Source organism: Lissotriton helveticus, chromosome 2_1, assembly GCF_964261635.1.
Source record: "Lissotriton helveticus chromosome 2_1, aLisHel1.1, whole genome shotgun sequence".
In the NCBI taxonomy this organism is placed as follows: Eukaryota; Metazoa; Chordata; class Amphibia; order Caudata; family Salamandridae; genus Lissotriton; species Lissotriton helveticus.
Genome location: NC_136059.1, coordinates 478,769,953 through 479,328,519, shown reverse-complemented (window position 1 = coordinate 479,328,519; position 558,567 = coordinate 478,769,953). Strand labels below are relative to the sequence as shown.

The 558,567-nt window shown below is 46.3% G+C and overlaps 1 protein-coding gene and 1 long non-coding RNA gene across 3 annotated transcripts; one reads left to right on the top strand and one right to left on the bottom strand.

The window, feature by feature from the left end:
* Positions 1 to 172,417: 172,417 nt before the first annotated feature.
* LOC144819392 (uncharacterized) lies at positions 172,418 to 188,104 on the bottom strand. Its single transcript, XR_013607338.1, has 3 exons — positions 187,631 to 188,104; positions 174,432 to 174,671; positions 172,418 to 173,202 (listed from the first exon to the last, which is right to left on the bottom strand). It is a non-coding gene; the product is annotated as an uncharacterized LOC144819392 (long non-coding RNA).
* A 35,640-nt stretch (positions 188,105 to 223,744) lies between these two features.
* Positions 223,745 to 553,763, top strand: DEPDC1B (DEP domain containing 1B). Of its 2 annotated transcripts, XM_078675129.1 has the most exons (12): positions 223,878 to 223,945; positions 254,053 to 254,118; positions 284,739 to 285,004; positions 293,411 to 293,546; positions 346,443 to 346,570; positions 358,444 to 358,574; positions 371,478 to 371,525; positions 382,959 to 383,099; positions 431,153 to 431,319; positions 484,741 to 484,917; positions 492,263 to 492,457; positions 546,703 to 553,763. In XM_078675129.1, exons 3-12 carry the CDS (start codon positions 284,772 to 284,774, stop codon positions 546,862 to 546,864), a joined length of 1,518 nt encoding a protein of 505 aa, XP_078531255.1. In that variant the 5' UTR covers positions 223,878 to 223,945; positions 254,053 to 254,118; positions 284,739 to 284,771; the 3' UTR covers positions 546,865 to 553,763. The 2 variants fall into 2 exon arrangements, with proteins under 2 accessions (XP_078531254.1, XP_078531255.1); XM_078675128.1 differs by lacking the exon at positions 254,053 to 254,118 and having other exon boundaries at positions 223,745 to 223,945.
* The last annotated feature ends 4,804 nt before the right edge of the window (positions 553,764 to 558,567 follow it).

The window sequence follows — 558,567 nt, the reverse complement described above, 5'->3', positions numbered from 1 at the left end:
ATCTTCATTGGATCATTCATTCTGATGCCAATTTGGCATCTATAGTGTCATCCAATTGGCTGCTAACAGCTATTGATTCCCTTGCTCCCCTCAAGGAGCATTACGGAGGCAGAAAAAAGCCTACTGCCCCTTGGTTTTCAGAGAGGCTAAGGAAGCTTAGACAATCCTGCATTCATCAAGAAAGGATCTGGCATTGATAGCTAGACCCGACTGAAAGACCTTCAAAACTGCTTTAAAGAGGAAAAATCCTCTCTCTACTCTCGAATGAAAAGAATCTCTCAGATCCTCTAGTGAACTTTTCAGTGTAATTAACACTATCTCCTCTGGTTTATCCCTATCTGGATAGCTCTCAGGATCTTTGCGACAAAATGACTAAATATTTTCATTCGAAGATTTCACAAATGTATTTTTCCCTGGACAATCTCAATTCAGAGTTGTCCAATAGTTACTACTACTAGCCCCGCTCTCCTTAATTCTCCTACACTCTACGAGGGGCTAGCTAATTTATCTGCCTTCTCCTCTTTGTCTCAGGAGCACACGAGTTGCAATCTAGGTGGAATCCCCTCTGAAATCTTGCCCCCTGAAGATCATTAAATTAGGAAGGAGATTATTGTCCCTCACCTTACCTCCATGCTCAATGTAGCTATTTCATCGGGATGGTACCCTCTCACTTGGAAAACTGCAATGGTCAAACCATTATTAAAAAAGGCTACTTTAGATCATTCTGGAAAAAAAAAATGATCGTCCTATCTCTGTTGCCAGTCCCTGCAAAAATCTTAGAGAAGGATCTAACTTTCCATCTTGGCTCCTATTTGGACCAACATCATTTTTTCGATGGCTCTCAGCACGGCTATAGGAATGGCCATAGCCCGGAGACTGCTTTAACCTCTGCAATAAACATCTGCATTCAGGTTGATGCTGGGTACACCTCTCTACTAATTCTCCTGGACTTAACCAGGGCCTTTGATACCATCTAACGCTCTAGGTTGGTTGGCTGCCTCAAAGGAATTGAGGTAACAGGCTCTGCTCTGATGCTTCTGTCCTCTTCTGTCACAAAAAGTACAATTTGATCAATTCTATTCTGATTCCACTCACACCTTCAGCGGGGTCCGACAGGGTTCTTCATTGAGACCAACTTTGTTTAACATCTGTCGCCCCTTTGGCCAAAGTCATTAGATCTTTTGGGATGAGGCTCTGCCCTATGCGGATGACACACAAATTATTGTGTCAATCACCAATAGCAATCAGCAGCAAATTTTAAAAACTGCATGCGGGCTGTTGCCTCCTGGATAGTAGATAACTACCTTTGACTCAATGGTGACAAAACCGAAGTCTTGATTTTTGGTAATCCACGATCTTTATGGTCCCACTCTTGGTAGACTGAAATGCTCGGCTAATGCCCCTGTTCAGCTCCACAGCAAAGAATCTTGGTGTCATAGTTGACCACTCTTTCTTTTGACCCCTAGGTCAACAGACCGGTTTCCGGTTTTGGCATCATCAGGGTCTTGAAGAAGATTGTTCCTTGTCTTTCCTTTTCCTCTCGAAAGCAGGCAGTTGTCGCTCTGGTCCTATCCAGATTGGATTATTGTAATGCCCTCTATCTGAATATCAATAAGGGATCCATTCACAAACTGCTGCTTGTACAGAATGCAGTGGCCAGACTTGTAATGGATCTGCCTAAATTCCACCCTGCTTCGGCATCTATTCGCAAGTTGCACTGGCTTCCTCTAGGCCAGAACATTTTGTTCAAGGCCCTTTGCCTCATCCACAAAGCTCTACATAATTCAGGCTCCTAAGCTATCAAAATGCATTTTCAACGTTATGTTCCTACCAAACAATTACGATCTGCCAGTAAAAACTGGCTTGTAGTTCCCAGGTTCAGGAGAACCAGGTGGAGGGGAGGGGATGGGTGGGGGAGATCTTTTTCTGTTGCTGCCTCTAAGCTTTGGAATACTCTTCCGCTATCCATCTCTGGACAAGACTCACTTTCTGTTCTGTAAGGCCCTAAAAACTTGGCTATTCGCTACTTAATTTTTAGGTTCCCTTCTGTGCTTCCTGCGACCACTGGCTCCATCTGCATCGCGTTGATGCCTTTGGGCAAAGTTTGCGCTTTATAAGACTAATATTCTTTCATTAACCTAGAATCTGTTCCCAGAACGCCACATGTCGGCTGGGGTGGTGAGAGAAGGGGGTCTAAGTGTGCTGAGCAATAATGAGTAGAAAAATCAGAAGCATGCTTGAGCCCTCCACCTCGCTTTTGGCAAATTGCTCTATTGGAATAAGTTCCCTGGTGGCAGCAGCTCTCTGCTGGATGGAGCACCAAGTGCCTTAGTTGAGTACAGTGAAACTGTTGAAGGTGGAATTCTCTTTGACAGTGTTTGAAGGTACAGATATCTTCATATGGAAAAGACGTAAGACATCCCCTCTCCCCCAGTGCCCCGTGCCGGGGTAAAGCCATCGTCATCCTGCACCTTGGTTCACTGAACTTGAAATTGGAAAAATCAAAATGCAAAGTTTTGGAAAGACGCTGGAGGAGGGACTATGCGTCTGACATTAAACTTGCAGACAAAAAGGCTAAAAGACTACCATATTCTCTGCAAATCGGCTTGTGCCGAATATGTCACTTCCACTATTTCTAGTGCGCTGAATTGTTCTAAGACCCTTTTTAAAATGGTTGTAGAGCTTTCGTGCTCCGAAACCCAAGCCTAGCCTCCTGCACGAAATAATCAACAATGTGAAGACTTGGCCAAATTTTCTCCATAAAGCAGAAAAAATATATTCTGAAATGAAGGACAGGAAACCGGATAACCGCTTTCAACTAACATCCTCCTTTCCTCCTGTATCCAGGATCATCTCTTACCTAGACAAAGAGGCATCAGAAACTTCTGAACGCCTCCCTAGAGGAAGCAACAGTTCTTTCAGAGTGGAAGCAAGCAATGGTGCTTCCTCTCCTAAAGAAGGCCAACGCTGATCCGGACCAGCCGTCCAATTACCGACCTATTTCACTGCTTACGTCCTTTTAAAAAATTCTTGAAATCACATAAATTCTCAATTAGCACAATTTGCTGAATCACAATTTGTTTTTTTTACATCCATCTCAGTCAGGCTTTAGAGACTAAAACGACATTCCTTGGAGTCACGGAAAGGCTGCGATACCATCTAGACTCTGGAGCCCTCATACTGCTGGACTTAAGAGCAGCGTTTGACATGGTCTCTCATACTGTGTTAGTGGAGGCTTTACGATCCTTGGGTATAACTGGTATGGCACTTAATTGGCTTATTTCTTTTCTCATGGATCGTCCGTTCCAGGTCTTTTCTCCAGCCTCCTGTTCCAATAAGCATGTTTCCCCCTATGGGGTACCTCAGGGTTCTATTTTAAGCCTTTTATTGTTCAATGTGTATGTCAGACCTTTAGCCAACACTGCTGAATAGGCTGGGTTGTCATTGTTTTCCTATGCAGATGGGACCCCGATTATCTTCTCCTTTTCTGCTGTGAAAGCATCTGTGAAATCTGCTCTGCAGCTAGGTCTGAGTGATGTTGCATCTTTGATACAGGCTAATTTTCTTAAACTTAATGGGGAGAAGATGGAGGTTTTGATCCTGGGGGAAGAATAAAGATCTTTGGGGCCCCCAACATTGACCCATTGAAATTGGGGTTGTCCTTGAACCTTCTCACCACCTTCACAATCTAGGCGTCATCATAGACCACTTACTATATATAGAAAACCAAGCAGTAAAGGTGGCTACAACTTGTTTTACCATACTGAAATGGCTCCAAAAGATTATCTGGATGCTACCCAGCTCTACCCAGAGAACCGTGGTCCGAGCGCTTGTCACCTCAAGACTGGACTATGGCAACATCCTCTATTTGGGGGCAAATAAGGAGGTGACCCGCAAGGTACAGGTAGTCCAGAACTACCCCACCAGACTGATTTGTCGGTTCCCAGAATTGACTCAATCTCAGGCCTTCTGCGTGACCTTCATTGGCTCAGGGTGGAGAGCAGAATTAAGTTCAAAGCCCTGAGCTACATGTTTAAAATCAAATCTGGAGAGGCCCTTCAATACCTGCAGGCTCTAGTTCACCCCTACTTGCCCTCACTTGTGCTCCGCTCTGCCACTCAGTCAAATTCTAGGTACAGAGAACTTCACCTGTCGCGTGTGGGCGGTCGATCATTTGCCTACTTAGGCTCCACTTTATGGAACTCTGTCCCTGCGTCGCTTCGCAATGAAACTGTATATATGTGAATTTTCATAAAAACCTTAAAATCTTGGCTGTGTAATCAATAATCATTTCCTTCCTTTTGGTCCTTCCTAGCTGGCGCTGGGAAACCCTTTTTGGGTAGCTGTTGCATCTTACAAAGATGATCAGGGAGCAACAACATCTGTAGCCCTGTATGATCTAGCCCCCACCTAGATCCCATGTACCAGCAGTTGTCCTTCAGAGCTAGAACTTAGTTTGATTCCTGTTTTGCCAGTATTGTCCATTGTTTAATCTGCCATAAAGGTAATAGTGTTTGTGAGCATAGTTATCAAGCCAGGAGGAATAAAGTTATAGCTCACCAGGCTAGTTGCAAAAAAAAAAGCATTTGCAATGCAATAGGTCTCGCATTATGAAAGTTTGAGCTATTGGTCTTGTAAATGACTATTTTTATTTGTTTTGGTTTTGAAAGTAGCTAAATTAATAGCCTTGTCATTTACAAAGCCAATAGTTATAACTTTCGCAAATGTGACACCTATAGCATTTGTAATGCAACATGGTTTGTGTTTACGTGATTTAGATGTAATGATATTACAACTAACGAAGGTTTTTAATTTTTTTAAATAATTAATACTTAAATAAAAGTGATTGTAATTTATAATGGCAGTAGCTTAAATTTTTGTAAATAACTTTTTGTGATGATTATGTGTATTGTATTTTATTGTGATGAAAATCCAAGAACAGAAGTGAATTATTAACAATTTTTGTGACATTTGTAATAATGCTTGAAACATTGAGAGAACATATTTGACCCAGTTGTTGTTGAATTGTTGCACAGATTGATGGTGCGGAGTGATGTTGTGGTGGTGCCCTTGAGTGATGCTGTGGTGCCCTTGAGTGATGCTGTGGTGCCCTTGAGTGATGCTGTGGTGCCCGCGAGTGATGCTGTTGTGCCCGCGAGTGATGCTGTGGTGCCCGCGAGTGATGCTGTGGTGCCCGCGAGTGATGCTGTAGTGGCCGCGAGTGATGCTGTGGTGGCCGCGAGTGATGCTGTGGAGGCCGCGAGTGATGCTGTGGAGGCCGCGAGTGATGCTGGGGTGGCCGCGAGTGATGCTGGGGAGGCCGCGAGTGATGCTGGGGAGGCCGCGAGTGATGCTGGGGAGGCCGCGAGTGATGCTGGAGTGGCGCTGAGCGATGCAGGGGTGGCGCTGAGCAATGCTGGAGTGGCGCTGAGCGATGCTGGGGAAGGGAAGAAAGAGGAAGGAAGGAAGGAAGGAAGGAAGGATTCTAATTGCACGTGTCAACATGAACAGGCTTGTCTTGAAGATGTAGTCCCCAAATTTGAGATTTCATGACAGAGAGGGGCTGTGAAGGACGGAGAGGCGACAGGCAGAGGCACGCGCGGCAGACATCAAAGGAAGGGTGGGAGGGGGAAAAAACGCATTAGCGAGCGAGAAAAGCCATAAACACCAGGGGGGCGGGGGAGCAGATTGCCTTCAAGCTTGTGAGGAAAACAAGAGGGAGGTAGAGAGGAGGCAGAACATGAACAAAGAGCGACTCAAAGGGAAGGAGCGTGAAGCCACGGAAGAATACAGTGGGGGAGGGGTGAGCAGAAGAAAAGCAAAGAAGAAGAATATACAGGAGCAATCAGGGCTTGGGAGGGCCGGAGAGCAGGAGGGCAGAAGGGGGTAGAGGTGCAGCGTGGCTCGAGTTGAAAGGCCATGAGTGCTAGAGAAGGTTTGACCTACCCATACATTCACCTATCAACTAAATCTTTTTGTCTGCACACTTAACTGGCGCGGTGTGCACTTCGAGCATGTTGCCAAGTACCTATATTTTTGGAATTTCTAACACTGCATCTTCATATTTTGAAATTAACATTTGCAATTCACCCTGCTGAAAAAATAAATAGAAAGATACTACGATCAACTGAAATTGATTATTTTATAATAAAAGCAAAGAAAAGAGCGAAAAAGGACGAAACTGACAAACAAGCATTTACAATGCAACGGTTTTGCCTTTGTAAAAGTTAGAGCTATTGGCATTGTAAATGACTAATTTTTTATTTATGTGTTCGTTTTGAAAACAGATAAATAAATGGCATTGTCATTTACAATGGCAATAGCCTAATCTCTCACAAATGCCACACACCCACAGAGAGCCCCCCCACACAGAGCCCCTCCACACAGAGCCTCCCCACACACACACAGGGCCCCCCACACACCCACACAGAGCCCCGCCACACACACCCACACAGAGCCCCCCACACACCCACACAGAGCCCCCCCACACACTGCGAGCCCCCCCACACACAGAGCACCCCCTCACACTGCGAGCCCCCCCCACACACTGCAAGCCCCCATCCACACACTGCGAGCCCCCATCCACACACTGCGAGCCCCTAGAGAGTAAAATACATAGGATCGGCTCAAGGGTCGGCTTTAAAGGGTCAATGTGTGGGACGTGATGAAAAAAAACACTTTGCCTGTTTCATGCTGGCCCATCTGCCAGTGCCTTAGTGTCCGGTAGGCCAGTCATTCACCAAGTTGAACAATAATTCTCCAACATTACTGGAAAGCTAAAAGGCAACCAAGGGGAAGAGGGATCTGGCCGCAACAATTTTAAAAAAAACATGTTTAAGACTAAAGTACGAATTTATTGTATGTAGTGCAACTTCCTGCTAGTCCTAGCTAATTTCATGTACTTTGCAGACAAACAGCTCCTTTTTAGTCATGCCATGCAATGCAGTTTAGTTACAGAGAAACCAAAATAATCAACATAGGGCGATTGTGAACGTAGGCATGGTTTATCCCAGTTGCATTTCTCTCTTGAGGTTGTAACTGGTAAGAGTTCAGTCAGAATCTACTCTCCCAAGACTACAGAAGATAATGAAATCTGGCCATTTTATTTGGGAAGCCGGTCCTGGTAATGAACAACTAATTCACGGATGAAGAGAGCATCAAAACTGGACGTTCAAGTGCTGAGCGCACACCCATGGAATGACAATATCTCTCCAACACAAACTCATGATATAAAAACGTGCCGCAAAGCCTAGATCAAGTACCACTATGTTGAGGAGGGGCTGCAAGTACAGTGCTTTAAATGGGCAGGGAGCCTAGATCGAGTACCACTATGTTGAGGAGGGGCTGCAAGTACAGTGCTTTAAATGGGCAGGGACTGTCAGGTACGGAGTACCTGCACTTCTTTATTTTGAGAGGGAGAGCACCTATACTTCTAAACAAAGGCGTAATACTTTTAAGTGGAGAGTGCCAGCACTTCTCAGAAGTAAGAAAGTCCTCTGCTACAGGGTACCTGCTCTTCGATTTTTCCATTTCAAGCACTGAGCATGTGAGTGATGGACGTCAGAGCTACATAAAACAAAGAAAACAAGTGCAATGCAATACAAGTCCAAAAAAAACGAATAACTTGACTATTCGGTCGAGCATAGGAAGGTCTCACAGCCCAGGCTTCCAGTCTCAATGAAAATTATTATGGTCAAACCAGTGTAAAAAATATACGGGGGGGGGGTTCTCCTTAATGCATAATACAGACCTTTGCTTAACAAACAAACCCAACCAGCGAATCCAAAAACCATAAAGATTAGCACGAGCCTGGCGCTAGCTCCCCCCCCCCCCCCACCCCCCAATTCGAACCAATAAAAAGTGTATAAGCGCAACATGTCGGCACTACGCAGAATACCAATGAATAAATTAATACACACCTAACTAAAGAAATGTGTCTCTGCTTCGCAAGCGAGATCGCGGTACGTACCTAGCGTTTCATCAATCGTTGCAGGCTATCTAAGCGCACTGAAGTGCCTGGAAGGCAGCGTGTTGGTGCTACGCAAAACACCAGTAACTGCATTAATGTGTCTTTTACTGGGTAGGAATACAGCATGGCGAGCCTAGCTCCCTCTATCACTCTAGATTCACAAAATATTCTGATGACCACTTTGATGTTCTACAAAATACGAACCAGTAGTCTAGTAATATTTATGTGCATCCTGCTGGAAAACACGAGAGTGCACTCTGCTCTTCTGCTCTGGAACATCGTGCGCTTTGTTGGCGCTATACCAAACAGCAACACACAGTGGAATCATATAGATGTCGACATCTCCTTTGCGATGGTTCAGCACATTGACAGCACCGACCACACAGTCAGTGGGTTGCATAAGGGTCGGGATCAGAGAGATACGATGTTGCTTTCATTTTTAAACCGTTTACATATGTGTCTGTATTTTTGCCTATAAAGCGCTGCGTTTCGCCGAAGGCAGCTCCAGGAGAGCCAAACAGAATACACCAAACAACCGACCATTGAAGATATCACAGAAAGAAAGGAAAGATTAATAAAACAGTAACAGCAAGATCACACAATGCACCGTATGGATGTCAGTAATTTGTTATTATAGTTCTTTACTGTTTATATTGAGGTGTCCCTGGTTTGAATTTTTTAGAGTAGTAAACCAATGCGACGTGTGTTTATTGAGTGCACAGTAACTTACACCCACATCTGGAAACTTGTGTAATAGTAGCGCAATGGAGCCGTTCGTTTCTAGGCGCATCTAGGCTCAACGGGGCAATCGCTTTATCACAAACACGCGCTTCGTGTTGGTGTGCGCATCATTTGTAAATGCTTCTGAGCACGAGAACGGGGTCACCGGTGGATGGCTTTATTTGCCTGGGCTCACACACTTTTGTTCTGTAAAGTCGGGATTAAAACGAGCCCTTCTGGTTCCATAGCCGCCAGACCCTTTCAACCGCACCCACTGCAGAGTGGTCTCTGCCACAAGAGAGCAGCCCTGCTGTGAAGGGGGCCCGGAGGGTAGCGAGTGGGGGAGGGGTCGTCACACTAGCAGGCGTGTGTGTATGTGCACGCATGGCTGGTGGTGCACACCCCTGGGTCTGATGACGTGCCGGGGCTCCTCTCTGTGGAATGCGCTCATACACGGCCCGACCACTGTCCTCGGGCCCGGCAAGGACTGCGTGTGAAGCTTCTGGGCTCTATATATCCAAGAATGCGGCGTAATGGGAAAAACAAACAAATTAAAAAAAAAAACGAAACTCCGCCCACCGCCGCGATGACATCGCAGAGGCGGAGAGGGAAAAAATGTCAGGAACGCCCCCGAATCTGGTCCGGCCTTGACGGACAGATCCGGCTCCCAATGGCTAGCCTCCATTTATGGAGCTAGCCAATGGGAGCAGGGGGCGAGGAGGGGGCGAGTCCCTGTTCCCCACTGTAAGACATAAGATTTTGCTAGCGCATGCGTACTTCGTACGCATTGCCAGCAAAACCTAAAAAGGAGTAATGAAAGACAAACGCACAGAAAAATGAAAGATAAACAGATGGAGAAAACAAGAAAACAGAATTATCCCAATAAATGGAGAGAGAAAGAGGGAGTTAAAGGTGAAGAACAATGAGAGGCGAGTGAGATTTTGAGGGCCGTAATGAGACAAGAAGACAGAGATGAGGGAAACTGAAGAATGATAAGGAAGAATGAAATTACAGAATGTGCGGGAAATCAGAAGAGTAAAAAAATTTAAAAAGATACACTTGCGATGGGGCAGTAACTGGCGCAGCTTTAAAAATGCATTGCCTAAAGAGGAAAGTGATTATTTTCTGTACGCCAGAACTTTGTTTGTGTTAAAGTGAAATATTTATCGACATTGGAAGGCTGATACACAGAGTGGGCCCCCAAATGGACAAAAAGGAAGAGGTAGGGGTGTGCAACTGTATGTGTAACAGAAGGGGAGAATTAATGAGAGAAGTGAGAGAGTGGCACAAGCTGCCGTATTTTATAACTCCCCATAATTTTACCAACATTTGAAGGCTGAACAACCCAGTGGGCACGCTTGTATATGAGCCTGTGCCTTGCACCTCACATGTTTACATTACAACTTGTGCTTGCAAGTGTAATCAAATCAAGAGACACTTGCGTATGCACATAAAAAAAATTAAAGCTAGAAAAGAAGGGGCCGTAAAAAGCATAGCAGTGTCCAGTGAAATACTCATTAACCGGGAAACAAAGCTACGACAGATCTATATGTCGAGGGAAAGTAATCCGCGATATCCCAATAATTAAATCAAGATACACTGTATGTGTAGCATAAGGAAAGACGGAACGAAAGCGAAGTGAGAGTGGTACAAACTGCCGTATTTCATAAATCCCCATCATTTCAGTAACAGTTGAAGGATGACCAACCCAGTGTGCACGCACGTATGTGAGCCTGTCTCTTGTGCCTTACATCTTTACATTATAACTTGTTCTTGCAAGTGTGTTTATTGTTATACTAAGGTGTGTGGGGATGGGGCAATAACTGGTGCAGCTTTAAAAAAGTCAATGCCTATAGGGGAAAGTGATTGTTTTCCATGCGCTCGAACTTTCTGTATGCTGAAGTGAAGTATTTTCGCTGCACCACCAAAAGCTGCACACACACCGGAGAAGAAAGCTCTGAGATATCGCCGCAAAGATGCCAGTGTCCTTGTGCGCACCATACAGTGGCACCAAAGCAATCTAAAAAAATATATATATATATATATATATGCTCAAAAACATATGCTTGTGTGTGAAAAGCTACACACTAAACAGAGAACAAAGCTCCAAGAGATCTAACAGGAGCGAAAGTGCAGCACTGTACAGGGGCCTGATCGAATAAGTGAAGTATTATCATGGCAAAATGCACTAACAGGAGAACAAAGCTCCAAGATGTCAAGCTCCAAGATATCGACGCACAGATGCCAGTGTCCCTGTGTGTCTATAATCGGAAATCCCGGATAACAAAGTATCAACACTGTAGAGCAGCACGTTCAGATATCGCCGCACAGATGCCAGTTTCCCTGTATGTCCATAAAAAAGCTGGTAACAAGAGCAAAGAAAAAAAGTACAGCAAAAGTGGATGCATCAAACACAGCAATCCAGAGTATGCAAGCCATGAATAAAAAAAAGTGAAAGTACAGCCGTGGGAAGCAACAGCAGGGGTGAATAATTAGGGGGGAGGAGAAATGCCTGAGGCCGAGCGTACGCTGGGGGAAGCTTCAGATGCCTCTGGGAGGGAGGCTGATGGCTTTGATGTGGACGCGCGTTCCGCCCGAGTGCACCACACAAACTGTCTGAAATCCGCGATGGTTTCAGACCTTGGTTTGGCCTCTATACTCTCGCCTATTATCCCTTTCAGGATTAATAGGTGAGACTTAAAAAAAAAAAATATATATATATATTTTTTTACTTTAAATGTGTAAGCCTTTATTCTCAGATTCCACAAAAATTTATAAACACCAAAAAAGGGCACAGCACTGTTTAAGATGATGGCACTCCCCAAATTTCTAAATATATATTCCAAAATGCACCATATGTGGTCCCGGCGCTGTTCTTCAAAGCCATAGAGAGAAAACAAAGAACGCTCCTATGGGATGCCAGACCCCCTTGAGTCGCCACACAGAAAATGGTACAGGGGTGGTACGATGGGGGTATTGGTCTCCTTGATATGCGGAAATATTACTGGGTATCACACCTCATTATGATTAATCAATGTCTACGCAGATCCCATATCGAACCAGCATTTAAGATGGACAAGAATGTCCTGCTGGGTGGCAGATATGAGAGGGCACTCTACGCCACACCAAAACTACTCCAGTTAACATACCCTATCAAGCACACACTGCAAATCTGGTATGCAGCAAACAAAAGTCTGGGTTGAGATAACAAGATTACACTCGCCACCCCACTATAGGACACAGGGTGACTGGGAACTCTGAGGAACTCCAAGGGATTTGACAGATGGGACCTAATAGGTATCTCCCGGGTGGGTGACTTGTAGGACAGCGAAGGAATGATTCCTTTTGACACACTTCAAAGAGAATATTACCTAGCAGAGACTGCATTGTTTAAATACATGTGAATCAAACAAGCTCTCCAGATAGCTGTCCCTAAAGGGGGGGGAGGGTTTCTCCCTGAGTCCTCACCGCTTGAGGAACAAATCCTTACTGAGTATATGGCTCACAGGGCCATCTCCCTGACTTACAAAAAGTTAATTAACAACTCTTCAGAACCCTTTATTCAACTTGGAGAATGCTGGACACAAGATGTTGAGGATTTGGACTACGAAGAATGGAAGGAAGCAATGTCCTTGCCCAGAGCAGAGTGGTGGCCATTTCTGCAAGGCTTAGATTGATGCAACTTAATACTGCACAGAGTGTACTATTCATTTCACACACTTGCTAAGTTTAACCCTGGGGTTGATCCAGCATGTAGGAGGCGTTGTGGACAGGAAGGCACTTTCTACCACACCATCTGGGAGTGTCCACACATTAAGAAGTATCGGGGTTTGGCAACATGATGCATGGGAGAAACATTAGAGAACAGACCCAGCCAGAACCAAAGCTCTGATATATGTATATATGTATGTATATGTATGTATATGTATCGCTGAAAACTCCTTACAGCTGCTTCGTACCTTCGCAGGACGCAGAATAGAAAGAGCACGAACCACCAAGCTTAAGAATGCCTTCAGTTTATTTGCTTCAGTCACAGGTAAATGCTGGCAGCCATGACGCATTTCATCCCTGCTACGGGGACTTGATCACATGATGCCCTACTACCAATAGCACCTCTTTATATAGGTTGTCATTTTTTCACTATTTTTACATTTTTTTCATTTTTTTGAACCAACATCTATTCTCTTATTGGCTGAACATTTATCATGTGATGTATGTTTTTAAAAGTGCTAAACATAATGTGCAAAAAACGCGAGGTCAAGCAGACATATCAACAAAATTTCATTTTTCAATTAATGTTGCTAGACTGCAATTTAGTTATTCGGTATTTAGGTTAAAATCATAATCGATCATTGCTTCAATGCACTCAATTTGATAACCACAGGTGAAAGCAAACAGTTCATAAATAAATTTCAATAAACCTTTGTTTGCCCAAACTTGGTTCGTGATTCAGATTTTGTACATTTAATTATTTGTACTGCTAAACTATTATAGATGCCTAAATGCTTGTCTGAGGTAGATGTACACAATATAATCTCTAAAATTTCATAAAGCCAAAATAAATATAAATATAAATAATGGTACATTCCAAGATTAAATACATAAATATATATACACCTAAAACGCTGCTCTATATAAATAATTTCATATATGTACATCGAACTCCAATAATTTTATTTTATTCAAGCTGTTATCTTAACATGTTGTAGTACTCAAGTATTTAACCTAACATTTTGAATACCTCTGTCATACTTCAGTAGTATTCCTTACCCCTTCTTTAGTCTACTGAATCTTATAAGACCTCGTTATCTTTAAAGTGCTAATGCTAAGTTAGGAAAAAAGTGAACTGTGCCTATCAGTGCAAAGTGACTTAAAAAAGTAGTAAAATGGAAAGGAAAATTTTGGGTACGGGGAGAAGGAGCAGTTCAAATTTTATATATTTACAACAATTCATAGTGATCATTACATTAATATTAAACTGGGACAAAGGTACAGGACTTACTGGAATAAAATATTTGAATAAAATATTCATTTCATAAGATTCTCGGATAATGCTTAAGGGCTATTTTTGGGGATTTTGATTTTTCAGGCTAACCATATCATCTTCCTTGATTAGTCAACTCTGCTAATGATTTAATCATAGTAGACTAGCATGTAGTTCTTCCGAACTATTAAGACCATTTGGTTGCTTACTATCAAGGTTGAGGATGTAGTTCACTTCCAAAACTCTTAGGTTCCTCTCCCTGTCACCTCCGCGTTTATTTTTAGGGACAGAGTCAATAAGATAATATTTAAGGTCCCTAGGATTGCCATCATGATACTCATGAAAGTGTCTGGCCACTGGATATGACATGATTGTTATTCATGATATCCCGTATGTGTTGGAGTACCCTCTTGTGTCCAGGCAAGGTAGTACTGCCTATATATTTTAATCCGCACAGGCACTCCAACACATATACCACATGATCAGTTTTACAGTTTAGACTCTTGGTGATTTCTCTGTTAGGACCTCCAAATGGTGTAGAGAATTCAGTCCTATTAACTCCATGTTGGCAGGCTTTACAAACCTTACACTTGTAAAAACCTTTTCTCTGAGCAAGCCAAGAGCCCTTGGCTTGCGGCCCACATGTGTCATTAACCATAAGGGTGTCCTTCATTGATACACCTCTTTTGTAGGTGATCATTTGATTTTTGGGGACAGTCATACCTATTATCGGATCCTGTTTGATAAAATGCCAGTTTTTTCTGATGATCCTTCTAACAGCTAGATGTTCTTTATTGTAATCTAGGATAAACATAAAGGTATTTGGTGTCTCATTTTTAATTGTAACCTTCTTTCTAGTTGAGACCAAGGTTTCTCGATCAACCTGATTACATTTAGTGAGGGCTTTTTAAAGGCATATATTGCTATAACCCCTTTCCTTAAATCTGGTCAAGCAATCTCCCGGGGCTGCTTTTGCCATCTTATCATTACTGCAAATTCGTTTTATCCGCAATAATTCCCCATAGGGGATGCTCTGCACCAGATGTATTGGATGGGCACTGCTGGCGTGGAGAATCGCGTTACCTGCAGTGGGTTTACGATCTAATCTTGTCTCTAATCTTTCTTGGTCAATGTATATTTCCACATCCAGAAATGTTATTGATGTGGAACTGATCTTTGCAGTGAAGTTTAGATTTATTTCATTCTGGTTCAAAATTGTAATAAAAGCTTTTGCTTCCAGTTCACTCCCCTGCCAAACCAAGAAAAGATCGTCAATAAATCTCCACCAACATTTTACATGCTTCGCTAGTGTTGCAGCATGCTTAGCCATGAGAACCTGCTCCTCCCACTAGCCCATATGTAAGCAGGCATAGCTGGGGGAGAAGCTGGCCCCCATGGCCACACCCCAGAGCTGTTGGTATATTGCATCCTGAAACATGAAAATGTTATTGGTTAAACAGAATTCAATCATGTTAATGAGCATTTTGTTGTGTTCATTATACATATGTCCTTTTCTCGCCAAATAGTATTTGATTGCCCTCAATCCATCACTGTGTTTGATGTATACAGTGAGGTTACATCTAATGCAATTAGTAGGTATTCCTTGTCCCACACAAAATCTTTCATCTTGGTTAAAAAATCACCTCTGTCTCTAATGTAAGAATCCAGGTTTTGAACAAATACTTGAAGGAAAAAGGTCCACGTAAATGGACGTATTTTCAAAAATGCTATTCCTTGCCGAAATTATCGGCCTTCCAGGCGGTTTCACTCTGTCCTTATGTACCTTAGGGATAAAGTACAGGATTGGAATGGTGGGATAGGGTTTCCATAGGAATTTGTACTCATCACTGGTTAGTATGCCTTGTTCACGCCTTGCCATCAGCTTCATTCTATATGTTGATTGAATATTGTTCCAAATTGTTCTATTGCTTTTGCCATAGCAGGCTTCATCGCCTAGATGTTTTAAACCTTCCAACAAATAATCTTGCCTTTTCCATAGGACGACATTTCCGCCCTTGTCAGCATTACGCACCACTATTTCCTTATTGTCGCTGGTTTTCTTCATAAGTTGATGATATTGTAGTGCCTTCTTGGTATTGTTTGGATGGTAGATTTTTGGAGGTTTTTCAAATCGATGATAACCTGCTCTTGGAACATATCAATATTGTCTTTGAACATTAGTGGATAGAATTTTGATGGTGGTTTAAATGGTGTAACACTGTTGATTTTCAATTGTTGTGAATCAGAACATGGTTCTTCGCTGATCGAATTCGATCCGTGTCCCATTTCAAATAGAATGTCCACCATTTGCTGAGTGTTGGGAATTTGACTGACATTGACTGGTTCTGGTGATTCTTGTGTGTTAGGATGTTGATCGTTGTTGATTATTGCTGATACTGATATTGGTATATTCATATTTTTTCTGTTGGCGTCCCGCACAGAGTCTTTTTTATTTTTGTTTGTTTGCTCATGGAATTTACGTAACTTTAATTTTCAACATTCTTGTTAACATCCACCCTGGATTTTGTATAATTGAAACTGCTTTCTGGGCAGAATGATAAACCCAGGACCAACAATTGAGTTTCTGCTGTGTTAAGTTGTAGTGTAGTTCCTATTATCCCAATAGGCTCTGCGCATTGGAATAATACCTTCAATAGTATAGGCCTAGACCAGACGTTAACTAGGTCTTCTATTGTCGATATTAGACTTAAAGTTTTGGGTTTGCCAGCTAGCTCAGAGTTCACTAGAAACTTTCTCGAATAGGCAAGGAGGAGTTGAACCTCCCTGGATAGACAAGAAGGGATTTAGTTTCTGACAACCATAGAACATGACAACTTTGCTCTCCCCTAATCAAGAGTGTATCTCTAGAGTCGTGTGAAAACAAAAGACGACTTATTTTACTCAGTCAGTACGTGCATTCTTAGTCTCACCAGATTGTAGAGAAAAGGAAGAGACGGGCGTGTTCAATAAAAGATGTTATTTATTGATCAGTCTCTTTTCTCATACAAGAGAAATGGATCGATATTATTGCAATACTTATGGTTAAGTAAAGTGCATACATTAAAAGCAGAAGTATAAAATAATACTGTAAAAACATTGATATGGTTTCTAAGCCATATGATGGTTTAAAATTGATAAAATAGATACATACACATATACATTTGACTAATCGTACTCAACTGGTGTTTCTAACTACGCCTACCCCAGATGTACCTGACCTAAGCCTAGTACGTGGGCGGGAATAGAAAGTAGCAGTTTAAGTAAAGTTTGTTTTGCCAAGTGACTGACTCAAGAATTCTCTGCAAGGGGTTATTCAGTTCTGTACCTGGAATCTAGGATGAATGAGGGATGGTATCTCTCGTCTCTGGTCTCGATATTCCAGGCTGCCTGCGAGGGCTACCCGGAAGCGCCGGAGCTGGATTTCTCGGCAGGAGAAAGCAGCGTCTCGTTCTCAGCGCGTCAGGAAGGCGGGGCTGCGCCAGCGGGATCTGCTCTGCTCTGGGCTTCGGCAAGTCTGGCTGCTCCGATCTCGTCACCACCGCGTGTGTTTGCATAGGGCAATATCGGTAATATTTATACCTTTAAGGTGCCGAGATTGACGTAAGGATGGACATAGATACGTCAATAAGGATGTCATACGACCTGGTCGTTAGCACATTCTTTTGCTGAAGTTCTCGGTGAAATCAAAACAATGGCCGCAGGGTTTTTCCCAGGTTGTCATAGGTTTGATTTGTTTTGAGAACTCCGTATGCCTTATCAGGGGCTGGAGGAATATCGCTTGTCTAATTAGATGGCAAGCGTTATGACCTAATCAGATAACACGTTCCTGTGCCGTAGTGTGGCTTAATCAGATAACGGTTCCTGCATCATGGGGGTTTTCTGCCTCATGGGATGGCTGCTAGTTAACTTGTTAACCAGAATAGGGTCAGGAATAGGGGGATCGATACAGAACCTATAGGAATACATCACACCCACTCCACGCTAACTATGGACATATTTACGAATCTATGCAGAGTAAAACATACTGTAGAGTATCATGTATACCTTACCACCCCAAAATACATAAAATGCATTTTGAAATTATCAAACATACGGAAAAAATAGTCACATGTAATATATGCACTCAAGCTGTAGAATAATGCTAAAGTAATCACGCATATCTATACATTATCACTAATTTGTATATGAGAATTTACACATGAAATGGCTCTTAATACAGAAAAAAGGTTCGAGACCATTCCATCACAGAATAAAATAATTATGAACATACCAGCGGGCAGCTAATGTCTATAAAGTATCTAAAAATAGAAATTTTAGTTCTCTAAGAATAGTTCTTACTTTAAGCAGAAGATAAGTGTCCCGAAAAATATGTAGAAATATTTTGGGGCTGCTGAAAAAAATTGCTGTCCGTGAACTGGAGGGAAAATTGTTCATGGTATTTTGCTAATCTAGTTGAAGGCCAAATTCAGGGAACGCCGTGTGCGAGCTTGCTCAAAAGTCTCTATTTCTGCTCTGGTGAGAACATCATATCATTTAGACTGTCGAAAAAGCTGTCAACAGCTTCCTGGGAGAGTTCCACTAACTCGGAAAAAGGTGTAACCATGCATTCATGCGCATGATTGTCTCCATTGACGTTTTGATTATTGCTGACAGAAGGTCGTACCTGATCAATGCTGCTTTCATCTTGAACTTCACTACCCCTTAATCGTAGTGGTGAAGCTTCCACGAATGCCGTCATCAGGATTGGTAGCCGTTGAGGGCAGCACAATGTTAAACCTGGGACGGGTCGGGGACAATCTGTATTTGCCCGGCGGTATTGCCTCTGTGACCCTCTAGTTATTTAATCAATGAAGAGGCAGGCGCTGGAGACTGGAAGGCAGGAAACAAGGTTTTTTTATTCTCTCCGGAGGAGAACACAACAAAACGGGCAGAAGGTATCGTTCTGAGGTGCTCTAGCTACATTTCTGAGGCCTGGCCTCTTATACACTGTTTTATGACTTTATTGCAGATTACATATTCATGTTAAAGCTTTGATGTATGGAAAAGACATTCCCGGAACTCCCCTTTGGGCCCGTTCCCACACACATTTACAGTTGAAGTCCCCACCCTAGTCACAACAGGTGATGAGTATCGCGCAGCTGGATATTCCGCCGATTCACGGAATGTGGGGGGTTTGATCGGATCTCATGGAGTGGGGGCTTTGATCAACCCGGGGATCCTTTGGTGGGGGAAGCTTTCTATTGTACGGGGAGGGGCAAGGAATGGTATCGGCAGTGCTGGGTGTTGGCCTGGGAACGGGGAAGACAAACGGGCACACGGGGAAAAAAAGGGGGTTTGCATCTAAGGGCCGGGGATCGTGAAAGGGAAGAAGGGAGGTGTCGCGCTGGGAACAGGATGAGGGCCTGGGGCAGAGCAGCGCCGAAGAGGGGTTTATGATTCAAGGCAGGTGCAAGCAGGGGGTTGGTCAGCGTGCAGGCTTAGTGAGGGCGAAGGGCTATATCAGGGGCCAGCGGCATGCAAAAAGGGTTCGCTCTGGTCAAGGCATCTTAAAATGGCGGGTGCGCACGACAAAAGTGTGGCATCAGGGGAAGAGGCAAGATGGCGCAGATAATGTTCACCAAACCGTACTAATTTTCAACAGTCCTCCCTTTAACATATTCAAGACATCTTGCTGGTTCATTTTCTACTCGGTTCTATTGTGGTGGGCATGAGAAAGAAAACGGTAGGAACCCTAGATGAAAAGAGTTGTAAACAATACATTTTAACATTTCTAGTTTTTAGGAGGTGGACCTATTTGATAAACTTTGATCAATTTGTTTTAGCAGGAAAGTCATAAAAATGTAATACAAAAAACGGTTCTGTAGCGAGAGCAGCAAGTACATTTCATAACGTGAACTGGTAGGTTATTACATATATCAGATTCGGATTGGAGCATGATCAATACAATGGCGGCTGGGAGAGAAATGAGGCATAGCAGAAACGGTGATTGAGGATGTCAAATGTTCGAAGTTAACGAGTTCTCATTATTCTTTGTTGTCTTTCGTTGGCGCTGTGGAGCACCGGCGGTGGAGCTACAAGTCCAGCTCTATTCTAAGTTCTGCGTTGCAGGGCACGACCCTTTCCTCGCGTTTCTGGTCGGAAAGGTCCTTTTCGCCCTGTGTCCTTTGAGGTGATTGTCAGAAAGTTCAGATGGAAGAAGAGCGTACAAAACAGTCCATAGGGTAGGTCGGAGAAAAAGGGGGATGGAGCAAGGCCAAATTAGGAACAAACTAGGGGAACGAGAGACTTCAGATGGGCGGGCTCATGACCGAGTCTGGAGAGCGGGGACCTTTCGGCACACATTCGAACATAGAGCGGGGGCATCAGTTTAGCCCTTTCTTCTCACTTTGCTGGAGGTAGTGCCTCGTCCTGTAGCTCTGTTCTGTCGCGGTCTCGCCTTGGCCCATGTCGTAGGTGTTCCATAGTCTGCAGTCAGGCCTCGTGCTCCCACATCCGGTCCTTCTCTCTCCTGACAGCCGTACCCTTAAACGAGTTTGAAAAGACAGTCTTTAGAGAATTTGTAGAGGAAGGAAATCACAAAAGTCTATTTCTCTCCCAGCTTCAGATAGAAATGAAAACGTCCGTTATTTTAGGGTTCACAACTAACATATAAATGACCGATGACGGGCCTGTTGGAGGTGTTATGGCTTTCCTTCATAATTATTTATTACAGTTTCGACAGTTTATCTGATGGAGACCCACCTTCGTAAGACGGGCTTGACAAAGTTATGCCGTTCTCTAGGGCTTTATATTTACCAAGGGTACTGTGTGCTATCGACATGGTACTAAACAGATATTTTGCTGTGGGACGAACATAGGCTAAACAGTTCTTTTTATCAATGCGTCCTGTTTTTCAACTAAACAGGGTTCATTTCAACGACTTCTTCACTTTGGTCTAGTCTTTTAACCTTGTAAAACATCATTCTGGTTCCTACGTAGCTTCCTACGGCCTGAGTACTTAATCAGAAAAGACAGGGGTTTTATGGGAGACAACTAGGGACATAGAAACTTGTGGTAAGGGCGTAAATCGACCCATTCCTCCCAACCGGGAATGAGGGGTAGTTTCATAACTCCAGTTTGGAGCGGCTGATACAGGGGATGTAACAGGGGTGCTCATTTTTCCTGTTTGGGTATTGCGACAATTCGGGGCGGGGAGGGTCGCGTATTCTGAGGTCCTTGTTTTATACCATAGGAGCCGTTGACATGTAGTTCCCTTATTACGGGCCAGATTAGGGAACCTCTGTCGTCTTACCTGTCCTTTCCCTTACGGTCCAACCTCGGTTCATTGACTTCTAGCGGAAAAGGAGAGGTAATGACACGGTCTCAGGGTGATTGTATTAAAGACAAGTTTTTGTGCAAATACTGACGGTATTTGAAGCCAATTAGGTGGTGCGCTAGGGGTGGCAGTCTGCCAATTTCGGGGCTAATCGCTCGGAAGAGTGGGAGTGCAAAAAAAAAATAGAAGGAGAGAGAGAGAGAGAGAGAGAGAAAGAGAGAGAGAGAGAGAGAGAGAGAGAGAGTGCAACGGCAGGCTAAATAGTACACGTGCAACAGAGAGGGTGGCAGTGTAGTCAGAAAAGGCTATTTAGTGCATTACACAGTAAAGGACATTCACGGGTCTGCGTTAGGATCTTGTAATCATGCAGTTTGAGTATTAGACAGGGTAGAGGGGACGTGCCTTGAGAAAAAGGAAAGAAGAGAGGAGGTACCATTTTGTCGCATTTTCTCGCATTCTCGGTCCTTCGACCAGTTGGGTCAGCGCCTCGGTCACACACACACATTCTCTCAGTTTCGCATCATACGTGACATGGGTTCATTCGTCCGGTCTGGTTTAAGGGTGATCACTTTTTATCAGGTCGTGCTAATTTTTCGGGTTTGTTCGATACGTGAGTAGTTTGCAGGCGTGCTTAGGCACCACCTTGCGGCGCTAGTCTGCTTCGTGTATTAGACATGGCAAGGCTTCAGATCTTCGCCACACCTCGGCTGTAATTTCTGATGTAACCTGCAGAGGGAGGAAAAAAGGGGGGAGGGGAGGGAACACCATTCGCGCATATTTAAATACATGTATTCAAGAGTCCTTTACTCACCTCTTACTCGTCTTCCCTCCTCGGGGCAGAGTCCCCGGGGATATGGTTTCTGGAGTCGGGGGGGGGGGGGGGGGGCAGTGTGTCCATATAGGTCGTGTGCGGGGAACGTGAAAAGGAAACCAGAGGTGCCTAGTGCGAGGTATCTAGTCAAAGGACGTATCTCACTATCGGGATCCTTAAACCTCCTTCAACGCTGTGGCGTTCTAAGGTTCTTCGGTTCTTGGGTCAGCTCCGTTCCCTGATACCTTGGAACGTTGTACTTTATAACGTTTACATCATTTCATTTCACCCTCCTTTTACATTCCCTCATTTACACCGTTCGTTTTACCCATCCTTGGAAGTCAAGGTCTTCCTCCACGCGAGAGTTCATGAGTCAGTCGCGTACTTTGAAGGCAGAGTGTCGTGTTGTCGATCCGATCCGTCCTCCAGGGCTGGGCAACCATCTTCTTTCAACCTTAAAGAGAGAGCAGAGTAGGGTGCACAGAAAAGAACTTTCCCACCGATCCCACATTTTTTTTAAAATAAAGCATGCAATACCCGTCCATAGTTTCGAAAACCTTTATTTCTCGGAATCATTTCAATACGTGGATGATGAGGGTACAGTCGTATTTGGTCGGACATGGCAATGGTTAAAGCGCGTACAGTGGGAGTGTCGTCTTGCGGAAACAAATACATTGGAAAGTTTTATTCATTCATTTGCAGGAAACTAAAACGTCTATTAATTGGCTGGGGGTTCGGGGGCATTTATTTCGTAATTTAGAAGCATAATCATAATAGTTGCAATCAGATTTCCTATATGCATACTGTATGTGTGCGTCGTAGATGAGGTTATACATCAGCTATAAAAATATAATACATTGTACATTTGTAATCAACATTTTTAACGGGATCCTTTCATACTGTTCGTCGAGTGAGTTCTCCTTGTCTTTTCTAGCCAAGTGTACAAAGGATCATATAAAGTCTCAGAACATCAAGTTTATATTAGTGCGAAGGAACACCACGAGGTGTTCGCAAGTCCCTCTTGATACCGGCGCCATTTTGGGCGGGGCCGGCTCAGTCCGGAAGTAGCATCAGGGGGAAATGTTTCCCATTACTGGCAGTTTGGACCAGAGTCCTTTTCGGCAGTTCTAGAATTCATGCTAACAGAAGGAGTGGCAATGTCATGTTTATTTCGTTGGCGGTCAAGGCAGCCGTCCCTTACCGGAAACCTGCAGAGGCCGAAGGTTCCGCCGGGGACTTTTGTAGGATCTTCAAGGCTGCGGAGATGCTGTCGGAGATGGGGGCTCGTGCCCCAGTGGGCAAATGTCCGAGTTATATTGCTGGTCAAAGTTACTCTAGTGGCCGGGGCCCGCCTTCCAGCGGACCCAGACGCCATTTTGAGGCCCTACAGGGGCCACTCTCGTCGAGTTTGCAAGAGTGGAAGAGATCCTTCGGAGTGAAAGGAAGAGGTCCCTGTTGTGTGAAAGCGGGACGTTCAGCTGGGGTGCAGCTGTGATGCCCCCACCTGGGGGGGGCGAGGGAGACTCGTTCGCGCCGTCTCCTTTTCCCGGTGCACTCCATGCTGCTCTTTTTCATCGCCCCGCATGAAGGTCTCTCCACATCCGGTGTTCCCCAAGTCTTGTGCTCAGTGCTGTGGGAGTATGGCCACCTGTGGCGCGCATTCGGCGCGGCACGAGTATCGGTGCAGTCATTGCAGGTTCGGTGTTCCGAAAATATGGCCACCATTGCACGTTCGGTGCTGCGCAAATACTGGGGTGCCACCATGGTGTGTTCGGTGCTGTGCAAGTATGGGCACCATCGCCTGACTGGGGGTGTTCGGCGTTGGGCCGGGGGCTGGGAGACCTCCTATCGGTGGAGGTGGGAGAGGCTCGTCCGCGTCGCCTCTCCCTCCCGGCCCGACCTGGACGCATTCCTGCAGGGGTATGGACAGGGCATCCGCCGCCCAGGGCTGCTGCGGCTGTTGCGGAGGAGAAAAGGAAGAGGTGCCTCGCTCTTCTCTGGACATGTGGCGGGACTACTCAAGTCTATCCAGGCCCGTTGCGGCTGGGCCGAGGAGGCATGTGGCGGGACTACCGGAAACTACCTAGGGCCGTTGCGGCTGGACTCCGCTGGCCCCTGCCTCTCCTCCGGCTTCCCCATATGTTAAGATTTCCTGACCAAGAGTTGGCAGCGGGGCCCGCCTTATATGGGTTGCCGCTGGTTGGGCGTAGCCGTAACCCTGCCCTACTTTGGAAGGTTCCAGAATGGGGGGGGGGGCGAATGTTCTGTTTGACTTTCATTTTCTACAGTTTACCGTTATTATTTCTTGTTTGCTGTGTTAAATTAAAAGTTCAAGTTCATCAATGGTCTACGGATTTTGTTGTACCATTTCTTTCTTTCCAGGTTGCTTTTATGCTAAGTTTCTGCTTAACAGAGGTTGAGTAACACGGAAACACGTGTAGAGGGATGACGCAGATTCGTACATTATATACACACAAACTCAGACGGGGGGGGGGGGGGCAGTACAAGTACGACATACAAAGACCCAAGACGAATATAAAACAGTTATTGGTCATAATTATCTCTTTCCGTTTGTGAATCTTAAAGCGTGGCTGGGTTCCCGTCTTGACGTTGCCCGACCTAGGAGAACTTGAGCATGCCGCTGAAATTGTCCTGGCGAAATCTGTGCCATCGGGCATAATCAAACGTGGTGGTTCTATCTGGTCTGTCTATGTAAGTCGGGTTCTTCTTTGTCTCGCGCTTTTTCTCATACTGCCGATCTGTCGTTCCTGTCGGCCCTTTGCCTTTACTCACGCTCAGTAGAGTCGGGCATTGTGCTTTCCAGTGTCCGACATATCTACAAAAAGCGCATTGGTCTGGCCCTAAGTCTGGTCGTCTTTTGCGTAGTGTCGGGGAATAACTTGTGGGTAGCGGTGTCCTGGGGTTGTCCTGTCGGTATATTTCTCTACTTGGTTTGTCCTCGTCTTTTCTCTGTCGTTGCATAGCCTCTCTGCGCCACATACCGAGACTGTCGAGCATAATAGGCGTTGTCTTATTATTTCGAAGGGCTATTTCTAACGTTTCTATTTTATCAAGGTCAAAGGATCCTGCCAGTGGCCACTGTTTGTCTTGACTTTCTTTGGTATACCTGTGCCACAATTTATTATAGGCTATGGTAACTAATCCATAGTTTATGGACATGTCCTTATTAGGGGTGCCTTCTAGTGGAGCTATATGGTCCACCTCTAATACACGGTCCGGGCTGAACCAATTATCAATCAATGGGGAGAAGACAGACATGACGGCTCGTAACGAGGGACTAATAAGTCAGCAGTGCCTATCTTATCACTAGGTGCAAAGACTAGACAGAATATTCCTATTCTACGTTGTTTGCAGGCAGTGAATACCTCATGAACAAAAAATAAAAAAGAGTAACCAAGAGCGCGGAACAATCAAGCAATTAATAAATAAATAAATAGGATAGAAAAAGGACAATGGGGAGAGTAAGTAGGGCGCAAAAGTCTGCGTCCTCTACCCTTTCACTAACCGCAAAGAGGAAGCTGTTGTTTCCGGTTTGCAGACAGAGAATCTCCAGAAGACAATCTGTGAACAGTAGTTCGGGGTTAAAGAACCCAGTTTAATCAGTGAGGGAGAGGGGAGTCTCCCAAAAACCGTTAAGAAATAATAGAGTCAGTGGGGGAGAAAGATAGGCGCGACGGTTACGTTACCTATCCTTCACCGTTTGCAAAAGAGAAGGAGCCTACTGTTTCTCCGTGTGCAGACAGTGAATCTCCAAATAGGTCAAACAAAGAGTAATACTAGTATTTTATGAATAATCAAGCAATCAAACAATCAAGCAATCATTTCGCAACTTGTCGTGATTACACGACCTTACCCGGACCATGTGGACAGTTTCTTGTCTTCCGAATCCAGCGCCCGTTCGTCCTCTTTTTCTCGTATTTCTCACGGCACTCCTAATGGTTCCCAGTCAGGACCGTAGATCACTCGAGAGAGGTCTGTTCGGAACTAGTGAAGTTCGGATGATCGGCTGCCAGACGAGGGTCTATTGGGCAAGAGCTCTCCCGATCGTTGCAGTCGTTCACTCTGTCGTCGGGACCTCTCCCACTGCATCCACGAGTCGCTGATGGGCCCCACGCTTGGGACGCCAATTGTTAAACCTGGGACGGGTCGGGGACAATCGGTATTTGCCCGGCGGTATTGCCTCTGTGACCCTCTAGTTATTTAATCAATGAAGAGGCAGGCGCTGGAGACTGGAAGGCAGGAAACAAGGTTTTTTTATTCTCTCCGGAGGAGAACACAACAAAACGGGCAGAAGGTATCGTTCTGAGGTGCTCTAGCTACATTTCTGAGGCCTGGCCTCTTATACACTGTTTTATGACTTTATTGCAGATTACATATTCATGTTAAAGCTTTGATGTATGGAAAAGACATTCCCGGAACTCCCCTTTGGGCCCGTTCCCACACACATTTACAGTTGAAGTCCCCACCCTAGTCACAACAGGTGATGAGTATCGCGCAGCTGGATATTCCGCCGATTCACGGAATGTGGGGGGTTTGATCGGATCTCATGGAGTGGGGGCTTTGATCAACCCGGGGATCCTTTGGTGGGGGAAGCTTTCTATTGTACGGGGAGGGGCAAGGAATGGTATCGGCAGTGCTGGGTGTCGGCCTGGGAACGGGGAAGACAAACGGGCACACGGGGAAAAAAAGGGGGTTTGCATCTAAGGGCCGGGGATCGTGAAAGGGAAGAAGGGAGGTGTCGCGCTGGGAACAGGATGAGGGCCTGGGGCAGAGCAGCGCCGAAGAGGGGTTTATGATTCAAGGCAGGTGCAAGCAGGGGGTTGGTCAGCGTGCAGGCTTAGTGAGGGCGAAGGGCTATATCAGGGGCCAGCGGCATGCAAAAAGGGTTCGCTCTGGTCAAGGCATCTTAAAATGGCGGGTGCGCACGACAAAAGTGTGGCATCAGGTGAAGAGGCAAGATGGCGCAGATAATGTTCACCAAACCGTACTAATTTTCAACAACAAAGTATGAGCCTTTATTGGACTCAACAATGTTTCTGCATCCATTGGCACATCCGATTGTAGCGTCAGACAGGTGTCCAACACGCATTCTTCTCCGCATAGCAAGCACCTTAATACAGGTAAAACACATCGTTGCCACATTGGTCGAAATGAAAGAAACCAAGTCATGTTCAGGTCTCTAAGCCGGGATAGTCCTAGGATTTTTGATATCCGGTCCCGGTATCCAATGGCTAGGATTGTTTCTTCCCTTGTCGCAGGTGTTTTGTCTGTGACATGGTCTGCCATAACGAAATATAAGGACTAGGAATAGGATTCCTGCAATTAGTCCCAAAATGAGGGGAAGTCCGCCAAAAATCGAATGGACGAAATCTGGAAAAATACCCAGTATGGCTTTGAATGGTGTTAAAGCCATCGAAAATACTGTCTTAAATACTTTTGAGACTCCACTGGTATCAGAAATATTTAAGATTTCATTCAGGATTTCTGTGAAATGTATGGGGGAATTAGTTGATAACAATGAGTGAATCTCTGCAGTCGTCCTTGCGACTAGGAGATCATACGTTTCTTTTGATGACGTGAGCCTGGTCGGCGTCTGAAGAAGCACTGTTTTCATTCTGCTTAAAGTATCTATTCGAATAGAAGTAATTTTCAAGTTGGGCCATGCCCTTGCCTCCCTGTCTGGAAGGGAGCTGGGGAACAATAAGCGTCCACAGCACTTGACCTTCGCAGTCGTAGTTACGAGATAAGGAGTCCCGGGCATAAGACTAAAGCATCTGCGGTCCACAATTAGAACGTAACTCCCATTATAGAGTCTTTGAAAGAATGGTTCTATCTCTGTTGCAGGTGTGCCCAGCTGGTGACATGAAAGGTTATTTGAGTTCCCTTCACAGGCTCCATGCAAGCTAATTCCATTACACAGAAGTGTACCGCTCAGTGACATCGCACAATTATTGCCACTAAGAAACACTTTCTGTCCTTTATCACTGACACATGCATGTGAATAGGGCAAGTTCCATGTTTTAATGTACCCTTTTCCCAATTTTTCGTACATGCCAGCCTGTATATATTTTTGGCAGTATTGAAACCTGAAGGTAGATATTGGAATATTAATTATCCCATGTATTATCCATTCACTGACAGGTCGTTCTGACATTGTCACTGGTAATCTCTCGAGTTTCTCAATGCTCAGGATTGTATAATCAGCACCCTTTTGTGCCATACTGATTTGTTTATCAGTGAGGTTAAAGATATTGAATAGTGACGTTGTGTTGATTAAACGCCAAGGCACATAGCCTGAACGCAGATTTTGTAACGTCCAGCCAGGCTGTACAATAGAACGCAATTGGGACTGACCGTGTTGTAACAACAGTAAGTCTTGCGATAATATGTTGATTGCTGAAGACACAATGCTGTCCAGAGAAAAAATTCTGGAGGACAGAGTCATTAACCCATTGTCCACTACAGAAAGTGATTTTTCCAAATTAATACGGTCAATTTCCCGTATACTTTCTGCTGTCTCAATTTGAGTCACCTTCCAGGCCTCGTTGTATGCTGCATATACAGAGGCTGCTATGAAACGTTTCTGACGCTGTTTGCGCGGTCCCATAATGAAATCACGCAAGTCAGCACCATCAGTAAGTAAAGTTAGGTGTTGCTTAATTTCTGCCAGTGTGGAAGTTTGTAGCCACTGAAGGCATAATTTGCCCACACTGTAGGTGGTTATTATCCCTGGGTGTTGTCTTTGGGAATATCTAGGGTCTGGCCTGGTCATTTTGAACCCCTGTGTTTTGTTCAGGAATCTGTCTTGACAGTTATTAGTATCTGTGGGCCAGATCAACCACTTTTTCCAATCAGGATGTGTTCTGTTTTGGTTTAATACATAATTTACGTCTATCTCTTCATCTGTAGAGCTATTGCTGTTCATTGTTGGTTTTGGAATAGACGGTTTATTTAAGTCTTTGATTTTGGCTAGGCCGAGACAGGTAGTTTGTTGAACAGTGTCATTTAAAAATATAATTTGTTCTGGGATCATGCAGGCTCTAAACAAAGATTCTATACCCTGTACTTGCCATTCTTTTGTACCCCAAACACTCTTTACTTCAACATTTTTGTCCCAATAATCAAAACCAAAATTATTCATTTGTTCAAAGAATGAGTCTGAATATATCAATTTCGTGTTTGTTATCATGGTCTTTGTCCCTGTCTTATTTGACAATTTGAAATAAAATGTTTCAGCATTACTTGTGTTAAAACCTGAAAAGTATGAATATTTGTCATAAACTGTTCTTGAGCTTCCTTTTGGAGGGGTTGCACAATGTTCCCATTGATTATAATTTAAAACATTTCTAGGTTGTGCAGATCTATGTAGAAAATGGTTACCATTGTGGTTATAACAGTACATACTATCATAATTTGTCGAACCCTGCAAATAATCATGTTTTGTAAATTTAGCAGACATCACTAAGTCAGACATCATATTATTTATACTTTCAAAGTCCCAATCATCAGCAAATGAGATTGCTTTTACAAAGTCACTCAACGAGATCTTAATTTGGTGTGGATATTTCAGGATTTCAACCGGACCATAAATTTCGTAGTCAGTGTTGTCCCATGCTACCCCACCCGGTATAGGATTGGCTGTGAAGTTGACTGAAGAAAGTTCTCTTTTCTCGACGTGTGAAGATGTGTGTGGTTTGAGGATCAAGTTGATTTTCTGACTTGCTGTGTCCATTTTAGCATATTTTCCCTCAATGAAGCGTCCCAAAGTTAGTACCATGATGAGCCAAAGTATGAGGATAAATGCACCAAAACCCACCCAAAATTCAATCCATGGAGAAATCAGATACGTTTCTTTCAGTTGTTTCAAAAGTACTTTAACTTTATCTTTAAAGGTTTTTGTTGATGGCTGTGTTTTTGATTCACTTAGGTCTTCAGAGGAATCATCGAAGTTTATGAAGTAGCCGGATGCAGTTCTGTCAATTGTTCCAATTGCTTCAGGATTACTGTTTCTTGCATATTCGTTTTTACTTCATTGTAGGTCGGTGTGTCTCTACTAAATGTTTTTATTTGGGTTGTTAGAGGTCTGAGTTCCAATGCATTGTTGCATATTCCTTGTTGTTTTTCTGTAGGCGTTTCGAAAGTGATTAGCCTCTTAGTTTGGACCTCTGTATTTGTAGCAAACCTTGGTGTTCTGCTACTTATCGGGAGTCCACTTGGCCTACTATTTGTTATCGGCCACATGATTGTGGTTTTACCAGGTCGATGGATACAACTCGGTTCTCCTTTTTACCAGCAAGCGGCGGTAGTACAACTGATCTTGTCCCGTTGATAGACAAGACAGGAACTGCTTTTCTGTAAGAAGGCCCAAATTCCTTCTTTACCGCGTTCTTTTCTCTGACTAGATCCCCGACTTTTGGAATCCAGACAGGTCTTGCTGGGACAGGTGGTGGTTCTTCAGTGGTTGTTGGCTGCTGTTTCAACTTTATGTTGCTCAGGTCTTTTCTTGTTTTGTTTAAGTCCTGCAAAATAGCCAAACGATCTTTGATATCAAAGCTTTTTTCCTTCACCACTGAAGTCTGACTGTCGAGGTCTAAGACTAACATCCTAGTTCCAAACAATAATTCGTACGGACTGAATCCCTTCAGAGAATTTCTTGGCAGGTTATTTAGACTACGTTGGACACTTATTAGATGTTTGACCAACCCAGCTCCCGAACCTAATACCTTTGCCGTTATAGATTGCTTTATGTCACGGTTTTTTCTTTCAACAATTCCGTTCCCCTCAGGGTGAAATGGACAAGAGTACCGCAATGTAACGCCCATGCTGACCATGGCCTCCTTATAAGCTCTAGAGCTAAAAGCAGGACCATGGTCCGAATGCAGCATGCCAATTGCGTATGTGCCGATAAAGACTCGCAAATCTTTTATAACAGTTCTGGCGTCAGCCGTTCGCTGGGGCCACATCCATATGAATCTCGTGCATGAGTCCACTGCAACCAAGATATATTTATAGTTACCATCCCTTTGTAAGGGACCACAGTGGTCTAGGTAAACACAGGCTAATGGTTTATCCGAGATTAGAAGGGGCGTCTGCGCTGGACGTCTCACCGTTGATACTTTAATTCTTTGACATATTTCACATTCTAAAACATAGTTCCTTGTTTGTCTTCTCATTTGTGGCCACCAGTATCTCTGTTTTAATAATGATACTGTGGCTGAGACGCCAGCATGTATAGAAGCAAGCCCTTCGTGTGCCGCTATTATCAGTCCTAACCTATGTTCCATGTTTGGAATTGCCCTATCCCCCACTCCAGGGATTCGAGCAAAAGGAACATTGTTTGTATCAGTTATGTATGAGTATTTTACTGGAAAGCCTTTCGGGAGTGTTTCTATCTAATCCTTTTCTGTAGCGCTGACAGCCTGTAATATTTCGCTGTCTATTTTTGTTTTTGACCGTGTGATGGCAGCTACGGAAGCCGTTTGCACAGCTGCCTTCGCGGCCTCATCAGCCAATGAATTCCCTGCAACGTGAACGCCATCACGTTGATGACTCAGTGTATGTATCACGTGAGTCTTTGGTAGTTCTTTCTGTAAAAGAACTACTTGTTCCCAGAGCATTTTATGCTTGATTGTGCCTCCTTTTGCATCCTTAAAGCCATTCTGAAGCCAGATCTGCAAGTATTCATTGTAAGACTGAACGCAGTAATATGAATCGCACACTATGAGTGTGGGGAATTCTCGATCGGTATTTTCAAGCGCCATCTTGAACGCCAGTAGTTCAGCTCGCTGAGCTGTACAATCTCCTAGAGATTGTGTCTTAGTGATAGCTGGTTTGAATTTTCCATCGTGCCAGCGACCTTTAACAATCGCGCACGCAGCACTGTAAGCTTGTTTACCCCCTACTGCGGGTTGTGCTGATCCGTCTGTATATATTATACAGCCGTAATGTTCTAGAGGCAGAATTTCGGTCGGCGGAGGACATTCAAATTCATATTGGAGAAATTCTTGTGTTTTTAAGTTAGGATCAAATTCGTATGCCACGTCTGTTGCAGCAAGAGAATTAGCCCATTGTATCCATCTCGGATGGAGCGCTTTAGCATTTGGAATGCTTGCTTTTGTTACAGCCTCTAGGGCAGGTATCGGTGTCACGATTATTATTCGTTTACCTTGTGCCAGGGCTCGTTCTTTTGCTATAGCTGTCTGTGTTGCAGTAAGAATTTTTTCCGTTGGGCTAAATTTCATTTCAGCCTTAGTGTACAAGTGTGATTTGAATGCAATTGGTACCTTTTCTCCCTCATTAGAGGTCAGGTATGTGAATCCGCATCTTCCTGGGATGACTCGAATCACAAGATTGCGTGTGTTATCACGTGTTTCTAATTTTGTTTTAATTAACATGTCTGTTTGTAAGGATCTCAGAATTTCTGTGTGTATTTGAGTCCAATTGGTTCTTTTAAAATCTGCTTTTATTAGATCATAAAGGGGTTTGACCCTTTCTGCGTAATTTGCAATGTATGTTCTTCCAAAATTTAGGAAGCCTAGAATTGACTGTAGGTTTTTTAGTGTTCTAGGTGCTTGGAGTACGGCACATTTCTCTAGGAAATTGTCAGCCAGGCTTTTGCCTTCACTTGATAATTCATATCCTAAGAACAGGACTGTTAGATGGGCAATTCTCGATTTTTTAAAGTTGAATTTGTAACCCTCTGCTGCGAACCCAAGTATTATGGTGTTCACTCTCTTCAAGTGAGTATCCAAGTCATCATCTGTTAGGTATATGTCATCGACATAAGATAATGCTTCGTCATCATATGTTTGTAGTAACTCTGTTACTCTCGCTGAGAATACCCCTGGGCTATTCTTGTACCCCTGGGCTAACCGACAGAATTGTTTTTGAGTGCCATTTATTGAGAACGCAGACAAATATCTGCTCTCTGGTGCTATGTTTTGACAAAAGAATCCATTAGAGATGTCTAATGTTGTTTTGTATTTTTTGCGCACTATGTTATTCATTAGTGCAGCACTATGCGAATTTTGCACTGCAAAAGTTTTGCAACATGAGTTAAGGTGTCTGTAATCCAAAACTAGACGATATGAATTGTCTGGTTTGGAGACAGGAAACAAAGGGTTGTTCATTTGTGAGGTGCAAGTTTCAATCACCCCTTGGTATTCTAATTGATCTAGAATTTCTTTTACCTGTTTTTTAGCTTCTTGCTTGATTGGATACTGCCTTTGTGCAGTAGGTTGTGATTTTAACTGGATTTTGTGAGGAGGAGAGTCCTCATCCCATCCTACATGATTTTTATATAAAGCAGGAGCTTGAGCTACTGCCCACTTTCTGGCAAGTGTGTATTTTTTATGAATTGGGATATGATTTGAGAAGGCAGGCATAATTATTTCTTCGCCATGAGGGCACTCCCTGACAAACTCTGGTGGCCAGTCTTTTTCAGCTAGAAGGATGTCATAGCCCTTGGAGAGATTATCCCAAAATAGTCCCCTTATTTTTCTAGTCTTATCCCCTTCTATACGTAAAGTTATTTCATATATTTTGTGAGGTTTGCTAACTCTGGTGTCTGCAGTTTCCACTTGAAGATATTCATTCGTGTCCACTGTCTCCAGATGATTCATAAGGACTTTGCGAGCTATGCTCACTTCTGCTGCGCTGTCTAGCATTGTCTGAGCCCATTCTCCGTTTTTCAGTTGTGTCCTCAGTATTCTCGGCATTGTTTACTACCTTGATACTGGCTACCTTCTTTTTTGGAAATTGTAGTTTCTTTTTTAGATGAGCAGATTCCTTGTCTTTGGACTTGGCGTGCTCTTCTCTTTGTTCTGATCGTCCTCTTCTTTCCGATTTCTGCGAGGAAGTCTGAAAAGATTGAGAGGGACGTGTATCAATGTCTTGATATCTATCAGGCTTCTTTATATTATCCCTATTTCTAAGGTTATATCTTTTCCCAGAGGGGTCACTTTGGGGTGACCTGTGTCTTTGGTTCGGAGATTTTTCTCTCCGCCGAGGAGACCTTCCTCTGGACTGGAATTTCTTTTCTTTAGGATTGGATTGTTTGTTTCCATCCCAGCTCTTTTTTTGTGATGTTGAATTATTATTAAAAAATATTTTTCCAGGACTTTCAATCAGTTGTGGTTTTACTGGTATTCCACCTAAACTATCTCTACCTAGTTCCTCATAGGATTTTTCTATAATTCTGGCAATTTCAGCTGGTTGGTCTGCTATATCTGTCTCCTTTAACCTCTGGCGGATCGCCACGTTTGCTGCTTCTCCCTTTATGTTGGCTAATAATATAGCCGAGACCTGCTTGAAGTCTTTTAGTAATTTCATACCAAGAGTTAAAGCGGGTTCTGGACCGTATTCGTCTTGAATTTGTTTTAGCACATCTGGTATTACCGAAATGGATGGAACACCGTGCGTTTTTGTGTAGATGGAAGCAAAGACTGTACCCAAAGTGTCACAGTCCTCCACGTGTGGTGCGATTCCCATTGGAAGACAGATAGTCAGAATCCTGGTTTTTTCTAACGGGGTGGTGTCTGGAAACACCGCCTCTATTTGGGTGATTTTTTGTGCTAACCAGAATGGTATTTGTTCCCGTTTAGCTGGTACCTTACCTAGGCAGGATTGTATGTTCTGTGGTGTAATTTTATTTGTGTTCCCCTGACAAGGGGTCAGCTGTGGAATTTTAATTGCTGGTTGAATTGTTGAAGTCCGCATCACATATTGGACTAATTGTCTATGTAATTTTATTAATTGTTTTAGCTGTGTTAAAAGCTCTGCTGCAGACATCCCATCGATGTCTGGATGTGGTGTGTATCCGGCTAGAACCGGCCACGTTGCTCCTGGTCTACCTAATGGACCGAGCCTGGTGATGTGATTATTATGTTTTAGGGCGCCATTAAATAAGAGCAGATGCTCTTGAAATTTAAGTGGTACTTCCACCTCCTCGAAAGGAGTGTACTCATTAGGAGGTTCCTCTGTTTTGTAATAGTGGAAGACCTTTGTTACAGCATTAGCTGCTGGAAAGTTTATCCATGTGTAGAATACCTCTGTCTGCCGATATTCGTGTGCCTCAATTACGAATATGACTGTGCCACCTCTAGGTGTCAGTCCATTTTCTATAAGTTTTAAAGTTATAGATTTTCTTGTGTTGACCGGGATGATTATTATACCCGGGTCTGCTTCTTGCATAGCAGTATCAGCTGCTGCGAGTTCAGTTGCTATTCTAACTGCCTCTCTTTCTCCTTCACTGTCTGACATTGTACTGTCCAGAAGGTTATTTTGTTTGTTTGCAGATCAGGTTCTTATGGAAACAAAGATTAGATGCACAATATTTTGGAACAGTGTATCCTTCAACGTTGACTAAACCAAGGACCATACATAGGAGTTTCCTCCTGCGAGGTCTGGCGGATATTACCTTTCACTCACTCCAGACGTCTTTGGAGTATTATGGGAAAAAAGGGGTCTGAGTGAAAAAGCACGACTGAGTTACTCTAAATGTCTTATGTTGGTTTTATCGCCTATCCAAACGCGTTGGGCGCCATGTAGTGTAGTTCCTATTATCCCAATAGGCTCTGCGCATTGGAATAATACCTTCAATAGTATAGGCCTAGACCAGACGTTAACTAGGTCTTCTATTGTCGATATTAGACTTAAAGTTTTGGGTTTGCCAGCTATCTCAGAGTTCACTAGAAACGTTCTCGAATAGGCAAGGAGGAGTTGAACCTCCCTGGATAGACAAGAAGGGATTTAGTTTCTGACAACCATAGAACATGACAACTTTGCTCTCCCCTAATCAAGAGTGTATCTCTAGAGTCGTGTGAAAACAAAAGACGACTTATTTTACTCAGTCAGTACGTGCATTCTTAGTCTCACCAGATTGTAGAGAAAAGGAAGAGACGGGCGTGTTCAATAAAAGATGTTATTTATTGATCAGTCTCTTTTCTCATACAAGAGAAATGGATCGATATTATTGCAATACTTATGGTTAAGTAAAGTGCATACATTAAAAGCAGAAGTATAAAATAATACTGTAAAAACATTGATATGATTTCTAAGCCATATGATGGTTTAAAATTGATAAAATAGATACATACACATATACATTTGACTAATCGTACTCAACTGGTGTTTCTAACTACGCCTACCCCAGATGTACCTGACCTAAGCCTAGTACGTGGGCGGGAATAGAAAGTAACAGTTTAAGTTAAGTTTGTTTTGCCAAGTGACTGACTAAAGAATTCTCTGCAAGGGGTTATTCAGTTCTGTACCTGGAATCTAGGATGAATGAGGGATGGTATCTCTCGTCTCTGGTCTCGATATTCCAGGCTGCCTGCGAGGGCTACCCGGAAGCGCCGGAGCTGGATTTCTCGGCAGGAGAAAGCAGCGTCTTGTTCTCAGCGCGTCAGGAAGGCGGGGCTGTGCCAGCGGGGTCTGCTCTGCTCTGGGCTTCGGCAAGTCTGGCTGCTCCGATCTCGTCACCACCGCGTGTGTTTGCATAGGGCAATATCGGTAATATTTATACCTTTAAGGTGCCGAGATTGACGTAAGGATGGACATAGATACGTCAATAAGGATGTCATACGACCTGGTCGTTAGCACATTCTTTTGCTGAAGTTCTCGGTGAAATCAAAACAATGGCCGCAGGGTTTTTCCCAGGTTGTCATAGGTTTGATTTGTTTTGAGAACTCCGTATGCCTTATCAGGGGCTGGAGGAATATAGCTTGTCTAATTAGATGGCAAGCGTTATGACCTAATCAGATAACACGTTCCTGTGCCGTAGTGTGGCTTAATCAGATAACGGTTCCTGCATCATGGGGGTTTTCTGCCTCATGGGATGGCTGCTAGTTAACTTGTTAAACAGAATAGGGTCAGGAATAGGGGGATCGATACAGAACCTATAGGAATACATCACAAAGTACCATGTCAGTTAGATTGATAACGGTTCTGGCATTACTCTCTTGAACAATTGATGTTATTTATTCCAAAATGTCTTCTGGTGTTTCTTCTTTTTCTTTTGTTGCTGATTTGTGTTGGGCAATTATTCTTCTACAGGCCTTTCTTCTCTCACACCTGTTTTTGTTCCTCCTTTGCTGTCGCCTGTTTGCGGCTTTCTTGGTCTTAAGGTTTGGAGGCGCTCCCAACATAAAAAATCCACCTCCTCAGTTAGAGAGAGTTTGCGACCCCTGGTTTGTTTGTCCTTGCTACGTGTATCAGCTTCCGAACAACTTCCCGTTGCTGAACTATCTTCTGATGCAGACGTCAGTTCTGAAGGTTGATTTGCATTTACTGCTCCTTGATTGGATGCCTTTTTACTATCAGCTTTTAAAGCACCGAATTTCCGGGCAAAAGTAAAAGTTCAACCTTGTTCGTAATCACAACGATCACGATGAAACTTGTATGTTTTACGCTCTCTAATCACATCTTCTTTTTTGAGGTGTTTTTCATTTCATTTTTTAGCTTCGTAATTTCATCCTGCTCTTCCATAGCATCAAGTTCTTTGGTAAGAGTGTCAATTTCATCACCTAGTTTTACACAGTCTTTTTCTGCATATTTTACTGGTATGAATAATAATTTCCGGGAGGAATCCAAATTAGTTTCTGCCCATTCGCGCATCATGTCGCGATCTGGTGCCTCATAACTAGGGGCAATGAGGATTCTCAACCCGCGTGGAACTCTCCCCACTTCGATATACCTTTGTAGGTATTTTGCCTCCCACCATCTTTTTTGTTCATTTCTCCATAATTTTTCCAATTGCCTGCATTTTTCCTTAATCCCTGTATTTGTGTTAGAGGCTGCTGCCTTCTGGGAGCTGCAGTCCATCTCTGGTACCATGTCGTCATTGAACATGGTTGCTGCCGCCTGCTCCCTTTCCCTTTTGGCGTCGGCTGCCGAAATTTCTACCTGTGAGTACTGAGTATGCTTTAAAACAATTATTTTGAAAGGCTGCCGGCGTACTTCTGGGCTCGATGAAAAAGTCTCCGTTAAGTGGCCACAACGACCGCCCAATGCCTCAAAATTACACCGGTGCGCTAGCCTCGCACCCACCGATCATTTGGAATTCAGGTAAAGCCGCCTTACTTCTTAACGGTGCACCAGTATATGTATATGTATGTATATGTGTGTATGTATCTATGTATGTATGTATATATATATGTATGTATGTATGTGCATATATGATATGTGTGTGTGTATTATGTCTATGTGTATATGTGTATATATATATATATATATATATATATATATATATATATTACCTACTGGCGGTCGCCAGTAGGTATATATAGTTAGGATTTTTTTGAATAGGGATTTCCGAAAATTCTATGTTGAATAACTTTGGCGTTGATGGACGGAATTTGCTGAAATTTTCAGGAAAATGGCACATTTTGTTTGAGCGTCCCCTGAAATTTTGGGGGGGTTTTGTCAAGCGGGGTCCGAGAAAAAAGGGGGGTCCCAAAACGTGTTTTTAACATTGAGTTTTCCATAGGGCGGTTGGACTCACTTTTAGCTCGAACGGCTGAATGGATTTCCACAAAACTTGGCAAAATTGTAGGGACTGGTAGCCCGATGTGCCTTTGCTATGTCTCAAGATATATGCTCCAGTGGTTTTTATGAAAATTAACTTTGAAAAATATATATTGGGCTACATTGGGCTATATATATGTTAGAGCCCAAATGTAGCCCAATGTAGCCCAAAGATGGCTACCAGAGACAAAAAAAACAAATGTAGCCCAAATATCAGCCAGATGTAGCCCAACTATAGCCCAGTGACAGAATGTCCCAGAGTGTTCTAAAGAACAACTAGAGCGCTAACAGTCTTACTTATGACAAAAGTATGGCACACCTAAAGCCATCTTGATTGGAATAAAGTGTTAACACTTAAAACATTTAATTTGCAAAGGAACAAAATTAGGGGGTTCATTTTGCCATAGAAATTATGATTAGTGCTGATGAAAGAAAAATTAGGGCACATTTTGAGTGACTACTCAAATCCTCTTATATTTCATTAAAATAAATCTGATATGCAGTCTCCCAAGATGGCCACCAGAGACAAAAGAGCCCAAATGTAGCCCAAATATCAGCCAGATGTAGCACAACTATAGCCCAATGACAGAATGTCCCAGAGTGTTCTAAAGAACAACTAGAACGCTAACAGTCTTACTTATGACAAAAGTATGGCACACCTGAAGTCATCTTGATTGGAATAAAGTGGTAACACTTAATACATTTAATTTGAAAAGGAACAAAATGAGGGGTTTCATTTTGCCATAGAAATGTTATATATATATATATATATATTACCTACTGGCGGTCGCCAGTAGGTATATATAGTTAGGATTTTTTTGAATAAGGATTTCTGAAAATTCTATGTTGAATAACTTTGGCGTTGATGGACGAAATTGGCTGACATTTTCAGGAAAATGGCACATTTTGTTTCTGAGCGTCCCCTGAAAGTTTGGGGGGTTTTTGTCAAGCGGGGGCTGAGCAAAAAGGGGGGTCCCAAAACGTGTTTTTAACATTGAGTTTTCCATAGGGCGGTTGGATATATATATATATATAAAACATTTCTATGGAAACATGAAACCCCTCATATATATATATATATAAAACATTTCTATGGAAACATGAAACCCCTCATTTTGTTCCTTTTCAAATTAAATGTATTCAGTGTTACCACTTTATTCCAATCAAGATGACTTCAGGTGTGCCATACTTTTGTCATAAGTAAGACTGTTAGCGTTCTAGTTGTTCTTTAGAACACTCTGGGACATTCTGTCATTGGGCTATAGTTGGGCTACATCTGGCTGATATTTGGGCTACATTTGGGCTCTTTTGTCTCTGGTGGCCATCTTGGGAGACTGCATATCAGATTTTTTTTAATGAAATATAAGAGGATTTGAGAAGTCACTCAAAATGTGCCCTAATTTTTCTTTCTTCAGCACTAATCATAATTTCTATGGCAAAATGAACCCCCTCATTTTGTTCCTTTGCAAATTAAATGTATTCAGTGTTACCACTTTATTCCAATCAAGATGACTTCAGGTGTGCCATACTTTTGTCATAAGTAAGACTGTTAGCGCTCTGGTTGTTCTTTAGAACACTCTGGGACATTCTGTCACTGGGCTATAGTTGGGCTACATCTGGCTGATATTTGGGCTACATTTGGTTTTTTGTCTCTGGTGGCCATCTTTGGGCTACATTGGGCTACATTTGGGCTACATTTGGGCTCTAACATATATATAGCCCAATGTAGCCCAATATATATTTTTCAAAGTTAATTTTCGTAAAAACCACTGGAGCATATATCTTGAGACATAGCAAAGTCACATCGGGCTACCAGTCCCTACAATTTTGCCAAGTTTTGTGGAAATCCATTCAGCCGTTCGAGCTAAAAGTGAGTCCAACCGCCCTATGGAAAACTCAATGTTAAAAACACGTTTTGGGACCCCCCTTTTTTCTCGGCCCCCGCTTGACGAAACCCCCCCAAACTTTCAGGGGACGCTCAGAAAAAAATGTGCCATTTTCCTGAAAATTTCAGCCAATTCCGTCCAACGCCAAAGTTACTCAACATAGAATTTTCAGAAATCCCTATTCAAAAAAAATCCTAACTATATATACCTACTGGCGACCGCCAGGTAATATATATATATATATATATCATCGGAGACACACGAAATAAAGGAGAAGAGACTTGAAAAAATCAGACTGTGAAACAAAATGACTGGGACAAACGTACAACCACAAGTCCCAAAATACATTTCAAAACGGAAGTGATTCCACAAAAGAATGCCATTGGAGGCAAACGAAATGAATTTAAAACACTGGACTGTGGTTGGTTTTAGAGCGAGGCATACCTTTGAAGAAGTTCCAGGGAGGAACGAAACATGTTGGAATTGTGCCACAAGCTGCTGAATTTCCGTCAATAAAAAAAGGCAGAAGCAGAGTTTTCAGGTGTGACCAATGTTTTTTTCCTCCGGAAGTTAAACCTTGTTGAAATATATATATATATATATATATATATATATATATATATATATACACACACTCATATACACTACTGGCGGTCGCCAGTAGGTAGTTATAGTTGGGACATATTTTCCATAGGAAATTCGCAACATTCTATTCCCAATAACTTTGGTGCCGGTTGATGAATCTTCGTGAAATGTTCAAAGCTCATGGGGCGCTCTGGTCCGCTCCTATCCTGAAAGTTTCAGGGTGATTCGGCAAGCGGGGGCCGAGAAAAAATGGGTGTCCCAAAACGTGTTTTCCCCATGCAATTTTCCGTAGGAAACTTTAGACACTGCTACAGCCCGAACTGCTGAACGGAATTACACCAAATTTGGCAAAAAGGTAGTTCTTAGTTCAGAAAGAACCCTTTTTGTTAAATGGTGTAAATCCGTTCTGTAGTTGCTGAGAAAATCAAAAGTAAAAACACATATCTATGGCCGGGCAGGATCTGCGTACCCTCCCGATCGCGAGCTGTATGCTAATTGCCTGTCAATACTCCAAACCAGGAAGTGTTGGCAGCCATCTTGTGCCTCGGTAGAACCCCTAGGCCTGCTCAGGGGGTCCCACAAGGACCCAAAGGGTCCAATTATTTCTTTTAAAAATCACGGGTTGCGTGTAGGATCTGCGCATCCGGCTGTGAAAAAAAAAAACGAAGCGCGGGCTCCTGCGCTTCATTAGTATTAGGCCAAGTCCCGGGGGCAATATAGTTAATGTAATGGGGGGTCCAGAGGGGCCCCCAGGGATCGCCACCCCCCTGGACTTTTATAGAATATGTGCAGGGTGCTCACTGCCCCCCCAGCCCTGAGGACCGCCACCCGGGGCTTCAACAAAACATGGGTGAGGGAGCCCAAAGGCCCCCAAAGCCCAGGGGACCGCCACCCCGCGGGCTTTAAGAATATATTTGCGGGGGGCTCACAGCACTCCCATAGCCCCGGGGACCGCCACCCCCTGGGGCTTCTGTATCTTTTAAAAAAATAAAAACAAACCTGTAGTGGGGTTCAAGCCCCCCCACACCCCCTGGGGACCACCACCTCCCTGGGGCTTTGGAAATGTTGAGAGGGGGCAGCACGGCCCCCGTCCTAGATCCCTTGATGCCTCTGGGGACCACCACCCTCCAGGGCCGGCTCCTGCAGTGTCCCGGGGTGGCCACCCCCGGAACACTGTAGTTTGCTATGGCAGGGTAGGAGCCTCATTGCTCCTGCCCTGCCATAGCAAACTTGGTGTGGATTTTGAAAGAGAGAGCAGGGAAATCTGCTCTTTAAAAATTAAATTGCTTTTCCACACGGGGAGCTGCATCTTAACAGCTCCCCATGTGGAAAAGCAATGCCGGCTCCCGAGGGACGCAGGGAGCCGGCGGGACCCCCCACAGTGCCCAACGGAGAGGGCCAGCCGCGGGGGATGGGGTCCCTGGTTCATAAGTGGTCTGAGGTGGGGGGCAATGCGGACCCCCTCCAAAAGAATAAAAATGTTAAAAAGGCCATGCCCGGGGGATGTGGTCCCCGGGGCCGATTAAGGCATCGGGAAGGGCGCCACGCAGCCCCCTTCCAAATTTTTTTATTTAAAAAACAAAACAATTAGGGGGCAGGCCCTGAGGGGTGGGGTCCCCAGGGACAATAAATTAGAAAAAGAAAGGGGGCCACACCCTAAATAAAAGACCGGCATAGCGCCGGAGGCCACGCCCCTCCTTCAGCACTCTGCAAACTCACCCCCTGGTACGTTTGCAGATGGAACAAATTCCCCTTGAATACTGAGGGTACCTGGGGGCCAACTAGCCCACCAGGAACCTCCAGTATGCACAAGGGGGCTGCGTTGCAGAGATGTGTTCTGAGGCCATGCCCCTTTTTACACCTCTCTGCAACGCAGCTCTGTGGCGCTTAATGGCGGTAGCTGGTGGGATAGTTACACCCCAGGAACCTTCAGGATTCAAGGGGAGTTAACCCCCCAACTTAAAATGCGCCTCAGGGCGTGTTTGCACAGTGGTGAAGGGATGGGGCGGGGTCTGAGGTGACGTGTGCAAACACGCCCTGTGGCACGTTTTAAGTTGAGGAATTAATACCTCTTCAATCCTGAGGATCCCTGGGGGCTAATTAGCCCACCAGGTACCTCCCAGTAAGAGCAATGAGCTGCATTGCAGAGTGTTGTAAAAAGGGGCATGGCCTCTGAACACCTCTCTAAAACGCAGCACTCTGGCGCATACTTGGAGGTACCTGGTGGGCTAGTTGGCCCCCAGGGATCGTCAGGATTGAGGAGGAATTAATTCTCCAACTTAAAACGCGCCACAGGGCATGTTTGCAGACATGTCACCCCAGGCAACGCCCCCTTACTTCGCCATTGTGCAAACGCACCCCGTGGCGAGTTGTAAGTTAGGGAATTAATTCTCTTTCAATACTGAGGGTCCCTGAGGGCCAACTAGCCCAACAGGTATCTACAGTATGCGCCAGGGAGCTGAGTTGCAGACAGGTGTTCAGATGCCAGGCCCCTTTTTACACCTCTCTGCAACGCAAGTCTGTGGCGCTTACTGGAGGTACCAAGTGGGCTAGTTTGAGCCTAGGGACCCTTAGGATTCAAGAGGACTTAATCTCTCAATTCAGAATGGCCACAGGGCGCATTCACACAGTGGTGAAGAGAGGGGGGAGCCTGAGGTCACTTGTGCAAACACGCCCTGTGACGCGTTTTAAGTTGGGGAAATAATTCCCCTTCAATCCTGAGGGCCCCTGGGGGCTAACTAGCCCAAAGATGGATATAGCTCAGACCAGAATAGACCTGTATAAATATATAAGGAAAATAAAACTAGCCAAAGTATTCAAAGAAAATGATCGCATGCGACGGTATGCAGAAACAACACAAAAAAACAACGGAACAAAGTACCGGACCCACAATAGGGGAAACATCTATACACCTAACTTTGTTAAATCTAGACATACCGAATGAAGAGGATCATATTGAATTGGAAATAGTACAAGAACAGATAGGTTCAGGTCTGAGTGGCCTGAAAACAAAACCCCGATTTACGCCACACCTCCCACCGGGAAACAAAATTGACATCTTCAGTGAAAATGTGATTCATGATCTGTACAAAATTAAGCTAAAAAAATATAAGGACAATCTGAACGAAATGGAAAGACAGGCCTTGAAGAACCTAACGCAAGACGATAAAATAGTCTTGAAAATAGCAGACAAAGGAGTAAACGTGGTGGTATGGGAGGGATCTGAATACGAGAAGGAAGCTCATCGACAACTGAACAATATAGAATATTACAACAAACTAAAAGACAATCCCACAGAAAGCTATAAAAAAAGAGTTGGACATACACCTAGGCAAATGGAAAGACATGAATCTGCTAAATGACGATGAAGTGAAATACTTAAAAAGAGAACATCCAGTAATGGCAACCATATACTGTTTGCCTAAAGCTCATGAACACCAGACCAAGCCACCAGGGAGACCAATTGTCTCAGCAAAGGGTTCACTGTACGAGCCAATGGCAAATTATGTAGACCATTTTCTTATGCCTTTTGTTCTCAATCTGACTTCATACATAAAGGACACAAGTGACCTTTTAAGACATCTGGCAGACCTACCATGGCAGGATTCCTATTGCCTAATCACGATGGACGTTATAGCGTTGTACACGAACATCAAGAACAACATAGGGATCACAGCTTGTGAGTATTTCCTTCAAAAACGTAACATCAAATATACAACACACAATGAGATGGTTCTAAAAATGATTGAACTGTGTCTCGCCCACAATGTTTTCCTCTTTGGGGAGGAAATATACAACCAGACAAGCGGAACGGCTATGGGTTTTTCCTCAAGTCCGAGTTACGCGGGCCTGGCGATGGGCTGGTGGGAGCAGCACTTCGCCTGGCACCCGGACAACGACATACATACTGAAAAAACCATTGTTTGGCTACGATTTATAGACTATCTGCTAATCATATGGGACGGTGATGAACAGGACTTCAAGGACTACTTTTTCATCATGAACACAACAGAAGCAGATTTCAAATTTACCTACATGATGAGCAGAGAACGTGTAACCTTTTTAGACACAGAAATTTACATCAACAATGGTAAAATCCAAACCACCCTACACCGCAAAATAACGGCCACGAACTCTGTTTTACACGCAAACAGTTTTCACCAAAATTCACTAATCCGTAGCATCCCCAATGCGGAATTTCTGAGAATTCGGAGAATCTGTTCAGAAGAAAACGAATGGAAAAAACATAGCCAAAAAACTATGAAAAATTTTGAACGCAGAGGATACCACCGAACAGTAATTGCAAAAGGTTTGGAAAAATCCAAAGAAAAAACGAGGGATGAAATCCTAAAAGAAAAAATAGCAAAGCCCGAATCTGGAAAAATAAGATTCATAACAACTTATTCACAAGAGTCAGGAGAGATAATGAAAATTCTGAGAAAGAACTGGAGAATCTTAAAGATGGACCAGACTGTGGCAGAAATTGTAGGAAATCACCCCGAAGTGACATACAAACGAGCAGGCAATTTGAAGGATAAATTGGTACAAAGCCATTACTGGAAAAATCAAAGCAAGAAGAAACATTGGCTCAAAACATCGTGCTTTGTAAAGTGTTCAAGTTGTAAGGTATGCCAAATTGCAAAAAACACTAAAACGTTTACAGGTTTTAATCAAAGAAAATGGAATATTCAACAACTGATAAATTGCAAAACAAAATACGTGGTGTACATCATAGAATGTCCCTGCCCTTTGAAATATGTGGGCAGTACCATAAAGGAAACAAAACTACGAAGTCTGGAACATGTGAGAGCCATGGCAAATAAGGACAGGAGTAACGCGGTGGCGAAACACATGGAAGAAAAACACAACAGTGATTGGAAGGCCTTCAAATTTTACGGTATTGAAAGCGTGAACAAACATGCAAGAGGTGGGAACCGTGAAACAAGACTGCGGCAATGTGAATCTAGTTGGATTCTATCACTGAGAACATTTATCCCATATGGCTTGAACCAGGATGAGGAGATGTATGTACATTTTTTATAGCCAGCACAGGTAAATCGCTTCTAAAGACACTTGAATATTCATCCCCCTTTCCCCATCTTCTCGGTTGTTGGGGAATTAAATACTCACAATGGTAGACCTCCAGAAAAACCAAAGTGAACGACAAGGAAGTTGCCTCTAGAGACAAGGGGTATCCTTGGTAAAAAAAAATGTTTTATTCCTGACCAGAAATTGAATCACCCTCCCCCTCCTTACCCTTAACACCGCCATCCCCTCTTTGCCCTCCCCCTCCTAATTTAATCATTAACAAATGTTGTGAACAAAGCATGTACACAATAGAAAATAGGGGGTCTAGGACGATAGGTAAATCAACAAAATAATCTCATCTAATGTTAAAAAGGAGAATTTGCAAATGCCCACTGGAGGGCATGACCTGAAAAGCTAATTGATGGATAAGGTTGTGCGTTGTTTTTCAATACCTGAATTGAACAGAGCATGATTGAAAAAGAAGGGTGTGGTAATGAAAAACTATTTGTTAAATTGCAGTAAGTCGCTTTAAAAACCACATATACCAGAATTCCTCCTGTGAGGAAACAGGAAGTCATGTGACAAAAAAGTGTGAAAAGTGTATATATGTGAAAAAAAGAGTAATGACCTCCGACCGTGATCAAGGTGTCAGCAGACACTGAAACGCGTTGGTTGTGCAACGACAATTGGAAATAAAAAGAAAATAATTGGAAAGTGCCCGTGAGTGCGAATCCTTTTCTTCTTTGGGAGAGTGGAAGAATATATATATATATATATATATATATATATATATATATATATATATATATATATATATATATATATATATATATATATATATATATATATATATATAACCTACTGGCGGTCGTCAGTAGGTATATATAGTTAGGATTTTTTCTCTATGGGATTTTTGAAAATTCTATGTCTAATAACTTTGGCGTTTGTGGACGGAATTGGCTGAAATTTTCAGGAAAATGGAACATTTTGTTTCTGAGCAGCCCCTGAAAATTTGGGGGGGGTTCGTCAAGGGGGGGCCGAGAAAAAAGGGGGGTCCCAAAACGCGTTTTTCCCATGTTAATTTCCATAGGGCGGTTGGACTCACTTTTAGCTCGAACGGCTGAATGGATTTGCACGAAACTTGGCAAAATTGTAGGGACTGGTAGCCCGATGTGCCTTTGCTAGGTCTCAATATATGTGCTCCAGTGGATTTTGAGAAATTAACGTTCAAAAAAAGATATATATCTGTGACAGCGCTCCGGGCAGCGCTCCGCTTCGCGTACTTTTCGCGTTACGGAGCTTTGCGAAGCGAAGCTGATTGGTTCTCCGGCGTCTGTAAACATTCCAAACAGTCCGTAGCGGCCGCCATCTTGTCTCTCGGTAGGATCGAGAGACAAGAGGAGGCCAAAGCGAAGGGGCAAATGACCATAAGGGGGCATAGTAGATCCTCCCTGACCCCATAGGTTTGATGTGGAGGCTTTAAAAGGGCTCCGCGGGGCAAAAAAAACAAAAAAAAACGTTTTTTTTGGTGGGGTGCGCCCGGTTAGCGTAACGGGAAGCGGACTGGGGAGCGTACTACAAGGAAACAAGAATGATTGACTTTTAACTTATTGTATGTTTATAGACTTTTTTTTACTTTTTTTTCTGCTGAGTGACGTCTCGGCCTATCTCCACGGGATGCAGTCCGTACCATCTCGGCGTTTAAGCCCAGGGGGACCGGTAGTGTGGGAGAGATAACGTCTATTAACGTTCGATTCGAAGGAAATCGGGAAGTGTTGAAAAACATTGTCTGCGCCATCTTGCCTTTTTTCAAATGCCACACTTTTGTCGTGCACGGCAGCCATTTTAGATGCCTTGACCAGACCCACTCTCTGCACGCTGTCGATCCTTAGCATGGCTCCCCACCCTCGCAAGCATCTCCCCCAGGCACTGGTCACCCCCGCTCTCTGTCTTATGCATGGGCAATAAACCTCCCCCCATCTGCGCTGCTCTTCCCTGAGAATCACACTCTGTGCCCGCCCGACACCTCCCTTTCGCCCTATTCACTACCGCACCCTCTGACACTCCTCTTCCTCTGTGTCCGATTGTCCAGGCCGGTCCCAGGCTATCAGGTAGCCCTGCAGATGTACTTTATGGCCCCAGCTGTAAAGAATCACCCCTCTTCAAAGGAGTTACAGTAGATCAAGGCCCCCACCCGATGAGATCCGTCACACCACACGCGTTCCTACTATCTGAAAACCATCCTGTATTGTGATTGGGGAGGGGACCGAGCCTGAAGCGGAAGATTCCAGGGATGCCTCTTTGTACATCAAAGTTTTTACAATTATGTGTCACATTAAAAATATATAGCACTCCAACAAAGTAGTAGGATTATAAAACTTTAATAACTTATAAATATAAACAACGCAACAAAAACAGTAAAAACATTTAAAAATTTTTAGGAAAAAAGAAGGAACAATGGTCAGTAGCGGTCGGTTGTGCGAATAGTCCCAAGGCAGCACAACGTCCTGAGTTCTGGACGGCACCCAGGTGATGTTGCCTGGGTGCCGCACTGGTTTTGGGTATCCTACAATGCTGCTCCGAATAACGGCGTGGGGCGTCCCGGGGGGTGGCTCGTCAGTAGCGGTCTGTTGTGTCGAATAGTCCCAAGGCAGCAGAACGCGCTGAGATGTGGATGGCACCCAGGTGATGTCAAGTAAGTTGCCGCACTGGTTTTGGTATCCCACAATGCTGCTCCGAATAACGGCGTGGGGCGCCCCGGGGGGGGGGGTGAGGCGGCGTGAACGGGCCTCCCCAGGTGGAGGCTCGTCTGCTGTAGTGGGGCGCCCCTTTACCGTTTCAGTTGCCATTCCGCCCGCTTTTGGTACACTGTGTCAAAATCCGCCATTCAGCTGAGTTGCGCCCACTCTTGCGGTGCAGCGATAGGCGGCTGCCACAGGACTCTCAAAATGGCGGCAGGCTCTTTCCTTTTTGGGCCTGGTCCACTGAAATGGCCCTGGGACACCTTGGAAATCGGACGCTTGTCTGCTAGGTCTTGGACCCCATTCTCGAAAGCGTCCCCTCAGCCTTGAGGATTCTACAAAAGTCTTGGGGGCCCCCCGACTCCTGCAGGCTTCCGGTGGGGAGCGGCTGCCATGATTGCTCGCGGAATGACCACGACGGAGCCACGAGATGGTGGTGCTCTCATGCTGACGCCAGCTTCAGTCTGAAACATCCAGAAACAAGGTGGGGCTTTCATCGTTTGGGAAAAAAAAAAAGTTTTCATCCAATGAAAAGTGTTATTTTTAGGTCATATGATCAAGCCTTCCATCATTAGGAAACCAAAAGTAAAATGAACCAATGAAAAGTTTTATAAACAAGTCACATGACCTGTTATGCGGCATAGGGTATAAAAAGCGTAGAAAATCCGTTGGCACGTGAGGCGGCGTCAGTAGCGGACCGATGTGCGAATAGGCCAAAGGCAGCACAACGTGCCAAGATCCGGATGGCACCGAGGTGGTGTCTAGCAAGTTGCCGCACTGGTGTGGCCATCCTACAATGCTGAAAGTCGGCGTGGGGCGCCCCGTTGGCCTGTGAGTTCGCGTCAGTAGCGGACCGATGTGCGAATAGGCCGAAGGCAGCACAACGCGCCAAGATCCGGATGGCACCGAGGTGGTGTCTAGCAAGTTGCCGCACTGGTGTGGCCATCCTACAATGCTGAAAGTCGGCGTGGGGCGCCCCGTTGGCCTGTGAGTTCGCGTCAGTAGCGGACCGATGTGCGAATAGGCCAAAGGCAGCACAACGCGCCAAGATCCGGATGGCAACGAGGTGGTGTCTAGCAAGTTGCCGCACTGGTGTGGTCATCCTACAATGCTGCGCCGAAAGTCGGCGTGGGGCGCTCCGTTGGCCTGTGAGTTCGCGTCAGTCAGTGGGGGTTGTTTGAGGATCTGACTGCATTGGAAAGCAATGTGATGCTGTGCATCGCCCCCAAGATGAAGGTTCCTCGGCTGCAGTGGGGCGCCCCTTGGTGTTTCACTCGCTATGCAGCTGAGTTGCGTGCGCACTTGCGGCGAATAGGCCGAAGGCAGCACAACAATATTTTCTGAATAGAAGACACCACAAGGCGCTGAGATTCGGTTGGCACCGAGGTGGTGTCTAGCAAGTTGCCGCACTGGTGTGGCCATCCTACAAACCTGCTCCGAATAACGGCGTGGGGTGCCCGAAGGGGGGGGGGGGGAGGCGGCGTGAACGGGCCTTCCCAGGTGGAGGCTCGTCTGCTGTAGTGGGGCGCCCCTTTACCGTTTCAGTTGCCATTCAGCTGAGTTTCGGCCGCTCTTGATGCTACAGCGACAGGCGGCTGCAACAGGACTCTCAAAATGGCGGCCTGTTCTTTGGATTTGGGCCTGGTCCACTAAAATGGCCCTGGGACACCTTAGAACTCGGACGCTCGAATTTTTTTTCCTTTCCTCTACATGCAAAAAAGGTAAATGCCCGGTACGTTACCTGCCTCATCTGCCACGATGTACTCTCCAGAGGAACCGAAAAAAAATATAGTTATGGTAACTATACCATGCATCGTCATATGGAGAGGTGGCACCGATTAATTATAGTGCTGCACAAAAGAGAGATTTGGAGGAGAACCCCCGACCTGCCAGTACATTCACCAAAGAAGTGGCACTGACAGCATCAGAGGCAAGGGAAACGGTCCCAAATATTTAGAAGAACTTTGGAAAGATTAAAATGACATGTTTAGATTGTGGCAAATTAATTTCATGTGGACAGATGAGTGTTACTCTAATAAATACAGCATATGAACATCATCATAGTCGATGGTTGGTAGAGACATTTTGACTATATCCTGGACCTGCCCGTCCTCGCCCAAAATGGCGCCGGAATAAATGGGACTCGTAACTCCTTGTTGTCTACTGGTTGCTGAACCTTGAAATCACGAGATACGTATGCAGTTTTGAAGCACATGGCGGGCGGGGACGAGAATTGATTGAATATTTCGACATCCCTATTGATATTAAGTTCTGATGTGTTATTGATTACTGTACTATTGAAAGTTCGAATTAACGTCACCCATGGTACTTGCCCGCAAATGTATATCTAGATAATTTTATTGTAACTGGCTCTGTCGTATTTTAATTATAAAATGTACGTCCACCGATTCCGCAACTGTTAGACACCTTAGTTCTTGCAACCTAATGGCCCGCCCGTTACGTTCCTCTACAGTGTAAATGTCTACTCATCATATATGATTACAGTTTGCTCCGTGGCCGGCCCACGTGGTTATAGGCCCGTATTTGTATACTGACATTTTCACAATAAAGGTTTTTAAAAGAAAACATGGTAGTAGTATTTACATTGGTAAAGTTTTTAATAATAGTCACTGTTTTAGAATCAGTAAAAGGCAAGTGAAATAAAGCAGTCCAATTACATGAAGGGTAAAAGGTATAATACGCAGGAACGCAGTAAAGATAAATGGTCAAGGGCTGTTGTGTTTCTACTTCTGCAACATAAAGTGATCGATAAGAATCTGATATTCAGGCGTATCGGCGACTAAGACAGCAGGCCGAGCCTCTTTTGCTCAACGGCTCCATCATGGGACGAAGAAACGCCCTTTTTCTCGAAAAAGGAATATATTTTACTTGCAGGACAGTTGTAAATTTTCCGGGAAAGTACATTAGCCTTGAACATTATAACATATGTTTAAGAAAAAATAATGTTCGAAAGTAATAAAAAGCGTAATTTTTAGGTCATATGACCAAGCCTTTCATCATTAGAATAAGAAAAGTAAAATGAACCAATGAAAAGTTTTATTAACAAGTCACATGACCTGTTATGCTTACGTTACGCGCTGCGCGCCGCGCCCCAGATCGCTTCCGGGAAGCTGCGCTTCGCGCACCGGAGCACTTCCGGATGCGCTAACGCGGCGCGTCATATGACGCATTACGCGACAACGCAGGTCCAGAATATAGTCAAAATGTCTCCACCAACCAGCGGTCGGAACACAACCCCTTTCAGCAGGCTAAATAGTTCTGCTAAATGACAACAGAAGGGACGGGCAACAAGAACCATCAGTCAAAGAGGGGAGGGCAAGTTCTTCTCTACCGGGTCACGTTGGGGCGCTACCGGAACTGATCGAATTGGTAGTCTACAGTGTTTCTGGATGTTTCAGACTGAAGCTGGCGTTAGCATGAGAGCACCACCATTTCGTAGCTCCGTCGTGGCCATTCCACGAGCAATCATGCTAGCCGCTCCCCACCAGTAGCCTGCGGGAGTCGGGGGCCCCCAAGACTTTTGTAGAATCTTCAAGGCTGAGGGGACGCTTTCGAGAATGGAGCCCAAGCTCTAGCAGACAAGCGTCCGAGTTCCAAGGTGTTGCAGGCCCATTTTAGTGGACCACGCCCAAATCTGAAGAGCCGGCCGCCATTTTGAGAGTCCTGTGGCAGCCGCCTATCGCTGCACCGCAAGAGCGGGAGCAACTCAAGTACATGGTGAGCGAGACGCTGTAGTCAAAAGAGCAGGCGGTAAACAGCTGAATAGCGGAAGAGGCACAGTGTAGCAAAAGCGGGCGGAATGGCAACTGAAACGGTAAAGGGGCGCCCCACTACAGCGTGTCTTTAGGTGAAACGGATTGTGGGACAAGGTCAAGAATGGAAGAGTCACCAAAAGGCAAAAAGTTCCGCTTGACCCCGGGAGCCGGCCACCTATGTCGGGGGCGATCTCAGGCCACACCAGGGCAACACGACTTGTGGAGGGGGCCGGAGCCAAGCGCCCCCTCCGAGTCCGCGCCATGACACCGTCCCTCGGGGGCCTCCGTCAAGCGGTTCAGGGTGGCACCGCATCACATTGTTTTCAAATGCAGTCACGTCCTCAAACAGCCCCCACTTACATTGAGAATAGTGAAGCTGTAGCAAGTGCAAATAGGCTTCAGACAGTGTTACAAGCACTCCTCAAAACTTTGAATTATCAGAGTGCATGAGTTTCATGCTCGATCGATTGAGCTAGCCGGATCGGGCAACAAAAAGTATAACATAGTTATGTAAATAGTTATTTAATAAAATGTTTTACCCTGTTACTTTGCTGGTGTGTTGTATATATTTGTAATATTTGCATAGAGTTTATCGTTATTTTGGGCGGGGTGGGTGGCGGAGCTGAGCTGTCTTGCAGCCATCATGGTGTGGAGCTTAGTTCATCTCACTAGTTTCGTATTTCTCATGAGGGGTTGTTCCTAATGTTTCTATTTTAGCGAGGTCAAAAAGAGATCCCATTAGTGGCCTACTGATTTTGCTCGATTCCTTTTGTTTTTTAACACGATTTTTCACTATCTGCAAAGACTAAACAGAGTATTGCGACTCTGTGCTTGTTTGTAAATAGAGAATGAACCAAAGAGAAACAATTCTAAAACAGTAAATGCTTGGATAACAATCAATCAAATGGAGAGAGAAGCAGGCACGACGGATTACAACGGGGGCAAAGGCCTGCGTTAACTACCCTTCACTATCTGCAAAGAGAGAGTACTCCTAATAGAAATGAGGGGGAGGGGGGGGGCAGCATTCAAAGCAGATCAGTGTGCATAAACACGAAAATGTTTTTACTTACCACGTACTTGACATTCGACAGCTTATGATATTTGCTATTAAAAAACCATTGAAATTCACTGAAAAAACCATAGGTTATAGACCATATATAGTTAGGAATTAGCATTTACAAAACCTTGAAAATTCACTGAAAAAACCATAGGTTATAGACCATATATAGTTAGGGATTAGCATTTAAAAAACCTTATTTTACTCACACAAAACCATTGAAATTCCATATATAGTTAGTTGCACTAACTATATATCGCGCACCCGCAATCCACTGCTGCTGATGTCACATATTACATCATTCATGACATGGTCAGTGACATCACTGATGACATCACTGATGACATCTCAAATGACATCACTGATGACATCACTGATGACATCACTGATAACATCTCAAATGACATCACTGATGACATCACTGATGACATCTCATTTGACATCAATGACCACATCACTGATGATATCAATGACCACATCACTGATGATATCATTCATGTGACAATACAATGCATCTCCTCACACTTTAATATAACCTCTGTTACACCCAGTGTTAAATACAGAGTATAATTTTTGAAACCATTGACACACCAATACTAGTTACTACATACGCACTCAGTGATTCCTATGTTTACACACACATTCACTCATTTACCCATACAATCATTCATACATACAATCACTCATCTTTACAACACTATCATATGCACTCATACACCTATACAGACTCTCACACTCTGTCACTCATCCATGGAGTTACTCACACACCTAGTCAGTCCTGTAAAGAATCAATCACACTTCCATTTTCTAATCTATACAGTTAAACATAGAGCACCTTACATTTTGAAACATATACTAACACATACTTACTCTCTTATACAATCATTGATACAAGTACACATTGATCTTGTGGTAAATAAATAAATAATACCCTATTTTTGAATGAATAAATGAATAACAGATAGCTCAATAAATAAGAGTCAAGATTCGAGGTAGTAGGAGTTTTGCAGGTTTAATACAGCATAAGGACAGGAACAGGACGACCTGCACGGGAATAGGATGGCAGCTGCCGGGGACAGGATCGGGACAAGGGAACGGATAACTTTTTAATAACAGTACATGAGCATATATACATAGCGCAAACACATAGCATTACATTGCAATAGGCGTAGCGGTGGGTGGAGCAAGAGGCGTGACGCGTAGCAGTCGCGAAAGATAAGGGTGAAAGTAGGTGTAACAGGGCGTATACATAGACATGTGATGCAAACGTAACAGAATATGTCATGAATGGGGCGGAAACCATGGAGGGGGCTACCTGAGGAGCCGGGACCTCTAACCTGATGGTGCGCGCAAACTGGCAATGACGTATCACTAGGAGAAGCTGGGGGCTTCGAACTCTGTGCTAGGAGCAGAGACTGAAGTCTGGAGAGTCAGGGCGACATGTACCTAAACAGTATCTAGTATCTGATGTTTAGGGAACATGTTGATATAAACTAGAAGTCAGGAGGGGAAAGGCGGAACATGTTGATATAAACTAGAAGTCAGGAGGGGAAAGGCTAACAGACACTAAGACTGGACCATGCATTATTCTACATGTAGTGCGTGATGAAGAATATTAAATGACCATTAAATGCAGTATTTCTCTTACATGGAGACGTAAAAGCTAGACAATGACGGAAACTATTGATGCGATTCAGTAGCTTAGGAATGCAGAGAAGGAGGGCTGAACTGATAACTGGAATCATAACATAGTCTTGGCAGACTCAGAGGCAGAGCCAGGCTGGACCGGGCACTGCGAGGCAGGAAGTAAGTGAAGGGTCGAAGATACAGGTGGGGGCCGTGTCGCTCCTCAGCGAGGCTTCAGGAGACAGGAGACAGGAGCTGAATCTGGTGTCCGGGCCCTTTTGAGGCCTAGAAACGGGGACTTTACAATGGAATAACGTGCACACTGAGAAACGTGGCAACGTAGCTTTACATAGGCCTGATATTTGTAGTATTCACGAGGACTGGAAACTGCCATACTAGAGGTGGACACAACTGTAATTGCGTCTTTAATCAAACATGGGGAATAACATATGCATATTAATCATGCACATATAACATATGATGGAGGACGCGTAGGGACACAGAACATGGCAAAATTTACTTTTCCACATTCCCTCCTTGTCACTACGTTTCCTTCAGGAAACATCAATATTCATGATACCATCTATCATTTCATACAGTATCATTTGCTCGTCTCGAATTTTCTTGGAACGGGATTTAGAACGGGGCTTGGGACTAGGAATACAAGAGGTAGCACAAATGCCGCAAATCGCAGGGCCACATTGTATACAGAGGCAGCAGCTGAATATAATCGCTACTGCAATACCTAGAAAGGACAAGACTTTCCATCCCCAGACGGAAATTATATTCCAGAACCAACCGGACCATGTCCAGGTGCCTGGATCTTGGTGTAACAGATGGGCAATTTTATGGAGTCTGGTTATAGCTGAATAAACAGACGGCGCGTTATTTGGAATGAAAATGCAGCAACTAGATCCGATGACTCTACAGGCCCCGCCCCTATCGGCCAATATGACGTCAAGGACGAGACGATTCTGTAAAACGACAAATCTCATAGCAGATTGCTCTTCGGTTAAGTTACCTAGAGCAGAGGCAGTCTCATTTACTACAGCTTCAAGGGTTCTGGTTAACCTGCGGATTAGTTTACTATTCTGGATAGGTCCTATAAAGAAAAAGAAACCTCTATTGAAATCTGTATACTGTTCTAGAGCAGTTTCAGTATAATCGACAATTGGGGACTCCCTTCTATGTCTAATGTGTACTAGATGTGTGTTTCTATGATAATCAGATGGGGCTAGGAAAACTGGTGGCAGTAGGAAGGCAATGTAACAGGTTCCCTCCCAATCGAGGGGCAGACGAACATATGCAGTTTGACCACAAATAAAATAAGAATGACGTGAAGCTTTGAAGATAGATTTCCCACTGTCACTATACTTGACAATAGTAGTACAATCACTATGTCCTACGTGTACGGAACCATTATTTCGGACACATAATTCGCCTTTGACTGGTAGTACTGAAATTGCAGGTAAGTCTGGAGTAGTATCAGACTGAACATTCAGGACCATGAAATTCGAAGAATAATTACCTAAATTGTAAACTTCATTTTCTAGATCTAACCCGGTTCTGTGGGGGAGACCTTGCTTGTCTGGAAAACATGTACTGTTAAGAAAAGACATATCTGTTGAGGATGACGTTAACGTGGACCATGCTCCACACGAACCATTATGTGAAAAAGGATAAGGAAAGAGTGGCAGAACTCCCTTCGGTGTCTGGAAAGGGGGGAGTCGACCACACACCCAACAATTAGTGGCATTGCTGGTTTGGTGTGAGTAATGTAGCATGCGGATAAAAGAATTATTTCGCATAGCGAGGCGGTAAGAGAGTTCATGAGGAGGCAGATCACTAAACGTGTGTTCTACTGTAGCATTAGAAGACGTATTTACATGAGAAACTGGGAAACACAGGTAAAATGCATAACTGGTGCAGGAAATCATAATGTTGAGAAATAATATGAAACATAGAAAAACGATACATCGGATTGAGTTTTGACTAACTCTCTCACTATGGGGGTCTATTTTATACATGTCAGAAACAGTCTAACCGTTTCACCTAGGGGAGGACTTAGACAATCAAACTGGCTGACTTATTTTACTAGACCGGAGTTTCAACTTATACTCCTGCTGCGGAGTTTTCTCTAACAGGGGAGGGTTTGTAGCAATGTCTTTTGCGGGACAGTCCTTGAGAACAATATTTTGGCAATCCTTCAAATCCTGGGAAATGTTCTTTGAGACGGGTTTCAGTCCATAAAACTTCTTCACGTGCGAAAGGTGCACCCAGCCTTTGGACCTTCCAACTTCACGGCCGTACGGGTGGCGAGGAGGACCTGTCGGGGCTCCTTCCAGCGTGGCTCCAGCGGACTTGAGCGGTCAAAATTCCGGACAAGGACCATGGATCCTGGAACGATTTCATGCGGTGCCACCTCGGTATTGTCTGGAAATGCGGCGGCAACCTGTGAACGACAAGAGTTGAGGGCAGACATCAAGGAAGCTAGGTAATCTGTCAGCATATTACTTGAAACATCGGTAATACTTCGGGGTCTAGGAGTACCCCACATGTTAGGGGGGCGGCCGAAAACGACCTCATACGGGGACAGACCTGATCTGGAATGTGCGACCATGCGCATATAAAACAGGGCAACTGGCAGAGCTACTAGCCAGTCCACACCTTTCTCTTTGCATACTTTGGCGATGCGGATTTTCAGAGTCTGGTTATGTCTCTCTACGAGACCGGCTGCTTCAGGATGGCGTACACAATGGAACTTCCACTGGTACCCTAACAATAGGGAAACGTGTTTCATTAACTCTGATGAGAATGGCTGGCCGTTATCAGAATATACGACCCTAGGGAGTCCATAACGGGGGAAGAACTCACGAACCAACTGCTTGGCAGTGGTCGCAGCTGTGTAATCTGGGACTGGATATGCTTCTGTCCACCTGGACAAAGCGCATACAACTACAAGGACATACTTGAAACCTCGACATCGCTCCATCTGAATATAATCCATCTGGAGGACTTCAAAAGGGTGGTCAGGAGGTTGGAATCCACCTTGTTCCACCGGGACACTTTTACCTGGATTAAACTGACAACATATCATACAGGTACGGACTTTCTGCTTGGCTGCAGCTCGTAAATGCTTGTTGAACCAAATGTTCTGGATACTGTCTAACATAGCTTTTTCTCCTAAATGTGCTGGACTATGTGCAGTATTGATAATGACTTGAACCATAGAGTCGGGGAGAAACCATGTGGCTCTACCCTTCGTTAACCATCCTTGATCTGTCTGGACCCCTCCTTGTTCGGACCATTTCTTGATTTCATCGGGAGTAGCGTGTAACTGGATATCTATGACATCTTGTGTAGGGTCCTTAACTGTCATGCATGTAGTCGGATCTGGAGTGTGTGTCATGGTAACTGGAATGTCTGGAGTCTGTGCTGTAAGCTTGGCTGTGCGATCTGCTAGATCGTTACCCTGGGAAATAATGTCAGTAACTTTCGTATGTGCTTTGCATTTCATGATAGCAATGGATGTCGGTAAATGTATGGCATCTAACAGAGCTTGAATAAGGAGACCATGCTGAATCTTGGTTCCATGAGAAGTCATGAAACCTCTCTCCTGCCAGAGCACTCCAAAGTCGTGTACAACTCCGAATGCGTAGCGTGAATCTGTGTAAACATTAACTTTCCGGTTCTTAGCGTGTATGCAGGCTTGTGTCAGAGCAACTAGCTCTGCTGCTTGAGCGGACAGGGTGTCAATACGGTGTGTTTCAATAACCTCGGTGTCGGTAGTCACTGCATATGCGGCGACTAGTTCTCCTGTACTTGTTCTCATACATGAACCATCCACATAAAGTGTCAGGTCGGGATCTGGTAACGGAATATCTGTCAGATCTTGTCTTGGCTTTGTCGTAATGTTAACTACTTCCACACAGTCATGTGTGTCCGGACTTAAAGTAACTGATGGTAACAATGTAGCAGGGTTCAGGATGTTGCAGCGTCTGATTTCTATGTGTGGCTGGAACAGTGTCAATTCATAACCTGTTAAACGTGCAATTGTCAAGTGCTGAGTCTGTGTTCGGTTTAAAAGAACTTCCACGGAGTGTGGAACTTGTACTGTCAGGGAGTGACCTAAGACTATGGAATCACTTTGTCTGATAGCTAGTGCTGTGGCTGCAACTGACTTGAGGCACGCAGGCAGAGCCTGGGCTACAGGATCTAATGTGCTCGAAAAATAAGCACATGGCTTGTATTGTCCTGCTTGATCTTGTGTGAGAACAGATAATGCTGTACCTTCGCGTTCTGTGACGAAAAGTGTAAAAGGCTTACTGTAGTTCGGTGTAGCTAGAACTGGAGCTTGACATAAAGCTTTCTTTAACTCATTGAAACTGAGTGTATGTTCAGACGTCCAAGGGAGGACAGTCGGTGCGGCTGCCTCCTGTGTCGTTAACTGTATCAGTGGTTTGGCTAGGAATGCATACTGAGGAATCCATTGTCGGCAATAAGAAGTGAGGCCGATAAAAGCACGTACCTCCTTCTGGGTCTTGGGCTGAGGAAGACTCGCTATTAACTGGATACGGTCTGGTGTCAACTGCCTACCCCTCTTGGACAGTAAGTGTCCCAAGTAGACCACTTGCTGGACACAGAATTGAAGCTTAGAAGGGGACACCTTGTGCCCCATCTCGGCTAGGAAATACAAGACTGTAAGGGATGCTCGCTCGCAATCACGTTCAGAACGGGCTGTGATCAGTAGATCATCGACATACTGGAGCAGGGCAGTGTCAGTTGGCATGTGAATGTTGTCTAGTTGTCTCTTGAGTGCTTGACTGTAAATACTAGGACTTTCTGTGAAACCTTGAGGAGCTCGTGTGAACATATAGCTCCTTCCATTTAAACAGAATCCGAAAAGGAACTGGCTGTCTGGATGAATGGGGACACTGAAAAATGCATTCTTGAGGTCTATGACAGTGAAAAATGAAGCTTCGGAATCAATGGCTGTTAATAGGGAAGAGATATCTGGGACTACTGGGTACTGAGGAATAATACATTTATTAAGTTCCCGTAGGTCAATCACTAATCGATATACTGGGGGTGCATTTGGATCAGTACGTTTCATGACAGGAATGATCGGAGAATTGCATACATTGGAGTCAGTTTCTACAACTACTCCTTGAGCGATGAGCTCGTCAATAATTTTGGATAAGGCTGCTACAGCCTCAGGTGGTAATCTGTACTGTCTGATTCGTGGTAACACTACACCTGGCTTGAGAGTCACACGATGGGGTGTGATTTGCATGTACCCTACATCAGTTGGACCTTGCGCCCATAAATGCTGCGGAACATTAGACAATCTGGGATCAAAATCTCGTAATACATAGTGACCCTTAAAGTCACGTAGGAACAGACGTATTCCCTCTGGGGAACAGCATATAACTGCACCTAATTCTTTCAGTGTTTTAATGCCTAACAGATTTTCTGGACATGACTTAGTAAGTAACAGATCAGTAGTACGGGACAATGGACCTACTTCTAGAGTAACTGGCTTTGAAATTTCATTTACGATAGGTTTTCCTGAAAATCCAAGGGAAACATTTCTAGAGCCTGAGAGCGGAGCCCCTGGAACTTCGGCGTGGCTAATTGTGGTCCTACTTGCCCCTGTATCAATCAAAAACTTTCTATCTTTCCCTAGTACTTGACTGTGAACATAGGGACCTTCTTGATCTACAGGTATCTCGATGAGAGGCAAGCCTACCTCCCTCTCTAGGCTGTTTCATGAATACTGCTGGTACTCTGGATACTCAGACTGTGCATACTGGTACATTTGCTGTGTAACATGCTGTGTAGCAGCGATAGGCTGCGGTGCTGTAACTGTCTGTGGTGTATTCTGTGGCTGAGGAGTCTGTGAAACTTGTTCTTGTCTAGGCGGACGTGGTCTTTCTTTAGTCTTACCGGTAGCTATGTTATGTTTCAGAACTGCACACTCGTTTATAAAATGACCTGGCTGTTTACAATAATTGCAGTTCCCTTTAACAGGAGCTGCAGGATGACTGGCTTGATTTGGACCCCTCTTCTGACTGTCTTGAGGAACAGATTGTGCAACTAGTACTTTCATTTTCGTGTCTTTCATACGTTTTCTCTCGTGTTCTTGCTCTTCTCTGATTCTATTCTGGTGGTATTGGAGCATCTGCAACATCTGGGACGGGGTATTAGCTTGCCAGGTACTTTCGACTTTCAAAACTCGATTTTTAATTTGTGGACTTGAATTCTCGACTAATTTAGTAACAAAAAGGTGAGGGTATGACTCACTACTTGTCTTGAGACCACTGTTGATGCTAAAACATTTCTCAAATCTAGAATAAAAATCACTAATGTCTTCATCTTGTTTCTGTTTACAGGCTGAGATTGCATCCCAGTCTTCTTTTCTAGTTGTCAATAATCTGGGTAAAACTTGTATTAATAATTCTGGTAATTCTTTACATTTCGCTCCAAGACCGGTACCTGGTACTCGTGCCTTATCTTCAGCTTCTAGAACTGCCCAATCGATCTTTTTCTCTCCCACCTCCCATTCTTTTTCCTTGAGCTTTTCATACACCCCTGCGGGCAGCAGAACCTTTAACATTTTAATTATATCTGGATACGTGTATTCTCCCATACGGAGCATGTCTTTTAATTCTCGGTGGAACCCTGCTGGATCTTTATCATGACAGGGAATTAATTTCTTCATCTCTAGGAGTTCCATCTTTGTAATCGGAGTGTAAACAAACACTCGTTCTAGTTCGCCACCCGTTCCTCTAACTGGGTGGACTTCTCGTAACGGATTCTGTCTCTCCATGTAAAATGGTTTACTTTCTGGGGGTGAGACATGAACAAAATGCGGGTTCAGAAACGTTCTATATTTGTGACGTTGTTCTAGAACGACACTAATTAAATCGGTACCTAAACCTTTCCATCTATACTGGAGTAGCTCGTTCAGGATATCATGTAACGGACCTGGATCAGAGTGTTGACCCTCATACAATGTAATGAGGTGCTGGATCATATACATACCCACCAGTCGCTGCTCGGCTGGGGGCAGTTTCAGAAACATTTGTGCCACTATTTCGTCTGGAAAAGTGGTAGAATCAGTAACCCATCGGACTGCTGATCGGGCTAGTTCTTGTTCATGCATAGTACTTAACTCACTGTAACCGATTCGTGATTTCAGAATGTGATCGGTAGCTTGGAATACTTGTTCTAGAGAACCTTGTTCTGGTGCTGGATGATGGAAAGTAGACTTGTGTTCTAGGCGTAAATGACGATCTGGAAATCTGGATTTTCCTACATACGCTATTCTGGCGGGATTCTCGTCCTCTACCTCTTCAGTATCAGAGTTACTTTCTTTCTCGCTTACTTGTGCCGCTTTACGTTGATCGTGTAACCTTATTATTTCTTTACGAATTTTCTTGTACATACTGTCCATAGCACTGATAGTCTAGTGCTTACCCTCGGCTATACTATTACTCCACTTTGTCAGGGTTCTCATTTCGGCCTGATTTTTGGACGGGTAATCTTGTTCTCTTATTAGACAATTAATCAGAAACTTTAATATCATGAGCTGGGTCTCAGCTTTCCTTTGGGACATGGCCTCGCCAATGCTTTCTGGATCTTCCCCTGTACGGATGAAACAATATATTCTGTCTAGATCTTCCTTCATATTCGGTAGGGTGACTAGATACTCGGCCACATTCCTTACGTGTAATGAATATAAAACCATATCATCCTCGCCTGGGACTGGGTCATAGCAGCATTCGGCAAGGGATTTTCTTATTTCTGCAACAGACTGATGTCTGGGCGTACGTTGTGACGCTTGCATATGTAATTCGGCTGTTGTTAAACGCTTATGTGGCGGCGGGGTTTGAGGAGGACCTCCTCCTGCGGCCCCTAAGCTAGAGTCGTCTACTGATGCTCTTCGTCCTGGCAGAGTGGGAAATGGAAATGTAGGCTGAACTTGTATGGCGGGCTGGACCGGGGGTACCGTAACAGGTACTCCGGTGTCTGGAGGAGCGGGAAGTGCCTGATTTACAGGGACTGGCGGAGCGCGAACAGGATTTGCATATTCTGGGACTGTGTCGTCCAAATAGGACGAAATAAAAATATCAGCTGCGGTCGGTTTGTGACGTAGCTTGGTCGGAACTAATGGTGGCGGAAAGTTACTGGATGCCTCCGGGGTCGCTTTTGGCAAGCCCTCGGCAAGAAGAGGATACATACCCTTAATAAGAGCATTCCTCTGTCTCTCTGACTGTTCGGTTTTAACTCGTTCACCAATCTCGATTAATTCCCTTTCTTGGGCTCGTTCCAAGGATTCTCTACTTAATTCTGACTTTCTGATTTCTTTTTCGGTTCTTTTATGAGCTTCTTTGCGCCATAACTCGATGGCATCTTTCTGTGACTGTCTGGCTTTCTTTTTCCATAATGCTTCTTCTACTCTCATGATGCACTCGGCATCCCATGTGTCCGATACGGGCCATCTATACTTTTCTTCTAACTGTTTGGTATACTCTACCCATAAATCTAGATATAATATGGCACTTATGCCATGCTTCTGATACATAAAATGACCTGGACTGTCCCTAGGCGGAACTGGAACTGCTGCTTCCAGCAGACCCTTTCTAGTTTTTAACTGACGTAACTTGGAAAACAGGGGCATGACTGAACTGTAATCTAGACACAATACAATACACAATGAACATGATACTTATTCCCCATTCATACCACGACATTAAAATACATGAAGAACATTTAAAATAACAGTTCGAACAGAATACTACCTGGAATACTGAGAACAGAACACATGAATTTTCTCGAGAACAGAACTGACTAGAACAGAGACTAGATGCACTGCTGAAACAGTACGAAACTTACCGGTCTCATAAAGAGACACGTTCAGGACCCGCATCCACCGAAGTGGACACTTCGTTTGTGAGTCTGTGTACCACCAACCCACGGACCAGAGTCAATTAAATTGACCCTGTCTAGATACTACCCCAGTAATGGTACTTACCGGGCAGCAAGAACGGAAGGCCTCGGACTGGACTGGACTGCTGCTACGACGACGGACGACGAACTTCGGACTTCAGTTACGGGTGGACCTCCGGATACCTCGGACCTTGGACTCTCGGCTTGGGCTCTGGTCGGGACTCGCCGCGTTCCTCCACCGTCTCGTCTGGATGCTGGACCGCCTCCTCCGTCTCCTCCGTGGGCCTGAGGGATACTTGAAGCAGAAATATCTGCCGATGCGCAGAAGAGTTCCGTCACGACTGCAGAGGGTCAGGGGGTCGGCGTGGCTTCACCGACGCGTGGGGAAAGGGCAAGTCCCTAATCGGGCGCCATTATGTGGTAAATAAATAAATAATACCCTATTTTTGAATGAATAAATGAATAACAGATAGCTCAATAAATAAGAGTCAAGATTCGAGGTAGTAGGAGTTTTGCAGGTTTAATACAGCATAAGGACAGGAACAGGACGACCTGCACGGGAATAGGATGGCAGCTGCCGGGGACAGGATCGGGACAAGGGAACGGATAACTTTTTAATAACAGTACATGAGCATATATACATAGCGCAAACACATAGCATTACATTGCAATAGGCGTAGCGGTGGGTGGAGCAAGAGGCGTGACGCGTAGCAGTCGCGAAAGATAAGGGTGAAAGTAGGTGTAACAGGGCGTATACATAGACATGTGATGCAAACGTAACAGAATATGTCATGAATGGGGCGGAAACCATGGAGGGGGCTACCTGAGGAGCCGGGACCTCTAACCTGATGGTGCGCGCAAACTGGCAATGACGTATCACTAGGAGAAGCTGGAGGCTTCAAACTCTGTGCTAGGAGCAGAGACTGAAGTCTGGAGAGTCAGGGCGACATGTACCTAAACAGTATCTAGTATCTGATGTTTAGGGAACATGTTGATATAAACTAGAAGTCAGGAGGGGAAAGGCTAACAGACACTAAGACTGGACCATGCATTATTCTACATGTAGTGCGTGATGAAGAATATTAAATGACCATTAAATGCAGTATTTCTCTTACATGGAGACGTAAAAGCTAGACAATGACGGAAACTATTGATGCGATTCAGTAGCTTAGGAATGCAGAGAAGGAGGGCTGAACTGATAACTGGAATCATAACATAGTCTTGGCAGACTCAGAGGCAGAGCCAGGCTGGACCGGGCACTGCGAGGCAGGAAGTAAGTGAAGGGTCGAAGATACAGGTGGGGGCCGTGTCGCTCCTCAGCGAGGCTTCAGGAGACAGGAGACAGGAGCTGAATCTGGTGTCCGGGCCCTTTTGAGGCCTAGAAACGGGGACTTTACAATGGAATAACGTGCACACTGAGAAACGTGGCAATGTAGCTTTACATAGGCCTGATATTTGTAGTATTCACGAGGACTGGAAACTGCCATACTAGAGGTGGACACAACTGTAATTGCGTCTTTAATCAAACATGGGGAATAACATATGCATATTAATCATGCACATATAACATATGATGGAGGACGCGTAGGGACACAGAACATGGCAAAATTTACTTTTCCACAATCTGCACAGTCACACACCTCCCAGCCAGCCACACACACACACACTCAGTCTCCCATACAAATACTTGGGCAATCAATCAATAACCCATATAGTTACTCATATAGCTACTGATCAACACATGCAGCAGTTTACAGAACAACAGACATAATGATGCACAAATTAAGACAGTTTAGTCACTAACCCATGCACTCAGTGAGACACATTTAATCACTCACTCATACAGTCAGTCACGCACCTACTAAATCCTTCATCCAGACACTTCTACATCTACTCATTCTTCAATATGTAAAACATATTTAAACTTTACAGAAACACACAGTCACTGGATGATGTCATCAGTGATGTCATTTGAGATGTCATCAGTGATGTCATCAGTGATGTCACTGACCATGTCATGAATGATGTAATATGTGACATCATCAGCAGTGGATTGCGGGTGCGCGATATATAGTTAGTGCAACTAACTATATATGGAATTTCAATGGTTTTGTGTGAGTAAAATAAGGTTTTTTAAATGCTAATCCCTAACTATATATGGTCTATAACCTATGGTTTTTTCAGTGAATTTTCAAGGTTTTGTAAATGCTAATTCCTAACTATATATGGTCTATAACCTATGGTTTTTTCAGTGAATATATATATATATATATATATCCACAAATGCCGCTGCAATCCAAAGATTTCCGATGGGAAAGACAGCTACTATGGACTCTATAATGCTAGCAAAGCAGTATTTTATTTCAGCAAAAAATCGGCAACTCTACGCGTTTCGGGACCGCGTCCCTTGATCACGAGTGCCGCTAGTGTACTCTCATTCGTTTAAATCAAAAACACATGATTATTCTATCGAAAGTGAACACAAACTGCCATAAGAAATGCTATCTTTAATCATGAGCATAATGCAGCTAAAACGATTTACACAAGCTTAAGTACATTCAAGAACCTTTCCGGACCAATAAAGTTTTGGACATTCAAACTGTCCACTTGGGTAAACATGCATTCTGGAGCAAAAACTGAACTTGAGTTGTACTTGGACATTATTTCAGTGCTGTCCGTATCAACTTTTGTGGCATTATAATTAAGGAATGTTCTTTCGAGCATTAGTTGCCGGTATGAAAGATGTTTTGACAGTTTTTCTTCTGCACGATTGCTTTAATAATCATGGGGTTAGATGCAATATCTTGACAATGAAATAATTGTGCTGAAATGTACTTAAGCTTGTGTAAATCGTTTTGGCTGCATTATGCTCATGATTTAAGGTAGCATTTCAAATGGCAGTCTGTTTTCACTTTTGATAGAATAATCACGTGTTTTTGATTTAAACGAATGAGTACACTAGCGGCACTCGTGATCAAGGGACGCTGACCCAAAACGCATAGAGTTGTCGATTTTTTGCTGAAATAAAACACTGCTTTGCTAGCATTTTGGAGTTTGTAGTAGCTGTTTTACCTATCGGAAATCTTTGGATTGCAGCAGCGTTTGTGGATTGATTTGTAAGGTTCGCCTCCTTTTCTACGGACCGCCGTCGTAAGCGGCGAAGACATGGCATTCTTGGTGAAGAACCGAGAGTGGCAGTTAGGATAAAGTTGTTTGTCTTTGCCCGCGAAGTGACTATCGAGGCACAGATACTGGGGAAGGAAGCGGCAACGGAATTACTGCTCTTTCCAACGAGTGACAAAAGTGCCTGCAGATAATTTATGCAGACGGCTTGCGATCCAGCTTACCGTAAGTAGAGTTGGTTTTTGCAGCAGCAAGCAGGTACCCATGATTGCGTATTATTTTGTCATATAAGCAAGTTTGAGAAACAACAAGCGCGCTGCAGCAGCAGATAACATTTTGATTCAATGCTGTGCTCACAATAGCGCTGGAACTAGCTTGGGAGAAGGTGGAGTAAAAATGACACCTACAAAAAAGATACTATAGGATAAATTGTGGAAGGCCTTGAAAACGGAACAAAATAAGTGGTGGGAGGCCACCACACTACAGAAATGTATAGAAGTTGGGAGGATCCCGCGTGGATTGCGAATTTTTATTACCCCAACTTTTAACAACCCTGACCCGGAGCTGGTTACTGAATGGGCTTCAAACAATCATCAATGTTCAACTAATATGTTGCAAATGCTGGTTACATCTGCAACAAAAGATGTCAAAAGATTGGTGATAGAAATTGAAGAACACATAGAAGAATTAAAAGCATTATGTGGTGAGGAAGAGTTTCGTAAAGAAATGGAAAAAATGGAGATGAGTCTAACCAAAATTGAAGAGGAAATTAAAGTAAAAAAACAACGAAAATTTAAGAGACATCTGGTAGATTACCAGAAAGGACAAATTATCACTTTTGCCCAAAAATATGATAAGTTAAGAAGTGCAATATTAGTACCAGCAGGAGGAACATCACACGTTGCATCTCAAATGGGTGAAACAGAAGAACAGCAAAACACCGACAATCAAACTGATGGAAGCATTACCAGCGGCAGTGGGTTCTCCAGCAATTCTGACTTTTCTGGAGTAAAAAACTGCATTTTAACGGAGTTCTTTATGGTCGCCAAAGGCAGACAAACCAACAGACAAGGGGGATTTCAAAATCAAAGAAGAGGAAACTGAGGCGGAAAAAGAGAGAATACCTCATCACTAGGAGAACTGGGAAGCCCTGTGGGAAGTCGTACAAGGGGCCGGGTGAAGGCGAAATGATGGAGAGGAAGACAGTCCTCAACCTCTCACAAGGAGAACTCACCGACTTAAAGGTAGAACTTTTATCTTTGGGCCTCACTTTCTGCCCTTCTAGTAATTTTAATTATACCCAAAGTTGTTTAGATTTGTTTTTCTTCACTAGGAGGTTGTGCATAAAAAAGTGGTATGCAACTAAAGTTCCTGAAAAAGTAGATGTTGTAATAGAAAAAACAGAGCGACATCAGAATTGCAGATGTGGAATTGTTACACACTTTAAATGTCTTAGCTGAGGAAGAAAATGTGAATGCAATGAGTGATCCATATGCATGTTCCTTTAAATATGAGTGCAAGGAGCAATTTTAAACCGAAGTCCGTTTTTTGCCGCAGATCAAGAATGATGTGATCAATGTATTTGACAGAGGTGTATCCAAAGAATAACTTAAGATCTCTAATGAAAAGGGTCACAAGGGGTGGAGTAATGTGACCTTGAAACAGAGAAAAGCTATTGACTCTTTAAGGCAGACAACACAATAATGATCAAAAAATCCGACAAAGGCAGAAACGTGGTTGTATTATCGAGGAAAAAATATGTAGAGGAAGGTTTAAGACAGCTCTCTGACAGTACCAAATACAGTAGGAGCAATAGAATTGAATATGAACTTGCAGTACGAACCTTTAATGGTCAGTTGGCTACTCGGAAAGATAAAGGCTTGCTAGCGAAGGTTAGAATTTACATTTTTGGAGTGTAAATTTCCTAAACTCCAGGCATTATATTTGCTACCTAAGATCCACAAAGATAGAGGCAACCCCCCAGGGAGACCGATAGTCTCGTCTAATGGAAGTTGTCTCAAACACCTCACGTTATGTGGATCATTTCCTTCAAAGTTTAGTCCAGAAGCTTCCCTTGTACGTTAAGGATTCCGGGGATTTTCTTAGATGCCTAGACAAACTCCATTGGAAGGATAGCTATTCGCTCCTCTCCTTGGATGTCACAAGCCTCTATACGTGTATCCCTCATGATTTAGGCCAGAGAGCCTGTAGACCCTATCTAGCAGAAAGATACATTTCACATTTTTTTCACACTGAAATGTTAGTGGAAATGATGAATATCTGTCTAACACAAAACTACTTTCTTTTCGATAACAAAATCTACAGACAAACCCTTGGTACATCAATGGGGACCTGCTTTGCTCCATCTTTTGCAGGTCTCTTCATGGGTTACTGGGAAGAGAAAGTAGTACACGAGTCATCTATGTTTAAAGAAAAAGCGGCCATGTGAGTCCGATACATAGATGATATTTTTTGTGTTTGGGACGGCACAGAGGCAGAAGCCACAGAGTTTGTTCAATCATTGAATAGGAACGAGTACAATCTTCAGTTCACTAATCATTGCTCTAAGGAAGAATTGTAATTCCTTGATCTGAAACTGTGTGTAGAAGACAATAAATTAGAAAGCTCTGTATTTAGAAAATCTACTGCAGGGAATAGTCTTCCCCATGCACGTAGCTGCCATCCAAGTTAATTGATTAACAGCATCCTGGTAGAAGAACTATTAAGGGAAAAACGGAATTGCAGCACAGTTAAATGTTTTAGGATTGAGGAAGCCATTATGACAGATCGATTCCTCGCTAGAGGTTGTCCATTATCAGTGATTAACAAAGCTAAAATGGCGGTGGCATTAAGATCTAGAGAGTCACTGCTAGAAGAAACAGATGCTGCAAAACCTTCAGAAAATGGAAGAGAGAAAACTCGATTCATAACCAAATACAACAAACAAGCCTTTAAGATAAGGAAGAGTCTAGATAAATTCTGGCCGGTTTTGTTGACAGATCCAGATATAGCAAAATGTATAAATGCTTCTCCACAAGTCACCTTCAAAACAGCTACATCTTTGAAAGATTCCCTTTGTAGAGAAGTAGAACCATCAGCCTAAAAAATAATTGTCATTCAGGGCTTTTTCCCATGTCGGAAATGTACAGGGTGTAAAAACAGCAGAAACACTAAAGAAGTGAAATTGTCTCCGGAATGTGAATCATTCCGGCTAACAAAACACACGCCTTGAAATACTGATTTTGCAGTTTATGCACTTTTCTGTCCCTGTAAAAAAGCCTATATAGGCAGCACAATCCACAAAACAAAGATAAGAATCTTAGAGCATCTAAGTGCTATCAAAAATGGAGACAAACCGTACGGGATAGCACACCATTTTCAAAGTCATCATAAGCAAAATACTAATTTGCTGAGTTTTGTTGTTCTAGATACGATCAAAGTGAATGAAAGTGGTGGCAACAGGACACAATGTTTGCGCCGTTTGGAATCTTGATTGATTTTACAGTATAGGACATTGGTGCCAAAAGGGCACAACTGCGATAAAGAGTTGGCAGTACATCTTGATTAAATCAGTATAATGTTATGTAAATCTTTCTGCATTGGCTTTTCAACTGATGTTGTTTTTGTGGATTTTTTATGGTCTGATACTGTTTACCATCATGGCCTTTTCTAGGTTACATTGTGGCCCTCTACAAAGGGTATTTGTACATTTTTTATTAATAAGTTTTATTTTTCTTCACAGATTGTATAAAATGGAGCTATCAGAAGAGACGTTAAAGAGCGAAAGTATCATTAGCTTTGATTGGAAGCCTTACATTTGGTTTGTGTTTATTCCCTTGACATTTTTTCATAGAGCATTTGTTGTAGACTGTTACAAAAGTACTATCTATTATTCAGGCAACAGCCCACTTGGGCGATGATCTGTCGAATGATTAGAATTTCTTTCAAACTTACCACATGATGAGATATTTGGTCACAGGGTACGAGGCAACATGAACATTGAAGAACCTTTCCGGACCAATAAAGTTTTGGATATTCAAACTGCCCACTTGGGTAAAGATACATTCTGGAGCAAAAACGGAACTCGGGTTGTACTTGGACATTATTTCCGTGCTGTCCGTATCCACTTTCGTGGCATTATAATTAAGGAATGTTCTTTCGAGCATTAGTTGCCGGTATGAAAGAAATTTTGACAGTTTTTCTTCTGCATGATTGCTTTAATAATCATGGGGTTGGATGCAATATTTTGTATATGAAATAATTGTGCTGAAATGTACTTATGCTTGTGTAAATCGTTTTCGCTGCATTATGCTCATGATTAAAGATAGCATTTCTTATGGCAGTCTGTTTTCACTTTCGATAGCATAATCACATGTTTTTGATTTAAACGAATGAGAGTACACTGGCGGCACTTGTGATCAAGAGACGCTGTCCCGAAATGCGTAGTGTTGCAGATTTTTTGCTGAAATAAAATACTGCTTTGCTAGCATTTTGAAGTCTGTAGTAGCTGTTTTACCCATCGGAAATATTTGGATTGCAGCAGCGTTTGTGGATTGATTTGTAAGGCTCGCCTCCTTTTGTACGGACCGCCGTCGTAGGCGGCGAAGAAATGGCGTTCTCGGTGAAGAACAGAGTGTGGCAGTTTGGAGATCTATATCCACTGACCTGAATAACAAAGAAAGGACCTGGGTCACCTTGGGAATGATGATCGCTCAATTTAAAATTGTGAAATTATTTGGAGAGGGGGGGTGGCCTAGAGGCGCCAACACTCAAAGCTTGGGAACACGATACGGACTGGTATATGGTAACCAAAAAAACAATCTTTGAAAGTAGGGGCTGCTCGAAGAAGTGGATAGAGATTTGGGGTAAATGGAACTCCTCCAGGAGGAATATAGGCACGCCACCTCAAATATCGCCCAAGCTGGTATTGCCAACTGAATGGTTAAGAGATGACGATTAGAGGTTTTACTTTAAAACCAAACTACTGATTTTAGTTATGTCTATTTCTCGATTTCTACCTATGACGCTATTATAATTAGCTTATTTGCATGTAGAACATGGAGTGCATGACATCATGGATTGTGGTGAAGGCATTCCAGCTGAAAGAGAGCAGTTGGAGAGTTGGACTTGGTGGTGGTTGTACTGAATAAATCTACACTTAAAAAGATCATAAGGATTGCATCTTTTTATCACTGGCGACGAGGAGCTTGATTGGGGACAAGCACAAGCAACCACCAACTCCCCTGTGAACCCACGTTTTATGGAGATGCATGGACTGTGGATTTGAGCTGACAATCTCCATCGAGAAACAGTTTCTGGGAAGCTGCCGCACACATTGGTCTCTACAGAGGAAAACGGAGCCTACAACATTTATACTTTTGTAATTTTCAAGCGACTAGTTCAATTTTGGGAAGCCCTGGCAGTTGTGATCTCAAATACCCATCGCGTGCCCGCAGTCTCACGCGATCAGTTTATCTTCAAACTTCACTGTGTGCTCTGAGCATTCCTTTTTCTTTCGCAACTCACGCCACGCTGACACTGACGTTTGGATACGCGTCCGGTCACGCTGAGTACAACGTGAATGCAATGTGGCGGCCATCTTTGAAAGCACATGCAAAAGCACTTCCCGACTTTACAATGAGGAGATTCAACTCGTTTCTCCTAATCACCTTTTAAATGGAAGAATGAGAAGTGACTTATAAAATCAACATCATTTTTCAAACATTGTTCAACTCCAAACAAAATGGTGAGGAGTTCTTTTAGTTATTTTACTTTTTGAAACATCGAACAATTGCAAATTATGGCTACATCTACTAGCATGTCTCAACCTCTACCATTTCTTTCTGAAGAGGGAGAGCCAATTGTTCCTTGGAAGAGATGGAGGAATTTATTTTATTCTTATATAGTAGCTATTGGGGGAGAAAAAATTTCGGCTTTTAGGAAACAAGCTATTTTGCTATATAATTTGGGTGTAGAAGGCAGAATCACTTATGATAACATGGACCTTATACCAGTAGGCAATGGTGATGGCGAGCCTGCAGACATATATGAAATGTCTAGGACTATGTTAGAACGTTATTTTGGTCACAATATTAACGTTGTTCTAGAACGACATAGGTTTTTCACAAGAGTGCAGGGTCCTGCTGAGCGTGTGGGGACTTATGTTGCTTCTCTCAAGACCCTGGCACGTACTTGTGAGTTTGGAGAACTTTCTGATTCCCTTGTGAGGGATCAGCTCGTGAGGTGTACGAACAGTTCAAGGGTTCAAGAAAAGCTCTTGTCTAAAAATCCAACATTATCTGAAGTGGTTGCCATTGTGGAAGGTGTAGAGAATACTTCCTCTTGGGTTAAGGAAATAAGGAAAAATAGTAGTAGTACTCGGACTGCTAGTGAAAATGTCAAGAAAAGTCAAGATGGTGTACGTACATTATCTGATGGTGACTTTATTGAGGAGTTTTCTGATAACGTTGCTAAAGTTTCAGTGAATGTCAAAAATAAAAATGCATCAAAGAACTTTCAATCTCACCTTCCAACCAGCAGGGATGTTCCACCACCAAATGAACGTGATACTCCTCCACGACGGTCATCTGATTGTGACAAGAATAATGATGATCAAAAGATGCGATGTTATAGATGTGGTAGTTTCTCATTCCTCTAATTTTCAACTGTTATGCCAGAGAAAGTATATGCAACAATTGTGGGATCAAAGGGCATTATGTTCGTGTTTGTAAGTCGTCCAAGAAAAAGAATGTGAGTGAGGATGTTCCTGACACCATACGCACTGTAGTGCTGTCCAATATATCTAAGGGTAATGGTATGATTGACTCTGAGAAGATTAGTATGCCTTTTTGTAACATTGGTGTGGATAGTAATGAGTTTAGTCATGGCAGATTCTGGGTCCATGTTCACCCTAATAGGTAACAAGATTTGGGATGAGGTTGTGGGGCTAGAGAATGTGACACTTTTACCCCCCGATATTGCTCCTGGAAGTTATGGTGGATCTCGAATGGATATCCTGGGTATCTGGTGGCGAAGATTGTGTTTAAGGGAAGAGAAACGATTGGAAACGTATATGTGGTTGCGAGGGGAGATAATCTTCTTGGTTGGAGGCAACAACGTGTTTTTGGGATAATTCTAAATCCTGGTGCCAAGACCCTCAGGAGCAAGTTATGCTAATGGATGATTTGAAGGATAATCCTCATTCCGTGTCGGTGGATGCAGTGTGAGACATGAGCAAGTATTTTAAAGACTTTCCTGAAGTGTTTTCAGATGCTCTTGGTCGTCTTGTGGACCAAATTATTCTCAGGAAATCAGCTAAAGCCTGTGTCCACAAAGTGCGAAGAGTGCCAAATTTGATAATTGAACCATTGAAGCTTGAGCTTGAGAGGTTGTTGAAGTTGGGTGTGATTGAAGAGATTGAGGCTTCAGAGTGGCTAGCTCCGGTGGTTTTAGCTCCCAAGGATGGTGGTACGGCTGTGAGAATGTGTGTGGACTTGTGCGGATTGAATAAATGGATCTGGGTAGACAGTCGGCCTCTCCCCAATATATCTGAGTCCATTAGTTTGCTGAAGGGAGCCAAAATTTTCACAAATTGGATCTGTCATCAGCTTATCATCAGATCACTCTTCATAAAGACTCCAGGTATTTAACATTGTTTGTTACTCCTTTGGGAGTGTATCGTTTCCTGAGGATTCCCTTCGGGTTAGCCTCAGCAGCAGCCTGTTTTCAAAGAGTGATCAAGATGCTTCTTGGGAGCCTACCGAACGTTATGTATTTTTTTAGGATGACATCCTTGTATATGATAAGGATGAGGATGAGCATGAGGTTTTGTTGAGATCCGTGTTGAGTAAATTGAGGGAGAGTGGACTCACTGTTAAGAGAGAAAAAATTCCAATTGGTCTAGAATCTGTGACCTATCTTGGTCATGTAATTTCTGGAGCTGGTATACAGCCAAAACTGGAGCTTGCGGAGAGTATTGTCAAAGCTCCTGCACCTAAAGACAAGGAGCAAGTCAGATCTTTCTTAGGTATGGCAGAGTTCTACTCTAAGTTTGTCACTGGTTTTGCAAGTGTTGCTGAGCCTATTAGAGTTTTGTTAAAAAAAGAAGTGCGGTTTGAATGCTCAACTGAATGTGAGGGAGCGTTCAATGCAATAAAATTAGAAACAGGTAAAATGCCAACCTTGGGTCCCCTTGAATCGAAGTTGAAGACTATCTTGACAACTGACGCCAGCCTCAGAGGACTTGGAGCTGTCCTTTCTCAAGTTGTGAATGGAGAAGAGATAGTGGTGGTCTTTGCCACCAGAGCTCTTAGAGAAGCTGAAGTTAACTATTCTTGTATTGAGAGGGAGGCATTGAGCGTGTTTTGGGCAGTACATCATTTTAAGTTCTATCTTTGGGGGATTACGTTTGTTGTGAAGTCTGATCATCGTCCTCTTGTACAAATCTTTTCATGTCATCACAGTGGCCACATGACTCCTAGACTTAAGAGATGGAGTGAGGGCTTACAGGAGTTTAATTTTTCTGTGCAGTATATTCCAGATCAAAACAATAAGCCTGTGGACTGTTTGTCAGGTCTGCCCATTGAGACCGAACAAAAGCAAGAAAATATTAAGAGTGAGAGTTGGGTGATGGAGCCTTCTTTGTCGAAGGAAGAATGGTTATCGTGTGCCAACAATGACAAAGTGTTTTATCACTTAAAACAACCATCTCAAAGGGTTGGCCAGATTACAAGGATCTTGACTGGTATCTAAAACCTTTCTGGACAGTAAGGGATGATCTCAGCTTTTGTCGCCGTAATCTCATGAGAGGTGGCAGATTAGTTCCACCAAGTGAGTTAAGAGATAGGGTTGTCAACTTGGCTCATGAGGGGCATTTGGGAAGAAGCCTCACCAAAGCACGAGTCAGGGAAAAATACTAGTGTCCTCGTATGGATCGGATGGTAGAGTCGGTTGTTAGAGACTGCCATTTGTGTGTCGTCAATGATAAATCTCGCACCACTAGCCATTCTCCCCTTTCACCTGTGGAGGTTCCTGATGCTGTTTGGACTAAGCTTGGTTTGGATATAGTTGGCCCTTTTGAGATAATGCCTTCTCATGAGAGGTTCGTGGTCCTCTTGGTTGATTACACTTCGAAATGGGTGGTCTCGAAATGTATGGGTGTTGTCAATTCAAGGTCTGTGATTGAATTCTTAAAAGATGTATTTGTTTCGAAGGGAATTCCTAAATATTTAATCACTGAAAATGGAGTACAATTTACCTCTCATGAGATGGATATTTTTCTTAAAGATCTTGGGATTATTCAACAGAAGACTGCTCTGTATTCTCCACAAGCTAATGGCCTCATGGAGAGGATGAACAGAGTTGTGAAGAGTTGGCTCAGCGAGCATTCGATTTAAGGACTTCTTTCAGTAGTGTGTTGAGAGAAACTTGATGGGCGCATCGTACTATTCCCAATGCTAGTTTACAGAAATCTCCTTTTGAAGCCTTGAGAGGTAGAGTGGCAAACTCTAAACTTAATCCAGTTTGGCTTCCTGTTGGGCATAGTGATGGTGTGACCGAGTTAAAAAGGAAAAAAAGGCTCGCTGAATATCAGCAAAAGTATTAACAGCGGTATGATGTCAGGATGGCAGTCAGAGTGAAAAAATGGAATTTGGGAGATCATGTATTAGTGAAGAGAGCTAACCATTTTCACAACGGTTCCTTTAATTTTGTGGTACTTTTATCATTACTGCAGTTAAAAAAAAAATGTTGTGACTCTGGACAATGGTTGTACCTGGAATATGTCTAGACTGACTAAGTTCACAGGGTCAAGTGACAGCTCAGCTGTTACTCGTGGTTCTGTTCCTGTGAACAAGAACATAAGTACTGGTCATTTAGTCAGACACAGAAATATGCTAGAGAAGTTCAATGATTACGTTTTGTATTGAAGAATTTTCCTTTATTGTGTTTAGTTCAATTAACATCTTATATTTCAGTTTTTTATGTTTAATGTCCTGTTTAGTCATTTATTATTCTCTGTTTTGTTAATTCACCCTGTAAGGGGGATGTGTTATAATTAGCTTTTTTGCATGTAGAACATGGAGTGTATGACATCATGGATTGTGGTGAAGGCATTCCAGCTGAAAGAGAGCAGTTGGAGAGTTGGACTTGTTGGTGGTTGTACTGAATAAATCTACACTTTAAAAGATCATCAGGATTGCATCTTTTTATCACATGCCCTGCCTTAATGAATATATTGCAAAACTGCCTTTGTACCTTGCCTTTCTTAATAATAAAAATAATTATTAAAAAAAATGCTCTGGTCATATCCACCCTTACTGGTTCAAAAATAGAAAAAAATGTGTCTGTCTTAATGGCAATAACTTTATACAGTCTGCTGTGAAGGGCTATATAATCCATCCATTAAAGAGACTCTAGCATTATAGATCTGAGTCAAAGGTAAGAACCTATATATACACTGCAGGATGCAGTCTTTAATGGTTGGTTTTGCCTACTCTGGCAGGCAACAAGGCAATTGGAACATTACAAGGCCTTCTGTGCTTGTATTATGGAAAGGAGGGCAAATTCCTCTTCACCCTAGGCACATGCAGTGAGTCACTGCATTTGTCTGTAGCGGGTTGTCTGTGGGATCCATGGAATTCCACCCTTCTCCTACAGGAGGGACCTTCGCCTCATCGTCGCAGCTCAGTCTGTACTCCTCCTGACTGCCCATTTACCTGTGTTCATTATAGAGCAAGGATGCAAAGACTGTGTTTACCTTATTACGCCCATGCTAATGAAGAAATACTCCCTGAACAGAGCGCCAGCGCTATCTGTTTTACAGCAAAGGGCGCACAGGAATCTGGATGTAACAGTGGAAAGTAGAGGGATCTCTAGTCGGAGTATTTTGGAACTACCTCGCAGCCTTCACCAAACCATACTCACTTTATAGATTAGAGATTTTTCCACTTTATATCCTATGCTAGTCGAGTCTACTTGATTAGGATTTTTCATGCGGCTGTGTTACACAAAATGTTATGAAGCAGCGGTGAGTTACCTTAGTTTTTATGTGTATTTTCCTTTCTCACCTACTTCTGTCATCATGCAAACCACAAGAAGTTAAAACTCTGGAGCTGATTACACAAATAATTTCCAGTAGTTTTTCAAGCTACTTTCAGACTTCAATTCATATCTTTTCATGAGTTAGTAACATGCTACTCCACATACTCTTCCCAGACTTAAACCAAAGTTTCTGCTTGTTCATACGTAATAGTTGTACACCTTACTCACATTGAGTGGATGGGTAAGGTTGAAAGTAACTGTCCACTCAACTTTGTAAACGCGAATGTTTCCACTTCAGTAGCCCTAGTAGCAGCCCACTTTTCACATTCTTTCTGAGGTATGCTTCTAAAGAGTTGCATGTGGACTCTGCTTCAATTTCCTTCTCAAGATGTGTGAGAGAGAAGTAAAGATGTCTCTCAGCGCAGTGATTTGCATCTGGCTGACACTCCCCCCGAACCATGTTAAGTTTTTTACAATGCGCTCTTTTCAACGGTCAACCATGTGCGGATCTGCTTTGTTTGATTTATAACATTTCCAACACTTGTTTTGAAGCAGGGGTGAGCAAATTACATTGTAAGTTTGGATTCTCTTCTCTCACCTACAGGAATCCTCATGTGCATTACAAGAACTGTCAGCACTACAGCTGTGTACATATTAAATAATTTTAAATATTGTTCAGGCCTCAGTTCAGATTTAAGTTCTAATGTTTTCAAAGGTTATTAACTCTCTCCTCCATGTAGCTTTCTCACATTTATAGTGCACTTTCTGCATCTTCAAATATCTAAATTGAATAGCACAGTCCTGTTTAGTGCACAGCTATAGTGCAAAGGGAGGTTCCTGTGCAGTTTCAAGAGCAAATGTACCTCTTTGTAGGTCTAGATCAGGGATACTCAAAGTTAGCTTGGGGGCCACATGTGGCCCTCCTGACCTTTACATGTTGCCCTCTGGGAGTTAACCGCACTGGGCTGCTGTTTTCTCGACTCAGCAGTAACATTTAAAAAATATTAAACAAACCGCAAGCACTAATTTAAAGGTTTAATTGAAGTTAAAGAAAGGAAGTAACTAGACCCTTAACTTTAGGAGAGCCTTCATTTTTAAAGACCGCAAACGTGTGACAATATGATACACTTTTAGAATTTTCAAAAGACTATTTCATTAACCTATAGATTCATTTCAGCTTAGTAAATCAGATTATAGCAGTGCATTCAAAAGTGATGGCTTTCAAACATGAATTTAGAAGTGTTCATACTGCCCACAGCCCATTCCCCAATCCTGACAACAATGCCATTAGTGATTGCATCCAAACACAGGAGAAGGTTTTGTATAGCACGCATCCTGAAGTCATGCATTTTGAGGTCCTCTTATATGTGATCATAAAGAAAAAGGAGGGAAATTGAAATAAAAGTATTGCCCTTCATCACACAATTTGGTCAATTGGGGGAGCCGGGATTCAGCCCAGGTTTTCTGGTTTCACATTGTGCAATTGAGTTCAACCACTAGATGTAGATGCTTTGCTTCCCCTACATCCACTTTACGCCCCACTGCTCTGGCATTAGCGCGGCCCTCGGTCACACCAAAGACCAAACTGTTCGGCCCCCGGGAACATTTTTGTGAGTCCCAATGGTCTAGATAAAGCCTACTTTTTCCCAATTTCGGAAGTCTGTTTCCCAGGTGATCCACATTCCTTGAGCTCCAATTTCATTGTCCAGATGTAAAAGAGGAATGTAAACATTCCCCCAGATGGAATGTTTTAGCGCTCCCCCAACACCTCATTCAAAACCATGCTCACTTTAACAGACACACCCCTGTAAACCTGCCTTGGTGTTACTATCTATATTGAATCAGTACAGCACCATCAAAAACACTTTTTGTGTGCTGGTTAAAAAGCACAATATGGGAACAAATTCACCACATAATCATCCCAGCACCTTACTAGGTGACATATACTTGAACAACAGTTCAGGTATGTGCACACAAGGCTCTTTCCAATTCTCTGTTCTCTTTCTTTCTCTTCTGTTGTATTTCTTTTACTAAATGTATCCCTTTTTTTATGTTCCAACACCTCCATGTTATGGATGAAATGGCTCAACTACTGTCTAGTGCAACACATTTTGAATTGTGAGCACCCTGATGTCAAGATTGTACCCTGCTGAGGAACCAATTTGGGCACAATCAAAGGGGTAGCCCTCTTAATTCAAATGAAGGAAACCTAGGGAGAGTTTATAAATCTCTTCACGCACTGTCTTTGTTTATTCCAACATATGTCGAAGTCAAAATTGGCAGTGGTCAAACCAATTTGTCCATTTAAAATCCACTTTAACATGCCTGGTATCTTCAGAAGGAATGGAGTGCAATTCACAGGAGAAAACTTCAGTACTGAGACGGCCTTACTAGAAGTCTCGGAAACTATCAAAACTACCTTGGATAGTGAGGGCAATGCGGTACTGGTGCTATTAGACCTTTCCATGGCCTTTGATACCATGCCCCATGACTGATTCCTGAATAGTCTGTGGTATTGGCGGAATGGTACTCAAATGGCACACTTCCTTTTTAAGTGGCCATCCGCAAACAGTATTTCCCCCCCCCCCACCCCTCCCTTCTCGGCCCCCATCACCCCCCATGAAAGTTGGAGTCCCCCAGGGCTCTATTTTAAGCCCGGCCCTGTTTAATGTGTATATGCCCCCCCCCCTTGCGCTCCTAGCGCAGGAATATGGCACAAAAATGGTATCTTACGCTGAAGACCGTGGCGGCTGGCGACATTTGAAAGTGGTGTGGTGTAAACTTTGTCGGAGTGCACTGTGGCGAGCGAGCGCAGTGACCGAGTCCGCAGATCTTAAGGGGGTCCCGAGGGGGTTCTCCCCCGAGAAAAGTTTGAAAAAAAGAGTGGGTAAATGGTGCATTTTCAAGCAAATTTGAGCAGCAAGAAGGTTAATAAAGCAACTGGGAAATTGCAGTTATTACATTAATAAAGGGATGTCATATAACAACATGTAGATAGAAATGTTTCTGAAGCTAGGCCCTGCCAGCGCCACACACCTCTGAGCAATATACACGCTGTGTGCCAGCATGGCCTAGCGTCAAACATTTCTATTGTTAGGTTTTTGAAGCTAGGCCCAGTGCTGGCACTCAGTGGGTATGCTTCTCAGAGGTGTATCATGCATGACAGGGCCTGTAGCTTCAGAGTAAGAAACATTTTCTGCACCAATCTGCGTTCTCGCTCTATAAACACTAACACTCTTTGAAGTGCAGAGTCACTCTGCACTTCAAAGAGTGTTAGTGTTTAGAGTGGGAACGCGACCCGAAGGTAATTCAGAACTGCTTTTGATGAAGGCGCACATTTGCTTTGTGCGACTGTCCTTTAATTGTTCCAATTGCCTCTAACGGTCAAAGAGGACAATTGGAACAATTGAAGGACAGTCTCACAAAGCAAATGGGTGCCTTCATTAAAAGCAGTTAGTTCTGATAGTTATCGGACATGGCTGGAAAATTATACGAAGCAGAAATAAGCGTGTGGGTTTATACTTGCCATGCACAAGTTAAATAAACGGGCAAGCCTTTATGTAAAGATAAACTGAAGTTAAAGAAAGATGCAACTAGGTTATCCTGCACTAACTTTTAAAGACATCTTGCAGCAAAAACTTAAAAATATGATCAAATCTCTTCCGAATTTAAAAAGTGTATTTCAGTAACCTACAGAACCATTTCACCTTAGTACATCATCCCTCAGGGCCTTGAGATTATTTATTTTTTTGAGCGGTAGCTTCATACATGATTTTACTTTCATTCTTCCCTCACAACAAAATCAGTAGTGAACTTAAATGTAAGTTAGTTAAGTGCACTCTTTGGGCTGGGTTCCCATTATACACGAAGATACTAAACAGGAGAAAGCTTTTCACACTGCACAAGTAATGTATTTCAACACCCTTTTATATGTGATCATAAAGATGGCAAAGTGAAAATAAACAAATGCGTACGATCACACAAACTGGTATCAATGCAGCCCTCGGTCACATCAGAAAACATTTCGGCCCGAGGAAAATGTTCGAGTACCCATGATTTTTTTTCGGAAGCAGTGCTTCAAATTCAAATATGCAAGTGCTGCACTTATGCTCACAGTAAGTGCTATTCGGAAGCAGTGGGTACTCCTGCTAGAAGTACTGAAGATACTCCGAGTACTTCCAGATATTCTGGAAAACAAAGGCTCTACCTGCCCATTTAAAGCACGAAGAAGGTTACTATTGACATGGAAGTCTCAACTTCCCTAAAGAGACAAACCGCTCAAACCTGCACCAACAGACGAAGTGTCCAGGATCTGGGTGTATGGACAACTAGGAACAATTTTCAGTATACATAATAGGAAACAAATTGCTAGATTACAAACGAGCAAGCAGCCTGGTCCACACAAGGGAAGGAAGAGATCTATTAAACACATATGCGATCTACTGTTTCCGATATTACATTATACAAATGAAAGAGGGGTCCCTTAAACAAATGGATACTGCATGGGAAATGATTCACAGTCGACTTTGTAAAGTTTTAAACTAAAAGGGCAGAGCCTTCCCATGTCATGTGGTTTGCCGTTACTATGTTCTTACATACTGTAACTCAGACCGTAGCTGCACTAAGCAGCATTGCAAGCTACTGAATACAATTTGCAGTTGACCAAAAACCAGACTGGCAGGTGAACACCGGTTTAAAAAATATATATTTTTGGCTTTGCTTGAAGCTACTGTAAACTCAACAGTAGGAGGGCAGACATTTCTTTTCAAGTCCAAATGCTCCTATCCAAGTGCTCACTAGGTCAACCGGCTCCTTTAAAAGGGTCATTGGTGAAATCCTTACTGCCCAGCACTACAAAATCCCACCCCTGGGGTTGAGTCCAGGACATTGCGAACCACTTCCCACCCCATTAGCTTTCCTAAATAAACCTTTGGGGCCCATCGGGGAAGGGGGTGAAGGCAAAACACCGACCAGAGACTCAAAATTAGGTGTGATAAAGGCCGCTTTATTGGAAGCAGGTGCATCCTACACAATGAAAACCCTTGGCCTGCGCCGCACAAAACTAGGCCTCACTAAATATGCAATTTCCTGACACACCCCTCACCCCCTCCCCTAAACTGGTTCCCCCATGTTGGTCTCCCACGATTTTCACTCCACCTCATGGACATAAACGGTGCCTCACAATTCGCACCTCTGTACTACCCCCCGTATCACCACCTCCTGCATGATGTTCGCCCACCATTTCCACTCCGCCTCATGAACAGAAAAAACGGTGCCTCACAATCCGCACCTATTTACTACCCCCCGTAACCCACCTCTTACATTGCTATACACCTCCTGTACTAGAACGTACCTTATGCCAACGTTCCCCTGTACTACCCCCCGTACCAAGCCATTCTCATCCAGAAAAGCTCCAACAGCCTTGGTCAAAGTTTTCGCCATCACAATGCAATAAATAAGTCCATAAACAAAATTGCAATAAGGAAGTCCATAATACTCCACGTCCCCAAGCCCCGGCGGCCGTACCGACCCTTCAGTGGGGGTGGCAGGGGAAGCTCAAACAGCCTTGGTCAAAGTTTGCGCCAACACATTGCACTAAATAAGTCCATAATAAAATGCAATACATAAGTCCATAATACTCCACGTCCCCAAGCCCCGGCGGCCGTACCGACCTTTCGGGTGGGGGTGGCGGGGGCGCACTGCCCCCTTCTCGTCGCGCCTCCAAGACTGTCCCTCGTGGGAGCACTACCGCCCGCACCAGGCAGAGCCGGCCCATCCTCTCTGCCGCGTGGAGCCGCATGCTGCTCTCCCGAGCACCCACTTCTGCGTCCCCGTCCAGCACCAGAGATGGGGTTCAGCATGCCGGGAAACAAACCTCCCCCCCCCCAGACCGCCCCCCCCTCGCCGCAAACCCCACCCCCGCCCAGCCCCTGCTGGACACCGCCACCCCCCCACGCCCCCTCCCTCCCCAAACCGGACCCCCGCCCCCCCATCGCAGACTCGCCGCAAAACCTCTCCCCCCCGCCCCCCCCCCTTTACCCCCAGGCTCTCGACTCCTGCCCAACCCTGCGGGCCCCATTCCCCTCCCAATCCCCCAACCCGCCCCCCCCTTCCACTCCGCCTCCTCCAGACTTGGCAAGTCCCCCACCCCAGCCCTCCCCCCGACGAGCCCCCCCACACCATCCGCATCTTCCAACCCCCGCCCCCCCGTCCGTGAGCCCCCCCACCGCAGTGCCTCCCTTGCCCCCTCCCGCCCCGTAATGTCAAGGAATTTCAGCTGCCACCACGCGTTCGTCCCCCCACCCCCCTGCCCCGCATCCCGGCCGCGGCCCGACCGCACTGCCCTCCAACCAGGCCCAGCGCTGCCCCCACCACCTACCTATGTCACGCACTCGCGACGCTACCGCCAACCCGGCCGCCGCGGCGTGCCAACGGCACGCTGCAGCTGCCCTACCACCACGTCAGGCCGCACCACTCCGTGCGGCCCACCTCGTCCAAGCCCTGCTGTCCCACGATGCGCGCCGCTCCGCGCTCCACCGATCACTGCTTCTCCTGGCTCCGATACAGACAATCCCCCGCCCCACCAACAACCACCGCACCCGGGCCCAAAATAATTTTGTCCGCCACCCCCCGCCCGGCAGCTGTGACACCAAAACGAAATGGTGGCCTGCAATCACGAAATGGCCGGTTTTAATTGGCACCAGCCCAAAATTGCCCCGCCCCCAGCCCAAAGCTACCAACCCACCAAAACCAGCCCTCGGACGGCGCTGGCACTACCCCCCCCTTCCCCGGCCCCAAAAATCCCCGGGTGGGGCAGGCCTCACACTGGTAGGCCCCCCCCCCCAAAGCCCTATTGTAGGTGCGGCTTACGCTCTCCTGCAAGAACACAACCGGTTGTGCTACATCCAGCTCCCAAACTAGCCAAGCGTGCTGGTGGCTTTCAAGGCACTAGCACATCAGAGTCCTCTGTTATAGAACTCCTCAACATTGAAGCCCAAGAGCCACCGATTTGAGATCACCAACAAAATTTGCGACCCGAACCGGTTATATTTATAACGTAGTTTGCTCTCTGTTTATTTGGTCTTTTAGCACTTCATTGGTCTCAACATCTTTGAGGCGCTTGGGAAAAAATTATTTACATGCATCCCTTTAACTTCAAATACGAAATGTAACCATGTATGCTCTGCCCTTAAACGTGTGCGCTACTGTACAAGCCGCCCACCGGAGTACTAAAGAGACGTTCAGACATGGGTGTTTGAGCAAATGAAAACTTACCTTACTGGGTTTGCGCCGCCTCTGCTCCTGGGCCGGGTCCCGCGCCGCCTCTGCTGCTCCTGAACAGGAATGCTCCCTCCCGTCCAGTAAGCCAATCACAACGCTGCAATGGCAGTGTTGGGATTGGTGCAGAGTGGCGGGCAGCGCCTAGCCGGGCACCTGCAGGGAGGCCAATTTCTCCATGTGGGCTACATGCAGCCTGCATAGAGAAAATGTAGAGTGCGCATGACAGCTTTGGTCGGCCCCACGGCCGACCAAACAGTCAGGGCACCCAGAGTGGTGCAAGCCACTCCTCCCCAACCCGCCCACCCGCAGGCAACCAGGCATACCCCTGCCTTCTGCTTTCTCGCAGCACGAGAAGCAGAAAATAAAATGGTATTTAAAATATAATTGTATTTTCTGCTTCTCGCACTATGAGAAAGCAATGAGGCGGTGCTCCAACGCCCTAATGGAGCGGCTGCCACTGATTTTAATGTGGGTGATGTATGAGAGGCTGTTGCTGACAGTTTGCAGAAAAATTATGTGTTTATGTTTCATGAAACATCCATAAAACAAGTTTCTATGTGATCAAAAAAGGACCTCACATATGAGAAATGTGAGGAAGTCACTGAATTTGTTTCACAGTAATTATTTGCAGTGATATTAGAGAGCTGCTACATCCCTGAATATTAGACGTAAATACATTCAAAATTTGGAGGAATGCGAATGTGCGCTGTCTGTGACCTGGCCAGAGAGGGTACTAAAGAGCTGAAATTGTTTCATAAATTCTAACCAGATCCAAACAGGGGCCCCCAAAATACGTTTGGCCCAGGTCTCTCAAAATCCTTAAGATGTTGCTGCCTAATTAGTGTTAGTTTTGCCAGCCAAAAAAGTATCTTGTCTACCATGTACAAGAAATAATTCAAGATTGAAGCTGCTTAAAAGGTAGTTTATAAACTTTAAAACGACAATCAATAATTTGCAGGACATGAATATATTTACAATATCTTTGGAGGACATAAACCAACTGCTATGTTAGTTTCATTATATGGAAAGCTTATGCCCTCCGTGTTTAGACACGCGTTTTCTTTTTTAACCTGCATTCTTTTAACTTATTGTGCATACAGGCCCCTCTACCTCCGTATCTCGGAACAACTATACTTGCCGCCTGGAATATTTGCTGTCAGCTGTCCTTGGTTCCGATCACGTCTACTGCTTTGCCTTGTCATGGAGGAACGGATAAATTAATTTTCAGACAGGCTTGTTCTGTTGCCTCCATTTCACCTCCACACCGCTGCTCTATCTACTAGAAAGCTGGTTGCTTTTTGTCATGCAGTCTTCAGAGATCACTTCTACAGCAGCCATCCTCGTGTGCACGGAAAACCTTTTTTCAGCTCTTCCCAGAGTATGGTGGGGGTCATAGAGGTGTGTTCCCACCCTACCCAGTTGTAGCGTTTCAAGGGGGGGGGCAGGGGGGCCTCGCAGTGACACAATGACTTAGGCACTCTTGCAGTACGGTTCACCCCTGCATGCATAGATAATACACAGACACTCGGATAGCTGGTCTGGACCGGAAGTCCCAAGCGACCCCGGCCCCTTTATTTAAGCTCTCTGGCCACTCTGGCCAGAGAGTGATACATTGTGTGGTTCTAATTCCGGGTCTACACCCGGCCGGGTGAAACACTAGAACGCTACATCCCATTCCGAAATTGGTATATGAAACAAAATAATGTCAAAACAATTTAGCAAACAAAATCCGCCAATCTTCGGTTTGGCCGGAGATTTGGCCGGAGGCTATACTGATGCAGGTGGGCATATAGTTGGCTTTGTGGACTTGAAGGTCCCGCGCCGGTGGCTCGATGGTCAGGACTGTGAGATTCGGACAACGGTGACTTAGCAGGACTTGACGGAGGAATTTCATCCACAGTATGTTCGGTCTCGTTCAACTGTATTTCCGGGAGCTCTGACTGGTTTACCATGGGTTAGGTTCTAGCTGCGGCTGGAACTTTCTTGAACCATGAGACGTTTCTTGTTACGGTCTCGCCGTTTCTTTCTGCGGTAAGTGCCATTCCATTAGCTGACTTCACAAACCACACACCGGGTCCAGAGGGAGTTTGAAACTTCCCTGTGTTCCAGCGATTCCGTAGTAGCACAGAGCACCCGGGCCGTATGACGCGGGTTTTCGCTTTGCGCCGTCTGCTTGCTCTGTCATTGGTCTCCTGTCTCTTCGCTTGGGCCATTGTTGGGTCATATGGTTCCTGTCTCCAGCACTCAGCCATGGGAAGCATGTCTCGACGAAGTCCGGCCAGCATGAGCGACCATGGGGACCTTTGAGTCATGCAATGGGGTGTACTGCGGTATTCCCTCAGGAATTGTTGTAGCGCAAGTTCTGGATCTGTGTCTTCAGCTGTTGCAATCCGTAACAGCATGTTTATTGTCGCATAAATCGCTCTACTTCGCCATTTGCCTTTGGCCATTGAGGGGTTATCTGGTGGTGCTTAACCCAGAGGCGTGTCAGAAAGTATCTAAACTCTCTGCCCTGGAATGGGGGCCCATTGTCGGTCTTGATGACATGTGGTAGGCCAAATAGGGCAAATGCTTTCTCCAAAACCGGTTGGAGATTATTAAACGATGTGGATGGTAAGATTTTGACGATCAGGTACTTGGTGTAGCTATCAATGGTAATAGCGGTGACTCTCCCATCAGGGAAACTTCCGAAGTCAAGGCTTAGCCATGCCCATGGTGATGGAGCTGGATCCTCGGTAATGACGGGTGCTGGAGCTTCGGTATTGCTTGTGAGTTGACACCCTCTACAATTACGCACAACGGAATCGACGTTGTCTTCTAGGTCCGGGAACCACACCTTTTCTCTCATCCTGGACTTCATTCGCCCGATGCCTTGATGGCCGTCGTGCGCTAGGACTGTCGCTCGTTCCTGCAGGCTTAGCGGCACCACGATGCGTGATCCTCTTAGAATGATTCCGTTTTCTGTAGAGCTGAGTTCGTTCCTCACTTTTCAAAACTTCCCCAGGCGATTTCTGTCAGACTCAATCCACCCCTGGACGTTCTTCAGGAATCCTTCCCAGGATCCACCCTTCAGGTATCTAACTTTGAAAACTATTGTGCACCATTTAGATCGGCTAAGATATTGTCCACTGTTGAGGTCAGGTGTCTCTCTCGTTTAATACCTTGATTGGGCATCATCATGTCGATACATATTCGGATTTTTCCTGGTTGCTTCGGTTTTTCCGCAATCACCATAGGTGACACCCAGGTAGTCGGACCTGTCACTTTTTCAATGACTCCTTGTCGTTCCAGCTCTCGAAGCTCCTGTTCTACTAGCGGTCGAAGATGAAAAGGTGTCTTAGTGCCACCGGTTGGTCGGCTTTGTCTATGTGCAGTTTAACGGGTGGTCTTCTTATGCTCCCTAATCCCTTGAACAGTTGCGGGAACATATCCAGGATGTCGTCGGTTTATAGGATTTTTTACAGCGTTTACAAAAGCAATTAGATTGAGATCTTCGGCTAGTATGTCGGCCTCTCTATCCACGATATGGAAGACTGTCGTCACCTCTTGATTCTCTGACTTCACCTGGACAATCATCTTTCCTTTTAAAGGGAGTGGTGTCTGGCTTTTGCATTTGGCGGAGCTTGTCGTTAAGCCAAGGAGGCTAACGACACTCTCTGCCACTTCTGTTGTAAATATCCCCCTTAGTATTTTATATTCAAAGAATTTCCAAAAAACAAAACATTTTAATGGGAAAGTTGGTGTTGCATCTCCGTGACTAACTTTTAAATGGTTGGTTTTATTTCGTAGTACAAGGCTCCTGCTATGGCCAGACTGGAAACCCAAAGCAGCCCTGGCAAATGTTTTCAGACCAGTCGCCATACGGTGCACACCAAGTGCAGTGAGTGAGCCTGACCACTACAAAGGGGGCTTTGGGAGGCTCTCCCTCCAAGAAATTTAGGAAACATTGGAGCAGTCTAAAACACATATATCATTATATATTAAAATGTATTGGCTTTTAACGAATAGTAAATGAAGACCCTACTATACACCAGGATACGACAATCTTTTTTGGGGTTCTTCAATGATTCCCTTATCATCCTTCAGTAGTGCCTCTCATCTCTCCATAGCCTCTCTGTCACATGTATTTCATTTGTTTTATAGTATCTCTCATACCATTGTAGGATGTCAGAGCACTTTAAATCACATATATATAGAGACAATGAATCATACGTGTAAATCAGTGTATAGAAAATGTTACATAAGGCAAAGGGTACTACAATGTGTAGGATTTACATGTCATTCATACTAGTAGGCATGAGTGCTTGATCCGGTGAAGCGCAAACTTGGGATTCAGAAAATCAGCTAGTGGTTAGCATTGACTTTAAAAAATAAAAATGTATTTCCACCCATATAAACCTTTTTAGCAGCATCAGGATAATAAAAGACTTGGAAAAAACATAAGTTCCTAACTTGCACCATGCAGTTTGCAAGCAGTTCTTTGATAACAGTTTATAGGTCACTGTGCTAGATTACAATTGTCACTTATGAACTGCAGAGTAACAAAAAAATCTGTGACAAAAGCAGCAACCTACTGACCAATGCACATAAAACACTGTTTTTTTTCCAAATGCATGGTACACGTTCTTTGCACCCTCTGTTCTGTGCTCCGTTAGATATCTCAAAGCTGCACTGGACAAAACTCTCATGTCCCCAGCAGGTGCATTAATCACTGGCGTTATTTTGACACTTTTCTTGTTGCTCTAAAACTGCTAATTAGACAAGGAACTTTGCATTCCTTTTAAAACTGCCTCTTGCGGACCCCCTGGGAATGTGTCACAGACCCCTGGGGGTCCGCGGGCCAGAGTTTGGGAAACGCTAGTCTAAAGGATTTACACAAAAGAAGACCGAAATGTCGACCATACCGTCCAACTCCTCATGTACTTTTACACATTGAGTGACTGTGTTATCGATTGAAATACTGGTCATTTTTTATGATTTTATAAGAAGAGGACTTCTACATATGAAATAATGGTGTCATTAAGCTGTATCTTTTTTCATATGTAAGCTTTTGTTTTCAACGTGTTTGTTGAATGTACCCTACTGTTTTGAAAAGTAAAATTAAAAATACAAGTTTCTGAAAGATATTCCCGTGTCTGTAGTTACATTTTGATCTAAAGATTAAGGCGTATGTGCCTATAACAGTGATTTGTTTACATAGGTTCAAAGAATTTATTGAAATTAAGTCTTTGTAATCTGAGAAAGCAAATTGGTATATAGAAACAAAATCACTTGTAGGCACCTCTACCTTATATTGTTGTTCCTGCCCAAGCCTCCAAGGGTATATTGGGTATTCCTACGTCCTTACTAAATATCCTGTCTAAGACAGTCGCACCCTGGGAGTGACAATCAAAAGTTGGGATGAAGATTGCAGGGTGCGCTGGGGGAAATAAGGCTGAAGTCTGTCCCTAAGATAAGGGTCTCCAATCTTATGGAACGCTTTAAAAACCAGAACCAGGGCTTTAAACTGAATTATTTTCCATACCGGAAGCCAATGGAGTGAAGACAGGAGCTGGGTGGTTTGAGTTCTAGAGCCTGTCAAAAAGAGGCCGAGATACAAGGAATTAACATAGTCCAATCTAGACATTATTAAAGTCTGAACCACTGTCTTTCTGTAAGGGATAGAGAGCAAAGGGAGAACATTTCACAACATTCTCAACAGCCCAAAGCATACCCCGGCTACCGAATGCACTTGAGCCTTCATAGAAAGAGTTGAGTCCAGCTTAATTCCTTAAAACGTCCGACACAGGGGGGGACCTATCCTGGGGCCACCATTCAAGCCAAGTATCAGGTGGCCGAGGCCCAAAGAAGATAATCTCAGACTTCTCGGAGTTTAATTTAAGATGGTTATGACTTAACCAAGAGTTTAGAGAGACAGGTAATTAAGTTGCTATCAAACTCAACTCCTTTCTCACAGGTGAACAGCTGAGTTTCATTAGCATAAGACACTATTTTGGCACCAAATTTCTCAGCGAGAGGGGCCAGGAGGCCATGTACAAGTTAAATAATGTGGGGCTCAAAATAGAGCCTTGATGCACCCCCACATTCAGAAGAGGAATCGCCGCTGAGAAAGGAGGAGACCAGATGGTTTGAAATCGGTTGGCGAGAAAGGACGCAAACCAACTCAACACCGTGCCTCCAATACCGCTGTTGCTAAGTCTTTGCAGTAAACTCGAATGAGGCACGGTGCCGAAAGCTGCAGAGACATCCAGTAAAACCAGGACGGCATTACCTCCTCTATCCAATGTAGCTTTAATAGTTTCGGCAACTTCCAATAGGGCCTTTTCAGTACTAAAATTGGCTCTGAAGCCTGACTGGCTATAATGCAGCAAATCATTGGTCTCCACATAATTCGTTAGGACTTTGTTTACAAAAATGTCTCAAGTACACTGGTTTCCTTGTCTGGTCTTACATGAGCATGACAGCATTAGCTTCAGCTCATGGCCTAAATGTGAGATGTTTGACGATTGGCTTCTGGGTCACTCTCATTTGCTGCTTGTGGGGAGGTATTCACATCATCCCCGTCCATATATTTGACTTCCACCAGTATCGTATCCCAATGTTGTGCTATGGGGTTTTCCCACTGACCTGCTGTTTCTTCCCTATGTAATGATAGACTCTCTGCCTGAGCTCACACTGTAAGTGAATTTTTCCAGCTATTTAAGACAGGGGGTTCTGTACGTTTTCATCTTTTTGTGCTCAACCTTTTGCCTACTATAATACTCAAATCAATAAACCTTGCTGTGACTTTGTTTTTTTGGTCTAGGTTAAAAGCCTAGAATGAATTCCTCCCATGTCCGCAGAGGTGGTCTACCGGTGTACTTCGTCAGTGCTTCTGTAATTGCCTGCCAATACGTATTTAGGGTGGTACATGACCACAGCATGTGAAGAAGGTCTGCTTCCCTCTGCCGGCACCGGGGGCATGCCGAAGTAGTTCTATTAAAATATGTGTTCAATTTATCTGGTGAGAGGTATGCCCTATGTGTGATATATATTTGTATAAGGCAGAATTTAGAATTCCTTGGTATTAGTGTGGGATCAGCTAATATCGACTCCCATTTGCGATCTGTCCATGGACTTACCCTATCCTCTTCCCACTTCAAACGTAAGGCAGTCATAGGCTTTAGCATGTGTAGCAGTAGTGTCTCCACCAACCAGTCTACTATGTGCGACCCATTGCCCATCACTGCAAATATTGTATCAAGAGATGCATCTTTGGCTCTATAGTTATGTCCCCCAAGCCGCTGTGAGCAAATCTATGCATACCTAATATAGGTTACTTACAAATCTGTTATGTTACATCTAGCATACATGTGTTTAATATTAGTAAGTCTCTTCAGTGCCATGAACACCCCATTTGTCTGCGCTGCCAAAATAAACAAGCAGTCTTTAATCTTTAGCAATCCCATGAAAAGTGGTGCTATCGAAAGCAGTGGGAATGCGCAAATGTTGTAAAATAATGTTTTACTTTGTTAGCCTCGGATAACTTAATATTCCACTGCACTCAGTCCCCTAAGTAGCGCTCATTTATTGATTGGGGAGAACAGTTCAGAATATTAAAAAAATATATATATCCAACTGTACTAAAGTGGCAGTTCAAATTTTTTAAATACAAGAAGTAACTGGTTGTTATGTAGCAAGCGCATTGTTCAAAAAGTTATTGCTATTACCCATTATAGTGCATATGTACATAAAGGTTCAATTATTAGCTAGTAAGTACATCCATTACAAAAGACCTCATAACAGGAATGTATGGTATATTATTGTGTTGTTACACTGAAAACATTTGTATGTCATCCCTTATGTAAGAGGTGAAAAGGGAGCTCAGAATAGGTTCATTCATTCTCGGCCTCTCAACTGTAACTGCTAACTAATGCTGGCTGTGTCCTTAAATGGACCGAATCTCTTTTGAGAATAACTATTCAGGCGTTGTAGCCTCAGAATAAAGAGAACAGCTCACAAACAATGGTACAGTCCTTGCAAAGACCCAGGGTAGTAGCCACGAGGATAGGAGGGGGCAGGCCACCTCATATTAATCTGTGGGCTCCCCAGATGACCGAGGAAGCTGGTGATGTACACGTTTAATCCAAAAAAGGTACAGGGGGTGCTGCAGTATCCCAAAACTAACCATGCCACCTTCGGACTAATTGCTGCCTTTTCTTTTAAGGTGGATATTTTGTTTTGTTTTCTTCTTTTTTGTATAGCAAAGTGAGAAGATTTTGAACTATGTGACAATCTCACTGGGGCACACATAGGGTCAGTGCAAATATATGGCAAGGTTAACTAAATTATGTGGCAAGAAAACACAAATTATGGGACTTAATGCAGCACATTTTGTGATAGTATTACTTCAATATATTGTCATCTTTACAAAGTAGCACTGTCTGGGCAAAGGTGTCACTTCATCAATAATAGTTCGACATCCGAATACAGGTATAAGTAACTGAAAGGTGACCAGTCAACCTTTCAAAGCATGTGTTGCAAAGTTTTTAGTAATCTGTTTGAGCCAGTAACAAAATTAGTTTTTTGTTAAATATGCACATTTTGCAGCAGATCATGGGTTATATGGCTAATGTGGTAAATGCATAATGATGCAAAAAATGCCACAGCTGCAAGTTCGCATAATTCCTGAGGCCCTGCATACAGAGAGTGTGAAAAGAAATCCTGTAGGATGTCAATTTATTTCTATTACAAAACAATATTAAAAAGCTGTAAATTAGCTGTAAAACTATTTCAACATATACCAGCAGTTCTGAAAGCACAAATTAAGCACGTTTTGTTTCGTAATTCTGAAGTGTGTTGGAAGCAAAGATTTTAATTGAATCAAAACAAATCTTAGAGATGCACCAATGATAAATATTGTATTGTATCGCAGGATTTGCAACCCCTTCCTGTAGCACTGAAATTCTTACCTACATGCCATATAGGATGATGTGTGGTCGGCAGGGTGTTGTCTTTGTTTTGTGATACTATGTGGGATGCGTTTCCATGTCCTGCTTGGCGACTTCTGAGGTGTGGTTATGGTATGTGAAGCATCGCGTAGCAGTGTGGTGGATGATGAGGTGCGAGCGATAAACGCAGTTTATGGTTTTCAGTACGCGGGCAGCTGTGGACAGCGCTGCAGGTCCCTTTATGGTATTTCTTAAGATGATAGTCTTTTTACCTGGTTATAGCACTTGGCTGTTCAATAAGACATGTTGTGTATAGTTATGGGCCAGTGCTGGCATGGTTAGAGGGAGAGAGAAGTGAGAGATCTGATGGGATGTGCCTAGTTACTATCATCACATATCTGAGTGTTGTTGTGAGATGTAATCTAGCGTCCTTCATGTATACCAGCAGTCATGGAATAGATTGAAGTCATCCAATTGACCTGCAATGTGTTACAGATCTCTTCAGTACTTCCATGCCAGTTCTCTGAGTGATAGTTGCAGACCCGCAGCCAGAAATATGTTTAGGGGAGGCATGGCCCTCAGCTATGACCAAACATTTAACCTGTGCTCCATAGGATCATTCTTTCCCAATTACTGGTTGTACTACAACATTTCTACCCCTACAATTTTGTGGTACAAGAATATCGAGGACAGAAGATCGAAAGGTAAGTGCAAAGACAGAAGTAAAGATTTACTATTCCTAACTCCACATCTACATACCTTGAAGATATATATACTGTGAGGGTACAAATATGCAGAGTAAGGTATAGAAAACCTATACTTACCTGTTGATATATGGGATTGGATATTCAGTCCCTGATAGTCTGTGCCATTGAGATTCTGTGTATGGTAGGATATTTATAGATCCCGCAGATTCCGTTCGCACAGTCTGCTTTTACTTTTGTTTTTCTGTGTAATGTTAGTGCACACACCATGGAGCGCAATAAAGTAAATGAATAAATCAAACTCAGGACTTGTTGGAAACATTCCCCTTGTGTTCTGACTTTGAATTTGGAAAAGAAAATGTTTATGGCGTTTTTACTAGAAACATTTCCTTTTTCAGTACTGTGGACGACCCATTAAAGTTCACCACACTGTGAAGTTAGTGCAGTGGAAGTCAACGGGTCGTCGTCTGATCTAAAGCAGTCAAAACCCAACAAATTCATGCATCCTGATGTCCTGTTCAACAAGAATTGAAAACAAGCTGCAGGGATATGATGGCCGCATTGCATTAACTTCTTCCATGATCATAAGAGATTTCTCTTGTTTCAGGCAGCCCCCAGGAGTGAGGGCTTCTCCGTCTGGGGAACAGAAAAAAGCACACCAATCAAAGAAATGTGACAGAGCTGCTAGTGGCCATGCACAGACAAGAACAAGTTTCAGTTGCTATACATGGTCTAATGAGTAGAGGGCTAATGAGAGAATACAAGTATTGAGAAGGAGCAGGAGAGATAGGAGTGAAAAGATAGACAGATGCAGTGACAAACAGAAAGGGGTAGCGGGGAAAAGGGTGAGAGAGGCAGTGGGGGCAGAGATTAGGAGCTGGGGAGAGAATAGCTGAAGTAAGAGAAATCCTAAAGCAGTACAAAGAGAGCCAAGGACACATGGAGAAATGTTTATTGGAGACTTTAAGGGAAATTTCTAGCTTATGTTTTGGCCAATACACATGGCACAATGTGATTTCAAAGTAGTTACAAATATATTCCTTTCTGTGTTCCTCAGTGTTTATGTGGCCAATACCATTTAATGTACAGTGAACCAAAGGAAATCTACTTGTAAAATATAGCAACACGTAAATTAATACTTTTCATTTATTATTCTGTTCGTGGCAACAGTATAAGAATTAATGCAATTCTTCGTGCAATTCTTAATGCAATTATAAACATATATATTCACAAATCAATACAAAAGCTTTGATAAAATCCAGTGGAGAGATTTTTCCTATTTTGAAATATTTTTTACAATCATTCTTTTAATCATGGAAAGCATTAAATCTGATACGTTTCATACAGAAACTTATTACATTGCTTTATATAAAAACAGTACATTTAAAACAAATAACTGTGTCCTTGTGTCAACGCGTTTCGGTGTATCTGGTTGGTTTGAAAAACACCTTCCTCAGGACTCAATAAGTTAAAAACACCTAATCTTCACTGTGCCAACCAACATATCTAAAAATAAATACATACAATTAGACATATATTATATGCGTGCTGAATTAACATATCAGAATTATTTTCTTTGGTTCAGTGTATTAGGCTTCCCGGTCCTTTCTGGTTTACCTGGGTAACTCTCTCTTTTTGGAGTACAATGTGATTTCAATGCACAATTCTGCACTTTATTTCCTAACAGGGATCTTCGTGTAAGACCCATAAATCACCTTGCACAGTGGTCATTAAAATCCTAATAAGGTCTAACCATTGTTACTTGAGCCACAATGCTTTTAGCAAATTGTTTAACAATGGCATCCACTTGTTATTTGTCACTATATGCTCTTGGTGAGAAGTGCTGACATCTTCTCTTTTAATGTATATCAGCAATGTCTACATTTGCCTGCACAGCCGATGGAAAGTACCACCTAGTTTTTTTTAACCCTTTCTATTGATCTTTTACAAATATAACCGTAGTTGCAGTGCAGCATAAGATAATCCCCATTTATTATGATGCTATACATTGTACAGATAAGTATATATACAAGGCCAACACAGTATATTGTTTGCACAGCCTGCAGTGAACGGAAGCCACATTTATCAAAATTACAAAGGATGCAATGCCCCATCTATCTCTAGTGTATCCTTCCCGATCCTAGGAGCTACATCGTGAGGCTGTAATGTTGTGGACACATCCACCGTGTCTAATGTGTCCCGGAAATAGGAGTGAAATGGTTGCCATATGTCCCTAGCCCTCGCCGTGGGCGGTTGTGAGTGTGCATAGGTGTCACTGTTGATATTACGATATGTCATACTACATAGCATGACTTTATTGTTGGTGTGCGCTTGCTGCCCCAGTTAATGGCCACTTCCCGCTTGGCAACAAGCAACGCAATGGAAACAAACCGTTGTTTGGCTCTAGGGACGTCCTGTGTGTACCCAAGCAACAACATTATTGGCGTGGGTGTGATCTCCATGTCTATCATTTTGGAAATTTCCACAAATATTGCTGACCAATATTTGCCTATTTTTGCGCATTTCCGGGTAATGTGTGCGAAGTCCGCATCTGGGCGAGCGACATTTAGGACATAAATGTGACCGAGACTGGTTTATGCAATATAACGCACTTTTAACGGCCACATGCATCATTGTAGGATTTTGCAATTCCTAAATTGCGAAAATTAAGGAATCGCAATTTAGGAATTGCAAAATCCTATGCATCAAGAAATTTGAAGTGTTTTTACGATTTCTTAATTTTCTGTATTTGCGATTCCTTAATTGCGAATCGCAATTAAGGAATGGCATTACATTGATTCCTATGGGCCTAGAGGCCCATAGGAATCAATGGAAAGGCATTAGCTTTTTGCGAATTTGAATTTGCGAATGACAATTTGTTGATGCATTGCAAGGGTGCTGAGGGGGTCCAAAGGACCGCCCCCCTGCACCCTTGAAATGTTTTTTTAGTGCAAGTTTCACACACACATGTCGTGTTTAACATGACACTTTCAAAAATGCATTTTTGAGCTTTTTTGCAAAATTTCGCAAATTAACACGAGGGTCAACCTCGTGTTAATTTGCACTTCCTATTTCCTAATTCGCATTTTTTTTAAAATTCATGCATTGCATTTAAGGAATCGCACAAATGCGATTCCTTAAATGCAATCGCATTTTTAGGAATTGCAAAAAATAGAGAGTTTTCTAAAATTGTTTCATGCATCCCAAAAAGTGATTTTGGAATCGCAAACGGCCGATTTTTCCGATTCGCACCGTTTGCGACTCCAAAACCACTTGATGCATGTGGGTGCAGGTGACTTATATGCCCTCCAAAGCAATTTGAAGTGTAACAGTTTATGCCGGTGATTAGGGGAAACCCAGCTGATTTGTGTGCAGCATCTGCTTCACTGTGTGTCTATGTTGGGGTTACCAAGATCCTGCTCCCAGGCCGCCCATACCCCTGCGTCACGGGACGTGTGTCCTCATGTAACGTAACTGGTGATATGTAAAGCGCTCTGATACCTGATTCGGTTCGGGTCTAGTTTGCGCTATATAAAACTCTGCAACAAAAAAAAATTGCCAATGTAGCCTTATACATTCTAACCATGAGGTGTGTGCCATCCCTTTCCTTGATTATGACCGTCAGGAGTGGGAACTCGGGGGTAGAGGGGGGTGCTCAAGCGGATAGCCATACATGTTGGCTCTCAGGGCACCCTGTAGCCTCTGGAGCACTAACTTATGTTATGTTAATCAGAAGTTGTAGAGCGCACGTTCACCAACAGGTTTCTTGGAGCTGAGAGATGCTTTATTTCGTCCTTGGAGACAACGCACTAGAACGTCAGGCCTAACTGTAAGCTTGCGAGAAACAAAAAGCCAGGTATTCAGCTTTTTCCTGAAACACAGATGGTCAGTTTCTGATCTCAATGGCAAGGGCAGGGCGTTCCAGAACGTGGGTCCCTGAAAGGAAAAGAGCAATCCTCCCATGTGTTTACGTCTGAAATCCGGTAGCACCAGTAGATTCTTGTGCATGGATCTTAGTGTGCACGTAGGGTAGTATCTGTGAATTTTTGAGGAAATGAACTCGGGGCCAGTACCATGAATGGCTTTGAACAAGATACAACTTGTTTTAAACATGGAGCCTGCTCCGCAGGGAGCCAATGCAGTTCCTTCAGCAGCAGTTTAACATGACAGCATCTGCCTTGTTGATAGATGATTCTTGCTGCCTGATTTTTGTATCAGCTGTAGTGGTGTATCTGGTTACACTGGAGGCCTAGGTATACTACAGTTACATGATCAATTTTGGATAGCATGAAGGCGAAGATGATTTGAATGCTGGCTTCCCTGCTGAAAAACGTTCTGATTTTGCGCAGTTTCCTTAGTTAGAAGAAGCGAGCAGAGTTGACTGCCCGGATCTGCGAGTTCATGGTGAGTTCAGAGTCAATGTGAATACCTAGGCTCTTAATCGAGGTCTTAGGGGCGGGTGCTGGTCCCATTTCTTCGGGCCAATGAGTGGGGGTTCAATGCTGAAGTTTATTGTTAGAGATAATGATTTCAGTTTTATCAGAATTTAGGGGCATATTAGCAAGAATCTCATTAAAATTATGGCAGTTTTAGCGGCAGGAAACTGCCGCTAAAATGGCGATAATGGACTTGCTAGTATGCGTTATAGATTTCCAATAGAATCCCAGGTTAGATGTGCAGGACATCCAACCTGGACTTCTATTGGAATTCTATAACGCATATTAGCAAGCCCCTTATTGCCGTTTTAGAGGCAGTTTCCTGCCGCTAAAACAGCGATAATTTTAACGAGGTTCTTGCTAATATGCGCCTTAGTTTTAGCTGATTTTTGTTCATCCAGTTTCTAAAAAGAAGCATGGTATTGTCAAGGAACTCTTTGGATTGTATGGAGTCATCTATAGAGAAAATCAGCTGCATATCATCAGCATAGTTATAGATTTGTGTCCCCATCTGACAGAGCGTGGTTATGAGGGGTCGGATATATAATTGAAAAGGTCTGGAGACGGTGACGAACCCTGCGGAACTCCACAACTGAGGTTGCAAGTGTCGAATTAATAAGGCGAGAGCCGCATTAATTGTCTCCGATTTACTAAAACGATTTACTACAAAGTGATCCATGATGATGGCCTTGCGGAAGTGAGGATCTTCCGTGCACGGAAATCTATGTCCTTTAGTGAATAGGTCCCCGAATGTTTCCAGGTGGAATTTGGCGACTGTGCACTTCACAAGCGTTTCCTGCAGGATGGGGTTCCAGCCGTTACCCACTACTGGCATTTCAGGGGAGTACAATATACGTGAGCCCATGATCTTAAGTAATTTGTCCCATGCCCAGCTGGTCGTGGAAAGCGTTTGAATATCCAGCGGATCCCGTGGGTAACCAACTGGTAGCAGGGTCCCGAGAGATGCAGGAAGAGCCAAATCTGCTTCTGGCCTGTAATAAGGAATCCTAATGTCTGCATGGTACAGTGTCGCGCAAAGCTCGCCTGCGCCACCAGGTAATAGATGTGAAAATTTGGTACCCCAAACCCTCCCCTCTCATATGGCAACATGAGTGCATCCCAGCTAATGCAAGGCTGTTTACCACCCCACACCAAATGTATCAACATAGTACAAAGGTTAGAAAAGAAGCAGTTTAACAATAGCTATTCTACCCGCATTGACATAGGCAGTGATAGCCATCTCTCAATGTTTCACCCCAGTTTTTCAAGTACTGTACCATAGTTCAACTGTAGGATACAATATTTCTCTCTATGTATATGAATCCCAAGATATTTAAAGGAATCCTCACACCATGTCATTGGATAATCCATCGATTTGCCAAATGGTGGCTCTGTCAATTGGAACACCTCCGACTTTCCCCAGTTAATGCACAACCCAGATAGGTTGCCATATCTGGTAACCTCATTCAGCAGTGGCAGTTATCATCTGGGTGTCGCACACATAGTATAATGTCATCCGCATATAACGTGAGCAACTCAGGTCCCGTATTAAACTGTAGGCCCCTATGACTGTGTCGCTCCTACAAATGGTGCACCAATGGATCCAGGGCCAATACAAACAATAAGGAGGAAAGTGGACAACCTTGCTGGGTACCCCGTGTAAGTTGAAACTCGGATGAGTATTCCATTGAGTCTTATGCGCGTCTTAGGCTGTGTGTATAACAGCTGCACAACCGCCAAAACAGGTCTGGCACCCCAAGTCTACGCATTGTAGCATAAAGGAAGGGCAACTCGCGCGAATCGAAGACCTTCTCCGTGTCGAGCAGCAAAGCGGCTGCCGGAACCAACGGATCTATTCTGTGCAGCATTGCAAATAATGTGTGAAGATTAAGCGATGTCGATTTATGAGGAATAAATCTTGATTATGCAGGCAAGATCAGCCTTTCTACTATAAGTGCTAGTCTTGTTGCTAATAATTTTGCTAGGATCTTATTATTGACATTTAAGAGTGAGAGTGGTCTGTAGGATTCACATCTTAATGGGCCCTTTCCCGGCTTCGGAAGAAGGATTATAACCGCCTCTCTTAAGGTGGGTGGGAGCATTCCAGTATCGACGGCCTCTTGATATACATATATTAAATAAGGCGCAAGCATAGTCTTGTACTTTTTATAGAAACATCCGGTTAACCCATCTATTCCCGGAGCCTTAGAGCCATCCTGCCACTCTAAGGTGTTGATCACTTCATCCTTCGAAAAGGGCTCCGCCAGGAACTTCTGGTGTGCTTTTTCTATCCAGACCATCGAGACCTTGTCAAGGTAGTCGGTATAGGCCCCTGACTTCTCATTAGTTCTCGAGGAATACAATGTAGTGTAGTATGCAAGAACCTCTTTAAGGATACCCACGGTGACAGTTATATGCGAGTTATCGCTGCCCGTAAGCTCCGCTATGTACGTCGATTATCTGGATTGTTTCAGCAAGTTAGCAATGGTCCGGTCCGGCCATTCTCCCTCCTCGTGTTGCCTGGCTATTGCATATTTGTCAAGGTAGTGCACCTCACGCTCTGCTGCCACTCGAATATCTGCCAGAAGGGATGCGCTCTGCTGTAGCCTGGAGGGGTCAGCAGGGTGAGTATCCTGCCGATCTATTTCTGTCAGTTGCGCTTCTAATTTAGCAGTTGTGCACTGTAGGTTTGTAAGGATCCCTGGGCTCTTTGATATACACACTCCTCTAGCATATGACATAAACGCCTCCCATAGTGTGGTTTTAGATGTCACTGAGCCTTCGTTCAGTGTGAAATATTCGCTTATAGCTGCGCTCAAGTCTGCTACAAATTCTGTGTCTCTCAAGGCCATGTCTGAGAACCTCAATGGTGTTCCAACCCCCGCCCCTGCACGTGGAACGCGTAGTTCTGCTGCTATGGGAGAGGGATCTGATAGTGTTCCATTGAACCATAGCGCCAGGCCCGACAACAGGAATCAATAATCCAGCCGGGTCCATGTGTAGCGTGGTGTGGAGTAGAGCATGTACCCATCCTGACTGAGGTTACGATATCTCCATGCATCCACTTGCCCATAGTTCTCAATAATATCTAGCAGTGCCCTCCTAGCTCTGGGCTTTGTGTCTGCTGTAGTAGCTGTGCTATTTCAAGGAACAAAGGTCCTAAGCAAATAATAATGTACACAAAATAATTAGAATATAACCACGATGGGTTACTCTAGCCATCCAGTGTCCAGCCGGACAATGGAGTTTTATTTTTACAATGGAGAAAATAAAGTCAGAAATACTTAGAACAGCATAAATAGTGAGGCACAAGCCTGTACCTTTAAAGAACCGGGAAGTGTGGGAGAATGGGGTAACAATACAGACAATCGAGCCAAAACAAAAATACAGGCAAAGACTTTGAGCATTGGCAACCTGCATTAAGTTTTAAATAACAGCAAGTTTTGACCAAAAATAGATACCACAACAGTTAAGCACAATGGACATTTGTGGTTCTATTTAGAAATGTCGACATTTCGATCCCTTGCTCATGTTAAACTGGGATCATCATCAGGACTAGAAAATAACATTTGCCTGGTTCAGAACATGTTTGTGCCTGTCAGGAGAAAAACAAGGAGAAAAAAGGGAAGAAATATGGCGTATAAGAAACAATGACAAACATTTGACAAAAAAGTTACAGTAGAAGCTGTGCTGTCACACACTAAGTCGAACAATAAATTAAAATCCTCCTCAAGCAAAGCTGGTCTGCCCCCATGCGCTCAATGTGTGTGTGAATGGAATCAAAGAACCCAGGGTTGTCAACATTTTGCGCATTAACATTTACAAACAGTATTGAATGTTCCAGCATATACCCTTTAACCAATAGATAGTGCCCCCCAGAATTGCAAAGCACCTCTCCCACCCTGACCGGTACTCTTTTATGCATCGGTATCGCCACCCCCTTGCATATGAACCATGTCCAGCAAAGTACCGATGTGATCCCCAGTTGCCTTGATGACATCACAACCAATAAGTTCCTGTTCCTGATTGCCTGAGGCTGTGTCAGAGGCTGGGAGCAGGAGCACACCACTATGAACTGCAACACCATCCAAAACACAATGGACCCACACGAGAAGGAAAAGGAGGCAGCTGGGAGGAAGAGAAAACAGAAGTTTAGTGAGGAGGAACAGATGGTCCTCATTGAGGAGATGGTTAAAAGCCATGAAGGGCTTTTTGGCAAGAAATCCCTGCACACCCCAGAGTCTGAAAAGCGCAAAGTCTGGTTGAACATACAGGCTAAGGTGAATGCCATAGGTGTGACACAGCGCTCCATTGGTGACCTACACCAGCCCTGGTATGACATGCGCTCAAGGTCTAAAGAAAAGGTTGGCACCAGGCTTGCGGAGGGTAAGAAAACTGGTGGGGCTCTATCCACAGAGCCAGCATACACACCCACTGAGGAGATGGTGGAGTCCACGCTACAGCCTGAAACCATCAGAGGGGTCGCAGATATCGACCGCTCCGCCATTCCCAACACTAGACAAGGTAAGATGCATGCTAAATCAGCCCTGACACATTACCCACTTGAGAACACACTCAGGAAAGCCCAATTTCAAAGTTAGGATGCAACTCCATTCCACATTTTCCTGCCCCCCCCCCCCAGCAATGCATCATGGGAGATGTAGTCACACATATAACACTGTTGAGCAATGACACACATCAATGATTCTGCAGTTGACGTAAAATAGTAAAACCAAACATGTTACACAGCACTTAGGTACCCAAAATGCAACCAAGTTTATTCAGTGAACAATGGAAAGCAGGACACACAATAAGTAGTGCTTTTGTATTTACAGGTGAACCTGCAACACAGGGTGACAACACAGAACCTGAGGAGGCACAACAGCCACAGGACCAGGCATTCTGGGAGAGGCTACAGATCAGACAACACAGTCAACATCTGTGCCAAAAAGTCATCTCATTGTACCTCTACTCCCGGAGTTGGAGGGAGAACTCAAAGGCACACAGGATGAGGCACATCCACAGCAAGAAGAGCAGGTACGGCAGGAACATGATCAGCCCCCTATGTAGGGACGCAGGCCCAGGGCACAAACCAGCACAGTGGTAGGAGATGATCCTTCCGTATTCTCAGGCCTGGAAGGCACCACGGTCAAAGACCAGCGTCTGCAAGCCAAATGCATTCGATCAATAAAGATGCAGCTGGTGTCTGTCAACCATAATCTCACAGACATGAATGAGGGCATTGGAGAGCTCAATCAAACAGTTGTGGAGGGAAATAAGGGTGGTGCAGACAGTTCCACATCTGTACTGTCAAGACACACACTGGAGATGCAGATAGAAATGGCACACTGTAGCCAGGATGTTGTAAAAGGTTTGGTGCAGCTCACAAATGCAGTTGACCAGCTGCAGACAGTAAATAGGTGGTACGGGTCTCCTGGGGGCAGGGGACAGTGAGGAGGTCTCCAGCTGCAGCAGCATCACCCCACCAATGACAGAACCCAGACGGCATAATGTGAGGGAGGTAACTCCATCAGAGGCCTCATCAAGGGAGGTCAGTCAGCACACTGAGCGTGCAACTGCAGGACGTGGACGGTAGAAATAGTCCGAGTTGCCACAGCAAGATGCTAATGGGTGAAGTAACCCATGGCATATGTACATTTGTCTTTCCATTACTCATGTCCTATGTACATGACATGTGCAACAGCAATTGCCACACGTAACGTGTGTTTGTAGGCTGTGTGAATGCAATTTACCTAACGCTAAGGTACATTAAGACACAGTCAATCTCAAATCATTATTGGCTTTGTGTCATCATTACTCACCTAGAAATAGTCGTGTGTTACTTCTGCATGTCTGTGCCGGCCATCAGCTGCCCCTACACCACCTGCTGGTCTGCGATGTGGACATGGCACCTCATCCTTATCTGATTCTGTATCTGTGAGTTCCACTGGTATGCCTTTTCTTGTCGCAATGTTGTGCAGCATGGCACAAGTAGCCACAATCTTGCAGCTGATTAGCCGGATTGAGGTACAGTGTGAGGATGAATGCACGCACAGCATATGCACTGTCACCTACAGGTTGAAAGGCATATGGTTAATCATTGTCCTATCCCTGCAGCTCTATAGTATATATCTGAGTGGTTGACATGCATTACCTAGCAGGTATCCCTTGCCGAATTAGCCCTCAGTGAGATGTGTGTATATTCCACTGTGTCAAAAAATGAAGGAATCGTGTGTACTGCCAGGATATTTTGCAACTATATCAGTTATGATGTGTTTAGCAATGCAAATGACCTGTATGTTTCGTGAATGGAATGATTTCTGGTTCCTGAATACGTACTCATTGAGAGGGGTGAGAGGGCTACATGTGTCCCATCTATGCAACCAATGACATGGGGAAACTGGGCAATCTGGTAGAAGTCCAGTTTGGTCTGCTGCAATACCTGTTGTGTGTTGCGGAACATGATGTGATGGTGTATCCTCTGGGCCACTGCATCCAAGAATGCATGGAAGAAGCATGACAAGCAACTCTGGGACACCCCTCTTGCTGTAGCTATCACCCCCTGGAAGCTCCCTGATGCCAGTAAGTGCAGTGAACAGAGGACCTGCACATGTGGTGGAATTGTTTGGGTCCTGAAGGTTGAGTGTTCAAGCATAGGTTTTAGCTCAGAAATCAAGTCTAGTATGGTAGCTGAGTCCAGCCTATACTTCTCATGTATCTCTTCCTCTGTCTGCTGGAACAGAATGATGCGCTCTCTGAAGACCCGTTCCTGTCTCCTCCCTCTCTGTACTGCTACTTGAATCCACATCCTCCTGGCTATGACATACAGCGCTGCCATTGTGGAAGCCCCGGGGGCATTCTGGGCCTGTTTAAATAGGTTGAGTTGGTGGTAATTTCCAGGTGCAAAATTGCAAATTCTACCTATTCGCAATTTGCAAATTTTCAATACATTGGTTAGCGAACTCGCAATGTGCGACATTTTATTTTGCGAATTCGCAGATTGCGGCACGGTAATTGTGAATTCGCAATTGATTTTTTGCAAAACGGTGGCCTCGCTACTTTTGCAAATCTCTATTTTGCGATGCGAATCACAGACATACATTGGAGAAGGCAATTTTGCGATCGTAATCACTGTTTTTTCTGCAATTTGCAGCGTTTGCGACTTCAAAATTGCTTCATACATATGGCCGGTAGAGTCCAATCCCGGGGGAAATGGTTATTAATAATCAATCTGATAATACAACAATCTGATCCAGGCATTGCATCATGCATGTGGTACTGATCTGCAAGTCGCTGTATATGGGACAATAAGTTTATTCAGCTGGCCGTGAAAAGATCCGCACTATCACTGGAGTTCGGGACACCCTGCAATTGTAGTGGGAAAGGTGTTTACGTTACTGCCCCATTTTGGAGTACTTCTGGCCGAATTCCTGGACCTCGTGATGGGAATCGAACCTACGGGACCGTCCGTCCACATCCATCTTGAGCCGCACAGAGTATAGCATCCCGTACTGTAGCCCCAGCTTGCGAAGGTTCGTCTTTACCTCGACATATTTTTGCCTTGCTTCCTGCACCATAGCTGTGAAATCCGGGTATAAAGAGATTTACCCCTGCCTCTCCAGCTTGCCATTTTTTCGTGCCATTCTCAGGGCTGTGTCCCGATCTCTGAAATTGAGCTGGCGTGCAATAATCGGTCTCGGAGGGCACCCTTGATTGGGACGCAGCCCAAGTATGCGATGAGTACGCTCTACTACGAACGTGGCGGTGAAGGACTCTGCCCCGAATATGTTCAATGAACCGGTCTAGCCGCCCAATGTTTGTGGATTCAGGCACTGTCATGATTCGAGCGTTATTGTGGTGCCCGAGCTTCCAAATCCTCGTTGTTGATTGTGACAGATTTAAGGAGTTTCTCCATGAGCTCCAGTCTCCTGGTGGTCTGTGCGGTGCCGTCCTCTAAGTCTGAAATTCTGCCCTCTGCCGTATTTAATCGACCCTCCTGGTTGTCGAGCTGGGTCCCCATAGTCCCCATTCTCTTGTCTAAAGTGTCAAAACGGGTATCCAGGGCCCTGAAACCCGCCCTTGGGGCCCGATTACAATGGCGGAAGGATTGCCACCACCGGCTCAGCCATCTGCATGTCCTTTTCCTCCGCCAGATCAGAATGGCAGGGGGAATCATATCACAAGCATGGGGGGCACAAAGATCGCCCGCCACGTTTCTGCCACCAGCAATCGTAACGATTGTCTGACGGTGCGGATATGGCCGTGGTTATGGGGGCAGTGCATAGCAGGTACCGCCAGCCCGATCAAGATACTGGTGTCTTCCAGCCTTTCCATGGCGGTGGACCCGCCATGGAAAGGTTGGGGGAGGCTGGCTATGGGGGGCCCGTTACGGGCCCCCGCGGGTGAGGTGGGGCACTTGTACACTGGGGGCTACCAATGGTACCCCCTCTATTTCCATGCACAAGGTAGCAAGCACTACGCGGTGCCTGCAACATTGTGCATGAAAATGCACAACATGGCCATGCTTCGTGAAGCCAGCGGGGGCATCTTTGTTGTGGACTTCTCGCCCCAGGAGACAGCGAGCAGCCAGCGTGTGTTCCCAGCCCCTCCCTCATCACCGGCAGCGCTATTTAACAACTTGCGCCACCCGTTCTGCGGGTGACGCTTCGTGAAGTCAGCTTGGGCATCTTTGTTGTGGACTTCTCGCCCCAGGAGACAGCGGGGCAGCCAGCGTGTGTTCCCAGCCCCTCCCTCATCACCGGCAGCGCTATTTAACAACTTGCGCCACTCGCTCTGCGGGTGACGCTTCGTGAAGTCAGTGGGGACATCTTTGTTGTGGACTTCTTGCCCCAAGAGACAGCGGGGCAGCCAGCGGGTGTTCCCAGCCCCTCACCCATCATCGGCAGTGCTATTTAACAACGCGCGCCACCCGCTCCGCGGGTGACGCTTCGTGAAGCCAGCAGGGGCATCTTTGTTGTGGACTTCTCGCCCCAGGAGACAGCGGGGCAGCCAGCGTGTGTTCCCAGGCCCTCCCTCTTCACCGGCAGTGCTATTTAACAACTCGCGCCACCCGCTCCGTGGGTGACGCTTCGTGAAGCCAGCGGGGGCATCTTTGATGTGGACTTCTCGCCCCATGAGACAGCAGGGCAGCCAGCGTGTGTTCCCAGCCCCTCCCTCATCACCGGCAGCACTATTTCATAACACGCGCCACCCGCTTTGCGAGACACGTGCCGGGTGAAGGCCGGGCCAAGGGCAGGCCCCTTCCTAGCCCGTCATCGCCAGAAAGAGGCAGGGCAGGGCCCCCCTCTTTCATCTGTGTTACAGACATAAGGTACTTTTTTCATCCACCTGCTGGGCCCTGGTGGTTATGTACAGGGGTACCAAAGCCTAGAGTCCTTTTTTTAGTTTGCGGGAAGCCTTATTTTAGAGATTAAAACTGGTAGTTTCCTCACTGGTTAAAACTGTCCTCCTTATGGGCAAAAGGAAGTCAATGGAGGGTGGGGGGACAGTAGGGAGCAAGAAAGGGAAAAAGGCTAAGAAAGTGCCCCATGCAGCCAGCAATTGTGTTCTCAATAGAATTGAGACGATAGTCAGTGAATGTGAAGAGATCCTGGGAGTCAATAATAGTACATTATCGGATGATGTCACCAATCCCCTGGACGAGGTTCGAGCTAATAAACCTAGAAGAGTAATTCCATCGATTTTTAATAAACCACCCCAAAAGCCCCCCATTTGTACTGTTCACATTTCACTGCTGACGGCTCGAAGGAATCCCCTTCAGATGAATTCCTAAAAGTTTTAACAGATTCAACTAATCAAGGAGTTCCATATGTTTGTGAAGTTGATGAGCAGCTTCCCTGCTCAAATAGGTTTGCAGTTTTAGAGCATATTGCTGAGGGTATACCATCTGTTACTCCTAGCGAACATACTGTCACTGGTACTGCCAATGTAGCAACTAGATGTAATTGCGGTCTTATAAAAGAGGGATTGTCACAGGAAGACGAAACACTCCAAGGGGAGTTGGCATCCCTAAGGAAAATGGTAGAAGATTTAATGACCATCCCTTCCACCTCCTCCTCTTATTATTATTCCTGTGACGTCATCAAATAAGTCACTGCTAGGAGTTCCTCTTGGGGTGGGGGATAGGCCACCTTTCGTGCCAGGCAAACAAGGTAATGGTTCCTCCTCTATGGCCTCCCTGCCCAGCATCACTATGTCTTATGCTGATACTGCAAAAGCCCCAGGTGCTCCAGGTACAACCCCTGGCAGAGCTAGAACCTAGCGCCACTCCTATCCAAACGACAACCAGATCACCCAGGTTAGACCTACTACCCAAGGAAATACTACTCCTTCAGGGGGCATATTGCGAATAGTTTACATGGTCAAAGTCCCCGTTCCTAGGCAAGGCTACGAAAACAGCGAATCCCTACGCAACAAAGCAATCCATTGGTTGCGCCATGTGAGGGGATGCAGGTCAATAATACGGGAAGATATGGTCAGAGTAAGGAGGATTACATCGAGCAACTCCCAGACAGAGTGCATCGAGCTGCAGTTAACCAACGCAGAACTCGCTGAGAATTTATTGGCTCTGGAGTTCCGCACCTCCTCCCCAGAGCACTTAGCCATCCTAATTAGACTCTCCCCACTCTGGTCACCACCTAGGCTGCCGGAGCATGAAGCGCAAGGGAGGGTGGGAGAAGGGTCTGGACTTAACACAGTCGAATGACTAGTTGGGGGCCCATTACAGAACATCTCCATTGACTCATTAGGAGCTAAATGTAGGGAGACCGATTCTCATCTAAGTCCCCCCAATGCAAAAAGACCAAAGGGTAAGAGATCTAACGATGACCGGGTTGGGGCCCTCGCTTGTGCTGTAGATAGCGAAGTTTGGGCTGTTGGGTCCAATTTGAGGGTGCTCGACTTCCTCTTCTGGAACATAGCGGGTCTCCAGAAAAAACTGTCTCTCCCTGAGTGGAACGAGTTTATTGGAAAGTTCGATGTCTGCCTGTTCCAAAAGACTTGGAGCCAAGCTCCTCTGCATAAATCTGGTTTTACTATGCATTATATCCCAGCTACAAGCTCAGGAAATGGTCGCCCCTCCGGGGGTTTACATATTTGGATCAACATCTCTCTGAAATGGTCTATCGTTATGCACACTCCCCCATCACAAAACATCCTTCATCTGACCATTAAAGGGCCAGTTAATGGCACAAATGTGGAGGTTTTTAATATATATGATAGAGGGTCTCCCAGCGCCCAAACATCTGCAACCATAACAGCATCGGAGCGCGAGTTATCTTGTATCTCACCCCTCTAACTTCATTGTAGCCGGGGACCTCAATTGTACATTCGAACCTCTGAGTAGGGAGGACTTTTTTGGAATTAATGAGGAAGATAATAAATTGTCCATACCGATCTTTAATACAACTCCTATCAAGAAGTGGTCACAGAGGGCCATTCAAATCAATGCGCTAACATTAGAACATAATCTAAGAGCTGTAAACGGAAGGACACGCTCTGATCCGAGTGGGGCAAATACCTTCAAAAGTATTAGCTCCCCGTCTCGTATAGACTACATCTTGTTAGATATCCGACTTTGGGGCGACCTTTTGGATATGGATGTCAGGCACACCTTGGATAGTGACCAAAATCCTTTATGTATGCAAATTAATAACAGTGGGTCACCCACTACGAAAAAGGCACCAATTTCTCCCATAATGTTGACAAAAGAGGTTTTCCCCTCAAACTGCAATCAATGCTTTAAATGGCATAAGGTCTCACACCAAGAAGATAAATTGCAAAACATTAGGGAACTCATCGATCAAAAGATCAAGTTGCTTGAAATAACCCACGGCAAACCCGAGAACCTGTCCACTTTTTCTTTTTCTTCATTTTATCAAGAAACAATAGTCCACCAAGACTCACTAACCCCTGGTATTCATCCACATGTAGGGAAAAGAGACAGGCCCTATCTCTAGCTCTAAGGAAAAAAGATCCCCTGGCAATTAGAGCAGCAAGAAAGAACTACTCTAGGGCACAAGAGGTAGCAAAGTGCAATTGGGAAGAGTCACATTGGCAGGAGCTCAAACATGCCTCACAACAGAAAGACACCATCCTGTTCTGGGAGCTAATCAATAAAGGGACTAGAAAGGGATCTGACCCAATCCCAAACTACATCACAGGGAAGCAATGGCATGATCACTTTTCCAACCTATAATATGGCGATGTAGGCCCCTTGCCCTCCCAGACCGAGACCTCCCCAGCTATCCTCGGGGCTCCCATACCATCTGATTACTTTGTTATTCATGAGGTAGACTTGGCAATAGAGAGTATAGCTCCTGGAAAGGCTGTGGGACCCGATGGCCTTCCTGGAGTTCTGCTTTTGTATGATCCAAAGCCATGGGCTCATTTCATCTTGCTGTTGATGAATCATATTGTTAGGGGACATGATGTTCCTGATTCATGGAAGGGTGCGGATGTAGTAACAATCTATAAAAAGGGGAATAGGGAGGACTCTGCCAACTACAGGCCGATTAGCTTAATCAACGTGATACAGAAGGTGGTTGGCAGGGTGCTCCTTATGAGGATATGGTCCTGGATGGAGGACGGGAACATCCTCTCACACTATCAAGCAGGCTTTAAACAGAAGGTGGGTACGATGGATCAGGTGTTCAGATTTTTCATGATCCACTGGAAAACAGTGGTGATTGTGGAAGGCAGCTTATATCTGGCCTTCATAGATCTGAAGACCGCTTTCGACCTCGTCCCACGTGTTAAGCTCTGGCATATCCTGTACGAACTGGGCATCCCTCCTCCGATCCTCGATTTTATTAAATGCCTCCACTTGGATAACTACGCCAGAATCAGGTGGGGCACACAGGGGCAGTTGACGGAGAGGGTTGCGGTGAATAGGGGGGTACGCCAGGGTTGCGTGTTGGCCCGACCATGTTTTCTCTCTTTGTGAATGGGGTGGTAGACCATCTAAGAGAGGATCCACCCGATGCCCCTACCTTGGCTGGTGAGAAAACCCCAACCCTCCTATTCGCCGACGACACCCTCCTGATTTCCAAAAGTCCGGGTGGTCTGCAAAAACTCTTAAACAGGTTCAGCCTGTTTTGCGTATCTTGGGGGCTGTCAATTAACACCAGCAAAACAAAGCTAATGACTCTATGCCCGTCGAAATGCTTTAGAAATGGCATCACCCTCAATGATACCCCACTTGACACTGTTGAGTTTTTTGACTATCTGGGAATCCGGGTCACCAATTCCATGAAGTGGAGTACCCAAGTTGCCAAGATGCTCCTCAGTCACAAACAGGTGTCTGGGGCTATTCTAAGAGAACAACAACTCTCTGTAAGTAGGCCAGTTGCCCCGGGGCTCGCGGTCTATGATGGCAAAGCAATATCCTCGGCCCTTTACGGGTCCGAACTATGGGGCTTCGAGAATACCATCGATCTCGTGAGATCTGAAAACAAGTTCCTTAGAGGCTTGGTTTCTCTTCCAACCTCTACTCCATTGAAGCCCCTATAGCAGGACATGGAAAGGCGCTCTATCAAGGACATCGCACGTCTCCGCCCCTACTATTCTGGGCACGTATAAGAAGGACCCCTGAGCTGGCCAATTATGCTGCTGCCCTTAGTGAACTATTAGCAGCAGATACAGGCAGTAAGATCAAATGGATTTTTTAACCTTAGGCAGCTTCTAAGAGACATAGGGGCAGATTTATGAAGGCCTTGCGCCGCCGGTGCGTCACTTTATTTGACACAACGGCGGCGCAAATAATGCGCCCTATTTACAACGTGACGCATCTAGGAGATGCGTCATGTTGTAAAGCCCTGCGCCATAAGGAGGCGTTCCTGCGCAGGGGGGGTGTTCCTGCGCAGGAACGCCTCCTAAAAGTGGCTGAGTGAAATCTATGGACAATGCTGCGTCAAAACCCTGCGCCTGCTTGAAGCAGGCGTAGGTCTTGATGCAGCATTGTGGAGATGGGGCACCCCCGAGCCTTGCTGGAGCTGCGTCGCGCTTGCGATGCAGCTCCAGCAATGCGCCACTTTTACGCCACAGATGCGGCACGCATCTGTGCCGTTTTTGCCCCATGGTGCGCCGCATTGTAAATGCGGCGCACCATGGGTGGCGGAGCAGCGGCGCAGGATGACTGGCGCATCCCTGGGGATGCGCCAGTCATCATAAATCTGCCCCATAGGGTTTGGGGAGGCTTGGGCCAATCAGATTCCGCCATCCAAACAGGATTTAAAAAGTGCATATTGGAAATGGGTACAGGTAGAAGAGATATGTAATTCCAATTTGGGGAATCTCACTGAGCTGTTCATGGAACACAAACCTGTCCGGAAACTTGAACCCTTTCTAGATTTCATCCGAATTCCAAGGAACAGGGCGCTCTACATGAAGTTGAGAATTGGGACCCTTCCGCTAAACGAAATGACATCAGCCTGGAAGCGGCCCAATCCATCATCTGCTTCTTGTCCAGGCTGCGCAGCTCCCAATGAGTCTACCGCCCACTTCCTCTTTGCGTGTCCAGCTTACAGGACGGCTAGAACCAAATGGCTTAAACCCGTTTGCAAAAAGCTTGGTTCCAAGAATAACCGGGTGCCACTACGTATTTTAAAAACTGACACCTCCTCCCTCACCTTGGTCTGCGGTGTAGGTAAATATTTGGGCTGCGCATGGCTAATAGGATCCAAGCTTCTAGCGAAAAGTAGCAGCCAGGTAGTGCCCATGTTTGTTATTTGATGCATTGCTTTTATGGCTATTTAATTTTAATGATTCTGTAGTACATATTTTTAATATAAGGGATAATGTTCAGTCGGATTCATTTATCATGTTGTATTGTATAATGATTCTTTTAAAAATATGAATTTAGGATGTACATGCTTTTATGATAATTTTTATCGAATAAAGTACATACAACAACACAACATGGCCATTGGACATTTCAGGGGGTGCTGCAGAACCAGCTGCAATGTTAAATTGCCAGATGTGACCGTCGCGGTCGCATCATTATCAGGGGCGCGGGACCGCCGCATGGCAGGCGGGCGGTCCCGTTACCGCTAGGGTGGCGGGCAAACTGAAGTCCACCTACCATCCTAATGACCCCCTTAGTTCTGTTAAGACGGTGTTAGGCCCCGCCATCTCAGCCGTGGACGATCCACCCCCCTCTGCCATGCTTGCTTGCTTGGTCATTGCATTGCTTCCTGGTGGCTTAAAGGAGAGAGTGCTTTGTTTGGGGTCTTTATGACCCATATCACAGATGTTGGGCCCTGTCTGGCCTGCAGTGTAGTCCTGCCCCAGTCACACGCCTCCTTGTGGTGCAGCATGCAGTTAATGTCAAGAAGCAATGCCCGTTGCAACCAGCAGTGTGCTGTTGTTGTGCAGTTCTTGCTGCCAGGGTGGTGATTGTTCACCCACTCTTGGGCCACTGTGGGCATTGTTAAGGTGAGGAGTGGGGAGAATCACCTCTTATATCCTGGTCCCCTGTGCCTGGTCACAACTGCAATGGATCCAGCTCTACACGAATTCCCGGTGCTGTACCTGATACCAGCAACTCATGCACCGTCGTAGACGCCGCCGCAGGTAAGCATTAACACAACTCCGCACACAACAATAACACATTACCCATGCACAGATACATGGTACCTGTCCACATCAGACACCCTGGTGGGGATAGGAACACATCCACAAGTGTACCCTCACATGTCCTACCTGTCACCAAATCACCCCTCCGCATCCAGGTCACCCATCTACTGCGATCTTAAAGTAATGTCCGGGTCACGTCACTGCAGCGGTGAAGCAGCGTGAAAACATGCGAACAATGTAGTAGGCAGGGCCAGTGCCAGGCATGGGCAGTGCACAAAGTTCATAGTGCCACACCTCCACACTCCACACACTAGGCCCCCCCACATGAAGGGACATGCAATGTGCCCCTCCCGTGCTCCCCCTTCACATTAACCAGCCAGGTGAACCTACATCCTGCACCACACACCAAACAACTCGGGAGACAGCCTCAGCAGGGGTGGCTGCAGAGCAACATACAGCACAGCACAGCACAGAAGCACAAGGCCAGGGCAACCCACACACCACAACAACACCACACTCATGGCAAGAAAACTGAGTCCAAGCGCAAAATAAACACACAGACAGATAAAGAACAAACACTCAACTGGACACACAGCCTGCCAAGTCACACAGACATACCCCACACTGACACACAGCCACATACACAGACCTCATGCTAGCAGCAATGGAGGACAACAAATAGGAAACCTAAAGTGAGGTGCATCTAAATGGAAGGGCAAGGAGCTAACCACCAAGCATGTGTACATCACATGCAAGAGAAGGAACATATAACAACACCCTCAGCTCATCAAATCACACATGGCTGGCACAGTGAGTGAAGTCAAACCACAGTCACCTCAGTGCAATAACTCAGGGAGACAGCAAGGCAATCCATCTATAGGCACAGGGATGAAAGGAAGGGTATGACGTCAAACAGAGAACAGCCACACATCTGTATCCAACTATATAACCGGAGTATTTCAGCAGCACAACACACAGGGCCCATTGCAACACTCCATGACTGTCAAACACAAGTATGAACCTTCACACATATACCTACCCCCCATCGCATCTGCAGTACACAACACCAGTGTCAAACACACAGAAGGGTGCCAATAATGTCCAGTCAATACACTAACAAACAATCACACTCCCTGGGGGGTATCCACAAACATCACGAACACACAGGGATGCATGAACCAATGTTTGCACAAAAACAACGGCCAAACACATAACTCAAAAAAATACAGACAGAACTACAACAAGACCAGACATGACCTGTGCAGCAAAACTGTGGAAAGGCAATGGGAGCACAGGCATAACAGGAGTACACAACCTCATCAGTCAGGAACAATGCACAGACCACATACCACAACACAGACAAGAAGTGCATCATCACAAAACAATCATGGACATAAATTGGGAGAAATGGGCCTACAATGACACACAGACAGACATACCACACCACCCATCAAGTCAACATGGTGTCATAAGGTACCACATGCCTGCACATGCACAAGAATGGCAAGAGACAGCTCAAATATGAGAGGAGAAAACACCAAGGACACACCTAAAACAAGCACAGGAACTAGAATAGACCTATGTTCACGTGACAGACACACAAGTAAGGCACACCACACTGGCAACACACATCTGAATGAAACACACCAACAAAACACACACACTGACATGCAAATAGAACACCACACACAGAGCATCTGTCATCTGCAGGAGACACCACAGCGCAAACACTGCACACAGCCACCTCAAACACACAACAGATGCACATGCCAAGAAATCACATTGTAAACACCAGGCAAGGACAAGGCAACATACACCAAACAGACCAGTTTCACACAGATATGAGTGACACACCATGAACACCCACAACAACAATCAAAAAAGCACACAGACAACACCACACTGTGGGAGTGCAGGTCAGATATACAGACGTGGAGGCTGAATGTATTGTCGAACAGGTCATACTTTATTGTCAGTAGTCACAGTTTTCTGTTTGGTAACAGGGTTGTAAGTCTCTTCCTCTGGGTTGGTCTTCTCTCTCTCAGGGTGGATGGATATAGACGCCTGTTCCGGTCCTCCTTCTTCAGGTTGGATGGAGATGGGTTGTGGATCTGGCTCGTCCGTTGTGCTAGCTTCACCCGGAGGCTCGCCAAGAGGAGAGAAAGGGAGCCTGTCAGTTTACTGTGACACAGGTACTAACCCGTCATCTACACCCGGTAGTGCCTAAGGAGGTAATGGACTGTGACTGGGGTAAGATTTAGCCCAAAAGAATTGGGTTTGGAGAAAGCAAATAACTAGGGAAATTATCAGGTTGTCAGGGCTTAGGGTGAGGGCTGAGTGGGTCAAAATCAAGATAGTGGTGAATAGACCGATTAGCGCTTTACAACAGCAATGCCCTTGTACTCCCCCTACTTCAAATTAGCCTTTATTCCCCTCTCCACCCACCTCCCGCAGCAGTACCAACCCACTCTCAACAGAACCAGCGTCACTCAGCGGTTCCACCCCAACCCTCCTGAGTTGCGGCCGCTCTTCAGCCTCCTCCGGTAGACGCCACCACTCTTCCGTCCAGTGGTCGTCTGTCTCCTCCGCCTCTTTGCCGCTTTGGTCGTTGTCCTCACTCCCGGCATTCTGCTCCGTGTCTCGGTCCTCACTCTCGGCGTCCTGTTCCGGGTCTCGGTCCTCGCTCTTGGCGTCCTGCTCCATGCTTCGCTGCTCTTCTGCGTTTGACTCCTCCCCAGCACCTTTCTCCGGCATGTCAAAGACGTCTCCTCCTATGGTTGTCCCGTTTTTACCGGTGCAGCTGTAGCGTTTCCGGGGTCAGCTCCTCCCACCTCTGACTCTGGGCCTCGCTGTGGGTAGACAAGAAAGGTGGGGGTGTCTTTTCCTCGGTTCAGGTATTGCCTGTCTCTGCCCACATAGTTCCGTCCTCTACACGCGGGGAATTCTGGTCACGGTAGTCCCAAGTATTTCAGGCCCCTGTGGTTTACCCTCTCACACACACCCTGGAAGTTAAGCAGTTCTTCAGCAAACACACCTACAGCTAACCCAACACCCATATGATCAGAGGACTGTGCAGCACAAACAGTTGAACTGCATATGAGCAACCATAACTTCAAAACAGTACAAGCAAATCGAGGGGGGCCATGTAGATGATGAACAGCGTCGGGCTGAGGGATGAGCCCTGGGGTACGCCGCAGATGAGGTTGGTTGCTTTGGATCGGTATGGTGGGAGGCGGACTCTCTGGGTTCTGCCAGAGACGAAGGAAGTGGTCCAGTCCAGGGCTTTCTCCCGAATTCCGGCTTTTTGGAGGCGTGTTCTTAATGTGCTGTGGCAGACCATGTCGAAGGCGGCTGGTCCAAGATGATGCGGGCCGAGGTTTCGCCGTTATCTAGTTGGCGTCGGATGTCGTCTTTGGCGGCAATGAGGGCTGTCTCGGTGCTGTGGTTCTGTCTGAATCCGGATTGCGACGGGTCTAGGATGTTGTTGTCCTCGAGGTGGCAGGTCAGCTGTATGTTGGTGATTTTCTCGATTACCTTCGCCGGGAAAGGGAGCAGGGAGATGGGCAGAAGTTCTTGAGGTCCTTGGGGTCCGCCTTGAGCTTCTTGAGGAGGGCATTGATTTTGGCGTGCTTCCAGCTTTCCGGGAATGTCGCTGAGTCGAAGGAGATGTTGATGACCTTTTGTAGTTGGGGTGCGATGGTGGCATCTGCTTTGTTGAATACGTGGTGTGGGAAGGGTTCTGCTGGCGATCCCGAGTGGATGGAGTTCATGATCTTTCGTGTCTCGTCGTTGTTGACGTGGGCCCAGGAGGTCAGCTTGTTGGTGCCGGTGGCATTCGGGGTGGGGTCTTGAAGGTGACCCTTTTCTCGACGGGGAGCCATTGGAGTTCTCACAGGTGTTGGGTCATCTGTTTGTGGCGCGGAGTCCTGAGGATGAGTCTGGCGGCGGCGTTCTGGATCGTCTGGAGTCTGTGTAGTAGACCTCTATTGATCCCGGCGTATAAGGCGTTGCCGTAGTCTAATCTGTTGGTTATGAGAGCATGGGTGACAGTCTTTCCGCAGTCGGGGAGCTCCATTTGAGGGTCTTGTGGAGGATGTGCAGGCAGTTGAAGCTGGTGGAAGCAACAGCGTTGATCTGGCGGTTCATGGAGAGGGAGGCGTCGAGGATGATGCTGAGGTTTTGTGCGTAGTGTGTAGGGATGGGAGGGTTCTCAAGGGCCGAGGGCCACCAAGTGGTGTCCCAGGTAGACGTGCAGGGTCCAAGGATGAGGACCTCGGTCTTCTCAGAGTTGAGCTTCAGACAGCTGTTCTTCATCCAGGCTGCCAAGTTCTTCATTCCTTCCTGGAAGCGGAGTCTGGTGTCTTCAAGTTTCTTTGTGAGTGAGAGGATGAGCTGGTTGTCATCTGCATAGGATACAATGCTGAGCCCCTGCTGTCTTATGATGGCGGCGAGAGGGGCCATGTAGATGTTGAAGAGCATGGGACTGATCGAAGAACCCTGGGGTACTCTGCAGTCAATATAGGTGGGTTTGGAGATGAAGGGAGGGAGTCTGATCCTCTGGGTTCTGCCGGCGAGAAATTATTGGATCCAGTTGAGGGCAGCTCCTTGTATTCCCCCATCGTGAAGTCTGGCTGCGAGTGTGCAGTGGGAAATGGTGTTGAAAGCTGCAGAGAGTTCTAGGAGGATGAGGGCCACGGTGTCACCCTAGTTGAGTAGTATACGGAAGTCGTGGGTGGCGGCGAGAAGGGCGGTCTCGGTGCTGTGGTTGCTGTGGAATCCAGACTGCGAGCCATCAAGGATGGAGTGCTCTTCGATGAAGGTCGTCAGCTGAGCATTCACGAGTCTCACAGTGACCTTGGCTGCGAAAGGGAGGAAATAGATGGGCCGGTAGTTTTTCAGGTCAGTTGGGTCGGCTGTGGGTTTCTTGATGAGTGGTTTAACCTCTGCCCGTTTCCAGTTTTCTGGGAAAATGCTGGACATGAAGGATTCATTGATGGTCAGTCTGAATTCGGGTGCGATGGCGGCGGCAGCCCTGTGGGATATGTGCAGTGGGCAGGGGTCTGTTGGGGCACCTGAGTGGGTTTTCTTCATGGTCACGGTGATGTGTTTGATGGTGGCGGGATTCCAGGTCATGATTGTTGGTTTATCGGTGGCATAAGGTGGAGAGGTGGTGTCCTGCGTCTGTTCGCTGAAGTTGTCATAGAGGGCCTTGATCCTCAGATGGAAGTATGAGCTGAGTTTGTTGCAGAGTTCCTGGGATGATGTGATGTTGGTGGCTTCGCTGGGGGGTTTAGTGAACTGCTGAATGACGTTGAACAGTTCCTTGGTGTTGGTTGCATTGGTCTGGACTTTGTCTCTGATGAAGGTCCGTTTGGTGTCTCTTATGCACTGGTGGTCTCCCTTCAGGGCGCTCCTGTGGTTGGTCTGCACTTCTGTGGTTTTCAGGTTTTGCCAGGTTTTTGCTAGGCGTCGGCAGAAGTGTCAGGCTTCATGTAGTTCAGTGGTGAACCAGGCAGCCTTCAGAGGGCGTTGTTTGGCGGGGTGGCGGAGGGGTGCGAGTTTCGCAGCACACGGGAGATCCAGCGGTGAAGTTCTGTGGCTGTGGAGTTGATGTTGGTAGTGACGCCTGGGGGGTCTTGGAGGAGGGTGGTGATGAGGCGTTCTTCTGTGACCTTGCTCCAGTTCCTACATGGTGGTCGCAGAGTGGGCTTGGATGCGGAGGTGGTGTTGAAGGTGAAGTGGACGCAATGGTGGTCCATCCAGGAGGGCTGGGTGGTGTGGCTGACCCAGCTGTTTGTTCCTCCAGCGAAGATTGGGTCGAGGGTGTGTCCGGCTCTTTGTGTGGGCGCGTTGACCAGCTGCTACAGTCCGAGGTTGTCGAGTATGGTGATGGAGTCGGGGTCGTTGAGGTTGTCGAGGTGGAAGTTCAGGTACTGACTAGAATGTAGTCCGTGGAGGTGATGGCATGGGGTGTGGAAAGCTTGGCGATGGTCGTAGCGGGCTGTGTGCGTGGTCCTGGCAGTCTGTAGATGAGGGTGCTGTGTAGCATGGTCCTGGGGCTGGTCTTGATCTGGAAGTTGAGGTGTTCAGTGTTGGAGTGGGGGTCGTTTGTGCTGGATGTGGAGAGGCAGAGGGGGGGTCTTGTGTGCGATGGTGAGTCCCCCTCCAGGGCGGTGGGGGCGGTTCTTTCTCTGGATCTTGTATACGTCGGGGATGGCTGTGGCGATGTCGGGCCGGAGGTGGAGTTGGGTCAGGTTTCCGTGAAAAAGGCGACATCGGTCGAGAGGGTGTCGAGCAGGTCTCAGATCTCTACGGCACGTCGGTGCAGGGAACGTACGTTGAGGAGGATGCACGTCAGTGTTTTGTTGGTGCGTGCGTCGGGTAGGCCTATGGTGGTAGTGCGTTCGTTGTCGATGGTGAAGGATCTGCAGCAGGCTCTGCATGAGAACTGGCCATCGGTGGTATTCGGCGAGGCTCTTGTGCAGCCGGTGTGTCTTCCGGGGTTGAGTGCGTGGAGGAAGGTGGAGTCGTAGCGGTAGGACCTGGGAGAGCCAGGGTTCTTGGCGCTGGTCTTGGTCGGGTCACGGCCAGGCACAGACAGGCTTGCCTTAGGCGTGCCAGCGGCGTGGCTGCCATTAAGTAGCGGAGGGGGCAGGACTGGAGGTGGGGAGACGGGTGGCTATGTTGGTGGGTGGGCTTTGCAGCAGAACAACAGCGAGCAGGTACGGGGGAAAACACTTGAAAAGGAAGGAAACTGGAAACAGGACTCTAAAGAGTTAAAACAGAAGTACGCCTTAATAAACAGAAATTACACCTTGCAGGACAGAAATTAACTCGCAGTGGGGACACAGAGAAATATGAGGAAAAACCAGGAGAGATACAGTCAAAATACGGAGTTACAAGCCGGGAGAAATACAGTCAAAATACAGAGTTACCAGGCGGGAGCGAGGTCGCCTCAGGCAGCGACGTGCAGCTGGCGCGAACCCTGGTAAGACAGGAGGCTCTGAGCAGAGATGAGCCTGCACTGAGTGTGGAGCTGCTGGGAAGAGTGCTATCCTGGATCTGTGACTCTACATATTCCAACTGACCTTGGTTGCTGAGCCCACTGCAGAATCCCAGGACACCTGCTGAAGTCCGCTACAATGATGCCCATGGGAGGACACGTTGTGTGGTGGAGCGTACTTTTGGTCTCCTGAAGTCACAATTACGCTGCCTGGAGAAGACCAGAGGTGCACTGATGTACTCACCCAGGAAGGTGTGTCAGATTGTAGTTGCATGCTGCATGCTCTACAACTTGGCTATTCGCAAGGAGTTTCCCTGCTCCTGGATGCTAATCAGCAGCCAAGGCCCTTGCCTGCAAACCAACCCGTGTCCAGTGACGAGGATAGTGGAGAGGAGGAAGGGTTGACCTGGGTCAACAGCTCATCAACCGCTACTACACTTGAAGTTGAGTGACGAAGTACAATGGACCCATTGTCTGATGATGTCGCTGTTGTTGGCAAGGTGTATGTGAGCTTTGTGACTGCAGCTGGTTGTTGACTCATTGGTGACTGACAATGTTGCTGGAACAGGGTATTTTGGCACATCTACAGGATGTGTATGTTGAGAATGTTGCTCATTGTGATGTGTGCATGATGGAGTAGCTTGATGGTAAGTGTTGTGTGATGTCTCTGATGCCAACTCCTAACTAGTGAAGCTTATTCTTTTGTGTTTTCCTAGGTCCATTCAGCCTCTTCTTGCCTATATAGATTCCATACTCCTGGTACATTGTAATCATGGCGAAGACTGCACATACTGGAATTAACATGGAGCAGAAACGACGACATGTGTGGAAGGAGTATTTATTTACAATGGGGACATGTGAGGGGGTGAACATTTACATTGAGGTGATTAGTGAAGCAGTGAGTTGACAGTTATGGTAGATGAGAGGATCGAGTAGTCACCAAATTGACGAGGTGACCCAGTCCAACAGACAGATGCTATTCACAAGGCAGTGTGGGTAAGGAAAGTCCAAAAATTAAATGCAGCAGTGAAGAGAGTTGCCTTCATGGCTGGCCCCGTGACTTATGTTTGGCAGGTGCTTTGCCACGGGATACTTCCAGGGATGTCTTGGGACGGCCTCTTCGTCGCTTGGCAGGGGGGGCTTCTGCTGTAGGGCCAGTGGGGTCTGAGGACTCTCCCCTCTCTGTGGCCGCAGGGTAGGATGTTGAACTGTCATCCTGCGGCACACCAGAGGGAGGTGGAGGTGTTGGTTGTGGCGCAGGCCTATCCCTCAGTACCGCCACTAGCTGGCCCAAGAGGTCCACAATTTGGCCAATACGGGTGTCCATGGACCTCATCAGCAGGAGGAACCTGTTGTGAATCTTCTTCTGATCGGCCCGTTCGTCCCTGTGCCCATTCATAGGCCTCAAGGACTCGATTGATGTTGTCCAGGGCTTCGGTCCCAGGGTCTGGTTGTCTGTGACTGACCCTTGCCCTCCAACGTGCCCTGCTGCCACGGAGCTGTTGCCTCACCACTGTGGGCGCCCGCATCCTCTCCCTGCCCTCCTCAGTTGGTGGGGTGGGCTGGTCATCCTCTGGGACAGGGATAGTGTTGCAGGCAGCACTAGTGGTGGTGGTGGTGTAGGACCCACAGGCCATAACAGCAGGGGTCTGCAGATAGGTTGGTGTTGCTACAGATGTGATGGGGGGATGATGGGGTCCTGGGACCTGTTGCGCCCTGGCACACCAGAGGATCCTCTGAATCCCGGGAGTCAGCATCAGAGAGTCCATGTTCCGGGGGGGAGACTGGCTCTGCAGGTTGCTTGTGTTGTCCTCTGCAGTCAGTTCTTGGTCACCTGTGGGACAGAGGGGAAATGGTCATTGTAGTGCACTGCGCAAGTTTTGTGTTAGATGTCTATTATTCACTGTTGGTACAACACAGAGTTGACTAATCATCACATTGTTTGCATGCACACTACTGTGCCTCCTGACATGATGTTAAGGTACATGCATTACCTGTCCATGGTGTGACGTATTGAAACATAACATGCGCCAGGTGGATATTTTGTGATTACAGGGACATGTTGCCATGTATCGCCTAGCGCAACAAATAATTTATGTGAAGCCTCTATGTTGATTGCTGTGCCTGGTAGACATTAGATCTGAGCCTGAACTGGCTATTGTCATCTCATGCATACCTTTGTCATGTCATGCGCAGATCTAATTTTGTACCACTAGCCATGCTTTCTTTGCTTTCATATGGTACTTGATGCTCTGGCCACATGGCACTTACACATGGCAGTCAGTGCTGTGCATGATTGTGCACAGACCTTCTTCTACATGTGAATTGGTGTGTCACACTTTTGTTGCTGTGACAGTTACATTCGCTTAGCTGTCTGAACACTGTTAGTGACAATTGGATGTGTGTGTTTTTTGTGTGATGAGAGGGCTGGTGTTGTCATATGGCACCATGCTTTTTCAGAGGAATGGCTGGGTGAATGTACTGGCTACTTACCTGTTCTGTTTTCACATTTGTGTTGGATTTGTGACACATCTCTGTGTGTGGGGGCTTGAGTCTTCCATCCTGCCCAGGGGTGGGACAAGAGAGCATAAAATGTCTACCTACCTGTTAGTTTGAAGTGGACAGAGCAATGTCTGACATATGCATCCGATTTGGAGCAAGATTTGTGGTACAAGGGGGCATGGTGGTAGTAGTAGTGCAGGTCTAATACCCACAAACCCACCCCCAGGGAAGACTGCTACCTACCTGTGAGTTTAGTTGTTGTACTACAATGGCTGCCACATGCTTCAGGGTGGGTGAGGAGTGCTCCATCTTGCTCAGGTGGAGAACAAGGGAACATGATGGGAGTTGTATTGCAGGCCTCCCAACCCCCAAACAGCACAACCTGGGAAGATGGCTACCTACCTGTTAGATGAGGGTGAACAATGCAATGGCTGCCACATGCTTCTGGGTGGGAGGTGAGCTCCATCCTGCTCAGGGGTGGGGCAGGGGTGCCTGGTGGGAGTTGTAGTGCAGGACTCGCACCCCAAACAGCCCTCCTTGTGATGATGGCTACCTACCTGTTAGGTAAAGGTGAGCAATGTAATGGCTAAATCAACAAGTGATGGACTGAATGTGGATCAATGTCACACACTCTCCCAGTCAAAAGATCTGGGCCCAAATCCATCGTTTTTTTGCACTCCACACCACCCTGGGTTAGACAATGGCGATATGCAAATCAGCTCTGACCCTGTTGCCCCATGGGAACAGTCCAGTCCGAACTACAAACGCCATGTCCTTCCCAGAACGGAATCAAGCATCCGAGGACCGGACCGGTTTCGAGGTAACACCTCTTTTCAGCCCGGCTAGCTTGACTCCAAGTGGTGTGGAGTGCCTGGGACCCACGTCTGGGCATCCCCAGCGCACTTAGGGCGGCAATTGCAAAATCAACAAGTGATGGACTGAAGAGTAGTATTGCAGGCCTCCCATCCCCAAAACAGCACAACCTGGGAAGATGGCTACCTACCTGTTTGTTTCACGAGGGCAATGCAATGGCTGCCACATGCTTCTGGGTGGGTGAGGAGTTCTCCATCTTGCTCAGCTGGAGAACAAGGACGAATGGTGGGAGTTGTAGTCCTGGTCCACCAGCCCCAAACAGCCCTCCCAGGGAAGATGGCTACCTACCTGTGAGTTTGGTTGTTGTACTGCAATGGCTGCTACATGCTTCTGGGTGGGAGGGTGAGCTCCATACTGCTCAGGGGTGGGACAGGGGTACCTCGTGGGAGTTGTAGTGCAGGCCTCCCACCCCCAAACAATCCTCCTTGTAATGATGGCTACCTACCTGTTAGGTGAGGGTGAGCAATGTAATGGCTGCCACATGCTTTTGGGTGGGTGGGGAGTGCTCCATCTTGCTCAGCTGGGGAACAAGGGAGCATGGTGGGAGTAGTATTGGCGGACTCCCAAGCCCAAACAGCACAATCTGGGAAGATGGTTACCTACCTGTTAGTTTGATGAGGGCAATGCAATGGCTGCCACATGCTTCTGGGTGGGTGTGGAGTGCGCCATCTTTCTCAGCTGGGGAACAAGGGAGCATGGTGGGAGTTATAGTGCAGGCCTCCCAGCCCCAAAAATCCCTCCCAGGGAAGTTGGCTACCTTCCTGTGAGTTTAGTTGTATTAAAATGGCTGCCACATGCTTCTGGTTGGGGGGTGAGCTCCATCTTGCTCAGGGGTGGGACAGGGGTGCCTCGTGGGAGTTGTCGTGCAGGACTCCCACCTCCAAACAGCCCTCCTTGTGATGATGGCTACCTACCTGTTAGGTGAGGGTGAGCAATTCAATGGCTGGCACATTGTTAGAAATGGGGATCTCTGGTTGGCTAAGGCTTGCGCCAAAGCCAGGCAGAGACCACCACTTTAGTCAGGGAAAGGGAGTTACACGCCAAAGATAACCCCTGCTCACCCCCTTGGTAGCTTGGCACGAGCAGCTAGGCTTATCTCGGTGGCGATGTGTAAAGCATTTGCGCAACACACACAGTAACAACACACTAGGCACACCACAAAAGGAACTCCACACCAGGTCATATAAAAATAGCCTTTGTATCATGATAAAAACACATCAGATAGTAATCACACAATATACACTGTGCTAACTGGCACGGGCAATATTTACAAGGGATTATTTACACATGACAGGGCCACGTGGGCCACTGTCAGAATTAGCACTTGGTAAAGAAATAGTAAAAAGTAAGAATAAATATGAACTTAGAACACAGCCAGTAATCACTGGCAGACACTATACACAGCGTCAACCTGCAGCTTAAATCAGAACAGGCAAAGTATCACATAAGGCGAGAACTCCATCCTGCGCCAACCTCATAAGCAAAAATAGGATGAACCATAATCTCCTAAACATCAGGAGATACACTTAATCACATAACCTGCAGTAGGGAATAAATCAAACCTAGACCACAGTAGAGAAATAAAACAGTAGGTAAAACCTAAGAATCATAAAAGCACATCTATAGCATAAATCAAGGTGCATACATCATACTAAAAACATTACATTTTCTAGTACAAATAAAAATGACATTAGGGCCTTGTGCCCTACAAAACCTAAAAGTCCCCTGGGCCAACTGGCCAACTATAAGGGGCTCAAATGCCCTCTGTCCAAAAGTCAGGGATGCTGCCTAAGCAGTGACAGTCACTGGGGCGCACTGGGCACAAACCTAAACATGGCAGCTGCCCACTACTTGCTGAGAAGCTGGAAATCTCAATGAATGGCCTAAACGTTGCAGCTGGCACGAACTGCTGCGCAGCTGTGCAGGCAGAGATGGGGGCATAGGAGTGCGTCTCACTCCTGGAGTCAAAGTACATGTCGCCCTAAAAGAAAGAACTTAAACGGTGCAACTGCCCACTACTTGCTGGGCAGCTGTGAAATAAGCAAAAAATGCGGCATGGGCTCTCACTAGCCCTTCAAATATATTGCGCAAAACGTTGGAGCCATCTGGCTCTACAAATACACATGTGTCCCCTAGAGCACACTGGCTCCTGAAATAATGATGCGCCATATAGGGAGCAAGAACTGGCCCCCAAGGCGTGGAGAGCACTAGTGCTGACAAAATGAGAGGGCTAGCGCTGGAGCCATCTAGGCTCTTGAAATAACTCTGTGCCCGAAATCCTGAAGAAAGGATCTTGCCCCCGAAATGTGGAGCCACACGGGGCTCTTAAAAGAATGGTTCCCAAGCCCCTCATGGGGGCTCTTAAAATCAATGGGGGCCTTGTGGGAGCGGCCCGCTGCCAACCAGGGCCGCTCAGACTGGGTGCCTTGACCAGGCACCAACACTAGGCCATTACTCACCGGCTCTTGAGGCTGCCGGTCTCCAGCGGCGGCGGCAGCACGTCTCTGGCAATCTGTCTCGGGCCTGCCTCCCCTTCGGGCCGGTGGGGGCAGGCTGAGCAGCAGCGGGTGGAGCCCATGAGGCTCAGAAGCCTCTCGCTCCTCTGGGGCTCCGGTTGCTTCTCCGCTCGCTTCCCCATGGAGCCTGCAAGGCTCCGAACGGACCCCCGGTGGTGGGGCGGGACTTCCTCTCCCCGCTCTGCCCAACACCAGGCAGAGCTGTTGGACTGCCGGGTCGCGGTAGGCAGCGGCCCGGCAATGTTTGGCAAAGTAGCTCGGGCTGCGGCGGTGACTTCTCGGAGGCAGAAAAGAGGGGTGGGCACCCTCGAAATTAAAAATAAATGTAGTATGCGGGTGGGCACCCACTAGGACTCCAAGAAGCGGGGTGGGCACCAACATCAGAAATAATTAAGTACGCGGAAATCACACCGGGTGGGCACCCGTATTAGAAATAATTAAATAAGTGGGGTAGGCACCGGCGCTGCTATAGTCACAGGGGAACCCCTACGCTGGGGGATTCCTTCTCAGCCATGGTGTGCAGCCCAGCGCTACAAGGACAAGAAAGAGTGCTCCCTAGGGAAAAATAAAGCGCTCACCAGCCCAGCAGTGTTAAAGTAAAATACAGTGCTCCCATGCTGCAAAAGGTCCTGGGAGCTGGGAAGAAAGGTAAAGTCCACATGGTTCCAGGGCAAGGCAGAAGGGCCCCAGAAAGAAGTCCTCCAAGGCATCCAGGGGCTGGGCAGAGCCCAGGGAGGCAAGCCTTCCCCTGAGCTCCAGCAGCAGCACACCCCTGGCAGATTCCAGTCAAAGAACAAGAACATTTACTTGGGGTCACAGCCCCTCTTTTATACACAGAAATCCTTTGATGTAGCAGTGTAGGCAAGGGGAGAACCAGATGCAACTGTTTCTTGAGCACTTTGTTTTGCTCAGGAATTACCACAGGCATACATATCCCCCATGCATTCCTATGGGAGGGCAGGCCATCTCAGCAAACACACTCAGAGTGCGCACGCACTTTACACTGGGCCACAGTGCTAAAGTGCACAGAGGTCTAAAATCACTACTACCATGCCAGAGGCTAAAGGCAAAAAGTTTAGGGGTGAACCTGCCAAAAAGGCCCAAGTCCAACACAACCCCCTTCCAGCCGAAACGCTGGGTAGACCAAGCATTCCCTTGATGGGATTCCCAGCTTCTGGCGAGAAAACACGGACGCGAGCCCTCAACAGCAGGGACTCCATCCGGTTTCATGCCACTCTGAACCAATGTGATTTCCTCTGCAAAAAAAACTCAGGACCAACTAAGCTACGCACTGGTACTCCCTGTTTGTCCTCGGCCAGGACCTAAACCATCCAGATACCACTGGTCCTTGCCAATCCACAGAGTGGGGGGCAGTAACCCCTGGCACACAATAGCCAATTTCCACTCTTCTTCTCAGTGTAGTTGCAGCCTACCGCCTGAGGTCTAAAATCACCAGCTACACCTGGGTCAGATGCGAGGACTCCCTCCTTCTGCTCCCCCTTCCAGAGCACTATACGGAGTGGTACCCCTAGAAGGCAAGACCGATCAGGACACTGATTACAGTTGCCCTCTGTTTTAGACAAATACCCTGAAAACCAGGACTTCACGAGGGTGACACCCAACTAATGTGTCGTGTGACAGTCTGCCTGGCGCAGAGCTCACTACCTCCTGTCCACCTGACAGTGCGTGAAGATGCTCCAGGACAGAAGTGGCATCACCATGGCCAATCCTTGGTGATGCAGCCCTTCTGGCTGGTCCCTGACCCACTGGATCCTCCACTGGGGACTCTTTACCCCTCTCACGCCTCAATCTGGATTTCTGTACCCTCCACTTAGGAGTGGCACGGCCAGACACCAGAACTGATGGAGGCCTGATTACAGGCACTCCCAGCTCACCTAACAAGGGAGATCCTCCTCAAAAAACAGTCAAACAGGACAGACTAGGCTCCTACCTGGTGTTCCCTCCAAGAACCATCCAGTACTGGAGACTGCGGTGCAGGCACTTTGGGACACAGCCCAATCTCACTCCTTCTCCAGCGAGACAGGATGCGAGTCCCTACAACCTCTTCACTACAAGGTCACCTAGCTGGGCTACTCTGAATCACTTCTACCCCTCTGGGTTGGAAGACACCTGCACAATTCTTCTAGTATCACTCCCAATGCAAGCTCCCTAAAATCAAAAGAACTTACACACTTAACAGGGGTTGGCGTGACTCCAGAAAACAATTACGGGGCAGGATCTCGCTGCACGAACTGAAGCGCCATTTAACACCATTCACTGGCTAACCAATCACCCAAATGTCCAGTGAAAAACAGCAATCATCCACACTCTCCCCACAAGACTGGTGAGACAGCCACTTGACTGCCCCTGAATCACAACCTGTACCCCTCTTACTGAGCACCAGGTACCATACTCTGGGAACTGGGAATGGGACTACTGCACTGGACAATTATATTGCTGCCACCACTGGATCCTACCCTACTTGGGGAATCCAGAAAACTTACAATGCACTTAGGGGATAATCTACCCGCCCGAGCTAGCCATTTCTCCTCCACACTCCCTCTCTCCTATCTACCCATACCTCTGGGGACAGGAACAGGGATTGGACACAGAAAGAGCGCTCCCTAGGGAGGGAAAAATAAAGTGCTCACCAGCCTAGCAGTGTTAAAGTAAAATACAGCGCTCCCTTGCTGCAAAAGGTCCTGGGAGCTGGGGAGAAAGGTAAAGTCCACAGGGTTCCAGGGCAAGGCAGAAGGCCCCCAGAAAGAAGACTCCAAGGCATGCAGGGGCTGAGCAGAGCCCAGGAAGGCAAGCCTTCCCCTTAGCTCCAGCAGGAGCACGCCCCTGGCAGATTCCAGTCAAAGAACAATAACATTTACTTGGGGTCACAGCCCCTCTTTTATACACAGAAATCCTTTGATGTAGCAGTGTAGGCAAGGGGAGAACCAGATGCAACTGGTTCTTGAGCACTTTGTTTTGCTCAGCCCCTCTCCCTATTCACAAGACAGGTCAGGGACATCGGACACACCACAGGGGGTGGAGCCAGCATTGTGGAGGGAAGGCCCAGCCCTATTGAGGTCCCAGGTGAACTCCTCCCTGCCATCAACATGCAGATCTCTCCATTCACCACCCGGGCAGACCCATCCTGACTCCTGGAGCCAGGCACACCAGCCAGCTCCAGCCAATCACAAGCCAGACAGTCAATTCGCATTGACTGCACAGACATGCCAACTTCTAGAAGTGGCACTTCTACACTAGACACAATAAATTCGCGCACATCATCGCGCAGCATTTAATCTCACGAGTTCGCACAAACCAAACTCAACCCTGCACTCTCCACATATCAGGAATTACCACAGGTACACATATCCCCCATGCATTCCTATGGGAGGGCAGGCCATCTCAGCACACACACTCAGAGTGCGCACGCACTTTACACTGGGCCACAGAGCCAAAGTGCGCAGAGGCCTAAAATCACTACTACCATGCCAGAGGTTAAAGGCAAAAAGTTTATGGGTGAACCTGCCAAAAAGGCCCAAGTCCAACACAACCCCCTTCCAGCCGAAACGCTGGGTAGACCAAGCATTCTTTTGGGTGGGTGGGATTGCTCCATCTTGCTCAGCTGGGGAACAAGGGAGCATGGTGGGAGTAGTATTTCCGGCCTCCCAGCCCCAAACAGCACAACCAGGGAAGGTGGCTACCTACCTGTTAGTTTGATGAGGGCAATACAATGGCTGGCACATGCTTCTGGGTTGGTGGAGACTGCTCCATCTTGCTCAGCTGGGGAACAAGGGAGCATGTTGGGAGTTGAGGTGCAGGCCTCCCAGCCCCAAAAAGCCCTCCCAGGGAAGATGGCTACCTACATGTGAGTTTGGTTTTTGTACAAAATGGCTGCCACATGCTTCTGATTGGGGAGTGAGCTCCATCCTGCTCAGGGGTGGGACAGGGTGCCTGGTGGGAGTTGTAGTGCAGGCCTCCCACCCCTAAACAACCCTCCTTGCGCTAATGGCTACTTACCAGTTAGGTGAAGGTGAGCAAGGAAATAGCTGCCACATGCTTCTGGGTGGGTGGGGAGTGCTCCATCTTGCTCAGCTGTGGAACAAGGGAGCATGGTGGGAGTAGTATTGCAGGCCTCCCAGCCCCAAACAGCCCTCCCAGGGAAGATGGCTACCTACCTGTGAGTTTGATTGTTGTACTACAATGGCTGCCACATGCTTCTGGTTGGGGAGTGAGCTCCATCCTGCTCAGGGGTGGGACAGGGGTGCCTGGTGGGAGTTTTAGTGTAGGCCTCCCACCCCCAAACAGCCCTCCTTGCGGTAATGGCTACCTACCTGTTAGGTGAAGGTGAGCAAGGCAATGGCTGGCACATGCTTTTGGGTGGGTGGGGAGTGCTCCATCTTGCTCAGCTGGGGAGCAAGGGTGCCTGGTGGGAGTAGCATTGCCGACCTCCCAGCCCCAAACAGCACAACCTGGGAAGATGGCTACCTTCCTGTTAGTTTGATGAGGGCAATACAATGGCTGCCACATGCTTCTGGGTGGGTGGGGAGTGCTCCATCTTGCTCAGCTAGGGAACAAGGGAGCATGGTGGGAGTTGTAGTGCAGGCCACCCAGCCCCAAACAGCCCTCCCAGGGAAGATGGCTACCTACCTCTGAGTTTGATTGTTGTACTACAATGGCTGCCACATGCTTCTGGTTGGGGATTGAGCTCCATCCTGCTCAGAGGTGGGGCAGGGGTGCCTCGTGGGATTTATCGTGCAGGTATCCCGCCTCTAAACAGCCCTCCTTGTGATGATGACTACCTACCTGTTAGGTGAGAGTGAGCAATGCCATGGCTGGCACATGCTTTTGGGTGGGTGGGGAGTGCTCCATCTTGCTCAGCTAGGGAACAAATGAGCATGGTGGGAGTAGTATTGCCAGCCTCCCAGCCCCAAACAGCACAACCTGGGAAGATGGCTACCTACCTGTTGGTTTGATGACGGCAATGCAGTGGCTGCCACATGCTTCTGGATTGGTGGGGACTGCTCCATCTTGCTCAGCTGAGGAACAAGGGAGCATGGTGGGAGTTGAGGTGCAGGCCTCTATGCCCCAAAAAGCCCTCCCAGGGAAGATGGCTACCTACCTATGTGTTTGGTTGTTGTACAACAATGGCTGCCACATGCATCTGATTGGGGAGTGAGCACCATCCTGCTAAGGGGTGGGACAGGGGTGCCTGGTGGGAGTTGTAGTGCAGGCCTCCCACCCCAAACAGCCCTCCTTGCACTAATGGCTACCTACCTGTTAGGTGAAGGTGAGCAAGGCAATAGCTGCCACATGCTTCTGGGTGGGTGGGGAGTGCTCCATCTAGCTCAGCTGTGGAACAATGGAGCATGGTGAGAGTAGTATTGCAGGCCTCCCAGCCCCAAACAGCACAACCTGGGAAGATGGCTACCTACCTGTTAGTTTGATGAGGGCAATGTAATGGCTGCCACATGCTTCTGGGTGGGTGGGGAGTGCTCCATCGTGCTCAGCTAGGGAACAAGGGAGCATGGGGAGAGTTGTAGTGCAGGCCTCCAAGCCCCAAACAGCCCTCCTAGGGATGATGACTACCTACCTGTGAGTTTGATTGTTGTACTACAATGGCTGCCACATGCTTCTGGTTGGGGGGGTAAGCTCCATCCTGCTCAAGGGTGGGACAGGGGTGCCTAGTGGGAGTTGTAGTGCAGGCCTCCCACCCCCAAACAGCCCTCCTTGTGATAATGGCTACCTACCTGTTAGGTGAAGGTGAGCAATGCAATGGCTGCCATATGCTTCTGGGTGAGCGAGGAGTGCCACATCCTGCTCTGGGGTGGGACAGGGGTACCTGGTGGGAGTTGTAGTGCAGGCCTCCCTTACCCCCAAAAAGCCCTCCTTGTGATAATGGCTACCTACCTGTTAGGGGAAGGTGAGCAATGCAATGGCTGCCACATGCTTCTGGGTGGGTGGAGAGTGCTCCATCTTGCTCAGCTGGAGAACAAGGGAGCATGGTGGATGTAGTATTGCAGGCCTCACAGCCCCAAACAGCACAACCAGGGAAGATGGTTACCTACCTGTTAGTTTGATTAGGGCAATGCAATGGCTTCCACATGCTTCTTGGTGGGTGGGGAGTGCTCCATCTTGCTCAGCTGGGAAACAAGCGGGCATCGTGGGAGTTGTAGTGCAGGCTTCCCAGCCCCAAGCAGCCCTCCCAGGGAAGATGGCTACCTACCTGTGAGTTTGGTTGTTGTACTACAATGGCTGCCACATGCTTCTGATTGGGGGATGAGCTCCATCCTGCTCAAGGGTGCCTGTTGGGAGTTGTAGTGCAGGCCTCCCACCCCCAAACAGCCCTCCTTGCGATAATGGCTACCTACCTGTTAGGGGAAGGTGAGCAATGCAATGGCTGCAACATGCTTCTGGGTGGGTGGAGAGTGCTCCATCTTGCTCAGCTGGAGAACAAGGGAGCATGGTGGACGTAGTATTGCAGGCCTCCCAGCCCCAAACAGCACAACCAGGGAAGATGGTTACCTACCTGTTAGTTTGATGAGGGCAATGCAATGGCTGCCACATGCTTCTGGGTGGGTGGGGAGTGCTCCATCTTGCTCAGCTGGGAAACAAGCGGGCATCGTGGGAGTTGTAGTGCAGGCTTCCCAGCCCCAAGCAGCCCTCCCAGGGAAGATGGCTACCTACCTGTGAGTTTGGTTGTTGTACTACAATGGCTGCCACATGCTTCTGATTGGGGGATGAGCTCCATCCTGCTCAGGGGTGCCTGTTGGGAGTTGTAGTGCAGGCCTCCCACCCCAAACAGCCCTCCTTGCGATAATGGCTACCTACCTGTTAGGTGAAGGTGAGCAAGTCAATGGCTGCCACATGCTTCTGGGTGGGTCGGGAGTGCTCCATCTTGCTCAGCTAGGGAACATGGGAGCATGGTAGGAGAAGTATTGCAGGCCTCCTAGCCCCAAACAGCACAACCTGGGAAGATGGCTACCTACCTGTTAGTTTGATGAGGGCAATGCAATGGTCACCACATGCTTCTAGGTGGGTGGGGAGTGCTCCATCTTGCTCAGCTGGGGAACAAGGGAGCATGGTGGGAGTTGTAGTGCAGGCCTCCCAGCCCCCAAACAGCCCTCCCAGGGAAGATGGCTATCTACCTGTGAGTTTGGTTGTTGTACTTCAGTGGCTGCCACATGCTTCTGTTTGGGGGTGTGAGCTCCATCCTGCTCAGGGGTGGGACAGGGGTACCTAGCGTAAGTTGTAGTGCAGGCCTCCCACCCCCAAACAGCCTTCCTTGTGATAATGGCTACCTACCTGTTAGGTGAAGGTGAGCAATGCAATGGCTGCTATGTGCTTCTGGGTGGGTGGGGAGTGCCACATCCTGCTCAGGGGTGGGACAGTGGTGCCTGGTGGGAGTTGTAGGGCAGACCTCCCACCCCAAACAGCCCTCCTTGCACTAATGGCTACCTACCTGTTAGGTGAAGGTGAGCAAGGCAATGGCTGCCACATGCTTCTGGGTGGGTGGGGAGTGCTCCATCTTGCTCAGCTGTGGAACAAGGGAGCATGGTGGGAGTAGTATTGCAGGCCTCCAAGCCCCAAACAGCACAACCTGGGAAGATGGCTACCTACCTGTTAGTTTGATGAGGGCAATGCAATGGCTGCCACATGCTCTGTTTGGGTGGGGAGTGCTCTATCTTGCTCAGCTAGGGAACAAGGGAGCATGGGGGGAGTTGTAGTACAGGCCTCCAAGCCCCAAACAGCCCTCCCAGGGAAGATGTGAGTTTGATTGTTGTACTACAATGGCTGCCACATGCTTATGATTAGGGGGTAAGCTTCATCCTGTTCAGGGATGGGGCAGGGGTGCCTGGTGGGAATTGTAGTGCAGGCCTCCCCCACCCCCAAACAGCCCTCCTTGTGATAATGGCTACCTACCTGTTAGGTGAAGGTGAGCAATGCAATGGCTGCTATGTGCTTCTGGGTGGGTGGGGAGTGCCTCATCCTGCTCAGGGGTGGGACAGTGGTGCCTGGTGGGAGTTGTAGTGCAGACCTCCCACCCCAAACAGCCCTCCTTGCGCTAATGGCTACATACCTGTTAGGTGAAGGTGAGCAAGGCAATGGATGCCACATGCTTCTGGGTGGGTGGGGAGTGCTCCATCTAGCTCAGCTGTGGAACAAGGGAGCATGATGAGAGTAGTAATGCTGGCCTCCCAGCCGCAAACAGCACAACCTGGGAAGATGGGTACCTACCTGTTAGTTTGATGAGGGCAATGCAATGGCTGCCACATGCTTCTGGGTGGGTGGGGAGTGCTGCATCTTGCTCAGCTGCGGAACAAAGTAGCATGGTGGGAGTAGTATTGCAGGCCTCCCAGCCCCAAACAGCACAACCTGGGAAGATGGCTACCTACCTGTTAGTTTGATGAGGGCAATGCAATGGCTGCCACATGCTTCTGGGTGGGTGGGGAGTGCTCTATCTTGCTCAGCTAGGGAACAAGGGAGCATGGGGGAGTTGTAGCACAGGCTTCCAAGCCCCAAACAGCCCTCCCAGGGAAGATGGCTACCTACCTGTGAGTTTGATTGCTGTACTACAATGGCTGCCACATGCTTCTGGTTGGGGGGTAAGCTCCATCCTGCTCAGGGATGGGACAGGGGTGCCTGGTGGGAATTGTTGTGCAGGCCTCCCCCACCCCCAAACAGCGCTCCTTGTGATAATGGCTACCTATCTGTTAGGTGAAGGTGAGCAATGCAATGACTGTCATATACTTCTGGGTGGGCGAGGAGTGCCACATCCTGCTCTGGGGTGGGATAGGGGTGCCTGGTTGGAGTTGTAGTGCAGGCCTCCCTCACCACCAAAAAGCCCTCCTTGTGATAATGACTACCTACCTGTTAGGTGAAGCTGAGCAATGCAATGGCTGCCACATGCTTCTGGGTGGGTGGAGAGTGCTCCATCTTGCTCAGCTGGAGAACAAAGGAGCATGGTGGGCGTAGTATTGCAGGCCTCCCAGCCCCAAACAGCACAACCAGGGAAGATGGCTACCTACCTGTTAGTTTGATGAGGGCAATGCAATGGCTGCCACATGCTTCTTGGTGGGTGGGGAGCGCTCCATCTTGCTCAGCTGGGGAACAAGCGAGCATGGTGGGAGTTGTAGTGCAGGCTTCCCAGCCCCAAGCAGTCCTCCCAGGGAAGATGGCTACCTACCTGTGAGTTTGGTTGTTGTACTACAATGGCTGCCACATGCTTCTGTTTGGGGGGATGAGCTCCATCCTGCTCAGAGGTGCCTGGTGGGAGTTGTAGTGCAGGCCTCCCACCTCCAAACAGCCCTCCTTGCGATAATGGCTACTTACCTGTTAGGTGAAGGTAAGCAAGTCAATGGCTGCCACATGCTTCTGGGTGGGTGGGGAGTGCTCCATCTTGCTCAGCTAGGGAACAAGGGAGCATGGTAGAAGAAGTATTGCAGGCCTCCTAGCCCCAAACAGCACAACCTGGGAAGATGGCTACCTACCTGTTAGCTTGATGAGGGCAATGCAATGGCTACCACATGCTTCTAGGTGGGTGGGGAGTGCTCCATCATGCTCCGCTGGGGAACAAGGGAGCATGGTAGGAGTTGCAGTGCAGGCCTCCCAGCCCCCAAACAGCCCTCCCAGGGAAGATGGCTACCTACCTGTGAGTTTGGTTGTTGTACTTCAGTGGCTGCCACATGCTTCTGGTTGGGGGGTGAGCTCCATCCTGCTCAGGGGTGGGACAGGGGTGCCTAGTGGGAGTTGTAGTGCAGGCCTCCCACCCCAAACAGCCTTCCTTGTGATAATGGCTACCTACCTGTTAGGTGAAGGTGAGCAATGCAATGGCTGCTATGTGCTTCTGGGTGGGTGTGGAGTGCCACATCCTGCTCAGGGGTGGGACAGTGGTGCCTGGTGGGAATTGTAGTGCAGGCCTCCTCCACCCCCAAACAGCCCTCCTTGCGTTAATGGCTACCTACCTGTTAGGTGAAGGTGAGCAATGCAATGGCTGCCACATGCTTCTGGGTGGATGGGGAGTTCTCCATCTTGCTCAGCTGGGGAACAAGGGAGCATGGTGGGAGTTGTAGTGCAGGCCTCCCAGCCCCAAATAGCACTCCCAGGGAAGATGGCTACCTACCTGTGAGTTTGGTTGTTGTACTACAATGGCTGCCGCATGCTTCTGGATGGGTGGGTGAGCTTCATCCTACTCAGGGGTAAGACAGGGGTACCTGGTGGGAGTTGTAGTGCAGGCCTCTATCCCCTAAACAGCCCTCCTTGTGATAATGGCTACCTACCTGTTAGGTGAAGGTGAGCAATGCAATGGCTGCCACATGCTTCTGGGTGGGTGGGGAGTGCCACATCCTGCTCAGGGGTGGGACGGGGGTACCTGATGGGAGTGGTAGTACAGGCCTCCCACCCCCAAACAGCCCTCCTTGTGATAATGGCTACCTACCTGTTAGGTGAAGGTGAGCAATGCAATGGCTGGCACATGCTTCTGGGTGGGGGGAGTGCTACATCCTGCTCAGGGGTGAGACAGGGGGCCCTGTTGGGAGTTGTAGTGCTGGTTGCCTGGACACGTACAACCCTGTATATGTTGTCAACCTTAGGGGTGATTCAGATGGAGTGAATGTTACATCTGTGGGACATGTGTTGCATAGTGCGGTGCATTTGAATATACTTGTGCCTCTGAGATGTAGCTTTGTAGTTGTGCTGGACAGTACATAGCAGTGTAATGGTCTACATTTATTTGTACTTACCAGCCTGCACTCCCCCGGCGGCTATTCCTGTGAGACTCTCTGGATGCAGTATGACAAGCACCTTCTCCTCCCATGCAGTGAATGTTCATGGTGGAATGGGAGGGCCACTGGTAGTCCTCTGAGCCAGCTCACCGTTTTTGTTTCTCTTTTCTTTGGCAACCCTCTTCAAGTCATGCCACAGCTTCATGATTTCCTGCTTGGAGAGCGGGGTGGTCCCTACTGCATTGAACTTGTCGACTATCCTTGCCCACATTTGTGCTCTTGTGGCTAATAGAGTCTATTGGACCAGGCTACCAAACACTTGTGGTTCTACTCTGATTATCTCATCTACATGACTGTCAACTCACTCTCTGTGAATGTGGGCAATTAATGTGGTGCCATAGTGTGTGATGTGCAGAGGGGTTAGAGGTGCAGGGGTGTGTGTGGTGGGGGTGATGTGTATGGAGTGTGATGTGCAGAGGGGTTGGAGGTGCAGGTATGGATGTGGTGGTGGGGTAGTGTGTGGTGTGAGCAGTGATGGAGTGTTGATTTGCCTCTCCATTCAGCTGTGGTGTTTGTCCCTTCACTACTGGAGTATTGCAAAGAGTGTGGTCAGGGAAGGAGCTGGTTTCATACTCAGCTGTGTGGGTGTGTCAAAATGGGGCATTGCTGTCAGGTGTGTTGTTTGGGTTGTCCTGGGATTTGTATTATTGTAGTTGCCATGTGGGTATGTCATTGGGGTGTGTTAGGTGTTTTTGGGGGCAGGGCTAGTTTGCTGTGTGCACTTTGTGGCCTTGTTGTGAGTTTTTTCTGTCGACCGCCATATTTGTCACGGAGCATCCGCAGCGGTGGCTATGCTACAGCTCTTCCGCCTGCTCTTCCATTCTTCACTGTTTGCGACCTCGGCGGTCGGAGACAGCGGAGCGTACCGAGGTCATATCGGGAATATCTTAATTTTCCGTGCGGTCTACCCGCTGTCCTGGCGGCAATTTGGTGATTTTCTGCCGCAAATCTTACCACCGCGGTAGGATTTTGGCCTTCCCCGCCCGCTACGGGCGTTTTTTCGTTGCCTCGTTCCGCCACGGTTGGATTTTTGGGGCGGTTGATCCTAATTGCACCGCCGGTTTTTCCGCGGTACCGGCGTGCGGTTGATTTCCGCTACCATGGCGGTCGGGGTGGTTTTCCGACCACCATCGTAATAGACCCCTAAAGCTAGACTTCTCTATATGCACTTACCTTTTTATCTTCTGTCCTCGATATTCTTGTACCAACAAATTCTGGAGGTCAATATTAAAGTCGTACAACCAGTATTTGGGAACAAATACACCTACAGAGCACATCTTTAATGCTAGGTCATAGCCCCCCATGGCCCCCTTAAAAATATACTTCTTGCTCCTGCCAGCACAACCACTCAGATAACTCTACCATCTGCAGGTGGGGCCGCAGCTCCACCTGCTTCCAGGTGGTGTGCTCTATGTTGTTACCAAGCAGACACATCACAGGCATGGCTGAATTCACAGGGACCATTAAGAAACCAGAGATGCCCCTGCGCCACCTTCAAAGGAAGCCAGAGCTACAGGAGAGTGACTATTGCTGTTGTCTGCTAATACAACCTGGTGGAATACATTAGGAATTAAATGCTCTGAGGACATCAGATGACACTTGACAGTAGTTATATTGGCAACTGCAAAAAGAACAATTGATGGAAAGAATGTTGAAGAATATCAAACATTCACCCCAGTATAGATATCTGGGCCTAATGCCATAGTTTGTTTTGCTCCCCATGCTATTCCAGTTTAAATCCAGCCATATGCAAATCAGTTTTGACCCTGCTCCGCATGGGAACAGTGCAGCCTGAACTGCAAGGCCAGGTCCTCCCTGGACTGGAAACAATAATTCTTGCACTGGCTTTAGTGTTTTAGCCCTCATCAGCTGGGCTAGCTTGACTTCATTGGCATGGAGTGCACAGGACCTTCATCTGGGCATACCTGTCCCACTCGGGGTAACAAATGCAAAAAGAACAATTGATGGACAGAATGTTGAACAATGTCAAACATTCACTCAAGTACAGAGATCTGGGCCTAAATCCATCAGTTTTTTGCTCCTCATGCCATTTCAGTTTAAACCCTGCCATATGCAAATCCGTCTTTAAATTCCTGCTAATGGGGACAGTCCATTCCGAACTGCCAGGCCAGGTACTTCCTGGAACAGAAACAAGCATTCTGCGACTGGTTTCAGGGTTTCACCCCATATCAGCCGGACTAGATTGACACCAGTGGTATTTGGAGCACAAGACCCACGTTGGGGCATACACGCCCCCTCCGGGAGACAAGTGCAAAAAGAACAATTGATGGACACAATGTTAAGCAATGTCAAATATTCACTCCAGTACAGAGATATGGGCCTAAAACCATCATTTTTTGCTCCCCATGCCATTTAAGTTTAAACTCAGCCATATGCAAATCAGTCTTGACTCTGCTCCTGATAGGAACAGTCCAGCCCGAACTGCCAGGTCAGGTGCTTCCTGGACTGGAAACAAGCATCCTAGGACCGATTTTGGGGTTTCACCCCTCATTAGCCAGGGTAGCTTGACTCCAGTGGCATGGAGAGCAAGAGACTCATGTCTGGGCATACCCATCCCACTCAGGTGACAAATGCAAAAAGAACAATTGATTGACAGAATGTTGAGCAATGTCATTCACCCCAGTACAGAGATCTGTGCCCAAATCCATAGTTTGTTTTGCTCCCCATGCTATTTCAGTTTAAACCCAGCCATATGCAAATCAGTCTTGACCCTGCTCCCCATGAGAACAGTCCTGCCCGAACTGCCAGGCTTGGTCCTCCCTGGACTTGGACCCAAAACAAGCCAGGCTAGCTGGACTCCAGTGGCATGGAGAGCACAGGACCTACATCTGGGCATAACCGTCCCACTCAGGGTGACAAATGCAAAAAGAAAAACTGATGGGCAGAATGTTGAACAGTAGTTATACTGGCTCCAGTGTCTCTCAGAGCCTCCACCCACTGCCCACTGTGAGTGACCCATTGCCTATATAGGTAGTATTGATAGACATTTGAGCCTTGTCACTCAGGGGTACTAAGGTAACCTCTGGACTCCCCCTCCCCCCAATACTAACAGGGGCAACTTCCTCATCAAGCGCCACACTGGTCACGCCAGTATCTGCCCATCATTGGGGCGCTGCTGCCTCTTATTGCAGTTGGGGGTGGGGCCTTAAAATGTCTGTAACTGTAGTCCTGAGAATTTGTTTTTAAGGCAAACTACTCTTTTTCTGGTCAGGTTGGCACTACAAATCCTTCCCCAGAGAACTGTTTTGAGGGCCTTTTGAAAACTCCTTGCTTTTATTTTTGTCTTGTGGACCCGGGTGCAGACCCAGTTTTCCATCATCTTGCCAAGCTCCCTGGTGCCAGAGAGCTTGCTATCTATCAGGTTTTACCACAGCTCTGGAAAACAACTACTGTAAATATGCTCTCTTACAATCTAATTGTACAGCTCATTGTAATCACTCACATCACTGCCATTCACTCAACCCTCCAGTGCCTTGCAAAAGTAATCCATATAATCTATGCAAGACTGGTGGAGCAACTTCTGACTGTGTCTGAACCTCAACCTATACGTCTCAGGGGTGAGGGCATGATTCTTGACAAGGGCTTCCTTCAAGAGTGGGTACTTCATCCTGTCGCCCTTTCCAAGAGCTATTAGTGAATAACTCCCCTCTCTGGGTATATGCCTACAGAGACTGGCTTCCTAATCCTTCTCAGGGACCCTACACATCTCCAGAGCAACTTCATTTGCCTCAAACCGCTTGTCTATGTCATTGCCCACAACAAAGTTGGACACCAGATGTTTGGGGATGTGGAACCTACTGTCTCCATGTGACACTGGGTTGTCACTGCTACCATTACTGCTGGACTTGTGTGCGGTTGATACAAACATTTTGCTAGTGCTAGTGCGTGTGCTATTGCTGGTCCTACTGCTGGTATGGAAATTGCAATGCAAATGGATTATATTGCACCCCCTGTATGGACTGAAGTTGAGATGTCTATAGCCGTGGTCCCGGCAAAAGAATTAGAGACCCCTGTCGCACTGGCGTTAAACAATATAAGTTGCACCGCTGAGGATACAAACACAAGCGCCATCCCGGGAGGAGCCATAGCTCATCATTCTGTTAGTTCAAAACTACCCACTGCTTTATCAGTAAAACCGGGCAAACCAGACAAATGCTCTGAAGGCGCTGAGGGTTCAAGCATAGTTACTAAGAAAGGAGTAAATGCAGGACCAAATGAATTAACTGAATTAGTTGGCAACGCGGATTCCATTTACTCTGCATGCAATTTTTACTCCATGTCAGATCTCTCCAATGCTCTGGAGACCGAGAGCCTGGAGGTGGATTGGCCTGATGATAGAAGTTTGACGAGTCTGACGAGCTCAGTGCTACCAGAGGATGATAAGGAGGGAAGAATGGGGCGAAGAGGAGAATACTGTACGCAAAATTATCGAGCTAGAGATAGGCCTAATTCACCTCCCAGAAATGGATTAGAGAATGAAGGATCCCTTATACTTAGCCACTCTGGCGTACCCTTTGATGAATCTATCAGGGCCAGGTATTTGGCGGAAGGATTCAAAGAGCCCGAAGTCACTTTAATTACTATTTATCAAGCAATGCTACAGCATCAGGAGGAGACAAAGGCGGAGAACTTGCGAACGCAAGGGGTGGTTCGCCAGCTCCAAAATACGGTCTGTCGTGTTGTTAAGACTTGTAATGAAGTGGCTTCCAGGGTAGGGGAGGCCGAAGGAAGAATCTCTGCGATTGAAGATGAAATGGTGCAGCATAAAACTGACATCTCTTCCCTGGCTGCATTGCGTGAAGATATCAATTGGAAACTAATTGATTTAGAGAACAGATCTAGGAGAAATAACTTGCGTGTGCTGGGTATTCAGGAAGGGAGCGAGGGATGTAATATTTGTCAATTTATTATCGGACTGTTTACAGAAGCCTTCCCCGAGCTGACCCAGTGGCAATGGGAAATAGAACTGCAGAGGGCTCACCGATTCCCCTTTCGGCAGAAGAAGGTTAGAGGGACCACAGCTGTCAAGCCTAGAGCAATACTAATCTGTCTAAATAACTTTCTGTCACGAGCAACTTCGTATGACCTAGCTAGGCCTGAAAGCAAGAGAAAGCGGAAGGGGGTTGAATGTTTTGTTCGTCCTGATTATTGTCAGGCTACAGTGCAGCAGAGATGGCAACTTCGTCAACTTATACCTTTATTCCAGGCCAAAGGCGCACAGGCATATTTACTTAATCCCTCTAAACTCAAGATTATATACAAAGAGAAAACACATTTTCTGATGTCAGAGATTAGTGCCAAGGAGTTCTTGGCCTCTATGTAGGGTAATGATAATTTTATCATATAGTTATAGATCTTTTTCTGTTTTTTTTTGTTTTATGTGCTTTCACTTTGGGACCTCTTTGTTTTTTTTGCTGTCAAACGGCTAGGTGCGACCGGCGAGACGCATCCTGCCTCTTTTTCCATCACCCAAAGGGACTATTCAGTCCCTCTGCTTCTTTTGGGTGGGTGTCTGGGTGGGTGAGGGTAGGTTGAGGGGGGAGGTGGGGGGTAGGGGCAAGAAAGAGCAGAGTAGTTTTTCCAAGTGCAAGGAAAGGTTATAATTTGTCAATTAAATGATTTTTTATTGCATATTCTGATATAGCTGTCTCAATAATACTTGTGCCAACAGAAGGTTTCATGTATCACATATCTGTCTTAGGAAGCAATCTGGTTGATGATAATGGCTAAATTAAGAGTTTGCTCCTGAAACATCTGTGGGGAGGGATAGCGGCCTAAATTCTTCATTCTATGAAGGTGGATTTACTGTGTTTACAAGAAACACATTTATCCTGGAATAATAGGCATTGGCTTAAATATTTAGGCATGGAAATCGTGGGATGTACGCGACAAGGAACAACCACAAGAGGTGTCGTAATCTTGAAAAGACGGGGTAGGGGGACCTGTAAACAGTTAAAAGGTGACTCTTATGGCCGCTGGGTGATCTGTGAGATTTTTTTTGAAGGCTTTTCCTAGACTATTTGCGCTGTTTATGATCCTAATTTAGATGACCCAGAAATGCTGAACCATCTTAGCATTGAACTTGCCGGATGACCCTCTCCTCTAATGTTATGCAGAGACTTTCACCTTCACCTGGATGGGCAGATTGATATAACTAGTGACCTCACTTATCCAGGTAAAAAAAAGAAAGTTTATAAAGCTATTAGAGGGCTAATTAAAGAATTTGGTTTAGCGGATGTAGGTTATGCTAAAGGTATGGGTACTCCTGGGTGTACTTTTCTTTCTGCCCCGCATCAGAAATTTGTCCGGTTAGACTATTTTTGTATCACCTCTGGATATATTAAGAATTCTAGGTATGATATTCTCCCAAAAATAATTTCGGACCATAACCCTATTACTTTAGAATTAGATATAAGTTATAGTTCTCCTGGTCGGGTTTGGACATTTGGGCGGAAATTGCTAACCGACTCACTTTATATTGAACATATGGGGAAGTGGATCATTGAATTTTTTTACTTCAACCGGGGATCTGCCTCTGCCTATGTGGTTTGGGATGCTTTTAAGTCAGGGGTTCGGGGGGAGACGCTGTCTTATTCAATCAACAACCAACGGAAAGCCCGAGAGCTATTGGCAGCTGAGTTCAAGAAATTGCAAGAGGTTGAATCCAAACTTATGATAGCCGTTAATTCTGGTCAAAATATAGAGCAAATATTGATGGAGCTGTCCATTCAAAAGTCGAGGCTTTATGAGAACTTTGGTTGGAAGTTAGCGGCACAAATTGCAGTCCATCGTTCACAAGTCTATGAGGTGGGAGAACATTCTGGCCGTATATTAGCTAAAAAGATACGACAAAAAGAGGTTGCTAATCTTATAGATAGCATCCAGGATGAGACAGGGCAAATTCACGAAAAATCTGAAGAATTCTTGGAAGTTTTCCATCAATTCTATAGTAAATTATATAAGGATGAGATAATAGGTTATACCTCAGAATCCTTTTTGCATTTTAGTGCCAGTACTGGAATGACTATATTAACATCAGATCAGCTCGCAGAACTAGAGAAAGATATAACATGGGAAAAAACCGACGCTGCTATTCTCTCACTCGCGCGAGGTAAGGTGGTGGTGGGCCCAGATGGCATTCCCTTAGAGTTCTTCAGGATGTTTCGGCACCTTCTGAAGGAAGATCTGATGCTAGCTTTTTTGGAAGCACAGAAGGGTAATGCCCCGGCATCTTGGCGGAACTCGACGATTATAGCTTTTCTGAAAAAAGATAAACCACCCCTGATGCCTGCCTCTTATCGGCCCCTATCATTAATTAATGCCGATAGCAAGATCTACCCAAAGATCTTAGCCTCATGGATATCTGACCTAATTTCATCTATTGTGTCCCAATTCCAAAACAGATTTATTCCGAATCGCGATACCACTCACCATGTCCGTCGTCTAATTGCTCTCGTGGACTGGGCTCAGGCAACTGAGACCACAATGGGGGTTACCCTGTTGGATGCCAAAAAGGCATTCAACAGGGTCGCCTGACCATATTTGTGGGATCTTCTCTATCAGAAGGGTTTTGGTCCAAAGATGATTTCTGCCTTGAAGGTTCTTTATTTCTCTCCAACAGCCTCCATCCGGTTGGCTGGCCAGGAATATGCCCCTTTCACTATCTTTCGTGGGACACAGCAAGGTTGTCTGTGTTCTCCGCTTTTATTTGCTTTATATATTGATTTGTTTTTGAATAAGTTAAATCAGGCCGAAAATATTAAACCGGTTCAAGTTTCCCACATCGATTATAGAGCTCTCACTTACACGGATGATATTGTTGTGGTAACTACGGATATCAATAGAGCGGTACCAGGTTTTGATAGGTGTTACTTCAGATGTATGTTTTAATACATTTTCTGAGTTTAGGAAAAGCTTTGTATTCATTTGTATGGCGCTAGTGCGCGCATGTATTACGAACGACTGGATTAGTCCTGCTCCCCCTTCTTTTATCTCATGGCGTGCTCGCCTCTTAGCAATGTACAATCTGGAATTGGTTTTATATAGGACCAAGGGTCGGAAAAAGAGGTCCACTGGTATTAAGATTTGGGCTCAGTCACGGACTGGATATAATGGAAATTGTTTGTTTTCTTTGTATCTGCTTTTTTTTCTTCTTTTTTTTCCCTTGCAGTTCAACATGTTTTATGTAATATCTGTTGTTTTCTACTCTGCCTTCCTTGCATAAAATGGGATAAAAAATCTAATAAAAATATTTTTAAAAAAAAGGAAAATATTTAATAATATATTAGTTTTAATATGTAAAAAACACATTCACCTATCCACTGTGACGGGATGCACGGGAAACAGGGGTTTCGGGTGGGAGAGTATTTTAATACTCGGATATTAATTTTGATTGTAATACTAGAGTATTATTTATTATTACTTTTTTAAGCATATACATTAATAACATTTTAAAAATAATTATTAACAAAAGTTTACAAATGATGTGCTCATAATTAAAGGGTGATTTTGGAGAGGGGGCAAGCTGATGTTAATGGAAAAATTTAATATATATTACAATAAAATTAGGTAATTATTATGTTAAAAATAGAATATGACATAAATAAAATATATTTTTATTAAATGTAAATATTATTCAAGCATAATAGTACAACATAGGCATGTAAAAATACATATAATACATTTGCAAAATAATTGTTTCAAAATAAAAAATATTAAATATAATAAACATTCAATAGACAGATTAAAGATATTTTAAATATTTTTATTTTCATTATTAAAAATATAAAACAATATAAATAAATAGGAAAAACATGTTAAAAAAATATTTTATCAACAATATAATTTTATTAAAATAATTTTTAATGTATTATAACATATATTATATTGGAGAAGTGTGGCTCACTGGTTAGAAGCGGCAGACCCTGATGCAGAGGTCTGACCCGGGACCAGGGTTCAATTCCCGACGCGGCAGGGTCTTGGGCTCAATATCCACGAACTCGATAATTCTCGCTTCGGTGCCTACTCTAATCATGGGTCCAACTCTGCAACTCTGGGCAATAGCTTGTTTAATCTCCACAACGGCCTCGAAAGCGCTGGAATGCCTTGCTTCACCTTGGGGGTGCCCATTAGGGGACATCTCACAGGGAAAGCCAAGAAAGGTTCCACAGCGGTATACAGCGCCAGGATGCCTGAAAGATGATAGTGCGCTTTACAAGTATAGATACATTACATATTGTTTTATTTCTTTGTAGGTTTTCCCACGGTTTACCATTAAAGTCAATGGATAAAATTGTCCTTTTCCTTTTTATGGAAAGACATGTCGCCTATACGTAACTTTCGTCATTGTGAGGTCGTCGTGCACCGGATCAGATGCAAGGGAGAGCTCTGTCCAGGTAAGGCGAATTTTAATTATTAAAAATAGATTAATGGTGGTAAAATTTATTGTAAGGAGAGAGAAGGGAGGTAGATAGAAATAGGAAAGGTGTTTTTTTGGACATATTGTGTGTTTTAACATAAAAATGTATTCCAAAACAGGTATACACTGTAGTCCCATGTTGGGTTGATGGCTTTAGAAACACTGTTTGTTTAATAGAATATATTAAAAAATATAGATGTTATGAAAGAAATCGTTTATTTGTTTGAAGCAACGGGCTTTAGTGAAAATAAGTAATTGCATTGTCGTGGTTTTCGGGATAGGTCGTAGGAATATGGAAAAATACTTTGGGGCCTATTCGCCACCGTAGGGGTGCTGGGACCGCCCGACAGTGGTGCGGCGGTCACGCACCGGCAATTAGGATGACACATCCATGGTGGTGGTGGCATCCCCCAACCACAACATTGTGGCGGGTGGTGCATACAGCACCGCCCGCCACAATGCACAGGCTGCACTTTGTGCATTTGCATGCACAACATGGGAGGCACCGCGCGGTGCCTGCCACGTTGTTCATGCAAATGCAGGAGGATACCATAGGTACACTCCTTGTGCCTCCCCACCCCCCAACATCCTGGGGCCGGCAACGGGCCCCCTACTATGAAAACCGCATGCCTTTCCGTGGCGGCGTTAAGGTTGCTTCCCACATGCATTGTAATCTAGAAGGCGGTGTTTAGCAGACACCGCCATCATATTCAACACTTTTCTGCCCGGGCGGAAAAGTGGCAGATGGGAAAACTGTCCACTGCTTTTCTGCCCCGGTACCCCTCCCCCCGGCCATCTTAATCAGGCAGGGGTAAATTGCATGCGGGCGGTGAATAATGGCGGGAGTATCGCCACAGCCATAAATTTTTGGCTATTTTTAAACCATTGCTTTAGGGATTTTTGGACTTTGAATGGACTTTGGACGAGAGAGGATTGCAACAATGGATTTTTGGTTTGCAATTGTTTTCAAAACATTACTACTTTTTCATGGTTTTTTGGAAATGGATTTCGAACGAGATTGGATTGCATCAATGGAATTTTGTTGCGTTTTTTGCAAAACAATCTATGTAGGTGTGCACAGTATTTTTTACAGTTTTATGCAGAACTGGATATGGACTATTTGCAATGGTTTAAATGACTGCTCATGACTCTTGGTGAAAAACTGTATTGAACGTAAGTTCAATTGTTGAAAAAAGAAGAAATCTGGAGGTAAGAAACCCGACTTTTTATTATAATTTAAAAAAAAATTAGAAAACTGCCAATTGAATTACAGCAAAGTTTTGTCAAAACAGGCAAGTAAGGAGTTATAAGAGATAGGGTAGATTAGAAATGGAGGATGTGTGCAATATTATCTAGTTAGTCTGAAGCCACCATCAACAAATATTGTTGAATTGCACCCAATAGTCGCTCGGACTTTTTTTTGTTCTTTTACAAATTCGTAGGCTACCAGTTAATGATTGCAAAATTCTCATTTCTTGGCAACTTTGCTCCTTCCTCAAAATTTTCAAAAAATTATAGAAATTATGATGTGATTTCCTAATTGATTTTCTGAAGGAGTTGTGGCATCCCTCTATGGCATTATTTGTTTTTGCTCCTCCCTCCAAGCAGGTCGAGTAGCAGTTCTACCACTTCACATGGAAACGTGGTTTCCTCCTGCGACTTGACTTGCTCAGATGGCCAATCCATGTGTCTTCAAAGTCATTTAGAGGTGTGCCAGTTAGTCTTCATTTGTAGTAAAGTATTCAGATTCTGTAATAGACGTGTAGTTCATCTACACTGTCAGGAATTGCAGTTTGCACTCTGATATATACTCCTCAACTAAGGATGTTTTTTGAATTTTTTGCCATCATGCCTGTGAAAAGTGAAAACACTTTTCTTGGACTTTTGTTGATTGTTTTAGCTTTTATCACTGACAAAAATTTTGTATATGTTGAGGATTGTTTATCAGGGAGTAAACTGTACACTAAGGGAACAACTGTTTGATTAATTTAGGCATGAATAGTGTATAGTGTAAATTTGGGTGAATGAATGGGGTGTGGATTTAAACATTCGATCCATCATACAAATATCACTACTCTTCAACCTAACAAGATTATGGGGTGTGCTAAAGATTAGTATTCTTTTAAGAGGGTGTTTGTCGTCATGTAAAAGATGGGTTAATTAGTAACTGTTATAGAAAGTTCAGAAGGAATGTTGATGTCAGAAAAGGTTTGGGATGTTACTCGTAGGGGATTACTTGCCTGTTTTTTTCGCTGAGTAATTTGGCGCAGGTTGGGGATTGTGGGCATACAACTTGCTACATGAGATCGAATGTGTTGTGAAACCTCCCTCAAAATTAAGCCACAGGGTTCATTGGAGGTGGATGCAAGTGCTTTAATTTTATTGATGTCTTCTCGAACCTCTATCTCCATTAAAGAGGTAGAGGGTTTATGCTCTGTGGTTCTTTCAACCGCGTCACCAAGAATAACCGCTCTGCACGTGCAATGGGATGAGTAATATTTCCCACATCTCCAATGACACCTGGGCTGAGTTAATCCCTCCTTACAATAAACATACCCACTGTGACTTAACAGTCGGTTTTCTCGGCTGGAATTTATGTATTTGGCTTGTTTCTTGGATGCCATTATCTGGAAAGAATTGAAAAAGAGAAAAATATTGTTTCATTTATTTGAAGTGCTGTTGTTTTCCTATAAAATAATATTTTAGTGAAAAGTAAATGCATAATATTTAGCAGCTCAAATATTAGTCAGTATGAACCTTGATTTTATTGTTTTAGCTTGTTGATATTGCTTTGGAATAGTTTGCTTCTTATTTTTTACCTACAAAGCTTACTTTTTAGAGTGTTTTCTTTTGTTTATTCAGAAATTTCTGATGTCCTTTCTGGATTGTTTTGTGTTCCGAGGTTGTGCTTCAATTTAGCCCTTTTCAGTGTTTTGTTGGTTGATGATAATATTTATTTTTGGGAGATTTTAATATTTTCTATTACCTTGCAATTTAAATGATTAGTGGTTTAAATGTTTGTGCAGTTTAAAATTTGGGTTGCTTTTTTTGGCATTTTACTTTGGTTTGACAGTTTTACTTTTTTTGGAGCACTTAAAACTTTATTCATAAAAACATATGGCTAATTCTTTACTTTGTAAAGATGGTTTTCTTCTGAGGGGCTGTATTTAATTTGTTGTTTGAGGGTGATTTTATGTATTCTTTCTGGAATTTTCAGATTTCCCATATGACTGAAAAATAGATTTTCCTTTTTAAATATGATTAAAAGACATTTTTCTTTTGCAAATGTTTTTCATTGTTGAGATACAAAGTAACATAAACACTACTTAAAAATACTTGTGCACTTATAACCTGCAAATGTTTATTTTTAAAAATGAGAATATTATTGCCTTGTTTTCCTGTTTATTTTCTTGGACAATTAAGGCTTGTAGTTAGTTTTGGCTGGAGGGTGTGTCCTCCTCTGTTGGTGTTGTTTAATCTTTATTCCGTGGAGAAAATGTATGCGGTCATTAGGATGGCAGGCGGACTTAGTCCGCCTGCCATCCTTTCATGGAACGGGACCGCCCGCCATTGTTGCTGGGGTCCTGTTGGTGCATTTATGACATTGCGGCGGGCGGTGCTCTCAGCACCGCCCACAGCAATGCCAAGGAGGCATGTCGTTCACTTCCATGCACAACGTGGCAGGCACTGTGCGGTGCCTGCCATGTTGTGTATGGAACTACAGGGTGTACCATAGGTACCCCCCATGTGCACCCCCACCCCACAGAATCCCTGGGGGCCCGCTATGGGCACCCAATGGCAAAAACTGCTTGCCTTTCCGTGGCGGCACCCCGCCTGCATACTAATATGGATGGCAGTGTCTACCAGACACTGCCACCATATAAACTGCTTTTCCACCCGGTAGGCAATCGGGCAGATTGCCTACCGGCGAAAAACCGGCGGACGGTCTTCCCGACCGCCGGGTCCCATCAGCCAAGGTAATGTGGCGGGGGAATTCTTATGCGGGTGGTGTTTTTTTGCGAGCGGATCGCCACCGCCATACTGGCGGTGGTGATCCGCCTGATATCTTAATGAGCCCCTTAGTGTTTCATAAATGTCTTATTGTTTGTATTTCACATATTTCACATAAATATGCTAATGTAACTGTTTTGGTAATTTAGACATTTAATTGGTGTACTAAAACTTTGCACTCATCCCCATCCAACACTTTCCCTGAGGCAAGCCGATGTCAGATTAAGAATAGTAAATTAGACCCCCTCCACTATCCATTTCTTTTCCTGAGGTAAACATCTGTTGGAGTATGAATAGTAAATTTGCCCACACCACCAACCAGCTCTTTCCCTGAGGCAAAGACAGGTTGGAGTAGGAATAGTATATTTTACCCACCACCATCCCACACTGTCCCTAAAGGCAGCACAGGTCGGAGTAGGAATAGTATATTTGACCATCCCCACTAACCAGCACTTTCCCTGAGGCAAACAGAGGTCGAAGTTGGAAAAGTAAACTTGCCCCACCACCATCCCACACTTTACATGAGGCCAGCACAGGTCGAAGTAGGAATAGTAAATTTGCCCCACCACCATCCAGCACTTTCCCTTAGGTAAACACCTGCTGCAGTAGGAATTGAAAATTTGCCCCCGCCACCATCCAGGTCTTTCCCTGAGGCAAACACAGGTTGGAGTAGAAATATTAAATTTTCCCCCACCAGCATCCCACACTTTACCTGAGGCCAGCACAGTAGGAATAGTAGATTTTCCCCACCACCATCCCACACTTTATCTGAGGGCAGCACAGCTCAGAGTTGGAATAGTAAATTTGCCTCACCACCATCCCACACTTTACCTGAGGCCAGCACAGGTCGGAGTAGGAATAGAAAATGTGCCCCATCACTATCCAGTTCTTTCCCTGAGGTAAACATCTATTGGAATAGGAATAGTACATTTGCCCCCACCACCATCCAGCTCTTTCCTTGAGGCAAACACAGGTCGGAGTAGGAATAGTAAATTTGCCCCACCACCATCCCAAACTATCCCTGAGGCCAGCACAGGTTGGAGTAGGAATCGTACATTTGTCCACCCCCATCATCCAGCACTTTCCCCAAGGCAAACACAGGTCAGAGGTGGAATAGTACATTTGCACCCATCACCATCCCACACTTTCCCTGAGGCAAGCACAGGTCGGAGTACGAATAATAAATTTGCCCCCACCACCATCCACCTCTTTCCCTGAGTTAAACATAGGTCAGAGTAGGAATAGTAAATGTGCCCCCACCGCCATCAAGCTCTTTCTCTGAGGCAAAGAGAGGTCGGAGTAGGAATAGTAAATTTGCCTACACGACCATCCAGCTCTTTCCCCGAGGTAAACACAGATTGGAGTACGAATAGTACATTTTCCCCCACCACCATCCCACACTGTCCCTAAAGGCAGCACAGGTCGGAGTAGGGATAGTATGTTTGACCATCCCCACTATCCAGCTCTTTCCCTGAGGCAAACACAGGTCGGAGTTGGAAAAGTAAATTTGCCCTCACCACCATCCCACACTTCATCTGAAGCCAGCACAGGTCGGAGTAGGAATAGTAATTTTGCCCCACCACCATCCAGCTATTTCCCTTAGGTAAACACCTGCTGGAGTAGGAATAGTACATTTGCCCCCACCACCATCCAGCTCTTTCCCTGAGGCAAACACAGGTCAGAATAGAAATAGTAAATTTTCCCCCAACGCCATCCCACACTTTACATGAGGCCAGCACAGGTCGGAGTTGGAACAGTAAATTTGCCCCACCACCATCCAACTCTTTCCCTGAGGCAAACACAGGTCGGAGTAGGAATAGTCAATTTGCCCCACCACCATCCCAAACTATCCCTGAGGCTAGCACAGGTTGGAGCAGGAATCTTACATTTGTCCACCCCCATCATCCAGTACTTTCCCCAAGGCAAATACAGGTCAGAGGTGGAATAGTACATTTGCACCCATCACCATCCCACACTTTCCCTGAGGCAAGCACAGGTCGGAGTACGAATAATAAATTTGCCCCCACCACCATCCACCTCTTTCCCTGAGTTAAACATAGGTCAGAGTAGGAATAGTAAATGTTCCCCCACCACCATCAAGCTCTTTCTCTGAGGCAAAGAGAGGTCGGAGTAGGAATAGTAAATTTGCCTACACGACCATCCAGCTCTTTCCCCGAGGTAAACACAGATTGGAGTACGAATAGTACATTTTCCCCCACCACCATCCCACACTGTCCCTAAAGGCAGCACAGGTCGAAGTAGGGATAGTATGTTTGACCATCCCCACTATCCAGCTCTTTCCCTGAGGCAAACACAGGTCGGAGTTGGAAAAGTAAATTTGCCCTCACCACCATCCCACACTTCATCTGAAGCCAGCACAGGTCGGAGTAGGAATAGTAATTTTGCCCCACCACCATCCAGCTATTTCCCTTAGGTAAACACCTGCTGGAGTAGGAATAGTACATTTGCCCCCACCACCATCCAGCTCTTTCCCTGAGGCAAACACAGGTCAGAATAGAAATAGTAAATTTTCCCCCAACGCCATCCCACACTTTACATGAGGCCAGCACAGGTCGGAGTTGGAACAGTAAATTTGCCCCACCACCATCCAACTCTTTCCCTGAGGCAAACACAGGTCGGAGTAGGAATAGTCAATTTGCCCCACCACCATCCCAAACTATCCCTGAGGCTAGCACAGGTTGGAGTAGGAATCTTACATTTGTCCACCCCCATCATCCAGTACTTTCCCCAAGGCAAATACAGGTCAGAGGTGGAATAGTACATTTGCACCCATCACCATCCCACACTTTCCCTGAGGCAAGCACAGGTCGGAGTAGGAATAATAAATTTGCCCCCACCACCATACACCTCTTTCCCTAAGATAAACATAGGTCAGAGTAGGAATAGTAAATGTGCCCCACCACCATCAAGCTCTTTCTCTGAGGCAAAGAGAGGTCAGAGTAGGAATAGTAAATTTGCCCACACCACCATCCAGCTCTTTCCCCGAGGTAAACACAGGTTGGAGTAGGAATAGTACATTTTCCACCACCACCATCCCACACTGTCCCTAAAGGCAGCACAGGTCGGAGTAAGAATAGTTTGTTTGACCATCCCCACTATCCAGCTCTTTCCCTGAGGCAAACACAGGTCGGAGTTGGAAAAGTAAATTTGCCCCCACCACCATCCCACACTTTACCTGAGGCCAGCACAGGTCGGAGTAGGAATAGTAAATTTGCCCCACCACCATCCAGCTCTTTCCCTTAGGTAAACACCTGCTGGAATAGGAATAGTAAATTTGCCCCCACCACCATCCAGCTCTTTCCCTGAGGCAAACACATGTCGGAGTAGAAATAGTAAATTTTCCCCCAACACCATCCCACACTTTACATGAGGCCAGCACTGGTCGGAGTTGGAACAGTAAATTTGCCCCACCACCATCCCACACTTTATCTGAGGCCAGCACAGGTCGGAGTAGGAATAGAAAATGTGCCCCATCACTATCCAGTTCTTTCCCTGAGGTAAACACCTGTTGGAATAGGAAAGGTGCATTTGCCCCCACCACCATCCAGCTCTTTCCCTGAGTCAAACACAGATCGGAGTAGGAATAGTAAATTTGCCCCACCACCATCCCAAACTATCCCTGAGGCCAGCACAGGTCGGAGTAGGCATCGTACATTTGTCCACCCCCATCATCCAGCACTTTCCCCACGGCAAGCACAGGTCAGAGGTGGAATAGTAAATTTGCACCCACCACCATTCCACACTTTCCCTGGGGCGAGCACAGGTCAGAATAGGAATAATAAATTTGCCCCCACCACCATCCACCTCTTTCCCTGAGTTAAACACAGGTCAGAGTAGGAATAGTAAATGTGCCCCCACCACCATCAAACTCTTTCTCTGAGGCAAAGAGAGGTTGGGTAGGAATAGTAAATTTGCCCACACCACCATCCAGCTCTTTCCCCGAGGTAAACAGAGGTCGGAGTAGGAATAGTAATTTTGCCCCCACCACCATCCCAACTTTCCCTGAGGCCAGCATAAGTCGGAGTAGGAATAATAAATTTGCCCCTACCACCATCCAGCTCTTTCCCTGAGGCAAACACAGGTCGGAGTAGGAATAGTAAATTTGCCCCACACCATCCCACACTATCCCCGAGGCCAGCACAGGCCAGAGTAGGAATAGTACATTTGTCCACCCCCAGCATCCAACACTTTCCCCGAGGCAAACACAGGTCGGAGTTAGAATAGTAAATTTGCACCCACCACCATCCCGATCTTTCCCAGAGGCAAGCACAAGTTGGAGTAGGAATAACAAATTTGCCCCCACCACCATCCACCTCTTTCCCTGAGGTAAACACAGGTCAGAGTAGGAATAGTAAATGTGCCCCCACCACCATCAAGCTCTTTCTCTGAGGTAAACACAGGTCAGAGTAGGAATAGTAAATTTGCCCCACACCCATCCAGCTCTTTCCCTGAGGTAAACACAGGTCGGAGTAGGAATTGTAAATTTGCCCCACCACTATTCAGTTATTTCCCTGAGGTAAACACCTGTTGGAGTAGGAATAGTAAATGTACCCCCATCACCATCCAGCTCTTTCCCTGAGGCAAACACAGGTCAGAGTAGGAATAGTACATTTTCCCCACCACCATCCCACACTTTACCTGAGGCCAGCACAGGTCTGAGTAGGAATAGTAAATACGCCCCCACCACCATCCCACACTTTACCTGAGGCCAGCACAGGTCGGAGTAGGAATAGTAAATTTGCCCCCACCATCATCCAGCTCTTTTCACAAGGTAAACACAGGTCAGAGTAGGAATAGTAAATTTGCCCCACCACTATCCAGTTCGTTCCCTGAGGTAAACATCTATTGGAATAGGAATAGTACATTTGCCCCCACCACCATCCAGCTCTTTCCTTGAGGCAAACACAGGTCGGAGTAGGAATAGTAAATTTGCCCCACCACCATCCCAAACTATCCCTGAGGCCAGCACAGGTTGGAGTAGGAATCGTACATTTGTCCACCCCCATCATCCAGCACTTTCCCCAAGGCAAACACAGGTCAGAGGTGGAATAGTACATTTGCACCCATCACCATCCCACACTTTCCCTGAGGCAAGCACAGGTCGGAGTACGAATAATAAATTTGCCCCCACCACCATCCACCTCTTTCCCCGAGGTAAACACAGATTGGAGTACGAATAGTACATTTTCCCCCACCACCATCCCACACTGTCCCTAAAGGCAGCACAGGTCGGAGTAGGGATAGTATGTTTGACCATCCCCACTATCCAGCTCTTTCCCTGAGGCAAACACAGGTCGGAGTTGGAAAAGTAAATTTGCCCTCACCACCATCCCACACTTCATCTGAAGCCAGCACAGGTCGGAGTAGGAATAGTAATTTTGCCCCACCACCATCCAGCTATTTCCCTTAGGTAAACACCTGCTGGAGTAGGAATAGTACATTTGCCCCCACCACCATCCAGCTCTTTCCCTGAGGCAAACACAGGTCAGAATAGAAATAGTAAATTTTCCCCCAACGCCATCCCACACTTTACATGAGGCCAGCACAGGTCGGAGTTGGAACAGTAAATTTGCCCCACCACCATCCAACTCTTTCCCTGAGGCAAACACAGGTCGGAGTAGGAATAGTCAATTTGCCCCACCACCATCCCAAACTATCCCTGAGGCTAGCACAGGTTGGAGTAGGAATCTTACATTTGTCCACCCCCATCATCCAGTACTTTCCCCAAGGCAAATACAGGTCAGAGGTGGAATAGTACATTTGCACCCATCACCATCCCACACTTTCCCTGAGGCAAGCACAGGTCGGAGTACGAATAATAAATTTGCCCCCACCACCATCCACCTCTTTCCCTGAGTTAAACATAGGTCAGAGTAGGAATAGTAAATGTGCCCCCACCACCATCAAGCTCTTTCTCTGAGGCAAAGAGAGGTCGGAGTAGGAATAGTAAATTTGCCTACACGACCATCCAGCTCTTTCCCCGAGGTAAACACAGATTGGAGTACGAATAGTACATTTTCCCCCACCACCATCCCACACTGTCCCTAAAGGCAGCACAGGTCGGAGTAGGGATAGTATGTTTGACCATCCCCACTATCCAGCTCTTTCCCTGAGGCAAACACAGGTTGGAGTTGGAAAAGTAAATTTGCCCTCACCACCATCCCACACTTCATCTGAAGCCAGCACAGGTCGGAGTAGGAATAGTAATTTTGCCCCACCACCATCCAGCTATTTCCCTTAGGTAAACACCTGCTGGAGTAGGAATAGTACATTTGCCCCCACCACCATCCAGCTCTTTCCCTGAGGCAAACACAGGTCAGAATAGAAATAGTAAATTTTCCCCCAACGCCATCCCACACTTTACATGAGGCCAGCACAGGTCGGAGTTGGAACAGTAAATTTGCCCCACCACCATCCAACTCTTTCCCTGAGGCAAACACAGGTCGGAGTAGGAATAGTCAATTTGCCCCACCACCATCCCAAACTATCCCTGAGGCTAGCACAGGTTGGAGTAGGAATCTTACATTTGTCCACCCCCATCATCCAGTACTTTCCCCAAGGCAAATACAGGTCAGAGGTGGAATAGTACATTTGCACCCATCACCATCCCACACTTTCCCTGAGGCAAGCACAGGTCGGAGTACGAATAATAAATTTGCCCCCACCACCATCCACCTCTTTCCCTGAGTTAAACATAGGTCAGAGTAGGAATAGTAAATGTGCCCCCACCACCATCAAGCTCTTTCTCTGAGGCAAAGAGAGGTCGGAGTAGGAATAGTAAATTTGCCTACACGACCATCCAGCTCTTTCCCCGAGGTAAACACAGATTGGAGTACGAATAGTACATTTTCCCCCACCACCATCCCACACTGTCCCTAAAGGCAGCACAGGTCGGAGTAGGGATAGTATGTTTGACCATCCCCACTATCCAGCTCTTTCCCTGAGGCAAACACAGGTCGGAGTTGGAAAAGTAAATTTGCCCTCACCACCATCCCACACTTCATCTGATGCCAGCACAGGTCGGAGTAGGAATAGTAATTTTGCCCCACCACCATCCAGCTATTTCCCTTAGGTAAACACCTGCTGGAGTAGGAATAGTACATTTGCCCCCACCACCATCCAGCTCTTTCCCTGAGGCAAACACAGGTCAGAATAGAAATAGTAATTTTTCCCCCACCACCATCCCAACTTTCCCTGAGGCCAGCATAAGTCGGAGTAGGAATAATAAATTTGCCCCTACCACCATCCAGCTCTTTCCCTGAGGCAAACACAGGTCGGAGTAGGAATAGTAAATTTGCCCCACACCATCCCACACTATCCCCGAGGCCAGCACAGGCCAGAGTAGGAATAGTACATTTGTCCACCCCCAGCATCCAACACTTTCCCCGAGGCAAACACAGGTCGGAGTTAGAATAGTAAATTTGCACCCACCACCATCCCGATCTTTCCCAGAGGCAAGCACAAGTTGGAGTAGGAATAACAAATTTGCCCCCACCACCATCCACCTCTTTCCCTGAGGTAAACACAGGTCAGAGTAGGAATAGTAAATGTGCCCCCACCACCATCAAGCTCTTTCTCTGAGGTAAACACAGGTCAGAGTAGGAATAGTAAATTTGCCCCACACCCATCCAGCTCTTTCCCTGAGGTAAACACAGGTCGGAGTAGGAATTGTAAATTTGCCCCACCACTATTCAGTTATTTCCCTGAGGTAAACACCTGTTGGAGTAGGAATAGTAAATGTACCCCCATCACCATCCAGCTCTTTCCCTGAGGCAAACACAGGTCAGAGTAGGAATAGTACATTTTCCCCACCACCATCCCACACTTTACCTGAGGCCAGCACAGGTCTGAGTAGGAATAGTAAATACGCCCCCACCACCATCCCACACTTTACCTGAGGCCAGCACAGGTCGGAGTAGGAATAGTAAATTTGCCCCCACCATCATCCAGCTCTTTTCACAAGGTAAACACAGGTCAGAGTAGGAATAGTAAATTTGCCCCACCACTATCCAGTTCGTTCCCTGAGGTAAACATCTATTGGAATAGGAATAGTACATTTGCCCCCACCACCATCCAGCTCTTTCCTTGAGGCAAACACAGGTCGGAGTAGGAATAGTAAATTTGCCCCACCACCATCCCAAACTATCCCTGAGGCCAGCACAGGTTGGAGTAGGAATCGTACATTTGTCCACCCCCATCATCCAGCACTTTCCCCAAGGCAAACACAGGTCAGAGGTGGAATAGTACATTTGCACCCATCACCATCCCACACTTTCCCTGAGGCAAGCACAGGTCGGAGTACGAATAATAAATTTGCCCCCACCACCATCCACCTCTTTCCCTGAGTTAAACATAGGTCAGAGTAGGAATAGTAAATGTGCCCCCACCACCATCAAGCTCTTTCTCTGAGGCAAAGAGAGGTCGGAGTAGGAATAGTAAATTTGCCTACACGACCATCCAGCTCTTTCCCCGAGGTAAACACAGATTGGAGTACGAATAGTACATTTTCCCCCACCACCATCCCACACTGTCCCTAAAGGCAGCACAGGTCGGAGTAGGGATAGTATGTTTGACCATCCCCACTATCCAGCTCTTTCCCTGAGGCAAACACAGGTCGGAGTTGGAAAAGTAAATTTGCCCTCACCACCATCCCACACTTCATCTGAAGCCAGCACAGGTCGGAGTAGGAATAGTAATTTTGCCCCACCACCATCCAGCTATTTCCCTTAGGTAAACACCTGCTGGAGTAGGAATAGTACATTTGCCCCCACCACCATCCAGCTCTTTCCCTGAGGCAAACACAGGTCAGAATAGAAATAGTAAATTTTCCCCCAACGCCATCCCACACTTTACATGAGGCCAGCACAGGTCGGAGTTGGAACAGTAAATTTGCCCCACCACCATCCAACTCTTTCCCTGAGGCAAACACAGGTCGGAGTAGGAATAGTCAATTTGCCCCACCACCATCCCAAACTATCCCTGAGGCTAGCACAGGTTGGAGTAGGAATCTTACATTTGTCCACCCCCATCATCCAGTACTTTCCCCAAGGCAAATACAGGTCAGAGGTGGAATAGTACATTTGCACCCATCACCATCCCACACTTTCCCTGAGGCAAGCACAGGTCGGAGTACGAATAATAAATTTGCCCCCACCACCATCCACCTCTTTCCCTGAGTTAAACATAGGTCAGAGTAGGAATAGTAAATGTGCCCCCACCACCATCAAGCTCTTTCTCTGAGGCAAAGAGAGGTCGGAGTAGGAATAGTAAATTTGCCTACACGACCATCCAGCTCTTTCCCCGAGGTAAACACAGATTGGAGTACGAATAGTACATTTTCCCCCACCACCATCCCACACTGTCCCTAAAGGCAGCACAGGTCGGAGTAGGGATAGTATGTTTGACCATCCCCACTATCCAGCTCTTTCCCTGAGGCAAACACAGGTTGGAGTTGGAAAAGTAAATTTGCCCTCACCACCATCCCACACTTCATCTGAAGCCAGCACAGGTCGGAGTAGGAATAGTAATTTTGCCCCACCACCATCCAGCTATTTCCCTTAGGTAAACACCTGCTGGAGTAGGAATAGTACATTTGCCCCCACCACCATCCAGCTCTTTCCCTGAGGCAAACACAGGTCAGAATAGAAATAGTAAATTTTCCCCCAACGCCATCCCACACTTTACATGAGGCCAGCACAGGTCGGAGTTGGAACAGTAAATTTGCCCCACCACCATCCAACTCTTTCCCTGAGGCAAACACAGGTCGGAGTAGGAATAGTCAATTTGCCCCACCACCATCCCAAACTATCCCTGAGGCTAGCACAGGTTGGAGTAGGAATCTTACATTTGTCCACCCCCATCATCCAGTACTTTCCCCAAGGCAAATACAGGTCAGAGGTGGAATAGTACATTTGCACCCATCACCATCCCACACTTTCCCTGAGGCAAGCACAGGTCGGAGTACGAATAATAAATTTGCCCCCACCACCATCCACCTCTTTCCCTGAGTTAAACATAGGTCAGAGTAGGAATAGTAAATGTGCCCCCACCACCATCAAGCTCTTTCTCTGAGGCAAAGAGAGGTCGGAGTAGGAATAGTAAATTTGCCTACACGACCATCCAGCTCTTTCCCCGAGGTAAACACAGATTGGAGTACGAATAGTACATTTTCCCCCACCACCATCCCACACTGTCCCTAAAGGCAGCACAGGTCGGAGTAGGGATAGTATGTTTGACCATCCCCACTATCCAGCTCTTTCCCTGAGGCAAACACAGGTCGGAGTTGGAAAAGTAAATTTGCCCTCACCACCATCCCACACTTCATCTGATGCCAGCACAGGTCGGAGTAGGAATAGTAATTTTGCCCCACCACCATCCAGCTATTTCCCTTAGGTAAACACCTGCTGGAGTAGGAATAGTACATTTGCCCCCACCACCATCCAGCTCTTTCCCTGAGGCAAACACAGGTCAGAATAGAAATAGTAAATTTTCCCCCAACGCCATCCCACACTTTACATGAGGCCAGCACAGGTCGGAGTTGGAACAGTAAATTTGCCCCACCACCATCCAACTCTTTCCCTGAGGCAAACACAGGTCGGAGTAGGAATAGTCAATTTGCCCCACCACCATCCCAAACTATCCCTGAGGCTAGCACAGGTTGGAGTAGGAATCTTACATTTGTCCACCCCCATCATCCAGTACTTTCCCCAAGGCAAATACAGGTCAGAGGTGGAATAGTACATTTGCACCCATCACCATCCCACACTTTCCCTGAGGCAAGCACAGGTCGGAGTAGGAATAATAAATTTGCCCCCACCACCATACACCTCTTTCCCTAAGATAAACATAGGTCAGAGTAGGAATAGTAAATGTGCCCCACCACCATCAAGCTCTTTCTCTGAGGCAAAGAGAGGTCAGAGTAGGAATAGTAAATTTGCCCACACCACCATCCAGCTCTTTCCCCGAGGTAAACACAGGTTGGAGTAGGAATAGTACATTTTCCCCCACCACCATCCCACACTGTCCCTAAAGGCAGCACAGGTCGGAGTAAGAATAGTTTGTTTGACCATCCCCACTATCCAGCTCTTTCCCTGAGGCAAACACAGGTCGGAGTTGGAAAAGTAAATTTGCCCCCACCACCATCCCACACTTTACCTGAGGCCAGCACAGGTCGGAGTAGGAATAGTAAATTTGCCCCACCACCATCCAGCTCTTTCCCTTAGGTAAACACCTGCTGGAATAGGAATAGTAAATTTGCCCCCACCACCATCCAGCTCTTTCCCTGAGGCAAACACATGTCGGAGTAGAAATAGTAAATTTTCCCCCAACACCATCCCACACTTTACATGAGGCCAGCACTGGTCGGAGTTGGAACAGTAAATTTGCCCCACCACCATCCCACACTTTATCTGAGGCCAGCACAGGTCGGAGTAGGAATAGAAAATGTGCCCCATCACTATCCAGTTCTTTCCCTGAGGTAAACACCTGTTGGAATAGGAAAGGTACATTTGCCCCCACCACCATCCAGCTCTTTCCCTGAGTCAAACACAGATCGGAGTAGGAATAGTAAATTTGCCCCACCACCATCCCAAACTATCCCTGAGGCCAGCACAGGTCGGAGTAGGCATCGTACATTTGTCCACCCCCATCATCCAGCACTTTCCCCACGGCAAGCACAGGTCAGAGGTGGAATAGTAAATTTGCACCCACCACCATTCCACACTTTCCCTGGGGCGAGCACAGGTCAGAATAGGAATAATAAATTTGCCCCCACCACCATCCACCTCTTTCCCTGAGTTAAACACAGGTCAGAGTAGGAATAGTAAATGTGCCCCCACCACCATCAAACTCTTTCTCTGAGGCAAAGAGAGGTTGGGTAGGAATAGTAAATTTGCCCACACCACCATCCAGCTCTTTCCCCGAGGTAAACAGAGGTCGGAGTAGGAATAGTAATTTTGCCCCCACCACCATCCCAACTTTCCCTGAGGCCAGCATAAGTCGGAGTAGGAATAATAAATTTGCCCCTACCACCATCCAGCTCTTTCCCTGAGGCAAACACAGGTCGGAGTAGGAATAGTAAATTTGCCCCACACCATCCCACACTATCCCCGAGGCCAGCACAGGCCAGAGTAGGAATAGTACATTTGTCCACCCCCAGCATCCAACACTTTCCCCGAGGCAAACACAGGTCGGAGTTAGAATAGTAAATTTGCACCCACCACCATCCCGATCTTTCCCAGAGGCAAGCACAAGTTGGAGTAGGAATAACAAATTTGCCCCCACCACCATCCACCTCTTTCCCTGAGGTAAACACAGGTCAGAGTAGGAATAGTAAATGTGCCCCCACCACCATCAAGCTCTTTCTCTGAGGTAAACACAGGTCAGAGTAGGAATAGTAAATTTGCCCCACACCCATCCAGCTCTTTCCCTGAGGTAAACACAGGTCGGAGTAGGAATTGTAAATTTGCCCCACCACTATTCAGTTATTTCCCTGAGGTAAACACCTGTTGGAGTAGGAATAGTAAATGTACCCCCATCACCATCCAGCTCTTTCCCTGAGGCAAACACAGGTCAGAGTAGGAATAGTACATTTTCCCCACCACCATCCCACACTTTACCTGAGGCCAGCACAGGTCTGAGTAGGAATAGTAAATACGCCCCCACCACCATCCCACACTTTACCTGAGGCCAGCACAGGTCGGAGTAGGAATAGTAAATTTGCCCCCACCATCATCCAGCTCTTTTCACAAGGTAAACACAGGTCAGAGTAGGAATAGTAAATTTGCCCCACCACTATCCAGTTCGTTCCCTGAGGTAAACATCTATTGGAATAGGAATAGTACATTCGCCCCCACCACCATCCAGTTCTTTCCCTGAGGCAAACACAGGTCGGAGTAGGAATAGTAAATTTGCCCCACCACCATTCCACACTATCCCTGAGGCCAGCACAGGTCGGAGTAGGAATAGTACATTTGTCCACCCCTACCATCCAGCACTTTTCCTGAGTCAAACACAGGTCCGAGTTGGAATAGTAAATTTGCACCCACCACCATCCCTCACTTTCCCTGAGGTGAGCACAGGTCGGAGAAGGAATAGTAAATGTGCCCCCACCACCATCAAGCTCTTTCTCTGAGGCAAACACAGGTCGGAGTAGGAATAGTACATTTGCCCTCACCGCCATCCAGCTCTTACCCCGAGGTAAACACAGGTCAGAGTAGGAATAGTAAATGTGCCTCACCACCATCCCACACTTTCCCTGAGGCCAGCACAGGTCGGAGTAGGAATAGTAAATTTGCCCCCACAACCATCCAACACTTTCCATGTGGCCAGCACAGGTCGGAGTAGGAACAGTAAATGTACCACTGTGTTCAAAATGGTGGAGGGCTGCTTGTATACGTTTTTTAGATGGTAAACGATAATTTAAAAGAAAATATGTTTTGTAAACAGTTTTTCACTGTGATTCAGAAGCTGACAAAAAGTATAATTAATTTGTTAACTTTAAAAATGTTTGTTATAACATTTATTGGTGAAATGTCAGCCATTTTGACTTGTTGCGGGTTAAGGGGCATTCATAAAAATAGTCTTTTTTTCATTGTTCAAAATGGCGGCTTTAAAATGTCACTTTTGCTCCGTTGGTTGTATTTAAAAATATATTATTGTTTTTTTAACACTTTCTTTTACATTTTCATATTAATAAACGTATATTAATTCAGATCGGGACATACTAAAGTACACAAGTATTAGTTTTAATATTTAGTATTTTTTTAACACCCGCGTATTAATACACTCCCCCACCCAAAACTCCTATTTCCCTTGCATCCCATTCCAGGGGTTATTTATACTTTTTTTTAAATAAGGAAAATATTTAAATAAATAAAAAATATGTGTAGTAATAGTATGCGTAGTAAAAGTATGCATTTTAATGGTACTTTTAGTGTATTCCTATGATCATGCAATGTAATGGTATGTGTTGTAAAATCATGCGATGGACTGGTAGTTGTATTGCAAAAACCGCGTTGTAAAAGCATGCGTTGTAATGTGTGCATTGTATCATCATGTGTTCATCGCAGACATGTGTTACTGTCAAATAGGGTTGCCGTTACAATATCGTGAAGTGTAGCTCTCGGGTTACCGGTCATCGCTGGTGGTCGATGTAGCACAAAGAGCAGTTCTCTCATGGAGCTTCACACTGCCAGTTATCACAGGCAGCAGAGTCTCTGTGTAAACAGGCCGTTCCTGGTTGCCAGGAGCCCAAACTTCAGGATTTTCACCATTTTGTGCAAAGAAATAAACTCTAATGACAGCAAGGTGCACAAGTTCCGGGGAGGTACCACTTGGCTATCAGGGACTTATTCCAGCAGAGGCTAGCTGGATTCATGCAGATCCAGTGGCAGGATCAGGCAGGTCCAGTTGCAGCAGGTCAGATGAGCAGATGCAGGGAGGCCTTTGAAGCTTGTTGTGTTCCTGTAGCTGACACTGGTCATCAGCCAACTGGCTCTTAGAGTCACTCCAGCTTAGCCTGGAATGAAGGTAAGCAGGTCCAGTCTTCCTTCTCCAACAGCAAGACAGTCCTCAGTAGCCAGGAAGTCCTTCTTCTGCAACCTCCACAGGTTCAGGAGGGTTCTGAAGAGTGGCTCTGAAGGTCCAATATTTATACCTGGTGCCAACCTTTGTGTGGAGGGACCTCCTGCGTACCCACACCTTTTTTTTCTGGAAAGTTTGTCTCCTCTTCTGTCAAGGCTCCAAACTGTCTGGGATGACAAAAGACAGGTCAGGGGTAGTGTTTGATTTCTTTATGTGTCCAAGAGACAAACCTCTCTGAAGTGTAAGTAGAGTTGGGTAAAGCCCCCTCTTCCCTGTCATCCTGCCAGGATGCCCATCCTGTCTACAGCTACGCCCGCCTTTGTGTTACTGTATAGAAGCAATACACAAATTCCAATAGCAATGCCATTCACTTTCATGTGACCCAGTACACTGGCAGATGGAACAAATGGTTAGGGTAAGAAAAAAAAAACTTTCTAAAAGTGGCACTTTTAGAATTGTGACTTAAGATCCAACATTAGCAATTAAGAAAATGTACAATTACAATCCACTTAAGTATAAACAGTATTCTATGAGCACGTAACCTAAAGTGAGCACTTATGAAATGTAATAAGATAACCCAGTGTTAGTCAATGGAAGAGATGGGCCTTACAACAGTGAAAAACGACTTTAGGAGTTTTTCACTGCATGGACATGTAAAGCTTAAGCACAGATGTACTACTTTTTAAATACAATGCACTGTGCCCTATGAAAAGTTAGCAAAACACACAAGATGATGGATGGAATGTTGCACAATGGCAAAACATTGACCCCCAGTCACAGAACTGGGTTTAATCCATCGTTATTTTGCTCACCAAGCCACCCCAGTTCAGACATGGCCATATGCAAATCAGTCTTGACCCTGTGCCTCATGGGAACAGTCCTGACCGAACTGCCAAGCCATGTCTTCCCTGGACCGGAATCAAGCATCCTAGGACCGGTTTCTGGCTATCAGCCATCTTCAGCCAGGATAGCTTGACTCCAGAGGCGTAATGAGCATGGGACCCACATCTGGGCATACCCTTCCCACATAGGGTGAACAGCAAAACACACAAGATGATGGATGGAATGTTGCACAATGGCAAAACATTCACCCCCAGTCACAGATCTGGGTTTAATCCATCGTTATTTTGCTCGCCAACCCACCCCAGTTCTGACATGGCCATATGCAAATCAGTTTTGACCCTGTGCCTCATGGGATCAGTCCAGGCCAAACTGCCAAGCCATGTCTTCCCTGGACCGGAATCAAGCATCCTAGGACCGGTTTCTGGCTATCAGCCATCTTCAACAAAGATAGCTTGACTCCAGTGGCGTAGTGAGCACGGGACCCACGTCTGGGAATACCCTTCCCACATAGGGCGAACAGCAAAACACACAAGATGATGGATGGAATGTTGCACAATGGCAAAACATTCACCCCCAGTCACAGATCTGGGTTTAATCCATCGTTATTTTGCTCACCAAGCCAACCCAGTTCAGACATGGCCATATGCAAATCAGTCTTGACCCTGTGCCTCATGGGAACAGTCCAGACCGAACTGCCAAGCCATGTCTTCACTGGACTGGAATCAAGCATCAAGCATCCTAGGACCGGTTTCTTGCTATCAGCCGTCTTCAGTCACGATAGCTTGACTCCAGTGGCGTAGTGAGCACAGGATGCTTGATTCCGGTCCAGGGAAGACATGGCTTGGCAGTTTGGGCTGGACTGTTACCATGAGGCACACGGTCAAAGTTGATTTGCATATGGCCATGTCTGAACTGGGGTGGTGTGGTGAGCAAAAAAACGATGGATTTAGGCCCAGATCTCTGTACTGGGGGGAATGTCTGACATTGTTCTGCATTCTGTCCATCAACTGTTGTTTTTGCATTTGTCACCCCGAGTGGGACAGGTATGCTCAGACGTGAGTCCCGTGCTCTCCACGCCACTGGAGTCAAGCTATCCTGGCTGATGACGGCTGATAGCCAGAAACCGGTCCTAGGATGCTTGATTCCGGTCCTGTGAAGACATGGCTTGGCAGTTCGGGCTGGACTGTTCCCATGAGGCACAGGGTCAAGGCTGATTTGCATATGGCCATGTCTGAACTGGGGTGGCGTGGTGAGCAATAAAACAATGGATTTAGGCCCAGATCTCTGTACTGGGGTGAATGTCTGACATTGTTTTGCATTCTGTCCATCAACTGTTGTTTTTTGCATTTGTCACCCCTAGTGGGACGGGTATGCTCAGATGTGAGTCCCATGATCTCTGCGCCACTGGAGTCAAGCTATCCTGGCTGATGACGGCTGATAGCCAGAAACTGGTCCTAGGATACTTGATTCAGGTCCAGGGAAGACATGGCTTGGCAGTTCGGGCTGGACTGTTCCCATGAGGCAGAGGGTCAAGGCTGATTTGCATATGGCCATGTCTGAACTGGGGTGGTGTGGTGAGCAAAAAACGATGGATTTATGGCCAGATCTCTCTACTGGGGTGAATGTCTGACATTGTTCTGCATTCTGTGCATCAACTGTTGTTTTTACATTTGTCACCCGAAATGGGACGGGTATGCTCAGACGTGAGTCCCATGCTCTCCACGCCACTGGAGTCAAGCTATCCTGGCTGATGACGGCTGATAGCCAGAAACCGGTCCTAGGATGCTTGATTCCGGTCCAAGCAAGACATGGCTTGGCAGTTCGGGCTAGACTGTTCCCATGAGGCACAAGGTCAAGGCTGATTTGCATATGGCCATGTCTGAACTGGGGTGGTGTGGTGAGCAAATAAATTATGGATTTAGGCCCAGATCACTGTACTGGGGTGAATGTCTGACATTGTTCTGCATTCTGTCCATCAATTGTTGTTTTTGCATTTGTCACCCCGAGTGGCTCTGGTATGCTCAGACGTGAGTCCTGTGCTCTCCACGCCACTGGAGTCAAGCTATCCTGGCTGATGACGGCTGATAGACAGAAACCGGTCCTAGGGTGCTTGATTCCGGTCCAGGGAAGACATGGCTTGGCAGTTCGGGCTGGAATGTTCCCATGAGGCACAGGGTCAAGGCTGATTTGCATATGGCCATGTCTGAACTGGCGTGGTGTGGCGAGCAAAAAAATGATGAATTTAGGCCCAGATCTCTGTACTGGGGTGAATGTCTGACATTGTTCTGCATTTTGTCCATCAACTGTTGTTTGTGCATTTGTCACCCCGAGTGGGACGGGTATGCTCAGACGTGAGTCCCGTGCTCTCCACGCAACTGGAGTCAGGCTATCCTGGCTGATGACGGCTGATAGCCAGAAACCCGTCTTAGGATGCTTGATTCCGGTTCAGGGAAGACATGGCTTGGCAGTTCGGGCTGGACTGTTCAGATGAGGTACAGGGTCAAAGCTGATTTGCATATGGCCATGTCTGAACTGGGGTGGTGTGGTGAGAAAAAACACGATGGATTTAGGCCCAGATCTCTATACTAGGTTGAATGTCTGACATTGTTATGCATTCTGTCCATCAACTGTTGTTTTTGCACTATGATAATTTAGGGCCTAACTTAGAGGTTGGTGACTTAGAAGTGTTAAAAATGAAGATTTAGGCCTGGCTAAAGGTTTATTTTGCCAGGTTGAACTGGTAGTTTAAAACTGCACTAAAGGCTACGCTGGCAGGCATGAGATACATTTTAAATGGCAGCTTTAATGTAGTGGCCCACTAGTAGTATTTAATTTTCAGGCCATGGATACATGTAGTACCATTTACTAGGAACTTACATGTAAATTAAATGTGCCAATTAGGTGTAGGCCACTTTTACTATGTTTGAAGGTAAATGCACAAGCACTTAAGCACTGGTTAGCAGTGGTTAAGTGCACACAGTCCTAAAGCCAACAAAATTAAATCAGCAAAACAGGAGGAGCGATGGCAAAAAGTTTGGGGGTATACCGTGCCAAAGCTGTCAGATCTAACAATTATGTTCTTAATTAGCAGAATGTAATATAATTAAATCTGAAAAGAAAATGTAGCTACCCAAACAATATTTAACCATAATAAATCAGTCAAACTTCGAAGATGAGATTCATGTAGCGATTAATCATAAAGAATTATAAACATAATCACAGAGAGACTTAAAAAAACATTGATATACAAAAGAGAACGTTTTATGAGGTTTTGTTAAAGAAAGATTGCACGCCTGCCTACTGTTTTAGCGTAAACATGTTGGGCCTCAAATACAATTTTACTGTTAACAAATTGACCAACTTCCACGGGAACGAAGAAGAATCCCTCCACCTCCAGGCTACAGAAGCAAGAATGCGATATGAAACACACTCCTGTCTACTGTCCCCTAAAAGTATGAGGGAATAACCCAAGGAGTGTCCACCACTCTCCTCATACGAGGGGGTCAGCTTATAGTAGGAAGAGTCTCAGGTGGTGGTCCAGGCTAGGAAACAAAACCAGGTAGCACTAGGTAATATACACTCTTATCTAGATACCACTGTAACTTTTAAAACATTGACATGCAGGGTTGTACCAGGTATTCTTACCCCAAATGAAGGTCGTGATCGCCGTATAGATGAGTTCTGTGAAGAGGGAATTCAGTAGACCCAAAATTACCAGGCCAGGAAGGACAGAACTATCAAAGGACTCACACACCAGACAAACAAAAGAAAACAAGATAAGGAGTGAGGTGTCCCAGCCGGCTGTGTAGGGGAGTGAACAGCGGAGTGGTAACACACTCAGGAGGAGAGACACCCGGCCCTTAAGGACAACCAGGGCGGAGCGCTCTCTCTCAGAAGGAATCAAAATGTAAAAGGGAGAAATAAGGTTGCTTAGTGCCACAAAGCCGGCGGTTAAGGAAAGGAGTCGAGCAGGACGCCCGCACAATGCGTGAGGAAAGGTAGGGAAAGAACCAAAGCTTGCTCGAGCGCGATAATAGAGAAATGCCGAACACCGGCAAGAACTTTCTCACTGCGCACAAGGAAAGCGGGGCACTGCAGCAAGGGACGGCGGCAAGATGCAGGAAGGAATTTCTCCACAAACGCCCAGAGGGATCTACAACACGCCACGGAGGACGCGATCAGGAACCAGGAAGTGGAAAGGGGGCGTGGTACTGGAACAGTAAGTCAAGCAACGGCTACGTTCCGACGCGCCTCTTTACTTGCGCTAGGGAGCATCAATAAATGCTATGAATTTACAGTGGTTAGGGCTATGGTCTAAATACCGGAGTTTCTGCACCAATCCCACATGTCAAGGTTTCTAATTCCTAACATTTACTACAGAATAAATCATCCCAGAATAACCTCAGCTACCAATTTCTGTCTCCCCTTAGGTCCTTCAATTGATCTTGTTCTGTGCTGAAAGGGACTAGAATACTTAGGGATGAACTGTTATCATATGAGGACCTGGAATAAGATAATAGTTAACATTTATTCATTACCAAATTGCAGAAACTGTTCAGATCAAATGAATTTGGCAAACGGACAAAAATGACCCCCACAACTTAATGAAACAGAATGGTTATCTCAGTTGGTATCTTTATCATATCTAAAGAAATGTTCATATAAAATTGATGTACGATTTTATAGCATTTTAATAAGCATTAATAAAGCTATAAGAGTCAAGATGAAAAAGAACATTTTCCTTCGTTGAAGGAGATTGAATCATGAGAAATGAGCCTTTAAAGCATATAACCCTTATACAAACCCTATAGATGTAAGTTCAGTAATCATCAAAATGACCAGTTCCCATCCATGAACAGATTTGTCTGTCCCTGTCCGCACTGCAGCATCAAATGCCACAGCTGATTGTCGGAAACCTTCCAGCCGGGCAGGTTCCACTTACGCAAGCATAACAGCCGGCAGCAAATGCAGTAATATGTCTCAGTTCACATTAGTTTCTGGAAGTCCAAATCATCAGTCTCTGTACCACAAGTTGGGTTGAAAAGGTGTTCAAGATAGGGGCCACCCCTGTCCGCGCTTAAAGAAATTATATTCCATCGATTTGTGGTTGACACACATGACATCACCAATTTGATCAGACCATTCTGTCCCATTGGTCAATTTCAATAGGATGAGATGATGTAGTAGGTAAAGTTTTCAAATCCGGAAGATTAAGTTACTCATTACTTTGCATTTTCCATAAGATCATTGATTTTTATTCATCCAATTGGTTATAACATCTAGGAAGTAGGCAAGTCCATGCTCTCACACTTTGTCAGTTCGTTCACAAGCATGTACTCTAGGAAGTAAAAATTTGTTGCAGGTCCGGTCAAATAGGCCACAAGTATCAAAGGAACTATTGAGTGCTAGAGCACAAGTAGAAACTTTCTGAAAAGTTCTCGTAGGTTTCAGACTATTCAGTTCATACTAGGAAGGAAAATAAGTTTTGAGGCCAATATGAAATGCAGCTTGTGCGCGTTGAGTTGTGCTAAAATATAAATTACACGTTATTAAACACAATCTATCAATTCTTCATTTATGTCAATTATTAATTGCATCTACACTACGTAAGTGTGAACTACCTATAAAAAAATTATAACATTTTATAGTCAATTCACAGATTAGTTTTTCAATACTCTTTCCATGCTACAAGCTTGTTACAGCATTGAGTAATTGGAAGCGTCGCTAAGGGGTCGATTAGGATGGCGGATGACCCCCGAGGTGGAGGGACCGTCCGCAAGGGCAGCGGCGTTCTCTCCAAGCCAATTAGGGTGTGACCGCCACCCTGGCGGTCACATCCTGTATCTTTAACATTGCGGCAGGTGCTGCTTCAAGCAGCACCCGCCGCAATGTTAAAAATGCATGCATTGCATTTGCATGCACAAAGCGGCATGCACAAAGCGGTGTCTGCCGCTTTGTGCATGCAAATGCAGGGGGGTACCATAGGTACCCCCCATGTGCACCCCCACCCCCAACACCCCTGGGGGCCCACAACGGGCCCCCATACTCAAACTCCACATGCTTTTCTACGGCGGAAAATCCGCCGTGGAAAAGCATGTCTCCGCCGGCATCCTAATATGGCTGGCGGTGTCTGATAGACACCGCCACCATATTAGAGCTTTTCCGCCACGGTCGGAAGGCGACCGCGGCGGAAAAGCGGCGGACGGAAAAATGACCCCCCAGCCATCCTAATCTGGCGGGGGGTCTTTTCTGTGTCCGCCGCGGTGAATCCGCATCCTCCGGCCCGGCAATGGCTTCGGCCGGCCCGGAGGATGCGGATTCACCGCGATCCTAATCGGGCCCTTAATTTTAACCTTTACAAAGCACAAATTATTATAACATTTTTTTCACATCGATATCAGTGCTCATATTACACATTCTAATGTTAGCGTCCATTTCTTAATACCTAAAATAACTTTATCCATGCATAAGTAAGGAAATGTATGTTATTGTTTTATCTATTAATGTTCATTTATGCATATAGAAAAGATATACCAATAGCTTATTACATTTCTCATTAGTTTTATCTGTGGTAGATTTCATCACAAATCTATGTCTAACATTCTGCATGCTTTTACGATGCATTATCTAACAAATGATTCACATATACTGATTAATATTACAGAGTATCAGCAATAGGAATCATTTTATTAATACTACATAGCAGATGACATATTTTCGGACACTGTTAGAAACCTGGATACTACAAGCACTAACCTGTTGTATCCAGCTGGCGTGGACGATGGAGAGAAGAGTTCGACCACTTCCCACAGTGTACTGCCAGGTGAACGTACTTCACTGCTCGCCAGGAGGGGAACCCAAGGGAATGGGGGAGTGGATGAAACAAAGATTCAGCAGCATAAAGGTTCACTGCAATTGGGACAGGCCTTCCTTGCTTGGCCAACTGGATGCTTCTCTAAGAACAGCGTGTGAGAGGAGCCAACTCCACTGGGTGACCTGTAGTCAGTAGAAAGGGAGATAGAGCGAACATTATGAGAAGTGTGCTCATATTTTCATCCTATTCCAACTCCACTCATCCGCCGTCATTCACTATACACACTCACTTACACGCCCAATGAGAATGTTGAATGCATGGCTAAAACAAACAAGGAGTAAAGGAAGCTCACTCCTAGGAAATCAAAATAGACTCTAGATGGGCGAGTGATATCTCTCATGTCGTGTTGTCTTCGCCCGACCCTGATGTTGGGACAGGGCAGGCGGAAAGGGAAGGGGCGGGACAGGAAACGGAATGGGAAAGGCAGTAAGGTTGTGGCAGAGTAAGAATAAAGAAGTGCCATACCGGAGCTCTGATCCGAGTCTTTTTTGGGGGCGGGAAACGCTACACTGGCGACGAGGGTGGGATCGTGACACCCACCGCTCATGCCCCCCTTGCTGTAAGCATAAAGCCGAAGAACGGAGCACCTGCAGCGTCGGAATAGCCGAGGGTGCAAAGGCGCGAGTGAACGCGCGGAAAGTTTCGAGCGCTGCCTGAGCGCTACCCTCCTGAAGACAGGAGCCGCCACCACTGCCGATCCCCCTCCGTGAATGCGCTGAATACACAGCAGCGCGAGAAAAGCGCGAAAACGCGAGAGGGAGCCTGGATGCTGCCTGAGCGTCGCAAGCTGAGACAGAGCTGGCGAGGGATGAGTCTCAAACACTGATCCTGCATGAGAGGAGTAGCAAAGATTCTGGGCATAAATATATCGATGAAGAGAGGAAGCCCATGAACTACTATGAAAGAAGGTTTTGTCCCGAGTGGTGGCCATTTTGAAGTCAGGCGCCGGCCATAAACCTACATTGACCTTTTTGTGGCGGCCATTTTAAAGTCAGGCTAATCTCCAAAAGTCACCAAAAGTTCTGCAAATCAGGCAGCAGCTGGCCAGGAAACAGACATCTAGAACTAGAATGATGACAGACCCTGATACCTCGCGTCCAGCAGATATGGGAGCAGCGCTGCAACCCCAGCAACCACCCCAAATACTAATGGGAGTGTCGTATCTACGCCCGCCAGAACCGTTGGAGCTGACATCAGGGAATAGCATGGGACCCAAGTGGAAGAGCTGGGCAGAGGACTTCGAAGACTTCATGACAGGATCTCAGGTGCAGGATCCTAAACAGAAACTAATAGCACTGCGAAACCTGATCGGAAAGGACGTCGCACAAATCATCAAAGAACTGCTTGCCGCCAGCGCCACCTCATATGATGACGTAAAAGGGGCCCTAGATCGGAAATTCCTGCACAAGCACAATCTGGACTATGAGCGGTACACGTTCAACCTCGCATCACAAGAAAAAGATGAACCAATGTGTGACTTCATTGCCGGCATCAGACGATTAGCCCGACAATATGAGTTTGACGCATTTACCACAGAAGACGCGCTGCGACTACGTATAATCGAGGGATGCCAATCAGAATCGCTACGCCGCCGGCTATTAAAAAACACTACACCCTTGAAGAGATAGAAGAACTAACGCGCATAAACGATCAAGCGGAAGATCACGCCAAAAAGATGGAAGCCAACAAACCTGAGAAAAAGGAACAAGCATTCAGAATGCAATCACGCGCAGACCCGAAGCGCCAATTGGACCACCACAAATCAGGAAGGTTCACGCAGACCTCCCGGGGGACGTCATCGCGCAATGAACCGCGACACAGTCGGAACAGCAAACCCGCATCAAAGTGTTATAGGTGCGGACAAGAATACCCTCACTCAGGACAATGTCCCGCCATCGGCCAACAGTGTCACCGCTGCGGGAGAAAAAACTATTTTGAAGCAGCCTGTCAAACGCGACAATCAGAGCAAAAAACAACCACGTCAAGGTTAGGCACTCGTCATCATGCCCGAGCGGTGAAAGGAAGAGAAGGTCACTCCTCCAGCTCGTCGAGGTCAAGCTTTCACTCAGCTGGCACCTACAGGTCCCGAAGATCAACATCCAGCGAATCATCGTCTCCCATGCCCGTGTCGCAGGACAGCGATGAGTATATATGTATGGTGACAGATCCTGACAGGCTAAAGAAATATCCCAAACTGGACATTCAGATAGGGAATCACCCCGCCAAGTTCGTGCTAGATTCAGGAGCGTCCCTGAATTACATCTGCACTCTAGAATATCAAAGCATGAAATCCCGACCGAAATTGGAACCAGCGGCCGTTCAAGTCTACACTTGGATGTCCAGGAAGTCGCTGCCATGCCTGGGATGGTTCAGCACAACCCTAGCCTATAAAGACCGACAAATCCAAGCCTATGTCCACGTGGTTGAAGGCCCAGACGCGGCAGATTGCCTTCTCAGCCTGCCAACCGCAGAACGCCTCAAGCTCGTCAAACTTCTCTACATGATAGAGGGTGCCCCGGACATTATCAGCAAGTTCCTGAATCTTTTCAAAGGCCTAGGGAAACTTAATCAATTCAAGGTCAAACTGCATATTAACAAACTGGTAACGCCCATAGCGCAGCACCACAGAAAGGTACAGTTCCTCCTGCAACAGGCAGTGGATGATGAGCTACAAGACCTGTTGAGAACAGACATCATTGAATGATCCACAGGGCCCACCCCGTGGCTATCGCCGGTAGTACTAGTGCCCAAAAAAGTACAAGGTAACAAAGTACGCCTATGTGTGGACATGCGCACACCCACCACGGCCATCGAAAGGGAGCGACATCCAGGACCCCATATCAGCGATATGATCGCTTGCATCAATGGGGCGACAGTCTTCTCAAAGTTGGATCTCAACAAGGGAAACCATCAGTTAGAATTACATGAGAAATCGCGCTACATTACTACGTTCACAACTCACCAGGGCCTATTCTGCTACAAACGCCTCAACTTTGGGATATCCTTGGCTGCCGAGATATTCCAGGAAGCTATTCGTCAAGTGATTCAAGGCATCCCGAATGCTTTCAACTATAGTGACGATATCCTAGTATTCGGAGAAAACCAAACAGAACATAACACGGCCTTGGATAGGGATGCCAAGCGCTACTAAATGCCAACCTCACACTGAACCCAGACAAGTGTGAGTTCCACAAATCGACTTTAAAGTTCTATGGACACATCTTTTCCAAGGACGGCATGAAACCAGACCCAGAGAAAGTGTCAGCCTTGGCAGATACCCCACAACCACAAGACGTCAGCGACCTTCGATCATTCCTAGGAATGGCAAGCTACTGCGCTCGCTACATTAAAGATTACACGACCATCAGCTACCCACTCAGAGAACTTACTCGTCAAGGTCAACAATTTCTATGGACACCCGCCTGTGACCATGCCTTCAACAAAATCAAGAAGGCTGTGAGCTCTGCCATCAATCTGGCTTACTTTGACACCAAGAGGAAAACCGAAATAACAGTTGATGCCAGTCCGGTGGGGCTAGGTGCCATCCTTGCGCAATACAACGAGGACACTGACCAACGCCATGTAGTTGCCTATGCCAGTCGCAGTCTCACCGACACGGAGAAGGCCTACTTGCAACCTGAAAAGGAGAGCCTTGCCGTTGTATGGGCCTGCGAGCACTTTCATCTCTTCGTTTACGGGAAGCACTTTACCCTTATCACAGATCACCAAGCCCTCATCACAATATTCGGCAATCCCAGAGCAAAGATGCCTCCACGCATAGAGAGACGGGGACTTCGTCTCCAAGACTATATATACACCATTGTCCACAAGCCCGGGAAGTCGGAGAATCCAGCGGACTACATGTCCAGGCACCCACAGCCACATACCAAAGAACAATGCTCCCTGGCAGAGGAATACATCCACTTCGTCATTGACAATGCATGCCCTCCTGCCGTACCATTGGAGGCCATCCGTGAGGCGTCCACTCAGGATCTCACACTTCAAGACATCATGAACCGAATACGTACCAACTCATGGAGACATCTGAAGGACAACCCTCAAAACACAACTGGTGATGTCCAAGAACTTGTGGCATTCAGACATGTCCAGGAAGAACTATCACTCAGCGCGGACGGTTTACTGCTAAGAGGAGGGAGGATAGTAATTCCTCAACGATTACGGCAGGGAATTATCAACCTGGCCCACGAAGGTCACAGAGGGATAGTCGCCACCAAGAAAGCACTCCGGGAATGCGTCTGGTTCCCATTGCTTGACCAGATGGTGGAGACTACGCTTAAGGACTGCGTCTCATGCCAACTAGTGGGTCGCGACGAACCGCCAGCTCCCCTACAGATGTCGGAACTACCAGATGGGGTGTGGCAGCAAGTGGCCATTGACTTCTTCGGTCCGCTGAAATCGGGCAAATATATCATCGTCATCATGGACGAATATTCCCGGTTTCCCATCGCACATCAAGTATATTCCACCAAAGCGACAGCAGTGATCCCCGTCATTGACGAGACTTTTGCAGCATGGGGAATCCCCATAGGAGTAAAGACAGACAATGGCCCACCGTTCAATGGTCACAAATTCACCGAATTTGCGAAACATCTCAATTTTAAGCACAGGAAAATCACTCCCCTATGGCCTCAAGCCAACGGCATGGTTGAACGGTTTATGGGGACTCTCAAGAAGGCGGTCCAGCAAGCGAACTCGCTCACCGTGATATACAACAAGTCCTAAATGAAGTACTGCGAGCATACCGCACCACGCCTCACAGCACCACAAATCAATCACTCTGATGCTTGGACGAGTTCCCCGCACACGGTTACCCACCTCAAGTCTTACCTCACAATCCCGAACCGTGACCACCGATCATGACACGCTGGTAAAGCTGGACCATGACAAGAAATTGAAAATGAACACCTATGCCGACCAACGCAGACATGCGAAGCAGACAGACATTCAGGAAGGAGACTGGGTGATGGTCAAGCGCGACCGCAGAACGAAAGCAGACAGTCGGTACCTTGCTCACCCCTTGCGAGTCTCCAGTCAAAAGGGGACTATGATCACGGCAGAGGCCGACAACAAACGAATAACCCGGAACATATCATACTTCAAAAGATGTAAACCCACTGTTTGAGACAGAGCTCGAATCCAAGACTCCAGCACTGACTCGCTGAGCCAAAGTGAGAACAGTGACCGAGAACATTCCAGCCCGGTAAGACATGAAGAAGTCAGGGACCACCAGACACAGGAACCAGGGCGGCCCAGCCGTCCTCGATGGATCATAAGACGACCGGCTCATCTTATTGAAGAACTCTAAGAGACAGTAAGCATTATTATACAAAAGGGGGATGTTTCGTGTTGTCTTCGCCTGACCCTGATGTTGGGACAAGGCAAGCGGAAAGGGAAGGGGCGGGACAGGAAACGGAATGGGAAAGGCAGTAAGGTTGTGGCAGATTAAGAATAAAGACGTGCCATACAGGAGCTCTGATCCGAGTCTTCCTTGGGGGCGGGAAACGCTACATCTCACTTCACCTCGGACTACCTAATATTCTAGTCAGACACTTGTGCATGCAGTTCCAAGTCCTCTTAAGCAAATACCAAAAGTGTTCAGAGATACAGCTCTCTGTCGCAGATAAACATATCCTGGATGAACGAGGTACTAAAACCAGCTATGCGCACACATGCCAAAAAATAAACAAAAAATACGTTTTGAAGCAACTCCCGGCTGTTCCTCTGTGAAAGATAGTTCTACCCTGGAGTCTAAGGAATGAGTGCTGATCCCCAGCATGCAGCATTGAAGCTTGACAGCATTGTCGCTATTGAGTACTGACCCACAGGACAGCGGATGCCAAGAAGGAGCTAACTAGCCCCCTTCAGGTCCTTGAGGAATTTTCTGCCAGAACTCACTTTTGCTGTACTGACGGCAAGGCGTGCTCAACATGTGTAAGCGTATATGCAAGGAGCACACTGGCCCCTCACTACCAGAAGGAGAATAGCTCAGCAGCTGAAAAGTAAGCGCCAACCTGGATGCAGGACAGTCTTCCTTGTAGGTGGGTTGTGGATGAACAAGGCAGCAGAAAAGGGGTGTGTTCTTCATACTCTGTAACCAAAAATGGCTCTCATGCAAATGTCCCAAATCCAAGACAGAGACTCATGGGAAACAGTCCAAGTCCTGGTATGCAAAGTAGAACCATTGAGGTGCACATATCAGGGGCGGCTCCTCGATTAGGGCTGAGAAGCGTTGCCCCACTGCTTTCTCGCAGTGTGAGAAGCAGAAACATAAAATGGTAAAACTACCAATTTATATTTCTACTTCTTGCACTGCAAGAAAGCAGAAGTGTTTGTTTGGGGGCGGGCAGGTGGGAGAGTCTGCTGGAAAGCAGGGGAGGAGTGGTTAGCCCAATGCTGTGGGCCCTGACTGTTTGGTCCTCCCTCTGGGGTCGGCTAAACCAGTCATGCACACTCTCCCTTTTTAGGTCTCGCCTATTATATCCCGCAGGGATAAATAGGCGAGATTATAGTAAGGGGGAAAGAAAAGTCTACCTAGCCTGCGGATCGCGTACAGTTGATGTGAGCTATGCGCGGGCACAGAGCCTGCCACTTCACACAGCACCATTTGTCTGTGCCTCGGCATCAGACTTCAAAGGCTACCGCTCCCCCGCGTGCACATCACACACCACCATTTTTCTGCACCTTGGCATCAGATTTCAAAGGAATGCTCTCCCGCCTTCCCGTCCACCCACTACAGCAATGCCGAGAGCTTGGTTTTTTTTGCATCCATTTCGCGGGGAATCCATGTTTTGTTCGGCATTCTTTGCACCTTTCTCGTTTTTTTTTCTGGACGAAAGTGAAAGCCTACCGTGCTTGTTTACAGTAGCCTTGCTCCTCAAATGCAATTGCTGTGTTGCCATCTCTCTAGGGGCACTCTGCTTGAAAACACTCGACTTGCTAGCTGCAATGCTACATCCGCTATGCTTTGCCTCTAGACACGTTGATCCCTCGCAGACTTTGCTGACTCTGCCCCTCCTGATTCTGAAACTGACCAACACAGTCACCACACAGTCTCTTCCCTCTGTCTTATGATGTCTGCCCTGCCACCATTTACTTTGGACCCTCACACACCCTCACACCCTCACTCACCCTCACACCCTCACCCACCCTCACACACATTTACTCACCCTCACACCCTCACCCCTCACCCTCACAACCTTCTCACCCTCACCCCCTCACATCCCCACACACCCTTACCCTTCACACACCCTCACCCTCACACCCCCTCACCCTCACACTCCTCACCCTCACACCCCCTCACTCTCACACCCCATCACTCTCACACCCCTCATCCTCATCCTCACACACCCTCTCACCCTCACACACCCTCTCACCCTCACACCCCCTCAAACTCACATCCCCTCACCCTCACATCCCCTCACCCTCCCTCACACCCCCTCACCCTCACACCCCCTCACCCTCACACCCCCTCACCCTCACATCCACCCTCACCCACCCTCTCACCCTCACCCACCCTCTCACCCTCACACACCCTTTCACCCTCATACACCCTCTCACCCTCACCCTCACACACCCTCTTACCCACCCTCACACCCCCTCACCCTCACATACCCTCACCCTCACACATCCCCTCACCCTCACACCCTCACACCCTCACACTTACACCCCCTCACCCTCACCCTCTCACACACCCACACCCACCCTCTCACCCTCACCCACCCTCTCACACACCCTTTCAACCTCACAAACCCTCTCACCCTCATATACCCTCTCACCCACCCTCACACCCCCTCACCCTCACACACCCTCACCCTCCCCCTCACTCCCCCTCACATCCCTGCCCCTCACACCCCTTACCCTCACATACCCTCACACCCTCACCCTCACACCCCCTCACCCTCACACACCCTCACACACCCTCACACACCCTCACCCTCACACACCCTCACACCCCCTCACACCCCCTCACCCTCACACACACTCACCCTCACACACACTCACTCACCCTCACACTTTTGCCCAGGACAGCTCACTAATGGCAATTTCACCTCTACACCACTGGGAGATTTTATGAATCTCCCCTGACCCTAGGCACTGCCAAAAGCGTATTAGGGCCATACTGGCAGTTACTGCCCAAGAGGTGAGTTCCAGCTCTACTCTATCTGCTTGTACCATTGATGATTTTGGCAGCGAGAACAGGCTTTTCAGAATATTTCCCTCCTCTGTATTCCAACATTTTTTCCCACTTAGAGTAAGTACCTCTGCCCCATAAAGAAAATGCGCAGGGACCATTGCTAAGTAGGCCTTTATTAACGGCCCATCTGACATTTCGCCATACACGCTGTTGAATCTTTTTAGACCCTTCACAGTAGCCGTTGCCCTCATTTTTAAAGTTTCCAGATGGGTATACCATTTCAGATTGCTCGTGAACCATATTCCCAGGTATCTATACTCTGTTACCCTCTCTAATAGAACTGTACCTAGACACCAAAGGAACCTAGTCGTGCTTCTACCATAACATAATATTTTGGTCTTCCCCATGTTCACTACTAGTTTTTTATTTAAGCAGTATTCATGAAATATGTTTAATTTCCTCTGGAGACCTATCTCTGTTTGGTCCATGAACACCAGGTCATCCGCATATAGCAGGCAAGATATGTGGTTACCTCCTAATTCTGGGCTAGCCCCTCTGGCCTCTCCTAGTTTCAGTGGTAGATCAGCTATAAACAGAGAGAAAAGCAAGGGGGCTAGTACGCACCCCTGCCTCAAGCCATTTCCCATCTGGATCCTCCCAGACAATCCTCCCTCCTCATCCAGGATTACCTGGGCCCAATTTTCTGAATGTAAGGCCTGTACGAGGGCTAGCAGATCATCATATATTTTGTGACCTGCAAGGGTTGACCACAGCTGCTTCCTGCCCACGAGGTCAAATGCAGCACGGAAGTCCACAAAGCAGCAAAATAGGTTACCCCTCTGCTCTATCAACTTCTGTGCGACCGCCCAGATAGCAAAGCAGTGGTCAACCGTTGAGTGCCCTTCTTTAAATCCCCCCTGTTCAGGGGGAACTATCAAATTATCTTCTGCCCAATTTTTCAGTAGCCCTAGGATTACTTTGGAGAATACTTTTTCTCCAATATCCAGGAGATTTATTAGGCTATAATTTTTAGGGGAGTTTAAATCGCTCTTTTTATGTATCGGTCTTATAATAGCCCCTTTCCAACTATCTGGCATAATACCTGTATCTAAGATTCTCAGAAACAACTTTGAGAGGAATTTTGCCCACCACTCTGGGTTAGTTTTTATAATGACTGCCGGTAGGTTATCTGGGCCAGCCACACGTGTTAAATTAAATCCTACTATTATAGTCTTAATATGGTCTGGGGAGAACTGCCCTTTTACTTCTTCCCTGACTCCTGTCCAGCTGGATGATGGTATTTCCCCCCTCCTTGGCCATTTGCCATAAATTTCCTCCAGATAGGTTACCCACTTATCGTCTGGGACTGAGCACTGCATAGTCCCTGGCCCTTTCACCGTACATTCCTGTATCATTTTCCAGAAGCCTTTGACATTTTTTTCTTCTATTGCCTCGAGTAAGTTCATCCAGCATTTTTCTTTAAAGGATCTTTTTTTTTCTCTAATAGTTGCTTTATAATCTATCCTCAGTTTCTTACGTTCTGCTGATGCTACATTGTTGTAACTACATCTAAGGCATCTTTCGAGTTGCCTAATAGTGGCCTTTACTTTCCGGCACTCTTCGTCAGACCATGGTTTATAAGAATTTAATTTAGTTTTACTTACTGAACCCTGGCTTCCCCGTTTGATTTTTATCCTCAGGCATTCTACAAGTTGCTTTATTATATCCTCATACCAGGATAGATCCTCCCCTGATGGTAGATTTTCTATATCAACTATTATCTGGAATGCACTCAATTTCTTTATATATTCCTCGCTGATCCAGGTTGTAAGACGCTTTGGGTATTCAATATCTACTTGTAGCACTTTCTCTCTCGGCGGGACCCTGTTTACCTGCAGTTCCATCCGTAGCGGGAAATGATCGCTGCCCTCTACCATAAGTATTTCAAAGTGTTGTATTAAGTGGAAACACCATGCCTGCGCAAAAATATAGTCTATAGGGCAGTTACACTTTAAATCAAAAAGACGTATATCACTCACTATCCTTGTTGAGACCAACGTCATCTGTCCACCTGATGCCCTATACCTACTTGGTTCTTTCTTGCAGGTTTTACATGGTGAGTAAAACCGTCTGTGCCTGGGGTTTTGTCACACAATGAAGTCTCCTGTAAGCATAGAATATCGGTGTTCCCCAGGATATTTTTAAAGCCTTCCTGAGTCCGTATTCTTTTGTACCCATTGACATTCCAGGACAAGAAGGATAGGCTACACGACGACCCACGTTCCTAGTCAATGTTACTCAGGTTCCCCTCTTCCTCACAGTCTATATAAGCTAGTTCTCTATACCTATTCCCAACCAGGACATCTTCCTCCCCCACCTTAGCTTTTTAGGGATTATGGTGATTTCCAGAGGTTCCTTATTACCCCGTCCCGCAGTGATCATTTTTATTTGCAGTTCTCCCAGCCCCGCATGATTTCTGAGGAACTGTTTCCCTTGAATATCCATTATCACATCCTCTCTCTTTAGTAATCTAATTCCTTCCCTTAGCATTTCAGCTTCAGCTTTTTCCATTGCGACTTTTATTAGTGCTGAGTGGAGAAGGACATTTGTTATTTCTTCCCCTTTGGTATTACTCAAAAATACCACTTATTTTAAATCATCTGTACTAACATATTTTAAGCTGGGACATTTTGCAAATGACAAGAGGAGCTGTGAGCGATTTAGAGGCTTTAATATCTTCGCTCTTTTCCCCCCTCTCCGTGTCCGATAGGTTCTACAAATAGACAAGTGTCCACAGTTCTGTTTGTCTGTAGACTATTTAGACTATCATCCATCCTTTCATCCCTTCTGTCCATATTGACTTCTACTCTACCCCTATTCCTACTCCTGCAGTCTTTCCCCGGGATTGGGTTACTGGGCCCTGCCCCTATATATGTCTCTGTCCCCCATTCAGATGCATTCTCCTCCTTTCCCCCTGGGTACTTCCTCAAGGGGACTTTCACACTCTTTACCTTGTTATTCCCTGATTCCCTCCTACTTTAATGTTCAATTCTATGGGAACTTGCTCCTATGCCCGCAAAGGTTAACTTTCTTGTTTCTAGCAACCCTACCTTGTCTTTGGGCCTTGGCTCGGGGTTTACCTCCTTCCCCTTTTCCTGTTGTTTTGCTACCTGGCTTGTGCATGGGGCCCTTTTCCCCTTCCTCCACTTCGGAAAACACCTCCTTTCGCCATACCTTTTTATAATCATTGGGCAACGGGAAATATATACTGTTGGATCATCCTCTTTGGGTCGGTTCACCCTTATCTCTTCTTCCACCTCATCTGCATTATTCACTACCAGTCTTACTAAGGAATGCATTTGACCTTTAATCTGCATCAGCTTCCCAATTATGTTCTTAAACTTGTTAGACAAGTGTCCACAGTTCTGTTTGTCTGTAGACTATTTAGACTATCATCCATCCTTTCATCCCTTCTGTCCATATTGACTTCTACTCTACCCCTATTCCTACTCCTGCAGTCTTTCCCCGGGATTGGGTTACTGGGCCCTGCCCCTATATATGTCTCTGTCCCCCATTCAGATGCATTCTCCTCCTTTCCCCCTGGGTACTTCCTCAAGGGGACTTTCACACTCTTTACCTTGTTATTCCCTGATTCCCTCCTACTTTGATATTCAATTCTATGGGAACTTGCTCCTATGCCCGCAAAGGTTAACTTTCTTGTTTCTAGCAACCCTACCTTGTCTTTGGGCCTTGGCTCGGGGTTTACCTCCTTCCCCTTTTCCTGTTGTTTTGCTACCTGGCTTGTGCATGGGGCCCTTTTCCCCTTCCTCCACTTCGGAAAACACCTCCTTTCGCCATACCTTTTTATAATCATTGGGCAACGGGAAATATATACTGTTGGATCATCCTCCTTGGCTCGGTTCACCCTTATCTCTTCTTCCACCTCATCTGCATTATTCACTACCGGTCTTACTAAGGAAGGCATTTGACCTTTAATCTGCATCAGCTTCCCAATTATGTTCTTAAACTTGTTACTTTGTGTCTTTAAAATTTCATTAATTAAAACTGACACTTCTAGTATGCCCTGCAAAGTTTTCTGGAGCATCAACATAACGTCTAGCATTGATAAACTGGAAGAGCCCGTCACCTCCAGACTATGCAGGCCTGATATATCCGTATGAACAGTATGGACATTTAGCAGTCTTTCTTTCACGTTAGGGCTAAGATCGACCGAGTTTTCCTCCCGCCCGTGTGTACTCTGGTTTTCACACTGTATTTCACTCTGAATTTCTTCTTCCTCCACCTCAACTTCAATGTCCTAAATAAATAAAGACTGAAATAACCGAGGGGAGGAGGACAATCGTGGTTCTGTTGGGATCTCGGCGATGTCAAAGTTCGTCTGGTTCAGGATTTCCACGTTTATTACTTGGTCCTCTGTTATTTTTAGGGGCTCCACTTCAGTCATCTCCCTTTCAGGTGTCTCTTTCACTTTAAAGTGCTTGCCCAAAAAGTCTTTAATGGATTTTGAGACTGCCATTCCGCCTTTTGCACTTGCTGTCTTAGAGGTCAACAGCGCTTTCTGTTGGATTGTCCCTGAGGGCGGGGTAGACCCCATCGCAGGTGTTTTACTTCCAGTTGGTGTTGCCATCACATTTATTACATTACTCAAGTCTTTAGATAAATCCAATAGATCTTCTGCCCCTTGGCTTCTATTTCCTAATTTCTTGGAATTCTTCGCGGCTTTGCGTGGTTTATTTTTCCCCAGGTCCATTTCTTTTTTGATCCCCCAGAGTAACCAAAATTACCGACGGTTTTCTACTTCACTTTCTTTAGGATTCCCACAGATCCTAGGAGCGTTACAATCTCCTATATCAAATACACTTCGTACTATTTAATAGGGAGGGAGGAATGTACCTCTTCACTTACCTCTGTTCTGTGGGCCTGCGCTCTCCTCCCCCACTTCACCTTTAAAAACTAATTTCTCCAGGCAACAAACTGTCTCTGGGCTTGGTCCACAGCTTGTTTGAGAATCACCACCTTTGTCTTACTGTGGCTTTTTATATCTCCTCACCACTGACAACCTCCTCGATGGGAATGCCCGGTGCTTGCTCGCGATGATTTTCTGCCGCCTTTGGCTAGGGGGACTCTAAACCTGCGAGGTCCTTGCAGTCCACTACGGGCTGGCTCCCCTCTCAAAACAAGAATAGAGCCCCCACCTCCCGCGCTGCCCGCTAGACTCGTGGTCCACTGCAGCGCATTCGCTGATTTGGTCGCGGTTTAATCCTCGGGTCTCGAGTTGCGGGTCTCAGGTCGCAAATCTCCAATTTTTCTCTACCGCCCGCTCAAAGCAGTAGGATAAGGACGGATGCAGTTACCTCAACGCCGCAACACCGGCGGCACCGAAACTACCGCCGGAAGCCGGAAGACAAGAGACGAAGTGGGAGGTGCTCAGAGCGCGCCCGCAGCCACACAGAAACAGATTTGTGATTCTGGGCAAATGACTTAATTTCCTGTCTGTAAAAAAAGTGAATGTGTCACTCGCCCTCACACCCCCTCACTCACCCTCACACCCCCTCACCCTCACCCCCCCTCACCCTCACACATCCTCACCCCCCTCACCCTCACACACCCTCACCCCCTCACCCTCACACACCCTCACTCACCCTCACACCCTCACCCTCACACCCCCTCACTCCCTCACACCCCCTCACTCACACCCCCTCACCCTCACACCTTCACACACCCTCACCCCCTCACCCTCACAACCCCTCACCCTCACACCCCTTCACCCTCACTCACCCTCACTCACCCTCACACACACTCACACACCCTCACCAGCATAGCTTAACAAAACATAGCATAGCATAACAAAACACAACAAAGCAGAGCATAGCATAACAAAACACAACAAAACATAGCATATCATAACAAAACATAGCATAACAAAACAAAGCATAGCATAACATAACAAAGCATAGCAAAACAAACATAGCATAGAACAAAACATAGCATAACAAAACATAGCAGAATAAAACATAGCATAACATAACAAAACATAGCATAACATAACAAAACAAAGCATAGCATAACAAAAACAGAGCATAACAAAACATAGCAAAACACAACAAACATAGCATAGCATAACAAAACACAACAAAACATAGCATACTTAACAAAACATAGAATAGCATAACAAAACACAACAAAACATAGCATAGCATAAAAAAACACAACACAACATAGCATAGCATAACAAAACAAAGCTTAACATAGCATAACAAAACAGCATAACAAAGCATAGCAGAGCATAACAAAGCATAGCATAGCCAAACAAAGCATAGCATAATAAAACACAACTTATCTTATCTTAGTAAAACTTTATTTCGGTCGATTAGGCCATAAAAGTGCATAATAAACATTTCCTGGATACATGCACAATTTATACAATAAAACATTATCATAGTATATACATGATTAAGAAAGATGACACATGGTGCACAATACAGATCTTTAAAGAGAGAAAATGACCCGAACAAACATTAAAGTGCCCAATGCAATAATAAAAATGTTTAAAAAAAACAGCAGACAAGGTATCACAAGGTTATCCTGCCCTACGAAAGTTTAAAAATACTTCTTCTAATATGCCGCATAGCTTTTATAAACCGTGATACTGCGAATACAATTGGAGGTTCAGTATCGTATTTTAAAACTCTAAATGCCTCGGCACAGCGGGTGAACCCAAATTTTTTTACATAATTGGATTACCCAGCGTTTGCGGGGTAGCGCGTTTGCCGGGCAAAAAAATAGAACGTGCAACTCTGATTCAACCATTGATTTGCAGCTAGGACACACACACAAATTCTCCGGTGCCCATGAACTGGTATACTCTGCCAGAGGTAAGTTCCCCCATCTAAATTGCGCGTACAACTTCCTCGTCATAGGTGGCTGGATTGAGTCCAGAAAGGATTCCTTTATGTACGTCTCCTTTACTTGTAAAAACACCCTGGTCAACCTGCCCTCTTTAGAGCTCTCCTGTAAAGCAGCAGATTAGATTGCCTATACTGTTTCGCGAGATCCGCCCTGGATATCGTGGGGCAGAATGACTCAGGAGTTAGCCAAAGGTCCGGTAGCCCGATCCTGATGGCAAGGCTTCTATTGTGGGCCAACCATAAAGTTTTGCTGTGCTTAAGTTTGGGAAGGAGCTCTTTCAGCTCTTCTTTAAACGCACTCAACTCGGGAGTTACCCATAGCCTCCTCCAAAATATCAGCGACCGAAGGGCGATCTCTTGATCAATTGGCCTCATGCCCAAGTACGTGCGGAGGGGCACCAGTGGTGTACTACGGTGTACTACGTGGTAAACCAATGAGCTGTCTCATGAAGTTATTTTCTATCGTCATAAGTTCTATGGTGGAACTATGCCCCCAAAGCTCTGCCCCATACATAGTAGCCCCTCTAGCTTGAGCCTTATATATCTCCACCACAGGGGCAGCAGGCTTGAAGGTTGATGATCTGAGCATTTTCATGATCCTCCTTGATGTCTGGGTGAGCCTAAGCCGTGCTTTGGTAATCTGTGGCCCCACCCGAATTGCTCAGACAATGTTATGCCCAGATAGTCAAATGTCTTTACTTTAACAAGGGGAATACCGTTTAGAGAGGGGTTTGGGCGCGTGCTCTTTGGGGGGTTAAAAACCATAAATTTTGTCTTGGATACATTTATCTCCAGACCTCTCATGTTGCAAAACTGGGCAAACCCATCCAGAGTGCGTTGTATGCCTAGTGGTGACTTCGACAATAACAAAGTGTCGTCTGCATACATCAACGCAGGTATTTTCCCAGTGGCCAATTTCTGTGCATCTGCATCTTTAATGTTATTTAAAAAAGCAATGAGGCCATTAATATAAAGGCAGAATAATGTGGGGGCTAGAACGCAGCCCTGTCTGACCCCCTTTCTGATAGGGAAGCGCGAGGAAAGTTCTCCCAATTTACCACACCTAACCTGGGCATAATTATCAGCGTGCAGCCTCACCAGCACATTAAGAAGGTATGGCGGACACCCAAGCTCGTCAAGCACCTTCCCCTTCCAGAGCTCCTTTCTTGGCACGAGATTAAAGGCGGACTTCAGATTGACAAATATGAGATAGAGGCTGCCACCCTCCATCCTCACCGTTTTCCAGAACAATAGCTTTAATCTGAATATCTGGTCCACTGTGGACATATTTTGTCTGAAGCCAGCCTGGTAGGGGCTCAAAATTCCCTGCTCATCCATTCACTCCTGTATGCGGAGGAATAAGACCCTGCCCTTCAGCTTTTGGGTGTTATCAATTAAGCTGATGGGTCTATAGTTGGTGGGTAGGAGAGGGCAACCCTTTGTCAATATGGGTACTACTTCCGCCCCCTTCCAAGTGTCAGGGGGGTTCATGCCCTTCAACATTGCATTAAATGTCCCGGCGGGTCTTGGGCTAAAAATTCCACGGACTCGATAATTCTCGCCCCGGTGCCTCCACAACTCACAGGTTCACACTCTGCGACTCTGGGCAACAGCTTGCTTAATCTCCACAACAGCCCCTCGCGGCGGGATGCCTGACTTTCACCTTGTGGATACCCTGCTATCTCACAGGGGAATATCAGGAAGGGTTCCCTAAGCAAGCGCCGGGAAACCCACTGCGGGTAGCTGTGCGCTATATAAGCTCAACTACATTTACATTTACATAAGGCAGTCAGGTATGGGGCCCAGACAATAGGTTCTTCCAGAAATAAATCCCCCGGGAGTTTGTCAAGGCCCTGGGCTTTGTTGGGAAGTAAGCTTGTTATAGCATAACAAACCTCCATTAGCGTGATATCCCCTCCTTCTAACATGGGAAAGCTCCAGGATGTTGCTCATATTCTCTGGGTTTGGGTTGTCTTCTGCCTCACACTCATACAGGGCTCCAAAGTATAACTTCCATAATTCGGGTGCAATATTTGGCTCTATAGCTGCACGTTTCCCCTCCTCACCCCAGCTGACTAGCCTCCAAAACATTTTAAAATCGTTAGCCTTAAGGGCTGTCCCCAGAGCCTCCCACCTTTCTATTTCCCAGTCTTTCTTTTCCCGATGCAGGGTTTTCCTGTACTTAGTTCTCGGTGACTTTATGGTTTGCCTATCATTGGCTTTCAACGCATTAACAAGCTCTTGTTTTGCTTTACGGCATTTGCTGTTATACCAGGAGCATTTAGGTCGCGCTAATTCCCTCTTATGGATTACCGGGAAAAGAACATCTGTCAAGGTTGTTACTAGATCTTCATGAATTATTCTAGCCTTATCTCTGTCCTCTTCAGGTAACACCCCCTGACCCAGCATTCTCATTCTAACTATTATTGGTATTGCAAGCTGGTACACCTTTGCAATTTTAGGGAGAGATTGCCGGACATGATTCCATCTAATTTTCCTCCGGTTATTAGTGGTTACTAGACCATCAATGCTAGCCACCGGGTTTGGGCTGTTGACAGCTGTGCCCAAATTCTCCAGCTTCAATGTTACAATCAGAGCATTATGGTCACTGTCCTGCCTCTGTTGTACCTTGAAGTCTAAGACTTTCTCCCATGTTCTTGTTTCCACCATAATATAATCAATTAACAATAGATGACCCTCGCGATTAAAAGTGGATTTACCCGGGAGGTCAGACTTAGTTCTCCAGTTGCATGCCCTTAAAGAGTTGGACAGTGTGAATGAGCTGATTTGTATGGCTAAAGGTGACCAGGCTTTAATTGGGGTGATCTGTGGTTCAGGGATTGACCAATAAAGGTCTTCTTCAGAGGGTCTTCCTGAGTATTGACAGTTAAGGGTTCGAACTGACAAGTTAAGTCACCTCCCAAAATTAACCAAATTGCCGGATCCAGGGTTGGGAGATAGTGGCTAAGCTGGTCTATAGTATCAGATTCTCATCTATTGGCTACCGGTCTAGAATAGACGTTGATTAGGGCAATTTTCGTCTTATCAAGGAATGACAGCAAGACACATTGAATGTTGTTATTGAGGGTTATCATGTGTTCTGTCTTACATCCAAGATGTGTGCCCACCCAAGTCGTCAGTCCATCCGACGGGCGCCCTTTCCCGCCCTTTGTGGTTAAGATGTTAAATGGAGCAAATCCTACCCTATGATGTTCTTCGCAGGCCCAGGTTTCTTGGAATAAGCAGATATCTTGGTTGTCCACAAAGGTTCTCCATTCTGGACATGATAATTTATTTTTCAGACCTGCTAAATTCCAGGTGAGAATTCGAAGGTCCCTCTTCCCCCGTAGAACCTCCCTGCAAGGTGAATGGGGAGAGTGATATACAGCTTGATGGATCCTATCTGGTCTTGCAGATGCCTCACTGCATCCACCTCTGACAATACGACCAGACTGAAAATCAGGGGGGATGAGTGCAGTGTCCCCCTCTCACACACCCTCACCCACCCTCTCACCCTCAACCACCCTCTCACACACCCTTTCACCCTCACACACCCTCTCACCCTCACCCCCCCTCTCACCCACCCTCACCCCCCTCACACCCTCATACACTCCCTCACTTCCCCTCACCCTCACACTCTCACATACCCTCACAATCACATACCCTCACACCCCCTCACCCTCAAACACCCTCACACCCCCTCACCCTCACCCTCACACACCCTCACTCAACCTCACACCCTCATCACCCTCACTCACCCTCACACCCCCTCACTCACCCTCACCCCCCCTCACTCACCCTCACACCCCCTCACCCTCACACCCCCTCACCCTCACACACTCTCACCCCCTCACCCTCACCCCCTCTCACCCTCACACCCCTTCACCCCCTCCCTCACCCTCACACCCCCTCACCCTCACACCCCCTCACCCTCACCCTCACACACCCTCACTCACACCCCCTCACCCTTACACCCCCTCACCCTCACACCCTCACACCCTCTACCCTCACACACCTTCACCCTCACACCCCCTCACCCTTACTCACCCTCACTCACCCTCACACACCCACCCTCACCAGCATAGCATAACAAAACATTGCATAGCATAACAAAACAAAGTATACGATAGCAAAACAAAACATAGTATAGCAAAACACAACAAAGCATAGCATAGCATTACAAAACACAACAAAACATAGCATAGCATAACAAAACATAGCATAACAAAACAAAGCATAGCATAACATAACAAAGCAGAGCAAAACAAAACATAGCACAGTAGAACAAAACATAGCATAGCAGAACAAAACATAGCAGAACAAAACATAGCATAACATAACAAAGCATAGCAAAACAAAACATAGCATAGTAGAACAAAACAAAGCATACCATAACAAAACATAGCATAACAAAACTTAGCAAAACACAACAAAACATAGCATAGCATAACAAAACACAACAAAACATAGCATACATAACAAAACATAGCATAGCATAACAAAACATAACACAACATAGCATAGCATAACAAAACAAAGCTTAGCATAGCATAACAAAACATAGCATAACAAAGCATAGCATAACAAAACATAACATAACAAAACATAGCATAGCAAAACAAAGCGTAGCATAATAAAAAACAACAAAACATAGCATAGCATAACAAAACATAGCATAGCATAACAAAACATAGCATAGCATAACAAAGCATAGCATAGCAAAACACAACAAAACATAGCATAGCATAACAAAACAAAACATAGCATAGCATAACAAAACAAAGCATAGGATAGCAAAACTAAACATAGCATAGCATTACAAAACAAAGCCTATGATAACAAAACAAAACATAGCATAGCATAACAAAACATAGCATAACATAACACAACATAACACAACAACACATAGCATAACAACACATAGCAAAACACAACACAACATAGCATAGCTTAACAAAACACAACAAAACATAGCATAGCATAACAAAACATAGCATAGCAAAACCTAGCATAGCATAATAAAACACAACAAGACATAGCATAGCATAACAAAACATAGCCTTGCATAACAAAGCATAGCATAGCAAAACATAGCATAACAAAACATAGCATAGCATAACAAAACACAGCATAGCATAACATAACAAATCAAAGCATAGGATAGCAAAACATAGCATAGCATAACAAAACAAAACATAGGATAGCAAAACAAAATATAGCATACAGCATTACTCCGCACCACCACAGCATCACTCAGGGGCACCACAACATCACTATGCGCTACCACAGCATCACTGAACGCCACAGCATCACTCGTTCGCCATCACAACATCACTCAGCACCGCCACAGCATCAATCTGTGCAACCATTCAACAACACCTGGTTCAAATATGTTCTCTCAATGTTTCAAGCTTTATTACAAATGTAACATAAAGATGTTAATATTTCACTTCTGTTCTTGGATTTTCGTCACAATAAAATACACTGAACATAATCTGCACAAAAGTTATTTACAAAACTTTAAGCTATTGCCATTATAAATTACAATAACTTTTATTTGAGTATTAATTATTGGGAAAAAATTAAAAGCCATTGTTATTTGTAATATCAATACATGTCAGTCACGCAAATACAACACATATTGCATTAAAATGCTTTGCAGAAGTTATAACTATTGGCATTGTAAAAGACAAAGCTATTCATTTTGCTATTTTCAAAAACAAAACATAAATAAAAAATTTGTCATTTACAATACCAATAGCTCAAACTTTCCTAATGCGAGACCTATTGCGTTGCAAATGCTTGTTCTCTCTGAGAGGCTGCATGCAGCCTACATAGAGAAAATAGCCTCCCCTTAGGTGCCCGGCTGAGCGCCGTCCCCACCAATCACCTCGCTGACATTGCAGCATTGTGATTGGCTTAGGGGAGGGGAGGAAGGACGCTTGCTTCCTGATCCTTACCGCGGGACCCGGCCAGGAGCTGTGACGGAGCGGGACCCGGGTAGGTAAGTTTATTTAAAAATTTTTAATTAACCCAACTGCTGCGCGACCCCCTACCTGATCCCCACCCGTGAGTCATGACAGCCGCAACTGACATACATGCCAGCCAGAAGTGCCTGTACCAGTATGATCATGTCTTCAGCCATACTGTGTAAGTGTGCCTCTTTGCTTTGGTGGGTGCGTATTGTTCTTGCTCCTATAATGTACTGGGAAAGGTGTCGGCGCCAGGACAGGGCCATAACACATATTCCCTCACTGAGACTTTTTTCAAATTACTGTCTTGTTATTAAGGAAAGTGACAAACACCAATTAGAATAACTGAACAGCAGTCACTTGTAAACATCTGCATAAAACTCCATTTGTAAAAAAGCATTTTTCAGTTATTTTGCCTCCCCATAAGGGATTGCCACTGTATAGCTCTTTATACAGCAGTTATTTTCCCTTGGTAACTTGTGTACTAATAACACCGATTTGCTAGTGTGGGCATCCTGTCTGTATTTAATAGGTGTGAACTTAGAGGACTTAGTTAAGGTATGTTGGGAGAGTTACTTCACATACCAAAACACCGTTGAAGAGCAAAATATAGTATTTAATTTATTTTAAAATTAAGAAAATCATGGCTCAAATAATGCTGCTGCTTTAAGGAGAGCCTGGGAAGATGTTTATCAGTCAACCAATTCTTTAGATCTTCCTTACTTATGGTTAAGGTTACTGAACATAAATACCAAAAGAATTTGCTAAAAGCTGCTTCGATGTTGGTACTCTCCTCAACAATTACATTCCCTTCAGCATGCATAACCTTCTTAATGAATTTTTGATTCCTGTGAAGCCTAGCTTTCCAGGCTAACAACTTTCCAAAACTCTCCCCCTATGCAAACTCCCTGACTTAATTGGCTTCCCATTGCTGTGGCACATTCTCTTTTATTTTCAATTTAAATTTTATCTGTAGGTCTTCTAACTTTTTTTCTATTCTTTTTTTTTTACATCCACTTTTACCGATTTCGCTTTTAATGCTGCTTCTGACCTTACAATCTCCTCTTCCAGTTGTAAGACCTGCAGCTTTTCCTTCCTGGTCCAAGTTACCGATAGGTTTCAAAGGGTTCCCTTTAGCCAGGCTTGATATGCATCCCATACTACATGGATCAAGGCTGAAGTCATGTTTCAGCTGACGGACTCCTCTGTTCCCTTACCTGCCTCCTGAGGGATCTCGGGCTGCAAGAGGGTTCTCCTATTAGTTGCCCACATCCTAATCCGGTTGCAAGCTGTCAACCTGATTCTTAATAATAAGGATGCATGGTCTGACAGATGAATAGGAAGGTGTTCTATCACGAGAACTTACCCAGCTTTTTTGCAGTCCATAAAGCAAGTCAAGTCAATTAGTGCTTTATTCGAGTAATTACTCATAAAAGCAAGACATACACAAGGTCTTAAAATACAATTACATTTACAGTCAATCACAAAGACAGTGCACTATTAAATCCATAAAATACACTCAATAAAAAAGCTTCTCACAGTATTTGTTAAGTAATTAAAAAAATTAAAAAAGGGATTAATACATTAATAAGAAATAGCGAGGTTATGAAAACATTAATGGTCTAAAAACAATAATAAAAAATTCATGGAGACAGATTTTACAGACAGAGAATAGTTAATTAACTAGCAGTCTCTCTCTGATCGCCCATGCCCATCCAATATATTTTGCTGTGGCTATTAATATCCATTCAAGTGGGCTTGAACATATGATACGCAGGGCAACAGAACTACAGGTGGTCCCAAGGTTCCTACACATAGGTGCTAGCCAGACACGTCTTGGAGTACAGTAAGCTTTACAAGAGAACAAAAAGTGACTAAGTGTTTCCTTCCCCATTCCACAGGCTGGGCAGGTGTCACACCCCCCTGTACCCCATTTAGCTGTTAAAGATCTTATGGGGAGGGCTCCAGCTCTCAGTTGGAATAGGAGCTTTCTGTCGCCCGGCTTTGAAATAATATCCCAGGACGACTCCAAAGCGGGATACAGTTTAACCTCAAGAAAACCCGCAGTCATAGACCCATTGCTAGATCTACTCAAATTCCTACTAGCAACGTTTTCCCAAAATATGTTTTTTAGGACAGACTTGGTAGGAAATATTGCACCTACTGGATCCAGCCATATTGAACTTAACCCAAGCTCAAACAATATTGCTTTCAGTGACTTGAGCCAGCTAATTTTATGGAAACAGTCTGCCTTAATGACATCAATAAAACCTTCAGCATAATGAGAAAGCTCTGGAGTAGTCCAGAGCCTTTGCCAATACAAGATTGGTCGTAGTCTGGCTAGATCCTTGATTTGTTTCCTACCAAGATCATATCCTAGAGGCAACAATGGAGTACTTTTCGGGGTACAAGTGAGTAACCGTAAGAATTTATTCTCTGAGGCTTGTAAAGAATTCAAATTTTCAAAGCCCCACATCTCCGCACCATAGAGTGCGGACCCAATTGCCTTTGCTTCATAAACCAGCAATGCTGGCTTGACAGGTTCGGTCAGAGACTTTCTATGTTCCGAATTAATGGCACCGGCTAATTGCTTGTGTCGCAGGGTAGCAATGTTTAAGTGCTGACACCACCTGTTATTATCTGCAATATGGATACCCAAGTACGTAAATGAATTTACCACCTCAAGAGGCCGACCACTCATGACAATTTTAGACTTGAAACTGCGGTGCGGCTTAAAAAACATGAGTTTAGTTTTAGTTACGTTCACCTCCAAACCATGTTCCCCACAAAAATTTTCTAAAATGGACAGAGCACGCTGCAAGCCACTAGGGGTTTTAGATAGAATAAGCGTGTCATCCGCAAACATTAAAATAGGGATTTTTAGACCTGAAAGAGAGGGAGCATCTACTGGCGCTGTTACCATACGGGGGACAACACCGTTTATGTACAAAGTGAACAAGGTTGGGGCCATTGAGCACCCTTGTCGAACCCCTCGCTCAACGGGAAAGTCAGCTGTGACCATCCCATAACCGCCCCACTGGATTTTAGCAAAAGTAAGCTCGTGGAGGCGCATTATCAAGGTCAGTAGCTCCACAGGGACCCCCAGACTCTGTAAGACTTGCCACAATTTAACCCGTGGCACCAGGTCGAAGGCAGCCCGTAAATCGACAAAAGCCGCATATAGGCTGCCTCCTCCCAGCACCACAGTCTTCCATTGTAGCAATTAAAAGCGGAATACTTGGTCCACCGTGCTTGTTGCCCTTCTAAATCCCGCTTGGTAGGGTGATAAAATGTTATTATCCTCTGCCCAGTCAAGGAGCCTATTTACGACCACACGACCAACTATTTTTTGCACGGTGTCGATAAGGCTTATTGGCCTGTAATTGCCTGGCTGCGCACGGTCTCCCTTTTTAAACACTGGGATGATCACAGCTCCCCTCCACGAAGCCGGGACCTCAGCACCTTTAGCTATGAAGTTAATAAATAAATTAATATATTTACACCACCGCTCTTTGTCATTTAAGAAAATATCGGCAGGGACGCCATCTAAACCAGGAGCACGCCCTCTATTCACTGAATTTATGGCAGACATAATCTCTTTGTAAGTAAAAAGATTACCTTGGGAAAAAGACATACTAATACTGTCCTCACCTGTAATCTGAGTATTAACAGCATACTGTGAGCGAAAAAAGTCTACCCAGTCCTCTTGTGGTACATTGTTGTTAGGGGGTTCCTCAACTCTCTCGCTACCCCATTTAACGATGTTCCAGAACACTCTGGAATCCTTTCTGTCACTAGCTTTTTTCAATTTACACCAATGCTGCTCATCCCAGGCTCTCTTAGCGTTCGCTATACAGGCTTTGTAACCCTTTCTGGCTAGGCGGATGTTCTCAGACTCCCTCTTCTTAATAGCATGACCTAGAGCAAGTCGTGCCGCCCTACATTCGGCATTATACCATTTTGCACTTTTACAAACTCTAGCCCCATTGCGCTTAGCAGGTTTCAAAAAGTGTTTTTTGATCTTGCCAAAGAGGGTATCATGGATGTTGACCACATCCCCCAAGCCAGAGGGAGAAACGCTAGTCGATTCCATAGCTAATATAGCTTTGTCAGTTTCATAATTAATATTGTCAATGGCCTGTTGGTTGGTCACTATGCTAGCCCATCTGAGCCTGCGCATGTTATTTTCTGGGATGATCATAGGTGGAACAAGAGCATTCGAGCAAGTTCTATTAATCCCAGCGGGCCACCATTTATGCTCCACACATAGGGGATTGTGGTCACTCTCAGGTCTCTCGACAACCTCCATGTCGCAGACAGATGGCCATAGCATCATGCTACAGATTACATAGTCTATTCTGCTTTTGTGTCTCCCGTTATCAAAAGTCATAGAGCCTTTTTTATCCAGTGCTGTTCTTCCATTCAAAGCTCTCAGACCTTTTTCGAGACACATAGCGTTCAGATCTATTATGTCCTCGGTCCAACGTGTGACTGGCGTCAGCTCTAACTCAGGGATACCCCAGTGAGAGTCCTCTTCTGCTCCAAGGAAATCCTCACACGTGACCAAAGGCTCAAAAGTCCGATTAAGGTCGCCTGCTATAACAATATTGTTGTCGTGGGAAAATGTATCCAGGAAATTACCCAGGGCAATTAAAACTTCAGAACGGCCACCCTTAGCACTTCTGGCATATATGTTATAGATATCAAGTGACCCTGAAGTATCATTAGTTATCCTGATCAACTGGATACCATTATGGCTAGTCACTATACTTTTGATTGTTAATTCAAGGGACTGACGGACCCAAATTGTGAGACCCCCCATTGGTCTCCCTTTTCGACCCTTTATTGCTGGCACAAAAAAAATTAAATAACCCAGCACAAAGACAGGTTCACATGCCCAAGTCTCCTGAAATATGCATACATCGAATAAACTAACAAAGCCTAGCCAGTCCCCACAATCTAATTTAGAACACAGCCCGGCCAGATTCCAAGAGATTAGGTTCCCCGTCCCAGTTGAAGAACCAGATAATGCTTCAGGAGTAAGGTTCGGATTACTAGGCTCACCCGCTGCTGTCACTACAGAACTTATCTGGGCTCCATTATTTATGACATCACTATTACCTGCCCCCTGCGAACCAACTACAAAGTCGCAGCATGCCGATGATAAGGCCGTTACCATTTGAAGATCCTTCTGGCCGAACCCGGCCACAGGCCTAGGCGCCATCTTATTTCTGTAACAATTGCCATTCTGGGCAGGCAAGCTGCATATACTCTGGTCGGTTAAAGCTGATAGTACAAAACTTTTGTCCCCAAGAAGTCAATCACAAACATTCAAGTTAGAGAGAGCTGAGAACCTATTCTCCAAATTCAATCCCCACTCAGTGGATTGGGCATCCCTCCTCCCCTTGGTTGCTGTCACATTCCATTTTGTCCTAAGTGTACACCGGTTAGGACCCCTCCCACTCCAGTAGTAAAAAAAGTCTAAGGTGAGTGGAATAATGTCGGTCGATCTTCGCTGTGGCGGTAGGAGATTGGGCAGAATGTTGGTTAATACATCAGGGTCTGAAAAATTGAAGACAACACAATCACCCCTGAATCTTTTTGGACTACTTCCAATCCACTCCACCCTCCTGGCCATAACTAATTCTTCTGCCAACTGTTGCTTACCCCATGGAGTTATCACCATATTCTTAGTCAGCAGTGTAGGGCCTTGGACAACAAGGATGAGGTAGTTTCATCCTGTCCTGGAGCCAATATGGGGACGTTAGCTAAAACAAGGACTAGAGGGGAAGCCTCAACTATAAGCTCCACCGCGCCTTTCATGGGTATCGGAGCAGTAGATGCAACAGGAGAGGCAACTTCCCCTGGCTCACCTTCCGCTATGGCTACCTGCGGGTCTGCTGGTTGATTAAACAAAGGAAAAATTCCACCACCACCCACAGAACTAGAGGATCCCTTCTTCATCTCCACTCTATTTGCGACTTCATCAGGCAATTTTTCCACTTCACCTAGAGTTTTATTCAATAGATCCCCTAATCTGTTAACCTCGCTGGTGAGCTTCTCAATCCTGCCTACCAGCGGTTTTACAATGCCCTTAATCTTAGTGTCTATCATACCCAGCAGCTTCTTAAATTGCTCATTAGTTAAGGACATGCAAACTTCATCAATTGACCCTTCTTCCTCCTCTACATCAATATTGCTAGGTGGAGGATCAGGCTTTTTCCGGCTCGATCGTAGCCCACCGCGCTTAGGCAGGCCCTTTCTAGCTCCTCTGGTGGTACGCGGTGCAGGCACTGGGGTAGGGGCTTTTTCCTCAAGTGGGTGTAGTTCGACCTCCTCCCCATTATCACTATCTTCTGCTACACAGTTAATCCGAGCCGAAATGGCATTGTCAGCTGGGTCAAATATTGCAACAGTGCTACTACTGTTATCTAAATCAGGAAGTTGGGCCAGCTCAGATACCGGCAAGGTGGATTCAGGTGATTTAGGAGATACACCCAACCCAAGTGAGGATCTCCTCTCACTATTGATTTTAGCAACTACCTGGACTAGGTAGTTGTCCATGGTGTTTTTTGCCGGGGATAGCTTTTTACTAGACATAGCTCACTAGTGTACAATCACCTCCCTAATAGCGTATATCACAGACCCACAATACGACTTAGGCACAGGTCATACAAAGTCTATACCAGATTATGTCCAGATTGGGTCTCGATCAGTGGCAAAGTCTCACCTTACGGTTTCGGACAGAGTAACTGGCCCAGTCCAGTCTCTGCCAGTCTCGGACTGTCTTAGACTGTCCGCCCCTAGTCCGGGCTTCGTCCGGCGCGTCCGGCGCGCTTCCACGCGGGACGAGGGACCTGCCGGTGCTTTATGCGCCTCCTGGCGCGCTGGTTACTGGCGTCGTCAATTCCCCCTAGGGATGCTGGGTATTGTAGTACGACCAACGGAGCCAGGCCCGGCCGGTCGATTTCAGCAAAGATATGGCGGAGCCAAGCCCGGCCACTGGTGTGGGAGGTGAGGTGCCTCAGCGAGTCTGGCAGCAAGCAAGGATCAGAAGAAAAACCTAATCTAATCTTGAGAAGTGGTTGTGTTTCCTACTATAAAAGTGTATTCCCTACAGCTCTCTTTCACCCTTTGCAACACATAGCAAATGTTTCGATTTTCTGCCATGGAAAGTAGGTAGGCTCTCATTTTTGGAGAAATAATTTAGGCATGAGTCGAGCAACTATCTAAATGATTAACCATCAAAATGTTAAAATCCCCTCCTAGCATGATAGGAGCACTAAATTCCATCAAGGTGGAAAAGAGCAGAGTCAACGGGCAGACGTCATCTGTGTTCGGGCCATAATAACTAACCTAGGTAAACTTGTTTTGCCGTACAGTTATCTTAACGATTATCCAACGCCCACCTTCGTCCACTCTGTACCTCACTATTTCAACACCTGAATTCATCTTAACTTATGCCTTTGGTGCAATATGGTTGATCAGTGGCAACCACATTTTCTACCCATCATTGCTATAAAAAGAGATAATTACACTCTAGTCTCAACAAGTGCGTTTCTTGCAAGATAATGATTTGAGTCGCCTACTCTTTTAACTATTGCGAGATCAAGTGTTGCCTTGTCTTTGCTAGCAACCCATTCTCATTCTAGCAAAGAATTGTGAGGTCCTGCCCACTTTTCTGATTATTCACCTCCCTCATGCTCCAGTTCCAGCTCACACTCAGTCTGAAATGGATTATGCACCATTTCCTCTTTGCTCCTAACATTGTGACTTGAGAAATTTATTTTGGTTTTTATATCATTTTCTCCCCATGCTCCATTCCCTCCACGCCCTCCATGGGAACCCTCGCATATTGACTCTAGGCACTCCCTTTTGCCCATTTGAGCTAATTTCCCCAGAAGTAGCATTTTATTTGATTCTGCTTGGACCCATTATTTACGTTAATCTTGTCCACGCCCCCCCCCCCCTCTCAGTCTTACTCTGTACAATAAATGTATCTAGGTCCTCAGGGTCTGCATTTTGTTCTCCCACATAACTTTCAGAGTTGACGGAATCACAACTGAACACTTACACCCAATTTCAAGAGCTCATCCATGCGCTTCCCCAACTCCCATTGAGATATACTCTTTAAAGTGACCTCATTGCCTTTGCAGATTTTTCTTTCAAGGCCAGGTCTAACATTTTTCCTCTACTGAGTACCACGAGAAGTTTGCTAATTACCAAAGTATTTGAGCCAAGAAATAACAGGTAGTGAAAATTTCAATTCATGTGTGCTGGGTTACTGATGACCAATATGCATAAGTTAAAATTATGTAAAAAAAACTCAGCACTATATACTTCATCAATCCAAAACCAGACTCTTCAAGAATTAGGAGGAAAAACAACATGTTATACTTTTCCTATATAAAAGGGTTGACACGTTTAGCATAACAAGATAAATGCAAAGGTACAGCACGTAGTATCGCGAAGGTGAGTACCGTTTTGGAGTAGCAACACACCACTATTACCTGTGTATTTTTTTTGTAAAATTTTTATTTTGCATTTTATGAAAAGAACAAGAGAAAATACAAATATGCGACAGACCCGCAATGCATCCCACAAAAGGGGTACGATGAAGAGGCACAATGCAGTGATAGGGCATCATAGAGAGTAACCACAGTGCAGTTCAAAACAGTCTCGGAGGGAAATGTGGTGGATACCCAAAGTCAATCCCCCTCCAGAAGTCCGGAGGAGTAGAAGCCCCGTAAGGAAGGAGTAGCTGAATCAAAGCGAATGTTCTCGTGCACAAGAATGCTGAGGCCTCCAATTGTTTCGGGGGTGTTGCAACAATAAACCAAACAACATTACCCCCCCTAACCCCCCTCCCAACCCACCCCCCCAGGTGGTGGTGACAACTAAGCATTCATTCATACATTCATACAGCAGAGTTATAACTGAAAGAGGTGAAGCGCGCGCACTGAGGAAGGGCAAACCGCCGAGGGCAAGCCCCGGGAGAGAAAGCGGACCAGGGGACCCCAGCGAAATATGAAATGCTTGAAGTTGCCTAGAAAAATGTCCGCCACTCGTTCCACGCTCAGTAATCTCCACAGTCTAGCGTGCCATAGGGAAATTGCCGGGGCGTCCGGTTTCTTCCAGGCCGCTGCTAGGGTGAGCTTGGCTGCTCCAAGACAGAGCCAAAGAATCTGCTTGTCAGCTCTTGTTTGATGTTCGAGACCTGGGTCCCGGAGCCCCAGCAAAATGTATTCCATTGAGTCAGCGACTGGATAGCCGAGAATTTCCTTGAGATGGGACAGGATCTCTTCCCAGTAAGGGCGGATGACCGGGCAGTCCCACCAGATGTGGCGAAAGTCCCCCAGCAGACCACAGCCCCTCCAACAGCGATCTGAGGATGTCGGGAATATGCGATGTAACTTGGACGGGTACAAGTACCAATCCATAAGAGTCTTAATATGGGCCTCCCGTAGGGTCACAGAGCGGTTGTGCGCCATAATGTCTCGCCAAAGGCCAGACCACTCCGCCTCCGTAATGTCCCTCCCGAGCAGTTCCTCCCACTGACCCATGTAGCGGGGACGAGGCGACACAGCCGTTGTGAGGAGCAGCTTGTAGAGGAAGGAGATAGCCCCTTTCATAGCGTTGGTGTGCAGAAGGAAGGCCTCGAATGTAGATGGAGGTCTTGTGGCCCCGTCACCAAACCCAGTGGAGGTGGCCCAGTGGAGGAGCTGGATGTGGTGAAACCGCTCAGACGGCGGAACACCATAGTCCCTCATACAGTTGGCAAAGGTAAGCGGAGCGGAACTGTGGAACAAGTGCGTAAGGGCCCTACAGCCCCCCTCCCTCCACAGTCGAAAGGGGCCCTCCTGCAACGCCGGTGGGAAGGCCGGGTTGAAGTGTATAGGAGTGAAGGGTGACGGTAACGTAGTCCAGCGGTAATCGCCAGAGACCGTGTCCCAGACTTTCAGGACAGTGCTAGTGGGCGTACTGATATAAGCGTTCTTGGGCCTATCCACTTTAGGTTTCCATGCCAGGTCCCAGATGGACCGACCTGCGACACTCCTATCCATGTGCAGCCAGTGCTTTTCCGAGAGTTGCTGGGACCATTCCACGAGGACTCGTAGTTGCGCAGCTTTATAGTACAGGTGCATATCGGGGAAACCCACTCCCCCCTCCGTCCGCAGTCGTCGCAGTGTAAAGAAGGAAAAACGGGCTCGCCCATTCTGCCAGATGAAGCAGAGCATCAAAGTCTTGAGGCGACGAAAGAAGTCCAGATCCAGCGGGATAGGAAGGGCCTCAAAGAGATATAAAAATTTGGGGAGGAGGACCATCTTGAGAGCATGGATTCTACCCAGCCACGAGATGTATTTAGGTTTCCAGCGGTCCAAGTCCGCTCGTATGGATGCTAGCAGCGGAGGGTAGTTCGCAGAGAACAAGCCTCCTATGGTAGGTGTCAGCCGAACCCCCAGGTATAGGAGAGAGGTGGTCGCCCAGGACAGAGGGGTTAAGAGACGCACTCGTTTCTTCTCAGCAGGGGGGAGTGTGAGATTGAGTATATACGATTTCTCAAAATTAACCTTGAAACTGGCCACTTCCTCAAAGTCACACAAAACCGCCTGGATGTGTGGCAGTGAGTGTGCCGGATCGCCGACGGATAGCAAAATGTCGTCCGCGAAAAGGGACATTTTGTGCTGCTCCCCAGTGAAGGGAAGACCCCGGATCTCCTCGTGCCTTCTCACCGCCAGCGCCAGCGGCTTAATGCTCAGCGCAAAGAGTAAGGGGGAAAGGGGACAACCCTGTCTGGTACCGCGGGAGTGGGAGAAAAAGGGGGACAGGTGACCGTTAACCGTCACTCTGGAGCGGGGAGCACTATAGTTTGCCCGTATCATTGTGATAAATTTGTCCGAAAACCCGAAGGCGACCAGGGTGCGGAACGAAAACCCCCAGTCCAGGCGATCGAAGGCCTTTTCCGCATCGAGGCCCACCAGCACCGCAGGTATGTGGAATCTACTGGCTTTTTCAATCAGGTGGATCACCCGTCTCATGTTATCGTGAGTCTGTCGCCCCGGGATAAAGCCAGACTGGTCCGGGTGGATGAGGACCGGCATCAGATCTTGGAGTCTACGTGCAATGATAGCGGAGTATAATTTAGCATCGATGTTTAGAAGGGCGATCGGCCGGTAGGAGGAGCAGCTAGACGGGTCCTTCCCTGATTTAGGGGTGACAGAGATCACCGCCTCGGCCATAGAGCCAGAGGTTTCACCCGTCTCCGCCATTGCGTTGAAGAGGGAGACCAGATAATCACATATATCGGTCGCGAAGGATTGGTAAAAAAGGGCGGTATACCCGTCAGGCCCCGGCGCCTTATGGCGCTTCAGGGCTTTGATAGCATCCAGCACCTCCGCTCTGGAGATGGGGGCAGCCAAGAGATCATTCCGCTCTATAGAAACCCGGGGTAATGGCAAGTCCGCAAGGTAACTCCTCTGCGCTTCAGGGTCGAGGTCATCTCCCTTGTAAAGGGCGGCATAAAAGCGGCCAAAAAGGGCCGCCTTATCTCCATCCCGGTGTTGTAAGTCTCCCGCCTCGTCCCGGATGCCCCCGATGTAGTCCCTCTCTCTTTTGTCTCCGAGCTGGCGTGCTAGATGTCTCCCCACCTTGTTCCCCTGTGAGTACGAGGTGTGCCATAGCCGCAAAAGGGTGAATTCTGCCCTGTTATTGTAGTGGGCCTTCAGTTTCCCCCTAATCTCCATCAGCGGGCGAAGTGTTATGCGAGAGGGGTTCAATTTGTGTGCACGTTCCAAAGTGGCAAGCTCCGCCTCCAGGTTCTCCCGCTCTTTTCTCCTTAATTTGTTAAGATTAGCGTTAAGAGCGAGGCAGGTGCCCCTCAGGGAAGCCTTGCAGGCATCCCAGGTATTGAAGATGGACGTGTCCGAGACGGGATTGAGGGTCAGGAAGTCCTGAATGGCCTTCCGTAGTTCCTTACGGGAAGTATCATCCCGAACTAGGGCGGCTGGAAAGTACCATTTGCGCAGACTGTCACCTTTCGCTGACCAGCGTATCCCAAGGACTAGCAGGCTGTGATCAGATACAGAGAGCGGAAAAATGCTGGAGTCGAGGACATCGCCCCGGAGGGCTTGGCTTAAAAAGATATGGTCGAGGCGGGAATAGGAGTGGTGGACAGAAGAAAAGAAGGTGTAGTCTTGGGATTGGGGGTGCAAAGAGCCCCAGCTGTCAATCAAACCCAGTTTGCCCACCCTGCGCTGCGTCTCAGTAGAGAACAAGCCGGCATCAGATCTCTGAGTACTGGAGCTATCCAGGTCTTTGTCCCAAATCAAATTAAAGTCCCCCAGAAAAAATAAGTGTCCCTAAACAAAGGTCTCAACTCTACGCAGCAGATCTTGGAGGAAGCTATTTTGTCCTGAATTGGGAACATACACCACCACAAAAGTACAGAGCCTATTATGCATCAAGCCCTTAACCATCAGCCAGCGGCCATCCTTGTCGCGGCTCATCCCCATGGGTTGAAAGTGGAGGGTCGCACGAAACATAAGAGCCACCCCCCTGTGTTTAGTGGGGGCATAGGACCTATAAATGAGGGGGAAGAGTCTGTGCCGGAGGCGGAGCTCATCCTTACGCGCCAGGTGGGTTTCCTGGAGGCCCACCACATCTAGGTGATGATCATTCAAGTATTTCCAAACCTTCTGACGCTTTTGTGGGGAGTTCAGACCCTTCACATTCCAAGTACCAATACTAAGCGTCATTGCAACAGATAGGGTTCACTCTCGCGTCATTCATCTCGTCAATGCCTTCCCTCATACCTCCCAAGATCTCAGCCTGAATCCCCCCCGACCCCAAGCTCCACAACCCCTCCCGCCGTGATCCCCAAACACAACCACGAGCCGCGCCAATAGCAACTCCAGATCAGTACCATCAGAGCTAAGTACAGAACTAACCCCACGGCAGGGGCCCAAATCCACAAAACAGACATGAATCCCCCAGTCAAACTCAACAATCAAGTCAAACCACGCATTCCTGTTATCACCACCCCCTAGAGCAACCCCACCACCATTCCCAACCCCCATCCTCCCCCCTCCCTCAACATTCCCTCCCAGACCCAACCCCCTCCAAAACTGAGAAAAGTCCCCATGTGTGGACAAATGTAGTTGCCCTCCTGGGGAGGGGAAGGAGGCACCAGTAGGTGTGCCCTCCAAGGGCCGTACCGGGGTGTCTTCCTAAGAGTACAATTTACCCACAGTACCTGACGAAGAAAGGCCCCTCCGGCGCCAGGCAAGTTCCGGTGCCGGGCTCCAGCTGCCCCAGAGCTCTCCTGAGAGGACGGCACCGTCACAGAAGCGACAGATGCCACCGCAGCGCCCCTCTCCTGCAAGCTGGTCGTGTGGTCAGGCCTCCCCAGAGTCGACTCTCTCCCCACTCTCTGCCAGGAAGGCGACCTACGCCTCTGCCTCGATGGGGAGCTCCCAGCTCCTGGGGCGGGGGCGGCATCCGAGAGACCCAAGAGGTCCATAGCCGCCTGAAGAGACCGGATCTGCACTAATCTGTTCTGCCATCGAAAGATGAGACGAAAAGGGTGGCCCCAGGAATAAGACATATTCTGCTCGCGTAGGTAAGTGGTCATCGGCCGAAAGTCACGTCTCTTCTGGAGTGTCGAGGCTGCCAAGTCCTGATAAAGCTGGGGGCGGTGGTCTCGAAATTGAAAGGAAGGTGTCTCTCGAGCCCTCCAGAGGATGCGCTCCTTTAACTGGAAGTCGTGGACGCAGACCAAAATATCGGGGGGAGGGACCCCCCGCGTCTAGGCAGACCAACTCTGTGGACCCTGTCCATCCTGATGGCGGTCACGTCGTCGTCGTTGAGGATCTGCAAGAAGAGCGCTTCCACATAACCCCTTAGATCACCAGCTTCCCCTTCCCATGGCACAGCTCGGATGCGAATGTTGTTCCGGCGGGAACGGTTCTCCAAGTCCTCTGCATGAGCCTGGAGGTCCAGGTTCTGTTCCGTGAGGCGTATCACATCTTGCTGTAGTTGGTGCACATCATTCGCCACGTTCAGGTCATGATCCTCCAGGGTAGCCACCCGCTCCCCGACGCTATTCACATCTCTCCTCACCTCGCGAAGGTCCGAAGCCAGCTGGGAGCAGAGGTCAGAGATGTCCTCTTTGATGGCCGCGAACAGTTCCATCATAAAAGCCTTGGTCGCTGGTGCGTCATCGTCCTTTGGTTTAGGTGATGCGTTGGGCCCAGGAGATGCCGGTTGCTGGGTCCCCTTCTGAGACCCATCCTTTCCAGGCTTCCCCTTGCACTGCGACGCGGACATCGCAGTGGCGTCGGTCTCCCACTTACTGATGCGAAGGGTGGTTCCCGATCGTCGAGGAAGATGTGACCCGGGCCCCCTGCAGCGACCAAGAACGACTCAGGTCCAGGATTCCCAAAGGGTAGGCCACTCGATGCTATCGGCCGGGTGGCGCAGCAGTCTTCACCCCGGCGGTCTCAGGCCGATGCCCCAGGCCCCTCAGAAGCAAGAGCCAGCAGCCTCCGCATAGGAGCGAGTCTCCCGTGGCTCCAGCAGCGACCCAACCGGGCCCAGCGGCAATAACGCGGCTATGCTCACCTCACAGGAAGCAGGCCAGGGGGTCACCGACTGCCACCTCCGCTGCACCACAAGACCAGGCGTCCCGCAGCACCGTCGAGCCTCGGAACAAGCGCCGGACAGGGGCCCCGTGGCCCTGCGGCTGCGATTATGCACTCCTCGTGGCCAATGGAGCCGGTCAGCACTCCTCTCGTGCAGGTGCTCCCTCTGGACTACCGCGCCAGCCGCGCAGGCAGAGCTCCACCGCCGTTCTGGATCCTTTTGATGCTGCAGGAGGGCCGAGGGCTAGCAGGACAGGGTGCAGTGATGTGCCACGGGCCCCTCGGCCCCTAGTCGCCCCAGCCTCTGCTGCAAACGTCTGTCGGCAGGCCCAAGTCCCAGCGGAACCCCCCTCCGGGGGGGGCGCCCCCCAAGAGCCAGGTCTGGGGGGGGCACCTCAGCAGGCCCCCGCAGTCCAGGGAGAGTCCCTCGCCGTTGTTGTGCACCTCGGGCGGTCACAGGCCCCGGCAGGCCGAATCCACCAGCGCGGCCCGCCGCAGCAGCCCAGGCCGCCAGCCACGTGTGATGCAAGGGCGGCAGCTCCGCCGAGTGTCCACTGCTAATCAGCAGCGCTGCATAGGCCCCGCTCGGCAAGGGGGACCCACCTCCGGGGCAGCCCGTAGTTCGGATGGGAGGGGGAGGGGCAGCACGGCCACGATCTCCGTCGGCTCCCGAGGGCCGCCGCCGCCAGTACACCCCCGCAGGCTCTGATGCGGTCGGGCGGTGGAGCCTAGAACGCTTCGGGCCCCCCTTGGCCCCCGCAGGGGTAGGCGAGGACAGCGCTGGGCCCGCCGTCCTCCACTGATGCTCGCTCTCCGCACAGCAGCGCTGGGGGCCCGGGCCGATCCGGCACGCGAGGCCGGGGACTGCTAGGCCTCACGTCACTGCAGCCACGAGGCCAAACACACCGCCCCCGCTCCTCCGCGGCTCAAAAATCGGCCACCGGATCAAGCCTCCCCGCTCCAGGATTCACGGTAGGCAGGAGGGACTCCGGTATGCCACAGCTCTGGGGGCTAAAACAAAGCTAAGCTGAAAGCGGCGCCGGAGGGACTCAGTTGCACGTCTCACTCCGTCGCCATCTTGGCCACGCCCCCTTACCTGTGTATTTTAGCTCTCCTCTTTAGTGAGTGACACCAGATATAACACTAGTAGTCTAATTGCCAGGACCAACACTTGTAAAATGGCCAAAGAGGGGGCATGTAGCGGATATAATAACCAATGTTGAGATGATATAATTGCCAAACATGACACATTCAGGCGACTCTTGAAATGACAAGATATTTCTAATAACAGTTAATGAAATTCTAGGACCAAGACAGGATACACAACTCCACAACAAACAATTCCAATCCAACATACTGCTGCCTTGCACTTCCACCAACCCTGTCATCTCTCCCCCACACACCCACTGCCCCTCATCTCTCCTCCACACTCCCACTACCCCTCATCTCTCCTCCACACTCTCACTACCCCTCTCATCCCTCCCTAACATTACCTGCCTCCTCTCTAGACTGCCCGCTCACACATGCTACCTTCCTGTACCTCCTCACCATGTGCACTTGTCCACCTCTCACCTCGACGACCCTCCTCTGGGTGCCCCTCCTACTCATCCCACTCTCTTGCTCTCTCACACACTCTTCCCGTCTCTCTCATGTGGTTGGCTCAGGTCTTCGAGCACAGTGTCTTTCCTGTGCCTTTTCAAGGTTTCTGTCCCTCCACGCTCTCCTCTTCTGAGGGTGTCTTCTGCACACGCATGTGCTCCTTCTTTATGAATCTGTGGCCTGCTCTACCCTCCTTTCCCACACAGTAATTCTCCTCCACTGTCTCCCGTTCATTCACCACTTCCTACACAAACTACCTATCCCTGTCTATCTTTCTATTCTGTGCAGCTCTCATCCCTTTCTATTCACCATACCACATAATTCCTCTACACAAATACACTCTACACAATTTCACCCCATGCAATTCCAAAGCTAAAAATTCCAATACAACCGACATAGTTCCACTCCACACCACATATTGTGCTCGTTTCCTGACCCCATACACTCACTACACCCAGCCTGTGCACCTTCTCCACTTCTTCCTCTTCTCTACCCCCTGACTTTCTGCCTTCCTAAGTCCCAGTTCCACCCCTTACCCCGTCCTCCCATTCCAGACCTCACCTTTCTCTTCCTCAGCTAGAAATCAATACTTCTATTTTATTCAATGTATGCACAAATAATTCTCTCTCCTCCTCCGCTGCACTAGCAAATAATTCCAATGAACATCTCTTGACGAATCTCCCTCCTTTCCTTATTCCTACATCCACCCCCTCTCCATGCTCTCCCTCTCAAGTTGAACTTCACACTGAAACCATTGAACATCCTAACTTTCCTTTTCCAGCTCTGCACTCCCTAGAAAATAGACTAGTACTTCTCATCTCTTCTGTCTCCCAGCTTGAAACTCCCATCGCCCTCCTAAGTACTAAAATGTCCACTCTTCCCAACTCCCTACTTTCTTTTGCGAGCACTCATATATCCAAACTCCTGAGGAGTACCCTGCTCCCACGCCCCAAAAAAGCCTCACACAATCTTACATTTCCAACCTAGTGGCTAGCTACAATTCTTCCATCTCCAACCCCCACACGCTCACCTCTCCAGCTAATATTCACCGCACTATACCAACCATCTCCCTCACCCACATCAAACTTCGACCATCTCCCATCCAGTCACCTATTCTCAGGAACATTATCCCTATCACCCCCAAAAACCCTGACTCCCCCTTCACCAAAACAGCCATCTCGGAGGCTTGTTGTCTGCTTCACAACTATCGCTCCGCGAACAAACACAAGCTGGAAGTTTCAGACATCATTCATCTTTACAGCCTGGATATAATTTTCCTCAGTGAGACCTGGCTTCACAACACTTCTCATACTTCATTTGATCTTCTGCTCCCCACTGACTATTCCATTCTCAGGAATAATAGAGAAGATAATGTCGGGGGAGGTGTAGCAGTTATCTTCAGGAACTCCCTTCATCTCAAAGCTTTTCCAGAAGCTCTTTACGTTCCTTCGAATACCTTTCTCTGGAGTTTCAAACACAGCTAAACTTCCTTGTCAGATTTCATACCATCTATCACCGCCTGGTGATAGCTCAGCCTTCACAGAGAAATTCACTGTTTTTGCGAGCGACCAATACTCGCAAAATGACAAACAGGTTTTAATTAGAGACTAAAATCGTCATTGGGGTAATCTGGAAGATACAGCGGCCAACAGGCTTGCCACTTTCATCTTATGAAATTATCTTGTTCAACATAACTCAAAACTGACACACTCTACGGGCTCCATTCTTGACCTTGTTATCTCCAAAGTAGATATGCTAACTGCTGTTGATCCTATATCAGTAGATTGGTCTGACCACTTCCTCACCCCCTTCTCTCTCCACCTATCTCATTCTGTTACTCTTGGCCAACCTAAAAGAACTACTACCTTTTTCTGCAACATCAAAAACATCGACCTGGACATTTTTTGCAACACAGGTTTGAGCTCTCTTCCAATCTCAGACCCCTACTCTGATGTCAACGACCTGACCACCCAATGTCTCACCAGTCTATCAGATGTAATGGATAATGTTGCCCCACTGTAAAGTAAAAAGAAAAGACCTACTCCTTCTGCTTCGTGGTTCAATAAATCCCTTTACAAAGAAAGAAAACACTTGATAAACTTCCATGCAAAAGCAATGCACTTCAGAACCCCCCTAGATTCTGCCAAAACAGACCTAAAAAGCTATTCAACCTTATCAAAAGCACCAACATCTCTCCCTCTGCCACCATATTTGATGCCCCCCCAAGATAGTGGCAGAATTTGCAATATTCTTTGATGAAAAAGTAAGATGACTTGTGGATCAGGTTACCCATCCTACCCTCCCCACCCCCCCCCCCGAGGTCTGCACAGCCCGAGTCCTGTGGCAGAACTTTGACTTCATCACTGAAACAGCCCTCCTTGAAAGCATTCTAGAAACTAAACCCTCTAACCATTCCACCGACCCCGTCCCCAGTGACATTGCCATTGACTTTTACACCCACACACTCCCCAGTCTGATATACCTCTTCCTCAACCAAGGCTCCCTTCCTGCCACTTCTTAAGAAACCTTCTGCTGTGGCAAAAGATCGCTACAACTTTCACCCTATCACCAACTTTCCTTTTCTTGCTAAAATCACAGAAAGTTGTGTGGCGAAGCAACTTTCCAAACATATCAAGGTCAACTCCCTCCTTGACGAATTCCAATCTGGTTTTACCCAATGTTGTAGCACCGAAACAGCCCTACTTCAAGTGATCGATGATGCACTGCGAGTACTTGACTCTGGTGAATCTTGTCTCCTGAACCTTCTTGACCTATCCGCAGCCTTTGACACTGTTAATCACAACACTCTTTTGAACACTTTAAAGCTAAGAATGGGTTTTGAAGGAATAGTGCTCAAATGGCTCGAATCATTCCTCTCGGGCAGAACCCAGATGATCAAAATAGCTAATTGTCTATCCAGTTTAATGGCTGTTGGACAAGGTGTACCTCAAGGCTTGATCCTCGTGCTCACTCTGTTCAGCCTCCACATTGAACCGCTGGGTAATCTGCAAAAAAAATCTGTGATCCATTATCACCTATATGCAGATGACACCCAAATCTACATAAAGGTTTCTTCCACTCATGACATTTCAATCCTCAACACCACACTCAACTCCATCCACCACTGGCTGTTTACTCATCAACTAATACTGAATCCTTCCGAAACAGAATTCCTTCTCCTCTCAACCTCACTATCTCCTCCTCCTATCCAATTTTGGATGAACAATCTGAACATTCTCAACAACAAGCCTATCATTGTTGACAGTGACAAATCACTAGGCGTCATCCTAGATAAAAGGCTCAACTTACAGTCTCATATCAATTCCATCGCCAAGAATGCACGTTACCAGCTGCGCCTTCTCTGGGGGGTTCGGCGCTTCTTTACTGAACAAGACCTAAAATCCTTGGTCCAATCATTGGTTCCTTCCAGATAGGACTACTGCAACTCTCTCCTTGTTGGCCTTCCTAAATCCCACCTCCACTCAGCAGTTCGCTTTGAAAACGGGGCTAAAAGAAAAGATGACATCTCGTCCATACTGTTGTCTCTTCGCTGGCTTCCTATCGAATCAAGGTCAATTTTTAAGACTGCCTGTATCACCAACAAAGCCCTGCACGCCTCCACCCCACGCTATCTGGCTAATAAACTCAAAATCTCAGGAGGCTGTAGTCTCTCACGCAATGCAGAAAACGTACTGCTCGAACCTCCTTCCTTCAAAAGGGAAAGATTTATGGCTCAATCCTTGTATGGTAATGCAACCAGAATCTGGAACTCACTTCCTCCATCCCTCCGAACCACCACCTCTTTCTGTACCACATAATAGATCTTAAGACTCTCTCCCTCCAAAGACATTTCCTGGAATAACTCAACCTATTTCTTGACCACTATGACCATCTAGCACTCACATTAGGACAACTGTGTAAATATGTATTTTACTCCTATTTCAACCTAACTCTGTCACCTTTCATATTTTTACAATATAATATGCAACCTGTTAGCGTTATAACTACATATATGTAACTTGTTAGAGTGATCAGCCTATCTTGTGTACCTGTAACTGTGTAAATGTAATTTGTTAGCGTGTTTAATCTATCTTGGGTACTGTTGAGATAATAAGCCAGGAATCCAAAGTAGAAATAAGGATTTATTATCTTAACAACACCAAGGACATCCGGTAACCACGAATTCCAGCCTTCAACTGCTCTGGAACTACACGGCACAAACCTAAGACTCTAGAACATCAATAGAGACAAGGCTAGGTTCGTGCCTAAAGACAAATAAACATAAACATAGCAACAATAATCATAACACATCTTCCCCCTTTAATCTAAAAAAAAATCCCCCCAAAAATATGATTGAAATAAAGAGAAAAAAAAATTAAGAATACAACCTATCACGAATAGAAGTTATAAAATCTGATAACCATATAGGTTTCTTTCGTAAACGTTAAGTGTCAGATGAACATACATTCCCTTGAACAGTGTCCTTACAAGAAGGCACAACAGTTAAATCTTTACCATTGACACTAATATCATTGATGTTAAGATTGTTGTCAACTACATCAGAATTGTTGTTAAGATTATCATCATCCAGTACAGAATTTTCCTGAACAACCTCCATAAAATCATTCTTCTTCTTGACAGTAGTGTCTTTATACAGATCCTTATTCCCTTTGAGTATAGCAATCTTACTTAAATTCCAAACTTTTCCATTAGCAAGCTTTACTGCATTCTTCAATACCTCCTTCACCACAAAAGGTCCCATATACTGACTTTCACCTTTCGATACTCTCCATGTTTTTTTCACTTTCACAAGCATACCCACTTGAACAATAGGATCTGGCCTAGAATTACTCGTTAAATCAAAACTATGTGTGTTAACCAAATGGGATTTCTCCATTCTCTTCTTAACTTTACTAAGATCCACTTGACATCTGTAAAATGAAATTAACCGAGATGGATTAACCTTAGATCTTGGTACCCTACCCCTCATAATTTCGAAAGGAGCACAATCAGTCATGTCATTAGGAGTGATCCTATATTTCCAAACACTCTTCATCACTTGAATTTCCCACTTCTCATCATCAACACCAAACATTTGTATGGCTCCTTTCAAAACTCTATTGAACCTCTCTATTATACCATTACCGCTTGGATTGTATAAGGAAGTGGTACAATGTTTAACACCAGTTTTCAAAAAATAATCTTTAGCCTTGTTGGATAAGAACTGTACACCATTGTCAGTAATCACACGAATGGGTAAGCCCTCTTCACAAAAAATGTCATCAAGAAATAAAAGTACAGTGTCTGTATCAACTTTCCTCACAATTTTTATAACAGGCCATTTAGAAAATAAATCAATGGCAGCAATAATATACTTATTCATAGGACCAATAGGACCCATAATGTCCATCGCGATAGATTCCCAGGGACCATCAGGAACGACATGACTTTTCAAATTAGGTTTCAAAGTTTTCAAAGACTTGTCAGAATTCGCACAATGAACACAATTCCTGACAATTCGTTCAACAAAAATGTCCAAACCAGGCCACCAGAACAATCTCTTAACTGACTGCTTAGTTCTATAAATACCATTGTGAGACTCATGACCATGCTCAAAAATAATATTCCTCATACCTACGGGAGGAATAGCTTTCTCACCTCTCCAAACAATGTCATCCGAAAAAGATAATTCACTCCTTACTTCCCAAAATCCTTTCAAATCAGGAAGAAGGTTCTTTTTACTGGGCCAACCCTCAACCGTAAATTTCTTAACAATTTGTAACACTTTGTCTTTACAAACCTCCGATTTCCATGCATCCAACTTGATAGGTAAAGAACCCTCATCATGAACAAGAGAAATATTGAATTCACACCATGAATCTTGAACACATTCCTTGAGGGGAAGAGGAAACCTAGACAAAAAATCCGCTGTAACATTATCACGACCAGGAACATATACAATTTTGTAAACAAAATCCTGCAATCTCATGGATAGACACGCAATTCTAGCTGAAGCTCTAATAATGCCATCAGTAGTGAGCAAGCGTTTTAAAGGTTTGTGGTCAGATCTAATTTCACACTCCTTCCCCCACACGAAGACTCTAAAATGTTCTAAAGCCCACACAACGGCTAGAGTTTCCCTCTCTATGGTAGAATATTTCATTTTGGTAGGAGTTAAGGCCCTTGATGCGTAAGCAATTACTACTTCATTGTTCTTTCCAACCTTTTGAGTCAAAACAGCGCCTAAACCTTTTGCACTGGCATCCGTAGTAATAACACAAGAAAGCTAAGGATCAAAACTATTGAGAGCAGCAGCTTTTCCAATGGCAGATTTTACATCATTAAATTCTTTTTCACACTCCAAATCCCACACAAATTTGTTCCTATTTTTTAACAACTGTCTAATATTAAATACCCTGCATGAAAAATTGCGGACAAACTTTGAGTAAAACTCAGTCAAACCTAGGAATGACCTAACATCATCTTTTGAATTAGGTGAAGGAGCGAATTGAATGGCTTCTACCAGATCAGGTTTGGGTTTGATGCCTTCTCCACAAAGAACATGACCAAGATAAGTGACCGATTTAACACAAAACTTACACTTTGAATGCTTAACAATGAGTCCATTCTTCCGAAGTTTGTTCAAAACCATTTCTAACACTTCATCATGAGCAGACTTGTCGTCGCTGAAAACCAAAATGTCATCTTGGAAACAGACAATGTTCTTACAATCACTGAATAAATCATGCATGATCCGCTGAAAGACAGCGGCAGCAGAGGCAAGGCCGAATTAACCAATTTCCCAATACTATTCTTGAAAACTTCAGGGAATTTAGCCAACGTAGCATAACTACATTGACTAAAATCCCAAATGACCATCACTGGTTCTGGACCGTTGGGATTAAGGACAATATCAAGTTTACCCTGATCTAACCATCCTAAAACTGAAGGTCCACTTTTGGAAACATATAACTTAGCAGTACATTCACGGTCTTTAAATTGGAACACTAAAACTCTAAACCCAAAGATATCAGTCTTTCCACCAGAATAACCAATAGGATTGATATCAGCAGGAAATAATGAAGGACCAAGTTTGTCTACAAATTTGGATTTCCATACACCAGTGGTTCCCAAACTTTTTTGACCCGTGGCTCCCTTGACCTAATCGGCAGTTGGCCGTGGCTCCACACCATTTTTTTTACTGGTGGGTGGGTGGTATGTACCTCCTATTATCTTCCTTAAAGTAATTGGGATGCATTCTTTCACTCATCCAGCCATCCGTTCTCTCATCCATCCACCCTTTCACTTCACTCATCTATCCATCCTTTTGTCCATCTACCCCCTTTCACTAACTCATCAATCCTTATATCCACCCTTCCACTCATCCACCCATTCACCATTTCACTTATCAATTCATCCATCCATCCATTCACTTGCCCATCATCTACTCTTTCATTCATCCATCCATCCATCCATCCTTTCACAACCCATCCACCAATTCACTCACCCATCAGCTGCCCTTTCACTCCTCCATCCATCCTTTCACACACCCATCCACACTTTTACCCATCCATCTACCTTTCCACCCATACATCCATCTATTCACCTTTTCTCTCATCCATACTTCCACTCATTCACTCATCCAAACATCCTTTCTTTCATTATCTATCCATTCCCCTTTCATTCATGCATTCATCCTTTCAGTAATCAATCCAGCCATTCAGACATTCCTTCACTTATTTACTCACCCACCTTTCCACATTATGAGCTGAGCCTTTGTCTGCAGAGTTGCAGGCAGAAGAGTCCTATCAAGAACGAACTACAGCAAGGGGTGGGGTGCGGTGGGGAAGAGTTCACTATGCCCCTGCACATAGGCAGACTGAAAACGTAGAAGTCATGAGTCACACATGATGCACAGTGCCAGGATGTGAGGTGACTGTGACATGGTGTTGTTTCCAGGGCTTTAAGCGGTGTAAAAAAACTGGGGGGTCTCTTTAAAGGGGGTGTTGGATGTAATTAAGAGCGCAATTTAAAACACCTAGGCTAAAAATCTGTGCTTAGCATAGTGTTGCGCCCGACTGGTATTATGTTGTTTATGTCATTGCATCTAGATATATATTACAGAAAGTATCATTGCACCAACAACCAGCCAGGACTATTGGCTTTGTCAATGGTTGCTAGTTCCTTAAAATAAAAAAGCAGCAACCATGGCTTTGTTGAATATAATATTGAAAATACTTCAATTCAAAAATGATGAGACAGTGAAAGAACGATAACCTGTTCTTTTAAACTTATTTCACAGGCTTCTTTAAATGAAGTGTTCTCTAACGTTGCAGCCTGGGCGTTTTACCTTTTTTCTTACAGGTTGCCCTTCTGTACACTGAGGCAGGAGGCCGCCACCACATGCTTGAACACCCCTGACTGCCCCATTGTCATTCAGTATGTGGCAATCAGCCAAATACAGAATTTCAATGGGCGGGAGGGGCTGCTCTTGTGCTCCTGGAGGAGTGCGAGGTACTCTAGCAGCTGGGGTGAGGCCTCTCACAGGGGAGCAGCGCTGCTCCCTGTGATGGCCACAATTACAGATAAAAGGGGTAGGGACGGTCCGTGGAATTTACGGACGGTTGGTCACCCTAGACTGTGCGCGGCGCCCCTGGCACCTCATTACAGCGCACTGGGGAGCCGCGGCGCACAGTTTGGGAACCACAGCCATACACCCTCGTTAACAATAGAGTATGGAGAACCCGAATCTGCATAGATCTGTATTTCCACACCACCAATCCTCATATCACATATAGGTTTTTTCTTTATCAAATTATCATCCAAATTCAAAATAACAGGAGAATGATCCAAAATATTCAACATGTAAGACTTCTCGAAACGTTCTTCTTTGTGTTCAGTATCACTATCACAAGAATCGCCCTCTTCAACACATTTAAATTTCTTAGAGCTGCGTTTTTTACACGCTTTAGCAATATGACCAACACCCCCACACACAGAACATTTCTGTTTGATTGCAGGACAACCCTTGAAATTGGCCAAGTGTGAACTGCTATCACACCTATAACATCTAAGCTTGTTACTATCGCTAGGGCGACTTTTTGTAGAGTAATTAATCTTTTTGAAGACACTTTGTATTTTCGAAGCATCAACTTTCGCAATAACATTCTGCTTAATGTTCTCCTCGTGTTTGACTTCTTTGGCACTTCTACAGGACATTTCCGCCTTCCTGACGATAGCAAGAATGTCTTCCAATTTAGAATCACCATTCAGCCAAAGTCTGTCTTGTATTGAATTATCCTTTACATGCATGACGACTTGATCCCTGATTAAATCTTCTTGCAGGCTTCCAAATTGACAATCCAATGAGAGTGTTCGTAAGGCAGATACGTAGTTGTCAACTGATTCATCAGTGCTCTGCTTTCTTTGAAAAAATTTGTATCGAAGGATGCCAATACCAACTTTAGGGGCGAAATAACGATCAAAGTCATCAATAGCTGCTGTAAATACATTCTGATCACTTCCTCCACTTACTTTGGGCATTTGATTGTAAGCTTTAAGACCCTCCGGACCAACGGAATGTAAAAAGATTCCTTTTTTCTCAGCAGCAGACATTTTGCCTTTAGCGTCTAAAGTATCTATATAATTAATGAAATAAGCCTTCCATTCTGGCCATTGCATGCAGGGAGTACTTCCTGCAGGCCAAAAACACTGTGGAGGTGACAAATTGTAGCCTTGTGCAGTAGACATGTTTGTAATAAAGTATGAACAAGGAAATCCAAGTAAGTGTGCGTATTACGAAATACTCCGTGAGGATTTGAGATGACAAGTAGGCTTTAATTGTTGCATAAAATGTCTTAATAAAGACTCAGGGTAGTATGTACAATAAATAGCAATGAAAAATAAAGAAAACTCTCACCGAAAGTTCCAATTACATGAACAACTCCGACCTGGTCACGGAGATCGTCGAAATCATCAAGTTGCAGGATACCGTAATCACAAAATGGCTGCAACGTAACGTAGAACAACGTGCGTGATAATAGAGTGGAACGTGATAGCCCAAAGGCTGCGCACTTACGTCACTGAAGCCTTTCACTGTACCCAGCAAGAAGTTTGAGTTCGCAGAATAAAGAACTCGAAACCCGGAATCCAGATGATGCCCAGAAGCTCCTGACAGCAGAGAGGTGACATCAATAAAAGAACAGTTGCGGTGAGTTTTCTTTTGAAAAAAAATAATAATAATTTTGCCGGAACTTCGTAAATATCCTAAAAAAAAAGTCTGAATAAATACAAAACTTGAAGCTCCCGGATGTCTGAATGAATCCAACCAAAGGTTTCTTCAAGAATGGTGGGAAAACAAACCGATGAAATTTTTTCAGAAATCGAAAATAAATCTGCACGCAGAAGGTTCCCAAATCACGGTGATGTTACTCCACAATCGTCGCCAGTTTTGTTGAGATAATAAGCCAGGAATCCAAAGTAGAAATAAGGATTTATTATCATAAATGATAACAACACCAAGGACATCCGGTAACCACGAAGTCCAGCCTTCAACTGCTCTGGAACTACACGGCATGAACCTAAGACTCTAGAACATCAATAGAGTCAAGGCTAGGTTCGTGCCTAAAGACAAATGAACATAAACATAGCAACAATAATCATAACAGGTACCTTAGGTAATTTACCTGGCAACAGCCGCGGCCCATGGAGGGAGTTACGGTGGGGCAGGGAGGCGGAAGGTTCTAAAAACCGGCATAGGGATATTTGCAGGTAAGTACACAATTTAATTAATAAAACGAAATTCGTAGCGCGCACAGCATGGCAAAATGCGATGCTGTGAGCGCTACAAATTTCGTTTTATTAATTAAATTGTGTACTTACCTGCAATTATCCATATGCCGGTTTTTAGAATCCTCCACCCTGACCCTCCCCCTCCCCGCCTCCCTGCCCCACCATAACTCCCTCCACGGGCCGCGGCTGCCTGGCACTCATTTGAGGTCAACTTTGTAAATATGTATTTAACTCCTGTTCTAACCTAACACTGACACCTTTTATATTGTTTACAATATAAATATGCAACTTGTTAGCGTTGTAACTGCATATATGTAACTTTTTAGCATGTTCAGCCTATGTTATGTACCTGTATATATGTAACTTGTTAGCGTGTTTAGTCTATCTTGTGTACCTTTTGTAACTTACCTGGTTCTTTTGTAACGTGCTCCGACACCTTTGGGTGATGTTCACACTATATAAAACTGCATTCAATAAATAAATAAACATATATCCACCACACTCCAAACCAAAACACGTAAAAGTCAGTCATTTACAACGTCAGAAGCTCTAACTCTCACAAATGCACGACCTATTGCATTGCAAATGCTTGTTTTTTTGGTGGGGAAGAGATGGGCGGGGTGGAGAGTCTAAGTGCTTCTAGGCAGTGCTCGGCAGAAAGCCGTACCCCACCTCACGATAACTATTTTTTATTTTTAAGAAGCTGCCATGTCTACAAAGCCCAACCAAGCCCGACCCCTGAATGATAAATTGCAATTCGACGCCACGGAATGAGGCATGCACGAAACGCTGTTGAAATGCAAATTCAATTATTTCAAATTGTATTTGTTAAAAGGATTGGTGACATCATGAATTCCACGCAGCCTAAATAGAGGCTGCCCTTCGAAAATAAATTCGCACGTCGAGTTTGTAGGCACCTGCACTGAGAGCATACAGCTTGTAAAAAATACACACACAGATACGGCAGTAAAAATAGAAGAAAGACTCGAGTTTCGCGACTCTTCGGTGTGTACTAATTCACCCTGGGGTGAAACACCTCCATGAATGGAGGTAAATTGGTCACGTGGTCACCAAGGCAACCAATGAACGTTCTGCATTCTGCGGGCACTTGATTCAAACTGGCACCGCTGATGCTACTGTAGGGAAGTGCCTTCGGTGTGGGTGACCGTCTCCGGGGTGCAGCGGGGACTGTGCGCTCCGCTTCATGGGAAGGCCCACAGGGGCAACTACGGGGGTTAGGGGCGCTTACAGCGCTGGGAAGCCATGGAACATAAGATTATTGGACCCGGACCCTACCGTGCCACCAAGCTGGTGAGTCTGGGGTGACAGGCGATAGTACTTGTAAACAGTGGTTTCGCCTTGACTTCCTTTTTCCTTCCACTAGCTTCTGCTATCTGAGCCTTTAGTCCTTTAAAATCCTTATTGTGGGGTTGCGCCCTGTCCCTTCTTGTATTTGTGTACATAGTGCAACTCCTATAAGTTCGAAGCAACTGTTTTTTTTTATTTTTTTGCGACACACACACACCTTTCTCATGGAGGGGGTATATCCTTTATGTCATGTTTGGCTTTCCGAGAATTATGAGGGTTTCTCCCCATTCCACCAAGCTGGACCTCTCTTGTGTCTTTAGGAGAGCGGACCTTCCATTGCGCGTAAGGCCAGGTACGTTCGTGCCCCTGAATATGTAGTTCACTCATGCATCTCACTCCTCTTTCCCTCATGCATGTTGTCGGGTTAAATGCTACTTCTTGCATCTTTCCTGTTCAGTTTCACTGTGTTGTTGACTGTGTTTTTCTGTATTCATTATTCGGATATGCTCTTGATTTTTCTCTCTCAAATGTAAAAATATTTTGTGTAATGGATTATACCATCTCTGCGTTTGTAGTGCGATTTCTGTATGCTCATCAGTCTTATTGGTGGTATCCGTTTACAAAAACAACTTAGCTTGATGACACCTTTCTAAAGTCTAATTTAATATTTTAACGGAAGAAAACGGAAGAATTCAATGCAGTTCTACAATTGAACGCCTGTTATCTCGCGATTGGTATAATATAATGTCCTATTTAGGGTGGGGAAACTAATATTTCAAGCGTATATGCAGACTAAGGGTATGTCCCACTACCTGTAATTGGAAAGGGAAGATAGAGGAGGAAGAAGTGGGAGATTTCTATCTATCTCGAAGTCGTATACAACTTTGCCTTAACCTCTAGTGTATCTCTGCGAACTGCCTACATCTCATATTCATAGACAGGGGCACAGGGCTATTGTAGTTATGCGCAGGGAAGGGCCAAATTTTGCGGCAAGGTGTGACTAAATTATGTAGCAAGAAAAGGCAAATTATGCAGCGTAATGCGGGACATTTTGTGATAGTATTTTCTTCATTTTTACACTTTTTAACACTTTTTCTGTGACTGTTCATAGATCAGCCTCTCCTTTTCTTAAACCCAAGTAGTTATAGCCCTATATTGATCCCACCAAATAACTTGCATTATTCCAGAAAGCCCCTATTAATGAAGTATCTAAGACCTAGTAGTCGAATATACCATAGAAGAAATTGAATGTAAATGCCTAGAATGATATCCTTGAAAGTACAAAACTAAACGCAGGATTAATCTACTAACCTTGGGTTCTAGAGTATTCTGCTTCTCACCGTAAACACTTTAGCGCCTCATCAGGGGTAGTAAGTGCTATATAGAAGAAATTAAAATACCGTACTAGAACAATTTTCTTATGAGAAGGGGGGAACCTCTCTGAATCCCGAATCAAGTCACAGGCATTCTCAGCCAGTAATGGAGCAGCCTAGCAATGAACAGCAACGAAAAATGTGGCAGTCAACCTTGATCAGCCAAACCAACACCCCATGCGAATGACAGTAAGAAATGCCTCTTCCTGGGTAAAGACATGTATCTTGCCACCCCGTCTCACTGTCAAGGATCCTGTAACATTGAGTGCAAAAAGTCCTTATCTGCCTTCAATTTTTGCCTTTTGGCGAGTCTATAAAAGCCTGGAAACAGATGATTTTGCTGCCCTGTATGCTTGCATCCTCCATTTTTCCTGCGGCTGTCAACACTGCCTTTCTTGACCACTGCTTGGGCACACTCCCAACAGATTCTCAGTTTAAAGGGAGTGTTTTTCATTTCCTGCACACTCCTAGTTCCTGTAATTCTGAGAGAGAAGTTCCTTGAAACTTATGGTGCTTGCATCAACTAATCATAGTTACTTCTCCTTTCGCTGCATGCCTTTGGGAGGGGAAACACACAGGTTCTGAAAAGTAACTTGGTAAGAGAGTCGTGTTTGCATTGCAAGAAGAAAGCTGCAGGCAGTGGCCGAATGGTGAAGTCAGGCATTTTTATGATTTTGTGTGATTGTTGTTACAGGCTGGCATTATTTATTTTAATAGAATGCCTGATTTTGCATTATCAGAGGTTAGCTTTTATTAATTTATCATTTTTCTAGGTAACGCCCCCTTTCCTAAACCACCACTACACCTGTTTTGCGTTTTTTATTGCTTTTGCGCCTATCCCCACTGCTGTTTCAGCTCACGTTGTTCGCTAAAATTAGCAGCCAACAATCATGCAAAGAAGTATTTTATTACATTTTTTTGATTATTCTTATGAGCTTAGTTTTTGCTTACGGCGTTTCACATAATAATTGGTAAGTGGATGAGGAGCCCCGCTTCATTTAAGAGTGCACTTTAGGTCAGAACATTATTCTGGTTTTAGCCCCTATAATATATTTGTTTAATTTTTCTGTGGCTGGTTGTAGGGTGGGGTCTAGTGGTAATGCAGATATTTCATCGTATTGAATTGCAGCATTTATATAATGCTTTCTAGCCATATCTGGGGCACTGTATTGCTTGCCTACATGGGCAACAAGCTACATCAGGGAGGGTGTGTGATTGGAAGGATGTTGTCTTTTCTTTTATCCTATGAGAGAAGTATTTCCATATCGTGCATGATGACCATAGATGTGTACTTTTCATGCTATGTGACGCAGTGCTTCGCAGTGTGGTGGATGAAGAGACGTGAGAGAGAGAAGCACATTTTATGGTTTTCAGTAGGCTGGCAGCTCTTCAGGTCTTTTCAAGGTATTTGATATGACCATAGACGATTTAGCTGGTTACTGCTCTTGGTTGTTCAACCCTATATTTTTAGTTTTTTAATCCTGAGCAGACATTGGTTGGAGAGAGATAATGTGGGGAGATGTGCTGGAATGGGCTTTTTTACTTTCCTCCTATATCTGAATGTCATTGTGCAAAGTAAAGAAAGCAGTCATACTGTGTAGCTAGTTGGGACCTGCAGTTATGGACTAGATTAGAGTCCTCACATTGGCCAGCCTTGTGATAAATCTCTTCAGTTATTCCATGTCTGTTCATTGAGTTGGTGATGGGACCTGTAGCATATATGCGTTTTTTCGAGTGAAAGAGGATTAAGCTATAGTTAGCTGCCAATTGCGGAGTGTTATGGTATTAGTATTGGTGTTGCTTATGAACTGACCTTTCTATGTAATACCCAGGCTAACTATAGGCTAGCTGTTCTTAGCTTACATGGATATAGAAAGTAGTGTGCTGGTTGTCTATAAACTGTAACTTGAAGGCTCTATTTTCTTTCTGGAATCTGCCCTATGGTTGTGGAGTGATGCAGGTATATTATATAGATGTAGGCATCTTGGGAATTACCATGTTTTCAACTGTTTTCTGAAGTGTTTTATGGTCCTAGATGTTGGCTGGTAGTAAGTTGCATAACTTGGCGGCTAGTAGTCAGAAAACTGCGTCCTGTGGATTTCTCATAGTCAGATAATATGATAATTTGTGGTGCAAGTATGGGGTGCAGTGTCATATTCTGCTTGTAGGTCTAGTTGTCTTTCCTTGGGAGTCTCTGGACAGTTCATAGTCCCTTGAACACTGTCCATTCTTAGGTAAAGGTGGAAAAGGAGTCTTGTGGCAGTATTTTGGATTAGTTGTATTTTGTGTATGAGGAAGTTCGGAGCTCCAAGGCATAGACTGTTGGCATAGTCAAAATTTGAGATTGTGTGATGAGGATGGCTTTTAGTTTATGTTGCCATCTAAAGTATGGGAAGACACAAACATGTGTTAATTGTGTAGAAGACACTCTGACGCCGTTGACCTGTGCTATCAAGGAAAAGTCTGAATCCATTGGTACCCCTAGGTTTTTAGGTCTCGCCTGTCGATGCGCATGCGCATCGAGCTTGCGAGACTATGGGGGCTTAAACAGTCTTTAACCAACTTGCAAGGAATCGTGGCGATTCCTTGCAGTGCCCGTGAAATTCAAGCTCAATGCGCATGCGCATTGAGCTTAAAAGCGCGTGCACATGCCCCCAGCCGCCTGCCTTGCACGTATTTTCCCTCAGGCGCACTCCTCCCACACCCCCGCTCCGCCCCCTCCCCTGCCTGCCGTGTCGCATTTCTTCAGTTCCCTCAGCCGCACTCCAGGCCCCTGCTGCTTTCACACCCTCTCCCCGCTCCGCCCCCTCCCCTGCCCGCCGTGTCGCATTTCTCCTCCCCCCCTCCCCTGCCTTCCCCCCTCTGTCCTGCGATTTCTTTCACTCTTTGTTCTCATTCATCCTTTATAGTTTCTTTCACTCTAAATTACTCTCTTGCTCCAGTTCTCTTTTCTTTCATTGCCATATCGTGTTCCCTCTCTCATTCTCATTTCTTTTGCTCTCTCATATTCTGTATATTTTTCTTCCTCACATTATCCTCTCTCTCGCTGGTCCCTCTCATTCTCACTCTGTGCTTTAATTCAGAAATGCTTTACTTAAATAACCTGTTGGTTTACAAGTACTGCCAAATGCATTGCAGCATACTTTACTCGACTCGCTGTCTCGCCAATGGTGTCACGTGTTCACTACTGTCTTTTCAGCAGAAATGGTCCTCCTCCAAGAAAGATGCAGCTCTTCTGTTCTCATTGAGCTTAGTGAAGTCATTTATCTTGTTGGAGATTTGCCCGAAGTAGCAGTTAATTGTTTCCTTGTATCTGGTGAAGTACATTAGGTAGTTCTGTATGAATCTCGAGATGCATTGTTGACATATTCAGTCTTTTTTAGGTCTTGCCTGGCATCGAGCATGCGCTGTTGCTTGTGCTACATTTTGTTTTGCATCCACCACCACCTCATCCACCACCGCATCCACCACCGCATCACCGCCACATCCACCACCACCACATCCACCACCGCCACATCCACCACCACCACCACATCCACAACCACCACATCCACCACCACCGCATCCACCACATCCACCACCACATCCACATCCACCACCACCACATTTACCGCCACATCCACCGCATCCACCACCGCATCCACCACCGCATCCACCACCGCATCCACCACCACTTCCACCGCATCCACCACCACCGCATCCACCACATCCACCGCCTCCACCGCCACATTCACCACCGCCACATTCACCACCACCACATTCACCACCACCACATTCACCACCACCACATTCACCACCACCACATTCACCGCCACCACATTCACCACCACCACATTCACCACCACCACATCCACCACCACCACATCCACCACCACCACATCCACCACCACCACATCCACCACCACATCCACCACCACACCCATCACACCCACCACATCCACCACATCCACATCCACCACATCCACTGCATCCACATCCACCACATCCACTGCCACATCCACCACATCCACTGCCACATCCTCCACTGCCACATCCTCCACTGCCACATCCGCCGCCGCCACATCCACCACCACTACATCCACCACCACTACATCCACCACCACTACATCCACCACCACTACATCCACCACCGCATTCACCGCCACCACATCCACCGCCACATCCACCACCACATCCACCACCATCACATCCACCGCCACATCCACTACATCCACCACCACTACATCCACCACCGCATTCACCACCACCACATCCACCATCACATCCACCATCACATCCACCGCCACATCCACCATGACATCCACCGCCACATCCACCACTATCGCATCCACCACCACTACATCCACCTGACAAAGGTATTAATTTTGCTATTTTCAAAACCAACACATAAATAAAAAAAAGTCAAACTTTCCTAATGCAAGACCTATTGCATTTTCATCGAGCTTGCGAGACTATGGGGGCTTAAACAGTCTTTAACCAACTTGCAAGGAATCGTGGCGATTCCTTGCAGTGCCCGACGCAACGGCACTCACACATGCAACGCCACTCACACACGCAACGCCACTCACACACGCAACGGCACTCACACACGCAACGGCACTCACACACGCAACGGCACTCACACAAGCCACTCATCCACGCAACGCCACTCATCCACGCAACGCCACTCATCCACGCAACGCCACTCATCCACGCAACGCCACTCATCCACGCAACGCCACTCATCCACGCAAACCCACTCATCCATTTGCAAAACGAAAAAGGTAAAACTCTTCTATTGCGAGACCTATTGCATTTTCAATGCTTGTTTTTTTTTTAATGTTGCTATAGGACCTTGAGTTCCTTGGACCCTATGGCGGGAGGTTGTATTTTTGTCACTGTGCACATATCATTATTCCTGTCTTTACTGTGTTGAGCTTTAGGCTAATACTGCTCATGAACGTGTTAAAAGCAGTCGTCCTGTTTTGAGTTGGAGAGGTGTTCCGGTGCATCCATTTTTTTTTTTTTTAGAATCATTTAGGTGTTATCTTTAGCTCCCTAGCTGTAACATGCGAGGTTGAATGGTTTAATCAGGTTTAGTAAGGGTGTTGGGTAGATGTTAAATGATATAGGGGATATGATGGACCCCAGAGGGATGCCACAGTGCAGGGTGTGAGGAGCTGATGGGAAAAGTGGTACGTAAACTACACTTTTTTTCTGTCTCTGAGGTAAGAAGTAATCCATTTGACATTTCACAGCATTTTCATGTTTTCCGAGAAGATAAAGACTTTCTAGTAGCCTATGTTGCTGCACAGTGTTACAAGCAGCTGATAAATCCAGAAGCAATAGGGTAGCCACTCAGTTCTTTTCCACTATGAGTATAAGGTCATCCCATATGGATATGATGGCTGACTCCGAGCCTCTGCTTGGTTTGACATGTCGTTCTCTTCTCTAAATTTTAAAAGTTGAATTATCACTGCTATTTAATTTTATTCCCAAAGAATCGTCCATTTGATATAGGCCTGTAGTTTGCTGGGTCGAGGTTTTTTGTTTTTGTTTTGAGAGTAGTCTAATGTAGGAGTTCTTCAACTCGGGTTAGAATTAACCTAGTTCAAAGGATTTGTTGAGTAAACATCTAGCTACCTCCCCTGTACAGGTTATGTAAAGAAAGCTTCAATTTTTTGGGGGCAGCCCTAGGTTTGAAAGTGATCGTGTTGACTTGCTTCTGATAATTCCAAGGAAATCCTTTTCTGAGAGGGTACTGAAAATGTTTTGGTGGATGATTGCTTTCATGTCTACCAATGTTGGTTAGGTACCTTGGCAACTGAGATAGAGACACTGCAGATGGCTCACCTTTCTTTAACACAAAGAGAGGTGACACCCCATGTTTTGGACAGTAATGTTCTATCTTGGAACATAGCAGGCCTGGCAGACAAGTTCCAGGATCCCATATGGCAACAGTTTGTTAGGTATTATTCAGTAATCTGCCTTCAAGAAACCTGGTTGGTGGATTGCAATCTGTTTTTGGAGGGTTTCAAAGCTTATTTTGTTCCTGCCTCCCCGTCAACTCGTGGCAGAGCGAAAGTAGGTTTGGTTACTTATATCTGGCTGACAGTGGAGTGCCAGGTAAGAACCCATCCTTTTTTTAGCAAGGGCCTCCAGGCCTTTACACTTAAGAAGGGGAACAATATAATGAGCCTGATCAATTTCTTTAATTCACTGAATAGCAAAAAAGGGGAAGGTAACATCATCCAGCTCAGTCACTATGTAAGGAAGTTCTGTGATCATGGCCCACGCCCCGTGATGGTATTGGGAGATTTTAAACCCCCCTTGTGACGACCCTAAGATTACAAAGATGTCCAATTTGGGATGCCACAGAATGAAGGGGATTTCATTTTGAGCACTCAACACAGGGGGATAAACTAAATAATTAGGTCAATGAATTTGATCTACTGACACCAATGTCCCTCTCTGCCCTGAACTGTAAAGCCCTGATTCTCACCTTTAAAGGGAGAGGTACCGGGTCTTTTATAGACCATATTTTAATCTTCTCCTCATTTCAGTTCCTTTTTCAAAGGTTTACCATCAAGGAAAGTGTTTATAGTGATCACGATCCCCTCTGTGTATACTTTTGTGGCACATTTTTATCCAGCAAACCTAGGGGAAGGGCACCGGGAACATCAAGACCTACAGACGGTGGGCGCCGCCTTAAATGGTCTCAGATCGACCCGGATGCTTTCCACAGGGTGGTGAGAGACTCTTGTGCAGTTGAACTTGATTTGTGTTCAAATGGAGAGTCTACCGAGGGATGTCCTTTAGTGCTTTCAGTGTCATTTCTCGTAAAGCAGGGGACCTTTTGGGGGCTCCAGCTCGTAAGGTGTCCAACTCAAACCCAAGATGGTTTGATTCCTCCTGCTCCCAGGCAGCACATAAGTTAAAGGAGGCCTTGAAAGTTGTTCCAAGAGACCCCCTATACATAAGCGCATGTCGCACAGAATATAAGCAGGTGTTAGCTACCCTTAAGGGAGTTCTTAAGGAGGAGGCATGGAGGGAGCTGTTCGAGTCCAGCACTCTAAGGAACGGCATACTAATCTGAAGCATTAGTGAAGCTAATTGGTCTGGTATTTTGTTTGTTTGCAAACACGAATGAAATAGGCATGAAATGTCTGCAAGTAAAAACTGTGAAATGCATCTACCTTAAGGAGACGTGTACATGTTTGCAAAAAACAAAGCAAAGAAGCAAAACCGATTGCTGGCAATTTGGGGGAGAAGCAACCAGTGAGAGAGAATGAGGTAATGGGTGGATGGAAATAATGGAAGGGGTGAGGAGAAGCAACAGGCGAGAGGGCAACATGCAGCAGGAGGTGAGAAATACACAGACTTGAGGGAGCAACATGGAGCGCGGGAGGTTAGAAACACACAAGGGAGACAGATTGAAAACATATGAACTCTGTTGGAGTGTAATCGCGGCACCCGTGCTTTACTTATAACATTAAAAGTAAAGCATGGCTGCCGCGATTATACCAAAAGTAAAGAAATAGAAAAAAAATCTATTTCTTTAACTTTGATATAATCGCAGCACCCGCGCTTTACTTTTAATGTTATAAGTAAAGTGCGGGTGCCGCGCTTATACCAAAAGTAAAGAAAAACAAGTGGCGCGCGCCACACCTGTGTCTGGGCACGATTATAGCTCCTCCCACAGCCTATTGGTTTTGTGCTGGGAGGTCGACGGTGGCCCAATGCTTAAACCTCTATCTGATCCTTGGCAAGTATACGATGGCCCGCCCAGGCACGATCTACATGGCCTTCATGGACCTCTCTTCTGCGTTTGACTGTGTCAATCGGGTTAAACTGTGGCAGTCCATGAGGGCCATGGGGATGGAGGCCTCCATCGTGGACTTTCTAATGGATCTGCATAGGAATACTAGGGCAAATATCAGATATGCACAGCATCTTTGGGTTTCCGGGGAATTTAATACAGAAAGAGGGGTAAGGCAGGGCTGTATTTTGGCCCCCTTCCTGTTTAACCTTTACATCAATGATCTTGAAGGAGCTCTGTTATCTACGGGGGCCGACTTTCCGCATATGGTGCGCCGTGGTCTCCCTGTCCTATATGCGTATGATGCAGTCCTCATAGCAAGAACCGCAAGGGGACTCCAGTCCCTACTAGATGCATTCCTGAATTTTATGGGGTCCCATAATTTAGCCATCAATAATGCAAAATCTTACGTCTTGCAAGTAGGGGCACGTCCTACGAAAAAGTATTCTTTTTCTGTAGGCTCTGCGAAGGCCCCACAACGTAGGTGTTCTCATATTTGGTGGTTCTGTTGGATGATTGCCTAAAGTGGGGACCCCTTATACAGAAGAAAAAGGGGGAGCTCATCCGAATAACTACCGCTATTTTCAGCTTTGCTGCCAAGATGGGCAAGCACCCAATTGCAATCATGCTGAAAATTTATCAGGCCAAAGGTGTATCAACTGCATGTTACGGTAGTGAAGTCTGGGGGTATACCACAGCAGACGCGCTGCAGGTGGCAGAGAATAACTTTTTAAAGCGCCTGCTGGGAATGCCAACCATTTTATCGAACATGGTAGCTCAAGAAGAATTGGGGACTCTGATACTCTCGCTCTGCGCCCTTTAGTGTCTTGGCTTAAGTGCTGGCCAAACAAGGAGATAGAGCTTACCCAGCAGATTATAATGGACTGTATGAACCTTGAACATATGTCTAGGGTTCCGTGGTTGAAGTATGTCGGACGTCGCTATACAGAGTTGGGTCTCCTGGAACTCTTTTTTTAAAACCTTCCACCATAACAAAAAAGGATGTGGAATTGGTTAAGAAAGCTTTTAGTTGTATTAGGATGCTAGAAAGAGATGAACAGGAATTATGCAAAACGAGCGTCCCTAAGTTTCTGACCCTAAACTCATTCATTGATCGAGCCATACCTCCTGGGTACATTGACTACCCATGAGCGGTTCTTACTGTCTAGGTTTCGCCTCGATTTTCTTTTTTTTCTTTTTCTCATCTGTTAATTGCCGTTCCGAAAGGGTAAAGCAGAGGACCGGTGTTAGCACCCAGTGGCTGCGACAACGTGTCTCCACAGGATTTGCTACACTCCATGTCCATCTGCACATTTTATGAAGTACCTCGGAGACATTTTTTACTCCCTTCCCCCCCCTTTTAAAGAGGCTTAATTTTAATCGGGTTCACCCAGCACTTTTGTATTTGTAGCTGCTGAAACCAGACTGTATATTTTTTGTTGTGGGCTACTTGAAATCTCTGGTGACAACCATGGCTTGTCTCCGTCTTATGCTATGACTCATGCGTGTTCTCCACTTTTTTAATTGCAGAAATATACATGTTATTTATCTATTGTATCTGTCAATATTACCCTTAACCTTTGGTGGAAACATACTTCTTATTTTTATGGCTATTAATTGTAAATTTGTAATGTACTTCTTTTATGAGATGTGTATATATTGTAACTTTTATGGTTTTTCCAATGTAAAACCGAATAAAGTTTATAAATGGTTGGGTTGAGGTGGTGTTACCTGTGGGTTTAAAAAAAAATGTTATTTCTTTTCTGTCTGTCCAGTTTTTGAGATACATTTTTGGGGATTTTGTTGCCAAAGTCTTGAAATTATGGCGTTTGTGTTTTGCCTCTGGATTGTGAAGTCTTGTGAATTTACTTTGAAAGTCTTCTTCAGTTATTTGTGTGTCTTTTTATCATTCTGTAGGTTCTCTTACAGTGGCATTCAGTCATTTTGTCTTGTTCATATCATAGTTTTCCCCACTTGCTTTTTTAGTATGTTGAGTTGTTTTTTTGTTTTCTTTATTTTGATGTCACTATATCATTTGGTTGTTTTTTTGTGATTAACCGTGGATGTTGTGGGAATTGTCCAGTCATTAGAGATCCATTTGTAAAAGGTGTGTATGTCTCAAGGTCTCATATTTTTTGGGGTTCTGAGTTTGTGGCGGTCTATTTTTTCAATATCTATATGAGCATTTGTTGTTAGTAGCTTCTTATGTGTTTGAATTGTTTATGATGATAGATGTGTTGATCTAGAAGGGGATGATGTTGTGGTGGCTCCAGCTTACGGGGGAGTTTTCTGTTACAGTGACCTGTTTCAAGATGGCAATTAAAAAAAAAATATATTTTTATTTGCTTTTCATAATACACAAAGATAACAAGCAAGTCACAATTAATCGTCAGATCCCACCCTCCTCCTTCCACCTTTAAAAACTGTTTACAATGCTCCGCGCCAACTGATGAAATAGAGTCTCTCCCTAGGCCCCCATCTCTTTCGATATAATACCCGCTAGCCCATCTCCCTCTATCTGGGACAGGATAATTCCGCATTTCCCCTAAATCAGAGTCCTCCATCCAGTCCGTGGTATCGGCGCCATTTGCCCCACACTCTACCAAACTTTTTAGGGCATCCCTTGCCGTATATGTGACCCTTTAGGCTGCCATATATAAATCCATACCTCTCTCCACTCTTCCAGCCGTGGCAGTGTTGCGCCCCCCCCCCCCCCCCTGGTCCTCGCCACATCTCTCTTGGCCACCACCAGAGCTAAAACTAAAAAGATCAGCAGTGGGCGATTCAGGTCTACATCATTTGTCATACCTAATAACACCAGTTTGGGCTCTAACAGCAGGGTAATCTCCAGGACCTCTCCAAGCTCTCTCAGGACCTCCCCAATAAGTCTGAATTTCAGGGCATGACCAGATTGTGTGATAAAAATCCCCCCTGTCCCGGCCACATCTCAGGCAGGTCGGGTCACTAGCCCTTCCCATAGTATAAAGGCGCATTCTATCATAGTAGGTCCTATGTAGGATTTTATACTGAATAAGCCATAGGCAGGGCTTAATGGCAACCTCTCCTGGGAGCATTAGAACTGTGTCCCAGTCCACCGTTTCCATTTCCCCTACGTCCCGCTCCCAATTTCTTCTAAGTGTGACTAGACCATCTGGCATGTTGTTCATCAAGGTTCTATATGTCAGGGAGACTGCCTAGATTTGTTCCTATAGCAATTATCCCTCCAGTGGTGCGTACTGTGGGAGCGTTCCCGTCAATGTCCCCTCAGCCTGCCAGGCGTGTCGCAGCGGCGCATATTTAAAATATTGGGTGTGATGCAGCCCATTTCCACCCTCAGTGCTTGGAATGACTTCAGCGTCTTTCTTCATCAAGTCGCCCAGCACCGATATACCTATGTCGTCCCACCTCTGGAAACCCCTCAATTTACCTAGGTCCTTTAGCCAGGCGCATCGCCATATTGGCGTCTGTCTCGTCGGTTTTCGCGCCCATCCTATGATCCTTGTCGCCCGGTCCCAAATCCTCAGGGTAACTCTGGTGGCAGGAAGCAATCGGTCTCCTCCCTTACCCCCATAAAGGTGGTGAATGCATGTGCGCTTCGCCATGCCGCGCCTTTCCAAAGCATAAGTAGGGTGCATGGCGGGGGCGTGTATCCAGTCGTTGATAGGCACCATGTGTTCTGGCCAGTAATATACTTCTATGTTTGGCAGTGAGATTCCACCATTATATTGGTGGCGTTGTAAGGTCGCTAGTGCCACCCTGGGCTGTTTCCCTAGCCACAGTAAGGCCCTCAGTTCCGCATTTATGTCAAGGAACACCCTGCGTGGAAGGGGGAAGTACTCATTTTGGAAGTCGTATAAAAACCTTGGCAGCGTTATCATTTTAAACATAGATGCACGGCCTAGGATCGTGAGGGGGAGCATCCGTCACCTAGCCGCATCTTCAGTAAAATTATTCAATATTCCCCTAATGTTCCTCCTCATAGGAGAGGTTGTTGTCTAGTGTCACAAACACCCCATGATATACAAACCCCCTCACCCGTCGTCTTCAGCCTCCCCGGCAGTTCCGACCAGTCCGCCTCCCCTGGGGATCATAAAGGATTGACTTGTGCCAATTAATCTGATAGCCCGCATGGGCTCCATAGCGATCCAGTTCCGAGAACAGTGCTGTGATCGTGGTGGCAGGGTGTGTAATATACAGGAGGACATCGTCTGCGTACAATGATATTTTTTCCTCCGAGGTATCTGATTGTTCTATTTTAAAACCCTTAATGTCTTCATTCTGCCGGACCGCACATGCCAACACTTCAATGGTAAGAGCGAAAAGCAGAGGAGACAGGGGGCACCCTTGTCGGGTCCCCTGTCGTATCACCCCCATTGACCTTAACTCTAGCTCTTGGACCTGTATACAGCAACTGTACCCATTTCGTAAACTTAGGTCCGAAGCCAAACCGTACCAGCACCCCCTCAAGAAAGGGCCAGTGGAAAGCATCAAACGCTTTTCTGCGTCCAGGGACAAAAACAAGTGAGGGTCCTGGCTTGCGCTCACCTCCATCAGCCAATTATGGGTCCGTCTGAGGTTCAATCTGGTGGCCCTATCGGGGAGAAAACCTGTTTGGTCTAGGTGTACCAGACCCGGGATAACCTGTCTCAGTAGGAGAGCTAGTATCGTTGCAAGGAGCTTTACCTCTACATTTAAAAGAGATATGGGGCGATAAGACGCACAGTCCTCCACTGGCTTACCCTCTTTATATATCGGGATTATTGTGGCCAAGCGGAGGTCTGGCGGCAACTCTCCCTCTGCCTCTTCGAACAGCCCCAGTAGATGGTACGCTAATTGGTCCGCTGTTTTTTTAAAGAATTCTGCCAGAAATCCATTGGGGCCTGGGGACTTCCCCGCTCGAAGTTTGGTCAGGGCTCCCTTAATTTCATCTAATGTAATGCTGTCCTCTAAGTCTCGTTGGTCCTCCTCTGCAAGCACCGGGAGCTCAATGTGAGCCATGTACTGCAGCGCGTCCTCCTGCAACTCCAAGTCCCTGGCTTCATAAAATGCTCTATAATATTCGGCAAATGTCCCGGTTATCTGTTTGTCCGTATTCCACAGTTTCCCCTTGTTGTCCCTGACATTCTCCACCCATCTTGCATCTCTCTCCTTCCTGCTAATCCATGCCAGAAGCCTCGCTGATTTATCCGCCACGTCGTACAAGCAATGCAGTGTTGCCAACGCCTGCGACCTAGCCTCTCCCGTCACCAGCTCCCTATATTGGCGCTGCAGATCTGACAAACGTCTGAGGGTCCCCGAGGCCTTAAATCTGTGCTTCCAATGATCTAACCTCTTCCCGTACTTTCCTCTTTTCCCATGCCAGTCTGTTCTGAGCCCTGTCGCGCAGGACTGCCTTAAGGGCTTCCCAGAACACCACCCGCGACGAGACAGAGCCCTCCATTCTCCGCAATATAAACTTTCACATCTGCTCGTAGGCCCTTTAATATTTCCATGTTCTGGAGGTCCCATGCCGTCAGTCTCCATTGCGCGTGGCTCGCTTCCCTTCTCCCCCCCCCACTATTGCTAATAGGGGCGAGTGGTCCGATATTCCTCCTGCCTGGTACACTGCCGTGTCCTCTACACTTAGAGCGTGCCTGGCCATGAAAATGTAGTCTAACCTGGAATATACCTTGTGTGCGCCGGAGAAGCAAGAGTATGCACTGTCATCTGGATGGAGCCATCTCCATACGTCCACCAATCCCAGAGTAGTGATCGTCCTGGACAGTAGGGTGGGGGCCAAGTCTCTAGTCCCATCACCTGTCCCATCTTGTGTCAGGGCCATCACATCGTTAAAGTCGCCCCTTAGCTCCTGTAGGGTGTCTGACGTGTTCAGTAGGATGTCAGTGATTCCCTTGAGCGTTCCTGCCTGCAGTTTTGGCGGTGCATAAGCCGAAATGATTGTGTACTCCTGCCTACCCCAACGTCCCCGCACCCCTACATAAGTCTCCAGGGGGTCTATCCAAGTCTGTGCTGTTGCAAAAGGTAGGTTCTTTTTAATCAGTATGCCTACTCCTCTAGACCCCATGGTGAAACCCGCATGCGCGAGTACTTTATATTGCCCTCTGGCCAGAAAGCCGCATTTGGTGCCCTGTAGGTGTGTTTCCTGCATTAGAACTATATCGGGGCCCACTCGCTTTATATAGGCGTTAACTAACCGTCACTTAATCTTACTGCCTAGGCCGTTAATATCTTGGACCCCTTTTGAACCTGAGCTGGCTCCTTATGCTTATCTGGCATCATGCACGACATCCTAGTGCGGGTCATTCAAATGTCGTGGCAGTAAGGTGTCCAGCTCCCAGGTGTGTATGACACTCTTGACATGCTGTAAAACTCCACCTCCCATACAACCCCAACCAAAACAGTGACTCGCACACCCCCACGCCCCCATGAATTTGCCAACAAGGAACTTCTTCCCCCCTCTCCCATCCTCCCACCCCACTCCCCCATCCAGTCCCATCTTTGCAAAAGACAGCGTATAGGACTTCCGGGTGAAGAAGGTCTGTCGCCCTCCCAAGAATACGCCTAGCAACCCGCTCTAAAACCTCTAACTGTAAAACATAGGAAGATAAACTTTTCAAGAATTACATTCAAAAAGATACATGAGTCAATCAAGCACAAAGCAATACTATAGGGGGTAGAACAACTTGCGTGCTTTCCGGCTTTGAGCCTATGTGTGATGTGGCCAGCAAGTCCCAGCTTCAAGAATTGGAATCTGGAATTTCATCCTGTGAGGCTCCCACTTCCTTAGCCGGTTCTTGTTCTATGTCATTAATTGCCACCACCATTGGATGCAACGCCTGATCCTCGGTTTCCTCACTCCCTGATGAGTTACCACCTGTCTCTTCTCCCTCATATCTAGCATTTCCGGCGAGGCAGCGAAACCTGGAGCCGAAACCTGGAGCCTGCCAACCCTCCAGGGTCCGGGGAGGTCGTGTTCCGCCGTTGTGGACTCATCGATCCCTGCATGGGGTAGGATGTCGTCGTCCCTTTTCTGCTACTACGCGTTCGGCGTGTTCTCTGTGACTTCGGCGACGCCCTCCGGTCTCCCGCATGGGCCTCGCTCTCCGCCGCCCTCTGGATCGCATTTGCCGTTCTGTTTCGGGAGGGGCGCTTCTCCAGCCACTACCATGCGTCCTCCGGGTGTGGGAAAAAGTACGTCGTCTCAGGGTACATGACTTTCAGCTTCGCCGGGAAGAGGAGCATGTATTGAATATGCAGGTCCCGCAACTTAGCCTTTACCGTGTCGAAGGAGCATCTCTGCTTCTGCACCTCCTGGCTAGAATCCGGGAAGATCATGATCTACGTGTTCTCCAGACGGATATCTCCTAGTTTCTTGGCTTCACTTAGGATCATGTCCCTGTCCACAAAGTTCAGAAATCGGGCTCTGACCGGCCGTGGTCTCGCCCCCACTGGCGGTTTCGCCAATAGCGCCCGATGGGCTCTCTCTATCACAAAGCAGGTGGAGAACTTCTCCTTCGGACAGGTCCGCAGCAGCCAGGTGGCCCCTTCAATTCCTTCCCTAAATCCCACAAATCATAGGTTGTTGCGACGGGCCCTGTTTTCTGCGGCGTCCACTTTCCACTGGAGCTGCTTATGCGAGGCCTGAAGCCCCGCCATATCTTTCTTCAAGGCTTGAATGGCGTCCTCTGCCTCTCCTAGTCTAGTTTCCGCCTCCGTCACCCGCTCCGTCAAATTTCGAAAGTCCTGTCTTAGTAGCGTATCTTCTGAGCACACCTCCCCGATCTTGACCTCCAAGGCCGCACAGAACGCTTGTATGTCTTCTCGGGATGCTTGTATGGCCCCCATCAGAAGGGCCGTGTCCGAGGGTGTTCCTGGTGAGCCAGTCTCTGGGGGGGGGGGGGGTTGACCGTCGCATACCGGTCCAGCGTCCCCTGCCGCGGGGGTTTGGGGTCTTTATCTCGTTTGCCCATGCTGCAATGTTCACAGTCCAAAGAGCGGCTCGCGATCCACAGGTCTCGATCTCCTCCTTCTCTCGCCTCCTCAGAGGGGGGGTCCACGGACAGACAGGGCGTCTGGACGGAACACCGACCCCCGTCGCGTGTCAGATGCCGCCAGGGCAGGAGCATTCCCCAAAGCATTGTGTCCCAGGGCCCCTTTCACAGTAGCGGCAGCGAAGAGGGCCTAGGCCTTTCAGCGTGTCCCAGATCTTTGCTCACCCCAGTCCCAATCTGCAGGCAGGATTTCAGTGGCCTCCCGACAACCAGCGCTCACCCCCTCTGCAAGCCCCCAGAGTAGGCCTTCTTTATTATTCTGTGCCCTTCGGGGGATCAGGTGCACCCACCGGGGTCTGCTCCACACACAGCTGCAGGCTCGTCAGGCCTCACCTCTCCCCTCAGGCTGTGCCCCCTCACCTCGGCGCCAGGTTCCAGCCTTGCTCAGATGTGCCCCGCCGATCATTCGCTGCCTCCATCAGCCCCCGTACTTACAGCGTCCCGCGGCCCGGGCCCCAATAGCTCCTCCCACCTCACTCCAGTACACAGGGCGGTCGCCGCACATTAGTCGTTCCCCACGGGGTCCGGCCGCTGCCGCGGTAGCTTCACCCGCGCCCAGGTCCCTCACAGGCGGCAGTGCTGCGCTCCTCCGTGCCGTATCCCCGCTGGAGGCTCCTCACGACGCTCCGGTCACTGCTCCCCTCCGCCGGCACTCTCACTTACGGCCGCGGCTCCTCCAGCGCTAGGGCGCTGCCATTTTGGGGTTCGACTTCACGCGGCCCCGGGGATCTCCAGCTTACTGGCACATCCACGCTCCGGCTCGCTGGGCACGTCCAGGGCACCAGAGGACCTTTAGAGGCAGGTTGTAGGCCAAAACGGGACCGCTGGCCACTGATTAGCACGTCGGATCAAGCAGGCTCGACGGAACAGCCGAAGCTCACGTCTCACTCGGCCTTGTTGTTGGCCACGCCCTCAAGATGGCAATTATGACTTCCAGAAGGTGTCTAGCAGTGTGAGTTTTGGCTCAAAACAACTTTTTTTTAGGGGATTCAATGTTGGTTGTTATAGCTGTTAGATTCTTCTTGTCAAAACCATATGTTAAGGTCTCCTAAATTGATTAGGTTTGTGTACTTAGATGGATGTTAGTTACAGAATCTAAAGTTTGCATTATTGAATGACTGTGTGTGTGTGGGGATTTATTCATGATGGATTGTTGAGTGTTGCTAGGTGATATGGAATGTTGATCTTTGAAGTGGAGCAGAGAAGAAACTGGAGTTGGTGAAGCAGCTGGAGGTCTTATTATCATGCTACAATAAAGATTACCAACCTATTTTCTGCGTTGGAAGCATCTTTACATTGGCGACGAGGACTATCTCTGCAGAGGACAGACATCTAGAACCTCCACCCCTGGATGATATCTAGAATTGGTATACATTCAAGATTTCAAGAACCCAACAATATTACATGATGGCTTTCTGTTGGTATGTATTTTACATTTATTAAATGTTCTTTTCTACCAACATCACCATTGAAAGAAAAGGAATTTAACTCCAACGTTGATCATTAACTATCACAACGTGCATAGAGTGAAAGAGTTTTGTAAGCTGTAAAGGTTTGTTTATTTTGTGCCTTGCGAAAATTGGATATCTTAAAGGAAATCTCTGTGCGCTGTGAGGAGAGTGGTGACAAAACGTCTTTATTCACCGAAACGAACTATTCAGAGAGATCTATCTGCATAGACTTTATGCGCTGTGAAGAGAATAATTGTAACCAGTTTCTTTGCCTTAATCAACTGTCTCCTTAAATTACTTTCTGCAACTGCGTTTTACATTGTTTGCAATTTACCGTTACATGTGTCTTCTGAAGTGCCTATAACGGAGAAGTCCGCGTGAGGATGCATTTTCTAAAGCGCTTCGGGCGCTGCTAGGATACGACACGCACAGCTGAAATGCGAGGATTCATTACTCTTATTGCCAGTAGAAACAAGTGCGCAACAGACGTCAGGTCAAAGACGTGACCTGCGTCAGGCGGCCATTTTTAGGTCGACGACTCGTTGCACTGCTGTAAGCAGTGAGGGCGGAGCTCCGAAGATTTCATGTTTTTTAGTAAGGGGGTTTGAACCCGCCCCTCTTGTCCATTGGCTGGCTTCCTAAAAGGAGGCCAGCCATTGGAGGAGAGGGGCGTCACTCGGTTCAAGCCCCGTCTTTTTCGGATTCGGGGGCGTTTTTTTAAGCTTCTTTCTATTTACTTTCTCTCCTCTTCCCATTGGCTGGAATTTTACCTTCCAGCCAATGGGAAGAGGAGAGAAAGTAAACCACGCCCCCGAATCTGAAAAAGACTACGCTTTCTCTGAGGCATTTCTGCCTCACCTCGGAGAAACGTGGACGTGTGCGGCCTCACTGCATGTGCAGGCAGCTGCTTGTTGCCGATAATAAAGTGGAATGTGGAAATTAGATGCCCAGCGGGAAAAATCCTGGAAGCTTCTGCCCCCTCCGGCACCACGATCAGGAAGGTGAGAGGACAGGGGCGGCCGGGCTGCAATCCCTCGTAGAGTGGAGCGCTCTCAAGTCAATCCAGTGAGAGCCTCCTCCATGCAACTTCCAGGCTCCGAGTCTGGCTCCCCCTAGCCGAGCCCCGGGCAGCCGCAAACGTCTTCAGCAGGGCTCTGCACACCAGAGCCGGCGCCCCAGGGAACCTGAGTCAGAAGCCACTAGCACCGCTGCAATCTCTCCTTACCGGCGGCCGATGTAGCCCTCATAGGATCACCCTGGTGCTCAGTCAGGGCCCCACCATGGTCGGCTGGTCTTCGAAGTCTCCAGGCACGCGACACTGATAAGCAGCCACTCCAGCGCAGGGAGAGCCACATCGCGGGGGAACGTGTGCTGAGTGGGCTGCAGTCCTCCGATCCAGAGTGTCACCCGGTCCCGGTCGCGGCTCTTCGGTCTCCTTGTGCAACAGACCTATCATCGGGAGTTCAATTTCATTATAATTTGGCCAACCATTTCTTACTTCAAAAGACACAATTGTCTATCAGCGGCACATGAAAACATAAACCGTTCTGTATTTAATTGACTTCCTGTTCAATCGCCTACCAGCTAGAGATTGGTTCCGAAAACTACCCGCGCAGTCGTCCAGCAAAACCGCTGTGCCATTGATTTCTGGGTACATATGTGTACTGTAATGGACTACGAAAACCCAAAGGCTTGTGCTACATAAACTATAATGTCCTGTATACAAATAAACACACCCTGACTCACAAAAGGAACATAACCAGAAGGTTTTGGGAAAGAGAAATAAAGAACATTTTATTTTAGCGTCTTTAAACTACGGGAGCGAATAAATTAAGACCACAACTGATTAACTTTGCCACTCCTCACTTCAAATGTCAGAATCTTATATAAGCTACTAATAACTAGGCTTTAAGTGAATGTAGCTTGACCCTCCCTTTGCACAACTAGAGGAGGACCCGACAGAGCTGCTCCGTCCCACATTATTTGTTCACCCCTGCCATAGTGCTGCTGGCATAAAGGATCCAATGGGATGTGCTGGTCAAAGATTTAGGGTGAGAGGCTGTCGCAGAATTGCTATTCTCCTATTACCATCACCAGAGAATCTGTACCGGAGTGAGGAGTGGCAAAGTTAATCAGTTCCTTTTCAGCAGGGTATGAAAGAGGTATTCCCAAACAAGAAAGTTGAATGTCCTCTAAAAATAAACTTGGAACAATGCACCTGATCCGGAAAGGTCATGAGCTCTTGCCAGGGGATTCTTAAGATGCATAAGGTTGTGTATGGTTGCATGGTCAGGCATTGAAACATTTTGATTGGGTTAAAGCAAAGAGCTGACCAGCCTTTTTAACCCATCTGCAGGAGTATTAGTAATTAATAATCAAATTTGCATATAGGAGGTACATTGTTCAAATGGCAGACCCGCCCTAGGTTTCATAATAAACCGCTACCACTTGAATAACTCAGAAGGACTTCTGCATTTGACATGGGGAAAACATTGAACAAGGGCTAATACAAGAGAGTAGCAGGTTTGAAGTAATGTGATTCCTATAGGGAAGAAAATAAATTGTGCTTCTCTGGAGTGCTTCTGTGCGAGGAGAACTGAATGGAAAGCACTCAGAATTAGAAGAAATTAAGTTCTCTCCTTTGTAGTGTGTGGTCGCTCAAGATGGTGTCAGCTGGGCTAGCACTGGGCAGAAACTAAGTTGGCAGAAAGGGAACACCTGGTCTGTGGATGCCTGGGTGGTGGTCCTGTTAGCACTGCAAGTACTGAAAAAGGGAAAGGCCCGCAGGTAACAGTTAACTCTTAAAGGTGGGCATCTCGGCTATAAATGGGTTAAGACTGCCACTCCAAAACCCTTCCTCAAGGTGGAAGAAAAGTGTCGGAACCAGAACCAGGTCATCAGGCAACACTGAAAGAAATAAGGCAACAAGACTGCAGTAGACAGCTGGCAAAAATATAAGAATGAAGGGAGCATAAGGCTGGTTTCCTGCAACACAGTGATGGACCTGAAGAAGGGGGTACAGACTGCCAAACCGAACAAGCATTGAAAATGCAATAGGTCTCGCAATAGAAGAGTTTAACCTTTTTCGTTTTGCAAATGGATGAGTGGCGTTGCGTGGATGAGTGGCGTTGCGTGGATGAGTGGCGTTGCGTGGATGAGTGGCGTTGCGTGGATGAGTGGCGTTGCGTGGATGAGTGGCGTTGCGTGGATGAGTGGCGTTGCGTGGATGAGTGGCGTTGCGTGGATGAGTGGCGTTGCGTGGATGTGGTGGATGTGGCAGTGGATGTGGTGGATGTGGCTGTGGATGTGGTGGATGTGGCTGTGGATGTGGTGGATGTGGCTGTGGATGTGGTGGATGTGGCAGTGGATGTGGTGGATGTGGCAGTGGATGTGGTGGATGTGGATGTGGTGGATGTGGTGGATGTGGATGTGGTGGATGTGGTGGTGGTGGATGTGGTGGTGGTGGATGTGGTGGTGGTGGGTGTGGTGGGTGTGGTGGTGGGTGTGGTGGTGGGTGTGGTGGTGGGTGTGGTGGTGGGTGTGGTGGTGGATGTGGTGGTGGATGCGGTGGTGGTGGATGTGGTGGTGGTGGATGTGTTGGTGGATGTGTTGGTGGATGTGGTGGTGGATGCGGTGGATGTGGTGGATGTGGCGGTAAATGTGGTGGTAGTGGATGTGGCGGTGGATGTGGATGTCGTCGTGGTGGTGGATGTGGTGGATGCGGTGGTGGTGGATGTGGTGGTGATGGTGGATGTGGTGGTGGATGTGGTGGATGTGGATGTGGTGGTGGATGTGGATGTGGTGGTGGATGTGGTGGTGGATGTGGATGTGGTGGTGGTGGTGGTGGATGTGGCGGTGGATGTGGCGGTGATGCGGTGGTGGATGCGGTGGTGGTGGATGCAAAACAAAATGTAACACAAGCAACAGCGCATGCTCGATGCCAGGCAAGACCTAAAAAAGACTGAATATGTCAACAATGCATCTCGAGATTCATACAGAACTACCTAATGTACTTCACCAGATACAAGGAAACAATTAACTGCTACTTCGGGCAAATCTCCAACAAGATAAATGACTTCACTAAGCTCAATGAGAACAGAAGAGCTGCATCTTTCTTGGAGGAGGACCATTTCTGCTGAAAAGACAGTAGTGAACACGTGACACCATTGGCGAGACAGCGAGTCGAGTAAAGTATGCTGCAATGCATTTGGCAGTACTTGTTATTTAAGTAAAGCATTTCTGAATTAAAGCACAGAGTGAGAATGAGAGGGACCAGCGAGAGAGCGGATAATGTGAGGAAGAAAAATATACAGAATATGAGAGAGCAAAAGAAATGAGAATGAGAGAGGGAACACGATATGGCAATGAAAGAAAAGAGAACTGGAGCAAGAGAGTAATTTAGAATGAAAGAAACTATAAAGAATGAATGAGAACAAAGAGTGAAAGAAATCGCAGGACAGAGGGAGGAAGGCAGGGGAGGGGGGAGGAGAAATGCGACACGGCGGGCAGGGGAGGGGGCGGAGCGGGGAGAGGGTGTGAAAGCAGCAGGGGCCTGGAGTGCGGCTGAGGGAACTGAAGAAATGCGACACGGCAGGCAGGGGAGGGGGCGGAGCGGGGGTGTGGGAGGAGTGCGCCTGAGGGAAAATACGTGCAAGGCAGGCCGCTGGAAGTTTTTCTCTTTAATTTGGCCTCCTAATAGCCCTTAAAGTGCTTGCCTGGGTCATGAACACGCAGGGAACCTTTGAACGAGAACATCAAAGGGGCGCCGCGAAAGTGACGCTTCCAAAGGTGCTGGACCTCTTCCGTAAAGAGCTGCTCCTTCTATGAAACCATGCCCACACTTGCAGGGAATTGTCAACCTTATACGGAGTCTCAGTAGAGAGGCCAAGGAAGGTGTGAGCATCGTATCTAAATCAATTTCTCATGCAACGAGGGGGATCGCTCCGAGTCTATGTTAGGTGATTAGGGGGGCGAGGAGGCGGTGAATGTGGTAAGCCATTGGGGGAAGGGCCGCGCTGGTATGCCGAACCAAACAGAAGCGGACGGCTACCACATTTATGCAAGGACGGGGTGGGAATGTAATGAGCTCAGCATTGCAGCATGTCTGAGCCCTTGGAGTGGCGCAGACTGCTGTTAAAACAAGCATTTAACACCAGCGTTCCGTAACGTGAATCAGGATTTAGTGTGTACTTTTATAGCACTTATGGGACACAATGGGCGCTTCAAAAGGTGGTAGCAGGTGGTAGCAGGAAGATGTTTCCAGACGTGAACTGCAAATCATTTTTCTTTTGATAAAACTTCAGAATGTTGTGTCTGACCCAGCTGACGGACACACTCCCCTTGGCAAGTGAAAGCATTAGGTGGCGGGAGGGAGTGCTTTCAGTCGATGAGGAGCTCACATACCTAGTTAGTGTTAGGTCAGGGCGGAGCTAGCGCGCAACCATGATTCTACCCCTCCTTGTTAAATGCAACAAAAAGTATATCATAACAAATCAGATAGGCATTATGGGGAAAAGGCACACGTGGTACACAAAGCGATACTGTATCACATACAAACTGGTAGCTCGCTGTGAAAGCCAGTTTTACACCAGTAGCTTTAACCCTGTCTGAGTACACACAGTAATGCTCTAATGTAGAGACAGGAGACAACAGATTCGTCTGCCAATGAGGGGCCGTGGAGTGAAGGCTCGGGGGCGGCGGACGGGGGAAGCCGCATGACACTCCGTACAAGCCAAAGCAAACTCGAACAGAGGCAAGAGGAACTAGTCAATGACACAGCAGTGCTAAATAGAATATAACAGATATATGAAGTGTGCTGTGATCGGTCTGTTGTTTTTCCTATTTTCTAGCACGTAGGGGGCTGCAGATAAGGGGGGGGGGTGCTGTGGGGCTCAAGGGGCGCATTTCGGCAACAGGCCTGAGTCGATTTACAGTTTTTAAGGGGAGGCTTTGGGTTGCGGTGCCTGGCACTGGTGGGTGTGGCGTCCATAAGGAGGAGTTGTAAACTGGGGTCCGGAATATGGGGGGAGTCGGATCCGATCCTCATACAGGACTCTGGGAACTGCTGGAGTCCTTGGTAGGTGGTCCGGGTACAGTGGGCGATGGAAGGTGGGGGAGGGCTCAGAGTGACGTCACCTGCCCAGGACGCGGGGGCAAATATGATGCTCCTGAGGTGTTGATTCTGGGTTTGGTACAGGGGTGAAAGAAGAGTTGCGATAGGTGGCATGCCGGGCTCGAGAGGCGGACAGGGGTGACCGGGTCTATGGGGGGAGAGCGTGTGCTTTCATTAGCAGCCTACAATAATCTGAGTACTGAAGCTTCCAAACATATGTAAAACACGGGTGGAATACAGTTTTAGATATGGACATAGCTGCTGAGGTCTCGGATAGTTATTGTGTAATAGTTTGCATTTTAGGCAGGGTTGTTGTGAGTGACGTTGAAGCCGCAGTGAGGGAAGCTGTCCTGGGGGCAGGGGGTCGGGCACGGAAGACGTGGGAGCCGCGATTACTACGGGGGCTACGGACGCATTGGGCGGGGGGGGGTGGTAGTCTGAGGAGGTGGTAATTGTGGTAAGAAAGGCGGGGAGGCCTTGGGGTTGTTGGCGAGGGGGGTAGCCTTCAAGGGGGTAGGGCAGGGGAGCTGGCACAAGTGGGATGCAGCGGGTGTGGTGAAAGTGCCAGACTCCGCACTACAAAGTGTGCAGGAGGCCTCCTTCAGCAAACTACAAGCATGCTTCACTCGTAAAGTGTGGCTGTGGCCTTCGTGCACCGCCATGGGTGCGAGCTTTGTGCAGGGTGCTGGGTGGACACGTTGTGTAGAGGTGAGCCCTCGCACGGACTTTGCATGCTACAATTTGCACAAAAGTGCCGACTGAGTCCTTTATTAAAAGTGCTGGATGTGCTCTTTGTGCAAGGTGTGAGCCCCCTTTGTAAAACAAGCAACGTTTTAGAACATGAAAATGGGATAAAAAAACAAGCCAGTGTGCCTTAATCATATAGGCCTTTAAACACAACAAGACGGAGGGTATTGCTGTGGGGAGGGGGTGGAGGAGAAATGCACACGGCGGGCAGGGGAGGGGGCGGAGCGGGGAGAGCGGCATGTGGGTGTTAAGAAGCCGGGCCTTTGAAGTGAAGCTAAGCTTTACTTCAAAAGGTGTCGGAGGAATGCGGGAGAGAGGAACAGATGGCGATTGCGGCTGTGCACGCGCTTTTAAGCTCAATGCACATGCGCATTGAGCTTAAAAGTCACGGGCACTGCAAGGAATCGCCACGATTCCTTGCCTCTTAGTTAAAAGTTGTTTAAGCCGCAATAGGCTCGCAAGCTCGATGCGCATGCGCATCGACAGGCGAGACCTAAAAAGGGTATTCTACCACATTATCGAATTTAATACCCTGCAACAATACAGCCTATTACTGAAAAGATGCAGAGTGCAGAGTGCAGAGTGCAGAGTGCAGCTCTGTATGGGTGGCTCTGTGTGGGTGTAAATGCAATAGGTCATGCATTTGCGAGCGATTAAGCTATTGGCATTGTAAATGACAATGCCATTTATTTAACGATTACGCTATGGCAATGTAAATGACAATGCCATTTATTTAACGATTACGCTATTTAACAACAAGTGGTATAAGCAGTGCCTTGGCACAGCAATGGGTTCCAGATTCGCTCCGTCTTTTGCAAACCTCTTCATGGGGTGGTTTGAGGCGGAGTGGATCTAGGGCCGTCGTGGGCATAGATGGGTAGAATATATCCACTACTGGGGTCGATTTATTGACAACTGTTTGATGATATGGACCGGTTCACTGGAGAAACTGAGAGAGTTTTTTGATTTATTTGAATGAAAATGATGTGAATTTGTTTTACTACCCACTATGACCTAGAACGGATAGCATTTTTGGATATTGAACTGTTTGTCTGTGAAAACAAATTGTGTAGTAAAATGTATAGGAAAGAAACTAGTTGCAATGCACTATTACACGCCAAGAGTTGTCACCTGAAAAGTCAGATTAATACGATACCTTTTGGTGAAATGGTGAGAGCCAGAAGAAATTGTTCGAATGAAAATGATTTTGTATGGAATTTGGAGGATATCTCGCGGAGATTTGAGGCAAGGGGTTATGACCGGACAGTGATTGACAAAGCGAGGAGAGCATGAGGTCTGAAGCGAGCACAAACATTGACACCCAAGGAGACACGCATTAAGAATAAAGGCGGGAATAAGATACGTTTAATTACACACTACAGTATAGAGAGTCATAGACTGTATTCTATTTTGAATATGCATTGGCATTTTCTGAAAGCTGATAAGGATTTATTGGCGAAAGACCAAGTTTGACATTTAGAAAAGGCAAGACACTGGCAAACACCGTAAGTACCAGTTACCCGAGCAGGGGGGTTAACACATGGTTAAGTAGCAACTTGAAAGGTTTTTACAAATGTGGACGTTGCAGCTCCTGTAGGTGGGCTAAGAAAAGAGTGAGGACTTTCAGTTACTATGAAACCGGAACATATGAGATTGATGTTTTTATTAATTGTGATACCACTTGCGTGGTATATGTGATAGCATGCTCATGAGGCAAAATATATGTGGGCAGTACAATCAGAAGACTGCGAGACAGAATGATGGAGCATTTTAGGGCATGGAAGAATGGAGACACTAGATATCCTATTGCAGCACATGCCTTCCAGAACCATGACAACCTGTATTTTGTTTTCATAGAATTGACCATGTTAGCTAGGACCCTAGAGGGGGTAATAGACAATTGAAATTAAGGCGAAGAGATGTCCTATGGCTTATGAAATTGAGAGCGGTGGAATGCGGTATGAATATTGATCATGAATTCCAGTATTTTCTGGGACAAGAATGGACAAAGGAATTTATCGCATGTCTCATTGAATGTAATATTCTATTATATCAATGAATAACTTATCTGACTAGAACTATTTTGATATGCCCTTTTCAGCAAAATCTGGGGTACTAATACATGTGGCTTGTTTTAAAACAAAGTATCATGCCTTGTGGCATATGTACTGAAACTATATCTATTTTTCTACAAGACATAAGAAAAGAATTGGTATACATGATATTGAAATAGAGACGAATTATTGACGGCTAACTCCTTTGAATAATTGAAAAGATGAGAAAATATATATATTCTCACTGTAAGATTGTAGAAATGAGTATAATGTTTTTGATTCTGTATTTGATATCCGGGTAGTACTTGAGGACATTGAGAAATATTTGTTAGCCTAAACATTGTGATTCACATAGCATTATACTCAAAATGAATGTGAGAGGCATTTATCAGTTAGGATTTATTATTCTATGAGCGCTAGTATACTGTTTACGGGAATACGGATTATGATAATGAAAGAAGGACAAGGTACAATGTGTATTTTATATGGGATATAGAAGATAATACATAACGATATTTGAGTAACATGAATTATGAAATGAAGACCACTTTACAAGAGGACACCTTATGGATAGAGAGGGATTGATTTATTCTCCCTGTTGTGAACAGTGAGATGTGTATATATGTATAATAGTGACTTAATTAGTGGTATGGTCGGTCTTTAGGAGCAAGGAGACGATAGGATCGAGATTTGTGATGTTAAAATGTAAATAATATGTGAACGGAGAGTTATCGTACTACTGACATCGTACGTACTCTACAAGATGGCGCCCAGATTACAAGAGGATATCTTATGGATAGTCTCCCTGTTGTGATTAACTATTATACATAATAGTGACTTGACCAGTGGTATAGTCAGTCTTCAAGATTGATGAGACGATAGACAAGATTTGAGTAGTTACAATGTGAGTAATAAGTATACGGAGAGTTTTTGGACTATCGTACTTTTGACATCGTACGTAGAGTACAAGATGGCGCCCACATATCGGAACTACTTAAGTGGAATACCAATATGACGCTGGTGTAGAACGCCGGCTACCGTGGATGGGAGAAGATGTGGTTATGTGCGAACACATGGATATAGGGTGAGTTGTAGGCCCGTAGGAATTGATGCGTGGGAGGATTGCAATTCTGTTTCTATAATATGGAAGATAGCGAACAGACGTAATGAAACCAGGTGTTGCATTATTTTTTAGAACCTGCACTCGGTGAGATTTATGACCGTTGATTTGGATTGATGGAGAAGAAGGATATGTTCACTGTACACTTGAAGACATGGGTTGAGTAGAGAGGTGACTTGTTGATGCAGGATGTCTAGAGAATGTGTATAGCCTTAATAATTGATATTTATGTAAATAGTGTCCGGTTCTTATTGCGCTCATAGGATTTAAATTGAATTACGGACTAAATAATATGAATACACTGCGTTGGACCCCAATTATACGGTACTTTTATTTGTTTTAACATTTTTTATTTTACTGAGTTACTTGATATGCATAACGGTATATGAGAATATGGTGTTGAAATAGATGTATTTAACCCTTTTGGATCATGATGATTAATATGGGGAGTAAGACAGACCATATTGGTACCGTATTTTCCGGCGTATAAGACGACCCGCCGTATAAGACGACCCCCTACTTTGCTTGATAAAATGTAGGTTTCGTGCTATACTCGCCGTATAAGACTACCCCCACTTCCAGCGCCGTCCAACTCAGTCCTGCATAGCCATTTTGAGAATTTATTTTATTTTATTTTGGCTCGTACTTTGCACGCTTTTGTAACCTGCACACTTATCACTTTTTTCTCCAGGAATGTACCGATTGCTACCTCGTGTATTTTGGTTGCTCACTATTGTCCCTTTTGATTCATGTAACTTAACGTTTGCTTTTGTAATTTGTTCATTTGTAATTGTTCCTCTTGTATCAATACCGTTCCTACTGTAAAGCGCTCTGACACCTTCGGGTGAAGTCCGCGCTATATACAATCGCATAAAGCTTTTAGTGCATGATTGACACCTGCGCTAGTGACGTACCAATATCCCCCACAGCCCTTGCGGTGCGAGGGGAGAGGGAGCTCCGGCACTGGGCACGGACGGCGGATTAGAGCCCCTGGCTGGGTCCGAAGCGTGGGCGGGAAATGGTGCAGCTTAGGGAACTCAAACACAAGACGAACACAAAATCAGCCCCTCGCCAGCCAGTGCGGCCAATACGCCTTACCGGTAGTATTTTCACTGCTTGAGCAATTTATGTTACAGGAGGATTTCTGTATTTCTGCCAAAAAAACACGAGCTCTGATTGCGTGCTCGCGCAGTGTTTTATAATGCAGAAGCAGTCTGACACCTTCGGGTGTGGTCCGCGCTATGTAAAAAACGCATGAAAACATACCCGGCGTATAAGACGACCCCCGACTTTCCAGAACATTTTAAGGGGTTAAAAAGTCGTCTTATACGCTGGAAAATACGGTAGTTGTATTGGGGCGACACTTTTGAGCAGTTTTACAACATTAGTCAATTATCATTGTAGGTGATTGGCTTTGGAGATATCCAACAGAGGAGCAGAGGATTTTTGTGTTGAGAATTTATAGTACAGGTGAATACTCTACTATGTGTTCTTATTCTACTTTCTAGTAATTGTACTTGGATAAGATAAGAGTGGGGGTGGCTCTTTCCTTTTTGTTTATTACACAATTTGGTGATATCTGGACTTGGGTAGTGGGTCTATTATTTTCTTAACACGGGATTCTTTTATTATCTACACCTTTGTAGATAATTTGTGTCTTGATGAGAGATTTAGTTCCGTGCATTAACATAGAATTTATTTATTGTTTATTTGGGTTGCAGCCCTGACGAAGTCATTGTGCTTTACTCAGCACGACGAAACACGTGTTGGCTGCGGTTTTTTGAAGTGAACTTGGAACAATAAAGACAAATTTGGAATACAAGGATCTTGCATATTGGATCAATGCAAGAACTGGGTTATGAATGGACTACCTGGGCTGTGCCAACTAGAATGATGTTCTTATTGATTTAAGGATAATATTAATGTATTATGTTGAGTGCTCAGGTAGAACTTTATTTGTTTTAGTAAGATCTACTTTTGTGGATTGAGGTAGGTTTGTATGGTAACCAAACCTTTCCTCCTTGGTAGCACCGTGAATAACTTGAGATTTCGATTTTCCCTAATATTTTGCTGAGCGCCCTTTTGGTAACTGGTTACTAATTAGTATACTTACTTATTATCAAAAGACATGTATCTTCAAGTATGGGGAAGTGAAAGTAATGTTGATTCTTGGGATGTACCTGACATTAGAGCTGTTGGTTACGGTGGTAAAACCATTGACATTCTGGGCCTTAAATGGATGATTAGAATTCTTTCATGTAGGAAGGTAATATGGGAGAGTATATTTGACGAAACAAGGTTCTAATTTATAGGTTGGCGACATCAGAAAGATCTAGGGATTATGCTTAATCCTAATGCACTTGAACCTGTAACATCCGTACCTGTGCCTAATATAGATAACTAAGAAGCCGATATTATGGGGACATTTCCAAATTTTTTCTCTGACAAGTTGGTGAATTTCACTCATAAAATCATTCTAAAGAAAAATGTAGTACCAGTAGTTCACAAAGTAAGGAATGTACATTATCTAATGAGAGGTCCCCTCCAAGAAGAACTAAACAAACTGTTGAAATTAAACATTATCTAACCTATTGAGGCCTCTGAATGGCTCGTACCCATTGTGGTCGCGCCCAAGGATGGTGGAAACCAGATTCGTTTGTGTTGACCTCCTCGACCTTAACAGAAATATTTGGGTTGACAGACAACCACTACGGAATATTTCTGAAATGTTAACAGGTATGGGTGGGGGAGCAATCTTCAGTGTAAATAGATATGTCTTCAGCATATCACCAAATTGATCTGGACAAGGAATCAAGGCATCTTACTTCCTTTGTAACACTTCTGGGAGCATTCCGCTATCTAATAATAATAATAATAATAAAAACACTTATAAAGCGCCTGGTTACACTTATGACAGTGTGTCCCCGCGCTGAGAAATGCTGCAGTATATCACGAGGTCAAGGTATGGAGCCCACGCGGGTGCAGGGGTACAGAACCAATATTATTTAGGGAAAAGGTATGTTTTGAGTTTGAGCCTGAATCTTGTTTCAGAGGGCTCCATGCGCAGATCTAGCGGGAGATTGTTCCAGTGCTTACTTGCAAGAAAGCGAAAGGAGCTACCTCCCATCCTGGTCTTACGTACGCGAGGGAGTTGAAAGAGCATCGCTCCCGCAGATCTAAGGTTTCTGATAGGGCGGTGGATAGTCAGCATGTTGCGTAGGTAACTGGGCCCTTTTCCCTGGGCAATTCGATGGGCAAAGCATAGAGCTTTAAACTTCACACGTTCCTCAACAGGGAGCCAGTGAAGTTTTCGCAGTGCTGTTTTACCGGAGGCTCTGCGGGGGAGATTCAATACCATGCGGGCCGCGGCATTTTCGACACACTGTAATTGATGTAGACATTTACGGCTTAGTCCTAAAAAAAGGGCATTCCCGTAGTCCAGGTGTGGAGTAACCAGGGCATGAATGAGTGTCTTCCTGGCGCTGATGGGGAGGAGATCTAGGACTTTCCGAAGAGTTTTTAAAATACCGAAACATTTACCCGCAACATTACTAATTTGTTGCTTGAAGGAAAGTTCCGCATCTAGCCATATACCTAAGTTTTTCACCAGGTTAGCGGGGTGGGGAAGTGCGCCCAGTTCTGATGGCCACCAAGCCTGCGACCAGGCAGAAGGGGATTTGCCCACTATCAACACTTCTGTTTTATCGCCATTAAGGCGTAGGCAGTTGTTATGCATCCACCCTGCCAGAGCACGCATGCAGTTGGAAAAATTGGTGGCATCCTCAGGTTGATTGTGGGTGAGTTTGATTATCAGTTGGGTATCGTCAGCGTATGTGACGATATCCACACCAAAAGTTTCCACTATGTGGGCTAACGGCTCCATATAAAGATTAAAAAGCGTGGGGCTCAGGCTTGAGCCCTGAGGTACCCCATGTTTTAATTTGTGGATAGCTGATTTATATGGAGGGCAGTATACTTAGAAACTACGGTCTTCCAGAAAGGATACCATCCATTTCAGAGCTGGCCCGTCTACTCCCAGATCTGAGAGGCGAGACAGCAGTGTTGAGTGCAGCACGGTGTCAAAAGCTGCACTCAGGTCTAATAGTACCAGTGCTGCTGTCTGCCCCTCATCTGCAAGTTGTCTTAAACATTCTGTGGAGAATAGAGCCGCCGACTCAGTAGAGTGGCCTGCTCTGAACCCTGATTGCGTGGAGTGGAGAAGCGAGTTCTCTTCGACAAACTTCATAAGTTGGCTGTTTACTATCTTCTCCACAACTTTCCCACAGAAGGGGAGGAGAGAGATAGGACGAAGATTTTGTAGCTGGGAAATGTGTATATTTGCCTTTTTTTTCAGAGGTATTACTTGTGCCATTTTCCAGGTATCAGGCACATAGCATTCCTGAAAGGAAAGAGTAATCAAGCGCTCCAATTGCTCAATCATACAGTCAATGACTGCCTTACAGCGATTGGGGGCGATCACGTCGAGGGGGGAGCCGGACTGAATGCCATTGATGATTTTTAGCAAGTCTGCCCTCTCAGGAACAGTGAACTGGGTCAGGGAGGCCTTTGTAGCACCGACATTTCTCTAAGAATGCTGTTTGGTTTGGCGTCTGCCTAAGCGGTGTTCCAAAGAGTTATGCAACGGATTTTTGGTGATATGAATAACGTCTTGTGTTTTCAAGATGATGTGTTAATTGTTGGAAAGAACCGTGATCATCATGACGTAGTTTTGATTGAAGTTTTTAGGCGAATGGAGAAGAATGGATTAACTATAAAGAAACAGAAATGCCAATTGAAAAAAGGTTGTGTGACCTATTCAGGGCATGAGATTTCAGGGTCAGGGATAAAGCCAAAGAAGAGTATCATCACGGCCCTTAACGATGCGCCTAGTCCGCTTAACAAAGAGCAATTTAAATCTTTTCTAGGATTAGCTGAAAACTGTTCTAAATTCATAAAAGGGTTTTCAGAAATAGTACAACCTTTTGAGATTGTTAATGAAAAATGGAGTTACTTTTAAATGGAATGAAATCGGTGAGAATGCATTCATATCCATATAAAAGGAAATCTTACACGCACCTACTCTTGGACATTTTGATGTCAAGGGGAAAACCTATATCACCACTGATGCAAGTGCGGTGGGGATTGGAGCTGTCCTATCTCAAGTTCACGATGGGGTGGAAAGGATTTTTGGTTTTGGTTCCAGGAGGCTTCAGGGAACTGAAGTCTCCTATTCTACGATTGAAAGAGAGGCTCTGGCGTGTTGTTGGGGCATTAAACATTTTCGATATTTTGTTTGGGGTTTACCTTTCAAGGTACGCACTGATCATAAGCCTTTAATACACTTATTTAAAGGAGGAAGAGGATTGGAAGGCAATGTTACTCCCAGGATTTTTAGGTGGATATTATATGTCAGTACAATTTTCAAATGGAGTACATGAAGGGTTTAAAAAATGTAGTAGCAGATTGTTTATCTAGCATGCCAGTGGATGCCACTAAGGAAGATTTGGAAGAAGTGGTAGATGTGATCAAATGTAATGAGGAACAAGCGTTTGATAAAGAAGAATGGGGCAATGGCATGTCAGAGGATGCTTTGTTGCTAAAGATGATGGATTGTGTATTGAAAGGATGGACAAAAGAAATTTCTGATGTTCGTTTTAGGTGTTTTTATCACGTTGAGGATGAATTAAGTATAAATGAGGGAAAATTATGGAGAAGGAGCAAGCTGGTACCACCGAGTAAATTGAGGTGTAAAATTATGAACATAGCACATGAAGGGCATCTTGGGAGGAATATGACCAAGAGGCGTGTTCGGCTGTCATTTTGGTGGCCAGGGATGGACAATGATATTGAAGAACTTGTCAGGGAATGTTATGCATGTGCTATGAGTGATAAGACGAAAGTTGTGAGACAACATCTCCTTGCCTGTTCAGAATTTCCCAAACGACCTTGGGAGAGGTTAGCTATTGACTTTCTAGGTCCCATAACTAGATTGGGATCTCGGAGTACGTTTTTGATGGTCCTTGTAGATTATCACTCAAAGTGGTTTGTTGTAGAGTCTACTGATTGTATTGAGACAGAAAAAGTGATTGGTTTTATGGAGAGGGTGTTATTGAATGAAAGGATTCCAAAGACACTAGTGTCAGCTAATGGAGTTCAGTTGGTTTCCAGAAGAATGAAAGAATTTTTATGCATAATGGGAATTGCCCATGAGAAGGTTGCTTTGTTCAGACCTCAGGCAAATGGTTTGGTTGAGAGGATCAACCGTTTAATGATGGACAACATTCAACTTTCATTAGCAAATGGATTGGTGTGGTCAGAGGAACTTAAGAAATTGGTGTGGTCTTATAGAGTTACACCACATTCAATGACTGGAGTTTCTCCATTCGTTTCTCTTAAAGGACGTGAACCAGGTATGAAAGAGGTTCCAGGTTGCTTAAAAAACAGAGAGTGTGTCTGGGTGGATTGTGCTGCGGTGGAGGATGATGTTAAAAGACAACAAAAAGTGACCATGAGTCACTATAATTTAAGGAAATGTGTTAAGGATTCAGATATTAAAGCAGGTGGTTGGGTTGTAGTGAGGAGAGGTGAAATTGTTACCAAGGGGGACAGTACATTGTCTAAGCCTGTACAAGTTAAAACTGTAAAGAAAACTGTTCTTATCCTCGCTGATGGATCTGCTTGGAGTTGTGGAAATGTGTCCAAGTGTCATGCTCCTTAAATTATTAATGTATTAATATGTTTCTTGCATTTAGCTTTGTAAAGTGTTTTGTGTTACATTTCTATTATTGTTCTTTGTAAGGGGGGATATATCTGGGGATTCACTCATGATGGAATGTTGAGTGTTGCTAGGTGATGTGGAATGTTGATCTTTGAAGTGGAGCAGAGAAGAAACTAGAGTTGGTGAAGCAGCTGGAGGTCTTGTTATTTTCATGCTACAATAAAGATTACCAACTTATTTTCTGCGTTGGAAGCATCTTTACAGTGTGTATATCAAGAGAATGGAGTAAGTGATAGTTGGAGTGGGGTGACATCTTATCAAGGATTCACAATTGTCAATGTTGTGGCCTTCTATATATATATTTTTTATTTTAAATGTATTACGGATGATGACTAGGCCTCCTCTAATGTTTCCAATACGATTTTTGTTCATGATGTGAAATTCTGGTGGGATGGCTTTGTGGCATGTAGGTGCAATGGCTTGGCTGAGTCATGTTTCTGTAAGATGAGTTCTGGTGTGGTTTCTGGAAGTAAATAAAAATGTTGAACCAATGTATTTTTTATTTTGTAAATGGATCTTGTTGTGAAGAATAAGTATTATAGGGCCAGATGTAGGTGGCCCAATACCGGTCGGTAACGGCCGAAATTACCGAATTTCGGCCGTTACCGACCGGTATTGGGCATTTGGGATGTAGGGGAGGATTCGGTAAATAACGAATCGGTATTTACCGAATCGGTAAATGACATGTAGGAAGCACTTTGAAGAGTGCTTCTGTGCTTTAAGGATTCGTTATTTGCCACCAACTATTAGTTGGTGGTAAATAACGAATACCTCCTGTAAATGCAAATCTGTGCATTTACACCTGTGCCATGTGACAGACCTACATTAGGGCATGTATGTGTGCCACATGTGCACACAAGCACTATTCAGGGATGCGACAGGGTGTCAAAGTGCCACCCTTGACTCTTTCCCTATTTTACCGAATCGGTTATTACCGATTCGGTAATTGACATTCATTCCTATGGGCCTCCAGGCCCATAGGAATGAATGGCAATTACCGAATCGGTAAATAGCGATTCGGTAAATACCGAATCTTAACGATTCGGTAACTTTTACCGAATTATTAGCTACATGGGATTTACCGAATCGGTAAATCCTATTTACCTACATCTAGCCCATAGTTATTTATTTCCCCTTCATGTGATGGTGCTTGGGGAAGGGGGTGTCTGAGGTACTATGGGAGGAGCAAAGGAGTATTTTGGTGTGGAAGAATTAGGGGGTTAGTGTGATTTGCAACTGAGTTTGAGGTGGAATGGAAGTTGTTTGGTTAGAAAATGCTGTGGTTTGTGAGGTGTGTGTGTGTGTGTATGTGTATATGGGCTTTTTGTGGAGTGTTGTAGCTGCTATGTTTGGTGGTTTGAATGGGGTGTGGAGAGTTCAAGAGGAAAGGTGTAATAAAGAAAGCCAGTACCCATATGTTCACACACACTCTCTTTCTATGCTGTTGTATAGCTTTTTAGAACCCTAATGTAATTTACCAATTCATGCCCTTATATAGGTATAATTCACCTTGCCCTTATATAGGCATAGAAATCATAACCATATTTAAACATAACCCATCCAGTCCAAATACAGGCATGGCTACTTCCACTAGTTCCAAAAAGCCACAACGATTTCTTGGAAAACTTGGCTTCAGCAGTCAGGGACATCCACTTTCTTGAATATTGATTTGTCCTAGAAATCATGGCGTTTTCAAAGAACTACCATTCTCTTGGGGTTCTTTGGTGGTGTTGTTATGTCCGACTTTACGTCAAACCAGGCACCTTCAATGTATAAATATGCCCACTCTTGCCCTAGCAAACACACGGTGGTTTGGAGCAGTTCCACTATCTACTTGCCTGACGCAGCTCGCTACAGCAAGTGCCGAAGGAAGCCGCCCCTCCAGCTGACGCACTGACAGAGAGGCTGCCTTTCTCTCACTGAGAATCCAGCTCCAGTGTTTCCAAGCTCCCGTTGCGGGGTGTTGGGAAATCGAGTCCCGAGACAGAGATACCAGACCTCCATCATTCTAAAACCAAGGTACGGAGCTGATTAGACCCTAAGAGAATTCTTGGATAGAATCTTGGCAAAGAAACTAAACCTATGCTACACCTCACTTACTTCTTCCCTCGTACTAGACTTAGGTTAGGTACATTGGGATAGGAGTATTTTAGAAGCACCAGTTGAGTACTTTTAGTCTTTGTTATTTATGTATGTATTGTATGGCTTAGAAACCACACCATGCTTTTACAGTATTATTTTATAATACTCTTCTTTCTGTACGCATTATACTTTACAGCCAGTATTACGATTGTAGCAGTTATTTCTTCTGCATGAGAAAGAAGACTGTTCAATAAATACTTTTATTGAAAACGCCCGTCTCTATTTCTCTGCACCTCTGATGAAACGAAGCATGCACGATTGACTGAGTGAAATATCTATCTATTGTTTCCATGACTCTGAAGATACGTTTTATCTTGGGGAAACAAAGTTGTCATGTTTATGCGGTTGTCAGAAACTAATCCCTTGTGTATTCGAGAAAGTTTCAAGTGACCTCTGAGCTAGCTGGCACTCACAATTAAGTCTAATATATTTGATAGTGACCTTTAACGCTAGATACTAGAGTAACTCAGTCGTGCTTTTCACAGAGACCTCTTTTTCCCGTAACATACTCTAATAGACGTCTGGAGTGGATAAAAGGATAAAATATCCACCATAACTGAGTAGGACGAAAAATCCTACTCCTACAGTGTTCCAAAATATTGTGCACCTTATCTTTGTTTCCTTGAAACTTGATCTGCAAACTTTCAACATAATGTCGGTTGCGACACCGAGACCGGTAGACCTACAAGAGGCAACAACGCAACCGGTGGAGCTGCAGCTGCAGCCCGACCGGGCTTTGACGTTACAGGGTTTAATGAAGACGACGCGGATGCTATAATCATCCCTGATAATTTAAGGAAAACCATCACTATAAAGCTTATAACAAGCGGCCTATCATCGAGAGGTGGTAGGGTAATTTTTGTCATACAGGCACACGAATATCGGCAGACAGAGGTATTCTATTCATGGATTGTCTTCCCAGAAGCAAATCCATTAACACATGTGTTCCACTTCTACAAAGTAGAGGAACCTCCAGCGGAATATACTCCTTTCGAGGACATTGAAATTCCACTAACTTACCAAGAGCATCAGCTCTGGTTGAAAGGCGCCCTACAACATAAAAATCACATAACCAGGCTCGGTCCACTAGGTAGAGCAGGAGCAACATGGCCGGTACTAGCCAGCTATACACCACAGCCTGACATTGAAGAAATGGCAAGTCCAGAACTATTAGTTCAACTGAAACAACTAATAAAAATACATAGACAATTGGTTCAATATGTCATGCGGACTCTGACAGTCCAACCTCCTATAAGGATTCCACAGCAAACCCCTTGCCAGGGGAACACACATAAAATTACACCACAGACTATACAATCAGTCATTGGTAAATTGCCCGCAAAAAGGGAACAAATTCCATTCTGGATAGCTCAGAAAATCACTCAATTAGAGACATTATTTCCAGATAGTACACCTCAGGAGAAACATAGGATTTTAACAATCTGTTTACCAATGGGGATCGCACCACACCTGGAGGACTGTGACACTTGGGGTACAGTCTTTGCTGCAATCTACACAAAAACACATGGTGTTCCGTCTATGGCGGTAATACAAGACGTCCTGAAACAAATTCAAAATGAATACGGGGCAGAGCCTGCTTTAAATCTGGGTATGAAATTACTTAAGGCTTTCAAACAGGTCTCCGCTATAATATTAGCTAATATTAAATGTGATGCAGCATCCGCGGCGATCCGCCAAAAATTAAAAGAACTTGATGTAACTGAGCAACAATAGAATTGGCCAGAATAATAGAAAAATCCTATGAAGAACTAGGTAGAGAGAGTTTGGGTGGGAAACCAGTTAAGCCCCAACTAACAAAGTCCTGAAAAGGTTTTTATTAAAACCACTCTCACTACTCCTAAAAAGAAGTGGGAAAATACTATGCAGACACTTCCTAAAGAGAAGCGTTCTTAATCCAGTGGTTGGTCTCTTCAAAAGGAGCCCTCTGAAAAGAGGTATAACTTTAGGGATAGGGATAATTTGAGAAAACCTGATAGATATCAAGATACTGATACACGTTCCTCTCGTACCTTTCAAACTTCGTCACTGAAATGGAAAGAAGAGGGCGGTCAGAACACAAGGAAGAACGCGTGAACTCCAAAGACGATCAACACGTTCCAAAAAATAAGAACGCCCAATTCACCAAGAAGAAGGTAGCAGGTCTAAAAATCAGAAATGCCGAGGATCTTGAGGACACAACTCAAGAACGAGGAGTGGGCCCAGACTATGCTGGACAGCATAGCAAAAATGACCATAGCTCGCAAGATCCTGAAGGATCATCTTGAGACAGTGGACTTGAATGAGTACATTCTAGTTGAAACTGCCGATACCAGGGTTAGTGTACCCCATAAGTTATATGAAGTAACACTCCGGATGGGAGGGGACATATCTAGGAAAATAAGAGCACTCTTTTGGGATAAGCTCTCTAAGGGTTATGACATTCTTCTAGTTGAGAAAGACTGGCCACCAAAATTTGTCAGGAAGTGCCCATATGGCGAAGACGTCATTATGCCAGCCTTCTCTAATCATATTCCAATTCACTTAAAATACACCTTTGCCAGAAAATGGGCAGTAGCACAGGCTCCAGCATTATGTAAAAATCATGTAGGATGGGATGAGGATTCTCCTCACACTAAAATCAAGTTAAAAAATCAACCACCTGCTCAGAGGCAGTATCCAGGTAAGCATGAAGCTAAAAAACAGGTCAGGGAATCTTAGATCAACTTGAATATCAAGGGGTGATTGAAACATGCACCTCATCTATGAACAATCCTTTGTTTCCTGTCTCCAAGCCAGACAATTCATACCGTCTAGTTTTGGATTACAGACATTTAAAATCTTGTTGTAAAACTTTTGCAGTACAAAATGCACACAGTGCAGCACTAATGAATAACATTGTGCGTAAAAAATATAAAACCACATTAGATATTTCACACGGTTTCTTCTGTCAAAATATCGCACCTGAAAGCAGGTACTTGACCGCTTTCTCAATTATGGGGACACAGCGCAACTACTGTCGTCTTCCCCAGGGATTCAAGAATAGTCCAGGGTTATTTTCAGCCTGAGTAACAGTTACTACAAACGTATGATGATGAGGCATGATCTTATGTCTATAACATCTATCTAACAGACGATGACTTGGACAGGCAATTGAACAGAGGGAATACCATAATAGTTGATTTCGCATCTGAAGGGTACAAATTCAACTTTAAAAAAATCAAGAATTGCCCACCTCAACGTCCTATTCTTAGGATCCAAACTATCAAGTGAAGGCAAAAGCCTGGCAGCCAACTTTTTAGAAAAGTGTGCGCTGCTCCAACCTCCAAAAATGCTGAAAACTTAGTAAATTCTAGGTTTCCTGAATTTCGGAAAAACATACATTCTAAACTACGCAGAAAGTGTTAAACCTCTCTACGAATGAATCAAACCTGATTTTAAAGCAACAAATTGGACTAAAAAACACACAAATTTTGCGTTCAGTGCAAACAGACATGTTAGCAACATCACATTTACAGACACACGTAAACGTATGCAACCTTGTAATCCGAATCATCCCAAGGAGATGCGGATTTACATACTTAACCTTTAATGAAGGTGAAAAAGTACCAATTGCTTACAAATCACACATGTACACACAAGCTGAAATTAAATTCACTTCAACAGAAAAAATTCTGACAGCGGTTCAAACTGCAGTAGCAAAAGAGAAAGCTCTCGCACAGGGAAAACGCATAATGGTTGTTACTCCTGTACCTTCCTTAGAGGCAGTAACAAAAGCTAGCATTACTAATGCAAAGGCTTTACATTCAAGATGGATACAATGGGTTAACTCCCTTGCTGCAACAGACGTTGAATACGTTTTTGACCCCTACTTGAAAACTCAAGAATTTTTACAATATGAACAAGAATGTCCTCTGCCCACTGAGATTCTGCCTCTAGAACAGTACGAATGTATAATTTATACAGACGGATCAGGAAAGCCCGCAATTGTGGGTAAACAAGCTTATAGTGCTGCTTGCGCGATTGTTAAAGGTCGCTGGCGCGATGGTAAATTCATACCCATGGTCACAAAAACTCAATCTCTAGGAGATTGTACAGCTCAGCGAACTGAACTATAGGCTTTTAAGATGGCGCTTGAAAATACCGATAGCAAATTCCCCACACACATAGTGCGATTCGTATTACTGCGTCCAATCTTACAATAAATACTTGCAGACTGGGTTCAAAACGGTTTCAAAGATGCAAAAGGTGGCACAATCAAGCATAAGTTGCTTCCGGAACAAGTAGTTCAATTACAGAAAGAACTACAAAAGACTCGCGTGATTCATACACTGAGTCATCAACGTTATGGCGTTCACGTTGAAGGGAATTCATTGGCTTATGAAGCCGCGAAGGCAGCTGTGCAAACGGCTACCGTAGCTGCAATTACTCGCTGAAAAACAAAAACAGACAGCCAAATAATGCAGGCTGTCGTCGCTTCCAATAAAGACAGCGGTAAAACGTTACCGAAAGGTTTTCCGTTCAGTTCAGTTCTTTATTTATTTCGGTGGTTAAAAACCATCATAAAAATACATAACATTACATATCCACATATAATCATACTGAACATTACAATATTAAAAACCGATTTTAAAAATTATTATTTACAAGCTTTTACCAAAAGAAGGGAGCAGTAAATTCATATCATCCTCCATCAACCCCTTGTATTTCTTAGTTTGACCACAGTTTAAAAAAAACTCATAATAGTACACAAGGTACGCGTCTCAGTTGCTCTTTGCAAGAATAATAAAGCAGTTTTGGCATGGAAAATTTTTGATTCCTTTAAAATGTCCACCAGGAATCTTCGACGTGGCATTTTATAAAAATAACAAAATAATACAAAATGAAGGGTGTCCTGCGGAGACCTATTGTCGCAGCCGCAGGCACCCTTCTGCTCAATTGTTAATGTAAAACCAGACGGGTAAACTAAAATATTGTGTAACAAATTGAGCCTAAAACGAGTCATTAAAAACCTCTCATGTTGACTGTAGATTAAAAAGAGATACGGTTCCATACCCATTTCATTGCTTACAAGCGAGTGGGCTACTACCGAGGATTTATTAGTCAAGTTCATTCCTCCTGTGATCGTATTTTTCTAGTAGCTGCTTTTGGACATGATATTTGCAAGAGCTATCCACGTTTGAAGGGTCAGAAAATAACGTTTGCTGGTCAATAGACTCTAGGGTTTCTTTAATGTATTTTAGCCAGGGGATTTGCAACCATCTGTCTCTCCGGAGACAATCCTTAATGATCTGTCTAGTTAATTCAGCATTTGGGTTTAGCCAAATTCTAAACCAGGTCAAAATTGGTCTCCGTCTAATCAGGTCAGATATATATGGGGTGCCAAGCTCTTTGTGTGACTGCTGCCAGGATGCTCTGAGGTAGCTTTAAAAGTTTCTTTAAAAATTTGTCTTCCTCTACTTGTATCTGGTGTGCATCCCTGAAACCCCACACCTCTGCCCCGTAGGTGGCTTTGGAGGTACTGACCGCTCTATACAGTGTCATCACCTGCTCAGGAGACCAACGACCCATCCTTCGTGCGAAGTTTAGTATGGCCCCGATTGCTGAAACAAGTTTCCTGGACCTTTCCTCAATCAGTGGGGCAAACTTAATCTTTTCATCAAACAGGAGACCCAGGTATGGAAAAGTGGTCACAGTATCCAAAACATGAGTTCCTATTTTAAACACACATCTCTTGTGAGGTTTTTTTCCCTGCCACCATGATGAAAGACTTGGTTAGATTAACAGAAAGATCCAGATTCCTCATGAATTCAGCAAAACCAGTGATTAGGAGCTGGGGACTCAATGCTGTTCGAGCGAGAAGGACCGCGTCCTCTGCGTACAGCAGTACCGGTATATGGCGCGATCCTACTCTTAGGCAGTCAGTTCCCAGTGTCAGCAAGGCACTCTCTAGGTCATTTATGTAAAGGGAAAATAGGAATGGAGCCAGGATACACCCCTGCCTCACCCCGCCAGCGCACGGGAAGGGATCAGTGCTCACCCCCCCGCGCTAAAGCGGACCGTGGCAGTGGTGTTCCAGTGTAGTTCCTTAAGTATATTGATCAGGTCTGGGTCAATTCCCAATCTAAACATAATTGCCCAGAGTTTAGCTCTATTGACATTATCAAATGCCGCTGCCAGGTCCATGAATCCCATATACAGGGTCCCGTCATCTGACTTAAAGTATTTAGCTGCTAAAAGGTATAAGTTGAGACATTGGTCACTTGTTGACTTGCCTGTACGAAAGCCGTACTGGGTGTCCACCAAGGTATTATGAGTGCCAGTCCACTCTATCAGGCGGTTGAGAATTGCCCTACCTAATACTTTGGCCGAGACATCAATCAGCGAGATTGGTCTGTAACACACTGGATTGTCCCTGCAGCCTTTCTTGTATATGGGGACAATCACTGCGGTTGACCAAGATCGCGGCAAACCAGTTTTAATTGCGGCATTAAGTACTCGGGTCATAATCGGTGCCCATAGATCAGTATTACTTAAAAATAGGTCTGGGGGGTGCCGTCCGGGCCTGGTGCCTTATTACGCGTCAGCCCTAACACTGCTTTTAGAACTTCCGAGAAAGAGAATTCTAGTTCAGTTGCCCTGGGTCCCTCCCACATCCCATCCCCAATATCTACCTCCTGTTGATTGTACAGAGTTTTAAAGTGGTTAATCCATTGGTCTGGTAGTATATTGGTACTAATTACTGGTGAGCTTGAGTCTTGGTGACAGGGCCTATTTATAATTCTCCAAAATTGGGCATAATCCCTATTTTCCCCAGCTTCTCTAAGGTCTGCCCAAACTTCCTTTTGGAGAGCACTCTTCCTTCTCTTAACCTGCATTTTATAGTTCTGTCTACATTGGGCGATTTCGTTTTTGTCTCTCGGGGCCTTCTTTAAACTCTGTTTTAATTCTCTTAGTGCCCTCGAGCAGTTCGTATCGAACCATCTTGGTGAAGATAGTTCCTTGCTTGGCCTCTTGGTTTTTAATAGCCCTTCCACTAATTTGGTTAAAGATTTATAAGCCAGAACCACTCCTCTGCCCTCTATCGCAAGGTCTAGGCAGGTCTCTATGTGCTCTTTCCCTTTACCCACTAAGTTGGTGTAGAAACCCTGCGGGTTGATCATTGCCCACTTTATGCGCCTCCGTTGGTTGGATTATAGTACTTCCCCCCCCCCCCCCCCCAAGTTTTTTGCTGGTAGATCATTCTAATTAATTTCCAGGGAGAGGGGATTGTGATCGCTAAAGGGGCTCCACTCCGTTCTTGCTCTTATAATCTGATCTTTAGCAAAGGCAGAGATTACTATGAAGTCTATTATAGACACACAGCCTCTACCTTTGAATGTGGGTATGGGAGTCTCCCCTGCTTTCAATGGAACCAGATCCATCGTATGGGTGAGTGCAAAGCTGTCTAGAAGCTTCATCAACAATGTGCCCTCCTTATTGTGTACAAAATGGGGGCCCTTTTCTACAGGGCAGGAAGACCAATCAGGAGAGATGGGGAGTAACTTAGGGCACAGATGACAATTAAAGTCCCCCATCAACAGGATAATTGGTTCAAGCCCTCCCTGCCTTAGATCTGTTTCCTCATTTAGCCTACTCTCAAGCTCTAGTAATATAGGGTAATTTCCATCAATTGAGCCCGGGTTATAGAAGTTTAAAATTAGAAGTCTCTGCCCCTGGAGTACAACTGCTTGTATTGTGTCTGACACCCAGTTCGGTTGTGACCAAATGTCCTTTAGGTCTAGATCTGCATATATCACTAGACCTCCTTTTGCTATCCCAGAATTCACTTCTTTAGCTGATCTAAAAAAACATTTATAGCCCTCCAGTTGACATGAGTCGGGATCTCGCGCCCATGTTTCCTGTAGAGCTATAATATCAAAGCCCCTTATATATTCTTTCCACTCCTTGTTTTAAGTTTAGCCCCCAAGCCTGCTATATTCCAAGACAGAAATGTTAGTCCTGCCCTATTCGCCTTCCTACCCTCTGTACTGGATTCCTTTGCTCTACAGTCACCTGGTTCTATGGGTTCTGGGGCATTTGCAGTCTCGACCCACTGTTTAGGGGGTTCTTCCAGCCTCAATATTTGCTCGTTCCTACTGCTGACAGGACCAGCCTCTATTGCAGAACATAAGAGTTCCCCGATTAGTAAAGGTATTACAGGCTCATTTTCCATAGAAGGTAGTCAGTCATTTTCCTCAAGCGACTGCAAAGGGGCAAATCTGTTTCTCCACTGAGAATAGTCTCGTGGAGATAGAAACTGATCAGAGTAGCTTGTGGGTCTGGCTCTTTGTGTGTGTTGTGACATTTCGTGGTTCCAGCCAACATTATCAGTGTTGTTACTACTCCTGTTCCTTGGGTAAAAGTACCCAAGCGGGAGCGCACAAATTGTGTTAGTGTGATTTCTGTTGGGGGTTTTTCAAGATATAGTCTACAAGTCTAGTGTCTCTAAAATTTGCTACTATGCAATCCCCTCTTATGTCCTTCTTCCTACCCCCAAGCCAATTAACTCTTCTTACATGGACTATCTCTCCTCTTTCCCCATTATTTAATGGTCTGTGTATATTCAGCCACTTGGAGATTTTCGCATGTAGTTGGGAGTGTGATTCTTTTTCTGAGGCCCTAATTTCCGGGACCCCTGCAAATACTATAACAAAGGGGCTGGCATCTGGGGGTAGATTTATGTGTGGAGGGGGGCTATCTCTAGTAGAGAAAGGGTCAGAATCCATATGGGATGAGCTCTGGGGACCATTTCTTGGGTAGTGGTCAGTCTGCCCCATTGCATTAATGGTTGTGGGGGGGCTTTATCAATGTTTTTAGAGCTCATCTTGTGGTTGCATCCCCCTCTCTGATCTTGGTTTGATCCCCCTCTCTGCTCTTGGGGAACTTTCGGCGCATCGTGTATCTGGGCAATTATATGTTGGATATGGCTAACACAGTTGTTACTTGACAGTGTGTTTTTGTCAATGTTATCGTTAGTGGCCACATTACTTGGCTGGTTGGGGCCAATGGGAGGTTTCTTAGTTGTGAGTTCTATTATCTTGCTTTGTTTAGACAGCTCATTCGCTATTTTATCCACCTTGCTTATAATGGGTTTCAACTGAGCAATTAAAAAGGATTCTAGATGTTTTTTGAGATCTCCTAGGACTTCCTCGATCCATCCTGGTGGGTTTATATTTGTATGCACATTATCATCTACCAGGATAACCTCTTGCCTATTTTTTTTGGGCCGGACATCTCTTGTGAGTGGCTTATTTTGTCTCTGTTGTCCCTTAAACCTCCCCCGACGTGTTGGTTTTCTCTGGGGGGTCACTTCGCTAAGACCGGAGGTTTTTTATCCCCCGGGGAGGGTGGAAGTTGAGCACCGGGAACGGCCTCAGTTGCGTTATTTGGAGAGGCTACATTTTCTGTCATATTTGGGCTATCAGCTAATGACGGATCTCTACAAGGTGTTAGTGTAGCTGTAATGGGGTTAGGTGAGGAAAATAGGCTCCTTTCCATGCGTTCTATTTCCCCGGATACCTTCTTTAGCATCAGGTCAATTGCGGTGGGTTTTTTCCCTTTACTTGGGGCTAAGTCTTTTGGTTTTGCCAACGTTTGTTTGAGGGTTTCAGTTTGGCGAGCTTTACTCATAACCGAGCGTGTTTTAGGGTGGTTGGACATATTATAGTCTAGCTCTTTTCCTCCCCCAAATGACAACCACAAATCCTTATAGTGAGTGGTCCAATAACTCAACACTTAACATTGACTTAAAAAGGCTTGGGCCCCTGACCCCCCTCTTCCTACGACAACAGCTTAGAATCACAGTTTTGTTTATAGTCTTGAATACAGGTGTTCAGTCCAGAGCCACGGTAAACAGTACCTGTCACAATGTGTCCGTACCAAGGGGGGTGGCCCGTCCCGTCCCTGGTCGTCCCCGGACGGCCACAGACAGCCCGCCCTTTGCCCGGGCTTCGCCCGGCGTCCCGTGAGGGAGAGCTGCCTCTGTTTTTATGCACCTCCTGGCGCTGACGAGTGACCACGCGGGTTGCGTGGACTGCTGGGAGGTGTAGTCCTCCTGCGCTCCACTCGTCGTTCGGCTCCCCAGGTGGCAGCGGGAGCAGGGCAGCGGGAGGCAGGGGCAGTTCGGTAACAAACAAAAGAAAGGGCTGCAACACCCCCCAATGCCCAGAGGGTCACCAGGGGGTCAGCAACAACGGCGGCAAGTGGCGGCAAGTAGTTCGTCTCAGGTACGCTCCCCATTTCCATTCATATACTCATATATAACTGATGCAAATAATGTTCCTTTTGCTCAAATCCCTGGAGTGGGGGATAGGGTAATTCCGAACATGGAACATAGATTAGGACTAATTTTAGCAGCACATGCCCTTGCACATGCAAGTGTTTCCCCCACAGTATCATTATTAAAACATGGATACTGGTGGCCACGCATGAGGAAACAAACCAGAAACTATGTTTTGGAATGTGAAATCTGCCAAAAGATGAAGGTTTCAACCGGGAAACGCCCGGCGCAGCTGCCCCTTCTAATTTCAGATAAACCATTAGCATGCTTTTACCTAGGCCACTGTGGTCCCTTACAAAGGGATGGCAATTATAAATATATCATGGTCGCAGTGGATTCATGCTCAAGATTCATTTGGATGTGGCCTTTGCGCTCGTCTGACGACCAAATTGTTATAAAAGATTTGCGAGTGTTTATCGGCGCACCCGCAATCAGCACACTACATTCTGACCAGGGTCCTGCGTTTAGCTCTCGAGCTTACAAAGAGGCCCTGGCCAATCTGGGCGTTGCATTGCGGTAATCGAGTCCATTCCATCCTGAGGGAAATTCTGTAGTGGAAAGAAAAAGCCTGGAAAGAAAAAGCCTAGACATAAATCAATCTATAACAGCTAGGGCATTCGGCTGGGGTGACGGATGGTCAAACACCTAATAAGTGTCCAACGTAGTTTAATCTGCCAAGAAATTCTCTGGGTGGAATCACTCCATATGAAATTCTTTTTGGTACTAGAATGATTGTCTAAGAACCCTTTGATATCAAAGACCGTTTGGCTGTTTTACAGGACTGAAATGAAACAAGAAGTCTAAGCAACACTTACAGAAGCAAACGACCACTGAAGAAAAACCACCTGTCCCAGCAAGGCCTGTCTGGATTCCAAAGATTGGGGATCTAGTCAGAAAGAAGATCGCGGATAAGAAGGAATTTGGGCCTTCGTACAGAAAACCAGTACCTGTGCTAGCAATCCACGGATCAAGAACAGTGTTACTGCCGCCCCTTGCTGGAAGAAAGGAGAACCGGTTCATATCAATCGACCTGGTAAAACCACATCATGTGGCCGATCATAAGTAGTAGGCCCAGTGGACTCCAAAGATTTAGCAGACCACCAAATCTTGCTACTATCCAAGAGGTTCAAACTGAGAGACTCCTCACCTTTGAAGAATCTGCAGTAGGAAAAGGACTATGCACCAAAGCAATGGAACTTGTGCCTCTTGAAACCCAAATAAGTTTGTCAACACTCCTATCTACAATAATATAGCCTCGGACCATACTAGTATGACAAGGGACCAAGCAGCTCCAGTGATTTCGAGTAATCCGTATGCAATACCAACACTTGCAGGGCTCGACAAATTCACTCGACCGCTCGCATTTGCGAGTGAGATTGATAAGGACGAGCTATTTTTAGGTCCTACTCGCCCTTTCTGGCGAGTAGGAATACAAACTTGACACTTGACCTCTGCCTCTGAAAGCAGAGGAAATGTGACAAGATAGGAAGATTTAAAGGCATCTTTATTGCTCACAAAGTAAATGAACAAGAAAAATGCTTTTAAATCTTGTTAACTTGTCACATTTGCTCAGTTTTCAGAGTTTGAGGTCAAGTTCATTTAAGTTAGGTCGAGGAGATTTTGTAGTTTACTAGACCTGCAGGTCTAGAGCATTTTTTATGATTCGTCGAGCCCTGACTTGACAGAACTGCCTCTGGCTATTTCATCAAATTTGATACGTTTTCTGAGGATCCCAGTGAGCCCGAAACAACACCAGCAAATAAAACTTTCAAAGACCAAGTAACAAGAAGTTTTCAGCAAGTAGAAAAGACTTATCTGGTTTCACCATGGGTTGGACTTTGGATTGTGCTTGGCGTACTTTTTCTCCTACTTTGGCTCATTCTTTTATTAAGTTTTGGAAAGCTGATAGATGGAAAATATAGTAAAATGGACACAGCAAGTAAGAACATCAAGTTGCTCCTGTAGCCACAAAAATCATCTCATCGTGAATAAAGAGGCCTGTCATCAGTGAACATCACAACCGTTCCTATACCTGGTGGTATAGCATGGGACAGAACTGATTATGACATTTATGGTCCTACCGAGCTGTGGAAGATTCTACATCAATTTAAGGTTTCCTTGAGTGACTTTGTTCCACCCAGCACATTTTCTGATGATTGGGACTTTGAGACTGTTAATAATATGATGTCAGATTTAGAGATGTCTACAAAATTTACAAACCATGAATATTTAGAAGGTTCATCAGATTATGAATACATGTATTGTTACAATCACTATGGTCCTCATTACTTGCACAAATCTGCAACCCTAGAAATGTTTATACTTCTAATCAATGGGAACATTGTCCAACGGCACCAAAGGGTAGCTTTAAAATATTTCATGAAAAATTTCCATACTTCTCAGGTTTTAATACCACAAATCCGGATACATTTTATTTTAAAAATGGTAATAAGACAGGAATGAAAAGTATGTTAACAAATACAAAGTAAAATTTATTCAGCAGCCTTTTATGCCCAGCTGTCCTCGTTAGGTTTCGACTTCAGTATATTTCGTTTTTAAATATGGCATTTCATTTTAGCAACTTTAACCCGTTCATAATTTAAAACATCACACACTGCAATAGCTTATAATCTCTCTGCTTCTCTATCTCTTCCTTCTCTAATTCTCGTTATACTGAAATAACTCTACTCTTATACTATTGTGGACGCTCTCTCTCTCACCCCTTTATTTGCGTTGCTTTCAAAAACAAAAACATACTTCCATTCCAATTCTTGCTGTCTCTTTTGAGATTTGGCGGAGTCTTTCGGGGCCCAGATCGTTTCCTACGCCGATGACACCCAGCTCCTTTTCATCTGCCAGAAGGGAGCGGATTTCGATGGAGAGAGTATCCAGGGTTGCCTTGGGGCTGTTTTTAATTGGTTCCATCTAAACAGCCTCAAGTGCAACTCGGATAAATCGGAGGTACTCTTTTTTTGGTTGTAAAACAGATCCAGACTGGCAAAAATGGTGGCCTGCGAATATGTTTCCTCCGGCAGCCTCCTCCCGGATAGCCAAGAACCTGGGAATTAAGATAGATGACGGTCTAACTCTGTGTCCCCAGATTCTAGGGCTTGTTGGCACCTTTTTCGGGCTTCTTCGGATGCTCCGGAAGTTCCTGCCTATACTATCGGAGGAGCACAGGAAAATAACGGTTCAGGCCATAATTGGATCGAGAATGGATTACTCTAACATTCTCTATCTTGGCCTGCCAGAGTATCTGCTTCAAAGGATGCAGGTGGTCCAGAACTTGGCTGCACGGGCCATTTATGGATTATCTGGCCGTGCTATAGTTTCGGGCCTACTGCAGTCACTCCACTGGCTCCCGATCCGGAAGCGGATAATGTTCAAGGCGTTGACCTTGGCTCACAAGGCTTTATATGCTTCTGGAGCTAAATACCTTCAGAGAAGGCTATCCTTCTATCATCCGGCAAGGACTCTGAGGTCCGGATCTTTGTGCCTTGCCGTGGTTCCTCGGATAAAAAGGGCACGCATTGGAGGTCGGTCTTTCAGTCTGCTGGCTCCGCAGTTGTGGAACACCTTGCCAATGGCACTGCGTAGTACCTCCAATTTGTTGGCGTTTAGGAAGGGCCTCAAAACTTGGCTCTTTACCCTGTAGGTAGTAGTTTGTCTTTTTTAGTTAGGTCTTCTGTTTATCTTTTCTGCTCTGTTTTTGCCTGTTATGTTGTGATTTCAGTTACAATAAAGCGCCGGGACACTCTGAGTAGCCGTGCGCTATACAAGATTCAAATAACATAACATAACATGGCGACATTTTAATTCTAATTTTCCACTATCCTCTTTCAGTACATTATTTTTTAGTCTGTACATTCTTCCTCACACAACACTAACTCTTTATACACACTTCTGTGACTGAGACACCGGTATTTTGCACAAAGACAAACAACATAAGGTATGCCCACTGAGTGAACTTGCATGCACTTTTTCAAACTAACTGCAGGATCCATGTAAAAAGACAATGACATTAACACAGTATAAAACATCAAGACTCCAGTCCTGCTTGCAAGCGTTTCTTACACAACTAATATCATAGCACGTTTTTAGGTCGAGGACCTAAAGGCTGCGCTTGCGCCGTCTCCGGTCAGAGATTTAATGATTTGGAGTATGGGGGCTTGCACCCGCCTCTCTCCTCCATTGGCTGGCTTCCTAAACGGAGGCCAGCCATTAGAGGAGACAGGCGTCACTCCTATAAAGCCCCGTCTCTTTAGGATTCGGGGGCGTGTTTTTGGCGTTCTTTCCACCGGTGACGTCATCAGTCACTCAGAACGCCAAAACGCCCTCGAATCCGAAATTGATAGGAAGTTTGCGGCCGCCATTGTTGCCCGGAACAGCCTCGCTGCCACTGGAGGTAAGGTTTCTTCTGACCCTTTTCGTCCTCATCTTTTTCACTCATTCTCTCCCTCGCGCTGTGTTGTAGAGTGGATGTAATGTAATTTCACTTTGAAGTGACTTTAGACATAGTTGACTTTGTTGCCAATTTCTTTCTCATTGCGCTATGTAAAATGGTCTCACGCCCGTTTCTTCCACTTCCCCCTCTAAATCTTACTGACGAATGCCGGGTTGGCCAACAAAGTACAGAGCGCGTAAAACAATTTCGAGAACTACTTTCTACTCCCACCACGTCTGTGTATTGTTTTGTAGAAGCCGGCTGGATTTGTCACCACCGTTCAAGTTGCCAGCTCCCCCCACCGCACCGCGCAGTTTACCTTTATCGTGGCGGCGTGCTCACGCCCCACTCCTCTCTCTCCGGGCTACAGACAGTACCAGGAGCCCCCTCGCCGCCCTGTAAGCAGCAGACAATCCACCCAAACACTGCAAAATCCCACCAGCACGTGTGTCCCACAGGCGGCCTCGAAGCGCTCCAAAACTGAAACACGCAGTTCGCCGGCTCCAGGCTGGGGGCGAGCTGGGAGGCGCCAGCACAGCGTGAGTATGGACTGGCTCTCTCCTCCCCATGTGTGGCTCTGCACTGAAGGCAGGCTCTTCCCTCCCTCCCTCCCTTCCCGCAGGAGCCTCTTTGGAAGGAGGAGGAGGCCGGGGCAGCCCCGGCCCCCTCCCCACCCAGGCACTGAAGTGCACCGATCGCTCTGCAGAACAGTCTCTGTCAAATGGGCCTGTCACAAATCAGGCCGCCGGACAGCCTGTGCCCGCTGTTGTGACTTCTTTAAGTTGTTACCTGGCTCTCCTTTTGTTTTTTTGAATTGATGGCTTCAGGTAAGTCTGCTTCCCGCTTCTTCCCAGGCAGCCTGCCTGCACAGGGGTTTGCATCAGCTGGGCCCCCACGGAAGCAGGTAACACGGGCCCTGCCTAAAACCAAGAAGGCAAGAAATATGCTGGCTTGTATGCACAGAATTCCTGCTGCTGATAAAAAGGCGCCCGCGATGAACGACAGTGTAAACACGCCCTTGCAGGGCTGACTAAAGAGCACTTTGGGGGTGATATTCGTTGTATAGAAGTGTGCAGCAGAACTTTACTTTTTATCGTACAGCATGGTTATCGGTCGTTGTGATCGTGCCTGCCTACATTCTTTTATAGAGAGCATTGCCGAAACTGTGATGCAGTATGGTGCCTGTGATGACGCGCTATGTTTAAGCGAAAGGGAGTGATGGAGAGTTGCTTGTTCTGTGGCTGCCAGCTGGCATTGGTGTTGCCTTGTATGTATGGAAGTGCCAGGGGAGCTCTATTGCATGTTCTGTTTGAGAAAGGCAAATTATCAGTGGAAAGATCCTGTGTAATACGTTTTATCGAGTACATGTAGCCTTTCTCATTTAATAGCGTAATTGCATGGCATATCTGCGCTACGCTGGATAGTGTTAAGATTTCCATATATTGCGTCTGTTCGAAATGGGTGTGTGGCATTTTGTGGTTGCAAGTGCAGCTGTGAGCACTGTGATAGCCACCTGTGTGGCATATCTGTGCTGTATTTAATGTATGCAAGGTGGTCTAATATCGTCAGTTGAACGTCTGTGTATTATTTTCTTACGTTTGCTGTAGTAGTCGTCAGGGTACTGGTGACCAGGCTTGGTGTTTCTTACATGCTTATAAACATCTACGCAGCGCCAAGATATCTAAGATGGGATGTGTATGTTTACAGCCAAAGACCGTAATTACAAAAGGCCCGGTAGGCCAGAAGGTAGCATCTGTAGCGTTCGTTTAACTTACGAAAAGGATGCTGCAAAACGAATTGCTGGTTTGCAAAATAGTAGTTGGGGCAGCAACCTATTTGACAAGAGCTAAGCCTGTGATATTGCATTCTGTCGTACTTGCATGCAACAAAGAGCGAGCAAACAATTGGAAGAGGAGTCAAAGTTGGCAACTATCACTTTACACAACCAGATTTTACCTAATCGCTCTAGGCTGAAAAGACAAATTTTGAGTTGGCCATTCTCATACTCTTGAAGGGTGTCAAAGGCAGATGATCTCCAGGTGGAGCAGCTCTAGACCTGTCAATGCTCAAACCCTATCCAGATTGGCATTCGCCACATTTGAGGGGGAGAGCCAAAACACTTGGTAATTTTCATCTCAGTCGAAGGATGGATGCCCTCCTCTCTTCTCCCCTCTCTGCAACCCCAGTACTTTAAATGCTAGAGACCCTCCCTTTTTCCTATTAACATAACATGGTATTCTACTACCCTCCTACAATTTCTTCCAACATAGTTTCATTTCTAGTTTTCACCACCCCATTACTCTCCATTTAACTCCCTTCTTACCATTAGCAAAGACCTTAGATTCGAATAATTGCAGCCAGATGGTTCTGCTACAGGTATCGCAGAGAAATTCAGCATCACCTGCTAAAAGCTTCTGTCTTCAGTATTGACAGCACTGCTCTTGGCGACTGTGACCTTCTTGAATCCTTTTTCTTGAACCTCTCGCCCCATTGCTGAACCCTTTTAATATTCTCTCCAACCCTTCTATATCTTCTAGAAGGGCCCTTAGACAGAACGCTTGCACATCATGTTTCAGAATTTATCTCAATAAAGGTAGTCTACGCTTTCATCTGTCACACCGTGATAGTTTAAAAAACGTCCAATTGGTGTTTGCTTCATGCAGTGAACGTCCTCCAACTTCATGAGTTTCTCCCATCTGCTGTCTCGCTCTCCCTTTAAATCATCAGTTTTGTATTACTCCTTTTCTCCTAACCATTCTCACTGAAAGGAGCCAGATCCTCTCCCTGCACTAGAAAATAAATCCACGCTCCTAGGAGAGCCCACCAACAACATTGTGCTGCATGTTATACCTTCAGTATGGACAATGGTGCGTTAGACTGCCGCCATTTCTAAAGATGTTATGGATGTGAGCAAAGGGACATGCCTTCACAATCATCCAGCAAAGCAATAAGTAGATATAGGAGATTCCTATTGGCTATAGTTATTTGACTTTGACTCTGGCTCTGTGTGGGTGGCTCTGTATGTGTGTGTCGGTGGCTTTGTGTGTGTGGCTCTGTGCGGGTGTAAATGCAATAGGTCATGCATTTGCGAGCGATTAAGCTATTTGCAATGTAAATGACAATGCCTAAGCTATTGGCAATGTAAATGACAATGCCATTTATTTATGATTTTAAAAAAAAAAGTCATGAGCAATGCCAATAGCTCTACCTTTAATAATGCCGAGACCATTGCGTTGTAAATGCTTGTTGATGTTTACTCTCTAGTAGCCTTTGGATCCGTGGACGTTGCTAGTGACATTCACGAAGCCACACCTAAGCTCAATTATAAATTCATGCAACTATTCCACTATATTGTTTGCTTAAATCAATACTTGGCTGTAACATGGGTTTTTGTTTTATCATAATCAAAATGTGAAGTATTAAAGATGTAAGTGGAACCATCATGTTTTGATCACACTGCTTACAGCAACACCGCTCTCACTCTCTCTACACACCTCTCTCTCTCTCTCTCTCTCTCTCTCTCTCTCTCTCTCTCTCTCTCTCTCTCTCTCTCTCTCTCTCTCTCTCTCTCTCTCTACAAACCTCTCTCTCTCTCTCTCTCTCTACAAACCTCTCTCTCTCTCTACAAACCTCTCTCTCTCTCTCTCTCTCTCTACACACCTCTCTCTCTCTACACCTCTCTCTCTCTACACCTCTCTCTCTACACCTCTCTCTCTACACACCTCTCTACACACCTCTCTACACACCTCTCTACACACCTCTCTACACACCTCTCTACACACCTCTCTACACACCTCTCTACACACCTCTCTACACACCTCTCTACACACCTCTCTACACACCTCTCTCTACACACCTCTCTCTACACACCTCTCTCTACACACCTCTCTCTACACACCTCTCTCTACACACCTCTCTCTACACACCTCTCTCTACACACCTCTCTCTACACACCTCTCTCTACACACCTCTCTCTACACACCTCTCTCTACACACCTCTCTCTACACACCTCTCTCTACACACCTCTCTCTACACACCTCTCTCTACACACCTCTCTCTACACACCTCTCTCTACACACCTCTCTCTACACACCTCTCTCTACACACCTCTCTCTACACACCTCTCTCTACACACCTCTCTCTACACACCTCTCTCTACACACCTCTCTCTACACACCTCTCTCTACACACCTCTCTCTACACACCTCTCTCTACACACCTCTCTCTACACACCTCTCTCTACACACCTCTCTCTACACACCTCTCTCTACACACCTCTCTCTACACACCTCTCTCTACACACCTCTCTCTACACACCTCTCTCTACACACCTCTCTCTACACACCTCTCTCTACACACCTCTCTCTACACACCTCTCTCTACACACCTCTCTCTACCCACCTCTCTCTACCCACCTCTCTCTACACACCTCTCTCTACACACCTCTCTCTACACACCTCTCTCTACACACCTCTCTCTACACACCTCTCTCTACACGCCTCTCTCTACACGCCTCTCTCTACACGCCTCTCTCTCTACACGCCTCTCTCTCTACACGCCTCTCTCTCTACACGCCTCTCTCTCTACACGCCTCTCTCTCTACACGCCTCTCTCTCTACACGCCTCTCTCTCTACACACCTCTCTCTCTACACACCTCTCTCTCTACACACCTCTCTCTACACACCTCTCTCTACACACCTCTCTCTACACACCTCTCTCTACACACCTCTCTCTACACACACCTCTCTCGCTACACACCTCTCTCGCTACACACCTCTCTCGCTACACACCTCTCTCGCTACACACCTCTCTCTCTACACACCTCTCTCTCTCTACACACCTCTCTCTCTCTACACACCTCTCTCTACACACCTCTCTCTACACACCTCTCTCTACACACCTCTCTCTACCCACCTCTCTCTACCCACCTCTCTCTACCCACCTCTCTCTACACACCTCTCTCTACACACCTCTCTCTACACACCTCTCTCTACACACCTCTCTCTACACACCTCTCTCTACCCACCTCTCTCTACACACCTCTCTCTACACACCTCTCTCTACACACCTCTCTCTACACACCTCTCTCTACACACCTCTCTCTACACACCTCTCTCTACACACCTCTCTCTACACACCTCTCTCTACACACCTCTCTCTACACACCTCTCTCTACACACCTCTCTCTACACACCTCTCTCTACACACCTCTCTCTACACACCTCTCTCTACACACCTCTCTCTACACACCTCTCTCTACACACCTCTCTCTACACACCTCTCTCTACACACCTCTCTCTCTACACACCTCTCTCTACACACCTCTCTCTACACACCTCTCTCTACACACCTCTCTCTACACACCTCTCTCTACACACCTCTCTCTCTCTACACCTCTCTCTCTACACACCTCTCTCTCTCTACACACCTCTCTCTCTCTACACCTCTCTCTACACACCTCTCTCTACCCACCTCTCTCTACACACCTCTCTCTACACACCTCTCTCTACACACCTCTCTCTACACACCTCTCTCTACACACCTCTCTCTACACACCTCTCTCTACACACCTCTCTCTACACACCTCTCTCTACACACCTCTCTCTACACACCTCTCTCTACACACCTCTCTCTACACACCTCTCTCTACACACCTCTCTCTACACACCTCTCTCTACACACCTCTCTCTACACACCTCTCTCTACACACCTCTCTCTACACACCTCTCTCTCTACACGCCTCTCTCTCTACACGCCTCTCTCTCTACACGCCTCTCTCTCTACACGCCTCTCTCTCTACACACCTCTCTCTCTACACACCTCTCTCTCTACACACCTCTCTCTACACACCTCTCTCTACACACCTCTCTCGCTACACACCTCTCTCTACACGCCTCTCTCTCTACACGCCTCTCTCTCTACACGCCTCTCTCTACACGCCTCTCTCTACACACCTCTCTCTACACACCTCTCTCTCTACACACCTCTCTCTCTACACACCTCTCTCTCTACACACCTCTCTCTCTACACACCTCTCTCTCTACACACCTCTCTCTACACACACCTCTCTCGCTACACACCTCTCTCTCTACACGCCTCTCTCTCTCTACACGCCTCTCTCTCTCTACACACCTCTCTCTCTCTACACACCTCTCTCTCTCTACACACCTCTCTCTCTACACACCTCTCTCCCTACACACCTCTCTACACCTCTCTCTCTACACACCTCTCTCTACACACCTCTCTCTCTCTCCTTACGCACCTCTCTACGCACCTCTCTACGCACCTCTCTGCGCGCATCTCTCTCTCTCTACACGCATCTCTCTCTCTCTACACGCATCTCTCTCTCTCTCTACACGCATCTCTCTCTCTCTCTACACGCATCTCTCTCTCTCTCTACACGCATCTCTCTCTACACGCATCTCTCTCTCTCTCTACACGCATCTCTCTCTCTCTACTCTCTCTCTCTCTACACGCATCTCTCTCTCTCTACACGCATCTCTCTCTCTCTCTACACGCATCTCTCTCTCTCTCTACACGCATCTCTCTCTCTCTCTACACGCATCTCTCTCTCTCTCTACACGCATCTCTCTCTCTCTACACGCATCTCTCTCTCTCTACACGCATCTCTCTCTCTCTACACGCATCTCTCTCTCTCTCTACACGCATCTCTCTCTCTCTCTACACGCATCTCTCTCTCTACACGCATCTCTCTCTCTCTCTTCACGCATCTCTCTCTCTCTTCACGCATCTCTCTCTCTCTACACGCATCCCTCTCTCTCTACACGCATCTCTCTCTCTCTCTCTACACGCATCTCTCTCTCTCTCTCTACACGCATCTCTCTCTCTCTCTCTCTACACGCATCTCTCTCTCTCTCTCTACACGCATCTCTCTCTCTCTCTCTACACGCATCTCTCTCTCTCTCTACACGCATCTCTCTCTCTCTCTACACGCATCTCTCTCTCTCTCTACACGCATCTCTCTCTCTCTCTACACGCATCTCTCTCTCTCTCTCTACACGCATCTCTCTCTCTCTACACGCATCTCTCTCTCTCTCTACACGCATCTCTCTCTCTCTCTACACGCATCTCTCTCTCTCTCTACACGCATCTCTCTCTCTACACGCATCTCTCTCTCTCTCTACACGCATCTCTCTCTCTCTCTACACGCATCTCTCTCTCTCTACACGCATCTCTCTCTCTCTCTCTCTCTACACGCATCTCTCGCTACACGCATCTCTCGCTACACGCATCTCTCGCTACACGCATCTCTCGCTACACGCATCTCTCTACATTGCATCTCGTGTACTCTTACTCTCTCACTCTCTCTACACGCCTCTCTCTCGCTCTCTCTACACAACTTTTATTTAAGTATTAATTATTAAAAAAAATAAAAGCCATTGTTATTTGTAATATCAATACATCCAAGTTGCGTAAATACAACACAAAATGCATTACAAATGCTATAGGTGTCACATTTGCGAAAGTTAAAACTTTTGGCATTGTAAATGACAAAGCTATTAATTTCACAATTTTTCAAAACCAACACATAAATAAAAAAATTGTCATTTACAATGTCAATAGCTAAAGCTTTCCTAATGCGAGACCTATTGCATTGCAAATGCTTGTTTTATCATGTTTTAATATCCTTCCTAAAGGCTGCAATACAATGTTATGGGCCAGTTTATGATTATTTAGACAAATGTGCTGATTCCATTGCTTACAATTTATGTCGATCACTCACATATTCTATCGACATTTCCTTTGCTTCTTGTGTTCTGTTTTCTAAATCAGTCCTTCTACAAAAGGAATCGCAGTATGTTTGTTTGCCTATATTAAAAAAAAACTGCTGCTGTCATTTCCCTAAAGACTAGTCTCTTCTGTCTAAGGAACAGAGAGAGCTGGTGAAACACATCTGAGAGCATAGATTTCTTATATTAATATGCATTTCATTGTTATCCATATAGTCTCAGCACCCATGATGATGATGATGTGTGCACTATCAGGAACCACTGTAGTCTACCCCAAATGCACACATCTCAAAGGAAAAAAAGAAACGGTGGTTTTGTTTGTCATGTAAAGCAGTTCTGCTTATGTTGTGTTTCACTTATGTATCACTTTTGAAAATGTAATTTAAATTGTTTAATGGTGTGTCTTTTTCGCTCATTACTAAGGTCTCTAATAATCAAGAGTATGAAAATCTGAAAAGAGCATAGTGGTTCTATATACCTCTGTCACCGACATGTCTCCTTAATGAATATTATCGTTCAAGAGGGTTGTCTCTTGCTCCTTCTACTATATGTTGTCTAATTTTGATTTTGGTTATCATAAGTGATGTTTGTATTTCTGAATGATATTCTACTGAATACTAATATTATTTTGTTAATGTTTTCCTGTTCTTTTCAGTGGAATGAGCTAATTGAAATTTTTCGTGCACGGATGCCATTGCGGAGACATCGAATTCACTTTAAAACCTATGACAACTGTTTCTCAGCCTTCGAGGCCATAGTCTGCTTGCACGACTTGCTTAGAGATAATCAGAATTTTGGGCCAGACGTGACACGCAATCAAACCATTCAGCTCCTAAAGAAATTTAAAAAGAATCATGTCATTGAAGATGTCAAAGGAAGGTGGGGCCAGGAGGATTTTGAAGACAATGGTTACCTCTATCGGTAAGTTTTATTTAGTATGAAATATGTCTGTGAGATGGTGTAGGGCTATATATGCGGACAGCAAATCATAACTATTTATCTCCGAGTTCACTGTCTGAGAAGAGATGCTTCGGGTTTACCAGTAATGCCAATGATTTTTGTATTTTTCAATAATCTAGGGCGTAACTGGAAAGCCTTAACATGTGAGTAACAGACCTTTGATATGTAAGTGTTACATAATCTGTGATCTTATGCCCGTCCTCATTTTTTAAGACTTTAATCTTGTCAATCGTTTAGAGTTGGGAATCTGAGTTATGTACAGGCTGTGGCAAATTATGTATTTTAGGAGCAGGGTACTCTTCCAGCTCGCAGAGTGGCTGCTGGCTTTAGAATGCCTTCTTTCTGGTGAGTTTGCCAGTTAGTCACCTGTATGTCAGTTTCATATCTGTGATGCAAGTGTCTCCTTGAGAAAGAACAGGGGTTTATACATTATGGTGAGTAGGCATCAGAGGGGTTTCTCAGACGGCTTGCTCCTTTTATCAGGTATATTGAGGTGGGCTAGTTTTCCAAGAGAACTAACTCGTCCGTGTTAATTAGGCCCGTTCCCTGGGCCTTGACACACAATCGTATTTACTGGCTTATGTCTGTGGTAGATACTGTAATTTTGCCACTGATACCCCAGGCCTCCTGTATTGTAACTCTATCTGAATAAACTAGTTGAACTTTTTCCACACTTGACACTCCTGGGAAACTTGGTTTGGACAGTCAAGGATTATTACAGGGGACTGTAGTAGGTTTAGAAGGGATACTTTTTGACATCTTTATCTCTCCATATTGTGGTAGAGCGTGTACTTCTAAAACCTTGTGTTTATCATATCTACTTAAAGTTGAGTAGCTAAAAATAATAAGCTAAAACAACGACACAGGGTCGTGACTCCGTACCAGTAAGGCTGAGCCCAATTTAAGTACACAACAAAACAAGTGCCAGTACCGGATGAGACTTCACTAATTTGAAAAAGACCTATATGAAAGAAAGCATAAGGGTCCGTTTTTTGAGTTTACATCACTAGTTTATTTATTTATTTTAACACTAGTGGGAACTTTTTTCTTTGACAACCAACTTAATTATGGTGTATATACAAATAGAACGAAAAAATGCACACTAATATTTACACATAATTTCTACAATAACAATTTACAAAATTTACAGTACATCCAACCTTACATTCTGGCCAAACCATTCATCCATCCACAATCATACAAAACAACAAAGCAAATATACAGGGTCTGATGTCAAAAAAACTATATTATATATATATATATATATATATATATATATATATATATATATATATATATATATACTTTTGTCGTTGTATATATACACTTGCAGGTGATTTGATTGATACTTTGTAAAATACACAGGACTTATCCTATTAGTACACCCTATTTACAAGCATTATTTTATTTTTGACAAAAGCACCCAGAACCGGGTCGACGCGTTTCGAACTCCCCAATGCGGAGTTCTCCTCAGGACCAACAATCTACAGAAAATAAACAAAAAGCTTTTTAAGTGTCATTACTTGAAAAAAACATTCTCAAGAATAGGCTAGTAATTTAGCGCCTCCTGTTAAGCACCTCTCAACATACCTTTAACCCCTTCCACGCTCATGACTAGCTGGGCTCGTCATGCAGTAGCCTCCTCGCACGCTCATGACGAGCCCAGCTCGTCATAAACCAATGAGGATCACGAAATCCCAGCACAGCAGGGGAATTCCCATAGCATCCAAGAGGTTAAGAGAGTGAACTAAGCACTCCACCAATGGATGTTAGGTAGACGATTAGCTAAAAATGAGAAGACATAACATGCATTTTATGGACACATCTATTCACAGCTACCATATGACATAGCTAATAGTGCTCTATTTTACTCATGTGGTCAAAGCGCCCACTTACCTATGTTAAGAAGTGAGTAGCCATATCTGAAGGTTAAAGAAAAAATGTTTGTCAGAACTTGCAATGCTTTCTGTTTTCTGGCTGTATTACAAAGAAGCATTGAGGAAAGCCACTCACCATATGTTTTATAAACTTCTTGCAAAACCGGGAGCAGCGTGCTCGAAGTTAAATTGCCCGCTGCCTGCACACAAGAAAAGAAAACAACGCACGGGGTTTAGAACTAATCCTGGCGGCTGTCTGCTAAAAGAGCTCGATTTTGTCAAGCACCTCGTTCCCGCTTACCGTTAGTGAATGAATTTGTCTCCTCTCTTTGGAACTGCCGTGGTGTGCGATAACAGTCTGAAGAAACACACACCGTTATTGGGCATGTACTCTATCACGTGACTCCAACGTCATAGAGCCTCCTGATTGTTCTTAAAGAGATAATGCTCCGACATGAAAGTTATGCAAAAACTTTATAAAACGGGCAAACAAGTTGCAATAGCACTTGCTTCAGTGTTCTATTCCACTGAAGTGTGGCGTCATTATACATAGTATAATGGCCAACTGGGGCTGCATGGTGTTCTACACAATGGTAATTGCACCTCTGTCTCAAGGGACAGACGTGCTTTGTCGTGCATTCTGGCTTCAACTCCTAAAGTTTCATAATGTATGCCATATTCTTACATTTCTCAACGCTCGCTTCAGTGTTCCATTCCGCTGAGATGTGGCATTATTATACATAGTATAGTGGCCAACTGGGGCTGCATGGTGTTATATACAATGGTAAAAACACATCTGTCTCGAGGGACAGACATGCTTTATGGTGCAGTCTGGCTTCAACTCCTAAAGTTGCATTATGTATGCCATAGTGTTATATGTCCACCCTAAAAATTTCTGAAATCTCATTTAATCCAGTGACCGCAGTATTGAACTTCATTATTAACATTGCCTCTCGTTGATTCAATCTTTCCTCCACATTGCCTCCACGTGTATCACTCTCAATTTTCGAGATTACAGTCCATCGTAAATCTTCTTCCTTATGTTGATGGGTAATCCAATGATGTACCAGGGGTGCGTTTGGTGTCTCCTTCCTGATTCTTGACTTGTGTTGCGTGATCCGATGGCGGATCTCCTGGGTTGTTTTCCCAATATATAGTTTAGGACATGGACAGGTGACCCCATAAACTACATTTTTGGTAAGGCAATTTGTAAACGTTTTGTGTTTCCAGTATATGCCGTTGAAGGTGAATTTAGATCTTTTACGCTATTCAGGAAATCAACGGATCGGAATAAGGCCCTACATTACACTAGTCACCATCCAAGAAGCCTTAGAGATAACCTCCCGTTCGGGCAATTTCTTCGAATCCGGAGAAATTGTTCCAGCAGGCAGGACTATTTTTATCATGCAAATGAACTAGTGCAGAGATTATCAACTAGAGGCTATCCGAAAAAATTGCTTAAGCATACGTTGAAACGCGTATGGTGGATACCCCGTGAGACTCTGCTCCAGAAGAAAGTACACAAAGAACAAAAAAGAATTGTATGTGTAACAACTTTCAGTCCCCATGCCAATGCCCTGCGGAAAATGGTGACTCAGAACTGGCATTTGGTAAAAGATCTAAATAGCGAATTAAATGATATCCCACTGTTCGCTTTTAAAAAGGAAAAAAGTATTTCACAACATATTGTGAGGGCATCCTTGCCCCAAGCGTCAAAAACATCCCTCAGAGATATGCTGGGACTTCCACCTATACTAGGACATCACAAATGTGGCAACTGTGTGTGTTGCGTTCAAACAACTGAAGGAGCGTTATTCACCTTCAACGGCATATACTGGAAACACAAAACGTTTACAAATTGCCTTACCAAAAATGTAGTTTATGGGGTCACCTGTCCATGTCCTAAACTATATATTGGGAAAACAACCCAGGAGATCCGCCATCGGATCACGCAACACAAGTCAAGAATTAGGAAGGCGACACCAAACGCACCCCTGGTACATCATTGGATTACCCATCAACATAAGGAAGAAGATTTACAATGGACTGTAATCTCGAAAATTGAGAGTGATACACGTGGAGGCAATGTGGAGGAAAGATTGAATCAACGAGAGGCAATGTTAATAATGAAGTTCAATACTGCGGTCACTGGATTAAATGAGATTTCAGAAATTTTTAGGGTGGACATATAACACTATGGCATACATAATGCAACTTTAGGAGTTGAAGCCAGACTGCACCATAAAGCATGTCTGTCCCTCGAGACAGATGTGTTTTTACCATTGTATATAACACCATGCAGCCCCAGTTGGCCACTATACTATGTATAATAATGCCACATCTCAGCGGAATGGAACACTGAAGCGAGCGTTGAGAAATGTAAGAATATGGCATACATTATGAAACTTTAGGAGTTGAAGCCAGAATGCACGACAAAGCACGTCTGTCCCTTGAGACAGAGGTGCAATTACCATTGTGTAGAACACCATGCAGCCCCAGTTGGCCATTATACTATGTATAATGACGCCACACTTCAGTGGAATAGAACACTGAAGCAAGTGCTATTGCAACTCGTTTGCCCGTTTTATAAAGTTTTTGCATAACTTTCATGTCGGAGCATTATCTCTTTAAGAACAATCAGGAGGCTCTATGACGTTGGAGTCACGTGATAGAGTACATGCCCAATAACGGTGTGTGTTTCTTCAGACTGTTATCGCACACCACGGCAGTTCCAAAGAGAGGAGACAAATTCATTCACTAACGGTAAGCGGGAACGAGGTGCTTGACAAAATCGAGCTCTTTTAGCAGACAGCCGCCAGGATTAGTTCTAAACCCCGTGCGTTGTTTTCTTTTCTTGTGTGCAGGCAGCGGGCAATTTAACTTCGAGCACGCTGCTCCCGGTTTTGCAAGAAGTTTATAAAACATATGGTGAGTGGCTTTCCTCAATGCTTCTTCGTAATACGGCCAGAAAACAGAAAGCATTGCAAGTTCTGACAAACATTTTTTCTTTAACCTTCAGATATGGCTACTCACTTCTTAACATAGGTAAGTGGGCGCTTTGACCACATGAGTAAAATAGAGCACTATTAGCTATGTCATATGGTAGCTGTGAATAGATGTGTCCATAAAATGCATGTTATGTCTTCTCATTTTTAGCTATCGTCTACCTAACATCCATTGGTGGAGTGCTTAGTTCACTCTCTTAAAGGTATGTTGAGAGGTGCTTAACAGGAGGCGCTAAATTACTAGCCTATTCTTGAGAATGTTTTTTTCAAGTAATGACACTTAAAAAGCTTTTTGTTTATTTTCTGTAGATTGTTGGTCCTGAGGAGAACTCCGCATTGGGGAGTTCGAAACGCGTCGACCCGGTTCTGGGTGCTTTTGTCAAAAATAAAATAATGCTTGTAAATAGGGTGTACTAATAGGATAAGTCCTGTGTATTTTACAAAGTATCAATCAAATCACCTGCAAGTGTATATATACAACGACAAACGTATATATATATATATATATAGTTTTTTTGACATCAGACCCTGTATATTTGCTTTGTTGTTTTGTATGATTGTGGATGGATGAATGGTTTGGCCAGAATGTAAGGTTGGATGTACTGTAAATTTTGTAAATTGTTATTGTAGAAATTATGTGTAAATATTAGTGTGCATTTTTTCGTTCTATTTGTATATACACCATAATTAAGTTGGTTGTCAAAGAAAAAAGTTCCCACTAGTGTTAAAATAAATAAATAAACTAGTGATGTAAACTCAAAAAACGGACCCTTATGCTTTCTTTCATATAGGTCTTTTTCAAATTAGTGAAGTCTCATCCGGTACTGGCACTTGTTTTGTTGTGTACATAAAAATAATAAGCAGCACAGAAAATAGCTTAAACATTTTTGGAACCTAGCTATGAACCATTTTTCTTCCCTCCATCAACCCACTCCTTATGCTGATCGACTCACCTACCTAAACTATTTAACCCTTATTATGGTTGGGTGGTTTAATAAGAATATTGTGAATACCTTTGGACAATCGGGTCTAGTGGGTTGGAGATCATAGGCAGTCAGATACAACTTCTGGAGAACTTTGCGTCTCTGTTTTTCCTTTGGACTATTTGTCTGCAAATAATTGTGGACGGAGTTGTATTAAGTATGATGTCCGCTGCCCCCCTTGGTGTAGTTAGACAGCGGAAACCAAATCGCTCAGCTTCTTGGAATCACCCTTAAGGTTCTTGCTATCAGAAAACAGAAGCGGGTGTAATTAACATAGTGGAGAATTAACCTGGGTTGCCGAGAAGCCTTATTGAACTTTGCAATATATTTCCTACCGGAGGAGCATCCGGATCCTGTTTCATTGTACCAGTTGACATCCTGTTGTCCAAGAAAGACCAAAGCCAATGACGGGTCCCATCATATATGGTCTATGGTGTCGAATTTGGTAAAGGGGTTCAATAGGGCCAGGAGTGCAACTGAGCCCCCTTATCCCATAGTTTTTCCTTTGTCAAACCGGTCCATTTCAGCTTCCAGGCCTGGGGTGAACCCTTGCCGCCTGGAACTGATTATAATGTTCCAGATGCTTTGTAACTTGTGCGGTGACTACCATTTCAAGTATTTTATGGTAGAAGGGGATCTGTAGTGGGATATGAGTTGGGGAGCACAGTGCATAGTAACAAATTGAGTACAATGTTGCCCTATATTAGGGTGGCATGGAGCAATGGTAGATTTCACCTATCCCATTTCAAAATCCTGCACAAAACACCGCTTTATATATGCAATTCTCCCAAGAATTTATCCTATACACTCTGGGAACTGCTTGAGAGAAAGCAAGAAGAGGCAACTGGGTTTTTACGCATGTTCTGGACAAGGCGAGTAGGTAAACTGATCTTCCATGGGGAATATATGACAACCATTCTTAACTCCTAATTCCATACAAGGCTCGCACCCATGACTCTTCCTCACACAGCTGAAGAATAGCAACTCATTTAATGCAAAAGAGTAAACCTATTTATGATCTGTGCTGGTGCAGTTATTTTGGTAAGTTGGCTGCAGTAAGAATCCTGTATGGCTGCAACGTTCACCAATCCTAAAGAAGATGATGACCTGAACGACTGGAGATAAATCTTTTAAAAACTTTAGTCGAAACAGATGTCTACTCATGCAGCTGCACTGCGTAATGATGAATATTGGTTGAGACGGAACCATTTGTAGGTGATTAACTAGTCTTCTGTCCTCCTTGCTTATAACAATACTGCTTCCATCGATTTTTGTTTATATGTTGATGTAATTTCCATCCACTAATCCCCTCAATGGTTTTGTTTATTGAAACTACAATGATTTAAAAAAAAAAAAATATATATAATAAGTGGTGGGGCTCCATCAAGAGATTGAGAAGCTGACTCTATCTTGATGGGTTTTTAAAACTCTTCGTTTTAAAACGGGGAACTGGTGTTTAGTTCCCTTAAGTAGAACAAGAGAGAGAATTATTCCTGCAAGAAAATAAAACCCTCTGTGTTGGAACATTTTGTTTGTGGAAAGCATACTTGCGGGAGCTCTTTAGGAGTTATTTTTCAAATCGCTCGTATTAGGAAAGTAAGTCGAAGTGTCTAGTGAAAATCTATTAAAGTGGCTGAAATGGATAATGGACTTGATTCATGAAGGTATTTGCGCAACTAATCTGTTTGAGTGCACAGGTACCTTACTTTACAACTGTGAACGTATGTCATTCACAAAATGCGACTTTACTCCCGTAACCTGTCTGTTTTTGTTTTTTTATGACGTGAAAGTGTTTTAACATGGGGGGTAATGGACCCATAGGTGTTCCTAATCCCATTTTTAGCTCATTCCCATTGAGGATTCAAGTGTCTTTGCAGTTTTAAGAGCGATACAACAGAGTACTTATCTGGACACAAACCATATGAAGCTAGATTGTATTATCCGTAAAGGCTATCACTGCCCTTTTCTATATGCCCCTGTGCAAAAGGTATATAAAAAAATAAATCTATCACAATAACATACCAGGCATACAGCTTGTTGCGGCATCACTCTGCATCCTGCTGTATATACAACTCACCCACACCTACCTCACTTTGAACTTTCTCTTCTCCCCAAATCGTTTGCTACCTCACCCTTGCGTGCTCGCTAAAGCAAGCATCCTTAAAAGTGAATCGGGGCAATGGAATGAGTCTATTGTGGGTCCTTAGTAGTGATCATTTTTAACAATATTTCTAAGTAAATTAGCCTTGAAATTAAATACCTCACGCTTCCTCTAAAGGAGATAATTGCGCCGCTGACTGCTACTCGAATGACATCTCATGTGGATGCAATAGTGCTCATGTTCTGTTTCTGGATGGTATTGTCAATATCTAAGAGTTGAGCAGAAATGAATTTGCTATAAGGGTTTCTGGATTGGCTCTTGTTATTCGATAGTTGTTATAAGATAGTTGAGAGAATTTTAGTGAAAAGAAGTGGTTATTAATTAGATTCTACTTTTTAAAGATTTCCACCATCTTCACCCTTGAAGCCGTATCCAAAAAGACCCCATTATCGAGCAGAGGTCCCTAGATTTCCGGACTGGAGTGAATATGAAGCAATAACATCCAGTGATCACTCGACCATGAGACCCATTGTAATGGTAAGATTCTCTCCCTCCATTTTTTTCATGTGCAGGGTGGGTGGTGGTGGTAGTTTCAACTAAATCCTTGATTGCGCATAGTTTGCTGGAAGAAAACCTTTTGCAAAGTTCCATTTGTGTTTAAAAGGAAAAAATGCTTACAATGTAGTATCATACATTAAATACTTGCCTATAGTTAATTCATTCTTTCTTCCCTGAAGTGTACTATTGAAATTTATCAGGGTACATTCTTAACTATTTTCAGTTATATATTAGGCACGTATCATCTTATCATTCAGAATTTCTTTGTATTGTAAAGCAATTCATTTTAGGAATTTGCAATGTAATGTTACCCCAAAACAATGCTATTTGGGAAAAAACTAGCAACCTTTGTTGCATGTAGTTCTGCTATTTGGAACTTACAAGCATCTTTTGTCTTTGCAGAAATCCTAAATATAAAGTTGAAAGTACTTCTGCTTGAGCTTGTGCACGTATTTGTTGGTATTTAGAGCAAGAATAGTTGTGTGTGCAAAGACGTTTTGTACATGGGATTGGTTGGGAGGCGAACAAAAATTGTGTACATCCAGTTGGGAATTAAAAATGATATAGGAGACTCTTCTGCATTGGGCTAGGTATATGGGCGTAACACAGCCCCCTGCAAGGACCCCATTTAGCCCAAAGCTCATGAATATTTGTGAGTTATTGAAGGCGTGGACCCCTTATTACATTTTAAAGGGGACCCATCATTTTGCGTTGGGCCACATGTGTGGGAAACTGGGGAGATGCTTACAGCAGCACTTTTTGTAATCAAAGGAGGACTAGCTTATTTGTGAGTGATACAGGACTCAGGACTGTATGGGGATGGGAAAACTATTTAGTTTTCTTATGAAGCCCTCACCCACCAACCTAGTTGGTGGCATGCTTCATCATCGGGCCCACCCAGTGAAACCGAATGTGTCCCGGGTGCGCTACACCGCCTGTATTACTGCAGAGCTGGTATTTGGCGGAGTGTGCAGTGTTGGGTGACAAAAAAGTGAAGCTTTAAAAGCTATACAGTGGTCCCAGTGCCCGAGGGGGTAAAACTTTAATGTCTGGACCTCTGTTAGTGTTAAAAGCAAGGCAGTGGATGTAGGTGGAGTGTATTTTATGAACTCCTGCATCCGGTGTGTGGTCTACATGTTTCAGCCAAGCCTTTCTTGAAAACTGTCTTTCCTCAGGAACGTAGGTCTCTCTCTCTCTCTCTCTCACTCACTCACTCACTCACTCACTCACTCTCTCACTCTCTCACTCTCTCACTCTCTCACTCTCTCACTCTCTCACTCTCTCACTCTCTAAAACGTGTGGTAGTTAGACTTTTTGTGTAGTGTTTCAGTTTCAAAGAACTTTATTCGGTTAAAAACAAATAACCATAAAAGTAACAAACATAAAGACAAATTACAATAATTACAGCTCATAATTGTTAGTTCAGAGAGGGAGATCAAATAGACAATTATCCAATAAGGTAAAATTTAAACCATTTCAGTTATCATTTGTTTTCGTGATTTAAAAACACTCTTTAAAAAATTTAAAACCACAGTTACAGTTAAAACCGTATCCATTCTCTGTACTTCTAAAAAAGCTGGGCGGCATCTGGTTAAATTCATTTCTTTTAAAAAAGGGACGATAATTTTTCTGCGAGGGGCACCATAAAGTCTGCAGAAAAAGAGGATATGGATATCTGATTGATTTGACATACCATCACACGGACAAGTGGGCAACATACGCTTCCATGAGTTCATGCTAGGAAAGGACACCAATCTAAAAAACATACAAAATCTAAAACGAGTTAAAAGAAAGCGATCATAGTTTGACATGGGCAGGGATAAATATGGCTGTACAGAGTTAGTCTCGCAAAGAGTAGAAAGGTGGGAATGTACTGAATGTTTCAGGGTTTCAGCTCTCTTCCTCTTAGCCTCAAGATGGTCCAGACAGAGGGTTTTTAGTGTATTCCTAGGAATGCTACACATTGAAGATGGATCCGAATAGTAAGAGTAGCATCCAATCTACACTTTACATATCCCAACCATTCTACTCTATCCACGTGATCCAAACTGAGGATGTCCTGTAACAGGGCCCGGTTCATAACGCATTCATTTGTGGTCCATACCCTGTGCCACAATAGGATAGGTTGAATTTTGATGATGTCTGTTATGTAAGGTTGGCCAAGTTCTGCGTGACCGTTAAATGTTGCTGCACACTGTGGGACTGCTAGGACTTCCCTCAAAAATTTATTTTCCACCACCTGGATTGGATCAACATTTGCGTACCCCCACAAGCCTGAGCCATACATAGCCACAGATATACATGTTGCTCTATATATAGTTAGCATTTCTTTTATCGGCTTCATGCCCAGTTTTCTAACAAAAAAGGTTGGGGTATTATCTAGTGGCACATTGTTTAAAAACATCCGTTTCATAGGTTTACCTGATTTTGGACCACAGTTCATTGTAAAAGTTTTGCTACAGTTTACTCGTAAATCTAGATTCAGCATAAAATTCTCGAAAGTAACTACTAGTTTTTGCAGAGCACGAGGAGTACGTGCCAAAAGTACGGCATCATCTGCATACATGAGTGCAGGGATTGCCCTCCTCCCCACCCTGGGCATATCTCCGCACTCATGCAGCAGGTGATGCTCAAGCCCATTGATGTAAAGAAGAAATAAAAAAGGTGCTAGTACGCAGCCTTGCCGCACTCCCCGGCCCACGCTGAATTGTCTGGAGCATTCGCCCCCCCTACCGTAGCTTACAGAAGCTGTGGCTCCACTGTAAAGATCCCTCAAAAAACAGATTATGGTGTTGTCCACACCCAAACCTTTCATTATTGCCCACAATTTAGTGTGTGATACGCAGTCGAACGCAGATGAAAGATCTACAAAAGTAAAATACAAGCGTTCCGACTTTATCCTTATATATTTATGCTGCAGTAGCATTAAATTTAGGCCTTGCTCGATTGTACCAATCCCTTTTTGAAAACCAAATTGCAAATCACTCATAATTTCATTTTCCTCCGCCCAGCTTTGGAGTCTTGCCAACACTATACGTCCCAAAATTTTTATTGATGAATCAAGAAGGGAGATTGGCCTGTAGCAGGCACAGCTGTTTCTGTCCCCCTTCTTGTAAATTGGGACGATAACGGAGTTAAACCAGGATTCTTTTAGGCCCCTAGATAGTGCCGCATTAAAAAGTTGAACCAACATTGGACCCCAGATTTCAGTGTTTACTTTAAATAGGTCCGCAGGGATCCCATCAGGCCCGGCTGCCTTGCCACCTTTAGTTGCTCTCAAGGCAAGCAATACCTCATCAAGTGTTACAACCAAATTAGAACTTGGTTGTAAATCCAGACTAATATGGGAGCCACCGCTATGGGTATCATCCTGTGCCTTATAGAGATCGGAGAAATGATCTACCCAATTATCCTCATTTATTGCGATCTCAATTCGCGCCGTATGGGTTTCATAAGGGAAAGGGGTGTTAATTACCTTCCAAAATACAGCGGGATTTTTAGTTTTTGAAGCCTCGCAGAGTGAATCTAATACCTCCTTATTTAGCACAGATTTCCTTAGTTTCAGGGCCTGATTATAAGCGGACCTGCATGCTCTTATTTCACCTATATCCCTGGGACTTCTGTGTACTGCCTGTTTTAGATTTTTCAACGCCCTAGTACATGCGCTATCAAACCAGCTTTTAGATCCTTTGCCTCTACGTTTCGCCTCCACCCTTAGGCTACTTTTTATGCTTGTAGCTATTATACAAAAGTGCTCAATTATTTGGTCATTGTTAGAGTTATCACCCAAACAAATCATAAAACTATTAGAGCACGCCTCCCAGAGTTCCTTAAAGAAGGTTGTGGGGATTACTTTGCTCCAATTAAGTGTATACCCATTTTGTCTCCCAAGGACAACATCAACCGCTGCCCCTGCAGGTGGCGCGGCCGTAGATGGGTCTGGGAACAAAACTGCTACCTTAAGGCATTGGGGAAGATGGTCACTTATGGGCAGTTTAATATTTGTAACCCCCACCACTCTATGATTAAGATTACTGGAGGAAATAATAAAGTCAATAGTTGACTCCAAGCCTCTACCAACAAAGGTCGGGGCAAAGGGTGTAGGTTTTAGGGCTAATTCATTAGCAAACCCTAAATCGAACATGAATAATAATTCATTAAGCAAGTCCCCCATCAGAGTATGATCGAAGTGAGTCAGATACGTGTCTCTCTCTGTCATAAGGCCACATAGGCCCTGACTCCCTTTGGTACAGAGTGAGCAATTAAAATCCCCCCCCCATAAAATTGCCAATTCTTTGTCATTTTTATCAACCTCTAACTGAACTTCTTCCTTAAGTTGCTTCATTGCAACCACAATTTCTTCCCTCGGGACATTATTATAAAAGTTAATAATCACCTTCGCTCCTTTAAAATTTCTTAAAATTATGAGCTGAAAATAATTGGATTGTAAATGGCAGTGAGCTTGTTTAATTTTAAGTTGGTTTGAGACAAACGTAGTCAAACCACCCTTAGCCCTTCCAAAGTGGCCTCCCACAGCTGGAGTAAAGAAGGTTCTATAGCCATTTACATGGATTGGGTCCTGAGTCCATGTTTCTTGCAGGGCCACTATTTCCTGACCGCTTATTACCGACTCCCAGGCTGGGTTAGTAATTTTTTGCCTCAACCCTGCTACGTTCCAGAACAGCAGTGTACAGAGGTCACTCTTCACCTGTATCGGATCTTTTCCTATCTTTTCCCCACTCCCGCTATTATCACCTACGGTAGATTGCATCTGGTCCAGGGTATCACTATCACAGGATGTCATTCTATCGGAAGTGATGGACTCATATATTGTGGTCAATTCTTGAGGTAACTCAATAGGGACCTCAGTACTATTAGGGAAAACCCCACCCCCAGTAGGAACTTGAAGAACTGGAGGAAGGGGGTTTTTCCCAACCACATTTTTTCGGGGTAACTGAGCTTGCTGTCAATCCACCCCTTCCAGGCCAGAAAAAATCTGGAAGCGATTTTGAATTGGTAGGTTGTACATATGTGGGAGCAATCCTCTATTATTCCATGATCTACCTTGAGTGAGGTTAGGCTCCAAATATGGTGGATATTGATTACTGGAGGGGGGGTAATGACAGGCTTGATGCTGAATTCTGGGATAGGAGTCCTCCGGCCTCTGGATATAAATAGAGGGATCTTGGGCACTTAGAAAAGCAGAACTACCCGACATTGGTGGAACCCCCCTTGGACCAACCCTGTCCCATGGTCTTACATTTCCAAACCCCCGATGTTGATGGACTGGCTTCTTAAATAGCTGCCTGTCCCTGCCCCAGTTATTAAAGCTTTTTGACGGTGCATATGGATAGAAATAAAATAAAAGGTGCGTGGAGATGGAAGCGCTGCTATCAGCATTAAACCAATCCCCGATATGCCTCACGGCCCTATAATCCTTGAAGTTGATGATTATAACGTCACCGTTTCTATCCTTTGGCCTGGTTCCCACCCAATTGGCACGCCTTACGCTTATGATTTCACCATTTATAGATGCAGGTAACGGTCTATTATCTCGGAGCCAGAAGGTGACCTTGTTCCGTAATGCTCCGCGATCTTCCCATTTACCTGCAGGCAGTTCTGGTACCCCTGCCATTACAATGACATAAGGGGCCGAATCTGGGGATAAGTCTACAGTACGACTCGTTTTTTCAGGAACAATGGCCAAGACATTCCCATTTCTCGACTTAGTTGTTGATAGGTCCTTACTACCATCTTGGTTTTGGATTCCCCCTGGTTTGGATGTTTGCTCCTTCGTTACAGGAGCCGCCAGTTGGGGTATAGCCAATTGTGTGGTGGGAGTTAATAACGTAATTGCGGGGCTATCTGGTCTTATCCCCTCTTGCCCTGATTTCTTTTTTTGCACAGGTGCTGATGTTATGGGTGCAAGTGATGGAGGGGGAACTGTTACTTTAAATTTTACAGGAGGGTTCGTTTTTACTGTGGAGTTCATCTTAACTTTTTCTAGCCCCTTTACCAGATCAAGTAAAAGCAGGGAATTTTGTTCGACCTTCTTCTCTATTTTATCTAACTGTGTACACATTGTAAAGGTCTTATCAAGAAGTGGTTGCATCACACCCCTAATAAGTTCTACAATCTTGACCATCATGGCCTCCTCATTTACTAAAATTTGACCAATTTGTGACTGTGATGAATGAACTACCCCTTTCCTTATTTTCTGTGCTCGAGTACCCAGTGGCTCACCCCCCCTTTTTTTACTGTTTCTCATAGTAAGTGGAGAAGTAGGGGACCCAGGAGACGGCTCAATATAGAGTTTTGGGGAGCCCGATAATCTGACACTATCATTCCCTATAGGTAAGTCCACTAAGGATGAGCTAGTTGGTGTACTAGACAAAAGGTTTTTGCTTATCTCAACGGGGTCAGCAGGAAGGCTGTCAATATTATCTGTGATCCCTGAATTTGACAGATCAATAAGTAACACGGAATCTCTAGGGCGCTTGGGCGAAGTGGCATCCCCTATTCCCCCTAAGTTAGAAGATCTCATTTCTGAGAATAATGGTAAAGTTCCACACTCACTCCCCTCTCCTTGTGTAATTTTATGGGTTGTCTTCCTTTGCTTCCCCCTTCGTCTCACTCGAGCTTTCTTAAATCTTCTAGGGGATTCTTTTGTTACGGGGACATGTGTTTCTAAAGAAACTGCTGTGCCTGATCCTATGGGGGCTAAAGCATGGGAGTCCTCATCATGCTGACCCGCATGGACCATGGCAGTTACAGTAGTTACTTTGCCAGCAGGGGCAGGATGTTCCTTTTCCAAGGGTGTATCAGAGATAGTGGCTGGGAGCTCCGGTGTAATAGTAATTTTAGGCGGATGTTCCAATCCCAGGGACACCCTTCTGTTGCTATTGATTAGCGCTACCTTCTTGATTAAAAAAATTGTCCATAGTTACCAATTTGGAGGACATAATGGAAGATAGTTCCAGGCTAAAGTGGGGAACAAACGTGGCTTCAAAAGAATGTTTTCTCACTCACGTGCTTTGTAAATATCAGGCAAGGGTCAACGATGAAGAGATTTTGGCCCCGGCCCGGCTCCTCGGTCCCCGGAGGGCCACAGAGGGCCCGCCCTTTGCCCGGGCTTAGCCCCCGGCGCTCCCGCGCAGCGTAGGACTCTAATATTTATAGGCCAGAGGCCATTGGGCCAAGTTGTTGGAGGTGGGGCGGGGCGGTCAGGGAGAGCGGGGCCAGGTGACTCGGCCACTGACACCGGGACTCCTGGGAAGGCGAGTCCCGGTTCGCGCTCGCAGCCCTGCAGCCTCGGACAAACCCCACAGGAACAGCTGATGCAGGGGAATCAGGAACGTCAGGCAAATGGAAACCGAAGCGGGACCCGCAAGGCGTGGGTTGAAAAGCCTTGCTCCTTGTAAGTAGCAGCAGCGCCGGTTTCAAGTTTGACAAAGAGTGTCCCACGTAGCAAAGAGTCCTTGCCCCTTTTCAATTGTTGGAGGTGGGGCGGGGCGGTCAGGGAGAGCGGGGCCAGGTGACTCGGCCACTGACACCGGGACTCCTGGGAAGGCGAGTCCCGGTTCGCGCTCGCAGCCCTGCAGCCTCAGACAAACCCCACAGGAACAGCTGATGCAGGGGAATCAGGAACGTCAGGCAAATGGAAACCGAAGCGGGACCCGCGAAGCGGGTACCGCAAGGCGTGGGTTGAAAAGCCTTGCTCCTTGTAAGTAGCAGCAGCGCCGGTTTCAAGTTTGACAAAGAGTGTAGTGAGATTTGGAGTACCTGGTCCATTGGGATCAGATTTAGATGCCCCCTAGTTTAGCATTGACTGTATACAGCAACAACAGACAGTGAAAGTATATTGACTCCATTCCTGTGGCTGGAGGTTGGAGAAGTGAGAGAGGATAGAAACTAGTCTTTCTTTATTAATTCCATAAAAACATTGCTAGAAAAAGACTGACTGCTAATTCGTTCTTTATTTGCACTGTTATTTACTAGATGATAGGGAGTGTAGTTTCTGTTATGTTTGTTAACAGGTTTATTAAGCGCAACACCTTCCCCAGCAAAGAGGTGTCCAGCAGTGCGGTGACAGAACATGAAAGGACCAAGGACTTACGGAATGGGGAAGAGAGAGGTTTTTAGAGATTTCCTAAATTCAAGGTAGTTGGTGAACCCTCAAATATGGGCCGGTGAAGAATTCCAGAGGATGACTGCTCTATTCTGATAGGAACGACCACAAGCACAAACCCTCCTGACTCTAGGAACCACCACCAGAGCTGGCGTCAGGGGACATAAGGTAAAAGCAGGTCAGTCAAGATTTTAGGAGATGCCAGTTTCAGAGTTCTAAAGGCTATACAAAGAGCCCTAATCTCGATGCGCCTAGCCACAGGTAGCAAGTGTAAACAGCAAATGGCGCTTGTCACTGAGCAGACTCGGCGCAGACCAAAGGGGGATCTTACAGCTGCGTTCTGGACTCTCTGTAGCCTCTGAACTTCAGACTTATTAGCTTCCAAATTCAGTGAATTCACATAGTCCAGTTGTGACCTAATCAGGGCCTGGATGATGATCTGCATAGTAGGGGTGTCGAAGAAGCCCAGAATAGGTTCGAGTCCCCGGAGCAGTCCGAAACAGGTACCTGACACTGTCTGAGTCTGAAAATTAAGTGAGGCATCCATCCAGACCCCTAGATACTTCACTGCTTGCTTAGGGACAGAGGCAGTGTCTTGGCTCTTAGGCCACCAGAGCTCACTAAATAGACCATGGTGTCTGCCCACCAACAACACCTCCGACTTGTTGGCATTCAGCTGGAGACAGTTGACAGTCATCCACTCGGCGACTGCCGCAAGATCACCCTGAAATTTCAGGGCGTCGTGCTTAGTCGCATGAGAGAGCCACCACCAACTGTGTGTGGTCGGCATAGGAGACCATGGTCAGCCCTCTGCTCTTGGCTACTCCGGCCAGAGGTTGGACATAAAGATTGAAAAGCAGAGTGCTCAGGGAGGAGCCCTGTGGTACCCTCTGACTTATGGGATCGGTTGCTGGAGGTGAAGGGAGGAGCAATCGCCTGGAACATCCTATCCGCATGAAAAGAGGCCAGCCACTGCAAAGCAGAGCCAGTAACTCCTGCCTCCTCCAGGCGACGAAGCAAGATGACATGAGACACCGTGTCAAACGCGGTAGTACGGTCTAGTAGGATTAGTGCTGTCTGCCCGGCGTCTAAAGCTTTCCAAAGATCCAAAGATGTTCAGTCACAGCCAAGAGCACTGACTCTGAAGGGTCAAACCTGTTATTGACATTTAAAAATTCCATGAGGAGAGAGTTAACATAGACCTCCGTGATCTTTGTGGCCCAGGGTAACAGGGCGATTGGCAGAAAGTTCTCTGGCTTTTTAGGGTCTAAGGAAAGATTTTTAAGCAGCGGTAGCACCGTTGCCTGTTTCCAAGCTGTAGGCACGAACGCTGTACTAAGGGACGCATTGATCACTTGTTCCAGTGGTAAAATAATAGGAAGAATTTTCCAAAATTGGTTGGGCTTCAGGGGATCGACAGGAGAGCCTGACTTGACTTTGGAACAAAGGATAAAAAATGCGTTCTGAGGAATGGGGGAAAAGCCTCTAATGTAGCATTATTGTGATTACAGGGTACCTCAGGGGGACCAGGGAGGATCGTAGGGAAATATTAGTAGATATTGTCTACCTTCTTAACAAAGAAGGCAGCCAGCGCTTCACACTGCTGGTCAGAAGTGATCAGTGATCCAGCGGCATCCTTTGGATTTTTAAGGCTAGAGACTATAGAAAAGATGCTCTGCTGGATTAGTGCTCTTGCTGATTTGCTCTGCAAAGAAAGCTGCGTGCTCAACTTGGATGGCCTCATGATATCTCCTTATGGCGGTCCGATAGGAGATTAGGACGGATCAAAATCCTTCCTCCAAGCTCCAACGTTTTGCAAATTTTACGCAGGACAGCCAGCTTGGTGTTGTACCATGGATTAGATCTGGAACAACGTTTCATGGACTTTTTAGCAGGAATAAGGCTGTCCAGGGGCATACTGATCCTATTACAGAAGGCCAAATTAGCCTCATTGGGGTCAGCCGAAAAATCTGGGGGAGTAGTGGGCAGGTACGTTTAAAATAGATCCTAATTCAATTTGTGCCAGGGACGTTTAAGCGAGAAGGTTTTCACTAAATTACACGTGGGCGTGATGCCCTGAATGGACATGGAAACTAAAAAGTGATCCGATCAGCCCATCGGGACAGGAGTACGAACCGTGAGGGAAGGTAAATTGGTGAAAACTGGGTCCAGTAAATGACCAGCTGAGTGTGTTGGGCCAACGACCCGTTGATCGAGCTGACACGCAGCGAGATCAGCCCAAAAACTGGCCACTTCCGGGTCAGAGAGATTGTTCAGATGCAAATTAAGATCTCCTATGACTGTAAACTTAGAAGCATTAACCACCAAGGCACTTACTGTCTCTGTGAGAGGTTCCCTAAACATTTTTGAGAGACCCGGAGGTCGGTAAATTAAAAAACCTGTCATGGTGTAGTTAGCGTTCAAAGTGATTTTAAAATGGGCGCATTCGCAACTGGAAAGAAATTGTTTTGTGAAGGAGAAAAGATAGCTAGTTTTAAAAACAACAGCAATCCCCCCACCTCTCGATGCCCTATTGAGGGTATTTTTTGTATGTTGCTCAGGGTGGGGAAGATTCCAGGTAGAGCCTGTCCTTTTGTCTGTTCTGATTACTGCTTCATGAAAGCTGATGACAGCCAGGCGCAGAGAACTCTCATTTCATTCTACCCTTGTTTTGAATACTCCTTTTGGAGCCAGCATCATTGCTACCAGCTGTGAGATCCATCTCTTTGCACAAAGGCTGTGTCTGAGGATCAGCCATGGAACAACATTTAAAGAAGAACCATTCTAAACTTGTTCACATACCATGCGACCGGGATTATAGATGCTGGGGACTATGGTATTCTCAGATACTTCCTTATGAGGCAGAGAGGGCGTATATAATTGATTATATATAATTGATTATAAGGCCTGAAATAAAAAACTTACTTATTTTCAAGACATAAGCACTGTGAGGAGCATCTCTGAAGATGATCCTCACCAGGACTGTTTGTAATGCTGTCCCTGATGCTAAAGGCCATGGCATTTGTAAGTCTTTTCTGTAAGGACTAATAAATAAAAAGAGGTATGAATTAGATATTTTTTGATTTTTTGCAAGAGCGAGCTACACAAAGGGTAAAGTGCCTTCTGACCTCACCTAAAACTGAAGAGCCCAGGGTCCTCCACAGAGGGAATACAGAGTCTCACTCTGTCTCCTCAAAAATCTTCTGTCTGCTCTTTGAGTTATTCCTGGCTCCTGATCTAGCTGACGTCTTGCCACTGCCTCCTCTGAACGATAAGCTTGTTATCATGGTCTTTTAAGTTGCCTCACACAATGGTGCCAAGGTATTTTCTTCCCAAAAACTATTTTTATGATAAATTTAAAATTCACAACAAAATAAGATTAAACAGCCTATTAATACAGAGGCATTCTTCAGTATAATAGAGATTGAGGGATATCTTGTCTGTCCAGGCTACACTGCATGTTCCTTCACTGGACCCCAAATGTAGCTGTTCTTTCACAGCTTCCACACCAGGCTATTTTTGAGCACCAATCTTCGAATCTTGAATCAGTGGTGTTGCACCATTGTTTAGCAGTGTCGCTTCCAGCAACCATCAGTCACTCATCCGATATTAATTTGATTTACGTTGTGAATTATCATCAAAACACCCAAGGCATTCAATTTCAAAGACCAATCCTTTGAAGGAGAGGTGTGGCGCCGCGGCCAGGGCGACTGACGCTGGAATCTGGGGATCACGGTTCGAATCCCGGCTCCGGCGGCAGGTTAGCCCAGCACCATGTGACTCTGGGCAATAGCTTGCTTAATCTTCCCGACGGCCTCCAGCGCCTAGAGACGCTTACGGGTGATTGTTTGTGCTTTACAAATGTGGATTATTATTATAAATCCTAAATGTTGGACACAGCTAGTCTCTGTCTGGAACCAGAAACCACGGGTGTTTGGGCAGGTATATAGTATAGGAAAGATAAATACCTACCACATTCCCTCAGCATGGAGAAGAGCATGCTCGTACATATTTCTGCATTTGGGTGCTTGTATATTAAACCGTGAGAATGATTTTTAAGTGCACCAACCTAAAGCCGGTATGTCACTAATTCTTTAGACTACTTTGGCGCCTCCTCCCATTCAGTCCTCCAAGGGGCTGAGTACTCCAGATCGGCTAAATACCTCTACGTACCAGGGGTAGTACACGTGGAAGTTATATTATGGTATAACATGAGGTAAATTATCACAATTGTCTATAAAATAGACTATCCAACTGTTACTTTTATTTGCCAACATTTTGCTAATAGCTGTAATTTTATTATAGTCAAAACCATTTCCCGCTAGTAACTGTTAAAACTTCTGTTTTACAAAACTATCCAGCAGCTTATTCCAACATCATGTTGCGATAAACATCATACCTAAATATGAGTAATTTATGACCATTTCAAAGCTAACCCCTCATTTGCCAGCTGAACATATGTAGTCTTATTTTATTTTTTGTCCCATGTACCCTTCTTCCTACGCTGCACCCTCCAAACATACCCGCCCACTCCAACATTGCCGAAACTATGAGCAAAACAGTTATGTGATTCATCCCTGTGAAGGCTAGAGAGGCAGAGAAACAACTCAACTTAGTTGGAGATGTGCGGCTGAGTGGAATGCCTTGTCCAGTGGCCACTGCGATTTTCTTTTTTTATTGCGTGCCCATTCAGTTCTACGAAGCCCTGGAAAAATTTCTGTGTGATTTGGAGGCCAGACCAAGATCAGAGTCCAGAAATACAAGTTATAGATGGGGCGTATCTCCAAGAACTTGGTGAACTCCTGGCTTCCAAACCTGGGACTTAATTAGTATTCCCAAAGTGGGTGACCTAATTGAGAATGGAGTCTTTATCTCCTTTAAGGCTCTTCAGAGACCACCAACTCCACAACGCTCATTCCCTTCTGATAATTAGAACTCAGACACTTATGGAGGCAGATGGTATAGTAAATACAAAATATATACCAGCGTCTAAAGATAAGAGAAAGAAAGGCAATACTCAACAAGATTCAAACAAATTTTTCGAAATAACATAACATTTATGTGTATAGATTCCCATCATTCACCAAGCCTGGTGATTAGCTTCATCATTTGGGTATCCTTTTGTGTAAACTGACATTCTTGCTCTATAGATATCAGAGCTCTAGGATGTCAAAAAGGTATGGTTACCAAGATGAGCAGAATGTGAATAATAGAATATATGGGATCAATATATAAGTGCAGTACAAACGTGAAGTGAAAAAATGTAAAATTGATGCATGATCAGACTGTAAATTTTATTAGTGTCTGTCACGATCAAAGGTTAAAAACAAAACTCAAGGACCAGTTTTAACAAATAGCTGTCCTAAACAGAAGTGGTCAATCCCCTATCTAAACTTTTTTGTGTGTCTTGGCAGATGGTATAGACCTGGACCTTCCAGCTTATACTGTCATGGAAGGTAGGCTCCTGATCGGTGAACTGATGGACAAAGCATTCTCCTCAGTTTAGAAAACCATTAATAATTCAATGGATGGTCTAAAAAAAACTGAGGGCTACGTGGGATCGGTACTGGGAGAACAGGATAATCTTGATTGGGTGGAAATGTTCATGCACTCAAAGAAGTGGCAATCAAATTGAGATTGAAACTTATCCAACTTAAAATTCTACACTGGGTCTACTTTGATAGTGGCTCCATAAAATCGGGACGGTGATGTCCCCAGAATGTTTGAGGTGTAGAGGGCAGAGGGGAGACTTCTGTCACACCCTGTGGGCCTGCCCGATCATACACGCATACTGGAAGAAGGTGATACACAAATTGGATAAAGTGGTAGGAGCAACACTCCCTGACAACCCTAAGTATGTAATTTTGGGTATACCCAACGATGTTGATGATCCCGTGGCAAAACTACTCTTCTGTATCTTGGGTCGCTAAGTAGCAAAGAGAGATGTAGCAAAACACTGGGGACCCTCTGAGCCGCCATCTAGGTCTTCCACCAAAGCCTCTTGTAGTCTTCGAAGACAATGGCATAAAATAACGCCAGATCGATTGACGGACACCTGTCCGGCCAATGTCAACTTGTCATTAGGAAATATCGAGGATTGTTTGGCTAGTTACAACACTATAGTAGAAACATCCTTAGATCAATTGGCCCCCATTGAAATCATACTCCAATCTGACAAGACACTAGCATTCTGCATGGTTATCGCCAGATCTAAGGAAGGATAAAAGCCTCTGCCAAAAGCTGTAAAGACGTTTGCGTCTCTCCCATGAAGCTAACGATAAAAATAGGTATTAGATCTCACTAGCCCATTATCATAAGAACCTAAAAAATGCACGTAGAGGCCATATTGAGTCGCAACTTAATCAGGCAGGGAAATTCTCTAAAGAACTCTACGGCATCCTCAATTCCTTCACGAATCCCAAGGCCTGTCTCAATGAAGTAACTACGTAAAAATTAGAGAGAGACCCCGTTACACCCAGGGGATTAGAGTACTAATATATAATGATGTAACTCCTTCACAAGAACTCTGTGATAAGTTAGCCAATCACTTTACTCAGAAAATTTAGATTTTTTAAGATAAAATAATTAAAGATAGGGACCTGTTGAATGACACTTCAATCTTCTATCCCTTACTCTTACCCAATGCGCATTCTCTGTAATGCTTCCCCCCCTTACATCTGATACTGCAGAGATTCTTCTGAAGGACGCTCAAGTCAGGCTCCCCTCAGGATATTCTTCCTGCTAAAATATCTTCATTACTGCATAAACAGCTTTCACCTGCTATTTGCTCGATTTCCAATCTTTCCTTGAGCAAGGGCCATTTACCCCCCTCCCCTCTCCCGAATGGAAGGCTGCCAAAATAATCCCCATCCGGAAGAAATCCAAAGCCCCGTGGGAAGATCAATCTAACTATCACCCTATCTCTCGGCTCCTGTTTTTGTGTAAACTCTTGGAAAAACACATTAATAAATATATTTGAGTACATTGAAGCAACGGGATGCCTTGACTGCTCTCAGTCTGGGCTGTGGCCTAGGTTTAGTACAGAGTAAGCACTGATTGCCGTCACTGACAACTTAAGACACTCCCTGGACAATGGACAAGCAGCTTTATTGGTGCTGCTGGATTTGTCGGCGGCATTTGACACGATATCCCATTCCATCCTACTTAACAGACTGAGAGATATCGGAATCCACGGCCTAGCCTTCCAGTGGCTAACATGTTTTCTAACTGACTCTACCCAAACCATCAACCTCTGCGCCTTCCGTTCCCAAACTTCGGAGTTAACCAAAGGAGTACCACAGGGATCCTGTCTCAGTCCCACACTATTTAACATTTATGTGACTCCTTTAGCGGATTTACTGAGGGGACGGGGCTTCATTCCAATCTCATATGCCGATGACGCCCAGCTTTTAATGGCTTTTGATAAAAACTCCCCCAACACCCAGTTGACCGTCTCCGAAGTCATGACAACCATTGCTGCTTAGATGAGGAACAACTTCCTGTAGTTAAATGAGGGGAAAACCGAGATCATGTTATTCGGAGAAGCTCCTCTGCTCTGGTCACTAAAATAGTGGCCTACTGAACTGGGTGCCGCCCCGGTCTCTACAGCTGTGGTAAAAAACCTAGGAGTACATCTGGATCAAAAACTCACGATGAAGGAGCTCGTCAACACCACCGTAGGCTCATGCTTCCATACGCTAAGCCTTTTGCGGAGGGTTTTCCCTTTTCTCCCTCTCACAGTACGTAAATCACTCCTCCAATCATTAGTAATAAATCGCTTGCACTACTGCAATGCTCTTTTGATTTTAGCTAACGAGTCCTTCCTTGATAGACTGCAGATGCAGAAGACACAGCAGCCCGCCTTGTCTCCAACTTTCCTGCCAGGACCGCCTCTTCTCCGCTACTTCAAGGATTACACTAGTTACCATTCAGCGGATCAGATTTAAGATCTGCTGCACTGTGTACAAGGCACTAAATGGCAATGGCCCTAAAAACGTAGCAGATAGACGTACCCGTTTATAAGCCTTCCAGTACACTCTGTTTAAGCTTTAAGTACCTTCTCTTGGTCCCTCATGTTAAGAAATCCTGCATAAGCGGGAAAGCCTTCTATTATCTAGCCCCCTTCTATTGGAACCAACTTCCCAGCCACCTCTGGAAATGTCCAGACTATCTACTTTTCCGTAAGCTCCTTAAAACTGAGCTTTTAAAAAAATCTTTTTTTTCCCTAACTGTTGCACCTCCATAGCGTGGAGATACCCCTGTGGGGGTGATTCGGGCGCTTTATGGCTCAAATGGCATTGTTCACCTCTCTCGTACCAGGTGAGGGTCCACGTGCATGTCTGTGGCAGAAATTACAGGTCTGCTTAGGGCCCGTGCAGAAATAAGGCTTCCAATCATAAGGCACACTCAGCTTAGCTGGATACAGTAGGGCCTACCTTATTCCCGCCTTGAGCAGCATTTTCTTTGCAGGGATGAACTAGAGTTTCACTGTTTGCCCTGTAGGTGTCTGTAACGGCGGGAATAGGAAAAGGCAGGAGTCGTGTCTTTGTTATGCCAGTATTTATTTGCTCATACAAGGAATCTGTACAGGTCTTTTGGGCCGCTCCTCTGCGGGGAGATCTGCTCCGCTCTCTTCGGGTCTTCCGGAGTACTCCCTCCTCCTTTCTGCGGACGGGGCTCCTCCTTCTCCGGGGCTCCGGAGGCTCCGTGCTGTCCACCCTCGCCGGCACCGAAAAGGGGAAACAGAAGAGAGGCGGGTATCAGATTGACAGGAGAGGCTTTCAATATTTCACAAGGTAGGGGCCGTGGGGAAACACCCAGTGCTATTACACCAGTCTGGGACACAACCTTCCGGCAACATGGAGGGGATGTGATTGTGTAGGTAACCCGGGTTCGTACTAGGGGACTTATCACTAACTAAGTTGGGCGTCGTGCTCTCTTTTTAAACCAACCCAGGAAGCGGTCACGCACCTGTGATAGCCGTACCCCTCCTGGCGTACGGCTGGGCGGATCGTGGTGTTGGCCTCCGGGCGTGTCCTTTTCGTCCTCTGCTCTCCCGTCTTGTCCTCCCGTCTGCTCTTGGATGTCCGTGGGATACCCAGCGTTCGGATATACTCTCCGGTCCGGGGTCGGGGTTTCCTCCTCCTCCGCTAGGCAGACTTCGCTAATCCACAGTACGCTGTCGCTCCAGTCCTTCTTCCCGTCTCCTCGTCCTCTGCTGCTCCACTCCTCCTCGCCGCTCTCCCGTCCTCCACTTCTCCGCTCGTCCTCGCTGCTTCCCGCCACTCCGCCCTGCTCCTCACTGACCACTCCTCCGGTGGAGTAACACACCTGTTGCTTATCAGACTCGCCTTTTATCCGAAGACCCGGCTCCTCCTCCTCCATCACACCTTCGGTCCAGTTAAAGGGCCCGTCTTCTTCTTCGTCACAACTGTATCTTTCTTGTCCAGTCCATATTGAGGAATGCGGGGGCTGTGGAGAGAAGAGGGGGGGGTCACACAAGGTCAGTTCGCGCCCTAGTGCGGGGCGCGCATGGGGGTCCCGGTTACACACCTCCCCCCCCTGGATACTTCCGATCGGGAAGTGGGTTTCTGGACAGGAAATCAGCCCCCGTGTTATCCACCCCCCTTTTGTGGCACACCCTGAAGGAATAAGGCTGTAACGCTAGAAACCAGCGCATGACCCTGGCATTGGTGGACTTGTTACGAGCCATCCATAACAGAGGCGCATGGTCCGTGAAGAGCGTGAAGGACCTGCCCTCCAGGTAATAGCGTTATATATAGGGGGTCCCAGACCAAAAACACAATTCTTATTTTGAAAACGCACACTATTTAGATGAGATTGAAAAACACACTAAATGAAGGTGACCAGTGTTTTTAATATTCACTGTACCAAACAAACAATCAATGTTAGAGAAATCAGACATAGATTATACAAATTTCAATGCGCCCACAAGGAGGAGGGGAAGTGCAGGGAGGGGGATGTATTTCACAGGATTATACATCACTAGTTACCACTCAAAACAGTATATTGCATAAATCCATAGTTCAAAACATAATTCCACATGCATGAAGGACCATGGAAAATGACATATATCATAACAGAAAATTGCAAAAGGAAGATACTCCTATAATGATTAATATATCAAACTAGGGTTAGGAGTTCCTGGGTGTAAGGTGTAGATGTCTACGTTTTGACCCGGATGGTGTAGGACAGTCGATCCTTACTGCGTGGGTCTTCGTCAGGAAGTGGTGGGTGAAGGGGAGTGGGGCGTTTAACTCTGCGCAAAAAGATAATAATGATTTATTTAATTAACCGGTCTCAGAAGAGTCCCGACACAGCTACAGAATATGGACAAGGTGGTCCATTCTAAGAAAATCGAGAAGGGATGTAGGAGGTTCATAGTGTGAGGAATACTAGGTGGGCTGAAGAACCTAATTAAGCAAAACCATTACCCTATGTAGCGGGAAGAACCCGTCAAAAGGTGATGTCTAGAGAACACCATACAGAGAGTTAGGGTCTGCCAAGTGCAATTAAAGAACACATTTATCCCAATAGGCCCCAGTGGTGCAGATAGATAAATAAGGGGGTGCGGGTTGTTAGGAATAGCTAAACACACCGGAACATTTAAAAACAAGGTACCTGGCGGAGCGGGAGTGTCCCGTCAGCAGGGTATACATAAAGGTCTACCACGTGTGGAGTCAGGGTCTGCCGTATAAAATCAAAACCACAGTCAAGTTGTACTGAATTACCAAAGTGCCATAGGAGAACTCAATAGGAGTGTGTTGGTACAGGGCCCTACCTTGTTGTATGATAGTCACCTTGTAACCAGAGGTTAAATCCTGGGTCGAGGCATTACCGGCTACATCTAAAAACAACGTATCAGAGAAGGATTAGCTATAAACAATGATTCTGAAAGATACTCAGTAAAAAACTTACACCTCTCAGAACTCACCCTTAAGGGATGTAGAGCAAGCATGCCTGCGACCGGCTCGTTATCCAAAAAATTGGACCAAATCAGTGACGCGCGTTGTTAAAGTGGCCTCCGCAGTGTCAATATCTGCGAAAGATAACAAGTTGATAAACAGCTTATGTCGCAGCCCATTTATATCAAACATGCAGGGATACTGCCAGCCAGGGAGAAGACTCACCCGCAATGTTTGTTGAAGAGCCAACCGGCTTTTTTGAACCAATTCAGTGGCGCGCGTTGTTAATATACAAATAGCACGGCCTCCGCAGTGTCAACATCTGTAAAGACACGTAGATAAACATACTTAGATAGCCGCCCATTATCTTCGAGAAACGCATGGATACAACCCGCCGAAGGGGGAGACTCACCCGCAGTGCTCATGGAAAAATCCGACAGTGGTGCGTGCGCGCCGCGTCTCCTGGGAACAGGAAGTGTTGCCCCAGGAGACGGTGTTATTTACTACCTAGGAGAAGACAGACTTGGGTTTGTTCCCGAACGCTGTAAACAGTTCCATGGAGGAGAAAGACGACTCAATAGTAAATCTAAATCCTGGGGCCTGAATAATTAATGTGAATAAATGAATCCAGTTGAAAAAAAAAAAAAAAAAAAAAAATTACCATGTTAATAGCGCTGGGCCTGCCACACAGGGCGGTCCAGACCGCTACTTCTTACAAGAGATCCGTCATTAATGGAATCTCTGTGACAAAATGGGTCTACATAGGTCATATATCATATGTGTCAAACGTACCAAAATGGTTAAAAGAACATCATTGACTATTGTCCATATCCAGAACGATGGTGAAGAGCGCGAACCTGCCAGGCACGGCGGTTAAGGCGCTCTTTTCTACAGAGTAATCATTTTAAGGCAAAGTCTAGAAAGGGATACATAATGGTCCACAGGTATATATTGAGGACATTGGTAAAACATTGAGGTGATGATTATTCGAAATTCTATAACAATGAATATTCAAGGCTCATATTTCAATAGGTCTACAAGGGTCATATCTCATAGGTGTCAAACGCGCCAGATTGGTTAAAAGAACATCATTGACTATTGTCCATATCCAGAACGATGGTTAAGAGCGCGAACCTGCCAGGCACGGCGGTTAAGGCGCTCTTTTCAACAGAGTAATCATTTTAAAGCAAAGTCTAGAAAGGGATGCATAGTGGTCCACAGGTATATATTTGAGGCACATTGGTAAAACATTGAGGTGATGATTATTCGAAATTCTATAACAATGAATATTCATATTTCAATAGGTCTACATGGGTCATATCTCACAGGTGTCAAACGCGCCAGATGGTTAGGGGAACATCATAAGCTATTAACCATACCCAGACCGGTGGTTGATTGCGCGAACCTGCCAGGCACGGCGGTTAAGGCGCTCTTTTTCTCAGGGTAATCATTTTAAGGCAAAGCCTAAGAAGAAGAATCGGAATGCATGATCATCCACAAGTGTGTACTAAGGTGCATTGGTAAAGACATAGTAAAAAAGGGAATTACCAAAGTTCCATATGAAGAGCCATATTTGCATTGGTGTATCAGAGAGTAGCCATTTGGGCGAAACTGCTTTCAGACTCGTTAAGGCCCCCTCGCACTGAGTCAAAGAAACGGATCCATTTAATTTCTCTCACATTCAAGATGGGTTCGATGCTCCCACCCCTTGGGCCCAGCTTGACCTGCTCCAAAACTGTCCACCTCAAACTTTATGGTGAGTGGCTTTTTTCATTGCAATGGTCCACCAGGGGTGCGCCTGCAACCTTGCATCTCACACGGCTGCAGTGTTGGAGAAAACGTACTTTAACTCGTTGCTGGGTTTGACCCACATAGATCAAGTCACAGGGGCATAGTATGCAGTATACCACGTCAGTCGAGTTGCAGTTAGTGTGCGACTTTAGTGTAACTAGTTGTTGTCCGTGGCTGAAAACCTTGGTTTGGATTGTCGCAGGGCATGCTTTGCATGATCCACATCGATAATGGCCCAAAATGGGGGGCAAATTCCACATGGTTGTGATGGTAGGTGCATCTTTGGTCGGCAAGAAGGAGCGAACCACACTGTCCCGAATATTCTTAGCTTTTTTGAAAGCGTGAAGAGGCAGCGAATTACTCCCAAGGTCTTCTGATATCAAGTTCCAGTATTTGTTAATGGTTTTTTTTAACTCATTACTCCTTGTGGAGAAGGTCGTCACACAGATAAGACGGTCTTCGTTGCTGGCCTGCTTGTCACCGGGTTGAAGCAAGGTTTCTCTTGGATTGAACCAAGCTCTTTTTTTGGCTTTATTCACCAGGCGTCTTGGGTATCCACGTTCGAGTAGTCTGTCCATCAGTACGGTGGACTGTTCTATGTAATCATCCTTCCTGCTGCAGTTACGGCGAATCCTTAAAAACTGGCCAAACGGAAGGTTGTCCCGGAGACCCCGGGGGTGATGACTGGAGTATAGTAATAGAGAATTCCTCTCCGTTGGTTTCCTGAAAAGCGTTGTTTTTAAGGTGTCGTCTTCCACAAAGATGGTAAGGTCCAAGAAGTCTATTGTTTTTTTGTCGAACTGAATGGTGAACTTAATATCGGGGGACCGGGCATTAAGCCAGTGGAAAAAACTGGTGATTTCATCCTCAGTTCCAGACCAGATACAGATGATGTCGTCAATGTATCTCATCCAAGTTTTTATCTGGGGTCTAAAAGGGTTAGCGTCAGTGAATACAAACGTGTCCTCGTACATGGACATAAAGATAATGGCCAGATCCGGGGCAAAGGCAGCCCCCATCGCAACTCCCTTGGTCTGGAGGTAGAAACAGTTCCGAAAAACGAAGAAATTCCTCATCATCGCAATCTTTAATAGTAGAATGATGAAGGATGTCGGCACCCAGATTGGAGCCTCCCGCTTATCAAGTGCAATTGTCATTGCCATGAGGGCCTCCTCTTGGGGTATGCTGGTATAAAGGGAAACGATGTCACATGTTGCCAGAAGGTCTTGAGCAGAGTCATATGGATGCCCTTCGATCAGGTTGATGGTGTGGGTAGTATCCCTGAGATAAGTTGTAGTGGCTTCTGCTATAGGTTTCAGAAAAACGTCTATATATCTACACAGGGGTTCCAGCACAGAACCACACCCCGAAACAATCGGGCGCCCGGGGGGCTGGTGGAGATCCTTGTGTACTTTGGGTAGGGTATAGATGGTAGGAAGTCGCGGATGCTTCTGATTCAGATATTGGAATTCATGTTCCGATAGGAAGCCTTGCTGTCGTCCGTCCTGCGTAACCCTCAGAATCTCGGCCGTGATATCTTTAGATGGGTCCCCACCCAATTGCTTGTAGCTGATTCCATCATTCAACTGTCGCAGAATTTCCTTAGTGTAGTTATCCAAATCTTGGACAACAATCGCCCCGCCCTTGTCGGCCGGTTTCACGACTATTTCAGTGTTGTCTCTTATCGCTTTAAGTGCTGATTGTTCTGCACGGCTAATGTTGTTCTTTACAAATTTGTTGTCTTCCAGAATGGACCTTACATCCCTAAGTACAAGGCTTTCATATGCAAGGATACGCTGGTTCATGGCATAGGTGGATGGTATGAAAGTAGAAGGTACCCTCAAGTTTGTGGCAGATAGCATCGGTTGAATTGGCTTATTCTTAAAAAAGAATCTGAGTCTTATTTTCCTGAAGAACTTGTGGAGTTCAACCTCCGTGTTAAAAGGATCTGGTCTAGAGGTTGGAACGAAAGATAGACCGCGGCTCAGTACTTTGATTTCGTCATCTTGAAGGGTGTATTTAGAAATGTTAATCACAGGAGACGTCTTTGTCACCATCGGTACGTTTTCCTGCGAGTGGACCTCTCCCCGTGTTCCTCTTGTGGGAAGCTCACTTGCTTGGCACCTCTCCCTCTCCCGGAATCCCATTCCTGGCCCGTGTTGAATTGGCCTCTGCCTGTACCTCTGTCCCACATGTTCCCTCGGCCCCGCGGTGGTCTCCATCCTCCCTGCCCTAAAAAAGGAGGGGGTTGGTAGAAAGGGCCGTAGGAGTCTTGGTAACCGTATGTACCACTGGGGCCGGGTCGGTCTGAATCCTCACCGGAGCTGTACGAGGAGTCCGAAAAAGTTGTGAAATTTCGTCTACCTCTGTAAGCACCACGGCCGCGGTTGGTGAATCTCCCTTGGTTGTCCTGTCTGTAGTAATCGTCCTGCAGATAGGGGTATGTTCTCTTTTTATCATATGCTTTCACGTCCCGTGCCAATTTCTCCAGTTTTTTCTTTATCGTGGTCGTTTCAAAATCCTGAAGTGTTGCCACTAGTTTGGTCAGAGCTTCTTTAGAATTGTTCCCAGGAGACGCGGCGCGCACGCACCACTGTCGGATTTTTCCATGAGCACTGCGGGTGAGTCTCCCCCTTCGGCGGGTTGTATCCATGCGTTTCTCGAAGATAATGGGCGGCTATCTAAGTATGTTTATCTACGTGTCTTTACAGATGTTGACACTGCGGAGGCCGTGCTATTTGTATATTAACAACGCGCGCCACTGAATTGGTTCAAAAAAGCCGGTTGGCTCTTCAACAAACATTGCGGGTGAGTCTTCTCCCTGGCTGGCAGTATCCCTGCATGTTTGATATAAATGGGCTGCGACATAAGCTGTTTATCAACTTGTTATCTTTCGCAGATATTGACACTGCGGAGGCCACTTTAACAACGCGCGTCACTGATTTGGTCCAATTTTTTGGATAACGAGCCGGTCGCAGGCATGCTTGCTCTACATCCCTTAAGGGTGAGTTCTGAGCGGTGTGAGTTTTTTACTGAGTATCTTTCAGAATCATTGTTTATAGCTAATCCTTCTCTGATACGTTGTTTTTAGATGTAGCCGGTAATGCCTCGACCCAGGATTTAACCTCTGGTTACAAGGTGACTATCATACAACAAGGTAGGGCCCTGTACCAACACACTCCTATTGAGTTCTCCTATGGCACTTTGGTAATTCAGTACAACTTGACTGTGGTTTTGATTTTATACGGCAGACCCTGACTCCACACGTGGTAGACCTTTATGTATACCCTGCTGACGGGACACTCCCGCTCCGCCAGGTACCTTGTTTTTAAATGTTCCGGTGTGTTTAGCTATTCCTAACAACCCGCACCCCCTTATTTATCTATCTGCACCACTGGGGCCTATTGGGATAAATGTGTTCTTTAATTGCACTTGGCAGACCCTAACTCTCTGTATGGTGTTCTCTAGACATCACCTTTTGACGGGTTCTTCCCGCTACATAGGGTAATGGTTTTGCTTAATTAGGTTCTTCAGCCCACCTAGTATTCCTCACACTATGAACCTCCTACATCCCTTCTCGATTTTCTTAGAATGGACCACCTTGTCCATATTCTGTAGCTGTGTCGGGACTCTTCTGAGACCGGTTAATTAAATAAATCATTATTATCTTTTTGCGCAGAGTTAAACGCCCCACTCCCCTTCACCCACCACGTCCTGACGAAGACCCACGCAGTAAGGATCGACTGTCCTACACCATCCGGGTCGAAACGTAGACATCTACACCTTACACCCAGGAACTCCTAACCCTAGTTTGATATATTAATCATTATAGGAATATCTTCCTTTTGCAATTTTCTGTTATGATATATGTCATTTTCCATGGTCCTTCATGCATGTGGAATTATGTTTTGAACTATGGATTTATGCAATATACTGTTTTGAGTGGTAACTAGTGATGTATAATCCTGTGAAATACATCCCCCTCCCTGCACTTCCCCTCCTCCTTGTGGGCGCATTGAAATTTGTATAATCTATGTCTGATTTCTCTAACATTGATTGTTTGTTTGGTACAGTGAATATTAAAAACACTGGTCACCTTCATTTAGTGTGTTTTTCAATCTCATCTAAATAGTGTGCGTTTTCAAAATAAGAATTGTGTTTTTGGTCTGGGACCCCCTATATATAACGCTATTGATCACCCAGGTCCCACTGACTATATGGGTATAACCCCCCTTGTACAACAAACACTCCAGGTAATAGGCCAGCTTCTCCACTGCCCACCGGATAGCCAGGCACTCCTTTTCCACCGTGGCATATTTGAGTTCTCGTGGAAACAGTTTCCTGCTTATGTATAGAATCGGATGGTTCATCCCGTCGCATCCTTCCTGCGACAGTACCGCACCGATTCCAAAATCAGACGCATCAGTGTGCAGGGAAAATGGACGTGTGAAGTCCGGCGAGTTGAGAATCGGAGTCGAAGTAATCCTCCTCTTTAGCTCTGAAAAAGCGTCCAACATGACCTGGGTGGGGGTTGTCAAAGCAGTTTGTTTGAACTTCGTCTGTAGGGCATCCGTGAGGGGGGCTGCCAGCTGTGCAAACTGTGGTATAAAACGCCTATAGTAGCCAATGAGGCCCAAAAACGCACGCAGTTCTTTTTGTTGTTGTGGGAAACGAAGTCTCTGATATAGCCCTCACCTTTTCCGTTTGGGGCTCGATAAGGCCGTGACCCAGGACGTATCCCAGATATTTTACTTTGTGAAAGGCTATTCTTGATTTCTTAGCGTTTATCCGTAATCCCGCGTGGTCGAGGGTCTCCAAGACCTGTTGTAAATGCACCAGATGAGTCTTCCAGTCGGGGCTAAACACCACTATGTCGTCCAGATAGGCGGACGTAAACGCTGTGAGGTCTTGTAATACATTGTTCATTAGCCTCTGAAAAGTGGCGGGTGCTCCGTGTAGTCCAAACGGTAGCACTGTAAACTCATAGTGTCCCTCAGCAGTTGAAAACGCGGTTTTATGGCGGTCCTCTTCCCGCAGTGGGACCTGCCAGTACCCTTTAGTAAGGTCGATTGTGCTGATGAATGTGGCTTCTCCTAGTTTCTCAATCAGTTCGTCTATCCTCGGGATGGGGTAGGCATCGAACTTGGATATTTCATTCAGGGCGCGAAAGTCCATACAAAAGCGTCTTGTTCCGTCGGGTTTAGGAATTAGAACAATCGGACTTGACCAGTTACTGTGGGAAGGGCGAATCACGCCGAGTTTCATCATGTCGGCCACCTCGCGGCGTATGTCCTGTCGTCGGGCCTCCGGGATCCGATAGGGGTGGATTTTAACGGTCTTTCCCGGACTAGTGTCAATGCGATGTTCAGCCATGGTAGTTTTCCCAGGAAGGTCGGAAAACACCTGATCCTGTTTCAGAAGGACTTCCATCAACTCCTGTTTTTCTTCTTGTCTCAGGTCTTCGTTGATCACGAGTTGTGGTATGGTGGTGGAACCCGGTATCTTATCCCCTTCTACCAGGTGTATCTCAGTAGGGGGTTTACCCAGCCATTTTTTCAACATGTTGATATGGTACACCTGTTTTTTTCGAGCGTTTATCTGTAACCTATAACTGGTGTTACCGATCGTTTCCACCACTTGGTATGGCCCGCTCCACTCGGCTTTGAACTTTTGCGTGGACGAGGGCAACAACACTAGGGCCCAGTCCCCTTTCTCCATCTTTCTCCATTTTTTTCCTTTGTCATATACATCTTTTTGTTTTTCCTGGCTTTTCTCTAGATTGGCGAACGCCAGGTCTCGTAACTTGCCCAGTTTGGAGCGGAGGTTGCGTGCATATTCCAATGTTTTTGCCGTCTCTTCAGGGGATTCCTTCTCCCAAGCTTCTTTGGTCCTGTCTAACAGCGATCGTGGCTGTCGACCATATAGCAATTCAAAGGCAGAGAACCCTAAACTGCTTTGTTTCTGTCCTCTAATGACATACAGGGCCAGTGGGAGGACCTGATCCCACTCTGTACTGTTGACCTCTAGCATTTATCTCAAGGTAGTTTTCAGCGTGCGATTGTACCTCTCAACGAGTCCATCAGTTTGAGGGTGGTACACTGCGGTGCCTATTTGATGGATGTGTAGCACCTTACAGACCTCTCCCATGAGCCGGGATACGAAGGGGGTTCCTTGGTCTGTCAGTATCTCCTTTGGGAATCCCACACGAGAAAATAGTTCCAACATTTTGTCCGCGACATTCTTAGTGGTTGTAGAGGTGAGGGGGAAAGCCTCAGGGAATCTAGTGGCGTAGTCAACAATCACAAGGACGTATAGGTGTCCTTTTCTTGTTTTCGGGAGAGGCCCGATAATGTCCATCCCTATTCTTTCAAATGGAACCCCTATGATGGGGAGGGGTTGCAAGGGTACTGCTGGGGGTCGGGTCATATTCCTTTTTTGGCAAATGTCACATTCTTGGCAATAAGTCATCGCGTCTTTATATATCCCGGGCCAATAGAAGCATTTTAAGAGATTCTGAGTCGTTTTTTCTGCCCCAGTATGTCCTGCTACCAGGTGGGAATGGGAAAAAAACAGTACTTGTTCCCTGAACGACACCGGGACCAGCAATTGTTCCGGGTCGTCTTCTTTCCCCTGTCGGTATAGTAGTCCGTTCTTGATGAACAGGCGAGGATATCTTATGGGTACCATTCCTTGGTTTTGGTGTGCGTTCTCCCAGGCATTGAACAACGTTGCATCATTGGTCTGAGCGAATAGGAAACTGCGGTCTAAGGTCTACGGGTCTGGTGAGGTCAATGCTGTTGCATCCGACTTGGTTCCGGAGGTCTCCCTCATCCCTTTCACATTACCCATGCTACGTTTAAACATCGTCAGAAAGGCCGGATTGTCTGTCCCGATGATCAGGTCTTCCGGAAGTGTAGGTAATACCCCGACTCTTACTCGTGATGGGGGGCCTTCCTGTGGTCTCAAAGGTATCACGGCCACGGGGTAGGGTTTCACGTCCCCGTGGACGCACCGAATGTACACCTGTTCCTTGGGGATGATTTGCTGGGGACGCACATGGTGGGCCTGTACTACTGACTGGCGGCAGCCAGAATCTAGAAGGGCTTGCACGGGGTTACCGTTAATCCTCATACTTACGCGGTATGCGTTTCCCATTTCCGCCGAATAGAGGACGGTGCGTGGTAAGTACCCCACCTCCATGGGCTCCTCGGCCGGTTTTCTCCTAGGACATAGTCTGGCAATATGACCCCATGTCCCGCACTCAAAACACTGAGGCCCACTGTGAGGGAGTGGGTCGTTTCTCCAGGTTCGAGGTCTCGGGGTTTCGGGGATCCTCGCTGGTCTTTTCTCCATTTTGAAGGTGGTTTTCTGTCTTTCGGTTTCGGCTGGCAATAGCGGCCTCTGTTGTACTCGGGAGAATGTGTTGGCCATCTCTACGGCCTGTGTTGTTGTCAGGTCATGGTGCTGTTTCAGCCATCTTTGAGTGGCAAAAGGTAACGCTTCTAGGAACTGTTCGAGGTAGATGCGATCCATGATTTCCTCTTTAGTGCTTTCATTGGGGCTAAGCCATTTGTCCGCGGCCATCTTCAACCTAACAAAGAGGGTTTTCGGCGTCTCTCCGAATACTCCCCTTTCTCTCCTAAACCGGAGCCTATATGCTTCTCTGTCTAGACCCAGATGATCCAAGATAATCCTTTTGATGTCCGAGTACGGGGTGTCTCCTCTCGGGTTCGCCACCTGATAGACAGCCTGGGCTTCCCCGACCAACAACGGGGCCAAAAAGAACGGCCACTTCGCCCCGGGCCAGCCACAGGCTCTGGCCGCCCGCTCGAAGTTCAGCAGGAAGGCGTCCGGATCTTCGCCTGGTTGATACTTCTGTAAGGAGACGCCTCCTATGGAGTGTGGAATATTGCTCACGGAGACCGGGCCAGAAGCGAGGGGGGGGTCCAGCGCTCGGGCTGTCACTGCTGTTTTGATCAGCTCTCTGTCCGCTTCTCCAGCCCGTAGCTGCTGCTCAGCCAGCCTTTCCAGTCTCTCTTGCCCTTGCACCAGGGCTTGTACGACTCCTTCCATCTTCTTGGTACAGACGGTGACTATGCCCGCATTCTCCACCACTGTAACGGCGGGAATAGGAAAAGGCAGGAGTCGTGTCTTTGTTATGCCAGTATTTATTTGCTCATACAAGGAATCTGTACAGGTCTTTCGGGCCGCTCCTCTGCGGGGAGATCTGCTCCGCTCTCTTCGGGTCTTCCGGAGTACTCCCTCCTCCTTTCTGCGGACGGGGCTCCTCCTTCTCCGGGGCTCCGGAGGCTCCGTGCTGTCCACCCTCGCCGGCACCGAAAAGGGGAAACAGAAGAGAGGCGGGTATCAGATTGACGGGAGAGGCTTTCAATATTTCACAAGGTAGGGGCCGTGGGGAAACACCCAGTGCTATTACACCAGTCTGGGACACAACCTTCCGGCAACATGGAGGGGATGTGATTGTGTAGGTAACCCGGGTTCGTACTAGGGGACTTATCACTAACAAGTTGGGCGTCGTGCTCTCTTTTTAAAACAACCCAGGAAGCGGTCACGCACCTGTGATAGCCGTACCCCTCCTGGCGTACGGCTGGGCGGATCGTGGTGTTGGCCTCCGGGCGTGTCCTTTTCGTCCTCTGCTCTCCCGTCTTGTCCTCCCGTCTGCTCTTGGATGTCCGTGGGATACCCAGCGTTCGGATATACTCTCCGGTCCGGGGTCGGGGTTTCCTCCTCCTCCGCTAGGCAGACTTCGCTAATCCACCGTACGCTGTCGCTCCAGTCCTTCTCCCCGTCTCCTCGTCCTCTGCTGCTCCACTCCTCCTCGCCGCTCTCCCGTCCTCCACTTCTCCGCTCGTCCTCGCTGCTTCCCGCCACTCCGCCCTGCTCCTCACTGACCACTCCTCCGGTGTAGTAACACACCTGTTGCTTATCGGACTCGCCTTTTATCCGAAGACCCGGCTCCTCCTCCTCCATCACACCTTCGGTCCAGTTAAAGGGCCCGTCTTCTTCTTCGTCACAACTGTATCTTTCTTGTCCAGTCCATATTGAGGAATGCGGGGGCTGTGGAGAGAAGAGGGGGGGGTCACACAAGGTCAGTTCGCGCCCTAGTGCGGGGCGCGCATGGGGGTCCCGGTTACAGTGTCCAATATAAGTATATGGATAGCTATTGCCAAAATAGGTTAGTTCACCGCGTTTTTGTGCCTAGTGCAGGTTGGTGTCACGATCTTATGGTTTAGTAGGCACGCTTTGATAGGTTTAGCCGGTGCCCACAGAGGAGGACGCGGTGCAAACAATCTATGTGCACTCTCCAGAGAACAGAGGTGTAAGGGCCTCGCCTAAGATGGTGCTACACATATTTTCCACACAATCTAAAACCTTTACCATTTCTATGTTCTCTGGAATGCCCATAATCCGTACTGTGAACGTGCCTCTAATTCCTCTCTTTTACCCCCGCTTTTTGTATTCGTAACAGTTTTTTGTTCTGTGAGACGGTGCTGTGTATTTTCAGTTATTCTGCTTTCCAATTGCTCCACACAGGTGTCATGCTTATCTATTTGCTCTTTCATGTGATCTATAAAGTTTCACAGAATATGTATTTTGGAATTGATGGGGGGGAGACTACTCATGTCTGCTAGGATGAGTTTAATGTCCTCCATACGAGTGTCCATGGCTCAGTCAGCTGATGGCGAGCATTGCTCATCCTTGACGACTTTTTTTTTTTGGCAAACTGGAGTTTGGACCTGCTTATCCACGTTGTCACCGTTTGTCAGTGTGCTCACACGGATCAAGTCACACCAGCTATGTGCTCCAGGAGGTAGGGTGCAGGGGGTCACTGCCCCTGGGTCCCACATGAGCAGACCCACCACATGCTTCCACCCCTGACCAGCCTGGGGTTCCCCGGCAATGTCAACCTTGCAGCTATGGCATGGGTGTAGAGTGGGGCCCACATGGTAAAATGCAGTCCTGCACGTAGGGTCCCAGATTCGCATAAACATCACTACCAATGCGAGACAACAGCAATGAGGCTTCCTTTCCTCACTCACTCACCGGAGTATCTGCTATAGTGTGTCACCTTGCCTAGGCACAGCCCTAGCCGTGGCTCTAATCATGCAGCAGGAGGCCCCATCAGAGCTGTAGGACATGCACACACGGGCAGTGCCAACTGCCACTCCCAGGCAAGGGAACACACAGCTAACATTGCTAGGCCCTGCACTGACACCACTCTCCCCGGGTCACCCAGGTGGAAGTGCAGACTCGGAGTTGCTCGCCCCGGTGCGGTCAGCCCCAGGCAGTTCAATGTATGAGACTCCACACACGGTTTCTGTGAAGTCGGGCAGTCTCCAGGCAGGAGAGGATATGTGCCTTTCTCGTCGGGCCCGCTAATCTGGTGCCACCCTGGCAATGTTAAGTTCGAGACCCCACTCCAACCAGGTCACTCCCAGTCAGGCGTGTGTCCGGCACTGAGAGCACGCCTCCCACCGGCAGCTCACCCTACCGGTCTTGTGATGAGGTGGGGTCCGGCCTGTACCAAAGTGCAGGCTCGCCCTCCGACTCCCATTTGACCCCGATGCAACTTGTGTTCACATGTATCGGTCCAGCAGTGCAGTGTGCCCTGCCCCTGGGTCCCGGGCGTTTAAATTTGCAGATACACAGGTCCCAAGTGAATTCCCAGCCTCACTGTGTGTGCTACACTGCTCAGTGGAGAAGTGTGGCTCACTGGTTAGAGCGGCTGACTCTGAAGCAGAGATCAGGCCCGGGACCAGGGTCTCGGGCTCAATTTCCTCGGACCTGATGATTCTTGCCTCGGTGCCTAGTCTAATCATGGGTCCCACGCTGCAACTCTGGGCAATAGCTTGCTTAATCTCCACAACGGCCCCTACAACACTGGGATGCCTGGCTTCACCTTGGGGGTGCCCAGGAGGGGCATCTCACATGGAGAGCCAGGAAGGGTTCCACAGCGTTATACAGCGACGGGACGCCCCGTTGGGGGAGCTGTGCGCTTTACAAAAAAATACACATCACTACTACTACTACTACAGGTGTACTGGATGAGGCCGATGGCATACGCTATCCAGTAACTGCTCAAAGCCATTCTGCCTCTGATGTGATGATACCACATTGTCGTCATACATCAGTAAAATACATGTGTTAGTCATGGAGGAAAAAGTGTTTACTGAACTTTTAGAGGTAAATGTGCAAGATAGATGAGACCAGGGTGTCCCTGAACAAACCAAATGACCCATGCCAGCAAAGAATTACTGTACGTTTTAATGAGCAGCTATAAACGTCCTATTGTGGCAGCTGTTCCTTAAAGGTTGATGGCTGACTTAAACGAAGATCGCTATATCGGCAACCACACAGGTGTAGAGGTTTGGGTTGGATCTAATGGCTTTATTTGCCACCCAGGCTAAAATCCATTGATGGTTTTTCTGTAACCCCAGCTGTTCCCATGGTGGGTCATCTACCTATCTTACAGTTCATTCCATTAAGTGCCTTAATATCAAGCGTGCTTATATTGTACTTTCGCTTTCTAGAAAGGCACTCAAACTTTAGTTGCTAAGATTCATTCTACAACCTTTTTGTGTATCGGAGCTAAGTGGCTTCCCAACCACGGTTCCAGAATTTTGCAGGTTTTCATTAAATTTTGCAAAGCTGAAAGCATATAAGCAGTCAAGAAACTTGTTGTTCACTTGCCAGTCTGCTGATGCATTGTAAAGAACATTATCATAATCACCCACTTGATACCCTTCCACTACTGTAGAGTACATTAATATTTTCCAGTCCATCCAGTGATCCTTAATTATGACTGTCTGCAGATGATTTGACTTTCGACAACACCTTGCAACTAATTGCAGAAATTCTTATCTTTCATCCATAGCGTCCCAATTTACTCTTCCCATTAACAGTTTCAATTGTGCAACAAGACATTTTAATTTTATGGGATAGTGCTGTTACTTTTATTCTTCTAGCAGTTCTCGATCTATGTTTAAGTCACCTGTTTTCCTCCTGCATGGTCCCATAAATCTAAAGTCCCCACTTTGTAGTCCGATTCATTTAGTCCTTTAGTGCTGTTCCAACCAAGAGCTCCAGATTCTGCCAACCTAAAGAACCATCTTATGTTTCTTCTATATTTGTCTCTCTTTGCCCAATTAATTTTACAGTTACATTTACCCAGAGCAACTCACTTAATTATTTATGCATGATGGTCTTTTTCCACTTGTGTTTCAATGTAATATTTAATTAATTTAAACTGATTAATGTCAATGACCGTATAATCCAATGTAGTATTTATTTATTTATTTATTTATTTATTTATTTTTAGAGTTTTATATAGCGCTACTGGACCCGGGGGTATCGGAGCGCTTTACAAGGTCGGTAAACATACAAGAAATAGTTCAGCGTGTGTAAAAATCTTGAAAGATGTAAAAGATTACATTTGCATGGATAGGAGGTAGCATATAATGACATAAGCATAATAAAAATATTCAAGGAGGGTAAGAGAGGGTGGAGAGTATAGAGAGTCAGAGAGATAGGGGATGAGAAACAGGAGGAGAGGAGGTAAGAAAGAAAGGGAAAGGGGGTAGGGTGAGAGGATAGCAGGGGAGCGGAGTGTGTATAGTGGTCGAGTCATAGACGTTAGGGGCCCCAATATTTGTTGAGAAGAAGTGATTTGAGCCTTTTTTTTGAAGAGAGGGTAGGAGGGGTTGCAGCGGAGATCTTTGGGGAGAGAGTTCCAAATAGTGGGAGCGTTACCAGAGAAAGCACGGGATTGGGTATTTTTGCATTTGAGTTTGGGTGGGATTAGGGCAAGGGAGTTAGTACTTCTAAGGGATCTAGAGCACCCAGTTTCATGTAATTTGTCAGCAAGATAAGAGTGTGAATTTAGGTGGAGGGCTTTATACGTGATACATGCAATCTTGTATGTGGATCTTCCTACGATTGGGAGCCAGTTAAGGTTTTTAAGGACAGGAGAGATGTGGTCACATTTTTTACAATCGGCGATAAGTCTGGCGGCGAGGTTGAGCACACATTTATTTATTTAATTTATTTATTTGCGGGTTTTGTAAAGCGCGGCACTCATCCCATGGGATATCACGGCGCTGAAAACCAGGGAAGCTGCAGGGGTGTGTGCTAAGAGATTTACAATTTGGGAAAGAGATGCGTTTTGAGTTTTCTTCGGAACTGGGGGTAATTGGTAGTATGTCTCAGGTCAGAAGGAAGCTCATTCCACCTTTTTGCTACAAGGTGGGAAAAGGAGCGTCTGCCTGTTCTGACCTTATAGATGCGTTTAGATTTCGCCAGGGCTGATTGGCATGATCGTAGGTTCCTATTAGGTACATAGAATTCGATCTTCCCTTGGAGTATCGAGGGGCCAGTTCCATGTAAAGTTCTATGAGCATGGCTAAGTAATTTGAAGGCAGCCCTCTGGCGCAGCGGGAGCCAGTGAAGTTTTTTTAGACACTCTGATGCCGAATCTCGCTTGCCTTTATTGAGGATAAGTTTGGCCGCCTGGTTTTGCACAATCTGTAAGCGGGAGAATAACTGCTCATTCATCCCATTGAATAGTGCGTTGCCATAATCCAGGCGACTGACCAATAAGGCCTGAGTGACAGACCGTCTGCAGTCCAGGGGTATCCAGGGGAATATTTTTGCGAGTAGTTTTAATACAGCAAAACCCTTGCCACAGAGAGATCTAACGTGGTCCTTCATGGAAAGTGCGTCATCCATGATGATTCCCAAATTCTTGGCATGTTGTTTAGGGATAGGGGCCGTTCCCAGTGAAGGTGGCCACCATGTGGCATCCCACACGTGTTTTGCTCCCCCAAACAGGAGGATCTCCGATTTGCCTGCATTCAGTTTCAAGAAATGCTTGTGCATCCATTGTGCCATTTCTGACAGGCAGTTGTGTAGTTTGGTTTTAGTTACCTCGGGTCCCTCGTCCATAGCCACCACCAGCTGCGTGTCGTCTGAGTAAGAGCAGACGCCAATGCCCCACTTCCTTCCAATGTCAGCCAGAGATGAAATATAGACATTGAAAAGGGTGGTGCTCAGAGAGGCGCCCTGTGGCACCCCGCAGCCGATGGAGTTAGGTCTAGAATGGAACTGTCCCATGTGTACTGCCTGGGTACGGTTGGTCAGGAAGGAGTGTAGCCAATTTAGTGCTGTGGATTGGACTCCCTTACTCCGGAGTATGTTTAACAGACAGTCGTGGGAGACTGTATCAAACGCCGCTGACAGGTCGAGCAGTATCAGAGCCACCGCTCCACCTTGATCGGTGGAGGATCTGATGCTGTCCGACACTGCCAGCAATGTTGCTTCGGTGCTATTGTTGGCTCTGAACCCAGTCTGAGATGGGTCCAGAAGGGAATTGCTTTCGAGGTACCTGGTCAGCTGTAAATTGACCAGTTTCTCCAATGCTTTGGAGAGATAGGGAAGCTGGGAGATAGGTCTATAATTCTCCGGGTTGAAAATATCAGTTCCCGCTTTCTTCAAAAGAGGGGTCACAGAGGCATGCTTCCAAGCATCAGGGAAGGTGGCTGTGGGTAATGATTTATTGAAAAGTTGGGTGATTAAGGGACAGAGCGTGGGTACAGTTTTTGAGAACACAAAATGGGGGCAGGGATCTGAGGGGGATGTTAGGACCTCTTCTGTAGAGAGTGGTTCAAAGCTGGCGAGACGGGGTCCAGTTCCTAAGTCTGGTGAATCTATAACCACTTCTGATGAGGAGGCGATTTTGAGTGGGTTATCTGGGTGGCTGATATTTTGAGGGGTGAAGGTGGAGTATATTTTCCTGATTTTTTCCCGAGAAGAACGTGCTAATGCGTTCACAAGCCTCAGTCGAGGGGGTGAGTATTTGTGAGATGCTAGAAGGTTTAATCGGTGCCAGGTGGATTTTAGGGGTGCCAGCGAGAGTTGCGTTGCCATAGTCGATTTTTGACAGGACAAGTGATTGGACAATGATTTTAAAGTCATCAGCTGGGATAAAAGATTTCAGTTTTTTGAGGTGATGAAGGGTGAAAATGGCACTTTTGGCAGAATTTTTAATGTGTGGGATGAGATTCAGGTTTAGATCAATGCTGATGCCTAGGGATTTGACAGAGTTAGAGGTGGAGAGGGGGCAGTTGAGAGCTGTGATATCATTGACCCAGAGTTGTATAGGGAGAGAGTTTCTCTTGGGACTAAAAAGGATGATTTCGGTTTTTTTAGGATTCAGTTTGAGATGATTGAGGTTGAACCAAGTTTGAACTTTATTCAAAGTGTAGTTGAGGTGAAGGATGTCATTGTGGGATTTGATCTTGTAGTAAAGTTGGGTATCATCGGCATAAAGGTGGTAGCATATTTTTGCTTGTTTGAGAATGAGGGTAAGTGGTTCCATGAACAGATTGAATAGGGTGGGGGAGAGGATAGAGCCTTGTGGAACTCCAAGTGAGACCGGTTGAGGTTTGGAGAGGCATTGACTGAGCTTAATTTGTTGGGATCTGTTTTGAAGGAATGAGGAGAACCATTCGAGTACAGTGCCCTCGAGACCAAAGCGAATTTTAAGGGTGTTGAGAAGGGTGGGATGGTGGACAGTATCGAATGCAGCCGAAAGGTCAAGGAGGATAAGTAGAGAGGATTCACCTCTGTCTAAAGAGCGGTGAATGTCGTCTGTAATATTGAGCATGGCCGTTTCAGTACTGCATCCTTTTCTGAATCACGATTGGAACATGTCCAGGAGATTGAAAGAGATGATATGGTTATCTAGCTGGGAAAGAACACATTTTTCCAGGGCTTTTGAGAGGAAAGGAAGGTTGGAGATGGGGCGTAGGTTGTTGAGGTCATTGGGGTCAGCAGAGGCGTTTTTGAGGATGGGGGAGATTTGACCATCTGTAGGGAGGCTGGGACGCAACCTGTGGAAAGAAAGGAGTTGATGATATTAGTCCAAAGCGGGGCAATGATGTGCTTGAGATCTTTGACCAGGTGAGAGGGAAGAGGGTCTTTAGTGTGAAAGGATGGTTTGAGTTTAGAGATGTTAGTGACAGCTGTTTCTGAGACAGGGGAGAATTCGCTCCAGGAGGCATTATTTTTAGCTTGGTGGAGTAAGAGAGTGGAGATTGGGAGGGGGGGGAACTGTGTGTGGTTGGGAGTGGTCTTGAAACGGGGGAGAGGAGGGTGAGTTAGGGCTACGAGAGTTAGGGAGGGGGTGATGTATGAAGGAAGGTTGAGGGGATAGGGTGGTTGAGGCGAAGGAAAGTTTGATCGTGTTGACTTTGTTCGAGAAGAAGCTGGCTATTTCTTCACATCTTTCAGTAGTGGCAAGTATTTTTGGGGGGCCTGAAGAGGTTTGCTTTTTAACAATGTTAAAGAGTTCTCTGGGGCGGTTTCGGGCATGATTAAGCTGCGTTCGAAGATATGAGGCTTTTTCAGTGAAGATGTGTTTTTTGTATTGGGCCCTAGCGTTTCTCAGAAGCACCAAATTGTCAGTGGTCGGATGATTCCTCCAGGTGCGTTCAGATTGCCTAAGTGCCCGTCTTTCTTTGTTAAGGTCCGAGTTAAACCAGGTTTTTGGAGGGATGTTTTTTTCTTGTTTGAATTTGATAGGGGCAATTTGATCAATGGCTTCGAGAATAGAGTTGTTGTAGTGTTCGGTAAGGTCATTTGTGCTATGGGAGAGAGGGGGGAGTAGTAAGCGAGATTTAATAGTGGATTCCAATTCACCCGGCGGAATAAGGTGAAGTTTACGAGTAGGTTTCAGTGGTAAGCTGCCTATGGGGATCAGGTGTATGGTGTGGCCATTTAAGTTGAAGAGGATGAGGTGATGGTCGGACCTGTCTACTGGAAGGATATTTGAGAGGGAGGCGAGGTCCTTGCTAGTCAGGATAGCATCAAGGATGGCACCTTTGATGTGAGTTGGGGATTGGCAGAGTTGGGTCAGGTCGGTCATGTCCATGATATCGTTTAACCGGGAGACAGCAGGGTCGTCACTTTTGTTCCAGTGGATGTTGTAGTCCCCTAGAAATACATTTTTAGAGTGGGAGAGTGATGCTAGAGAGATAAGATCGGACATCTATTCAGTAAAGGAGATAGTTTCCAGGAGGGTGGTAGATAGTGTGAAGCCTAATGGCGGGGAAGCCTGGGGTATTGATATCAGCGCAGAGATATTTAAAAGTGGATGGGTCTTTCAGTTGGACAAGCGAGAGATTAAGATTATCTTTGAAGATAATGGCAAGGCCCCCTCCTATTTGTTTACATCTATCTTTTTTAATGATGAGATAACCAGGGGGGATCAGTAAGTCTAGAATTGGAGTGAAATGGGGGTTAAGCCAGGTTTCAGTAAGGAATGCTATGTCCATGTTTTCACTGAGAATGGTTTCGGCGATCTCCGTTGCGTGGCAGGAGGCGGATTGGCAGTTAATTAGCATGCATGATAGTGGGGTGGGGTTGGGTAATTGGGATGGGGGACAGGGGGTATGGGTTTTAGTTGTTGTGGGAGTCTAGGAGATGTCTGGAGAAGGGGTAGTCTATTTGAACCCAGGATAACTGGGATAAAGGAATGAAGGCTAGGGGGAGTACGAGGGTAAGAGTCAGTGGGAGATGCAAAAAAGCTAGTAAGGGAGTTGAATTCCTCGGATTGAGGGCGAGTGTCATTAGGTGGAGGGGGGGGGGAGTGTTGGCACTGAAGGCATGGGCGTTTTTGGTGAGTTCAGTGGGAATGGATGAGGTATTGAGGTTACGAGGGCGGGTAGGGCATGGTGGAGTGTTTGTGTTAGTGCTATCGCAAGGAGATGTGTTGGAGGTGGTAACAGCATAAGTGCAAGGAGGACCGTTCTTGGGGGGATTAAGAGTAGAGGAGTTGGTGTGTGATGATAAGGGGGTAGCGAATAGCGACAGGACTAAAGTGTGAGTCTGGTTAGAGGGGTGGGCTTTAGTGAGGAGTGAGATATCAGTTCTTAGAGAGTTTAGATCAGTGACAAGGGACATCAGGAGAAGTTCAACATTAAGGAGTGATTGTGTGAGCAGCGAGGAGTGGAGAGGATCGATGGAATTGGGGAGGCAAGAGGGGTTAGCGTAATCATGGGGACGTAGATTGATGAGCGGAAGGGAAGGATAGCCTGGGGGGGGAATTGAAGTCTGCTGTGTGATGTGATCATTTTTGGGGAGAAGGGGGGCATAGGGGGTCGGTGAGGGAGGGGAATAAGTAGTGGGTGGAGGGTGGGGTGGGGAGACAGTAAGGGCTAGTGTATCCGGAGTATTATGGGGTGTATGGGATATATGTGAGACAGAGGGAGTGAAAGAAGGAGTGGTCAGAGGGGCAGGTGTGGGTGAAAATGAGTGGGGGATGAGGGACATTTGGAGAGGTGGAAGGGGAGCGAGTGCATCAGAGAGTGAGGAGAAGTGGGAATTAGAGGGCGAAAGGGGAATGGAGGAGCGTTGGCTAATGGACTGAGGGGTGATCGAGGCAGGGACGTTAGGTGGTATGGAGTCTGAGTAAAGGATAGAGGTAGGGACGGATGCCAGGGAGGCCAATTGAGGCTGGACGGGGGCGGTAGAGTTGTGTGTGGGAGTGGGCGAATCTGGGCAGGTGGAAGTGGGTACACGGGTGGGTTGAGTGTAGGAGATAGTTGTGAAGTTAGGGGTTGGGGTAGTCAGTAGAGGTTGGCGATCAGGCGTTTTTGTGCAGGTGGAAGGGGGTGCAGGGGTGGATTGGGTGTTGGAGATAGCGATGAAGTTGAGGGCTGGGGTAGTCAGAAGTATTTGGGAATTGATATCGTAGATAGGGGGCGTAGAGCGTATCTTTGGGAGAAGCTGTAGGGGGAGAGAGATACCATGATTTTGTGAAGGAGCCAGGAGTTGGGGTGTGTCAGGGGGAAGAGAAGTGGGGGCGGGGGAAGAGAAGAGAGGTGCAGTGTCAAGTGGTTGGGGGGGGTGAGAGGGAAAGGTTCGAGGGCTGTGAGAGGAGTTGGGATAGGGCATTAAAGTGAAGTTCAAAGATGAGGAGGTGATTTTCTGACGCTTGGATGAGGATGATTCCAGATTTGAAGATGGAGATGTCTACTTGACCCAAGAAAGAGGAAGGAGTGGTGGATAGTTTGAAACCATGAGGAATCTTGCGGAAGACAGTGATAAGGAGGTGTCGTAGGAAAAGGCTTTTCCACCTCGAAGGGCGCTTGGAGAAGAAGATGAGGTTGGTGACAATAGAGGAGTTAAGGGTATTGTGGTGGTCAGCAAATAAGATTTCGGGGTGGAGACATAGAAGTTTGTGTTTAAAGTTTTTTTCCCATGTTTGGAGAGATGGGGAGGGTATAGGATAGACCAGGAGTTGGGGCCTAGTTTCGAGATGGGTGAGGATGAGGTAGAAGGGGGATAAGTGAGGGGAGGCATGGTAGGGAGAGTAGGGAGAGAGTGTGGAAAGAGGGGAGAAAACAAAGACAGCACCGGTAAGGGGGTGTGGAGTAATCAGTCGACAATTAATGTAGGATCAACTCTGATAGTACTATGTTGATGAAAAATAAACAACATATAAGAGGAAGATGGAGCACATCAAAATATCTAGCGCGAAAAAAACAAAATCAATAGACAATAGAATATAGAAGACTTGAAGAAGATGGATCAACACACAATGCACACAATCAATATTTAAATATAGCATATATGGTAGATATAGTATATATGACTAAAGTAGTGCACATCATAATAAAGGGATATCAAGTCCGTGGTAGTAAGCTGGTACGAAAGAAAACAGTAAGCTAAGGCAAAAATGGCGGTTATGCATATGTGATGAACAATGAGCTTCTCAGATCACATAGCGCGAACTAGACACGATAAACAAATAGTAGAATATAGAGGACATAATGCAGATGGAGCACTTTACAATGAACAGATTCAACAGTAAAATAAGGCATATATGGCAAGTAAAGCATATAACGAGTAGGGTCCCCTTGCTTTAAACTGGTTGGTTGTGGAGATTTATCTATGCCGAATCTGACATTGAGACTTCTGTAGAGAGCAGCATAAACATTGTTGACCTCTAGCTGGCCTCTTTTACACTTCTTCGGCCTGGTAACTCCTCTCCCTTCTCACCAACTTTTAATTAGAGCACGAATATTCATCCTTAATTTGCCAATCAAATTACTATTGAATCAACCATTAAAATCCAAAACGTATCCCCATGTTTTTCCATTAGTTTCCAAATTTGACTTACAAAATCCCTAATTATAATCTTTTCATGCATCAACATTTAGAAGTTAGACATGCCCTAAAATTAGAGTATAACTCACCAACATAATATTTCACAGTAAATGTATCCGCTAGAGTCAGAGAGTTGCCAATCCCAATACTTAAAGAAACTCTTTTTAAAAAGCCTCCACTTGAACTCCTCCTGGGGGATGAACTGGCTAGGTATTGTTGTATGTGGAAACGTGTCATCCATGGTTCTAGAATACAGATCAGACTAAACGGATGAAGATCAGTACAAGTCACAATTTCAGTTGCTATTTTTGACAAACCAGTAATCTTGCATGATGAGAGCTGTCCATCAGCCTTACTGATTCATTCTACTCTACTATCAGCAGTCAAATCAACAGACTGGGCTACGTTGAGATCAACATTTTGGTAAAAAATACTCCCCATTCTAGTACCTACAAAGGCGTATCAGTTTATCCCAAATTTCCATTGGTGGCCACACCTGCCCCTCTCCAGTTGTCATCTCTTGTGCTCAGATAGTGCGTGTCCTGCATCCTGGCTACATAGATGAAAAAGACCAGTTATCTTGTTTTTTGTTTTTTAGGCCTGCAGTCTCTTGGTGTAGTGGCTGAGGGTGTGCAGAGACCCATCAGATACGGTGGGCTTGTCTGTGAGATAAGTGGGGGTGCTAGTTGTGATAGCTTTGTAAACAAACGATGCAGCTAGTTTTGAAGATGGTGCATACTGGCAAGGGGAGCCAATGGGGTTCCATCAACTTGGGGATGACGTGATCATAATTCTTCAGGCCCTGGATGAAACTTGCTGCAGTCTTTGTATTTTTTGGCAATTTGTTCTTTGAAGGAGAGGTTTGTGTCCATGGCTAATCCAAGTGATTTGGCATTCAGTGAGAGTTGGGGTTCAAACCTGTCAAGGTTTAAGTCATTGTGCCAGGTGTGTATATTGTATATTGTTTGCTGTTCTTGGCAAATAAGAATTCTGTCTTGGATGGGTTAAGCTTCGGGTAGGCGTTCGACAAGCAAGATGTGCACGTAATCTTTGAGGCGTTGTATGTTTGATGCAGAGGAGATATTCAAGTATATTTGTGTATTTTCAGACTATTGGTGAATCTTGATGCTGTTATATGTGAGTAGAGCACCTAGTGGCTACATGTAAAGGTTGAAGATGACAGGAGACAGTATGGAAACCTGGGGCACTCCACATATGATGGGGATGTGTGCCCAGGAGGTTCCCATGTGAACAAACTGGTGTCAGTTGGAAAGGTAGGCTAAGAACCAGTGAAGAACATTGCATGTTTGTCCCATTCTCCGCTCAAGCACGCATATGAGGGTGGGGTGGTCGACAAAGTCGAAGGCAGCAGAGAGGCAATATCCGAAGGTAGAGGGTCATCTTCATCTATGGTACAGCGGGCATCATCTACGATGTGCACGGTGACGGTCTTAGTGCTGCAGCGTGATCTGAAGCCAGGCAGATAGTCACACATGAGATAGTTTGCATTGATGTGACCTGAGAGTTGAACATTAACTGTGTTTTCAGTGATCTTGCCATTGAGTGGTAGGTGAGTGATGGCCTGTAGTTGTTGAGATCACTACTGTCTACTGTAGATTTCTTCAGGGGTGGGAGTATCTAGCCAGTCATGAGAGAACTTCTGGGAAGACTCCTTGAGTGAGGAGGCATTGACAATGCTAAGTAGGGGTAAGATTAATATTGCAAAGGAAGGCAGACATTTTTATCAGAATGCTGATTAATTTAACTGCCTTCACTCTTTAACAGCAGCTCACATCCCTGAAATATACTCTTATAGATTCAAAGTATAGTTGCCCAGTTATAATTAAAAGTTACCTCTGATTCTTGCCGTGGGCCTTCCATAGCCGAAATAAATCCATCTTTGTCAATCTCAGAAGATGTATTTGCATCAATTCCTGATAATACGTCAAGCTCCCTTGAGAGTCCTGCAGCAGTGTTCATATCAGATGCCTAGTATTGGTAACATCCTCCACTCTGTTAAGGCCCTGTATATTACAATCATTCAGTTTACGCAAAAACGGGTATACCTTTGGGTCAAGCACAGAGTTCATAGTCACAGTCCAACACCTGATTTATTCATATTTCCATATCGTCCCTTGGAGTAGTCAGTCTTTATTATTGCGCTTACACACCGTGCAAGTGAATCAGGTGTATGAGAGTTTAAAAAAATGCAATTTCATGCTTCATACCTTCTCTACACAGCAAGTTTATGATTATTTTGCTATCAAGTCACTTAATGGGAATGAACTGCAGTAAATTCTGTACCCTCCATTGTTATTTACGTTCTCGTTTTCCTCAATCAGTAGTTTTTGACATCTGCACACCCCTTGAATCACAGCTGGAAGTCGATGACTCCCTCCCCAAGCCTTTTCTATGATTTGTATCTCCGCAATAATCAGCAAAAGATACACCAACAAGTACACACTATATGAACGCAACACATCTATTTTCCCCTGTCAACTGCATTTGTAGTGTGAGAGCAACTGCATACCGGTAAAAGATCTAAGTTGTATTTATAAATCTCAGCAGAAGTGATGAGACGAAGGTAGTATCTGGATTGATACTGGCCTCTCAGATACAGCATAGCATTTGCGCTTGGTACTGACAAACCTGGAGATCATTAAGAAGGCTTTTTGATTCAATTGTAACAAAGAAAGTGATTCTTAAAAGCTTGATGACCAGGTGCTCATTATGAAAAAGTACTCTGCTTGTGGAAAAAATCACAGTCCGCTGAAAAAGGCAGGCATGCCACCTTTGCAGTACAAGAAGTGTGAGGGCTTGGATTCTGTAAGTTCCTGGAAGGGCATGTGCAGATCACGGAGTGGTTTGAACACTGCCTCTTTAAGTGTGCAAATGATTATAATTTTCTATAAATCCATAAGCAGTTCGTGTTTGTCAGAAGCTGATTGTTCGTATTCGAACTAGGGATGAGCGCAATGTTTTATTCTGAAGATTTGAGGCAGGTGTACAGCTGTGATTTTTTAGGACGAATTTAATACATTATATGTGCTCCACAAGAGGCGTCCGGCGTCCCTGGAAGCCAAAATATATCAATAACACGTGTCTCTAATGGAACATTAGAAGCATTCTTGTGGGCACACTGTGTTTCGCACAAGATCACACTAGACACATTGGTTTCGTTTTTGGTACGAACCATGGGGATCGAGGGGTCGCAATCTCACTGGAGTTTTGATATTAACATCAGCACACATTCATATGACATTTGTTCAACATGTTTTTTTGTACCTGCTTGTTTTTTAGTGTTGTTCCCTGATGAAGGGCGATTAAATTACGCTCAAAATGCATTGGATTCAAAAACAATCTTTGTCGTTTGTATAAACATATGAACAACCATGAAATGGTAATATGTAAGAAACGAAAAGTAACGCAAAGTATATGAAATAAACAACTTGGAAACAAAACGGTGTTTGGAATCCTCACTTTGACACTGAGGAAACACAATGTGCCCACTGTTGTGTCCTAGCAGACACAGTCTAGTTGTTAAAAGTGTAATGCTACACTTAACACACACCCACCACTGATGTCACGAACCACGTGACACAGTTAATAAATAGGGCGGAGCGCACGTGCTCTTGGTTCATTACCTAACTAAACTACTGGTGTCTGTGTCGCACTTATTTCACTATGTGGGCCTAGGGCCCCACAACACAACATTTGGCGACGAGGAGTGGTTCTAAACCCACGCGACGCAGCCACTGCTGAAAAGGGGGAGAATGCTGCCTGTGTGAATGGCACCCCCTGCCGAGGTGGCGCCGGCCGCCGAGAGGCCCGAGGGGTGTGAGCCTTGCCCCGGGCCTAATCGTCGAGGAGGAGGTGATCGGGAGCTGTCCCCGCACCTCTCCGGCCCCGTCGACTGCTGCCGTGCTGAGGAAGGCGTGTACAGAAAGCTGACCGGGCGGAGCCCACTCGCCACGGCCGCAGGAGAAGATAGGCCCGTAGGCCGGAGGTGAGCCCGGGGACAGAGAATGGCCCCGGGGGGGTCGCGTATGCCAGGAGCGATCCCCCCCAATGACTGCACATAAGCGGAGCCCACCCGCATGGTCAGGCGCCCCGCCGGGCGTGACTCAGCCGAAAATAAACTTTAATTAAAAGCAGCGCCAGCGGAGCCCACCCGCGGCCTGCCTGCAGCGTTCCCGCCGCGCAGCGTGTGAGAAGTGCGGCGGCGGGGTGAAGAAAAACGCCCGCAGCGTGTTGAGTGCTGCTGGGCGCTATAGGCCGACAGCGGAGCCTTACCCGCATGGCCATGGTGCCCGGAAAACAAACTTTACATACAGCAGCGCCAGCGGAGCTCACCCGCGGCCTGCCTGAGGCGACCCCCTACGAGCACTGATTACAGCATGGCCAGCGGAGCCCACCTGCGGCCTGCCACCAGCGTCTGCCGTCCCTCGCCGCATGAGTAATGAGAGGCGGCCGCAGCGAGGGTGAAAGGAGAATCCAAAAAAAACCCCAAAAAAACAGGCCCGTAATAAAGTACGACTCGCGGAGCCCACCCGCGGCCTGCTTCCAGCGTCCCCCGCCGCGCAGAGTGAGTGAAGTGCGGCGGCGGGGTGAAGAGATGGCATGGGAGAGCTGCCGGTCCTTGAAAGTAAAGCGGAGCCTACCCGCATGAGGGAGAGCGACAGAAGAACCAGCGTCTGGCCTGCAGCTGGCAGAAGCAGTGTCGGCAGCCCAAGTGAAGGGACACTCGCCGCACCAAAGGAGAAGCAGTGTCTGACGGTGATCGCCTGTGAATGCCCCCGCCCTGTCAGGAGCTGATGCAGGCGATCACACAATCATGCTATGGCCGGCGCTGCAGGAGAAATGTGCCCCACCTCCTGGGTCCCCTGGCAAACCAGTGAAAGGCCTGCAGCGTGAGCTGAGCTGCAGAGGCCTACAGAGCGCCGTCCCACAAAAGACCATGAGAGCCTGCAGCACAAGGAAAAGAAATAGAACTTACCTCCTGGTCAGCAGTGCCTCCTGCCCTCTCCTCTCATGCACACCCTATGGACAGCTGGTCCTATTAGCTGCAACAGCAAGTTCTGCAAGCCCAAACAACATGGGAAGGAGAGGCACCAAGATGAGGCAAGCAACTGCCGAAGGGAATTCAGCCATCACTGCCATCTAGTGGACTTTGGTGAGCAGTGCACCCAAAAAGAAGCCACAAGAACCAAACAAGCACAAGGGACAGCCTATAGGAAGAACAAGCCTGCAGCGACGCGGACGAAGACTGAGACCCATCAACACTGCAGAAGTGACGCCTGTGGCCACAGGTGTACATCGCAAAAGCAGGAGAGACAACAACCTCACGCTGGACATCGAGGGAGAGTCAGAACTGTCTACTGCAAGCAGCAAAATCCAAAGGCAACCGATGGAAGAGCGCAAGTGTACCCCGGACGCGGACAGTACAGGACAGCGCCTGAAAGTAAGGAAGCAACACCCAAAGCACCAGAAGACGTGCAAGGCAAGTACCCAAGTGTGAAGAAGAAAAGTGCGATGCGTACGTGGAAGAAAGACGACGCCAAAGAATCAAATGAACCGCAAGGAACAAAGCTACACTGAAGATGTATCACGACGGTACCAAGTGAAGCAAGAACTTGCCACTGCAATGCACGCTGACGTGCAACGGAAGAGTAACGCAAAGTTACCCCGCAGCCAAAAGGAGGCGAAGTAACCAAGCACGGTCGATGCCCCAAGAAGCTAAAGAACCTCACCGGAAACGCGCTGTGTGAAGTGCACCCACCGGAGAAGGTCCATGGAGAGGTGAAGTTAACCTTCCGGGAAAAAGCAGAGCACACGAAGAGCGCAGGAGAAACTGCGCCAACGCAAAAAGTACTGCAGCAGAAGCACATGGCGATCACAATGATCGCGGATAGCGAGAAGACTCACTAAGAGGAAGCTGTCCACCCCATCTGGTAACAAACAAGATCGCCCAAGAAGAAAAGGATGATCCGACAAGCCAGAGGGGCGCCCAAGAAATTCTGCCAAGTCAGGATGAATATGTCCTGCCAGAAGATGTCCGTGAACTGAGAGATCAGAAGAACTGGAGAGACGGACGCAACACCAACAATAACTAGAAGCAATAGGAAGCAAGAAAGAAGATCGTAATGGCCAGTCCAGTCACCGAAGAGTGGAGAGAAGACAGTGTCCTAAAGACAGGACAAGACCAGACGGAAACAGGCAGGAGTGCACGCTGCTTGAAGAAGCCTGGTCAGCAAGACAAATGAAGAAAGGTGACCGCACCGTGTCGCGAAAAGAAGGGAGAAGAGTGGCATGATGCCATGAAGAAAAGAACTGAAGTAAGAAATCATGTGGCACGACGCCATCAGCAACATCTGGAAAAGGTGAAGAGAGGTGTAACAAGTCCACACACCTACAAGAAGTAGAAGAGGTGACACACCACAACATCGTGTACAGTGACCCGCACGTCCAGGAGAACACTGATAACACCAAGAACAGAACAGGAACCTATTCACAAGACCACGACGACCCGTGGACTGCAGGAGAGTACAGGCCGGACCATTGGCAACACCCACCTTTGGGATCGAGCGGAAGCAGAGGGAGCTCAGATGGCCTGAATAAGGAGAACTGACCACTCTACACCAGCCTGTGGAGATCCAAGGGGCAAAGGCCTCTGGGACACCGGTGGCAGAGGGTCCCGACACGAGAGATGAATCCATCGCCGTCTAACCTGCACGTCCCAGGAAGATGAGGAACTTGTGCGCAAAGGCAAGAGTTAACAACTACCCTTCAGGTGGAGCTACGGACTTTGCGAGGTAGTACCACCATCGTCTCCTGCATTCACACGCAGACTGTGGAGTTAGAGCAACGCTGTGGAATAATACCCGGCCCAGTGGAAACCTGATGAAAAGGGCCTCCGGGACATCTCGTGGCAGTAGAACACCCGAGAGAGGGGCGTCCTAGTGAGAAGAATGTCCTTCGAACACTCCATCCTTTGTAAAGTAAAGCCAAGCTGCATACAGTGAAGAAACCGACGGACCAGCAGAAGACAACATCCTTCAAGTCTAACATCTGGTCATCCTGTTTGACGTTATACTCAAAAGCAAGATCTCAGTGGACTGACCAACACACTTCCACGGCGCAAGTAAAGAAGAGCACGCCCGCCGAGAACCAAGACGTCAAGCCAAGAAGAAATAAAGTTTCAGCAGCAATTTCCACCGTCATTCTCAAGCAAGCAGCTGAAGAGACTCAATGTAAATGTGTAATTATTGTATATTTGTGTATTTCCTCCCACAGAGTCGGACTTTTGTCTTTACTTATTTTTATCAAATTTTGGGAGGAATGTTGTGTCCTAGCAGACACAGTCTAGTTGTTAAAAGTGTAATGCTACACTTAACACACACCCACCACTGATGTCACGAACCACGTGACACAGTTAATAAATAGGGCGGAGCGCACGTGCTCTTGGTTCATTAACTAACTAAACTACTGGTGTCTGTGTCGCACTTATTTCACTATGTGGGCCTAGGGCCCCACAACACCCACAAGGATGCTTCTAATGTTCCATTAGAGACACGTGTTATTGACGCAATGTTTTATTCCCCTTGATGAATTTGGTGACTCTGCATTGTTGTAATGTAAGGCTGAGTTCTGGCCAAATCCTGCCAAGCGCCGTGTGGAGGAATTGGTTTCCTGCGAGGCACCAGAAATTCGAGCGTCAGTGGAATTTGTCACCCACTAGCGCGATTTTCTAACGCAGGTGGTCGTGTTCAGAGGGCTGCTTCGCGAGTTGATTTTCTACTTGAACAGCAGTAAGTTCAACTCTAATGGTGCACCGAATGGTGCAGTTAAGGCTTATTTTTCGGCACTGCTCGCACTACTTGCGCTAAAAATTGCAGAGTGAGCAGCGCGATGTGCATATTTTTACGGCAGTTGGCTCAACTCAGCAGAATCTTGCGTAGATTTTTTTTAACTGTGCGAGTTCCGAAATATCCCTAATTCAAAATGCTTTGCCCTAAACTGGCAATGTGCAAATTCCCACATCCTGGGTCTTGAACTAGATAGAATTTGCTACTGACTAAAATTATTTTTAAAATGCTAAGGATTCTGTTTCCGAAAAACATATAGTCTTTGATTTAAAAAACAAGCAGCACATACACTGAAGAGGAAATACAGTAGACATGAAATAAATATTTTCTTATGAAACTTATCCTCGTAAGTGGTACCCCTTCTATACTTGAGTAGCTAAAAATGCATATGAATATTTATAAAAAATATTGTTTAGAAGTAAAATGGGTTTTTAGCCACTCGTTATAAACCACCGGTGTATATTGATCCTTCTCGTTGTACTCCTACTTATTTTTTTGTGTATTTGCTGGCTTATCCACAGACTTTCCAGATATCTTCCCTTTTGATAATTTGCACATTTCAGCAGCGGATCTATCAATACAACTGTTGAAACCCAAGCCAATTACAGCGGCTTTCAATATCGCATGAATATTTCCTGCTTATCTCTAAATAGACTTCAGTTTCTTTTAGTTCTTACCCTTCTGCCCACTTTTGTGTCTGTTTCATGAGGTTGTATTGTCTGGGTCTCCCTTCAACAACAATTTCCATAGGGCCAATATTCTTTTGATGCAATAGTTCCTGCCAAATCGATCAGTCCGTTTACCATTTTCCTCTTAATTTCACCAGTATATAGGGAGACTGAAACACCATTCTCGTGTAAGGAAGAATTACCTGTTTGCTCACTCTCCTTTGTTCTACCCTTTTGCTTTAAGGACAAGTTATCAGTATGAGAGGTTGATCTTGAGAAAGGAGTGGGCCAACCCCTCAACCTCGCCAAATATACAAATCTCCATTTCTGAACATATTTTTGTTTGAATACTCTGTGGGAACATTCTTACAATAATACATTTTGTCAATCCTTCCTCTTTATCCTCACTTTCTGTAATATCTATTATGTTACTAGATTTTTTCCAGTTAATTGGATTTCAGAAGCAAGAATTGACAACTGTAACTGTGCTGGAAAATGCCATCATTGTTTTGCAGATTGCTAACCAAGAGCAGTGGTAGTTGTCGGTGGAATTTTTGATATACAAGCAGCCAAACGAAGAAGCAATCCTTGATCTGTCAGATTACTCCCATTTTTAATAGAGCCACCATCTGCCTTATCATTTGATCATAAACGGATATTTCAACCAAGTTGTACAAATGCCATCTCAGGATTTGCAACACCCATCTCTCGCTCTCCTCTCCTCTATTTTTAAAGATGTCACCCTTGAGGAAAACGTTTTACTCTATATAACCGCTTCCTAATTAAGTAATGAGTTTAGTGTGTCACCCATAATGTTAAGTGCTGCTATTAATTAATCCTTCAAAGAGTGCACTCTCTCTCTAAAGTAACTTAAGGGATTAATGATTTGAGGCAGGTGTCCCACATCAAAATGAATCCAAGAGGGTGTCTCCTTTGAAGTAAAACTACCACCTACGTCTAACTCCTGAAACGGCTCCTTTAATCTGTAACATCTTCTCTGAGAGGGCCTGGCAAGCACTTTCAATGAAGCAAACTCTGCGTTGTTACGTTAGTATTACTGTGGCCTTCAGCATTGCCCCCGATACTGCAGTTAGATCTAGTGCTTATGTCTACTTAAAAAGAGCCTTCTTAAGTAAGTTTTACTTTGAACCTTTGGTTGACTCTGATCTCAGTCTGAAGTCACCTGTGCCAGGATGGTGGGCAACTGTACACTAAGTTGATTCCAACAAGGGCTCCCATTGGGCACCTGATGTTCAACACTAAGGTAATGTCTTCAGGTAGTATTTTACTTAGCCATTGTTAGCTGAGTGAGTGCTGTAAACCTTCGATTTTAAGAGGGATATGGGGTGCTGCATTGACAGACCTTAGACATCCTGGTCTACACCTCAGCTGTTATTGACTTTTGGGCAGTGTTTTCATGGGTAGGCGTTATCACCAGTAGAATTCATCAAGCACAATCTACTCCTACACGATGGACAACTTTTTGGAGAATGCATGGTCATTATGCTGCTTGTCATGATATGCGAAGTGGCCAGGTTGAGGTTCTAACAGACTTGTGCGCATTACTGCAAGACTACTGACATGAATGCCAAAGCTGTTCTGTGAACAGCAATGCTGAAGAATCTGTTTCAGAGATGAAGCACCTCTGCATTTATCCAAGGTACACGCTTACTGCGTGACATTCTACTTGATAGTAGTAGAATCAATTAATGATCTAGTGCTGGAAACAAATGGAGGGAGGGGTTGTTCTCATGCATCAGCATCTTAGATTCACACACATCCTGCCCAGCCTTTTCAACGATTTGTTTTCTATTGTTTGTTGTGTGCTGTATATCACTCCAGATGTTTCCAGAATTAAAAAATGTGAAGTGTGACATTATTACAGCTGGACAGGTGGGTATACATTAGTGGCAATGAAAAATAACTCTTGAGTGGTTCTTGTTTATAGGCATGACATGTTCCAACTTGATTTTTATTAGAGGATTCACAGCCTAACGTAGAGCCGAGGGGAGAATAGTCAAATGGCACCAGTATACCAATGCTGGTGTACCTTCTTTGCAAGAAGATAACTAATTATTTTTTCTCTATTAGGGTGACTTTGATGAAACGCAGTATGGCCAGTTATCTAAACCAGCAAGAACATTTTCAGTCCTAGATTAATGTTTCTCTATAGTACTGTGGCAAGTCTTTCTTGAGTTAATCCACACTAGCATGTCTTGCAAAGCTATGCGCTCCTGTTGGAAGCTATCTCTTTTCCCGACAGACTTCACCCCGGTTGAATTCTGCCTGTTCAGGTGTGGGGAGGTGTGGGGGTGGGGTTCGACTACAAAGTTGATTAAGAACCCATGTGCAGTGTCTTCATCAAGAAGCTTATCAATGTTAGCAGTTTCTAGTTGTGAAAGCGAGGCTAACTTTTTTTGCTAAAGAAACAGATCATTTAAGAAAGCCTAATCCAGTCCTTATGTAGACCCCCTTCATGGCTCAGTTCAGTGTTAAGGGTTGAAATATTTCGGCAGAAAAATCTGATTGTCACTAACACTTCCAGGATATTTAAGAAAATTAGACACAACCACAAATATGGAAGTGGTTCCTTGCCCATTTTGCCTGTGTCCCAGAATGGAAATTTTTGTATTTAATAGCACAGTTAGTTTAAGACATACCCTTATTCAAAACAAATGAGCCCGTAACAGTGCCCCCAAAAGTGGTTTCCCAGAAACACTAGACTCTGATTTGTTTGATTTTTATTTGTGAGCTTGCAATGCTGTTGACAAGTGCACAAACACTACGTACTATACGTTCCTGATTAGAGTGAAAGGTGGGGTGGTATGCAACACGTTTTATAGTGATATACTCATGTACACTGAATGTTTGTAACTAGATGTGTGAATGTACTATAGTAATATATTCTACGAAGGGACAATTATGCTTTCATCTTCTTGAGAATTGGGTAAGTTGGATCACACAATTGCTTTGCGTATATGTTAATCTATGAGAGAGATGGGTCATATTGAGTTACTTAAAGCTTTGTTTTAAATGGTTGATTTAGTCTCGAATTCAGACCATGACCTGACAATGACTGGCAACCAGTTTAACCCACAAACAGAACTTGAAAATGACATCTGGGCCTTTATTTTATTTTTTAGAAACCTGGATTACATGGTTTAATTTCATATTTATTATTGCATGGGCTGAAATCCCTAATGCAGCCCACATTTGTTTGATTTTGGCACCACCCTGTTAAAGAATGATTTATATTCAGTTATTTTTCTTGTCACACTTTTCTCAAAATACTTGTTTTACCTGTCCCATAGAATTCTGAGATGTGGTATAAACGTCACAGCATTGCCATTGGAGAAGTGCCAGCTTGCAAGCTTATACACCGCAAAACCTTGACAGAATCTAATGTGGAAGAAATATGGAAGACCATGACCTTGACGCAGTATGTGGATCGTATTTATCATTGTTTTGAGCAGCTCATGTACACCAGGATGACCCCTCTGATATGCGTTAGTAATAGTTTGTTCGAGTTTTAATAACCTTTCTAAGATTTGTAACTGCAATAAGATGTCTAGATGCAGAACAATACATTTATTTATAAATTTGTTTGATCTTAGCATGATCCAAAAGTGTAGAAGTAGTGTACATCTAAGGAATGAGAGGGGCAAAGGCACAGAGACTAAAAATTGAGGCATTTTGTCTTTCTTAACACTTTTACAAATCCGTTTAAAGGAATTATTATTAATTTTCTATTGTCTTTGTGTGAAAGTTTGTATTCCATTAAAAATGACTTCTTGCATCGTTTGCAGAATATTATGTTAGAAAATGAATATCCCTCAAGCCATGAAGGAAGCTCACATGTTACACAAGTACAACTTGTGGCGACATTACATTACGATTTCTTTGGAAAGTTTAATTAATTTAAAAAAAGTACATTTTCTTTTGAGGGACAAGTGAAAGGAAATTGTCGAGTTTTGCAGATCTTGTCGAACTGCTGGGTATTAAGTGTGCACCTGGGCACATACAAGGTTGATGCATATACAGTTCACAAACGACTGTTGCGTCTAGTAATCTAGGGATTCTTCTATGGCTTACCTCTCCACCATTGTTGGTTTACATTTTCATAAATAAAATGTTGATTAAACAATGGAAAACTCAGCATCTGAAAGTGCAAATATCCAAGTATTTGACCCTGGCTGATGGAACGGGCACAGGCCTGAAAGTAGAGGGCCTGAAGGAATCTCGACAGCTCTTTTATTTAATTATTCATTTATTTTTTTACCTATGAGAAGCAGGTTGATCTTGTTGCCGTTCGGTTTCAAGAATTTTCAGCTCATCCACTGCTGAGTGGCATTAAGACATTCCTGATAGTTGGCAGAGACTGTGGGGCATTCTCATCAAGTAACGCTATCAACTTTGTGTCTTCTACTTAAGCCAAACAGAGCATTCTTAGAATGACAACTGCGCTAGTGGTTTGCCGTACACATGACATATTGCCATCCGTGAATATTTGGTACCCCTTACTATACAGTAAGACTTGAAAGATGGTGATGTTAAAGATTGATTTCCTTGCTTCCTGGAATGGTTATCACATTCCAATACCTCTCGTAGAATCCTCCTCCTCTTCTTCCCTTCCTTCCCCCAAGATCCTCAACCTTCATTATGGGGATATTTTGGTCTACTGTGTAAAATGTATAAATCCTATATGGCCACCATTCCCGTGTCTCCTTCAAGTATGTTTCTCATCTCATCCAGCAAGTATGTTTCTTATCTCATCCACCAGCGTGGTCTTCGTTTCTCCTGATAGAACGAGCGCTAGCTGACAAGCCGCTTTCTACAGTACTTTTACCTAGTAAAGAGAGGACCGTGAGGTCCACCAGTGAACTATGAAGTGTATCTTTTTTAGAAACGGTCCCATCACCCACATCTTATATTGTGTGGGGGGGGCCCCCAGTGGCTGGGAGTAATTGCACATGCTAATGATAGACATTTTTTAAGGTTCCAGCAGCAAAACGGCTGGCACTGGACAGCTGGACCTTGAGGTGGGTCTTTTGGGTGGTTATATCGTCTGAATTTTAGAAATTAAAATTGTTGCTAGCTTCTTAAAGTCTTGTGAAGGAGTCTTTTTGTACAAGAAAAGGGCAGTATGAATATCTAATGTGTGTGTGTATATCTATCGATCCGGGCTTGTGAGTGGACATCACCGCTTTATATCCACAAACCCACACTCCTGCATCCGGGGTGAAAACAAGCCCACCATGCGGTTGTATATTCAGTTATTTTATTTGGCAGAGAGTTAATTTGGCATGACGTGTTTCGACATCTATCCGGTTCTTAATCATATGCAAATCAGGAGTGGTCCGTTCCTCCACTTAAATACACAGTTCATAAACAGTAAGAAAGGACTCCATGTGGACTCCTCATTCAGTGTAAATACATGGACCACAGTGCCCAGAATTCAATATGGATGTAAGTACACATCCACTTTGTGTCCTTCCACAGTCCTCCTTAAAATGATATTTCCTGCTGCCTAAACATCGCATAATTACATTCAATCATCTTGCCTCGAAAAAATTGATTGTGTTGAGCCTAAATATAAAATATTCACAACTGTGACCAGGATAATGTACTACTGTTCCGTTATTAAAGATGTATTCAGTGTCTCACCTTAACATCCTTTGCCATCAAACAGTGTCCTCCCACAGCATGTGAAAGGGTAATTATCCATGCAAACACTCTCACAATGTCCTTCAGTGTCAACAGTCTAGGGAATAATTTGAATAAATGATGCCCGCCGGCAGTTTATGGGGTGACTAATGAAGTGATTCAGGAAGGGCCACTGGAATGGAGTCCTGCGTGTTATTTTGCAAAACATTGTGAGACTGCCAGAGTTTGTGTAGGTAAATACCCTCTTACACAGTCAAGGCGTATGCTTTCACTCACAGACCCGCCTAGACACTCACCCTCCCAGGCAGAAACCCACTCGGACACTCATGCACGCACCCATTCACTCACCTACTCACTTATGCTCTCACTCGCAGAACCATTGAGACCCTAATACACCCACTCAAAGATCCACTCCGACAGTATCACACCTATACAGTCACTCACATAGCCACTCATAGATCCACTCAGAGACTTATGCATCCAGTTAGTTATACACTCATACATGTACCCACGCACAGTTGCACTCGCAGGCCCATGCACCCATTGACAGAACCACTCAGATACTCCTACTGCCTGTCATAGACCCACTGAGGGAAATATGCATTCACTCACAGATACTCCGACATTCATGCACCCACCCACTCACCCATTCAGACACCCCCTTATACACTCATGTATCTACTCCCAGATCTAGTCAGACAGTCATATACTTACTCACAAATGCACAAAGGCATTCATACACCTACTCCCAGATTGAGTGAGAGACTTGCGCAACCAATCACAAACCCTTTGCGACCATGATGTACCCACTTATAGATTCACTGAAACAGTCCCGCAGTTCATTGCAGAAGCATTGACAGACTGATGCACAATCTTACAGATTTACTCAAATTCATGTACATTGAATGAGAAACTTACTGATACCGAGATGCATGCAGTTATAGATGACACTGAAAAAGTTATGCACTGTGTTATAGAGATATTAAGGGTGTTGTACATGCTATTATACAATCATGTAGGTAGTAATGTGTTTAATCTGTTGGTTATAATCCATTTTGCAGTTCTAATAAGTTTTTAATGTGGTGGTGGCTATTGAATGTCTGCCTTTGTTTTGTTATTTCACGACGTATTTGCAGTGATTGCGGCTACAAATATTGCAAAGCCCGGCATCACTGCAAAATCGTAAAATTGGTTTAAATGATTGTTTTTATACAAACTCCCTACAAAAATACGACTTTAAACAGTGCAGAAATAAGCCCCTAGTGTCTCAAATACTGTAAAATGTGTGCATATGTGTTTTACACCTCTTAAAAAAGGCGCAATCATCGCGGTGACCAAAGGCATTACTCTCCGCGTCACCGCGAAAACGGTAAGTAGTGTGCAAACACATTTTTTTAAGTTAGTAAGAAATGTATTGTAATAGTTAGAATGGTATTTTTAAGTTATAATCTTTGAATGTGGTGGTGGTCGTTGAATGTTTGCAGTTGTTTTGCGATTTCGTGATGTTGCCACGAAATTCCCCAAAAATATCAGTTAACAAGAAAATGAACCACATTTTGGGCTGTGGGGTGACTCTGACAAAAGCCTTTGAGTTGACAGTGTGTATATGATAGCTACATATAAGATTGTATACAAAGTTTCAGGTTGCCTAGAAGCACCCTCTTTCCTTCGTCTGTAAAGTGTACTCCATCACCACTATATATTCCATATGTGGATCATACAATGTAATATGTATAAATATGTGTTACCGACGTCATCGTGATTTCCGGCATCGCCGCGATCACGCAAAACACCAAGTAAATTGCTTTTAATTGAAAATATTCTTCCAAAAGTTAGGTTTAAAGAGTATTTTTGTCAAATATGTATTCAAATAAGTGTGCGTCCCGAGTTTAAAAAAAAAACATGCGTACTTTGCGACTACCGACGATGCCGCTGTCTACAGTCACCGCGAATATATTAAACACCACATTGCATTGTATTTTTTACAACACATCACACAAACTCCAATATAAACTCTACATTACTAAACAACTAGTGTCTACTATTAAGTAAAATCTGTTTTATTTATTTATATATATATATATATATATATATATATATATATATATATATATATATATATATATATATATATATATATATATATATATATATATATATATATATATATATATATATATATATATATATATTGCGCTCGTCACAATCCCAAAAATCCCAGGAAAGAGATGACAGCACTCGGGGGGTACCTTCAATCACACAGTAGTTTATTAACTACAAGCTCGCCACAGACGCGTTTCAGCACTTGGCCTTCGTCAGTGTGTGTGTTTACACACGTAAAACCGGTTCATTTAATATAGGTGACATAGTACAAAGGTTACACCTCTCAGTCGACATCGACAGAGGACTTTGTTACACCTCTCAGTCGACATCGACAGAGGACTTTAAATCTCCCAACACGCGCCATCTTGTAATGGTGAAATATATACATATTATCGAAATGCTCATAATAAGTATTCTTAACGTACTCATACCTATAGATAGGTGAATATGCACGCATGGGAGGTATCTTGTATATTTCAAATGATATTTTGTACACTATTTGATATAGCCTTGGGATCGGCAATGGTCCTCTAAAATAACGGGAGGTGACACTATATACAACCTTTTGTACAGAATTATCTATACTGAAATTAATTAAACGTGAACATGTCATACATAGTGCAAAGAGTGTGAGGTACCAAAAAAAGGGGGGAACTATGAAGATGTGCCAGTGGTCAATAATAATCTAGTTAATGTTAGTTTAAAATATAACGTAGGAATCAAAGAGCCCTTTGAACCTATTAAATTACCACTTGTTTTGAGCGATGTGGGTGTATACAGAAAACTGATTCTCTGCGTTGGTTAAGTCTATAAGTATAAGTGCTGGAGAGGAAATTTATCGATTCATCTTAATTAACCTCCCCTGTGACTATACAACGACATAGAATATATATACACACACACACGCAATATTATATACAGTGATATATACAGTAATATATACAATGATCCACAAAACTTCAGCGAAGGCAGAATACATATAGATCTGTAGACAGCAATGTTACTGTTTGCCTAAATGAAAGACCATTTCTTCCCCACTATTCATCCCTTTTGGCCACTTCGTGGAGAGATCTATGATATAGCGCGACTCAAGCCTGCGTAGACGTCGCAGGCAGTCACCCCCTCTAGCGTTAGTTTTAATGGTGTCAAGGCCAAAATATTGGAGCTGGTTGCGGTCCCTGTTGTGTTTTTCGGCAAAATGCCGGGCAACCGGGTATGCTTGGTCGGCCTTATCAATAGCTCTTAGGTGTTCTAAGATCCGCAGCTTTAGCATATTAATAGTGCTCCCTATGTAGCGGAGGCCACATGGGCAGACCAAGCAATACACTGCTAGGGGAGTGCTACAAGTGATAAACTGTTTTATGTACAGTTTCTTACCCGTATCTTGATTCTCCACTGAGAGAACTCTTTTGCTCCCAGCGCACGCTTTACATTTTCCACAAGGGAAAAAACCACTCATAGATTTTAAGGTATTACTTTTAGGGAGTGGTTTCTCTAAGTGGCTGGTCACCAGATAGTCTCTTAAAGATCTGGTTTTGTTAAATGTTATAAGTGGGTGAATTGGTAGGTCGTCTTTGATGGTACTATCAGTTTTGAGAATGTGCCAGTTTTTACGCAGCATTGATCTGAGATCATTCGCTCCAGCCGAAAAGGGGGTTATAAGTCTAGACTTTCCTTTACCATCCTTAACTTTCTCGATGGCAGGTTTAGTGGTGATTAGGGAATATCTGGGAATAGCCCTTACTTTCTTCAAGGTCTTTTTCAGGATAGACTCTCCATACCCTCTGGCCTTAAATCTCTTCACACACTCATTGGCTGCCTCATCAAAGTCTTCCAATCTTGAACAATTCCTACGGAGCCGGAGTAGCTCTCCGTACGGAATGCTCTTGATTAGTTGAGGAGGGTGGCTGCTGCTGGCAAAAAGAGTGGAATTGCCAGCGGTTGTTTTTCTGTGTAGAGCTGTGTGGATCTGCTGGTCTTGTGAGAACACTTTCAGGTCTAGGTATTCAGCTGATGCCGGACTTACCGTCCCCGAAAAGTGTACATTGTAGGCATTCTCATTCAATTGATTGATAAAGGCTTGTGCTGTTACTGAAGAACCCCGCCAAACAATAAACAGGTCGTCAATGTACCTGAACCAGCCCTCCGTCTTTCCTTCCACTCCATCCACCATGCAGCTCCTGGGCACCTGCTCCTCCCACCAGCCGACGAAAAGGTTCGCGTAGCTGGGAGCGAAGCAGGTACCCATCGCTGTCCCAGACACCTGTCTAAACAATTGATCCTCGAATAGAAATATATTATTGTTCAGGCAGAAGTCAATGAACTCAAGAATCATGATGTTATGGGTAGTAAACCTCAATTGTCTTAAGTTCAAAAAGTGCTGGATAGCCTCAAGGCCCTGTCGATGGTCAATGACAGTGTATAAACTTGTGATGTCAAGTACAATCAATAGGCAGTCATTGTCCCAATTCACATTCCTTATTAAGTTCAGGAAATCCTTGGTGTCCCGTACATATGAGGGCAGTGTTAGTACCAAGGGAAATAGGAACTTATCTATAAACCGGGACATATTTTCAGTGAGACTGCAAATCGATGAGACAATTGGACGGCCCGGAGGAAGTAAACTGTCCTTATGTAGCTTTGGCAGATGGTAGAAGGTTGGTGTGAGGGGTTGGGTTGTCCGGAGAAAGAGAAATTCATCTTTGCTCAGCATGTTACAGTTATGCCATTTCCCTATCAGTTTGTCATAACTCCGGATGCTTTCCAAGTATACATCGTTGGTGCATTTGACGTAAAACTTGGTATCAGAAAGTTGGCGTAGTGCTTCAAGTCTATAGTATTCTCTGGTGAGGATTACAATGTTACCCCCTTTATCCGAAGGTTTAATAATGATTTTTTCATCCTTCATGAGATTTTGTAGGGCCATTTTTTTGTTGCTCTGTGATGTTGTTATACTTTATAGGATGGTTTGCTTTCCTGTACTGCATGAGATCTTGTGTCATGGCCTCAGAAAAGGCGTCAATCGCATCCCAGGGCATCTGTGGGATAAATATTGATTGGGGTTTATATCCACTATCTTCACGATCTTGTTCGATACCCAAAGCGAGAGCTCTTTGTCCTCTATTCAAGGATCCAGATGGATCCTGTGTACGATCTTCTTCACGCAGCTCCTCAAGGGTTTCAAGAGCTTCAATTTCTCTTCCCACAAGGGCATCCGTTGCTGTTACTCTGATTCCTATCCCTCCTCTTTCTTTCAAGTGGGGCCGTAGTTTGAAGTATTTGTGCAACTTCAGCTTGCGTGTAAACCTGAAGAGGTCTATTCTCGTTTGGGTATACTCGAGTGGAGTACTGGGGCAGAAGGTAAGTCCGAGGCTGAGTAAATTGATTTCAGTATCAGTTAGAATTCTTTCAGTCAGGTTAACCACCGTTAGATTTTGGCTGGTGGTTTCTGCTGTCTGACTCACTTCTTGTTGCCTCGTGTCCGATTGCCCCAGTTGTTGGGCTTGACTCTGCCTCTCCCCTTGCCGACGTCGTTTGCCGCCGCCTCCTCTCCTTGTCCGCCTCGTTTTTTTGTTTTCTGTGATTGTTCTGCCATGTCTGGTGGTTTTGTCTTGCCGCCTCTTAGCCAGGTACCCTTGATGACATCGTATTCCTGGTGAAAAGGGGTCTTCCCGCTGTCGCTTGGCTCAGTTGATCGTGATTTCTGCCGTGTTGTGGGTGGCACCCTTGTGTTCTGTTGCTCATCCCCCGATTCGTTCTCCGTCATATCGGATTCAGACGTGGGGATTTCGGGTGTTGAGGTGGTTCTAGATTGTAGTGCTTGACGCGATGCATCATATTTCTTTGCATATGTTAGAATGCGTCCCTGCTGATAGTCATCCTGATCTCTTTCGTATTTCTCTTGTTTCCTCATACGTATTTTTTGTTCGTATTTGGTGAGGCGTACTTTCATATCAGTCTTAAGCTTAAGCACTTACTCTTTGTCTGACTCCTCCTCAATTTTATCTTCCAAGTTTTTTATTTCCTCCAACGCCTTCTCACGATCACTCCAAGCATACTTGATTAGTATCTTCAGAGTCCCTTCCGTGTACGCAGCTGTGTGTAGTACCCAATCCGTGAGCAGCTGGGGGTCAGGGTTCTCGTATGATGGTACGGTATGCATCCTTAACCCCCGCGGTACTCTCTTCTCCTCAACATAGCTGGTGAGGCTTGTGGCTTCCCACCATTTGCGTGTCTCGCGTTCGTGCAGCCGTTCCAGCTTCACCATCATCTCTTTTATCTTCACTTTTTGTGGATCTATTACTGGCACATCTTCATTGGACCTCTCACGTCTATCGCGCTGTTTGAACATGTCTTTTGCCGCTGTGCGGCGTTCCGTTTCTGAGAACATGGTCCCGGTTTTCAACTGCGCTTCTTGCTAGATGTGGAGCATGTGCAATGGTTTATAGGCTTCGCTTGCGGTGACTGTGTGAGAAGGGTTGCCCCCCTGACGCTCTGCCTAAATGTCCGCTCTCTCATGTGAAATTCACACGAGTAGACAGGGAAGATTAAGTCATATTTTGTTTAAGGTTGCCTCAAGACGTGCACCTTTAGCAACGTCACCGCAGGTAGCGCGACATTGTTGCAAATACAAAAAATTGAAAGAAAAAAACTGCTTATTAATCCACTAAAGAAAGTACAAGCTTATAAAAATACACCTTATAAAGCCATTTTAGATAGAAAGTACAACTATAAAACCTTAATTTTTTTTAATGTTTTTAAATCATAGGTTACATTAACGATCTAGCTGGAACATAGAATTTGAAAAATCTTAGAAAGTCACTGAAAAAACCAAAGGTTACAGGGACCTTATAGTTAGGAAATAGACTTTTAAAAATCCATAGAAATTCATTGAAAGAACCAAAGGTTATAGAGACGTTATAGTTGGGTTTGAGTTTCACTCGTACAAAGCCAGAGAAATTAAGCAGTTCTAGTTCGCGGAACTAACTATAACCTACACCTCAGCAATGCACTGCTAATGACCTCACATATTACTTTACTCATGACATGGTCAGTGACATCACTGATGACATCATCCACAGAATCTGACACACCCACTCACACCCCAATGAAACCTCTCATACATCCACTCCAACTTCCAGACTGCCATTCAAAACTATTGACACCCATACTAGTACTTACACACCATCTCACTGATTCATAGGTCTACACACACACACACGCACACATCCACTCATACAGCTACTCGTACACCAACTCACTGATACAGCCACTGATCTATCACTCATACACCGATAGAGCCACTCATACACTGTCACCCATAGAGCTTGTCACAGACCTACCTACTCATTCACCCAATTCAATCACACAGCCACTTACTCACCTATACAGTTATATACACACACACTTATTCATACAGATACTAACACATACTCACTCATACTGTCAGTGCTACTGTAATGGAAGTATAGTGGACAGTTCATTTTGCACCAAATATTGATTTGTAATACACGTTGCAATTGCTTTTAGTGAGTGACTTCATTAAAACACTTCTGTTATCATTGATGAACGAGAAGTTCCTTCTGTAGCGCAAAAGCAAGGTAAGTGGTTTAGTATCTTTGCTGTACATGGTTTTCAAAGATAATTCTTTGATTAGAACAACCATGCTTCTCTCTAGTCCAGAGAATAAGTCTTTGACATTGGACAACTGTCCTTCTTATTTTTTAAGATATCAGAGCGCTTTACAGGAGCACCAGTTTCGTTACAGATGGACACATTCATTTTTGTTAGGCACGGAAGATTAAGTCATTTGCCCATAATCACAGGATTTTGAGTGTCATGGCCGAGACTCGAACCCCGTTCCCCAGCTTCGCGGTTGACCGCTCTAACGGTAAGGCTACATCCTCTCCTTGATGTGTGAGAAGAGGATGTAGCTTGTTGTATGCCCAGGGTTTCTTGAATTTAGGTCATGGGAGCAAAAGGTTATGTAGATGATAAGTGGTCTGTAATGTTCTGCACAAGCTGACTTGAAAAGAGACAAAACAATGGTAAGTCCAGGATGTTGGATGAGGATCAGATATCCTCCACAATCCAACTAAGGCAATGATGAGCTCTAGTGTGACCTTTTTGGTCATCAACATATCAGTTTGTCTCTCAGTAAAGCATTTCAGGGACTTGTAAAATTGCCTGTCGGTTCCCCCTGTCAACTGATCTAAAAATGTTATATGTTCAAATCTGGGGGCTGAAAGCTTAATAAGAAGTGTAGTATGGATTTGGGTGCTGCATAGCAACAACATGTTAGCAGCTCCGATCAACCAGAACTCCTAAATATGGTCATGCACACAATTCAGATTATACTTTAAGATCATTTCCACCCCGCCTTGCCTACACCAGCATCGGGCTGAATACAATGGATAATCTTGTGACAGTCTGGTAAAACTGTATGAAATTCTGGACCAGAGCCGTCATGGAGCCAGGTCTTTGGTAAAATGTCGAGAGCAGATTTAATATTTCATATGGTGTGCCAAGTGTGATCTATGGTTCAAAAGTGGACCAGGCAGGTTCAAACTACAATTTTAAACTGTAACAACCACAAGCAAAGACACTAATCACAGAAAGGGAAAATCGTTTAAAAAAAACTTTTGTTTTGGGAAGAGACAGCACTAGTCTGTCTCCTTACCACTTCCTGGACTCTGCTCACTGCAGTCTGGGGCACATTCTCTCTAGCTAATACTGCCTCCTTGGATAACTTCGAAATGAGATATTGACCAGATGTTTTAAGTGATCACACACTACTTGCACACTTGGCTTGGTTGTGAACTTTTTTCTATTTGTTTTACAAAGTCTATCATCTTTTTAGTATTGCTAATTCATGTGTCTTCTTACTAAAGAAATCATTTATTATAATATTTAAGAAATAGCCCGAGGGGATCGAAAGAAAAGCTCAGCTTCTGCATAGAAGTGTGTTTTGCAATTAATCGGTTTTGTGCGTAGATTGGAAAATGTAACCTTCTATGCTAGCTATCGGTAGCCCATAAACACTTGCCATCTAAATGTCGGGTTCAATGGAAACTGTCCTGTCGATTTTCAGAAATGTCTGTCTTGTGATGTTGTTTGAATGACGAAGGAAAATAATGTTACTTGGGTGTATGAAGCAGATGACCAGATATAAATTGTCTTGCTCTACTAATTTGACCCAATATGCACAATCCTTTCCTGTGTTAAAGATATCCACATGAATAATTAATATAGTCCGTCTTAATGACAGTCATTTACATAACATGTAGTTGATCCTGATTTTGTGTCATGGGTTAGCCCCTGTAGGGCCAACGTTTGATAATCTTGTAATAGGAGTGCACATTTTGGGTATTTTGAAATATGCCTGTAATCCTGGAGGCTTTAATTCTTACCTGTAGGCTTTAATTCATTAAGGTGTTCTTTCACATTTGATGTAGATCAGGAGATGGCATACGTGAGCTGCCCCATGGTGGCAGTGTTCGAATACTTTCTCACAATGTGTTCTTATTTTATTTTTTTCCTGAACAGTTTACAGAAAATCTTGGGACTGGATTCAATGGAAAATGTTTTAGATTCGAAGTTTGTTAATCCTAAACACATAATCTACAACGTTTACAACACCAATAAGCAGGGAGTTGTCATTTTAAAAGACAAATCAAGTGAGTGGCAATACCGCAATGTTACTTTCTTCACCGCAATAAATGTTATTGAGCACTTTTTGGTTTTATTCATCCAGAAACTGTCTGTAAAATCGTGGACAATGTTAGCAAATGTTTGTTAAGCCAGTTTAATTTTTGTGTTGATATGAACAGCAATTCCTCTTGTATTTTCCTATATTTGTGTACTTGCAACATGTCTTTATTTAATTTGTCAGTTATCTTTTTCAGGCACTTGGAGTAAATCTTCATTATAAATGTATCCAGTACGTTAACAGTGTGTAATTCTTGAGTCTAGTCTCATGTACATTTATGCCTCACAGTAACTGGTTATAGAGCACCCACAATGAAGCAATGATCTGTGTCAATCACAAACAGTTCAGTAGTGATGTGGTGCGCTGCAATGTAGCTGTATCAGAAATTATTGACATGCTTCATAACGTTTATTCTGTAATTTACACTTTTGACAATGCAAGAGTCTGTCATCGATCTGCCATTTGATAGCTCCAGGTTGTTTGGAAAGAAGGCTGACATGGTGCTGGAACAACTCAGTCAGCCATTACATGTTCCCCTTGGTCTATTCACACCAGGGAAACAATTTTCTCACTAGGTCAGGAAATTCACAGGCTACTCGGTCTATTTTATAGACCAGACCAACCATTGTAGTCTGTTGTACAGAAGGCGACACAATTCTTTTGCAGTCGTGGGCATGGCACAATTTGTACTACTCAGCAGGGACAGCATTCTCCTAACTCCTGCTGCTGTTGCCTGTAAGTCCCTTAGTTTATAGTCTGCGACCTTTACTGGATCTCATATGTCCTTTCTGGCTAGAGCTTCATCACGTTGGACCGATGGGTCTTGCAAATGGTCCAAATCAGTTATACCTTACTTCTTACTTTTACCGAAAAGCATCTTCCACAGAACATAGGAATGCATTTCAGAACACCACTCTGGACTTTTAATGCAGGAGGTCAGTCATTGGCTTTCCCAATGTGCCATTGAGTGAGTATCTGTGAGGAACTGAGTTGTTGGCTAAGAGGACATAAGCCCTTCTCAGGCAACAGCCATCATCCTTTTCAGTGTGACCCACCAAAGTCACTACAATAATCTGTGCTTAATCCTCTGGTAGCTTGCACAAAAACAGTCCAGCTTAACTAAGAGGCAAAGTATGCAGCACACAAACCTTAATAAGGTAAAACACAACACAAGCAAAAATCGACAAATTTTGAAAAAACAGAGGACAAATTAATACCTAAAATGAGACCCAAAAGACTTCATTCCAATCACTAGAACTGGAGATATTGGATTTAAAAAATGTAGATATAAATAGAGCCAAAAGGTTCAAAGCACCAACTCTGGGTATCTGGTAGCACTGGACTGGGACAAAGTCACAAGTTCAGGCTGAACGTGATGGAAAGCAGGCCTGGCACAGGACCAAGTTTGGCTCACTGAGGAATGTACCTTATGACTTAAATGCACGGTCTGCACAGTGTTACTTTGCATTGCACTGCATTTGTTCCAATGAGCTGTGTGATGGGGTTTGAAATACTCAGAAAAGATTCCAATGAGGCTGCCAACCGTGTGACGAGGCCTTATGGGGCTTTGAAAAGTATTTATTTTTTAATTATTGCAAACCGCAACTCGTCCATAGTCCCCTCCAAAAACAAAAAAACCTGATTGCGATTTTGGAGGTGCCACTGACAAGTTGCGGTTTGCCATCATTTAAAAAAAAATATTTTTGGAAGATGGTAAGTTAGAACATATTGGAGCGGGAAGCTCTATGCAAGTGTGGTTGGAGCAGGACGACAATTATTTATAGTGTTGGGGTAATACCCATTGTTAAATATCCACTGAAGGGAGGGTTTGAATATTTCGTCCCCATGAACACAGAGTAGAAGGTTTTCATTGGAGAACACTTGTAGGCACTGCGGTAGGCAAACATCTGGTGCATATTTAGGTAGCAGGATAGAAACTACACCAATACATATTATTGTGGATAATATCCCAAATATTTCCCATTGAGGAGAAGCGAATTAGTTGACTATAACATCACTGGCTGAGATCATAAGACAAAATATTGGGCAAGTAATATTGAACTCGTCTTAAAGAAGGTGGCGGCTGTTTGTAGTGTCCAATGAAATGACTTGACTCCTTTTTAAAGGCAAGATCTGCAATGCACTGGGAATTTATATATTATTCAATTAATATAATATCCAATTAATTTATGGAGACCTGGTGGCAAAAGCAGATGTGTTGGTCTATGAACAAATTGTATTGTCTCAGATATAATCTCACACATATATATGTGTGTGTGTGTGTGTGTGTATGTATGTATAAATATATATATATATTGTATTTTTTAATGTGTAATTATACATATGAAATTTTAAATCTTAAAAAATTTGTTTATATGAAAAAATTAAAGCCATATATATTTTTATGAATGTGATTGGGTTATATTTGGTGTATATATAATGTGAGTATTTATGTGAGCGGACTACCTAGGGGAATATACTCTTTTTTTTGCTCATAAGAGTGATGGCAGTATTTGCTTCCCATCCTCAGAGGTATAGTGTGCACTTGTTCTTTTACCATGGATCACTGGCTACTGAAGGCGGGCTCGACGGAGTCAGTCGTATACTACTGCTCTGTAGGGGGAATATTATGTCTTGAACGGAAGAGCTGAGTCCTGTACGCCTTTCGTCTGCTATTTCTCCTGCCTTGGTTTTTGAAGAAGATCAAGACAGACCCAGTTAAGTCTCTCATCGCTTCTGATTGGACCTGGAGAGGGTGGTACCCAATGCTCCTGGGCCTTAGGATATGTTTTCTAACATCCAATCTCCGTAACACATTAGGGTTGTCCATCCGAGTCTCCACAACTTAGACTTCCTTGCGTGGAGATGGGGCGGAGGCATCTGAATACATTTAATTTACTGACCAATGTGGTTGCCATTCTTGCAGCCAATGACCTTTCAATTCAGTCCGTGTGTACTGAGTGCAGGGACAAGTTTGTCACTTGGTATGGTACCCAAAACCCTTACAAGCTAAACAATCTGATGTCCTTTTGTTAGTTCTTTAGTTAGCCCAACAACAACTTTTCCATGACACATTTTCAGTCCTTTCAGCCTTCTGGTATGTTTACCTGAACAAACCTTGCTGTTTAAAGGACAAGAAGTGTTGCATTTTCTAAAAAGTTTGACACACCTTCCAAGCCGTTTTTGATGCCTTGGTGGCACCATAATCCGGGCTTAATATTTTGTATGTGCATGCAATTTGAGTCAATGCATAGATGTACCTTGAGACTTGACTTTTTAAAGCATCTTCCTCCTTGCCATCGCATCAGCACACTGCGTCAGTGAATTGTGGGGGCTGTCATACAAATGGCCATACGCTATCTTTTTCCTAGACAGATTGGTGTTGAGAACACGAAAAGCATTCCTTCTGAAAATCATGACACTCTTTCACATTGGCCAATTGATCACTCTGCCAGCATTGTTTGCTCTGCTTCATTGCTGGAAGGAGGATGAGAGGTTCCATTTTCTCTACCACAAGACCGCTCTTAACTTTTATATCAACCGCACAAAGGTTTATTGGGCAGAACCGCTCCTTGTGGGATTTTCCAGATGTGAAAAAATGCAAGGCAGTGAAATAGAGGATGTTATAGTGAATAGATTTCTGCATCTAAATCTGCTATGCATAGGCTAAGAAGCCGTCTCCTGAATGCCTAAATGCACATTCCCCCAGGGTAAGGGCTTTGACAATGGCATTGGCAAGAGGAGTACCTGTTCTAGGCCTTGAAAACCAGCTTAGACGGAATGTCAATTCTCTTGCTTAGCTCTGCAGGAATTGTTTTGGTCTGAGTCTACTCCCCAGACCCTGCACCTTTGACAGCTACTGCTGTGGCAGTGGTCTCCAACCATTTTTAGGTCTCGGCTAGCGTTGCTGGCGCAGTCTCGCTGGCGAGATTTTATGTTTCTAGTAGTGGGGCTTAAACCTGCCCCTCTTCTCCATTGGCTGGCTTCCTAAACGGCGGCCAGCCATTGGAGAAGAGGTTTGTCTTTCAATTTAAGCCCCGTCTTTTTCGGTTTGGATGGCGTGTTTTTTCAGTCCTTTCTCTCTGTGACGTCCTCGGTCCAAAACACGCCCCCAAACCTGAAAAGGACGGGGCTTAGTGACTGAGAAATGGCGAGCACTTGTTTAAAGGATGATTGCTTTTGTTTACATTTCATTTCTCTTGACGGATCGTGCAACTGGAAACTTATGGAGGGGTCCGACATTGTGTCGATTGCTTATTATGATGGTACTTAATACGTGTGCGACTCATTGTCATAAACACTGCCACGGAGTGCCGTACACTAAATAGCTGTTTGTTGGTTTTCCATTAGGACTGTCTGCTGTCGCGGGTCTCGGTTCAGCCCTTCCACGCTTACCTATCCAGCACCTGTGGCAGGGAGACGCTGGTGGTCTGGTCCGACATGGCTCGCCAAGGCTCCAGTGGAGGCCAGCTGGGGTCACGCACTTCACTGCCCACTAAAGGCCTCTGCGTAGCCTTCCTATGTCCTTACACCCTCGCAGCCAACAGGTCTCAGCTCCCTGAAGCCGTTACAAAAGCTGCTAACACCCACTGCCTCGGAGAGCGGCGGCCCCTGCAAAGAGCTCTGGCTTCGCCTGCTCCGTCTGTGAGGTATAGCAGAGTCAGAGGGGATCCCACTGGGTACTGACTGGAGGAAGCGGCAGTCATGCGCTGACATCAAATTGCGACTGAGTGTGCGCGCGCTGTCTCCCAACAGGAGACTGCTGTTGCGCACTGAGAATTCCTCCGCACCATTGTCTCTGCTTAGAAGACCGAGATGGGGTAGTACCAGTTGCAACAGCAACTGGAGGCGCACGCAGGGCCACCGATTTCGGTGACGTCTTTCCAAAATGTAGGTTTCTTTTGCTTTACGTTCGCTCCCCATAACTGTAATTTGGAGTTTATTTGTGTAATTTTTTACACGAAACAGACGATTTACCGTACCACTGCCTCTTTCACTCTACACCAGGGGTCTTCAAACTGTGGAGCGCGACCCCCAGGGGGGGCGTAGAGTAATACAAAGGGGGTCACGCACTCCCAGTCACACTTCTGCACAGGCCCATCGAACTTTAATGGCTTCAGCCCCCCTGCAGTCTTATCTCCGACACTCCAGAGTTTTTGACAGGTCGTTAAAGACCATTTGCATATTTACTTGCCTTTCTAATGCTTACGAAGGCTTAGTTTTTTTTTCTGGTTCCAGCACTCCGAGCCCCCACTCTGCATATTCCTTACATTAAAAACAGTTCTATGAAACACAGCTGTGAATAAAACTCCAGGAAGTTCAGAATGTCACACTTCAACAACAAATTAAATTTACCAAGAACAAAAAAATCGTTTAACGCCCTAGCGCTCAGAAGTGACAGAAGGGTGGAATAGAGCTGTACAAATAAGTGAATAAATGTTCATACAGACTTCAAGTCTCGTGAGCAAATCAAGGAGGGATTGCACAACCTTTCCTTCATCTGAGGTCATTAAAGAGAGAGCCATTTAGCAGGGATCGTGTGCAGTAACTCTTATTTTACATGGTGTTTATTGATAGTGCTTGTCTGAAAACAGCACATAAGCAAGTTGTCCCTTAAAGAAACAATTTATCTGTGTATTTGTAAAGCACCAATATCCCACCTTTCATCTAATTTCCAGGGCTTCATATTTCTTAAAAGGTTTTATTCTGTACACAAAGTGTTTTCCACTTTTGGCAATTTCTATTATAAGAATAATTTATCGTATAAAAACATTATATGCAAGTCCCATTGCATCTCGGCACTCCAACTTGTGAGAATTTGGTCCGGTGGATGTGCTGGAGTTGTACAAATTTTAAAGCACTGAGTATGTAGGCTTAGGGAACCGTTTGTTAACCTGCGGCATTGGCAGAGCAATGAGTCCATGCTTTTTGCCCACTCCTGCTCTGGGACCAAAACTTGTTGTGCTGCCTGGACCAGAGCTGGAGTTTGATGAATATGCAGATTTAGTTATAGATTCTTGGTGGAGCGAAGCAAAGGAGGGTGCTAGTTCCATAACTGTGCGGCCTGCACCAAAGCAGTGAGACAGACAATTCATGCCTTCCTGAATTAGGGTACAATAAGCAGAGTGGCACAGGCCGGGAGGAGCATACCGGTCTGACCCGTAAGCTCCGTGAGGAGAGATGAGAGGATGAGAGAGTACGGCAAAGGAGAGTATTCGATTGAAGAGGTCAGAGATGAGGAGAAATGTGAAGTGCGGACACGCAAGAAGTGAGTGTGAGCGCAAGGTGAGGGCTACTGTTAAAGCGTGAGAGAAGATACCCGAGAGATGATCTGTGACCTAAAAAGATAATTTGATGCAACATGGGTGAGAGACAGCAGTGATAGGGGATGAGAGGGATTACTGGGTTGGGTGCTCAGCAGTGATTAATTTGTAATAAAAAATGTGCCAGGTCCCTCACCAGTAGGTCACTGCAACTTTAACCACCAACCCATTGCCTGGCCTGCGCGGCCACTGACCATACCTATGCAACTACCAACCATAACACTTGTACAAGTGTGACTATTCAGACTATTGCAAGCCCCTAAAGCTATAAGAATGGCATGGGTGTCAGGAGTTTATTGTTTTTAATGTATATTGAATTAATAAACCGCTGTTCTGCTCATCTCTATATTACACAGACAGAGCAGAGCCACCATGTGGAAGTCTGTCATAGTGCCAGTGCGCACAGTTAGGTGCCAGTATGGACCACCGGAAACCACCTGCTCAAATTAGGCACTGGTGCTGAGGTAACAGGGGATAGGGACGTTGGTTCAAGAAGGTGTGGAAGAACAAAGGGAAGATGTGAAAGATGAATGGGGGACTGGAGAGTTGTAAGATACAAACAGACAAAATTTTGAATTAAAAGACTTGAGGTGAATGGGAAGTGCTGAGGAGCACAAGAGGTGACGGGGCTAGAGAGGCAATGTGATAAATGCGAGAGTCTGTTAGAGATGAGGGCAGTGAAAATACAGAATGGCAAGGGGTGATTAAAGGTGAAGTGAGAGGTTGCATGGGGAGAGTTCAGAAGTTGTAAAAAGGGGTGAAAGAAAATGGCCTGCTAAGTGAGAGAGGGATCCAGGGTTGGGAGACGAGAGAAGAGAGGGATGGAAGGGAGGGGGTGAGAGGAAAGCAGCATTGGTAAACCGCTTAACTCTGCACAAGACCGCCAGGGTTACCCCTGCTGCTCATGGCCAAGGCCAGGTGAGCTTCTAATGTAGCAGCATGTATTCCTGCAGAGTGGAGTGCCCTTCACAAAGGTTGATTAGATCTCTTTCTGATGTTAATTGCTGTATTTTGGTTATAAACTGGTACTGATGTGGTGAAATCGTTCCTCAGTGTTACTGTGTGTAAACAATGTCAAAATAATGAAGCAATGATATCCCAAAATACGCAGAATAACATAATATTATTTACGTTTTCTTCCCACACAATTTAGTCAAACCTGTCGCGTAATTTGGTCCTCACCTGCCTAATAATTCCAGTAGCCCGGCCTACAGGTTTAGACATTTTTGTCAGGAGGGGGTCCTCGCACCTGAAAATGTTGAAAGGGGGTCTCGGCATCCAAAGGTTTGAAGACCTCTGCTCTACGCTCTGTTGGGGCTGCCCTCTATAAACACCCACGACTACGCCCGTTGTTGGGAACGCCCAACACCACATTTCACCTTAACCCAGATGAAACCGACAGCACAAGAGTAATTAATACAGAACACAAACATGAAAGAGTTCCAAACTTTCCTAACACTCAAAGTCCTTTTACTTCTGGGACGGGACTGGATCAGGTCTCAAAGTGATTCTCTGAGTCGCACCTATCAGGTTAGGGGATTCCGTTGCAGGTGAAGACAGAGTTTTGATTCACAGCGCACGCTATTGAACGGTCTGCCTGGATTCCTTCCCGCTGTTCTTATTCGGGTGGCTCTTCTCCCCTTACAATATGCCTCTGTCGGATACTTTCGTCAAAACCTTCTTCCACCTCTTTCTCTTGACCCATCTCTTTGTCAGGTATCCGTACTCCAAAACTTCGTAAAGAACAATATATTCCTTGTAATCTTTTGAGTTATTTTCCTGGCTGATACCATGGTGCCTTGAATCTGGTTACTCTCCGAGGTGTAGGGGCTTGGATCACAGCACAAGCCATTGAGCGGTCAGCCTGGATTCATTCTTTCTGTTCTGACTAGGGTTACTCTTCTCCTCTTACTATGCCTCTGTCACATTTTCTTTAAAAAACATCTTCCACCTCTTTCTCTCGACCCATCTCTTCAGGAGGTCTTTGTCCGGTATCCATACTCCAAAACTTCTTAAAGGAATATTCCTTGTAATCATTTGAGTTCCTTTCCTGGCAGATATTATGGTGCCTCGAACTCTGGTAACTCCAAGGTGTTGGTTTCAAAGGGAACGCACCTTGCTCCCAGATATCTGTATTTTACGGGGGCAAGATCGTCTCAGTGCAGTTGTCTACTTCTGGCCCTTCTCCGTTTGCCCCACTCCCCAGGCGAAAGCTGCCTCAGGAGTCAACTGTAGCATGTGTCACCATGAAACATAGACACCGTGTGTGTGTGTGTGGGTGTGTGTAGCTATGTGTGTGTGTGTGTGGAGCTATGTGTGTGTGTGTGGCTCTGTGTGTGTGTGTGGCTCTGTGTGTGTGGCTCTGTGTGTGGCTCTGTGTGTGTGTGTGTGGCTCTGTGTGTGTGTGTGTGTGTGGCTCTGTCTGTGTGTGTGTGTGGCTCTGTCTGTGTGTGGGGGGGCTCTGTGTGTGTGTGTGTGTGGGCTCTGTGTGTGTGTGGGCTCTGTGTGTGTGTGGGCTCTGTGTGTGGGTGGGCTCTGTCTGTGTGTGGGGGCCTCTGTCTGTGTGTGGGGGCCTCTGTCTGTCTGTATGTGTGGCTCTGTGTGGGTGGGGGGCTCTGTCTGTGTGTGGTGGGGGGCTCTGTGTGGGGGACTCTGTGTGTGGGGCTCTGTCTGTGTGGGGGGGCCTCTGTCTGTGTGGGGGGCCTCTGTCTGTGTGGGTGGGGCTGTCTCGTGTGGGGGGCTCTGTGTGGGTGGCTCTGTGTGTGTGTGTGTGTGTGTGTGTGTGTGGCTCTGTGTGGCTCTGTGTGTGTGTGTGTGTGTGTGTGTGTGTGTGTGGCTCTCTGTGTGTGTGTGTGTGTGTGTGGCTCTATGTGTGTGTGTGGCTCTATGTGTGTGTGTGGCTCTCTGTGTGTGTGTGTGTGTGTGGCTCTGTGTGTGGCTGTGTGTGTAACTCTGTGTGTGGCTGTGTGTGTGGCTGTGTGTGTGTGCGGCTCTCTGTGTGGGTGCAAATGCAATAGGTGTCGCATTTGCGAGAGATTAAGCTATTGGCATTGTAAATGACAATGCCATTTATTTATATCTTTAAAAAAAAAATGAATGAGCAATGCCAATAGCTCTAACTTTAACCAAGACGAGACCATTGCATTGTAAATGCTTGTTGTAATATGAGCTACGTATATTAATGAAAATGATCCTGAGCTACTAATGGTAGTGTTATAATAGTGACCACATCCGGCAACATTACGTGTGTGGCCACAGTATCCACCAGAAACATTGTTACCGAAAGTAATTGACTTTTTTTTTGTGGTATCTCTGCAAACATTTCAGCTCAGTGTTGTGCTACCTTTATGATAGTCTTGGGTTTAGTGTCAACACTTCTGCATTTACACCAATCATTGTTTCTTTTATATATTGAGAAGTTTTATTTATTCAAAAACGTCTTAGCAGCTTAACGAGTTATTTTTCTAGGGCTCCAATTCCCATATCTTTCTCGGATGAATATTTTTGATTCCTCACTTTTCAAGAATTTTAAATGCAGACAAGTATTTAATTTATTCGCCTGTTTGCTAATGTTTATTTTCTTTACACAGTAGTAGCTTTCAATTGATATGAACATCAAGGAATTCTCTAAATTGATTATTATTTACTACTTGCAATTACTGATTTATTTCACAGTGTGGTTGATGAATGGACTGCCCAAGCACATGAAAGACGGTGTTCTGTATCTATAAGAAAGAATAATTTAATATACAGAAGATAGTTCATGAAATAATCAAACATTTGTTCCATTCTTATCGAAATGTATAATTTAGTAAAATGACTTTTCCAAATGAGTCGACCTGTGTTTCCTAATTTGGTGGCTGAACTAGATTGAAAAGTAACACATCAAGGTCTTTCAATAACATTATTGGCTGCATGTTTCCTGAGAAAAAACTAGGCATTTTCTTTATTGTAAGGCAAAAATGTTTTCCTGCTGCAGAGGCTGTCCAATCATCTGACCCTAAGGCATGTAATATTTTCAAGCGCCATGAGCCTTATCTGAGCAAAACGATTTTTTTTTGTCTCCTGCGTGCACTTCTACAACTGCTTCAAACTTCAGTCATTGGCGTTGCATTACATTTCTTGTCCAAAATATCCTCCATAAGAAATGCATTACATATTGCTCATCGCCCTCTCAAACCACATACACCCTACCATTACTCTTACTCCCAGCTAGACAGTTTTCTTGCCCCCTTTCCCCCCTAGAACTATTCGATATCTAATCAATCCATTGTGCAGAACTCTAGGACATATCTTCCACAGATAATGACTTTAGCATCATCATTTAGGGTGGAGCCTGGCTGGGCAATGTGAATTAAAGACAAGAAACTGAACACAACAAATTATTATTTTTCATTCAATGGTTGAAGTTATTATGCGTTGTTGATAGTTGTGGGTGCTGAGGATTGTTAGCTACTTTGGGAACGGCCTTGGGGTCAAAGATTGGCCGGTTTAGGGTGATTCCCGTCCCCTTGAGCACCGCTGATGTTTACAGCATACATTACAGGAAGTGTACATAATTTTATGAGTTCCTGGTGCATCCTAGGACAAATAACACCCCAGTAGGACATTTAATACATTTAAGACCTTTAATACGGCAAGAAAGCACTTCTTGCACCACAGCAGTCCTTCTTCCTGGCAGAGTATGCACAGGTCCAGAAGTTTACTTAAGTGGTGGTGTCTGAAGTCCAGTTCTTCTACCCAGTGGTACCTTTGAAGTAGGAGAGACTTCAAAGAAATGCCTTTGAAGTGCATAGATGCCCTACCTTTCTGCCCTGGTTCCAGACTCACGACAGAGGGTATTCAGCCATTTGTGTGGGGACAGGACACAGCCTATTCCATCTTCTAAGGATGGCCCATCCAGTCACACTGAAGCTCCCGTTGTGCGGGGCTGTCTAGGGGGAATACACAAAGGCCAGCTATCATTCACCGCAGACAATTGGAGACTGGTAGAAGGCCTCACAATGGTGAAAGTGTAGTTAGATGCAGATTTCGCCCACTGTGTTCAATACAGGAAATCACACACATTTCAGTACGTGCTCATAATATTAAAGCCTACCCCCAACACCAGTTCCTGAAGGGTCTCTTCTGCAGCAGGTTACCTGTTCGTTGCACCGGGCTGAGCTGCACGGTAATTGCACACACTCAGCCTGCATATGTGCACATACATATCAATACTTGTTCATGTACATCCAGCCCAGAGCCTGTTACTCTAGCTGCTCAGCAGCAGACCTTATGTTAAAAGGCAGACAATGGTTGTCACATCCAATACTTTATGACCGAGTCTACAGTTAGTGGCAACTTTGGTAGCGAGACTCACAGCAGAAGTCAATAAATATGGTATCTAAAAAGTGGAAAATCCAGAGGTATTAAATGCGTGGAACACGTTTCTCCCAAACATAATGTATTTCTATACTTTTTTTTTAATTCATTGTCACAGACGTCTGTGTTTGTTGTGCTTGCCATACCCTCAACCACTCGATGGATCTTTGCACAATAATTCACTCTTTGACAAAAGTGAAAACCTTAAGTCATCAACCTGGTTTATTCTGTTTACATCCTATTGCCTTCCCGCAGGCATGTAATAGCATCCCGTTCGGCAGGAAATGTACTTTGGAACTTTATTATGTGCCACAAGTCCTTCATAACTAGCCTGGAAAATTGGGAGGATCAGCCAGCACACTGATCACATGCAAGCAGAACTATTACAACAGCTTGCAAATTGTAGTTCAAATATATACATGCTGAATTTTGCTGTCCCTTTGTTATACAGTTTTCACGGCTGTGTGCTAAACCCGAGGCACAGTAGAGCTGCTAACCCATAGTCAATTGTGATTCAGCATCACACAACTTGCTTATGCTGCCATGCTTGCACCTGCAATATACGCGCAGCCAAACTTCAGTATTTCATAATGTATATGACTCCTCTTTTGAAATTCTGTATCCATTTCTCGATCAATATACCGATATACTGTTGTTTGATGTCTGTGTACGCTACTTCTTTTGGAAGTGGCCATCTACTCTCTGTCACAATTGACTCACCAGTGAGAATGGGAGGTTACATTTCATAACTTTTATTTTGTTGCTTCATTAATTTAAGGTTGATCAGGATTATGGTGATATAGAGAGTTGTCATTTTAAGGGAGTTGGGAATTAGAAGCATCTGAGAATAAAACATATTATAGTTAAGAATTACATGAAAATGTATTTGTTGAAAAAAATGTATATCTGAAATTTAAAATGTGACGTATGTATTTTGAATTCATGAAATAACAGAATGAGATTTCTAATTTTTTTTTATGTGCCCCCCGCCCCCATCCCCCTGACCCCACCTCCCCCGCCACTACTGTCAGTTGTTCCAATTGGTGCACTTCAACTGAATTTTGTGTACTGCAGTTATCTAATTGAGAGCTGGCTTTTTTGATAATTAATGAACAATTGATACCTGTGATACGTTGAACAAATGGAGATATCCCAAGTTCTAACAATACATGTTTTCTTATTCATAGAGGAGCTCCCTCATTGGGTACTGTCAGCGATGCAGTGCTTGGCAAACTGTGAGTATCTGCTAGTCATGCTTGCTTTAACAATGCGTGTGGGTTATAAACATCATGTATATGACTCGGCTTGATAATTCTTGAGTATGTTGGGCTGTTGTGTGGGTGTTTTAGAGGGTGAATTTTCCTTTACTGGCAGGGGTGGGACTGCTCGGGTTGAAGCTGCAGTGCTGTTTGCTGAGGCACATGCGATTGCGATATGGCTTTGAGGTTTTAACAGAAGGGCACTAACCCTCATTCCTCTTCCAGGGTAGTTGATCTTTTATTATTTTATTATTTATCATTTGTTAGGCGCAGCAAATCATCCCTGAAGGAATCTTTCGGTGCCCTAGCAGTAGATAACATTTTGCAAAGCAATGCCAAGGTTAAAGATTGAGCAGCCAGGTTTTCATACGTTTTCTAAAATGAGTTCGATCGGAGCAAGAACACATGTAAATTGCCAGCTAATTCCAGAGGTGGGGAGCTAAGAAAGAAAATGAGCTACCGCCAAGTCTAGTTTTATGAGTACGTTTGGGACACAACAATAGCTGTTCACCATATCTAAGCTGTCGGGCTGGAATATAAGGCTGTAATTTACTTTTCAAATAGCATGGTTCTCTTCCCTGCAAGGTTTTAAAAACCTTACAAAGGAGTTTGAAAAGTGGCCCTTTTTTACGGGCAGCCACTGAAGGAGGCGCAGTAAGGGTTTGGATGGGGAACGCAGAGCAAAATTGAGTGTGAGGCACGTCGCTGTGTTCTGCACCACCTGAAGCCTGGAAAAGAGGCCTTTTTTCATAACGACTATTGGGAATTATCTTTAGTCAAGACGGCTCACTATCAAAGCCTCGATCAAGGTCTTCCTAACATGTAAAGGGGCCCAATGAAACACCTTCCTAAGCATGCGCATCAGGCCTAAACATGTACCCGAAATAGTTTTAACATGCTCATTCATCGAGAGATCATCATCCAACAGGACACCTACGTTTTTAACACATTTCTTCGGAGGAGGTCCCAGTTCCGGTGGCCACCAGTCTGGAGACCAAACTGAGTGGGATTTTCCAAATTAGAGAATCTTTGTCTTTATTTATTTTAAGTTTAAGAAAGTTAGCTGTCATCAATACCGCGATCTTTAACATACAGTTTTTTAATTTAGTCTTAGTAAGTGTTGGATTAGTGTCCATAATTGTGGTCAATTGTGTATCCCTGAATACTCGTTTTCTTTTTGTTGCCACTGGAATGGCTTAACAGGATCAAATTTAGTTTTGTTGAGCTGGATGAACTGCTGCATGCTTATGTTGTAGCCTTTTGCCCTGTTGTACCTACTTGATGGCCCTTGTTCAGGTGTGAAATTGAGTTAAGATGAAGTCCTCTGGTAAGAAGTTCAGAGCTCTCTTCTGTGCCTCCAATTGACAGCTTCACTTTAAGCTTTCATGTCAAGTCTAACTGATGCTGATGAGCTCCCACATGCTTCTGAACTCTCAGTATTTGGGAATGTCAATGTTTAATGCTCTTAGCAGCACGCCTCAATGAAGATGTCAAGTAAGTTAATGCACTCCTTCAAATCCCAAATGCGTTTTTATAGTTTGTCTCATCCTGAGATAGCATCTTCATCAACTCCCCTTTCCCTCTGCTTCAGTTATGAGTACGGTCCAAAACCCAGCATATGGTTCCTGGACTCAATGCTGTCCTCCTATAGGAGTGCACTGTAATAGTAAAGTCATCTTTATGTGGTTCAGTTGCTTACTGTAATAAGTTGGGTTATTGGTTGAGGAGGTATGAGCCATTCTTAATCAACAACCACAATCCTTTTCAGGGTGAGCAGCAGACGTCACTGAATTAACTTGTGCTTATCCCCCTTGTAGCTTTACAGAAAAGCAGTCTGGCTTAACTTGGATGCAAGTGTACAGTGTTTATGCAGCATTGAAACAGTAATAAAGTGAAAACACAACAGAAGAAAAATCCCACAGCAATTTTGAACAAATAGAGAAAAAAAGATAAATGAAATTACATCAAAACAAATTAAATCAAGTCAGTAGAATGCGGTTTATGAATTTGTATTGTTTTAGTGTAAAATAGCACCTAAAAAAATCAAAGTGCCAACTGTGGGTATCTGGTTGCACGAGACTAAGGCAACGTCAAAAGTTGAGGCCGACTGCAGTCAAGCATGGGTCGGATATGTGAGATGGAGGGGGCCTAGCACCCACTTACCTTCGAGCTTAAAAGACAGTTTGAAGAAAAGTTCGCGAGAACTTTGAGTTAAACGAGAGACAAAAGCAGGCGTTGTCCAAGGAGGAGATGTTGTCTTGGAGACGCTGGATGGAGTTGCAGTGAAGGTTTTTACCTTTGAGCTATTTAGAAGTCGAACATATCCAGCGTAACAAAGCTGCAGGCTGTAGCTGATGAGGGCTCCACTAAGTTGGATACTTTTGCCAAGAGGTACTGCTGATTAGGATTTGCTGCTGAGAAGAAAATAGCAAGAGCTACCACAAAGTCAGGCAGGTAGGTCCTAGTCTTTTGTTGGTTCTCAGGGCAGCTTTTAGGGTTAGACATGAGCAGTACCCATAACACCACTTCCATGGGCCTAGGACCTGGGAGTTGAGGAGGTACCACTTAGGGAGGTAGGACCTACTCCAGTAGAGGCCTGGTACTGGGTTCAAGCTCTCAGGAGCTTATGTCCCTATAGCACACACAGGATGCCAGACAACTAACCCTTTGAGTCACTTCTGCTGGTTCTGGTTTCAAGGTGATGGTCCTGTACATCAAGGAGCAAGGGAGGTCTTTGGCAGCAGGGCAGTCCTCTTGGGTGGGGGTGATGGGTCCAGGCAGCCCTTCAGAAGTCATCCACAGGTCCCGGAGTGTACTAAAGAAGTGTTCTACGGGTCCAATATTTATACCAGGTTTCTGTTGTTGAAGTGGGGAGACTCTGGGCTACCCCCACATCTGGTTCTAGAAAGTTCTTCTCTTCTCCTGCCAGGGCTCCAAAATGTTTGGGTTATGAAAGGCTGATAAATTAATTTCTGTGTGCTGGAGGCAAGCCAAGCCATTGAAGTATAAGTGAGGGAGGGAAAAGCCGCACCCCAGCCATCCTGGCAGGATGGCTCATTCTGCCTACATCTAATTGCTTTTTGTCTCACTGTCTGGCAGGAATACACAAACCCCAACGGCAGAGCTATTCATAGTCATGTAAACGAGGACACTGGCATAAGGCACCAAATGGTTAGGGCAAGAAAAATGCCAGCTTTCTAAAAGCGCCATTTTAGAAAATCAGACATTATCATTAAAGAGGATTTTAAAGTAAAATTAATTTGAGTGCGAAGATATTCCTATCTGCTCCCAATCAAAAGTTAGCACTTATTAAATAGTATAGGGTAACCCCATGTTATTCAATGGGAAACCAGGCCTTACAGTGAAACATGTATTTAGGATTGTCTCACTATTGTAACATGTAGCTACACAATCCCTACTTTTTAAATACAATGCACCCTACCCTTTGGCCCTTTAGGGCTACCTCAGAGTGTAACTGATATGTATTGAAAATCAAAGTTTATGTCTGACAAAAGTTTTAATATTGCCGGATGGAAATGAGTTTAAAACTGTGCTACCGACTGCTGTGGAAGGCCTGAGATATGCTTTGAAAGACTACTTTAACAAGTGGTTCAATGAGTACTGCAGGCCCACTACCAGCGAACATGTAGTACCTCTTTACTAGGAAATTACCAGTACCTTAAATGTGCCATTCAGGTGTAGGCCAATTTTAACATGTTTAAGGGAGAGAGCACAAGCATTTTAGCACTGGTTAGAAGCAGTAAAGTGCATGGAGTCCAAATGCCATAAAAAACAAATTAATTAAACAGGAGGGATGAAGGCACAATGTTTGGAGGAAGACCATACCAAAGTTGTCCGGTCTAACATTTACAATGGAGATCAAGCCAACCTTGCAGACTGAAATCTTGCAACTTGGACCGTCAACTATTGAGCCCTTACGGCTCTTTAATGCGACTCCTACAGGCCTTTGTGGCTACCTTGTAAAACCTGTGTTTAACACCACCTGTGACCCACACACTTGTTCTGTGCCAGAGCCTGTCCCTGGGGGCCTATCCTTCCTGACACAACATCCGACTCTGGACAGTCTTGTAGTTCACGCTTTGCAAAGCAGTACTTTTCCCACTGCTCTTCCAGTTAGGGAATCCAAAAAGATTGCTGCTATTGGCAAAGGTGTATCTTCTCTCTGTTTGGTTAGGCATTCTTTCAGTTCTATATGTTAATTAGGCTGTTAAACGATAGGACAGCTATCCTTAATCTTTTGACTTCTGTGGGCCCTCAGTTAATCACTACTGGAATCTGGTGCCCTTAGTCATTATTGGAAATTCAGTGAGCATTGCCTACGTTATTTTGCAGTTTGAACCACAAAAAAATACACAATTACGGAAACAAGTGTTTCTAAAACAAAAACACAAATGATTAAATATTTTAGATAATTCAAAATCAAATATAAAAAAATATGTTATCATTTCACTGAGAAAGCTGGTGGTTTTCTAAATTCAATTGAGGCTACCCACTGTCCATACTATATTCTGTTTGTTTCACTTCTACAAATCAATCTGAGGATACCAACTTATTTTTTGCCTCTAATTAAAAATTCCTTCATATTTACTTAACGTTTTTAAATTTTAGATGTTTTTTCTTTTTTTATATATTCATTATTAATTTGATATTCTTTAATTTTCTAGTCGCGGACCCACTGAGCAGATGTTGTGGACCCCACGGGTTCCCTAGATCACAGGCTAAGAACCACTTCTCTAGGACATAGACAGTGGTATCGTTCGCGTTCTCCAGGGGGGCTTTTGGTCTTCATTTGTTCAAACTGTACATAACAACCAGGATGCAGCCAAATACATCCTTGAGGGCTCTCTTGACAGTACAGACCTTCAGGCGTGATATGGGCGCTAGCAGCGTTGTCAGATGATATGCTAAGATGCGTGCTTCTGAGTTCTCCAGTAGTGTTGGATGTCATTAGTGAATATCCCACGCTCTTCAGAGGGAAGATGGATTTTGGCACTGGAGCAGTTAAGGATAGTCTGGCCTCCGTCTACTCCCGGAGCTATATTTGCCTGATTTCTAATTTCAACAATGGTACTTTACTTTCTGGGAGGTACTTATGGGTCTTTGCCTACAGACCAAGCCTTTGTATTGCTCCAGAAGGAAAGGTGGCAGCAGAAGCCATGGCCACCAGCAGATGTAATAGCCCTCATCGATCTCTCGGCAACAGCTGCACACCACTGCTTCAGTTCCTCATTCAATGTCTTGTCGAACCGGTAGGCAGCATAATCTGATTTTTCCTGCAAAGCTGGCATTAATTTGCTTTGGATCGCTGCTTTTATATCCATCACAACATATATTGCACAAGTTTTTGGTCGGATAATCATGCCACCATCTTACCCAGCAAAGTCCAGAGTCTACTTGCCAATAGTACCATCAAAGTGGTAGCCATTGTGAAGAGGGGCACGGTATATTACCCCGATCTATCTTGGTCCATAAGTAGGAGGGGGTGTATGCTGATATTGGATCTCAGGCTTTCATTTGTCTTATTCTGGAAGAACTGGCTTGGTTCCTTGGGCTCCAAAAACTGGATGGTGTCCTTGATTCCAGGACGTGTACATTCATATGCTGATCCTGCTGTTCCACAGGCATTCCTTCAGTTTGTTGTATGGTCGGAGCACTTTGTTCACTATCTTGTCCTTCAGTCTTACCATAGCCCTCTTAGCATTCATGAAAGTGATGACAATAGTTGTGGCTCGTCTTTACAGGTCCAGAATACATGTATTCTTGTACCTTGAAGACTGACTTCTAAAGCTGGGCTCACCTTAGTCGGTCTTACACCACTTGAGAACAACAGTTATAATGCGGAATACCTTCGGGTTCTCGATCAACATGCCAAAATCCCATCTTCTCCTGTACAAAGGATACTCTTTTATTTACAAATTTTCATTTTTTAAGGATCTTTTTGGGAACAGTCTTTCAAGCCCCTTTTGCCTCCACAATGAGTCTGATACTTTCAGGCTATGTTCTGATGCTTTAGGCTTGTGTCTTGGTCCTGTTCTGGATAGCTCAGAGTCTTCTTGTTTTCTTCATATTCCTGGTGCCTCATGCCACATTGGCACATTCAAGCTCTGTATTCAAACCTTCGCCATTAATTAGCCCAACAATGTGGGTGCCTCTCAGACAGTATCCATATATCCAAAGAGGCAGCCAGAACCTTCAATGGTGGATGGCAGATTCCTCCATAAAATTCTGCCTGCCCCATTTGGAGCTCGTGGTAAAGACAGATTCTCTATCTCTGGACTGAGGAGGTCAACTGGATGAGAGGAACATCAGAAGCCTCTGGTCTATGATGGAGCATAATCCTCTATTAATCTCCTGCAGCTGTGGGCTATCCTTCCGGTCGCAAGGTCTTTCTGCCTCCATCAGGTGCACTTTGGTTCAGGTTCTAACTGACAACAGCCCTATCATGTACAGAATCAAGTACAGCACTTTTGGGTCCCGTGTTCTTTCAGGCAGCAATGATGCTGTGATGGTTGGCTAGATCTTCATGACAGTGAGTGAGCACAGCACAAAGGGAATTTGTCTGATTGTATCCAGACTTCGGAGCCAACTGCAAAAGATCTGCAGTGGTGGCAACTGGACCAGCACTGGGTTAATGGCAGACACCTCTCCTTACCCCATCTGGGTCTGACGGTGACCCCTAATGCATAATTCTGTGCTGAGGAGGACATCTGGGAAAGTTGGAGATCAGAGGCTTCTGGCCTCCAATGTACCTTAGACTCCACACCTGTTTGTTGGAGTTGAGGATGATTTGCTTGCCGTTGAAGCTGTTCTTGCCCCCCCCTCAGAGAAAGGCTGTTGCAGGTGCCCACAAAGAACACCAAAGGCATGTGAAACTGCAACAAGCAGGGTGGAGTGGCATCTTGGGTCTCGTGCCAAGAGTGTCTACACCTCTAGAAGGGGCTAGCCCATCAGAAAATGTCTTTGGTGGTGAACCACCTGGTTAGATCCCTAAACACCAGGGTGGACACATTTAGTCACAGGCGCTTAGTGGATCACAAACGGCAGTTGTACCCGGAGGTGGCTCAGGTGTCTTCCATCAGTGAGGAGAACCTTTTTTAGATCTTTTTGCCACTGTGGTGAATGCGCCTCCTGAGCACTTTCACATTTTGGAATTTCCAAGGCAGCTCTCTTTAGGAAACACATTCTGTCTAGAGTGGAGTTTTGGGCTTCTGTTTGCCTTCTACCACTGACTCTCCTGAGCTCTGAAGTAAATCGGGTTCAACAGGACCCAAGTAATCCTAGTGGAACCAGATTGGGCCAGTAGACTGTGGTACCTGTAAATCCTGGGCATGAAAGTTTCTCTTCTGATCAATTTGCTGCTTTGAGAGGCTCTTCTGTCACAGCAGCAGGGTGGGCATTGTATGCGAGGCTGCACAATTTGCATCTCCATGCTTGGAGGTTGAGCAGCAGCAGTTTACATCCTTCGATCTTCCACCTGGAGTCACTGATGTCATCTTGATGGAACGGCGGCCTTCCTTGAAAATCGGTGTATACCAGTCGTTGGCATACATTTGTGGCTCGGTGAGGCACCTGAAAAGCTGACCCTCTACAAGCTAAGTTGTCTGAGTTATTTTTGGTTGTATTGCCCCTGCCAATCAAGGACTTGATTCTGGCTCTATTGCAGGCTATTTGTTAGTTATTCCAGCTTTTTTTCAGTGGCTGGATCGGCCTGCCTTATTTGTCACCTGTTCTAATGATATTTTTGAAAGAATTGTTTTGCAGTATGAATCCTTTTCTGGATTTACATCTGTGCATTATTCTGCCATCTAGTATTTGGGTCCGGAATTGTCTCTGCCTTTTTTTTTAGTTGGCTTCGTTGACCACCATTTGCTGCTAGTTCCTTCTCTTGTGTGTTGTCAAGTGACGTCAGGCGATGCCCCGGAAGTTCCTCTTAGTGGTAGCCATTGTCTGCATGTTTTTATCCTCCGTGGGATCTGGAAGCAAGGGGAGAGGCTCCAAAGTTTCAGAGAAGATTCCCAATGTTTCCCAAACATTTTGATTTTGTTGGCAAAAAAATAACGATGAACGTGAAGGTATTAGTGAAGGAAAGGGACCTCCATCCACGAAACCCGTAAGGGGGCCTTGTTAAAACATCTCACTACGCACATGGACAGAGAATGTGGAACGGTAAGGGACATGGAAAAAACACTTACGTTTTGCCCAAATTGCTAACACAAGTTCACACAACGCGATCCACACGAGGTCTGTAACCTCTTCCTGCCAAGGGACCACAGGGACAAGAACTGCAAGGCTTGCGCCGTATGTGTGTCAAAGACTCATGGTACGACGAAAGCAAAGAAAGGAACATCACACAGCAATGTACAGCCAGGAACAACAGGTATAGCTGAAGGACTTGGGCGTCTCAAGTGACAAAAACGAATAGGTTGCGGCTGCAGAGTCAGGACGTCAAAATCCTCAAGGGGGACGGAGAGAAAAGACGCGTCACAAAGAATACTACCAACGACAACAAAAAGAGGCCAGAAAAGTTAACAAAAAGCCCTCACCCCTCGGATACCAAGGGCCTCGAAGAGAAGACTCAGAAGGCAGCCCAGGTGTTGAAAAAGATGACGACCGAGGGTCAGCTGCGACCAAAAGAATCCCACGGATCCCATACTAGTGGGACTTAAATTTGTATCTTATTTTCAATTATCACCCTTTGAGTTCCTGCACAGTTGTGCATTAAGGCTTTTGACATTGAAAACTATCTCTCTCATCGGCATAACATTATCTAGGTGTGTGATTGAACTGCAGGTTCTTTTGGTAAACCCACCTTCTACAAAATGTTTACAGTTAAGTTGCTGTTGAGGACCTGAGCTAACTTTCTGCTAAAAGTGGTCTCTCCATTTTACATCGGGCAGGCTATCACCCTTCTGGCATTGTTTACCCCACCTCATCCCTTTAAGGGGGAAGAGAGACGTCATTGTTTAGACCCAAAGAGGACACAAAGCTTTTTATGTTGATCACACCCAAAAACATTGGGTGAACAATCAGCTCTTTGTCGCTTTCTGCAGGGCAAAAAAGAGAATGACCGTGCAAAATCTCCCAAATAATTGTTCAATACATAAAGACTTGCTATGCACTGGCAAAGAAGTAGCCTGCAGAGGGCTTGCAGACTCATTACACCAGGTCTAAGGCTGCTAGCACTGCGTTAGCACACAGAGTACGTATCCTGGACATTTGTCAGGTGCCTATGTGGGTCTCTGTGCATACGTTCATTAAGCACTAGTGACTCAAAAGTCTGTTCCATCTCGAATAGCCTTTTGCCAGCTTATTGCCACAGGACTTTTTGGTCTGAGTTAATTCCCCAACCCCTTTACCTTTTAGGGAGGTAATGAACTGCTGTCTCTTTACAAGGAGAGAAACCTGCAGTTACAAGAAACCATCAGAAGAACAAGTTACTTACCTTTGGTAATGCTCTTTCCTATGGATACTCTATCTAACCGTAGATTCCTCGCTGACCTTCATGCCGCCCCTTTCTGTGAACTGGGATTCTTTTCCATTCAAGCCTGTCTGCTGATAGGCTCTGTGTCCTAGGGTGTGTGCAGCCTAAGAAAGCAATTGACATCAGCTAGCATTTGAGTTTTTAGTGTTGACCGTTCAATTATTTAAAACCATTACAGTGAAAAGTAAAAAAATTAAAAAAAGCTAAAAATTGAGACCCATCCCCCCCCATTTCTCGCCCCCCCGCCCCAGCCAATCTGCGAATCTTTAGAGCCCTGTTTCCGACAGTCAAGTCCTGTGTTGCAAAGTCCCTTTTGCCTTCAGCTCCGGGAACTTGATTGTGCTTCGGCAATGGATCAATCGTGCTGGCTCTTCATTGCCCATAAATTGTTACTGAAGCGCATTATTTGCCTGTTATCAGTCTCTGTGTTATACATGCTTATGGTAAAGCACTTGCGCCTAAGGCCAGTCTGATCTGGTGGATACATTTTGCCGCTCTGGCGAGGGAGTGGGTTATTTTTTCCGAGAAGCACCAATCTGATGCCTCCCTGCATGTTCTGATGCCAAGGTCTCTTAAAATGGGGCGGAGCATCATTTGTCACTTGCAGATTAATTTGGGGCAGCAACATAGTAAGTGGAGCCAGGATTCCTTTTGGTAATTGCATAGGCGGCAAGAGGAAGCACCAACTGCACGTGCCCATTCTGGGCTGAAGTCCGACATCAGCAAGCATAAATGGCTCTTTGTATGCAGCTCCTCTTGCCACTTCCAGAGTCGAATGACGTTGACGCAGAGCCACTCAACACCACCTACAAGCGCACACAGGTACTGCTTTAAAGTTTACTGGATCCAGTCTAACACTGGTCACAAGGTAAGGAATCTGGGGTTTTATAGTGTCTCCGCAAGAAAGCATTTACCTTAGGTAAGTAACTTGTTCATTTCTCAAAGTCATTCCATTGTTGCCCATAGTTGCCTGGAATTATGGCCAATGAAGCCAGGGATAGTATTATGCCAGGAAAGGTAGATTGCTGCCATGCATTCCTATGATGTATCATGAATTGGCACCATTGTGCAAGGGTGCAATTACCAGCATATGATTAAACCACCATTGTGTCATAAATGTGCATAATATGTGAAGAATGTTCACAATCTGTCAGTTGTTTCTTTTTCCCAGAAATAGGCATCTTCATCTGCCATATATAAATCTTGGATTTCCGATTTTAGCTCCGGGAGGGCAAAGGGGTGAATGGGTGTGTTTGGAGAAACGGTGGCAGTGCAGGGCTTGTGCTTGGGTGTGCAGTTGGCAGGCCAATGTCCCTCTGGTAGGTTGGGTAGAGTGCAGACTGGTGTGAATGTGCCTCTGTTGGTTGAGGTTGTCTGATGGGCCTGTGGTGAGCAGTGGAGGAGACTGGCAGGTAGGCCTTTTGTTGCTTGAGGAACAGGAATTAAAAGGTCTGGCCGGCTGGGGGATGAGCAATCTGTGGGTTCTCTTCGTGGAAATAGGATGTGGTCAGTAGTTTTTACTGGTGCATTGATTATTGTCAACTTCCTGTCTGGCTGATGGATTCCTTTTTGTTCCACCCGTGCTAGTAGTGCTGTGAGAGGGGCCGTTTTTACGACACGGGAAGCGCTAACTATATGGTTATAATGGCCTCTGTGCCAGTGTTTGGGTCACTGGGCCTACATTTTTTAGGTGCAGAAGGATTCTCGCTACTGGCACTTGGTTCTGGGGTTTTGACATCTTGTCTTCTTAACAGAATGACACTTAAGAGGCTTCCTGCTTTATAATTATCCTCCTGTTTGCGAATAATGTTGTTAAATACATATTTTGAATGATGTTATAAATGTCATGTTGATCTTGTTTAACTAAAAGTGGGCGCTTCAATTTTCTAACTTTGTCTGTTTTTCAGGGCCTAGTTCTACAGATTTGAATCGGCCGATGTACTTGGGATTTGAAAGGGATGTTTTTAAAACCATAGCAGACTACCACGATCAAATGAAGGAGCCACTTCTCACCTTCCAACTTTTTGATGTGTTTGTCAGCATTCTTGGTGAGAGCACGCTTGAAAAAATCTAGAAACTCTGGCTGTCTTTATTTTTTTTAAAAAGAGAAGAAAATGTTTCTTGGCAGTTGCTTACCTTGTGGCCGATGCCTGCAACTGTAGGTGTTTCAAAATTCATACTTTGTAAACTTTTTATGTGCGCATGATTTGGAGCAAATCCTTAAACTACTTCTGTTTGTAAAAATGTTCACTAATTTATAGGATAACCTTAGCTCTATATAAAACCTGCGCCTATTAAACAATGCTTTGGGCCTGCATGGTTCATATGATTTATCTTGTGATATGGCTGCAACTAACATGTGTTTAAGAAACAGTGAATTATTGTTCTTATGGTTCATTTAGATTCAGTAGTCTCATCTTTTACTTTTTAAATTTTCTGTCATCCATGAGAATATATTCCTACTGCTTGTTCTGCGCCGCTCGCCACTGTTCCACCTGTCACGTTCACCTGGTTTCCCACAAGCACATATGTGCACAAGTGTCTTTCGCGTTACGTACACATTTAATGTATATGTGTGCTGATACTGTCCTTTTGCCCAATTTTGACTGCTCCTTGCATTATTCTAACAACCTTTCATGTCTCCCTGTCTTTGCTTTTTGCAATGATTGGGCTTGTGGTGTAAAAGAAATGGCACACTATGTAAAAGCTCCGTAACAGTGTATTCTCATGTGTTCAATAATCTTGTCATACAGTAGTACACCGGTTTATTTGAAGTATTAGACCACATGTTATCACTGACAATGGTTTGTGAGGATATAATTTTTGATTTATGAAATCTGCATCATAAACCTGCAGCACTTTTACTGAAGTATAGTTGGGTGTATATGGCCTCCTCCATAAGAGTTGACTGCTAAAATTGAATAGAATAAGGGATCCACTTGGAAATTAAATGGATTGTTTGTTAAATCCATGATTTCTCCAACGGAGCGTCATTGCGCTTCTCCAAACAAAAAACTTCTTCAATTGCCTACATCTGGAATAGAGACCGAAACTTTGGAAATCCTTTTTTATGAAAAATGTATAAAACATTGCAAAGATTGGAGGACTAAACAGAAATGAACATTTTCTACAGACCTTTGAAGTTTACATGTATCTTTTTTTAGATGCTGAAAGTTATCTATGCAATACTTGGTAAATACAAACACCCATGTTTTAAGAAACAGACTTGCCCAAATTATATTGGAATATATTTCCTTTAGGAAGGTGTTGTGAAAACAAGGGTTAGTTATCTTATTGGTCAGTGAATTCCCGAAGTACATAATTTCAGAGGAGGTTATTTGGAGTGTTTTGGTTGTCAACCAATGAATTTTGATGCTCCAGGTTAAATGAGTCGGTTCAGTTATTTACTTACAAAAACATTTGACTTGTACTCTTGCAGCTTAATGTTGAACATTCACTTTTCTTTAAAAGCGATGACTCATCAATAGTGATTTAATGTTTTGTTTCGAGATGTATCCACTTTGACAATTTGTTAGGCTGAAGATCATCACTTCAGTCTTTCTTCCATCTTCAACATTAGATTTCGCACCCTTTGCTTCTTATGACAACTTCTCTTTTAACCTTTTCTAATTATAAAATATGCATTATGTGCTCTATACATCTCAATGCTCAAGAAAATAGACATGGATTATGTGGACATTCAGAAGGCTAGTATGGATGCAAAGTGACTCAAATGGGTGGCTCATAAGTTATAATCATCATACCCAGTGCTGCGGATGTCTCTTGTCATAGGGCGATAAATAACATGGCAGGGTAACTAACCATGGGCAAAGATGGGGGAGGCATCCTTGCTTCTAAGTCAATAGTGACCGGCAGCTCTCTATCTTTGTGATTTTTGTCAGCTTTTGTATGCGATACATATTTAATTCGAAAGATCCTCATCTTCCATTTAGCCAACTGAAAGCACAAGTCCTTCGCTTCAACAAGTTGGTCTATTGCATCCACCCACCTCCTCAGGGTCTTCTGCATATATCAGGCTGACTAGACTAGTGTCCGAATTGCTCTACTCATTTCTCACAATAGTGCAGATTCCTACATCTGTAATAGATGGTTTCACTTGACTATTCTAGTCTATCTTATCCAGGCTCATTCTCAGCCCATAAGGACACAGGCGAACTGGATTTGCAGGGGTCTGTTTAGAGCTCCTAGATGATTCAGTATGAAGTTCATAATTGCCTTATATGTGGATCTCAATCAGTTTTTGAGTGGTGAAATTTCCAGGCCCTGAACAATCAATCAAAAATGTAGATGTGAATCAAACCATTTGCTAGAGGTGCTGGAGCTTAATTGGTCCGTGATGGGTAATGTATCTTTTTCTACAAAATATTTTTCCAGATCTACAGAGGTGCTGCAGAGGTAGTCGTCTGCTGCCGTTTTATAAACTCTAGAAGAAACGCCAAATAGCCGGTGCATCAATGCCTTCTTCTACCATATTTACTCAGCATCCTAGAGCCAACACTAAGTACCATAGTCTCGTTCAGCAAGGAATAAACTTGAACATAGCCATGACCTTTGTACACCCACATGCTTGGCATCTGCTGTCTTCTGTAACAGACCTGCGCTCTTGTTTACGTTTGGAGGAGAACCCGTTTTGCACTACTACTCAGTCCTCACATTTTGTATGTTTATTCCTAAAGCTCTCTTTCTGGCTTTATTGCTGGCCCCCCTTAGGCTCTTATACCAGTGAGACAAAATCAGTGACACTCCAACCAGTTCCAGTACTCAGAAGCTGACAATATTTGCTTGTTTGCAGACTCCTGGTGGACTGGTACATGTTGGACTTGGGCCTTAGGGCAGGTTCACCCCTAATCTTTTTGCTTTTATTTGTGACCCTGTGTTAGTGATTTTTGGGTCTTGGCGCACTTTTTCCCTGTGCCCCAGAGTAAAGTGCGTGCGTGTAGTATGGCTGGCAGGCCCTCCCATAGGAATGCATGGGGAATGTGTGTGTCCATGTTAGTTCCTGATGTATGGGGAGTGCAGGCTCGAGTTTAGTATGTATGAACTCGTGAGAATGAATGCTGCACAATGGTATGTGCGGCTTGTATGTGTCTAGAAGGGAAGTGCTACTTCTGGACATTGATGTATGTGTGCAGTGAGGATGCTGGAGGGTGATTGGCTGGAGCTGGCTGGCATGCCAGGCTCCAGGAAGTCTGGATGGGTCTGCCCGGTGGTGAGTGTGAGATCAGCATGAGTGATGTGTGGGAGGAGTGCACCTGGGTCCTGGATGGGCTGGGTTTTTCCCCACACAATGCTGGCTCCGCCCCCCTGTGGTGTGTCTAATGACCCTAGCCTCCCCAGTGAATGAAAGGGGTGGTTGGGCCATCAAGGGTACTCCCAAGCCAGCTGCAACTGGTTTCCCCTCACCCTGCACCCTGAAACAAAAGATTTCACAGTATAAGAAGGGGCTGTGTCCCCTTACAATTTGTTCTACTTTGGATCTTGCCAGAGGGGGCTGTTGCTGTTGCTGGGGCCAGGAGGACCGCCACTTGGCTTGTCTCCCTGCCTGGAGACCCAGTGTGCTGGCTCTGGCCCTGCCCTGCCCCCCCTGTCTGCCTCCAGACCTTGCTGGAGCTTTGCTGTGCTTGGGGAGCGCTCTCCCTTGTCCCCAGCGCTGGGAGCGCTTCGTTTTGCTCTTAGCGCTGAGAGCGCTTTATTTCATGCCCTAAGCGCTTGGGAGCGCTTTGTGTGCAGCCGGTGCCCACCCGGCATCTGCCCGTTTTAATTTGCCGATTTTCGGCAGCGCAAGTGCCTACCTCGCTTTATATGTGATTTGGAAGCCGGTGCCCACCCGGCATTGCCCCGTCCTTGGATATTTAAATCATCACGAGGGAGCCCACTCCTCGGATGCTGAGAGCCTGCCTGAGACGAGCCGCCGCGCTGCCCGCGGCGACCCGGAAGTATTGGGCCGGCCGGCCACTCACAGCGCGGCCCGGAGAGGCCAACCGGAAGTCCCGACCCCCCCACCGAGCCGCGAGACGAAGGAAGCAGCCGGCGTGTCCTGCCCACGGCTCCCGATCGAAGGGAGAGCCCCGGGACAAGAGAGAGGAGCCGCCGCAGCCCGAGACAGCCGGTGAGTGGGGCCTGAGAGCGGCCCAAGTGAGAAGAGCCGAGTGAGGCTCTGGGGGCATTACTTGATCCTGAGTCCCCCGTGAGGGACTCCAACGAAGCCCGCAGTGGGATTAGGAGCCCCGGGGCTCCTGGGGGCAATTTGGTTATGTAGAGCCCGAGAGGCTCCCGCCCTAAACGATATTTACGAGCCCCGAGGCTCGAGGGGGCACCTTGATTTCTTTGTTGAGCCTGCGAGGCTCCCGCCTACATTGTTTAGAGCCCCGAGGCTCCCGCCCCCATTTTGATTCAGAGCCCCGAGAGGCTCTGCAGTGCCACAGTTGTTTTAGAGCCCAGAGAGGCTCTAGGGGCATACCATTGTTTAAGAGCGCTGAAGCTCTTTTAAGGCCAGCAGATTTGTTTTACGAGCCCTGAGAGGCTCTAGGGGGACACAGGCAGTCAGGTGGTCAGAGCCCCATGGCTCCCACTCTGTGTTTTGCCCCATTGTGTTCTTGAGCCCACGAGGCTCCAACGTTGGCCAGCAGTATTCACAACTGTCCAGCACTTAGTGGACAGTTGCTACGTTTAGGCTTTGTGTGCTGTGCTGCCTGCGCAGCTTCCCTGACATTGAGACTCAGGGCATTTCAGCCCCTTGCGAGGCCAGTTGGCCTGAGGGACAGTTCTAGTGTTGTGCTACGTGCACCCTGCGCAATTTATGAGTTACTGCTTATGTGATTTCTGCGCAAATGTTCTACCTGCACCCCTGAATGTGTTTTAATGTTTCATGTGCAATTGTTTGTTATTACCTTTGCTAAAAGTGACCTGCTTAGGTGATTCTTTATGTTTTTATTCCCCTTTGCTAAAAGTGACCTGCTTAGAGGAATGTTTGTTTTACCTTTGCTAAAAGTGACCTGCTTAGGTAATTGTTTATGGTTTATTTCCCTTTGCTAAAAGTGACCTGCTTAGAGGAATGTTGATGTGTTATCGCCTTTGCTAAATGTGACTTGCTTAGGTGATTATTTTAGGTTTCCTTCCCTTTGCTAAATGTGACTTGCTTAGGTGATAGGTTTTCCTTCCATAGGTCCTGATGATAAGGTCCTAGTTCCCTGCGTGATTTCCCTACAGCGTTTAGGGTGGCGTAGGAGGTATTTACCCTTTACCAGTAGTTACTGGTTGTATGCTACATTAACTATTTTCTGTGTTACAGTCATTATATGTTTATGTGCTAAGTGTTATACCTACAAGTGTTATTTCTAAAAAGTGCATACCCCTGACAGTGGTCCAGGTGGCCCTGTCCTGTACATAATCCCTTGTAAATCTTGCCCGTGCCTATTGGCACATTGTAAAGTGTGTGTGTGTTATCTAATGTGTTTTTATTATTATAATACAAAGGCTATTTTTGATATAACCTTGTGTGGAGTTTCCTTTGTAGTGGGCCTAGGGTGTTGTCGCTGGGGTGCGCGCGCAAACGCTTTACACATCGCCTCTGAGATTAGCCTTGCTGCTCGCGTCACGTTACCTAGAGGGTGAGCAGGGGTTATCTTGGTGTGTGACTCCCTTGCCCTGACCTTAGAAATGGTGATCCCTGACTGACCTTGGCGCAAGCCTTGGCCAGCCGGAGGTCCTGTTTCTAACAGTACACTTCTTGCCTGACAGCACACTCTGCAAAACCCTTTCCCGCAGAGCTTTAAATAGGTTCCTTAAGGGAACCCCCCCCCCCTTTTTTTGAGTTTGCTGCCTGAAGGAATTACCTGTTACGAGCAGGCCTTATAGGTTGGAAGTAGATCAACATTCATTTTGTAGCTTCCTACCTGGGTGAGAAGCTTTTTCTTGATATTTTGTCCCACCATTTGGGAAGTGCTATCTGGGCCATAATAATGTCTGTACCAACCAGTCCACCATAGGTGCAGCAGCTAGCAACTACTAAAGTAGACCTTGAGTGTGATGTAGGATCACTGTGCTATCAAGTACTTTATAATCCTAATTCGACCAGAAAATCCTTTAGTTTGTCAACAGATGATGGCAGAAATGATCCGTCATGCTTGTGACTTTTTTGGAATCTTTATTTAAAATCTGTTACTGGTTTTTTTCCAGACCATTTCTGCCTGCTGCTTTTTTCTCTATCGAACATTCTGACTTATTTGGAAGATTGTGCCTTCTGGTGGGAGACCTTCAACATTAAGGCAATCAATTTGCATCTTTCTGCATAAGAAACTGTAGCCAAACTAAAGATTTAAATAAAAACAATTTTTTGGTAGTAAAAATAACATTAGACACTATGGGTTCCTGGCTTACTGTGACCATTTGTGCTTTTGGCCAGGGAGGGGTGGTGGTTGGCCAGGGCGGCAGATCACAGGGGGACCCTTGATGGAGGCCAAAAACGTGCTAGAGGGCCAGCATTTGTTTCATGGGGGCATGGGTAGAGCACAAGTACAATGGGATAGAGGTGCATTTTGTGTCCTTTAGGATTCCAAGAAAACATTCCAGCATCTGATGATGCCTGACTGTAGGGAATGCTCAGGAGGTTGTCTATCTATACTAATATAATAAAGAGAGAGCCCAAACCTTTGAGGCGAGTAATCTCAGGAACTACAGCACCAATCCCAACAACCAATACAGCATAGGAAAGGACAGTTGCAGCAGATGGACATAGGCTATACAGCTGGCCACCATATACATTCGAAGGGTAAAAGAACCATAGGGGCAAAGTAGTCCCATGTGGGCGTGGGCGTTCTGCTCGGGGCGTTGTGCTTGGGGGTGTGTGCGTTGTGGTGGGGGTGTGTGCGTTGTGGTGGTGGCGTGGCCATACAGCGATGGGCGCGGCATTCGCTACATGTTATTACTTCCATGTGGCCGTGTGCGTTGTGCTGGGGGCGGAAATCGCGGAAATCAGGTAAAACAAGCGTTTGCAGGGATCCGTTGTGGGCATGTGGGGGCGTGGCCAACGCTACGTGTTAGTACTTCCGTGTGGCCGTGTGCGTTGTGCTGGGGGCGGAAATTAGGTAAAAGCTGGGGGCGGAAATCAGGTATAACAAGCATTTGCAGGGGTCCGTTGTGGGCATGTGGGGGCGTGGCCAATGCTACGTGTTAGTACTTCCTTGTGGCCGTGTGCGTTGCGCTGGGGGCAGAAATCTGGGGGTAGAAATCAGGTAAAACAAGCGTGTGCATTCTGCTGGGGTGGAAATCGGGTAAAACAAGCGTTTACAGGAATGCGTTGTGGGCATGTGGGGGCATGGCCATACAGCAATCGGGGCGGCATTCAACGGGCATTCGGCAGAAAGGGGGCGCGGAAATCCTGCAAAACAAGCGTTCACAGGACTCCGTTGTGGGCGTGTGTATACCCGGACAACGTTGGGACGGGCTGCTAGTAACTAATACAGGGGTGAGGAAATTTGTGACCTGAAATTCTGCAAGGCTGACCTCTCACCCAATGGGATTTGGATGATTCAGTGTTTACCTCTACTTTTATATGATGTGCACTGGTTCCCTTACTTGAAAATCGTCATGTTGTTGATAAGGAGCCATTGTCTATTTGTTCCAGTTCATACCTATTTATTATAATTACCTAGATTTCTCTGCCATAAGTATAGTATCACTGGACTATCCCTTTTGGCCGTTTTTAACCTTTGCTTGCCATTAAACGTTTGCATGCGTTATTGCCTGAAAATACATTTTTATGGCTTTTCGCTTAAGTATGGGTCTTGGGCTTTTCTGTCTTTCAAAGTTATTTTTTGTCACTTTTCATCTTATTTACTTCATGCAGCACTCTCAAGCTTGGTTTCAGTGCCACAGCAAACCAAAGAAAGGAAGCACAGTAAAAATGATGCTCCTCGCACACGACTAATCCCAGATGGACAAAAGATGAACTCCTTACTAAGCTCCAGTCCATCCATCGAAAATCTTATGATCAGTCTAACAAGCACACCATTGCGTTCAAGCTGTGAAGATAATGTGTCTCTCTTCCCAACAGTAGGTTCCAGTCGAAGTCATTTGATTACAAGTGGAGTTAAAGGCTTACAGAAACACCGACCTTCATGGTTAACAAACCACACTGGTTCTTTAGAGCAAGAAAAAATGAACAGTACACCAATGCATTTCCATGTGCCTAATACTGATGGCACAACTGAAAATGAAAAGGAAAATGAGTGTCAGAAAATGAATTGTGATGCTAGGCTTCAAAGACTGCGGGAAGTTAGACGTGCAGCAGCTAATCCCGGGGTCTCCACCTCCCACTATTTTTCAATCGAGAACCTGCCTGATCTGGATGAGCTAGAGAGAAAGCCTTTGTGCCGTCAGGCTTCTGTTCCCAGTTTTCCAGTGAGAACTACAAGCGCTGCACCTACTTCAGCACAAAACTGGAAGAGATCACAGTCTGCTCGTTACTTGTCAACATTGTATGAGGCATATGAACCCAACCAAAAGATCCAGTCCTTGCACTGCAAGTCTTGTAAAGATGGCCACTGCAGAGGATTCATGCCCATGATTTCTTTCCCCGAAGGTGCTCCTTCAACTGAACGTACTAAACTAAGTCCTTTCCAGCCTTCTGCAAAATTAAGCCCATTCCGTCCACTGACTGCCGACAGCAGTTGCTCAGATATCCTGTGCAGGAATCCCTTGGATTGTTCTAGGGCCTCTATCATTGATGACCGCCAAGACACCCTGTATTTGAATACCATTCCAGCAATTAGTTCTTGTTTAGGCAGTGTTCTTGATATCAAGACAATCAATAGATCTACATTTAAATCGCTTCACAAGTATACCAGCTCATCAAGTAAGAACTGCATCCCATTTATTGATTCCAAGTCAGTATCTTAGAATTCCACTTCAGTCTGTTTTTCTGTTTTGTTCTAGACAGAGATTGATTTAGAAAAGCTTCATATGCAATGAATGTTAATTGTGCATTGCATGTTATTTGCTGCCGATTCGTTTAGATGCTTGGGAGAAGTATTTCTGCTATTATATTTCTTGTGTATATGGGGACGGGACGCTTATTTAAATGCTTCTATAGTTAATGCTTAAAAGTAATACTTGAAACTCAAAGTAAGTTGATTGTAGCTTTCTAAATATTTACCTGTGTACAATTTTGTTCAGCCACTTACCACGTCTGGCACATTTTGCTTATTTGATTTCTTCTGTGTCAAATGTATGCCTCCCTTTTTCTTGGTCCACCACTTCTCTAGTGTAACAAAGAATAATTCAAAACTTCTTGTTTACAATAGTGTAACAAAGAGGTGCTCATCTCTTTATTTTCTTGTAGGCTGGCATTTGAAAATGCTCATATGATGCCACTGGACACTTTTTTTGTGAGGGTTTCAGAATCAATTACACTGTTCAATTAGTTGATAACACAGAAGTAGGAAGTGTTACTCGCGTACGAACTAGTGTTCTGGTTAAAGAGGAACGACTCAAAGGAAAATCTGGTCTTGTACTCTTATGGATGCATCTTTCCAGCCTTTTGCTGTCTTTGGACACCCAGTGGTCAGCTTGTGAGAGAGCACATTAATGCTTGAAACAATATACTACATCCGATGCACTGGTTGTTCATCGGCAGAGTGAAATGTTATGATCGAGGCATATGAGCTGCAGATTGTACACTTAGCATAGGATCGCCAACTGGTGTTGGGCTCGGATGATTGCATATTGTTGTCGTCTTGGAAGAAGTCTTTGTAGTCACGAGATAGGTGACTCCTCCCTTGGACTATAGTGCGCATGGGCATCAGCTCCATTCTTAGATTGTTTTTTGCCATGATGGGAAATGATGGAGTTTGTAGAAAGAAGAAAGGATGTCCATGCGTGTATATCTAATTAAGATAAAACTGGAACAGAGACAGGTCCCGGGGAGGCGGGAGGGCGTGTACAACTCTGCAGCACTACATGCAAAGAACAGATGCTTACTGGTAAGTAGCATTTTCCGTTGGAGGCATATGAGCTGCAGATTGTACACTTAGCATCGATGTGCAGCAGTGTCTCCCCTACCGGTGGCCACCTGTGTCTGTTGCAGTAGTTTGAAAGAGAGTTTTAAGGACAGCTTGGCCTACTGCAGCTTGCTGCTTGGCTTGCACATCAACACAATAGTGTTTAGTGAAGGTGTGTGTTGTAGACCGATGTCTTCTAAGGAAATGTTTCCTAAGAAAGCCATGAAGGCTCCTAGTTTGCACGTGGAGTACGCTCTAGGAGGAACTGTTAATGTGCGTCTTACTTTAAGATAGCATATTTGTATAAATTTAACAATCCACCTTGCAATTCCTGATTTTGAAATGGGATTGCCTTTATGTGGTGGAGAGAAGGCTACAAATAGTTGCTTTGTTTTGCAAAAAGACTTGGTCCTATATGTAATAGAGAAGAGCTCTTCTGACATCTAATGTGTGTAAAGCTTTTTCTGCTACCGAGTCTGGGTTTTGAAAAAACACTGGTAACTCAACAGATTGATTTAGATGAAAGGGAGTAATTACTTTAGGAAGGAGTTTAGGATTAGTTCTAAGAACCACTTTGTTACGGTGTAATTGTAAGAAAGGTTCTTGTATAGTGAAAGCTTGAATCTCACTAACTCTTCTAAGAGAGGTAATAGCAACGAGGAAAACTGTTACAAAGTCACAAGTTCAGACTGACCGCGATAGAGTGCGAGTTGGATACAGTTAGGCTTGCCGAACAAAGTACCTTAAATCCTGGTTGCAGAGCGTTGCGAGGATCTGTCGCACAGCGGCGATTCTGAGGGGGTGTGATGCAAGATCCTGCCTCAAGGATGCATTAGATAGTGGTGGTCTTGAGGAGCTGCAAGGTCCTTCATCGGGATTCTGATGCACAGCTGGGAGTTGATGTATCAAGCTGCGTCGGTTCTGTAGTGTAGCTCCTATATTCCCAATAGGCTTTGCTCATTGGAATAACATCCTATAGATTTGACGTAGGACTTATGTCTAAAAGGTCTCTATCGAAAATATTAGACTTAATTGTGACAACCGCATAAACATGACAACTTTGTTTCCCCAAGAATAAAACTGATCTTCAGAGTCGTGGAAACAATAGATAGATATTTTACTCAGTCAATCGTGCATGCTTCGTTTCATCAGAGGTGCAGAGAAATAGAGAGACAGGCGTTTTCAATAAAAGGATTTATTGAACAGTCTTCTTTCTCAAGCAAGTAAAGTGAACTGCTACAATCGTAATACTGGTTGCAAAGTGTAATGCATACAGTAAGAAGAGTATTATAAGATAAAATAATACTGTAAAAGCATACATAAATAATAAAGGCTAAAAGTACTCAACTGGTGCTTCTAAAATACGCCTACCCCGATGTACCTAACCTAAGTCTAGTACGAGGGAAGAAGTAAGTGAGGTGTAGTTTAGTTTTGTCTTTGCCAAGAATCTAATCAAGATTTCTCTTAAGGTCTAATCGACTCCGTACCTTGGTTTTAGAACGAAGGAGGTCTGGTAGATCTGTCTCGGATTCGATTTCCCAACATCCGCGAGGGGAGCTTGGAAACACTGCAGCTGGATTCTCAGCGAGAGAAAAGACAGCTTCTCTGTCAGTGCATCAGCTGGAGGGTTGACTTCCTTTGGCACTTGCTGTAGCGAGCTGCGTCGGGCAAGTAGATAGTCGAGCTGCTCCGAACCACCGCGTGTTTGCTAGGGCAAGTGTAGGCATATTTATACCTTGAAGGTGCCTAGATTGACGTAAAGTCGGACATAATGACGTCATCAAAGCACCCCAAGGGAATGGTAGTTCTCTGAAAACTCCATGATTTCTAGGACAAATCCATATTCAAGCAAGGGGATGTCCCTGACTGCTGAAGCTGAGTTTTCCAAGCAATCGTTGTGGCTTTTTGGAACTAGTGGAAGTAGCCATGCCTGTATTTGGACTGGATGTGTTATGTCTAAACATGGGCATGATTTCTTTGCCTATATAAGAGCAATGTGAATTATAGCTATATAAAGGCATGAATCGGTAAATTACGCTTGGGTTCTAAAATGCTACACAACAGTTCTGCTAGGACCACAGCTGGGTTGGCAGAGCATCTATAGGGTCACTTCCAAGGGTCCAGGACTGGGGTGACACCAGTTGGGGGGCAGGACTCCCAGCAGGCAGGGTCGTGGTGTGGGTTTCTAGTTGGGTGGAGCCTTTTCTGTCTCTGAGACTCTGATCTGAAAGAGACATGTTAGTGATAGATTCCAAACCTCAGAATATCCCCAGGCATCAGACTGGATCCGGAAACTTTTGTCAGCAGTACCCCTGCACGTGCGTTGTTGGCGTCTTATTCGCCGAGCTGACGTCACTGGAGCTACTTAGACGCTCCCACGCGTGCTGACGTCCGTTCTTACTTTTTCTGCGCCAGCAAGAGCAATTCCGGAGAGAGCGGTACCCCGTCAACTTGTTGACTAAAGTGTTTGTTTGATTAAATTGTTAGTAAATCTTACTCCTGGTGCATAGGGATGCCCGGGTTTCAAGCTTTGCGTGGCCTGTCCGTGCACGATGTCGCTGACCGACCCACACCCTGAGTGTCTCTTCTGCCTGGGGCATGACCATGACATCGAGTCGTGTTCCCACTACCAAGCCATGGCCCTGAAAACTTTGCGAAAGTGGCTTGAGACCCGGGAGTCTGTCCCACGTCGTTCCAGTTACCGGTCTTGTGGGAGGTCGAGGGCCCGGTCGCGGAGCAAGCACCTTCATTCTAAGTCTTCGCACTCGGAGTCAGGTAAGGCAAAGCACAGAAAGTCGAAGAAGCGTCGTCGCTCTTCGTCATCCCCTCGACGGTCGCGGAACGCGGCTGAGGGGGCCGGTGGCCCGACCCTGCAACTCCGCCGGAGCCTGAGCAGTTACCGTTGGCTTACCCACCCTTCCTGGGTCCATCGGCGGGTCCATCGGCGACTCCAGCCGAATTGCAAGACTTTGTGTCTGCAATGACACGCATCTTTGGCCCGTGTGCCCGCCGGATCACTTTCGGCCGCGCGGGCCGCACTGTTCCGCGTTCCTCGCAGGCTCCAACTCCGACCTCATCGACGCCCAGAGGCCTCCATGGCTCTAGCCGGGGCTCCCCGTTCTTGCCGGTGGACCCTGTACGGCACCCACTGGTATCGGCGGCACCGGTGGCCGACAGCGGTGTCGTCTTTTTAGACGTCAGCACGGTGCCGGAGGGATGTCTTCCGGCACCAATGCCAATGGGGTACATTTAACCTTTTATTCACCCATGTCCTAGTCCCCTCATGCAGGAAGGAGAGGATTGGGAAGAGTTTGAAGACCCTCTCGCAGCACAGTGCGAGTCCGTCCTGACTGGGATGAGGAGGCGGAGGCAGGTGGGCCGGATTATACTCCGGTGCCTGTTTCACCATCCTCTTCAGCTACTATGGAGGAGAGTGGATCCTTTTCCACTGTGCTGCGTAGGGTGGCAGAGTCTCTTGACCTCGAGGTCCCTACAGTGGCTGTTAGGACCAACCTACTGACTGAAGTGCTTCGGCCAGCTTCTTCTACAGAACTGCTGTTGCCGTTTAATGAGGCACTTTCTCATGTGCTTTTTGGCACTTGGTCCCGGCCCAACACAGGGGCTGCTGTGGATAAGGGTGTGGGTCGACATCATCGCCCGGCTCCGTGCGACCCTGCCTTCCTCACCCAGCACCCCACATTGGAAAGTTTGGTGGTTAGTGCCTCCGCGTCCCCAAGGGCGTTTCCTTCAACTCCACAGGCAAAGAATCCAAGAAATTAGAGCAGTTTGACAAGCTTTATTCTTCCGCAAGTTCAGGACTGTGGTCTGTGAACACTGCCTGTCTTTTGGGCCGCTATTCCAATTCTGTATGGGATGCGGTTGAGCAGGTGCTACCTCAGTGTCCAGAGGAGGCACGGACGGTTCTCTCCCGAGCTCTTATGGAGGGGAGAGATGCGGGCAAGTTCACTATACGTTGTGGTCTTGATACCTCTGATTCGCTGGGCAGGGCGATTTCCCCATCGGTGGCGTTACGTCGCCATGCCTGGTTGAGGACGACTGGCTTTTCTGCAGATGTCCAGAATACTTTGATGGACATGCCCTTCGATGGCACCTGCCTCTTTGGTGATAAGGCGGATTCCACATTGGAGCGTTTTAAGGACTCCCATGCCACGGCTAAGTCCTTAGGCCTTTCGGCTGCACGTACTCCTTCCACTTCCAACTTTCGTTCCTTTCGAAGCTCCGGAAGAAGCATGCACACACGTTCCTTTCAGAATAAACCTGTGCTCCAACAGTCCCAGCGCAGTCGCGGATCCTGGGCTCGCAGAGGCGGGTCACGGGGCCAGTTTGCGGGTCAGTCCACCAACACCCCTGCTGCCTGGTGTTTCAGACCCACCAGACACCAGTGGGAGGCATGGTTCATCATCACCTCCCCCACTGACGCATCATTACATCAGACAGGTGGGTTCTGGAGATTGTTCGAAGGGGCTACCCCCTCCCCTTCGAGTCTACCCCCCAGCCATGCCGCCGCAGTTCCACCGCATGTCGGGGGATCATTTGGCACTTCTCCAACAGGAAGTTGCGACCCTCTTGGCCAAGGGGGCAATCGAGCGCGTTCCAACGCCAGAAGTAGGCCGTGGTTGTTACTCCCACTGCTTCTTGGTTCCAAAGAAGAACAAGGGTCTACGTCCCATCTTAGACCTTCGGAACGTCAATCGATTCCTCCGAAAGGAGAAGTTCAAGATGCTCACTCTGGCTCAGGTCTTGTCTGCTCTCGATCCACAAGACTGGATGGTGGCATTGGACCTGCAGGATGCTTATTTTCATAATCCCGTCCTGCCGACCCATCAGCGTTACCTACTATTCATGCTGGGCCAGGACCAGTTTCAGTTCACTGTGCTCCCCTTTGGCCTTACCAGCGCCCATCGGGTGTTCATGAAGGTGTTGGCAGTGGTCGTAGCTCATCTGCGCAGATCAGGGGTTTCAGTCTTCCCCTATCTCGATGACTGGTTGTTCAATGCGGGCTTACCTCAGACAGTCGTCTCCCACCTCCAGACTACAGCCGACCTCCTGCATTTGCTGGGAATTTCCATCAACGTGCCGAAGTCGCACCTGATTCCCTCTCCGAAGCTCCTCTTCATCAAAGCAGTTTTGGACACTGCGCAGTTTCGGATTTATCCTCCCGAACAGCGAGTCCAGGACATTTGGGCAATGATTCCAGTCTTTCAGACCTTGTCCTGGGTTTTGGTCAGGAAGACCATGAGGCTGCTGGGACTCGTGGCCTCCTGCATCCAGCGGACCACCCATGCCAGGTGGCATATGCGGGTTCTGCAGTGGGACCTGAAGTTCCAGTGGGCGCAGCATCAGGGAATCCTGTCCGATTACGTCAGATCTCGGAGGGCGCTGCACAACAATTGTAGTGGTGGCTCACGAATCAGCATTGGGTCAGCGGCAGATCACTCTCCCTTTCTCAACCGGAGCACACAGTAGTGACAGATGCATCCCTCCCGGGTTGGGGCGGCCACATGGGAGAGGCAGAGATCAGAGGCCTCTGGTCTCCGGCGGAGTCCCGGCTCCATATCCACCTTCTGGACCTTCGGGCGATTCTTCTTGCTCTGAAGGCATTCCTCCCCTCTGTTAGGGGGAAGGTAGTGCAGGTGTTCACGGACAACACCACTGCCATGTGGTATTGCAACAAACAGGGCGGAGAAGGGTCGTGGACCCTATCCCCGGAGGCTCTGCACCTCTGGACATGGCTGGAACGTCATGGCATTTCCTTGACGGTTCAACACCTGGCAGGTTCTTTGAACGCCAGGGCGGACAAACTCAGCCGCCGGTGTCTGATGGATCACGAATGGCGTCTTCGATTGAAGGTGGCGCAAAGTCTCTTTCAACAGTGGGGAGAGCCTTGGTTAGATCTATTCGCCACCGAAGAGAACGCGCAATGTCATCAGTTCTACGCATTGGAATTTCCAAGGCAGCACTCGCTCTGCGACGCTTTTCATCGCGAGTGGAGTTGTGGTCTGTTGTACGCCTTTCCGCCTATACCACTTCTCCCCAGAGTTTTCAAGAAGATCAGACGCGACCAGGCTCAAGTCATCCTTGTGGCTCCGGACTGGGCTCGAAGAGTTTGGTAAAGAGATACTCAGTATGAGCCTAGATCCCCCGATCCGACTGCCTCTGTGGGAGGATCTTCTGTTGCAGCATCAGGGGACGGTTCTCCACCCGAACCTACCCAGCCTCCACCTACATGCGTGGAGATTGAACGGCGACAGTTGATTCCATTTGACTTGCCTCCCGAAGTCTGTGATGTCATTCTGGCAGCCAGGCGTCCCTCCACTAAATCGGTATACGCCTGCAGGTGGAACAAATTTGTGGCATGGTTCACAGCCAAGACTGTGGATCCCCTTTCTGTCCCTCTTTCTGAGGTCCTTTTGTTCCTTCTCTCTCTGGCCAGGCAGGGCTCTGCTCTGGGCACTATTAAGGGCTACCTTTCGGCCATTTCAGCCTTCCTGAGGCTTCCAGATCAGCCTTCTCTTTTCAAGTCCCCTGTTGTACAGAGATTCTTAAGACATTACGCATATGTTCCCTCCTGTTCCTTTCATAATGCCTCAGTGGGACTTAAATCTTGTTTTGACCTACCTCATGTGCTCTCCCTTTGAGCCGTTTCACAATTTTCCCTTACGCCTTCTGACTTTAAAAACTGCCTTCCTGGTGGCTATCACCTCGGCCAGGAGAGTGATTGAGCTTCAGGTTCTTTCTTGTAAGCCTCCTTTTCTGTCTGTGCATCCGAACAAGGTTGTGCTTCGCTCTCGTCCTTCCTTCTTGCCAAACGTTGTCACTGCCTTACACATCGGGCAGACTATCACTTTGCCCATTTTCTTTCCGCCTGCGCATCCTTCCAGAGATGAAGAGAGGCTCCACTCTCTGGACCCAAAACGTGCGCTCATATTTTGAAAAAAGGGGACCCCTATATAATATAGTTCTACTTGCTATACATAGGGAAAGAACAAGACATTTGGAAGAGGTCTATAGCCAAGTAACAGTAATTCTTTTTTGATTTCGATATCTGAGTGTTTGGATATATTAACAAGTATAGTCCAACTGTAGTAAAACACTTCAAAAAGATAGCTTGTTTGATATTAGATTTTATTAATGATTTATGTTTTACATTTGATAAATGTTTGTATATATTTTTTTATATTTTGTATATTTCTCTTTTTTTGTCAAATTAGTTGTTTATAAAGAACAATACAATGTATAAAGTGACTAATATTGTACATAAAACTCGTGTATTTACATATTCATTTAAATTCACAAAAGGTTTAAAAAAACATATGAACACAAGAGAGAAAAGACATAATCAATAAACTTAAAAACTCAACAAATGAGTTGAAGGCAATACGGTAGATAACACGCTAGCACATCCCCTCATAGAGCAGGCTATGAGTTTTGCAAATATTTTGAAAAAAGGGGACCCCTATATAATATAGTTCTACTTGCTATACATAGGGAAAGAACAAGACATTTGGAAGAGGTCTATAGCCAAGTAACAGTAATTCTTTTTTGATTTCGATATCTGAGTGTTTGGATATATTAACAAGTATAGTCCAACTGTAGTAAAACACTTCAAAAAGATAGCTTGTTTGATATTAGATTTTATTAATGATTTATGTTTTACATTTGATAAATGTTTGTATATATTTTTTTATATTTTGTATATTTCTCTTTTTTTGTCAAATTAGTTGTTTATAAAGAACAATACAATGTATAAAGTGACTAGTCTCGCTCTCCTTTTACCTTAATCGTACACAAGCATTCCGGGTGGATGACCAGCTCTTTGTTGGCTACGCAGGTGCCAAGAACGGCCAGGCTGTTTACAAGAGGACTAGCTCCCACGGGTCGTCTTGTGTGTCAAGGCAAGTTATTCTATGGCTAAAAAGGAACCTCCAGGGGGGCTGCGTGCCCATTCTACCACGGCAACTGCAGCCACTATGGCATTGGGACATGGTTTCCCCCTGCAGGACATCTGTCAGGCTGCCACGTGGGCTTCAATGCACACCTTTACAAAGCATTATTGCCTTGACAGTCCGGTCCGGAGGGACGGCTTCTTTGGCTGTTATGTTCTCCGTGACTTTCTGGTGTATTCTCAGACCCACCACCGAGGTTGGTATTGCTGGGGTATCTTTTCTAAGGTAAGGAATCTATCACTAACGTGTCTCTTTCAGATGCACAAGTTACTACTTGTGTAACGATATATCTGTAAGAGACATTAGTTAGTGATAGATTCCTTACCGCCCCACCCATCCTCCCCGTTCTGCGAACTGATTACTGGGATTAAGGTCGTCCTTTCGGGCCCTAGTTTCTATGCACCAGTGGTCAGTATCTTACATGACTCTGCGTTCCTGACGCGGAAAGTTGTGTATAGAACTGACGTCAGCCCATGTGGGCGCGTCCAAGTAGCTCCAGTGACGTCATCTCGACGAAAACGACTCACACAGAGCAGTATGACGGCTAGCGATGCGCAGGGGTAGTGCTGACGAAAGCTCTCCGGATCCAGTCTGAAGCCTGGGGATATCCTAAGGTAAGGAATCTATCACAAACTAATGTCTCTTACAGATATATCGTTACACAAGTAGTAACTTGTGCATCAAGATGCCAGCCCACCAGCCCTTGGAGTCACTCTGGTGGTCTTGAGTTAAAGATGCAGGTCCTGCCCATCTCACCCAGGCATCAAAGTAGTCTGGAAGCATGGCAGTCCTTCTTTGCAGAAGAGCTGCACAGCAGTCCTTCATCTGAGTCTTCCACAGGTCCGGAAGTGTACTGAAGAGTTGGGTCTGAGGGCCCAACATTTATACCATATGCCCACTTTGAAGTGGGAGAAGCTGCTAGAGTCCTCCTTGTTGGATTCTGCTTGGAATACCAGGGCATAACAATGTGGTGGTATGAAATACCAGCAGTTGACTGTAACCTCTTTTCCTTGCTGGTACTGTACAAAGAAGCACAAATAAAGAAGGTAAAACGTACCCGTTTTCAGTGCATAAATTCACTGGCGACCAGGATGGGATGAAAGTAGAGAATGCAGCATAGTATAATTCCTCCACCTTCATTCCTTCGTAGTCCTGGACATCCTGCGGTTGAGTAGGATCAAAGGAAAGAAGGTGTTGAGTCCTATTTGGATGCAATTGATGGGGATGATTTCTCTCACAAAAAAGTTTGTGTTATCAAAGCATTGGTTGGGTGCAGAAGTCAGGGAAATATTAAAGGATCTTCCACTCCAGACAGTGATGGGAGAGAGGCTGCAGTGGATGACTATGCATCTGGGCTCAAGATGTTGGATGTGAGGTTTAAATCTCATAAAAATGTCGCCATGGTGAGGCGTATCACTGTAAAGTTATGCGGGCCCTCTGAGAACTCTGACAGCAACATGCAAGTGCAAGGACTTTGAAGATGAATTGATTAGTGCTCAAGTAGTGGAGCATACTAACAGTAGAAAAGTCCAAGTGTTGCTTACCACTCAAAACTTAACTTTGAATAAAGCCATAGAGTTAGCTGCTGGAATTGAAAGTACAGCGACCTCCATGGCGCAAATGTCTGTATCCCAATCTCCAGCTAAAGAAGTAGTGGCTAAAGAAGAAGTGATGGAAGATCAGATTCAGAGTGTTCCCACAGATATTTTCTGCCATCAGAAGACCTTATTGTAAGGTGAAGTCGGAGGTCTGAGTGTGAACATGATGGCTGACTCTGGGTGACCTTTTATGTGGATTTGGGAAGAAGACTGGAAAAGCTTCCAAAATAAGAATGATGTCATTAGAACATCTATCATACCGGTAGCATATGGTGGAAAGCCCATAGAGGTTGTGTGTGAGTTTAATACTTTGGTACCTTTCAAAGGGAATTTGCCAAAAGCCACTGAATACGTAGCCAAGTATGGATCATCCTTTTTGGGTTGGCTACAACAGCACAATTTGGAGATAGTTTTGGATTCAAATAACTATGAAATGCACCCGGAGAAGTGTATGGGTGTGTGGGGTTTTGAAGAGGATGAATGGGAGTGGTGGTTCAGTAAAGTATTTACAGACAAACTAGGAAAGATCAAGGGGGTCAGACTCTAGATGCAGCTAAAGGGGTAGGCTGAACCTGTGAAGCACAAGGTGCAAAGGGTTCCATTGGTGGTTAGACCTGAGTTAAAGGAAGAGTTGGACAAGTTGTGCGCTCAGGACATAATAGAGCCTATTGAAGGTTCAGAGTGGTTATCTCCTGTTTTGGCTCGCAACCCCAACCTTAGTTTACATATGTGCTTAGATTTGAGGGACTTAAATTCCAGGATTTGGGTTGACCGCCATCCCCTACCCAACATCACTCAAATGTTAAAAGGCGCCAAAGTATTTTCTACTTTGGACATGGTGTCTTGGATCATGATTCACTGCATTTAACCTCCTTTATCTCTCTGGAAGGGGCTTTCCAATTCGAGAGGATACCCTTTGGGTTAGCCTCTGCTTCTGCAGTGGTTTAACATTTAATGGATAACATGTTTAGAGAAGCGGAGAGAGTTACCAATTTCCAAGATGATCTGTTGGTGTATGCAAGAACAAGACTGAGCATGATCGAAAACTGGCTCAGGTTTTGACCATTCTGAAAGAGAAGGGTGTACTCTGAAAGCAAAAAAATGCAAGTTTGGGGTAGAAGTGTGCAGGTTTGGATAGATGCTTTGCAGCAGGATGATACTCTAAAACAAGTAGTGACTTATGTTGGGAGTGGATGGCCAACCAGAAAAATGTTGGATGCTTTGTTGGATGTTTATAGACCTATTGGGCCAGAGCTTTCAGTAGTCAAGTGATTTTTGTACAGGTCGGATGTTTTGGTTGTTCCTGAGAAGTTGAACTCCAAAGTGGTGTCTTTGGCACATGAAGGTCATATACGATGAAAGCGGGGGCAAGTTTTAGTAACCGGGAATGGATAGAGAGGTTGAACATTTTGTCAGGGAGTGTCTTTATTATATGGCCAGTGAAAAGTCACAACTGACAATTCCCAGAGGTTTGAGTGCCATTTTGGTTCCTGATAAGGCATGGTCCAATTTGGCCATAGATATAATTGGTCCTTTGGGCGTAGGTAACACCCAAGTCAAGTATGGCATTGTGGTAATTGATTATCAATCAAGATTGCATGATTGAAGTTTGTGAACAACATTATTTCATATGCAGTGAAGAATATGTTGTAAAAGTTGTTCTTGCGAGAAGTTGTGCCTAATAAAATCATCTCTGATAATGGGCCACAACTTGTCTCCTTGGAGTTTGAAGAATTCTTTAGAAGTCCTGTCATTAAGCACACCAGGACATCATTATATCCTCTCAAAAGCAATGGTCTAGTTGAGCTTTGTAATTGGGTGATGAAGGAGTATGGTAAATGGATTGGACTGGATGTTGGAAGTGTGGATGTTCTCATGGGCAATCCGCACTACCCCTAAATCCGAAACCAAGATTTCACCTTTCATCTTGATGAAACGAAGAGTACCATGGTCAAATTTTAACCACATTTGGATGCAGAAGGAAATGCCTTCTAAAGAAACCTCGGACAGTGTGAGTGAGAGGAGGAAGGCTGCTCTAAACAGGTATGTGTGAAGTGCATGTGTATTGCGATTTATATAGCGCACGTATCACCCGAAGGCATCAAGGCGCTTGCCTTGGGAACCCGTCCTGGTATTCCCCTGTGAGATAACCCCAGCAGGGTATCCACAAGGTGAAAGCCAGGCATCCCGCCGCGAGGGCCCGTAGTGGAGATTAAGCAAGCTATTGCCCAGAGTCGCAGAGTGTGAACCCGTGAGTCGAGTAGGCACCGGAACGAGAATTATCGAGTCCGTGGAATTTTTGAGCCCAAGACCCGGCGAGGCGGGGAATTGAACCCTGGTCCAGGACCGATCTCAGCTTCCGGGTCTGCCGCCTCTAACCCCTGAGCCACACTTCTCCACCATTCTCCTGCATCTAGAGAGCTGATGGTGAAAGAGGGCGACATGGTTCGTATCAGAAAGGTTGGTCCTGGTGAAGGTGATAGTCTCTTTTCTAACCCCAAGAGAGCACTAAGGGTGGGATCATATAATGTGACCTTAGACAATGGCAGGTTTTGAAATAAGGTAAAAATATCTGTAGAAAGGCGTGTTGGAATACAGGGTGTTCCTGTTTTGAATGAATCACAGGAAGCTGTTAAGTCATCTAGAGAACGTATTGCACCTGTTAAGTTACAGGATTACGAGTTATAATGAATTTATATGTATAATTTACTGACTTTACAGTCTTGCATTTATTTGCATGAAGAATGTTTTTTTTTATTGTTGAATTTGTAACCTTTGGTGGTTTGCTAAATTATTTTGCATCTGCTATGTTCATTTTTTGTGTAAGAGGCAAGGTGTGTTGGGTTCTTCTCGGAATATCAAAACATCATAATGTGTTTTGGAATGTAGTGGTATGAAATACTGGCAGTTGGCTGTAGCCTCTTTTCCCTGACAGTCATGTATGAAGGAGCAAAAATGAAGAAGTAAACCGTACCTGGTTTTGGTGCTTTCTTTCACCCCCTCCCTCCCTACAGAGATGTCTGGAATTTCCTTCCTCCCTGTCCTGGCCCAATTTAATCTGGCTGTACAAAAGACTAATATGAAACTGTGAGTGTGCTGAGGCAGTCTTTTTGGTGTGCAAGTGCTGTAGGTGAAAGCTCCGCCCCTATCAAGTAAGAGATCGCCCATCTTGCCACCAACTATTCCCCCTGTGTCTCACTGTCTGGGAGTAATACACAAAGACCAACTGCCAGCTACACGTAGTCATGTGACTCGGGATACAAGCTGCAGCATGAAATGGTTAGGAGAAAATGGTAACCTTCTAAAAGTGGCAACAAGGGTTTTAAATTATAATTATTTAGTAATCAAACACTACTTTTCTACCTGCTCTCAATTGAAAGTTATCATTTTTTAAATGTAATATTGTGACCCAATGTTATCCTATGGGAGAGGCAGTCCTTGCAGTAGTGAAAAACAAATGTAAGGGTTTTTCACTACCAGGACACCTATAAGTTATACATACATGTCCCATTTTTTAAATATATTGCACCCTGCCCTTTGGACTGTTTAGGACCTACCTACGGGTGACACGTGTATTACATATGTATTAAAGTAACATTTTACATATGTGTTAAAGGAAGGTTTAGGACTGGCAAAATGTTTTATTAGCTAGGTCGAAACGGCAGTTTAAAGCTGTACCCACAGGCTGTAAAGGCAGGCCTGGGACATGTTTTAAAAGACTGCCTAAGTGGAAGGCACAATCTTTCATGCAGGCCCGCTAGTAGCTTTTCATGCAAGTGAATTAAATGTGCCATTTGGGTGTAAGCAAATTTCACAGTTTAAAGAAGAAAGCACAAGCACTTTTGTACTCTAAAAGCCAAGATAAATGGGTTCAGAAAACAGGAGAATGAAGGCAAAAATTTGGGGATGACACTGCAGAAAGGGCCAAGTCCTACACTTGACATCTGAGAAGAAATTGGAACCAGCATAGATTGTCCCTTATTTGCTTTAATGCCATTGTGGAGTGCTCTCATCTTGTAAATAGTATGCCCCAGAAGAAAATTGGAACTCTGGGAGCCATACAGGCAAAGGTCTTCTGAAACAGTCACACTGTCGTTGCTGTTAGACTTCTAAAATTCATAACAACTGCCTGTGTGGCAACAATGTTCCCAAGAGAAGCAGAGTGACACATCTGTCAGAATTGTTACCGGATAGGTTTTTGTGGAAATTCTGCTTGCATTCTGGAGCAAACCAAGAATGAATTGCAGAGATGTCCACCAGTGTGAGTTTGTTCTGACCTTTCTCAACCAATCATTCTCCTTGGGGATAGATGTAGTTCCCACTCCCAGGTTGTGGGCCCTAGATATCAACTTGATAAAGGCAAGTGGTGCTATCTTTGGGCAAACATGTTGACAATTTTAACTACAGCCCCTGTCCACATATCTTGTACTCCACTCGAGTTGTCTTGGAATGTGAGAATACTGTAGTTCCACCAATTATTACTTTATCTGCCATGGACCTTAAAAAAAAGGAATTCAATTGGAATAGGACCATTCTGTTTCAAATAGTCTTGATGCATATTCTTGGATAGGCCGTATTGACCTGGAGCGCTAGACCAGCGGCTTTGTGATTAGACATTAGACCGTATCACTTTATTGCTAGTGAAGCCAGCATCTTATGTGCATCAAAGCAAAAATTTCTATAGTATTAATGAATAGAGCAGTGTAGGTGTTTGGGTGTCAGCACTAGAACCTGTATTTGCATCAGAAGGAGTTACAGAAGAAAACTGATTTAGGGAACCGTCGCCTTGTTTCTTAGTAAAATGTCTCTCAATAGCCTCTCCACATTCTGAAATTATTAAACCAAGAAATGTTCCTTAAAAATTAGATAGTTTGAAATTGTTGGCAAGCACTTACAACTGATCATGGTGTACTTACCCTAGTATTCCCTGGATTGGCCAACTTAACAGCACTTAAGACAAAGATTCCCCCCTTTCTAAGCCTTTCTTACGGAACTGAAACGTCAATTGATTACACCCAAACAAGGATTGATATCTTTAAGTTTATCAAGACAAGGACATTTTCAACATCTTTTGGACAGTCTGAAAACAGGACAAAGGGAAATGATGATAGAAGCGGGACAAATACTGTGTCATGATCATTCATGCAGGTATCATTATACCTAATTAATGATGTATTTAAGCAAGAGAATGAACAATAAGAACCAGGGATGTGTTGATGGTTTTGTGATAACTACTTTGGTGCTGAATGTGCTTCTGAATTCTTGCAGTAACGTTAGACCTCCTTCTAAATTTATACCTCAGTTGCCACGAGGTACCTTGAAAACCTATTCAGAATGTATCACTAGTGTCTTGAAAAAAACTTTAGAAGGTAAGCGATAAGAGAATTAAGTCCAGTTGATAATATGGATTAATAAATATGAATGTGATATCAAGTCGTTGGATAGAGTAGGCAATATAGTACTGTGGCCCAGGGATATATATTGTCTGAAGATTCCTGGCAGTTATATGATAGTAACTTCTATATAAGAGTAAGCAGTGGATACATTTTAAACTTAAAATGTGCCTATCATAATAAGCTAAGGAAGTGACGTGAGCAGAAGCTTTTGAACCACAGTGAATATTTGTTATAATATTGTATTTGTATTGCTCACAACTCTCCCGGAAGGGTATCCTGGGTCTGAAGCAGGATCTGTATGGGCGAATGGATCATGGTGAAGAGCCAGATCCTCAGTTTCTTGCAGAATTCAAGAACTGAGGCCTGCGCTCTAATGTTCAGGTGTAGGTATAACCAAGCTTTAAGAGTGAGGTAGGAGAAGGCAAGACCATCCCAGTGTCTGAGTTTTCCAGTTTCTCGCAAAGGTATACAAAGGTACTTCCAAACCACCTGAGAGACCAATTGTTTTGGCAAGGGACAGTTAATTTGAATTTACCTCAATATATAGACCACTTTTTTCTCCCCCTGTCCCCTCCCATGTGCGATGTTTACACACCTGTATTCGACACTGCTGGTTTCCTTGGAAGCATATATGAGAGCTTATTTGACAAAACCTAGAATGATGGTTACCCATCGATGACATTAGACGTTTTGTCTTAGAATAAGTAGATATGAAGATGATCTTGGAGTTTGAGGTTGGAAGTACTTTCTCCAATTCTAACCTGTGATGTTTTACAAACATCTTTATGCTATTGCACATGATGAGTTTGTTTGACATATTCATTCTCAATAATAAATACATTAAGCAACTTCATCACACGTTGTTGGGCACATGCATCATTCCTGACTATATTAATTTGCATATGGCTGGTAGGAGCAGCAAGTGATCAGTCCCCATATTCTGGATGAATGGACAAAACATTATTCTAATGCTGTGTTTTAAAGATCTATTTATAATTTTCAAAATACGAAAGAAAGAGATTTGCAGTTTGCATTATCTTGTAATTCCAGATTCACTAGAAGCAAAAGTGATATTGAAATTGAGTATTTGTATGTCCTTGTCACACTAAAAGATAGAAAACTGGTAACCAACAGGTTACTTCACAATACTAGTGTTCATCCAAGAAAGCATTCCTTACTGTGAACTCTTACTAGCTAAGAGGAACTGTAGTGCGGAGAAAGGTTAACCACAGGGACTAGGCACATTCATTTTAGGCTAAAGTGCTACTCTGACAATACTTCAAACTAGCTGAGCAAACAGTAACACACACCAAAAGGCAGAGGATCCTATCCAAGAACAGTGCTCCGTCAAGGATTCATGTAGGGTTGTAACCACTTACAGTAGGGAAAACAAAGCAATCTGTAACATTTTGAATGAATATTGGGATCTTCTTGAAAAAGACCCTGTATTTAAAGGAGAGGGGAGAATTTCAAGGAAAGCAATTTTGACATCTAGAAAGCTGAAATGCATGACAAACTGCTTAATGAGGAGTAATTTAACAACCTTGAAGCAAACGTGGCTAAAGTCTGTTCTCTGCTTCACAATAATGCAATAAATGTAAAACCTGTAAGCAAGGAAAAAATACTAAGACATTTTATGCGTCCCTTTAAAAAAGGGGGAGAGATTAAAGGTTCCTATAATTTCAGGTTTGACCACGTAGCAAACATTTCGGGTTGTCAATGTCCCAAACATTATGTTGGGAGCACTATTTTGGTTGTACTTGGGCATATATTACAACACATAAGAGGTAGTTATCCAGCGGCATGGCATTTTCATGAAATTCATAGATTATATTCTCCTGATTTACTTTGCAATAGACTTTATCTGTGTAAGATCAGTGTAGAGAAGAGGCATTGAGAAGACCAGAATCAAAATAATAATTTAGGGTTGGACACCTTTGGAGCCACAGTGTTTCAACATATACGAAGAACTGTATGTACACCTATGAAGTATGAGGTTATTCCTTTAAGTTTCTGCAAAAGAACAATGAAAGATTCAAGAAATTATAATTTAAAGTTGTTTAATGTCTTCCAAAGCATTGTTGAATAGTGGATAATTGCTTTTGAAGTTTGACCTGTGCTATAGTCTAATGGTGTACTACTTACAAATTGAAAATAGTTCAATAATCAGATTAGTCAATCAATTGACATTTGTTAAGAATGCAACTGCTACAGCAGCAGTGCCCTGGCGCTCAAAGCAGACACAGAAATCCCACAGCATTTTCTAGGTAACTAGGCTACCTCAAACTGCCAAGCTTTTAGCTTTCTTTTGAAAATAGACAATGATTCACCCCAGTGCAGCTTGGGTGGCAAACCATTATAAAGCTTGGCTGTTAGAAACGTGAATGAGCTTCTTTTGTGGTGGACACGAGATAATTTAGGAATCTTTACCAAGCGGAGATTATCAGACCTCAGAGCACTCTCTTGCGTGTCGGGGGATCTGTCTGGTCCGCAAATAGCGAGGGCCAGATTCCCCCGAGTGTTCTAAAGGTCAACATCAAAGCGTAAAATGTTATAAATGTTATGTGCTTTGTCACAGGGAGCCAGTGTAGCTGCCTAAGATGGGGAGAGATGTTGACGGTGAAGAAATCTCTGTATCAGTCTAACAGCTGCACACTGAATTATCTGAAGTCAGTGTGTCAGGCCAGCAGTTAGGCGCCAAAATAGAGACTATTGGTGTAGTTCAATCGCGGGGTTACCATAGTGTGGACTATTGTTTTCCGGTTCTTTTGTGGGATCAGATGAAGAAACTTCCTTAAGCTTTTCAGTTTCAGGAAGCAGGCCGAGGAGATCTGTATAATTTGAGTGGCGAAGGAAAGAGCCAAGTCAAATATTATGCCAAGATTCCTGGCAGAAGGAGTAGGCATCTGGAGGGATTTAGTTCTTCAGGCCACCAGCGGTTTGACAGCAGGTGCCCATCTTGACTGAAGACCAAAACTTCAGTTTGTTGTAATTTAACGATCCCTGCGTTATCCCACAAACCAAAGGTTTAGATGTTGAAGAAAAGGGTGGAGGTACACTCATTGGGATCTGCCTCAAATCCCTTTGAACACTGATCTCGAGCAGGATTTTAAGATAATACCGGCTGGTATTAAATATAAACTGTATTGCTTTGAAAGTCTTTTTAATAGCAACAGCCCAGCTTTACACATGTATATTTTTTTAATTTATCTTAGCACTCTGCACTTTGTGAAGTATGCTTACTATGTCCATGAGGGAGCTCGTGACCCTATGGGTGGTACTAAAAACAATGGCAAACCAGCATTCCGCTATGTGATCAAGGCTGCGTTGACAGCCGAAACGCGGTGTGACAGTTCATTGAGATAATATCTATCTTTGCCAACCTGAAGAGGTGTTCGCGCCATTGCTTCATCGCCGGTTGGAGTTGGCAGATTTGTGTTCAATATATGTGTATATATATATATATATATATATATATATATATATATATATATATATATATATATATATATATATATATATATATATATATATATATATATATATTTACCGTGATCAAGCAGCGGCTGCTGCGAAACGCGTCGGCTTTTTGTTTGTCTTGCCGAGTGAACCGATGATTATATAACGCTAAGAAATAAAAAGAAACTTTGCTGAAACGAATCCCGTCTTTTCCTGGGTTCCAGGAGTCTTGTGAATATATATATATATATATATATGTATGTATGTGTATATATGTATGTATGTGTATATATATGTGTATATATATGTGTATATATGTATGTATGTGTATATATGTATGTATGTGTATATATGTGTATGTGTATATATGTATGTATGTGTATATATGTATGTATGTGTATATATGTATGTATGTGTATATATGTGTGTATGTGTATATATGTATGTATGTGTATGTATGTATGTGTATATATATATATATATATATATATATATATATATATATATATATATATGTATATATATATATATGTATATATATTTAACTGAAGCATTGGCTGGAAGTGCACTGTCATTTTCAAACAGCACAGTTTCCATTGAAATGACTGCTCAATTTGCATGGACATAGTTTTACTAATAAAACTATATTGCATATAAATGATAAGTTATTGAAATCTGGTTTCAGTGAATATCTATAATTTGCGCATCATGAAGTAAAATATTGATTCTTACTCCAGTATTGGAGCTTTCATAGATTCACATACCTGAATAATTTCCCAGTCGTCGAGAGTCTCCGGTACATAAAAAGCAGTTCTTAGTAGTATAGCCAACTGAAAAGAGGCTTAGGCCCATTTCTCTTTTGCAACCCATAACCTTTGTTATTTAAAAAAGGACCAAACGTTTCCCTTATCCAATCACAGCTCCTCACCCTCTAGAACACTCCTGAGAGAACCTTCTGTCCCTCAGATTTTCTACCGGCACGTTGTGCTAGGGAGTCTCCTTTGAGCTCTGCTCAAACTCTGGATGCCCATCTTTATAGGAACTTTGTTTCTTTCTTTTTTCTTTTTTCTCTTGGATTTGAGATTTTTGTGACCTGTTCTCATCTACATTCTGTAGAATGTCTGGGAAAGAGAAGAAGGGTCTTTTTAGAGCCTGTGCCACCTGCTCTAAGAAGAGACTCTACACTGATGACCCACATGAAGACTGCATTTATTGTCTTTATCCGGACCACCAAGCCAAGGACTGCAAGGTATGTTGCACTTTCTCTAGCAAGACCCTTAGAGATCGTGAGGTACGTATTTTGATATGGCTTCAGAAAATCAAGGCCAGAAAGGAGGTGGTCTCTAGTGATAGTGACCAGGAGTCCTCCACTACATCTAGGAGATCTCAAAAAAGAACAAGATCTCCTCAGGCTCACTCCTCAGAGGAACGTCCTGAGAAGGCCCTAAAAAAGACCACTCATGGGTCTTCAGGGCGTAGTCCTTCAAAATCTCCTCAGCCAAAAGAAAAGGAGAGCAAAGGACACACTTCTAAAGAGAAAGTTTCCAAGAGAGCCTCTTCTGAGCCTTCAAAGGCCCCACCTTTGGTCCAAGAATCCTTCAGGAAACCATCCTCTAGTATTCCTGAGGAGAAAAGCAAAAAAATCTGCATCGTCGACTGGATCAGAGTTTCGACGAAGAAATCCTCGTCTACGGCGACTACCACAGAGGTACAGAAGCCGCCATTGATTGTTATAGTGTCGACGGTGTCCGCGTCGACGGGTGCATCGACGCCAGTAACATCGACGACATCGATGACCACGGCCATGTCGACGATGGGATAGTCGTCGACTGTGATGACAACGGGGTCGTCGACTGTAACGTCGACGACTATTACTATGTCTTCGGCGAGGAGTGGTTCTGGTGCAGTGTCGACGACGACACCAACAGGCGATCTCGTCGACGAGAGAAACTCCAGAAAAACAAAGGAAGAAGATTACACCAGTAGTGACTTCCCCGACAAAGATTACTCCTCTAGTTTCATCGCACCTTTTGGAAGAGGAGGATGAGGGGCCCTTTAAGTATTCCAGTAGCCCATCACAACTCCACGTGAAATGTCAATAGGATGAGGATGAAGAGGGTTATGAAGAAATAACGGCCTCTCACAGCATCGTTACCAACAAGGACCTCAGGAAGAGATGGTCACTATGCCATCCTCCATGATGATGGACTTACAGTTCATGTTGGCAGATTATATGAAGAGGTTTCCTCAGTCAGTAGTCTCTCAGGAAGTTCCTCCTTCACGTCCCTGTTCTATTTCGACTACTCCAGTTCTCAGCAAAGAATCGCGACTGGACACTACTCACAAACACCTCAGGTCCAACATCACCAGGATCCAGTTACCACGGATGAGGACGACCATGAAGAAGGGGAGCTAACGGAGCCCCACAAAGAATGGGATGACTATCTAATCCCATCTCCGGCATCACCCACACAACAGCCAGCGGATTCTCCACCAGTGGATATTGGTGGATTCCACAACTTGATGGAGAGAGCTGCAAAAAGATTTCAACTGCCTATGAAGACCACTCAGGCAGAATGCTTTCTTTATGACTTTAAGGAGCCTTATCATAAATCGGTCAGATTCATGCCAATCATCGACCATGTATGGAAAGAAGGCTTGCAGGTGATGACAACCCCAGCGACAGTTACACCTGTGCTCGCTAGGTTGGACAAAAAGTATAAGGCGCCGTCGATGCACCGGCGTGTTTGCTGGGCCATCCTAAACCGGACTCTATAATTTCGCAGGCAGCGCAACAAAAATTGAAGAACCCGTCTGCGCCTGTTTCTGCTCCTCCAGATAAGGAGGTACGGCGTTTGGACAACACAGGAAAAAGATTCTCCTCAATGTCTGTTCTCCTAGTCAGAGCAGCTAAAGCCATTGCCATTCTGGGCAGATGTGGTGCGATATAGCACCATATGTTGACCTCCTTCCGGAAGACAGTAAACCGGAGGCGAGGAAGGTTCAGCAGGAAGGTGAGAGGACTTCAGCCGAAGTCATCGACTGCGCGATGGACATCGCTACCACAGCCTTTCGCTCCCTAGGAGGAGCAGCCGTTTTACGGCGCCAGGGTTGGCTGAGGGCCACTGCCTTTAGACCGGAGGTCCAAAATAAGATTCTGGATCTGCCATTTGACTGGGAGGATTTGTTTGAGCGTCTGGTAATAAAACCCTTCAAAGTATTAAGAACGACACGGATACGGCAAAGGCCTTGGGTACGTTGCAGTATCGGATAGTGCCCTTTCTAGGCGACCGAGGAAGAAGACAACCATCTTATAGAGGTGGATACCAACAAGGGAGATACACCTTCTATTCTACCTCATTTTATTTATTTATTTTCCACATTTGTAAAACGCACTGTTACCAAACGGTGTCCTGGCGCTGAGTGACCACTGATGTGTATGACAGAGGAATTAATGTGTGAATAGCCATGTCTTCAGGGCCCTTCTAAAGGGCAGCAGGTCTGAAGTCTGCCTTAGGGTCAATGGCAGAGCGTTCCAGGCCTAAGCTGCTCCAAGAGAGAAACTCCTTCCTCCCCAGCGAGCCTTCCTAACTTTATGGACTACGATCAGTCCTTGATCGGCAGACCTTAAAGATCTTGTCGGTTTGTACCACTGGAAGAGCGGGGTCATGCAGTGGGGGCCCAGCCCTTTCAATGCTTTGAAAACTACACAAAGTGTCTTAAAAGCTATTCTTTTCCGTACTGGCAGCCAGTGCAGCTTTACCAGATCTTGTGCTACCGAAGAAAATTTGGAAGTGCCCGTGATCAGACGGGCAGCCGCGTTCTGTAGGATTTGAAGTTTGTTTACCAGCCCCTGTTGGGCATTTAAGAGCAGGCTGTTACAGTAGTCTAGACGAGATATTACTAATCCCGTTACCACTGTCTTTCTATGTTCGTCGGGGAGAAAAGGCAAAACTTTTCGTATAGTTTTTAAGACAAGGTGGATGAATGAGGACAGGGCGTTAACTTGACGTCTAAAGGAGAGAGTATCGTCCATCAGCACCCCCAGGTTTTTGACCTTAGTGACTGGAGAGGGGGCTGTCCCCATTTCCTCGGGCCACCATCTTGGGGACCAGAAATTGTCTTTGGCCCCGAACAGCAGGACTTCAGTCTTAGTTTAATTCAATTGAAGACCGTTTTCTGCCATCCAATTACTGACCTCGCGCATGCAGTCCTTAAACCTGTCGGCTGTGTCTTCCACTCCACCCGGTAGCAGCGACACTACGATCTGTGTATCGTCTGCGTATGATGTTAAGTTAAAGCCGAAAGATCTTATAACTGGCGCCAGGGTGGAGACGTACACATTGAAAAGGGTCGGACTCAAGGATGAACCTTGAGGGACTCCACAAGGGAGTACAAAAGGGGCCGATTCATAGTCTCCCAGTGCCACCACCTGAGTCCTGTTGGAAAGAAAGGCCTGCAAGATCTTGAGGGCCTTACCTTGAATTCCGCAGGCCCCCAACCGGTCCACCAACAACCTGTGGTGGACCGTATCGAAGGCCGCGGACAAGTCCAACATGATCAGGGCGGCTCTGCCTCCTGCATCCATCACTTGTCTTATATCTTCGGCAGATTTTATCAGAGCTGATTCTGTACTGTGCCCTGCCCGGAATCCATGCTGAGATGGATCCAGACATTGTTCTGTCCCCAGTAACGCGCTCAGCTGAGTGTTCATTATACCCTCTATAATTTTAGGTAGTAGTGGTAACCTGGCGATGGACCGATAGTTGTTCAAATCGGCCACATCTAGGTTAGGTTTTTTGAGAAGGGGTAAGATCGATGCTTGTTTCCAACGTATAGGGAACTCACCACTTTCCAGCATGTTATTGAAGAGTGGGGTGAGTCCCGCTGCTATGATGGATGGGACTGTTTTTACAATGGTGGCTGGGCAGGGATCACCAGGGGAGCCTGATTTAATCCTCTGTATCAGATTCCTAACCTCCTCCTCGGTCATAGGGGAGAAGTTAAGTAATCTTTCCATGTGGCTATCAGTCTCTGAGCTCTCTGAGTTAGTCACTGGAGGATTGACCTTAACTAGGTGATCCAGAGAATAAAAGATCTTCTCGACCTTACCCTGGAAAAATTTGGCCAGATCTTCACATAGTTCCCGACTAGGGGGAGTTTCCACTGGTTTGGGGGCTGCAAGAGATAACACTGTGCTGAATGATTCTTTGGAGGAATTACTCTCATTCTGAATGCGAGTGGTAAAAAAGGCCCTTTTGGCCGATCGGATCATCTCTTTATAGACTCCCAACTCTGCATTCAGTAGCTTTTTCTCAGCCTCCTTGTAGTATTTCCGCCAGTTTCTTTCCAATTTTTTACATTTCACCTTATGATCCCTGATTTGTTCCGAGAACCATGGGGCTGATGGACTGGAGCGCGTTGAGTGGTAAATTTTAGGGGGTGCTAGTTGCATACATGCCGAGTCTAGCCAGTTAGTGTAAATCGCTGCCGCTTCCTCAGCAGTTCCTATGGAGTGCGTCGTCGAGTAACTCAATAGGGTCCCAAGGGCCTCGCCGTCTATACTTTTCCAGTTCCTAATCATTCTAGGTGGATTCATGACCTTACTAGACCTGGGGGGAGGGACTAGGGTAATACTAAAATGGATTGCGGCATGGTCTGACCAGGGTACAGGGTCAACTGCCGTAACCACCAGGTTAGGATGGTTGGAAAGAATACCGTCTAGAGTGTGTCCCGCCTTATGAGTCGGGCCCGTGACTTTTTGACCTAAATCCACCCCCTGCAACAGTTCAAGGAGTTCTCGAGTGTCAGTGTCAGACATACATTCCAGGTGAAAATTAAAGTCACCAAGCATAGTGAATGTTTTGGTGCATATAGCTTCTTCTAGCAGGCTCCCCAGAGTCGAGAAAAAAGGGGACCTTAGCCCCCGGGGGCCTATAGAGTAGGCAGCCTTTTAGGGTTTGATGGTCTGATAGGGTGAGATTGAATGCAAGCGCTTCATCCGAGCTCCTTGCGGCGAGTTTAAAACTTCCTCTTACTGAATTGTGGTAAATTACCGCCAATCCACCACCTTTCTTCCCTGTTCTGTACAAAACAATCATAGTTGGGGGGGGGGGGTGTCTTTGACAATGTCTGGGCCAGAGGCTGCATCCGTCCAGGATTCAGTTATAAAAGCCACCTTTACATTTGCCTCTAGTATCAAGTCAGCCAGTTCGATGCTATGTTTCACGAGAGACCTGGCGTTAAGCAGCATGCATTTTACTGTCATCTGCTCTTTTCTAGGAGTGACTCTATCTGAGTCCATGATAGTCTTACTAGTTTGCCAAAGAACCCGGGGAAGAGTTTGCTTACAGCTAGCACATTGATTTGGAGTTGTCTGTGTGTCTAAGCACATTTCCAACCTGATACAACCTAATGCTGTGTTTTCGCCCCCCAAGGCCCACAGCGTACAGCGGTTGTAGGAGAGGCGGCTAGCTGTGTTCGAGTTAGACTCCAATCGGCCAGGGGTTATGGCCCTGACCTCATCACAGCAATACCGGCAGCAGTACGGACAGAGACAGTCTGGAAGCTACTCTAAATCTGCTCCCAGAGGAGGAGGAGGAGGTCGTCCAGGTAAAGACAGCAATAAAAGACAATTCTTATGCTCCTACCCCTCCAAATGTTCCCCTGGGTGGAAGAGTAACTCACTATTTACATCAGTGGCAGAGGATAACATCGGACAAATAGGTCCTGCACATAATAAGATTCGGACATACTCTAGAATTTCTACACTTCCCTCCTGCCACACCACCTACATATCGAGATGTCAAACATCTATCTCAGATGCGTCGGGAGATGGGGGCAATGCTCAAAGGGAGCAATAGAACCGGTACCGAACTCCCAAAGAGGAAAAGGATTTTATTCCCGTTTCTTCTTGATCCGGAAGAATGCTCTCAAGTGGCATCCAATCCTGGACCTAAGGTCTCTAAATGCCTACCTCAAAAAACAGTCATTCAGAATGGTGACCCTCCAAGATATTCTGCTACTCAGAATATCATATGACCTCCCTAGATTTACAGGATGCATATTTTCATATCCCCATCCATCCTTCCCACAGAAAGTATCTTCGATTACCAGTTCAGAGTGCTACCGTTCGGCCTCAAGTCTGCCCTGAGAATTTTTACAAAATGTCTGGCGCCAGCGGCAGCTTATATCCGAAGACAAAAACACCAAATAATCCCATACCTAGACGATTGGTTGATAAAGGCACCATTGGAGAAAGCGACTCAAGCTTCAACTTCGGCATGCAGATCTGGGTCTGACTTTAAATGTAGAAAAATCGTCTCTTCATCCATCCAGAAGGATATCATTTTTAGGTGCCATCCTAGACACGTCACAGAACAAGGCATTCCCATCTATAGAAAGACAATTGGGACTCGTATCTCTGGCCAAGGAGTTCAGGAGAAGAAAGTGTCTTTCAGTCAGTACAAATTGCTTCTCGGGACAATGTCTTCATGCATACCACTCATTCCCCTTTGTCGCTTGAGAATGCATCCATTACAAGAGGTGTTAGATCTACAGTGGTGTCAAGCAAAGGGATTCTTCGAGGACAAAATCAACATCACGCAACCGATGTTACAGGCGGTAACGTGGTGGACTCAGAAGCAACATCTCGGTGGGTCTTTCCTTCCTTACCAAACCAGCTCCATTAGTGGTTACCAAGGATGCCTCTCTGGAAGGATGGGGAGCAGTCCTCCAGGACTTACAGGTTAGCGACCGATGGAAACAACAGGAACAACACCTTCACATAAACCTATTGGAATTGAGAACAATAGGTTTGGCATTGTTAGCCTTCCTGCCAAGAGTAGAAGGAATATTGGTGTTATTGCGGACAGACAACACGACCGCGATGCACTATATAAACAAACAGGGGGGCACAAGATCACTCTCCCTGTCGAGAAAAGCCAGAAGATATGGAAATGGGCTTTAAGTCACAAAGTAACTCTAAAAGCTGTACATCTTCCAGGGTAGCAAAACACGACAGCGGACACTCTCAGCAGGCAGAAGACAACCTCTCACGAGTGGGAACTCAATCAGGACATACTACTGAAAATCTTTAGCACATGGGGAATGCAGACAGTGGATCTGTTTGCCACAGCCCAGAACAAGAAATGCCAATTCTTTGCAAGCTGGCATCACCAACGGGGATCGTGGTGAAATGCGTTTACGATGGCATGGTCAAGCGTCTTTGCCTACGCTATTCAGACGACTCCCCTTCTGCCGCGAGTGCTCACAAAGATGAAGAAGGAACCGTGCAGGATGATACTGATAGCCCCTTGGTGGCCCATGCAGCACTTGTTCACAGAACTGCTCCTTTTATCAGAAACCGAACCAATACATCTACAGCCAATACCAGCACTGTTGACTATGACTCAGGGACAGGTGCGGCATCCAGACCCAACATCACTGCAATTAGCGGCCTGGCTCCTGAATACAGAGAATTTAATCACTTAAACATTCCGGCAGAATGCAGAGAGATCCTGGCAAAAGCGAGGGCTGAAAGCACTAATAAAACATACAAGATGAAATGGAAAAGATTCTGCTTGTGGTGTCAGGAGAACGACTTACTTCCTCTACGGGCAGAGGCACATCAGATCATCCCATATTTACTACGGCTGGCAAAGTCAAGTTTGGCCCATTCCTCAATTAAAGTGCATCTAGCGGCGATCTCTAGATACAGAATAAACTCATCGGGTCCGTCTTTGTGGTCGGAAAGGATTGTAAAACAATTCATGAAGGGGTTGTTTAGAGCTTACCCACCTAACAGGCCTAAAATTCCTATCCTGGAAGGTGGCTCTATTAATAGCTCTAACATCGGCCAGGAGAGTGGGAGAGATACAGCCACTTACAACGCAAGAACCCTTTCTGCAATTCATAGAGGACAGGTTGGTGCTCCGAACAAATCCGAAATTTATTCCGAAAGTACCAACGGCTTTCCACTTGAATGAGCCATTGATCCTTAAAAGATTCTTTCCTCAACCATCTACAGCTACAGAGAGGACTCTCCACCCTCTGGATATTCAGCGTTGTCTGAAGAATCTATTTGCAAAGAACAAGATCGTTCAGATCAGAAGATCTACACAATTGTTTGTGGCTTTTAGTGCCCCTAAGAAAGAGGTTCCCGTTGTCAAAACGGGGAATTGCACGATGGATTTTAAACGCCATTCAATTCTGTCATCAGGCGGCGGGGAAGCTGTTGGGTGCACGTGTTCGTGCACATTCAACAAGAGCGGTGTGACCCTCTACTGCTCTGTTTTCAGGCGTCTCCATTCAGGACATCTGCAGGGCGGCCACCTGGAGGAGTATGCATACCTTTACCAGACATTACTGCCTAGACGCTCATGCAAGAGGCGATGTAACAGTGGAAAAAGCTGTACTGAGGAACCTTTTCCAGTAACGGTGAGCCGCCTTTGTCATCCCTCCTTCATTTGTTGGTAAGAGAAGCACATTTTATTGTTGTATGCTGTCTGGTATATAATTTATGAATAATTTGTCTATGCATATTTATATACAACTACTGCTCTGAGGGAAGATCATGTGTTACCTATTTGGGAGACGTAGGTGACAAAACAAAATGTGCTATGTTTTACTGCTCGCTATTCTGACTCAGGTATGTGAATCTATGAAAGTTCCTATACCAGAGTAAGAAAACAAGTTACTTACCTCTATCTGTAGTTCTGTAGTAGGGTGTAACGTCCTGAACGTCTCAGGATCGTTAAACAAACACGATAATGAGGACGCAACCACTTGTGTATGCTTAGATGTTTTAATGAAGGCTCAAATAATACAAAGAGTAAACAAAAGTTATAGTCACTGGAGGTCTCCAGTCCATCTACGTTACCAGCCCACAGCACGGATGATGGTCCTCACCGTCCTCTGCAAATACACCGATCCCGGCGTATGCCAACAGAGGACAGGAAACGTAATGGCCGGCAATGCCACTCGGTATGCTGTGCGGGGCTCGAAGGGTTATGGGGGAAAACGAGGAGACAGGGAAACACCCAGCCGGGGTCTCTACCTGAAGGGAGCAGCCGCTCAACCTCTTCCTCGTACTGCACCGGGACGCGGATTCACCTCCGGGTGATGCGTCACCGATACCCAAATCACAACAAGGGGACAGAACCGAGAGCAGCCGCTCGATCGATCCTATGGACGTCCAAGCCTGTAACGCGGCAAACACCTCCTGGTGTGCGTTACAGCTGGTAGTCCTTGTATCTCGGGTCGGGCTGGGAGCTACGGCTTCTACCAGCTCAAACACCAATGTGCCTTGACTCAGCCGAGTCAGCACGGAGCTCAATGGTTGTCCGGTAGAGCTTCCGGGTCAGTAACAGGTTGCCGTTGGACAAGACACGGCCCAGGGAGTAACGACTCAACCTACCTCCGTTCTTGTCGGTTTGGAGCACCACTCCGGAACGCTGCCCTTCCACGAAGCAGGTACGTCGGTGAAAACACAATATCCGACAGCGTTGTGCCTCCAGGTTCCTCCCTTTATAGGGCGTGTTTTCCTTGAGTTATGTAACTTGTTTCCCGATTACATAAGGGCGTGGTTTCCTTGAGTTATGTAACGGCTCTCCCGTTTACATAACCTCTCAACCGCTAAGCATCCTGGGAGATGTAGTTTGTTTCCGCTGGTTACCGTTTTCCTCCTCTCGCATGTCAGGAATTCTTGACATAGGGGATCTCTGTGTATAGTCATAATCTAGTGAATAGTTCCTCTCATGAGCGTGGACCCCGTAGCAATCAAAAATAATCTCTTAAACTGTCAAAAATTGCAGTCCTGCAAAGACACTTAAGAGAGAATTTAAAGACATATAATGCAGCCTATATCCACAGGCTACACTGTCCAGTACTTCAACTAGACATTCCACATTCCACCAAAAACCACAACCAGCACAGCGTGCCAAGTTTTCTTCACAGAGAAAAACTTCCCCTTTTACCAGTAAAGCCTCAGGAATGATAGAGAGGAAGGGGAGGACAGACAAGCCCCATAGGCTGCTATTATGTGGCTCAAAAAGGGATACCGTGCCTTTAAGAGAACTTTCTAGAACTTTCTCAGTATCCCAGAATGCCCAGCAGGTCCCATTTACTTTCAGTTCTTTTTTCCGGCTCCTGCTAGCAGGACCCTGGAGCATTGAGCTCTCCCTCTTTTGAGTTTATTAGAGAATTTTTTTGCACTTTTAAAGTGTGTGAGTGTTTACACTCGACGTGTTTTGGTGCCCTCTCCCTCTTCTAGTGTTCTGAGCAGTTCTTTTATCAAAAATGCCTGCATTATTTGATAAATGCCCAGAGTGCTCCAGGAAGAAGGCCAAGTCGGACCCACACTTTGTGTGTATCCTGTGCCTTCCTTCTACTCATCTCCCTGAGAAGGGTGAGATTTGCCAGACCTTCTCCTCCAGGACCCTGAGAGACAAAGAAGATCAGGTTCCAAGGACTGGAAGAAAGAAGGCTGCAGAGTCAAGGTGGGTCTGGGCAGGCTGGATCTGCTTCCTCTGCCCATGCTGAGGCCTCTGGGGGGCTCCCCAGCGTCAAGAAGGCCAGAAAGCGTAGCTGTTCTCCGTCGACGTTGATTCCATCGGCGACGGCGTCGAGAGGCATGACGGCGATCTGCTCCCCATCTCCCCAGGGCTCTGGGTCGAGGGGACGTCGACGTTCGGCGTCGAGGGGACGGAGGAGACCGCCGTCGAGGTCGCCGCCGAAGACATCATCGTCATCGACGTCGGCACGTCATGAGGATTCCAGACGGCGTCGGCGCTCGCCGTCGAGACGACACCGCCGTACGGCGTCGACTCGGCGCTCGCCTGTCGAGGCGACACCGCTGTTCGCCCTCGACGTCGACTCGACAATCAGCGTCGAGAAGGAGGCGTTCGACGTCGAGGCGCAGATCTTCAGCGTCGAGGCGGCAAAGCCCGCCGTCGAGGCATAGGTCTTCGACGCCAAGACGGCGTTCGTCGGCGTTGAGGAGGCGTTCTTCGACGCCAAAGAGGCGCTCGGCGCCTAAGAGGAAGAGATCAACCTCCAGGAGGCGTTCTGGATCCAGGAGTGCTTCCAGATCCTCAGGGGCACGACGGCGACGTCGGTCACCAACAGGGGGCGCTGCCTCTCAATCGCCTACACCGAGGAAGAAGATGAGGGAGTCACCGGGCTCGGTGTACTCTGTGGTGTACTCTCCTCCCAAGCCGAAGTCACCTACTCCTCCTCCTCCACTGCCGAAGGAGCTGCCTCCGCGCACTCCTCTGCCACCACCTCCTCCTGTGCCTCCACATGTGCCGCCACGGCCTCCGAGGTCGGTCTTGCTGACGCACCTCCCTACGCCGCCTAAGAGGGCACCTCGGCCGAGGTCCCCGGTCAGGCCACCACCGCAGGTTCTGCCGCAAGCACCTGCGGAACGCCCAAAGCCTAGAAGACCCAGATCTCGCTCCGGACAGAGAGAAAGATCAAGGAGTCGCCGGCGCTCCTCACCGAGATCCAGACGACACGGTAGGAAGGGTCGGTCTAAGTACAGCACGGATTCGTCCAGCGCAAGGGATTATTCCCCAACGCTATCAGCCTCCCCTCGGACGAGGGTATCCCCTGTGGACGACGTGGTTTCCTTTCAGGAAGTCTTGTTGAGGGGTGCGAGCAAGCTGGGCATCCAACTGACTGTGCCCACGCCTACGTCCTCCGTAATATTTGAGATTCTCCACAAGAAACACATGTCTAGGCCCTTGTTGCTCTGGGTGCCTGGATTAGTGGAGCCCGCCATGGAGCTCTTCCTCACTCCGGCGGTGACGAAAGCAGCCCCCTCCAGGCTACTGAAGAAGCACGAAGCTCCTGAGGCGGACCCGGCTTTCCTCCGATTGGATCCAACCCCGGATTCTGTAATTGTGACTGCGGCGACGAAGCAACACGCCACCACCCCGTCCTCCAATGTGCCTCAGGACAAGGAGAGTCGCTGGTTGGATTCAGCGGGCAGGAAGGTGTGCGGGACGGCCGCTACCTCCATGAAGGCTGCCAGTGCATCGGCACTATTGGGGCGCTATGATCGGGCACTGTGGGAGTCCCTCCAACAGTTTGCCAACCTCCTCCCACGGGAAAAGGAGGATTTTATGGAGATCCTGAATGAGTGGTTGCTGGTGTCCAACTGCAGACTCGTCGCTCCTGGCAGCCCACGGGTACTGCCATGGTGTTAATCGGAGGCGCCACGCTTGGCTCAGATTGACGTCACTGAAGCCTGAAGCCCAGCAGAGGGTGGCCAACCTACCCTTCTCGGGCGAGACCCTATTCGGGAAACACGCCGACGATGAGATGGCCTGCATGAAGGCGGAGGCCGAGACTCTAACGGCGGTGGCCTTGGAGAAGCCCAAGGACCAGAAGAAGAACTACCGCCCGTTCCAGAGACGGTACGGGGCGCAGGGCAGAGGGCGAGGTCAACAGTCTGGACAGCAGCAACAGTTCCATAGGAAGCCCTTCCAGAAACGTCAGAGGGGCAGGGTTGGACAGCAGTCTGCCGCCGCGACCAAAGACCCAGCCGGGTCTAGGCCCTGAGCGATTACTTCCTAGTCATCCGTTACCCGCTCCGGTGGGGGGAAAGCGTTCAATATTTTCTGGCAGTGTGGAGAAAAATTACTCAGGACAAGTGGGTGCTCAATATTGTTTGCAATGGATACAGTCTTCGGTTCATCAGCCCACCTCCTGCGATACCACCGGTTTGCTCGCAGTTTCAGCTGTGCGAGCTCCAGGCGGAGGCCGATACCCGTTAAGGAAAAGGGCGATAGAAGACCTCTCTCTGTCCCAAAGGGCAAGAGGTCTGTACTCACGGTTCTTTCTAGTCTGCAAAAAGGACAAGAACAAGTTCAGGCCTATTCTGGATTTGCGGCAAGCAAACAAGTCGATTTGCCGAGAAAAGTTTTGCATGCTGTCTTTACACCAGATTTACCCTCAGCTGCAAAGGGGAGACTGGCTGTGCACAATAGACCTGCAAGATGCATACTTCCACGTGCCCATTGCACAGAAACACCGGAAGTTCCTAAGATTCCAAGTCGGCACCAATCACTATCAATACACAGTGTTACCGTTCGGGCTGAAGTCCGTGCCCAGGACCATTTTCCAAATGCATGGCAGTGGCAGCGGCACACCTGAGAAAGAACAAGGTGTTTATCTACCTGGACGATTGGTTGATCAAGGCATCCTCCTTCGCGGAAGCGCAAGCGCACTTCCAGAAGACGTCCGTTCTCTTGAACAAGCTGGGGTTGCACATCAACATGTCCAAGTCTGTCCGGACTCCGGTCCAATGCCTACAGTACTTTGGAGCATCCATCAATACGCTGTCTGCAAGCGTGTCTCCTTTGGAGAGAAGAAGTTTATCACTCCTTCGGAAGGCTCAGGATCTTATGACCGCTCCATCTACGACAGCGAGGACGGTGTCTTCTCTACTGGGGTCGATGGCCTCCTGTATCTTACTCACACCACACGCGCGGCTACACATGAGACCGCTGCAGGAGTGTCTGGAGGATCAGTGGGACCAGAGGAGAGGAAACTGGGACGACAAGATACGACTGTCTCTGCATGCTCTACAGTCTCTGAAATGGTGGTGTTCAGCGGAGAATCTCCTCAAAGGGGTTCCCTTCCACAAGGACATCCCCACTCAGACTATCGTGACAGATGCCTCTCTCCACGGCTGGGGAGCGCATTCCAGAGAGTTACAGATACAAGGGACGTGGTCCCCGACTGAGTCCACGTATCATATCAATTTCCTGGAACTCAGAGTGGTTCACTTGGCACTGAAGGCCTTTCATCCGTCCTTCCAGACCAACTCTCTGCTTGTACAGACGGACAATACGACCACGATGTATTACCTCAACAAGCAGGGGGGCTCGAGATCGCGCATCCTGTCGCAGGAGGTGCAGGCGATCTGGCACTGGCTTCTTGCCAGAGGACTGACGATAACGGCTACTCATCTGCCAGGTGTGCAGAATGTTCAGGCAGACGCACTGAGCAGGCTGATCCAGGAAAACCACAAATGGGTCATAAACGACGAAGTACTCAGAGACGTCTTCGACAGTTGGGGCACTCCAGACGTGGATCTGTTCACCACTGCCGAAAACAGCAAATGCCGAAACTTCGCATCCAGGTACTTCCAGCAGGGAACGCTGGGGAATGCGCTATGGATCGACTGGTCGAACAGCTTTCTGTACGCTTTTCCACCCATTCCCCTGATTCCGGCGGTGCTCATCAAACTAGCCCAGTCCAGAGCGCGGATGATCCTGATTGCACCGGAATGGCCCAGGCAGTGGTGGTTCACGGACCTGCTTCATCGGTCTCTCCTTTCTCACATTCGGCTGCCGTGCCGGCAGGACCTTCTCACGAAGTTCGGGGGGCAGATGGTGCACCCCAACCTCTCGTCTTTGAGTTTGGGGGCATGGCTCCTGAGAGAGTGCAATATGGCCATTTGAATCTCCCTGCAGATTGTATGGACATACTAAAGGAAGCCAAGAGACCTTCCACTAGGACCTCTTATGCGTACAAGTGGAAGAGATTTTGCATCTTGTGCAAGTCCAAGAACTATGATCCGACGACATGTAAGGAAGATGTCATCCTTCCATACCTTTTACATTTGGCGCAGGCTGGCCTTAATTGTCATTCCATTAAGGTTGATCTCGCCGCGCTTACTGCCTACAGGAAATGCCCTTCACATACCTCCTTCTTCCAGATCCCTGGGATCAAAGATTTTTTGGAAGGCTTGAAGGAAGTGTTTCCTCCTGTCCGGCTTCCTTCGCCTTCATGGGAATTGAATGTGGTGCTGTCCAGATTGATGAAGGAACCTTTTGAACCCATTCATAAGGCTTCGCTGCAGCACCTGTCCTGGAAGGCGGTGTTCCTCGTGGCCATTACATCAGCCCGCACGGTGAGTGAAATTCAGGCGTTGTGTTGCCAAGAACCTTATACTTTATTTCATGCTGCTAAGGTTGTTATGCGTTCTCACCCTAAATTTCTTCCTAAGGTTATTTCTGATTTCCATGTTAACCAGACCATAACTTTGCCTAAGTTTTTTCAGAATGCTTCCTCTCCAGCGGAAAGGTCTCTACATTCCCTGGATGTCAGGAGGGTGTTGAAATTTTATCTGGATAAAACCAAGGATATTCGTAGGTCGGATCAATTGTTTATCAACTATGGGTCAGTCAGGATAGGTCTTGCTACCTCTAAACAGTCCATTTTGAGGTGGATTGTGTCCTGTATTCTATTGTTATCAAAAGGCTAATAAGACCTTAGGGGGTAAACCTAAGGCTCATTCCACCAGGGGCAAAGCTGCCACGACTGCTTTGCTACGTAATGTTCCCATTGCAGAAATCTGCAAGGCTGCCACGTGGAAGTCGGTCCATACCTTTGCTAAGCATTACTGTCTGGACTCTGATGCCAGGGCAGATGCTCAGGTTGGGCAGGCTTCGCTGCGAAATCTGTTCGCACAGTAGTGGTGTCTCTCCACCGCCGCTTTTGTGTGGGGATGGGCTTGCCATTCTATTCACTAGATTATGACTATACACAGAGATCCCCCTACAGGAGTAGTTTCTGTCCTGTAACTCCAGTTCTGTAGTAGGGGTATCTCTGTTATAGTCATAAGCGCCCGCCCTCCTCCCCGGTGGAGACAAATATTTATGTTCGGAATGATACAGGTCTGGCATTATACGCCTTCAAAAAGAACTGAAAGTAAATGGGACCGGCTGGGCATTCTGGGATACTGAGAAAGTTCTAGAAAGTTTTCTTAAAGGCACGGTATCCCTTTTTGAGCCACATAATAGCAGCCTATGGGGCTAGTCTGTCCTCCCCTTCCTCGCTATCATTCCTGAGGCTTTACTGGTAAAAGGGGAAGTTTTTCTCTGTGAAGAAAACTTGGCAAGCTGTGCTGGTTGTGGTTTTTGGTGGAATGTGGAATGTCTAGTTGAAGTACTGGACAGTGTAGCCTGTGTATATAGGCTGCATTATATGTCTTTAAATTCTTTCTTAAGTGTCTTTGCAGGACTGCAATTGTAGACAGTTTAAGAGATTATATTTGATTGCTCCGGGGTCCACGCTCATGAGCGGGACTATTCACTAGATTATGACTATAACAGAGATACCCCTACTACAGAACTGGAGTTACAGGACAAACTACTCCTTCTCCAGTATTAGAAAGCTTTCATAGATTCACATACGCCCACCCTCCTCCCCTGAGAGGCTCACCTTGGATTAGGCACAAAGGGTGTTATAGCACAAGTGCCCGAAAATCTGAGGGGCAGAAGGTTCTCTCAGGAGGGTTCTAGAGGGTGTGGAGCTCTGATTGGCTTAGGGAAAAGTTTGGCCCTTTTTTACATAACAAAGGTTAGGGGTTGCAAAGGAGAAATGGGTCTAAGCCTCTTTTCAGTTGGCTATACTACTAAGCATGGCTTTTTATGTACCGGAGACTCCCGTCTCGACGACGGGGAAATGATTCAGGTATGTAAATCTATGAAAGCTTCCAATACTGGAGAACTACAGTTACAGGTAAGTAACTTGTTTTCATTTTGATCCTATTCAAATCTTAGTTTCCATCCCGAGTCAGAATTTCCAAAAAGTCCTTGATTTTTCTCTTTCCTAACTGCTAATGTATACAGTTCATTTAGAGGTGTTTACACTTTGCTCTGTTACAAAAGATGACCTTCTACAACCTTTCCTCACACTACATGTTCCCTAGCAAATCTGTCACATGATTCAGTTTACTTTTCTTTCTCTGACTGCGAAGTGAGAGGGGTTTGTAAACACCAATCCCCATGGTAAAAAATAAGCAGCAATTTGGCACACAACATAGCCAGTCATTTGATCCCTTTCATTAAAGCACAACAAATGTAACAACACCAAACCTGAATTTAATGGCATCCTAATCTTTGTTTGCGCTTTCGCGACCCACCAAACATTACCTTTGTGAATCGGGCCCTTAGACTTCAGATTTAAACTAAGACTTCATGTCTAAGTCTACCTTTGTGAATTGAGCCCAGTCTTTCTACTTGCTGCCAGTTGTGTGGAACCATGAACATTTCTTCAATGTTGAGCAAAGGTTGCAGCAATTGTGCTTCAGAGTAGGATCCACTGTGACATATCATGTATTTTACATAATTTAATTAATGGATAAGTCTCAAGTTACCAATTGAAAAATGTTCTCCACAGACCACCATAGTGCTTAGGCGCCCAAAGCTCGACCCTTTCTGACTGAAAGTCTGAATTCAATCCTGGACGCTGTATTCAATCCGAGACGGACGGGTACTGTCACCTTATTACAAACTAGTTCATCTTGTCGATTTTGGACACCAAAATTGGAAAATCCTTATTGCCTCCCCAGTTGTCTGACACTAGCATAGGTTATGGTTCTTTAATTTAAGAAGCATAGCTTTGGTATGGTGAATTCAGAGGCTTCCAGGCTTTTCTCTTAAGGCGCTCTGGTGTGACCTTGACTAAACTGCACAACTTGAATTGCACCTTGTGGGACCTTGGGATCAGGTACTGGGCCTCAAGCATTTTCAGAACTCAGGAGCTGGAGTAGTCTGTAGAATTAAACCATTTGCCCCTGGCAATCTCCACGGATTCCAAGTCCACACAACCACCAGAAGTGTTACTGCTACACTTGTATAGAAAAGGTATTTAATGAATAAGAACACACCACGGTACGATTGTTTGCATAATTTTGAGAGATGTGTATATGTCTGTTCTTAGTAAGTTTCGCACAAATATCTGCAAATGCATTTAAAGTGGATAACCTCACAGGTGATTGCTGCGCCATTGCAAATCGTCCGAACATCATAATTTTTAAACTACCCTTTTTCATCTGTTTTTCCACTTTTTATTTCTATATTTTACATATTCAGTTATTTCTCCACTCCCGTCACTCCTGATATTCCCTCTTATTACCTATTAGAAGGACCTCTTCTGTTGTGCTAACTTAAAACAGTGTGTTTAGCCATACCTCCTTGCAGATGCAACCCTTCATATCCTCGACTGTCGCTCAGCAACAAACTCCCTGTAGCTGAGGATGCATCCAGGCACTATTTTGTGGTAAAGGGTGACATTGATAAGGCACTGCTTATCCTTTTCACCCATTTGTACCCACAACCTCCCCGTTTGGTCCTCGGGCATATTCATAGATTTGGATTTTGCAGCTACCTTGAAGTGATTCTGTCTGCTTTTAAATCCGCTTTTTTGATTTCAAAATCTAAATAGTTGAATTTGAAACATTATGTTCCAAGTTAGCCAGAAGAATATTAGCAGGTTTATTCATTTGACCGATTGTTTCAGAAGAAATGCCTGCAATTTGTACAAGCCTTCTTGCCCCACTGCTCATCTCCTGCCCACTTCAGAACCTTAAGCAGATTTAAAGAATTGATTTGTTATACCAACGAAGCATTGTTAGGACGGCATTGATTTTTGATGGCATTGTAGAATACGTTGGCCTGTAATATTTTCCATTTTTAAAGTCTTTGGTATTTGTATATCGTTCATATGATGTATTTCCTACAGGCCTATGATTCCTTGAATTGGAGTTGTCTGTGTTGGTTACTAAATTTCAGATAAACATAGGAAGCTATGACTGAATGTTTCTAGGGATTGAAACTATATTTCTATCAAACATTTTTATCCAGGTCTTCTACAGAAAAGGCAAGTAGCTGTTGAAGCACTTCAGGTTTGCTGTCTTCTTCTGCCTCCAGAAAATCGACGGAAGCTACAGCTTTTGATGAGGATGATGGCTAAGATCAGCCTCAACCGAGAGATACCTTCACTGTGTGAAACCGTCGGAGCACGAATGCTGGTCAGTATGTTCTCCTGCAGTCCTTCATGTACGAAGTGTCAGCCCTCATCCGATATCCAATCAAACATTCCTATGCACTGTAAGCCAATTTCAGATTGATACTTCTTACCACAGATTCCTCACCTAAAATAATCCCAGGAGCCAGACTGGATCCAGATTTTCAGCAGCAATTGCTGCAGCCACCAGTAGATGCTGACTTTCGACTCCACAAAGACTATGCACCTTCCCAGGAGGGACGATGTAGGCACTGCCCAAGCATACTAATGCCAGTCCTTTTCTTTCCATTCATTGCAGATCCAGAGGTAAGTTCTACAGATGCTTTAATTCAGCACAGTGAGTGTGCCTGGAAAAATGTCGGGTGACCTTGCTGCAGATCTTTGAGGCAATGCTGGGTCCTTCTGCAGAGGATTCCTGCACCATGGGACCATGACTGCGCTTAGGCCAGGACTTCTTTGCTGGCACCGGTTCAGAGTTCCACTCCAGCCCCTTTGTCTATGCCTGGTTCCAACTGCACCAGCTCCAACTCCGGAAGAACCTGGCCGTGTCCAGTCTGGACACCCTTTTACAATTCAGATCCGATGTTTCCCCGCACTAGACTTATGATGTTCTACAAAATCACCAAAGTACGGCCTCCTATGTTATATCCACAGCATCTTCCTTGACGCCAGAACTGGATGAGGCTCGAGGTACTTGTTTGGCTTCACTTTGATACAGTTCTAGGGCCTCTGAGTATATCACATGGTGAGTCCTAATAGGAGGTAGACAACTTGCTCCACCCATTCTGCTGCACTGATGCTGGATTATGCCTGAACCTACAAAATGCTAATAGGTTAGTACCTTATCCTGAGGCTGTATTGGAATCTCCGACAGGTCCTCCCACAGAGGAAAGTGTGTCCTGTACTGTGGTTGTTTGCATGGCAACAAAGTTCTTAATTTGCAACTACCTCCGATTGAACATACAGGTCATGCCTGTCAAGTTGTAATCCTTGCTGCCTTTCATTGAGGACCTGGCAGACACTCTAATGGCTACTTGAAAAAAGCTGTGATATGCTTATCTGGTCAGTCATCTGGTAGACCTAGAACAGATATCGGTGACCCATCTTTTCTCACCCAGCATCCATCACCCAAAAACTCAATGGCACAGGCCTCCGTAAACAATTTCAACCTCAAATCTTTTCCTTCTGCAATACCAGATAGAGACTTGAAGCACATTCGGCAGGAGTATATTTTCCTTCACCAATCTGGTCCCTCAATGCGGTACATCTTCTACACTATTGTATACATGCTCTTTGGGACCAGGCCTGAAACGTTTTGCTAGCTATCTCCAACTAATTCAGGACTGCCTTTGCCTAAAAAAGTAAACACAGACCAGACCCAGCCAAATGTATTATAGGTTGGTCTTGACACAACTGATTCTGTGGCCCTGTCATGGGCATCATTTTTGTGATCAGGTGTCCTGCCTAGATGCAAACTCTTGGATTTTCAGGAGATGTCCAGGTATCCTAAATGGACATGCTCTTAGATGGATCCAGACTCTTTGCAGCTTTCAAGCACATAGTTGACCTTTTCTCCAAAGACAATCTTGTATGGCCCTTTCCCCAGGCTTGCTGTCTCCAGCCCACCAGTATCCTCAACATTTCAGAAGATTCAGTGGTTAATCAGAGGATCTTGCCTATTGACAATGGCAGCCCAGTGTTAGCCCTTGCAAATAGTTCAGAAGCCAGCCCAGAAATCCTTACTTCCGAGGGATAGTGGTGGTACCTGAATGGTGACATCACCAAGAATAATCCCCTTCAGCCACCTCCTCTCTCACTCTGTAATGGCTACCAAGTCTCTTTGACGATTCCTTGCAAGACCATGCACACCCAGTAGGGGAGGCAGTGTTTGTTTTGTACTAATCCTCGCTTCAGATTAGTGAGTGCTGCGAATTCTTCAAAGGGCAGATGTCCTACTATTCCTTGCTCATGAACCACTTCTATCCTACCTTTTCCTGGTCCAGTATCAGCAGTTAATGCTTTATTTTTTTAGTGTAAGTCAAGTCCCTGTTGGCCCTGTGGGTCACGGGATGGGGGTGGTAGCGTACTTGGCACACCGCCCTCGACGCTAGGCACCCTCTGTATACCTGCGATACCCTCAGACCGGACCCCGACGATCCATCCAGGAGTAACTGAGAAGATAATCCTCTTCCTTTTTGCACTTTTTTTCACCATTCACGTCCCTAGGTCAGGGTGGGCCTTAGCGTGCCCATACCGCCAGGGTTTAGTACACTCCTTTAGTCCTGATGAATGCCTGATAATTTTACACCGTTTCGAAGGCAGAAACATGTTGACTGACAAATAACTAACTTTGGAAATAACTACACAATTAATTGTGGACTACTTTCCTACACCTAATTTTAATTATATGTCCTAGTGATCTAACAATAAATAATTTTTGGATACACTGATGACATTTTTTAATCCTCTAACCACAATATAATTTATCTTCACTACACGCCCAAACTCACAATACCCTCTCCGCAGTAGACCTGGCGTTGAAGCACACTAAAGAGGCACTCGGCCTCTTTAGTGGGGCCCAATGATGAAGCATGTCACCACCAGGTGGTGAGTGAGGGCTTCCTTAACTGACCTAAGTGAGGCCAGTTTCCTGTTCTTCTGCTCCTGTTTGTGGTTTTTCAAACACCAGAGGACACTCTTTTCTTGTTTAATAGACTTAACCGGGGAATAAGAGTGTTCCATAACTCTCCCTATCTCTCTTTTTGTTGATATATAACTACAGTTCTATGCCATGAAGATGTTTTTCTTCACAGTGACTTTTGTGCTCCGTGTTAGATATCAGCGGGTGCAGTCATTGCAACATGCATATACCACAGTTGTGTTTTGTGTTTTTTTTTTTTTTTTTTTTTTTTTTTTTTACAAATTGGTGCTTAGAACCCATGATTCTTTTCGCCCAAATATTGTAACTTCCTGCCATGTAGGTCAGTTCCTCAGTCTTCCTGCATTTCTCTCCCTGCCACATCCATCAAAAGAGAATGAGGCTCCACCATCTTGATCCAAGGAGAACCATTGTTTTTTTCTGTTGAGTGCCGTAAGGAGGAATAATGTGTAAACGGCCATCTCATTGTGGGCTTTGCTGGTGTCAAGAAGGGGAAGGCGGTTCAGAAATTAACCCTCTTCAGGTGGATTGTTCCATGCAAATGACTCTTGTATGTGCAGGCCAAAAAGAAACTCCTTGAGGGCCTGCAAGTTCATTCTAGCTGAGCTAACTCAACTGCATAGGCATGGGGTATTCATGTCCTAGGCAACTGACTGGCAGCTAAATAGGTGTCAGTGCATATATTTACCAAGCCCCGCTTGAGGATTCTGTAGTTAGAAACACCCATCAGAAGGTTCGTTAATCGTAGATTCCACACCACACTCCTCCATATGTGACTTGGGTAAGATAGTAAAAGATGTAGTAGCACCGTCCCAGACCCAGGTCTCTAAAATGATATCACGTAATCGGACTAACCTAAATTAGATTTTGAGTGCCTAGAGTGTTTCACATTATATTGTTTATTAATATATGGAAGCTGATTTTATTGAGATGGTTGGTCTTTAACTGAATGGTGGGAGGTTGTGGAGTATGCTGTTCAGCATGCAGATAGGTAAGCAGGTACGATTGTCTATAGCAAAATGTAGTGCATGAAGTCAATAGAGGGCAAGATTGCGAAGGTGTCCCGATCGAGTGAGGCAAAGAGGCTCAAGTTTTATGAGTGATCAAATGGTTTGTACTGTTAGTTTTTCCCCAACAAAAGCCTTAACTGAAAATACTATCATTAGTGATCTGCTGCTATGCTGAGGTGAGCTTTGGTTGGTACCAGAAATAATGTATTAAAGAGTCACTGCTATGCGTCTGAGGTAGTAAGTGGTGAGGTTGAGTTTAAGTGGAAGTTAATACCTGAACACCCTCTCCCAAGATTACCACTTTAGGTTCATGGCTCAATTGTAATATGAAGAGAGCCATCATCCATACAAAACACTAAGTTGCCAATAACTTTAATTCACATCTCCTGATCCTACTAGATATCTGCAGCCTTTGACACACTTGATCGTCAAATCCTATGTAATACCCCTTTATTCTTAGACCACCAAGAATCTCGTCCGCTTCAGCAAATTTCAACTTTTAGCTGGGGCTCCTGGAAGCCCTTCTGACCGACCGGTCAGAACTGACCAACTGCTCCTATCTGTCAGAATCACAGTAGGGAATTAAATAGCACAGTTCCTTCGCCAGCATCCAGATTTGCATGCATTAACTCATCTCATCAGACCGAGATCTTTCTAAAAGCCAGCAACATTCAACAAGGATGTGCCCAGGAATTGTTTTTAACAATGAACATTCAGTTTCTCACTGTGAGCCGACATCCGCTTCACTACTTCAAAATCCATAGCTCAAAAAAGACGCAAGCCAAGTTGCATCAACTCATTACCCTATGCAAAGTGAAAAACTTTTCTTGAAATCTACTACAGGTAACCATGCTTGCCATTCACCATTCTCAATACAAGGGTGGCAACTCCCTGCTTGATGGGGTCTGTAAGAAATCGGCGTATTAATTGAGGGTGGTGTTAGACCTGAAATCCTTAGTGTGGTATTTCCCCAAATGTTTTGCTTGGATTCTTCCTGTTTTTCTGGATGTATTTCTGTTAGTTTAGGACTCTGTGCACTTTACCACTGCTAACGTTCTTGTGATAAAATGGTACAATTGGCATCTGCCTAATCTGTACATTTAATGTACCTGTAAATACCTAGTAAATTCTACTATCTCCTCCTAGGGATTGTAAAATGACTACTAGTGGGCCTGCAGAACATATTATGCCACTCACTAAAGTAGCTGTTAAAAACATGTCTCAAGCCTACCACTGCAGTCTGTCGTGCAGTTTTAAACTGCTATTGCGACCTGACAAAAACCTTTCTTCTTAAAGCTTATAAGTCACCCTACGGGTAGGCCCTAACTACCCAGAGGGCAGGCTGCTGTCCCAATGCTGTAGGATTCCTGAGAACTTGCACAACGACTCGGGGACCACCAAATCTGCTTGTCGTTATGTTACAGACTCTTGGAGTTGCCAGGCGAGGAAAAGTATTTTGTGGTGGGAACAGCTGGGAAGGAAACCTGAAAGAAAAAAAGGTAGACCTTTATCCTTATCTTATTCGTAAACCATCCTATTAACCTCTCCTACTTATTTATTCAATTAGTACCTGAAAGGGGGCGTCAACCCGTAAGATCCAGCCCTTGCTTTAGAAGCCGGAGGTCCAGGGAAAATGAACTAATATGCAGAAGCTAAAAGAAAGGGGAACTGGTTAGGCTGTGACTCCAGTAACACCATCGATAAAACTCTAGACTTGATCGGGTGTTTGCCATTTCTAAAAACCTGATACATGGCACAATTTTAGTCCGTGTAAGGATTCTGTCACTTTCTTTGAGGGTTTGTGTGATGTGGAGTTTTCCTCCCTCCATATATAATACATAAATCCTGAAAATATCTGTGAGCACTGTGGTAATCACTATCTCCACCATCATGCTTGGAGATGAAGTAACAATAGCTGAACACTTTCGATCTTCCCTCGGAGGTGGTTGGTGTCCTCTTGGCAGCCAGATGTCCCTCGATGAAAACTGTATATGCCTGTCGTTGGGACACGTTTGTGGTTTGGTGCGGCGCTCACCAGATTACCCTCCCCCCGCAATTCCCCGGTACCTGTGTCCTCCCCAATACCCCCCAACCTACCTGCCAAACTAACTGTCTGATGTTTTGTTATTTGTTCTGTCTTCTGCTCGGTAAGGTTGGTCGGTGCACAGTTAATGGTCATCTTTCGGTCCTCTCTGCCTTTTTAAGTTTGCCTAATCGCCCCTCTTTGTTTAAATTACCATTGATTTTTCAAAAGGGCTGCAACACTTATTCCTCTTCTTCTTTTGTCATGCCCCAGTTGGACCTTAATCTGGTCCTGATGTATCCGATGTGTACTCAGAGCTGCTTCAGAGGTTTCTCCTCTGACTCCTTACCATCAACACTGTATTTCTCGTTGCCATCACTTCGGCACATCGTGTGAGTGAGCTTCAGGCTCTGCCATACCACATACATTTCCTTCTTCCCAGATAAACTGGTTCTGTGGACACGGCATTGCTGAAAGTTGTGATGCTGATCCACAACGGCCAAACCATGACTCTGACGGCGTCTATGCCCCGCCTCACCCATCTGAGGAGACACTTCGTTGGTTGACCACAAGAGAGCACTGAGCTTTTACGTAGATCACAAAAGGCAGGGAAACCTGCCTTTTGTGATATGCAAAAAACCATCTTTAGCTAAATCGTGTTGTGCATAAAAATCTGCGATGCATCGGCCTAAAAAGCATCCTCGCGAAGGACTGCATGCTTATTCTACCAGGGCCAAAGTTGCTACCACTGCGTAAGCACGCTAAGTCCCTGCCCTAGACATCTGCCAGGCGGCTACATGGGCTTCCCTCTGCACGTTCACAAAGCACTATTGTCTTGATAAGTTCGCTGAGAAGGGCTTTTTTGTTTGAGTCTACTCACAGATCCGCCTCTAAACAGCTACTGCTTTGGTATCTATTCAAAAGGTAAGGAATCTGCTGGTAGAAGTCTGTCAGAAGAACAAGTTACTTACCTTCGGTTATACACTTTTGGGTTGAGACTCTAGCAGCAGATTCCTCAATGATCCACCCATTTCTGTCGTTGGACTATATCCATTAATAAGATCTCACATCTAGGAATTTTATTCTTATTATAAACCTATTTTATTGAGTTTTGTTTGCCAACATCATGCACCAGGTGTATCAGAATACAGTCATTGACAATAAGTAATGTTGACATATATAAGCAATATAGTAGTTACTTAATTACTCTAAGAATTTTTAAATGGTATATCAATTTGATTTTGGGGAACTGCAGCAACAGAAAAAAAACACGTGAGAATGGAACCTATGTAGGGCATGCATGTAATTTCCTTTGTGGCATGTCATTCGTGCTGAGCCAAATGGAATTGCCTTCCAGCCCACAAATACTGCTGAAAAGTTTCCTTATCCAGTATGATGCCTGGGGGAATAATCTGAAAGAAATACGTAGTGATAGATTCCTTCCCTTAGAATTACCCCCAGGCGTCAGACTGGATCCGGAAAGTTTTCGTCAGCAGTACCCCTGCGCGTCGGTAGGCTCCGCGTGCGTCGTTGGCGTCGTCGCCCCCCCCAGGCGCGCTGCCAAAATTATCCAGCTGAGAACCAGCATGCAGGAGTTATTAAATTTGATGTTGATAGTGTTATTAAAGGCTACTTAAAGAAAATAATGCGCTTTTTAGGAAAATCACTTATGAGTGTTAAAATTCTGAACCACTATGGGGCCAGTTAGAAGTGTTTGTTGGAACTTTTCTGGGTTAAACGCGACCCGAAAGCGCCAACTTGTTCTACAGGAATTGAACATGTATAAACCCCATTTGGGATTTTTAACTGACTCACTTGGCTTTTAAAGATCGTGGATTGCTTAAACAATTAAGATATCAAACAATTGTTTGTATATCCCAAAATGTCTCTATTAAAGGAACTGCACTACTAACAAATACATCTCTCTCATATAGAACACACAGGGTTTTAGGGGTAGATGGGTAATCTGAGCTTGAAATTATAGGCATAAAATATGCACTAACAACTATCTATGGACCTAATGCTGATGATCCTGAGGTATTTGATTCTCTAATGCTAGAATTATTGGATTGAAAAGGGGCCTTAGTAATTATGGGTGATTTTAACTGCATTATGAACTATTTTATTGAGTCCACTAGTCGACGAACGACCTCAAGAATGCCGAAAGTATGAGCATCCATTCTTGAATTCGCTCGGCTGCGCAGTCTAAAAGAAGCATGGAGAACTTTACATCTAACTGTACCAGAATAAACATACTACTCTAGCCCTCACACCCAGTACTCTAGGATAGACATGGCTTGGATTGTTGATACTACACTCCAGTCTGCTGAGATGGAAGTCTGCCCGAAGATGACATCCAATCACAGTCCCATATTGTTCTCTTTTCAAGCACAGCAGGTAGTTGAGCCTAGAAGCCCTTATTCATTTCCACGTCATTTATTGACGAATAATGAGTATATCCTTTACACGCAGGAATTACTATCAGAATTTATACAATTTAATCTTAACTCTGCTTCTCCGAGCATTGTTTTGGATTCAATGAAGGCGTATGTAAGGGGTATTACACAACAATTTGTATTACAACAAGTTAAAGCTAGGGAAGCTTCCACCCAGGCTGCTTGCTCAGCGTTCGATAGTTTGTTGAGAATACTGTCATGCGATAGCTGTTAGTCAAAACTACCCAAACCAGACAGTCCTATATCTCTTTAATCGAAGAACGTTCATCTCTTGGGGGGACATTAAAGGGGAAAAAAAGTAGCTGCTTGTTAAGCATCGCTCCCTCAGTATGAATATGGAGAACAGGTTGGAGGGTACTAGTCTATCACTCAGCTGATAATAAAGCTAGAAATTTAAGGCTAGGAAAGGTGCAGACAATCCACTCTATACAGAACCACACAATACTGGAACAAAATCTTTATGCTCAGCCAGATCTAATAATTGCAGAAAATCTTTGTAAATACTTAAAGAAGGCCGAGCTACTGCGTCTTCAAGAAGAAGAGTCTGATCATTTATGCCTAGATATTTCACCAGACGAAATCTTAATTGCCTTGTCTTCGCTGTCCTCTGGTAAGACAGCGGGGGATGACTTGATACCAATTGACTTCTATAACCTATTCAAGAGCACCATAGTTCCGCTTCTGGTCAAGGTTATACAGGAAATAGGAGACACCGGCAAACTACCCGAGGATTGTAGCTCGTATCGCCCGATATCCCTAATTAATGCTGATGCTAAAATGTATGCTAAAGTCTTGGCTAATCAATCACCTCCCCAGATGCCAGGACTAGTTTCCAGACAATAGCACGGTTTTATTTTAGGTATGGACACTTCGGCACATACTAACACATCCAAAGTGGTTTTTGATTTCGCAAAGCAGTCTGCTAATAATCTGGACATGATACTTTTAGAAGCCGAAAAGTCCTTTGACCGAGTGGACTGGGGCTGCTTATGGCCAACTCTTTCATCATTTGGAATGGCCGGACGATTTTGCACATGGATACGTGCCTTATATCGCATGCGACAGGCTAAGCTGTTTTATGCATGCTCCCAGTCTACATTATTCCGGATATATAAAGGCACTCGCCAGGGCTTCCCTCTTTCGCCATTATTACTTGCACTACATCTATCGAACCTTTTATACAAGCTTTAACAACTTAAATATACTACCATTGCGATCGGGATCTATTGATTTAAGTCACTGCTATGCAGATGACATTGCTGTTTTTACATCTGACCCTGCCGCTTCTCTAGAAGCAATTATACATGAAGCAGAAACATTTGCCTCTTTGTCTGGATACGAACTAAACCCTAACAAGACACAAGTGCGTCTTAATTTTACACCCGATAGGCCTATTTCGGGGGTGTGCTCCGATGTCCCCTTTCTAGGGATTCACATCTCTTCTCCAATCGAATGCATATTTAGCCAGAACTATGATGTGCTGCTCCAGAATGTTATTAAAAATCTGAGAAACTGGCATAAATTAACCCAGAAGTATAATTGGCAGATGTAACATTATAAAGATGACTATACTACCAAAGTTCCTCTACCTATTTCGCTCTATCTCTTTAAGAATCTCCAATTCTTTTTTTTAAATTGGAAGGCGTGATAAGTAGTTTTATATGGAGATACAAACGAGCACGGCGTGCAGTTACATTTCTGAAGTTTCAAATTCAAACTACATTACTGGGCTGCTTTTATGGGCCATTTGCATAGCCTTCTCTCAATTGAGGGCCAAGATTTTAGCAATCACTTTGTTCTAGGCCATGATAGCGCAGGTTTCTTTATTGGACTAACAACCCGAATTATTACAAGAGAGATTGTTTCAAGACTCATGGATTTAGTTACTATCTGGCGTGAAATCCTGGCTAAATTCTCTCTTCCAATATTTCATGACAGATTCCCCCTCAGGGATAACCAGTCACTCTCGGAGATCTTTCATGACAGTGTTTCAAGGAGCTGGGCTAAGCATGGGATTGACCAACTGAGACATCTTTAATTGCAATGGTTTTCGTGCATTTGAAAGCTTACAAATTTCGTTCTCACTTCCACGTCAATTCTATTACAAATTGTTGCAACTTAGAGACTTCTTTTTGAGAACACAGGCAGTGAACACTGTAGAGACATGACATATTGATATGTTTACTTGATATACCTTGGAAACATGCAATTCTTACATAAAATCAACCTTTGTGTCAGGGCAGAGATGATCCAGGCCTTCAGCTGGCTTCAAAATGGAGCTCCGTGTTGGGGGTAGATATCACCCCCACTATGGTTACTAATGCATTTACAACTCTGGAGGAAGCTGTCTGCTCAATTAACTTACAACTGCAGCAGTTTCAGGCGATCTGTATGTTATACTACACCTCGGAAACAATCTCTTTCTGGGGACAACAAGAAGGAAGACAGGGGTGCAGCAGGGTTATCTGTCCAAAAGGCGGTTCATATGCCACAAACATTGTATATGTGTTTGTTCCATGTCCATTGCTGTCGACATTTTTGCAGGGAATTAGTCACTTTGTAAGGCAAGTCGTGGGTTGGATTTCTTTTATTACAGCGGAGATTATGTTGGGCAACAAGATAGAGCCTGACTATGCACAGCGATCCCTGTCTGCTATCATTTTAGTTGCTGCACGACTGGCCATTTCAAGGGCTTGCATCTTTTCAAGACCCAGTAGTGCAGCAGAATGCTGGGCTATTGTAATGGAAATTTATGAAACCGAGAAGGCTTTGGCGAAAACCTGAGGCGCATGCTCATTGGTAAAATGTTATTCTATTTTGGTATAGATTGACACATGACTATGATAACACTATATGATTTTTCTATAAGTCTATATTTTCTATTTTTCTTATCTATTACTTTAGCTATATGTATAATTCTCTTGCTTTAGATATGAACTCCTAGTTATGAATTGGAAAGGCCGCATTGTAATTCATGTATGTCTCCCATGATTGGCATATTTGATTTACCAGTAAGACCCTAGTACAGTGCACTGTGTGTGCCTAGGGCCTGTAAATCAAATGCTGCAGCACTGATTGTGCCACCCACAGAAGCAGCATGTAAAATATAACTCTGGCCTGGCATTGCAGGGCCAGTGTGCAGTCTGGTACTGCCATGTCGGCCCTAACCTTCCCTTTCCCTACATGTCCAATAGAGTCCAAGATGGCCACCTGGCAGGAGCTCTACGTTAGAGCTCCGAGTGCTTGGGATTCCAGTTTCTGGATTTAATCCCTGTTAGCACCCAGCATGTCGAGGAACGGAACTGGACTTTAAATAACAAAAGTAACAGGATCATTTCGCTTCAAGTAACTGGATTATATGTGGCGCGCCTACCTGGCTGGCGATGGCTGGAGCTCTCCGAGTACTCATCTTCATCTTCACGGAGCCGTGATCGTAGAAGAGGACCGAGTCGACCCTGCCTTCTCCGGATACCTGGCTGCCCCTGCCCATCGACGGAGCTTGGGACGGAACCTGCTGGGGGGGCTGCCTGGAGCCTTCGTGGTGCACCTGATCGCCCCGGCAGAGGCTGGAACCGAGCCGTTTTCGGTCTAAGTTGAGTGTTTGTCCATCAGAGGCGTACGGTACGCCTGAGGGTACCGCCACCGGTACCGGCTTCAGGGGTCGGACTGCTGGCCTGAACAAGTTCTGTGGTTCCAGATATCGGAACGACGGACGTCTGGAGCTGCCCGCATAGGCACTGGGCTGCGCCGAGTGCTGGAGGTGTGGCGCCGCCACAGGAGCGGTCGGATTGGTGCCCTGAGACGGGCGGGAGCCGGAGGGACGTCTACAAAAGAAAGGAGCTGGTCCCGGCTGCGCCGAGTGCTGGAGGTGTGGCGCCGCCACAGGAGCGGTCGGATCGGTGCCCTGAGACGGGCGGGAGCCGGAGGGACGTCTACAAAAGACAGGAGCTGCGCCGAGTGCTGAAGGTGATCGGAGGAGTGGCCCCCGCCGCCCAGGGAGCTGCCGGAGTGGAGCCCTGAGGCGGGCGGGATCAGCAGAGACAACGGGCGTCAGGAGCCTTGCCGCGCCGGGAGATGGAGGTGACGCCGCTCAGGGGGGGAGATACCTGAGTGAGTTCTGAGGCGATCGGATAATCACAGGGGAATTGGAGGAAAAGGGAAAGAGTCAATGGGAAAAGACACAACAACGCCCATCGAGGCGGTAGGGGCTGCAGCAATGAGGCTCTGATCGTGCACGAAATTAAACCAGCTACTTGCCAGAAGTCGATGCACACGGAAGCTACATACACGCTGACTAGACGAGCGATAATAACCTTGCTAGCACTTCTTCGCACCTGCTGAGCTGAATTCTAAAAAAAAAAAAAAGGTATTTATTTACCCTACTCGCCTATACACATTTTTGAAAATCCCTCCTTTTTGAAAAACCCTCCTTTGTTCAAAATGGCTGGGGCCATAAAACTGTAGTAATAAATCTCCTTGGGTACCTCTGTTGCTCACGAGGCTCCTCAGCTTAACTCCCCCACACAAGTCCTCCAATGCAGAGATAAGCCTCCCTCCCAGCAAGACATGAACTGTGCCTGCTGAAATAGAAACTGAATCTGCACTTCCCTGTTATCAAAGCACCAACAACAAAAAGAGGACTACCGTCTCCAACTTCCCTTTTGAGGCGGACATTTTAGACTGGTCTCTCTCTCCCTTTGGCGGCCATCATGGACTAGTCATTCCCACTTTCTGGCCAAGTGCCTGCCTCTCACTACAGTACTATACCTTTACTGTTATTTTGTACATTTTTATTTACACTTACATTTTCTATTTAAACCCTCGTGTGATTTAGTGTCTGCCTTTATTGCAACAATATACCTCTACTTGTACTCTGTACATTTATTGTAACCTGCACACTTCTCACTTTGCTTCACTGATAATGTACCGATCGCTACCTCAAATTTTTCTGGCTGTTCACTAGTATCAATATTGCTTCATGCAGCTTTCTGGCTGCACCGGTATCTGGATTCAGTATATCATCAGTATGATTCTTTTATTTGTGTACTGTACACATCTGTAACCTGCACCTACCTCACTTATATTTTTATATATTTTTATATATGTTTGTACATCTTGTAAGCTGTACCGTTTGCTACCTCATATATTTTCATATATTTCTGTACCGTTTGCTACCTCATATATTTTCATATATTTCTGTACATTGTGTAAATTGCACCCATTTCACTGTTTATTCTTTGGTGTTCACAGACTGCTAACTGCATTTTTGCTCATTAGTGTTACTTGTGTTCCAGGTAACGCACTGCCTGCATTGTTCTTTACACATCTGTATTACTATCGTCCACCCTCCCTTACCCACCTATACCGCCTCGCCCTCCTACACCGCCACCCCAACATGGAGCCCATCGGCAAGCACACATATGAAATCAACTACCCATCCACACTCACCAAAAAAGCCGCTAAACGCTTTAAACACAACTTCCTGAGGTCCCACCCTGAAACACCCTTTGCCGACACCTACTTCTCACCGGTCAATGGATCCCTGAGCACTGATATCATCTTCCACACCACACGCAGAGCTCAATGGAGAAAAACGTTCCACACCTTACTCACAGTCTCCACCACCAGGAAATCCGCTCATGGCCTAACTCTCTCCATCACACCATCATAACTCTTCCAAGGCAGAGCCACCATTACTATTTACAATAATGGGATGATCCTATCCCAAGCCACAGACAGGAACTTGGAAATACTAGATAACCTGATAACCTGTTCCCCACTTTCAAAGATCACCTCTCCAATACGCGGTCAGACGCTCACATCTCCCTCAGTCCCACCACCCCTGACGTCATAGCTCCCAACACACACAACACTTCTAACCTAGCACAGCACCAGGTAGCTGCTACACACTCAGCACTCAGTGACACACCTACCACCACCCCAAACTACTCAGCCCCCACCCACAACCCCTCTCTCCCAGTTCAGCGCCAGGTAACAACCACTCACGCCTCTAACACAGACACAGATCCCTCCCCCTCTCACAACACTCGCACCCCCACCCCTCCTTCCGGACCTAAGACCTCCACAAATACCACTATTATCACTCCTCTCGCCCAGAACATCATAACCAACATTAACACAGCTAACCTAGTCCCGCACCAAAACGACACGCGCAAAGACAAATCCCTCCCCCCCATGCTCAGTCCCCACCCCCCTCTAACGTACTACGCAGAACAACCCCCACAACAGGACCATCCCCAATCCCATTTCCCCACCCACTCTCAGCCCCCATTACCCTTCCTGCATCCCCAGCTCAACTAACATACACCCATCCTCCACTTTGATCTCACCGCCTACCAACAACGCTCACACTCACGCCCACACTCATACCACCAATCTCCTCCCCACCTCATCCACACCCAACACGCCCAAACACTCCCATTCCCAATACCATCTCGCACACTAACACAACGGAGTCCTGCACCAACACCAGCCCACTATCCCGCCTGCACGACATCTCCCTGGTCAGTCATCCACCCTCGACCTCCACCCCCACCTCCATCACTCCCCCCACATTGGACTTGATTATGGCCACCCTCACTCAGATCAAAGGAGACATACACAGCATCAAGGAACGACTCTCCACATACCCTATACAACCCTCACTCACCTCCACCTCCACCCCAAGCATGCCCCCTACCCCATCGGTTGACACTCGTACTCAGCACTCCACACACCGGACATCGCTGCCTGTTCGTAATAGCAACAACCGCCCCTGCAACACATCACCCACCTCCTCCTCCCCTCCCAACGTGTCCCCCACCTCTTCGGTTAACTCTCTCACTCGACACTCCCCACACTGGACCTCAACCCCCGCTAGCAATCGCAACAGCCGCCCTCGTCGCCCCTGCAACCCTCTTTCGGACCTCGACACACTAACTCTCCTCCGTGAGTATGACCCAACCCCCCAAAATGACACATCCACCACACACCTCACCATTCCCACGATACACTCAAATGCCCTTAGACCCCCCACACTGAACAGCAGAATATCCAACCCCAACAACCTTAGGAAAGTCCCTCTCTCTCTTGAACCCTCTACCGTCCTCAACACACCCCAGCTCAAATGCACTCTCCTTAACTGCAGATCGGCCTCGAAACATTCCGCCGCCATCGCTGATCTCCTCTTATCGCTGGACCTTGACCTAATCATTCTGACTGAAACATGGCTAACTGAAGCCTCATCACCTATAATGGACATTCTGGTTCCACCTAATTACCACATAATTAGACTTGACAGGCCAGGCAAAATAGGTGGTGGAATCGCATGCATCCACAGGAACAACCTCTCCGTTCTGAAAGGCAAGTCCACCTCCATATCATCCCCAACATCTTGTGAATACATCTGCCTCGACATTATCAGTGAGGACAAACCGATATGCTCTCTACATTGCATTTACCACCCACCCAGAGACAACCTCACCTTTTCTCAACAAATCATGGATATGATCTCAACCAACTCCGGACGGCAGCTCACACAAATATACCTTGGCGACTTCAACCTCCACTGGAACGATCGCAATGACGCGGTGGTAAATAGTCTTAAAAGTTTCCTCAATGCCCTTGAACTCACCCAAATATGCAACAGCCCGACCCACGAAAAAGGCTCTATCCTCGACCTTATCATCTCCAAAGAGGACTCTATCCAACTCGAGTCTATCCAACCTTGTGACTGGTCAGATCACCATATTGTCACATTCTTCATCAATGTAAAAGTTAAACGCAACCCGGCTCAATCCTCCAAGCCCAAAGTCTGGAAAAGAGACCTGAAAAAACTCAACCCAAGCTCTTTACCTCCTAACAGCTGCAATCTCCTACTACCACCGCCCGGCGTTAAGGATGTTCAATCACTGACTGACCACTACCTCAATGCTATGACTTCAATAATAAATGAGGCGGCACCTATGCAGTTAAAAAGAGTCTCAACTAAAATGTCCAACCCATGGTATGACTGAAGTCTCAATGAGGATAGACGAGACATGCGAATGGCAGAACGCACCTGGAGATAAGCTCCCTCTGCACTGCACCTAAAAACTCTGAAGAAAAAGAGAAACGCCTATTTCAGGAAAATAAAACGTTCAAAACTAGACTTCTTCAGCCTCCAGCTTGACCAAGCAAAAAACCGTCCAAGAAAATTGTTTGAGCTAATCAAAACTCAATCCAAGGAACAACCCCAACAGCTCAGCACTGTGCGCGAAGCTCCCTCCTGTGAAGACTTCTCCGCTTTCTTTATCCAAAAAACGGACAACATTAAGAGCGATCTCCTCGCGGACGCAAGCCTCTACTCCAAACCTCAATGCATTGCACCCATTGAACCAAAAAACAATGCTACATGGTCATCCTTTGGCACATACTCTGAAGAGGAAATTGGCAAACTGCTCAGCACCTTGAAACCATCCAATCACCTCACAGATCCCCTTCCTGCTAACGCTGTAAAAGACTTTGCCCCTTTGCTTCTCCCACTCTGGACTAGAATTATCAACGGCTCTCTTCAACAAGGAACCATACCTGACTCCCTCAAAGTTGGACAAGTCACTCCCTTACTAAAGAAACCTACAGCCGACCCCTCTGATCTGAACAATTACCGTCCCATCACTAATATCCCCACTCTCGCCAAACTGCTGGAAAAATGCGTACAACTACAATTGACTAAACACATTGAACAATTTGATCTCCTCAATCCTCATCAATCAGGCTTCCGAGCAGGACATAATACAGAAACTGCTATGACCCACATAATTGACGACGCACTTCAAATGCTAGACCAAAACAACACCTGCCTTCTCATCCTTCTTGATCTCTCTTCAGCATTCGACACCGTTAAACATGAGAACTTACTCGAACTACTAAGCACTAGAATGGGATTATCTGAAACTGTTCTCAAGTGGTTCACTTCCTTTCTTCACAACAGGTCGCAGAAATTCAAGAGCAACAACCTGATGTCCTCTCCAATACCTGTAACGCTGGGCGTCCCCCAAGGATCCTCACTATCCCCAACTCTGTTCAACCTAGTGATGGAACCTCTCACCACCTTGCTACAGGCAGCTAACATACACTTTCACATGTATGCCGATGACACCCAACTTTACCTCAAATTACAATCCCCCAAAGACATCTTGCTCCTGAACTCAACGATCAGAAGCACCCAATCTTGGCTGGCCGATAATCATCTCAAACTCAATGCTCTGAAAACAGAGTTCCTTCTGATCTCACCTCCAGCGAAGATCTCCACCACTCAAAGTTGGCTCAAACACCTAACTGCACTCAATGTCCAACCCACCATCGTGGATTCAGCAAAATCTCTAGGCATAACCCTCGACACCAATCTCAACATGCAGCAACACATCAACAAGGCAACTAAGGGAGCGAATTTCCAAATCAATACCCTGAGGAAACTCAAACCATTCCTCCCAGCCAATGACTTCCAAACCGCAGTACAAGCACTAGTCATCCCTTGAATAGAATATGGCAGCGTCGCCCTCTGCGGACTCCCGCTAACTACTACCGCACCCCTAAGAGCTTCTCTAAACGCTGCAGCGAGGCTCATTACTGGGTCAAAAAAACACTCTCATATTTCCCCTGACTTGAAATCCCTGAACTGGCTGCCTTTTGAAGCCAGAATACATCTGAAAATCGCCTGCATGACTCACAAGGCGGTACACCTGAACTCTCCCGGCTACCTCTCTCAGAAGTTGACAATCTCTGGCGGCGCTAGAAACACGAGAGGCACAAACAATCTTCTGCTGAAACCACGTAGATTCCGGAAGGAAAAAACATATAAACGCTCCTTCTCAGGAATGGCACCCAGAATCTGGAACTCACTCCCCCCCGAAACTAGGCTCATCTCCTCCACTACAATCTTTAAGAAAGAAGTAAAAGCTATCCTTATGGCAAAATACACCTGAACTATTACTTAGGTCTCCTTAAGAATAGGCACCGATCTGTATTATTTGTTTGACCCTGTTGCATATTTTTAATACTTGTATGATTGATTTACTGATTTACATGATTGGTTTTGCCCTCACTTATTTGTACTGTTTGCTCCTCTGATTTATTTGTTTTGAATATGTTCCCTCATGTACCCTTTCTGTGTAAAGCGCTCTGATATCTGCAAAGATCTTGTCCGCGCTATATAAAACTTTCAAAATAAATAAATAAATGTCAGTCACCCCTGAGGTAGGCCCAAGGTACCCCAGCGGGCAGGGTGCAGTGTATGTGAAAGATAGGACATGCCCTGGTTTGTGTGTGGCATGTCCTGATAGTGAATCACTGCCAATTTTGTTTTTCACTATTGCAAGGCTACCTGTTCCCATAGGACAGAATGGGGAGTCTGTTGATCAATCAATCAATCAGGTCATTTGTAGAGCGCACTACTCACCCGTAGGGTCTCAAGGCGCTGGGAGGGGGGGGGTGCCGCTACTGCTCGAACAGCCAGGTCTTGAGCTTCTTCCTGAAGGAGAGGTGGTCTTGGGTCAGGCGCAGATTGGTCGGAAGTGAGTTCCAGGTCTTGGCGGCCAGGTAGGAGAAGGATCTTCCTCCTGTTGTCGCTCTTCGGATGCGGGGGACGGCGGCGAGGGCGTGGTTGGTTGATCTGAGGAGGCGCTTGGGAGTGTAGAAGTTGATCCGGTTGTTGAGGTAGCTCGGGCCTTGGTCGTGTAGGGCTTTGTGCGCGTGGGTGAGGAGCCGGAAGGTGATTCTCTTGTTGACCGGGAGCCAGTGCAGATCTCTCAGGTGTCCGGAGATGTGGCTGCGTCGGGGGATGTCTAGGATGAGTCTCGCCGAGGCGTTCTGGATCCGCTGGAGTCTCTTCTGGAGTTTGGCAGTGGTTCCGGCGTAGAGGGCGTTGCCGTAGTCCAGTCGGCTGGTGACGAGGGCTTGGGTGACCGTCTTCCTCGTCTCGGTGGGGATCCACCGGAAGATCTTACGTAGCATGCGCAGGATGTTGAAGCATGACGAGGAGACGGCGTTGACTTGTCTGGTCATGGAGAGGGAGGAGTCCAGGATGAAGCCCAGGTTGCGTGCGTGGTCCGTCGGTTTGGGTGCGGTGCCCAGGGCGGGGGGCCACCAGGAGTCGTCCCAGGCGGAGGGCGTGGAGCCCAGGATGAGGACCTCCGTCTTGTCTGAGTTCAGTTTCAGGCGGCTGGTCGTCATCCATTCGGCTACGTCTCTCATCCCTTCGTGCAGGTTGGCTCTGGCGGTGGCGGGGTCGTTGGTCAGGGAGAGGATCAGCTGGGTGTCGTCGGCGTAGGAGATGATGTTCAGGTTGTGTTGGCGTGCGATGGCCGCGAGGGGGCTCATGTAGACGTTGAAGAGGGTTGGGCTCAGCGAGGATCCTTGGGGTACGCCGCAGATGACTTTGGTGGCCTCTGACTTGTACGGTGGTAGGCGGACTCTTTGTGTTCTTCCGTCGAGGAAGGAGGTGATCCATTCCAGTGCCTTCTCCTGGATTCCGATGTTGCTGAGGCGCTGTACTAGGGTGCGGTGGCAGACAGTGTCGAAAGCCGCGGAGAGGTCCAGGAGGATGAGGGCCGCTGTTTCTCCGTTGTCCATCAGAGTTCGAAGGTCGTCGGTGGCGGCGATGAGGGCGGTCTCGGTGCTGTGGTTTGCTCGGAAGCCGGACTGTGAGGGGTCGAGGGATCCATTCGTCTCGAGGAAGGCGGCCAGCTGTTTGTTGACGGTCTTCTCGATGACTTTGGCCGGGAACGGGAGGAGCGAGATGGGACGGTAGTTCTTGAGGTCGGTGGGGTCTGCTGTGGGTTTCTTGAGGAGAGCGCTGAGTTCGGCGTGCTTCCAGCTCTCAGGGAAGGTGGCGGAGTCGAAGGAGGTGTTGATGATGTCCCGCAGGTGGGGTGCGAGGACAGCGTCGGCTTTGTTGAAGACCGTCGGCTTTGTTGAAGATAGATAACATCTTATAAACATAACTACCCCTGTGAACAAGGTGGAAAAATAATGTTTAGTATGCCTGAACTCAGAATGGTAAAATGCATCTTTTAGTGAGGGTAATTTTTACATACTGTGTTTGAAAATACCACTTTTAGTAAGTAGGTTATTTCTTGCTTAACCATCCAGTGTGCCGCTGCTTGGTTTGTGTATTGCATGCCTGGCTTTTGGATGACAGGAGCTGGAGAAGGGCAGTGGCTCCAGAGAGCCTGATGATTCAGGGCTGGGCTGAATAGACCTGGGCTGCATTTAGAGTAGGGGAAGGAGATTTCCTTTCACCTGAATGGGCCTGGTCTGCCTTCAACAATGCTTTCTCTACCTCCTGCCAGGAACCTGCACCAGTGAGGACAGAACTGTTTTGGCTGGGTACAGACACTCTCTGCCTTCAGAGAACCAAGGATTTTTTGTTTATAAAAAGAGAGGCCCAGGCCCCAGACTTTTAGATCACTTCTGGAAATCAAGAGGAGCCTTTTCCATGGAGAAGCAGAGGAGGAATACTGCCCCTGTGCTGTTTACTTTCTGGGGTTGGCCTGCAGTGGCTACTTACTGCCAGGAAAAGGAGAAAAGTACTTGGCTGTAAATTGAGCTTGCCTCTTGAAGTCTCAGGGATAAAAAGACTTAATTTCTTCTGTCTCTCTGCATCTAAACTACTGTTTCAGCTGCCACAGAAGGAAATTGCAAAACCCGCGAGCAATGCCGTAACCTGCACCGAAGCCGTGGGTACCGCTCATGAAGAGCACGACGCACTGCCCCGACTTGCACCGTACGCCTGACGCCTGCCTACGCCGTGCCGCATCGACTCCGAAGTAGTCACTGAAGCCCGCTGCCTGCACCGGAGCCGAGGACACCGCTCGTAACTTCCACGATGAACTGTCCCGACTCGCACTACAGGCCCGACTTCACAGCCACCAGGGTTTCATCAATGCGGAGCCGGTACTCGATGTGGGTGACTCCACTGAAACGCACCTGCGTAAGGAACCTCCGCCTCGCCGCCCTCGTGATGTCACCTCCCCGACACAGTAAAGAACAGACGTCTCACCTCCCCTGCGCCGCAGTAAAGAACTGAGGCTTCACCCCCCCTGGGGTCGTAAGGAACCTACGCCGCACAACGCCAACGAAGCATCACCTCCCAAACGCTGTTTACTGTCTTTGCTTTCATGAATTCCAAGGTACTGTTCTTTGGGGGTCTGCTTGACTCCACGCCTGATGACGCGCACTTCGCGGTCGTTGCCGTTCTTTGGGATTTTCATCTGTCACAATGCCGTAATAACACCAGGTTGAGTTATTTTTTGCTACAAACTTTAATTGAGTGAATAACCTATTTCTGAGGATATCTTGATAACTATTATGGGTTTTTGTTGTTTGTCCTGTTTTAGTTTAGATAAAGATTACTTTTTTTCTAAACTGGTGTGGTGTCCATTTGTAGTGTTTTCACTGTATTACTGTATGTGTTCACAAATGCTTTACACACTGCCTGTGAGACAAGCCTGTCTGCTCATGCCAAGCTACCAAGGGGGTTAGCAGGGGTTATTTTAAAATTGTATGCCCCTTACCCGGACTAGAAGCAAAGGCCCCTATTTAGACAAAGGTACCTACCTCTGACAACTAGAGACCCCCATTTCTAACTGTAATCACCAAGACAAGGGAAATGGGTAGAGCACATTTGTGAGGGTCGAACTTCCTGCTGAGTAGTAGAGGAATTTGATAGGACCCAGTGGTGAAGGTGAACCAATTGAGACTTGAGGCATATTAGGTAAGAGCTCCTGGTGGGTAGGAGTGGGCTGAAGAATAAAAGACTCTCCTGACCGGCTAAAAGAACGGGCCGAAAGTGATGCCGCTCCTTATGGAAATCAGTCCCTGCGGTGTGCTGCCATCTGGGAACTGTTTGAATTTGCAGGCAAGGGCGGAAACTGCACCAAACTCTAGGTGGAAAGCTAATTAAGACTGAGTGCCGCTTCCACTGTTTGCTCGCTTGTGACCAGTCAATCTAGTCCACACATTATCTCACATGACCATTGCCTTTCTCTTCCCCGCTAAATTGTGACTAAACTATATTGAATATAACTGCGTTTAGGGTTGGTTACTAAATTAATTTTAAGATTTATATTGGTCTTGAAAAGATATGCTATATATTTGTGAATAATGTGCAGTTTGTGGAAATCTTAGATTGTCCATACAACTGTTTAATTGTAACTTGTCAGAAATAACTCTACATTGAACAATTGTTGTGTGTTTTATGCTATTGTCCCAGGTTCCTGGTTGGCTTAGTGCGCACACCCTTGTGTTAATTACTATGTCCAAAAATTGGGGGTTAGGGCATACTTTAGGGGTGACATTAAAGTATTAAAAAGCAAAGTGTAGGCCAGGCAAAAGTTTCATTTTGCATGGTCAAAATGTCAGTTTAAACTGCACACCTAGGCTGTAATGGCAGGCCTGGTGACCTGTTTATAGTGCTCCTTTAGTGGGTGGCACAATGAGTGCTGCAGCGCGCTAGTAGCATGCAATTTATAGGGCCTGGGTACAGGATGTAGGCCACTGCCACCATGTCGTAAATAAATGTGCCAATTAGGTGTATACCAATTTAACAGGTTTGGAGATGAATGCACAGGCAGTTTACTACTGTCTACCAGGAGTAAAGTACAGAGTCCTAGGGCCAACAAATAAAAACAGGTTCAGCAACAGACATCTTTGGTGCCCCTGTAGAAAAGGCTGCTTTCCAACAGTGTCCATACATCACATCTAGCTTCCCTGTCCTTTCTGGGGGGGAATTCACTCTGTTGCTTAACATATCATGAGCTGGGAACAGCTTGTCTCCCCCTTTCTCAAAAAACTCTCCTGGCTCACGCTGACAGCCTCTGTTGCCTTCAGAGCCTGCATCATTGCAAAGCATGAGTGGCCACTGGGTTGCAGGGTGGGAGAGGGCATCAGAACTGAGTGGGACAGATCTGCTATGCAGCAGGACTCTGCCACTTGGGAAGCTTCTTTTTATCTTTCTGAATAATTTAACTGGTGAAAGGAAAAGCTGCCTTTATGGTCAGTAGACCAGAATCAACAACTCAACAGCTTCAAATCTTAAGTAATAAGCAGTAGGTACCAGCCCCAGCATGCATGTTTTTAACCCCTTAACTGCTGGGCCTTTTCTCCCCCTAGTGCTGAGCCCTTTTTTGGCTATGAGTAGTAGTTCGTGATTAGGCCTCTGTAATTTTTTGACCACATAAGTTATCCACGCCAAATTTGCGTCCTTTCCTTCAAACATCATGGAGATTCTAAAGGTTCCCAGGGTTTGTGGATTCCCCTGGAGGGGTCCGAGAAATTAGCGAAAATATACAACGTTTTGTTTTTGGGGGGGGAAATGGGAAAAAAAGTGCTGCAAATGAAAGCGTCTGAGTTTTTTCCTGCAAACGGTATAAAAAAAGGGTTTGTGTGGATGAAATCACCACTTTCCCGGCTTTTAGGGAATGGCCGACTTTTGTCTGAAAACCAAAAAATGTTACACAGTTTTGGCATTTTTCTGGGACATCGCCTATTTTTGCTATTTTGTGTGCTTTAAACCTCCTTCCAGTTAATGGTAGAAATGGGTATGAAAGCAATAATGGATCCTGGAAAGCTATACATTTTGGAAAAGTAGACTAAATCTTGAATTCAGCAAGCGGTCATTTGTGTAAATCCATCAAGGTTTCTTAATAGCAACTAACATTTAAATATAGGAAAAATTGAAAAATTGTTGAAAAAACAGCCTTTTGTGTCAACTTTTTCACCTGTAACTTCTAATTATGACAGCTGTTTAAAAGCAATATACTGTTACATCATCCGCTGAACCTTTCTGGTTGTGTAGATATATGACTTGTAGGTTCACCAAGAACCCGACGAACCCAGAGCCAAAAACTGAGCAATGTTTTTTTTTAAGTACCAGGTATATAGCAATTATTCTGGAAAAATGTATACATGGAAAATTCGGTATGAAAGACTCCTATGTATTTCTGAAATGGGAACAAAATATAGAGTTTAGAAACAGTAGATATTTGCATATTTCCAAAATTGGGAATACTCATACTAGCATGAGAATTTTTCAATATGACTGTTTTTTACACATTGTCTTTCATTTGGAGGGCAGAAATGCATCGAAAGTCAATTGGTAATAACAGGTGCTTTACAAATCTGAATTACCCTAAGTGTTCTGATAGAAATGGTACCTCACTTGTGTGGGTAGGCATTGTGCCCACGACAGGAAACGGCTCAATGTGCAACGTGAAAACACCACATTTTCACAATGAAAAATTACCCTTTTTTTGCAAAGTGCCTAGCTGTCGTTTTTGAACCCTTGATCTGCCGGCACCCAGGGAATCCTAGCTAACCTATACATAAAACTAGACACCCAGGTGAATCCAGGATGGGGTGACTTGACTGGCTCTCACTAGGTTCTGTTACCCAGAATTTCTTACAAACCTAAAGAATTGTCAAAAATAAACACTTTTTCCTCACATTTCTGTGGTGGAAAGTTCTGGAATCTGCATGGATCCACACATTTCCACCCACCCCGTGTTGCCCAAAGTCTTCGGATAAAAATGGTACCTCACTTGTGTGGGAGGCCCAAGTACCCAAACAGGAAACGACCTAAAACGCAACGTGGAAACACCACATTTTCGCAGTGAAAACTGACCTTTTTTCAACAAAGTGCCTAGTTGTAGATTTTGAACCCTATCTCTGCCGGCCGGGAAACGTAGCTAACCTATACATTTTTCAATAGTACCCACCCAGGGGAATCCAGGATTGGGTGACTTGGCTGGCGCTGTTACCCAGAATCCCTTGCAAACCTAAAATATTATCCCCAAAAAACATTTTCCTCACATTTCTGTGGTGGAAAGTTCTGGAATCTGCGTGGATCCACAAAATTCCACCCACCCGCGTTCCCCAAAGTCTTCCGAGGAAAATGGTACCTCACTTGTGTGGGAGGCCCAAGTACCTGCGACAGGCTAGGGCCCAAAATGAAATGAGGGGACATCAAAATTGCCTATCACAAAACAACCTGGTTTTGCAAGCGGGGTCACCTCGGTTTTTGGCCCCGTGCTCGGCGGCCAGCTAGGGAAAACTATCAAACTCACACATTTCTGAAAACTAGACACCCGGGGGTTCCAGGGAGGTATGGCTGTCGTGGATCTCCCAACGTTTCCTTACCCAGAATCCCTTTCAAACCTCAAATTTAGCTGAAAAATTGATTTTTTTCACACATTTTTGTGTGGGAAAGTTGTGCTATCGCCGGGCAGACACAAATTTCCTACCACCCAGCGTTCCCCAAGGTCTCCCGATAAAAATGGTGCCTCACTCGTGTGGGTGTCTGAAGTCCCAGTGACAGGCTAGGGCCCAAAACGTATTGAGGCAACATCAAAATTGGCGACCACAAAACAACCTGGTTTTGCAAGGGGGGGTGGTTCACCTCGGTTTTTGGCCCAGTGCTCGGCGGCCAGCTAGGGAAATGTTGTAAGGTAAATTCCAAAGATGACCAGAGGTAGCCAGGAGGTATATTTCAAGTAGAAGGTGTATTAGTTGGTTCAGTAGAAGTATGTAACAGATCTTAGAGGTCCCACCAGGAGCAGCATGGTTGCTGCTCAGCCCACTCTCCAACTCTCACTCTATCCACACAAACATTCCACTCATTCCACATAGCCATCACATTCATTCTGGCTGAGCAGCTAAGGAGAGGATGCACTTGTAGGAATCAAGGTATAACAGGAAGCCTATCAAACTCACACATTTCTGAAAACTGGACACCCGGAGGGTTCCAGGGAGGTATGGCTTGCGTGGATCCCCCAACGTTTCCTTACCCAGAATCCCCTGCAAACCTCAAATTTAGCTGAAACAATCACTTTTCCACACATTGTTGTGTGGGAAAGTTGTGCCATCGCCGGGCAGACACAAATTTCCTACCACCCAGGGTACCTCAAGTTCTCTGATAAAAATGGTGCCTCACTCGTGTGGGATGCCCAAGTACCCGTGACAGGCTAGGGCCCAAAACGTATTGGGTAAAAAAAAGCAGTGAGAGTCCCGCAAGTCATTCACCCTTATACTTCACCCCTTTGTCTACTACTAAAAAATGTAAAAGTTTGCCTAGGTGACGACTGAGCTAGGGTAGAAAGTCCCCTGCTACCCATTTTGACAAAACAAATATCTTATCGTTCAATAGACCCAAATATAAATCTAACATTAATTTTATTAAGCTAATCCACCACTTACACTGGTTGGTGTTAGCACCTCCAAAAACGCTGGCTTCAAAGCACAAATACTTATCAAAGTATGTAAATATTGAAGCCAAGCCTTCTGAAGGGGAGCCATGAAGCCACTTCACGACACCAACCACTTTATGGTCCATTCACACGCCATTCACACACCACACACAAGACTTCCATACCACCAGCCACGGGCCCAAACAACCATATCACTTGCTCTCACACAAACATACTGCTGCCATGCAAGGGCCCATCACATTCATATGCCACAAGACATAATGACTGACTATATTTTACCACCTGTCAAGTCTCCACATCCTTCTTCCAGAACGTTGCTGAACGCGTGCCCAGTGAACCTATACTAATGGCTTCCATGACAGCCACATGAGACTCAGGAAGACATGTCTTTCATGCACCTTTAGTGCACTCACTATGCTAAATTCAACTCCTTTCAGTTTGTGGATGCAAGTTGGGGGGGTCTAGAGTATGCCGCAAAGCCATTCCTCGAGCTGAGCAAACATATCTACCTTTGAAACTAAAGCAAACTTGCTGGAAATTTTTAAAAGATAACATCATAAACTATGAACGGATGATTGTTAAACAAGGGTAGTCCGTGGCAACTTAGCATATGTCCAATCCACAGTTATGTGCAGTGACTGTAATGCACTTATCATACAGCAAACTGACCATCTACTAAGTTCTAATGGAGGATGAACATGGCAAGCAGCATTGACCCGTAAGTACTACAGTAAATTCAGAGTGAGTGTGGCAGCAATGGATTTTAATCCATGGGTGAAGATGAAGTCATGACGTGTATCTATACTACCTGTTCGAGGCATATGAGCTGCAGATTACACACTGTGCATAGATGGCCACCTAGTGTTGGGCCCGGATGTTTGCAGTTTGTTTTGTTGTAGAAAAGTCTTTGGAAGTCACGGGATAGGTGAATCCTCCTTTGGATGATACTGCACATGGGCATCGGCTCCATCCCCAGATTGTTTTTTCCGCCACCGGACTCGGATGTGTTTCTAGCGCTCCGTGTTGGAACCGATTTCCTTCGGCGCGCAATCCTCACCAACTTACAAACAATAAGTTTCAAACGCTTTCCCAGTCGACGCTACTCTTCAACACCGAAGATTTCGATATTGGTCATAGTCGACGGCCTTCGGGCCTAACTAGGCCTTGACTCCAGCTCATGGAAAGGACGCCATTTAAAAAGTGCCCTCAATGTGGGTTGAAGTTTCTCCACACCGACCTTCATGAAGTGTGTAACCTTTGCCTCTCCCCGGAGCACGAGGCCAGAGACTGTTCCGCTTGTGCCTCTTTCAGCTCCAGAAAGACTATCCGGGACCCAAGAGCAAGGAGAACAATGGCTCTATCTTCAGCTCCGATTCCGGACGACATCTTTGAAGAAGGCATCGATGTCCCTAACAACACTACGTCGACAGCAACTCCGAGGCAGAAGATTCAGACGTCGATGACATCACTCCAGCACAGCGGGTCGTTAGTAAGACCGTCGACCCCAAACCTTCCTCGACACATCCAAAGAAGGCCCCAGTCACGCCCTCGGATGCACACCGATACACTGCTTCTACTGCCCCACCTTCGGGCCCGGCTAAGAAGCTAACTAAGCCCTTCAGGCGAATCTGGCTCGAGCCGGCCTTCCCACAGTGCCGGCACACACCTACTGCCACCGAAAAAGACAACGTCACCGGCCCTGTCGACATCCAAACCACCGGCGCCGAAGCCTACTGCTACTCCTACGGCACCGAAACCCAGGTCGGACCCAAACAAACCCACTTCAGATTCAAAAAGACCACCGGAACCGAAAAAAACATCGGATCCCAAAAATATACCGGAGCCGAAAAAATCATCGGTGCCGAAAAAAATCTTTGGAGCCGAAAAAGACTCCTGATTCTCCGGTTAAGGACATTGCCAAAAAACCAAAAGAGACCGTTTCGGTGCCGAAGCCTCCCTCCGCACCAAAAGATCGCCCTCCTGCAGAGGACTTATTTCATCCAGACCCTGCACAAAAGACTCTAGCTAAAGACCCAATCACTTGGCAGCTAACTTTGGCTTCAAAAAAGCGACCACTGGATACACCAGCGCCAGCTTCTCATTTAAAGAAAAAGGACATGGCTACCTCGCCTTTACGACTTCCTTCCCCTCCTCCTCCACATATACCATCACCACCTGCTCCCCTACCACAACATTCCCCTGCATCCTCTATCATACCAGACAATGACAATAGGGATGATGGCTCTGATGATATAGGGGCTAACATAGATGATCCATCTATTCCTCCAGGCTCACCTGACCCGTGGGATGATTATAACACCCCAGACGTCCCAAATGTCCCTCAAGATGACATATACCCCTCAAGGCCTTCCCCACCAGAAGACACTATGGGTTTTAATCAGTTGATACACAGAGCCACACACTATCCTGGAGTAGATATGCATACAGACACTGTAGATGAAGACTTTCTAATGGAGACCTTTGATAATGCACAAAGGTCCTCATCCATTTTACCAATGCTTAAAGGAGTGATTAAGCATGCTCCTGAAGTCTTCAAAGACCCAGTCAGAACTCTGGTCATTAACCCTCGAATAGAGAAAAAGTATAAAGCTGCCCGTTCAGCCCCAGCATATATTAAAGGTCCAGTACCACTAGACTCACTTGTAGTTTCCAGCGCACGCTAGAGAGCAAACTCACAAACATCAGGTGAAGCTGCCCCACCGGATAAAGAGTCTAAGCTACTTATCTGAAAGAAACAGGTTAGTATTAGATTCCTTACCTTAGAATATCCCCAGGCGTCAGTCTGGATCCGGAAACTTTTGCGTAGCAGTACCCCTGCGCGTCGGTAGGCGTCGTCTGCAGGCGTCCCCTGCGGCTCCGCGTCCGTCGTCGGCGTCGTGCGCCGTGATGACGTCGCTGGAGTATATAGACGCCGCCTCCGCGCGCTGACGTCAGTTCTTCTTTTTTCCGCGCCAGTTAGCGCAGATCCGAAGAGCAGTACTCCGGTCTTTTGACCAAGTTTTTGATAATTCCTAATTCTTCTACGGTGCCGGTAGGATGCCCGGTTTCAAGAGTTGCGACGGGTGCGACCGCCTGATGTCGGTCACCGAGCACCATCGACTCTGCCTCCGGTGCCTGGGCGCGGACCACGACGTGGAGTCCTGCGTCGACTGCCGGGCCTTGACTAGCAAAGCTAGACGGGAGCGGTCCCGCAAGCTGCTCGATCTCCGAGTGTCGGCCCCGCGTCGAGAGCGGTCCTGGTCCGGTCGGAGGTCGAGGGAGCGGTCGAGGGAGCGATCGTGGAGCCGCCATGAGCGCTCCGGGAGTCGCCGCCATTCCTCCGGTTCGTCAGGTAAGCGTCACAAGAAGTCGGGGCATCGTCATCATACCCCCGACGCCCGCGTGATGCGGCCGGGGGTTCGGGTGGCCCCACCCCCGCGGCCCCGCGTGGGTCGCCGACGCCGTCGGCCCCATACCCGTCGGTCCCTGGGGAAGGCGCGTCGCGCGAGGAGTTCCTCATGGCTATGAGGGCGATATCTCCTCCGGCGGGGCCTACGGCGCCTGCGGGCCCGTCGGTCCCGTCTGGGGGCCCGAGCGGTTCGGGTGCTCCTGCCCCGACGCCACCGGCGGCTCCGGCCCCGCTGGGTCCCTCAGGTTCGTCGCCGGCTGGTCTACCGGCCTCTCCGGCGCCGATTCCATTGGGCCAACCCGTGGTGCCGCCTCCGCGCGACGCCGTGGCTCCGCCGTCGGTTCCGGCCGGCGTCGGGTCCCCGGTGCCGGCGCCGGGTCCCCGGTGCCGGCGCGGCGCCACCCCCATTCCCTCTCTGACTCCTGACGCGGAGTCGGACCGGCATCGTCCGACGCCGAGTCCGGCGCCGTTGGGGCCCATTGGCTCCGAGGAGCCAGTCTATATCGTCGACCCAGACTACGGCGATGAGGACGAGTATGGAGAGGGTTGGGAGGGGTCTGAAGACCCTTTATCCCGTGCCTGCCAGTATGACGTGGACTGGGTAGGTGACTTGGGTGATGCCAGTGGTCTGGACGAGTCGCCCAACCCTGGGTTTGTCTCGCTTTCCCCTGTGGCGTCAGAGGCGGGGGCTGCCTATTCGGTGGTCCTGATGAGGGCTGCCAAGGCCTTGCGCCTTGAGCTCCCCGTCGCTAAGGTCAAACCTAACATTCTGACCGAAGTGTTTAAACCGCAGTCATGCCCTCAGGAGCCTCTGCTGCCGTTTAAGGAGGCCCTGACGGATGTCCTTTTGGGCACCTGGTCCAGGCCCGCTTCCGGTGCACCGGTTGACCGGAACGTTGCCAGGCGTCACCGTCCGTGCTCGGACGATCCTGCCTTCCTCTCCACCCATCCCTCCCCGGAGAGTCACTTCACAGTCCGCGTTCCCATCGGCCCGCCCGATCGGGAGTCAAAGCGGTATGACCAATTTGGCAAGAAGGTCTTTTCCTCTTTGAGCGCTGGACTGCGGTCTTGTAATACCGCGTGCCTTTTGGGCCGCTACACCCACTCCCTGTGGGATACGGTCGCGGAGTGTTTGCCGCAATGCCCGCAGGAAGTGCGGGACAAGCTCAACCAGGCTTTGGTTGAAGGCCGGGACGCGGCGAGGTACTCGATCAGGTGTGGTCTTGACACGACCGACTCGCTGGGACGGGCTATGTCCACGACGGTGGCGATTCGTCGCCATGCGTGGCTGAGATCTGCCAACTTCTCGCCGGACGTCCAGAATGCCCTCATGGACATGGCATTTGATGGCAGTCGCCTGTTCGGTGACAAGGCGGACAACGCGCTGGAGCGCTTCAAGGACTCCAGGGTCACGGCCAAGTCCTTGGGTCTTTCGACCCAGCGCCAGCAAACGGGTTCGTTTCGCCCCTTTCGTGGCCAAGGAAGGGGCGGTCCCACACGTGCTGCCAGCCACGCGCCGCAGAACGCTCCCCAGCGCGGTGGCGGCCGTGGATTCCGCCGTGGTGGCGGTAGAGGGCAGCGGCGAGGTCAGTCTACACCTCCCCCCGCTGCAGCCTCCAAATCTTCCTAGTCCGAGCTTTCGGGCTCACGTGACGCCAGTGGGTGGCAGGGTTCGCCATCACCACTCCCGCTGGCGCGCGATTACATCGGACAGGTGGGTGCTGCAGCTCGTCCGAAGGGGCTACTCCCTCCCCTTCGAGTCCACTCCTCCAGCCATGCCACCGCAGAACCACCGTGTGTCGGGGGACCACTTGACACTTCTGCAGGAGGAAGTTACGGCCCTCTTGGCCAAGGGGGCCATCGAGCGCGTTCCTGGGCCAGAAGTAGGGTGTGGTTGCTACTCCCACTACTTTCTGGTGCCCAAGAAGGACAAAGGAGGCCTCCGTCCTATCTTGGACCTAAGGGACGTCAACGGCTTCCTCCGGAAGGAGAAGTTCAAGATGTTGACTTTGGCTCAGGTCTTGGCTGCTCTAGACCCACAAGACTGGATGGTAGCGTTGGACTTGCAGGATGTGTATTTTCACATCCCCGTCCTGCCGGCCCACCGGCGTTACCTGCGGTTCACGGTAGGCCAGGAGCACTTTCAGTTTATCGTGCTCCCATTCGGCCTTACCAGCGCCCCACGGGTGTTCACGAAAGTGATGGCGGTGGTCGCAGCTCATCTGCGCCGGTTAGGGGTTTCAGTCTTCCCCTACCTCGACGACTGGTTGTTGAAGGCGGGCTCGCCCCAAACAGTCGTCCACCACCTTCAGATGACGGCAGACCTCCTGCACGAGCTGGGGTTTTCCATCAATGTGCCGAAATCACACCTGTGTCCCTCTCAAAAGCTCCTTTTCATCGGAGCGGTTCTCGACTCGGCGCAGTTTCGGGTTTATCCTCCGGAACGGCGGGTTCGGGATATTCAGGCTCTGATTGCCATCTTTCAGCCGTTATCCCGGGTTTCGGTCAGGTTGACGCTACGGCTTCTGGGGCTGATGGCCTCCTGCATCCTACTGGTGCATCACGCCAGGTGGCGGATGCGGGCTCTGCAGTGGGACCTGAAGTTTCAGTGGGCCCAGCATCAGGGCAACCTATCCGACCATGTCCTGATCTCGGAGGGCACTGCGAGACAGTTGCAGTGGTGGCTTACGGACCGCGATTGGGTCAGAGGCAGATCCCTCTCCCTTCCCCAACCGGAGCACGTGGTTGTGACGGACGCGTCCCTCCAGGGCTGGGGTGGCCACTTGGGAGAGGCGGAGATCAGAGGCATCTGGTCTCCGGCGGAGTCCCGGCTCCATATCAACCTGTTGGAGCTGCGGGCGATTCGCCTAGCACTGAAGGCATTCCTCCCCTTTGTCAACGGGAGTGTAGTGCAGGTGTTCACGGACAACACCACCGCCATGTGGTACTGCAACAAACAAGGCGGAGTGGGGTCGTGGACCCTTTGCCAGGAGGCTCTGCGCCTCTGGCAATGGCTGGAACGTCAGGGTGTGACTCTGACGGTTCAACACCTGGCAGGTTCTCTGAACGCCAGGGCGGACGAACTCAGCCGTCGGTGCTCGGTGGATCACGAATGGCGTCTGAACTCGGACGTGGCGAACGGCCTCTTTCAGCAATGGGGAGAGCCGTGGTTAGATCTATTCGCCACAGAAGAGAACGCGCAATGTCATCAGTTCTGCGCGTTGGAGTTTCCAAGACGGCACTCGCTCGGCGACGCCTTTCGGCGCGAGTGGAGCTGCGGTCTGTTGTACGCCTTTCCGCCTATACCACTTCTGCCCAGAGTGCTGAAGAAGATCAGGCGCGACCGGGCCCAAGTTATCCTTGTGGCTCCGGACTGGGCTCGAAGATACTGGTATCCCGAGCTACTCAGCATGTCAGTCGGTCCCTCGATCCGCCTGCCCCTTCAGGAGGACCTTCTGTCGCAGCAGCAGGGGACGGTCCTCCACCCGAACCTGTCCAGCCTCCACCTCCATGCGTGGAGATTGAGCGGCGACAGTTGAGGCCATTCGACTTGCCTCCTGAAGTCTGTGATGTGATTCTGGCAGCCAGGCGTCCCTCCACAAAGTCGGTATACGCCTGCCGGTGGAACAGATTTGTGGCATGGTGCACAGCAAAGGCTGTGGATCCCCTTTCTGCCCCTCTTTCCGAGGTTCTCCTCTTCCTTCTTTCTCTTGCCCAGCAGGGCTCTGCTCTGGGCACTATCAAGGGCTACCTTTCTGCCCTTTCCGCCTTCTTAAGGCTACCTGATCAGCCATCTTTATTCAAGTCCCCTATTGTACTGAGGTTCTTGAAAGGCATCACGCACATGTACCCACCTGTTCCGTTCGTGATGCCTCAGTGGGACTTGAATCTGGTTCTGACATTCTTGATGTGTGCTCCCTTTGAGCCGCTTCATTCCTGTCCTCTCCGTCTTCTCACTTTAAAGACGGCCTTCCTGGTTGCCATCACCTCTGCCAGGAGAGTGAGTGAGCTCCAGGCTCTTTCTATTAAACCTCCTGGTGGGTCGTCCTGTGCATCAAAGCATGCTACTCTTTGGCTCGGAAGGAGCCTCCTGTTGGGCTGAGGGCCCATTCCACTCGGGCCACGGCGGCTACTACTGCCCTGGGCCGGGGAGTCCCTTTGCAGGACATTTGCCAGGCGGCTACGTGGGCCTCGCTGCACACCTTTGCGAGGCACTACTGCCTGGACAGTCAAGTCCGGAGGGATGGCTTCTTTGGCCGTTCGGTCCTCCAGGACTTTCTGGTGTAGGTTTGTATTGGTTCGCAGACCCACCACCGGGGTTGGTATTGCTGGGGTATCTATTCTAAGGTAAGGAATCTAATACTAACCTGTTTCTTTCAGATGAACAAGTTACTTACCTTCGGTAACGATATATCTGTAAGAAACAGTAGTTAGTATTAGATTCCTTACCGCCCCACCCATCCTCCCCGTTCTGCGAACTGATACCTAGGGTTAAGGACATCCCTTTCAGGGCCCTAGTTTCAAATGGCACCAGTGTTAGTTCTCACATGGCTCTGCGTGTTCTGGCGCGGAAAAGCTGTGTGCAAAGAACTGACGTCAGCGCGCGGAGGCGGCGTCTATATACTCCAGCGACGTCATCACGACGACGGACGCGGAGCCGCAGGGGACGCCTGCAGACGACGCCTACCGACGCGCAGGGGTACTGCTACGCAAAAGTTTCCGGATCCAGACTGACGCCTGGGGATATTCTAAGGTAAGGAATCTAATACTAACTACTGTTTCTTGCAGATATATCGTTACCGAAGGTAAGTAACTTGTTCGACGCATCAGGGAAAAGAGCTGCGCCTCAAGCAGCAAACATGCAGCCCACCTGCCCGCTAATTCCCTGGTCAGTCACTCACCTCTAATTGCCACCCCCACCTCCACCACTTACCCCACTATGGACAACATCATGGCCACCCTCACTCAGATCAAAGAAGACATACACATCATCAAAGAACTACTCTCCACACACCCAATACACCCCTCATCCACCTCCCCTCCCAACTTGTCCCCTACCCTACCATCTGTCTCCCTCAATCAACACGCCCCACACCGAGCGTCAAACCCTGCTCATAGACGCAGCAACTGCCCCCGTCCCCCTCGCCACCCCTGCAACACCTCACACAACTACACCTCCCCGCCTGGGGTGACCCCTCCCAACTTGTCCTCTACCCCTCCGGCTGACTCCCTCAATGAACACGCCCCACACAGGGCGTCAATCCCTGTTCATAGACGCAGCAACTGCCCTCGTCCTCATCGTCGCCCCTGCAACCCTTCACACAACTACACCTCCCCGCCCAACCAGTCCCCCACCCTTCCGATTAACTCTCTCACTCAACTCCCCCACACCCTTACCTCAATCCCAGCTCGCAATCGCAACAACCGCCCGCATCGCACCCACAGCCCTACTTCTGACCTCGACACACTCACCCTTCTCCGCTCCTATGACCCAGCCCCCCAAAATGACACAACGACCCCTCACCTCACCATCCCCACGATACACTCAAATCCCCTTAGACCCCCCACACAAAACAGCAGATTCTCCATCCCCAATAACCTTAGAAAAGTCCCTCTCTCTCTAGAATCATCCACCACCCTCGACGCACCCCGTCTCAAATGCACTCTCCTCAACTGCAGATCGGCCTCGAAACATTCCTCTGCCATTGCTGATCTCCTCTTATCGCTGGACCTTGACCTAATCGCCCTGACTGAAACCTGGCTAACTGAATCTTCGACACCTATAATGGACATTTTGGTTCCGCCCAATTACCTCATTATCAGGCTCGACAGATCAGGCAAAATAGGTGGGGGAATCGCATGCATCTACAGGAACAACCTCTCTGTTCTGAAAGTCAATTCCACCTCCCTACCATCCCCAACATCCTGGGAATACATCTGCCTCGACATTATCAGTGAGGGCAAACCGATTTGCTCTCTTCACAGCATTTACCACCCACCCAGGGACAACTTCACCTTTTCCCAACAAATCATGGATATGATCTCAACCAATGCCGGACGGCAGCTCACCCAAATATACCTTGGTGACTTCAACCTCCACTGGAACGATCGCAAGGACGCGGTGGTAAATAGTCTTAAAAGTTTCCTCGATGCCCTTAACCTCACCCAAGTATGCAACAGCCCGACCCACGAGAAAGGTTCTATACTCGACCTGATCATCTCCAATGAAGACTCTATTCAACTCGAGTCCATCCAACCCTGTGACTGGTCAGATAATCATATTGTCACATTCTTCATCAATGAAAAGGTTAAAGTTAACCCGGCTCAATTCCCCAAGCCCAAAGTCTGGAAAAGAGACATGAAAAAACTCAACCCAGGCTCTTTGCCCCCTAACAGTTGCAATCTCCTACGCCCGCCGACTGGCGCTACGGACGTTCAAACCCTGACTGACCAATATCTCAACGCTATGACCTCAATAGTCAATGAGGCTGCACCTATGCAGCTAAAAAGAGTCTCTACTAAAATCTCCAATCCATGGTACAACGGGAGTCTCAATGAGGATAGACGAGACATGCGAATGGCGGAGCGTACCTGGAGATCAGCGCCCTCTGCAATGCACCTAAAAGATCTGAAGAAAAAGAGAAACGCCTACTTCAGGAAAATAAAACGCTCAAAATCAGACTTCTTCAGCCTCCAGCTCGACCAAGCAAAAAACCGCCCGAGAAAACTGTTTGAGCTAATCAAATCACAATCCAAGGGTCAACCCCCACCAGTCAACACTGTGCGTGAGGCACCCTCCTGTGAAGACTTTGCCGCTTTCTTTATCCAAAAAACTGACAAAATAAAGAGTGATCTCATCGACGCAAGCCTCTACTCCAAACCCCAGTGCCTAGCACCCACTGAACCAAAAAACAAGCAAGGCTACATGGTCAACCTTTGGCACATACTCGGAAAAAGAAATTGGCAAACTGCTCAGCACCCAGAAACCATCCAATCACCTCACTGACCCCCTTCCTGCTACCGCAGTAAAAGACTTTACCCCGGTGCTTCTCCCGCTCTGGACCAAAATTATCAACAGCTCTCTCCAACAAGGAAGCATACCTGACTCCCTCAAAGTTGGTCAAGTCACACCTCTACTAAAGAAACCTACAGCCGACCCCTCTGACCTCAACAATTACCGTCCCATTACCAATATCCCCACTCTCGCCAAACTGCTGGAAAAATGTGCACAACTACAACTGACTAAACACATTGAACAATTTGATCTCCTTAACCCTCACCAGTCAGGCTTCCGAGCAGGGCACAGTACAGAAACTGCTATGACTCACATAATTGACGACGCACTTCAAATGCTAGACCAAAACGACACCTGCCTCCTCATCCTTCTTGATCTCTCTTCAGCATTCGACACCGTTAAACATGAGAATCTACTAGAACTACTAAACACAAGAATGGGTTTATCTGGAACTGTTCTCAAGTGGTTCACTTCCTTTCTTCACAACAGGTCGCAGAAATTCAAGAGCAACAACCTGATGTCCTCGCCAATACCTGTAACGCTAGGCGTCCCCCAAGGATCCTCGCTATCCCCAACTCTGTTCAACCTAGTCATGGAACCTCTCACTACCCTGCTACAAGCATCCAATGTACACTTTCATGTACGCTGATGACACCCAACTTTATCTCAAACTACAGTCCCCCAAAGACATTTTGCTCTTGAACTCAACGATCAGAAGCACCCAATCCTGGCTTGCCGATAATCATCTTAAACTCAATGCCCTAAAAACAGAGTTCCTTCTGATCTCACCTCCAGCGAAGATCTCCACCACCCAAATCTGGCTTAAACACCTAACCGCACTCAATGTCCAACCCACCATCGTGGACTCAGCAAAATCTCTAGGCATAACACTTGACACCAATCTCAACATGCAGCAACATATCAGCAAGGCAACAAAGGGTGCAAACTTCCAGATCAATACTCTGAGGAAACTCCAACCTTTCCTCCCAACCAAAGACTTCCAAACCGCAGTACAAGCACTAGTCATCCCCCGAATTGAATACGGCAGCATCGCCCTCTGCGGACTCCCCCTAACTTCAACCGCACCCCTAAGAGCTTCTCTAAACGCTGCAGCGAGACTCATCACTGGATCAAAAAAGCATTCCCATATCACCCCTGACTTGAAATCCCTGAATTGGCTGCCTTTTGAAGCCAGAATTCATTTGAAAATCGCCTGCATGACACACAAGGCGGTACACCTAAACTCACCCGGCTACCTCGCTCAGAAACTGACAATCTCTGGCGGAGCTAGAAACACTAGAGGCACAAACAATCTTCTGCTGAAACCTCGAAGATTCCGGAAGGAAAAAACATATAAGCGCTCCTTCTCAGGAATGGCGCCTAGGATCTGGAACTCACTCCCTCCCGAAACCAGGCTTATCTCTTCCACTACACTCTTTAAAAATGAAGTAAAAGCTATCCTCATGGCTAAATACACTTGAACTATTATCTCGAACTCTGGTAAGACTATATGCACCGATCTGTACTACATGTTTGATCCCTGTGATTATTTGTATTGTTATCTTTTTACCCACTTGATTGGCATTGGCATTGTAGCCACCTACTTATACTGTTTGATCTATTGATATATCTGTCTGACTATGCTCCCTCATGTACCCATCTGTGTAAAGCGCTCTGATATCTGCAAAGATCTTGTCCGCGCTATATAAAACTTTCAAATAAATAAATAAATAAATGTGGCGTATTGCCAATACACAAGCATTATTGGCCAGATAAGACAGGGCACATTATGACGAATTAGAATCACTAATGCGACACCTCCCTGATAAATACAAAGATAGAGCAAGTTAACTTATTCAAGAAGGGAAAAATATTACAAACCCCTCTATTCGGTGTGCACTTATTTCAGCGGACACCGCCTCCAGGGCAGTTAACACCAGTGTTATATTACGTAGACATGCCTGGCTACGCATATCAGGGTTCAAACCTGAAGTCCAAAGTGCAATACTTAATCAACCCTTCGAGGAGCAACACTTATTCGGACCCAATGTAGATGTATCACTTGAAAAAATGAAAAAGGATACAGATACAGCCAAATCTATGGGAGCCCTGCAGTCGCACGCTCCCAGACATTCATTTCACCGCTCATCTTATCGAGGCGCCACCAGGGGATACTCCTCAGACACACCTTCTACCTCATACAAAGCCCCTACACAATCCACATATAGTAAGGGCTACCAAAGGGGAAGTTACAGGGGTAACAATAACAAAGGCAGAGGTATAAACGACAACTCCCGCTCTGCATCTACCCCTGCCTAATGACTCCCCTTCCCTTCCCCCGTCCCATTCCACTCCAGTTGGGGGAAGACTACAACAATACCTACCAGCCTGGATAAACATCACATAAGACAGGTGGGTGCTTCAAATAATTCAATCAGGTTACTGTCTAGAGCTAACATGCACCCCCCCCCCCCCACCCCAATATACCACCCAAGCAGCGTCCAATGTCACAAGAACATTTAACACTGCTCAGACAGGAAGTAATATCCCTCCTGCAGAAAAATGCAAAAGAAGTAGTCCTAAAGCATCAGCAAAACAAAGGAGTATACTTCCTATATTTTCTAATCCCAAAGAAGGACGGATCTCTAAGACCTATCCTAGACCTCAGACCTCTAAACATTTACATACAGTCGGATAATTTTCATATGGTCACACTCCAACAAGTCCTTCCACTCCTGTTACAAAACGACTTCCTTGTCACTCTAGATCTCAAGGACGCCTACTTCCACATTCCCATCCACACAGCGCACAGAAAATGTCAGATTTGTGCTAGACAGGCAGCACTACCAGTTCAAAGTGCTCCCATTCGGAGTCACAACAGCACCAAGGGTGTTTAACAAATGCCTAGCAGTAGTAGCGGCACACTTAAGAAGACAACAGATTCACGTCTTCCCATACCTAGACGATTGGCTCATAAAAGCCAGCTCATACAGCCAGTGTGTACAACACACTCACACTACTATTCAACTGCTCCACAACTTGGGATTCACAGTAAATCACACCAAGTCACATCTGCAACCTTCACACATACAACAATATCTCGGCGCTACAATAAACACCCAACTAACACTAACCTATCCCTCTCCAAACAGGATTACAAGTGTACAAACTCTCCTAACAAAATTCAAACTGCAACACTCGCTTCCAGCTCGAGTGTTCATGCAGCTCATAGGAATGATGGATCTTTCATATTTATAGTACCGCACGCAAGACTGCAAATACATCCACTTCAAGAGTGTCTAGCACGCCAATGGAACCAGGCTTGTGGTCAATTAACAGACCTAGTGTTGGTATACAGTCGGACTCATCGCTCTATGCAATGGTGGAGCACCAAAAACCTTTCAAAGGGCCGACCGTTCCTAGAGCCAGTTCCTCAGATAATCCTGACAGCGGACGCATCGCTCTCCGGCTGGGGAGCTCACCTATTGCATCACACCATGCAAGGCAGGTGGACACCGCAACAAAAGTTACTCCACATCAACCACTTGGAGTTACTAGCTGTTTTCCTAGCCCTAAAAGCATTCCAAAAACAAGTATCAGGCAAAGCTGTCTTAGTCCGCACAGACAATATGACAGCCATGTACTACATAAACAAACAAGGGGGAACACACTCTCTGCAGCTCTCTGTTAGCACAGCAGATATGGAGATGGGCTATACCACTAAAAATCTTCCTCTTAGCCCAACACGTTCCAGGAGTACAAAACACCATGGTAAATATGCTAAGTCGACAGACACAGCAGATCCACGAGTGGGAACTTCATCCACAAGTGCTTCAACCGTTCTTTCAAATGTGGAGACAACCTCCCGATAGACCTCTTCGCAACCCACGAAAATGCAAAATGCCCAAACCTCGTCGCCAGATATCCACACCCCGCTGTCCAAAGGCAATGCGAAATGGATGAACTGGTCCGGAAAATTTGCATACGCAGCTCTACATGCCAAGAACAGATGCATACTGGTAAGTAGCATTTTCCTTACTATGTACTTTCTACATTTGCAATATTCCTCGGAAAGCATACACCATAAGCTGTTCTAACCCGTTTGTATGTCTGTCCTCAGGGTCCTGACTAACCCTTTCCAATTGTTAAGAGACCCAATTCAATTCAATTCAAAAATAACTTTATTCGATTTTTGCAAAGGGAAATCATAAAAGCACATTTAATACAAAATAAAATTGAGTTCAGAGCTCAAACGTAAAACCTTTAGACTGTTCAAAAAGTGACTATCAAGGATCAGAGAATAGTCAGTTCATGGACGCTCTAGACCTTACTGCAAATTTCAAGAAACTGGCAGCTGCAGTAATCGTGAGTTCTTCCTCGAGCATGGATAGCTTAAGTAAGGCTGGCCTGCACTGTCTTAAACCCCACAACTTCAGGAGTGGAAGTAGATGTTTCTTTCTTCCCCAGTCATAACATTTACAAAACAAAACGACGTGTATGTTGGATTGCTTGGACACACTGTCACAAGGACAAGCCACCAGGTTGGTAGACCAGTCGTTTGTAGTGGGGAATGTTAGTAAACGATAAAAACAGTCCGTCCTCAACCTTGTTAGCAACATTCTCGTATAGGTTGAAAGAGTCGGGGAAAGATAAAATGGAATGCCTGCAGCGTGAAGTAAGAGGTTATGGTGGGCAATCGTTGATTTGTTACCTTCAAGGTAGGAACGCCTGTCTTCAAGTAGACCTAAACAACGAGACTTAAGGTCCTTTTTAGAGATTGTTGGACACAGAATCGGGTTATCGTATAGATCAACTAAATCCAGTGATGTTAAAAATTTCTTGACGTAGGCAAGCCAAGTTATTTTCCTTGAGCTAGCTAAAGCCATACAGTCCTTAATAACATCTCGGTTAAGGGCTGTTTTTTCCGAAGTCCATATTTTGTGCCATAACAAAATTGGTGTGGCTTTGATTATATCCGAGATATGAGCCCGGGCAAGCTCATTGTGGCAGACTGTAGTGGAGATGGAACGAGGGACAGCCAGCAAGTATCTCAGAAAAGCATTCTCGCTGGTTTGTATCTCTCGGCAGTCCCCCACACCCCAGATTCCAGCACCATATGTTGCTGTGGAAACACATTTGGCTGCATAAATGTCCAGCAAAATCCCAACCGGTTTCCCACCTAGTTTTGCAGCAAATTTCTTTAGGGCTCCGATTTGTCTAATAAAAGCCAGGTTGCAACTATGAATAGCAGTGTTCCATATCCCTTTGTTGTTAAAAAGTACGCCCAGGTAGCTGAAAGTTTTCGTAAGGCTAATCTTGTTTGTATTAATAGAGGTGTTACATGAAATGTTCTTTTTATTACTGCAGCACATAGTGAAGGTTTTATTCACATTGATCTTAAGGCCTCTCGCGGCCATGAATGTTGAAAAGGCTGACAACGCTTTTTGTAGACCTAGTTGGGTCCTGGACATGATAACAGCGTCATCCGCGTATAAGAGAATTGGGACTGCATGGCCATTTATTTTAGGATAGTCAACATCCAGTTTCCCCAGGCAGTCAGCAACACTGTTAATATAAAGGTTAAAAAGAAAGGGGGCGAGGATGCAGCCCTGCCTGACCCCCTTTCTGATAGGAAATTTATTCGTACAGGTTCCGTCCTTTCCATAGCGAACCTTGACCCAATAGTAATGCCTTCCATCTCCAACTACTTGAAGCTTGAGTGAACATTTCTGTCACATGCTATCAATGCTCTATCCTACTCCTTCTAGTTTGTGGATGCAAGTTGGGGGGTGGGGGGCGGCTCAAGCTTAGCAAGCATATCTACCTTTGAAAATAAGGCAAACATGCTGGAAATTTTCAAGAAACTTCCTAAAGAGAACATCATAAACTACGAAGAACGGTTGATTGTGAAACACGGGTACTCCATGACAACGTGGCATATGTTCTGTCCACCAGTATGTGCAGCGTGGGGACTATAATGCACTTGTCAATTAGCAAACAGAACAACAACCACGTTCTGAAAGCAGAAAAAGGTTTTGAGAAAACCATGATTTCATGAAGTAGAGGAAGAAATATTCTGCAGCTGCTTGCGTAGTGAAGGAGTGGCCCACAGACAGTACGTATCCATTCACACCAATTGAAAGGTTAATCTATTGGCAGCTCCACCTCAGTCAATTTCCCAGTTTTTTGCTTTAGTGTGATAAAACATAAAGCAAGTAGGAAAACAGAAGGCAGGCTTACTTGGGCACTGGGGACAGTAAACACGAGTCTCCTGCCTCTTTCCCCGCATCAAGCACACTTTACAACAACGACATGGTCGCTCCTTTTTGGGTGTTGTAGGAATTTTATCAGCAAAGTTTCACTCCTGCAGCCTTGCCACATCCTCCAGAACACTTGAAGTGGCGGCTCCTGCTTCTGTAGCAGTGAGACTTTCAATCACAGACAACTGAAAGTCGAGGAAAGACATGAGTCTTCCTGTGGTGGTCTCACGATAAACAACATTCGCCTTGTATGTTGCCAGGTGCGTAAATAGTTTCTTGTACTAAGTGCGAGTTTTACGACTCGCATTGAATGGCTGAAGAACCTGGTCATTCTTGTCCACTCCACCTATCTACTTGTTGTATTCAAGTATACAGGTGGGCTTGTGGACTTCGGCCATCGGACCCCAAACCGTGACAGGGAAAGTGCTCTCAGCATGAATTGTAGTGAGCACGTACACGTCACGTCTATCTGAGCACTTGACTGCGAGCAGTTCGTTGGAACGCAACGCAGTGCTCTGGGATTTCTGGAGCTTCTTGCAAACAAGCTCCTGCGGGAATCCTTTGTGGGGACAACAAATTGTACCTCAAGCCACGGTGCAAGCTTAGTAGAGCTCACTGAACAGCTCTACTCCTGTATAGAAATTGTCCACATAAAGGTTATAACCTTTGTGAAGAAGTGGCTGGACAAACTCCCATACGATCTTTCCGGGTGACCCCTAGCATGGGAGGGCAACCTACAGGCTGTACACATAGCCAGTCGAACTCTCCCACAGCATGTACAGCTTGATGCCATAGCGAGCGCGTTTGCTCAGAATGTACTGCCTAAACAGTAGCCGCCCTTTATACAAGATCAAGGACAAGTTAATGGCTATATTCTTTCCAGGAGTATAAACCTCTGGAAACCTGGCAGACAATTGTTCCACGATAGGCTGAATTTTGAACAACCTGTCATGGTCTGGATGGTCCGGGGGCAATGCAGCAGAGATGTCATTGAAATGCAGCATGCGCTGCAATAGCAAACAAAGATCTCTGCTCATATATGGTGCGAAGATGGGGGTTAACCAAACAGTGCGATTAGATCAGTAGGATAGCAAGGTTGGTTTATGCACTACCCCCATTTTAAGTGTGAGGCCCAAAAATATCTTCAATTCCCCTAGAGAAGTGGGAGTCCACTTGCGTGCCCTAGAATGAGGCCCAAGAGTGCCACCTTGCTCCCTCAGACATTGTTCCACAAATTTGTGTGCTTCACAATAACGTCTAGGAACTCAACATCGAAAAAGAGATGGAAGTAGTCAATTGGCAAAAAATTCGCTGTATCTACTTTACATCCAGCGTCACCAATGAAATGCGGAATTTGGGGCTGAACTAAATTGAGAGGCTGCCAAGACAGAACTCTGTGCTTGTGGCCGCACGGGCCTGCACTCTGGGTTGCTCTAACCTGTTACTTGTGTCTTGCCTCACAGACTGTGCTGGCAAAGGGAAAGCCCAGCTGACATCGTCTCCTTCAGAATAGGATGAGTCATCAGATGGAACTGCGCCGACTGAGAAATCACTCCCAGATTCGGCTCCATTGTCCTCTCCCTCAGATGCGGTCTCAGTCTCTGATCCTGCCTCAGTCTCTGATCCTGCCTCAGTCTCTGATCCTGCCTCAGAGCTGGACTCCAGAACCAGACTTAGGGCCTGGGCAGCATTCATCCAACGATATGCCCTCTCTGCTAGTGCCTAAAACTATCCTTTAAAACACTATCCTACGTAAACCGTAGTAAAGTGTGAATAACCAGTTTACTTCCTCTCTTCTTTTTATTTAAACAATTGTTTTTTGGGGAGCTAGCTTTGCTCCAACGCACCTACTACCAGGAGATGCTGATCACACAAGAGAAACAAATGTGTACAAAAAACCAAAACTAATAGAGCACTAATGAGCACACCCTTTAGTCTCAATAATCCTACTGGATAACACAAAATATATAGTCCCTCTGTATCCAATATTTTGTATTTGAACAATTATTATTCAACGGAACATTCCAATTGCATACAGAGTTCAAAAGAATCAAAGATATGCTGTGTTTGAGGTCGATGATGTAATGTGTATTTTTAAACTAATGGTGCATATTTTGTGTGATATGGCACAGGCATATTGACAGATTTCATGCTGAATCTTTGAAAAATAGGATGAAATATCACCAAAATGAAGAAACCTGGACTCTGTATGCAGTTGGAATGTTCCGTTTAATAATAATTGTTCAAATACAAAATATTGGATACAGAGGGACTCTATATTTTGTGTTATCCAGTACCCTGGAGGATTGTTGATACTAACGGGTGTGCTCATTAGTACACCATTAGTTTTGATGCTCAAATTTGTGATGATAAAGTACTAGGCATTTATGGCTTACGAAATAACATTATTTTAAAGGGTTTTTATAAAGCTCTCAAATATTAAAAATATGTCCTGGCGCTAGAACCTGAGCACAGTGATCCAATACCAAACAGAAAGAGAATCAACCAAAGAACAAGAAAAGCAATGTCAGAGGGTATTCAACCAGGTCTTCAAGCTGTAGTGGTTAGAGAACGCTAAATGTACCATGGCTCCACAATTATGAAGCTCTGTGTGTTACAGTGAATAAGGTTCTCTCTGTGGTGCGTACTGGTCATACAGCAAGTCACCCTGAGAGATCCTTAACCTATAAAAGCAGTCTGTGTACTGCTTTATGCCTCAATATGCACACATAATTCTTCTAGACTTTGAAATGCCTGATTGCGTGTTGTTAGGGGCCCTTTAATGCCCCAGGTGACTAAGAGTAGCTTGCATTTGTTTTCTCAAAGGCTAGAAAGCATGGAGCTGCATGGTTTGATGTTAAAACAAAGCATTTAATTCTGGCATTAGCCTCCAGCCTTTTGAATTTGGAAATGCATGTATCTGGTTAGTATTAGATTCCTTACCTTAGAATATCCCCAGGCGTCAGTCTGGATCCGGAAACTTTTGCGTAGCAGTACCCCTGCGCGTCGGTAGGCGTCGTCTGCAGGCGTCCCCTGCGGCTCCGTGTCGTCGGCGTCGTGCGCCGTGATGACGTCGCTGGAGTATATAGACGCCGCCTCCGCGCGCTGACGTCAGTTCTTCTTTTTTCCGCACCAGTTAGCGCAGATCCGAAGAGCAGTACTCCGGTCTTTTGACCTAGTTTTGTTAACTTTAACTCTTCTTCAAGGTGCCGGTAGGATGCCCGGGTTTAAGAGTTGCGACGGGTGCGACCGAATGATGTCGGTCACCGACCACCATCGACTCTGCCTCCGGTGTCTGGGCGCGGACCACGACGTCGAGTCTTGCGTCGACTGCCGGGCCTTGACAGGTAAAGCTAGACGGGAGCGGTCCCGCAAGCTGCTCGAACTCAGAGTGTCGGCCCCGCGTCGAGAGCGGTCCCGGTCCGGTCGGAGGTCGAGGGAGCGGTCGAGGGAGCGATCGTGGAGCCGCCATGAGCGCTCCGGGAGTCGCCACCATTCCTCCGGTTCATCAGGTAAGCGTCACAAGAGGTCGGGGCGTCATCATCGTACCCCCGACTCCCCCTGACGCCCGCGTGATGCGGCCGGGGGTTCGGGTGGCCCCACCCCCGCGGCCCCGCGTGGGTCGCCGACGCCGTCTGCCCCATACCCGTCGGTCCCTGGGGAAGGCGCGTCGCGCGAGGAGATTGAGGCGTTCCTCATGGCTATGAGGGCGATGTCTCCTCCGGCGGGGCCTACGGCGCCTGCGGGCCCGTCGGTCCCGTCTGGGAGCCCGAGCGGTTCGGGTGCACCTGCCCCGACGCCGCCGAGTGCTCCGGCCCCAGCGCCGCCGGCGGCTCCGGCCCCGGCGCCGCTGGGCCCTTCAGGGTCGTCGCCGGCTGGTCCTCCGGCCTCCCCGGCGCCGATTCCATTGGGGCAACCCGTGGTACCGCCTCCGCGCGGCGCCGTGACTCCGCCGTCGGTTCCGGCCGGCGTCGGGTCCCCGGCGCCGCGCGGCGCCACCCCCGATCCCTCTCTAACTCCTGACGCGGAGTCGGACCGGCGTCGTCCGACGCAGAGTCCGGCACCGTTGGGGCCCATTGGCTCCGAGGAGCCGGTTTACATCGTCGACTCGTCCTATGGCGATGAGGACGAATATGGAGAGGGTTGGGAGGGGTCTGAGGACCCTTTGTCACGAGCCTGCCAGTATGACGTGGACTGGGTAGGTGCCTTAGGTGAGGCCAGTGGTCTGGACGAGTCGCCCAACCCTGGGTTTGTCTCGCCTTCCCCTGTGGCGTCGGAGGCGGGGGCTGCCTATTCGGCGGTCCTGATGAGGGCTGCCAAGGCTTTGCGCCTTGAGCTCCCCGTCGCTAAGGTGAAACCTAACATCCTCACCGAAGTATTTAAGCCGCAGTCGTGCCCACAGGAGCCTCTGCTGCCATTTAATGAGGCCCTGACGGATGTCCTTTTGGGCACCTGGTCCAGGCCCGCTTCCGGTGCACCGGTTGACCGGAACGTTGCCAGGTGTCACCGTCCGTGTTCGGACGACCCTGCCTTCCTTTCCACCCATCCCTCCCCGGAGAGTCTGGTGATCCAGGCCTCCACTTCCCAGTCCGCATTCCCGTCGGCTCCGCCCGATCGGGAATCGAAGCGATATGACCAATTTGGCAAGCAGGTCTTTTCGTCTTTGAGTGCTGGACTGCGGTCTTGTAATACCGCATGCCTCTTGGGCCGCTACACCCACTCTCTGTGGGACACGGTCGCGGAGTGTCTGCCGCAGTGCCCGCAGGAGGTGCGGGACAAGCTCAACCAGGCCTTGGTTGAAGGCCGGGACGCGGCGAGGTATTCGATTAGGTGTGGTCTTGACACGACCGACTCGCTGGGACGGGCTATGTCCACGACGGTGGCGATTCGTCGCCATGCTTGGCTGAGATCCGCCAACTTCTCGCCGGATGTCCAGACTGCCCTCATGGACATGCCTTTCGATGGCAGTCGCCTGTTCGGTGACAAGGCGGACAACGCGCTTGAGCGCTTCAAGGACTCCAGGGTCACGGCCAAGTCCTTGGGTCTTTCGACCCAGCGCCAGCAGCAGGGTTCGTTTCGCCCCTTTCGTGGCCAAGGAAGGGGCGGTCCCACGCGTGCTGCCAGCCACGCGCCGCAGAACGCTCCCCAGCGCGGTGGCGGCCGTGGTTTCCGCCGTGGTGGCGGTAGAGGGCAGCGGCGAGGTCAGTCCACACCTCCCCCCGCTGCAGCCTCCAAATCTTCCTAGTCCGAGCTTTCGGGCCCATGTGACGCCAGTGGGTGGCAGGGTTCGTCATCACCACTCCCACTGGCGCACGATTACATCGGACAGGTGGGTGCTGCAGCTCGTCCGAAGGGGCTACTCCCTCCCCTTCGAGTCCACTCCTCCAGCCATGCCACCGCAGAACCACCGTGTGTCGGGGGACCACTTGACACTTCTGCAGGAGGAAGTTACGGCCCTCTTGGCCAAGGGGGCCATCGAGCGCGTTCCTGGGCCAGAAGTAGGGTGTGGTTGCTACTCCCACTACTTTCTGGTGCCCAAGAAGGACAAAGGGGGCCTTCGTCCTATCTTGGACCTACGGGACGTCAACGGCTTCCTCCGGAAGGAGAAGTTCAAGATGTTGACTTTGGCTCAGGTCTTGGCTGCTCTAGACCCACAAGACTGGATGGTAGCGTTGGACTTGCAGGATGCGTATTTTCACATCCCCGTCCTGCCGGCCCACCGGCATTACCTGCGGTTCACGGTAGGCCACGAGCACTTTCAGTTTATCGTGCTCCCATTCGGCCTTACCAGCGCCCCACGGGTGTTCACGAAAGTGATGGCGGTGGTCGCAGCTCATCTGCGCCGGTTAGGGGTTTCAGTCTTCCCCTACCTCGACGACTGGTTGTTGAAGGCGGGCTCGCCCCAAACAGTCGTCCACCACCTTCAGATGACGGCAGACCTCCTGCACGAGCTGGGGTTTTCCATCAATGTGCCGAAATCACACCTGTGTCCCTCTCAAAAGCTCCTTTTCATCGGAGCGGTTCTCGACTCGGCGCAGTTTCGGGTTTATCCTCCGGAACGGCGGGTCCGGGATATTCAGGCTCTGATTCCCATCTTTCAGCCGTTGTCCCGGATTTCGGTCAGGTTGACGCTGCGGCTTCTGGGGCTGATGGCCTCCTGCATCCTTCTGATGCATCACGCCAGGTGGCGGATGCGGGCTCTGCAGTGGGACCTGAAGTTTCAGTGGGCCCAGCATCAGGGCAACCTGTCCGACCATGTCCTGATCTCGGAGGGCACTGCGAGACAGTTGCAGTGGTGGCTTACGGACCGCGATTGGGTCAGAGGCAGATCCCTCTCCCTTCCCCAACCGGAGCACGTGGTTGTGACGGACGCGTCCCTCCAGGGCTGGGGTGGCCACTTGGGAGAGGCGGAGATCAGAGGCATCTGGTCTCCGGCGGAGTCCCGGCTCCATATCAACATGTTGGAGCTGCGGGCGATTCGCCTAGCACTGAAGGCATTCCTCCCCTTTGTCAACGGGAGTGTAGTGCAGGTGTTCACGGACAACACCACCGCCATGTGGTACTGCAACAAACAGGGCGGTGTGGGGTCGTGGACCCTTTGCCAGGAGGCTCTGCGCCTCTGGCAATGGCTGGAACGTCAGGGCGTGACTCTGACGGTTCAACACCTGGCAGGTTCTCTGAACGCCAGGGCGGACGAACTCAGCCGTCGGTGCTCGGTGGATCACGAATGGCGTCTGAACTCGGACGTGGCGAACGGCCTCTTTCAGCAATGGGGAGAGCCTTGGTTAGATCTATTCGCCACAGAAGAGAACGCGCAATGTCATCAGTTCTGCGCGTTGGAGTTTCCAAGACGGCACTCGCTCGGCGACGCCTTTCGGCGCGAGTGGAGCTGCGGTCTGTTGTACGCCTTTCCGCCTATACCACTTCTGCCCAGAGTGCTGAAGAAGATCAGGCGCGACCGGGCCCAAGTTATCCTTGTGGCTCCGGACTGGGCTCGAAGATACTGGTATCCCGAGCTACTCAGCATGTCAGTCGGTCCCTCGATCCGCCTGCCCCTTCAGGAGGACCTTCTGTCGCAGCAGCAGGGGACGGTCCTCCACCCGAACCTGTCCAGCCTCCACCTCCATGCGTGGAGATTGAGCGGCGACAGTTGAGGCCATTCGACTTGCCTCCTGAAGTCTGTGATGTGATTCTGGCAGCCAGGCGTCCCTCCACAAAGTCGGTATACGCCTGCCGGTGGAAAAGATTTGTGGCATGGTGCACAGCAAAGGCTGTGGATCCCCTTTCTGCTCCTCTTCCTTCTTTCTCTTGCCCAGCAGGGCTCTGCTCTGGGCACTATCAAGGGCTACCTTTCTGCCCTTTCCGCCTTCTTAAGGCTACCTGATCAGCCATCCTTATTCAAGTCCCCTATTGTACTGAGATTCTTGAAAGGCATCTGTTCCGTTCGTGATGCCTCAGTGGGACTTGAACCTCGTTCTGACATTCTTGATGTGCGCTCCCTTTGAGCCGCTTCATTCCTGTCCTCTCCGTCTTCTCACTTTAAAGACGGCCTTCCTGGTTGCCATCACCTCTGCCAGGAGAGTGAGTGAGCTCCAGGCTTTTTCTGTTAAACCTCCTTTCTTGTCCGTCCATCCAGACAAGGTGGTTCTTAGAACTAGACCTTCTTTCCTGCCCAAAGTAGTTTCTGCTTTTCACATCGGGCAGTCCATCACCTTACCCTCCTTCTTCCCGCCTCCGCATCCTTCAAAGGATGAAGAGCGGCTCCATCGTCTGGACCCAAAACGTGCGCTTTCATTTTACATGGATCGCACACGCCAGTTCCGGGTGGATGACCAACTGTTTGTTGGCTACGTGGGTGAGAAGAAGGGAAGGGCGGTACAGAAACGAACCATCTCTCGGTGGGTCGTCCTGTGCATCAAAGCATGCTACTCTTTGGCTCGGAAGGAGCCTCCTGTTGGGCTGAGGGCCCATTCCACTCGGGCCACGGCGGCTACTACTGCCCTGGGCCGGGGAGTCCCTTTGCAGGACATTTGCCAGGCGGCTACGTGGGCCTCGCTGCACACCTTTGCGAGGCACTACTGCCTGGACAGTCAAGTCCGGAGGGATGGCTTCTTTGGCCGTTCGGTCCTCCAGGACTTTCTGGTGTAGGTTTGTATTGGTTCGCAGACCCACCACCGGGGTTGGTATTGCTGGGGTATCTATTCTAAGGTAAGGAATCTAATACTAACCTGTTTCTTTCAGATGAACAAGTTACTTACCTTCGGTAACGATATATCTGTAAGAAACAGTAGTTAGTATTAGATTCCTTACCGCCCCACCGTCCTCCCCGTTCTGCGAACTGATACCTGGGGTTAAGGTCATCCCTTTCAGGGCCCTAGTTTCAAATGGCACCAGTGTTAGTTCTCACATGACTCTGCGTGTTCTGGCGCGGAAAAGCTGTGTGCAAAGAACTGACGTCAGCGCGCGGAGGCGGCGTCTATATACTCCAGCGACGTCATCACGGCGCACGACGCCGACGACGCGGAGCCGCAGGGGACGCCTGCAGACGACGCCTACCGACGCGCAGGGGTACTGCTACGCAAAAGTTTCCGGATCCAGACTGACGCCTGGGGATATTCTAAGGTAAGGAATCTAATACTAACTACTGTTTCTTACAGATATATCGTTACCGAAGGTAAGTAACTTGTTCTTTCTTCTGCCATGATTTTTGCAAAAGGTTATTGTTGAGAAACTTGCTGGCTCTCATCAATCCTTAAAACAAGAGAAAAAGAAACACTGACTAAAACAACACTTTTGGTATCCAAAACACATTACCATAGCAGTCAGCCAGTGGCAGAGTGAGCTTGACCCATTGCCCCATTATGCATCCGGAGTGGGTGAAAAAAATATGAATGACAACAGTAGACTAAGGGTTAAAGTTTGGCTGAAAACACCTATACGTTTTAGTAAAAATGAAAAGGTCTCGACGAATGAGCCAATAAAAAAGCCAATTTGGTCAGTCATTGGCCTCCAGCCTCTTGTTTCTGCTAATGTTTTTTTGTAATATTTTTGTAAATCTTTACAACAAATAGGATTGCATTGATTGATAAATAGAGAATTGCAAAGAAAGATGGGGTGGGTTGTATTGGTAAAGAGGGCTGAATAGATAGTTGCATTTATTGAGGGATGGATAGAGTTGCAAAGATAGAGTTGTAAAGACAAAGATAGATGGGGTTGCATATGTAGAAGGGTAAAGAGATAAACGGATAGACGGGTAGAAAGATAGGTCAATAGGTAGATAGACTAGTAGAGAGGGTTCCAACGAGAGACAGAACAGGCAATTAGAATGTGCAGTACAGTTTCAATCAGTAATATAATAGTTAAATATCTACATAAGCACAACATACAAGAGCACTGAAAGCAAGTTAGAAATCCATACAAGCAGGACATATGGACTAGATTTAATTACGAGTATTACTGTAGGCCTCAATTAAAATACATGCCAGCATGACTTACAGGATGCAGTCATAAATGCACTTCATTGTGTGTGTATATTTAAAAGAGAATAATTTTACAAAGAACGATTTCAAAAGGACACAGTCTAGCATGCTGTGAAAAACAACAGTCCGATAAACAAAGGGCACCCCCAAAAGGAATTAGAGCAGCATCAGCAGGCGGCCGGGGCAGATAAATCTGGAATGTGCCCTGTACTCTAATCAAAAACAAAAAGAGCTGGTAGAAAGCATCCTGCCATCAGATCAGGCTCTAAACACAAGGCAACACTAAAGTAATACATTTTTTTTAAACATTTACCCTGAATGTAGCTACATTTGGAACATATGTGCTCCTTGTGAAAGAGCAAAATGCAGTCCAAGTGAAGTTAAACCGTGTCTGAAGTAGGTTTACTCATTGCCTCATGTTATATGCTGTGGGAGTGATGTGTATGATGTGAATAACACATCAGCAGGCTAGTGGATGAAGAGATATGTCTGGAAGCCCCTTTAAGTAAGCATATTATGTATATAATTTTTGTAAAATCAAAGGTCTTGCCCAACTCAGACCTACATTTATATAGATTAACTATCCTGGGATGGATCAGGGAAGGATAAACCAAAAACACAATTGAAGTTTAAGTAGTGTTGAGGTGCGGTTGTAGGTTATGATAGTTAGACTACAGGTGAATTGGGTAACGTTGGTCTGACAAGCTCAAGGCCTGCACATTTAATTTGTCCTTATTTTTACCCATTTGCACCATTTTCGTCATCCTCTGTGCATGTATTTTAACTGTCAATAAAAGAAAGGCACATAGCTTGCCAGACCCATGACTTTATCAGTTTGGCTGCAATTCTAACTCTTTTTTAATTATTTTTAGATGGTACAGACTTTTTCCCGGTGTATCCTGCGCTCTAAGGAGGAGGTAGACTTGGACGAACTACTGGCTAGCCGATTGGTCACATTTATGATGGATAATTACCAGGAGATTTTAAAAATTCCAGTTTCTTTGCAGACAGCTGTAGAAGACCATGTGGCCCATCTGCGAAGAGTAAAGGTAATCTGAGCAATCTCACACTAGAGTCCTCCCTCCCACTCCCCCCACACACACTCTACAGTACTCCACACACTCTACTTCCTACTCTCCATACACACTACAGCCCTTCTCACACACACACACTTTACAGTCCCCCTCACACACACTACAGTCTGCCCCCATGTGCCCACTTCTACAGTGCTCTAAAGTTTGCAGTCTGCTTTATCCTATATTCAAGTGTCAACTGGTAATAATGATTTCCGTTGAAGCATTGCTTTTTATTGTCAATGATGTAGTCAATTGGAGTTGTTTTTTTCTAGTTTAATTAAAGTATGTGTGGCAGATTTAGTAGATCATTACAGCTAAAAGTAAATTGCTTCTAGAAACCATGCACCTGTACAGTCAACCTATAACAAGTAAAGCCACAGTGTAGATTTTATTTTTAGAGGTGATGTGAATACTTGATCCCATTGTATTTTCAGCACAGAATGTGATGCATCACTTTGGAAGGCAAGCATAAATATGTGGAGATACTGGGATGAGTATTTCAACAGAGTAAAATAGGCCTGTTTTGATTTGCAACCTAATTGACTAAAGTGGCCGTTAGCTTTGTTTTTACTTCACAATTGCATTGCTTCGAATTTTAGACTATTCTAGAAATTGAGAACTACTGTGTGACAAATATATATTGGTCGTTGCGAAATAATTCTCGAACGAGTCCATGCACAGTTGACACAGAAATTGCAAAGGGGCAGTATTTAAATGCCGCGAAGGAGACTGGGCTGAAAAGACAGTCGTCTGAGGAGGCTGAAAGAAAATACAAGGTTCTGCAATGGGTCGGCTGTACAAAGTGGCAGAGGGCAAGCGAAAGCCCAAAGAGACTCTTGGATCTAAATACCAAGATACCGTAGGAGCCAAACCCTCAGAACTGGCCTTGACTCTGAAAGGTCGGGAGAATTCAGCCAGGGGCAAACTTCGGGGCTGAAGAAGGCACCAGATTAAAAGAAAGCGTTCAAAGTCAAAGAAGAATAGATGCCTGGAGGCTGGATTGGCTGCATTAATAAAAAGAAAGACGTAGCTCAGCAACTTCTTTAACAGGGATACAAAGTCCTACTGAGCCCCTTTTGGCAAAAACAGGTCGAGATTGAGACCAAGACTGAAGAGCCAGAGCTGGAACTACCGGAAACGCCAGAGTAACAGCAGCATGAGGGTGATTTAAACTTCAAAGAAGCCTCCTTCCAGGAGGGCATGTTCAAGGCTGATACATCAGAAAACTGACATTATGTCAACGTATATTCCCCTTTATACAGGTTTAGGCCTATAACCCTCCAGGGCCTCGCCACCAGAGGATATCTTTGTGCATAATGTAGTAGTCAAGCAGGCGGCAGACACCTTCAGCGTCAAGCTAGAGGAAGAACAAAAGTAATAGTGTCTCCTGGAGACTCTTCTACTTTTCAGCGAAAAATCTAGTTACCGCTGATGCTTCCAAGTGTCCTAGACCACAGCTTCCAAGGGTCCTAGACCCCAGAAGGGAAGTCTTTAAAGAACCATCTACCATGAAGGTTGGTACTCCATGGGTGGTGAAGTACAGACTTCCCACATAAGACCCAGAGTACATCAGGGGTTCAGTGACTGCCAACTCCTTAATCATGTCCACAGTTTAAAAGTGAGAGAATTCAACACCATCAGTGAACCCAGCTCGAAAAAGGCAGCTGGGTAATTCTGGTAGGGAGAAATTTGGAACATTCATCGGCAGTTCAATGGAGAATCACCAATCTCAATGCACACCTGCAATGGGAGGCGATGGAGAGTCTCCTACAGCACCTTCAAGGGCAACACCAAAAGGGGAGAATTCTTCAACCAGGTGGAAAAGGCAGTCGCCAACACTTGCCTGAAGTCATCCCTGTAAGCAGCAGTCAACTCTGCTCTGGAGTCACGCCTGGCTACAGGTGACCATGTTCAAGCAGTAGGCTAAAGCAGGCAGCAGTAGTGAACATCCTCCTCAACAGCAACACCTGCCGACCTCCTGGGACCTTATCAACAGCAACACACCCAACCTTCTCTTCAACATCACCCGTAACCAAACTGCAGCCTTCATAACTCCCCTCTCCATCAGATCAACCAACTACATCTTCATCTGAGACCTCAATTACCTCCTGGAAGATTCTACAGACCCTAACTCCATAGCCCTCCACGACAGCCTCAGCAACTTCGGACTCACCCAGTTCATCCAAGGACCAACCCACACAGCAAGCCACACCATCTACGCTATGTTCTTCTCCAGCAACTGGATCATTACAACCTATACCACCCCGCTCACATGGTCCGACCACTAGAGCATACATTTCAAGATACCTGGCCACCAAGCCACTCCACCAGAAAAGCCCAAAGCACAATGAAGACACTGAGGCTAAAAATCTGAAAAAAGCTGCACCAAAACCCTACAGGAATGCCCACCCAACCTCTAATTTAATGCCTAGCTCTTCAATAGATGGCTTGATTACTGTGCCAACCACACCGCTGCCACCAGAAACAAGACCCACAAAAATAACAGGTGTCCCAGCTGGTACCAAACTATCTCAGGGAGTTCAAGCACCACTGCAAACAACTTGAGGGGAAAAAAGGGAGACTCAACAAAAACATCATAGTAAGATCTACATACAAAGCCGCCCTCAACATCTACCACCAACAGCTACGAGAGGCAAAGATAAAAGACCCTCACACTCCGACTCAAAGCCAACTCCAACAATGACAAACAACGCTTCACCATTGTCAAGGAGGTCTCCAATCCCGCAGATGCCAACAATGACCTCATCCCAACTAAAGCACTCTGCAACGACCTCTCAGACCTATTCAAACAGAAGATTGCCTTGTTCTACAACACATTCGACCCACAGCATACTGATCCGATTTCCCCCAACATGCAGTAAACCTCCTTCATTGCCAAATAGCAGCTAAGCAACTGGAAGCCCCTCTTGCACAAAGTAACCACCGCCCTGATAAATACCATCGACCCCGGAGCCAATTCAGACCCATGACCTCACTTCATATACTTTGGAAGAACCATCATTCCTATTGCGTTCACTGCTATCATCAACACCTCCGTAACCACTGCCACCTTCCTGTCTTGCTGGGAAAATGCAGAAGTCAATGCTCTATTGATGAAACCAACAGCAGACCCCAACACCCTCAGTAGCTACAGACCCACCTCGCTCCTGACTTTTCCAGCTAAAGTCATTGAGAAAACAACAAGACCAAACTCTCAGACCACCTTGATCTCCAACTAATTGACCGCTTTCAATCAGGCTTGCGCACCAACCACAGCACGGACACATCCCTCATTGCGGCCACTGATGACATGCGCAGCATCCTCTACGGAGGAGAAACGGTCACACTCATCCTCCTCATCCTCTCTCAATACAGTCTCCTGCAACTAGCACTTCAGGAAGCTTAAGCACTTTAGTATCTACAGACTGGCTCTCAAGTAGATATTATCCTTCCTCACAGACAGAACTCAATGAGTTAGACTCACCACCCCTCCCCCATACACCTAGGAACCCAAGAAACTCCTCTGCGAAGTCCTTCAAAGATCATTGCTCATCCCATCACTCTTCAATGACTACATGACTTCTGTCGCGGACATCCTCAGAGACCACAGCATCAACATAGTATCCTATGCAGACGACATACAGCATGTCCTCTCCCTTAGAGACTCAACTAGAACTGCCAAAGCAAACTTCGCCTACTGCATGAGTAAAGTCAGTGCTTGGTTGATAAACTAACTGCGTCCAGTTCAACATAGACAAAAGTAAAGTCCTAGTCTTTGGTAACAACCACTCCCTCTGGGCTGCCTATCGGTGGCCTTCTGAACTTGGCCCCCTACACACTTCTACCGACCATGCCAAGACCCCCTGGATCATCCTAGACACCAACCTCTCCATGAGCAGACAGATCATCGCCATCTCCTCATCATGCTTCCATATCCAGCTAATTCTACACAAGATATTCAAGTGGATCCCATTGAGCACCAGACTAACGGTCATCCAGGCCCTTATCACTAGTAGACTTGATTAGGAAAAAAACTTCTACATAGGAATCCCAGCCCATGTCTATGCAGACTCCAAACCACCCAGAACGTCACCACCAGACTCATCCTGAACATCCCGCAAATAACAACATCTCTCCACACCTCAACAATCTCCCCTGGCTCCCAGTCCAGGAAAGATCTAATTTCAATCTACTCACCCATGCCTACAAAACCCGGTCCAGCTTACCTCAACCATTGCCTCAACTTCTACCAATCCACAAACATCATCAATCTGCGTCCTAGGTAAGAGTGCATGTCCCTCACATCAAGTAGACCAGAAGCGGAGGACCCTCCATCTCATGCCTCACAGCCCAGACCTGGAACGACTTCCCAAAAGACCTCAGAACCTGCCCCTCCCTCATGGACTTCCAAAGGAACCTCAAGACATGGCTCTTCCAGATGAAATAGGAATGATCTCCTTCCTCCTCTGGCCTTCCCTACTCAGAGCCTGGATACCCTCATAGGTGATTAGTCACGCTCTACAAATTTACATAACCTAATCAGTTTTTCATTTCATTTGCTTCCGCAACTAAGGGATCAAGTGACAAAGGAAACTATAGAAAGCTAGATTGTTTAAACAATACAGAAATGTAACACAGTGACAGGAGTGATGCTGGAGGAGAGACCAAAAGCACACTCCACATGGAAGAAAGGGGAAACACACATATTCATGGCTAATGTCTCGATCAACAATATCTGTATGATTACAGCATGATCCTACTTACACACCTGCACCAAGCAAGCAAGGAAGCCCAGGAGGGACAAAAAGTACCTAAACACCTTGTTGCAAACACACTTTTTTCTCTACCAAATCTTCCTCAGGACAAGAGAACACTGCCACATACTCTATGCACAACATGTGAATGCAGAAAGATTCATGCTGCAAAAGAAAATGGTTACTTACCTGTTGGAGTATTTTTTACAGCTTGAAGACTATCAGGGTTCAAACGCGACCTTCCCACCTCCTGTCAGATATGCAACAGGGAGGACAAAATAATTACCACACACACAGGAAGCTGCAGCCAGAAGGACGCCGGTTTAAATTAATCAGATGACGATGAGCATGCAATGGCTCTTCTTTGGCATTTGGCTGGCTGCACCGAGAAGGAACATAGCTCAAAATGGTCGTCAAACGCCCAGTCAAAAGAAAAAGACTAAAGGACTATTTCCGATCCAACCACTAGATCGCGCAATAATGAACAGCATGAAAATCCTGAAAATCTGCAAAACTACTCCAACACATAAGGGACATTTTTTTTTTTAGTACTGTTTAAATGAGTTTCAAATGTTGCTTTGTGTAAGCATTGCTGCTCTGAGCCCCAGCTACCCAGGGTTGAGCTGAAGGTCTGACAAAAGAAACCTGAGGGTCCTAAAGGGGTTGTTAGTGTATTATAATGTGAAGTCACACAACCACAACATATAATACACCCAATTTCCTCGCAATGGAGTTATGCAATCCCTGCATAAAAACTCATCTCGAATGTCTTTATAAAACAATTGGAGAATATATGGACAAGACACCAAAGAAATCTGACAACAGTTTATAAAAATATCCTGCATTTTTAGACACCACAAAAAAAAAAAGATTTGGGTCTTCCGGAGATAGACTTTCAAAGGTATAGTAATTCAAAGCATTTGACTCAATTATGGACAAGCATTGACAAATTGACAAATTTGACACTTAGAAACTTTTTAACTAAAAAGTTGTAATGCAGTCACTTGGAGTCACTTTAGGTGACCAACTCCAGCAAAAGCTCATCAGGGGGCCTAGCCAGGTACTCAGAAAATGTTATATCATCAGATGAAGCAGTCTTTAGTCTGTTCCAGGCACTTTTATCCTGTGGAAGTGATCCTGATGCAAGGGATGAAGGATGTTGAGGATGCTCAAAGGATGTTGTGGAAATGTTGAGGATGCTCAAAGGATGCTATGCCGTTGATTGGGGTCTCGCTGTGACTTCTCCTTTGTCCACAAAGGAGTTGAGTTGATCCTGGTCACAGGGTTGACGTTCCTCGAAGTCCTTATGATGCTGGCAGAAGTCCAGTCGACACTGGACTACTGGTTCCCCCAGTATTCACATTCACTTCCTAGGTCGGTAATTAGTCTTCTGGTGGTTCCCGCTGTATTCCAACAACACTCTCAGGCTCAGCAAACTTAAGTGCAATTTGATGCATTGGGTCTTGGTCCCTAGTGCTACACTGTGGCATTTGACGGTGGGTTGAAGTTTATGGGCTGCCATCTTTCCCTAGCAGGCTTCTTCAGCTGTTGTGTCCCTGTGCTGTAAACAGGAGGCCAGTTGACTGACCCTCGGAGTCTCTTGGCTTTGGTTGGGCTCTGGAGACCACTTCTCCTTGCGCAAGCCTAGGTAGGCACAGTTCCTCTCCTTTGCTATCCAGTTGGTGCAGCCTCTCTTTGCCTGTTTTGCTAAGCAGAAGGAGAGTCCTTCCTTGGTCCTTCTTTCAGTCCAATCAATCGGAGTTCGAGGACCCCAGGGTGCCCCACCTATGCTCAGAAAATGCCCTCTGAGCAAGATGCGGTTGGCGGTCAAATGGCTACCTGGTGCCCTCCCACCTGAGGACCACTTCCTATGAAGTATGGCATTTGGGCATTCCAGGATGCACTGCCCACTTCTAGCATGGCCGAACCCCTCTCCAAGTGCGTGGCGCTCCCTAGCCCAACCCAGAGGTGTGGCTACCAAGGGGCTACATGCCCCTGGATAACCGATTTGGAAACTGGTTTCCCCCTCTCCTGTCCCTAGTGTCAGCCTATCTCCCTGAGCAATGGAACAGCCCCTCTCCCAAATTTTACCCATTAACCCTTCAAAGGGGACTTCTCCTTTCAAGCTCGCCTTTTGGGCCAACACCCTTGTGGCTTCCTGTAACATGTACTAGGGACTGATAGGCGCTTCATTGTAGCCAATTAGGTTGGGCCAATTCAACATACCTGTTTAAGGGTAAGGACACAGACATTGAGGTCTGGTTAACTGGCCACAACTCACTCTCCGAGTCGAAAAATCAGCAGCATCATTCCAAAAAGTTGGGATTTACCATACAAAAAGTAATTTCCTTACACCCACGTATTATTTAAAAAAAAGTATAAATGTCAATTGTATGGCAGCGAAAACCTCAACTTGGATGCTAACTTTGGCTAGTGTGTTTTTTTTTTTTTTATGTATTTCTTGCAAATATTTCAGTTTATCATTGTGCCTTGAGCACATGCAACCTTTATTTCGACTGCACCTGAAAATATCGGCAATAATGATTAGGAATATTTTCTTTCAGATCAAATATCCAGGGGCTGATATGGACATGACCATTCCAAGCATGCCTACGCATTCCTTCGTGCCCCAAATCAGTACTGACGAGTTTGAATACCAGAAGATAAACAACGCGCTGGAACCTCTGGCCACATTACTGGAGGAAATTATAACCAATGCAAAACTGTCGACGAAAGACAAGAAGAAGAGACTAAAGCAGGTTAGTAAATGCAGACGAGAAATGCGGATTGCGTCACCAAAGGCAACTGCCACCTGTTTAATGCCCCATTTGGATTTTTTTTTATTTTTGAAATGCCCAAACCATGTTTCTGAAAGAGACACTTAGTTGTAGATTCCTTACCTTAGAATTTCCCCCAGGCGTCAGACTGGATCCAGAGATTTTTCTTTATCACTACCCCTGCGCGTCGGAAGGTGGCGTCGGTCGACTCCACATCCTTCATTGGCATTGTGGTCGCCGGATGCCGTTGCGGTGCCTACTTAGATTAAACTCCTGCGGGCTGAAGCAAGTTCTTTATTTTTCCACGCGAGCCTAGCGCAGATCCGGAGAAAGCTACCCCTTAGCTTCTTTTTGACTTGCCTTTTTGTCAACGTTTTGTCGACTTCTTTTCGAGTCCATCGACTCCTGGTGCGCGAGGGATGCCCCAACTTTGGACCAGTTTCAAGCCTTGTGGGTCCTGTCGCAATATGTTGGTGACTGACCCGCACCTCGTGTGCTTGTGGTGTCTGGAGCACAACTATGATCCGAAGTCGTTCTCCGACTGTCAGGCCATGCATCCAAAGACTCTGCAGGAGCAGTCCCGAAAGTTGTTGGAGGCGTGGCGGTTGGCTCCGCGATGTTCCTACTTGCGTTCGAGAGGAAGGGCTCGAGGCTCTTCATGGAGCCCCCACTCCTTGTCGCACTCAAAGTCATCTAAGTCATCGGGTAAGTCAAAACACAAGAAAAAGGCGAAGAAGCACAAACTCTCTTCACCCTCTCCCCATCGGTCGGCTAACACGACTTTGGAGCGTCGTCGCTCAAAGGTTCTGTCTCCAGTGCCTGTTTCAGGGACGACTTTGCGCATCCCCCATTTCCGTGAGCTGGTGTATCCCCTGCCCAACTTTGACAGTTTTACAAGGCCTTACACCTCGTCTTTGGGCCGTGGAGTCGGTCAGAGGCCCTTGGCTTTTGATGCCGGCGGCTCCGGCCCTGTCATTGGGGGACCCCCGTGGATCCAGGCCTGGATCCGGATCGATGCCGGTTGATCTCACTCAACCGGCACCGGTCCCAACGATGACGCCTGCGCCGCCGGTCCTGGCCCAACCGTCCCTGTATTCATTTCTAATTTGAAGCCGGACCAACGTTGGGTGATATCTGAATCCACCTTGGAGAGCACTTTTGTTCCCCTGTACATCCCTGGTGTTCCCTAATGACAAGAGGGTGCTGATGAGGATTGAGAGGGGTCGCTGGGCCCTTTAAATGACCAGCTTGAAGAACCTGACTGGCGAGAGGACGTGGGTGATGCTAGTGGTCTGGGCATTTCTGTAGTAGGGGATCTCTGTATATATTCATAATTTAGTGAATAGTCCCGCCCATGTGCGTGGACCCTGGAGCAATCAAAAATAATCTCTTAAGTTGTCCTCAGTGCAGTCCTGCATTGACACTTAAGAGAAAATTAAAGACCATAATGCAGCCTATACCTGCAGGGCTACACTGTCCATTACTTCAACTAGAAATGCAAAGGATATTCCACCAACATCACATTAAACACAGTCTGAAAAGTTTCACCCATAGAAAAACTTCCCCTTCACAAAATCCTTGGAATGATAGAGAGGAAGGGATGGACAGACAAGCCCCCATAGGCTGCCATTATGTGTCTGGAAAAGGGATACCGTGCCTTTAACCCCTTCGGTACAAAAGGGGGTGGTGATGGACGGAGCATCTGAACCAATCAAACACTCAGACCCAGTCAAAAGATCTGGGTTTGATCCATCACCGTTCTTTAGCCCACTCTGCCACCGCAGTTCAGACATGGCTATATGCAAATCAGTCTGACCCTGTGCCTCATGGGAACAGTCCAGCCCGAACTGCCAAGCCATGCCTTCCCTGGACCGGAAACAAGCTTCCGAGGACCGGTTTCTGGCATTCCAGCCGTCTTAAGCCCGGCTTGCTTGAATCCAGTGGCAGGGTGAGCAAGGGACTCACGTCTGAGCATACCCTGCCACACTTATGGCGGCCAAAGCGGTACAAAAGGGGGTGCTGATGGACGGAGCATCTGAACCAATCAAACACTCACACCCACTCAAAAGATCTGGGTTTGATCCATCACCGTTCTTTAGCCCACTCTGCCACCCCAGTGCAGACATGGCTATATGCAAATCAGTCTGACCCTGTGCCTCATGGGAACAGTCCAGCCCGAACTGCCAAGACTGCTTTGGCGCCATAAGTGTGGCAGGGTATGCTCAGACGTGAGTCCCTTGCTCACTTTGCCACTGGATTCAAGCAAGCCGGGCTGAAGACGGCTGGAATGCCAGAAACCGGTCCTCGGAAGCTTGTTTCCGGTCCAGGGAAGGAATGGCTTGGCAGTTCGGGCTGGACTGTTCCCATGAGGCACAGGGTCAGACTGATTTGCATATAGCCATGTCTGAACTGGGGTGGCAGAGTGGGCTAAAGAACGGTGATGGATCAAACCCAGATCTTTTGACTGGGTGTGAGTGTTTGATTGGTTCAGATGCTCCGTCCATCACCACCCCCTTTTGTACTGCTTTAACCCCTTCGGGCAGATGACGAGCTCCGCTCGTCATGGGCGTAACCTGCGCTACGCGGATGACGAGCTGAGCTCGTCACGTAACGTGTTTTTTTAAAAATCTCAGCGCGCAGCGGGAAAACCGCTAGCGCGCATGCGGTTCTGGAATTCTCCAGAGACCCTCGGTATCCCATGATGCACAGCAAACTCCTTTTACCAGTTCTTTTTTCCGGCTCCTGCTAGCAGGACCCTGGAGCCTTGAGCTCTGCCTTTTTTAGTTTAATTCTAATTTGTTGACACTTCAAGTTTTTAGAGTGTTTCACTCGACGTCTACCTACTCCTTCTTCCATTTGCTGGGGTTTTTGCCACCTTTTCTGTCGTAAATGCCACCATTGTTCGACAGATGCCCTGAGTGTGCCAGGAAGAAGGCCAAATCGGACGTCCACAGAGTGTGTATCCTCGATCTCCCTTCATCCCATGTCCCTGAAGATTGTGAGATTTGTCAGTCCTTTTCCAAGAGGACCAGGAGAGCGAGGGAGAAGATCCGGCTCCAAGGCCTGGAGCTGAGGAAACCTCAGGATCAAGGTGGGTCTGGGCATGAGAGGGCTGGATCTGAGTCCTCTGCCCGTGCTGCGGCCTCTGGGGGGGGCTCCCTGGTCAAGAGAAGGCCAGAAAGCAGCATATTTCTCAGTCGACGTCGATAGCCTCGAAGTCGCCGTCGAGAGGGTTGACCACCGTGTGCTCCCCGTCGACCCAGGGCTCTGGGTCGAAGCGTCGTCGTTCGATGTCGAAGGGGCTGACGTCGAGACCTCGGGCGAGGTCGACATCGAGAAGTACATCAACGTCAAGGCCCATCGACGTCGTAATGGTTCCAGGCACCGGCGCTCGCCGTCGAGGCGACACTGCTGCTCGCCGTCGAGGTCTACTCAGCGTTCGAAGTCGAGGAGCAGGCTCTCGACGTCTAGGAAAAGGAGATCGCCGTCGAGGGACGTGTCGACGTCGAGGCATTCGACATTGAGGAAGAGGTCGACGTCGAGAAAGGAGAAGTCAACCTCTGGGAGGCGATCCAGGGCAAGGACGGCGTCCCCGGGCTCGATGGTCAGCCTGTCCTCTGCTTCCACGAGCCCCCGGTCGCGGTGGCGCCGACGTTTGTCTACTAGAAGGTCTTCTTCTAGGACTTCATCGCGAAGACCTGTAAAGAAGAAGAGAGTGGTTAGATCTTCCAACTCGGATACTCTCAAACCTACGCACCTTTTCGGCTGAGGTCGCTTACCGTTGCCGCCGAAGAGTCCCACTCCTCCACCTCTTCCTAGGACTCCTCTTCTTCCTTTGCCGAAGACTCCGCCTCCACTTCCTCCTCATCGCCCTCCGCCTCTTCCACCACGGCCTCCTCCAAAGTCCGTCTCACTGCCGCGCTTCCCTTCACCAGCTAAGGGGACGCCACAGCCGAAGACTCCGGCTCTACCGCCGCAGCTTCCACCCCCGACCAGGCCGGTGGATCGTTCACGACCTCGGAGGTCCAGATCACGATAGAGGTCGCGATCCAGGCGAAGACGCCGCTCTAGGAGTGACCGTCGTTCATCTATAAGGTCCCGGCGGCGTCACAGACTAATTCGGTCGAGATCCCGGCATACGGATTCGTCCAGTGCTCGAGGGTATTTGCCCACTCTGTCAGATTCACCCCCACACAAGAGTGTCACCAGTGGACGACATTGTGTCCTTTCAAGAGGTGCTATTGCGAGGGGCGGCAAAGGTGGGTATTACCCGGACAGTGCACACGCCTGCGACATCAGTAATCTTTGAGACCCTCCATAAGTGGCAGCTGTTTCGACCCCAGTTGCCCTTGGTTTCGGGGCTGGAGGAACCGGCGATGGAGCTTTTCCTGACGCCGGCGTCAACCAGATCCGCCCCCTCCAGGCTGCAAAAGAAATATAGACCTCCAGACTCCGATCCGGCGTTTCCCAGATCGGACGCGGTCCCAGGTTCTGTGATCGTCACGGCCGCCAGGAAACGACACGCTACTGCTCCATCATCCACGGTACCCCCGGATAAAGAGACTAGACAGATGGATTCTGCGGGTCGTAAGGTCTTCGGTACGGCTGCTACGTCTATGAAAGCTGCTAGTGCCACGGCGATACGACTGATCGTTGTGGGATTCCCTACAGCAGTTTTTGGAGCATCTCCCTAGGGACAAGAGAGAGGATTTTCAGGAGATTATCAACGAGGGCATGATGGTGTCCAATCAAGTGATAAGTGTGGCGGCGGATTTCTCGCTCTTGACTGCCCGTGGCTATTGCCACGGGATAAATTTGAGACGTCATGCCTGGTTGCGCTTGACGTCGCTGAAACCAGAGGCCCAGCAGAGGGTCACCAACCTGCCGTTCTCTGGAGCGACATTGTTTGGAAAACACGCTGATGAGGAGATGGCCCGCATGAAGGCGGAGGCCGCAACCCTGACGGCTGTCGGATTAGAGAAGCCGAAGGAGCAGAAGAAGACTTTCCGGCCCTTCCAAAGGCGTTTTGGTGCCTAGGGCAGAGGGCAAGGTCGTCAACCTGGCCTGCAGCAACATCAGCAGCAGCAGTACCAGAGGCGGCCTTTCCAGAAGCGACAGAGGGGCAGAGGCGGCCTCCTCAACGCCCAAAGGCCCGGCCAGGTCTAGGCCCTGAGGTGCTACTTCCCCCTCGTCCGCTACCCGCTCCTTTGGGGGGAAGCATCCAACATTACTTGGCAGAGTGGAGAAAAATTACTCAGGACACGTGGGTGCTGAATATTGTTTGCAATGGATACAGTCTTTGTTTCACCAGCCCGCCTCCAGCAATTCCACCGGTTTGCTCGCAGTTCCGACTGCGCGAGCTCCAGGCGGAGGCCGATACCCTGTTAAGAAAAAGGGCTATAGAAGACGTCCCTCTGTCTCAAAGGGGAAAGGGCCTTTACTCACGTTTCTTCCTAGTACAGAAGAAGGACAAGAACGAGTTCAGGCCCATTCTGGATTTGCAGCAAGCAAACAAATGGATTCGCAGGGAAAAGTTTTGCATGCTGTCTTTGCACCAGATCTAAGCTCAGCTACAAAGGGGAGACTGGCTTTGCGCGATAGATCTGCAAGATGCATACTTCCATGTGCCCATTGCACAGAAACACCGGAAGTTCCTGCGCTTCCTCTGCGGCACCAATCACTATCAGTACACCGTACTACCATTTGGACTGAAGTCTGCACCCAGGACTTTTTCGAAATGCATGGCTGTGGTGGCAGTGCACCTGCAAAAGAACAAGGTGTTTGTCTACCCATACCTGGACGACTGGTTGATCAAAGCCTCCACCTTCCAGGAAGCGCAACTGCACTTCAACAAGACCGCTGTTGCACATAAACATGTCCAAGTCTGTCCTGATTCCTGTCCAGTGCCTGCAGTACTTGGAAGCCTCCATCAATACGCTGTCAGCAAGCGTGTCTCCTTCAGAGGAGAGACGCTTATTGATCCTTCGGAAGGCTCAGGCTCTCATAGTTGCTCCATCTACAACAGTGAGGACAGTGTCTTCTCTACTGGGGTCGATGGCCTTTTGCATCTTCCTCACTCCACATGCGCGCCTCCACATGAGACCGCTGCAGGAATGCTTGGAGGATCAGTGGGACCAGAGGAAAGGGTGCTGGGACGACAGGATCCAGTTGTCTCGTCACACCCAACTGTCCCTGAGATGGTGGTGCTCCGCAGAGAATCTCCTCAGAGGGGTTCCTTTCCACAAGTGTGAGAAGTTGGCCTGATGTGCAGTGTTCACTATTCTAGTGATCACTATATATCAGTCCAAACAACCCTTATTGATGATTGGTTGTAAGTCAACCTTATAGACCAGCTATCCTAGTAGCATGGATACGAGCAGTCTAAGGCTAAGACTCTAGAGGGCGTGTTAAGCCAGCTGTTTTACCATCACATTACCCCTTGAACACCCAGTGAAAGGACACCACACAAGTGTTATGAAAATAAACAGTGTATTTATTAGAATCACAACAACCCTGTACTCTTTATGAGGACAGGGTGCTAGGCACACAACAAAACTCTTACGAAAATACTTAAGTTAGCACGTTATACACAAATGCCCGAGGGGCACGAAAAACCATATACTTAAAAAGTGGAATGCGAAATTACTAGCAGGTAAGTACAGTACTAATAGGCTTTGGAATCGCTAGGACTTGACTATAGAATCGTTAGATTACTTCTAGGAGACTAGGGGACTCGGGTGCAGAGTGTGCACTCTCACGCGGGATGCGGGACAAAGTCTATGGAAGCTAGTAAAGGCAAAGTTAGTGTTCACGGGCGAACCCGACCTGGTAGGAAGAAAACGACAGTGGATCCTGACCCTAGGATAGTGAGGCTATGCTGGGACACCGAAGTGCCGAAGTTACCTAGCCCAGGGGCTGCAGCTGCATAGGTCTGAAAAGACGTCGGGGATCTCGTTGCCGGACCAGGAGCCTGGAAGAAGGAAGTTGCTGGCAGGCGACCAGTGAAGAAAAGTTCGATGGATCCAAGCCTGGATCAAGGAAGAAGAAAACCTGAAAGCAGAGGGGACCAAGTTCTTGAATCACTAGCCAGTGATTAAGTGGGCACCAGGATGGCACCGGGCGAAGTCACCTCGACTAGGTGAGTGGGCGACGCTGGCTCTGCAGATCTCACGGACCAGGAGGCGTTGTCGGCGACCAGGATGGAGAGGCGAGCTGTCCCACGATGGATGAAGCTGTCGGCGTCGAAGTTACCCAGGATTGGGCAACAAGCCTTGGCTAATTCAAGCCCACGCAGTGGACTCAAAATGGCGTCTTGAGTGGACCATGAGGGTCCGGGGCGCTCCTCTTTTGGAAGGGAGCAAGGGCCAGCCTGGAGCAACCAGACCAGCAGCAGAAATGTCGTCTGGCGTCGTTCAGAAGGCCACAAGCCAGCGGGCTAGTAGCCAAACAACGCGGTGAGCAGCAAAAAGCAGAAGGGCCCCACGCAGATCGTGGAGATGCTGGGAGGCTGCACTTCGGTGCTGGAGCCGCTCCGGGTCGGGGCTTCTCGGACCCCAAAGCACTCACCAGGAAATTACTCGGCGGGCTTGCTGGAAAGAAGTCGTGCAGTCTTGAAGATGGCCGGTCCCTCGAGGTCTCGTCACACCCACGAATCTCAGCGTGACTGATGATGTAGGTAGAGGTCAGAGGTGCCAGGGAAGCCGGTTCTCGTCGAGCTGGGCAGTCTTGATCCGGAGGAGAGACTTGCAGCAGACCGCAGTGTTCTTAAGATGGTGCCTGCGGATGCAGGGTGACTACTCCTTAGTCACAAGGGAGAAATCTTAGGAAGAAGTCTTGAGTTCCTTTCGTGGAAAGTAGTTTCAGGATTCAAAGATGATCTGATTTGGAAGGGGGCCAGTTCCTACCTTTATCCTGTAAAAAGGGGCTGGCACGCGACTAAGTCCTGCCCTAGGGGTGGGACTAGGAGGGGGGTGGTTACACCCACTTCCTTGGCGGGCTTTTCCCCAGCACAGGGTCTGGAGTGACCCTGGAACTGGTTCCAGCCAGCCTATGCACAGTGAGCACCGGGGTGCCACGTGCAGTCACCTTCCTCTAAAGCCCTGCCTACCTACAATACACAAAACCCTGTCTGGGACGGTGCTGGCACCGCCCCTGGCAGGAAACCCTTTGTCCTTATCTCCTGCTCTGGGAGGACTCCCAGCAGCAGGAGGGCAGACTTGTGTCTCGGTGGCAGCATCCATTTTGTGGAGCTGAGGCTCTGTTTGACTTTAACCGGGGTTAGGGGTTACATACATGTCGTGTCCCTCTAGAAGGGTGGAATGCTAACCCCGTCGCCAGAATTGGCGAGGGGTTAGTATTCCAATTCGTATGACACCTTACTCGACATGTTTTGATAAAGCGATACCAGAGTTGGCATATAACCGCGAGGATTATAATGCACTTAAGAGTATATGGTATGCGATATCATGGGAACGGCTAAGGGATGGATCCCGAAAGCCGCAGACAGGCTCAGCTCATGCCAGAGCACCATCTCACACGATTCCAAGCACTCTGCCTTCAGGATTGTTAAGGCCTGCCATAGGAGTGACTGATAGGAGATCTGTGTGTCCATTTTAGGGTTAGATATAGGTATACTATATCTAAAGCAAAGGGTGAGTACACCACCTTGCCCCAGCTGTCGTGCAGCCAGTTGTGTCAGTTTAGTTAGTCAGCCCAGGGGTGGCATAATACATGCTTCAGCCCCTGGGAGACTTCTGGGTACACCTCAGCCCTGGGTACAGGGACTTGGAGAGGGCCCAGTGCCAATTCAGTACCTGAGTACAATTTGGATAGAGAGAACAGCTAGGCTGTGGGTCTGATTAGCAGGCCCACAGCCAGGGAAAGTCGTAAACCAGTGCAGCAAAAAGCAAAAATCTGGGTGATCATAGGATTGCAGACCCTACTCTCCTACATGACCCCCCCCCCCCAAACTTTGGGACAATAAACTAACCTTGACCAGGTGAGTCTTCTTGCTCTAAGTGGAAATACCTGGAGAGCCCATCAGCATTGCTGTGATCAGTACCAGGTCTATGCTCCACTGTAAAATCCATCCCCTGTAGGGAAATGGACCACCTAAGCAGTTTGGGGTTTTCACCCTTCATCTGATTTAGCCACAAGAGGGGCTTATGGTCTGTCTGAATGGTGAAGTGAGTGCCAAACAAGTAGGCCCTCAGCTTCTTCAGGGCCCAGACCACAGCAAAGGCCTCCCTCTCAATAGCTGACCAATTTTTCTCTCTGGGTGTCAACCTCCTACTAATGAAAGCAATAGGCTGATCATTACCATCAAAATTCAGTTGAGACAGAACAGCCCCCACACCCAACTCAGAAGCATCTGTTTGGACAATGAATGGCTTGGAGTAATCTGGACTCTTTAGGATAGGTGCTCTGCACATGGCCTGCTTTAGGTCATTGAATGCTTTCTGACAGCTTGCTGTCCACTGAACTTTCTTTGGCATCTTTTTGCTTGTCAGGTCATTAAGAGGGGTCACTATGGACCCATAATTTCTGACAAACTTCCTATAGTACCCAGTCAGGCCCAAGAAAGCTCGAACCTGAGTCTGGGTGATTGGAGGAGTCCAGTCCTTGATGGCCTGTATCTTACTCTCCAGGGGCTGAACCTGGCCTCCACCCACAAGGTGGCCCAGGTATACAACCTGTGTCTGCCCTATCTGGTACTTTGTGGCCTTGGTAGTGAGGCCTGCCTTTTGCAGGGCCTCTAACACTTTCCTCAGGTGGACCAGGTGATCCTCCCAGGTGGAGCTAAAGACAGCAATATCGTCAAGATAAGCTGCACAGAAGTCATCCAGCCCAGTGAGGACTTGATTCACCAACCTTTGGAAGGTGGCAGGTGCATTTTTCAGTCCAAAGGGCATTACCACAAATTGATAATACCCTCCAGGGGTAGAAAATGCTGTCTTGGGTTTGGCCTCCTCAGCTAACCTGATTTGCCAATACCCAGCTGTCAAATCAAATGTACTTAAGAAGTTGGCAGAAGCCAATTTATCTATAAGTTCATCTGCTCTTGGTATTGGGTGGGCATCAGTCTTAGTGACTGCATTGAGGCCTCTGTAGTCTACGCAAAACCTCATCTCTTTCTTACCACCCTGGGTGTGAGGTTTTGGCACTAGAACTACTGGGCTAGCCCAAGGGCTATCTGAGGGCTCAATGACTCCCAGCTCCAACATTTTCTGCACTTCAGTTTTGATGCAGTCTCTAACATGATCAGGCTGTCTGTAGATTTTACTCTTGACAGGCAGACTGTCTCCAGTGTCAACATCATGGGTACACCAATCAGTTTGGCTGGGTGTCAGAGAGAACATATGTCTGTAGGATTGCAGAACTTGCCTGCAATCCTGTTGCTGATGTTCAGTGAGGCTGCCACAAAAGACAACACCATCAACTGATCCATCATCAGGATTCTGAGTGAGCAGGTCTGGGAGAGGGTCACTCTCTTCCTCCTGTCCCTCATCTGTGGCCATGAGCAAGCTCGTGTCCTTCCTGTCAACATATGCCTTGAGCCTGTTAACATGGAGCACTCTGAGAGGGCTCCTGGGAGTTCCAAGGTCCACCAAGTAGGTAACCTCTCCCTTTTGCTCAATGATGGTGTGGGGCCCAGACCATTTGTCTTTCAGAGCTGCTGGGGCCACTGGCTCCAGCACCCACACCTTCTGCCCTGGCTGGTACACAGTCAGAACAGCCTTTTGGTCATGCCAAGCTTTTTGAAGTTCTTGGCTGGCCTCAAGGTTTTTAGATGCCTTTTCCATATACTCAGCCATCCTGGAGCGGAGACCAAGTACATAGTCCACTATGTTGGTTGCAGGCTTTTTGAGAGGTCTCTCCCATCCTTCCTTCACCAAACACAGGGGTCCTCTTACAGGATGTCCATACAGAAGCTCAAAAGGGCTGTAGCCAACCCCTTTCTGTGGGACCTCTCTGTAAGCAAACAAGAGGCAGGGGATCAGGACATCCCATCTTCTCCTAAGAGTTTCAGGTAGCCCATGAATCATCCCTTTGAGGGTCCTGTTGAATCTCTCAACAAGCCCATTGCATTGTGGGTGGTAGGGTGTGGTGAACTTGTAGTTCACACCACACTCCTTCCACATTGCAGTCAGATATCCTGACATGAAGTTTGTACCTCTGTCAGAAACGACCTCCTTAGGGAAACCCACTCTGGAGAACACTCCAACTAGGGCTCTTGCCACTACAGGTGCTGTAGTGGTCCTAAGGGGAATAGCTTCAGGATACCTGGTGGCATGATCCACTACCACCAGTATAAACTTGTGCCCTGATGCTGTCTGGGGTTCCATTGGACCAACAATGTCAATCCCCACTCTTTCAAAGGGAACCCCCACCACAGGTAGTGGTATGAGGGGGGCCTTTGTTGTGCCACCTGACTTACCACTGGCTTGGCAAGTGACACAGGAGCGACAAAACTCCTTGGTATTCTCATTCATATGGGGCCAGTGAAAGTGTGAGACAAGCCTGTCCCAAGTCTTTGTCTGACCTAAGTGACCTGCAAGGGGAATCTCATGGGCCAAGGTGAGAAGGAAACCTCTCAGAGACAAGGGGATGACCAGCCTCCTGGTTGCACCAGGCTTGGGGTCTCTTGACTCAGAGTACAGGAGTCCATCTTCCCAGTATACCCTGTGGGCACCTGTGGCATTCCCTGCAGCCTCAGCAGCAGCCTGCTGTCTGAGGGGTTCAAGGGAAGGGCAGCTCAACTGTTCCTTCCCCAGGTCTGCTCTGGAGGGTCCCCCTGAGCCCAGAAACTCAACTTGATCAAGTTCAAGCTCTTTAGGCTCAGTTTCCCTCAGCTCTTCCAGATCAGCCTCCTCAGAGACTTGATCCTCAACCTGGGGCAAGGGGGAAGGCAAAGCCTTACCCTTACTGCTCTTCTTCTTGGGAGGTGTCTGGTCCATAATTTCAGGATCCAGCACCTGTTCAGTTCGGCATTTTCTGACCTGTGACCTAGTCACAGCAAGCACATATGCTGGCAAGCCTAACATTTCCATGTGAGTCCTCTGCTCCACTTCTGACCATTGTGATGACTCCAAATCATTGCCCAACAAACAATCAACTGGGAGGTCTGAACTGACTACAACTTTCTTTTGTCCCTTCACTCCACCCCAGGAGAAAGCCACAATTGCCACACTATGACTAGTAGTGACATTGCTGGCATTGGTCACCAGGAAATCAGTACCTGGCATGATCTGTCCAGGGTCCACAAAGTTAGGTGTCACCATGGTGACACTGGCACAAGTGTCCCTATAGGCCTGAGCCATTTTGCCATTTATCAAAGGTGTCTGCCTGTATTTGCCCAAAGTATTGGGACTTATTTCAGGGGTTATATCCATATCCCCTGTACAGACAAGGACAGCCTGAGTGAGTGTGCCAACTAAGTTGTCAGACCCCTCAGTTCCCAAGGTTAACCCAACTAATGCCTTGGGAGGTACACTACCACTACTGACTGTACTAGGGGGTGCAGTTGCCTTAGGGGCTGTAGTGGCAGGAGTTTGTCCTCCTCTTTTGGTGCACTCACTAAACCAGTGAGATTTACTTTTACAGTACTGGCACCACCTTTTTGACTGGCCTTCTTGAGTCTTCTTCTGGGAAGCCTGACCCCCACCCTCTTTGGTTTGTTGGGGACCTGGTGAAGACTTCTGGTCATTTTGCTCATTCTTAACATTACCCTTCTGGTCTGCTTTCTTCTGACCACCCTGGTTCTGGTTCTGGTTCTGCTTGATCCTTGTCCTGACCCATATGTCTGCCTTCTTTCCCAATTCTTGGGGAGAGGTCAGATCTGAATCAACAAGGTGCTGGTGCAACAACTGGTTCTGACAATTGTTTAAAATTTGTTCTCTCATCATTAGATTATACAATCCTGTGTAATCTGTAACCTTGCTACCCAGCAACCAGCCCTCCAAAGCCTTAGTGGCACAATCCACAAAGTCAGACCAGTCCTGAGACTGAGTTTTCTGGGTGTCTCTGAACAGCAACCTGTACTGCTCAGTGGTTAAACCAAACCCATCAACCAGTGTATTCTTCAGGACCTGGTAATTGTTAGCATCCTCTACTCTTGTAGTGAGGAGCTTATCTCTACCTTTACCATCAAAGGAGAGCCACAGTATAGCTGCCCACTGACTCTGGGGAATGCACTGCACCGTGCAGGCCCTCTCCAGAGCAGCCATCCATTTCTGGATATCATCCCCTTGCTTAAAGGGGGGCACTATTTTAGTCAGGTGTTTAGTATCTAAACCCTTCTCTCTATCTCTTGGGAGATTGCTGCCACCAGTGGGAGCTAACCCACTCATCTGCTGCTCTCTTGCCAGGGCAAGCTTCTCTTTGGCCAGGGCAATTTCTTCCCTTTCAATCCTCAGTTCAGCTTGTCTCATCCTAGTTTCATGCTCCTTTCTCTGAGGGGAAGTAAACCTCCTCTGTGGAGGATTCCTTCTCCCCTGAGAAGAGGCATTAGAGTGCAGAGATCTATTGGAGTCCCTAGAAAGAGATCTATCTCTCCTAACTCCAAGGTTAGGCCCACTTCGGGTTAGTACTGGGGGTCCCCCAGATCCTAGCCCAAGTAAGTCTAAGTTGGCCCTGGTTAGCCTTCTGACTACCTCAAGACCTTTGTCTACCTCATCCCCAGAGAGTTCCTCCTGATCCTCCTCCTCCTCCTCAACTGCAGTAGCAGTGTTGGGGAGGTCTGGATCCCCAGAGGTTCCCTCTAAGGCTGGCATGTTCTCATGTAACTGAGAAAGCTTTCTGGCATCATATGTCTCTAAGAGACCTATCAGAAAGGGAATGGTGGGGTTAGACCCCTGCTTCAGTTTTCTGGAGACACAGATCTGTCTCATCTCCTGGAAACTGAGAGCTGCATATCTTGAAGTGACCTGTGGAGGGTCAACACTGACCAGGGGAGTCTCAGTAGAATCTCCCTGGGTAGACATGCTTTTCTAGTGAGGTGTAAGTGGTGCACTTACCTACACTATATGTTTGCCTACTGATCCCTTGCTAGAGTTGTAGTTTAGGGTGTGCTAGGCCCTAGGAGCTACAACAGCTGGTTCAGTAGAACTCAGAGTATTCTAAGCTAAGTTATATGTACCTTTAGTACTTATGTGATCTTTCACAAGATATTCTTAGGGCATGTGTGGTAAAACAACAGCAAGCTCAAATCCCAACCGCTGCTCACCAATGTGAGAAGTTGGCCTGATGTGCAGTGTTCACTATTCTAGTGATCACTATATATCAGTCCAAACAACCCTTATTGATGATTGGTTGTAAGTCAACCTTATAGACCAGCTATCCTAGTAGCATGGATACGAGCAGTCTAAGGCTAAGACTCTAGAGGGCGTGTTAAGCCAGCTGTTTTACCATCACATTACCCCTTGAACACCCAGTGAAAGGACACCACACAAGTGTTATGAAAATAAACAGTGTATTTATTAGAATCACAACAACCCTGTACTCTTTATGAGGACAGGGTGCTAGGCACACAACAAAACTCTTACGAAAATACTTAAGTTAGCACGTTATACACAAATGCCCGAGGGGCACGAAAAACCATATACTTAAAAAGTGGAATGCGAAATTACTAGCAGGTAAGTACAGTACTAATAGGCTTTGGAATCGCTAGGACGTGACTATAGAATCGTTAGATTACTTCTAGGAGACCTAGGGGACTCGGGTGCAGAGTGTGCACTCTCACGCGGGACAAAGTCTATGGAAGCTAGTAAAGGCAAAGTTAGTGTTCACGGGCGAACCCGACCTGGTAGGAAGAAAACGACAGTGGATCCTGACCCTAGGATAGTGAGGCTATGCTGGGACACCGAAGTGCTGAAGTTACCTAGCCCAGGGGCTGCAGCTGCATAGGTCTGAAAAGACGTCTGGGATCTCGTTGCCGGACCAGGAGCCTGGAAGAAGGAAGTTGCTGGCAGGCGACCAGTGAAGAAAAGTTCGATGGATCCAAGCCTGGATCAAGGAAGAAGAAAACCTGAAAGCAGAGGGGACCAAGTTCTTGAATCACTAGCCAGTGATTAAGTGGGCACCAGGATGGCACCGGGCGAAGTCACCTCGACTAGGTGAGTGGGCGACGCTGGCTCTGCAGATCTCACGGACCAGGAGGCGTTGTCGGCGACCAGGATGGAGAGGCGAGCTGTCCCACGATGGATGAAGCTGTCGGCGTCGAAGTTACCCAGGATTGGGCAACAAGCCTTGGCTAATTCAAGCCCACGCGGTGGACTCAAAATGGCGTCTTGAGTGGACCAGGAGGGTCCGGGGCGCTCCTCTTTTGGAAGGGAGCAAGGGCCAGCCTGGAGCAACCAGACCAGCAGCAGAAATGTCGTTGGGCGTCGTTCAGAAGGCCACAAGCCAGCGGGCTAGTAGCCAAACAACGCGGTGAGCAGCAAAAAGCAGAAGGGCCCCACGCAAATCGTGGAGATGCTGGGAGGCTGCACTTCGGTGCTGGAGCCGCTCAGGGTCGGGGCTTCTCGGACCCCAAAGCACTCACCAGGAAATTACTCGGCGGGCTTGCTGGAAAGAAGTCGTGCAGTCTTGAAGATGGCCGGTCCCTCGAGGTCTCGTCACACCCACGAATCTCAGCGTGACTGATGATGTAGGTAGAGGTCAGAGGTGCCAGGGAAGCCGGTTCTCGTCGAGCTGGGCAGTCTTGATCCGGAGGAGAGACTTGCAGCAGACCGCAGTGTTCTTAAGATGGTGCCTGCGGATGCAGGGTGACTACTCCTTAGTCACAAGGGAGAAATCTTAGGAAGAAGTCTTGAGTTCCTTTCGTGGAAAGTAGTTTCAGGATTCAAAGATGATCTGATTTGGAAGGGGGCCAGTTCCTACCTTTATCCTGTAAAAAGGGGCTGGCACGCGACTAAGTCCTGCCCTAGGGGTGGGACTAGGAGGGGGGTGGTTACACCCACTTCCTTGGCGGGCTTTTCCCCAGCACAGGGTCTGGAGTGACCCTGGAACTGGTTCCAGCCAGCCTATGCACAGTGAGCACCGGGGTGCCACGTGCAGTCACCTTCCTCTAAAGCCCTGCCTACCTACAATACACAAAACCCTGTCTGGGACGGTGCTGGCACCGCCCCTGGCAGGAAACCCTTTGTCCTTCTCTCCTGCTCTGGGAGGACTCCCAGCAGCAGGAGGGCAGACTTGTGTCTCGGTGGCAGCATCCATTTTGTGGAGCTGAGGCTCTGTTTGACTTTAACCGGGGTTAGGGGTTACATACATGTCGTGTCCCTCTAGAAGGGTGGAATGCTAACCCCGTCGCCAGAATTGGCGAGGGGTAGTATTCCAATTCGTATGACACCTTACTCGACATGTTTTGATAAAGCGATACCAGAGTTGGCATATAACCGCGAGGATTATAATGCACTTAAGAGTATATGGTATGCGATATCATGGGAACGGCTAAGGGATGGATCCCGAAAGCCGCAGACAGGCTCAGCTCATGCCAGAGCACCATCTCACACGATTCCAAGCACTCTGCCTTCAGGATTGTTAAGGCCTGCCATAGGAGTGACTGATAGGAGATCTGTGTGTCCATTTTAGGGTTAGATATAGGTATACTATATCTAAAGCAAAGGGTGAGTACACCACCTTGCCCCAGCTGTCGTGCAGCCAGTTGTGTCAGTTTAGTTAGTCAGCCCAGGGGTGGCATAATACATGCTTCAGCCCCTGGGAGACTTCTGGGTACACCTCAGCCCTGGGTACAGGGACTTGGAGAGGGCCCAGTGCCAATTCAGTACCTGAGTACAATTTGGATAGAGAGAACAGCTAGGCTGTGGGTCTGATTAGCAGGCCCACAGCCAGGGAAAGTCGTAAACCAGTGCAGCAAAAAGCAAAAATCTGGGTGATCATAGGATTGCAGACCCTACTCTCCTACATGACCCCCCCCCCAAACTTTGGGACAATAAACTAACCTTGACCAGGTGAGTCTTCTTGCTCTAAGTGGAAATACCTGGAGAGCCCATCAGCATTGCTGTGATCAGTACCAGGTCTATGCTCCACTGTAAAATCCATCCCCTGTAGGGAAATGGACCACCTAAGCAGTTTGGGGTTTTCACCCTTCATCTGATTTAGCCACAAGAGGGGCTTATGGTCTGTCTGAATGGTGAAGTGAGTGCCAAACAAGTAGGCCCTCAGCTTCTTCAGGGCCCAGACCACAGCAAAGGCCTCCCTCTCAATAGCTGACCAATTTTTCTCTCTGGGTGTCAACCTCCTACTAATGAAAGCAATAGGCTGATCATTACCATCAAAATTCAGTTGAGACAGAACAGCCCCCACACCCAACTCAGAAGCATCTGTTTGGACAATGAATGGCTTGGAGTAATCTGGACTCTTTAGGATAGGTGCTGTGCACATGGCCTGCTTTAGGTCATTGAATGCTTTCTGACAGCTTGCTGTCCACTGAACTTTCTTTGGCATCTTTTTGCTTGTCAGGTCATTAAGAGGGGTCACTATGGACCCATAATTTCTGACAAACTTCCTATAGTACCCAGTCAGGCCCAAGAAAGCTCGAACCTGAGTCTGGGTGATTGGAGGAGTCCAGTCCTTGATGGCCTGTATCTTACTCTCCAGGGGCTGAACCTGGCCTCCACCCAAAAGGTGGCCCAGGTATACAACCTGTGTCTGCCCTATCTGGTACTTTGTGGCCTTGATAGTGAGGCCTGCCTTTTGCAGGGCCTCTAACACTTTCCTCAGGTGGACCAGGTGATCCTCCCAGGTGGAGCTAAAGACAGCAATATCGTCAAGATAAGCTGCACAGAAGTCATCCAGCCCAGTGAGGACTTGATTCACCAACCTTTGGAAGGTGGCAGGTGCATTTTTCAGTCCAAAGGGCATTACCACAAATTGATAATACCCTCCAGGGGTAGAAAATGCTGTCTTGGGTTTGGCCTCCTCAGCTAACCTGATTTGCCAATACCCAGCTGTCAAATCAAATGTACTTAAGAAGTTGGCAGAAGCCAATTTATCTATAAGTTCATCTGCTCTTGGTATTGGGTGGGCATCAGTCTTAGTGACTGCATTGAGGCCTCTGTAGTCTACGCAAAACCTCATCTCTTTCTTACCACCCTGGGTGTGAGGTTTTGGCACTAGAACTACTGGGCTAGCCCAAGGGCTATCTGAGGGCTCAATGACTCCCAGCTCCAACATTTTCTGCACTTCAGTTTTGATGCAGTCTCTAACATGATCAGGCTGTCTGTAGATTTTACTCTTGACAGGCAGACTGTCTCCAGTGTCAACATCATGGGTACACCAATCAGTTTGGCTGGGTGTCAGAGAGAACATATGTCTGTAGGATTGCAGAACTTGCCTGCAATCCTGTTGCTGATGTTCAGTGAGGCTGCCACAAAAGACAACACCATCAACTGATCCATCATCAGGATTCTGAGTGAGCAGGTCTGGGAGAGGGTCACTCTCTTCCTCCTGTCCCTCATCTGTGGCCATGAGCAAGCTCATGTCCTTCCTGTCAACATATGCCTTGAGCCTGTTAACATGGAGCACTCTGAGAGGGCTCCTGGGAGTTCCAAGTTCCACCAAGTAGGTAACCTCTCCCTTTTGCTCAATGATGGTGTGGGGCCCAGACCATTTGTCTTTCAGAGCTGCTGGGGCCACTGGCTCCAGCACCCACACCTTCTGCCCTGGCTGGTACACAGTCAGAACAGCCTTTTGGTCATGCCAAGCTTTTTGAAGTTCTTGGCTGGCCTCAAGGTTTTTAGATGCCTTTTCCATATACTCAGCCATCCTGGAGCGGAGACCAAGTACATAGTCCACTATGTTGGTTGCAGGCTTTTTGAGAGGTCTCTCCCATCCTTCCTTCACCAAACACAGGGGTCCTCTTACAGGATGTCCATACAGAAGCTCAAAAGGGCTGTAGCCAACCCCTTTCTGTGGGACCTCTCTGTAAGCAAACAAGAGGCAGGGGATCAGGACATCCCATCTTCTCCTAAGAGTTTCAGGTAGCCCATGAATCATCCCTTTGAGGGTCCTGTTGAATCTCTCAACAAGCCCATTGCATTGTGGGTGGTAGGGTGTGGTGAACTTGTAGTTCACACCACACTCCTTCCACATTGCAGTCAGATATCCTGACATGAAGTTTGTACCTCTGTCAGAAACGACCTCCTTAGGGAAACCCACTCTGGAGAACACTCCAACTAGGGCTCTTGCCACTACAGGTGCTGTAGTGGTCCTAAGGGGAATAGCTTCAGGATACCTGGTGGCATGATCCACTACCACCAGTATAAACTTGTGCCCTGATGCTGTCTGGGGTTCCATTGGACCAACAATGTCAATCCCCACTCTTTCAAAGGGAACCCCCACCACAGGTAGTGGTATGAGGGGGGCCTTTGTTGTGCCACCTGACTTACCACTGGCTTGGCAAGTGACACAGGAGCGACAAAACTCCTTGGTATTCTCATTCATATGGGGCCAGTGAAAGTGTGAGACAAGCCTGTCCCAAGTCTTTGTCTGACCTAAGTGACCTGCAAGGGGAATCTCATGGGCCAAGGTGAGAAGGAAACCTCTCAGAGACAAGGGGATGACCAGCCTCCTGGTTGCACCAGGCTTGGGGTCTCTTGACTCAGAGTACAGGAGTCCATCTTCCCAGTATACCCTGTGGGCACCTGTGGCATTCCCTGCAGCCTCAGCAGCAGCCTGCTGTCTGAGGGGTTCAAGGGAAGGGCAGCTCAACTGTTCCTTCCCCAGGTCTGCTCTGGAGGGTCCCCCTGAGCCCAGAAACTCAACTTGATCAAGTTCAAGCTCTTTAGGCTCAGTTTCCCTCAGCTCTTCCAGATCAGCCTCCTCAGAGACTTGATCCTCAACCTGGGGCAAGGGGGAAGGCAAAGCCTTACCCTTACTGCTCTTCTTCTTGGGAGGTGTCTGGTCCATAATTTCAGGATCCAGCACCTGTTCAGTTCGGCATTTTCTGGCCTGTGACCTAGTCACAGCAAGCACATGTGCTGGCAAGCCTAACATTTCCATGTGAGTCCTCTGCTCCACTTCTGACCATTGTGATGACTCCAAATCATTGCCCAACAAACAATCAACTGGGAGGTCTGAACTGACTACAACTTTCTTTTGTCCCTTCACTCCACCCCAGGAGAAAGCCACAATTGCCACACTATGACTAGTAGTGACATTGCTGGCATTGGTCACCAGGAAATCAGTACCTGGCATGATCTGTCCAGGGTCCACAAAGTTAGGTGTCACCATGGTGACACTGGCACAAGTGTCCCTATAGGCCTGAGCCATTTTGCCATTTATCAAAGGTGTCTGCCTGTATTTGCCCAAAGTATTGGGACTTATTTCAGGGGTTATATCCATATCCCCTGTACAGACAAGGACAGCCTGAGTGAGTGTGCCAACTAAGTTGTCAGACCCCTCAGTTCCCAAGGTTAACCCAACTAATGCCTTGGGAGGTACACTACCACTACTGACTGTACTAGGGGGTGCAGTTGCCTTAGGGGCTGTAGTGGCAGGAGTTTGTCCTCCTCTTTTGGTGCACTCACTAAACCAGTGAGATTTACTTTTACAGTACTGGCACCACCTTTTTGACTGGCCTTCTTGAGTCTTCTTCTGGGAAGCCTGACCCCCACCCTCTTTGGTTTGTTGGGGACCTGGTGAAGACTTCTGGTCATTTTGCTCATTCTTAACATTACCCTTCTGGTCTGCTTTCTTCTGACCACCCTGGTTCTGGTTCTGGTTCTGCTTGATCCTTGTCCTGACCCATATGTCTGCCTTCTTTCCCAATTCTTGGGGAGAGGTCAGATCTGAATCAACAAGGTGCTGGTGCAACAACTGGTTCTGACAATTGTTTAAAATTTGTTCTCTCATCATTAGATTATACAATCCTGTGTAATCTGTAACCTTGCTACCCAGCAACCAGCCCTCCAAAGCCTTAGTGGCACAATCCACAAAGTCAGACCAGTCCTGAGACTGAGTTTTCTGGGTGTCTCTGAACAGCAACCTGTACTGCTCAGTGGTTAAACCAAACCCATCAACCAGTGTATTCTTCAGGACCTGGTAATTGTTAGCATCCTCTACTCTTGTAGTGAGGAGCTTATCTCTACCTTTACCATCAAAGGAGAGCCACAGTATAGCTGCCCACCTACTCTGGGGAATGCACTGCACCGTGCAGGCCCTCTCCAGAGCAGCCATCCATTTCTGGATATCATCCCCTTGCTTAAAGGGGGGCACTATTTTAGTCAGGTGTTTAGTATCTAAACCCTTCTCTCTATCTCTTGGGAGATTGCTGCCACCAGTGGGAGCTAACCCACTCATCTGCTGCTCTCTTGCCAGGGCAAGCTTCTCTTTGGCCAGGGCAATTTCTTCCCTTTCAATCCTCAGTTCAGCTTGTCTCATCCTAGTTTCATGCTCCTTTCTCTGAGGGGAAGTAAACCTCCTCTGTGGAGGATTCCTTCTCCCCTGAGAAGAGGCATTAGAGTGCAGAGATCTATTGGAGTCCCTAGAAAGAGATCTATCTCTCCTAACTCCAAGGTTAGGCCCACTTCGGGTTAGTACTGGGGGTCCCCCAGATCCTAGCCCAAGTAAGTCTAAGTTGGCCCTGGTTAGCCTTCTGACTACCTCAAGACCTTTGTCTACCTCATCCCCAGAGAGTTCCTCCTGATCCTCCTCCTCCTCAACTGCAGTAGCAGTGTTGGGGAGGTCTGGATCCCCAGAGGTTCCCTCTAAGGCTGGCATGTTCTCATGTAACTGAGAAAGCTTTCTGGCATCATATGTCTCTAAGAGACCTATCAGAAAGGGAATGGTGGGGTTAGACCCCTGCTTCAGTTTTCTGGAGACACAGATCTGTCTCATCTCCTGGAAACTGAGAGCTGCATATCTTGAAGTGACCTGTGGAGGGTCAACACTGACCAGGGGAGTCTCAGTAGAATCTCCCTGGGTAGACATGCTTTTCTAGTGAGGTGTAAGTGGTGCACTTACCTACACTATATGTTTGCCTACTGATCCCTTGCTAGAGTTGTAGTTTAGGGTGTGCTAGGCCCTAGGAGCTACAACAGCTGGTTCAGTAGAACTCAGAGTATTCTAAGCTAAGTTATATGTACCTTTAGTACTTATGTGATCTTTCACAAGATATTCTTAGGGCATGTGTGGTAAAACAACAGCAAGCTCAAATCCCAACCGCTGCTCACCAATGTGAGAAGTTGGCCTGATGTGCAGTGTTCACTATTCTAGTGATCACTATATATCAGTCCAAACAACCCTTATTGATGATTGGTTGTAAGTCAACCTTATAGACCAGCTATCCTAGTAGCATGGATACGAGCAGTCTAAGGCTAAGACTCTAGAGGGCGTGTTAAGCCAGCTGTTTTACCATCACATTACCCCTTGAACACCCAGTGAAAGGACACCACACAAGTGTTATGAAAATAAACAGTGTATTTATTAGAATCACAACAACCCTGTACTCTTTATGAGGACAGGGTGCTAGGCACACAACAAAACTCTTACGGAAATACTTAAGTTAGCACGTTATACACAAATGCCCGAGGGGCACGAAAAACCATATACTTAAAAAGTGGAATGCGAAATTACTAGCAGGTAAGTACAGTACTAATAGGCTTTGGAATCGCTAGGACGTGACTATAGAATCGTTAGATTACTTCTAGGAGACCTAGGGGACTCGGGTGCAGAGTGTGCACTCTCACGCGGGATGCGGGACAAAGTCTATGGAAGCTAGTAAAGGCAAAGTTAGTGTTCACGGGCGAACCCGACCTGGTAGGAAGAAAACGACAGTGGATCCTGACCCTAGGATAGTGAGGCTATGCTGGGACACCGAAGTGCCGAAGTTACCTAGCCCAGGGGCTGCAGCTGCATAGGTCTGAAAAGACGTCTGGGATCTCGTTGCCGGACCAGGAGCCTGGAAGAAGGAAGTTGCTGGCAGGCGACCAGTGAAGAAAAGTTCGATGGATCCAAGCCTGGATCAAGGAAGAAGAAAACCTGAAAGCAGAGGGGACCAAGTTCTTGAATCACTAGCCAGTGATTAAGTGGGCACCAGGATGGCACCGGGCGAAGTCACCTCGACTAGGTGAGTGGGCGACGCTGGCTCTGCAGATCTCACGGACCAGGAGGCGTTGTCGGCGACCAGGATGGAGAGGCGAGCTGTCCCACGATGGATGAAGCTGTCGGCGTCGAAGTTACCCAGGATTGGGCAACAAGCCTTGGCTAATTCAAGCCCACGCGGTGGACTCAAAATGGCGTCTTGAGTGGACCAGGAGGGTCCGGGGCGCTCCTCTTTTGGAAGGGAGCAAGGGCCAGCCTGGAGCAACCAGACCAGCAGCAGAAATGTCGTCGGGCGTCGTTCAGAAGGCCACAAGCCAGCGGGCTAGTAGCCAAACAACGCGGTGAGCAGCAAAAAGCAGAAGGGCCCCACGCAGATCGTGGAGATGCTGGGAGGCTGCACTTCGGTGCTGGAGCCGCTCAGGGTCGGGGCTTCTCGGACCCCAAAGCACTCACCAGGAAATTACTCGGCGGGCTTGCTGAAAAGAAGTCGTGCAGTCTTGAAGATGGCCGGTCCCTCGAGGTCTCGTCACACCCACGAATCTCAGCGTGACTGATGATGTAGGTAGAGGTCAGAGGTGCCAGGGAAGCCGGTTCTCGTCGAGCTGGGCAGTCTTGATCCGGAGGAGAGACTTGCAGCAGACCGCAGTGTTCTTAAGATGGTGCCTGCGGATGCAGGGTGACTACTCCTTAGTCACAAGGGAGAAATCTTAGGAAGAAGTCTTGAGTTCCTTTCGTGGAAAGTAGTTTCAGGATTCAAAGATGATCTGATTTGGAAGGGGGCCAGTTCCTACCTTTATCCTGTAAAAAGGGGCTGGCACGCGACTAAGTCCTGCCCTAGGGGTGGGACTAGGAGGGGGGTGGTTACACCCACTTCCTTGGCGGGCTTTTCCCCAGCACAGGGTCTGGAGTGACCCTAGAACTGGTTCCAGCCAGCCTATGCACAGTGAGCACCGGGGTGCCACGTGCAGTCACCTTCCTCTAAAGCCCTGCCTACCTACAATACACAAAACCCTGTCTGGGACGGTGCTGGCACCGCCCCTGGCAGGAAACCCTTTGTCCTTCTCTCCTGCTCTGGGAGGACTCCCAGCAGCAGGAGGGCAGACTTGTGTCTCGGTGGCAGCATCCATTTTGTGGAGCTGAGGCTCTGTTTGACTTTAACCGGGGTTAGGGGTTACATACATGTCGTGTCCCTCTAGAAGGGTGGAATGCTAACCCCGTCGCCAGAATTGGCGAGGGGTTAGTATTCCAATTCGTATGACACCTTACTCGACATGTTTTGATAAAGCGATACCAGAGTTGGCATATAACCGCGAGGATTATAATGCACTTAAGAGTATATGGTATGCGATATCATGGGAACGGCTAAGGGATGGATCCCGAAAGCCGCAGACAGGCTCAGCTCATGCCAGAGCACCATCTCACACGATTCCAAGCACTCTGCCTTCAGGATTGTTAAGGCCTGCCATAGGAGTGACTGATAGGAGATCTGTGTGTCCATTTTAGGGTTAGATATAGGTATACTATATCTAAAGCAAAGGGTGAGTACACCACCTTGCCCCAGCTGTCGTGCAGCCAGTTGTGTCAGTTTAGTTAGTCAGCCCAGGGGTGGCATAATACATGCTTCAGCCCCTGGGAGACTTCTGGGTACACCTCAGCCCTGGGTACAGGGACTTGGAGAGGGCCCAGTGCCAATTCAGTACCTGAGTACAATTTGGATAGAGAGAACAGCTAGGCTGTGGGTCTGATTAGCAGGCCCACAGCCAGGGAAAGTCGTAAACCAGTGCAGCAAAAAGCAAAAATCTGGGTGATCATAGGATTGCAGACCCTACTCTCCTACATGACCCCCCCCCCAAACTTTGGGACAATAAACTAACCTTGACCAGGTGAGTCTTCTTGCTCTAAGTGGAAATACCTGGAGAGCCCATCAGCATTGCTGTGATCAGTACCAGGTCTATGCTCCACTGTAAAATCCATCCCCTGTAGGGAAATGGACCACCTAAGCAGTTTGGGGTTTTCACCCTTCATCTGATTTAGCCACAAGAGGGGCTTATGGTCTGTCTGAATGGTGAAGTGAGTGCCAAACAAGTAGGCCCTCAGCTTCTTCAGGGCCCAGACCACAGCAAAGGCCTCCCTCTCAATAGCTGACCAATTTTTCTCTCTGGGTGTCAACCTCCTACTAATGAAAGCAATAGGCTGATCATTACCATCAAAATTCAGTTGAGACAGAACAGCCCCCACACCCAACTCAGAAGCATCTGTTTGGACAATGAATGGCTTGGAGTAATCTGGACTCTTTAGGATAGGTGCTGTGCACATGGCCTGCTTTAGGTCATTGAATGCTTTCTGACAGCTTGCTGTCCACTGAACTTTCTTTGGCATCTTTTTGCTTGTCAGGTCATTAAGAGGGGTCACTATGGACCCATAATTTCTGACAAACTTCCTATAGTACCCAGTCAGGCCCAAGAAAGCTCGAACCTGAGTCTGGGTGATTGGAGGAGTCCAGTCCTTGATGGCCTGTATCTTACTCTCCAGGGGCTGAACCTGGCCTCCACCCACAAGGTGGCCCAGGTATACAACCTGTGTCTGCCCTATCTGGTACTTTGTGGCCTTGATAGTGAGGCCTGCCTTTTGCAGGGCCTCTAACACTTTCCTCAGGTGGACCAGGTGATCCTCCCAGGTGGAGCTAAAGACAGCAATATCGTCAAGATAAGCTGCACAGAAGTCATCCAGCCCAGTGAGGACTTGATTCACCAACCTTTGGAAGGTGGCAGGTGCATTTTTCAGTCCAAAGGGCATTACCACAAATTGATAATACCCTCCAGGGGTAGAAAATGCTGTCTTGGGTTTGGCCTCCTCAGCTAACCTGATTTGCCAATACCCAGCTGTCAAATCAAATGTACTTAAGAAGTTGGCAGAAGCCAATTTATCTATAAGTTCATCTGCTCTTGGTATTGGGTGGGCATCAGTCTTAGTGACTGCATTGAGGCCTCTGTAGTCTACGCAAAACCTCATCTCTTTCTTACCACCCTGGGTGTGAGGTTTTGGCACTAGAACTACTGGGCTAGCCCAAGGGCTATCTGAGGGCTCAATGACTCCCAGCTCCAACATTTTCTGCACTTCAGTTTTGATGCAGTCTCTAACATGATCAGGCTGTCTGTAGATTTTACTCTTGACAGGCAGACTGTCTCCAGTGTCAACATCATGGGTACACCAATCAGTTTGGCTGGGTGTCAGAGAGAACATATGTCTGTAGGATTGCAGAACTTGCCTGCAATCCTGTTGCTGATGTTCAGTGAGGCTGCCACAAAAGACAACACCATCAACTGATCCATCATCAGGATTCTGAGTGAGCAGGTCTGGGAGAGGGTCACTCTCTTCCTCCTGTCCCTCATCTGTGGCCATGAGCAAGCTCATGTCCTTCCTGTCAACATATGCCTTGAGCCTGTTAACATGGAGCACTCTGAGAGGGCTCCTGGGAGTTCCAAGGTCCACCAAGTAGGTAACCTCTCCCTTTTGCTCAATGATGGTGTGGGGCCCAGACCATTTGTCTTTCAGAGCTGCTGGGGCCACTGGCTCCAGCACCCACACCTTCTGCCCTGGCTGGTACACAGTCAGAACAGCCTTTTGGTCATGCCAAGCTTTTTGAAGTTCTTGGCTGGCCTCAAGGTTTTTAGATGCCTTTTCCATATACTCAGCCATCCTGGAGCGGAGACCAAGTACATAGTCCACTATGTTGGTTGCAGGCTTTTTGAGAGGTCTCTCCCATCCTTCCTTCACCAAACACAGGGGTCCTCTTACAGGATGTCCATACAGAAGCTCAAAAGGGCTGTAGCCAACCCCTTTCTGTGGGACCTCTCTGTAAGCAAACAAGAGACAGGGGATCAGGACATCCCATCTTCTCCTAAGAGTTTCAGGTAGCCCATGAATCATCCCTTTGAGGGTCCTGTTGAATCTCTCAACAAGCCCATTGCATTGTGGGTGGTAGGGTGTGGTGAACTTGTAGTTCACACCACACTCCTTCCACATTGCAGTCAGATATCCTGACATGAAGTTTGTACCTCTGTCAGAAACGACCTCCTTAGGGAAACCCACTCTGGAGAACACTCCAACTAGGGCTCTTGCCACTACAGGTGCTGTAGTGGTCCTAAGGGGAATAGCTTCAGGATACCTGGTGGCATGATCCACTACCACCAGTATAAACGTGTGCCCTGATGCTGTCTGGGGTTCCATTGGACCAACAATGTCAATCCCCACTCTTTCAAAGGGAACCCCCACCACAGGTAGTGGTATGAGGGGGGCCTTTGTTGTGCCACCTGACTTACCACTGGCTTGGCAAGTGACACAGGAGCGACAAAACTCCTTGGTATTCTCATTCATATGGGGCCAGTGAAAGTGTGAGACAAGCCTGTCCCAAGTCTTTGTCTGACCTAAGTGACCTGCAAGGGGAATCTCATGGGCCAAGGTGAGAAGGAAACCTCTCAGAGACAAGGGGATGACCAGCCTCCTGGTTGCACCAGGCTTGGGGTCTCTTGACTCAGAGTACAGGAGTCCATCTTCCCAGTATACCCTGTGGGCACCTGTGGCATTCCCTGCAGCCTCAGCAGCAGCCTGCTGTCTGAGGGGTTCAAGGGAAGGGCAGCTCAACTGTTCCTTCCCCAGGTCTGCTCTGGAGGGTCCCCCTGAGCCCAGAAACTCAACTTGATCAAGTTCAAGCTCTTTAGGCTCAGTTTCCCTCAGCTCTTCCAGATCAGCCTCCTCAGAGACTTGATCCTCAACCTGGGGCAAGGGGGAAGGCAAAGCCTTACCCTTACTGCTCTTCTTCTTGGGAGGTGTCTGGTCCATAATTTCAGGATCCAGCACCTGTTCAGTGGGGCATTTTCTGGCCTGTGACCTAGTCACAGCAAGCACATGTGCTGGCAAGCCTAACATTTCCATGTGAGTCCTCTGCTCCACTTCTGACCATTGTGATGACTCCAAATCATTGCCCAACAAACAATCAACTGGGAGGTCTGAACTGACTACAACTTTCTTTTGTCCCTTCACTCCACCCCAGGAGAAAGCCACAATTGCCACACTATGACTAGTAGTGACATTGCTGGCATTGGTCACCAGGAAATCAGTACCTGGCATGATCTGTCCAGGGTCCACAAAGTTAGGTGTCACCATGGTGACACTGGCACAAGTGTCCCTATAGGCCTGAGCCATTTTGCCATTTATCAAAGGTGTCTGCCTGTATTTGCCCAAAGTATTGGGACTTATTTCAGGGGTTATATCCATATCCCCTGTACAGACAAGGACAGCCTGAGTGAGTGTGCCAACTAAGTTGTCAGACCCCTCAGTTCCCAAGGTTAACCCAACTAATGCCTTGGGAGGTACACTACCACTACTGACTGTACTAGGGGGTGCAGTTGCCTTAGGGGCTGTAGTGGCAGGAGTTTGTCCTCCTCTTTTGGTGCACTCACTAAACCAGTGAGATTTACTTTTACAGTACTGGCACCACCTTTTTGACTGGCCTTCTTGAGTCTTCTTCTTCTGGGAAGCCTGACCCCCACCCTCTTTGGTTTGTTGGGGACCTGGTGAAGACTTCTGGTCATTTTGCTCATTCTTAACATTACCCTTCTGGTCTGCTTTCTTCTGACCACCCTGGTTCTGGTTCTGGTTCTGGTTCTGCTTGATCCTTGTCCTGACCCATTTGTCTGCCTTCTTTCCCAATTCTTGGGGAGAGGTCAGATCTGAATCAACAAGGTGCTGGTGCAACAACTGGTTCTGACAATTGTTTAAAATTTGTTCTCTCATCATTAGATTATACAATCCTGTGTAATCTGTAACCTTGCTACCCAGCAACCAGCCCTCCAAAGCCTTAGTGGCACAATCCACAAAGTCAGACCAGTCCTGAGACTGAGTTTTCTGGGTGTCTCTGAACAGCAACCTGTACTGCTCAGTGGTTAAACCAAACCCATCAACCAGTGTATTCTTCAGGACCTGGTAATTGTTAGCATCCTCTACTCTTGTAGTGAGGAGCTTATCTCTACCTTTACCATCAAAGGAGAGCCACAGTATAGCTGCCCACTGACTCTGGGGAATGCACTGCACCGTGCAGGCCCTCTCCAGAGCAGCCATCCATTTCTGGATATCATCCCCTTGCTTAAAGGGGGGCACTATTTTAGTCAGGTGTTTAGTATCTAAACCCTTCTCTCTATCTCTTGGGAGATTGCTGCCACCAGTGGGAGCTAACCCACTCATCTGCTGCTCTCTTGCCAGGGCAAGCTTCTCTTTGGCCAGGGCAATTTCTTCCCTTTCAATCCTCAGTTCAGCTTGTCTCATCCTAGCTTCATGCTCCTTTCTCTGAGGGGAAGTAAACCTCCTCTGTGGAGGATTCCTTCTCCCCTGAGAAGAGGCATTAGAGTGCAGAGATCTATTGGAGTCCCTAGAAAGAGATCTATCTCTCCTAACTCCAAGGTTAGGCCCACTTCGGGTTAGTACTGGGGGTCCCCCAGATCCTAGCCCAAGTAAGTCTAAGTTGGCCCTGGTTAGCCTTCTGACTACCTCAAGACCTTTGTCTACCTCATCCCCAGAGAGTTCCTCCTGATCCTCCTCCTCCTCAACTGCAGTAGCAGTGTTGGGGAGGTCTGGATCCCCAGAGGTTCCCTCTAAGGCTGGCATGTTCTCATGTAACTGAGAAAGCTTTCTGGCATCATATGTCTCTAAGAGACCTATCAGAAAGGGAATGGTGGGGTTTGACCCCTGCTTCAGTTTTCTGGAGACACAGATCTGTCTCATCTCCTGGAAACTGAGAGCTGCATATCTTGAAGTGACCTGTGGAGGGTCAACACTGACCAGGGGAGTCTCAGTAGAATCTCCCTGGGTAGACATGCTTTTCTAGTGAGGTGTAAGTGGTGCACTTACCTACACTATATGTTTGCCTACTGATCCCTTGCTAGAGTTGTAGTTTAGGGTGTGCTAGGCCCTAGGAGCTACAACAGCTGGTTCAGTAGAACTCAGAGTATTCTAAGCTAAGTTATATGTACCTTTAGTACTTATGTGATCTTTCACAAGATATTCTTAGGGCATGTGTGGTAAAACAACAGCAAGCTCAAATCCCAACCGCTGCTCACCAATGTGAGAAGTTGGCCTGATGTGCAGTGTTCACTATTCTAGTGATCACTATATATCAGTCCAAACAACCCTTATTGATGATTGGTTGTAAGTCAACCTTATAGACCAGCTATCCTAGTAGCATGGATACGAGCAGTCTAAGGCTAAGACTCTAGAGGGCGTGTTAAGCCAGCTGTTTTACCATCACATTACCCCTTGAACACCCAGTGAAAGGACACCACACAAGTGTTATGAAAATAAACAGTGTATTTATTAGAATCACAACAACCCTGTACTCTTTATGAGGACAGGGTGCTAGGCACACAACAAAACTCTTACGAAAATACTTAAGTTAGCACGTTATACACAAATGCCCGAGGGGCACGAAAAACCATATACTTAAAAAGTGGAATGCGAAATTACTAGCAGGTAAGTACAGTACTAATAGGCTTTGGAATCGCTAGGACTTGACTATAGAATCGTTAGATTACTTCTAGGAGACCTAGGGGACTCGGGTGCAGAGTGTGCACTCTCACGCGGGATGCGGGACAAAGTCTATGGAAGCTAGTAAAGGCAAAGTTAGTGTTCACGGGCGAACCCGACCTGGTAGGAAGAAAACGACAGTGGATCCTGACCCTAGGATAGTGAGGCTATGCTGGGACACCGAAGTGCCGAAGTTATCTAGCCCAGGGGCTGCAGCTGCATAGGTCTGAAAAGACGTCGGGGATCTCGTTGCCGGACCAGGAGCCTGGAAGAAGGAAGTTGCTGGCAGGCGACCAGTGAAGAAAAGTTCGATGGATCCAAGCCTGGATCAAGGAAGAAGAAAACCTGAAAGCAGAGGGGACCAAGTTCTTGAATCACTAGCCAGTGATTAAGTGGGCACCAGGATGGCACCGGGCGAAGTCACCTCGACTAGGTGAGTGGGCGACGCTGGCTCTGCAGATCTCACGGACCAGGAGGCGTTGTCGGCGACCAGGATGGAGAGGCGAGCTGTCCCACGATGGATGAAGCTGTCGGCGTCGAAGTTACCCAGGATTGGGCAACAAGCCTTGGCTAATTCAAGCCCACGCGGTGGACTCAAAATGGCGTCTTGAGTGGACCAGGAGGGTCCGGGGCGCTCCTCTTTTGGAAGGGAGCAAGGGCCAGCCTGGAGCAACCAGACCAGCAGCAGAAATGTCGTCGGGCGTCGTTCAGAAGGCCACAAGCCAGCGGGCTAGTAGCCAAACAACGCGGTGAGCAGCAAAAAGCAGAAGGGCCCCACGCAGATCGTGGAAATGCTGGGAGGCTGCACTTCGGTGTTGGAGCCGCTCAGGGTCGGGGCTTCTCGGACCCCAAAGCACTCACCAGGAAATTACTCGGCGGGCTTGCTGGAAAGAAGTCGTGCAGTCTTGAAGATGGCCGGTCCCTCGAGGTCTCGTCACACCCACGAATCTCAGCGTGACTGATGATGTAGGTAGAGGTCAGAGGTGCCAGGGAAGCCGGTTCTCGTTGAGCTGGGCAGTCTTGATCCGGAGGAGAGACTTGCAGCAGACCGCAGTGTTCTTAAGATGGTGCCTGCGGATGCAGGGTGACTACTCCTTAGTCACAAGGGAGAAATCTTAGGAAGAAGTCTTGAGTTCCTTTCGTGGAAAGTAGTTTCAGGATTCAAAGATGATCTGATTTGGAAGGGGGCCAGTTCCTACCTTTATCCTGTAAAAAGGGGCTGGCACGCGACTAAGTCCTGCCCTAGGGGTGGGACTAGGAGGGGGGTGGTTACACCCACTTCCTTGGCGGGCTTTTCCCCAGCACAGGGTCTGGAGTGACCCTGGAACTGGTTCCAGCCAGCCTATGCACAGTGAGCACCGGGGTGCCACGTGCAGTCACCTTCCTCTAAAGCCCTGCCTACCTACAATACACAAAACCCTGTCTGGGACGGTGCTGGCACCGCCCCTGGCAGGAAACCCTTTGTCCTTATCTCCTGCTCTGGGAGGACTCCCAGCAGCAGGAGGGCAGACTTGTGTCTCGGTGGCAGCATCCATTTTGTGGAGCTGAGGCTCTGTTTGACTTTAACCGGGGTTAGGGGTTACATACATGTCGTGACCCTCTAGAAGGGTGGAATGCTAACCCCGTCGCCAGAATTGGCGAGGGGTTAGTATTCCAATTCGTATGACACCTTACTCGACATGTTTTGATAAAGCGATACCAGAGTTGGTATATAACCGCGAGGATTATAATGCACTTAAGAGTATATGGTATGCGATATCATGGGAACGGCTAAGGGATGGATCCCGAAAGCCGCAGACAGGCTCAGCTCATGCCAGAGCACCATCTCACACGATTCCAAGCACTCTGCCTTCAGGATTGTTAAGGCCTGCCATAGGAGTGACTGATAGGAGATCTGTGTGTCCATTTTAGGGTTAGATATAGGTATACTATATCTAAAGCAAAGGGTGAGTACACCACCTTGCCCCAGCTGTCGTGCAGCCAGTTGTGTCAGTTTAGTTAGTCAGCCCAGGGGTGGCATAATACATGCTTCAGCCCCTGGGAGACTTCTGGGTACACCTCAGCCCTGGTTACAGGGACTTGGAGAGGGCCCAGTGCCAATTCAGTACCTGAGTACAATTTGGATAGAGAGAACAGCTAGGCTGTGGGTCTGATTAGCAGGCCCACAGCCAGGGAAAGTCGTAAACCAGTGCAGCAAAAAGCAAAAATCTGGGTGATCATAGGATTGCAGACCCTACTCTCCTACAACAAGGACATCCCCACTCAAACTATCGTGACGGATGCGGCTCTCCAGGGCTGAGGAGCGCATTCTGACCATCTACAGATCCAGGGACCGTGGTCTCTGGCGGAGTCCACGTATCACATCAGTTTCCTGGAACTCAGAGCTGTTCACTTGGCACTGAAGACCTTTCATCCTTCCTTCCAGACCAACTCCTTGCTTGTGCAGACGGACAATACAACCACAATGTATTATCTCAACAAGTAGGGGGGCTCAAGATCGCGCACACTGTAACAGGAAGCGCAGGCGATCTGGTACTGGCTGCTAGCCAGAGGACTGACGATAACGGCGACTCGTCTGCCAGGTGTGCAGAATGTTCAAGCGGACGCCCTCAGCAAGTTGATCCAAGAAAACCACGAGTGGGTCATAAACGACGAGGTGCTCGACATCTTCGCAATGTGGGACACTGCAGACATAGATCTGTTCGCCACCGCCGAAAACCGATAATGCCACGACTTCGCCTTGAGGTATTACCAGCCGGGGACTCTGGGGAACGCGTTATGGATCAGCTGGTCCAACAGCTTTCTGTACGCTTTTTCACCAATTCCCCTGATTCCGGCGGTGCTCATCAAGCGGTGCCAGTCCAGAGTGTGAATGATCCTCATTGCTCCGGAATGGCCCAGACAGTGGTGGTTCACGGACCTTCTTCACCGGTCGCTCCTACCTCACTGGCGGCTGCCATGTCGGCCGGACCTTCTCACGAATTTCGGGGGGCTGATGGTTCACCCCAACCTCTCATCGTTGAGTTTGGCGGCATGGCTCCTGAGATAGTGCAATATGGCCACTTGAATCTTCCTGAGGATTGCATGGACATATTGAAGGAGGCTAAGAGGCCTTCCACTAGGCCTTCTTACGCTTACAAGTGGAAGAGATTCTGCATCTGGTGCAGTCTAAGAACTATGATCAGACGACCTGCAAGGAGGATGTCATCCTTCCATACCTTCTGCATTTAGCTCAGTCTGGACTTAATTTCTCTTCCATTAAGGTTCACCTCGCAGCAGTGACTGCATACAGGAAATGTCCTTCGCAGACGTCCTTCTTCCAGATTCCTGTGATAAAGGATTTTTTGGAAGGATTGAAGAAGGTGTTCCTTCCTGTCCGGCGTCCTTCGCCATCATGGAAGCTGAACGTGGTGCTGTCCAGGTTGATGAAGGAACCGTTAGAGCCTATTCACAAGGGTTCACTGCAGCACCTGTCGTGGAAGGTGGCGTTCCTCGTGGCCATTACATCGGCCCGCAGGGTGAGTGAAATTCAGGCATTGTGTTGCCAGGAACCTTACACTGTTTTTCATGCTGCTAAGGTTGTGATGCATACTCACCCTAAGTTCCTTCCTAAAGTGATCTCTGATTTTCATGTTAATCAGACTATAACTTTACCTACGTTTTTCCAGAATCCTTCCACTCCAGCAGAAAGGTCTCTTCATTCCCTGGATGTCAGAAGGGTGTTGAAATTCTACTTGGATAAGACCAAGAGCATTCGTAGGTCAGACCAACTGTTTGTCAACTATGGGTCGGTCAGGACTGGTCTTGCTACCTCGAAGCAATCCATCTCTAGATGGATTGTGTCCTGTATCCAGTTATGTTACCAGAAGGCGAATAAGACCTTAGGAGGTAAGCCTAAGGCTCATTCCACCAAGGGCAAAGCGCCTACAACGGCTTTGCTACGTAATGTTCCCATTGCAGAGATCTGCAGGGCTGCCACGTGGAAGTCTGTCCATACCTTTGCTAAGCCATGCTTCTCCATGCTAAGTGGAGAAGCGTGGCTCAGTGGTTAGAGGCGGCAGACCCGGAAGCTGAGATCGACTGTGGACCAGGGTTCGATTCCCCGCCTCGGCGGGTCTCGGGCTCAAAAATTCCACGGACTCGACAATTCTCGCTCCGGTGCCTACTCGAATCACGGGGTCACACTCTGCAACTCTGGGCAATAACTTGCTTAATCTCCACTACGGCCCCTCGCGGCGGGATGCCTGGCTTTCACCTTGTGGACACCCTGCCGGGGTTTCTCACAGGGGAATACCAGGATGGGTTCCCTAAGCAAGCGCCAGGATGCCCTTTGGGTGACAGGTTTGCGCTATATAAGTACACCTACATTTACATTTACATTACTGTCTGGACTCTGATGCCAGAGCAGATGCTCAGGTTGGGCAGGCTTCGTTAAGAAATCTGTTTGCACAGTAATGGTGTTGTCTTTTTCTCCACCGCCGGTTAGATTGTTGGGATGGGCTTGCCATTCTATTCACTAGATTATGACTATACACAGAGATCCCCTACTACAGAAGGAGTAGTTTCTTACCTGTAACTCCAGCTCTGTAGTAGGGGTATCTCTGTTATAGTCATAAGCGCCCGCCCTCCTCCCCGATGGAGAAAATGGTACTGTAATGTATGCTACAGGCCTTTCTTTATACACCTTCAAAAAGAACTGAAAGTAGGAGTTTGCTGTGCATCATGGGATACCGAGGGTCTCTGGAGAGTTCCTTAAAGGCACGGTATCCCTTTTCCAGACACATAATGGTAGCCTATGGGGGCTTGTCTGTCCATCCCTTCCTCTCTATCATTCCAAGAATTGTTGTGAACGTATCTAGTACCCTATTTAGATATTCCCGATGTATGCCCTTATGTGGTTATAACATATCATATCCTTATAAAGGCATAAGAATCATATCCATATTTATTAATCGCCAATGCAGTCCAAATACGGCAAGGCTACTCCCATAGACTCCTAGAAAGTACAACGCGTTCTTTAAACAAACCAAGCCTCCAGCAGCCCGGGAAATCCCCCCTGCTTTTGTTTTGTCCAAGAACTCCTGGATTCCTGAAAGAACTGTAAGTTCTTAGTGACGTCTTATGTCCAACCTTACGTCAAACTCTGCACCTTCCAGGTATAAATATACCAATAGCTGCCCTAGCAAACACACGGTGGTTTTGGAGCAGATCAGCTATCTACTTGCCCGACCCCCTGCTGTGGCAAGTGCCGAAGGAAGCCGACCCTCCCTTTGACGCACTGAGAGAGACGCTGTCTTTTCTCCTGCCGAGAAATCCAGCTCCAGTGTTTCCAGTCACCCTTGCGGGTTGATGGGAGATCGAGTCCTGAGAAACGAGATACAAGACCTCCTTCATTCTCTAACCAAGATACGGAGCTGATTAGATCCTCAGAGAATTCTTGATTCAGATTCTTGGCAAAACTATTTTAACTTAAACTGCAGCTCATTTACTCCTTCCCACGTACTAGGCTTAGGTTAGGTACACCGGGGTAGGCGTATCTTAGAAGCACCAGTTGAGTATGTCATGGTTTTATATATGTATATATTTTATCTATTTTAAACACGGTATGGCTTAAACTGTACCATGCTTTTACAGTATTATTTCATAATACTCCTTTTACTGTACGCACTTTACTTTATAACCAGTATTGCAATTGTGGCAACTCACTTCTCTTGCATGAGAAAGAAGACTGTTCAATAAATAACCACTTTTATTGAAAACGCCCGTCTCTCTTTCTCTGCGCTTCTGGTGAAACTAAGTATGCACGATTGACTGAGTGAAATAGTTTTCTATTGTTTCCGCGACTCTGGAGATATACTCCTTATTCTGGAGGAAGCAAAGTTGTCATGTTTATGCGGTTGTCAGAAACGAATCCCTTCTTGTCTATTCAGGAATGTTCACTCCTTCCTGTTCACTCGCGAAAGTTTCTAGTGACTTCTGAGCTAGCTGGCATTCATAATTAAGTCTAACATATTCAGTAGAGACCTAGTCGACCCCAGTCCTACGTCGAAACTATTGTTTGTTATTCCAATGCGCAGAGCCTATTGGGAATATAGGAACTACACTACAGGATTTTGTGAAGGGGAAGTTTCTCTATGGGTGAAACTTTTCAGACTGTGTTTAATGTGATGTTGGTGGAATATCCTTTGCATTTCTAGTTGATGTACTGGACAGTGTAGCCTTGCAAGTATAGGCTGCATTATTGTCTTTCATCCCCCCCCCCCCCCCCACCCCCGAGAGCTTGGTGGTCCAAGCCTCTTCTTTAAAGAGCACATTCCCTTCTGCCTCTCCAGATGGGGAATCCAAAAAAATGGACCATCTTGGGAAGCAAATGTTCTGTAGTAGGGGATCTCTGTGTATAGTCATCTAGTGAATAGTCCCGCTCATGTGCGTGGACCCCGGCAATCAAAAATAATCTCTTAAGCTGTCATAAAACTGCAGAACTTCTAAGACACTTAAGAGATAATTTAAAGGCAAATAATGCAGCCTATATCCACAGGCTACACTGTCCAGTACTTCAACTAGAAATTCCACCAAAAAACACACACACACAACAGCACAGTCTGCCCAGTTTCTCCATAAAGAAACTTGCCTCTACCAGTAAAAGCCTCTGGAATGATAGAGAGGAAGGCATGGACAGACAAGCCCCATAGGCTGCCATTATGTGGCTTAAATAGGATACTGTGCCTTTAAGAGAACCTTCCAGAACTTTCTCCCAGTATCCCAGAATGCATAGCAGGTCCCACTTACTTTCAGTTCTTTTTTCCGGCTCCTGCTAACAGGACCCTGGTGCATTGAGTTCTCCCTTTTTCAAAGGGTTTATTGGATTTGTGCACTTTTTTGACTTAAAAGTGTTTTCTGTTGTTAATACTTGGTGTTTTGCTTCATCCCTGGGTGTTTGTTCAGGCTTTTAGGGATCTAAAATGCCTGCTCTGTTTGACAAGTGCCCTGCATGTGGAAGGAAGAAGGCCAAGTCGGACTCACACGACGTCTGCATTCTCTGCCTCCCTGAAGACCATGTTCCTGAAAGCTGTGATATTTGTCAGACCTTTTCAACTAGGACCCTCAGGGAAAGGTTGAAGATTAGGCTCCAAGGCCTCGAGGAGAGACGTATGCAGGCTGCAGGTGGGTCTGGGCAGGCTGGGAAGGCTCCCTCTGCCCCTGCTGAGGCCTCTGGGGGGCTCCCCAGAGGCAGGAAGACCAGCAAACGCTCCCGGTCTCCGTCGACGTCGATTGCATCGACGACGTCGAGAGGGATGACGACGGTGTGTTCCCCATCTCCCCGGGGCTCCGGGTCGAGACAGCGTGGGAAGTCGACGTCGAAGGGCCTGGGCAGGCCACCGTCGAGGTCACCGTCGACGGCGTCATCGGCGCCTTCGTCGACGTCGAGCCGTCGACGCCGAGGCGACACTGCCATTCGCCGTCGAGTGGACGTTCGGCGTCGAGGGGATCCTCGACGTCGAGGACTGCGAGGAAACGGTCTGCGAAGGACAGTCCACGCTTGTCGTCGAGAGCTGACCGCTCGTCGTCGAGGTGGCGGCGCTCGGCGTCGAAGAAGAAGAAACACTCGACGTCGAGGAGACGGCGTTCGACGCCTGAGTCACGGGGTCGACGTTCGACGCCGGATAAACGTAGCTCGACGTCGAGGAGGAAGAGATCGGCGTCTGAGAGCCGTTCTGCCTCCCCAAAACTGCGCAGAAGGACTTCTGGCGCCAGAAGTCAGGCGGGGTCTGGTGAAGGACGCCGGAGGCGGCGCTCAGGTTCTGGAGGGGCTGGGTCGCAGTCCCCTCCTCCAAAGAATTCACCGGGCTCGGTGTACTCGGTGGTTTATACACCACCTCGGCTTAAAACTCCTCCTCCTCTACCTAAAGAGGATCCGCCTGTTAAGCCCCCACTGCCATCTCTGCCACCACCGGGGCTTCCATCGCCACCGCTTCCACCGTGTGGGCCTAGGCCTCGGTCGGGGACTCCTCCGACCCCTCCGCCGAGGTCGGCGTCCCTACCCAGGTTACCTACACCTCCAAAGGGGACACCAAGACCTAGAACCCAGGAGAAACCGCGGAAGACCCCTCCTCGGAAACCTACGGAGCGTCCACGTTCTGGGAGGTCGCGATCCCGTTCCAGGAGGAGAGAAAGATCGCGCCACCGGTCTTCCACACGGTCGAGACGACGCCACAGGAGGCACAGGTTTCGTTCCCATACAAGATCCTCGGGGACCAGGGACTTTCTCCGACGTTGTCGGAATCACCGGAGACAAGGGTTTCACCGATTGATGATCTGGTGTCCTTTCAGGAAGTCCTTTTGCGAGGTGCAGCGAAGCTGGGCATCTCGTTGACGGTGCCCACTCCCAAGACGTCGGTGATCTTTGAGACGCTACACCAAAAACATCTATCCCGACCATTGCTGCCACTGGTGCCGGGTCTGGAAGAACCGGCCATGGACCTTTTCCTCACCCCAGCGGTTACCAAAGCGGCGCCCTCGAGGCTTCAGAAAAAATACCGGGCCCCCGACTTGGATCCGGCCTTCCTGAGGACGGAACCTCCTCCGGATTCTGTGATCGTGACGGCTGCGCGCAAACAGCATGCCACCACTCCGTCCTCCACAGTTCCGCCTGATAAAGAATCCAGGTGGCTGGATTCCTCTGGAAGGAAGGTTTGTGGGACTTCGGCGACGTCTATGAAGGCGGCGAGTGCCACGGCCCTGTTGGGACGCTATGATCGAGCCCTCTGGGAATCCCTCCAGCAGTTTGTGGAACTTCTGCCGCGGGACAAGAGGGAGGATTTTCAGGAAGTTTTGAGCGAGGGGATGTTGGTGGCGAATCTGGTCATCAGCGCCGCTGCAGATTCCTCCCTACTGGCGGCACATGGTTTCTGCCATGGGATCAACCAGCGCAGACACGCCTGGCTCCGCCTTACGCACAACAAAGGGTTGCCAACCTTCCATTCTCTGGCGAAACCCTGTTCGGGAAACATGCGGATGACGAAATGGCCCGCATGAAGGCGGAGGCTGAGGCTGAGACACTCACGGCTGTGGGTTTGGAAAAACCCAAGGAGAGTAAGAAGTCGTACCGCCCGTTCCAGAGACGGTTTGGTGGACAGGGCAGAGGGCGTGGCCAGTCTTCAGGTCAACAACAGCAGCAGTTCAGAAGACCATTCCAAAAGCGCCAGAGGGGCAGAGGAGGCCACCAGTCGGCACCAGCGACTAAAGGCCCGGCCGGGTCTAGGCCCTGAGCGCTTACTTCCCCTTCATCCGTTACCCACTCCGGTGGGGGGAAGCGTTCAATTTTTTCTGGCAGAGTGGAGAAAAATTACTCCGGACAAGTGGGTGCTGAATATTGTTTGCAATGGATACAGTCTTCGGTTCACCAGCCCTCCTCCATCGATTCCTCCGGTCAGCTCACAGTATCAACGGCGCGAACTCCAGGCGGAGGCCGATATCCTGTTAAGGAAAAGGGCGATAGAAGACGTACCTCTGTCTCAAAGAGGAAGAGGTCTGTACTCCAGGTTCTTCCTGGTCCGCAAGAAGGACAAGAACGAGTTCAGGCCCATTCTGGACTTGCGACAGGCAAACAAGTGGATTCGCAGGGAAAAGTTTTGCATGCTGTCGTTGCATCAGATATATCCTCAGTTGCAACAAGGGGACTGGCTGTGTGCTATAGACCTACAGGATGCGTACTTCCATGTGCCCATTGCACGCAAACACAGGAAGTTCCTGCGGTTCCAAGTCGGCGCCAATCACTAGCAATACACAGTACTCCCGTTCGGGCTGAAGTCTGCGCCAAGAACATTCTCAAAGTGCATGGCGGTGGTTGCAGCACACCTAAGAAAGAACAAGGTGTTCGTCTACCCGTACCTGGACGATTGGTTGATCAAGGCCTCCTCCTTCTCGGAAGCTCAAGCGGACTTCCAGAAGACGTGCGTTCTCTTGAACAAGCTGGGGTTGCACATCAACATGTCCAAGTCTGTCCCGCCTCCAGTCCAGTGCATACAGTACTTGGGAGCCTCCATCAATACGCTGTCAGCAAGCGTGTCTCCTACGGAGGAGCGACGATTATCACTCCTTTGGAAGGCTCAGGCTCTCATGACCACTCCACCTACGACAGTGAGGACGGTGTCTTCCCTACTGGGATCGATAGCCTCTTGTATCTTCCTCACGCCACACGCACGACTGCACATGAGACCGTTGCAGGAGTGCTTGGAGGATCAGTGGGATCAGAGGAGAGGATCCTGGGGCGACAGGATACGGCTGTCTCTGCATGCTCTTCAGTCTCTGAAGTGGTGGTGTTCAGTGGAGAATCTCCTGAGAGGGGTTCCCTTCCACAAGGACATTCCCAAACAGACGATCGTGACGGATGCGTCCCTCCTGGGTTGGCGGGCGCACTCCGGAGACCTACAGATTCAAGGGATGTGGTCCCCGATGGAGTCCACGTACCACATCAATTTCCTGGAACTCAGAGCTGTTCACTTGGCGCTGAAGGCCTTTCTTCCGTCCTTCCAGACCAACTCTCTGCTTGTGCAGACGGACAATACGACCACGATGTATTACCTCAACAAGCAGGGGGGTTCGAGATCGCGCACTCTGTCGCAGGAGGCGCAGGCCATCTGGCGCTGGCTTCTGGCCAGAGGACTGTCGATAACGGCTACCCATCTGCCAGGTGTGCAGAATGTTCAGGCGGACGCACTGAGCAGACTGATTCAGGAGAACCACGAATGGGTCATAAACGACGAAGTACTAGGAGAAGTCTTTGCAAGGTGAGGAACTCCAGACGTGGATCTGTTCGCCACCGCCGAAAACAGCAAATGCCGAGGCTTCACCTCCAGGTACTACCAGCGGGGGACGCTGGGGAATGCGCCATGGATCAACTGGTCGAACAGCTTTCTGTACGCTTTTCCACCCATTCCCCTGATTCCGGCAGTGCTCATCAAGCTGGCCCGGTCCAAGGCGCAGATGATACTTATTGCTCCGGAATGGCCCAGGCAGTGGTGGTTCACGGACCTGCTTCACCGATCTCTCCTTCCGCACATACGGCTGCCGTGCAGGCCGGACCTTCTCACGAAGTTCGGGGGACAGATGTTACACCCCAACCTCTCGTCTTTGAGTTTGGCGGCATGGCTCCTGAGATAGTGCAATATGGCCATTTGAATCTGCCTGAAGATTGCATGGACATTCTGAAGGAGTCTAAGCGACCTTCCACTCGGACTTCCTATGCTTACAAGTGGAAGAGGTTCTGTATCTGGTGCAAGTCCAAGAACTTTGACCCTACGACGTGCAAGGAAGATGTCATCCTTCCTTACCTTCTACATTTGGCGCAGTCTGGCCTTAATGTCCATTCCATTAAGGTCCATCTAGCTGCATTGACTGCCTACAGGAAATGCCCTTCACAGACTTCCTTTTTCCAGATCCCTGTGATCAAAGACTTTCTGGAAGGCTTGAAGAAAGTATTCCCTCCTGTCAGGCTTCCTTCGCCTTCATGGGAATTGAATGTGGTGCTGTCCAAATTGATGAAGGAGCCTTTTGAACCTATTCATAAGGCTTCGTTGCAGCACCTGTCCTGGAAGGCGGCGTTCCTCGTGGCCGTTACATCGGCCTGCAGGGTGAGTGAAATTCAGGCGTTGTGTTGCCAAGAACCTTATACTGTATTTCATGCTGCTAAGGTTGTTATGCGTACTCATCCTAAATTTCTTCCCAAGGTTATTTCTGATTTTCATGTCAACCAGACCATAACTTTGCCTACGTTTTTTCAAAATCCTTCATCTCCAGCGGAAAGGTCTCTGCATTCCCTGGATGTCAGGAGGGTGTTGAAATTTTATCTGGATAAAACCAAAGATATTCGTAGGTCAGACCAATTATTTATCAGTTATGGATCAGTCAGGACAGGTCTTGCGACCTCTAAGCAGTCTATCTCGAGGTGGATTGTCCTGCATACAGCTATGATACCAAAAAGCTAATAAGACCGTAGGAGGTAAGCCTAAGGCTCATTCCACCAGGGGCAAAGCTGCCACGACAGCATTACTCCGTAATGTTCCGATTGCAGAAATCTGCAAGGCGGCCACTTGGAAGTCGGTTCATACCTTTGCTAAGCATTACTGCCTGGACACTGATGCCAGGGCAGACGCTCAGGTTGGGCAGGCTTCGCTGCGAAATCTGTTCGCACAATAGTGGTGTTATTTCTCGTTTCTCCACCGCCGCTTTGGTGTGGGGATGGGCTTGCCATTCTATTCACTAGATTATGACTATACACAGAGATCCCCTACTACAGAAGGAGTAGTTTCTGTCCTGTAACTCCAGTTCTGTAGTAGGGGTATCTCTGTTATAGTCATAAGCGCCTCCCCGGTGGAGAGAGAGAGAGATATTCATGTAAGAAATGCTACAGGTCTGGCGTTTTACGCCTTCAAAAAGAACCGAAAGTAAGTGGGACCTGCTATGCATTCTGGGATACTGGGAGAAAGTTCTGGAAGGTTCTCTTAAAGGCACAGTATCCTATTTAAGCCACATAATGGCAGCCTATGGGGCTTGTCTGTCCATGCCTTCCTCTCTATCATTCCAGAGGCTTTTACTGGTAGAGGCAAGTTTCTTTATGGAGAAACTGGGCAGACTGTGCTGTTGTGTGTGTGTGTGTTTTTTGTGTGGAATTTCTAGTTAAAGTACTGGACAGTGTAGCCTGTGGATATAGGCTGCATTATTTGTCTTTAAATTATCTCTTAAGTGTCTTTGCAGTTCTGCAGTTTTATGACAGCTTAAGAGATTATTTTTGATTGCCGGGGTCCACGCACATGAGAGGGACTATTCACTAGATTATGACTATAACAGAGGTCCCCCTACTACAGAACTGGAGTTACAGGACAGAAACTACTCCTTCTCTTCCTCCAGCTTGGCACTGCGATCCTTGAATACCGCTTGCCTCTTAGGCAGATACTCCCATACCATCTGGGCTATGGTTGCACAGGTGCTGCCCCTGTGCCCGGGCCGTTCTCTCCCAGGCAGTGGCAGGTGGGAGAGATGCAGCCAAATTCACGATCAGATGTGGACTGGAAACCACCGACTCACTGGGCAGAACGATTGCTACGTCGGTAGCCCTTAGCCCCTATGCCTGGTTGAGGACATCTGGCTTTTTGGGTAATGTCCAGTAAACCTTGATGGACATGCCCTTTCGTGGCCATCGTCTTTTTGGTGACAAAGCAGACTCTGCGCTGGATCACTTTAAAGACTCTCTGGCTACGGCCAGATCTTTGGCCCTCGCTGTGCCTTCTTGCCTGCTCCAGTCTGCTTTTCGTCCCTTTCAAGGCTACGGAGGGGCACCTAACTACGTCTGGGCCAGTCTACCCACCGGCTCACACTAGCTGCCCAGCCACTGCGTGGCCATGGGACCCAGCAGCATTGCGGGTCTGGGACCCAGCGGGCGGGCCAGCCCACCCTTTCCTCCCCTGCTGCAGGTTCGAAACCTTCTGAGTCAGATGTTTCAGGCCCATCAACGGCAAGTGGGAGGCGGGATTCGCCCTCACTAGCACCACCTAGACTGGCAATCGATCACGTCGGACAGGTGGGTTTTGCAAATTGTCCAAAAGGGCTATCCTCTCTCCTTCGAGACTACCCCTCCATCCATGCCTCTGTCTTTCGATCGCATGTCGGATGATCATTTGGCTCTTCTCCGCCAGGAAGTTTCGGCTATCTTGGCCAAGTGAGCTATAGAGAGGGTCCCTACGCCAGAAGCAGTTTGTGATTGCTATTCCAGCTACTTTATGGTGCCCAAGAAGGACAAAGGCCTACATCCTATTCTACACCTCAGGGCCCTCAACCGTTTCCTCCAGAAGGAGAATTTCAAAATGCTCACGTTGGCTCAGGGTCTGTCTGCCCTCTAACCCGCAGACAGGATGGTGGCATTGGACTTGCAGGACGCCTATTTCCATATTCCTCTCTTGCCAGCCCACAGATGCTATCTACAGTTCACAGTGGACCACAAGCACTTTCAGTTCACTGTGCTCCCCTTTGAACTTACCGGTGCCCTTCGGGTGTTCACAAAAGTGATGGCGGAGGTTGCAGCCCATCTGCGCAGATCATGGGTTCCTGTCTTCCCTTATCCCGACAACTGGCTGCTGAAGTTGAGTTTTCCCCAGTCTGTCGTCTCCCACCTCCAGACTATGGCAGACCTCTTGCACTTGCTGGGGTTCACTATAAACATGCCGAAGTCACACCTGACTTCCTCTCAGACGCTCCCTTTCATCGGAGCGGTTTTGGGCACACTTGCAGTTTCGAGCCTATCCTCCCGAGCAGCGAATCCAGGCTGTCGGGCTATAAAACCGATGTTTCAGCCTTTTGGTGAGAATAGCTGAGGATGCTGGGTCTCATGGCCCCCTGCATCCTGCTGGTGGATCATGCTAGGTGGCATATGCGGGTACTGTAGTGGGACCTGGAGTTCCAGTGGGCGCAGCATCAGGAGAATCTTTCCAACTAACTTTAGATCTCAGAGGGAACTGCACAACAATTGCAGTGGTGGATAATAAACCAACCCCCTCCCCCCCCCACCAGATCTTACAGTGGTGACAGATGTGTCACTGATGGGATGGGGCAACGATCGGTAGAGGTGGAGGTCAGAGGTATCTGGTCTCCAGCAGAGTCTGGACTCTATTTTAATCTGCTGGAACTCTGGGTGATCCGACTGGCACTGAAGGCATTCCTTCCCTCTCTCAAAGGGAAGGTGGTGCAGGTGTTCACAGACCACACCACAGTCATGTGGTACTGCAACAAACCGGGTGGGTGTGGTCTTTGACCCTATGTCAGGAGGCTCTTCGCTTTTGGACATGGCTGGAACATCAGGGCATGACTCTGGTGGTTCAACACCTGGCGGGTTCTCTGAATGCCAGGGCGGATGAACTCAGCCGTCGGTGCTTGGTCGATCACGTCTTCATTCTGAGGCTGTGCAAGGTCTCTTTCAGCGATGAGGAGAGCCTTGGTTAGATCTGTTCGCCACCGAAGAGAACACTCAGTGTCATCAGTATTCCACACTGGAGTTTCCTAGTCGGCACTCACTCTGCGAATAGAACTGTGGCCTCCGGTACGCCTTTCCGCCTGTACATCTTCTGCCCAGAGTGTCTAAGAAGATCAAGCACGACCAGACCCAAGTTATTCTTCTTGCTCCGGACTGGACATGGAGAGTCTGGTACTCCGAGTCTCCTGGGCATGGCCATTTATCCTCAGATCAGACTGCCCCTTCTGGAGGATCTTCTGTCGCAACCGCAGGGGATGGTTCTTCACCCAAACCTGTCTAGTCTCCTTGCGTGGAGATTGAGCGGCGTCCGTTAACACCATTCGACCTTACTCCCGAAGTCTGTAGATGGAACATGTTTGTGGCATGGTGCACAGCAAAAGCTGTGGATCCTCTTTCTGTCCCTCTTTCAGAGGTCCTCTTGTACATACTTTCTTTGGCCCAGTAGGGTTCTGATCTAGGCAATCTCAAAGGCTATCTTGCTGCTATCTCTGCTTTTCTTCGGCTGCCAGATCAGCCATCCTTATTCAAGTCTCCTATTGTAAATAGATTCTTTAAGGGCATTACTCATCTTATTTTCTCCATCTCCTTTCATAATGCCCCAAAAGGACTTTAATCTTGTTCTAGCATTTCTTATGTGTGCTCCCTGTGAGCCTCTTCATAAATGTCCTCTTAAGCTCCTTACTCTGAAAACTGCTTTCCTTGTGGCCATCACCTCTGCTTTCAGGGTGAGTGAACTGCAAGTTTTGTCTTCCAGGCCCTCTTTCTCCTCTGTACATCCAGACAAAGTGGTGCTTAGTACGGGGTCTTTGTTCCTTCCTAAAGTGGTTACACCATTTCATGAAGGACAGTATCACCTTGCCCACCTTTTTCCCACCTTCGCACCCTTCCAAGGAGTAGGAGAGACTTGTTCGTCTGGACCCTAAACGTGCGCTATCATTCTACCTTGTCTGCACTAAAGATTTCCAGGTGGATGATCAACTCTTTATTGGATATGTAGGTGCCAAGAAAGGCTGGGCTGTTCAAAACCGTACCATCTCTCAATGGGTTGTCCCTTGCATAAAGATCTGCTATGCTTTAGCAAAGAAGGATCCTCCAGTGGGGCTGCGTGCTCATTCCACTAGGGCTACGACAGCAACCACTGCATTGGCACGTGGAGTCCCACTCCTTGACATCTGCCAGGCGGCAACATGGGCATCTCTGCACACGTTCACCAGACATTACTGCCTGGACAGTCTGGTTCGGAAGGATGGCTGTTTTGCCCGTTCCGTCTTCCAGGTCTTTTTATTCTAAACTTGGTTCCCTGACCCTCCTCCGGGGATGGTATTGCTGGGGTATCTATTCTAAGGTAAGGAATCTACAACTTACTGTCTCTTTCAGATGAACAAGATACTTACTTGAGACCTAGGTTAGTTGTAGCTTCCTTACCGCCCCACCCACCCTTTCCGCTCTTCGAACTGACTTCTATGGATAGGGACTCCCTTACAGAGCCCTAGTTGTGGCTCACCAGTGGTCAGTGTCTTTCATGGCTATGCGCTTCTGGTGTGGAAAATCGTGTCAGAACTGACGTTAGCGCTTTGGGGCAGCATCTAAGTAGGCACCGCAACGTCATCCCGGTGACCACGACACTGACAATGGGCTCGGAGTCGACTAACACCACCTTCCGACGCGCAGGGGTGCTCCTAAAGAAAAATCTAGGGATCCAGTCTGATGCCTTGGGGAAATTCTAAGGTAACGAATCTACAACTAACCTATGTCTCTTACAGACGCATCATTACTGAAGGTAAGTAACTTGTTTTTTTCTGTTCATTCTGTTCATGGAAATGTATTATTTGGATGTCTTTGTGGTTCAAATGAATCGGATACCTGTCTAGTCCAAAGAGGTCAACATTTGTAATTCTTTGTGATGGTGTTTTTCACCCGAGGAGCTTGGATCAGGAGTGCTTCCAGTATCTAACTCAAGAGATTCAAGCACGATGTCTGTGCCAGACCTTCCGAATGCTGGCAAGAGGTCTTCGTGATTAACGCTCGCCGTTCATATCTGTAATGATGCTAACGTCGCGAGCTCGAAGCCTAGCCAGGCAAACTCAGCCTTGCATCCTTCAGTCATGCTGACGCAACCCTGCACAGTCCCCTACCAAAGTCCGGAAATAATTACGGGATCGTCCTTTTGCAATCTATCTAGAATTCTTATATTTAGGATATAGACTTATTGTGTAGTTGTTCAGTTACCTATAGCTGTGTTTGTTAAATAGTAACTTTTTATTTATTGCGCTTCCAAGAAGCTGAAATGGGGTATGAGGCTATGTAAAATTAATTGTATTGATTTTTTTCTAAATGGCTACGTTTATTCCCCATTTGTGTTCTGGATGTTCTACTTAAAACCTGTTCCAAGCCATGACCAGGCTGACCGGAACCTTTCGGGTTGCCCCCATCAGTATCAGTGCTTCAGGTCACAGATTTATATGGGTGGGGCAGAAGAGGGAAGGTTTGCTCTTAGGATTTTCTTTTATAAAATATTTTATGTACATTGTACCTTTTTTTTTTTATTATACTTTGCTGACAATTGTCCTGTGAAATTGTTTAGAATTAACATGTGCAGTTTATTGCTTGAAGTGGATACAGTCTGAGTGCCAGTGCGCCCATTCCAGAATCTTGGTCAACATCGATCATAGTCCCAATTTTTAAAACAAGCATATGCAATGCAATAGGTCTCGCATTACGAAATTTTGAGCAATTGGTATTGTAAATGGCAAATTTTTTAATATCTGTGCTGGTTTTGAAAATAGCAAAATTAATAGCTTTGTCATTTACAATGCCAAGAGTTTAAACTTTCGCAAATATGACACCTATAGCATTTGTAATGCAATATGTGTTTTATTTATGTGACTTAGATGTATTGCAATTACAAATAACAATGGCTTATACTGTTTTTTTTAAAATAATTAATACTTAAATAAAAGTTATTGTAATTTATAATAGCAATAGCTTAAACTTTTGCTGAGTGATAATGTGGTGGTGCTGAGTGGTGCTGTGTGGTGCTGTGTTGGTGCTGAGTGAGGCTGTGTTGGTGCTGAGTGAGGCTGTGTTGGTGCTGAGTGACGCTGTGGTGGTGCTGTCGTGGTGCAGAGTGATAATGTGGTGGTGCAGAGTGATAATGTGGTGGTGCAGAGTGATAATGTGGTGGTGCAGAGTGATAATGTGGTGGTGCAGAGTGATAATGTGGTGGTGCAGAGTGAAAATGTGGTGGTGCTGAGTGATGCTGGGGTAGCGCTGAGTGATAATGTGGTGGTGGTGAGTGATGCTGGCGTAGTGATGAGTGACGATGTGGTGGTGCAGAGTGATAATGTGGTGGTGCTGTACTTTCAATTTTAAGGCCGCATTAAAATGCAGAACATTTCAACCATTGAAAGTAATGGAAACGACAGTGCAAACATAGCTGAACAGGTGGTACAAAAAGTTCGATGGAGAAACAGTTGCAGATAGTCCGAACCTATCGAAATCTGCACCCCCGTGACGTAGGGGGTACAGAGTTCGATGGGGGGCCAGCGCTCCTTAGAATACCGGCACACAGCTGTCACAGAGAGGACAGGCTGCCTCAGGTCACAGCGCTGAAACACAACAGCTTAATAAAGTAGGGTAAATATCAAAATAAATATTAGACAGTAAATAACAAACTAAACAGTTAATCAACAATACAGCAAATATAAAAGTAAATATAATATAGTAAGAACAAAGTAAACAGTTCACAGAACTTACCGCAGTATGCGCCTTCAAGTAGGGAGTGGCTCCAATGTATGTCGCAGAATCCTCAAGTAGGGACTGGCTCCAATGTATGGCGCAGAATCCCCGTGTTTAAAAATGTTAGCAGCACGTTTATATAGAGCATTAGAAAAATTTGAAATACTGAGTAAACAAAACTAACTGCAAATAAAGTCTAAAAATATGGCGCCCTAATTATCGCCTGCTGAGCAACTTGAATTCCTAATGAATGCGTGGCCGCCAGTAAGAGCCTCCTCCCAGCCTGCTCACGATCACAACAATGCAAGTAATTAGCATAGTAATTATCACAGCATGCCGCCAGACCCCGAAGCACGTCTCCTAGAGAGGTTGCTATACTAAGTAAATAAATGTAAGACGCCTGCTCAAGAGTCTTCCAGACAGGAGCACTCACAATTAACGCCCAGCAGGTCTTCCGGCGAGGACCACTCAAATGCTAAGGAACGCGCTAAAGCTGTCCTTGGGAAGCGCGTTCCCATTCTAGAATCTGCTCGTGGAAGCGCGTCCACAGTCGAATCTTCTCATGCACTGGTTTGTGTCTGCCGCCCTTCATCCTACTTGTATTTCACACCTGGGTTGTGAATAACTACAGGCAAGGGTAATTTTGAAAGTTATTGCGAGTTGTAGATCATTTTAATATTAATAGCTAGTATGCTTAATTAGAAATACAATAACTTACAACGAATTAGCGCTCACAAACTCTGGTTTTGTAGCCTCTCAGCCATGTGTCTTCTAATTCGTTTATCTCTTCCAAACTACGGCATACCCACATGCTGGACTCCCGTGCCCATCTGGATAGAGTACTGTTCACTAGGGATATGCCCTTACGCACTGAGCCTGTTACTACAACATCTGATTTAGTACCCCATTAATAATGCGCCCCTACATTTTGCGGCCCCATTTAGAGAATCGTATGCAGCTTTCCAACATCATGGACCCCCACATTCAGCTTGTCATGCTGCTGAGTCGGAACCTCATGTTAGGTACTCAATTGATGTTTGGCTCGCAAATCATGAGCAAACAGCTTACTTCGATTGTAATGTGGGGGCTCCTTGTAAGCGAGCACTCTGTTAATGAAACACAAAGCTCCCATTACATTGGCCTCTCTTCCCCGTGAATCTTCCTATTGACAGCTGTAGATGAGTTGCTTCATCTGGCTGCATATTTTATGGCATAGAACGCAGATTAGTGAACGCCCCCCCCCTCACCGCTCCCCCCACACACCTCTCCCATGCTCTGGATTAAAGGGAAGCCTGCATTCGCTGTATACAAATCAGTATTTATTACCCTAATTAAACTATTGCTGTGAACTAATTATTCACCAGTGTTAATAAAACGGCACCACTGCTCCAGTAATAATATTTGAGTTGTGAAGCATGTGTGACTGTTTTTTGAGCTAACACAGCTAATAGTGTTAATATAAAAACCAGCTATTGAGAAAAAAGATCTGGTGCTTAAAAACCGAAGTGATAATATGCCTTACAGCCCTCATGTTTTCCTCGAAATCTTACCATCCATGAACGATAAGGCCACCATTATGGAACATTTTTTTCTAAAACTGAAATCATAATTTCTCTGAGTGTTTTCTTACTGATTCAAGTGGCATGTAAACATTTTAACGCCAGTACTGTCACAAAAGTGTACGTGAAAGTGAAACCACAACGACGGTACCTATGCTTCAAGTTCTGTTTATTGTGACGATGCGCTCGGAGCATGAAGTTCTCTCTCGCTCGCTGTTGTAACCTAGGCTCCGCCTCGCCCAGCTATTCCCGCTGCGCCCTCCTTCCTCGCCTGCCTGCACCCTGCTGGCGCCCAGCTGGCACACGAGGCAGAAGCGGGGGTGCTGCCATGGCCTGGGTCCGGCCGCCCGTCACCCAGCAGATTCAAAGGGAGCCCCGACGGCAGAGGGGGCTTCCAGCCGCCCACCTGCCGCGCGAGCCACAGTTGGCCAAGGCGTCTCTCTGCTCAGTGGTGGATGGGACCGGGACCTACCCGGCCTTCCGGCACCACTTCCTGGAGCAGAATGCGCTGATTGTGGTTGTTCGGGCGAAGTGTGCAGATGGCTGAGCTGGCAAACGCCGCCATCGAAAATAATATCAGAACATTGGGGCACACTGAACCTTTGCCAAATAAACACCCTATGCACGCTAGATTACCCGAGCTTCTCTGGGGCTCTCGTTTTCCTACAGGCGGTGGACAGTTTAATGAATGTCTGCGGACATCCCCGGAACTTTTGAAACTGTCCACAACATAGTGCTAATTAGTTTGTAAGACGATGTACTCCGCGTTCCATTGCAAAAAGAAAACCAGGTGTATTGATGTCTCCGTCCCTACGTTACAAGCAAATAACATCATTAATATCTCCTACCCCCACCACCGTCAGACGGGTCTCAAGGCGTTGGGTGTACCTCAGAATAGCTTTGTGTTGCGCTCAGAAGTGCTACAAGGAAAGACTGCCACAGACCAAAAACGATCATGTCCTGTGCATGACCATCAAGCAAGTACACGCATCCCACCAACCTACCACAAAGTCGGTTGTATAGGACCTGCAATTCGAGCGCAATGTCGGTCCTCTTAGGTGCACTATTCTCAGATTTAAAACCAGTCCTGCGCTGCCATCAGCTCTTCACCGGCCTGTGAGGAGTGGGAGGGCGGGGGCTGCCTGCGCAGCGCGCCACTCCAGTTTCGTTTTGACGAGCGCGAGCCCGGAGAAGAGAAGTGCCGCATGAAGTCCCGGGTCCCAGGAGGGGGCCCGGGTGAAGACCAGCAGGGAGACTGCGGGGGCCCCCATGCCTATGGGGAGAGCTCCGCATTTTGGTAGAGTGGCAGAGGAGCTCGAGTGCTCTGCGGGGCTCCCTTTGCAGATAATGCGAGTCCGACTCCGGTGAGGTAAGGGGGGCTGTGTGCCTGTATGTGTGTGCCTGCGTGTGCATGTGCGCGCCTGTGTGTGTGCGTGCATGCAGAGGGGTGGGGGCTGTCTGTGTGTGTGCGCCTTCCTGCCTGCGTGTGCATGTGTGTGTTCAGGGAATCTGTGGCAGGGGATGTGCACGGCGCCGGGCTGGGCGTGCGCGCCCACGAGGTCAAATCTCCGACAGGAGAAGCGCGTGACAGTCTGCTGTCCACATTCCCCCAAAAGTGACAACATAAGTTGTCTCGCCCTAGACAGCAAAAGCTTTGCTTTTGCTTTCGTCTAGGCGAGACCTAAAAAGGGGGTCCGTTCTCTGCCCAGTTGTTACTGATGAAAGCCAGAGTTGGGATTAATATCAATGGAGAGGTTTCAAAAGATGTTTGTATGATGAGAGGCACGACACAAGGCTGTGTTTTAGCTCCCCTTTCATTCATCCTATATATTAATGACCTCCACAGTTTTTTATCTACTATTAGTCGATGTGCCCTTGTTTAGAACTCCGCTGCTACCCGTTCTGCTGTATGCAGATGATGCTGTGTTGATGGCACGCACACCAAGGGCCCTCTCTCTCTCTTGGTGAACGGTTTCGATAAATTCACGATTAGATTTGCAGACAAATTTTAACAAATCTTTTACTATGTCTTGCGGCCCCAAGAAATATAAAACACACTCTTTGAAGGCAGGCGAACAAAGACTAGCAAGCACAGGCACTTTTACTTACTTAGGCTTGACTTTTAACGACCGCGGCTCTTGGAAAACACATATAGCTAACAGCAGAAATAAACTGTCCAGAGCCACAGACTCGCTACTTAGCCTGCCACGCCCTAAGAAGGGGAATGTTTTAATCCCCTTACTGCAGATTTATAGATTAAAATGCCTGCCGGCGGCGACCTATGAGGCAGAGGTCTGGGGGATAGAGAGTAGTCCCACAGTACAGATAGCGGAAAACAGATTCTGTGAAAGGGTGTTAAGAGCACAGATCTCTAGCTCCAGTTTTATTTGTCACAACGAGCTAGGCCTCCCTTTTGTTTTGGGTACGCTATTTGGCAAAACACTAAGCGAGCACTAACAAAAGATATAAAAAAATATTGCCTTGCATGTGACAATGGGAGGGAAATCCTGTGGTTAACATATATCTAATTTTGTTTTTGCAAAATTGGCCTTAACCAACTATATGAAAATCCTGAGGGTCCTCACCTTGTTACTAAGAAACGGCTGCAGGCGCACTGGTATGAATATGTGCCGGAAAAGGGAGACAGCAAAAACAAGAGTATCGGACAACCTTACTAGGAATCGGGGACGAGTTGGCTCACCACAAAATGATTTGACTGGTAATACGAGTGATTGGGAGCGCAGTTTATTGTTTCGCCTTAAAGAAGGCACCATAAAATATTCATTGAACTTTCCATTAGGCTTCCAAGCCAACCTAGACACCTGTCCTTGTCCCTGTGAAGGGAAATCTGGGCAATCGATGCTGCACTTTTAATTCTTTTGTAGTTTTTATCCTGCATACACTGAGTGTTTTCTTCTTCCTTTGATTAAGATCCGTCATTTTAGCAATTGCAGAGAATCTAATGAGGCTTTTCTCCAATTTGAAGACTAGGATATTTTTAACTATGTTAAGCTGTTTTTGAAAGTTGCAGTGCGGGCACGAAAATCAATGTCTGCTTTGGAAATTGTCTGCTCAAGAGTTTGCATTTCCACTTTAAAATCTGCTCTGATATGCACTGTGCTGTTTTTAATATATTTTTATCACAATTTTATTCTGTACTTTTATGGCTCAAAGATCTGAACCGAAAAATAATTTGATTGAGTGATAAAAGTGAAGTTAGAGGCTGTAAAATTTCTGTTAATGAGCACTGTTGTGATTTTCAGTTCCAGAAATCCTACCCTGAGGTTTACAGGAAGCGGCTTCCTACACCAGAAAGCGAGGCAGCACTCTTCCCTGAAAAGGTGAAAACGAAACCACAGCTGATGTTTTTCACCCTGAAGAATCCCTTTCAACCTTTTCACAGAACTAGAAGTTTCCGAATGTAGTGTCTGCGTGCGAGTAACCTACATCATGGACACGTCGAGTAGCCGAACTGAGCAACGATTGACTACTGAAACCAGTCACATGACTGATACAGTGTGTAGCGTTCACGAGAAACCATTATCAGTATTTTTATACTTAAATATCTAATTATATTTTTAGTTACATGTACAGTTTAAATGTAAAAGAGAATTGAACTAAAAAAGATTACTTGAATAACCCTTTGGGGGTTTGTGCCTTAATGCTCTTGAAAGATCATTTCAGAGATGTATGTTTTAATTGTTTGTAACTAGTTACCTTTAGTTTTACTCAAGTTCGTCCCATAAATTTCATTACACTGGATAAAACGAAGTTAGTTTTCGTGGGTAACCGCTTTGACAAGTGAATCCCTGGACAATTTGACTTCTGATAAAAATATATGTATATATATATATAGTTGGTTAATTTCTACAGTGCATTTCTTAACTTTACTACATGTTTTTGGTTTGTAGTCTGCATGTTCGGTCTCGAATACTAAATATATTTACTGTAATTAACTTTGAAGTACAATAGCAGTGTCTTTCTTTAATAGCTGCAGTACCCAGCATCCACCCCTCCATTCCCAGCATGCATAGCGAAGCCGTGCCGTAGAGGAGGCCTTCCTATTCGTTCGTTCGTCTGCCGCTTCTCCTGTCGATAGCTCTTCTGAAGAGGGGGAGGGCTCGCTTACTAAGAGCCACGTACAAATTGTCAAAATAAGACTTAACCCTCGCACGTGCCCATTCCGTGGGTAACCCAAACACCGGGCACTTACCGGCCCGCATCCTGTTGTTGCCACAGCTGGGAAATAATGTCAGCCAACAATAACTGTTCTTAGTGGTGGTCGTTGTTGGCCGCAGTTTATTAATCATAAAAGACATATTAAAAGTATAACTGGTTAAGCAATCTTCCATTTGCGAACTGTACCAATCAATCATACAAGACATATTACAAATTCTGACACCAACTTGTGATAACAGGTGTCAGTCTTTTGTGCACTCCTCAGTTCGAAAATGGCACTTGCACAAAACCAGTTCCTTGTCAGTCTATTGGTGTTCCAGTGGTTGGTTGCCCACGCCTTCTGCGTGTCGTGGAGGGGATCTTATCTGTCCGGAGTTAGGTCCCCAGCTCGCTACCATTTGCGCCCTGCCGTCCGGCCGGGTCTGGGCCGCGAGTGCCGTCTCCTCCTGTTACTCCCCTCCTTTGTGCGGCCACGTCACCCTGCCGTGCGGCATTCAAAAGTGAGTGGCCATCCTCCTACACACCGCCCGCCGGTGTGTTTCCTTGGCCAACCAGGGTAGGATTTCCGTAAACGCCCCTTCCCTTCTCCAGCACTGCGACTTTGCTGCTCCTTAGGTGTGGGTGGGTGGGCTTCAGTCGTTGTTGTTGTCGCGCCGCTCTTCCCAGCTCCTCGAAGCGATGTGCTTCTGCTGGGAGGGCGGCGGCGCTTAAATCCTCCTGAACCCCCATAGGGCCTCAGGTGAGCCCTACCGATTGGGGGGTTCGAATAAAGCCAAGTTGACCATTGGGCGGCCCTTGGGGGCGCCCGGGTCAAAGGTCACTTCCGGTCGGGGTGGCTGATGCGCACCCCGCTTCCGCTGGTTCCTGGGCGCTTTTGGGCGCCCAGAACCAGTTTCCCCACTGGTGGCACCGCGAGGATTATGGCGCCGGCCTTCGAGCCTCCCCCCCCCCCCTGCGGGGGGGGTGCGGCGGCCTCTGCAAATTCTGGGCATAGGGCATGGAGGATCTGTACCTGATCACCAAATTACTACCTCACAGACCTGCTTCCGGCAGATGCTGCAGGTTTCACCCCATATATATCTGTGCGGCCTTTGTTTAGAAAAGGGAGGCTGAGATTCTCCGTAACCTACTGACTGCTCTTTGCTGGCTCTTCGAGGGCCATGTGTGAGGTAGGAAACCAGAGAAAGTAGGGAAGCTGCAATTTGAATGCAAATAATGCACCCCCCACACACACACACACGCGCACACACAGGATATCCTTGTCTGCAGAGCGTTCAGCAACCGCAGTTTCCCTTCCTAGGGTATTGGCAAAAGCTGTGGCACTGTGATGCAATGACGTGTAATATTTCTTCCCATCTGAGATCCTTTGTGGGCGTGTATCGTGGAAAATATGAAGGGCAAAGGCTTAATTGGCATTTCAAGACTAAAGGGGCATTTTAAAATGGAGTGTTTGCTGAAGGCAGTGGAGATATTTCTTGCAGCAGTCTCCACCCAGCAGAGACATTTTCATGCAGAGGACTCCACCCAACTGAGACATTTTCATGCAGAGGCTTTCACCCAGCGGAGACATTTTCTTGCCGCGATCTTCACCCAGCGGAGACATTTTCTTGCAGCGGTCCCCACCTAGCAGAGACTTTCTTGCAGTTGTCTCCACCCAGTGGAGTCATTTTCTTGCAGCTGGCACAATCTTAAAGGAAGATCACGATTGGGGGACAGTTTTGCAATTTAAGTGTGAGTTAATTGCAATTCTCACTATTTCAATTGTGTTCCTACGACAGTAGTAAATCGATTTCATAAATGTATTTATTTGTAAAATATCAGTTCCAGAAGACTCGGGGATTTGGTGGTCACGAGTTAAGAGGACAGCTATGTTTTTTATTTCCCAAGACACTAGAAGAAGTGATTATTAGGAACTGGTAGATATATAGATCCTCATAATAACCATATTTGTGATTTAAATGAAACACATATATGGAGCTATTGATCTGCAGGTTTATTTTCTGTATCCAGTTTTGAATTTCTTGATCGTTTAAGCCGTTGAAACCGGTTGTTTGGTTCGCCCACTTGTGTAAAAGTGATGGTGTGTGTAGGATTGCCTTAACTGCTTGTTCTTTGTAAGTTCCAGTTGGATATTGGAAAATGCAGTGTCTCGTCGCTTCCGTTGGCCAAAATAAACCTTCCATGTGATTTGACTACTGCCCAGTCCGTTGTGGGAAGCCTATTTCAATGACTCGTGGTAAGTTGTTGTGGAGCTGCGTCAGCGGGGCATCTGTCCTTTTGTGCAGGTTGGCTATCTAAATATGCAGCTAGTTGACACTTGGGTCATCCCTCTGGTAGCAGACCGGCTGGCGGAGCAGGTATTGTGGAAGACGGGTTCTATGGTGTTTGTGTAGTGAAGGTGAACCCAGGGCGCAGGCGGGGATCTTGCACGTGTCTTGCTCACGACCAATGCCTCCTACCCACGTTGGCTGGACAGGTGCAGGCGCCTTGCAGCACTCTGTTGGTTCATGTGTGCGTCCTTCCATTCTTCTTAAAAGTTCCCCACAAGTTGGAGCAATCAAGCAATTGCAAGACGAGTTTGTCTTTGCTTCGTTCCTGAAGCTATCACTCCTAGCGCCGTAATCCTGCCTTGATGTTTCGCAGTGCTGTGTGCTCCAGGAGAAACTCATTACAAAAGCAATCTTCTTGGGTGAATTAGGAGGTCTTCGATTATGCGCCTTTTATATAGTGCTTCTTTCGTCGATTTCTAGGCTTCTGAGCGGAGTTGGAAGTCTCGGTCTGTAAACATTGCCCGAGGGCTTGCGGGTCAGGTCTTGCACGTTCCACCCATCCTTTGTGCTTGTAATCATGTGTTTCAGGTCCCTGTGCTGCTTTGCAGATAGAGCGATCCTGATTTCATCTTAGTAAACCTCATTGAGTGTACTGTTCCGCAGGGTTGATGTTGTGTAGTGCTTGGTACCCGTACATCACTTCAAGGCACTTCTGGGAGCACGACAGAGGCGAGGGTATGAGAAAAGGATCCGTTCGAATGTTAAAGGAGGAAGAGCTGTGCCAGATCTGGCCGTCAAAGGAGCGTTTTTCTCTACCGGGTTATAGATAATCCGCCATCTTGAGCCGAAGCTGCCCCCTTTGCTGAGAGGTGGTCCTAGGGCAGTTGCCCAGGGCACAGGAAGCTTTGGGCCCTGGACCCAGCTAGCTTTTGGCAGGGACGGTAGAAAGAATGGGAGCCTGTGCCTTACACGCCTCGGTGTGTAAGGCGATAGCGACAGCTCTGCCTCTGTTATAAAGAAGCAGTCGAAGGGTACTTACTTATGCCTGTTTCCAAAACTGAGACGTGTAGCGCCTCGTACACACGTGACACCTGTTTACACTTGTGAGAAATTCCTGTACTGAATGCAGTTTCCGCATTGTTAGAACTGTTCAGGCTAACTTCTCTTCAAATCCTTAAAATCTTGTAAGCAAACTATCTGGGTAACTTTGTCTCCAGTCTCGGGTGTCAATAATGGCATTTATATTCCAGCTGCCGAGGAAAGTAATTAGCTGCTTTAAAAATAGCCACGGCGAACAACTCTGATGTGCAATGTAAGTATCTGAAATTAAAAAGTTACGGATTCTTACCTTAATAAATAAAGAGCATCATATAAGGGTGATCGGTATTGTACGCATATGATTCTCTTCCCTAGTTTGCTCTCCTAGTGACATCCACAAGGTGGCAGTATGTCTCAATGCTCTGAATAGATACGGGATAGTATTACGTACAGCATTTTATTTACCCTCTATAACGTTTTAGTTGAATATTTATATATTCATTTGGCTCGATATTTCTAAATGTTCCAAAAACGAAAACCCGGCTCCTGTGGCTCGCTCCTAACTGGCTATTTTCACTTGCTGGAAAGCAGTCTTGTTCACATGGAAGAAGGTGATCAGGCTGGAAACTGCTGTAGACATGTTTAATAGTATTATTGTTGTTACTTGCCCATTCCTTGTTTATTTTCTGCACATGTTTGTATTCAGTACTTGGCAGGCTACATATGTCATACAAATGTGAAACCATTCACCCTCGCATTTTAATTTCGGCATTTTAGGAGGCTGGTTGCATTCAGCGTTTACCAGAGGAGTACATTATTGGCCATAATACAGAAAATAATGAGTAGAAGGTGGGCCACTGAACTACTTGCAAACCAGAGCATTAAAATGTAAAACTTAGCAATGCTTACTGAAAAACAAAAGCGGCTGCAAACTTGCCTGTGATGTTTGTGTGGGTTTACGACTCTTTCACTCCTAGAGTTGTTTAAACATGCGTTCAAAGGAATAATTGTAGAGCGATGTATTAGTAAAAGTCCCTCATTATAGAAGCTGGGTGACATGCCTGAGCTATTTCCGCCACTATAGCGCACATTACCGCATCCGCCTTGACAACGCCGAATGCACAATTGGATTGGTAAATATTGTGGCTGTAGCTGTGCAGTGGTTCCTGTCACCAGGTTTGTGTTGCTGTCCTGTGTTGCATGATTGCGGGTATCCACTCCTAAAGACCTTCTGCCCCTGAGGACAGTTTGCTCTGTTTGAGGTCTGGTAACCTATGCGCGGGGCACGTGTTCTTGGGCCTCAAGAGCGTCTTTCTGTTGGTCTGTTTCAAACATGCGACCCTCCTGCACATATTTTAATGTTTCTAGATAAGCGAGTTTGTCAGCTTGCAAGCGAGTATTATTAATATTCTGGGCCGTCTCTGTACCGTTTCTGCTGTTTTATTGTAGGGAATTTGAACTGTTGAGGGAAAAGAGCTCAATAAGGTCCTGGAAAGGTATGACCGCCAACACACCATGGATTTAACAAATGGAGATGATGAAGGGTGTATAAACCCAACTTATAAAGGAAGAGGATGTGAATCATTTATTGATTTTATTGTTGTATCCCATATTATGAAACGGGAGCTTTTGGGGTTTGAAATACAATTTAGCGCATTCAGCGATCATAACCCCTTAGTTATAGTCCTGGGTCAGCGTGTAAGCGATTATTATTAATATTCTGGGCCGTCTCTGTACCGTTTCTGCTGTTTTATTGTAGGGAATGTGAACTGTTGAGACAATATTTTATTTAGGAGCCTTTATGTTAAAGGCTAACATTGTAATGCAAACACAAAATGCTGAAAATGAAAGCACTTGTGAGAATAAATGTGACGTTGAATTTTCTGGTTTGTGTATGGTGCGCAGCTCCCACGGACGGGGCATCTTGGCGCTTTAGCTTCGTGTGGGAGCCATTGTGAGCGTGCAAGAGTGGGTGTTGAGGTGGGTAGGTGGAGTATGTCCAGTGTGGGGAGGGCTTGGTGTGGTGCGCGAGGGCTGCAGCTGTGCTCCAGTACTGTAACAACGCACGCACCTTACTGGCTAAGCGTGCTAGTTAGTGTAACAACGCCGGAAGCGCCAACTTCATATACGGCGTGGTCCGTGTTTTTCAGAGTGTAAACCATTCATAAACATTTTTACGCTAGTGGTTGATATCAGCAAGTCTACAAGATCTTATTTATGCTTTTAAATTTGAAATTTGGTTACCAGAAACGTATGTTCAAAGCAAACCGTCACTTGGTATTAAGGAAAAGTCCACCTGTTCCATTATTAGTTCCGATATCCGCACATTGTTAATTTAAAGCGAGTTTACAGATGGCTTAGAAGAAAGAACGTTGTTCATAATAAACAGTTGCCTTATTAACATTTGAAACTTTCACAGATGTCATTTGCATTTGCCGTTCTAATGAAAGAAAATGCTAATAAAATATGTTGACCGTTAAAGAAAGGAATATATAATCTGTGCAACATTAACATTAGTTTTTATGATGTTCTTTAAATGGGGCTTATTTTGTTTGTGAAATAATGCTGCAGGCAGTAACGCTGTTGTAGTTCGCCATCAAACGTAGTTTAATTAATTTTCAAATGTCTAAGGCTATAAATAAATGCTTGATGCGAGCGATTGTTCTCATTGTGCATCTTGTGAAATACTTTATGGAAGATGTGTTGTAAATATGCCTTAAACTCGTGCTGCAAATACTGCCGTGGTAGAATATTTTTTATTAATCATGTAAATAAATGAATATCGTGTAAATAATTGCAAGAAATCCTATTACATTTTGACACTGTTTAGCATGTGCCACCTTTATTTGGCTCGCTTATTTCTGTGTTGTCTTTTATTAAAGTTCACTTTGCCACCTTTATTCCACAATCAAACATGTTTTATATGACTGTTTTGCTGCTCTTCTTGTGATGTGTGAATGTTCCTCGTTCCTCTGATAGACTTGTCATGTAGCATCTGTCTCTTTAGGAGGGCGTGGGCCAGTCAATGGCAACCCATCAATGCGTGCCTCTGGCCTGCAAGATAATTAATTATACATTCGCCTGGTATGGTAATTTGTGTTAAAAGTAAAAACACAGCACGTTGGTAGCCTAAAGTCCAAATAGCGCATAATGCAACACAGCAAGAAGCAAAGCCAAACTTAAAAGGCAATTGTCTTTTCAAGTGACCCTGGTTCTTGCTAGAAAACGGCGAGTTGAAAGAACTAAAATTAATGTCAAATCTACTAGTAGATATAACAATTTCTCTCAATGCAATGTGGCCAAGCTACATAAAGTGTTAACACTCAGCAAAAACTTGACTAATGTGCAGGTGTCCGAATCTTCCCCTCAAAGGAGCACAGAATGGTCACGAGGGGAAGACATCATTCATATGTACAATACTGGCCCAAATCCCTCTTCTCGTGCCAGGTTTGAAAATACGGCTGTAAAACTCTAGCAAACAACTCAATGTCACAGGAAGCCTCAAACAAATAGAAGGCAACAGCTATTTTTGGTTATTAGATTATACATTAATCACTACATATGTGGTTGTTAAGAGGACACTTCCTGGGAATACATGAACCGAATATATATATACAGATTCTCAATATGTTTTCACAGTGGTAAGACTTTTTACGGTAACATCCAGGTTCCTTTTCATTCTCAGTCGTACTAGTACAGGGTATTGACTGCCCAGCTCGGTGCCACACTCTGCGGGCGATGCAGTAAGACCTTTCGTTTGGAGTTCAAAGGCCTTCTGCAGGAAGTGGAGGCTGCTCCGTTATGGATATCTCATACTGTTCCCACTCTTGCAAGGGCAGCCGAACCTTTACTCTCACTATTTCCTTGTTTAAAGTAACAACAGAGTACCTGCACCAACGCTATAAGTCAGCCAGATCCCGCTCCTGCACAAGTTCCAGAGGCTCACTTTAGCTTTAAAACTGGCAGCCCTACAGAGTGACAAGCTGCGCTCAGTGGAGCTTGAGGATCACCATTTCCAATAAAGAGCAAGGGAGGAAGAAAGACGTTGTGGACTCAGCCTCCTTTAGAAATTGAAAAAAAAACAAAAAGTCTACCCATCATTCATGGAAAAAACGGTCCTCCCAGTGATTGCTTTTAATTTGTCAAAGAAAATGATTAGTTTTCTTAAAATAACTCAGTCTCACCCACCAAAAGGTCCCTTGGTGGCATGCTTCATCCTCTGGTTCTTCCCGCCCCTCTGCGGGACGGTGCGTGCTGTGACCGCTGAAGACGTGGGAGCACTTTTGAGAAGTGATACTATGTGTTAGTGTGAGAGTGGAAGGGTCAGAACAATTGTATTAAAAACTTTTCTGAATCGTTAAAAAAATACCTGGCTACGTGGAACCTACATTTGATTAATTCCTGTGGCCGGTATTGTTAACAAGCATTTGCAATGCAATAGGTCTCGCATTTGCAAGAGCTTAAGCTACTGCCATTGTAAATGACATTGCCTTTTATTTAAGTGATGATTTTAAAAACCTAAATAAAAGGCATTGTCATTTACAATGCCAATAGCTTAAACTCTTGCAAATGCGAGACCTATTGCATTGCAAATGCTTGTTTTTTAGTGAAATCTGTCCTGTGTGGGCAACGCACACAGATAACACAAGGGCTGCAGCAAGACCTGTAGTAAGTGATTTGAGGCGATCGTCATCTTGAAATCCGGCCAAGTTTCATTCAAAAGGGGCTTGCATCACAAAACACATATGTACTCAGTGAGTGTTAGCTCACACATGATTAAAAGAAAATGTCTCCTACTAAATACAGCTAAAATCTAAAAGACCCTCCCAAACTGTCACTGTGATTTACAGTCTAACCGATTCCACCTTTATAAAGTCAAGATAAAACATCCTCCCACTCGGGAATTTGAAACTCACGGTTGAAGCCATGGTAATTTCAACCCGCGACTAAGGCTCACCCTTCCTTAGTGCCGCCCCCCCCCCCCCTCCCGAAAAAAAACGCATCCCCATTAACGCGTTCTTCATGCTGCCTCTCTTTCAATGTATGGAACAGAGGTGTACACTACCTACATCCAACTTTAAAACTTCACTACTGCTACAAAAATAATTATCAGAAAAAAACGTAAATATATTGTAAACAAAATAAAACTTAAAGTACAGTCTTTTGAGTCGGGTAGAAATATAATCGATTACACTTTTCTGGGGGAGTGTAGTGTAAGCGTTGCACTTCGACTAACTTCTAGGTCTCAAGAACGGCGGTGGAGATTGCCAGAGAATGACAAGCTTGGACGTACAGAGGCTTATGTACAATGTGAAACTCAAATCTCTGTACACGTTGGTGACAGTCAAACAAATCGTACAAAGAACATATAAAATATAGCAAAGCAAGACGGAGATCCCAAAACGATGCTACCAACCCGTGATAGCCCCACTAGTTAAAGGCTCATGTATGCTGAATGTGTTTCCTGTAATTAACCCCCCAGAGTGCTGGCAGCGAGGAGCAGTAAAATGACTAGGAGGCTGTAATGAACACCACATGTTCAGGCTACAGGTCGCCACTCCCAAAACAGCAGCACTCCTAGAAAATAGAGCATGTTATTGTGGGCACAAATGGAGGGCCAGTCCCATCCACTCGCCAGGCATTTCTATTGAACAGCAATTAATACCTGCGATCGCCATTGCAATATGTGCAGTCCTGCAAGCTGGTCTAGACCATGTACACGGTGCACAAGTGAACCTTACTGCTCCCGGACCCTACACCCACCTGAAGTACGTGGGGGGAGGGGGCATGAGAGTCGTGTCACACTGCAGGTAAGACTGGGCATGCTTTATTTAGCCGAAAACTCCGACTGTCCATTTCCCATTTGTTTATCAGCATATTGTGCCTACCGAGTTTTTTCTCTCGACACCAGGACCAGGCAATAGCAGAAGTCGACAGTCATGTCATTTAAAAAGTCCAGTTTTTCCTGGCGTGTGACATCAAATGCATTCCAATAGGCTTTCTGCAGAGTTAGCGAGACTTGCTGCAAGAGTATTGCTTCACCCCCTCCCCACCCCCCACTTACACAAATAAAGAGGATGCCGCAAGTAAGGCTGACGGTTTTAAACGCCCCAAGGCTGTTCTGCATGACTAGGTGATGCAGTTCACCATCTGCCGAGGAAGAAGGTGACAATACGTGCTCCTACAAGCCTCCGCCAGGCTCGGGTTAAAAGGAATAGACGCCCCATAACAATTAGCAATTAAGTACAAGTAGACAGTAGGCTTTTGAAAAGCAAAGTGCTCTTAAAAAAATCTTTACTTTTCAGCAATCGCGGCACCCGCACTTTAGATTAATTTGTTCAAAGTCTAAGCGCGGGTATCATCGCGGGTGCCGTCATTATGAAAGAAAAGTAAACAAGCATGCATGCTTGTAAGCTGGCTCCAACTTTTTTTAATCTTTATTTACTTTTCTTTTACAATGACGGCACCCACGCTTAGACTTTGAACATTTTAAGTTAAAGCACGGATGTCGCAATAGCTTTAATATTAAAGAACTAAAAAAATCTTTACTTTTCAGCAATCGCGGCACCCGCGCTTTAGATTAATATGTTCAAAGTCTAAGCGCGGGTGCCGTCATTATTAACACCTTAGCTGCGGCCGTTATTTCGCGGCGATTCTGCTGAGTAGGTGGGGCCGCGTCGGCCGTTGGACGTTCGCAGCACCAGCGAGGTAGTGCTCACGACGGCCGACGGCAGCAGGGAAGGGGTTAAAGAAAAGTAAATAAATAAAGATTAATAAAGGTTGGCTCCAGCTTACAAGCACGCATGCTTGTTTGTTTACTTTTCTTTCATAATGACGGCACCCGCGCTTAGACTTTGAACATTTAAGCTAAAGCGCGAGTGCCGTGACATTGAATACTGCAGCAGCATTCTTTTCTTGGTGACTGTCTAAGTGAAAGAAAGAGGAAGGGGAGGTGCTAGTGGGGGGCTGGCAGCACAGAGAGATCAGGCAGTGGGTGTGGGAGGGGGTGCCCGTTGAGGTCAAGAGGACAGTGATGATTGTTTCCAATTACAAAGGCACCCTACAGTGTGCTAACCAGATGGCAAAAAAAATGCAAGCAAAGTGAACAAGCATTGAAAATGCAATAGGTCTCGCAATAGAAGAGTTTGACGTTTTTCGTTTTGCAAATGGATGAGTGGCGTTGCGTGGATGAGTGGCGTTGCGTGGATGAGTGGCGTTGTGTGGATGAGTGGCGTTGCGTGGATGAGTGGCGTTGCGTGGATGAGTGGCGTTGCGTGGATGAGTGGCGTTGTGTGGATGAGTGGCGTTGCGTGGATGAGTGGCGTTGCGTGGATGAGTGGGGTTGCGTGGATGAGTGGGGTTGCGTGGATGAGTGGGGTTGCGTGGATGAGTGGGGTTGCGTGGATGAGTGGGGTTGCGTGGATGCGTTGCGTGTGTGAGTGGCGTTGCGTGTGTGAGTGGCGTTGCGTGTGTGAGTGGCGTTGCGTGAGTGGCGTTGCGTGTGTGAGTGGTGTTGCGTGGGGGGATGGATGGATGGATGGATGGAGTGGGGGATGGATGGATGGAGTGGGGGGATGGATGGATGGAGTGGGGGGATGGATGGATGGAGTGGGGGGATGGATGGATGGAGTGGGGGGATGG

Coding starts and splice junctions, on each gene's coding strand:
- DEPDC1B (XM_078675128.1), top strand. CDS start 223,898: ATGGAACATAAGATTATTGGACCCGGACCCTACCGTGCCACCAAGCTG. Junction 223,946..284,738: donor CCTACCGTGCCACCAAGCTG/GTGAGTCTGGGG, acceptor TGTTCTTTTCAG/TGGAATGAGCTAATTGAAAT. Junction 484,918..492,262: donor CCCATCTGCGAAGAGTAAAG/GTAATCTGAGCA, acceptor ATTTTCTTTCAG/ATCAAATATCCAGGGGCTGA.